This window comes from Aotus nancymaae, unplaced genomic scaffold, assembly GCF_030222135.1.
Source record: "Aotus nancymaae isolate 86718 unplaced genomic scaffold, 86718_ANA_hifiasm-v0.15.2.pri h1tg000029l, whole genome shotgun sequence".
NCBI lineage: Eukaryota > Metazoa > Chordata > Mammalia > Primates > Aotidae > Aotus > Aotus nancymaae.
In genome coordinates this window covers 86,634,039-87,210,754 of record NW_026988442.1, presented here as the reverse complement: position 1 = coordinate 87,210,754, position 576,716 = coordinate 86,634,039, and the positions used below count along the sequence as shown (strand labels likewise).

Sequence of the window (576,716 nt, the reverse complement as noted above, 5' to 3'; positions counted from 1 at the left end):
ATGAGCCACGCAGAAAACAGGACTCTTGTGGCAAGGCAAGTGGGTCTAAGTGTGGGGCTCTAGCAGCTTCAGGACTGAGCAGGTCTAAAGATCCACTGCACCTCCATCCTTGTTCAAACAGCCACGTGGCCTGGCCGCCCAGTTAGAAAGGCGCCCCTCCCACTGGTGGGTGGGGTCTGGGCAGAGGCGTGGTCTGGGAGGAGCTCACAGATTCAGCCCCCGTGGCCACAGCCGAGTGCTTTCCTGTAGGAAACAACCTGCACACATGGTATGTATCTTCAGTCTCCACATACTTTTCAGGCTTTTTTTTTAAACAATAATTTCAACTTTTATTTTGGATTCAGGGGACACAAATGCAGGTTTGTTACCTGTGTATATTGCATGATGCTGAGGTTGGGAGTACAAATGATTCCATTGCCCAGGTAGTGAGCATAGTACCCAATAGTTAGTTCTTCATCCCACATCTCCCTCCCCTTTCTAATAGTCCCCAGTGTCTACCGTTGCCATCTTTATGTCCATGAGCACCCGATGTTTAGCTCTCACTCATAAGTAAGAACATTCAATATTTTGTTTTCTGTGCCTGAATTAATTTGCTTAGGATAATGGCCCCTAGCTACATCCATATTGCTGCAAAGGACATGATTTTGTCCTTTTTTTGGCTGTATACTATTCCGTGGTGTATATGCACCACATATTCTTTATCCAATCCACTGTTGATAGACACCTAAGTTGATTCCATGTCTTTGCTATTGTGAATAGTGCTGCAATGAATATACGAGTGCATGTGTCTTTTTGGTAGAATTTATTTTCCTTTGGGTATATACCCAGTAATGGGATTGCTGGGTTGAATAGTATTTCTGTTTTAAGTTCTTTCAGAAATTGCCAAACCGCTTTCCACAGTGGCTGAAATAATTTATATTCCCACCAACAGTGCATAACTATTTCTTTTTCTCTGCAGCCTCACCAGCTTGTTATTTTACCTTTTAATAGTAGCCATTCTGACTGGTACAAGATGGTGTCTCACTGTGGTTTTGATTTGCAATTATCTAATGATTGAGCATTTTTTCATATGTTAGCTGCTTGTATGTCTTCTTTTGAGAAGTGTCTCTTTATGTCCTTTGCCCAATTTTTAATGGGGTCATTTGGTTTTTGCTTGTTGAATTAAGTTTCTTACAGATTCTAGATATTAGACTTTCGTCAGATACATAGTTTGTGAATATCTTCTCCCATTCTGCAGGCTGTCTGGTTACTCTGTTGATAGTTTCTTTTGCTGTACAGAAGCTCTTTAGTTTAATTAGGTTCTACTTGTCAATTTTTGTTTTTGTTGCAATTGCTTTTGATGATTTAGTCATAAATGATTTGCCAAACTCAATGTCCAGAATGTTATTTCCAGTTTATTTTTCCCCAGGATTCTTATAGTTTGAGATCTTACCTTTAAATCCTTATCAATCTTGAGTTAACTTTTGCATATGGTGAAAGATGGGGATCCAGTTTCATTCTTCTGCATGTGGCTTGCCGGTTATCGCAGCATCACTTATTGAAGAGAATATGCTTTCCCCATTGCTTACTGTCGTTGATGTTGTCAAAGATCAGATGGTTGTAGGTATACAGCTTTATTTCTGGGTTCTCTATTCTGTTCCATTGGTCTGTGTCTGTGTTTGTACCAGTACCATGCTGTTTTGATTGCTGTAGCCTTGTCGTATAGTTTGAAGTCATATAATGTGATGCCCCGGCTTTGTTCTTTCTGCTTAGGATTGCTTTGGCTATTCGGACTCTTTTTGAGTTCCTGCTTTTTTCTAATTCTGTGAAAAATGACGTTGGTAGTTTGATAGGAATAGCCTTGAAGGAAGAGGCAAAGCAATAGAGAAAACAGTGTTGAATCTGTAGTTTGCTTTTCAGGCTTTCAGTCCCTTCTCTCTACCAGCAGTCTTCAAGCCAGGTTTCTATTCCCTCCTCACTTGAACATCATAACCTCTGCCACAGACATCTGGTAACCTTTCCTCATTTCTTAGTTCAGGATGAGAGAAATAATCCAGTTGGTCTAGCTCAGCAGGTTTTGCCAGGCAACAATCCAGGACCACCCCTGGACCAATCAGTTGTAGCAGAAGGGTCACATAGCAAAACGCTTCACTCACTCCCCAGCTCTCTGGGCTGGTGGCTCCTGGCACCAGGGGCAGGAGTGCCAGCTGGGCGATGATGGACCTTCCCCCATACAGGTGGAAGTGTGCTTAGGTTTAAGTGAGATGAGGAATGTGTGACTGCATGCCTGGGACATGGCTGGTGCCAAATTTCTGCAGGCTCCCCATCCGCATCCCCTCTGCTCCTTTCAAGGAGGGACAATCTTACTGGTGGTTCCTGCCCTGCCTGGATGGCATCCCTAAGGCACCACCGCCTGCCTTCCCAATCAAGGCCTCCTCAGAGCATGCTGCTCAAGGGCATGGAACCAGGGCAGGGGCAGGGGCAGTGGCAAAGCCAGCCAAGTGGCAGCCGCCTCCTCTCACCCACCCGGAAGGAATGGATGGAGGGAGCTTCTAGAGAAGAAAAAGGGAGCAGCAAGAGAATGCACCACCAACACCACAGGCTGTGTGCCTCCTGCCCCACTGGCCACACGGGGCCAAGAGTGGCCTAATCATTCCGTTTTCTGTTCTGGCCAAACCTCTCTCTCAGAATGCTTTTGAGCAGTCCCCAATTGTGCCTTCTCCCCAGTGGTGGCCAGGCTTTGACAATGGTCAAGGGAGAACCATTGAATGACAAAAGGCAGGAAGAACAGAGGCAACAAGAATGCAGGGAGGGTGGGAGTGGTAGCAGGACAATTTTTCTGTCTTCTTTTTCCAAAACTTAAGAGCCTGGTTTTCTCTGGATGCTTAGACATATGGATCTGAGCATGAACAGCAAGATCCGTTTCACAACTAATGAACGCAATATTGGGTAGAGTTTCTGGGGCTGAATCCTGATTTCCAGTCAGGCCCAGTACCAGTACGGACTCCTCCAGCAAGTTCCACAACCTCACAGAGCCTCAGTGTCCTCCTCTGTAAAATGGGGATGATAGTAGAACCCAACTCATAGAGGCAATGCGAGCTACACGACTAGCACAGAAACTGACATTTACTAACTGGCCAATAAGTGGTGCTCTTTATCCACTTTGGCAGAGAGAGGCAAAAAGCCCATCACCTTCCCTGTCTCTCGAGGAGTCTGCCCAGGATCTATATGGCTCAGCGGTGTTACAGGAACAGGGCTGCCCGGCTTGAGAAGCTGATGTGAAGCTGGACTGTTTTCTCATCCTTTTAGTTAATATTCCAGGCATCTGCAAAAAGTAAGAAAAGGACTGCTGTCTAGGACACATCTGCCCTTTTATTTGCCCCTTCTTTTGCCCCCAGGAAATGTCTGGTCTTTGAAAGCCAGGCTTTGTGCAGTTCTCCGATTCATTTCCTGCTTCACCCAGTTCTGGAAAATAGGCTCACCAAATATCTAAAGATTTTCATTTTTCTCTATTGCTTTGCCTCTTTATTCTCTGTATTTCATATTCCTCTCCTCTTTTCGTGTCTAGCTGAAGACTTGAATCTTATTAACGTGGCTGGCCCTTCACCTTCTCCACAGAGCCCCTGGGTATTGGAATATCATAACCTGAGTGTCACTCATACCTGCATCAGACGTCACTTGCACCAAGCGCTGAGAGGAATCAGAAGCAGCCCAGACTTGAGATATAATCAATGAGAGTAAACGTGCAACAGGTGGTGCAAAGAGATGAGGACTAGTCTTAGGAAGGAGGAGGAGGAGGCCACAGCCCACTGTGGGCTCCAACAAGTTCCACCATCCCCGACCTTTCTCTAAACCTAAAATCTCTCCATTAGCAACCCCTTGCTTGGGGAAAGGAAGTGCTCCCTCCTTCCTCCAGTGGGACAGGAGGATAGCAGTGCACCATAGGCAGCTTTTTCAGACCATTGCCCATGCCCTTGGCCAGGTCTCTTTAGCCAGAGAGACTCTCCACCACCCCAGAGCCGCATCAGTTTCTGGAAAGGAAGCCCTTCAGTTAACAGGTCTCACTCCACCGGACCTATACCTTTAAAAGAACAAAGCTCTACCCAGGCACAGTGGCTTATGCCTGTAACCCCAACACTTTGGGAGGCCGAGTTGGGTGGATGATGAGGTCAGGTGCTCAAGACCAGTCTGACCAACATAGTGAAAACCCCTTCTCTACTAAAAATACAAAAAAAATAGCTAGATGTGGTAGCATGCACCTGTAATCCCAGCTACTCAGGAGGCTGAGGCAGGAGAATCGCATGAACCCGGGAAGTGGAGTTGCAGTGAGCCGAGATCATGCCATTGCACTCCAGCCCAGGTGACAATGCAAGACTCTGTCTAAAAAAAAAAAAAAAAAAAAAATAGTTCTGCATCATGCCCTCAGTAATGGCCTTTCCACCCTCTGCAAGGCGTTGCTCAGGAGACAGGAAGGAAAGAAGGAAAAGAAAGAGAACGGGAGAGAGGCCCCAGAAGCTATCAAAAATCTCCATGAGGCTCACACAAATGCAATTCTCCATAAGCCTTTGTATTAGTTTGTTTTCACGCTGCTGATAAAGACATACTCAAAACTGGGAACAAAAAGAAGTTTAATTGGATTTACAATTCCACTTGACTGAGGAGGTCTCAGAATCTTAGCAAGAGGCAAAAGGCACTTCTTACATGGCGGTGGCAAGAGAAAAATGAGTAGGAAGCAAAAGCAGGAACCCCTGATAAACCCATCAGATCTTGTGAGACTTATTCACTATCATGAGAATAGCACGGGAAAGACCGGCCAACATTATTCAATTACCTCCCCCTGAGTTCCTCCCACAACACATGGGAATTCTGGAAGATACAATTTAAGTTGAGATGGGGAGATAGCCAAGCCATATCATTCCGCCCCTGCCTCCTCCAAATCTTACATCCTCACATTTCCAAACCAATCATGACTTCCCAACAGCCCCCTAAAGTCTTAACTCATTTCAGCATTAACCCATTAACACAGTTCAAATTCTCATCTGAGACAAGGCAAGTCTCTTCCACCTATAAGCCCGTAAAATCAAAAGCAAGCTAGTTACTTCTTAGATACAATGGGGATGCAGGGTAAATATAGCCATTCCAAATGGGAGAGATTGGCCAAAACAAAGGCCCGGTAGGGCCCATGCAAGTCCAAAATTCAGCAGATGCTGTCCAATTTTAAAGCTCCAAGATGATCTCCTTTGACTCCACGTCTCACATCCAGGTCATGCTGATGCAAAAGGTGGTCTCCCATGGTCTTGGGCAGCACCACCCCTGTGGCTTTTCAGGGTATAGCCCCCCTCCCGGCTGCTTTCACAGGCTGGTATTGAGTATCTGCAGCTCTTCCAGGCACATGATGCAAGCCGTCAGTGGATCTACCATTCTAGGGTCTGAAGGATGGTGGCCCTCGTCTCCCAGCTCCACTAGGCAGTACCCCAGTAGGGACTGTGTGTGGGGCCTCTGACCCCACATTTCCCTTCCCCACTGCCCTAGCAGAGGTTCTCCATGAGGGCCCCACCCCTGCAGCAAACTTTTACCTGGGCATCCAGGCATTTACATTTTCTGAAATCTAGGTAGAGATTCTCAAACCTCAATTCTTGACTTCTGTGCACCCGCAGGTTCAATGCCACATGGAAGCCGCCAAGGTTTGGGGCTTGCACCCTCTGAAACCATGGGCCAAGCTGTAACTTGTTCCTTTTATCAACAGCTGGAGCAGCTGAGATGCAGGGCACCAAATCCCTAGGTTGCACACAGCATGGGGACCCTGAGCCAGGCTTACAAAACCATTTTTTCCTCCTAGGCTTCTGGGTCTGTGATGGCAGGGGCTGCCATGAAGACCTGTGACATGCCCTGGAGACATTTTCCCCATTGTCTTGGGGATTAACATATGACTCCTTGTTACTTATGCGAATTTCTGCAGCCAGCTTGAATTTCCCCTCAAAAAATGGGTTTTTCTTTTCTACTGCATCATCAGGCTGCAAATTTTCTGAACTTTTGTGCTCTGTTTCCCTTTTAAAACAGAATCCTTTTAACAGCACCCAGTTCACCTCTTGAATGCTTTGCTGCTTAGAAATTTCTTCTGTCAGATACCCTAAATCATCTCTCTCAAGTTCTTTGAAGAAACCTCTAGGACAGGAGCAAAATGCTTCCAGTCTCTTTGCTAAAACGTAACAAGAGTTACCTTTGCTCGAGTTCCTAAGAAGTTCCTCTTCTGCATCTGAGACCACCTCAGCCTGGATTTCATTGTCCATATCATTATCAGTATTTTTGTCAAAGCCATTCAACAAGTCTCAAGGAAGCTTCAAACTTTCCCACATTTTCCTGTCTTCTTCTGAGCCCTCTAAACTGTTCCAGCCTCTGCCTGTTACCCAGTTCCAAAGTCACTTCCACATTTTCGGGTATCTTTTTAGCAACACCCCACTCTACTGGTAAAAAGGCACTTCTTACATGGCAGCAGCAAGAGAAAAATGAGGAAGAAACAAAAGCAGAACCCCCTGATAAAGCCGTCAGATCTCATGAGACTTACTCATAAAGCCATCAGATCTCGTGAAACTTACTCACTATCATAAGAATAGCACAGGGAAGACCGGCCCCCATGGTTCAGTTACCCCCCCCAATCCCTCCCACAACACATGGGAATTCTGGGAGATACAATTCAAGTTGAGATTTGGGCTGGGACACAGCCAAACCGTATCAGCCCTGGTGGTCAGGAGGGAATAAAAGCAATGCCCCAGGCTTCTCCTCACACCACCAGCCCTCCCTGTAACCTTCTGAAACTCCTTTGTCCCATCCAGACAAAGGAGTTTTGCTTGCTGTTTGGTTTCTTCATTGGTTACTTATGAAGTGCCAATGCTGTGACAGTTACATCAGTGCTGTCCCCACCACTGTCACCTTCATGGCCAGGGGCTGGAGAGTCCCGGACACCCGAGGGTCCCCAGCCCTGACTCTTGTTGGGAATTACTGTAGAATGACCAGACTCTGCCTGATGGCAGAAGGTCCCCAGAGAAGATGGGAGAGGAGCCCTAGGCTGTGTGCAAGCTGCACATGGCTGGACAGATGGGATGTGGAATGCAGCAGACAGGACACATGGTATGCTAGCGTACATCAGCATATTTATTACATATATGTGCAGATAGATGTATAGCATATGCATATATAAAATGCTTGTATCGGTGATCAAATATTTCCATAGTCCCAAGGCCAGACCCACAAAGGGTATAAGGGTAACCCTAATAAAAATGCCTCCAGGGCTGGGGACTTTGCAAGGTCTTGCTTAGGAGATGCAGAATGAAAACTTAAGCCACCACCATCTACCCGACACCCACAGTGCCTGAATAAGACCCTCTGGACAGGGGCAGGGCAAGCAAGCTGGCCTAAAGGTCGCTCTTTGCTGTGGGAGCCTGCCAGCCCTCGGACACACGAGCAGAGCCGTTTTATTTCTTCGCTCAGCATTGTTCTGTTTGTTGGCTTGCTTTCCTTCTGCTTCCTTTCCCGTTTTTGGCTTCCTCATTAACATCATGTTCTAGTAAGGATTATGTGCTTCAGAAGCTTAGGAAAAGGCAGGAAGCTCAAGCAGGATCTGGCTTTGGCGGCGTCCCCAAAAGCAGTGGTGGCCTTGGAGCCAGGTGGAATCATTTGTGTCTAGTGCCATCTTTTGGCTGTTTTCAAGAACTTCAACTAACAGAGAGAAAGTAATGATGCCTACTGGCCTTCAGTGCTACAAAGTCTCTTCTTTGCTTCTTGTCTAGGGGAAAGGTCAGTCTAACTTGGCCAAAAATCTAAGCTGGAGATCACTAATGAGTGAAAAGATACTTTTAAGCTTTCTTTTTTTTTTAAGACAGAGTTTGTTTCGTTCTTGTCCAGGCTGGAGTGCAATGGTGCGATCTCAGCTCACCACAACCTGTCTCCTGGGTTCAAGGGATTCTCCTGCCTCAGCCTCCCAAGTAGCTGGGATTACAGGTATGTGCCACCATGCCCAGTTAATTTTGTATTTTTGGTAGAGACAGGGTTTCTCCATGTTGGTCAAGCTGCTGGTCTCAAACTCCTGACAGGTGATCCGCCCGCCAAGGCCTCCCACGGTGCTGGGATTATAGGCCTGAGCCACCACACCCAGCCTACTTTTAAACTTTCTTTTTTTGTTGTTCCAGTAATGGGTATAAGCAAATACTTTTAAATTTTCAATAGCCTGGAGGCATGGCCAGAACCTGGCCTATTCTTGAAAACTTTAGAAAGTTTCTTAATGGGTAAGATTCAGCAAGGAGCTCGGTCCTGTGCTACCGCAGTACCCGGATGAGCTCAGCTGTGCACTAGAAAATAACTCCCTGGTTTCCACCCTAAAGAAGAGTGCAGTGGTCCATCTCTCTAGGCCAGTGCCCTCCCAGGCCCCTCACTCTCTGGCCCTTCACACAAACTCACCAACCAGCACTCCCTGCCTTGGGCTGTTGGGGAGGAAATCAGAATCTCAAAGCCTAACAGATCCTGCTGCGGCTGCAGGCATCCCTAAGTGTGTGTATTGTGTCTGGGCATTTAGTGCCCAGATGGAGTTTCTCCGGAAAAGGGCCCATCTCCCATGAGGACCATGAATTCAGACAGTGAGACCCAATAACGCCACTCCTAGGAATACACCCGCCAGAGGAATACACACGTGCGAAACGGTACTGGTATAAGTTGTAATATTATAACTTATGGTATTTATAGCAGTGTTATTTTTAATAACAAAATATTGGCAATATTCTAAATGTCTCTCAACAAGAGGATATTAAATAAATTGTGATACAACGATACAACAGAATACTAGGTAGCCAAAAAAGGATTAATATGGGAAGATCTCCAAATTATATTGTTATATGGAAAAAGTGCACATGGTATGCTAGTGTACATAAGCATATTTATTACATATATGTGCAGACACATGTATAGCATATGCATATATAAAATGGTTGTATAGGTGATCAAATGTTTTCAGGAGGGTACACAAGAAACTGGTATTATTGGAGCTTTTAGGAGGGAATCAGAGGGCTGTGGATGGACATGAGAGGAAGATTTTTGTGCCTTTCCATTTTAAACCAATTATTTTAAATCAGTGTATTTACTTTTTCAAATGTATATAAAGAAAAAAAATGGCCGCTGTCACGTAGAAGCTGGTCAAGTGCCTGGAATAGAAGCATCCATGGTGGACCACAGCAGAAAATGAATAAGATACATTTTGTGGATAGATTCGCATTTCATACACTTCTCTACATTTGCTTCTTCTTTTATCCCAGGACTTTTAACAAAGTACTGTTTGAACATTCCAGGTTTGCCTCTCCAAGACGAAGGACTTAGCTCTCACAATAACAAAAATACTAAAATGCAGGCCCTGCCTTGAAGGAGTTCCCAGTCTCCTGAGCTCAACAGACACCTAGAATACCTTGCAATAAATTAGTTTGGATAATCTATTGCTATGCAACAAGGCCCCACAAAACTTAGTGGCTTAAAACAATAATTTATTCTTATCCCCTTCAGCACTGTGGGTTAACTTAGTGTTTTAAAACAATATTTATTCTTATCCCCTTCAGCACTGTGGGTTAACTTGGTGTCTTAAAACAATATTTATTATTATCCCCTTCAGCACTGTGGGTTAACTGGGATCACCTGGGATGCTTTTACTTAGGGTCTTTCATGTGGTTGCAGTCTGAAGTTGAGCCATCTGAAGGCCCAACTTGGCTGTACATCAAAGATGACTTCTTCACTCACGTGTCTGGCTCCACAGCTGGTGCTGGCCCTGTGCTTCTGTCCGGGTAGCCTCTCCACATGGCTGGTTTGGCTTCTGCACCGCTGTCTGTCATCAATGGTAGATGACTTCTCCCAAAAGCTTCAACCTCAGAAGCCACGCAGTCTCTTCTGTTGCATTCTACATGTCAAAATCAAGTCACAGGTCTAGCCTGGATTCAAGGGAAGAGGGCTACACAAGGGAAGAAATGCTGAGAGGCATGGTTGATTAAGGGGTCGCCTTTTGGCTACCACAAGCTAGGTTAAAGACAAGCCCAGGTGCAAAGGCAGCCCAGAACTTGACCCTGTCTCAATGTCCGTCTCAGCACTTGTTCCAAACTGGAGCCTTCTCGTGCTTTTGGGAAAAAAAATGCATCTTGGGAAGTTATTATTAATGACTTCAAATTTCATGCCTAAGGAAAATGAGGAAACCCAGCCAGGCACAGTGGCTCATGCCTATAATCCCAGCACTTTGGAAGGCCGAGGCGGGTAGATCACCTGAGGTCAGGAGTTTGAGATCAGCCTGGCCAACATGGTGAAACCCTATCTCTATTAAAATACAAAAAATTAGCCAGGCACAGTGGTGGATGCCTATAATCCCAGCTACTCCAGAGGCTGAGGCAGGAGAATTGCTTGAACCCAAGAGGTAGAGGTTGCAGTGAGCCAAGATCACGCCATTGAACTCCAGCCTGGGCAACAAGAGCCAAACTCCATCTCAAAAAAAAAAAAAAAAAAAAAAAAAAAAAAAATGAGGAAACCAATCAGAAAGATTGTAAACCTTGTTTCTTTGTTTTGCTGTATTCAGCTCCAGCCCACAAAAAGCCACATCTCAGAACAAGCTTTATGCAGTTTCTTCAACTGAATAGCTCCTGAAATACAATGGTAGAATTCAGGAAGCCCCATGGATGGCATATGGGGAACTTCTGGGTATCAAGGTCACACCCTCTTCACTCCACAAAGACACACACATGCACAGCCCCTATCCGACGAGACTCACTTTCTCAACCTCTTATCCATCCTGCTCTCATTGAAACTCCACTCTGCTGGGTTCTTGCTCTACCAAAAAAAAAAGGGCCCAAATAATCAACAAGAAAGTTATAAGAAATCTTTAAAATACTAGTGAGACTCATCCTTGGTTTCCATCTATATAAAGAGAATGGAATATAAATAGAATATCTTATAGAATTAATAAAAATAACATCTTTTGAATACAATTTAATGGTATAAAGCGGTGATCACAATATACTGTTAACTGCAAAAAGAAAAGACGCGAAACTGTTCACAGTATTTATACATACAGAAAAAAAGATTAGTAGAAAATACACAGAAAATACTAACAGTGATTCTCTCTGGCCGGGTGCAGTGGCTCACTCCTGTAATCCCAGCACTTTGGGAGGCTGAGGCAGGCGGATCACCTAAGGTCAGGAGTTTGAGATGAGCCTGACTATCATGGTGAAACCCAGCTCTACTAAAAGTATAAAATTAGCTGGGCGTGGTGGCAGACGCCTGTAATCCCAGCTACTCAGGAGGCTGAGATAGGAGAATCACTTGAATCCTGAAGGCAGAGGTTGCAGTGAGCCAAGATAGCACCACTGCACTCCAGCTTGGGCAAACTCCATCTCAAAAAAAAAAAAGAAAGAAAGAAAATACATAGAAAATATTAACAGTGATTCTCTCTAGTAAGATTATGGGAGACATTTACTCTTAATACACATCTATATTTTGTACAATGAATGTAGAGTCCTTTTATGATGGAAAAAACTTTCATATATGCATATGCATCCACTTTTGGTCTTTTCTCTCAGAATGTCCTTTCCCCATTCTGACATTAGCACTTCTCTCTCAACTTGGGTCTGAACTGTCAGCTTGACCAGGGGCTGTTGGGACAGCAAGCAGGGTATCCCAAAGGCCTCCATCATCCGTGGCACGGTGACAGTCTCCTGTGTGGATTCTGCCCTGCCCCTGGATTTTGGCATAGAAGGGCTGGTTAAAAATTTGAGTTAGGGACCGAGAGTGGTGGCTCATGCCTATAATCCCAGCACTTTGGGAGGCCAAGGTGGGCTGATTGCTTGAGGCCATGAGTTCAAAACCAGCCAGGCCAGCATAGTGAAACCCCATCTCTACTAAAATTACAAAAATTAGCCGGACATTGTGGTGCATGCCTGTAGTCCCAGTTACTCGGGAGGCTGAGGCAGGAAAATTGCTTGAACCCAGGAGGTGGAGGTTGCAGTGAGACTAGATCATGCCACTGCACCCTAGCTTGGGTGACAGAGTTAGATTCTGTCTCAAAAAAAAAAATTGAACTAGCTGTGAATATGTGTGCAGAGCTGGGACAAGGAGCTGACATGTGAGGAGAGCTGCTAAGGTGGAAATTCGAAAAGAGGCATTTGACTGCTGAGAACAAAGCCAAAGGAAGATCAGAAGACACCGGCAGAAGCCGCCTTTGAGGGCCGGGCGCAGTGGCTCATGCCTGTGATCTCAGCACTTTGGGAGGCCAAGGCGGGTGGATCGTGAGGTCAGAAGTTCGAGACCGGCCTGGCCAATATGGTGAAACCTCGTCTCTACTAAAAATACAAAAAATCAGCTAGGCATGGTGGCAGGTACCCACAGCTACTCTGGAGGCTGAGGCAGGAGAATTGCTTGAACCAGGGAGGCAGGGGTTGCAGTGAGCCAAGATCACGCCATTGCACTCCAGCCTGAGTGACAGAGCAAGACTCTGTCTCAAAAAAAAGCCCCCTTTGGGAAACATTCCAGGTCTTTCCCTATTCCACACTCTCCTGCCCAAAGCTTGTGCAGTGCTGACCTCCTGCACCTCACAAGTGGCAGCTTTTACTGTTGTCATCATCATCATCACCACGACCCAACCTAGGATATTTTGCATTATATCTCACTTAGTCCTCTTATCCGGTAATATGAGGATTAATAGAGATGAGAAAACTGAGGATGATGAAAGTTAAGTAACTCACCTTTGGTCAGACGTTGTATTAGTCAAATGGACCAACTCTGGGACCAGAGAGAAAAGTGTTGTTCCAAGTTGTGCCGTTTTCTGACTGTGTGGCCTTGGGCTTGAGCCTCAGTCTCCTCACAGGTAAAACAAAGACGATAATAGAACCTACCTGGATTCTTTTCCCGTAGCTGCTGCAACAAATTACAACAAATGTACTGGCTTAAAGCAACACGCATTTTGTCTTTTATAGTTCTGAAAGTCAGAGGCCCAGATGGAATGTTACGGAACTGAAATCCACAGGGCTGGCTGGTTTCTTCCAGAGGTTCCAGGGGTAGATGTGATCTTTGCTTCCGCCTTCTGAAGCTGCTCCCAGCCCCTTCCTCCATCTTCAATGGCAGCCTCTTCTCTTCTCCCTGACATCCTCCCTCCCTCTCATAAAGGACCCTCATGTTTACATTTAGCCCACCCAAATCCAGAGCAATCTTCCCATCTCAAGATTATTAATTCAGCCAGGTGTTGTGGCTCATGCCTGTAATACCAGCACATTGGGAGGCCGAAAAGGGAGGATCACTTGAGCCCAGGAGTTCAAGACTAACCTGGACAATATAGCAAGACCCCTGTCTCTTAAAAAAAAAAAAACTTTAATTCTATTATATCTGCAAAGACCCTTCTGCCATCTAAGCCAACATACTCACAGGTTCCAGGGATTAGAATGTGAACCTCATTGGGGAGCTATTAATCAGCCTGAGAAGGTTGTTAAAAGCATAAATAAGTTAATATACAGGGAGTGCTAGAGAATATTATCTGATACAAAATAAATGCTATTAACAGTGTTCGCTGTTGTGATTAATAAAAGTCACACACACACACACTAAGTGGTGTGGCTGAACTGAATTCTATGCCAGGCAGAAGCCCAGAATGTCATAGAATCCATCAAATCCCAAAATTGGGGGTGAGGGTAATCCCAGAAGGGAGAAATTGTGTCTGATTCTACAACATACCTAGCAGCATCCATCTAGATTCCTTAGTGAGGAAGTTCCCAGCGTTTACCAAGTCAGTTGGCTTTGACCTCAACTGAGAAGATAGCACAAAATGCCACAATGATCTTTGAATGACAGAAGAAACGGAACTGCTCAGCTTTGATCCGGGCCCAGTTTCTGAGATGTGAAACAGAAGCTGAGCTGTAAATGTAAATAGAACTGCAAGTCATGTCCTCAAGCTTCAGTGTTTTTCCCACTTTTTGAAAGTGAAAATAGGGGGCCAAAGTGGCTCCTGCCAGTTGTCCTGGAGCTTGAGGAGGCGAGGCTATGCGTTCAAGGCCAACCTGGGCAACTTAAGTACCTCTTATTCACTAAATTAGTTCAACCATTGTGGAAGACAGTGTGACAATTTCTCAAGGATCTAGAAATAGAAATTCCATTTGACCCAGCAATCCCATTACTGGGTATATACCCAAAGGACTATAAATTGTTCTATTATAAAGAAACATGCACACATATGTTCATTGCAGCCCTGTGTATAGTAGCAAAGACCTGGAACCAACCCAAATGCCCATCGATGATAGACTGGACAAAGAAAATGTGGCAAATATACACCATGGAATACTACACAGCCATAAAAAACAATAAGTTCGTGTCCTTTGTAGGGACTTGAATGAATCTGGAAACCATCATTCTCAGCAAACTGACACAAGAACAGAAAGCCAAATAATGCATATTCTCACTCACAGGCGGGTGTTGAACAACGGGAACACATGAACTCAGGGAGAGGAGCATCACACTGGGGGCAATGTGGGGTGGGGCTAGGGGAGGGACAGTGTAGCGTGGGGAGGGTGGGGAGGGATAACATGCGGAGAAATGCCGGATATAGATGAAGGGGGAATAGAGGCAGCAAACCACCAGTTTATGTATGCAGCTATGCAAAACCCTGCATGAGCTGCACATGTACCCGAGAACTTAAGGAAAATTTAAAAATTTTTTTTTTAATGAAAGTGAAAATAGACTTTCATTAATTTCATTCCATCACTTGGAATTTCTAATGGCTTTGACATTGTAAAAACAACTAAATTGGAGCCTTAAAACATATATTACTGGGAAGGCAGCCTGGTGAGATAGAAGGAGAGGAGGACTGGGTTGGCAGCCACCAGCCCTGGACTCCACACCAGGCTCTGAACCAACATCTATTGCAACCAAGAGTGGGCCCCTCCCCTCTCTGGGCCTCAGTTTCCTTGCTAGTAAAATGAAGGGAGTGAAATCCCCCCAAGTTCTGACATCAGATCATCTGTTGGTTCATTTCGTCTGAAATTTCTTCCCCTTTCCCCTGCTCTCTCTCTTTCCACCAAAGTATCAACAGATTCATTTTTTTTCTTCATTCAAGGGAAACACCTTAATTTGAAGTCACTCACTATTTCTAACTTGTACAATAGATTTAGCTGGTTGGAGTAGATAGTGGAAGACGCAAGGATTCAAGTTCTGGCTCTGTTATTTACTAACTGTGTGATCTTGAGTGAATTACTTAACCTCTGTTTCCTCAGATCTGTGGATAAGTCCTGCTCACAGGAATGTTGTGAGGCTCACATAAGATGATGCATGCAAAGCACTCTTACATGCAAAGTGCTTAGTAAACAGGCATTAGTAGGAGGAGTGGCTGCTGCTGTTGTTATTTCGTTTATTTGGTGGATCTCCTAGATCCTACATATTGGTGATTTTACTAAAGGCATTTTGAAAAGATGATGGAAGAAAGGAAGGAAAGAAAGAAGAAAGAGAAAGAGGGAAGAACAGGAAATCAAACACCGCACGTTCTCACTCATAGATGGGTGTTGAACAATGAGAACACATGGACACAGGGAGGGAAGCATCACACACTGGGGTTTGTTAGTGAGGGACAGCAGGGGATGGGGAGATTGGGGAGGGGTAATGTGGAGAGAAATGCCAGGTATAGGTGATGGGGGGATGGAGGCAGCAAACCACCTTGCCATGTATGTACCTATGCAACAATCCTGCATGATCTGCACATATATCCCAGAACCTAAAGTACAATTTTAAAAAATAAATAAATAAATAAAAAGAAAGAGCTGGAAGAAGGAATGGGAGGGGAGAAGGAAAGAGAAAGAATTCAACTACTGCCACTAAATCGCCCAAGATCAGAGGTATTTCATCATAAGGAAAGAAAAACATCATCAGAAGCTGTAATTTTTGGCTTTCAAGAAATTATATTCATTTGAAAAGGAATGTTGAACTTGTGCCTTCTTAGAAGAAAAAAAAAACAGCTTTCTGAAGAGTTAGGAGACAATTTTACATAAAAATTGAATTTGTTGAATGCCAAAAAAGTGATTGGAATATTTGATTTCATCCAGCAAATGTGCGAGCAACGGGCCTGAAAGATTTTCACTCAACTTGCTGACAGTGAATTTGGCTACAATTGAAATGGGCAGAAAAAAGCCCAAGTCCCTAATGGCCTCTGGCTGGCAGCCGATCAAGCAGCAAAATGATGTCAGCCACTCAGTGATGTGCCTCAAAGCCCACCTTGGTCCTGGCTTCCTCTTTCAGCTCCCGGCACACACAGGAACTCTCAGATGGTACCTCCCTTCCTCATAGAGAACGAGTCTGATCAAATCCATACTGAAGATGTTCTCTCTCCAGAAATATTTGTATTTCATGGGTTCTTGTTTAATTTTAAAGCTAATACCAGTTTATTTAAAAACAATTTGATAAGATGAGGATAAAAAGAATCATTTCATTTCAATCACCTGACCCTCCCAGTCCAATTCCATGAGCCAAAGAGAACTGAAGTGAATATTTCAGAACTAGGAAGATACTTCTTTTAATACAGAGAATATCATTTCAACCCAACTGGTTGCAGCATACATCCCAGGGAAATTCTAACATGTCCCCAAGTGTGCCCCTAGACAACTGTCTTAGTCCATTTGCGTTGCTAGAAAGGGATACCTGAGGCTGGGTAATTTGTAAAGAAAAGAGGTGGCTGGGCACGGTGGCTCACGCCTATAATCCGAGTACTTTGGGAGGCCAAGGTGGGCAGATCATGGGTTCAAGAGTTCGAGACCAGCCTGACCAACATAATGAAACCCCATCACTATTAAAAATACAAAAATTAGCTGAGTGTGGTGGCACATGCTGGTAATCCCAGCTGCTCAGGAAGCTGAGGCAGGAAAATCGCTTGAACCCGGGAGGCGAAGTTTGCAGTGAGCCGAGATTGTGCCAATGCACTCCAGCCTGGGAGACAGAGTGAGACTCCATCTCAAAAAATAAAAAGAGGTGTAACTGTCTCATAATTCCGAAGACTGCATCAGAAGCATGATGCCAGTATCTGCTTCTAGTGAACACCTCAGGCTGCTTCCACCCATGGCAGAAGGGGAAGGGGAGCAGGCATCACATAGCAAGAGAAGAAGGAAGAGAGAGGTGCGGAGGAAATGCCAGGTTCTTTTCAACAATCAGTGCTCATGAGAACCAATAGAGCTGGAACTCACTCGTTACCACAAGGACAGCACCAAGCCCTTCATGAGGGGTCCACCTCCAGGACCCAAACACCCGGCAACAGGCCCCGCATTTAATGTTGGAGATCAAATCTCAGCATGAGATTTGGAGGGCCAGCTATCCAACATCTGATGCCTGAAAGACTACAAATACAGCGAAAAAGAGGAGGGGCCCTTGCCTGTCAACCTCACCTCCTGAAAATCCACAGTGAGCACTATCCTACCTAAGACTCAGAAATTGTGTAGTGTTTTAAAATATATGTATATATTCTGTATAACAAGCATTACCCAAAACATTCAGAAACCTTAGAACCCCATGAAACACACTTTAGAAAACACTACTAGTTAAAATTAAACACTACTAGTTAAAATCAAAAACAGAACAAGACTACTTCCTACAACAATTATTACCCTTTTCTGGATTTTTTTTTTTTAGCCAATACTATAAACACATGAAATGGAAATAAGAATTGGACATTTTAGAATGGCATAGAGAAAAATGCATTGCTGGCTGATATTTTGTTTATCTACAAGTTACAAATAATAAGCTCTAAAACTATTAGAATTCATAGGAATTCAGCAATGTAGCTAGAATACAAGCTAACTTTTCAAAATAATAGATTCTCCATAGCTTAGCAATAACCACTTAGAAAAGTTAAGATATTTAATCACAGTAATTATTTTTAAGAATTATCTAGACATAGTTTTAATTTAAAAAGTTAACATTTCCACTAAAAAGATGAGACTGCAATTTATGAGTAATGCTCATGGAGAAGGTAATGCTTAAATAAAGGAATTAAGAATGGTGTGAGTTGCCTGTAATCCCAGCACTTTGGGAGGCCAAGGCGTGTGGGTCACTTGAGGTCAGGAGCTCGAGACCAGCCTGACCAGCATGGTGAAAAGCTATCTCTATTAAATACAAAAAAAATTAGCTGGGTGTGGTGATGTGTGCCTGTAATCCCAGCTACTTGAGAGGCTGAGGCAAGAGAATCACTTGAACCCAGGAGGCGGAGGTTGCAGTGAGTCAAGATGGTACCATTGCACTCCAACGTGGGCAACAAGAATTAAAGAAAAAAAAAAAAGAGTGTGAGTTTAAGGCAGCAGAAAAATACATTTTGGAGCAAATCAGCATTTTACTTGAAAAATGTTCCTCTTCCTTCTGACCTCGGTGTTCACTTAAAAAATCCTCCATCAGCTCTTTACAGTTAATGCCTTATCTCTCTAGATGCTTTCAAGATTTTTCTTTGTCCTTAGTCTTTTTCTTTGCCTTTAGTTTTTGATTGATGATTCTGGTATGGATTTCTTTGGGCTTATCTTCTCTGGGCTTCACTCAGCTTCTTGGTTTGTGTTTTGCCAAATTTGGAAAGTTTTCAATCATCATTTCTCCAAATCTTTCTTCAGCCCATACTTCCTTATCTCCTTCTGGAACTCCAATAATACAAATATTAGATCTTTTGCTCTGTCCCACAGATCCCTGTGGCTCTTGTCACTTTTTCTCCATCTGTCTCTCCACTGTTATTCAAATCAGGTGATTTCTATTGTTCTGTCTTTAAGTTCACTGATTCTTTCATCTTTTATATTCATTCTGCTATTGAATGCACACACTGAGTTTTCTATTTCAGTTATTAGACTTTTTAGTTCTGAACTTTTCATTTGCTTTTCCTTATATCTTCAATTTCCTTCCTAAGCCTGTCTTTCATTTGTTTCAAACATGTTTGTAATTGTTTATTGTAGCATTTTAATGATGGCTGCTTTACCACCTAATTTCTGTGTCATCACTGTGTTGACATCTACTGATTGCCTTTTCTCATTCAAACAGATTTTCCTGGTTTTTGGCAAAACCACATTTCTCAGAAGGACACTGTATGTTAAGACTCTAGATCCTACTTAACCTTTTTTCTTTCTTTTCTGTAGGCAGTCACTCCATTTAGAGATAGCATGAAGGCCAAAGTGGGAGTGAAAGCTCATCTCCCGGCTGGGGCCCGCGGACACCAGCAGAAACTGAGCACACACACTCATCACCTCATTGCCACCAGGTTCAGGTGTAAGTTCACTGCCTCCAGGTGGGGCCAGAAATGCAGTTCCCCACTCAGCCCCACCAACACCATGGGGTTGGCGTGTGCATAGGGAGCAGTTTTTCTTTTCGTGTTTGGCTGGAATCAGGCAGGTTTTGTCTTCTTGCTTGGTCCTTTGGCTAGAGTAAACAGGCTTTTCTTGGGGCTTTTTATTTTTTTCTGTGCCTGTTAATGGTTTCAGGTTGACACTTCCCCCAGCTTCCCATCTAGAATATAAGGGAGGCAGAAAGAAAATCCAGAGTAACACAGGAACGGAAAACCAAACACCACATGTTCTCATTCAGAAGTGGGAATTGAGCAATGAGAACACATGGACACAGGGAGGGGAGCATCACACACCAGGGCCTGTCGGGGAGGGATAGCATTAGGACAAATACCTAATGTAGATGATGGGTTGATGCGTGCAGCAAACCACCATGGCATGTGATACCTGTGTAACAAACCTGCAGTATCTGCACATGTATCCCAGAACTTACAAGTACAATAATAAAAAAGAAAGAAAGAAAGAAAACCCAGAGAATTCACCACCGTGTCATTCTTCAAGTCTCAAGTTTCCCAGCCAGTCTTCTGGGCCAGTCTGTGGAGGAAGACACATGCAGACAGCAGAGCAGCCTGAACACCCTGAGAGAGGGAAGCCATCCCTCGACAGGAGAGGTCGGGGCCTCCCTAAACACAGGAACAAATTCAGACACTGATATGTTCCAAGTAGCCTCAAACATCTTCCTAACAGGGGCTGTGGAGTCACAAAGTGCAGGTCAGCCAGTCTTTCCCGGGGCATGCATACAGATGCTTCACTGACATTTCATTTTTTTTTTCTTTTTTTTAACAGTTTTAGTGATACAATTCACATCACATACAAGTTTCCCAGTTAAAGTGTACAATTCAATGGCTTTTAGCATATTCACAGAGTTGAGTACCCATCACCACAATCAGTTATAGAATATGTTTATTAACCCAAAAAGAAACCCAGCACCCTTTTGCCAGCACCTCTCCAGGGCCCTCAACCACAGGCGACCACTAATCTACTTTCTGTCTCTAAGGAGTCACCCATTCTGGACATCTCATATCAATGAAATCAGATAGTTCGTGGCCTTTTATAGCTGGCTTCTTTCATTTGACATCATCTTTTCAAAGTTCATCCATGTCGTAGCATTTATCAATTCTTCATTCCTTCTTATAGGTGAATAGAATTGATACCCCGTATTGTTTATCCATTCACCAATTATAGATAGATATCTAACTCTATGTTTACCATCTGAAGAACTGCCATACTGTTTTTGCAAAGTGGCTATGCCGTTTTACATTCCCACTAGCAGTGTATGAGGGTTCCAGTTTCTCCACATTCTTGCCAACACTTATTATCAGTCTTTATCACTGTAGCCATCCTAGCAGGTGTGAAGTGACATCTCATTGTAGTTTTGATCTGCATTTCCCTGGTAGCTAATAATGTGAGCGTCTTTTCATGTCCTTATTGGTCATTCTTTGGAGGAATACCTATTTAGGGTCTTGTCCACTTTTTAATTGGTTACTTGTGTTTTTGTTGTTGCCTTGTAAGAATTTTTGATATATTCTGGAGACTAGATTATTATTAGATATGCAATGTTCATTCTACGGCCATACCACCCTGAGTGCACCTGAACTCATCAGGTATGTAATTTGCAAATATTTTGTCTCGCGTATTTTTACTTTCTTTATAGTCTACTTTGAAGTACAAAAAAAATTAATTTTAATGAAGTCTAGTTTATCTACTTTTTCTTTGTGGATTGTGTTTTTGTTGTTGTATCTAAGAAACAGTTGCCTAACCCAAGGTCATAAAGTTACTCCTAGGCCGGGCACGGTGGCTCATGCCTGTAATCCGAACACTTCGGGAAGTCAAGAAGGGTGGATCACCTGAGGTCAGGAGTTCGAGACCAGTCTGACCAACATGGTGAAACGCCGTCTCAACTAAAAACACAAAAATTAGGTGAGTGTGGTGGTGCACACCTATAGTCCCAGCTGCTCAGAAGGTTGAGGCAGGAGAATCACTTGAACCTGGGAGGCAGAGATTGCATTGAGCTGAGATCACGCCTTAGAACCTGCGTCTTCTGTTGAGGGTTCTAAGGTGCCCAAAGCCTATGGCCCCCAGTGCTTTCCGGCAATAGGTGAAAATGCTCGCCATCAATGGCCAGACACAAAGGTAGGAGCTTGGATTGATGATTCATCACTGATTGATTAATGCATTTGATCAATGCATTAAAGTGCATGGGCAATGAAAAATGCTCATGCTGAGTGATAGGTGAATAAAAACCAAACTCGTGACAATTCCTGGCACATAGCAAGTGTACAAACAATTTGCCCTCTGTAGTTTGACTTCAACCATCTGAAATATGTGTGTAGAAGCAGAACTATGTGAAGAGATTGTCGTTTTTTCTATTTTGCTATAATTTCTATAGAAACCATACACATATAATCTATATATTCCAGGTATACATTTATGTATATAAATATTTTTTCACTAGACCACCAGGGATGTATATAAATATTTATGCTCTAATAAGCATGCATTGCTTTCATGAACTGCAGCATGATATGTTTACTATACTATATTGAAAAAAGCACTAGCTTCAGAGTATTTGAATGTTTGCTTCACCATTTACTATGTTTGTGGCTTTGGCTTTCTAAATCTCACTTTCTTCATCTATAAAATGGACACAATACCCACCTCGCAGACTTCTTCTGAAGATAAGCAATAATGAAAGCAGAGCACCTAACACGGTGTCTAACACACAGTAAAACGACAGCTAATGCTAGTTCTTATAATGGGAGAAAACCAACTTCCCTTGAAATTGATGAATAAGCAATGATGCCTGATCAATTCGTGTTTGTTGCCTAGCAATAGCTCTGCTCATCATCTCCTATTCATTAACTCAGTTAAGGTCTATGTGTTGAGTGCTGACTACACACCAGGCACCTTGCGTGGCCCATTAGCCCAGACTGGTTGTTGGATGAATGTTTGGACGTCCTTGGATGCTAAGAAGAGGACATTCAAGGCCAGGAAGATTCAGATGAGCAGGCACATTGCAACCGCAAGCTCCGGGGAAGGGAGAGAGAGATGTGAAAGCCACCAGCCGAGGAGAGGAAACACGTGCACCAAAGCCCTGGCACCATCCTCAGGTGAAAATTTTTAGGACCTAATCCCAGACCATCTACCAGGCTTTTTCTTCCTGCCTCTGTCGCTGATTGTTGCTCTACTGAACCACAAATACCCAATGCCAGTAGTGTATTAATCGGGACTGCATTTGGTTGAATGCCTCAAAACCAAAAATCTACCTTAACAAATTAGGAATCATTTGTCTCATGTAGCAAGACATCTAGAAGTAGTTGCCTAGGGCTAGTGCTCAAAGATGTTACCAAGGACCCCTTCCTTCTTTTTTCCATCCCTGTCAGCCCTAACATTTGGTTGTCAACATGCAGGTCATGGATGGTGGCTGCCGCATTCTCATCCCAGGCTGGAAGATGCAGATGGCAAAGGACCAAAGATTATGCTAGTGAACGCATGTCCTTTTTCCAATTCTCCCAGAGCACTACCTGGTGACTTCCACTCCCACCTTATTAGCCAGAATGGTGTCACATGCCCGCCCCCACCTGCAAGGGAATCCTGGAATTGTGCATTTTTTTTTTTTAGATAGATAGAGTCTCACTCTGTTGCCCAGGTGGAGTGCAATGGTGCGATCTCAGCTCACTGCAACCTCCGCCTCCCAGGTTCAAGTGATTCTCCCACCTCAGCCTCCCCAGTAGCTGGGATTACAGGCACCCACCATCATGCCCCCATAATTTTTGTATTTTTAATAGAGACAGGGTTTCACCATGTTGGCCAGGCTAGTCTCAAACCCCTGACCTCAGGTGATCAGCCCACCTCAGCCTCCCAAAGTGCTGGGATTATAGGCATGAGCCACCGCACCTGGCCTTAAGATGAGCATTTTTAACTGGGTCATTGCTTCCCCAGTGAAATCAGGTGTCCACCAGCAGTGCCTTCCACAGCTAAGTTGGTGATGATGCTGCTACTCCAGTGGCAGGCATGAGAAGTCCCCAGGAAGAGTGCCGAGGTGCTGGAAAAGCTCTGGGGTCACTATTTGGGGAGGAAGCCAATTTTGTGTTCTGGGTGTCAACCGACACCTCTCCATTAGAAGAAGGGGGAAGCTCCCTCTCATAATCAGGAGCTTCCAGAGGCAAAGACAAGGGGAGAAGAGGAGGCCAGCAATAGCCTTTGGGGAACAAGGAAGAAGGAGAAGAGTGAGTGAGGCCGGATGTGGGCAAAGATCAGCAATCCAAAACTGAAAAGGGAAAAGCCTGCTGGTGGAAGGGCCAGGATGGGAGTGTGAAAGAACCAAATACCCAGAGACTGAGCAGTTGCCATGGAGAGTGTGGAGTAAGCCCCTCCTCCTCTCCCACACGGATCTTCTGCAAAGGGCAAGTTGCTCATCCTATGGGCTGAGCTGTGTCCCCCCAAAATCCATGTGTTGAAATGCTAACGCCCAGTACCTCAGAAGGGGACTATGTTTAAAAACAGTCTTTATAAAGATGACTGAGTTAAAATGAGGTCACGTGGGTGGGCACTCACCCTGCATGACCGGTGTCTTCATGAGAAGAGGAAGTGAGAACACTGACAGGCAGAGGAGAGATCTTGGAAAGACGCGCAGAAGACGGCCATCTGCAAGCCAAGGAGAGAGGCTACAGAAGGAATACCCTGCCATCACCTTGATGCTGGACACTTGCCTCCAGAACCGTGAGAAAGTAAATCTGTTGTTGAAGTCACCCAGTCAAGACACTTTTCTGTGGCAGCCCTGGTTAGCGTTTAGTCTGGAGAGATGGTTGAGGCACTCTGAAGAGATTGTGTCTCACATCGGAATCTTTGTAGCTGCACAGAAACTGCTCAGAGTCAAACCCAGCAGCTTGAAGCAGAAGAGTAAGACTCCCTGGGAAGCCACAGAAATGATGAACATGTGTTGGGCTTATGAAGACCTGGGGTTGAGGAGGGGCCAAGGGGTCTCAGGGCCCTGGCCATTATCCAAGTTTTACAAGCTAAGGACACTGGCTGGAAAGAGAAGAGAGACATGATTTCTTCCTGAGATCTCTCTTCCCCTGAAACCTGGCCTAGGGGAGAGGAAGCCATTCTATGTGGAGGAGTGGCCCCAAATTTGCCCTCTCCCAGGCACCTCTGTCCCTGAAGAGAATCTTCCAAGGATCTGCTCTTGGCCAACTGCCCTGGGGGAAATGACTCCACGAGTTCCCCTCAGCTGCACTCCCCATTCTCCTCCCCGATTTATTTCATGCCACGCTTCTCACCATCTGGCATACTACAGGTTTGACATATTTATTTGTTTACCATTTATCTCCCTCCACTTGAAACTTCTGGAGGGCATGGATTTTGTGTGTTTTGTTCACCACCATATTCCCAGCTCCTAGAGCACAGTAGATGGTCAGCAAATATGTCACGTGAATCAATGATGTTACTTGCCAACAGCCTATTACGGAAAACTGATGAAATCTGTACACTCTGTCCCTAAGGTATTTGCCTTTTCACACAGGAATCCAGGAGTTTGGAGTAACTTGAAGGTTCAGGTTAATTGGGTTTTTAAATGATGGAATCTCAGACAAATTGATAGACTCATGTGGAAGATATCTGAAAGCAGACAGAACTTCCTGACCCTCTTCCAGTCACCCCATGGAATCTGCTACATGCTCCCTAGAGGTAGACCCCATGGGGACTCACGTGGGAGAGAAGGGAGCTGGGCAGGGGGAGTGTGGACCCAGGCCCTGGGCTCCTGTCAGGGCCCGCTGCACTGCTCCTTCCAGAGCTCACTGGCCCCATCCTCAGCCCCTGAGTGCACAGAAGCGAGCCTCTGCATTTCGAGTGGCTGAGATGTCATTTTGGGGGAGTTTATGGCGTTATTAATATGGAAATATGCAAGGTTCCACAGCAAGCAGCTTGCCCCTGTATTAATAATGGTTATTCACAGTCCAGGAGTCAAAGGCATTCTGCTTGGGTGCTCATTAAAACTGGCCCCATAAAGAATGGGAATAAGGCAGTAAATCAGCCGTGGGTCCAACCATCTCATGTCACTGGAAGTAGGGGTCTGTACCACCAGAAAGTGGGGTGACTATCTCAAATCCTGCTCACCAAGCCGTGTGCTAGACAGCCCACCCTCCCACCATCACCCATGTGCAAACTGGTCCCCCATTCTGCTCCTAAGGAGGGAGCCGTAGGTCCTGGAGTCACCTGTCATCTTCAGATACTCTCCAGCCATCACAGGTGACGAGAGCCGGGGAAAATCTGGAGTCAGCCCGGAAACCCTGACTCCAGCCCAGTTCCACTCTTCCCACAAGCCCTGCTGAGATCCCGGAAGTGCGCAGCTCCTGCATTCTTCCAGGGGAGGGTAAATGCTGATTCAGTCTACATTTCTTAAGGAAGACTGGGGGACTGTTTCCTTGACCTATCTCAGCCTTGAGGAAATAAATAGCATAGGGGTGCGGCTCATCGTTTACAAAAATGCGATGTCATTGATTTTCCTGATCTTCATCTTGCTACAAACTCCATACCTGTCAAGTCGTAACTCTGTGTCATGACGTTCGTTGTTATTATCACTGCTACTATCAATACTATTATTAGAGGGGACTCCTTTAATTGACAGAAACTTCAGCAGGATTACACAGAGAAGGAACCCCAAAATTCATAAGTTTCCAAATAATACTTGACCGTAACGTTTGGTTATCTATGGCTGCATAACAAACTACACCAGAATTTGGTGGCTTAAAATAATGATTTATTATCTCTTATGATTCTGTGGGTTGACTGCGCTTAGCTTCTTGACACAGCAGCTGGATCTCAAGGTGGCCCAGGCCAGGAGCGGTGGCTCGTGCCTGCAATCCCAGCACTTTAGAAGGCCAAGGTGGGCAGATCACTTGATCCCAGCAGTTAGAGACCAGCCTAGGCAACATGATGAAGGTACCATCTCTACAGAAGATACAAAAATTAGCTGGGCATGGTGGCACATGCCTATAGTCCCAGCTACGCAGGTAGCTGAGGTGAGAGAATCATTTGATCCCGGGAGATCAAGGCTGCAGTGAGCTATGATTTGTACCACTGCATTCCAGCCTGGGTGGTAGAGTGAGACCATGTCTCAAAACAAATAAATAAATAAAAAGGTAAAAATAAAAAGATGGCCCAAAGAGAAGCCGCAAGGCCTCTGAAGGTCTGGGCTGAGAAGTCACGCTGTGTCACTCCAAACACATTCTATCAGTCAAATGATGTCACAGAGCCTGCCCAGCCAAGAGGACAGGAAACAGCCCCCCAAACCCCCAGCCACTGATGGAAGAAACAGAATGTGCACCCAGGGATAGATCACTGGTGCCGTCTTTGCAGTCTATCGGCCTCACCTAAATAACCTTCGACAAAGCAGACCCACTCTCCACACAGGTGCCTGTGTATATACCACCTAGCTTACGTGGGCCTTGACTTTCTGACCAGGTAAATGGAGATGTTGGTGTCTTGTCTGACCAAAGATAGGAACCGAATAGGATAACCTGTTAAAATCCCTTCCAGCTGTGAGTCAGTGGCTTCTACTGTCTCACAGATGCTTTCAATTACAAATGATTTTCATACATCCTTTGAACTTCAGGACCTAAAAAAGAGGAAAATATCTGTTTTCCCTCTACCAGCAAATCTTAAACCTTAGACTGTGTTTAGTGATCTTTTAATTCCACAGTAATGTCAGAACCACCAAACTTACCTGAATTTGTTCCTCAGATTTCTTTTGGCATGTATTATTTTTCCATCCTAAAGGAAAGAGAAAAATTTGCGTCAAGCGTTAAATATGGGCTGGGCGTGGTGGCTCACACCTTTAATCTTTGCACTTTGGAGGCCAAGGCAGGAGAGTCGCTTGAGCCCGGGAGTTTGAGACCAGCCTAGGCAACCTAGTGAGATCACCGTCCTAAAAGTAAATAAATTTTAAAAGTTTTTAAGTTAAATATGAAGACCAGGCTCAGTGGCTCGCGCCTATAATCCCAGAACTTTGGGAGGCCGAGGCGGGCAGATCACGAGGTCAAGAGATCGAGACCATCCTGGCCAACATGGTGAAACCTCGTCTCTACTAAAAATACAAAAAAATTATCTGGGTTTGGTGGCTCACGCCGGTAATCCCAGCACTCTGGGAGGCCGAGGCGGGCAGATCACGAGGTCAAGAGATCGAGACCATCCTGGCCAACATGGTGAAACCTCGTCTCTACTAAAAATACAAAAAAATTATCTGGGTTTGGTGGCTCACACCTGTAATCCCAGCACTCTGGGAGGCCAAGGCGGGCAGATCACGAGGTCAAGAGATCGAGACCATCCTGGCCAACATGGTGAAACCTTGTCTCTACTAAAAATACAAAAAAATCAGCTGGGTGTGGTGGCTTGCGCCTGTAGTCCCAGCTACTCGGGAGGCTGAGGCAGGAGAATTGCTTGAACCCAAGATGCAGAGGTGAGCCGAGGTCGCGCCATTGCACTCCAGCCTGGCGCCTGTTGACGGAGTGAGACTGTGTCTCAAAAAAATATATATATATATATACATATATATAACTTTTCGAAAACAGAAAATTTTAAAGTATTACAAACACATTTTTTTTGACAATGTCTTGCCCTGTCACCCAGGCTAGACTGAAGTGGTGGGATCATAGCTCACTGCAGCAGCCTCTAACTCCTGGGCTCAAGTGCTCGTCCACCTCAGCCTCCCCAGTAGCTGGAACTATAGATACACACCACCACACGCAGTTAGTTTTTTTGTGTTTTTATTTTTTTGTAGAGACAGGGTCTTGCTATGTTGCCCAGACTGGTCTCAAATTCCTGACCTCAAGCCATCCTCCCACCTTGGCGTTCCAAAGAGCTTCCAAAGAGGTTCCAGGCATGAGCCACCGCACCTGGCCATAAACACAAATTCTTTTACACGAAATTCCAAATATTGATGAAAAAATGTATTCACATAGCCAAGCAAAACCTCCTATTTCCTCACATAAATCCCTCATCTCATGCTTCTCTGCACCACAGCTTGAGGCTTTTCTTTTGCTTTATCTTCACATAAAACGTCATCAAAGCACCTCATAAATTTGATTTGCAAATTCAACATGTCTCACACCCATAACCCTGTCCCTCTGCAAAACAGAATCTCGAGCAGCTGTTTTGAATACACCTCTAGAACAATGCCTGGAAGAGCTCATCAGCACCGGACATCATGAAGACAGCAAAACAAGACTAAAAATGAGAAGTGCATGAAACTGAGTATTGGTATGTACACGCTAAACACATAGCAGGGTCCTGATGTTAATCTTCAGTCCTTCCTCTTAAAGAACCAGTAAAAACTCTAAACTGACCGTCCCATTCTGTTCTTTTTCCACCTCTTCTCTACAGGGCTGCAGCTTCCTTTAAAATCAGGGTCCATGTTGTGACTTGCCAGAATCTCACAGGAAATCTCTGCCAACATTGTAATACAAAAATTCACCCGACCTACCAAGTACTTTATGCAACTGTAATGCGAAGGGTTGTTTCCTCCAACACAACCTGCTCTCAGTGTTTACGTTTTCCTGGGGATGGTTTCCCACTCTCTGCAGCTTCAGAATCACTGTGTTCCACCCACATTCGACATAAGAGAGGGAGAGTTTAAGTTTTGTCTTTCTTGCTGGCTAGTCAAAGGTGACTCCATATTAGGGCCCAGGGTGAAGATGCTTTCCTCTCTTGCACTGTCTCTCTCGACATCTTTTAGCCACTGTCATCAACCCCAACGTCACCATGATACTTCTGTGTAACAGCCCTGACCTACACCTTGAAAGAAGCTGCTCAACTCAAGACTTCATGAAACACATTTGTAGCTGCTGTCACAAGGGCTACATGAGCACAGAAAGTCCAAATCGCGGAATTTTTTTAGAGTTAACAGAGACTCTACAGATCAACTCCATCCCCCTCATTGTGGAAATAAAGAAACTGAGACAGTAGAGGAGGGGAGGGAGGAGAGTGGAGGGGAGAGAGGGAGGGAGGGAAGGAGAGGAGGGGAGAGGAAGGGGAAGGGGGGAAGGGGAGGGGCAAGGAGAGGGGAGGGTGAAAGGAAGGGAAGGGGAGGGGAGGGTGAAAGGAAGGGAAGGGGAGGGGAGGGTGAAAGGAAGGGAAGGGGAGGCAAAGTGGAGGGGAGGGGGAGGGAGTGGAAGGGAGGGGGAGGGGAGAGAAGATGGAGGGAAGGGGAGAGGAGAGGAGGGGAGGGAGGAGAGGGGAGGGGAGGGAGGAGAGGGGAGGGGAGGAAAGGCAGGGAGGGAAGAGGGAGGGGAGGGGAGAAGAGGGGAAATTCATTCATGTTTGCACAGTACAGAGAACAGAAGTTGCATCTCCTGACTCTTTAATGTCTCAAATAGGACCCATTTTGGATTTCAGACTTGCCACAGAGATGGGGCCACCAGTGGGGATCTCTCTCCTCTACTGCTCTCCCGCAGGCCCAAGCCTTCCATCTGTCATGGCCTTCTAAGCCTCCCTTTCCATCCCTTCCCTGGGCATGGCTTACAGGGGTCCAGTGAAAGTATCCACAGGCAGGGCCAGTTTCACAGGAACAAACCAGGAACAGTCCCACAAGACCCTATGTTTAGAAAGACTCTGCTTTACTTCAATTTCTGCTGCCACTGTCTTAAAATTCTTAGCAGTTTATTAACATACTGGAGACCCGTACACTTTCATTTTGCACCGGGTACTGCAAACTACATAGCCAGTCCCATCCACAGTACACACCACGTGAATTAATCGCCTTTGACTAGCTCGCAAGAAACACAGCACTTCAGAATCTCCCTCCCACCCTGAGTGTGGGTGGAACACAGAGCGATTACAATGCTACAGCAAACTCACCCACATTTCTCTTCCAGGGAGGGTCAGGAGGGTGAGCGAGAAGATCAATAAAAACTATCACTAAGCATCCTCCTTCCCTGGGCTTTGGGTTCCCGAAAAAGACCCTTGTCCCTATCTGAGTCCCAACTACCTATCTGTGAATATACAGCAAGTGCTCCCTTGGCCTAATTAACGAAACTCTCTGAGCCCCTGTTCTTTCTTTCCTCCAATTATAGAAGCCATAAATGCTCATTATAGAAAAATTGAAAAGTGCAGAAAAACAGAAGGAAGAAAAGGTCACCTGCCTTATTCAACACACATATTTTCTCTACAAGGTACATCGCAGCCTTACTATCTGAGTGTCATCACTGGTAACACTTTTGGGTTTTCCTTCTGGCTTCCTTCCACGCCTACACTTTTGCACATACGTAAGGAAAGACCACCTTCTTCCTGGCAAGAAAGAGTATTGGTAATCTTGGGAGCTCTGCTGCTGGTGGCCTAGAGAGCCAGATGAAGGAGTAGAGAAATAGCAGCTGATTACAGGATGGCACAAGAAGGTGGGCAGTGCCCAGCCACCATGGTTCTCACAGGCATTGCATGCTCTTTACATAGGGGTGGGGCTGGGGAAAAGAATCCAGAGCGGCAACCAGCCCAGCAGGTGACAGGGACCCCCTCCGTCCCAGCAGTGCCCTGCTCCTATCACAGTTCCTGTTGCAACCTGGATCTCAGGGGGTGGAAGTAAACAGGGACAAGAAATCTTCAGCAGCTTTGGGGATAAGATCCTCAAGGAGCTGAGTAGACATGGATCGTGGGTCATTTCTTTAAGCCATAACCCTCGTAGGCTAATGGGAAAGATAGCAGTGGCTATGACTAGCCTCCCTCCATGACAAGAGGAAGAGACTTCCAGGGGGCGCTGGTGGGGGTGGAGAGAAGGGAGGAAGGCACCGCAGGTTGTCATCGCCCCCACTCACCCCGCAGGCTGATGGCATTTGGGAGACGCCTGCAGTGTAAGGGGTTATCACATGGCATACAGAACTGCACATCCTAGCTTTCCACACAACACTGAATCATAAGTGATTTTCCATCTTGTGATAAAATCTTGACAAATACTTTATTGTTTTCCGTTACGTAGATATACTATATTTGGCACTACAGTGAACATCTTTGTAATTAACATTTTTCAGTATTTAGGATTATTCCTTTAGGCTATAATCTCAGGAAATAAATAATTAGATTCAAATATTGTACATTTTTTGGACACTCAGTACACTGCTTTCCAAATTAGACAAATTTACAATCCAACCAGATTAGATGAGAATGCTGCACGTGAGAAAACACACATATACACACATGTACATACACACTCAGTTCTCAGTATCCCTGGTAGTTATGCTCGATAAAGTCACTGCAAGCACTGAATTACAAATACTGAACTCACGCTCCTATGGGAAATACAGGGTTAGGTCTCTGCAAGCCTCTGCTCACAACGTTTTCATCAACCAGTCAATAACCTTGTTCTATGAGTGTTCTCTTTAAAGACACCTCATTTGCTACATGTTATTCATTCATTAACATTAACATTACAGCCAATAGCACTGTAGCGCATGACTAAGTGAAGCTTGTCTAACACATGCATCTTCTCTGTAAGGCACATAACAGCCTTGCACTTGGAAACCCTAGACAGCACTTGAACGCTATTCTTGGGGCCAATTTTAAACAGTGAAATTCCCCCAAAAAGCATACAAATGTAAAAAGTGTTAGCTATGTGTGGTGGCACACCTGTAGTCCCAGCTACTCGGGAGACTGAGGAGGGAGGGTCACTTCAGCCCAGGAGTTCAAGTCTGCAATGAACTATGATCATATCACAACACTCCAGCCTGGGTGACTGAGTGAGACGCCATCTCCAAAAACAAGTTAAGCCTGGAAGCAGTGGCTCACACCTGTAATCCTAGCACTGTGGGAGTTTGAGGCGGGTGGATTACCTGAGGTCAAGAGTTCAAGACCAGCCAGGCCAACATGGTGAAACCTTTTGTATTTTGTAAAAATACAAAAATTAGCCTGGCATGGTGGCGGGCACCTGTAACCCCAGCTACTAGGGAGGCTGAGGCAGGAGAATCATTTGCACCCAGGAGGGGGAGGTTACAGTGAGCCAAGATCATGCCACTACACTCCAGCCTGGGCAACAGAGCAAAAACTCCATCTCAAAAGAAAAAAAAAAAAAAGTTACATTTAAAATTTTTTAAATGTTAAAAAGATAGCACTAAATAGACCACAAAATGGACACATGTTTACAGCATGGGAGCTGAACCAGGAAGGCAGAGTGTCCCCTTTTTTACCTCATCTGGGAATGTGCACATTGGAGAACTCAATTTTTACCACTCTGAGCATGTCTGGGAATGACCATGAAGATTTCTTTTGGAGTTACTAATAAATTTGAGAAGTAGGTGAATTCACAAATACAGAATCTGTGAATAATGAGGCTTGACTCTATTTATATGTGAGTACATAAGTATGTGTGTGTGTGTGTGTGTGTGTGTGTATGTGCATATATATCTATAGATAGAGAGACAGATAGATAGATCAATCTTGTCTTAGGCTCCAGGAGAGCACGTGAAGTTTTTCTCTTGAAAAAATAAATCGCTAGGCGCCGTGGCTCACACCTGTGATTCCAGCACTTTGGGAGGCCAAGGTGGGCAGATCACTTGAGCTCAGGAGTTCAAGACCAGCCAGGACAACATGGCAAAACCTCGCCTCTACTAAAAATACAAAAATTAGCCAGGCGTGATGGCACGTACCTGTAATCCCAGCTACTCAGGTGGCTAACAGAAGAATTGCTTAAACCCAGGAGGAGAAGGCTGCAGTGAGCCAAGATCGCACCACTGCACTCCAGCCTGGGTGACAGAGGGAGACCCTGTCTCAAAAAAAAAAAAAAAAAAAAAGTACAACAAGACAAATATACGATAAGACAAGCAGAATAAAACGTTAACGGTAAAATCTAGGTGGTAGTTTTATAGGTGTTCACTATAAAAGTCAACTGTTCCAGAGTTTTACATTTTTCATAATTAAATGTTTTCTTCAGTCACATCTATAGAAAAAAATATAGAAAGTCATATCTATAGAAAAGAATATAGTCAAACTGATACAAGCACCTGTTTCTGGAAGGTAGAATTATAAGACACTTTTGCTTTCTTTTCTCCTTTTTTTTTTTTTTTAAGAGACAGGGTCCTACTGTATTGCCCAGGCTGGTCTCGAACCCCTGGGTACAAGCAATGCTCCTGCCTCGGCCTCTCAAAGTGCTGGGATTACAGGTGTGAGTCACCACGCCCGGCCTGAGACTTTCTCTTTCTATCTGATACATTTCTAGAGAAAAAATGAGATTCTTTACCCTTACCATTTCATCTTTTCTCTTAATCTTTTTTCAGCCAAAGAGGTTAGCTGATGTGTTGATGTTTCTCCAAGCTTACTTGATAAGGACTCGGAGGCAAAGCTGACTGTGGAGGGTGGGTGCTAGAATGGGATGACCCACCTGCAATGTGGGTGTCCCCAGGCGGCTCAGACCTACTGCACTCACAGGTTCTTAGTCCACCCTGTTTTCCTTACACACCCCTGTATTGCTGGTGTCCTACATTGCACCTTACTGCCCTGATCAGACAGCGAATTCCCTGAAAGCAGAGACTGTGGCAGCAGCATGGCAAACGAAGGAGCATCAGAATTGGACCTTCCATTTGCTGTGGGCTCAAGTCCCAGTGCAGGGCACAGCTCGGAACCTGTTTTCTTATCCCTAAGACACTGTACAATTCAAGCCTCAGCTACAGAATGCTTTAGCCTGGGAACTTTATCCCAATCTTATCCCAAGAGCGATGGGAATTTTGACCCAAGCAAGACTTCAGAAATGTGTAAGCACCCAATCCTAAAGGAGGAAAAGAACAAGGGTAAGAATGGAGTGGAGGGAGGGGCTAGAGTTGAAGAGAGGCTGCTTGTCTGCCTAGGGCTTGCTGGTACTCTCTTGGCTGTGCAGCATCCAAATTTGCTTCCCACCCAGATTGCTGGTGCAGCATGAGCTTGGCTACAGCTTTCTCCGCCTACTTTTCTTGGCTCTAAACCAGTTTCTAGCAAAGGTGCCCCTTTGAGTTCAAAATGGTGCCCTGGGGTATCTTGGCACACAGTTTGAAAACCATGACTCTAGGGAAATTAAAACCAAAAAAAAAACAGAATGGAGGGGGCAAGGATAAAACATAAGCATCCTTGAATGTACCTTGTATAAAGTTAGATTAAAAGCAAAAACAAAGCCACTCCTAAAAATCATACTCAAGCTGAAACTAATGAACTTCATCGTATGTCAAGTTTATGGCATAAAAATTATTTCAAGTGACTATGAAACACATAGTTTCATTTTAATAGTACATCCCTAAGGACAAATACAAATACATCCTAAGGACAAAAAAGAACCATGAAGAAATTTTAAACCACATTCAGTAGACTTAATGTTAACAACATCATTGAAATCAGTATTTTGGATTTTTAAAGTTTTATTTTACTTTTGTAGAGATGGGATACCTCCGTTGTGCCCAGGCTGGTCTAAAGCCCCTGCCTCAGCCTCCCAAAGTGCCAAGATCCTGGCGTGAGCCACTGAGCCCAGCCTGGAATGAGTATTTTGAAATTATTGGAGAACAAAAGATATGGATATAAATATAGAGAGCAAGAAAAGGCATGTAAGAAATTATTGTAATATCATCAAGCACAAAAAAGTTTAGGGTAGAAAAAAGAGAGTCAAACATAAAATTCAAAAAAGTTAAAATGCTATCATCTGGAAATTGGATTGAAAATATCAGAATAAATTTATTAATTATTTTTCTGTTTTAAAAAGTATGAGGTCAGACACTGTGGCTCAGGCCTGTAATCCTAGCACTTTGGGAGACTGAGATCACCTGAGATCAAAAGTTCAAGACCAGCCTAGCCAACATGGTAAAACCTCACCTCTACTAAAAATACAAAAATTAGCCAGGTGTAGTGGCAGACACCTGTAATCCCAGCTACTTGGAAGGCTGAGGCAGGAGAAACGCCTGAACCCAAGAGGTGGAGGTTGCAGTGAACCGAGATCACGCCACTGCACTCCATCCCGCCTGGGTGACAAGAGCGAGACTCCATCTCAAAAAATTAAAAAATAAAAGAAAAAGTATAGGCTGGATGCAGTGATTCATGCCTGTAATCTCAACATTTTGGGAGGTCAAGGAGGGAGGATCACTTGAGTTTGAGACCAGAATGGGCAACATAGCAAGATTCATTACACAAAAAATGTTTAAAAAATTAGTCAGGTGAGGCAGCACATGCTTGTAGTCCCATTTATTCAGGGGGCTGAGACAGGAGGATCACTTGAGCCCGAATTAGAGGTTGCGGTGAGCTATGATTGTGTCACTGAACTCCAGCCTGGGTAACAGAGCACGACCCTGACTCAAAAATAAATACATAAATAAATAATTTTTTTAAACTATATATGTTGGACCAGGTGAGGTGGCTCAAGCCTGTACTCTCAGGTCATGTCAAAATGTTACAGAAATTATGGTGTTTTGGTTAAGTTCACAAACAGATAAAACTCACGCATCATGAGAGGAGTCAGGATAGCAGTTACTTTTACGGTAGGTAGAGCAGTGACTAGGAATAGACCAGATGCTTCTAAGGTGCTAGTATCCTGATCTGAAGCCCTTAACCTAAGGAGTCACACAGAATGAGTCACAGGACAGCTTCAAAAGTCATATGATGAATGTAAAAATGCTCTCACAAAGCAGAAAATGGCATATGACATTGTCTGATTTTAGAGGATATCCAACAGTGATATGTTTTTTTTAATAATGTCAGCTGTTAAATCAAGTTTAGCCTAAATCTGCCTTCTTACATATTTTAAGTTCGGCCTAAAGGTTTCTCTGTACCTCGTGAACTACAACAAGTGGAGGTGTAAACAGACCACAGCCTACACTTGTGCCAATCAGGAGTTTTGGCCAATCAAATGTTGCCGACCATTCAAACCATGGTTCGAATAAGGCAAACACCCAGCTGTAACCAACCAGGCTGCTTCTGTACTTCACTCTTGTTTTCTGTTTGTCACTTTCCTTTTCCCTTTTTTTTTTTGAGACAGGGTTTCACTTTTATTGCCTAGGCTGGAGGGCAATGGTGTGATCTCAGCTCACTGCAACCTCCACATCCCTGCAACCTACACCTCCCGGGTTCAAGCAATTCTCCTGCCTCAGCCTCCCGAATAGCTAGGATTATAGGCACCCACCACCATACCCGGCTAATTTTTGTGTTGTTAGTAGAGATGAGGTTTCACCATGTTGGCCAGGCTGGTCTCAAAGTCCTGAGCTCAAGCAATCCTGCCTCAGCCTCCCAAAGTGCTGGGATTACAGGCTTAAGCCACCATGTCCAGCCAATTTCCCAATTTTCTATGATAATTCCTTATTGCTAGTAAAAGTAACACGAGTCAAAACGGAGGAAGACATACAGAATGTATCATGAAGCAATGATAGATATTTCAACATTCCCCACAACTCCCAGCGTACCTGCGACAGAACACCAGGCAGCTATATTCCCTCCTCTCCTTCCAATGTGTATTTTTTAAATGAAGATTAAAGCCAAGGTTCTCCTTCTCCTTCTGGAATCAGCTCACAAATGCTTGTGCAAACCCCATTTCCTTTTTCCTCAGTGAATATAATTGGGGAAATATTCCTCTTTCTGACTGTTTTCAGTTTAAGGAAAGGTTACAGCTGCTTAGTGATACAGGCAGGCCACAGCCCAAGAACCCAAGCACCATTTGATCAGTTTCATAAAACAATAAAAAGTCATGTCCTTGTTCTTTGAGGGGGTGGGACAGTACATAAGACAGGCTTCCCAAGTCCCCTGGGCAGGACTCCTGCTGTTAACCCACTCATGCCCACCTCCGGGACTGATCCCAGGAAGACTGATGGCCAAACTCTCCTGGGAACAGCTGAAGAAAGAGAACCTGGGTCCATCTCTGCTGGTTCTTTGTTCTTTGTCTTAGAGATGTGAGAGTAAACATGTAGATGCAAAGAAATAAAGTCCAAACAGACACTAACACTGACTGATTATGAGTCTTTGTTGTGGCCAGGTGTGGTAGCTCATGCCTGTAATCCCAGCACTTTGAGAGGCTGAGGCGGGTGGATCACCTGAGGTCAGGAGTTCAAGACCAGCCTGGCCAACATGGTAAAATACCATCTCTACTAAAAATACAAAAATTTGCCAGACTTGGTGGCAGGTGCCTATAATCCCAGCTACTTGGGAGGCTGAGGCAGGAGAATTGCTTGAACCTGGGAGGCTCAGGTTTCAGTGAGCCAATATCACACCACTCCACTCCAGCCTGGGCAACAGAGCAAGACTTTGTCTCAAAAAAAAAGAATCTTTGTTGTATTGGTGCTGGGTCTAATAGTGTATTAAAATAGAAGGGCCCAGTCCATCAGCTGTGCTTTCAAAACAACCCCTTAAATGATTACAACAATCTTGCAGTCTTCCCCCAGAATAAAAGCAAACATCCTGCCCTTCGTACTTCCCAACTGTAAAAATTTATCTTGCTTCACTTCCACTGTCAGGGTGAACAAAGGGTCATCAAAGGAAGCTCTGACAGCAGGGACATGGCAGAGGAGGCTGAAGGGGAATCTTTCTGACTTCTGAACTGGTCTTGCTGTCGGGTCCAGCTGGTTGGTCCAGACAGCGAGGCCAGCATTCTATCATGAAAAAACACAGCTGCAACAGATGAACGCAGAATTCTAGCCAGAGCAGATGGCTGTGGGTAAATGCTAATTAATATTAAATGACACCAGATGATCATGAGTAACTGATGTAAGGGTCAGGCTAAATAGGTTACTTCCTTTGTCACTTTTTTTTTCTAACAAGCCCAACTTTCTTGTTTGGGGATTCTACATATTTTCATAGGTTTATTTTCCTCAGCCAAAAACCTTAAAGTCTTCATAGCAAGGAATTCTAGTGCAGTAGGAGAGAAAACACACTGCATTCATCACATATTGGCCCCAGCTCCTGCTTGGGCACACCTGACACAGGCCTCCGGCGTCTCCCATCTTTGATATCTTCAATCATGACCCCGGGCTCCCTCTTCGCAGTCACGGTTCCAAGATCCACTCTATCTAAAGGACTCCCTCGCCTCCAGCCTCAGGCACCCAAAAATCTAATCCAAAAGGTGCAGCCAGTCGTGCAATGTCTAGCACAGTAAACTCAACACTTGCAAAATTGAACTTCACATCTTCCCCTCTTCCCCCAGAAACTAGCACCTCTTTTCCCATGTACATTCTTTCAGAAGCTCAGGCAGCTTTTCATTTCTCTCAACCCCTATTCTGTCTACCCCAACTCCATCAGTCAGCAGATTTGGTCAATTCTTTCTCTGCAGTGCATTCCATCTGCCCCTTACCCAATCATGCCTATCGCCAGCTACCCAGTCTGACCCTTACAACCTCAAAGACAGCAAGAGCTTGCTCACAGGTGTCCCTGCCTTTGGTCTCTCCCCATTCATAACATGACAGATGCAAGATTCAAAACCAGGACTGACTCTAAAGCTGCTCCCTCCTCTCCTCAAAAAAAAACCCCTCCAGTCCTCCAATGCCTATCATTCGAAGTCCAAACTCCCTAACCCCTCAATTCAAGTTTTCCTAAACCTAACAATCCAACCTTGCCAGGGTTTCTCCTCCACTCACATGGGTGACATCCCTAATCCCATCAAATGTGACACATTTCCACATTGGTGTCAATTATTCTTCCCAACCAAAATGGTCTTCTCCTAGTTCCATGCTTGTCTAAATCTCACTTCTTTCGGCTGGGCGTGGTGGCTCACACCTGTAATCCTAGTACTTTGGGAGGCCGAGGCAGGTGGATCACCTGAGGTCAGGAGTTCGAGACCGGCCTGGGCAACATGGTGAAATTCTGTCTTTACTAAAAATACAAAAATGAGCCAGGTGGGGTGACACACGCCTGTAGTCCCAACTACTCAGGAGGCTGGAGCAAGAGAATAGCTTGAACCCAAGAGGTAAAAGTTGCGATGAGCCAAGATTGTGCCACTGCACTCCAGCCTGGGCAACAGAGCAAGATTCTGTCTCAAAAATAAATAAATAAATAAAACCTCACCTCTTTCATGACCTAGTTCAAACTATACCTCCTAAACTCCTATAGCAATTATTCACAAGTTATTTAGAAACTAAGTACTGTGACTACGACAGCCTATCTGTTATCATCTTGAATCTAAATTCATAGCAGGGAACCATCATATATCGCTGGTGGGAATTAAAAATGGTGCAGACACTTTGGAAACAGATTGGCAGTTTCTTAAAAAACTAAACATAAAATTACCATTTTTACCACAGATTCCTAGGTATCTACCCAAAAGAAATAGAAACTTACATTCACCCACAGACTTGAATGCTAATGTTCAGAGCAGCATTATTCATAATAGCCAAAAAAATGAAAACTTAAAATGTGTCATCGTGTGATGAATGTATAGATGTCATCATGTGATGAACGTATAGATAAAATGTGAAACATCTGGCCAGGCAGAGTGGCTCACATCTGTAATCCCAGCACTTTGGGAGGCTGAGATGGACAGATCACCTGAGGTCGAGTTCAAGACCAGCCTGGCCAACATGGTGAAACCCCATCTCTAGTAAAAATACAAAAATTAGTGGGGCATGGTTATGCATGCCTATAATCTCAGCTATTCAGGAGGCTAAGGTAGGAGAATCGCTTGAACCCAGCAGGCAGAAATTGCAGTGAGCCAAGATCGTGCCATTGCACTCCAGCCTGAGTGACAGACCAAGACTCCATCTCAAAAAAAAAAAAAAAATGTGGAATATCCAAACGATGGAATACTACTTTGCAATAAAAAGGAACAGGTCAGGTGCAGTGGCTCACACCTGTAAATCCCAGCACTTTGGGAGGCTGAGGTGGGCAGACCACAAGGTCAAGAGATCAAGACCATCCTGGCCAACACGGTGAAATCCGTCTCTACTAAACATACAAAACTTAGCTGGGCGTGGTGGCATGCACCTGTAGTCCCAGCTACTCAGGAAGCTGAGGGAGGAGAATCACCTGAACCTGGGAGGCGGAGGTTGCAGTGAGCCGAGATCACACCACTGCACTCCAGCCTGGCAACAGGGCGAGACTCCATCTCAGAAAAAAAGCGGGGAGGGGGAACAAACTCATGTATGTTATGAACCTTAAACACGTTGCGCTAAGTGAAAAGACACGAGATCATGCGCTGCAGCAGTCCATCTCTATGAAACGTCCAGAAAAGGCAAATTTATAAGGATGAAAATTAGTTTAGTGTCATCTAGGGCTGGCAGTACGAGCAGAGATATTTTGGGGAGTAAAAAAACAGTTCTAAAACTGATTTATGGTGATGCTTCCACCACATGGTAAATTAGATCACTGAACCGTACACTCAATATGGGTCAATTTTATATGTGAATGTATTTCCACAAAGCTGTTAAAAATAAGTCATAGTAGGCACTCAAATATTAGTTGACTATTTAACCTCTTACCCGTTTCGTATCTTTTCTCGCCACCTCCTCCCCTGCAACTGGATCTAAACATCTTGAAGGTGAGGACCAAGTCTATTTATTTTCATGCTCATTTTTATGGCAAACCACACTTAAAAGTTAAACATACACTGTGTGCTCTCAACTATTTGTGGATTTGACATTTGCCTTGTCAGGCTATGAAGTGATTCCACGCAAGAGCACCCAGGAAGAAATGGTCTGTTTGTTTGAATGTCGAGCCAGAATAACTGGGTTCTGAATTGCAGTTTCCATTTCACAACTATGAACTCACAGCAAGTTCATTGCCCTCTCTAAGCCAAATCTAAAATAGGGAAAATGGTAGTAGCTACCTCATAGAGTGGTTATAAGGACAAAATGAGGTAACTAGATAAAATGTTGGGCCCAGTGCTTGGAACATGGAGACCTCATTGAATGTTGGCTTAATATACTCATAACACAAACAAATGCACACACACCAGAGAACTCTGTCAAACAGGAGTGGTCCTGGGGCATTCTCCCTCCGAAGCCAATTGGTGTTTATGGAAATATTACTACTATTTATTTTACAAACTAAACATCCCCCCAAACTTCAGTATTTGTCCATCCATCCTGACTTTCGTTCTGCAAGATAGGATTTCACTTCCTGACCCCCTTGTGGTTTAGCAGGGCCACACGTCTAGCTCTAAACAATGAATTGAGGCTGGGTGTGGTGGCTCACACCTGTACTCCCAACACATTGGGAGGCCAAGGTGGGAGGATCACTTGAGCCCAGGAGTTTGACAGCAGCCTGGGCAACAGAGCAAAACCCTGTCTCTGTAAAAAAATTTTAAAATTAGCCAGGCATGGTAGCATGCACCTGTAGTCCCAGCTATTAATACTAGGGAGGCTGAAGTGGGCAGATCACTTGAGCCCAGGAGGTGACGGTTATAGTAAGCCCAGAGTGCACTAATGCGCTCCAGACCAGTGACAGAGCCAGACTGTCTCTTAAAAAAAACAAATAATTGTTAGATTGACCAGATCATGTGTTTGTGCAAGACACTCCACAGCTCCCTCCCTCTCCCATTACAACTTAACAATGGTCTAGTTAGTGGCTGCTCTGTCACCCTACATAAGGACAACATGGAGCAGATCCTCAACTAAGCTGCACTGGAGAGGGAACACAAGTGAGAAATGAACCTTGTTCTTTGCCTATGAGCTCTAGTGGCGTTACCACAGGATAACCTGAGATCAGTCATGGAGCTCCCAGGCCGTAGATTATTTTCAATCTCTCACCCAAAAACTTAAAACCCTTTATTCCCTGGCTTCGGAAACAAGCCACTCTTCTCATTCTGTTAACCTCTCTGACCATTACTCCACTTCCTCACAGACTCTATTTCCTCTGCTTACCTTGTTAAGCCATGCTGTTAACCGAGAATTTGTCCACAGCTTGTGGCTCTCATTCTACATGCTCTCCAGGAAGCTCTTACCCGCTTTTGATTTATCCATCTGGCTGCTCCAGTGTCATAAATCCAGCACATTCAAAAGCAAATGTATCAGCTGCCCAGCCCGCCTCCAAACATTCGATCTTGCTACACTCCTCACTTCAGTGAATGGCACCAAACTTGGGCCAGAAACCTGCCAGCGATGCTAGATTTCTCCCTCTCCCATCCCGTCTCCCCTGACTGCCTGCACCCAGCTCACTCATTCAACCAACCAGTCCCGGCAATTTTACCGCCTTTAAATGTTTGTTATTGCTGTTGTTGTTGTCCAGTGGAAGGGACATTGTTTATTTTTGCTTGTTCGATGCTTATTAGATACTAAAAAAACAAATTATTGGGGGGAAGATGGCATACCAGAGCCTGCGGCTGGAGTACCTGCAGATCCCACCGGTCAGCCGCGCCTACACCACTGCCTGCGTCCTCACCACCGCAGCCGTGTTGGAATTGATCACACCTTTTCAGTTGTACTTCAATCCTGAATTAATCTTTAAACACTTTCAAATATGGAGATTAATCACCAATTCCTTATTTTTTGGGCCAGTTGGATTCAATTTTTTGTTTAACATGATTTTTCTCTTTTTGGTTTGTTTGTGAGCTTAGTTTTCTTGGGCCAGGCCTTTACAATAATGCTCGTCTACGTGTGGAGCCAAAGGAACCCCTATGTCCGCATGAACTTCTTCGGCCTTCTCAACTTCCAGGCCCCTTTTCTGCCCTGGGTGCTCATGGGGTTTTCCTTGTTGTTGGGGAACTCAATCATTGTGGACCTTTTGGGTATTGCAGTTGGACACATATATTTTTTCTTAGAAGATGTATTTCCTAATCCGCCTGGTGGAATAAGAATTCTGAAAACACCATCTATCTTGAAAGCTATTTTTGATACACCAGATGAGGATCCAAATTACAATCCACTACCTGAAGAACGGCCAGGAGGCTTCGCCTGGGGTGAGGGCCGGCGCCTCGGAGGTTAAAGCAGCAGTGCCAATAATGAGACCCAGCTGGGAAGGACTCAGTGCTACCCATTGGGATTCTTTTATCCTTGGTTGCAAAAGTGTGGACACTTTTGACAACCTGGCAGATTTTAACTCCAGAAGCACTTTATGAAATGGTACAGTGACTAATCCAGAAGACATTTCCAGCAGTTTGCCAGTGGTTCCTCACTACACTGGTACTGAAAGTGTAATTTCTTGGAGCCAAAAAACTAGAAACAAATACCCTGCCACCCGTAACAAGTACATGAGTACTTGATTTTTATGGTATAAGGCGGGGCTTTTTCCTTCCTTTTCTTGATAGATGAGGCCATGGTGTAAATGGAAGTTTCAGAGAGGACAAAATAAAACTGAATTCCATTTTTCTCTCACTGTAAAAAAAAAACACAAATTATTTCAAGCTCAGGGAAAGTCTTATTTCGGTGTCAGCCCTGACAGTGATGCTCTATCTGAAAAGGAGGACAAATCGTTTAGTCCAGACCAAGAAACAAGCAAGCTTTAATTTCTGAGTATACAATTATGAAACTTACTATAGCAGCAAACTGCATCTTTGTCTTATCTCTTTAGCCTCTTAGAGGTCTGAAGACACTGTCAAAGCTTTCCTTTACTCTATTAAACTCCCTTAAGCATTACTTATATTATTATTCAAGTTTAAGACAGCAAATCTACCCAAGTGTATATGGCTGGTTCTCTTCTGATATATGAATCCATTAGAAAGTGTCCCCTAATTCATCACTATTTTCTCTAACCTGCTTGATTTTCTGAAAGTGGAAAAAAGAATTCCGGTGTACTAAAACCAGAGCCCAGGTTTTTCCAACATCTTCAGTTAAATGACCTTTAATTCCCCAATCAAGTTATAACACACAAATGTTATCTGCGCTTTACAGCATAAAACTCTGAGCAGCTGGTGTCTTTTGGATGGTGTAACCGTTACACAGCAGTATGTGCTTGTCACCCCGGTCTTCGTTAGCCTCAAAATATACTCAGAATTTGTTATCTACATGGAAGAGTTCTTATAGCAGCACACTCAGTTACAAAAAGACCAAAAAAATTTTTATTGCTTTACAACAAGCCAGCAACAAACATAACTGAATAATTATAAACATGACACTTCTAAATCCTCAAATGGAATTCCAAGACCAGAGTATGCTTCTCCATGTAAACTGCATTTGTTAAAACTAAAATCCACAACCTCTGGCAAGTACTTCAGTATTCTCAAGCAGAATCAATACTTAAAGAGGGGGGAAAAAAACCCTATTATCCAACTTATTGCCTTATGTGTGATGATATAATTAGCCTTTCATGCTTGATCCTGGCAGTGCTATTACCGCACATTGTAAGTGACCATCATGGGCACTTTGAAGAACCTAACACCTTTGTCTTCCTACAAACTTCACAAAAAGCTGTCAAGAAAATTGTTCTAAAATCCCAATGCACAGTAACTCATGTCTCATTTCAACTTCTTTCCTCGCGATGGAAAAACGTAGTCAGCCTTTAACTTGGGGCCTGATAAAAGCTGTGAAGGGTATGCCAAATAGCCCCTCATACAAACAGGAAGCCCAAATTGTTGATCCCACCTGTTAGATACTTCATATTATTCTGGAAAGCACTTTCCTTTCTGTGCGTGCAAAATAACTATGGATTAAGTCACCATTTTAATCATCTCAATTCAATAACAAGAGTTTCCTGGCACATACTTTTAGAACTACCTGAAAATTGGGGCATGGGGGAAAGACCACCAACAGTATTTACATAACTTGCCTCAAACTGTACATTTAAAACCTGCCTGTTGGGATAAGTCACAACAACCTGAACTTTCTTAACTCTAAAACACATTACCAAATCCCACTGACTTATTTTGTGTGTGCTTTTGTGTTTTATATTTTCATATAGAGATGGGGTCTCACTCTGTTGCCCAGGCTGGTCTCAAACTCCTGAACTCAAGCAATCCCCCTGCCTCGGCTTCCCAATGTGCTGGGATTACAAGTGTGAGCCACCACACCTGACCTGATTTATTTATAATTCACTATTTTAACTTTCTTCCAAAGAAAGCATTTTTCTCTAACAATATAATGGTCAGGATTTTGCTTATTAACTTACGTGGGTGGCTTTATACTCTCAGATGAAATGATCTTGCTGACTGCTGGGAAAAAGGTTTTATAGTTCAGGAATATATCACATAACGTGTTAGTTCCAAATGTACATGAAGACAATTTTTAATTGCTGCAATAGCAGAACATTAAGGCAACATCAGAAAGCAGAGGTGTTTTAAAACACTAAGCCCTACTCCCTGCCTGGTGGAGAACCAAATGACAAGATGTTACTAAATCCCTTAATACAAAAACCTTCCAAAATAATCTGTTGAACTTGACTTTGCAGTTTAATCTTTTATATTTTGATGGCAGTGAGAGAGAACCTGGGGCTGTAATTCCCTTGGTAAAAAAAAAATTCACCATCTCATTTACTCACAATGCTTAAAATAAGGAAGGGAAAATATAAAATAAGTTTTCCTTGCTTGGCAACCATCTTTTTAATTATCTATGCTATTATACTGTATCCAGGCTATGCCTGGGTGTGGATGGCTAACTTGGATATAGAAAATATCAAGCATCACATCTGGAAGAATCACAAACGAGACAAAGAACTTCTCAATCAGTACATCAACAGTCAAGGTAGGCAAGAAAAGGACTTTACCAAGAAACTAACATTTACACTTTTTGACAGAACTGAAATACACTGAATTACAGAGCAAATTCACTAAAATAACGAAGAAAATTCTGTCCATGTAAAGGCTCTATTTTTTACCCCCAAAAAAGTGTTTCAACTCTGATACTCACACCACACAACTGGTTAAGAAAATAAAGCGCAGTGTTTAGTAACTGGGCATCCTAACTACCGTAAGAGGCACTCTGGGCTCACCCCTTCCTGGCAACCGCTGAGGTCAGCAACGCCAGGAGCAAGGAGAGCCTCCTATTTTTCACCACAAGCCGCCGCCGTCTCCTTATTGAAGCCTCGGATGGAGAGATCATAGACCACCTCCTCTACTTTCTTCACGTCGTATTTCAATCCATCATAGCGTTTCCTCAGGGAGTCATTTTTCAGGTTGAGAAGACGGAAACCGGAATCCAGCTCATTGATGAAAGTGGAGATGTGGAGGGGTCGGGAGTAGTCTCCAGCAGTCACGCTGTTGACAGACAGCCTCGACTATACCAGGAAAGAGAAATGGGGGCTTGTTACAACATGGCTCCTCCTCAGCGCATCTTCCTCCGAATCACAACTAGAAGAACCGCAGGCCAGCATAAACAGCTAGGCTGATGTTCTACCTCAGGGTATATGTAAGCACAAAGAAGACAGGAGCTTCTCTGAAAAGAATCCCCCTGAAAATGAGACCATTTCTGCCAAGTAAAATTTAATATAACATCTAATTTCTTAAACTGGCTATTGCATAATAAAGTGTTACATTACACAAGCATCTTTACAGCACATCTGCTATCATATGGAAGAAATAAATGACAAAGTCATCACAGCAGCTCTGCTATCTCTTCCGACCTCTGCCAAATGATCACATTTCTAGAGCCCACCTACTAAGCTGCAACTCCAGTCATCTAGAATCAAGAAGGCAGGCTGGGCATGGTGGCCCACGCCTGTAATTCCAGCACTTTGGGAGGCCAAAGCGGGTGGATCACAAGATCAGGAGTTTGAGACCAGCCTGGCCAACATGGTGAAACCCTGTCTCTACTAAAAAATACAAAAATTAGCTGGGCACGGTGGCACACGCCTGTAATCCCAGCTACTGGGAGGCTAAGGCAGAAGAATGGCTTGAACCCAGGAGGCAGAGGTTGCAATGAGCCAAGATCACGCCACTGCACTCCAGCCTGGACGACAGAGCAAGATTCTGTCTCAAAAAAAAAAAAAAAAAGTAAGGCAGACTTGAGATAAGTAGCTAAAATTACGTCAGTTTAACACTGTCTTGAAGGAGAGCTAAGATTTATTTCAAGACCCAACTCAAGATTCCCCTTCTCAGTATACAACCCCAACAATGCTACGTTTGACTGGCTTAATAAAATAATTAAAAAAGATACCCCTTTCTGTAAAATCCTCTCCACTTTTCCAGGCTTACCTACACTACCTCTTTAGTGCATTCTCAACACATACAGGTTTTTTTGTTTTGTTTTTTAACATAAATAGAAAGGGGTCTTGCTTTGTTGCTCAGGCTGGAATAAAACTCTTGGCCTCAAGTGATCCTCCCACCTTGGCCTCCCAAATTGCCAGGATTACAGGTGTAAGCCACTGCACCTAGCCCCAACAGGTATGGTCCTAAAGACATCTCACACTTAACAACTAATACTGACAAGGTGCTTGAAGTTTACTGATCAGGTGTCTCCAACGAGTCAGACAAGTGGTACAGCCGGCAAATGAACCCCATTATCCATTTTCCCCATCTTCCTCAGGTTTTCAATGCACACATACCCACTCCCATGACTCCATTTCTGCCTCCCCTGCAGGCAAGGCACCAGATATTAAATAGAACTTGTGTGTACAGCCTCAAAGAAATTTCTTCAAAGTAGGAGGGCATACCCTTTTCCCATTTCCTCCTATTGCTGGCTACAGTGAAGATTTGAATAAAGCAACAGTTCTGGAACATAAGAAAGAAGCTAAGACTAGAAGAACCTCAGGCCAAAGATCAAGGAATCATCAGACCAGCCCTGGACTGCTTTCCTGTGAAGCAAGGACAAGCAAACTTTTTCTTAACAAGCCTGATTGTAAATATTTTCACCTCTGCAGACTGATACAGTCTCTAGCATAACTACTCAATTTTTACTGATAGCATTTTTCCTCTTTAGACTTTTACAGGGCAATTTCCCTAGATAGTGATTAATGAAATATAGGATAAGAATAACTTATATAGTTATATAGATATATGTCTCTAAAACAATTACATGAATTAACACGGTTACCAAGAATAGATGTTTTGCCACTACCCTAAAAAGAAAAGGTCTTATCATCTTTTAAAAATTCACTGGCCAGGCGCAGTGGCTGAAGCATGTAATCCCAGCACTTTGGGAGGTCGAGGTGGGTGGATTACCCAAGGTCAACAGTTAGAGACCAGCCTGGCCAACACAGTGAAACCGCGGCTCTACTAAAAATACAAAAAAAAAAAAAAAATTCGTAACTCAGGCCAGGCGCAGGGGCTCACGCCTGTAATCCCAGCACTTTGGGAGGCCAAGATGGGTGGATCACCTGAGGTTGGGAATTCCAGACCAGCCTGACCAACCTGCAGAAACCCCGTCTCTACTAAAAACAAAAAATTAGCCTGGCTTGGTAGCACATGCCTGTAATACCAGCCCCTCAGGAGGCTGAGGCAGGAGAATCACTTGAACCTGGACAGCAGAGCTTGTGGTGAGCCGAGATCGCACCATTGCACTCCAGCCTGTGCAACAAGAGCAAAACTCTACCTCAAAAAAAAAAAATTTCATAACTGAGTAAGTATGCACTCCTCATTTGATCTGGCTTTGCTCTGATGCCTGGTAAACTGTAACCATACAGTGCCAGTCAATGACTAACCGGTGACTGAGAGATGGCTTAGAAAAGATTTAAGACTTCCTGAATTTTGGTACCCATTTTAAAAACTGACAGTGAAGCAGAAACATCAAAAGAGCAACCAGCAAATTACTGAGCTTACCAGTTCACTGGCAAGAATTAGAACTCCTGAGAGATAATCTTCTACATCCAGATGAAATCCTTTCTCCCGATCTGGCTCAACTAAAAAACACATGAAAACAAAGGCATGCTGTGAATGCAATTTAAGCCTCAGAATATAAAAATACACACATAATTTCTCCCAAATTAAGTGAAGAAAGGATGAATCTTTTAAAAACTGGCTTTTTAATATATTCACACCCTCGGCAACTAGACCGCACTGTGGATTTTTTGAGCTCTTAAGCAAAATTCAATTCACTCTTCCCTCAAAAAGTAATATTATCAAAAATGGTGTCTAGTTGTGTCAGAGAATATACTTGTTAGAAAGTGCAGGATAAAGCATTTAAGAAAGGAGTTATGATATTTGCAACTACCTTCCAAATGCCTGACAAAGACACAAAATGAGAAGATTAAGCAGATGTAGCAAAATGTTAACAAGTGGCAAATCTAAGTGGCGTGTAAACAGGTATTTATCATACTATTCTTTCCATTTTTCTGTAGGCTTGGAATTTTTTAAAATCCAATTTTAAAAACTGAAAGAAGCAAGTGCAAATGAGTTAGCCACTATTATGTTTAGCTTTTGTGTTTCCAAGTACTGTTGGCCCTCTGTGCTCACCAACTGCAGACTGAAAATACTTGGGAAAAACAAATAAAAATGACAATACAACAATTCAAACTACAAATTTTTAAAATTAATACAGTATAACAACTATTTACATAGTACTCATACTGTATTAGACATTGTAAGTAATTAAAGATGATTTAAAGTATGTGGGAGGATGTGTATAGGTTATATGCAAATACTACACCATTTTATATAAGGGACTTGAACATCCTCAGATTTTGGTATTGGGAGAGTTCTGGATCCAGTCGTCCTCAGATAACAAGCTACGACTCTAAGTGGTTTTTAGTTAGTTCTTATTTGTTTTAATAAACAAAGTACAACCACCCTTTCCACCAAAAACTAAGCAACCATGCCTGATTCTGCAGGTCCCACTAATGAAGACACTTACTGCCAAGAATTTCTGTAACCGCTTCTCGAGTCACTAGTGTTTCTGTTTCCAAATACACAACAAATGCTGCCAAGAACACCAAGCGCTGCAACACAAACCTCCAGTGCTCATGAAATCTGCAGGAAAATAAGCACACTTAACCTCCAAGGCTACAGACCTTCAGAGAGACGGGCTTAATACAGCCATGTTCAAACAGTGCAGAAACAAGATCATTTTTCAAATAAAATCTTATGCAAAGCCCCAATATATAAAGAGCGATATGACATTTACTATAAATTTTACAAGTTCAAATTTATAACAATTATTTAAGTTTAATCAGTGAGCAATATGGTCCAATTTTGATGAATATGAAAATTTACACCAGGTGCAGTGGCTCATGCCTGTAATCCCAGCACTTTAGGAGGCCGAGGCAGGTGGATCACCTGAGGCCTGGAGTTCAAGACCACCCTGGCCAACATGGCAAAACCCCAGCTCTACAAAAAATACAAAAATTAGCCAGGTGTGGTGGTGCACACCCATAGTCCCAGCTACTCAGGAGGCTAAGGTGGGGGAATTGCTTGAACCTGGGAGGCAGAGGTTGCAGTGACCCAAGATCACACCACTGCACTCCAGCCTGGGCAACAGAGTGCAACTCTGCCTGAAAAAAAAAAAAAAAGAAAATTTACAACTGAAGATTACAGATGACAAGAGCAATCGTGCTAAGTTTAATCAGTAAGAACAGTGATACTGCTCTGAGAAAAATAAAAGTTTGCAACTGACGATTGAAGACAACTGAAGCCTCAACTTACTCCTACATTTTAATTTGAGTGCAGGATACCAACAAAATTCTGATTCACAAAATTACCATTTGCAATCACTAAATAAATGGACTTAAAGTAATAGAATACTGAGCTAGAAGCCTGAAAAAAAAAAAAAAGGACATTTTACAACCTGTGGATAGTTACACTGTGCCTCCTGATTTTCAAATGTGGGAATAAATTCAAAAAAAGATCTCAACACAATGCAGGTCACATAAACCCTTCTCAAGGCCAAATCTAGCCAGAAGACAGCCTGTGTGTGACCTCTAGAGACAGTCTCTAAAGACCCCGCTAGTTCTACTGTCCTACCTCTCTCTGTGCTTCAGTTATGACAACAGCAGTCCCTGACCCTTTCAGCACCAGGGACTGGTTTCACGGAAGACAATTTTTCCACAGAAGTGGGGCGGATGGTTTCAGGATGAAAGTGTTCCACTTCAGATCATCAGGCATTAGATTCTCATTAGGAGCATGCAACCTAGATCTCTCCCATGCAGTCAGCATTGAGGTTCGCACTACTGTGAGAATCAAATGCTGCCACCAATCTGACACGAGGTGGAGCTCAGGCAGTAACAGGGAGCAATGGGGAGCAGCTGTAAATACAGATGAAGCTTCACTTGCTCACCCTCTGCTCACCTCCTGTGCACCCCAGTTCCTAACAGGCCACAGACCAGTACCAGTTCACAGCATAGGGGTTAGGAATCCCTGCCTTACAGCAAGGATCAACAAATTTTTTCTGTAAAGGGCCAAGCAGTAAGTATTTTAGGCTTTGTGGGCCACTTTCACTGTTATATCTTCTTATCTGGGAGTTTTTTTTTTAACAACTCTTGAAAAAATAAAAGCAATTCTTAGCTCCCAGAGGCAGCAGCCACTAGTGGTTTGTCAACCTCTGCCTGAAAGAATATTCTCATGAGGTTAGACTATCCACCCCTGAAAATACTCATCCTATTTACTGTTGATACATATGTCTTAACATAACGTCTTTTTCTGTAAGAAAATTAAAATAAGTAGAAATTCCTGAGTCAGATACAGTTTTTCCCAGTTTAACACCTATGAAACCAGGATACATTTTACAATCCATGTTTCACAGTTTTTTTTTCTGAGATGGAGTCTCACTCTGTTGCCCAGGCTGGAGTGCAATGACGCGACCTCAGCTCACTGCAACCTCCACCTCCCAGGTCTGAGCGACTTTCCTACCTTGGCCTCCCAAGTGGCTGGGATTACAGGTGTGAGCCACCACACCCAGCAAAGTTTTGTATTTTTAGTAGAGACAGGATTTCCCATGCTGGCCAGGCTGGTCTCCAATTCGTGACCTCAGGTTCTGACCCCCGCTTGGCCTCCCAAAGTGCTGGGATTACAGGTGTGAGCCACCTCGCCTGACTCATGTTTCACAATTATGACTGCAAAATTTTCCTTCCCCACATAAAAAAATGGTGTATCTTAAAATTAACAGTGTTGTAGATTCAAAAAGAAGATGTGGTATAAAATATTAGCTATATATGTCACTTGGCAGTGAAATTCAAGCTTCAAAGGAAAACTCAACTCTACTTATATATACCGCCACCTAATCTCATTACCTCAGTAACTATAGTTCATCTAATTTCACAAGAAACTTAAATACAGCAAAAAGATATTCTTTTGACCTTCACACCACATTTTCTTTTTCACTGCTTTTTCACTGCAAAAGTAATACATGTTCCTTAAGATTTAGAAAGTAAAAAGAAGAAAAAAAAATCACGAATTTTTGTCATGACCATCATTAGTTTGGTTCTTCTCTTTTTGTTACTTCTACACATTACGATGTTTACCTAGTTGTAAGCAATCATTTGGTACATATAATTTTTCTCCTTTTTTTTACTTAACATTATAAAATGTTATTTTTCTTACAAACCTGTAATACTGTTCAGCAGGAAACTTGGTCTTCAAAGATGTTAGATGTGTTTTTACTGTACCAAAATGTTCTCGAGCTTTCAAACACCTCTTTGGAACTAATCACAAAAGATAACCAAACGTAATCATGAAAAACTTACCAAATTTCAAATACAGTTCTCCCTTAATAATCTAAGCAATCTATCTGGAAATGAATCAACTTTTTTTTTTAACCTCACAACTAATGTACACACCTCTGCTTTTCAACCTGGCTCTCAAAATATCATCCCTAGTTTCCCTACTAATTAGCTATACTGAAAAATAAACAACTTGCTAAAAGGGAATATATTAGGAGACACACTGGTAATTGGCTAAGTTGTTATAAATAACATCATCCTTCAGGAGCTGTGCACCAGCCGCTATTCCTGTTCACTCCTGAGAGAATGCTTAACATCGGATTGCTCCTTCTTCCTGTATGTGGCAGAAAAAGGCCTTTACCAACTATTCACAATCAAGATGACTAACTCTATATCATTAAGAAAAATGACTTGCCTCAGGCATGTGTCAATGCATTGTTATATCATTCTTGTATCTGAAAATACACTTCAGCTCTTTTAGCTATGCTGGCTATGACTTACAATGAAGGTTCCATCTCTAAACTTGACATATTTGACTTTCATTGACAAGGCTCACTGTAAACACATTGATTTGAGAACACTTTATACTGTTAATCTCATTTTAAAAGGCATTCAATGCAAATCAACAGGAAGTTGGAAAAAAAAAGGTATTCAATCACTGAAAGGCTGGATACACACACACACACAGGGACACGGACACACACACACACACACACACACACAAAAGGGCCAACTGAAAGTCGCTAGATAACACAAGGGAGTTATAAACCCTTTTCCTGCTTACCCTGAGAAGACTGTGCTGGCTTTTTTTTTTTCTAAACAGGAAATGGGTTAAGCGATTCTAATTATCATCAGTAGAATGCTATCACAATAGAGGAAACATCTCTATTTAAACCATACTAAGTGGAAGGGGAAAAATCAAAATTACCAAATCACCTACTTCTTCAATTTGTATTCACCATAAACCATGATAGACATTTTTCATTATAAAATGTCTTCTAGATAGAAACTAACTCTCTACGTAAGAGATACTTGGATACAAAACAAAGAACTTACTGTCCTGAAACCCAGCACCCTGATGGACCCCTTGCAGTAGAGTTAAAATCTCTCGAGCTGTTTGTTCTAAACTCTGTACAACTTTTCTGATTTCCTAGAAAGAAATAAAAATGAAAATCAGATACGCTACACAACTATTGTCATACACTCACATCAAACACATAGATAGTACATGTGATCTATCATAACCAAGTTGGAATCCTGACTTTTCCACTTATTTTCTCTGTAAGACCTCAAAAAGTCACTAAAAAGTCTTAGAATCCTCAGGTAGCCTTTAAAGGGTAACGGCTACACATTCACCCCAAGTATCCAATTGGGACATTATAAAATGGATGATGTGTGTGAACATAATTTGTAAAAGGAATAATTAAATGCAATACAAGAGTTGGGTATTTCTAATTTTTTTTTTTTTTTTTTTTGAGACGGAGTCTTGCTCTGTTGCCCAGGCTGGAGTGCATTGGCGCGATCTTGAACCCGCCTCCTGGTTTCAAGCGATTCTCCTGCCTCAGTTTCGGCAGCACCTGGGATTACAGGTGGGCGCCACCACGCCCAGTTAATTTTCTTTTGTATTTTTAGAAGACACAGGGTTTCACCATGTTGCCCAGGCTGGTCTCGAACTCCTGACCTCAGGTGATCTGCCCGCCTCGGCCTCCCAAAGTGCCGGGATTACAGCCCTAAGGCACCGCGCCCCGCCTTTACTTCATTTTCAAAATATTCACTAAGCGACCGGGCGCGGTGGCTCACGCCTGTAATCCCAGCACTTTGGGAGGCCGAGGCGGGTGGATCACGACGTCAAGAGATCGAGACCATCCTGGTCAACATGGTGAAACCCCGTCTCTACTAAAAATACAAAAAAATTAGTTGGGCATGGTGGCGCGTGCCTGTAATCCCAGCTACTCGGGAGGCTGAGGCAGGAGAATTGCCTGAACCCAGGAGGCGGAGGTTGCAGTGAGCCGAGATTGCGCCATTTCACTCCCGCCTGGGTAACAAGAGCGAAACTCCGTCTCCAAAAAATATATATATATATTCACTAAGCACATTTATGTGCGAGGCACTGTGTAAATACTTGGGGAACCAACCATACAATCCCTTCCCTCTGCTGGTTTAACATATAATGGGGGAGAAGATATTTTTTAAATAATCAACATTACACACATTTAAAAAAAGTTAATGTGCTACTAAAACACATAAGAAATAGATCGTTTAGGTTGTGAGGTCAAGGAGATAAATATGAGATAACCAGGAAAAGAACGGGAAAGATGCAAATTCCAGTAAAGGCAAACAGGAAGGAAGCTAACTGGGGCACTAGAAGTAAAGAGCTAAAGTGAACATCATACACAAAGAGAGAGGGCGTAAAATGAGATTGAAGAGAGACCATGTGGGCCACAGTAGAGTCTAATATTTTATTCTACGTGGGATAGGAAATTATAGGAGAGTTTTAAACAGGAGATCATAGGTGCTTTTAAGACACCAACAACAAATACACGAAATGCGTATTCGCTGAAGACCAGGTGCTATTCGAGCCTTCGACATAAGCAAGTGCTGAAAAAAAGGAAAACTGACACAAACGAGGCAGGTGATGCTGAGAAGCTGAGACCCGAACACGGAGAATCAGGAAAGAGCGATAGAATTTGGGACGGGGAGTGCCCTAACCTAAAGCTAGAGGGGAAGCAACCCACCCTCGGAGGCGTCCCCACCGCCCCATACTCAAAGACGGAGGAGGGCCGGGAGATGTGGCCCAGCTAGGCATGGAGAGGAAAAGGGAATGGAGAAGGGAGGGGGCTCGCCTCTCGGATGTCCTGCTCGGCAGCCAAAAAGCCCTGCAGCTCGACGAAGATCTCGCTCACAGACATGGCGCTGGCTGCACAACAATCAGCCAGTATGGCAAGGGCGGCCAGCGAAGTGGACTCCGTAGACAACCAGCGCAATCAATCGCAACACCCGCCGCAGCCGCCACTGCTGTCGCCGCGTACCCCCGGTCTTACGCTACGGCCGTCGCTGGGGTCCTCCGAGGCCCGCGGCGCGCCGGAATACTGGCTGCCCGCCGCACTGCCTGAGGCGCCGCCTGCTGCTTTCTGAACGGAAGCGGGCGTCCAGAGGGCAGAGGAGGGGGAGAGTGGGCGGGGCTTCAGTCTGAGGCCTTCGGACAGGCATCGCCAGAAACAACTTGCGAAGGGGGCCCTCGGAGCACGTGAGCCTGAAGGAGGGCGGGGACGGGCTTGGAGGTGGTGCGATCAAGCGGAGCTGTTTAGCTTACATGTATGTATTTATTTCATATACAACAGCATATAGGGGAAAATATTTCACAGCGAAAGCGTGTGCACAAAAAAAACAAGTGCACAAGAATGTAGAGAGATTGCAGTCTTCGCGAGAAAGTAGGAGGACAGTGCATTTATATTTCCAAACAAAGGAAAATAAAAGTAACATATATAGGACTGTGAGTAGGGAATAGATTGGGAACAAAAATTTTCTGTGAAAATATTTTAATGTCTTCTCTATATGATTGTATTACCTATTTTTAAATTAAACGTTTTTAAGCATGTGCGATGGGATGTTTCTCTTTCCACTCACATCTTACCCTAATTTCCCTTCCATGTCCTATAACGGTTTCCTCCTTGTTCTTGAAGAGTTCCATACACAAATACTGTGTGTGTGTGTATGTTCTTGAACAGTTATTCCATACACAGATACTGTGTATGTGTGTCTGCTTATCATTTAGTTGATAAGAATCATTCCAATCCATGAAATTGGAATGATTCTTACCAACTAAATGATACTTTATTGCTTGATTTGTGCCTGACGTTATTCTAAATTCTTTACATGAAGGATCATATTTAATTCAAGGCTTCTCCTGCCTCAGCCTCCTGAGTAGCTGGGATTACAGGTGTGCACTACCATGCCTGGCTAATTTTTTTTTTTTTTTTTTTGAGATGGAGTTTGCTCTTGTTGCCCAGGCTAGAGTGCAATGGCATGATCTTGGCTCACTGCAACCTCCACATCCTGGGTTCAAGCAATTCTCCTGCCTCAGCCTCCCAAGTAGCTGGGATTACAGGAATTCACCACCACATCCAGCTAATTTTGTATATTTAGCAGAGATGGGGTTTCTCTATGTTGGTCAGGCTGGTCTCAAATTGCCAACCTAAGGTGATCCGCCTGTCTTGGATTCACAAAGTGCTGGGATTACAGGTGTGAGCCATCGCATCCAGCCTCATAGGTCTATTTTTTTCTTTTTTCTTTTTTTTTTTTTTTTTTTTTTTGAGACGGAGTTTCGCTCTTGTTACCCAGGCTGGACTGCAATGGCGCGATCTCGGCTCACCGCAACCTCCACCTCCTGGGTTCAGGCAATTCTCCTGCCTCAGCCTCCTGAGTAGCTGGGATTACAGGCACGCACCACCGTGCCCAGCGAATTTTTTGTATTTTTAGTAGAGACGGGGTTTCACCATGTTGACCAGGATGGTCTCGATTTCTTGACCTCGTGATTCACCCGCCTCGGCCTCCCAAAGTGCTGGGATTACAGGCGTGAGTCACCGCGCCTGGCCCAGGTCTATTCTTTTTTTTCTGAGATGGAGTTTCGCTCTTATTGCCCAGGCTAGAGTGCAGTAGCATGATCTCGGCTCACCGAAATCTCCGCCTTCCGGGTTCAAGCAATTCTTCTGCCTCAGCCTCCCGAGTAGCTGGGATTATATGCATACACCAACACAGCAGACTAATTTTGTATTTTTAGTAGAGACAGGGTTTCTCCACGTTGGTTAACGGCTGGTCTCAAACTCCCAACCTCAGGTGATCTTCCCACCTCGGCCTCCCAAAGTGCTGGGATTATGGTCTATTTTTTAAAAGGAATTTTTGATAGAAAATTAATCAATCAATTGATTGAACGGTTTAAAATATGGGTGGCTAAATATTACCAGAGTTACAGAAAAATCAGTTTTTCCTTGCAGTGTGGGAACTTTTGTATGTTCAAAAGATACTGCCAACAAATTAATTGTCCAACAAATGTCTTTGTCTAACTTGTTACTATGGGAAAATTTTCAAATATAAACAAACTAGAGAGGATAGTATAGTAAACTATGTACTCATTACCCAGCTTCAGTAATCAGCAGTTAACAGCCAATTGTGTTTAATCTGTCTGCTACTTACTCTCCCAACTTGTAAATTATTTTGAAGTAAAGCTCAAACATCCTATGATTTCATATCCATAAATGTTTCAGTATGCATTTCTAAACGATAGGAACTTTTTACAAAAACCTAATGTATTCTGCTTAAAATTACACAGAATAATTTCTAATATGATCGCTAATGTTAAAATTGTCCCTATTCTCTGTTTCTCTCTGCCTGTGATTTCGTCATTTGATTCAGACTCCAAGTAAAGTCCATATGTGGCATTTTGTTGATAAATCTTGTAAATCTCCTTGAATCCACAGATTGCCCCTCTCCCTTTTACCCTTTCCTCAGAATTTATCTGTTGAAGAAACCAGGTTCTTTATCCAGTAGAACTTCCTACAGGCTGCATTTGGCTGACTGCATTCCTGTGGTACATTTGACACGCGTCCCTGCTGCATAGTTCCTGTAAACTGGTAGTTATTTTTTGACAAGAATACATTATAGGTTATGTTGTCCATTTCCAACAGGACGTGTAAGATGTCTGATATACTCTCTCCTTCTCTCTCTTCATAATATTAAGATTGATTAGCTATCATCAGCCCGATCCATCCATTACAAAGTTTCTCATTAGCTTTTCAGCATTGATGACTCTTGCTCAGATCCTAGTCCATTATGGGTTTCAAAACAGTCTCCTGCCATCTTTTCTGCAGTTTAGAGAACGACACTGGCTTCACAGAGAAAGATGAGGTGGAAACAGCAAATACAAAAGGCAGGGAAAACGGGAGGAAAGCAGGCCACAGGTAGGAAAGCAGTAACATTGCTGGAGCAGAGGTTTTGTGCATTTAAAAATTTGAGGGGTTTGCAAAATTGTGCTCTAAAGAGGTTAAACCAACTTAACACTTTTCAATAAATGCCTGTTTCTACATGCCCTTTGCCAATTTAATAGGTGAAAAACTGCACCTCATTCTGGTTTGCAATTGTTAATTTCAAGTAAAGTGGACCATATTTTCAAATACATATTGGTAATCTGTATTTTTCTTTTGTGAAAGTCTGTTGCTACCTTTTGCCCACGTTTTCCATCGATTTGTTTGCACCTTTTATTTTTTAAAGAATTCTTTGTATATTAAAGTGATGAGTTCCTTATCTGTCATATCATATGTGTTATAGATATTTTTCCCAGATTATTGTCTTTTGACTCTAATCAGGATACTGTTTGCTTTGTAGAAGGTTTTTTATTGTTACAATGCATTTATGAAGTATTTCCTTCATAGCTTCTGGGTTTTTTAACATTCTCTGAAAAATCTAACCCAGGACCATTAAAAATCATTCACAATTTCTCCTAGTATTTCTATGGTTTCAGCTCTTTTCTTTTATTCCTCCTTCTCCCCTTTTGCATACAACTGTTTGCTTCACTTCAAAAAGTTGAATTATGTATTCAACTTTTATTTATTTATTTTGAAACAGGGTCTCACTCTCTCATTCAGGGTGGAGTGCAGTGGCATGATCATAGCTCACTGTAACTTCAAACTCCTGGGTTCAAATATTCCTTCTGCCTCAGCCTCCCAAGTAGCTGGGATGACAGACACATGCACCGTGCTTGGCTAATTTTTAAAATTTGTTCGTAGACATGGGATTTTGCTATGTTGCCCAGGCTTGCCTTGAACTCCTGGCCTCAAGCAATCCTCCTGTGTTGGCCTCACAAAGTGCTAGAATTATAGGAATGAGCCACCAGGCCTAGATTGAACTTTTATTTCTTGCCAGATGTTGTCTCAATACTGTTAATACAATGACTTATATTTTCTCTAATCACTTAAAGTAGTACTTCTATTGTGTACTACATGCTGAATATATGTGTGTCTATTTCTGAATCACCTGTTTTGTTCCACTTATCTATTCTTTTAGTACACTGACTCAGATTCGTGGTGTATTCAGTGCTGGCATTCTGCATTGTACACATTAGATGCATCCTTGAAAGGCTGCATGTGAAGCAAAAACAATTGGGTCCATAATCTCACTGGCATCCTTTAGTTATTGCTATGTAACATACCATCCCAAAACTCAGTGGCTTCCAATGACAGCCAGTTACTCCCACACATTCATAGGGTGTGCTAGGCTGGGTTCTGCGGGGGTGATCGTGCTCTGCATGGTGTCCATTCCCTTCCTAGGGCAGCAGGATCATGTGCCCCACGGTGATGCAGAACACAGGAAGGAGTGTGCAAAGACTAAGGTCCCAGAGGACCCAAGCTTTCCCCACCCACTGCCATTTCTTCCTCATCTTAGTGGTCAAAGCCACACAGCTAAACCCAAAATCAAGGGTGAGGAAAGTTCCCTTTGCCCCCATGAGACATGGAAAAGCTGTGGACACAGAAAAGGTGAAGAACTGGGACCACAATCCCAATCTCCCACAGCTACTGACACATAATTTAAATAGGGAAGCTTCCATAGAAAATGCCAGGTCCTTGTCTAATATTAAGCTAAAAAGGAGCTGCTAACATATATTTGAAACACACTGAAAATTTAAGTACCCGGAAAACTACAGGGTAACATAACATCCATGTGTCTGTCTCTAATAATTAACAAATTAATATTTTTGCTTATTTGCTTCTAATCTTTTTTTTTAGAAATAAAATGTTTTAGAGTTTATGTACTCTGTATACCCTTGCGTGGTTTTCTCTCACTATCCAGAAGTAATTACTATTTTAAAGGTAGTCTGTGCACATTTTTATTGTATATGCAGCATTTATGAAGATTAATACACTTCTGTTTTCAGATTTTAAATATTATAAATGGTATGATACTCTCTATATAATTCTAAAAGTAGCTTTTTAATTCAACAGTATATCTGGAGATGTAGCTGTGTTTACACATAGAGATTGTCTTCTTTTACATTGTTATATTTTACTCCATTGTATGACTGTATTAGTCTGTTCTTGCATTGCTATAAGTAAATACCTGGCTGCGTGCGGTGGCTCATGCATGTAATCCCAGCACTTTGGGAGGCCAAGTCAGGTGGATCATAAGTTCAGGAGTTCAAGACCAGCCTGACCAATATTGTGAAACCTTGTCGCTACTGAAAAAAAAAAATACAGAAATTAGCTGGGCATGCTGGCAGGCACCTGTAGTCCCAGCTACTTGGGAGGCTGAGGCAGGAAAATTGCTTAAACCCAGGAGGCAGAGGTTGCAGTGACCCAAGATCACACCACTGCATTCCAGTCTGGGCAACAGAGCAAGACTCATCTCAAATAAAAAAAGAAAAGAAAGAAAAAGGAAATATCTGAGATTGTGTAAAGTATAAAGAAAAGAGGTTTAACTGGCTCACGGGTCTGCAGGCTATACAGAAATCATGGCAGCTTCTTGGGAGGTCTCAAGAAACTGATGATCATGGCAGAAGGTGAAGGGGAAGCAGGCAGGTCTTGCATGGGTGAAGCAGGAGGAAGTGAGAACAGGGGAGATGCTACACACTTTTAAACAACCAGATCTCACCACGACTCACTCACTATAACAACAACAGCACTAAGGGGATGATGTTAACCCATTCATGAGAACTCCTGCCCCATAATCTAATCACCTCTCAGCAGGCCCCATCTCCAACACTGGGGATTACAAGTGAACGTGATGTTCGGGTGGGACACAGATCCAAACCCTATGAATGACTGTATCATAAATCATCTTTTTTCCTTTACTGATGGATGCTTTGAATGGTGTTAACTTACCATTATCATTAACAAGAAAACATTTAAAAATCACATATTTACAGTAAATACATGCCATTTTATCAAAATATTAAAGTTATTTGCAAATATTACACAGATGAAATATAACTAAACTGATAATTCAAAAACACCTAAGGGATATATTAAGGAATATGTTATGAAGGGACACACATTATTAATAATCAAAATAAAAGATAGATCTACCACATTATTAATAATCAAAATAAAAGATAGATCTACCAGCAGACAGTTCTAAACATTCCATCATTCACACGAACATTCTCCTACAAGCCACAGCCCAGAAGACTGTCGATACGTGCCCAGCCTTATCATTTTCTGTTAATATTTAGTCAGTGTTTCCAATATATTGGCTGCTTCTTCAGATCAAAGGCTTTTACATAGGTCCTACATGCAAATCAAATAGCTATCCATGGAATATCAGAACTTGACTTGCTCCATTCTCTTATACTTTTTGTGTCTCATGCTAAAGAAATGAGAGATGCAGAAATCTAAGGCTGAATAGCTAGGAAGTATTCATTCAAACTTGAATATTCTTCAGAGAGAGTGCGGGGCAATTCTAATCAGAGGAAGAAACATAAAGGAAGTCAACCCAGATGTTTTCCACCAGGGCCCTCCTTTTGGCTGGTCTCATTTCCACTGGTAAGTCGAAAGTGCACTTTTAGAATGTTGGTTAACTTTTAAAAATTGATTTCAGGGGAAGATTAAAAAGACTATAAAGTCATTAATAGCACAATCACAACAAATACATGTATTTGGCTTTTAAAAATGAGATTGAAATGATACCAAGTCCTGAGGATGTTCTAAATAATTTACAATAAAATGTTCCTGTTCTTTAATGAGGGAAGCATCATAGTGAGTTGAGAAGACATTGCAAAGCCTTTCAGTCTTGGTCTGGGACTTAACTGGAACAAAACTAGATAATAAAAAGTTGACATAAGAATTTGATTCCGGTTTTGATCAAAATCAAATGCCGATACAAGTATCTAATACAGAGACTAGTGTGGATTACGACAAAGGGAAGGCTCCCTTAATACTCATAGAAGGAGGAAAAAGTGAGTCAGTTACTACGCTGTCTGATATTTGCCTCAATTCCCAAGGATAAATATTAGATTCCAAAGTGATGGGATTATATCTTGATCAAGGTGTTGACTTGGAGCTTGGCTACAAGGCATAAAACTTTTGAAACCCACCTTTTAAAACTATTTTAAAGAATAGGCTTAATGGCCACGTTCTGTAGTTTCTCTTCACAGCATATGTATTAACAAATAGTAAAATGTCTTTAAATAAAATCAATAGTCAAATAACCAGGCTCTTGCTTTTGCTTGCTTGTTTCAAAGTGCAAGGTTGAGTGTGCTCACTGTATCTCTCTGTGAATGTTAACACCGGAAATCCAGGATGTTTAATTCAACTGAACATTTATCAAGTGCTTGCTATACTAAAGAGACATGTTGTGCCTAAAACAAAGTTTGCACCAAGTCCGCTGAGAAAGCAGCCTCTCCTCCATGTTTCATAATTTTTCAGATAATTAGTTCTACTCCTTTTCCCATCTTCTCTCCTCATCTCAGTCTAGGCTAAATTGGTTTGACATTTCAGATTATTTCTAAGACTCTCCGTCTTCTATGTTTGCAACCATGAAAGAGATTTATCTAGTGTTAAACAAACTTGTCTAGTTCACAGTTTATTTCTCCTTTAATTCCAACATTTGGTAGGATTCGATTAGTAGAACTAACCATTTCAACATTAATTTAGAACTTCTAAAATTATTTTCTGAGCCATGCTGTTTTATTATTTTTGCTCAATCTAACCATAGTGAACTCCCAGGCCAGTAATGAGCAAAGAAAAATAGAAAAGCACAACTTATACCATTTACTAATGGATCTGAAGCAAAGTATATTGATGGAGGCTAATGCTAATAAAGAAATACATTCACTGATATGCTAACATCACGAAGCAGAATTCTGTAGCCGGGAATAACCAATTTTACATCTGAGTTAGGATATTAAAATTTTGGAAGGACGACTTGTCCATAAACTACAGAAAGTTCAGGGAAAGTTACCGTGAAAACAGAATTGTCAGGATCCACTGCATGACTAATATGGCAAATGGAGATTGGAAACGTCTGAGGCCACGAGCTCTGCTCTCACATTTCTCCTGTTTAGCACTGGCCAGGCCATGGGCTAATATATGTGTTGACAAGTCTTCCAACGAGAACCGGACGTGTGATCACCATGGCTGTGGACAGTACTCTGCTCAAAGGTATGGGTTTGCACAAACAACCATCCAACCCTTTGGTCCCTAACCTTTTTTTTTTTTTTAGACAGAGTCTCACTCTGTTACCCAGTCAGTCGCCCAGGATGGAATGCAATGGTGCCATCTGGGCTCACTGCAACCTCCGCCTCCCGGGTTCAAGTGATTCTCCTGCCTCAGCCTCCTGAGTAGCAGGGATTACAGGTGCTTGCCACCATGCATGGCTAATTTTTGTGTTTTAAGTATAGATGAGAGTTTCACCATGTTGGTCAGCCTGGTCTCAAACTCCTGACCTCGTTATCTGCCAGCCTCAGCCTCCCAAAGTGCTGGGATTACAGGCATGAGCCACCGTGCCTGGCCCCAACCTCTTTTCTTAGTATCCTTGCCCAATGTTGGCTGCCTCAAGGGTTCACAATTCTGACAGTATGAAAAACCAGAGATGTAACCAGTTACACCACTGTCTTTGGAGCAGCTTCCAAGAACTCGGCTTGAAGTATGGGTTGTGAATTGGGATCCGAACGTGGAAGAAGGAAAAGGGCAGTGAGCAAACACAACGTTTTCCTTCTGAATGTCTTCACACCTTGACTTATCTCACCTGCTTTTTCCGAAGGGGAGTCAAACACGACTATACCATTTTAGAGATGAGGAACTTGAACTGAGGTGCCAAAAGGTTAAGGGACCTGCCAAGCACAGTTGGAGATGGTGAAGTCTGGACCTGAACTCAGGTTTTTGGTTCCTCTTCCCACCAAACCACGGTGTTACTGCCCCAGGCTCTGGAGGTTGCATATTAGAGGCTGATCCTAAGCAGGCGAAAGAGCACCTCTATCTCTTCCAGACAATGAGGGTCACACTTGTGAATTTTCAGTTATACCCAGCATCACCTTCGGGTGCCACTGTGATGAAATAGCCATGTGTCCATTCATTTCAATGATCTCCATCCTAACTAGAGGGGAACTCTCACATATACAGATACTACTTACAAAGCAACCTCAAACACTGAAACAGGACTAAGAGAAGGGAAATATGGGAAAACGGCCCCTTAATAGCCAAAAGTTGGACTCAGCTCATACTGTAAAGTTTACACACTTGACTGATACAGTAACTTCCTGGCTCTTGGCTTGAGCCTGCTCAGTGTTGCTTTGCACATAATTGTGGCAATCCTGGTGAAGCTGGTTGTTCGGGTGGCAGCCTATTAGAAGGGAGGAGAGGCTGGTGAGAGCAGGCATAGTGACAGCAGCGCGAAGCAAGAGCTGAGGGGTTGCTAAGACAAACTCAAGACACATCACAGTCTGGAATTGTTTGGTTTGAGCTCCATGCACTTTAATAAACCCAGGAGGTATCACTCGTTGTATTAAAATACCGTATGTAGTAAGTGCCGTTTACAATCACTTTTCTGGATCACTGAGAGAACAATAAGACTAGGGCAACGTGATACTTTTATAATAGGTTCCCATAAAAAGACAGCTGTTTTCAAAGTGGGCTTGAAGAAGTCAAGATCCAGGTATCTAGAAAACGCACTTACATGGACTGCCTCATTCCCCCCAAATGCCATACAGTAATAGTAGCTAATATTTGTTTAAGGCTTACTATGTACCAAGTGCCATTTTAAATGCTTTCATCTTACAACATGGTTATTAGCACCTGCGGGGAGGGAGGTTGAAATTGGGCTAAACAGAGTGAGAAACACTGGGACATCCCAACAAGTTCTGGCAGCTTCAAGCTTTGGTACCTGGCCTGGGATCAGTGGGCTAACAGCATGTTCCTGGGCCATAAAGCTCCCCAGGGCAGCTCCTCAGTCTGTTCATTCTTACTTACATCCTGGAAGTCAGAGGCCTCACCAGGGTGTGGACGTCTTGTGCTCTGCTGGATCTACTGCGTTCGCACCATTCACTGGAATGATTATGGGCCAGGAGAAACCTTATCAAAACAAAAATGCTGTCAATAATGCTGTTCGAATATCTGGAAGAGGTAAGAGAGGTGGAGTCTACACGTAGGGTGCCTACTGGAGATGGTGATGCTTATTTGTTTAATGCAGGTCACATACATAGAGGTTTTGTTCTTTCAAAATGATAAAACCTAAAACAGAAAGGATATAGAGTATACCAAACTAGCTGATGCATTTTTAAAAAACGTTTTAGGTTCAGGGCTACCTGTGCCCGTTTGTTATACAGGTAAACTGCATGTCACAGGGGTTTGGTGTACAGATTATTTTGCCATCCAGGTAATAAGCATAGTAGCCGATAGATATTTTTTTATGATCCTATCCTGCTGATGCACTTTCGAGGACTTTTCACCACTTTCCCTGAAAACTTCTGCTTCATGCACACACTCCATGAAACCCTACAGCTGATTGGAGTCATTCCTTCCTGTGGCCCTTGTGGTTTTGCTTCACGATCTATAAACAAAGCCACTTTCAGCAATGCTAACCGTAATGGATAGATACTTCCACTTACTCAAATCCCACAAATCATAAATGCTGGCATTTCTGCAAGAGTTGAATGTGAAATATTTTTGAAAGCTTCTAAGTTTTAGGTAAAGCTAGGTCTTCCGGTACTCCAGATATTGGCTTTGTGGTTTGATTGTTTTAATTGCATCAAGGTATAAAATATGCACATAAAAGTGCACAACACATCCATGTACAACTCCATGAACTTCATAAAGTCAATACCTCTGTGTAACCAGCACCCAGATCAAGAAAAAGAACATCACCAACATCCCAGAGATCCCTTGTGCTACCGTTTAGAGATTATTCCCAGCAAGGTCATCACTATCCCAAGTTCTAACACCATGCAGTAGTTCCTCCTGTTTCTAAAAATGGTATAAATAGAATTAAACAGCACGCCTTCTTTTTGTGTGGCTTCTTTCATTCCACATCATGATTGTGTAATTTATGTTTTTATATCTACATTCTTTGGGATACATGATATTCCATTATATGCATATATTTTTATCTATGTATCCATTCTCCCTTAGATGGACCTTTGGGTCATATCCAGTTTTAGGTGATTATAAAATTGCTGCTATGATCCCTCTTATACCTTTTAATGAACATCTATATGCACTCCTATTGGGAGTGAGTCCGGAGGAGCCCCGCCTCACCAAGGCTGTGGGAGGTATCTTGTGAGGGAATCTGCATCCTTGAGGAGGTATACAGTGGTTGTCCTCTGTGGGGCTAATGTCACAAGAGAAACTTCTGCCATGGAACTGGGTCCTCTGAAGTGGCACTTAACAGTCAATGCCAAGGTCACTGACAGCAGGAAGTAATCAGATACTTCTAAACCTCAGAGATTTGTGACATTGTCTAGTAATCACTGCGACCCAAGAACTGAATAAATGAGCAGCCAACTAAAGCCTTATTGGACTTGTATGAATGGAAATGCTCTAGGTCTGATGAACTGACTTCAGTCATCACAATAAGGGGTTGCAATCCCCAATAAATTCCCAGGCTTGAGTCGGTTCACAGTCCCAGAGCCTCTTGAATGAAAGAGAGGCTCAGTCCTTTTGAGTAAGGGTCCTGCCATGCCTCCAAAGGTTTACAATGTAAACCTTACTTCTAGCTATCCCCAAAGGGACCTGTAATGGTTTAGCAGGATGACAGCACACTGGGGAAGAAATTATTAGGCTCTTCAGAGATTATTGGACACTTGCTCAAAACTGACACTGACTCCTGAAGATCTAAAAGGCCACTGTGGTTGACCAGACTAGGGGCTTATAGTCAGGTGGTCAATGTAGCTTTTCAGCAGGGTCCAGCTTATACTAAGCCCAGTGCATCCTCAAATCTACCAAGAGGTTATTTGCCCTGTTCCAGAACGCAAAATTGGAATAGATTTTCTTCTTCTTTCAAGTTGCCTTGGCAATTCTTGGTCATTGGCATTTCCAAATAAATTACAGAACCTGTTTGCTAATTTCCATCAAAAATCCTGACAGGGCTTTGACTGAATCTGCAGTAAATATACAGATCAAATTGATAATTGATATTTTTAAAGTAGTGAGTCCTCCAATCAATGAACATATTAGATCCTCCATTTACTTAGGTCTCCTTCACTGTTATATTAATGGTTGTTGCAGTTGTCCATGTAGAAGTTTTGCACATCTTTTGATTAATATATATTCATAAAACCTACCTGATGGAGTTTTAGCTCTTCTACAGTGGAGCCATCCAATAGAAATATAATACAAGTCAAACAGATAATTTTAATTTTTCTAGTGGCCATAATAAAGAAATAAAAAGAAACATGGTATTTTAATATTTTATTTAAATCAGGTTTTCAAAATATTATATCAATATGTAATTATTGAGATCTTTTACATTTTTAAATACTAAGTCTTCAAAATCCATTGTATACTTTATCATTAAAGCACATCTCAATTCAGATTAACTACCTTTCAAGTGCCGAATAACCACATGTGGCTAGTGGCACCGTATTGGACAGCATAATTCTACAGTCTTATTATTATGCCCACTTGACTGGTGCGCAGTGCCAGTAGTGTATTCAAGTCTTCTATTATTGGTGAGTTTCTATGTCTTCTGGCGCCTTGTGGGCTCTGCTTTATATAGATGACTTGTGTTATTTGCTGCATGGATAGCTGTAACTGCTGTATCGTCATTGTGACTTGTGGCATTTCCCCTCTGACATTGTCTTCCTTTGTCTTGTTGCAGTGTCTTTTGGCCTGAATTCCAGTCTCCGGTAACAGGACAATAGCCCTTGCTTTCTTATTGCTTGACAAATCTTTGTCCATTTGCTTGGCACGTCTTTGTCCAGCTCTTCACTTTCATCTTTTTCAATCGCTGTGTTTTATTCCATACAACATAAAACTGGGGTTTGCTTTTTAACCCAACAGGATATTTTTAATATATGAGATAAGCCCATTCACATGACTCATATATTTGTACCCAATACCATCATTTTGTTTTATAATTATTGTATTATACTCTGTTTCTCTACTTGGGTCTTTGCCTTTTTAGTTCTTTTGATATTTAGCAAGGTTTGTATTTTTGTTCCAGTTATTTCCATTTCTCTTTATTTTTAAAGTCCAGTCATCTATTAGAATATGTCTTGGAGTTAACATTGTTCAAGGTTCATTTTTTTTTTTTTTTTTTTTTTTTTTTTTTTGAGACAGAGTCTCAGTTTGTCACCCAGGCTGGAGTGTCATGGCGTGACCTTGGCTCACTGCAAACTCCACCTCCCAGGTTCAAGCGATTCTCCTGCCTCAGTCTCCTGTGCAGCTGGGATTACAGGTGCCTGCCACCATGCACCCCTAATTTTTTTGTACTTTTAGTAGAGACAGCATTTCGCCATGTTGGACCGGCTGGTCTCGAACTCCTGACCTCATATGATCCACCTGCCTTGGCTTCCCAAAGGTGCTGGGTTTGCAGGCATGAGCCACCGTGCCCGGCCTTAAGGAATCATTCACCTTTTCTAACTAGAAAGTATTTTCCCACTATTATTCTTCAATGTCTTTATTAATGTTTCCTTTGAATCTATTCTTCCTTTGGCATCTTGTAATTCAGCCTCCCTTTGTAATATCGTTCTGTCATTTTCATCTATTCCTCTCCTGAGTTCATTCAACTTTATTTCCTTTTTTTCTTTTTTGCACATTTGTTATTTTTGAATTTCAAATCCAAGGTTACTGAAGCCCAGATAAATAATTATACTTCTTTTCTTTTAGGTTTTTGTGTCAAAACTTTCTACATTAAACTAATTAAGTATAAAGGTCCTACTAAGAGGGGAGAGAAACTTGGAACTCTATTGCCCTTGCAGAAAGTTTCTCCTGGCATACAATCGCATGTGCACATTGAAAACTGTGACTTGAGTGATCCTACTGCATACCTGTAAATGGAAGGCAAATGGTCAGATCTGCAGAAGAAAAAAAAAGTCATCTTCTTAAAAACCTGGATGCATATCCTGCTCTTCAAGAAATTGGTGTTCACAAAGGATGAAACCTTGAAGGGATGGATACTCCATTTTCCACGACATGATTACTATACTTTGCATGCCTGCATCAAAACATCTCACGTACTTCATAAATATATATACCTATGTACCCACACAATTTTTTAACTAAAAAAAAAGAATTTGAGTTTAAATAGAAACATGATAAATGCAAGAAAGAAAACATTTTAACTTATTGTCACTGTGATGTTCGAGTGAACCGCTTTCTTCAAGCTCTTTGATCTTTCTGGCACCTATGGAATATGGGTGGTTTTCTTTTTTAGATTTCTCAGTCCCGAAGATCTAAGATAAATACACAAGGAAACTTAAGCTGGGCCAGGCTGCATTTTTGACACCTTTAAAACCAGCGACCTTTCTGCTTGAAAATGAAAAGCCTGTGGTACAAGAACAGCAAGTGGTTTACAATGCTAGATTTAGCATACATTTAATACATATTCAACAAATAAGTTGAGTGTAGGTAGTGGACTCTCAGCAATATCCTTCGGTTTATCATATTGGTTGGAGGGGGAGCTGCTTTCATGGATGATACAGGATTTGCTGGTATTTCCAGCCACACTCGCCCACATGGATACGAACGATGGCAGTCCAAGAAAACATTCCAGATTTCAACGAGGCTGCACTACAAGAAGGACTAGAATGAGAACGAGGCCTACCTTTATCTGAAGTGTCTCATGGAACCGGGCCTGCCAACTTCCTCTAGCCATATGCATATTACAGCTGCTTATTTCTACACATCGTTGTATTAGATCTATGTTATTCTGTCTTCGTTATATTGACAACAGGTACTAAGAGGAAACAAGACCATACAAGTGTCCAAGGGACCAGAAATAATTCTGGCTCCTTAGAGTTGAGCCAGTCAGTAAGAAATAAGTTGAACTAATCCTTCCGGAAGCTTTCTTCATGAATTTCTGCTTAACTTTGTTTGGAATGCAGAAAATGACAGCAGAATGATTACATTCGTACATGTAGATTGTTAAACATAATTAACTGAAGTGTATTATTAGAGAAATGGTTGCATTTGTGCATCAGGTCATATGTATAAGAATGTTCATGATATCACTATTTTTCAGAGCAAAACCTGCAACTACCTAAAAGCCCACCAACAGTGAAATCAATAAATAATGTCAAAGTTATAGAATGTAATAGTCGACAGCAGTCATGATAAATGAACTCCAATCCAGGTAAACATAGCAACCTGGATGAATCATAGCAATATAATTTTAAGTTTAAAAAGTCCAAAAGATCACATAACATGATATTCTTTTTACAAAGTTAAAATAGTTAAAATTAAAATACAACACAATACATTCAGCCTTTTCAATCTCTGTGTTTTATCATACAGCATAAAATTGGGGTTTGCTTTTCAACCCAATAAGACATTTTTTAGTAGATGAGCCCATTCACATTAATAGATATGACTCATATATTTGTACCCAATACCTTTTCCTTTTTATATAATAAAATTACATAACAATTTTATATAATATATAAATTTTATATAATAAAATTATATTAAAAGGGAAGCAAGAAAATAATGGACCCTAGTTAACGCATGACTAACTAGGGAGGGCCACATAAAAAGATTTAAGTTACTATCAGTGCTGTAGTTTTGCGGTTGGGAAGTAATTGCATGGGTATTTATTATGAATAACATATCACAGAAGCAACAGGACTTGCATGCTGGTGGCCAGGAAGAGAGTTAATGATGACTCTCAGATAGTTGAGAATCTATGTCACACAATCTGCACCTTCGTATAGCTATTAGGTTGGTGCAAAAGTAATCGCGGTTTTTGCCGTTACTTTCAGTGGCAAAGTATATCTAGCACTGTCTGATTTGAACAGGCATCTCCTTGGTACCAATTAACTTTAGGCTGTTTCCAGAGATTTGCTTGCAAAAACTAAATGCTATACTCCATTGAGGACACCCAGAAAGGAAATAGCACATCAGCTCTTCAAGGCAATTTTAAAAGAAGCTCTAAAATATTTGCACAATAAAATCTATGCTTAGTTTTCCAGATGATCATCCTTCTGATTATTAGGAGGTAAAACGCAGGTAGATATGGATATTGCTTTAAAAACTAGACTCATGACCTGGAATGGAGTAATTCTCAAGGTAGAGCAGGAACGCTGCCTTCCCTTCAGCATTCTCACATCTGCTCACTGGCAATGCAAACCTGGGGCCAAAGGACTTCTTTCTCAGGAAGAACTGGAATACAGCGCCCTCTAGTGCAACAAATCCGTGTGGGTTTTTTTCCCCTTTGTCTTAAAGGTTCAGATGTCAAACGTTTGGCTTAAGTATAAAAATATTACAGCCGCGCTGTCCGCTGCCGCTACCTGAGCCGACTCCGCGCCGCCCGCTGCGATGGAGGCCGCCGCCCAGGTCATTGTCGAGAGCCCGGACGTGGTCTACGGCCCCGAGGCTATCGAGGCGCAATGGGAGGACTGGACGACGCGCGTCAGCCCCGAGGGCGGCGACCTCAAGGTGCACCCACGACCACGCCCTTCACCTTCCGGACCCCCCGGCAGGTGCCCCGGCTCGGGGTCATGCTTGTCGGCTGGGGCGGGAACAACGGCTCCACGCTCACCGCCGCGGTGCTGGCCAACCCACTGCGTCTGTCCTGGCCCACGCGCAGCGGCCGCAAGGAGACCAACTACCACGGCTCGCTGACGCCGGCGGGCACCGTGAGCCTGGGCTTGGACGCCGGGGGCCAGGAGGTGTTCGTGCCCTTCAGTGCGCTGCTGCCCACGGTGGCGCCCAACGACCTCGCGTTTGATGGCTGGGACATCTCGTCGCTGAACGTCGCCGAGGCGATGCGGCGCGCGAAGGTGCTGGATTGGGAGCTGAGGAGTAACTGTGGCCGCACATGGAAGCCCTGCGGCCTCGGCCTTCCGTCTACACCCCCGAGTTCATCGCGGACAACCTCATCCCGGGCTCGCGCGCAGCAGCTGGAGCAGATCCGCAAGGACATCCCAGACTTTCGGTCTAGCGCGGGGCTGGACAAAGTCATCGTGCTGTGGACGGCCAACACAGAGCGCTTCTGTGAAGTGGTTCCAGGCCTCAATGACACGGCCTAGAACCTGCTGCGCACCACTGAGCTTGGCCTGGAGGTGTCTCCCTCCACGCTCTTCGCCGTCGCCAGCATCCTGGAGGGCTGTGCCTTCCTCAGTGGGTCCCCGCAGAACACCCTGGTGCCCGGAACTCTTGAGCTCGCGTGTCAGCGCCGGGTTTTCGTGGGCGGAGATGACTTCGAGTCTGGCCAGACCAAAGTCAAGTCCGTGCTCGTGGACTTCCTCATCAGCTCTGGCCTCAAGACCGTGTCCATCGTGAGTTACAACCACCTGGGCAACAACGACGGGCAGAACCTGTCGGCGCCGTTGCAGTTCCGCTCTAAGGAGGTGTCCGAGAGCAACGTGGTGGACGACAGGGTGCAGAGCAAGCCAGTGCCCTATACGCCCGGCGAGGAGCCCGACCACTGCGTGGTCATCAAGCACGTGCCGTACGCGGGCGACAGCAAGCGCGCGCTGGATGAGTATACCTCGGAGCTAATGCTGGGCGGGACCAGCACAGTGGTGCTGCACAACACGTGCGAGGACTCGGGGCTGGCCGCACCCATCATGCTAGACCTGGCTGGTGCTGCTGACCGAGCTGTGCCAGCGCGTGAGCTTCTGCACTAACGCTGACCTCGAGCCGCAGACCTTCTCCCCCGTGCTGTCCCTGCTCAGCTTGCTATTCAAGGCGCCGCTGGTGCCGCCGGGCAGCCCGGTGATCAATGCGCTTTTCCGCCAGCGCAGCTGCATCGAGAACATCCTCAGGGCCTGCGTGGGGCTCCCGCCACAGAACCACATGCTCCTGGAGCACAAGATGGAGTGCCCAGGGCCCGGCCTCAAGCAACTCGGACCCGTGGCTGCCGCCTGCCCTGTGTCGAACAGGAAAGGACCGGTACCTGCTTCCACCAGCGGCTGCAGCGGTGATGCCAGTGGGCACCCACAAGTGGAGGAAACCCAGATGCCCACCACCTGAGGCCCCTGTCACACGCTTCCCAGCCCTTCCTCCCCGCTGCCCCCCAGTACCCCACTTTCCAGGCCACTCCAAAGACAATAAAGCTGCTGCCACTCTCAGAAAAAAAAAAAAATTACAAAGGTTTGAATGACAGAGGAGTAACAGTACAAAGAAACTTACTTTTCGTTAGTAACCATGATGATAATATATACATTAAAAATTGTGGTATCAGATATTCTGACATGTTTGATAGCTACGCATTAATGTGAACAAAATCAATATTTACTTTGAAAAATGTTTTGAATTATCTGCAAGAGATAAATTTAACAGAAGAAAAAGGAGAGAAGTGGCCAATTTAAGAGGCCAGGCGACAAAGGGAAGAATCCTTGCATCCATTTGACAACATTTATCACACTCTGTGGCATATTACAGCAATCACACACCTGTTTCCTCTGTGCTACGTCATTCATGATAATAAGTACCCATAGAAAATCGGCTTGCCTCCTGAATAACCTCTCCCATATTCTGTACAATACTAATGAGGCCAGCAAGGATCACAAGGAAGGAAAAACAAAAAATAGGAGCGTCCTATTTTTGTGTTTCTTCACTACAACCTACAGTAAGACCTTTCCCCCATTCTCTCCATTTACCAAATTTTTGCCCACAAAATTATACAGATTCCTCCAGAATCTTCTAACAAATGCAAATGTTTTTAACATGAAAAAGTTTGCTTACAGAACTCAAATATTCTTCAAAGACTAAAGTTTGAAATTCATCTAATGTCAAACTCCTTTATCTAGAATCCACTAGTTTTAAGTAAATAGCACTTTTAATATACTTCCAAAGTAAATAGAGATAATTTCATTAGATGAAACATTACAGTTACTCTATAAGTTCTTATCTTGATTTGGCCTGTTGTCGTCCCCTATTATATTTTATGCTTCCATTTACTTACCCAGTAAGTCAGGCCTACCAGCGAAATATACAGGAGTTAATGAACTTAGAGTACTCTGAGTTTTGCTCTAAGATTCATTACAGTGCTCGGTTCACTCGGTTCAGCTACTGGGCCACTAAAAAGCATGATTTAGAGCAGTAACTTCTCATTCTATGTAGAAGAGGCCAATGGTACTCATCATCTCTCCATGCTAGTCGGCAATGGGGAGAAACTCACCCCCAACCTCCCTTCTCTAGACCCTCTCTGTTCTGCTCTATTATCCTCAGTGCAAATTCCAGTGGCATTCTATCACCTGACCATTCCAGTATGTAGACTCCCAACCCCTCCTAGAATATGTCATGATAGAGTGATCCCAAGTGAGACCAGAGGCTTATCCCTTCAGAATGCCCACCACTGCTCTGATCCCCAACTCCGACTCTGTTAAGCTATTTCTTTTGTTTGTCCTCATATCTTAATCAGCCTTTTTTATTTTCTTTTGTGCTGGAGTCTCACTCTGTTGCCCAGGCTTAAGTGCAGTGAAACGATCTTGGCTCACCGAAACCTCTGCTTCCCAGGTTCAAGCTACTCTCCTGCCTCAGTCTCCTCAGTAGCTGGGACTACAGGCGTCTGCCACCACGCCTAGCTAATTTGGTGTATTTTTAGTAGAGATGGGATTTCACCATATTGGCCAAGCTGGTCTCAAACTCCTGACCTTGTGATCCACCCACCTTGGCCTCCCAAAGTACTGAGATTACAGGCGTGAGCCACCACATCCAGCCCCTAATCAGGTTTTAAGTCCCCTATTATATGATGCTTTCGTATCCTCCTGAAATCTTAAAGTATAAATTATATGATCTGTAATTGTTATATCATCCAGTCCTCAAAAAACTGTATTTTTTTTAAAACAGTAAAATGAGCTCCACTAGCATTTATGGAGTAGTTACTAATGCAGCAATACTATTCTGAGAGGGAGGAACACATAGGTAGACATGAGAAGCCTTAGAGCCTACAGTGAGAAATAACGTGGTGCAGTGGTGAGAATGTATGCACAAATATAGTCTCTCTAAATACATGGATATAAAACTGCATTTTTTAAAACTGCCATTTACACATCACATTGTATTCTAATTGCTTCATAGGTAAAAATACTTACATGTTTTTCCTAATATCCCAAAATGGAAAGTGATGAACATATTTAATTCTCTCTCTTTTCATTTTAATTGATTTCTTAGACGATTCAGATACTGTGGGGGGAACTTAGGGGAACAAGCTTGGAAACCAAAGTACTTAAGTAAAATTTATTGAGTGCTCACTATGTGCTAACTACTAGCATGGCAGATTCTGGGGACAAAACAAACAGTGAGCAAAACCCAGCAGTGATCTTGCACTGATGGAGTTTACAGTGCAATGGAACGAACCGGTAATAATCAGACCAGTCAATGATGAATTATCACAGGAATAAGTGCTGCACAGAAGAGCCAGGGTGCTGAGTGCACAGCACAGAGGGCACAACGTGGACCTGGTCTATGAGCAGGGAATGGACCGGGCGTCCAGGAGGGCTTTCATGATCAAGGACACACAGCTAGAGGAAAAACATGAGGAGCACAGAGAGTACTCCAGGCAGAGAGAGGTAGGGGCAAATTCCTTGTGACTAGAGGGTGCAGGACAGTTCCAAGGAACTGAGAGGAAGTGGGAACCAAAGGGCAAGGGACAGCTTGATGGGAAATGAGGCAAAAGAAGCAGGGAGGGACCAGACCTTGCAAGACCTTGTGGGTTGTGTTAAGGATAGATCTTCACCCTCAAGACAATAAGCAGCCACTAAGGGGTTCTGCCTGTGTTACTAATTACATTCTAAGACCACTTATGCAGAGCATCTGGCGTAGTCCCAGATCCGTAGCAGTAGGCAGCAAATGCTGATTCCCTCCCAAAGGCATCCTACAACATTTACTGCTTTATCCAAATTGTCTTACCAATTAACAATCAAAATGAGTATCTCTTTTATTTTCACATCAGTGTTGTTTGAAATGAATTAGTATGTTTGAGTCTTAATGGAATGTCCATTATCTCTCAATATACAAATAAAATCAGCCTTTGATAGCCAAAGGTTCTACCTCTGAAACCAAATGCAGATCAAAATGCAGAATTCAACGGATGTGAAACCTGTGGATAGAGGGCTGATGTTTTGTATATATGGGTTCCAAAGGGCCAACTGCAGGACTTGAGTCTGTGCAACTTTTGATATCTGTGGGAGACTGAGAACCAATTCCCCATAGATACCAATGCACAACTAGATATACAAAAAGCAATTGTAGTTTTATTCCCTAGAAATGAACATTCTGGAAATGAGGTTAAGAAAACAATTTCATTTATAACAGCATCAAAAATAACAAAATACTAGTAGTAACTCCAAAAAATGAAGCACAAGATATATTCTGAAAACAATAAGAGTATTGGAAGAAATTTAAGAGAACCTAAACAAGGGGAAGTACACCACATGTTCTTTAATACGGGAAGAACTTAGTATTATCAAGATGGCAACACTTAACACTCATTGAAAACCTTAATATAATCAAGATGGCAGTATTCCCTAAGTTGATCTACACATGTTCTTTAATACGGGAAGAACTTAGTATTATCAAGATGGCAACACTTAACACTCATTGAAAACCTTAATATAATCAAGATGGCAGTATTCCCTAAGTTGATCTACAGATTCAATTCAATTTCTATCACAATTCAAGTTGCTTTAGTTCCCAGAAAGCAACAAGCTGACTCTAAAATTCATATGGAAATAGAAAGGATTCAGAATAACCAAAGTCATTTTGTAAAAAGAAGAGCAAAGTAGAGTACTCCCATTTCTAGATTTCAAATTTTACTAAAAATCAACAGTAGTGAGGACTCTATGTACTGGCATGGAATAGACATATAGGTCAATGGACCAGAACTGAGAATCCAGATGTCAATTGATTCTTGACAAGGGTGCCAAGAAAATTTAATGGGAGAAAGAGTCTTTTTTATTTTTTTAATCAACAAAAATTTATTTCATTAAGCATGAAGTTACATTCACATTTGTCTACAAACGCAGTAAGTAAGGAAACAAATATTATCAGCTTTCTTGCTGTAGTACCAGATGTTCACTGGCAGGCTCACTTGAAGGCAGAGTCTACCCTGAAGGGACTCGAGACCAGTCACAACTACTTGGGAGGAGAACACAAAGACCACCAGCTTTCTTGCCGTGGTGCTGGATGTTCAGTGGTAGGCTTACTTGAAGGCAAAGTCAACCCTGATGGGGACTCGAGATCAGTCACAAATATGTAGGGGGAGAACACAAAGACCACCAGCTTTCTTGCTGTGGTGCCAGATGTTCAATGGCAGGCTCACTTAAAGGCGGACTCAACCCTAACAGGGACTAGAGATCAGTCACAAATACTTGGAAGGAGACCACAAAGAACACCAGCTTTACTGCTGTGGTGCTGGATGTTCAGTGGCAGGCTTACTTGAAGGCGGAGTCAACCGTGACAGGGACACAACATCAATCACAAGTACTTGGGAGGACAACACAAACAACGCCAGCTTTCTTGTTGTGCTGCCAGATATTGAGTTGCAGGCTCTTGAAGGTGGAGTCACCGCTGCCAAGGACTTGAAATCAGTCACAACTATTTGGGAGGAAAATATAAAGACTGCCAGCTTTCTTGCTGTGGTGTCTGATGTTCATTCACTGGCAGGTTCTCTTGAAGGCAGAGTCAACCCTGATGGGGACTCGAGATCAGTCATAACTACTTGGGAGGAGAACACAAAGACCACCAGCTTTCTTCATGTGCTGCCACATGTTCAATGGCACGCTTACTTGAAGGCGGAGTCAACCTTGACAGGGACTAGAGATCAGTCACAACTACTTGAGAGGAGAACACAAAAACAGTAACTTTCCTACTGTGGTGCTGGATGTTCAGTGGCAGGCTCACTTGAAGGTAGAATCAACCCTGACAGGGACTCCAGATCAGTCAGAAGTACCTGGGGGGAGAGCACAAAGACCACCAGCTTTCTTGCTGTGGTGCCTGATGTTCAGTGGCAGGCTCACTTGAAAGCAGAGTCAACCCTGAATGGGACTTGAGATCAGTAACAAATACTTGGGAGGAGAATATAAATACTGCTAGCTTTCTTGCTGTGGTGTTGGATGTTCATTCAGTGGCAGGCTTACTTGAAAGCAAAGTGAACCCTGACGGGGACTGGAAATCTGTCAAAAGTACTTGAGAGGGGAACTCAAAGATTGCCACCTTTCCTTACGTGGGAAGAGAACACAAAGACCACCAGCTTTATTGCTGTGGTGCGGGATGTTCAGTGGCAGGCTCCCTTGAGAAAGAGTCAACCATGACAGGGACTCAAGATCAGTCACAACGGCCGGGTGCGGTGGCTCAAGCCTGTAATCCCAGCACTTTGGGAGGCCGAGACGGGTGGATCACGAGGTCAAGAGATCGAGACCGTCCTGGTCAACATGGTGAAACCCCGTCTCTACTAATACAAAAAAAAAATTAGCTGGGCATGGTGGCGCGTGCCTGTAATCCCAGCTACTCAGGAGGCTGAGGCAGGAGAATTGCCTGAACCCAGGAGGCGGAGGTTGTGGTGAGCCGTGATCGCGCCATTGCACTCCAGCCTGGGTAACGAGCGAAACTCCGCCTCAAAAAAAAAAAAAAAAAAAAAAAAAAAAAAAAAAAAAAGATCAGTCACAAGTACTTAGGAGGACAACACCAAGACTGCCAACTTTATTGCTGTGGTGCCAGATGTTCAGTGGCAGGCTCAAGTGAAGGTGGAATCAAGCGTGATGGGGACTCGAGATCAGTCACAACTATTGGGAGGAGAACACAAAGACTGCCAGCTTTCTTGTTGTGGTTCCGGATGTTCACTGGCAGGCTCAGTGAAGGCGGAGTAAACCCTGACCGGGACTCAAGATCAGCCACAACTACTTGGGAGGAGAACACAAAGACCGCCGGCTTTGTTGCTGTGGTGTCGGATGTTCAGTGGCAGGCTCACTTGAAGGTGGAATCAACCCTGATGGGGACTCCAGATCAGTCACAACTACTCGGAGGGGAACGCAAAGACCACCAGCTTTCTTGCTGTGGTGCCGGATGTTGAGTGGCAGGCGCACTTGAAGGCAGAGTCATCCCTGACGGGGCCTTGAGGTCAGTCACAAATACTTGGGAGGAGAATATAAAGACTACCAGCTTTCCTGCTGTGGTGTCGGACGTTCATTGAGTGGCAGGCTCACTTGAAGACATAGTGAACCATGACGTGTACTCGAGATCTGTGCAAAGTACTTGGAAGGAGAACACAAAGACCGCCAACTTTGTTGCTGTGGTGCCAGATGTTCATTGGCAGGCTCACTTGAAGGCGGAGTCAACCCTGATGGGGACTCAAGTTCAGTCACAACTACGTGGGAGGAGAACACAAAGGACACCAGCTTTTTTACTGTGGTGCCGCATGTTCAGTGGCAGGCTCACTTGAAGGTGGAGTCAACCCTCATGGGGACTCAGGTCAGTCACAAGTACTTGGGAGGAGAACACCAAGACCACCAACGTTATTGCTGTGGTGCCAGATATTCAGTGGCAGGCTCACATGAAGGCGGAATCAACCATGACAGGGACTCAAGATCAGTCACAACTACTTGAGAGGAGAATATAAAGTCCACCAGCTTTCTTGTTGTGGTGCTGGATGTTCAGTGGCAGGCTCACATGAAGGCAGAGTCAACCCTGACAAGGACTCAAGATGAGTCACAAGTACTTGGGAGGAGAACACCAAGACCACCAACGTTATTGCTGTGGTGCCAGATATTCAGTGGCAGGCTCACATGAAGGCGGAATCAACCATGACAGGGACTCAAGATCAGTCACAACTACTTGAGAGGAGAATATAAAGTCCACCAGCTTTCTTGTTGTGGTGCTGGATGTTCAGTGGCAGGCTCACATGAAGGCAGAGTCAACCCTGACAAGGACTCAAGATGAGTCACAAGTACTTGGGAGGAGAACACAAAGACCACCAGGTTTCTTGCTGTGTTGCCGGATATTCAGTGGCAGGCTTACTTGAAGACGGAGTCAATCCTGATGGGGACTCGAGGTCAGTCACAACTACGTGGTAGGAGAACACAAAGTAGTTGGGACTGATCTGGAGTCCCTGTCAGAGTTGACCCTGCCTTCTCATGAGCCTGCCCCTGGACATCTGGCACCACAGCCAGAGACTGCAGGTTCATGAGAAGGCAGGGTCAACCCTGACAGGGACTCCAGATCAGTCCCAACTACTTTGTGTTCTCCTACCAAGTAGTTGTGACTGACCTCAAGTCCCAGTCAGGATTGGCTCCGTCTTCAAGTAAGCCTGCCACTGAATATCTAGCAACACAGCCAGAAACCTGGCAGTCTTTGTGTTCTCCTCCCAAGTACTTGTGGCTGATCTCCAGTCGGACTCATTGTACTGCCAGCTTTCTTGCTGTGATGCCGGATGATCTGTGGCATGCTCACGTGAAGGCAGAGTCAACCTGTCATGGACTTGAGATCAGTCAGAACTATTTTGGAGGAGAACACAATTGCCAACTTTCTTGCTGTGATGCTGGCTGTTCAGTGACAGGCTAACTTAAAAGCACAGTCAACGCTGACAGGGACTCAAGATCAGTCACAAGTACTTGGGAAGAGAACACATAGACTGCAGCTTTCTTGTGGTGGTGCGGGATGTTCAGTGGCAGGCTCACTTGCAGGTAGAATCAACCATGATGGGGACTCGAGATCAGTCACAACTACTTGGGAGGAGAACACAAAGACCACCAGCTTTCTTGCCTTGGTGCCAGATGTTCAGTGACAGGCTTACTTGAATGTGGAATCAACCATGACGGGGACTCGAGATCAGTCACAACTACGTGGGAGGAGAACACAAAGACCACCAGCTTTATTACTGTGGTGCAGGATGATCAGTGACAGGCTCACTTCAAGGAAGAGTCAACCATGACAGCGACTTGAGATCGGTCACAGGTAGTTGCAAGGAGAACAACAAGCCTGCCAACTTTATTGCTGTGGTGCCGGATGTTCAGTGGCAGGCTCACTTGAAGGCAGAGTCAATGCTGACCGGGACTCAAGATCAGTCACAACTACTTGGGAGGAGAACACAAAGACCGCCAGCTTTCTTGCTGTGGTGCCGGATGTTCAGTGCCATGCCCACTTGAAGTTGGAATCAACTCTCACGGGGACTCGAGATCAGTCACAACTACTTTGGAGGGGAACACAAAGACTGCTCGCTTTCTTGCCCTGCTGCCGGATGTTCAGTGGCAGACTCACTTGAATGTAGAATCAACCCTCACGGGGACTCAAGATCAGACACAACTACTTGGGAGGAGAACACAAAGACCACAAGCTTTCTTGCTGTGGTGCCGGATGTTCAGTGGCAGGCTCACTTGAAGGCAGAGTCAACCCTGATGGGGACTGGAGATCAGTCACATCTACTTGGGGGGAGAACGCAAAGACTGCCAGCTTTCTTGCTGTGTTGTGGGATGATCCGTGGCAGGCTCACTTGAAGGCAGAGTCAACCCTGACGGGGACTCGAGATCAGTCACATCTACTTGGAAGGAGAACACAGATACCATCAGCTGTGTTGTTGTGATGTCAGATGTTCAGTGGCAGGCTCACTCTAAGGTGGAATCAATCTTCATGGAGACTCAAGGTCAGTAACAACTACTTTGGAGGACAACACAAGGACTGCCACCTGTCTCGCTGTTGTTTTGGATGTTCAATAGCAGACTTATCAGAAGGCAGAAGCATCTTGAAGGGAACTTGAGATCAATCAGAATTATTTTTGTTCAGTAGCAGGGTCATTAGAAGATGGAATCAACCCTGAAAGGAACTCGCTTTTACCTTCAATATTTGGGGTTTGGGGGAAAAATTCCAGGTCTTGGTGGAGGATTCGGAGAAAAACCCCTCGGTGGATAGGCATTCCTCACTGCAAATGGAGCATATATATGGTGGACCTGAGAAATCACTTGGTGGAAAATCATGTGAGAAACTACAAACAGGGTTCCTGGAGGAGGTCGGGGGGAAGGAGTTCCTCTTCTCATATTGGTAACATATGTGTAATGCTGTCTGCCAAATCCTGTGTTTGGAACATCAACTGCAGAAGGATCTTTATGTAAAAATTTGAATTTCATCTCTGTGTCAGTTAATTTTTGTCTGTACTCAGCGTTTTCTTTCCTTAAGCCATTGAGGTTTAGTTCAGCAGTCCGAGCTGCCAACCAATTGTCATGTGCTTTTTCTTTAAGGAGTAAAATCTGCTCTTGATAAGAAAGAATCCTTTCCAACTCTTCTTCAAGATGTTGGGCTTGCTTTCTATATTTCTCCAGCTGGTCAGTGGTACAGTTGATCTTTTTGTCTTGTTTAGAAAGTTTCTCTTGTCTCTCTAACTGGTAATTTTCCGCTACGGTTAATGTTTTGTAAAGTCTCACTGTCGTTTCTTCATGTAATTCAGTCATTACTTCAAGTTTCTGTTGAAGCTTCTGATTCTCACTTTCAAAATCTGTGTTTTCTGACTGCAAAGATGCTTGTTCAGACTGAAGATGTTTAATATGCCCCATAAGCTGCTTCTCTATTTTATCAACTTTGGACAACTGAATATAAATTTGGTTTCTTTCCCCTTCTAAAATTTTTGAAGAAGCATTTAACTTAGCAGCATGAATCAGTTTCTTCAAAGCTCCTTTTGGAGGATCAGCTAAGGAAGCGCCATTTTCTGATTCACTCTTCATTTCTACTTTCGAGTTATGATCATCCATTATGTCTTCTCCAAGCATAGCAGCCCAATCTTTCATCTTCAGCAAGTGTTTAGGGAGCATCTTGATGTGATCGTCTTTGTCATTTAGAACTTGTTCTGTGTGTACTCTGCAGTCTTCAAATATTATTTTCTGTTTATTACGTTCACTCACTTGTTCTTTCCATACTTCAGCTTCTTGCAAAAGATGTTTCTGGCTTTCCTGAAATTGAGAATTTTCATTCAAAGCATCTTTTATCGCTATCTTCAGTTGTTCTCCATTCATTTGAAATATCTTGAAGGGCATTTTGGCTTCGGCTAGTAGTGATTTGAGGGGTTTTGACAGATCTTCTAGAGACTGTCTCATTTCTGAAATATCTGCCAACAACTGATGTTGTCTAGAATGTTTGTATTTCTCTTCTTTTAACTCTTTTTTTAGATCCAGGATTTCATCCTCCATTTCAGAAATGGACTTGTGCAGCTTTTCACAGGTTGCCTCCAAACTTTGTGCTTCTGCTGCCTCCTTCTCAAAGCTGACATCCTGTAAACATGACTCTCTTTCATAGCCTTCATAGCTTTTTTGTAGAAAACTTAGTTTTTCAAGTAGTTTACATTTTTCTTTAATTTGCTCACAAAGCACTGCAGCAAACTTTTTCTCTCTTCCCACATATAGCCGACTCCTAACTGATCTAAAACCTCTCCACAAAAAAAGGGGAATAGCAAAAAATCCAATAACACCTGCCCATATCACTAATTCCCATGGAAAACCATTAGAATTTGATACTATACTTTCCAGCAGTGCTGCCACAATCCTGTGTAGCTTCTCCATGACCAGCCCCACGTAGGGCTGAGGAGTAGCTCCGGGCTCCTACATAGCGCCAACGCTGTTCTGGTGGTCGCCGCAGTAACCCCAGCCTGTTGGGGGTCACAATAAGCACCTGGAATGAGTAGCCTTCAGTTCGGAACTGGAGCAGACCACTGCGGAACCGGCTGCGGGGGGAGCTGTGCACAGGGGCGGGGGCGGTGGAGGGCACTGGAGAACAGGGAGCCTTCATTCTGGAACCTGAATCCACACGCGGCAACTGGAGCAGACCACTGTGGAGCGGGCTGTGGGGGGAGCTGATGGATGCGGACACCCACGGGCCTCACAGGCCCACACTGCGCACCCCGACCCCCTTGTTACACTTTACATCTTGAGGTGGCGCAGGTCCGGGCCTGACCCCCATTTAACTGTTTTTCTTTTTTATTGGTAATATCATATTGTGTTAATTACTTTAGCTTTTTAATAATAAAAACATTTGTCAAGGAGAGACTGCAAATTTATGTTTCTTCAAAATTGCCTTGGCCATTATGGACATTTTGCTCTTCTATGTGAATTTTACTATCAGCATGTGAAGTTTCGTTTAAAAAATCATTTTTGCTAGTTTTTGTTTGTTTTTAGAAACAGGGTCTCACTCTGTCATCCAGACTAGAGTGCAGTGGTGAACAGCTCACTACAGCCTCAAAACCCTGGACTCGAGATCCTCCCACCTCAGCCTTCCAAGTAGCTAGGACTACAGGTGTGTGCCACCACACTGAGACATTTTGGCATTTTGAATTGCATTAGATTTACAGGCGATTTGGGGCAAATTACCTTTTTGCATCATGAAAGTAACATTTTCCCCATTTATGATTTTCTTTTGTGTCCTTCACAAACATTTTGTAATTTTCTATGTTAATATTTTGTGCATAATTTGTTTTTATTACTAGTTTAAGAGTAGCTTTGTAAAAATCACTTTTTCTTTTTGACAGAGTCTCCCTTTGTCACCCAGGCTAAAGTGTGGTGGAGCAATCTTGGCTCACTGCAACCTCTGGCTCCCAGGTTTAACCGATTCTCATGTCTCAGCCTCCTGAGTAGCTGGGATTACAGGCATGCACCAACATGCCGGGCTAATTTGTGTATTTTTAGTAAAGACAGGGTTTTGCCATTTTGGCCAGGCTGGTCTTGAACTCCTGGCCTCAAGTGATCCGCCCACCTCGGCTCCCCAGAGTGCCAGGATTATAAGCATGAGCCACCGCTCTCAGCCTAATCACATTTCTTAATTGGTCACTGAATGCAGGAACACCATTTGAATGTATATTAAGCAATGTTTGTTTTTTTAAAAAATCTCTACGATATGTTTAGTTAAAACAAAACATCAGAATGCATCCTACAAAATAAGCATATTGTTTCATAAAACTCAAACAAGAGTTACATCGTAAAATGTAAATTTCATTAATTTGAATTTCAGGCATTTGAAGCCACTATTCTAAGTTTGAAACCGGTCCATTACTTTACGTTCTTTGTATTAGTGAGAATATATAGACATACCGTTACTGCCTTTAGATTTCTAAAACAATCGTCATTTCCCTCCATCTTTAATAATTTAGCCAGTTATAGAATTATATATTACCTTAGTAGGCTGAAGATTTTACTCTTGTTGCTGTTGAGAAGTTTGATTAGATACCACTGTCTTCCCTCTGTAGATACTGTCTACTACTTCTGGTAGCATCTTAAGGTTTTCCCTTTTTCATGATCTGCAGTTTTACTTTGGTGGCTGACTTAATTTTATTATTATCAACACTTACAGCTAATTTCCCATCTAGAGACATTTCTTTCTTCATTTCTAGTAAACTCTGTGTCATTTTCACTTTGAGTGTTACTTTTCTACCGTCTTTCTCTTCTCGGCCATTTGTCAACATTTATTACCTAAAATCCTGTTAAGTCTATTCGTTTATCCTCCAAGTTTCACAAGTGTTCTCATGTTTTTTATATCTTACTGTCTCTAACTTATTAATTTTTTATGAATGAATTAGCATCATATTTTTGCATTCTCACTTTCATTAGTCTAATACAATTTTTATTTTATTCATTAAGATTTCTTTGTAACTTTAATTATATTGACCATATTTGCCATTTCCAAGATATTTGTTTCAATTTGAATATTTTTTTCTCTTACATATGTAATTTTTGCTTCTTGGATGTCCCTATTTCTTGTTCTTTTCCATTTTTTTCCCCCTTTTGGCTCCTTAATAAACCCCAAGTAAATATCGTCAAGATTCTTCTTTCGTTTTCATTTTCATTTCTGCTTTGTGAGATTTTTAAGTTGCCTTTTTTAAGAATCCATGTGTTGTGGAAATTGAATTTTCACATTTTAAGGGGTTATTTTTTAACCTCTTTTTTAGTACTCACTTCTCTCTGCTGGATAATACTGTCTCATTAAATTATCTTGGCACCCTTCTTCAACAAATCTTTTTAAACAAGTTGTGGTAGGAAAACTGGATATCTATATTTAAAAATTCATTTGGACCCCTACTTTATACTATATACAAAAATTAACTCCAAATGGATCAAAGACCTAAACACAAGAGATAAAACTATAAAACTCCTAGAAGAAAACACAGGCATAAATCTTAATAAACTTTCTTGACATTTGCTACGAAAGCAGACCACAAAAAAATGTAATCGTGTGAGGACAGGAATACATTAAGTAGCTTTCCTGTAGTATTCAGTTAACTGTGTATATGTATATCAAAACATCATGTCACACACCTTAAATACATGCAATTTTAATGAAAAATAAAAATTTTAAAGAAAAATACAAAATGAAGATTTCTGATGGTAAATGTAGTGCCTGCTGTCTATAAAAATAGACATTTTTCCAGAGAAGACATACAAACAGCCAATGGGTATATGAAAGGGTGCTCAATATCACTAATCATCAGGAAAATGCAGATCAAAATTACAATGAGATATCACTTGTTAGGAAGGCTATTATCAAGAAAAAAGCCAAATGGTAACAAGTTGTATTAGTCCATTTTCATGCTGCTGATAAAGACATACCTGAGACTGAGCAATTTACAAAAGAAAGAGGTTTAATGGACTCACAGTTTTCTACATTGCTGGGGAGGCCTCACAATCATGGCAGAAGGTGAAAGACACATCTCACTTGGCAGCAGACAAGAGAAGAGAGAGCTTGTGCAGGGAACCTCACTTTTTAAAAACCATCAGATTTCATGAGACTTATTCACTGTCATGAGAACAGTGTGGGAAAAACCCGCCACCATGATTCAATTATCTCCCACTGGGTCCCTCCCACCATACATGGGAATTATGGGAGCTACAAGATGAGATGTGGATGAGGACACAGAGCCAAACCATATCACAGGTGATGAGAACACTGAGAAACTGAAACCATTTTTACTGTGTTGTGGGAATGTAGAGAATGGTGCAGCCACAATGGAAAACAGTATAGAGGCGCCTCCAAAAATTAAAAATGGAACTACCTTGTGATCTAGCAATCCTACTTCTGTGTGTATACATCCAAGAGAATTGAAATCAGGATCCTGAAGCACTATCTGCATTCCCATGTTCACCGTAGCATTATTCACAATAGCCAAGATATGGAAACAAACTAAATGTCTGTCAACGGAAGAATGGATAAAGACTGTGGGGGCATATACATACCAAGAAATATTATTCCACCCTAAAAAAAAGAAGGAAATCCTTCCATTTGCAGTAACATGAATGAATGTAGAGGACATTAAGCTAAGTGAAATAAGACAGTCACAGAAGGACAAACACTAGGTGATTCCACTTATATGAGATATTTAGAATAGCCAAACACCCAGAAGAGGAAAATAGAATTGTAATTACCAGGGGCTTGAATGAGTTGAAAGTGGGCAATTGTTGCTCAATGGGTATAAAGCTTCAGTCATGCAACATGAAGAAGCTCTAGAGATCTGCCATACAACATAGTACCTACAGTTAAAATATGGCATTATGTACTTAAAACATGTTAGGAAGATAGTTCTCATGTTGTGTTCTTACCATACACAAAAATAATAATAAACAAAGACCACACACATAAAAGAATACAAGAAAAGTTTTGAAAGTTATGAATATGTTTAGTACCTTGATTCTACTAAATGGTATCACATGTGTATGCATGTTCAAACTCAACAAAATACATACATTAAGGATGTGCAGCTTTGTGTTTATAAATTATAAATCAATGAAGCTAAAAAATATCCTATGACCTTGGATTAGACAACAGTTTCTTAGATATGACAGTTAAAACACAAGCAGTCAAAGGAAAAATACATAATAAAACTTCATCAAAATTATAAAACTTGTATGCTTCAAAGAACATTATTGAGAAATTGAAAATGAAAACCACATAATGGAATAAGGTATTTGCTAATGATGTATCTGACAAAGGTCTAGCATCTAGCATATATAAAGAATTCTTACAACTCAGCAATAAAAAGATAAGTAGTTAATTAAAATCTGGACAAAGGATTTAAATAGACATTTCTCCAAAAAAGATCAATAAATGGTTAATGAGCACGAGAAAAGATGCTCACTATCCTTAGCAATTAAATAAATTCAAATTAAAACAACGAGATACCATTTTACACCCACTAGGATCACTGTAATTGAAAATACAGGTAATAACAGATATTGGTGAGAATGTGGAAAAACTGGAATTGTCATATATTGCTAGTGCAAATGTAATTGAGTTGGAAAATAACAACAGTTCCTCAGAAAGTCCAACACAGAGTTACCATATGACTCAGCAATTTCACTTCTAGGTATATACCCAAGAGGAATAAAACATATGTCCATACAAAACTTGTACACAAATGTTTGTAGCAGTATTATTAATAATGGTCCCAGAGTGGAGACAACCCGAATGTCCATCAACTGATGAATGAATAAACATGTTAGTATATCCATTCAATGGTATTATCCAGTCATAAAAAAAGAATGAAGTACTGATACCTGGATGAACCTTGAAGACATTATACTAGGTGAAAGAAGCTGGGCACAAAAGGCCACCTACTGTAGGATTCCATTTATATGAAACGTCTAGAATAGGCAAAGTCATGCAGAGAAAAGTAGATTAATAGTTGCCAGGTGCCAGGAAAGTGGAGGATGGGGAATGGCTACTAATGTGCACGGGTTTTCATTTAGGAGTGATGAAAGTGTTCTGCAATTAGATAGTGATAATGGTTGCTTGACATCGTGAATATACTTAAAAACCAGTGAATTGTACAATTTAAGGAATGGATTTTATGGTTTGTTAATTAAATCTCAACTTAAAACAGATTAAATATTAATTAGCAGATATAAAAGGCATTTGATATATATAATAGTTCTTCCTTCTCCTCTTCCCCTATTCCCAGATCCTAAGGAAACACTGATCCTACGTGACCATGTTTATCCTGCGACTTCTTGTATTGCCTGGCTCACCTCCAGGCACTCGTAGTTGAAAAACATGGGCCTAGGAAGCCGAAAAGGTAACCAAAGAGCCAGAGGTTCTCGGGTCCCTTAGGTGATGGCCTTGGGAAACACTTTCTACTCCATTTTTTTCGTGGGAAAGGAAATGTATTACAGATTAGACTATAGAGTTGGTTGGCAAATCCTTTAAAATTCTTCGCCTATTTTTTGCTCTCATTTCATATTCATGAAACCACTTTCCCAAGGATTACAACAGCAAGAAGGGAGCATTTCCCCCCATTATCAAAGAGTTATTGCCATTGAAAAACCATATGCATTTCCTATCTATCTATCTATCATGGATTCATCTATCACTGTATTCATTTATTTGGTCCCCAGTAACTTGATGAACTTGAATCACTCTCCCTGAGTCTGAGTCTGGGAGTCTGAAAAAACCAAGGACCAAGACTCTGAATTAAGATAAATTAACCTCCATCAGGGATGCCCAGTAGATTTTAATCTATATGCTAACTTCAATACATTAACAGTTGAGAAAGGTTCTGTGCTGAGCAAGATCCTAGGGACATGTCTGTGACTAGTTTGACAGAATGATGTGATGATTAGTAATGTCTGCTTGAACTCATGCAGGAAATTCAGGATCTGTGCACTGCAGATATGCCACCCTGACTTAGTGAATGCTCCCTCAGGGGCCTCTAGCCAGAAAACCTCCTCGTAGTATCACTCAAACCTTGGAATACTGCATTCGGCACAATATGAAGTTGTATTATATGTGTACATTTCACCTTCAGCAGCCTGCAGCTTAATTTAAAGCAAATCAAACCAAATGCCCACTCTGTTATAACGATTATAACCTGTCCCATCCATTATTCTATCAATGACAAAGGAAATAACTTATTGGAGAATGCTTATTTAGGTTCCTGTCTTGTAGGGTAAGTCAGCCACCCCATACATCTCGGATCTTTGAATATCTTTATGTTATGATGGTGATTCATTATGGTTTTTTGACGGATCCCATCAAAAGACTTGGGTTGTGCAGCACAGTATTTCGGGTAACTGCAATTTTAAATCTGGGTGCACACAATTTCCAACAATAGCAATATGCACTTATATATTTCCCTTTTTAACCTATTTCTTAATGAATATGATTTATTTGCTCATCACTATTATAGTCATATGACTGTTGTTAGTATACCCAAGTGCTTATGCTTGCAAAAAATATGTATTTTTGCCTATTTTATTGGGTAAAGTAGCCTATAGTGTTCTGTCATGTTTTTATGTGTCTCAAGTAAATCCTATTTTGAAAATGTAAATGCATATCTTTAACATTTTTTAAAATGTTTTTTCCCAAAATTACAGTTTCTTGATTTTGATCTTTTGGGACTTCTCCGGCCCCTCCTGTCCGACCGCAGAACCTCGCCAGGGAGCCTGAATAAACCCTTCACATTGGATCTTCTTGTGTTGGCCTCAGTTTCTTCTTTTTAAACTCAGCAAGAACCCAAGAACAAACCTCACAGCTGGGATTACAGGCATGTGCCACCACGCCTGTCTGGTTTTTGTATTTTTAGAGACGGGTTTTCATCAAGTTGGCCAGGATGGTCTTGAACTCCTGCCCTCAAGTGACCTGCCCTCCTCAGCCTCCCAAAGTGCTTAGATTACAGATGTGACCAGCTGAGAGGTCTATTTTGTACGTATTTTCACCTAGTCCAGTTTGTCTTTTCATTCTCTTAAGTGTCTTTCATGAAGCTTTTTTCTCCCCTGGAGACAGTCTTGCTTTGTCACTCAGGCTGGAGTGCAATGGCATGATCTCAGCTCACTGCAACCTCCGCCTCCCAGGTCCAAGCAATTCTCCTGCCTCAGCCTCCTGAGTAGCTGGGATTACAGGCACGCACCATCATGTCTAGCTAATTTTTGTATTTTTAATAGAGACGGGGTTTCACCAGTTGGCCAGGCTGGTCTTGAACTCCTGACCTTGTGATTCACCTGCCTTGGCCTCAAAAAAAAAAGTGCCTGAAACAATTACATTCACGCCTACTTTCAAAGGAGGCCTAAAATAAATTTCAAAACAATACCTGTGCTCTTGAGATGCTGCTCTCATTCCTTAATTTGCTTATTTATTTATTTATTTTTAATTGAGAGGGAGTTTCGCTCTTGTTGCTCAGGCTGGAGTGCAATGGCGCGATCTCGGCTCACCGCAACCTCCGCCTGCTGGGTTCAAGCGATTCTCCTGCCTCAGCCTCCCGAGCAGCTGGGATCGCAGGAGCCCGCCACCACCCCCGGCTAATTTTGCATTTTTCGTAGAGACGGGGTTTCACCATGTTGGTCAGCCTGGTCTGGAACTCCTGACTTCAGGTGATCCACCCGCCTCAGCTTCTCCAAGTGCTGTGATTACATGCGTGAGCCTCCGCGCCCGGCCCTAATTTGCTTATTCTTTCCCTCACTAGTGTGTGAGCCCCTCTTGTGTTCCTCCGTCCGCGGCCCTTAGGGAACTTACAGCCTGGGGGCGGCATGGCTGCTTTGAGAGACCGAAGAGCCTCTTGGGGAAGAGGCACACTTGGTGGCGCAGGAGGGTCCCCTTTAGGAGGTGGCGTTCGCACCGAGGCCTGAAGGCTAAGGAGCGAGATGTGGAGAGCTGAGCCCCCGCCGTCCTGGCGGACGAGACAGGCCTGCACAGTGTTCCTAGGGCTGGAAGGAAGGACCCGGCAATGGGGTTGGAGCCCAGCGCAGGAGGGAAGAGCTGCAAGGGGATAGGCTGGAACCCCAGGACTCTGTGTGTCAAGGTATGACACTGGGGTTTTGTTGTAAATGCGAGGGGATGTGCGGGTTTTAAGCGAGCCTGTGGCTGTTTGCACTTTTCTTTTTTTTGAGACAGTCTTGTTCTGTCGCCCAGGCTGGAGTGCAGTGGCGCCATCTCGGCTCACTCACTGCAACCTCTCCCTCCTGGGTTCAAGCGATTCTCCTACCTCAGCCTCCCTAGCCGGGACTGCAGGCGCCCACCACTACACCCGGCTAATTTTTGTATTTTAGTGGAGACGGGGTTTCGCCATGTTGGCCAGGCTGGTCGCGAACCCCTGATCTTAAGTTATCTACTGACCTTGGCCTCCCAAAGTGCTGGGATTACAGGCGTGCCTGGCCTGTTTGTACCTTTCAAATACTATTATACTAGTAAGTAACGAGTGGAAAGGAAGGGTGGGGAGTGGCGTGCCAAGGAAACAGGGAGGTGAGGCGACAGCGACAGATCAAGCACAGCTGGTGTCAGGGAATAGCCGCGGTTAGTGCTCTGAGGGCGGCCCAGGGTGTGTGTGCCCGAAGAATGGCTCGTGGGCCTGAGGGCCCTGGGAGGGAGTGCCAAGCGAGGCAGCCCACTTCCTCCGATAGACACCTCCCACGCTCACAGCCTTTGCCTCCCTCACCCCCGCCCCCTGCGGCTCAGCTCCACCGTCGCCCCCACAAGAGGCTCTTCGGTCTCTCAAAGCAGCCATGCCGCCCCCAGGCTGTAAGTTCCCTAAGGGCCGCGGACGGAGGAACACAAGAGGGGCTCACACACTAGTGAGGGAAAGAATAAGCAAATTAGGGCCGGGCGCGGAGGCTCACGCATGTAATCACAGCACTTGGAGAGGCTGAGGCGGGTGGATCACCTGAAGTCAGGAGTTCCAGACCAGGCTGACCAACATGGTGAAACCCCGTCTCTACGAAAAATGCAAAATTAGCCGGGGGTGGTGGCGGGCTCCTGCGATCCCAGCTGCTCGGGAGGCTGAGGCAGGAGAATCGCTTGAACCCAGCAGGCGGAGGTTGCGGTGAGCCGAGATCGCGCCATTGCACTCCAGTCTGAGCAACAAGAGCGAGACTCCCTCTCAATTAAAAATAAATAAATAAATAAGCAAATTAAGGAATGAGAGCAGCATCTCAAGAGCACAGGTATTGTTTTGAAATTTATTTTAGGCCTCCTTTGAAAGTAGGCGTGAATGTAATTGTTTCAGGCACTTTTTTTTTTTTTAGACCGAGTCTCGGTGTCACCCAGGCTGGAGTGCAATGGCGCGATCCTGCCTCACCGCAAACTCCTGCCTCCCAGGTTCAAGTGATTCTTCTGCCTCAGCCTCCGGAGTAGCTGAGATTACAGGCACACGCCACCGCGCCCGGCTAGTTTCAGGCACTCTTAAACGAAGCCAATCCGCGCCTCGCCAGCGGGGGGCGCCGGAGCTCGCCGCGGCCCAGCCCCAGACACACCCCCGCGCCTCGCCACGCCCCCTACCCCGCCCCCGTGCCTCGGCGTGACTTACTCCCCGCCCTCCGTTCTGGTCTCGCCGGGTGCCACGCCCCAGTGCCTCCGCGCGATTCATGCCCCGCCCCTCGCCACGCCTCGTTCCCCGCCCTTGCCCCGGCGCACTTTATACCCCGCCCCCTTGCCTCGCCGCACCCCGTGCCCTGCCTCCACTCCGCCGCGCCGCTCCAGCTCCAACCCGGGGCCCGACTCTTGGCCCTCCCCGTCCCTCGCCACGCCTTCCCCCGCGCTTCGCGGCGCCCGGGTCCTGATTCTACTTCCGTCTCAGAGGACGTGGGAGCCCGACGTTTCCGGGAGTGCCGCGTGGAGCTAAGTGTTGGCCGCTTTTGGCATGGCGGCGTTTTCTGGCATGGCGGCGTTTTCTGGCCCGGCTGCGCCACTCTTGTCGCTTAACCCGCAAGAAGATGTCGAGTTTCAGAAGGAGGTGGCGCAGGTTCGCAAGCGCATAACCCAGGTGAGCAGGCGCCCTAGCCCAGGCTGCGAGTAGGGAAGACGCACCGGGTCTAGGGGTTTCTGGGGTTGCGCAGTTCCCGGCCCGGCTCCTCTTGCCTTCGTGCACGCCTTCGTTACCTCCAGGGTCTTCCAACTGAATCAGGGACCGACCTCCTGAGCTTGCAGGCCACGGTTTCCCAGACTAAACGGTTTACGCTGGTCAGTACATTGTGGAGGGGTTTGGCCGCTGAGGCCTTGGAGCCTTCATGTGGAGAGTAAGGGGGAGGGAGGTATTGGGGTGACGGAAGCGGAGGAAGGAACCAGCTGGAGGGAATGGGCTCCCATACCGCAGGTTACCTCCGGGTTAGAGCTGTCACTGCCGCGTTGCCTCCGAAAATGGGGGCCCCAGACTTACCACTTTCGGGAGGTTTGTATGCCGGGTGGGAGATCTGAGAGCTATTAAAATACTTTATTTGCCAAGTTGCACTTGCTGACTAGGGCCCCTGACATCCCTTATACTTTCTGTGGTTTTTAACATAAAATACACCGGGAAACTTAGACGTTCTTGTTACAGAGGTAAGGGTCTGACGACTGAGACGCTGAAAGGCTAATCTGTACTGTGAGAGTTAACAATCGTCTCGAAAATTTTTCGATGAAGTGCGAGTAAACAGTATGCATACAAAAGTGAAGGGTACAGTTATGTAGTTCTCCGGGGCAGAACTCTACTCTAAAATGGCTTGTTCAGAGATGTCCTTGCTTATCCGCTGATTGACATAGTTACTGAGCACTGACATTTTACTGAGTGCTGGGGTGCCAGGCTGGAAAGACAGTCGACTACTGCTCAGCCATGGCCCTTGTGGGTAGAGATATTAAAACAGCCAGTTCTTTAATTACTGCTGTGGTAAGTGGAAATGCAGAGTACGTTCTTGGGCCGAGGGCTAGGACTAGGAGTTTTGCAAGCTTTGTTGCAATGTGATTTTCTTATTTTCAAAATATTTAGCCGGGAGCTGTGGCTCACGCCTGTAATCCCAGCACTTAAGGAGGGTAGATCACCTGAGGTCAGGAGTTCGAGACCAGCCTGGCCGACATGGTGAAACCCGGTCTCTACTAAAAATACAAAAAAATATAGGGGCGTGGTGGCAGGTGCCTTTAATCCCAGCTACTCGGGAGGCTGAGGCAGGAGAATTGCTTGAACCTGAGAGGCAGAGGTTGCAGTGAGCCGAGATCGGGCCACTAGACTCCAGCCTGGGCAACAAGAGGGAAACTATCTCAAAAAAAAAAAAAAAGAAAAAGAAAGAAAAAAATACTTAATTTACCTGGTCTTTATGTCTTCAGCGAAAAAAACAAGAACAACTTATTCCTGGAGTCGTCTATGTGCGCCACCTGCCTAACCTACTTGACGAAACCCAGATCTTTTCCTATTTCTCCCAGTTTGGCACTGTGACACGGTTCAGACTGTCCAGAAGTAAAAGGGTAAGGCTTTTATAGTTGCGTTTGATGTTTTGTTTTTCAAATGTGTATTATCTTTGACATTAAAGAGCACGTTCACTTATGTATTTATTATTGCTTATCAGATTTCGTTCCAAAAAAGAAGAGTGGCTGAGGTTTAGAATCTGAAACAGCCACAGGAGCAAAATCAGTATTATTGTAAAAGTTTTTTACATTGCTCCAAATCCTTACATTAAGTTACAGTCCTGGTAAATGAACTTAAGTATGAGGACCAGGTTTATCCATCTTCTTGTATTAGCCTTTGGTACAAGCATCCCTATAATAGCAAAGGTTTATATAGTGAATAAAGATAAGGACTCTGGAGTTGGACTGCCAAGCTTTAGGGCCAGGCTCTAGCCCTTACTAGTTAGAGTGATATGACCATACCATGCTTCAGTGTTGTGATCTGTTAAATGTGAGTAAAACTTCGCGGGAGTATTTAGTCAAAGGTTAAATGAAATAATAAATATAAAGTCCTTAGAATTATTGCTTGGCACACAGCAAACACTATATAAGTATAATTACTATTGTGTCATACCTGCCTTCTAATGAGAAAAAGGCATATGTAGCTTGTTTCAAGAGTAGAGGAGTTACCCACTTTATTCCACTTTCTTTTTTTTTTTTTTTGAGACAGAGTTTCCCTCTCTTGTTACCCAGGCTGGAGTGCAATGGCACGATCTCGGCTCACCGCAACCTCCGCCTCCTGGGTTCAGGCAATTCTCCTGCCTCAACCTCCTGAGTAGCTGAGATTACAGGCACGCGCCACCATGGCCAGCTAATTTTTTGTAGTTTTAGTAGAGACGGGGTTTCACCATGTTGACCAGGATGGTCTCGATCTCTTGACCTCGTGATCCACCTGCCTCGGCCTCCCAAAGTGCTGGCATTACAGGCGTGAGTCACCACGCCTGGCCTTTCTTTTCTTTTCTTTTCTTTTTTTTTTGAGATGGAGCCTCACTATGGCCCAGGCTGCTGGAGTGCAATGGTGCAATCTCGGCTCACTGCAACCTCTGCCTCCCGGGTTCAGGTAGTTCTCTGCCTCGGCCACCTGAGTAACTGCGATTACAGGTGCCCACCACCACACCTGGCTAATTTTTTGTGTATTTAGTAGAGATTGGGTTTCACCATATTGGCCAGTCTGGTCTTGAACTCCTGACCTCATGATCCACCCACCTCGGCCTCCCAAAGTGCTGGGATTACGGGAATGAACTACCGTACCTAGCCTACCCACTTTATTTTTTCTCCACACATAAACTTTAATGGGTTGTAGCCATAGACACCTATTTGATTTAGCATCTAGGGCATAGGGTGTGCGTCCATCATCTGTTAGTTGTCCTAAAGATACAGATTATAGGTAGAATTGAGGTCCCTTTTGTACCCTTCCCAATGCTCTTCACCTTCTCCTTTAAGTAGGGAATTAAATTCACAAATTCAGTTTTCAGTGCTATATATAAGTTTTTACATATATAAATGTACATATAGTATTATTTTAAAATTCTATTATTTCTATCCTTAATCAGCTGAATTTTTTTGTTCAGTAATCTGAGCGTTATTCCTGTAACTCTAGTGCCTTTGTTATCATCGTTCCTTGTTACTTGGGTAACTGAAGTTTATCCACCCTCCTATTGAACATTAGGTTTTGTTTTTTTGTTTTGTTTTGTGTTTTTGAGACAATCTCACTGTGTAACCAGGCAGCCGTAGTATAGTGGGGCAACCTCGGCTCACTATATCTCCACCTCCCAGGTTCAAGTGATTCTCCTGCCTCAGCCTCCTGAGTAGCTGGGATTACGGGTACCTGCCCCTGTACCTGGCTAATTTTTGTATGTTTAGTAGAAACAGGGTTTCACCATGTTGGCCAAGCTGATTTCGAACTCCTGACCTCAGGTGATCTGCCCATCTAGGCCTCCCAAAATGCTGAGATTACAGCATGAGCGAGTCACTGTACGCAGCCCAAACATTAGGTTTTTTACTATTCTTAACTCTTTAGATGAAGCCGCTACGAAGTGTTTATGCAGGTATAGGCAGATTTTTTTAGAAGAGTATTTTGCAGACTTTGGTTCTCAGTAAGAAGTAAGTTTTTACCATCACAAAGAAGATGAGGGTTTAAAACAAAAAAGAGTAAGTTTTACAGCACAAACCAGCACACATACACATGCAGGTAAGCATAACTGAAGTAAAAGTCAAATGAGACAATGTTTAAACTTGTTTTGTTTGATGATTTTCTATTTCATTCTACTCAGGTTTTTTTTTTGTTTTTGTTTTTTTGGTTTTTGTTTTGTTTTGTTTTGTTTGAGACAGAGTCTCACTCTGTCACCTAGGCTGGAGTACAGTGGTACAATCTCAGCTCACTGGAATCTCCACCTCCCGGGTTCAAGTGATTCTTCTGCCTCAGCCTCCCAAATAGCTGGGATTACAGGTGCACGCCACCACACCCAGCTAATTTTTGTATTTTTAGTAGAGACAGGGTTTCACCATTTTGGCCAGGCTGGTCTCAAACTCCTGACGAGTGATCCACTCACCTCAGCTTCCCAAAGGATTTAGATTACAGGTGTGAGCCACCGCGACTGGCCTAGTTTTGTTTCGCTTTTTTTTTTAGTATCCTTGTGACCTAAACTGATCCTATTACCCCTTAAAAAGGTAAAGCTCTGAGTCTGAAAAGTACAAGTGTTTTTCCCTATTGCAATATAGTAATTCTTCCCCCAGCTGCGTGTTTTTATTTCTAGTCTATAGAGGAGTAGAAGAAATAGTGGGATGATCATCTCTACAGTCCTCAACTGGATTCACCCATTATTAACATCCTAACACGTTAGCTTCATTTTTTTGTTTCTATATAAACACGTACACGCACACTTTTTTTTTCTGAACCATTAGAAAAAAGCGGCAGTTATAATACTTTAAATACTTCATCATAAATCTGACAGTGAGGACATATCTCTCAATGTAACCACAGTATAATGGTATATAATGCACCATCTTTGTGTATCTCCAGTTGTTCTGAAAATGGTTTTTTGTTTCTATGTTTGTTTTGTTTTCTTTTGTTTTTTGAGAAGGAATCTCACTCTGTTGCCCAGGCTGGAGTTGAGTGGCACAGTCTCAGCTCACTGCAATCTCCACCTCCCAGGTTCATGCGATTCTCCTGCCTCAGCCTCCCGAATAGCTGGGACTACAGGCATGCGCCACCACACCCGGCTAATTTTTGTATTTTTTAATAGAGACGGGGTTTCAGCATGTTGGCCAGGCTGGTCTCCTGACCTCAGGTGATCCACCGGCCTCAGCCTCCCAAAGTGGTGGGATTACAGGCATGAGCCACCACACCTAGCCTTGTTTTGTTTTTGAGACAGGATCTCATTCTGTTGCCCAGGCTGGAGTACAGTGACAGGATCATGGCTAACTGCAGCAGCCTTAAACTGGGCTCAAGCAGTTCTCCCACTTCAGCCTCCAAAGTAGCTGGGACTACCAGTGCGTGCCACAACGCCTGGATAATGTTTTTTATTTTTCTTTTGTAGAGACAGGGTCTCTCTATGTTGCCCAGGCTGGTGTCGAACTCTTAGCCTCAAGCAGTCTTCCCGCTTCAACCTCCCAAAGTGGTGGGATTACAGGCATGAGCCACTGTGCCTGGCCCCTAAAATGTCTTTAGCTATTCTTTTTTGTTACCTCTTCTGAGTCCCTCTCAAGATCTGTGCATTACATTTACTCGTTAAAGCTTCTAAGCCTATCTAGAACAGTCTCCTTGCCCTTTATTGCTTGTTTGGTTTTTCTTGAAGAGTTCTGGCCATTTGTCTTATAAAAATCCTGCTCACTGAGGAGATGCATGAAAATTTACCATTTCCAGCATTTTTGAGTAGTAAAGCCAAGCTCACTCTAATTTTGACTGTTTGCTTGGTATTTCCAACATTCTGGAATCACTGGGTAAAGTTTTTTTTTTTTAATTACATAACTTATATTCTCAAATCACTTCTCAAAAGATTTATATCGGTTTACAGTGATGGTACACTTGGTTGGATTTCATAGTGTCTGTCTTCCACTTCACCATCTGTCTTTCCCCTCCCCATGCTGCTGAGACAAAGTTTTGCTCTTGTTGCCCAGGCTGGAGTGCAGTGGCGCAGTCTTGGCTCACTGCAACCTCCACCTCTCGTGTTCAAGCAGTTCTTCTGCCTCGGCCTCCTAAGTAGCTGGGGTTACAGGCTCACACCACCACACCTAGCTAATTTCTGTATTTTTAGTAGAGATGGGGTTTCACCATGTTGGTCAGGCTGGTCTCGAACTCCTGACCTCATGATTTGTCCACCGCAGCCTCCCAGAGTGCTAGGATTACAGGCGTGAGCCACCACACCCAACTAAAGACTTTTATACAATGGGGTGGTTGTTGAATAAGTTCCAGCCATAGGAATTGTATATTTATCATATGTAATGAAAATCCCAGGAATACCAGAAAACCAGCTGTGTGTTGAGACTCTTGCATCTTTTCTTTTTCCCATAACAGTCTCTAGAATATGTGAATTAAAGTTAGAATTAAATGTGTCTTAATGTTTGATAAGGGGCTAATATACATTATTTAAAATAATGGCATTTTAGGAATTTAATAATGCATTCAAATCTAATCGTTCTGCTTTTTGTGGCGGATTCTCTGTTGCAGACTGGAAACAGCAAAGGCTATGCATTTGTGGAGTTTGAGTGTAAGGATGTTGCCAAGATAGTTGCTGAAACAATGAACAACTACCTCTTTGGTGAAAGACTCTTGGAGTGTAAGTGCTCCTGTCTCTATGGTAGTTGGGTTGCCTGGGTTGCCTGGTGCTAGTGGGTGACTGTGGTGGGAAGGGCGGCTTGCTTAACTGCTTGGACATGCCACTCCATCTGTGGGATGACTCTTAACAGAATGGTGAAAGGATTTCAGTGTGTGTCGCAGGCAGATTCTAATTGGAATTTTAAAATCTCCCAGCATGAGGGCTGTTTTTTTCCTAAATGGAACTGGGCAAGTTACCTTGGCGACACACAGGAGAAGCAGCTAACCCATCCTTATGGGCTGTGAAAGACTTATCTGGGGAAATAGCATTGACATTGAAACCTGAAGACTAAACAGGAACCAGCCAGGTGAAGGGGACAGAAGTGAAGACAGACCATTCCTGGCTGAGGGACAGTGAATGCCAAAGCAGAGGTGCCTGAGCATTTGGCTATGAGGGAACGTGAGGAAAAGTAGCAAGAGATGAGGGAGCAGGAAGAGGCTTCAGGTCGGGTTACTGCAGGCTTTCTAAGTCAGCGAGTTCAGAATTCATCCTGAGGGCAGTGGGGATAGCAGCAAAGGTCAGAAATTGCATTGCAGAATCCATCTAAATGGCAGTGGCTGTAGCTCTTCCACACGAGAAAAGCTAGAAGGCGTAGAGGAGTGACAGCACCAGATTAGACATTGATCCTCAGAAAGGAGCCGGTGCAGCCCATAGAGTGCAGAGAGCATCCGTCTCCAGATCCTGCTGCCCTTGGGAGGCAGAGCGAAGTTTCTGGCCTCCCTGTGCCCATGGTGGCATGTGGCCATCTTAGGTACCCAAGTTCACAGCTGACAAGGCTGCCCAGGTAGCATCTCTCTATTCACTTCCCATTGCTGTGAGAGAAACCGGGATTACGGGTGTGAGCCACTGTACCCAACCACGTCATGATGACTATGTGAGGAATGGCACAGGGGAGATTTTAAAGTTAACATTAAAATCCCTTTCCTACCATTTGGTTGAAATTTTTTATGTTTTTTTCTTTTTAAAAATAGGTCGTCTTATGCCGCCTAAAAAAGTACATAAAGAACTCTTTAAAGACTGGAATGTTCCATTTAAGCAGCCATCATATCCATCAGTGAAACGGTATAATAAGAATCGGACACTAACACAAAAGCTACGGATGGAGGAGCGATTTAAAAAGAAAGAAAGGTTACTCAGGAAGAAATTAGCTAAAAAGGGAATTGATTATGATTTTCCTTCTTTGGTAAATATTTCTTCATGAAATCTTTTTTTGTGATTTGTTGTGGGGAGGGGAGGGGGTGGCTTTGTATCTCATAAAGTACCTAGCCTAGTGCTTATCACAACCTTGGCTCACTGCAGCCTCCGCATCCTGGGTTCAAGCGATTCTCCTGCCTCTAGCCTCCCAAGTAGCTGGGATTACAGGTGCATACTACCATGCCCAGCTAATTTTTGTATTTTTAGAGATGGGGTTTCTCCATGTTGGCCAGGCTGGTCTCAAACTACTGACCTCAGGTGATCTGCCCACCTCAGCCTCCCAAAGTGCTGGAATTACAGGTATGAGCTACCATGCCCAGCCAGTTTTTTGACTAGATTTTTTTTTTTTTGATACAGAGTCTTACTCCGTTGCCTATTCTGGAGTGCAGCGGCACAATCGCGGCTCACTGCAACTTCCACCACCCAGGTTCAAGCAATTCTCCTGCCTTACCCTCCTAAGTAGCTGAGATTACAGGTGTGCATCACCACACCTGGCTAATTTTTTGTATTTTTAGTAGAAATGGAGTTTCACCATGTTGGCCAGTCTGGTCTCAAACTCCTGATCTCAGGTGATCCATCCACCTCAGCCTCCGAAAGTGCTGGGATCACAGGCGAGAGTCACCATGCCTGGCCTGACTAAATTTTTGAAACATTGTAGGTTCTTCCTAAAACATGAGAGCAGATTCTGTTATTTCCATTATACAGAAGAGGAAGTGTCCTTTAAGGAGATAATCTGACGGAACCTTAGGCCCTGGTACTCTTGTGAACCCATCTGGGAACTGAGACAGTGCAGCTTGAAAAGAGGTGTGCAAGCACTGCTTTTCCTGTACTTTGCTTGTGACTTAGGGACGATGAGGGTGGCCTGCCTTTGCACATCCTGCTTCCACCCACCTGAATTCAGATTCTGTGAATCAGTGAGCTCCCTTCAACCTCTGCAGCTCTGTCAGTTCCTCAACTGGGCTTCTCCTAGTTTTGCCCTTCACTTGAGATTATTCACTGTATTTATGAGTTTTGCTTTTTAAATTGAAATGCTCTGTCATTAGGGAGGATTTACTGATAATATATATGAGGATCTAATGCTAAGTTTAAAAAGAAAAGATATGAGACTTTTAATTTGTAACTTCTTAATTAAAGATTTTGCAGAAAACGGAAAGTATTTCAAAAACTAATCGTCAGAAGTCTACAGAAGGCCAGGTAAAATGTTGTTTGTTTGTTGTTTTTTTTTTGTCATTTTACATGCCAGATATTAGAGAAAGATAAGTAGAAAAACATTTAAGACTACTATAACTGATCAGTATTCAAACTGTTATGTCTTTTAAAATTTATTTTAAGGTTTTACATAAGAAGAAGAAAAAGGTTGTAGGCACTCTGGACACTCCTGAGAAGACTGTAGATAGCCAGGTAAAATTGTCTCCAATATTTCAGACACCAGGTATTATACAAATAATTTGAAGAAAGAAAGGCAGTTTCTGCTACCCTTATTTTAAGATTTCAAATTGAATATTGTCACATTTGGTAGATCTTTATTGTTGATTTAGCAATTTTCTGCGTAACACCTTATAATGGAACATGCTATGTTCCAATTGTGAATTTCTGTACTAAGTTTGATAAGCGGCTCATAATTGTGAATTTCTGTACTAAGTGACGAGCATCTCAGTTCTTTATTCTTTACAATAGTATCACCAAAAGATTGAAACAGGCCTAAAATAATGTGATATAACTTGTAAAAATAGAAGAGAGGTGATATTTTGGGTACAGTCATAATCTTGTTCTACATTTATGTATTATAATCTTTACTTATTGAATCCAGGGCCCCACACCAGTTTGTACACCAACATTTTTGGAGAAACGAAAATCTGAAGTGACTGAATTGAATGATGATGATAAAGATAATGAAATAGTTTTCAAACAGCCCGTATCCTGTGTAAAGGAAGAAATACAAAAGACTCAAACACCTGCACATTCACGGAAGAAAAGACGAAGAAAAAGCAATCAATGATTTTTAATGTATTTTCTGAAAAATACAATATTTTTATGAGGGTGGACTTTGTATTTTACTAGGAACAATGATATGCAACCCTTGACAAGATTGTCAGAGGAAAAATACACTGTTTGGTCAAGTTAAGGAAAGCAGCCTGTAATTTTGGATTGCCTGCCCTTGGCTGAAACACAAGGGTGCAGACCGGTTTACAGTGGCTTGGCTGACATTGCCTCTTTGTCCTGTTCTCTAGTCTTCTTTTGGCATTTCATTGTTCTCCTTAGTTACTCAGCCTGGATAGAAGGGGGACCGCTAAGTGTAGGTTTAAGTACTAAACTGCAGCCTTTTCTGTCACCACCAGTTAAAGACCACCAATCTTGTTTGTCCATCTACATGATTTAGGGACATTAACTCATGAGGGTGCTTTAGATTTCAACACCAGATGGTTGAAGCTGGAAGTTAAATTATATGTAGAATGAGAAGGCAGTTCCAGTGTTAGCACAGATTGATGTATTCAGATTTTAATAGAGATTCAAAAATGACTCATTTTTACAAATCATTTTAGTTTTCATTGGGCTAGCATGAATTAATAACCACCATTTTATACCAGTATCATCAGTGAGGAATTGTATTTCAAGATTCAAACAATAACCAGCAAATAAACTTTTTTTCTATAATTTATTTGTTTTCGAATAGGACTTGGGAGTCATTGGGAAAAAATATGGTAAATTTTCCTCTTCATTAGCAAATTCAGATTCATTATAAACGCTGCCATCAGATGTAGTAGCTCGTGCCTGTAATCCCAGCACTTTGGGAGGCTGAGGCAGGAGGATTACTTAATGCCAGGGCTTGGAGACCAGCTGGGCAACATGATGAGATCCTCACTCTACAAAGAATTTGAAAAATGAAGCCAGGGACAGTGACGCCTGTAATTCCAGCACTCTGGGAGGACAGGGCAGGCACATCACAGGTCAGGAGATTGAGACCATGCTGGCCAACATGGTGAAACCTCGTCTCTACTAAAAATAAGAAATGGGCGTGGTGGCGAATACCTGTAATCCCAGCTACTCAGGAGGCTGAGCAGGAGGATCGCTTGAATCCATGAGGCAGAGGTTGCAGTGAGCCAAGATCTCGCCACTGCGCTCCAGCCTGGGTGACAAAGTAAGCCTCTTACCTCAAAAAAAAAGAAAAGGGCTTAATCGAAAAAATATCCCATTTGTGAAAATATACGGCGTTTGAAGGCTATTCATTGTATTAATTACCAGCAGGAGCTTTTCAGAAAATACATGAGCTTATTGCATCATTGAAGCAGTAGTCACCAGTGCACTTCATTTGTTCCCATAGACTTGGCCATCAGCAGCAGTTCCATGGGTTTTTGACAGAAATAGAAACAGACTACCCTGACTCACCCTACCTACCACACAGCAGTTTGATGGCTTAGCAGTGATAAAGATTTACCTAGACTTACTGAGTTCAAGGCCAAGACTTAAAATTTCTGAGTAAGAACATTCTCTCAGCTATTTTCATCAAATACTGAACAGGTTCAGAAAGTAGATTTTGCTGCAAACTTGCTGTTTCTTCATGAATTTAAGTCAATGAATTCAATTTAGAATTAAAAGCTAAAACCACTTACATTCAAAACTTACAAGGCTGAAAAGTCACTTTGATGACATTTGAATTGTGAGTAATAGCTACTTTATGTACTTCCTGTGAAGGCTGTGAGATCTGTATTCCCATACATACATTTACAGCAGTTATATTTTCCAACCCAAAATGTGGTTCCAACAGTGTTTTCAGACCTCAGTAAAAGTGCAAAGGAAATTTCCGTATCTCAAAATCTGAGGGACTACAAAGCTTCCACCTATCTTTCAACAGAAGATGACTAACAGCAGAGTAATAACATGCTAGCACATGCCATGACAGAAGGTAATAGAATTCTGCAAAAGATTTTCAAGTGAGGAATATACTCAATTGAAATCATACTTGGAGGCCAGGCGCGGTGGGTCACGCCTGTAATCCCAGCACTTTGGGAGGCTGAGGTGGGTGGATCACCTGAGGTCAGGAGTTCAAGACCAGCTTGGCCAACGTGGCAAAACCTTATCTTTACTAAAAATACAAGTATTAGCCAGGCATGGTGGCTGGCGCCTGTAATCCCAGCTTACTCTGGAGGCTGAGCCAGGAGAATCGCTTGAACACGGGAGGTGGAGGTTGCAGTGAGTGGAGATTGTGCCTCTGCACTCCAGCCTGGGTGACAGAGCGAGACTGCATCTCAAAAAAAAAAAAAAAAGAAAACATACTTTCGTGGGGCGCCTGTAATTCCAGCACTTTGGGAGGCCCAGGCAGGTGGATCATGAAGTCAAGAGTCAAGATCAGCCTGGCCAAGATGGTGAAACCCCATCTCTACTAAAAAAATGCAAAAATTACCAGGCATGGTGGCAGGCACGTGTAATCCCAGCTACTCAGGAGGCTGAGGAAGAAAACTGCTTGAACCCAGGAGGCGAAGGTTGCAGTGAGGCAAGATCGCACCACTGAACTCCAGTCTGGGACCATGAGCGATAGAGCGAGTCTCCATCTCCAAAAATAAAAATATACAGGTGGGGCGTGGTGGCTCACGCCTGTAATCCAAGCACTTTGGGAGGCGAGGCAGGCCGATCACTTGAGATCAGGAATTCAAGACCAGCCTGACCAATATGGTGAAACCCCATCTCTATGTAAAAAAATTAATTAAATAAAATAGAAAAATGAGCTGGGTATGGTGGCACACACCTATAGTCCCAGCTACTTGGGAGGCTGAGGCACAAGAATCACTTGAACTCAGGAGGTGGTTGCAGTGAACCAAGATGGTGCCACTGCACTCTAGCCTGGGTGACAGAGTGAGACTGTCTCAAAAAAAAGAGTAAATCATACTTGGCCAGGGGTGGTGGCTTACGCCTATAATCCTCGCACTTTGGGAGGCCAAGGCAGGTGGATCACCTGAGGTCAGGAGTTCAAGACCAGCCTGTCCACCTCGTCTCTACTAAAAATACAAAAATTAGCCTGGCGTGGTGGCAGGCACCTGTAATCCCAGCTACTCAGGAGGCTGAGGCCAGAGAATCGCTTGAACCTGGGAGACAGAGGTTGTAGTGAGCCGAGATCACATCACTGCACACTAGCCTGGGTGACTAGTGAAACTCCATCTCCAAAAATATATATGTATACACCTATAAAATCTTACTGCAGATCAACATCAGCAGGTGAACCTCTCCAAGCAACGTTGATAGGAAACACTAGCTTCACATCTTCTACAAAAATGAATTCAAAATGTATCACAGACCTAAATGTAAAACATAAAACTAAAACACTTTTAAACCAGCTCAGTGGCTCACACTTGTAATCCCTGCACTTTGGGAGGCTGAGGTGGTGACAGGGGCTGAGGTTGGGAGTTTGAGACCAGCCTGACCAACATGGAGAAACCCCGCTTCTACTAAAAATACAAAAGTACCAGGGCGTGGTGGAGGTTATGGGGAGCCAAGATCTCACCATTGCACTCCAGCCTGGGCAACGGAGGGAAACTCCGTCTCAAAAAAAAAACTTTTATAAGAAAACAAAAATCTTCATGACCTGTGTTTAGGCAGAGTTAGACATGAAACCAAAAGCGTGATCTATAAAAAGGAAAAGTTGATAAATTGGAATTAATCAAAATTTAAAACTTTCTTGGTGAGGAATCTTTCTGAACCCATTCTGGTTCAGGGCTGGTCAATTAGAAAAAAAAAATGCAGCTGGGCGCAGTGGCTCACGCCTGTACTCCCAGCACTTTGGGAGGCCGAGGCAGCCAGATCACTAGGTCAGGAGTTCAAGACCAGCCTGGCCAACTGGTGAAACCCCATCTCTATTAAAAATGCAAAAATTAGCTGGACATGATGGTGCGTGCCTGTAATCCCAGCTACTCAGGAGGCTGAGGCAGGAAAATTGCTTGGACCCAGGAGGCGAAGGTTGCAGTGAGCTGAGATCATGCCATTGCACTCCACCCTGAGTGACAAAGCAAGACTCTTGTCTCTGGGGGAAAAAAAAAAGCTTCATGAAAGACACTTAAGAGAATGAAAAGACAAACTGGACTAGGTGAAAATATGTACAAAATAGACCTCTCAGCTGGGCACAGCAGCTCACATCTAAGCACTTTGGGAGGCTGAGGCGGGCAGGTCACTTTTGCTGGAGTTCAAGACCATCCTGGCCAAGTTGATGAAAACCCATCTCTAAAAATACAAAAACCAGACAGGCGTGGTGGCACATGCCTGTAATCCCAGCTACTCAGGAGGCTGAGGCAGGAGAATTACCTGAAGCTGGGAGGCTGAAGTTGCAGTGAGCTGAGATCATGCCACTGTACTCCAGCCTGGGCAATAGAGAAAGACTCTTAACCTACCCCCCAAAAAAATAGATCTCGCAAAACAATCAGTCTGAATTGTCATAGGGAACCTAATTTCTGCCTTTTGACCATAAAATAGGAAGTAAAAATGACTTTTTAACACTTGTATTCCATTTAAGGACTCAAGTGGCCTGGGGGTGGCTCACGCCTGTAATCCCAGCACTTTGGGAGGCCGAGGCAGGTGGATGACGAGGTCAAGAGTTTGAGACCCGCCTGGCCAACATGGTTAAACCCCATCTCAAATACAGTACAAAAACTTAGCTGGGTGTGGTGGTGTGATTGTAATCCCAGCTACTCAGGAGGCTGAGGCAGGAGGATCGCTTGAACCCAGGAGGTGGAGTTTGCAGTGAGCCGAGATTGTGCCGTTGCACTCCAACCTGGGTGACAGGACAAAACTCCATCTCAAAAAAAAAAAAAAAAAGGACTCAAATATGCAATTAAAAAATATATATGCAGTAATAATACTTATTACAGGTTTGCATATGTGAGATATTATTGTAAACATCTAAAATGTATTAACACATTTCATCAGAACAACTCTATGTAATACGTATTACTATTCCCATCTGAAAGATGAGTAAACTGAAGCCCAGGAAGCTTAGGTAAGCTTGCCCGCAGATTGTATAAGGTCACCCAGTTGAACTGACTCAAGCCCTTAAAGTTTACTTTCAGCAGGATTAGCATAAATGCTAGATTATTCATGGCCATGAAAAGGAAAAGGGCTGGGTGCAGTGGCGCACGCCTGTAATCCCAGCACTTTGAGAGGTTGAGATGAGATGGAAGGATCGTGTGCACCCAGGAGTTTGAGACACCAGTGAGCACTGGAGGGCACCACTGCACTCCACTCTGGGTAAGAGAGCAAGACCCCTTCTCTAAAAACAAACAAAAAACAGGAAGAAGCAAAAGGCTTGCATTGACAAGACCTGGTGACTTTCCTTTTCTGTTGTTGTTTTTTGTTTTTTTGAGACAGAGTCTCACTGCAATACCCAGGCTGGAGTGCAATAGCACGATCTCAGCTCACTGCAACCCCCGCCTCTCAGGTTCAAGCAATTCTCCTGCCTCAGCCTCCGGAGTAGCTGGGACTACAGGCACCTGCCACCACACCCAGGTAACTTTATTTTTGTTTTTGTTTCTGTTTTTTGTGAGAGGGAGTTTCACTCTTGTTGCCCAGACTGGGGTGCAAGGCGTGATCTCAGCTCACTGCAACCTGTGCCTCCCAGGTTCAAGCAATTGTCCTGCCTCAACCTCCCGATAGGTGGGATTACAGGTGCATGCCACCACTCCCAGCTAATTTTGTATTTCTAGTAAAGACGGGGTTTCTCCATGTTAGGCTGGTCTCCAACTCCTGACCTCAGGTGATCTGCCAGCCTGGGCCTCCCAAAGTGCTGGGATTATAGGTGTGAGCCACCGTGCCCCTCCGACTCTCCTTTTTTGCTGTTTGGTTTTCCTTCCCCAAGTTATTGGTAGACAGACCTAGTGACTTTATGAATCAGGGGCAGAAATGGGGCACTGGGGCACACATGGAAGGAAGAAGGCCAACAAGATTTCTAGTCTTAAATGGTCAGCCTTGAAATAACTGAGAGCAATATAACACTAGGTGGCAGTAGATCCCTGACTTGAAATTTACAGTCAGCCTGGCACAGTGGCATGAGCCTGAAGTCCCAGCTTCTGAAGAGGCTGAGGCAGGCAGAAAAAAATCTACAGTTAACTCATTGCACTTAAAGAGATTGGCAAAAACACAAAATTATTAAAGGGATTTACACCCTAGTGTTAACTGTTGTTTTTTAATTTTAAGACGGAATCGCACTCTGTTGTCCGGGCTGGAGTGCAATGGCACGATCTCAGCTCACTGCAGCTTCTGCCTCCTGGGTTCAAACAATTCTTCTACCTCAGTTTCCTGAATAGCTGGGATTACAGGCACCAGCCACGATGTCTGGCTAATTGTTGTATTTTTAGTAGAGACCTCACACGTTGGCCAGGCTGATCTTGAACTCCTGACCTCAGGTGATCCCCCCAACTCGGCCTCCCAAAGTTCTGGGATTAAAGGCGAGAACCACCATGCCCAGCCAACATATCTTTTCAAAAAGACCTCCCTTAGAAGCATAATTTTATAGACACATGAACACACATACATACAGCACACCAATTTCTATGCTACTACAGGACAGAAACTACCACTATCAAATGGCTCTTAAGCAGCTTGGTGCTTAGGAAACATCTTTCCAATAATTAGCAATTGGTGAAAATATATTTGCCTAATGAGTTTGGATAAGCAGCAATACGACATTCTGATGACATGAACCATGAAAATATTTACCTTATGAATTTGTGTATAAAGATGAAGAAATAGAACTTTGATTGATTATACAATATTTACGGACAATTTTTTTTTTTTTAATTAGAGATAAAGTCTCACTATATTGCCCAGGCTGGTCTCCAACTCCTGACTTCAAGCAGTCCTCCCACCTTGACCTCTCAAAACGTTTTGATTTGATTTGTATTGGTTTTTAGAGACAGGATCTCACTGTGTCACCCAGGCTAGAGCACAGTAGCACGATCACAGCTCACTGCAGCCTTAAACTCCTGGCCTGAGGCGATCCTCCCACCCTGGCCCTCCTGAGTAGCTGAAACTACGGGAACTTGCACGAGGCCCAGCTAATTTTTTTTGTTTCTTGAGACGGAGTTTTGCTCTTGTTCCCCAGGCTGGAGTGCAATGGCATGGTCTCGCTCACTGGAACCTCCACCTCCCAGGTTCAAGGAATTCTCCTGCCTCAGCCTCCCTCGGAGGCGGAATTACAGGTATGTGCCGCCACGCCTGGCTGATTTTTTTGTATTTTTAGTAGAGATGGAGTTTCACCGTGTTGGCCAGGCTGGTCTCAAATTCCTGACCTCAGGTGATCTGCCCACCTCAGCCTCCCAAAGTACTGGGATTACAGTCATGAGCCACTGTGCCCAGCCTTTTTTTTTTTTTTCTTTCTTTCTTTCTTTCTTTCTTTCTTTCTTTTTTTTTTAATAGAAATGGGTCCTCAGAATGTTGCCCAGGCTATTTGGGAATTCCTGGCCTCAGGTGATCCTCCTCCCTTGGTGTTCCAAACCTCTAGGATTACAGGCATGAGCCACTGGCCCTGGACAGCAAATAATTGTATATAATTATAAACGATGTATATAAATGTTCTTAGGTGTATATTAAAATGATGGCTCTGTTTTAAAAAGAAAATTTCACACAAGAAAACTTTGCTTTAGTACCACACTCACCGTAAACACCATCTGTAGCCCACGGTGTTCAGAGGATTACCTGTTTTCCAGTCTCTGGGCCATTTTGGTTTTATTTCTTATTCATGAGGCTTGAATTATAAACATGAAGTAAACACTGGACTTAGAATTTGGAGCATTTTTCTACTTCAGCTAGTAAACCTCAAAGTTTTGGAAATATTTTTTAAGTTACACATAGGTGATCTATTTCTGTCCTTTTTTCTCTCCAAAACAAATAAAAACAAAATAATTAAACTATTTGACTAGTTAGAGTTTACCTTAGGTAGGAGTTAATGTCCCATCCCATTGATCCAGTTAGGGAATGTTTCACATACCTGTCTACAAAGTTCTCCTGTTCCAGTAACCAATCTGTTTTATAATTAAGTAGCTTACCAAGTATTGCAGTGGCCTGCTCTGCTTCCGTTTGTATTAACAAAAGAAAACGAACTTGTACCAGTATCGCAGACATTACTTTTCTTTGCTGATAGTGACCAATTTTGGAATCTCCCCTGTTATAAATAAATGCTGTCAACCTTCCAAAGCCCAGGAAAAGAAATCCAGACATCTGATAGTTGCCAAACATAGTTTCCACAGCAAATGTGCCATGAGTAATGCTGTTGTTCTCTGCAGCTTCATTCACAGGTTCTGTGATTTGATTATTCAAAACAGGGGTTGGTTGGTTTGGGGGAAAGTAGGACTCTTGCAAGAGGAACCAAGGAAAACACCCTAATAATCTGTCGCGAAAGAGAACCATTGAGATGTTTTTGGCAATGATGCAGGATAGTCAGTGGCAGTTATTTCTTCTGAAAGAGTGTGGTCAATTTTTCTCCTATTTCTACCTCTTTTTTTTTTTTTTTTTTTTGAGACGGAGTTTCACTCTTGTTGCCCAGACTGGAGTGCAATGTGCCATCTCGGCTCACCACAACCTCCGCCTCCCAGGTTCAAGCAATTCTCCTACCTCAGCCTCTCAAGTAGCTAGGACCACAGGCGGGTGGCACCACACCCAGCTAATTTTTGTATTTTTAGTAAGAGACAGGATTTCACCATGTTGACCAGGCTGGTCTTGAACTCCTGACCTCAGGTGATCCACTTGCCTCGGCATCCCAAAGTGCTGGGATTACAGGCATGAGCCACCATGCCTGGCCTCACCTGTATGTCTTAGCTCCCAGTACATCATGTTTTTCTATCAGTATTAGCTACTTATTTTCTTACTTCCCCCATTCATTCAATGAAAATCTTTCTCCATAACTCATTTTCCTTTTTTGGAAATGGCACTCTGTAAACCAGAGGCATTGCCTTTTATTTCTTCTCTTACTGGATTAATTTTTTTGCCTTCCAGGGATTAAAATTAACTACATTCCATAAAGCCCTGGCCGCAGTGGTGGCGAAGGCAGGAGACACAAGGCAGAAGGGATCGAGATTTTCTTCTGGCCATGTGGAAACTTGCTGGGGTGCCGTGGTGGAGCCCTGTTCCCTCTCTGAGCCTGGCACTTGTACCAGGGAGAAAAGGCACTGAATTAGCCAGTCAAGGTCCCTCCTGCCCTAACTTCTAGAGTTCATTTGAGCCCCACAAATCTTCACTGCCTAAGAAGTTCTGATGCGATCCCCAGCTTTCCCTGGTGAGGGACAGCTCCAGGACTGTGCTGACCAGAGCAATCACGGCCTCCTCTCTGGCAGGGTAAATAGCCACAGTCAACGCACATCCACAACCACGCTCCTCCACCACCTTCACTGATCTGTCCTGCCTGCCACAGATCAGTGCCTAACATCAGAGACCGTTTCTGAGGTACAAATACTGGGAACACAGGAAGATGAGCACAAATTCAAAGAGCCAGGGGACAGACCCCACTGTAATCGTTTACCGTCTGTCTCCCTCGGACTGTGCCCCGTTCGACCTTGGGCCCACCCCCTCCTGCTGCCCCACACTTGGCAATCAACTGCACAGAACAGGCACCCAGGAAGTGCCAAAGGGGTGAATAGTTCAGATGTGGATCTATGTGAGAGAAGTGCCCAATGAGCTCATTCTTTAGAAAGGAGGAAATTATCTGACACCACTGTGGGGGTTAGGGAAGACCTAAGATTCAGAAACCCCACGCTAGGAAACGCCTAAGAAACAGAGGAGGGCCGTGGCAGACACCTGCTGTTTCTGGCTGCCAAGTCTCCTTGGCCTTGCTTGTTTGCCTCTCAATTTTCTTTGAATTCACCACCTCTCCCCACTCTAGTCAACCCGTTCGAGTCTCCCTTTCTTTTCTTTTCTTTTCTTTTTTTAAGACAGAGTCTTGCTCCTTCGCCCAGGCTGGAGTGCAGTGGCGTGATCTCGGCTCACTGCAACCTCCACCTCCCAGGTTCAAGGGATGCTCCTGCCTCAGCCTCCCGGTAGCTCGAACTACATGCACCCACCACCATGGCCCATGCCCAGCTAACTTTTTGTATTTTTAGTGGAGACGGGGTTTCATCATGTTAACCAGGATGGTCTTGATCTCCTGACCTCGTGATCCGCCCTCTTCCACCTCCCAAAGTGCTGGGATTACAGGTGTGAGCCACTGCACCCAACTTCAGTCTCCCTTTCAAATCAACCATGTGAGTAACCCCAGCCAGGGGTCCTGCCAGTGGCAACAAGGCCCAGGCCACAGGGACAGACATGTTATAAAGTCTGAGCAAATGAGAGTCCTCCCTAGGACTCTTGCTAGAACTATTGGGATAGGCACTCTTCCCAAGCATCTCCAAACTTGTAGGAGCTGCTGGTGGCCCTTTCATCACCACAGGGAGCTCTAGCCCAAGAATAAAGACAGCCCCAAGGAAAATCAACCCAAGAGATGGAAGGAGATGGTTTCCGGATGCCCTTATGTGAGCCCTTCAATCCAGCCATGCATGACATCCTAGACTTCTCAGTAAGGTGTGTTATAATAATTTCCTTTTTCCCCCTGAAACTAGTTTGAGTTACATTTCTGTCAAGCAAAAGCATCCTAATACAGGCAACAGATTTTTTTTATTAATTGGCCGATTTGCTGGGCGTAGTGGCACATACCTGTAGTCCCAACTATTTGGTATGTGGGAGTATTGCTTGAATCTAGGAGTTGGTATGGGCAACATAGTGAGACTCTATCAAAAGAAAGAAAGAAGAAAGAAAGAAAAGGAAAGAAAGAAAGAAAAAGAAAGAGGAAAGGAAGGAAGGGAGGGAGAGAGAAAGAAGAAAGAAAAGAAAGCGAAAGGAAGGAAGGAGAGAGAAACTGGCAGATTTGAAACAATTGTAGGTTGAAGAGGAAAGACTTATAACAAATAGCTAGGAAAAACAAAACAAAAACAAAAAGCTAGGAATGACACCGTCAGAGGTGGGCTCAAGCGCAGTGGTGGGAGGAGGCCCCCTGCCAGCACCACCCCTGCCCCCGCCCTGCTGATGTGGTCACAGCGAGGGGCTGCAGTAGACAAGAACATTCCTATCATCCTGATGAAGCCAGACACTAGAAACCTCACTCTTTTGTCTTCCTGTTAGCAGGTGTTTGGAAGCCTTCAGTTTCCAAGAGTCTCAGTAAGCGGAGAGCAGGGTCTCTTGGAAGTCCGGCGGGGGGCGGGGGGGGGTGTTTGGCACCTGTTTTGCTGGTAAAATGAGAGGAAGCGCACGTCCCAGTGTGACCAGAGGGAAGTTTCTCCTCTCTTTATGTTATAAATGTCTTGCATAATTTAGCCTCTCTTTTTCTGGTTAAACGTTACCCACAGCTGCCTGCTAGATGGAAAAATGGCCAACAAATCACATCAAGCAGGTATGTGTCAGTGAAGAATTTCCCACTCACCAGCAGGGAGGTTGACCCTTCATTTTAACAACACGGGGTTGGGAGACCATAAAAATCCCTTGCGTGGCAGGTGTAGGGTTGCAATTAATTGTTCCGCATAGATGCTACATGTGTCAGGAAGTAAGGGATTTCTCTGACGATATAATGACCTTCATTCAGCCACCAGATCCTTTAAGCAGGTAACACAAGCCCAGTGGCAGAGCTTTTCTTTATTTTTTCCTTTCAAAAGCCATGTTTTCAGAGATTACAAATTTGTTCTGCTTGCATTGAAGTAGGCCTTAAAAACAAAACAGACATTTGTTTTGTTTGGTTTTGTTTTGTTTTTAAGACGAAGTCTCTCTGTCGCCAGGCTGGAGTGCAATGCCACAATCTCGGCTCACTGCAACCTCCACCTCCTGGGTTCAAGCTATTCTTCTGCCTCAGCCTCCTGAGTACCTGGGACTGTAGGCACATACCACCACACTCAGCTAATTTTTGTACTTTTTTTTTTTTTTTGAGACGGAGTCTCACTCTGTCACCCAGGCTGGAGTCCAATGGCGCAATCTTGGCTCACTGCAACCTTTGCCTCCCAGGTTCAAGTGAGTCTCCTGCCTCAGCCTCCCAAGCAGCTGGGATTACAGGTGCCTGCCACTACGCCCAGCTAATTTTTGTATTTTTAGTAGAGGCAGGTTTTCACCATGTTGGTCCAGGGTAGTCTTGACCTTAGGTGATCTGACCACCTCAGCCTCCCAAAGTGCTGGGATTACAGGCGTGAGCCACCATGCCCAGCTAATTTTTGTACTTTTAGTAGAGATGGGGTTTCACCATGTTGGTCAGGCTGGTCTCGAACTCCTGACCTCAGGTGATCTGCCCACCTCGGTCTCCCAAAGTGCTGGGATTACAGGCGTGAGCCACTGCACCCAGCCCAAAACAGACTTTAATGTCAGTTTTTTCCTCTCAGCATCTCAAAGTACTCGGATTACAAGTGTGAGCCACCATGTCCAGCTGTTGAATGAGTTTTGACAAATACATTCACTTGTGCAAAAGTGCAGAATATTTCCATCACCCTACAATTCCCTCATGCTCCTTTGTGACAAATCTTCTCCCTCAACCCCTGGTTCCAGGCTACCACTGATCTCATTTCTGACCTTACAGTTTGCCTTTTCCATAATTTCTTTCTTTTATTTTCTTTTCTTTCCTGTTTTTGAGATGGAGTCTCACCCTGTCGCCCAGGCTGGAGTGCAGTGGCACAATCTTGGCTCACTGCAACCTCCGCCTCCTGGGTTCAGTTGATTGTCCTGCCTCAGCCTCCTGAGCAGCTGGGACTACAGGCGCCTGCCATCACACCCAGCTGAACTTTTCTATAATTTCATATGAATGGAATCATACAGCATGGACTCATTTTTTTCTGTTTCACAGACCATAAGCGTTTTGAGATCATCCATGTATCAGTAGTTCTTTTTATTGCTGGGTGAATGAAGCACAGCTTGTCCATTCACCAGCTGATAGACATTTTAATTGCTTCCAGTTTTATGCTATCATTAATAAAGCACTTTTAAATATTCATATACAAGGCTTTGAAGGAACATATGTTTTCATTTCTCTTGGATAAATACGTACAAGTTGGATCTCTGGGTATATGATAAATTTATTCTAACTTTATAGGAACCTGCCAAACTATTTCCAGCGGCAATGTATGGGAGTCCCAGTTACTCTATATTCTTGCCAATATTTTGTATAATCAGAATTTTAAATTTTAGCCACTCTAGTGGGTGTTTAGTGAAAGCTCATTGTAGTTTTAATGTTGGCCCCTCATTTGACAGAGAATCATAGGCAGAAGGGTCAGAGTTTGGACTTTGCACCCATGGTCTTTTGAAGGCCATAGGTAGGGGAGGCAACACCCATGGATCCAAGTCAAAATGTGTGGAGAAACTCTTACCCTGTGGAGGAAAAACCCACTTGTGGATTTGTTTCAAAATTTAGTCAGCTGGGCATGGTGGCTCACGCCTGTAATCCCAGCACTTTGGGAGGCTGAGACATATGGATCACTTGAGGTCGGGAGTTTGAGACCAGCCTGAACATCATGGAGAAACCCCATCTCTACTAAAAATACAAAATTAGCTGCGCGTGGTGGCGTATGCCGTAATCCCAGCTACTCAAGAGGGTGAGGCAGGAGAATCACTTGAACCTGGAAGGCAGAGGTTGCAGTGAGCGAAGATATTGCACTCCAGCCTGGGCAACAAGAGTGAAACTCCATCTCAAAAAAAAAAAAAACCAACTTAGTTTAGACCTTTTGAGTTTTCACACGGATGTGAGATATGCCTCCCTCAAATCTTGTGACTACCTTGGCACCTTACCTATCTGATGTGAAAAATAAAAAAGAAAAGGAAAAAAAAAAAACTTAGTTTATGAGGGAAACTCATTACTCACCTGAATTGTAATGGAGCTGAATAGCCTAAAGCAATCTAAACATGCAGCTTTTCTGGTTTTGAAAAACGAAGAGCTGGTTTGGAGCTTTACACAATCTTGACCTCAACTTCCTCAATCCTCCTGGGCATCGCTTCAGGACCACGGTCCAAGAACAGATAAATTAACAGTGTATCCGGCACCGTTCCACACACTGGTAACCTGGGCCCCGTCCTCATAGAGCTTACTATCTCATGAGGAAGCAGATGGCAAACAAGCAATTATAAGTTGTGTGCTATGGAAAGCAGGCCCAGTAAGCCAAGGGCACATGATAAGGGGGCCTAACCCAACCCCAGCGGCAGGAAGGTGTCTGAGCCCTCCAGGAAGGGAAAGAACGCACACAAAGCTCTGGGGAAGCCGGGCGCGGTGGCTCACGCCTGTAATCCCAGCACTTTGGGAGGCCGAGGCGGGTGGATCATGAGGTCAAGAGATCGAGACCATCCTGGTCAACATGGTGAAACCCCGTCTCTACTAAAAATACAAAAAATTAGCTGGGCATGGTGGCGCGTGCCTGTAATCCCAGCTACTCGGGAGGCTGAGGCAGGAGAATTGCCTGAACCCAGGAGGCGGAGGTTGCGGTGAGCCGAGATCGCGCCATTGCACTCCAACATGGCCACCACCTAAGAAAGTGCCTGACAAGAACAAAGAGGTCGAGCTCATTGCAGCAGGATAGGGGCTGGGCCTTTGTTTTCTTCCAAGTTCCCAAGCTGTCCTGATGTCAAGAAAAGTTTGAGAACCACAGCCTAAGAACAATCTGCCAGGATACCTCTCCCACACCAAACAGCCCCGGGTTGGATGGAACTTGATTCCTCCAGAGCGTCCTGTCTTAAGCCTCCTCACCATGCAATTCTTTATCATTTCTTTAATTTTTTTCCAGATGGTGGGTTTTTTCACTATTCTATGCCTTTATTTACTTTTTTTTTTCGAGGTGGAGTCTTGCTCCCAGGTTCAAGCACTTCTCCTGCCTCAGCTTCCTAAGTAGCTGAGATTACAGGCGCCCGTCAACACGCCCAGCTAATTTTTGTACTTTTCGTAGAGATGGGGTTTCTCCATGTTGGCTAGGCTGGTCTCGAACTCCTGACCTCAAGATCTGCCGGCCTCGGCCTCCCAAAGTGCTGAGTTTACAGGAATGAGTCACCACACCCAGCATATTTATTTTAAATCAACTTTATTTAGGTATAATTTACAAACAGCAAAGTTTACCAATCTTAAAGTATTCAATGGGTTTAAACAAACTCATACCGTTGTAAAACCAACATTACCCCAACCATCGGTCTTGCCCCTTTGCAGTCAAGTCCCTTCCCCGATTCCCAACTCTGGCTAACTACTGATCAGCTTTCTGAAACAATGGTTCTGTCTTTTCTGTTCTTTCTTGTAAATACAGTATGTGGTCCTCTGTGTCTAGTTTCTTTCATTCAGCATAATGCTTTAGAGATTCGTCTATGTCATGTGTATCAGTAATTCGTTTTTTTTAATTGCTAAGCAGTATTCCATCGCATCGATTACTACAATTTGCTCACCAATTGATGGACATTTGGATTGTTTCCAGTAGTTGGCTATTATAGATAAAACTTTTTTGAAAAACAAGTACAAGTCTTTTTGTGAACGTTTCCATTTCTTGTAAGTAGATACTCAGGAGTGAAATGCTGGGTCATAGGTATGTTTACTTTTGTAAGAATCTGCCAGGAGCCGGGCATGGTGGCATGTACCTGCAGCCCTAGCTATTCAGGAGGCTGAATTAAAACCCGATTGTGTTTGAATAAAAGCACTCTCAGACCAGGCTCAGTGACTCATGCCTGTAATCCTAACACTTTGGGAGGACAAGGCAGGCGGGTCACTTGAGGTTAGGCATTTGAGACTACACTGGCCAACATGATGAAACCCCCTCTCTACTAAAAATACAAAAATGAGCAGAGCATGGTGGCATGTGTCTGTAGTCCTAGCTACTCTGGAGACTGAGGCAGGAGAATCTCTTGAACCCAGAAGGCAGAGATTGCAGTGAGCCAAGATCACGCCATTGCACTCCAGCCAGGTCAACAGTCAAGACCATCTCAACCAAAAAAAAAAAAGAAAGAAAGAAAGAAAAAGAAAAAAGCACTCTCACTGCAGAAAGGAAACTGGGTTGAAAGGGACAGGTCGGGCGCGGTGGCTCACACCTATAATCCCAGCACTTTGGGAGGCTGAGGCAGGGGGATCACTTGATGTCAGGAGTTCAAGACCAGCCTGGCCAACAGGGCAAAACCCCGTCTCTACTAAAAATACAAAATTAGCCGAGCATGGTGGCACATGCCTGTAATCCTAGCTACTCTAGAGGCTGAGGCAGGAGAATCACTAGAACCTGGGAGGAGGAGTTTGCAGTGGGCCAAGAACACACCATTGCACTCCAGCCTGGGCAACAAGAGCGAAACTCCGTCTCAGAAAAAAAAAAAGAAAAGAAAAGAAAAGAAAGGGACAAGAAGCCAGTTAAGCAGCTTGTGTAGTCATTTAGGTGGGAGGGAGTTAGAAAACCTCTGGTCAACATTTACATCAGTAGACCAAGGGGCTGCAGGAAGAGGGACAGGAAAGCAGAATTTATCTTTGCATGTGCTGAGTGCACAGCACTCACTGTGAACTTGACCAAGGTTGGACTGTGAGTGAGTCACAGAGCCTGGCAAAGAGCTGCTCCTGACCATGCTTGGGGACTGGGGACCCCACCAATGGGGACAGTGGGGAGCAAGGACAAGAGACTGTTCTGTAACCACCCAAGGGGTTCACCTTGTCCACTGCCTAGACAGAGCCAATTCATCAAGACAGGGGAATTGCAATAGAGAAAGAGTAATTCACGCAAAGCCAGCTATGCCGGAGACAAGAGCTTTATTATTACTCAAATCAGTCTCTCCGAACATTCAGGGAGCAGAGCTTTTAAAGATAATTTGGTGGGTGAGGGGAAGCCAGTGAGGCAGGAGTGCAGATTGATCAGGGATGAAATCATAGGGAGTCGAAGCTGTCCTCTTGCACTGAGTCAGTTCATGGGTGGGGGCCACAAGATCAGAAGAGCCAGTTTATTGATCTAGGTGGTGCCAGCAGATCCATCAAGTGCAGGGTCTGAAGCATATCTCAGGTACTGATCTTAGGAGCAATGTAGAGAGGGTCAGAATCTTGTAGCCTCCAGCTGCAAGACTCCTAAACCATAATTGCTAATGTTAGTCCTACAAAGGCAATCTAGTCCCCAGGCAAGAAGGAGGTCTGCTTGGGAAAGGGCTGTTACCCGTCTTTGATTAAACTGTAAACTAAGTGTCTCCCAAAATTGGTTTAGCCTACGCCCAGGAATGAACAAGGACAGCTTGGAGGTTAGAAGCAAGATGGAGTCAGTTAAGTTAGATCTCTTTCACTGTCTCAGTCATAATTTTGCAAAGGCGGTTTCGGTTCCTATCTCCTTGGCTGACGTCAGGAAATAAATTATCATAGGAATGGAGTTGGAAGTAGTGGCTGGTTGTCTTTTGTAATAATTCCATGTCACAATAGCATTCAATTATATCAATTTACAGAGCAGCTAATCTTGATGGGCATTGTCAGATGTAAGTATGGATATCAGCGAGACACTTACCCTATCTTCAAGTTGCTCAGAGTTTAGTAAGTGAGCAAACTGACTGTGGTTTCTAACACTGTCTCTACAGGAAGCTGTCTCTCTAACAGTCTCTCAGATCTTAACCTGTTTATTTGTATCCTCTTACTGAGTGGGCCCAATACCTGCGAAAGGCCAGCTATCATCCTTACAAAGTTAATGCAATGAACTTCAACTTGTACAACAGCGTCACCACAACTCTGTTGTACAAGTTGAAGTTCATTGCATTAACTTTGCAAGGATTAATTAATATAGTGTCTCTCAGCCGGGCACGGTGGCTCACACCTGTTAATCCCAGCACTTTGGGAGGCCAAGGTGGGCAGATCACGAGGTTAAGAGATTGAGACCATCCTGGCCAATATGGTGAAACCCTGTCTCCACTAAAAAATACAAAAATTGGCTGGGCATGGTGGCATGCACCTGTAGTCCCAGCTACTCAGGAGGCTGAGGCAGGAGAACTGCTTGAACCCAGGAGACGGAGATTGCAGTGAACTGAGACTGTGCCACTGCACTCCAGCCTGGCACCTGGTGACAGAACAAGACTCTGTCTCAAAAAAAAAAAAAAAAAAAAAATACATACACACACACACACACACACACACACACACACACACACACACACACATATATATATATATATATATATATATATATATATATATATATATAGTGTCTCTCTTCCAGGATTCCTACAGGACATGCTGCTCAGGGCTCAGGCCAGGAGTGGGCTCCATCTTCAGCTGTTTTCCAGAAGCCATAGGAGCAACTGGTCTCACCCCCACACTCAGAGCGAGGCAAATGAGGGTTGCCCGCAGAAAGTACTTCACGAGGACAGAGTGGTTCTCAAAATATGCCAGTCAGCCACACAGCTCCCAGCTCACCAGATCTGTCAAGGGGCCAATCAGCTTGAAGGGTTCCTGTGGAGAAAAATGCTTATTTATTGGATGACAGAAAGGAGAGGGTTGGCTGAAACCACTTTGCCTTCAACAGCAACTTTTTAATCCTTTTGTTTGGTGCATGAAATCAGTTCCCAGAACACAGAGGTTATTAATAACTGTGGGACCTTTTCCCAGTCTCCAGATCAATTGGCAGAAGCCTCTGGTTATTTCCTTCTGGATGCTTCTGTTATTTGGAGCTGGGAAGTGACCGCCTCCTCAAAACCGGTACAGATTTTCACCCGGCTTGGGAATTACACAGTCACCCACCAGCCCCCAGCCTTGCCTCCTCTCCACCCATCACTGGCTGGGCTGGCGGGGTGTAAGGCTGGTGTCTTTGCTTCCGCCAAGACTCCAAGTGCCGTCCAGTGGAGTCCAGCACGTACCTCTCCTCCCACTGGTTCCTCACTGCCAGGTGCGGTCTAGGGCGTTGATCCGCATCCACGGAGCCAGCCTGATTTAGAATGAGTCACTTTGAGCTGGCTCCTCTCCTCATGCTTGGCAGAGGCCGCAGCATCAGCTGCTGGGCAGGAGCTGAGCAAGGCAGAGGTCTTCACTTGGGGACATTGGGGTGGACGTTTCTCCAGGAGGAGCTGCTGAGATGGGCAGGACTCAGTAAAGAGAGAATCTGCAGGGCTTCCCCCAGGGCTGGCCCTCACCTCTCTTCCTCTTCCTTCCTTCCTGTGGGGGCCAAGCCATGCCCATGGCTTTACCAGGCTCTCAGTGCAGGAAACGCTGCAACTCCTCTCACTCGCATCTGCTCTCTCAGCTGCAGGTCGCCTCCTGCCCGCTGGCCACATCACAGAGGATGGCCCTCACAGTGGGCTGGACAAAACTGGGTCATACTGGCTAAATGCCATCAGCTCCCCTATGAAATGAAAGCAAGAGCCTTCGCCTTGCGAGGCTGATGGAGGAGGGGACAAAGCACCTCCCGTGCGGGTGCAGGGGCCTCTACTGAAGGCTTGATTATCAGGAGCATTGTCACCTCCAAGAGCTGACCTCATCTCTCCCCACAAACCTGCTCACTTGGTCTGCTTCCTGTCTCGGTAAATAGCATCATCACTCTTAGTCATTCATACTGAACAAAGCAGCTCTCTTCTGGTTCATCTTGCACTGGCCGATTTGTGTGTGTGTGTGTTAAATATACCTAAAATGTATTGTATCATTTTTTTGAGATGGGTCTCACTCTGTCGCCAAGGCTGGAGTACAGTGGAACCGTCTCGGCTTACTGTAGCCTGCGCCTCCTGGACTCAAATCATCCTCCCACCTCAGCTTCTGAAGTAGCTGGGACTACAGGTGCATGCCACCATGCCCAGCTAATTTTTACATTTTGTATTTTCTTGCAGAGACAGGTTTCATTGTATTACCCAGGCTATTTCTTTCATTTTTTTGGGTTTTTTTTTCCTAAGACAGCATTTCGCTCTTTCGCCCAGGCTAGAGTGAAATGGTGCGATCTTCGCTCACTGCAACCTCCGCCTCCTGGGTTGAAGCAATTCTCCTGCCTCAGCCTCCTGAGTAGCTGGAATTATAGGCGCGCACCACCACACCAGGCTAATTTTTGTATTTTTAGCAGGGACAGGGTTTCACCATGTTGACCAGGGTGGTCTCGAACTCCTGACCTCAGGTGATTCACCTGCCTTGGCCTCCCAAAGTGCTGGGATTACAGGCATGAGCTACTGTGACTGGCCCCAGGATGGTTTTGAACTCCTATTTTTTTTTCTTTTTAACATGAATAATGGAAGCACTGTGGTTTGTATGAACTCCTAAACTTAAGCTATCCTTCCACCTCAGCCTTCCAAAGTGCAGGGATTACAGGCGTGCGACACCACACCGCCTGAAACGTAGCATCTTAACCGTGTTTAAGTGTGCAGTTGAGGGGCATTCAGTACATTCGCTTTGTTGTGCAACCGTCACCACTACCCATCCACAGAACTTTTTCACATTCTCCAACTGAAACTCTGCACCCATTAAACACTCACTTCCCGTTCCTCTCCCCTCAGGCCCTGACAACCACCATTTTACTTTCTGTCACTACAAGTGTGACTATTCTAGGGACCTCATGTAAATGGAACCATACAGGATGTGTCCTTTTGTGTCTGGCTTATCTCACTTATCACAATGTTCATAACAACGTTGATCCAGGTAGTAGCACGTGTCAGAATCTCCTTGCTTTTTCAGGCTGAATAATATTCCATTGTATGTCCATATCACAGTTTGTTTATCCACTCATTGGCCTATTTTTTTTCTTTTAGACAGAGTCTTGCTCTGTTGCCCAGGCTGGAGTGCAGTGGCACGATCTCAGCTTACTGCAACCTCTGCTTCCCAGATTCAAGGATTCTCCTGCCTCAGCATCCTGAGTAGCTGGGATTACAGGTGTGCACCACCATGCCTGGCTAATTTTTTTTTTTTTTTTTTGAGACAGAGTTTGCTCTTGTTGCTCAGGCTAGAGTGCAATGGCATGATCTTGGCTCACTGCAACCTCCGCATCCTGGGTTCAAGCAATTCTCCTGCCTCAGCCTCCCAAGTAGCTGGGATTACAGGAATTCACCACCACATCCAGCTAATCTTGTATATTTAGCAGAGACGGGGTTTCTCCGTGTTGGTCAGGCTGGTCTCAAACTGCTGACCTCAGGTGATCCACCTGCCTTGGCCTCACAAAGTGCTGGGATTACAGGCGTGAGCCATCGCGCCCAGCCTCATAGGTCTATTTTTTTTTTCTGAGATGGAGTTTCACTCTTGTTGCCCAGGCTAGAGTGCAATAGCATGATCTCGGCTCACTGAAATCTCCGCCTTCCAGTTCAAGCAATTCTTCTGCCTCAGCCTCCTGAGTAGCTGGGATTACAGGCATGTAACATCACACCCGACTAATTTTGTATTTTTAGTAGAGACGGGTTTTCTCCATGTTGGTTAGGCTGGTCTCAAACTCCCAACCTCAGGTGATCGTCCCACCTCGGCCTCCCAAAGTGCTGGGATTATGGTCCACTTTTTAAAAGGAATTTTGGATAGGAAATGAACACACAGAGCTTTAAAACCCACCCGCTACAGAAGAGGATAGAGTGCCTCTTGTCTCCTGGTGGCCCGAGGGGAGGGCTTCCTTTGGGCCTTCCTCCCCTGCCCCTTCCCTGTCCCCAGTCCTCTGTCCTTCCCTCAGCAGTGTCCTTCCAGTTGGTCTTCTTCCTCTCTGTTCCCACTGCCCAGCTCTGGTTTCTTCCCCAGTACCTTCTCATCCTCAGGCATTCCTGCCTGGACTCTGCCTCCTAGAAGCTGGCCTGCAAGTGCTGCCAGGGAAGCCGCCTAAGGTTCAGCCCCTGCCCTCCCGGCCCTTGGCCTCTGAGGCTGCCCACCAGCTTGTCCCAGCTGACCGTGGCTAATGCGTGTTCCCCAGCACCGGATGGACTTCCTTTCCAAACTGCCTAGAGAGCCCTTCTTTCTCCCAAGAGTCAACACGAGTCTTCCTTCCTTAGAAAGGGCCCTGAACTCTTCCTGCCAGCCCTACCTGAATTTCTGTTTCTCCTTTGTGCTCCTACAACAGTGCCCCTATTCTGACTCATGCCCTGTAGCCACTTGGCTACCTTCCAATCTCTTCTAAGATAAGTAAACTCCTGGAAGGAAAAAAACAGGGCCCATTTACCTTTGGGTGTCCCCAGGGCTAGCCAGTGCCCTGCAGAGAAGAAGCCACAGTCAGCGAGTGTGGAATCTGGAAAGCTCTGGGAGGAATCTTTGCCAGGCTCAGGTGCAGAGACCGGGCTGGGGGTTGTTATTTAGCTTCTCAGAGTCTCCATTTCCTCAGAGGACTGGAAAAATGGTTTTTCCTCACAGGCTGGCAGAGAGAATGCAACCAGTGTAAATTAAAGATGGTATTTGATAAATGAGGGTCCCCCTAGGTGAGAGCAGGACTGGCTGTTAGGTGTTAAGGGTCTGTGAAACAATCCCCTCCCCAGGGCAAGTGGCAGGGACAGTGCTGGTCCAGAATTACTGAAGGCAGGGTGCCTGGCTTGGGACGAGGGAGGTCCATCTTCCAGCAGGGGAGAAGGCCATGAGTGCTTTCCTGGTGTCCTGTCCACAGATGCTCAAGGCCCCTGTGCAGTTGGGCTTAGGAACGGCCAAGCTTCATCCTTGCTTCCCCGTCCCAGCTGTTCCTCCCTCTTCCCTCTGTTCCAGCCATTTACTTGGGCTCTTCCTAATGGGCCAAGGTGACAGGGCAGCAGCAGCCACACCAAGGGAGGCCTGGCACTGAGCACAGGTGTGCGTGCATTTAGCCCTTGTGTGCCAGTGCCATAATGTGGCCTCAGCCTTGGGGGCACAGATTCAGTGTCTCAATGTGGAAAGGTTCTTCCTATGTGTGCTTTTATTTATTTTTTTTTTTTTCTGAGACGGAGTTTTGCTCTTGTTACCCAGGCTGGAGTGCAATGGTGTGATCTCAGCTCACTGCAACCTCTGCCTCCTGGGTTCAGGCAATTCTCCTGCCTCAGCCTCCTGAGTAGCTGGGATTACAGGCACACGCCACCATGTCCAGCTAATTTTTTTTTGTATTTTTAGTAGAGATGGGGTTTCACCATGTTGACCAGGATGGTCTCAATCTCTTGACCTCGTAATCCACCGCCTCGGCCTGCCAAAGTGCTGGGATTACAGGCGTGAGCTACTGCGCCCGGCCTTTTTTTTTTTTTTTTTTTTTTAAGATGCATAGGAAGGCTTTATTTGCAGGGGAGGAGGAGTTTAATCAAAGAGGCCAAATCTCATGTCATCGTCTGACTCTTCAGACTCCTCCTTCTTCTCATCTTTCTTCTCCTCTGCTGCAGCAGGGAAGAGGGGAGCCTGGGGCAGCAGAGATGGCCACGGCCAGCAGGAATGCTGGCAAGCTTCCCAATACCCTGGGCAGTCATATCCTCAATGTTCTTTCCGTTCAGCTCACTGATAACCTTGTTGAGTCGGTCGTCGTCTGCCTCTCTGCCCATGCTGTCCAGGATCTTCTTGATGTCCTTGGCACTGGGGGAGGGGTTACCCCAGGGCAGCCAGCAGGTAGGAGGCAACGTAGTGCATCTTGGTGGCATCTGCAGTGGCGGCAGCAGAGAGACCTCACGCGTGGGACTTCAGTGGCATCAGGGAGGAAAAGGCCTTTTTTTTTTTAAACTGGTCTATCCTGAAGTGAATTTTATTGAAATCGAAGGTAGTATTCTGGCCAGGCACGGTGGCTCACGCCTTTAATCTTATCACTTTGGGAGGCCGAGGCAGGTGAATCATGAGGTCAGGAGTTCAAGACCAGCCTGGCCAACCTGGTGAAACCCCATCTCTACTAAAAATACAAAAATTAGCTGGGTGTGGTGGTGGGCACCTGTAATCCCAGGTACTCGGGAGGCTGAGGTAGGAGAATTGCTTAAACCCAGGAAGCAGAGGTTGCGATGAGCCTAGATCACGCCATTGTACTCCAGCCTGGGTAACAGAGGGAGACTCCATCTCAAAAGAAAAGGTAGTATTCCTATTTGAGAGATAAAAAAAAAATAAAATCAAGTTGTAGAAGCAATCATCATGAGATAAACCAGTAAAGCGGCCTGCTCAGATCATACCAGAGCAGACACCAGTTTCTACCCCAGCCCAATGAAGATGTTTTTATTCAATACAAACAGTAGCAGAGGCAACACAATGGACACAGAAGGAGAACATAAGTGCACTTGAATCTTTGGTGAGTTCTGGCTAGGCTCTGACAAGCCTGTCATTCTTTTCTTACCAGGTGAACAGAAATCATCTGCGAATGCCAGAAACATTAAAACCCTTAATTCAGCTGGAAATAACTATAATTGACGGCCTTCTTATTAGCTACTTGTTTCCCAATTTAAGGTTGCCTAGCAGGTTAATTTCAACATAACAAAAGGTGTCATCTAACTGGCTGCATCACACAGTGGTGACAGGAGCAGGTTTTTGTATTTTTTTTTTTTTCAGTAGAGACAGGGTTTCACCATGTTGGTCAGGCTAGTCTTGAACTCCTGACCTTGTGATCTGCCCACCTTGGCCTCCCAAAGTACTGGGATGACAGGCGTAAGCCACCATGCCTGGCCAACAGGGGCAGGTTTAATGAGTTTTGTACTCAGATCGCTGGGCCTCCTGGCTGCTCTTGTCCATCTCTGCCCCTTGGTCCTGAGCATTCTGAGACTCAGTCAGCTGAGGATAAAAGGGACCTACCAGCCAGTTGAGGGGTGTGTTGTTAAAAAGATAATCCATCACGTCATCTAAAGATTTCTTCATTTTCGGCAGCTGCCCCTTGCTGGAAGTGAGGAGGCTGTCAGATACTCCTTAAAGGAGGCAGCATTGCGGAACACTGAGTAGATGTCACCTGCCATCGCCCTCATTGCAGGGCCTGATCTTGGATGTTCTGCGGTAAGCCTTGGATGTTGGACAGGATGTTGGTACGTGGTCTGGAGCTGCTGAGTCAGGTTCCGGGCAATAGCAAGAGTTTGTGACTCGATGTGCTCAGCACAGTGGACTCATCAGTATCATCGCATCCAGTGCTCCTTCTCCACTCCACCCAGGTGAAGCAGAGCTTATCCTGAGCGTCCTGAATTTTCTGATTGGCACTATGCACGTTCTTCCTGGCTAATTCAATCAGGTGAACAGTAGAATGGCGATGAGAAATGGTCTCTTGGCGTTTTTACTTAGCTTCTTTAACCCTGCTGAGAGCCTGCTGGTAGGCACGGGAGCGAAGCTTGGTAGACAGGGATCCCAGTCTAACATAACAACTTGGCTTCTGAACCATACTGAATCCTTCAACTTTTCTAGCTTCTTTTTCTAGTTCTTCCTCAGTGAGAGGGAGGTACTGCTCTACCGACAGCTCTGATTTGGTGAGTGCATTTTCCACGCCACTGCTTACGAGCTGCATCGGCCGACTCCCCAGGACTGTGTTAATGCTGCCACTGACCACAGACTTGGTCTACTCCACACTGCCAGTCACTGTCCCTTTGCTCTTGTCCGTCACCCCTGTGATCGTGCTGGCCACAGAATCCTTGGGCCCAGTCGTGGTAGTCATCACAGCATCTTTGGGCCGAGTCACAGCACCCTGGGCATTGGCAACAACCTCAGTCCTGTCTAGCCCCCTACGGGAATAGGTATCGGTAACCGGAATTTGCGGCTCTGGCTTCTGGATGATGCGCAGAGCACCAGTCATGGCCACCAAGGTGATGGTCTTCACGCCCTTCTCTGCCATCTCACACACAGACTTCAAGTAGGGATGCTGGTCCTTTGTGCCGACGTGGGCTGCGGACATGAGGTCATACGTGGAGCTCACCAAGGGCAGGTTGACCACCTGCGCCACCACACTTGGTTGTGGATCAACTGCAACAGATGCCATTTTTCTTCCTGGAAAAAGAAATCGATGAACAGCAGCGAAAGGCGAAGAGCAGGCATGTCCCGAAGGCCAATGCGCTTTCTTAACAGAGTAACAAGAGAGGCCTCAGTCCCAAATGGAAGGCCATTCCTTACCCCTTCACCCATTCATGAACAAATGTTTAAGCATCTAGATGGGGTAGCCCCTGTTCTATGGGGCACAGCCTGCTTTTAAACAGATGAACAAGCAGTCCTGCTGTTAGCCCCATCCTGCCCTCTCCTGTGCTGTTCCCTCCCGTTGGACTCCTCGACCTCCAGGCCCTGCAGCAGCTGTAAGCAACAGCTTTCTCTTACCCTCCAGTCCCCCACCACAGATGGAGTCTGGCTCTGTCGCCCAGGCTGGAGTGCAGTGGCGCAATCTCAGCTCACTGCAACCTCCACCTCCCGACCTCAAGCAATTCTCCTGCCTCAGCCTCCCAGGTAGCTGGGATTACAGGTGCATGCCACCACGCCCAGCTAATTTTTGTATTTTCAGTAGATACGGGGTTTCACCATGTTGGCCAGGCTAGTCTCGAACTCCTGACCTCATGATCTGCCCACCTTGGCTTCCCAGCGTAGTGGGATTAGAGGCACGAGCCACTCTGCCCAGCCAGCGGCAGCTTTCTCTATGCAGTGCTAGTTCTCCGCGCTTGCTTTTTGGCTTCCTCTACTTTGTGGACATTTCCGAGCTATTGTCATCTTCTTTCTCCCAATTCTTTGTCTTTTGGATTTATGCCTGCTTTAATACTTTCGTTAACCTTTAGTGATGTTTCAAGTAGGAAGAAGAAATAAATTTTGATGTTCCAGCTGCTATATTTAACTAGAATTTTCTTCCAATTGAGTTTTCGCTTATTTTTACAATGATTTATGGAGTCTGGATGTTTTCAATTTTAAAATGGTATTTATTTTAGAAATTTACAAATAATATACAAGTATAAAGAAGAATATAAAAATCACTCATCATCTCAGAAATACAGAAATAACCCCTCTTTGCAAATCAACAGAAATTTGGAAAAAAAAAAAGAACCCCTCTTAACATTTTGATATATATATACATGTAGATACATATAAGTTAAAGGGAATTAAATAACCTCTTTCCATTTACTTAAGTTCGATGGTAATATTTGGATGCTGCCTGCTTTCTAGAAGGCTTTTGCTGTGGGAGGTGCTTGCCAAACCTTGCTACGACACAGGCGTAACCCTTGTCACCAATGCTGACATTGGTGCCTCTCACCTTCTCCCAGGCCTGCCTCTCTCCCCTAGTGAGCCTCGGCCTAGACTACCCTCTTCCACTGAAGATGCTCATCATCAAGTCATTTATGAGTCAAAACCACAGTTCTGCCTGCAGTGCCTGAAGGAGGAGGGTAAGGAACAGAATCTGGGTGTGTCCTGTCCTCCCCAACTCTGTCATCCCTAGGAATGTTCTCCCAGGTTGTGACAGAGCCAGGGAAAAAAGCCATTTGCAATGACCTCACGGTGTCCCAGACTTCTACCAGAGTCCCTGGCCTTTTTCTGGTCCTTGGTGATCCCTGATGGGGAATTGTCAGTTGGGGGAAAGGTGATTTGTTTCATTTAATCTGCCAAACGCAAATGACCGACTTTTTGGGTCTTAGCCAATTTTGAGGTTTTGGATTCAGAATATGTTTTGTTGGGGCTTAGGACACATCATCCCAAAATATGACACTGCCTCAAGTAACTTCCACCCCAATAAATTGCTCATATTTTCAAAAAATAATGAGAGACAGAGACTCACATTACTGGTGGACGTGTATACTAGCAAATGCTTTGGGAAGTAATTTTTTAATTTTTAAAATATTTTTAACTTTTTTTTTTTAAATAATAATAGAGGCAGGTTTTTGCTATGTTTCCCAGGCTGGTCTCAAACTCCTGGGCCTTCAAAGTGCTGACATTATAGTCATGCGTCACCATGCCCTGTTGGAAAGTCATTTTTAAAGTGTCAAGAACCTTAAAAATGTTTGTACTTTGTGATCTTTGTTCTGGGACTCTATCCTAAAGAAATAATTCTAAATATAATAAAAGCTTTCTGGACTAAAATACCAATTCAATTACAACATTATTAATAATGTAAAAAATGATACTAAAACACTCAACTATAGGAGAATAGTACTGTGAACTGAATTCATGAAAAGCTCATTATAATAAAGCCCAATGATTATTGTTAAAATAAATGAAAACAACTAAACCCAGTATTTAATATAGAGTTCATGACATTTTGAGCTGGATGAAAAACAAACACACAAACAAACAAAAAAGAATAGAGTTTGATGATGCCTGTGTTAAAATAAGAGTAATGTTTTAAGGAAGAAAATACAATGACATAGTTATCTTTGGATAATGAGACAGAGAAAATTTTATTTTTTTTCTACTTTTGTGTGTGTGTGTATGTGTGTGCGCGCGCGTGTGTGTGTGTTTGGGGCGTTCGTTTTTTTTTTTTTTTTTTTTTTTTTTTTTGAGACGGAGTTTCACTCTTGTTACCCAGGCTGGAGTGCAATGGCGCGATCTCGGCTCACCGCAACCTCCGCCTCCTGGGTTCAGGCAATTCTCCTGCCTCAGCCTCCCGAGTAGCTGGGATTACAGGCACGCGCCACCATGCCCAGCTAATTTTTTGTATTTTTAGTAGAGACGGGGTTTCACCATGTTGACCAGGATGGTCTCGATCTCTTGACATCATGATCCACCCGCCTCGGCCTCCCAAAGTGCTGGGATTACAGGCGTGAGCCACCGTGCCCGGCCCTGTTTGTTTGTTTTTTGAGATGAAGTTTCACTCTTGTTGCCCAGGTGAAGTGCAACGGTGCAATCTCAGCTCACTGCAACCTCTGCCTCCCAGGTTTGAGTGATTCTCCTACCTCAGCCTCCCTGGTAGCTGTCATTACAGGCGCTGCCACCACGTCTGGCTAATATTTTGTATTTCTAGTAGAGAAGGGGTTTCACTATGTTGGCCAAGCTAGTCTCCAACTCCTGACCTCAGGTGATTCACACGCCTCAGCCTCCCAAAGTGCTGGGATTACAGGTGTGAGCCACCATCTCTGGCTACTTTTTTTTAATACTACAAACTTTATTCATAAGTAAAACTTCATAAAATTAAATGCAGGGGTGGTTCCTGTTTTTAAAAGGGAAGAGTAGGCTGGGCGCGATGCCTCATGCCTATAATCCCAGCACTTTGTGAGGCTGAGGCAGGCAGATCACCTGAGGTCCGTAGTTCGAGACCAGCCTGACCAACACGGTGAAACCCCGTCTCCACTAAAAGTATAAAAATTAGCCCGGAGTGGTGGCGCCTGCCTGTAATCCCAGCTACCCAGGAGGCTGAGGTAGGAGATCACTTGAATGCAGGAGGCAGTGGTTGCAGTGAGCCAAGATTGTGCCACTGCACTCCAGCTTGGCGACAGAGTGAGACTCCATCTCAAAAACGAAAAAGAGAATGAGAATAGTAGAAGGCAACATGCCAATTTTTTTTTAATTGCAAATTAGGTTTTTTAGACCGATGACAGTTGAGATCATTAAATCCCATTTCTGCCTCTCAGATTCTCACAAAATAGTAAGTTAAATGATCAGTCCTAAGGAATGGCAGAGATTGGGCCAGATGAGGTGGCTAACGCCTGTAATCCCAGCACTTTGGGAGGCCAAGGCGAGTGGATCATGAGGTCAGGAGTTCAAGACCAGCCTGACCAACATGTGAAACCCCGTCTCTACTAAAAATACAAAAATTAGCTGGGCGTGGTGGCGAGCACCTGTAATCCCAGCTACTCAAGAGGCTGAGGCAGGGGAATCACTTGAACACGGGAGACGGAGGTTGCAGTGAGCCAAGATCCCACCATTGCACTGCAGCCTGGGTGACAAAGTGAGACTCTGTCTCAAAAAAGAAAGAAAGAAAGAAAGAAATGGCAGAGATTCCAAATTGCCTTTCAGTACTGAAGGGAACAGCCTAGTTTCTTCCCTTACAATAAAGGTACATCCTTTGATAAACAAGGGAGTGTAGCATTCAGACTCTTACAAGTTTGTATTGCAGAAGTTACTTCCATGTCTTAATTCATAATGTGTATTCTCACCTTTATTTCCCATTCAGTAACACTGTCAGTTTCATCATCTCTCCTTTCAACTTCATGTAAAAGAGGATGCTGACTGGAATTTGGCATAATAGAATCTATAACCGCCATGTGCCTGTAGTCCCCACGACACGGGAGGCTGCGGAGAGAGATTTAGACCAATCTGAACAAAACATGGAGACTCCACCTTTGCAGACAACACACAACAGAGGCATTTCAGATGGGACAGCAGAGTTTCTTTAGATATACTTGATTTTAGTTTTAAGCAGAGGAATTTCCTGGAGTTTCAGTTACAATACCACACATCTGAGGATGGTAGAAAAACTCATAGTAAACATTCAGCAAAATATAGGTTATAGGGTAGTCATCTCCTTTAACACTTTATTGGGGTTCATATACGAATTTTGAAATATTGTAGGCTTAATCCTGGCACAGAACCAAAATGTGGTGCGTTGTGCTTGAATAGCTGACCAGTCCCCACACAGGTGCATATAAAGGAATGGAGAACAAAGAGCCCTCTTAACCCCAGACAAGTCTTTATTTGCCCTAATTGAAAACCAAATCTTGGCTGGGCGTGGTAGCTCACACCTGTAATCCTAGCACTTTGGGAGGCCGAGGTGGGTGGATCATCTGACATCAGGAGTTCGAGACCAGCCTGGCCAAAATAGTGAAACCCTGTGTCTACTAAAAATACAAAAAAATTAGCCAGCCATGGTGGGATGAGCCTGTGATCCTGGCTACTCCAGAGGCTGAGGCAGGAGAATCACTTGAACTTGGGAGGTGAAGGCTGCAGGGAGCTGAAATTGCACCATTGCACTCCAGCCTGGGCGAGAAGAGCAAAATTCCATCTCAAAAAAAAAAAAAAGAAAAGAAAACCAAATCTCATTCAAGAAATGTTTTCTGCCGGATGCAGTGACTCAAGCCTGTAATCCTAGCACTTTGGGAGGCTGAGGCAGGCAGATCACCTGAGGTAGGGAGTTCGAGACCAGCCCGACCAACATGGAGAAATCCCATCTCTACTAAAAATACAAAATTAACGGGACAAGGTGGCACATGCCAATAATCCCAGCTACTCAGGAGGCTGAGGCAGGAGAATCACTTGAACCCGGGAAGCAGAGGTTGTGGTGACCCTGAGCAACAACAGTGTAACTGTCTCAAAAAAAAAAAAAAGAAAAGAAAAAGAAAAAGAAGACTGGCTCCTCCTCCTGCCTGTCTCTTGCTCTCTCTCTCTCTCTCTCTGTCTGTCCCACTCTCACATGTAGCACACCTGCTCCTCCCTCACCTTCTGCCATGATCGAAAGCTCCCAGGAGCAGATACCAGCACCATGCTTCCTGGCACTTACTAAATTGTGAGCCAAATTAAACCTCTTTTCTTTATAAATTACCCAGCCTCAGGTATTTCTTTATAGCAATGCAAAAACAGACTAACACAGAAATGGGACATCACCTGAACCACAAGGCCCTGTGAGCTGGCTCTTCCTTCCTCCCCAGAGACAAGTCAGGCTGCAAGGTTCCCAGTAACTGCCTGTGCCCGGCCTTTTTCCTCACCCTGGCCCTCCTTCCACTCCTCTTTCCCCCTTCAAGGTACCTGCATTAACTGGGCTTCCTGCTTGGAATGACATCTCTGCCCCCAGTTATTCATGCTCAGCTTCAGGTCTCAACTCCACGTTCCTTCCTTGGGGACGTCTTCCCTGACTCCTAGACCAGGTTAGAATTGTTTTTTTTTTTTTTTTTTTTTGAGACAGAGTCTTGCTGTGTCACCAGGCGCCAGGCTGGAGTGCAGTGACATAATCTTGGCTCACTGCAACCTCCGCCTCCCAGGTTCAAGCAATTCTCCTGCCTCAGCCTCCCGAGTACCTGGGACTACAGGTGTGCGCCACCACGTCCAGTTAATTTTTGTATTTTAGTACAGATGGGGTTTTACCATGTTGGCCAGGATGGTCTCCATCTCTTGACCTCGTGATCCGCCTACCTTGGCCTCCCAAAGTGCTGGGATTACAGGCATGAGCCACCACGCCAGGCAGACTTTTTTTTTTCCTTTGCTTTTCCTCCATTGACAGTTCACCACTATAATTAAGTTGTCATCTCCCTATTATGGGTTAATGTCTATTTCCTCCTCCAGACCACAGGAACCTTGTGGGATTGTTTATCCAGCATCCCTGGCAACGAGCTGATCCTGGCAGATAGGGAGTGTGCAAAGCACATTAGATGAATAAATAAATGAAAATTATTGATTCTTCCGGCTCCACCGGGGGCAGGGACTATAGCCTTCTCTCCTGTCTGCTCCCTGGATCTGCTCCCACAGCACTGGAGAAAGCAAATGTAGCATCACTTGTTTATTTATGCTTCCATTTGTTCAATAGCTATCTACTGAGAGCCTGCTATGTGCCATTTTGGAGTCAGTGATGAACACAGCATCAAAATCCTGCCCTCACAAGATTGCATTCTATACTGAAGAAGACAGACACCAAGCAAATAAACAGGAAACTATGCTGTAAGCTGGTGCTAGGGCCAGGACAATTTATGAGAGAAGTCAGGCAGGGGAGCTATACTAAATGAAATGGCTGGGAAAGGTCTTCATGATAAGATATAACTGAGGAAAGACATAGGATATAGCAATTTGAAGAAAGAGCGTCAGATAAAATTCAGGATGCTCAGATAATTTTGAATTTTATTTTATTTTATTTTTTATTATTTACTTGTTTATTTTTTGAGACCCAGTGTTGCTCTGTCACCCAGGCTGGAGTACAGTGGTATGATCTCAGCTCACTGCGACCTCTGCCTCCTGGGTTCAAGTGATTCTCCTGCCTCAGCCTCCCGAGTATCTGGTACTGCAGGCACGCACCACACACCCAGCTAATTTTTGTATCTCAGAAGAAAGATGGGCTGATCACAGAGTGGGCTGATTTGCACTGGGTTGCCCACTAGCCTCAGGGGGATGTCTTTATAGTGAGGTGTGCTGTGGAAGCACTTGTGGCCTGGTCTCATGGTGTTCCTGTCTTTGGAAACTCAAGATTAAATGTAAACGTGGAATACTGGCAGGCACAAATGGAAGCCAGCACACCTAGTGATGCAGAATTTTTTGTTCCTTGGTTCAGCTAAATCCAGAAAAATTGGGCACACAGAAACATTGAAAGGTAAGGATGGGGCCAGGCAGAGTGGCTCACGCCTGTAATCTCAGCATTTGGGGAGGCTGAGGCAAGTGGACATTTGAGGTCAGGGGTTCGAGACCAGCCTGGCCAAATTAGTGAAACCTCGTCTCTACTAAAAATACAAAAAAATTAGCCAGGTGTGGTGGCACATGCCTGTAATCACAGCTATTCGGGAGGCTGAGGCGAAAGAATCGCTTGAATCTGGCAGGAGGAGGTTGCAGTGAGCCAAGTTCGCGCCCCTGCACTTCAGCCTGAGCGACAGAGCTGGAAACCATCTCAAAAAAAAGAAAAAAAAAAGTGAGGAGGGCGGAATTTATTAAGCAAAAGGAGAGTCCTGAACTCAAGTGTCCACCTCACAAATTGAATACCAGGCTACCACACAAGTTGGAGAGACCCGGCTCCTCCCCAGCATAAGGCGTGAATTCCTGGTGGCTCCACCCCCATTCTTCCAGTGCGCATGGGTGTCCTTAGTCTGAGCCTCTCTACATTGATTTATTTTCCTTGCACGTGTTAAGGGACGGAATTTTTCACCTGGGCATGTTTAGGCAAACCCCCTATGCATAATGACCTAGACGGCACTTGGCTGTCTCCTGCCTCTATCACTAGTGGAAGTCAGCTAGCTGTGCTGGCTTCTGCTCGTGTCTGCTTTCCACATATATATATATTTTTTTAATTTAGCTGCTCTGTCTATGGGGTAACCATTCGTTATTTCTTTACTTAATAAACTTGCTTTCACTATGAAAAAAAATTCTTTGTCTTTAGCCAGGCACAGTGGCTCACACCTGTAATCCCAGCACTTTGGGAGGCTGAGGCGAATGGGTCTCCTGAGGTCAGGAGTTCGAGACCAGCCTGGCCAACATTGTGAAACCCCGTCTCTACTAAAAATACAAAAAAATTAGCTGGGCATGGTGGCAGCCATCTGTAATCCCAGTTACTGGAGAGGCTGAGGCAGGAGAATCACTTGAACTCGGGAGGCAGAGGTTGCAGTAATTGCACTCCAGCCTGGGCAACAAGAGCAAAACTCTATCTCAAAAAAAAAAAATTTTGTTAAGGCCAGTGTTGTGACTCATGCCTGTAATCTCAGCACTTTGGGAAACCTAAGTGAGAGGATTGCCTGAGCTCAGGGATTTGAGATCAGGCTGGGCAACATGATGAAAACCTGTCTCTAGAAAAAAATACAAAAATTATCTGGGCAGGGTGGTGTGCGCCCGTAGTCCCAGATACTCTGGAGGCTGAGGTGGAAGGATCAGTTGAGAAGTTGCAGTGAGTGAAGATAGTGCCATGCACTCCAGCCCAGGCAACACAGGGAGACCCCATTTCAAAATAAGATAGGGTCTCACTATTTTGCTCAGGCTGGTCTCAAACTCTCGGGCTCACATAATCCTCCTGCCTTGGCCTCCCAAAGGGCTGGAATTATAGGCATGAGCCACCACACCTGGCCCTTTCCACATATTTAAATATTTGGTCATGGAAACTGCAAATATGTTATATGCCCTATTCATTAGAGAGCTCCACTATGTTATTCATCTAATTAAGAAACAAGCTATGTTTTTTTGTTTTTGAGATGGAGTCTTGCCCTTTTGCCCAGGCTAGAACTCAGTGGCATGATCTCAGCTCACTGCACCCTCCGCCTCCCAAGTTTGAGTGATTCTCCTGCCTCAGCCTCCCGAGTAGCTGGGATTACAGGGACTCATCACCACACCTGGCTTATTTTTGTATTTTTTGTAGAGACCAAGGTGGTCTCAAACTCCTGACCTCAGGTGATCCACCCACCTCAGCCTCCCAAAGTGCTGGGATTACAGGTGTGAGCCACCACGCTCAGCCAAAACCAGCTATATTGAAATGAATACCTATCTAAATAGATTGGTATTTGGGGGTCTATCTAAAGAGACTGGTCTCCAAAATACAACTTTCTAGCATTTACGTGGTGAATTTGAAACTCTTTGCTGAATAATATACATCTATAAAGGAAATATACCTTGTAATGGCATCTCCTTCATTGCACATAAACCACTAGAAACTCTTGGCTGCGTGTGGCGTCTCACACCTGTAATCTCAGCACTTTGGGAGGCCAAGGCAGGTGGATCACTTGAGGTCACGAGTTTGAGACCAGCCTGGCCAATATGGTGAAACCCTTCTCAACTAAAGATACAAAAATTAGCCGGGTATGGTGGCGAGTGCCTGTAATCCAAGCTACACGGGAGGCTGAGGCAGGAAAATTGCTTGAATTTAGGAGGCAGCAGTTGCAGTGAGCTGAGATCACACCACTCTACTCCAGCCCAGGTGACAGAGGGAAACCATCTCAAAAAATATATAAATAAAAAGTAAAATGAGCCTGGCATGGTGGCATGCACCTATAGTCCCAGATACTCAAGAGGCTGAGGTAGGGGGATCACCTGAGCCCAGAAATTCGAGGCTGCAGGGAGCCAAACTTGCATCACTGCACTCCAGCCCAGGTAACAGAAAGAGACCTTGTCTAAAAAAAAAAAAAAAACCTCTTAAAATGGGGAAAATATTGACTTATAATTTACATAACAAACCTTGCCTTTATTGAAGATAACTTCCTGGCAATTTTGCTTTGACTGAATCCTTTACTCCTGTCCTTCTTTGTCTCAGCAGATAATGGTGTTTAGATCTAAGTGCTATGCCTTTGAGTTGTAAATTTTGACTTCAGAGTCACGTCTTTGAAAGTGTAAATTAAGGATTATGTTGCTAACAATTGTTTAGGGCTTGATAGTTTAAAGAGGGAAGAGAAAGTATTTAAAAACTAGCAAATGGTGGCCAGGTGTGGTGGCTCATGCCTGTAATCCCAGCACTTTTGGGAGGCAGAGGTGGGCGGATCATAAGGTCAGGAGTTCGAGGCCAGGCCGCGTGAGCCGAGGCGCCACTGCACTCTAGCCTGGGCAACAGAGCGAGACTGTCTCAAACACACACACACACACACACACACACACACACACAAACCTGGCAAATGAAATTTATTAAGCTACAGAGTCTGCTTGTGTCTGTATGTGTATTGTTTATGTATGTCATGCGGATATGATATTTCATTACCAAAATACATGAAAGCTCAATTAATTGGGTTAAAGAAAAAATAGGCCAGGCACGGTGGCTCAAGTCTGTAATCCCAGCAGTTTGGGAGGCTGAGGCGGGCGGATCACAAGGTCAGGAGTTCGAGACCAGCCTGGACAATATGGTAAAACCTCCATCTCTACTAAAAATACAAAATTATCCAGGCATGGTGGGGGGGGCGCCTGTAGTCCCAGCTACTCAGGAGGCTGAGGCAGGAGAATTGCTTGCACCCAGGAGGCAGAGGTTGCAGCGAGACAAGATTGAGCCACTGCACTCCAGCCTGGCAACAGCAAGACTATCTCTCAAAAAAAAAAAAAAAAAGAAAAGAAAAGAAAAAATAAGCACTTAAATTATGTATTTTATCAGAAAAATAGAAACTAACTCAAATGCCTTTTAGTTCAAATGATTTGGGTAAATTGTTGGTAAATAAGACTAGTTTAATATTGTTAATTTAATAAAACAACCATGTCCTCTAATCAACAAAATACCCATGTATTTAGCTTTGGAGTTCTGGCTAAAGTGCTAAGTTCCTAACATTTGTGGGCTGTAAAAATAATTACAAGCCGGGCGCGGTGGCTCACGCCTGTAATCCCAGCACTTTGGGAGGCTGAGGCGGGTGGATCACGAGGTCAAGAGATTGAGACCATCCTGGTCAATATCGTGAAACCCCGTCTCTACTAAAAATACAAAAAATTAGCTGGGCATGGTGGCGCGTGCCTGTAATCCCAGCTACTCAGGAGGCTGAGGCAGGAGAATTGCCTGAACCCAGGAGGCAGAGGTTGCGGTGAGCCGAGATCGTGCCATTGCACTCCAGCCTGGGTAACAAGAGCGAAACTCCGTCTCAAAAAAATAAAATAAAATAAAATAAAATAATAATAATTACAAAAAAAAAACCCTGAAGATGATGGTGTAACTGCCCAATGGGTTCACCTGGCCCACTGCCTAGACAGAGCAGATTTCTCAAGACACAGGAATTGCAACAGAGAAAGAGTAATTCACACACAGCCAGCTGTGCGGGAGATTCAAGTTGTATTACTCAATCAGTCTCCCCAAGCATTTAGGGAGCAGAATTTTTTTTTGAGGCAGAGTCTCACTCTGTGGCCCAGGCTGGAGTGTAGTGGGATGATCTCAGCTCACTGCAACCTCCGTCTCCCAGGTTTAAGCAATTCTCTGCCTCAGCCTCCCGAGTAGCTGGGATTACAGGCACCTGCCACGATGCCCATCTAATATATATATACACTTTTTTTTTTTTTTTTTTTTGAGATAGAGTCTTGCTCTGTTGCCAGACTGGAGTGCAATGGCGTGATCTCGGCTCCCTGCAATCTCTGCCTCCCAGTTTCAGGCGATTCTCCTGTCTCAGCCTCCCGAGTAGCTGGGACTACAGGCGCACCACCACACCCAGCTGATTTTTGTATTTTTAGTAGAGACAGGGTTTCATCTTGTTGGCCAGGATGGTCTCAATCTCTTGACCTCTTGATCGACCCGCCTCAGCCTCCCAAAGTGCTGGGATTACAGGTGTGAGCCACCGTGCCCAGTCCACCCAGCTAATTTTAATATTTTTATTAGAGATGGGGTTTCACCGTCTTGGCCGGGCTGGTCTTGAACTCCTGACCTCATGATCCACCTGCCATGGCCTCCAACAGTGCCGGGATTACAGGTGTGAGCCACCGAGCCCAGCCAGGGAGCAGAATTTTTTTTTTTTTTCAGTTTCTGCATATTATCAACTTATTTTTATTGATGAATGTCACAAACTTCAATACTTTAAAAAATATTATTCTGCATGCATTTAACAAATCTGACAAAAGAACAGTATCCAGTTTGCTTGCAATATAACCATGATATTATAACTGAACAGTCAATTAACATATATTTAAAACCAGTAGGTACAGATAACAATGAAAAACTTCAGTGTATTAGTCTGATGGCATCCAACCACCATGCACATGTTCATGTAACACTACTAGTAATTATCCTGAAGCACAGGCAAATGTAGATGGAGGACTCTCCCTAAGAAGCAAGTTTAAGGGATTAAATATCATCATCATCATCACTACTGGGAATAAAGCTGCTGCCAGTGGATGGGGCCCTTCTTCAACACACCCAAAACCACCCGAAGTCCCCCTCTCATCAGAATAGTCAACTTCTCATCAGCATCTTCCTCCTCATCAAACAACTTGTCTTTAGAATCATCATCTTCGAACAACTTTTCGTCAGCATCTTCATCTTCCCTTCCATCTGCATCTTAATCTTCCTTGTCATCTGACTCTTCAAACAGCTTTTCATCCGCATCGCCTTCTTCCTCTGTTTTATCAGCAGCTTCAAGCCCCTTTTCATCTGCGATTTCATCCTTTCTCATTGGACTCATCACCAAATTCTTTTTCATATGTATCCTCCTCTTCTTCCTCTTCATCTGAATCTTCCTCTAACTCTCTCTCAGAGCCTTCCACATCTAACACTTTTTCAGAGCTGTCATCTTCAAATTCGGAGTTTTCAGAGTCATTTTCTTCTAACTCTTTGTCAACATTTTCAGGAAGCTCCTTTTCAGAGCCATTCTTGTCCAAATCCTTCTCGAGATCATTTTCTTCAAATTCTTTTTCGGAGCCGTCTTCAGACTGTTTTTCAGAGCAGTCTTCGTCAGACACTCTCTGAGTCACCTTCTTCAGACTCTTTTCTGGGTCCAGCCTCCTCTTCAGACTCCTTCGTGGGGTCATCTTCAGATTCTTTTGCAAGGGCATTCTCTTCACAGTCATTTTTGAGTGTCTTCTTTTTTTGACTCTTTTTTAGGACTACCCTCTTCAGATCCTCTTACGGGATTGCCCTCTTCAGACTCTTTTGGGGAGCAGCTGCCTTCAAACCCTTCTTTGGCCTCTTTGGCCTTCTTTGGCCTCTTTTTCTGGGCCACCTTCTTTAGCTTTGTTTTCAGAAGCATCTTCTTCAAATTTTCCCCCATCTTCTGTCTTTGCAAACTTCTTCTCATCTATAGGTCCTTCAAATGCCATTCCAGTTGCAGCTTCTTGAGCATTCATTTCAGATGTGTTGGGTGCTCTAAAAAGTGCCTTGCTCTAGAAGGCCCAGCCCTTTCTGAAGCCGAGACAGAATCTGAATGCCTAAGGCCTCTGTTGGCCTCAGGAGCACTGAGGAAAGCCTCCCATCCTCTTAGCCTTTCCTCCCTTTCTCTTGAGGTTTCCTCCACCATGCCTGGGCAGTGATTTGACGGCCACCAAATCATCTTCCATCCAGAGTGTGAATACAATAATCAGCTTCCTCTGGAACCCAAAAGGACACAGAGGCCACACCATCTGGGTGTCCATCAAAGAGAAGGAGCTTCCTAATTTGTCCAAACTGAATACTCTACTCGAAGGTCTTCTCTGATCTCATTCAGCACCAATGGATCATCCTCAAAATCCATAGGATGAAACATATTCTTTTTTTTTTATTATTTTAACTAATAAGCCAAGAGCTTTATTGATGCAGCAGGCACTTTACAATGAGCCCAAGAGCGTCCTCCTTCTCTGGAAGACAGGATGTCTGTACAAACTCTTGGTTTTTCCCACTTCAAAAACACAAGCTCTCCCATTTACCACAGCCCTTGGATCTGCACCTGCCCAAACCATCCCTCCCCCAGTGCACACAGGTGCGCCTGACCAATGCCAGCCACCACTCGTAGACAAAATGTCAGTTCTGCAGTACTCGGAGACAAAGGCATAGACTATAAGATCCTGCACAGGATTTAGGAAACAGACAATTTTCCCCTCCACCTTCAAAATAAAATACATTTCAGCAGATACATGTCCTGAAATAGTTTAGTTGAGAGTTCCTAAGAAGATGGCCCATTGTCAATCCCTTCTTCACCAGCCTGGGCATCCAGAATTGTTCAAGGTAACATGAGTCTTTTAATTTTTTTAAACAGTCTTTCTTGCTGTAATAATGGAGCCTAGTCCTCCTACTGCTAAGGCCTTTTCATGCCACTGGAGCAGCACTGAGCTGCTATTTTCTGTGGGCTTCTCAAAGCCTTTATAAATGTACTTCATTAACAAGTCAACGCCGTTTCTGTCCAGTGACTGCACAGCCTGCTCAATCTCGCTGCTCTTGAAGTTTGTGAGCACTTTCAGCACCACACCCTGGGCTCTTTCCTTCACAGCTTGATCCTTGGCGTTGACGGGAGAGTTCCGCAAGCCTGCGTGGAATGCCCGAAGCATGTCCCCTTGCCGCAGAATTCCGTCCACCTCGCTCGGGTCCGGGCCTGGCTCCGCCGCCGCCGCCGCCACCTCCTCCTCCTGCTCGTCCACAAATTTGTTTTCGTCAAATTCGTCGATGTCCACCCGGCAGAAGCGCGAGGACAGCGAGTTCCGGGCCACGGCGGGAGCTCAGCGCCCGCTCAGCCGGCTCCCCTCGCGGCCCGATCTCCGCTCCGCTCCGCTCGCGCTGGCTCGGGGGCGGGAAGCGGCCGCCCGGCTCCTCGAAACATATTCTTGATGGTGACAACTCGCTCGTGGTGCATCCAGGATGGTCCAGCTCTCCTCCCAGGTCTCCAATCCAGCTGCTTTTGTTGCACAGACAGCTTCCTCTTACAGTCTTTGCACTTCTTCTTCTTCTTTGAGGCATCATATTCTCCCTTCAGTTGAAACTTTGCCACCTCAACATGTAATTTGTAGCCTCTAATTTCATCTTCATCCAAAAGTTTTAACGCAAGTTTCACAGATTCTCTCTTCAAATAACAGCAAAGACCGTCTCCTTTAAGATTTCCTTGATTATCTTTGGAAAGTTTGACCTTAAATTCCTCTGTCTAAGGGTCTCTCATAACAATGCCGACCTTGGACATAAGTTGTATAAATTCATCCACTGTAATATCTGAAGGCAAACCAGACACATATACGTTTGTATTTCTGTCTTCTTCAACATGAAACCATCCTGACTCGGCCTTTCTTTTTTCTCCCTTCTTTCTGGGATCAGTGGGTTCCCGGGCTTTTTCTTGTGGAGGTTCCTCTGCAGTCCTAGCAGGGACATCTTGAACATCTGCAGTAGAACTAGATGCGCCATCATTAGAGAAGCCATAATTGGCCTGATACGAGGCAACGAAATCCTCGATGATGTTGGGAACCAAGCCTTCTTGTCCAGGTCCCACTCGTAGGGGGTGTCCGTCGGCTGCTGCCGGAGAGAATCGGTTTCTCCGCCGGCATGGGTCTGGGTGTCACCATCCTTGCCGTCTCCGTACAATTCTTGCATTCGCAACTGCTCATCAAACTCAGCGTTCCCATCCAAGTTGTTGCCGCTCATATTTCCTACTTGACTCGCTCCGCCGGGCGTCGGCGCTACGCTGGGTCCAGGGGGCGGTGGGAGCGCGCAGGAGCGCAGCCTCCGCCACCGCCACCTACTGGGTCTGAGACCAGTGCGGCTCCCTCGGCAGTATCAGGAAATTACTTGTAAAGGAAGCCCCGCTCAGGCGCCATCGTCCGCGCGGCGGGAGCAGAATTATTTATTTATTTATTTATTTATTTATTTATTTATTTATTTATTTATTTATTTATTTTGAGACGGAGTCCTGCTTTGTCACCAGGCTGAAGTGCAGGGGCGCAATCTCGGCTCACTGCAGCCTCCGACTGCTGGGTTCAAGCGATTCTTCCGCCTCAGCCTCCCGAGTAGCTGGGACCACAGGCGCGTGCCAGGACGCCCGGCTAATTTTTTTGTATTTTTAGTAGAGACGGGGTTTCAACGTGTGGGCCAGGATGGTCTAGATCTCTTGACGTCGTGATCCGCCGGCCTCAGCCTCCCAAAGTGCTGGGATTACAGGCGTGAGCCACCGCGCCCAGCCGGGTGCAGAATTTTTAAGGATAACTTAGTTGGTAAGGAGAAGCTAGTGAGCCAGGAGTGCTGATGGGTCAGGTCAGGGATGTAGACAGCTGAAGCTGTTTTCTTTTCTTGCACTGAGTCAGTTCATGGGTGGGGGCCACAAGATCAGATGAGCCCGTTAATCGATCTGGGTGGAGCCAGCTGATCCATCAAGTGCAGGGTTTGCAAAAATATCTCAAGCACTGACCTTTAGGAGAAGTTTAGGGAGGATAAGAATCTTGTAGCTTCCAGCTGCATGCCTCCTAAATCATAATTTCTAATCTTGTGGCTAATGTTACTCTTACAGAGGCATCTAGTCCCCAGGCAAAATGGATTAAACAAAGACAGCTTGGAGCCTAGAAGCAAAATGGAGTCCATTAAGTTAGATCTCTTTCACTGTCTCAGTCATAATTTTGCAAAGGCAGTTTATTTTATTTTATTTTTTAATTTTTGAGACAGAGTCTTGCTCTTGTTGCCCAGGCTAGAGTGCAATGGCGCGATCTCAGCTCACTGCAACCTGCACCTCCTGGGTTCAAGTAATTCCCCTGCCTCAGCCTCCCCAGAGATTGGGATTACAGGCACCCACCACCACACCTGGCTAATTTTTTGTATTTTTAGTAGAGACAAGGTTTCACCATGTTGGCCAGACTGATTTCTAACTCCTGACCTCAGGTGATCCACCCTCCTGGGCATCCCAAAGTGCTGAGATTACAGGCGTGAGCCACTGTGCCCAGCCCTGCAAAGGCAGTTTCAGTAGCTAACTTTGTTTAATAAACTATTCAAGCATAATTCCTAAGAAGATATAAAACTTGGCCAGGCATGGTGGCTCACGCCTGTAATCTCAACACTTTGGGAGGCCAAGGCAGGTGGGTCACCTGAGCTCAAGAGTTCAAGACCAGCCTGGCCAATATAGTAAAACCCTGTCTTTAAAAATAGATAAATAAATAAATAGAACTTTATTTACTTTTTGTTTATGTTTTTAATTATTTACCATAAGTTTTACTTGCAAAAGAGAGTAAGTTAAAGTTTGTAAATGAGCTTTACATTGTTTAAAAACATCTTTTTCGCCAGGCGCGGTGGTTCACGCCTGTAATCCCAGCACTTTGGGAGGCTGAGGCAGGTGGATCACCTGAAGTCAGGAGTTTGATACCAGCCTGACCAATATGGTGAAACCCCATCTTAAAAAATAATAATAAGGCCGGGCGCGGTGGCTCAAGCCTGTAATCCCAGCACTTTGGGAGGCCGAGGCGGGTGGATCACGAGGTCAAGAGATCGAGACCATCCTGGTCAACATGGTGAAACCCCGTCTCTACTAATACAAAAAATAAGCTGGGCATGGTGGCGCGTGCCTGTAATCCCAGCTACTCAGGAGGCTGAGGCAGGAGAATTGCCTGAACCCAGGAGGCGGAGGTTGCGGTGAGCCGAGATCGCGCCATTGCACTCCAGCCTGGGTAACGAGCGAAACTCCGTCTCAAAAAATAATAATAATAATAATAATAAATAAAATAAAATAATAACATCTTTTTCAATAACTTAATCTTTTTTTTTTTTTTTGAGACGCAGTCTTGCTCTTGTCACCCAGGCTGGAGGGCAATGGCACAATCTCGGCTCACTGCACCTCTGCCTCCCAGGTTCAAGCGATTCTCCTGCCTCAGCCGCCCGAGTAACTGGGATTACAGGTGCCCACCACCACACCTGGCTAATTTTTGTATTTTTAGTAGAGACTGGCTTTTGCCATGTTGGTCAGGCTGGCCTCAAACTCCTGACCTCGTGATTCGCCTGCCTGGGCCTCCCAAAGTGCTGGGATTAGAGGTGTGAGCCACTGCGCCCGTCCTCAATAACTTAAAGTCATAATTACATTGTTATATCAAATTGGGTAATAGCTAATCACAAAAGGTCTGAGTCATTTATATGATACAGAAAAACTAAATATTTAGTTCTGTTAAGAAACAAAAAAAATCTGGAAACATCTTTCCAAACATTATTTTCATCATAAGAACTCATATAAAAAGCCATCTCAAATTACTTACTTCCAAGGTTTTTCTTTCTTTCTTTTTTTTTTTTTTTTTGTCCCTTTGCTGTTGTTTTTCTTTTACAAGCCGACAACTAACATGGTTAGGAGAAACTATTCTTTTATATAAGATGTTGAAAATAGAGTGTGAACCCAAACACATCTGAGACACGTCTCAATCAATTTAGAAAGTATATTTTGCAGGCCAGGCTCAGTGGCTCATGCCTGTAATCCCAGCACTTTGGGAGGCCAAGGCAGGTGGATCACCTGAGGTCAGGAGTTCAAGACCAGCCTGGCCAACATGGTGAAACCCCATCTCTTCTAAAAATACAAAAATTAGCCAGGTGTGGTGGCGGGCACCTATAATCCCGGCTACTCAGGAGGCTGAGGCAGGAGAATCACTTAAACCTGGGAGGTGGAGGTTGTAGTGAGCTGAGATTGTGCCATTGCACCCAGCCTGGGCGACAAGAGCAAGACTCGGTCTTAAAAAAAACCAAAACCAAAACAAAACAAAACAGAAAAACAAGGAAGGGGAGTTTGCCTCATACTGTCTTTTTATATAATTTCAATAGTTTTGGGGGAACAGGTAGTGTTTGGTCACATGGAGAAGTTCTTTAGTTGTGATTTCTGAGATTTTGGTACAACTATCACTGCCACGGTGTACGCTGTACCCATTGTGTAGTCTTTTATTCCTCACCCCACTCCCACCTATCCCTCTGGGTCCCCAAAGTCCATTATATCATTCTTACGCCTTTGTGTTCTTGTAGCCTAGCTCCCACTTATAAGGGACAACATACAATGTTTGGTTTTCCATTCTGAGTTACTTCACTTAGAATAATGGTCATCAACTCCATCCAGGTTGCTGCAAATGCCATTATTTATTTCCTTTTTACGGCTGAGTAGTGTTCCATGGGATCCTATACACCACATTTTCTTTTTCCACTCATTGACTGATGGGCCTTTAGGCTGGTTCCATATTTTTGCAGTTTTAAATTGTGTTGCTATGCACATGTGTGGGTAAGTCTGTTTCATATAATGACTTATTTTCCTTTGGGTAGATATCCAGTAGTGGGATTGCTTTATCAAATGGTAGTTCTACCTTTAGTTCTTTTTTTTTTTTTAATTTTTTTATTTTTAAAAGATGGGGTTTCACCATGTTGGCCAGGCTGGTCTTGAACTCCTGACCTCAGGTGATCCGCCTGCCTCGGCCTCCCAAAGTGCTGGGATTACAGGTGTGAGCCACCATGCCCAGCTTGGTTGGTGGATTTTTTTTTTTTTTTTTTTGGAGACAGAGTTTCGCTCTTGTTACCCAGGCTAGAGTGCAATGGCACAATCTCGGCTCACCGCAACCTCCGCCTCCTGGGTTCAGGCAATTCTCCTGCCTCAGCCTCCTGAGTAGCTGGGATTACAGGCATGCGCCACCATGCCCAGCTAATTTTTTGTATTTTTAGTAGAGACGGGGTTTCACCTTGTTGGCCAGGATGGTCTCGATCTCTTGACCTCGTGATCTACCCGCCTCAGCCTTGGTTGGTGGATTTTTATCCATTCTGCCATTCTGTATCTTTTCAGAGGAGCATTTAGGCCATTTACATTCATCTTTAGTATTGAGATGTGAGGTACTGTTTTATTTATGATGCTAGTTGTTGCCTGAATACCTCATTTGTTTTTCATTGTTTTATTGTTTTATAGGCCCTGTGAAATTTTTTTCTTTTTCTTTTTCTTTTTTGTTTTTTTAGAGACGGGGTCTTGCTATGTTGCCCAGGCTGGAGTGCAGTGGCTATTCACAGGCACAATCCCACTATTGATCAGCATGGGAGTTTTGACCTGCTCCATTTCCAACCTGGGCCATTTCACCCCTGCTTAGGCAACCTGGTGGTCCCCCAATCCCGGGAGGTCACCATACTTAGTGCAGACACCCGATCAGTATTGTGCACTACAGCCCAGAACTCCTGGACTCAAGCAATCCTCCCACCTCAGCCTCCCTAGTAGCTGGGACTACAGGCATGCACCACCGTGCCCAGCAACCCTGTGAAATTTATGCTTTAAGGAGGTTCTATTTTCGTATATTTTAAAGTTTTGCTTCAAGATTTAGAACTCCTTTTAGAATTTCTTGTAGTGCTGGCTTAGTAGTGGCAAATTATCTCAGCATTTGTTTGTCTGGAAAAGACTTTCTCTCTTTTTCATATATGAAGTTTAACTTTCCTGGATACAGAATTCTTGGCGGGCAATTATTTTGTTTGAGGAGGCTAAAGATAGGACCTCAGTCACTTCTGACTTGTAGAGTTTCTGCTGAGAAAATCTGCTGTTAATCTGATAGGTTTTCCTTTTTTTTTATTTAATTTAATTAATTTATTTATTTGAGACGGGGTTTTGTTCTTGTTGCCCAGGCTGCAGTGTAATGGCACAATCTCAGTTCACTGCAACCTTTGCCTCCCAGGTTAAAGCAATTCTTCTGCCTTAGCCTCCCGAGCAGCTGGAATTACAGGCATGTGCCACCATGCCTAGCTAATTTTATATTTTTAGTAGAGATAGGTTTTCCATATTGATCAGGCTGGTCTTGAACTCCTGACCTCAGGTCATCTGCCCACCTCGGCCTTCCAAAGCGCTGGGATTGCAGGCATCAGCCACTGCTCCTGGCCAGGTTTTCCTTTAAAGGATGTCTAAGGCTTTTGCCTCACAACTCTCAAGATTCTTTCGTTTTGGCTTTAGATAACCTGATGACTATGTGCCTAGGTGATGATCTTTTTGCAATGAATTTCCCAGGTGTTCTTTGAGCTTCTTATATTCAGATGTTTAAATCTCTAGCAAGACCAGGGAAGTTTTCTTTGATTACTCCTTCAAATAAGTTTTCCAAACTTTTAGATTTCTCTTCTTCCTCAGGAATACCAATGATTCTTAGGTTTGGTCATTTAACATAATCCCCAATTTCTTGGAGGCTTGGTTCATTTTGTAAAATTCCTTTTTCTTTGTCTTTTTCTGATTGAGTTAATTCAAAAGCCTTGTCAAGCTCTGAAAGTTTTTCTTCTACTTGTTCTAGTCTATTTTTTTTTTTGTTTGTTTTTTTTTTGAGATGGAGTTTCTCTCTTGTTACCCAGGCTGAAGTGCAATGGTGCGATCTCGGCTCACCGCAACCTCCGCCTCCTGGGTTCAGGCAATTCTCCTGCTTCAGCCTCCTGAGTAGCTGGGATTACAGGCGCACGCCACCATGCCCAGCTAATTTTTTGTATTTTAGTAGAGATGGGGTTTCATGATGTTGACCAGGATGGTCTTGATCTCTTGACCTCGTGATCCACCCGCCTTGGCCTCCCAAAGTGCTGGGATTACAGGCGTGAGCCACCGCGCCCGGCCTGTTCTAGTCTATTTTTGACACCTTTGAGTGCATTTTGTATTTCTGTGTGTCTCTCATTTCCAGAAGTTGTGATTGTTTTTTCTTTTTTCTTTCTTTTCCTTTTTTTTTTCTGAAATGGAGTTTCACTCTTGTTGCCCAGTCTGGAGTGCAATGGCACTATCGTGGCTCACTGCAACCTCTGCCTCATGGGTTCAAGTGATTCTCCTGCCTCAGCCTCCTGAGCAGCTGGGATTACAGGCATGCACCACCACACCTGGCTAATTTTTGTATGTTTAGCAGAGACAGTGTTTCTCCATTTTGGTAAGGCTGGTCTCAAACTCCCAACCTCAGGTGATCTGCTGCCTTGGCCTCCCAAACTACTGGGATTAGAGGTGGGAGCCACTGCACCTGGCCAATTGTTTTTTCTTTATTATATCTACATCTCTGGAGAATTTTTCATCCATGTCATGTATTGTTTTTAAATTTTTTTTTTTTTTGAGACAGGGTCTCGCTTGTCACTCACTGCAACATCTTGGCTCACTGCAACATCTACCTCCTAAGTTCAAGTGCTCCTTCTGTCTTAGCATCCCAAGTAGCTGGGACTACAGGCACACACCACCAAGCCAGGATAATTTTTTTTTTTAAGTAGAGACAGGTGTGGTTTTTTTTTTTTTTGAGACAGAGTTTCGCTCTTGTCACCCAGGCTGGAGTGCAATGGCGCAATCTCGGCTCACCGCAACCTCCACCTCCTGTGTTCAAGCAATTCTCCTGCCTCAGCCTCCCGAGTAGCTGGGACTACAGGCATGCACCACCATGCTCGGCTAATTTTTTGTATGTTTAGTAGAGATGGGGTTTCACCATGTTGACCAGGATGGTCTCGATCTCCTGACCTCGTGATCCACCTGCCTCGGCCTCCCAAAGTGCTGGGATTATAGGCGTGAGCCACCACGCCCAGCCAAGACAGGTTTTTCCCATATTGGCCAGGTTGAACTCCTGGCCTCAAGTGACCTGCTTTGGCCCCCCAAGTGCTGGGATTACAGGTGTAAGCCACTGCACCTGGCCCGATTTTTACATTTAAGTTGTTTTTCACCTTTCTCTAGTGTCTCCTTGAGTAGCTTAATAATCAATTTTCTGAATTCTTTATCTGGCAATTCAGAGATTTCTACTGGGTTTGGATGCATTGCTAAGAAGCTAGTGTGGTCTTCTGTGGGTGTTATGGAACCTTGTTTTGTCATATTACCAGAATTACTTTTCTGATTTCTTCTCATTGGGTAGACTATTTCGGTGGAAAAATCTGGAATTCAAGGGCTGCTGTTCAGATTCTTCTGTCCCACAGGGTGATTCCTTGATGTGGTGCATTCCCCCTTTCCTTAGGGATGGGGGCTTTCTGAGAGCTGGACTGCGGTGATTATTGCTATTCTGGATCTAGGCATCCATCGGGGCTTCCAAGCTCCAGGATCGTGCTGGGGAGTGTCTGCAAAGAGTCCTGTGATGTGATCCATCTTCAGGTCTTCCAGCTACAGATACCAGCACCTCCTCTGGGGGAGGTGGCAGTGGAGTGGCATAGACTCTATGAGAAGACTTAGTTGTAGATGTTTAGTGTGCTGGCTTTCTCAAATGCTGGTTATGATAGCAATGATGTTGCCACATGGACAGGACCTCTGTTTAGCCAGGATGTTGCAGATAGTGAAATTAGCTGTTTTTTCTTTCCTTGTCATGAGTTGCTGTAATATCCTGAGTTGGTTGGCCTCCAGCCAGGAGGTGGTACTTTCAGGAGAGCACCAGCTGTGACAGTAGAAGGAGGATATAAGCTTGCCCTTGGTTGGTCAGGGTAAGTGTTCAGGTTTCTTAGGTGATGAGTAGGGCCATAAAGCTCCCAAGAATTTGTCTTTTGTGATTGGCTACTAGGGTGGGTAAGGAAATACCATCAGGTTGCGGCAGAATTAGGCAAGTCTGAGCTCAGACTCTTGCCACAGCCACTGTGGGGGATGGGAGCTGATTCTCAGGCAAATAGGGTTATGTTCCGGTGTGGCTTATGGCTGCCTCTGTCACCAGGGAAGTGGGGGAAAGTCAGCAGCCACAGGGCTCACCCAGCTCCCACACAGTTGGCAAGGCCGTTTTCACTCCCACTGGGCCCTGCTAACAGCACACTTCATCTCCAGGCAGCTGGTGGGCAGGACTCAGACCTAGCCCTAGGGTATACACTTCCCCACTGAAAAAGCAAGCATGGCTTTCAGGCCTTGCCTCTCCCTGTCTGCCACACTGTCAGCGCAGCTCCTATGCTCCTTTCTGCAGTTCACTTTCACCCCGATTTCTGCTCAACAGAGTTTGCACCCAGTCAAAATTATTACAAAGTTCAGTTGGAAGCTTATTTCGCCCTGTGACCCTGCCCAAATTCTGCCAACTGTCTTCCTCACGGGCCTCTGTGAGAGACAGTCAGGGATGGCTTCCCTGGCCTAAGCTGGAGAATGGGAGTGCCTACAGGGATCTTCCCGTTACTGCTTCTTCTTTTCTATTTTGCACTAAAACCATTTCGGCTCTAGGCAAGGTTAAATCCTTCTTCCATAATCTGGGTTTTCAGGTTCTTCAGTGGAGATGTGTGTTCAGAGGCATGTTTCCCCCTTCTCACACTTTGGGAACTCATAGTTTTTCACTCATCTCATGGAATTTGCAGTGGTGTGCTGTGAGGCTGAGGTGGGAGGATTGCTTGAGCCCAGGAGTTTGAGACCAGCCTGGGCAACATGGCAAGACCCAGTCTCAGTCTGTACAAAAGATTAAAAAATAGCTGTGCATGGTTGCATATGTCTGTAATCCTAGCTATCAGGAGGCTGAGGCAGTAGCATCACTTGAGCCCAGGGGTTTGAAGCTGCAGTGAGCTATTGTGTCAGAGTACTCCAGCCTGGGTGACAGAGCAAGACCCTGCTTTTAAATAAATAGACTATTTTTTAAAGCAGTTTTAGTTTCATGTAGGTTTTATTTTTTTGTTGTTGTTTTTGAGATGGAGTCTTGCTCTGTCACCAGGCTAGAGTGCAGTGATGTGATCCTGGCTCACTGCAACCTCTGCTTCCCAGGTTCAAGTGATTCTCCTGCCTCAGCCTCCTGATTAGCTGGGGCTACAGTCAAACGACATTACACTCAGCTAATTTTTGTAGTTTTAGTAGAGACGGGTTTCACCATGTTGGCCAGGATTATCTCAATCCCTTGACCTTGTGATCTGCCCGCCTTGGCTTCTCAAAGTGCTGGGATTGCAAGCGTGAGCCACCATGCCCAGCTCACATAGATTTTTACATATGATGTGAGGTAAGGGGTCTAACTTCATTCTTTTGCATGTAGCTATCCAGTTGCCCTAGAACCATTTGTTGAAAGGATGTTTACTTCTCATTGAATTGGCACCCTGGTTGAAAAATCAATTCAACACAAATGTATGAGTGTATTCATAAAATCTTAATTCTATTACATTGGTCAATATGTCTATATGTAGGCAATACCATACCGTTTTGGTTGTTTTGTTTTGTTTTGTGAGACACAGTCTCACTACGTCGCTCAGGCTGGGGTGCAGTGGCATGATCTCAGTTCACTGCAACCTCTGCCTCCTGGGTTCAAGCAGTTTTCCTAAGCCTCCAAAATAGCTGGGATTACAGGCGCACGCCACCAAGCCTGGCTAATTTTTGTATTTTTTTTAGTTGAGATGGGGTTTCACCATGTTGGCCAGGCTGGTCTCTAACTCCTGACCTCAGGTGATCCACCCACCTTGGCCTCCCAAAGTGCTGGGATTACAGGCATGAGCCACAGCGCCCAGCCCTTTTTCTTTCTTTCCTTCCTTCCTTCCTTCCTTCCTTCCTTCCTTCTTTCCTTCTTTCTTTCTTTCTTTCTTTCCTTTTTTTGAGATGGAGTTTCACTCTTGTCACCCAGGCTGGAATTCTAAAAGAATTCTTTTAGGAATACTAAACAATTTGTGGATGAAGTAATTTTTTTTTTTTTTTTTTTTTAGACCGAGTCTTGCTCTGTCTCCCAGGCTGGAGTGCAATGGCACGATCTCGCTCACTGCAACCTCCACCTCCTGGGTTCAAGCGATTCTCCTGCCTCAGCCTCCCGAATAGCTGGGACTACAGGCACACACCACCACACCCAGATAATTTTTTGTATTTTTAGTAGAGACAGGGTTTCACCATGTTGCCCAGGCTGGTTTCGAACTCCTGAGCTCAGGCAATCCGCCCACCTTGGCCTCCCAAAGTGCTCAGATAACAGGCATGAGCCACTGCACCTGGCCATTTTGTTTTGTTTTTTGTTTGTTTGTTTTTGAGACAAAGTCTCGCTCTGTCCCCCAGACTGGGATGCAGTGGCACAATCTTAGCTCACTACAATCTCTGCCTTCCATTTCAAGTGATTCTCCTGCCTCAGCCTCCCAAGTAGCTGGGATTATAGGCATGCACCATCACACCTGGCAAATCTTTGTATTTTTAATAGAGACAGGGTTTCATCATTTGGCCAGGCTAGTCTGGAATTCCTGATCTTAGGTGATCCACCCACCTTGTCCTCCCAAAGTGATGGGATTACAGGCATGAGACACTACTCTTGGCCAGGCTGAGATTTTGATAGTGATTACATTGAATCTATAGATCAGTATTGCCATCTTAACAGTGTTAATTCTTCTTGCCCATGAACACATGATGTCTTTTCATTTATTTAGGTCTTCTTTAATTTCTTTCAACAATGTTCAGTGTACAAGTCTTGTGCTTCTTTTGTTAAATCTATTCCTAAGTGTTTTATTCTTTTTGATGTTATTGTAAGTAGAATTTTCTTTTCTTTTCTTTTTTTTGAGACGGTGTTATGCTCTTGTTGCCCAGACTGGAGTGCAATGGCATGATCTCGGCTCACCACAACCTCCGCCTCCCGGGTTCAAGTGATTTTCCTGCCTCAGCCTCCCCAGTAGCTGGGATTACAGGCACATGCCATCACATCTAGCTAATTTTGTATTTTTTAATAGAGATGGGGTTTCTCCATGTTGGTCAGGCTGGTCTCAAACTCCTGATCTCAGGTGATCTGCCCGTGTTGGCCTCCCAAAGTGCTGGGATTACAGGTGTGAGCCACCACGCCTGGCCTTTTATTTGTTTGTTTGTTTGTTTGTTTGAGACAGAGTTTGGCTCTGATGCCCAGGCTGAAGTATGGGATGTAATCTTAGATCACTGCAACCTCGGCCTCCCAGGTTCAAGGGATTCTTATGCCTCAGTCTCCCAAGTAGCTAGGACTATAGGCATGTGCCACCACACCCTGCTAATTTTTGTATTTTAGTAGAGACAGGGTTTCACCATGTTGGCCAGGATGGTCTCGAACTCCTGGCCTCACGTGATCCACCGGTCTTGGTTTCCCAAAGTGCTAGGATTACAAGTGTGAGCCGCCACACCCAGCCATTGTAAGTAGAACTGTGTTCTTAACTCCACTTTCAGAGAGAATGTGTATTTCACTGGAAGCAACTGGAGTCCTCTGGTGGTTGCTGTTGTTCTACTTAATAACACTGAAGGACCACAGAGGCCCTTTGCGGGCAGGCATCCAAGGTCTGGATGTCTCTCATGAGACACACATGTGAGTTCTTTGAGGGCCCCACAGGTCTCCACAGAGCACAGTTCCTTGGTGTGGGACACTGATCTCCAGTTCCAGGATTCCCACTTCCCCACTCAGCTGCTGGGACAATGGCTGGCTCCATAGTCTCTGATACAGTTTTCATGTCCCTCTGAACCTCATGTTAAAATTTGGTCCCCATGTTAGAGGTGGGGCCTAATGGAGGGTGTTTCACTCAGTCATGGGGCAGGTGCCTCATGAATGGCTTGGTGCTGTCCTTGTGGTACTGAGTGGGTTCTCACGCTATTAGTTCCTAGGGGAGCTGGTCACTAAAAACAGACTGGCACCTCCTCCCACTTCTTGCCTCCTTTCTCACCACATGATCTCTGTTTTTTTTTTTTAAAAACTTTCAGCACATGACCTAGAAGGAAACACAGGATCTCTGGACCTGCCAGTTCCTCTTAACCTTCTGCCACTGGTGGAAACAGCCAGAAGCCCTTGCCAGAAGCAGATGCTGGCACCATGCTTCTTATACAGCCTGCAGAACTGTAAACCAAATAATCCTCTTTTCTTTATCAATTACCCAGCCTCAGGTATTCCTTTATAGCAACCCAAAAGGGCTAAGACACCATCCTTCTGGGTTTCCTTTTCCGCAGTATTCATCCCTCTTGGGTGGTATTCGAGAGCCATAGTGCAAATCCATCTAACTCCCATTGCATCCAGTTGACAAGTAGGGGCTTTTCAGATATTGAGACTTACCATAAAGGTATAGTAATTAATACGGTATAGTAAGGCACGGGAATAATAACCTGATTGATAGAGAGTCCAAGATACATGAGAAAGTGCCATTACCCACTTGTAGGGAAGAAATGTAATATTCAATTAAAGGTGTCTGGGCCGGGTGCGGTGGCTCAAGCCTGTAATCCCAGCACTTTGGAAGGCCGAGGCCGGTGGATCATGAGGTCAGGAGTTTGAGACCAGCCTGACCAACATGATGAAACCTCATCTCTTAAAAAACTAAAATTTAATTAAAAAAAAAAAAGGTGTCTGAACAATTGCTTGCCAATGTGGAAAAAAAATAAAACTAGTTCCTGACCTCACACCACACACAAGTTAGTTCCAGGAATAGAAAAGTCTTAAAGGTTGTAAAAAAGTAAAACTTTAAAAATTAAAGAAAAATATAGGAGAATATCTTATAACCTTAGAGTGAAAAATGATGTTTTAAAAAGAAGAAATATCCGGGTGTGGTGGCTCACGCCTGTAATCCCAGTACTTCGGAAGGCCGAGGCCAGCAAATCATGAGGTCAGGAGTTCGAGACCAGCCTGACCAACATGGTGAAACTTCATCTCTACTAAAAATACAAAAATTAGCTGGGCGTGGTGACATGTGCCTGTAATGCCAACTACTCAGGAGGCTGAGGCAGGAGAATCACTTGATCTCGGGAGGCAGAGGTTGCAGTGAGCCGAGATCTAGCCTGGGCAACAGAGTGAGACTCTGTCTCAAGGAAGAAGAAAAGAAGAAGAAAGAAGAAAGAAGAAAGAAGAAGAAGAGGAAGAGGAAGAGGAAGAAGAAGAAGAAGAAATAATAAACATAAATAAAAAATAAAAGTGATAAATATGTTCATGAAAATGTGTCATTATAAAAGTCAAAAGTCAAGCTCCTGTGTAGGAAAAGATACTGGCAATGCATATAATTAATAAGGATTTACATCATGACTATATAAAATTTTTCAGAATCAACAATAAAAAGATAAGCAGCTCATCCAAAAAGTGACCTAGGCAGAAGAGGAGATTCAAAGTGTCTGTGAACACATGGAAATGTGGTCAAGAGATCCAGATCATTCTAGTCAACATGGTGAAACCCCGTCTTTACTAAAAATACAAAAATTAGCTGAGCGTGGTGGCATGTGCCTATAGTCCCAACTACTCAGGAGGCTGAAGCAGGAGAATCGCTTAAACCCGGGACATGGAGGTTGCAGTCAGCAAGGCAGAATTTGAGGCTATGCCAAGAAATTCCTCGGCTCTGAAGTTTCTCTCGTATCAGTTCAACTAAGCTGGTTGGTTCAATACTGGTTATCTGCAGGCAACTTTTAGGGATGTTTTCTATGTGCCTAAGTTGAAGGTATGGAGTCCAATTACCACATCTGCCATGAGGCAAATGTCCTGGCTACTCATCTAGGTATCCACTAGTTACAGGTTAGCATTGTCTTTGTAACTTACACAGGCAGTTACCTGATAAATCCCTTAAGTGGTTGATAGTCTCTTTGCAATAACATTTTTCTACTTTTCCTCTGTTTTGCACTAATAGCAATTAATTTGTTTTCTCAGGTATGGTACAAATATTTTTTGTTTATATTGCAATATTGTGTTATCAATGGACAAAGAGGGCCCATTGATAAGAAAGATGTGATTTTGCTTTTTGAATTTATATCAATGTAAAATACTAAGTTCAGTGGGAGTAAGAAGTGTCAGCTTCTACTCAAATCTGTTCCTTTCAAGAGTTGTCAACTACCTCTTGCAGTCAGGAATTACAGGTTAAAAGCAACCAAGTTTAGTTTAATTCATGTGGTGTTTGAATACAAAAGAAAGGAGATGGGCCGGGCGCGGTGGCTCATGCCTATAATCCCAGCACTTTGGGAGGTGAGGCAGGTGGACCACGAGGTCAAGAGATTGAGACCATCCTGATCAACAAGGTGAAACCCCGTCTCTACTAAAAATACAAAAATTAGCTGGGCATGGTGGCGCGTGCCTGTAGTCCCAGTTACTCGGGAGGCTGAGGCAGGAGAATCACTTGAACCCAGGAGGCGGAGGTTGTGGTGAGCCGAGATCGCGCCATTGCACTCCAGCCTGGGTAACAAGAGCGAAACGCCATCTCAAAAAAAAAAAAAAAAAGAAAAAAATGAAAGGAGATGGGTAAGTGAGGAGGTTTAAATATTACACAGTTAGTTAGTAGCAGGAAGGATACCTAATCCCAGATAACTCAGAATGCCAATGCAGTGTGGTGATAATGTAGAGAGATGCAGTTCATGAGCAAGGGCAGAGCTGGGGAAGTTATATAGCTACATTAGGCACTAGGAAAGGCAAATTTTGGAAAGTGATACAATCATATACATTTGAGGATTAGTGACTGAACAGACTAATGAGAAACTATGCTCAATATGTATATGCTATATTTAAAAATTAGAAGAAGTAATAGGAAAACGAGAAAACCTGGCATGACTATAAGTAGATTATCTGAAAAGATGAAAAAAGACAAACAGCAGAAGACAAGAGAATTTCACCTGCAATAGGAAATTCTAAATAAATAATACTAGCTAGGAAATATGGTAAATACAAATCTTGAAATAATTTTAAAATGTGTGTTTTTTTTTTTTTGTTTGTTTGTTTTAAGACAAAGGGTCTCACTTGCTGCCCGGACTGGATTCAAACTGTTAGGCTAAAGCAATCCTCCTGACTCAGTCTTCTAAGCAGTTAGGACTACAAGCACACATCACCTTCCTGGCAAAATGTGTTGATTTCTTAATGCATCATCCAAATTTTTAAACTGCAGGCTGACACTCACAGACTCCACCTTCATTTCAAGTATTGCTTGTTATTACTAATGTGGCAAAAACAAAAATAGAAGAAACACAGTTGTGCAATTGCTGTAGTTGCAGTCAAAGATTCCCATGCATGACAATCAGGCAGTATGCCAAGATTTACAACAAATAGCTGGAATTACCTTATGCCTAATATAAGTGAACAAATACTGACCAGAATATGTTGTTTTTACTGAAGCAGAAATAGTAGGGCAGTTGCATTTACATAGTCGTTTGTTTTTGTGTTTTTGAGACAGTCTTGCTCTGTCTTCCGGTCTGAAGAAAAGTCATGTGATCTCGGCTAACTGCGACCTCCGCCTCCTGGATTCAAGGAATTGTCCTGCCTCAGCCTCCCGAGAAGCTGGGACTACAGGTGTGCGCCACCATGCTGGCTAATTTTCGTACTTTCAGTAGAGGCCTGGTTTCATCATGTTGGCCCGCTGGTCTCGAACTCCCGATCTCAGATCAGCCTGCGTTGGCCTCCCAAAGTCCTGGGATTACAGGCGTGAGCCACTGCGCTGGCCTCATTTATACATTCTTATCTAGCTAAGGAACTCTTTCCTCACTTTGCTGTATGAAAGTGACCTTGATGTGTGTGTGTGTCGGTGATGGTCCACAAGTCAAAATATGCCCATTTTTGGAGATATTATCTGTGAAGCTCCACATGCCCTTGTTAAAATGGAAAGATTAAGGGGTGCTCGAAACTGTGAGTAAATAAACACTGCCCAAATGAGAACTAGTCTAAATCATTATTGTAGTTCTAAGAGTCTGAAATAGGTCATAATTGTGAGTTGCAACGTTTTGTTTATTTGAGTTAGCTCGGGCTCTGTTCTTCCTCAGCTCGCTTTGACTCACTGACACCTGTTAAGTGTTCCCTTTTGTGTCCCTAATTAGATGTTTCCTTCCACACATCTCCATTATTGTAGTAACTGCATAGTATAGTAATAGTTGATTTTTCCTAGGAAACTTCCTTGAGTATAAAAATTATGTTTCTGCCAGGTGCGGTGGCTCACGCCTGTAATCCCAGCACTTTGGGAGGCCGGGGCGGGTGGATTACGAGGTCAAGAGATCGAGACCATCCTGGCCAACATAGTGAAACCCTGTCTCCACTAAAATACAAAAATTAGCTGGGCCTGGTGGTGCACCCGCCTGTAGTCCCAGCTACTCGGGAGGCTGAGGCAGGAGAATTGCTTGAACCCGGGAGGCGGAGGTTGCAGTGAGCCGAGATCACACCACTGCACTCCAGCCTGGCGCCTGGCAACAAAGTGAGACTGTGTCTCAAAAGCAAAAAAAAAAAAAGAGTGTGTTTCTTCAGGTATGCATACCCAGGGGCAGGTTTCATTTACATATTTTTGTTTTTGTATTTGTTTCTTTTAATTTTTTGGTGAAGGAGAGGCCAATAGAGAGTGTATAAATGAAAGCAGATTGTCCCTCACTTGGTTTTGAATGCCTCCAAATGGTTCTCTGCGTTTGGATGAGTTGATTGAGCCACTGGCAGAAGAGTCCATTTGCAAATTGGCATGGACTATTGTTGCTTGAATCTCACTGAGGGCAATTCAAAGGGAAATCTCCAAACGAAAACTCTGTGTCAGGTTACTTACTTTTGCTATTTGCCCTTGGTCCTTATTAGGTGTAAGAAGAGTCTTCAAAATGCCCGAGCAGGTGCATATTATAACACACTGGGTAACAGTTAATGTTCAAATGGCTATTCAATCATTTGTTTTACATAAACGCTGTCCATAGAACTGCCTGTATTTGTCATGCTTCTCACAGCAAGAACCCTTTCAAACTGCCTTCCTTACTGAGAAGTGGGTTTTGTAATATCAATTTCATTAGGTGTGATAACACTGGAAACTAGAACTATCATCTCCATTAAAGATAAGTAATCCTGGGGCTTGCAACCAGACTAAGTTACTTGTCTGGATCACACACTGAGTTGACAGCTGTGAGGGCACCCCTTACTCTACCATTCTCTAGTAACTGCTACTACAGTGTCCAAAGAGGGGACAGCAGCAGCATAACACCTTCGCACGTGGGGAAACCCACAAGAGTGAACCAAACACCTCTATTTTCTCCTCCATTGGGTGGTACTTTCCAGGTAAGTCCAGTAATCAGAGTAATTGCTCTCCAGGGAGTGGTTATGAACATGATTTAGCAAACTAGTTTTTAATCTCCTGTTTTCATCATTTACAAAAGACACACCCTACCTTTACCCACATTTCTGTCACACCACTTCTCCAGCAGACACTACCTGTTCCCCAAGCAGTGCAAATCCAGATTCCACATGAGTTATGGCACAGACATTGAGAGCATGTATGTGCTACTGTCCTTTCTGAATTTTAATTTCTGTAGGCATAAAATATTTTTTATCTTAACATCTAATCTAGATGATTAAGAATATTAAGTAAAGCTGACTATCTAATTAGTTACAAGTAAGTCTTTATTACTAAAGTATTTAGGTTAACCCAGAATGGAAGATGCTGGGTTAACCTAAATACTTACTTTATAGGAATTACAGGAAGAGAAAGAAATCTGCCTACCTAAAATTTAGTGATTCCTCTTTACTGGGGCATGCGATCAAAAATATGGCATCAAATCCTTTAAGAATAACTTTTTAAATATTATAAAAATATGCCTTACTTGGGCATGGTGGTGCATGCCTGTAATCCCAACTACTCGGGAAACTGAGATAGAATTGCTTGAACCTGGGAGGCGGAGGTTGTAGTGAGCCAAGATCACACCATTGCACTCCAACCTGGGTGACAAGAGTGAGACTCCATCTCAAATAAATAAATAAATAAATAAATAATACCAGGCATGGTGGCTCACATCTGTAATCCCAGCACTGGGAAGCTGAGGTGAGAGGATCCCTTGATCCCAGGAGTTCAAGACCAGCCTGGGCAACATAGAGAGACCTTGTCACAAAATAGAAAAAAAAATTTTTTTAATATACATACATATATGTGTGTGTGTATGTGTGTGTAGTATTTTTTTATGTCTGTGTATGTAAGACAGGGTCCCACTCTGTTGTCCAGGCTGGAGTGCAGTGGTGCAGACTCGGCTCACTGCAACCTCCCCGTCTTGGTTCAAGTGATTCTCCTGCCTCAGCTGCCCAAGTAGCTGGGATTACAGGCGCCCACCACTGAGCCTGAATTAATCTGCCCGCCTTGGCCTCCCAAAGTGCTGGGATTACAGGTGTGAGCCATTGCGCCCAGCCAAAAAAATATATGTTTGTAGAATAAAATATATTACTCAGGAGGTTGAGTCAGAAGAATTGCTTGAACCCAGGAGGTAAAGGTTGCAGTGAGCCAAGATTAGGCCATAGCATTCCAGCCTGGGAGCCTGAGCGATAGAGCAAGACTCCATCTCTCAAAATAAAAATAAAATACAAAAATTAGCTGGGCATGGTGGCACACACCTATAGCCTCAGCTACTGGGGAGGCTGAGGCATGAGAATCGCTTGAATTCAGGAGGTGGTTGCAGTGAGCTGAGATGGTGCCACTGCACTCTAGCCTGGGTGACAGAGATTCTGTCTCAAAAAAAGAAAAGTAATAACAATGAATGCAAAACTTCACAAATTCTTGAAAATATACGTGAGGAGGGAACACTTCCCAACTTATTTTATGTGGCCAGTATTATCTTGATACCCAAATCAGACATCACAAGAAAATTAAGACAAATTATCTCTTGTTTACTTACTTAGTTTTTGAGACAGGGTTTCACTCTGTTGCCCAGGCTGGAGTGCAGTGGTGCAATTTTGACACACTGCAGCCTCAACCTCCATAGCTCAAGTGATCCTTCCACCTCAGCCTCCGAAGTAGCTGGAACACACCACCATGCTCAGCTAATGTTTGTATTTTTTGTAGAGAGGGGGTTTCAATGTGTTGGCCGGGCTTGTCTTGAACTCGTGAGCTCAAGCAATCCTCCCAGCTTGGCCTCCTAAAGTCTGGGATTACAGGCATTCAGCACCATGCCCAGCCTCAACAGCTCTTATTAACAAAGATGCAAAAGTCTTCAGCAAAATACCAGCAAATCAATGTCAGTGACATATAAAAAGGACTATACATCATAATCAAGTGGGATTTGCCCTGGGAATTCAAAGTTGGTTTAATATCTGAAAATCAAGGAATGTAACGCCCCATATTAACAAAAAACAAAAACCATATGATCCACTGGGTGCACTGGCTCACACCTGTAATCCCAACACTTTGGGAGGCCAAGGTGAGAGAACACTTGACCAGCCTGAGCAATATGGCTAAATCTTGTCTCTACAATAAAATTTAAAAAATTAGTTAGGCATGGTGGCACATGCCTGTAGTCCGAGCTACTTGGAAGGCTGAGGTGAGGACCACTTGTGCCCAGGAGGTGGAGGCTGCAGCGAGCCAATATTGTGCCAGCCTGGGTGCACTCCAGCCAAAGAATAAAAATAAAAAAATAAAAGAAATGCAAAATTAGCTGGGCATGGTGGCACGTGCCTGTAATCCCAGCTACTCAGGAGGCTGAGGCAGGAGAATTGCCTGAACCCAGGAGGCAGAGGTTGCGGTGAGCCGAGATCGTGCCATTGCACTCCAGCCTGGGTAACAAGAGCGAAACTACATCTCCAAAAAAAAAGAAATGCAAATTGGCCAGGCATGGTGGCTCAGGCCTGTAATCTCAGCACTTTGGGAGGCCAAGGCAGGGGCACTGCTTGAGCTGACTTTAAGATCAGCCTGGGCAACATGGTGAAACTGTCTCTACAGAAAATATAAAAATTGGCCGTGTGCGGTGGCTCACGCCTGTAATCCTAGCACTTCGGGAGGCAGGATCAACTGAGGTCAGGAGTTCAAGACCAGCCTGGCCATCATGGTGAAACTCTATCTTTAAAAAAAAAAAAAATAAATAAAAAAAAAAAAATAAAAATAAAAATAAAATACAAAAATTAGCCAGGCGTGGTGGTGCGTGTGTTGTCCCAGCTACTCAGGAGGCTGTGGTGGGAGGCTGAAGCTGTGGTGAGCTATGATTGTGCTACTGCATGCCAGCCTGGGTGACAGAGAGAGACCTTGTCTCTCACACACGCACACACAAAGTAAACCAAAATCACAAACACCACTTCACACCCAGTAAGACAGGTATAACAAAAAAGACAGATAATAACAAGTGTTGGTGAGGATGAGGATGTGGAGAAACTAAAATCTTCATACGTTGCTGATGGGAATGTAAAATGGAGCCTTCACTTTGGAAAACAGTCCAGCCATTTCTGAAAAGGTTAAACATACGGTTACCATGTGATCTAGCAATTCTACATTTATGTCCAAGAAAACTGAAAACACATGTCCACACAAAATCTTATAATAGAATGCTCCTAGTATCATTCAAAATGGTCCAAAAATGGAAATTCAATGTCTATCAACTAAGAAACAAACAAAATATGGTATACTTAGAACGAAATTTTATTTCATAATAAAAATGAATGAAGTACAACATGGATGAATCTTGAAAAAAATCCCAAGAAGCTAGCGCAAATGTACGATTCCATTTGTATGAAATATCCAGAATAGGCAAATCTATAGAGACAAAAATGTCGATTACATTGCCTAGGACTGGTGGGTTAGGAGGAAATAGTGCCTACTCACAGCAGTAGAGTTTTAAGGATTTTATTACTATTCTTTTTTTTCTTTTAGTATCATTCTTTAAAGAAAAAAAACTTTAAATTTTAGAGCAGTTTTGGTTTTACAGTAAAATTGAGAAGATGCAGAGACTTTTTATATACGTTGCTGCTTCCATACATGCATAGTCGCCCCCATTAACATCCCTGGCCGGAGTGGTTACAATTAATGAACCTACAATGACACATCATTATCATCCTAAGTCCACAGTAATGTTTCTTTTTGGGGTGATGAAAATGTTCTAAAACAAATTGTGGTGGTGGTTGCACAACTCCGTTTTTAATTTTTTTTGAGACAGGGTCTCACTTTGTCGCCCAGGCTAGAGTGCAGTGGCACTCACTGCAACCTCTGCCTCCTAGGCTCAAGTGATCCTCTCACCTCAGCCTCCCAAGTAGCTGGGACTACAGGTGCACGACACCACATCCAGCTAAGTTTTGTAGAGAAGGGGTTTTGCACGTTGCCCAGGCTGATCTCGAACTCCTTGGCTCAAGTGATCCTCTTGTCTTGGCTTCCCAATGTGCTGGGAATACAGGCATGTGCCACTGTGCCCAGCGTGCACAACTCTTTGAATGTACTAAAGCTGCTGAATTACATACTTTAATGAGTGAACTGTAAGGCATATGAATTATATCTCAATAAAGCTGGTAGCAAAACATTTTATGAGACAGTTGGGTTAATCTGAAGATGAACAAGGTAGATGATATAAAGCAATGATAGTGGTCTAAAGTTGCATTTATTAAAAAAAGATTTCTTTTAGAAATACTAAAAAAATTGTAAATGATTTTTTTTTTTAGACCGAGTTTTGCTCTGTCGCCCAGGCTGGAGAGCAGTGGCATGATCTCCGCTCACTGCAACCTCCACCTCCCAGGCGCAAGCAATTATTTTGCTGCAGCCTCCCGAGTAGCTGGGACTACAGGTGCACGCCGCCACGCCTGGCTAATTTTTTGTATTTTTTTTTTTTTTTTTTTTTTTTTTTTGAGACGGAGTTTCGCTCTTGATACCCAGGCTGGAGCGCAATGGCGCGATCTCGGCTCACCGCAATCTCCGCCTCCTGGGTTCAGGCAATTCTCCTGCCTCAGCCTCCTGAGTAGCTGGGATTACAGGCACGCGCCACCGTGCCCAGCTAATTTTTTGTATTAGTAGAGACGGGGTTTCACCATGGTGACCAGGATGGTCTCGATCTCTTGACCTCGTGATCCACCCGCCTCGGCCTCCCAAAGTGCTGGGATTATAGGCATGAACCATTGCACCCTGCCCCACATTCTATAAAAAGCAGGGTTTCTTTTTTCTTTTTTTTTTTTTGTTTAAGACTAGACAAATGCAGTGGTGAAAAGTGGAGCACCAGTAGCAAAGGAGTTTGGTCTGTAACTGAACAATCAAGATAACTTACTACCCTGTATCAGCCTAAAAGCAAGATCTTGAAGAAATATTTGTACACTCATGTTCAAAGCAGCATTATTCATAATAGCCAAAAGGTGGAAGTAACCCAGGTGGTATATACATATAATGGATTATCATTTAGTCTTAAAAGGGAAGGAAAATCTGACACATGCTACATACAACATGGATAAACCACAAGGACATTACGCTATGTGAAATAAGCCAGTCACAAAAAGACAAATACTGTATGATATCACTTCCATGAGGTGTCTAGTCAAATTCATAGAGACAGAACTAGAACGGTGGTGACCAAGGCTGAGGGGAAAATGGGGAATGGGAAACTGTTCAATGGGTGCAGAGTTTGTTTTGCAAGATGAAAAGAATTCTGGAGATTGGCTGCACAAGGTAAATGTACTTAATGCTAACGAATTACACACTCAAAAATGGTTAAGATGATAAATTTTGTCGCGTAGACACAAAACTTTAAAAATCGATTCCATTTTTCTGATCAAATCTTACTTTTAACTCGTATTTTTCCCATTTCAGTTAGACTGCTCTCTTCATTGTACTTCCTGTACGCCTCTTAGCCTTTACATCTTGTTGTTTCTTCTCTGTAATGGTCTTTCATGATCACCCATCCATTTTCAAAACGTTGCTTGTGCTTTCGTTCCAAAGACATCACCTAATACATCCAACTAGGAGTCACATCTTCCATGTCATCCCTACTCTTTCAAATCACAGTCCCCTTTTCTGCACTACACAGAAGGGCCTACTCATGGCTTTAATGCTTTAGCTTAGCCTCTCCGACCATGCCTCCTAAGATCCTGAGGATCAGGGGGCATTATCTCACAGTTCTCCTGCACCTCTCTCCCGTCCCATCAAATACACATGCTACTAGCATGGAGCTCCGCACACAAGCTCCTCTGGTGAAGACCCAACACACTGGGCAGTGCATCCCAACACATCAAATTATCCGCGCGCACAGGAGCCTGATGTAGCAAATGTGGGTCCTTCAGTATCCTTGAAGGCAGCCCTATAATTTGCAGTTTTCTACCCTCCAAAACACTTTGTGGGCCGGACGCGATGGCGCAAGCCTGTAATCCCAGCACTTTCGAAAACCCAAGCCGGCGCATCACTTGAGGTCAGGAGTTTTAGACAAGGCTGGGAAACACGGTGAAATGCTTCTCTACAAAAAACCAAAAAAAAAAAAAAACAAAAATTAGCTGGCGGTGGTGGTGCGCCCCTGTAATTCCAGCCACTAGGGAGGCTAAGGCAGGAGGATCACCTGAACCTGGGAAGGTCGAGGCTGCAGTGAGCCATGATCGCGCCATTGCACTCCAGCCTGGACGACGGCGGTGAAATCCTGTCTCAAAAAAACAAAACCTACCACTTCCCCACATATCATCCCAGGGTGAAGCACGCGACGGAGGAGCGAAGCAGTGTTTATTTGTGGAGGCGGTCAAGTAAGAAATCCTTGAGTCTCGCTAGCCGACTCCAAGGGTCTCCGAAGCCTCCACGGGGCTGGCTCCCCTCCCAAAAAGGCAAAGAATCGTTAAAAAGTTGTGCTTCCGGCACAAGCTTCCGCGCCTGCTCGGAAAAGGGAGCGTGGACGCACAGCTCTGTTATGGGAAGTCGCAGGGCACAATTTCCTTCATTGCAGTGGCCCGTAACCCAGAAGGGAAAGGCCGTTTCCTTCGGGTATCACATCCCTGACCAAAGGAAGTTCCAGTTGGACGACTTTTACTCAGGGTTTCCCGAATCCTCTTTAGCTCTTCCTATCACGTTCCCTGCTTGCTGGTACACTGTTGCTGTGGCCAGTTAGTTCCAACCTTCTTTGCAACTTTCCAAGGGTCCTAACTACACTCGGCCACCCTTTCCTGAAAAAAACAAAAAACAAAAAACAAACCTTTACCCTACGGGTCCCCATCAGGGTCAACCAGCGTCCTCCGTGAGGGGAAAAGCTCCCGGGGACTTTCCGCCTAACACGGCCAGGCCGGCGCCTGCGCGGGGCGTTACCATAGAGAGGCAGCCGCCTCTCTGGTCTCGGTTTACGTACTCTATGGTGCAGCCGGGTCGGTGGCGGTAAGGAGAAAAAGGGGGACTGCACTGCGCAGGCGCCCTCGGCGTCTCTCTCGCTCTCCAGGTCTTTTTTTTTTTTTTCCTTTCTTTTTTTTTTTTTTAATCCCCGCACCGAGCGCTTAACCTCATTGGGGTGGAGGAGAAGGCGGCGGCTCTCTGGTCCGCAGCGGCAACAGTAACGAAAAACAGGGCTGTAAGTACCCGATCAGGGGGCGGAGGGTCAGACCCGAGCCCTCCCGGGGCCCTGGCCCCTCCCGCACATTGGCGGGCCCCGGGTCTGGGTGGGGGCGATGTCCAGCGCTGTCATCGGCTCTTGGGTGCACTTTGGGGGATGGGGTGGCCCTGAGGTGGGAGCCTGGAGAAGAGCGGGCTGCGAAGGTTGTTTATACAGCTAGTAGGTCGCTGAGCCCAGGCTGCTTTGCGGAGGGAGGGGGTCGGCCGTGGGGTCAGTCGGGCTTTGTGTGCCCCTGTTTCCTTTTCCCAGACCCCACCCGGGCCCCCTTTTTATCCTGAGTCTCCCCTTCCGGGTGGGAGAAGCCAGCGAACCCGGGACGCGTTCGAAAGGAGGGGAGGGGGCGAGGGAGAGAAACCCACAACAACTAGTCGTCGGCGAGTGATGGGTGTGGAGAAAGATCCAGAGGGAAGGGGTGCCGGGAGGCGGGCGGCCCGGGTTCCTGGCCCGGGCTCCCAGCCCGGCCAGACAAAAGCTGCGCGAGCGGCGCCGACGGAGCGGCTGGCCTGATGGGATGCGCAAGGTCCCCTTGGTCCCCAGGGCCTTCGAAGAGCTGCTTTCTGAAGCTGGGAAAGCGAACAAGTGCTGAGTTAAGCCTGTGCAGCCTTCTCAACTTGCCTTTGTTGTTCTTTGGTGTTGGCAGAGACGCTCTGACGAAGATGAGTGTGTGATCTTGCACGTTAGCCTGGCTAGGTACAATGGAGCTAATCAAATTTTGCTTTCCATTTTCCGAGCTGCTTGAATGAGCATGGGGCTTTCCAGAGTTTAACTTATTACATAATATTTTTAAAATAGTTGTTTGTTTCTAAAATTAAGAAAAAACTTAGGTGGAGTTTTAAAGCATGCTGTGTTGCAGCTGAGTGAGTTTCTGTGTAGTGGGGTGCGTCCGTTAAATACTGACCATTCGTAGAACCTGTGAGCTCTTTAAACATGATACTTTAATTTGTAGATGTGGCAATGAGAGCTTCAGATTCTCTAGTCCTTTGGGAGGCAGTGATGCAGAAGTCAGAGGCGAGAAACAGTTTCATGCTGCCATGTACCTTCCATCCTATTTGAATTCCACAGTCCGTTTTCAATTCTGCCATTAGAAATTGTTTTTATTACTATTATTATTTATGAGGTTAACTGACCTCTCCATATGAGGGATCCTGAACATGGGCTGTGTTTGCTTATCAATGGAGTGGGAGAATAGCAACATTGATGTAGAGACAACATAGATACAAAATAATACAGCGCCTGAGAGTAGTGAATATTATTTACTTTTTACATTTGTTAAGAAAGATATAAATTTCAGTGATCTGGTGGTTATCTTGTAAAATTGTGTAATTGTACCTTTTTAGCGGTTGTTACTCAAATCTCAGTTTCTATAATTCATTGTTTATTATGGGCTAACTTGTAACACCATTTTAGACTTCTAAAGTTTTAATTTTTATGAAGGAGGTTTCAGCTATAGGTTTTAATTCTCCCAAGTAAGATTAACCAAAGTCAGGACTCCTTTGACGAGACTTTGGTGGTGGTGGAGGTGTCAAATATTGTATCTCTGTGTTGCTACTGAATTGGCAAATACAGAAAAGGCTTTTGCTAAGTTTGCACCATAAATTTGTGTTATAATGGAAAACCCAGATCTCCTAGTATGTCAGACTTTTGAATTAACCCACAGATTCAACCTTATTTATGTATAGAGGTAAGCATTTTTTTTTAAATTGATAGCAAGTAAAGATCTGAAGCCTGGGGTATTATGCTTCCATAACTAATGGGATAGAATCTCTTAAGTGTAGTCCAGATGATGGGAACTTGCTTTTTATAGAGCAAGATTTCAGAGCCTTAAAATAGTTTGACAGGGATGTTGAGAAATGATTGGCCAGAAGAACATTAAGTTTGTCATTCAAGTGTGTTATATTTTGTTTACTGGTTTTATTATTTTTAGTTTTAGTTTTTGAGACAGAGTTTTGCTCTTGTCATCCAGGCTGAAATGCATGGCACCTCACTGCAGCCTCCATCTCCCAGATTCAAGTGATGCTTTTGCCTCAGCCTCCTGAGTAGCTTACAGGTACCCACAGCCACACCCAGCTAATTTTTAGTAGAGACAGGGTTTCACCATGTTGGCCAGGCTGGTGTCTAACTCCTGACTTCCGGTGATCTGCCTGCCGTGGCCTCCCAAAGTGCTAGGATAATAGGCGTGAGCCATCGCGCCCGGCCTATGTTTATTGGTTTTAGATTTGAATTTTTTGCTTCAGTCTTCTTTCTTTTCTTTTCTTTCTTTCTTTCTTTTTTTGAGACAGAGTTTCACTCTGTAGCCAGGTGCCAGGCTGGAGTGCAGTGGCATGATCTTGGCTCACTGCAACCTCCGCCTCCCAGGTTTAAGCAATTCTCCTGCCTCAGCCTCCCAAGTAGCTGGGACTACAGGCGCACGCCACCATGCCCAGCTAAGTTTTGCATTTTTAGTAGAGACAGAGTTTCACCGTGTTGGCCAGGATGGTCTCGATCTCTTGACCTCGTAATCCGCCCACCTTGGCCTCCCAAAGTGCTGGGATTACAGGCGTGAGCCACCGTGCCCAGCATCATTCTATTTTCTTAAGTAGCTTAGTGTCATGATTTATAAGTTGAGAGAGATGGTTTCTTGGGCCTAAGACTTAAATTTATTGAGACCCATCTATTCTATTCTATTCTATGTTTTTTTTTTTTTTAAATTTAGAGATGGAGTTTCTCCACGTTGGCCAGGCTGGTGTCGATCTCCTGACCTTGTGATCTGCCTGCCTTGGCCTCCCAAAGTGCTGGGATTACAGGGGTGAGTCACCACTCTCAGCCACTGTTTTTTTCTTTCTTTTTTTTTTCAATATCATTTAAATGCAGTGTCTGAAACAAAACAGAAGATACGACCTGACCAGAATATACAGCTGTTTTCTTAGGGAACTGAATCAGTGATTTTCAAACTTCATTGTGCATTCTGGCTCTGCCACTTACCAGTGCTGTGATTTTAGACCAGTTAAATAATCTCAGTATTTTAGCATTTTTGTCTGTAAAACAAGGTTGAGAGGAGGGCAGTGTTAAGTGTAGCACCTACCTATAGGTTGTTGTCAAGATTAAATGAGATAATGTAAAGTGTTGAGGGTAGTGACTGGTATGCGTTAAGGGTAATACACGGTGGGAGTTAGTAACTGTGTAGTAGTAGTTGCAGTATCAAGTCACTGGAATCACTTTGGGACCTTGTGAAAATACAAGCAGCCTGGCCTTACTTTATTCTCTTCCACTCAGAGAATTTGTATGGGACGTGGGTAGCCACAGTTTCAACAGTCCCCAGATGATTTTTAGATGACCCGGAGGTGGAGAACTCTGCACTCTACATTCATGATTTAAGTTACTGCATTAGCTTATACAAATTAAAAATTTTAAATTCCCTAAGTAATAGATGAATAGATCTTCCTAAAAGATTCAAACAAAGGCCGGGTGTGGTGGCTTACGCCTGTAATCCCAGCACTTTGGGAGGCTGAGGCGGGTGGATCACTTGAGGTCAGGAGTTAGAAACCAGCCTGTCCAACATGGCGAAACCACATCTCTAAAAAAAAAAAAAAAAAAAAAATTCAAACAATGCAGATACAAGTAAAGGCATGGCTCCCAATTTCAGACTCCTCTGGAGAAAGGAGAAACACCCACTTACTAGTTTGGGAAAACCCACATTTCCTTCTACACACTGTTACCCTTTTTGTGGATTTATAAGTAAATGTCTTCATAGTAGTAATAGGCAAAGTTAAAAGATAAAAATGATTTTCAAAGCACTTTTACAGTCATAAACTTTGTTCCCTTCCAAGTCCTATGATATGGGTAGGGGAGATAGCATCACAGTCCTATCAATTTGCAGATGAGAAATCAAGGCCTGCAAGTGAAATTTGCCCTGATTGATCTAGAATGAGAATTGGGCCTTCTGTCCCTCAACCTAATGTCCTTTTGATGTGAACCACACTGTCTCTTAGCTACATAATCTTGGCTTATATTGAAGTTGTGGCTCATGAAGTCGTCTAGTCTTTTTGCCATGCCAGTAGCTGTGAAATCAGATTTCCTCCTTTCCTTTAGTGCATATATACTTGCTTTTAGAAAAATGTAATTTCTTGGATAGGAGAGTATTTAAGGAAAAAAAAGAAAGAAAAAGTAAATTCAAGGGTTTATATTTTTGTGTATCTGTTAAGATTGATCTGTTGGGGAAAGAAATCTAGAACTGGCCTCATGGCCATCTGATAGCATGGTGCGTTTGGGTGGGCCTGTCTTTGTTCAGGATAGCTGAGGTCAATGTAGCACTTTCCTTCACTGCTGTTCAATTAACTCTCCAGGTAGAATCAGTTAAATTTATTAATAGTCTTACTACAATAATGTAGCAATAATACAGAACGTTGAGAGACCAGTGGAGGAAAACCCACATTAAGCCATCCCAACATGAGCTATTACTTCTCGATATGTCACTCTTTGAGACTGCCATGTGTCCATTCCTTTTTTTCTGAGATGGACTCTCACTCTGTTAACAGGTGGGAGTGCAATGGCTCAGTCTCAGCTCACGACAACAACCTCTGCCTCCCAGGTTCAATCTGCCTCCCAGATTCTCCTGCCTCAGCCTCCCAAGTAGCTAGAACTACTGGTGTGCGCCACCACACTCAGCTAATTTTTGTATTCTTAGTAGAGATGGGGCGTCACCATGTTGGCCAGGATGGTTTTGATCTTTTGACCTTGTGATCCACCCACCTCAGCTTCCCAAAGTGTTGGGATTACAGGCATGAGCCACTGTGCCTGGCATATCTATTTTTTTTGTAAGTAATTTTAGGTTTTGCATGTTTTGCGAATGGTTTTCTTATAATTACACAGTATATGTAATTTTAATTTTTAATAGCTTTGCCATTTTGAGTTAATATGGCAAATTTTGGTAAACCATTTTGAGATTTTTTTTTTTGAGGCAGGGTCTCACTCTGATGCCCAGGCTGGAGTGCAGTGGCACAATCTCAGCTCACTGTAACCTCCGCATCCCGGATTAAAGCGATTCTCCTGCCTCAACCTCCCAAGTAGCTGAGATTACAGGCGTGCGCCACCATGCCTTGCTAATTATTGTATTTTTAGCAGATATGGGTTTTTTACCAGGTTGGCCAGGCTGGTCTCAAACTCCTGACCTCAAGTGATCCACCTGCCTCAGCCTCCCAAATGCTGGGATTACAGGTGTGAGCCACCGTGCCTGGCCTGAGATCTTTGACATGAAGTTTATTTTTTTAAGCCAAAAGATACTTTGTCACCCAGGGTGGAGTGTGGTGGTGTGATCGCAGCTTACTGCAGCCTTGACTTCCCACCTCAGCGTACTGAGTAGCTGGGATTAGCCAGGTGTGTGCCACCACCCTTGCTAATTTTTATGTTTTTTTGTAGAGACAGGGTCCCACTATATTGCCCAGGCTGGTCTCAAACTCCTGGACTCAAGCAGTCCTCTTGCCTCACCATCCCAAAGTGCTGGGATTATAGACGTGAGCCACTGTGCCTGAGTAGTTATCATATAAAGAAGTGGGATTATTAAATTGAAGGATATATATGACCTTTTTTTTTTTTTTTTTAAAAGAGACATGGTCTTGCTCTGTTGCCTAGGCTACCCCAACTCCTGGGTCCAGTGATCCTCCTGCCTCAGCCTCCTGAGTAGCTGGGACTGTAGGCACACACCAGTACATCCAGTCTCATATTTATGACTATTGATAGGTATTGCTGCTAGGTAACCGTAACTTTGTATCATTTAGTAACTTTCCCAGCAATCTAAGGATATGTTAATTTCACAAAAATGTTACCAACTTCTGGGGAATATAATTTAAGTATATTTTTTGCTATTATATGAGGTGTAGCTGGTGCATTATTTTTATTTTTCACTACTTTTTATGTTTATTAAAAAGAAAAAGCAATCATGATGGCCTTCAGTATGAAGAAACTGTATAAAACTCACATTGGGTATTACATACAGGTGGTCTCTGTTACTTCCTTGGTTTCCAATCCTGTCGTGCGTAACCAAAACTATTGCGTTTCCAGATGGGCACTGAGGAAAATGCAGCATTTGCTTTGTGGGGTAGATTGTTGTAGTTGTCCACATCAGAATGTAATCTTACTACATTTTTGTGGCATACCTTCTAGTGTTTCTTTAAACAGTTGTGTGCTAGGCTCCTGTGTGAAACATTTAGTAATCAATCAGAATGTCTGGGGGTGTGGGTGAGCTGTCTGCTTTTTTTAACAGGTTCCCCAAGTGCTTCTGGGGCTACACAAGTTTGAGAGCAGCCTCCAGGGACTACCTTTTAGCTAATTTTCTTCACAGACTGTGTGTCTTTCCTGTGGGTAGAGGCAGCCTCTGTTATGAACAGTAGCTCAGACATGCTAACAGAGGCCCGTTGTATAGAGAGAATGAATTGTGTAGCAGTGCCTTCGTAAATAAGAGTAGCTGGGTTCGTTCTTGGAACAATAAGCCAGTCTTTCCTAAGAGAGTTGAACTACATAAAAAACAGCTCCTTCTCTGATGTTTTTCTGTGGTGCTGGTGGCTGTTTTATTAAGTTCTGGTAAGTCATAGTGTTCTCCCAACCTAAGCTGTATTCTTCTCAGCCTTTGGTTGACTGAAAGAAACATAGATCTATTGCCATACTAGCCATCACCATGCGACTGAACACACACCATTTGTCAGGCAGTTGGCTGGGTGCTAGAGGTGTAGTTCTGCCAATTTTTACAGTAACATTTAAAGGCAGGTGCCATTGTCATTTTATAATGAGAGAAAGCAGAGACTTGGAGAAGTTGAATACTTTGTTTATTGTCCCACAGCTGCAGAGAAGCAGAATTTGACTTTCAAATTCTTCAGCATGCTTTTCATTTCTCTCATTTTTTTTTTCCCCAGCTCAGGTTGTTCTTTCTTCATGAAGGTCAATGGGCTGCCTTGGGAAAAGGTCTGCTCCCACTATCTGGCAGCATCTGGAAACCACTCACTAGTCAGGAGGGATGTAGAGATAGATGCAGACTTCCCATTAGGGTTTCCATGAGGATTATATCAGATGACTGTACAGTCCTTTTTAGATTTGAGTTCCTGATATGAAATCTAACCTTAGACAGTCCAGTTAAATGAAGACCTGATAAAGTTTTTTTCTTTTAAAAAAATTTTTTTATTTTATTTATTTATTTTTTATTTTGAGACGGAGTTTTGTTCTTGTTGCCCAGCCTGGAGTGCCGTGGTACAATCTCGGCTTATTGCAACCTCCGCCTCCGGGGTTCAGTGATTCTCCTGCCTTAGCCTCCTCAGTAGCTGGGATTACAGGCGCCCGCCACACGCCCAGCTAAAAGTTTTTTTCTAAGTGTTTTATTGTATTAAAATATGCATAACATAAAATTGTCCATTTAAACCTTTATTTTTTTTTTTTGAGACGGAGTTTTGCTCTTGTTGCCCAGGCTGGAATGAAATGGTATGATCTAAGCTTGCTGCAACCTCTGCCTCCTGGGTTCAACCTATTCTCATGCCAGAGCCTCCTGAGTAGCTGAGATTACAGGCGTCAGCCACACTTGGCTAATTTTGTATTTTTTTTTTAGTAGAGTCGGGGTTTCACTATGTTGGTCAGACTGGTCTCGAACTCCTGACCTCAGGTGATCCACCTGCATCGGCTTCCCAAAGTGTCGGGATTACAGATGTGAGCCATTGTGCCTGGCCTAAAATTTATTATTATTATTTTGAGATGGAGTCTCACTCTGTCGCCCAGGCTGGAGTGCAGTGGCGCGATCTCAGCTCACTGCAACCTCCACACCCCTCAACCCTGGGTTAAGCGATTCTCCTGCCTCAGCCTCCCCAGTAGCTGGGATTATAGGTGCCTGCCACCGTGCCTGCTAATTTTTGTATTTTTATTAGAGACAGGGGTTCACCATCTTGGCCAGGCTGGTCTTGAACCCCTGACCTTGTGATCCACCTGCCTCGGCCTCCCAAAATGCTGGGATTACCGACATGAGCCACCGTGCCCGGCCTTAAAATTTGATTGTTTTTTTTAGAGACAAGGTCTCATTGTATTGCCCAGGCAGATCTCAAACTCCTGGGCTCAAGCAGTCTTCCCACCTGTGTCTCCCAAAGTGTTGGGATTACAGACGTGAGCCACTGTGCTTGGCCTGAAAATTTGTTAACTAGCTATTTAAGATTCTGGTAACTGAATTTTGAATTGGGAAATATACTCAATTTAGAGGTTTTTTGTATGTCTAGATCTTGCCTTTTCTTTTTTGACAAATGCTTAGTTTCAAAAATTACTTTGAGTTTGAGCAATGAGTATATATTACTTTTTTAACAAAAAATTAAACAGCATTAGAAAATTCTTGTCTAGAAATTCCAAAAGTTAACTAGTGAAGTCTCTGATCTTTCTCTCTGAATCTGTATTACTATATTTCCCTCCATCACACTCTTTAGTGTTGGGTAGTGGCTAATGTTACTTACCCTAAGAGATCAGACCTCCTTGGGGAGTCCATTTTGTAATCTACAGTCCAGATGTCAGTGAAGGGAAAGATTCAGCTTGAAGGTTGGTCTTTGCTTTTTGTTTTCCAGTAAATTTTGATCCTTAAGTAGGTATTTTTTAGTATCTTGTTATGTAAAGACTTTTATTATCTGAGATGTTGGTTATTCATCTGTTGCCTTTTTTAGAAGGTATTTATTATTGACAGTAGAAATAAAGGAAGGAATTATTTTATTCTTTTTAGTTCCAAGCAATATAACAACATCAGAGAGGTGAGCGCAAATACGGTATTTCATATGCTTTTCAGATAATTGTCAATCAACAGAGGGATGTTTTTCTTTCTTTCTTTCCTTCTTTCTTTTTCTTTCTTTCTTTTTTTTTTTTAGAAATGTAATCTTGCTTTGTTGCCCAGGTTGGAGTGCAGTGGTGTGATCATAGCTCACTGCTGCCTAGAACTTGTGGCTTCAAGTGATCCTCCTGCCTTGGCCTCCTAAAGTGCTAGGATTGGATTATAGGAGTGAGCCACAGCGCCTAGCTCTCCAAGAGAGTGATTTAACAAGAGTTTAAACTTCCTCAGTAGGAAGCATGATTTATGCTAGGGAGAGTAGGAAGTAAGGATGCCAACTATTTTTTACCACCTCCATTCTTTATGGAGAAGTTGGGCTGGTATGTATCTGAATCTATAGCTATCACTATACTTTTGGGCACATCTTTTGTCTAAAAAGTTTGAGATGAGAGACATTCTTTTCATTTAATAAATTATCCTCCAGGCATGGGATCCTATTCTGAGGAAGTTGTTCCTCTAAAAGATGCTCTTGATGTGAGCTGTCTGGGCTTACTGCTGATTGAATGTACCTGTTGGGAGTGATTGGCATGCCAGGCAGATTTCCTGTGGTCTGTGACTGCGTTTCAAAAGTAAACATAGTGGGAAAAGCTTGCCATTCTCTCTTTCTTTTCAGAACATGCAGTAGATTTCTGAAGTGGCCAAAGGAGGATTTTTTTTGGACAAAGGGACAGTATTTAGTTTAACTGTAGAGTTACTGATTTTATGGAGTCATGAAAGAAGGACTAAGCACTGGGAGATTAGAAATATCTCATTGTAATCATCTGTCTAGATCTCTTTTGGGGTGGGGTAGGGAGACTGGAAGGGATACAAAAAGGGTGTACACAAAGCATTAATGAGAAATGGGTCTAAAAACAGAAAGTCTTTAATAAAATGGCTGACATTAAAATAAGAGCATTATTCTAGGGTGTATCCTAGGTAATTACTAGAGGTTGAACAAACTGGATACCTTGATCAAAATCTTCATTCAACAAGCTTTGCTGTTATGCTTACAGGCAGAGAGAAAGGCTCTCAAGCCTTGTTCCCAAACTGCTCCATGCCTAAGAGGGAAGGCAGACAAGTGGTGGTTATTATTCTGTGTATTAAGCATGCTGCTATGGGAAAACCGAAGACGGAGGGGATTCTATTCTGGGGCTGGGGGAAGAGATGTGGTCCCTTCCTGTTTTGACCTGAAGGATGTGAGGCTGTGAACCAGGTGCACACTTTCCTGGTGGGGTACTCTGGGGTCTGTTTTGTTGTCTTCCATTTTTGAGAGAGCAGTCTTGGCTGGGGACCTAGCTTGTGACTGTAAGACAATTAGATTGACTTTGGCTATAGTAATGTCATGTTCTCATTTTGTGAAGTGGCCACAGATAAGGGGCAAAAAAGCACTCTTGCTGAGAGAAGGCTGTTGAAACTAACATGTTGTGGAGAGTCCTAGATGTTGATGAAATCAGGACTCTTGTATTTTCAGATTTTTACTTGAATTATAAACTGGTCAGTGATTCAGTTTTGGAATTTGCGGGACAGGGGTTAGGAAACTTGTTGCTATTGCATTTGCTTCTGAATAGTGATGGCATTATTAATATTTTACATTGTAGTTACAAGTTTATTATGTGTATTATTGAACATAGAAGTTTTAAGAAGACATCTAGATCCCCTAGGTGTCTTCTTAAAACTTTTATGTTCAATAATGCACATAATAATAATGCATCTCTTTTTATTATGAGTAAATGTAAATGTATTATAGTTACATGAGAATTCTCTTCATCTTGCTTAAATTATCTAGAAGTGAGAAATAGGAATATTAGTGAAATGCATGAAATTTTTCTATTATAAACTATTTTTTGAACAGGTAATATATACACATGAATTAAAATTTTAAGTTTCTCTCCTATCTTGTCTGTCATCCATCCAGTTTCTTTCCCTGGAGGCACCAATATTATTAATTATGTTCATGAAAAAAAAGCGCACACACACACTCACATATATACATATATATACACACACATACCTCCCTCTTTTTGTACAGATGGTGGCTGATTATAGACTACTCTTGCATTTTGCCTTTTTAAACTTAATATATCTTGGAAATCATTCTATGTCAGTACATTAAAGACTTTCTCCTTTTTTTTAATGAATAGTATGACTGAATAGTATGCTGTTGTATGGCATACCATGACTTCCTGAGTCCTCTAATGATGAACATTTAGTTTTATCTAATCTTTTGCATTTATAAACAGTGCTGCAAAGAATAATCTATAATATATTATTTTGCACATATATGAATAAATTAATTCCCAGAAATTGACGTTTTGGGTTAAAGGTTATGTGTCTTAACATTGATATTAATAGATTTTGCCAGATTGTTCACCTTGGAGATTTTAAAGAAATCCAACCTGCAATACAAGATATGTTTTTGTTTGTTTTTTGAGACAAAGCACTATTGCCCAGGCTATAGTGGCACAATCTCGGCTCACTGTGACCTCTGCCCCCCAGGCTTAGACCACTCTCCTACCTCAGCCTTCCGGGTAGCTAGGACTACAGGTGCAGGTGCATACTACCATGCCTGGCTGATTTTGTATTTATTTTATTTTATTTTTTTGAGATGAAGTCTTGCTTTGTCGCCTGGGCTGGAGTGCAGTAGTGTGATCTTGGCTCACTGCAGCCTCCGCCTCCCAGGTTCAAGCAGTTCTCCCACCTCAGCCTCCTGAATGGCTGGGATTACAGGGGCATGCCACCACACCTGGCTAATTTTTGCATTTTCACTAGTGACAGGGTTTCACCATGTTGGCCAGGCTGGTCTCGAACTCTTGACCTCAGGTGATCCACCCATATTGGTCTCCCAAAGTGCTGGGATAACAGGCATGAGACACTGCACTTGGCCTGATTTTTGTGTTTTTTTTTGTAGAGATGTGGTCTCACTATGTTGCCCAGGCTGTTCTCGAACTCATGAGCTCAAGTGATCTTCCTACCTTGGCCTCCAAAAGTGCTGGGATTACAGGTGTGAGCCACTGTGCCTGGCCTGAGATATGTATTTTAAAAATACATTTAAATAATTTCAGGGCAGGCATGATGGCTCACGCTTGTAATGCCAGTACTTTGGGAGGCTTAGGCAGGCAGAACACGAGGTCAAGAGATCAAGACCATCCTGGCCAACATGGTGAAACCCCATCTCTACTAAAAATACAAAAAATAGTGGGGCATGGTGGTGCGCGTCTGTAGTCCCAACTACTTAGGAGGCTGAGGCAGGAATATCACGTGAACCCAGGAGGCGGAGGTTGCAGTGAACTGAGATTGCGCCTCTGTACTCCAGCCTGGCGACAGAGTGAGACTCTGTCTTAAAACAGCAACAAAAAAAGTGATTTCAGAATGGCATAGAAACATGTCATGTGTCATTTTCTGAATTAAAACAACATGACTATAGTTCAGTGATCAAAGCAAAGTGAGTACTTTTCTTCTCATTTCTGTTTTTTTTTTTTTTTTTTGAGACATAGTTTTGCTCTTGTCGTCCAGGCTGGAGTACAATGGCATGTTCTTGGCTCACTGCAACCTCCGGCTCCTAGGTTCCAGTGATTCTCCTGCCTCAGCCTCTCGAGTAGCTAGGATTACAGGTGTGCACCACCATGCTTAGCTAATTTTTATATTTTTAGTAGAGATAGGGTTTCATCATGTTGGCCAGGCTGGTCTTGAACTCCTGACTTCAGGTGTTCCACCCACCTTGGCCTCCCAAAGTGCTGGGATTATAGGCATGAACCACCGTGTGTGGCTGATTTTGTATTTTTAGTAGGGGTTTTCCATGTTGGCCAGGCTGGTCTCGAACTCCTGACCTCAGGTGATCCACCCACCCTGGCCACCCAAAGTGCTGGGATTATAGGCATGAGCCACTATGCTTGGCCTCTTCTCATTTCTTGTTTGCTTTTCTATTTTGATTTGGCAAGAATTTTGTGACTGGATGAACAGGAATAAGCTTTGTGTCCTTGTAGGTGTTATTAATACTGCCTTCCAGAGATGAGTACTAGATGCAGAAGGTTTACTGAATAATTGCTTCTTTCTCTCTGTGTGTGTGTGTGTGTGTGTGTGTGTGTGTGTGTGTTTCTTTCCAATATGGTGATCTACAAAACTTTCTGTGTTTTTCAATACATGTAGTATAATAATCCCAGGACTTTGGGTGGCTGAGGTGGGTGGAGTTTGAGACCAGGAGTTTGAGACCAGCCTGGCCAACATGGTGAAAACTCCTCTACTAAAAACACAAAATTAGCTGGGCATAGTGGCTCATGCCTGTAATCCCAGCACTTTGGGAGGCCAAGGTGGGTGGAACACCTCAGGTCAGGAGTTTGAGACCAGCCTGCCCACATGGTGTGTTTGTGTGTGTGTGTGTGTGTGTGTGTGTGTGTGTGTGTGTGTGTGTTTCTTTCCAATACGGTGAGCTACAAAACTTTCTGTGTTTTTCAATATGTGTAGTAATGGATGATGGTTGTGATATCAGAATTACAATTTTATTTATTTATTTATTTTGTTTTTTTTTATTACAATTTGATTTAACTTTAAAAACAACTTTCTGATATTTATTGGATAGAGTATGATTTAACTAAAAAGAATTTGAATAGAGGCCGGGAGTAGTAGCTCGTGCCTGTAAATCCCAGCACTTTGGGAAGCTGAGGCGGGTGGATCACTTGAGGTCTGGAGTTCGAGACCAGCCTGGCCAACATGGTGAAACCCTGTCTCTACTAAAAATGCAAAGTTAGGTGGGCATGATAGCGTGCACTTATAATACCAGCTACTCAGGAGGCTGAGGCAGGCGCATTGCTTGAACCTGGGAGGTGAAGGTTGCATGAGCTGAGATTGTGCCATTGCACTCCAGCCTGGGTGACAGAGTGAGACTCCCTCTCAAAAAAAAGAAAAAGGAAAACACAGTAATAACATTTTGATGTGTTCTCGTCCATGCATTTTCTTTGTATGGAGCATATAAATAAATACTTTTTGTTTTATAAACAAAAATGGCATCATTGTTGTTTCCTAGTTTGCTTTTATTTGTTTTTTTTTGAGATCAAGTTTTGCTCTTGGTACCCAGGCTAGAGTACAATGGCGTGATCTTAGTTCACTGCAACCTCCGCCTCCTAGGTTCAAGAGATTCTCCTGCCTCAGTCTCCTTAGTAGCTGGGATTACAGGTGCCTATCACCACACCCTGCTAATTTTTGTATTTTTAGTACAGACGGGGTTTCACCATGTTCGCCAGGCTGGTCTTGAACTCTTGACCTCTGGTGATCCACCTGCCTGGGCCTCCCAAAGTGTTGGGATTACAGATGTGAGCCACTGCGGCTGGCCTAGTTTGCTTTTCTAGTTGTTTTCTAGCTTGCTTTTTTCACTGAAATGATTGCGGATTTTACAGGCTAGTAAGAACAAATCTTTTATCATTATTCTTGGTAACTGCATGGTATGCTGTTGTTTAGATGTATGTAATTTATTCCCAATTCCCTGTTCTTTAATGTTTATGTTATTAAAAAAGGATGACCAAAACAAAGAAAAAAAAAGAATTAAGAAAAGGTATGACCAGCTGCAATGAACAACTTTGTATGTACATTTTAGTATACTTTTTTTTTTGGAATGTAGTCTTACTGTGTCAGGAGCTAATGCCCTCAGCCCGTTTTAGCATTCTTGATAAATTATTTCCTTAGATGCATTCTTAGATTTGAACTGGTTGGATCAAGAGATGTTGCCAAATTGTCTTACATATTATTACTTTTTATTCTCATCAGCAGTGTATTATAGTGTTTATTTGATTACATACAATTACATTCATTCTTTCTTTCTTTTTTTTTTTTTTTTTGAGGTGGTGTGTTGTTTGGTCACCCAGGCTGGAGTGCAGAGGTGTGATCTTGACTCACAGTGACCTCTGCCTCCCGGGTTCAAGCGATTCTCGTGCCTCAGCATCAGGAGTAGCTGGGGTTACAGGAGTGTGCCACCACGCCTTGCTAATTTTTGTATTTCTAGTAGAGACAGGGTTACACCGTATTAGCTAGGCTGGTCTCAAATTCCTAGCCTCAAGTGATCTACCTGTGTTGGGCTCCCAGAGTGCTGGGATTATAGGTGTGAGCCATCACGCTCAGCCTCAGTTACATTCTTAAGTGACCTTTTTTTTTTTTTTTAATGGTATTTGAGGTTTTGGGGTACCTGTGAAGAACATGCAAAATTGTTGCATAGGTACACACGTGGCAGTGTGATTTGCTGCCTTCCTCCCCTTCACCTGTATCTGGCATTTCTCCCCATGCTATCTCTCCCCACCTTCCCACCCCCCGTTAAGTGACCTTTTTTGAAAATGTAGGACTAGAGTGATGGTTAAGTCTTTTGGTATGTTAGGGAAAACCTTGTTAATATCGAATAGGAATAAGTTCATATTGGAAAAATATTGAGGCAATTGCAATTCATTTTGGAAACTGAGCTGCTGTATGTAGTACAGCTCAGTATATACTAACATTGTTAACACACAGATCTCTTTTTGTGCTTTTCTTCTGGAATTTTTTTCGTAAATCCGTAAAAAACACAAAAATTTCATTATAGTAATAGCGGTGTCCTACTATAGCTTATCTGAAAAATATAGCAAATTTTTGTTAGATACAAGCTTAGTAAAGTACAGACAAAGTATATGAGCTTGAAATATGATTGAATAGTGGTGGACAGGGTATGAATTTCATAGTATTTCATAGAATATGAAATTGTATACATGTATACAATTGTATATTTTATGGGAATGCATGTGATGGTTCTTTCTTTTCATTTATTCTTTGTGGATCACTTGCTTAGTATGCAGTGCTGTGCCAGGTACTAGTTGTTCCTCTGTATTCAAGCTTTCCGGCTCTTACTTTGAGAACATTAAATATGGTGCATATATCTTTCCTTTGTAGGTCTTTTCCCTAAGTTATATGTATGTCTAAAGTACTCAGAGATGTGTGTCTGTTGTTGGTGAGAAGAAGGAGCTGCATTTTGGTGAAAATAGCCCTGGATTTTGATTTAGAAAGCAAAGTTCAAATCTTGGTTCTGGCGAGGCACAGTGGCTCACATCTGTAATCCCGGTGTTTTGGGAGGCCCAAGTGGAAGGATCACTTGAGGTCAGGAGTTCAAGACCAGCATGGGCAACATAGCAAGACCCCATCTCTCCAAAACAAAACAAAACAGGAATCAAAATCCTGGTTCTGTTACATACTTGCATTGTGACCCCAGAAGTCACTTTGCTTCTGAATCTTTTCTTGTCTGTAAAATAGGCTTTATAATAACAATCTTGCAGAGGTTTTGTAGGGAATAGAGAAAGTAGCATTTGTATGATCACTTAATACATTGGAAGATACTGTTTCAAATATGAAGGAGTTATGCTTATTTTATTGATGAAATGAAAGCCAAATTTTAAACTGTTGGTGTATTGATTGTTTATAGCTTGACTTCTTTATTCAATAACAGAGAAAGACTTCTCTTGTTTTTAAATCCTCAGCCTTCTTATACCTTCTGTCTTCACATTAAGTACCCAGGAGTTAATAGAGTATTTTTTTCACCTGGGTATAACCTAGCTCCTTTGGGAAATTTGGGATGGCCATGTCAGCTGTTGTACTGTATCAAATGACATATCAGATGTTCTCCTCTCTCTTTCTTTTTTTTTTTTTTTTGAGATGGAGTCTTGCTCTGTTGCCAGGCTGGAGTGCATCTCCTCCCTCAGCCTCCCAAGTAGTTGGGACTACAGGCATGCACCACCATGTCCAGCTAATTTTTGTATTTTTGGTAGAGACAGGGTTTTTTCACCGTGTTGGCCAGGATAGTCTCAATTTCTTTTCTTTTCTTTTCTTTTGTTTTTTTGAGGTGGAGTCTTGCTCTGTCACCCAGCTGGAGTGCAGTGGCATGATCTCGGCTCACTGCAATCTCCACCGCTTGGGTTCAAGGGATTCCCCTGCCTCAGCCTCCCGAGTAGCTTGGACTACAGGCATCCGCCACCATACCTGGCTATTTTATTTTTGTATTTTTAGTAGAGACAGAGACAGGATTTCACCATGTTGGCCAGGATGGTCTCGATCGCCTGACCTCATGATCCACCCACCTCGGCCTCCCAAAAGTTTTGGGATTACAGGCGTGAGCCACTGTGCCCGGCCTATTTTCTTCTCTTCTTATTCACCTGAGTCTGGGGATTTTTCTGTTTCTGGAATTTCTTAGAAAATCTCTCAAGCAGGATGGATGCGGTGGCTTATGCCTGTGATCCCTGCACTTTGGGAGGCCAAAGTTGGCAGATCACCTGAGGTCAGGAGTTCTAGACCAGCCTGGCCAACATGGTGAAACCCTGTCTATACTAAAAATACAAAAATTAGCAGGGCGTGGTGGCAGATGCCTGTAATCCCAGATACTTGGGAGACTGAGGCTGGAGAAGCACTTGAACCTGGGAGGCCGAGGTTGAAGTGAGCCAAGATTGTGCCACTTTACTGCAGAGAGAGACTCTCTTCTCAGAAAAAAAAAAAAAAAAAAAAAATCTCAAGCTAGCATATATGCTCCTTTGTGCTTAGCTTTTTAGTGGATTTCACTGCAGGAAACCAACTCTTCATGTGTTACTAGAAACATTTTTATTTTTGAAGGGAGACTTGCTTTTCATTTGTACATGCACTTGGAATACTTAGTATAGAAAGTGGGGGATAAAATCAAAATTTAAAATTTAAATAATTGACAGTTTTTTTCCTTAAACCTGGTCTAGATGCAGGCAAATTTTTAAATCATTAAGGCACAGACATTTATAGAACACCCCTTCCAATATAGCAGGATGCACATTGTTCTGAACTACATATGGAACAATTCAGGATAGACCATATGTTATGCCATAAAACAAACCTCAATTAATTTAAAGGATAGAAATCATAGTATGTTCTCTGACCATAATGGAATGAAATTAGATATCAATAACAGAAGGAAATTTGGGAAATTCAAAGATATGTGGAAATTCAGCTACACACACTGAAATCACTAGTGATTTAAAAAGAAAGCCACAGGAAAATTGGAAAATACTCTGAGATAAATGAAGACAAAATATTTCCTATCATGATGATGATGGTTGCACAACAGTGTGAATGTACTTTATACCACTGAATTAATTATACATTTTAAAATAGTTAAAATGGCAAATCTTATGTATGTTTTACCACAATTGAAAACAAAAAACCCTGGGCCAGGCACAGTGGCTCATGCCTGTAATCCCAGCATTTTGGGAGGCCAAGGTGGGCGGATCACCTGAGGTCAGGAGTTCAAGACCAGCCTGGCCAACATGGTGAAACTCTATCTCTACTAAAAATAAAAAAAATTAGCCGGGTGTGGTAGTGGATGCCTAGCTACTTGGGAGGCTGAGGCAGGAAAATAGCTTGGACCCAGAAGGTGGAGGTTGCAGTGAGCCCAGATCATGCCACTGCCCACTGCATTCCAGCCTGGGTGGCAGAGTGAGGATCCATCTGAAAAAACAAGAAGAAAAAAATCCCCTGACATTCATTTTTCAACAATAAATGTTTACTGAGGGCCTACTATGCTTTATGCAAAAAACAAAGCTATCTATCATAAGTTAAGAAATAGAGCAAAAGCAGTTTCCAGAGGGAAATTTATAGCTATAAACAATTGTATTAAAAAAAGAAGATATCAAATCCATAACCTAATCTTCCACCTTAAGAAACTAATAAGAGAAGAACATACTAAATCCAAAGTGAGCAGAAAGAATAAAATGCTAAAAACTAGATTGGAAATAAATGAAATAGAGGGAAAAAATGTAGGGAAAAACAATAAAAAAATAGGTTCTTCGTATATATCAACAAAATTGACAAACCTTGAGCTAGATTAATAAATTAATAAAATGAGGAATGAAAGAAAGGATGTCACTGTTGACCTTACATGGAAAATAACAGAGATTATAAGGAAATACGGCCAGGTGTGGCAGTGCCCGCCTGTAATCCCAGCACTTTGGGAGGCCAAGGTGGGCAGATCACAAGGTCAAGAGATTGAGACCATCCTGGCCAATATGGTGAAACCCCATCTCTAGTAAAAATACAAAAATTAGCCGGGCATGGTGGCGTGTGTCTGTAGTCCCAGCTACTCAGGAGGCTGTGACAGGAGAATCGCTTGAAACTGGGAGGCAGAAGTTTGCACTGAGCTGAGATCATGCTGTTGCACTCCAGCCTGGGTGACAGAGTGAGACTCCGACTCAAAAAAAAAAAAAAAATCCCAGTTACCTATTTTGCAGAAATTGACAAGCTGATCTTAAAATTCTTGTAGAAATGCAGGGAACCCAGAATTGCCAAAACAATCTTGAAAAAGAACAAAATTGGAGGACTTTGATAACTTACTACAAAGTTACAGTACTTGAGACAATCTGATACTGGCATAAAGGTAGACATATAGATCCATGGAATAGAATGAGAATCTAGAACTAAACCCTTTCATTTATGGTCAATTGGTTTTCAACAAAGTGTAAGGGCAGTTAAGTGGATAAAGAATAGTCTTTTCAACAAATTATGGTGGTACAAGTTGATACCCACATAACTAAAGAAGGAATTTGGACCCTTATCTCACTTATACATATAAATTTAGAATTCATCATAGACCTAAATGTAAGATCTGAAACAATAAAACTCAGACTGAGCCTAGTGGCTAACACCTGGAATCCCAGCACTTTGGGAGGCCAAGGTGGGAAGATCACTTGAGCCCAGGAGTTTGAGACCAGCCTGGGCAACATAGTGAGATACCATCTCTGTTAAAAAAGAAAAAAACACCTCTTAGAAGAAAACGTGGTTGTAAATCTTCATGCCCTTACATTAGACAATGTTTCTCTATTTTTGTTTGATACAGGGTCTCACTGCAGCCTCGACTTCTTGCTGGGCTCAGGGATCCTCCCACTTCAGCCTCTCAAGTGACTGGGACCACAAGCATGTACCACCACACTCAGATGATTTTTGAGTTTTTTGTGGAGACAGGGTTTTGCTCTCTCTACAAAAGGTAGGGTTTTGCTATCTCTATCTCTGGTTTGACCAGCATTGCCCAGACTGGTCTCAAATTCGTGAGCTCAAGCAGTCTGCCTGCCTCGGCCTCCCAAACCTGCTGGCATTATAGGTGTGAGCCACCATGCCTGGCTTTTTCAGTATGACACCTAAAACATAGGCACCAAAAGAAAAACAGATAAATTGATCTTGATCTTTGTTAAAATGAAAAACTTTTATTTTTTCCAAGTGATGCCATCAAGAAAATGAAGACGTCCCAGAATGAGAAAAAATATTTGCTTCTCGTATATCTGATAAAGGACTTTTATCCAAAATATATTTTAGAAATCAATAAAATCAATAGTAAAAAGACACATAACCTAGTTAACAAATAAGCAAAGTATTTGCACTTGATCTTAGCCAAAAGGCCGAGAAGCGATGAGCAAAGTATTTGATCAGACATTTCTCCAAAGATGTCCAAATGGCCAATACATCCATGAAAAAAAAGCTCAAGGCTGGGCGCGGTGTCTCATGCCTGTAATCCCAGCACTTTGGGAGGCTGAGGCGGGCAGATAACAAGGTCAAGAGATCGAGACCATTCTGGCCAACACGGCGAAACCTCATCTCTAGATGAGGTTTCAACAAAAACTCAACAAAAACTAGCTGGGCATGGTGGTGCACACTTGTAGTCTCAGCTACTCGGGAGGCTGAGGCAGGAGAATCTCTCGAACCCGGGAGGCAGAGGTTGCAGTGAGCCGAGATCACGCCACTGCACTCCAGCCTGGTGATAGAGCGAGACTCTATCTCAAAAAAAAAAAACAAAAAAACAAAAAAAAACTCAATATCTTTAGTCCTTAGGGAAATGAAAATCAAAACCACAATTAGATGCCACTTGAATTATAGATAATTTCTGATCCATAATCAGGCATGTTATTCATTGTACCATTGGCCCTGCTAATTCTGGATAATTTCTTTTTTTTCTTTTTTTCTTCTTCTTTTTTCTTTTTTGTTTCAGATGGAGTCTCACTCTGTTGCCCAGGCTGGAGTGCAGTGACCCGATCTTGGCTCACTGTGACCTCCGCTGCCCGGGTTCAAAGTAGCTGGGATTACAGGCATGCACCACCATGCTTGGCTAATTTTCATATTTTTAGTAGAGGTGGGGTTTTACTATGTTGACCAGGCTGGTCTTGAACTCCTGACCTCAGGTAATCCGCCCACCTGGGCCTCCCAAAGTGTTGAGATAACAGGCGTGAGCCACTGTGCCTGGCCCTGGGTAATTTCTAACAGATATAGAAGTAAAGAGATTCCAACAAACCTTCACATACTCATCACCAAGCGTCAGCATTTCTCAGTGCATGTCCATCTTGTTTCATCTTTGAGGGAGTTTCAAGGAGTAGAAAAAAAATAGAAGCAATTTTAATCCAGTAGCCTAAACCTGCCACAGGAGAAGAAAAAAATAGAATGAAAACTCTGTTCTACTTACACAGTTCGTATTTGGGGAACAAAATATTTAAGATCTCTGAGAGGATTTAAAAAATTTCTTTATTAAAATACTAGCGAAGGCAGATACTATCATTGTGAGTACCTTATCTGACACCTGTGTAGTATTTTTCTCTATTATGTTCTGATGGCAAGTGTACTGTAATGCAGTTGCCTTGTTTTTGTTTTTACAGTTAGTTATGGAAGTAACTGCTAGCTCCATTTTCTAAGGAATTTTTTTCTTATGTTTACTTCACCACGTTCCTTAGTATTGAAAGGTAGGTTTCCCTCCACCATGAAATGATAGTGCCTGAGTTTTGAATACCATTTTTCTAATTGTAATTATAAAAGTAATATATATCAGAAAAAATTTAGAAAACACAAAGATAATATTAAGGGACCTGTAATTTTATCAGCTAGAAGTTAGCCAATGTTAATGATTTTATTTTGTTGTTCACGTGACCTGCCTTTTTAATGTAATGTGGTGAGCCTGAACCTTTTATTCATTTTTGAACTTTTACATTGTGGTTGGATTTTGTCATAATTACATTGTAAGTAATCATTGTGTATGCTGGAGTGAGGGCTAGAGAATGAGAGAAAATTAGTTTAACTCTGATTTTTTTCCTACTGCAGAATATTCTTGAGTATACTTGAGTAATTCCAGCTTTTAATGATCTTTCCAAGGTACATAATTATACACCCATCCAGTTTCCAGATTCTCCAGTTCAAAGATGACTTGTATAAATTTCCCTGCAGGACCAAAGCACTATTGACTTTTGGTGCGAGAAATTGACTGTTGGGCCTTGTGTCTGCCCGGTCTTTCTGTTGTATGCCTGATTAGTATTTTACAGGCTTTTTGAGAATTATTTCATCTTCTTAGTATCTAGAATCATACAGCTCTAGAGAACTCTAGTAGAATTTCTAGTATTTGTTAATTGAAATAAAAACATCAAACTAAGAATTTGAAAAGACTTTTTACATTATTTTTATATTAAAAAACAATATATTCATAATACATAAAGGTAAGCTTGAACAATATGAATACTTTCTCAGTATTAAAACATATAAATATGAATATTTTGTCTGTATAGATAATTCTTGGTGTATGTATGGAATAATTATCAGATATCCTTTAGTAACTTTCCCCTTTTACCCCAGTAGCGGGGATTAGCAGTGTTACAGGGTGGGAACCAGTTCTGTGGTCTTTCTAGACTGCTTGTTTTCCTCTGAACAGGCCACACACTCTTGTGTCTATGCTTTGTCCATATGTATTTGCACACTCCTTTTACCTGTAATGTTTTCTACCTTCTTTCCTACCTCTACCTCTAAGAAAGAGTGGAACTCAACTTATGACTGCCAGTGACTGTCCTTTGATTTTCAGCCCGAGCAAACTTTGTTCTTTGGACAAGTATATCTGGAGTACCTTGTTTGCAACAGGCATTAGGTGAACAAAATAAATTAGGTCCCCACCTTCTTAAGGCTGACAGTCCTGTTGGAAAATCAGACAGTAAATACATGATAGAATTGCACCTTAAGTACTTAAAAGTAGAGAACAGCGTGCAGTGACAAGGAAGCCCCCCAGAATGGACTTCCAGTGGGTCTCTGAGAAGGCAGCATTTAGCTGAAGCCTGAAAGATGAAAAAGAGGTAACTGGGACAATTTTTTTTTTTTTTTTGCAGAAGGAACAACGTAGGTGAAAGCCCTGAAGTAGTAAAGAGTTTGGAACCAAAAGGAGGCCAGTGTATATGACTAGAGCTCAGAGGTATTTGGCTTGGAGACCCAAATTTAGGAGACATCAGTTTATAGGCATGGGAATGGTTGCTGGTTATTTTGGAGTGAGCAGCATGAGAGGACAAAAGGCACTGGACTGAGCCCACCAACAGAGATCTGGAAGGTGGGTAGAGATGGCTGAGTAGATGCAACCAGAGAAGTAGTAAGGAGGCACGAGCATTTGTTTTCACACAAGTAGGGAATTTTTCAAGAAGGAAGGGGTGATCAACTTGGGATTGCTGCTGAGTGGTGCAGTTTGTTAAGTACAGAAAAGTCTTCCTTGGATTTGCCAACATGGCTGTCACTGGTGCTCCTGGCAAGAGCTGCTCTTGTGGAGCGAGTGGGTGAAGCCAGCTCAGGGGGTCTGTGGAGGGAACAGGAAGTGTATCAGTGGAGCTGCCTGGTGTAGACAACGGCTTAAAGAAGCTTCACTGTTGATGGTGTCGTTGATGAGAGGCATGTGAGCTCAAGAGAGGGCCTTTGTAAGAAGAGTGATTTAGAGGACATTTACAAGCTGCTGGGAATGAGCTAGCAGAGGAGAGATTGCTGATTCCTTGGAGCAGACAACTGAAAGGTTAAAGGTCTCAGGAGGCAGAAAGGAGGAGGAATTGTCATCTGTCTGGGTGCTGAAACCACTGAGGAAGCTGAGAGGAGATAGGGAGGGAGCCAGGGAGGCTGGAGTGGGAGTCTTCAGTGAAAGACGGGGAGGGACCTGTGACTGACAAATGAAAGCTGGGGCTGCCCCAGTGCTGAGCTCTGCTTGGTGCTGAGCTGCCCTGTGCTTGGTGGTAGATTGACCATTCTTGCAATTTCCAGTTTAAGCATTACTGGGTTCCCTCAGGCAGAGTTTTATCTTCCTTCCTCTTCTACCCACAGCACTTTTTACAAACTTCTGGTTTAAGACTTGTCGCCGGGCGCGGTGGCTCATGCCTGTAATCCCAGTACTTTGGGAGGCCGAGGCGGGTGGATCACGAGGTCAAGAGATCGAGACCATCCTGGTCAACATGGTGAAACCCCGTCTCTACTAAAAATACAAAAAATTAGCTGGGCACGGTGGCGTGTGCCTGTAATCCCAGCTACTCGGGAGGCTGAGGCAGGAGAATTGCCTGAACCCAGGAGACGGAGGTTGCTGTGAGCCGAGATCCTGTCATTGCACTCCAGTCTGGGTAACAAGAGTGAAACTCTATCTCAAAAAAAAAAAAGACTTGTCTCTATGCTATTGTGACTGTGTTTGTTTTTTTCCTCTTTCAGGCAGTGACCTTCTTGAAGGCCTTGATGAAGTCTTTACTTTCTGTGATTTTTAGTAGTCAGCATAGTTCAATACCTGTCAGAGTAAATGGTTGTTCACCTAGTGAATGTGTGGGCCTCAAAATGAGTGGGACAGTGGGAGGAAGAAAAAGAAGGAAAGGACAGCAGGAACAGGTAGACTGAGCACAGACTTCCTGCTGGCAGGGCATGGCAGCACCTCTGTCTTTCTTCCTTTCTGATCATATTGTAATTGTTTCAGAAATCATCCTCATACAAAAAAGATTGTCATATTGATAGAAACATGCTGACTCAGTGTAAGTAAATCCTGCTAATTTCTGGCTTGAAACTATCATACCTTCCTCCAGAACTGGCTTTAAAGTATCATACCTTCTTTGAACATAATTTCCATGGAGATTTATTTAATGTGGTTATTGATTAACTCATGCTGGTAATTTAATTGCGTCTTGATACTTTGGTATAGAATATTATTAAGGCTTCTTGAGTTACTTATTTATGATTTGACTTCATGTTTCCTAATTTTCTCTTTCTCATGCCCCACATGCTGTAGCTGAAACATTTTCTTGTTTCAGTTAGTAAGTGCCCATACTTTGAACTTTCAATTAAGTTGTAGCATAGTGAAAAGAACACAAACTTTGGGGACAAGCAGATCTGGTTTTGAATTATTGCTTGACAGTTATTAGTTTTAAAACCTTAGGCAGGTTTTGTTTGTTTGTTTTTGGGTTTACTTATTTATTTATTTTTTGAGATGAAATCTTGCTTTGTCACCCAGGCTGGAGTGCAGTGGCATGATCTCAGCTCACTGCAACCTCCACCTCCCGGGTTCAAGTGATTCTCCTGCCTCAGCCTCCCGAGTAGCTGGGATTACAGGTGTGTGCCATCATACCTGGCTGATTTTTGTATTTTCAGTAGAGATGGATTTCGCCATGTTGCCAGGCTGGTTTCGAACTTCCACACGCCTAGGCCTCCCAAAGTGCTGGGATTACAGGTTCTGGCCTGTTTTTGTTTTTTTAAACTAATCTTTCTGAGCTGCATTTCCATATCTTCAAAATAAGAGTAATAATACCTGCTTATCTCACAGGTATCTCACTGTGTCTGCCTTACCAGGCTTCACCTCCTTCATTTTGCTTATGCTGTTTTTCCTTAAGTGGCATAACTATTTTTTTTTTTTGAGATGAAGTCTCATTCCTGTTTACAGGGTAGAGTGCAATGGCGCTATCTCAGCTCATTGCAAGCTCTACCTCCTGAGTTCAAGCGATTTTCCTTCCTTAGCTTCCCAAGTAGCAGGGATTACAGGCATGTACCACTGTGCCCAGCTAATTTTTGTATTTTTGATAGAGATGGGGTTTCACCATGTTGGCCAGACTGGTCTCGAACTCCTGACCTCAGGTGACCCATCTGCCTTGGCCTCCCAAAGTGCTAGGGTTACAGATGTGAGCCACCATGCTCGGCCACCATTAACTATTGAATGCACATCTTGGCCACATTTTAACACAAAGCTCAAGTTGAATCTTGTGTATATGGCTTTGACTCGACATTCCAGGCTTTCTTGATCCATTCTCTTCTCTGAATTTTCATAGTACTTATTCACATTCCTTATTTGGCAGGTACAGTATTTTACTTGTTAAATCTACTAATTGTACATCTTGTGTTTATGTTGAACTCTTATTTTGACGAGCCTTTTGTGTGTATGTATGTCTTGTTCTCTCCAAGTATGTTGGAAGCTTTCTTTTTTTGTTTCTTGAGAGAAATATTGAGGTTATTTTATTGCTTTGCCCATTTTTTTTTTTAATTTAATTGTACTTTAAGTTCTGGGGTACATGTGCAGATCCTGCAGGATTTTTTCATAGCTACATACATGGGATGGTGGTTTGCTGTCTCCATCCCCCCGTCACCTAAATCAGGCATTTCTCTCAGTGTTATCCCTCCCCAACCTCCTCTCCTGCTGTCCCTCCCCTAGCCCCCAATATCCCAACAGACTCCAGTGTGTGATGTTCCCCTGTGCCCATGTGTTCTCATTGTTCAACACCCGCCTATGAGTGAGAACATGCGGTGTTTGGTTTTCTGTTCTTGTGTCAGTTTGTTGAGAATGATGGTTTCCAGATTCACCCATGTCCCTAAAAAGGACACGAACTCATCGTTTTTGATGGCTGCATAGTATTCCATGGTGTATATGTGCCACATTTTCTTTATCTAGTCTATCATCGATGGGCATTTGGGTTGTTTCCAGGTCTTTGCTATTGTAAACAGTGCCTCAATGAACATATGTGTGCATGTGTCTTCATAATAAAATTATTTATAATCCTTTGGGTATATACCCAGTAATGGGATTGCTGGGTCAAATGGAATTTCTATTTCTAGGTCCTGGAGGAATCACCACACTGTCTTCCACAATGGTTGAACTAATTTACACTCCCACCAACAGTGTAAAAGTGTTCCTATTTCACCACATCCTCTCCAACATCTGTTGTCTCCAGATTTTTTTTAATGATCACCATTCTAACTGGCGTGAGATGGTATCTCAATGTGGTTTTGATTTGCATTTCTCTAATGACTAGTGATGATGAGCATTTTTTCCATATGTTTTTTGGCCTCATAAATGTCTTCTTTTGAAAAGTGTCTGTTCATATCCTTCACCCACTTTTGAATGGATTTGTTTTCTTCTTTTCTCTTTTTTTTTTTGAGATGGAGTTTCCCTCTTGTTACCCAGGCTGGAGTGCAATGGGACGATCTCAGCTCACTGCAACCTCCGCCTCCTGGGTTCAGGCAATTCTTCTGCCTCAGCCTCTCAAGCAGCTGGGACTACAAGCATGCGCCACCATGCCTAGCTAATTTTTGTATTTTTGGTAGAGACGGGGTTTCACCTTGTTGACCAGGATGGTCTCGATCTCTTGACCTCATGATCCACCCGCCTTGGCCTCCCAAAGTGCTGGGATTATAGACGTGAGCCACCGTGCCCGGCTGTTTTTTTCTTGTAAATCTGCTTTAGTTCTTTGTAGATTCTGGATATTAGCCCGTTGTCAGATGGGTAGATTGCAAAAATTTTTTCCCATTCTGTTGGTTGCCGGTTCACTCTAATGATTGTTTCTTTTGCGGTGCAGAAACTCTTAAGTTTAATTAGATCCCATTTGTCTGTTTTGGCTTTTGTTGCCATTGCTTTTGGTGTTTTAGTCATGAAGTCTTTGCCTATGCCTATGTCCTGAATGGTTTTGCCTGGGTTTTCTTCTAGGGTTTTTATGATGTTAGGTCTTATGTTTAAATCTTTAATCCATCTGGAGTTAATTTTAGTGTAAGGTGTAAGGAAGAGGTCCAGTTTCTGCTTTCTGCACATGGCTAGCCAGTTTTCCCAACACCATTTATTTAACAGGGAATCCTCTCCCCATTGATTGTTTTTGTCAGGTTCAAAGATCAGATGGTTGTAGATGTGTGGTGTTGCCTCTGAGGCCTCTGTTCTGTTCCATTGGTCTATATCTCTGTTTTGGTACAGTACCATGCTGTTTTGATTACTGTAGCCTTGTAGTATAGTTTGAAGTCAGGTAGTGTGATGCCTCCAGCTTTGTTCTTTTTGCTTAGGATTGTCTTGGCTCTGTGGCCTTTCTTTTGATTCCATATGAAGTTTAAAGTGGGTTTTTCTAGTTCTTGAAGAAGGTCAGTGGTAGCTTGATGGGGATAGCGTTGAATCTATAAATTACTTCGGGCAGTATGGCCATTTTCACAATATTTATTCTTCCTAACCATGAGTATGGAATGTTTTTCCATCTGTTTTTGTCCTCTCTTATTTCCTTGGTCAGTGGTTTGTAGTTCTCCTTGAAGAGGTCCTTCACATCCTTTGTTAGTTGTATTCCTAGATATTTTATTCTCTTTGTAGCAGTTGTGAACAGGAGTTTGCTCGTGATTTGGCTCTATGTTTGTCTGTTATTGTTGTATAGGAATGCTTGTGATTTCTGCACATTAATTTTGTATCCTGAGTCTTTGCTGAAGTTGCTTATCAGCTTAAGGAGATTTTGGGCTGAGGCGATGGTGTCTTCTAAATATACAGTCATGCCATCTGCAAATAGAGACAATTTGACTTCCTCTTTTCCTAATTGAATACTCATTATTTCTTTTTCTTGCCTGATTGTTCTGTCTAGAACTTCCAATACTATGTTGAATAGGAGTGGTGAGAGGGGGCATCCTTGTCTAGTGCCAGTTTTCAAAGGGAATGCTTCCATTTTTGCTTTTTCAGTATGTTATTGGCTGTGGGTTTGTTGTAAATAGGTTTTATTATTTTGAGTACGTTCCATCGATACCTAGTTTATTGAGAGTTTTAGCATAAAGGGCTGTTGAATTTGTTGAAGGCCTTCTCTGCATCTATTGAGATAATCATGGGGTTTTTGTCTTTGTTTCTGTTTTACGTGATGGATTACGTTTATAGATTTGCGTATGTTGAATGAGCCTTGCATCCCCGGGATGAAGCCTACTTGATCGTGAAGGATAAGCTGTTTGATATGCTGTTGCATTTGGTTTGCTGGTATTTTATTCAAGATTTTGGAATCGATGTTCATCAGGGATATTGGCCTGAAGTTTTCTTTTTTAGTTGTGTCTCTGCCAGGTTTTGGTATCAGGATGATGTTGGTTTCATAAAATGAGTTAGGGAGGATTCCCTCTTTTTGTATTGTTTGGAATAGTTTCAGAAAGAATTGTACCAGCTTCTCTTTGTATGTCTGGTAGAATTCGGCTGTGAACCCATCTGGACCTGGACTTTTTTTGGTTGGTAGGCTATTAATTGCTGCCTCAACTTCAGTCGTTGTTATTGGTCTATTCAGGGTTTCAACTGTTTCCTGGTTAGTCTTGGGAGGGTGCAAGTGTCTAGGAATTTCTCCATTTCTTCCAGATTTACTGGTTTATGTGCATAGAGTTGTTTATAGTTATCTCTGATGGTAGTTTGTATTTCTGTGGAATCGGTGGTAATATCCCCTTTATGGTTTTTTATTGCATCTATTCAATTCTTCTCTCTTTTCTTTTTTGTTAGTCTTGCTAGAGGTCTATTTTGTTGATCTTTTCAAAAAACCAGCTCCTAGATTTATTGATTTTTTTTTGAAGGTTTTTTTGTGTCTCTATCTCCTTCAGTTCTGCTCTAATCTTAAGTTATTTCTTGTCTTCTGCTAGCTTTTGCTCCTTTAGCTCTTTCAATTCTGAAGATAGAGTGTCGATTTTTTTCCTCCCTTCTCGTGTGGGCGTTTATTGCTATAAATTTCCCTCTAGACACTGCTTTAAATGTGTCCCAGAGATTCTGGTACATTTTGTCTTCATTCTCATTGGATTCAAAGAACATCTTTATTTCTGCCTTCATTTCATTGTTCATCCAGTCGTCATTCAAGAGCAAGTTGTTCAGTTTCCATGTACTTGTGCAGTTTTGAGTGAGTTTCTTAATCCTGAGTTGTAATTTGATTGCATTGTGGTCTGAGAGACTGTTTGTTATGAATTCTGTTCTTTTGCATTTGCTGAGGAGTGATTTACTTCCAACTCTCTGGTCAGTTTTAGAGTAAGTGCAATGTGGTGCTGAGAAGAATGTATATTCTGTGGATTTAGGGTGGAGAGTTCTGTACATGTCTGTTAGATCCGTTTGGTCCAGATCTGCATTCAAGTTCTAGATATCCTTGTTGATTTTCTGTCTCATTGATCTGTCTAATATTGACAGTGGAGTGTTAAAGTTTCCCACTATTATTGTGTAGGAGTCTAAGTCTCTTTGTAGGTTGTTAAGAACTTGCTTTATGTACCTGGGTGCTCCTGTATTGGGTGTGTATATATTTAGGATCATTAGCTCTTCTTGATGCAATGATCCTTTTACCATTATGTAATATCCTTCTTTGTCTCTTTTGATCTTTGTTGGTTTAAAGTCCCTTTTATCACAGACTAGGATTGTAACCCCTGCTTTTTTTTGCTCCCCATTTGCTTGGTAAATCTTCTTCTGTCCCCTTGCTTTGAGTCCATGTTTGTCTTTGCACGTGAGATGGGTCTCCTGAATACAGCACACTGATGGGTCTTGACTTTTTACCCAGTTTGCCAGTCTGTATTTTTTGATTGGGGCATTTAGGCCATTTACATTTAATGTTGACACTGTTATGTGTGAATTTGATTCTGCCACGTTGTTACTGGCTGATTGTTTTGCCCATTATTTGATGCAGTTTCTTCATTGTGTCATTGGTCTTTACCTTTTGGTACATTTTTGCAGTCGCTGGTACTGTTTGTTCCTTTCTATGTTTAGTGCTTCCTTCAGAAGCTTTTGTAAGGCTGGTCTGGTGGTGACAAAATCTCTTAGCATTTGCTTGTCCGTAAAGGATTTTATTTCTCTTTCACTTATGAAGCTTAGTTTGGCTGGATATGAAATTCTGGGTTGAAAGTTCTTTTCTTTAAGGGTGTTGAATATTGACCCCCACTCTCTTCTGGCTTGTAGAGTTTCTGCTGAGAGATCCCCTGTGAGTCTGATGGGCTTCCCTTTGTGGGTGACGTGACCTTTCTCTCTGACTGCCCTTAGCATTTTTTCCTTCATTTCAACCCTGGTGAACCTGATGATTATGTGCCTTGGGGTTACTCTTCTTGAGGAGTGTCTTCATGATGTTCTCTGTATTTCCTGGATTTGAATTTTGGCCTGGCTTGCTAGGTTGGGGAAGTTCTCCAGTATAATATCCTGACGAGTGTTTTCCAGTTGGATTCATTCTCCCCATCACATTCAGGTACACTGATCAAGCATAGATTAGGCCTTTTCACATAATCTCATATTTCTTGGAGGCTTTGTTCATTTTTTTTCACTCTTTTTTCTCTAATCTTGCCTTCTTGTTTTGTTTCATTTAGTTAATCTTCAATCTCTGTTATCCTTTCTTCTGCTTGATTGATTCAGCTATTGAAACTTGTGTATGCTTCGTGAAGTTCTCGTGCTGTGTTTTTGAGCTCCATCAAGTTGTTTATGTTCTTCTCTAAGCTGGTTATTCTAGTTAGCATTTTGTCTAACCTTTTTTTCAAGGTTTTTAGTTTCTTTGCATTGGGTTAGAACATGTTTCTTTAGCTTGGAGAAGTTTGTTATTACCCACCTTCTGAAGCTTCTGTCACTTCGTCAAACTCATTCTCCATCCTGTTTTGTTCACTTGCTGGTGAGGAGTTGTGACCCCTTGGAGGAGGAGAGGCATTCTGTCTTTGATGATTTCATCCTTTTTGGGCTGGTTTCTTCCCATCTTCATGGATTTATCTACCTTTCATCTTTGAAGTTGGTGATTTTGGGTGGGGTCTCTGAGTGGATGTCCTTTCTGTTGATGTTGAAGCTATTTCTTTTTGTTTTTCAGTGTTCCTTCTAACAGTCAGGCCCCTCTGCTATAGGACTGCTGGAGGTTCACTCGAGACCTTGCTTGCCTGGGAATCACCCGCGGGGGTGTGCGCTGCAGCGAGGATTGCTGCCTGATCTTTCCTTTGGTAGCTTCGTCCCAGAAGGGTACCCGCCAGATGTCAGCCAGAGCTCTCCTGTATCAGGTGTTTTTTTTTGTTATTCAGGGGTCAGGGAGCCGCTTGAGGAGGCAGTCTGTCCCTTGTTTGCCTGCAGAGGCACTGCTGGGCTGCCTCAGACTCAGCCCAGCTGCTGTGTAGGCTTTCTCTGGCTTTTGTTTACATAGGTGAGATTAGATCTGCCATCGCAAAGGACACCCTTCCCCGCCCCAGCTCGATTGTCTTGGGTCCAGTTCTAACTGATGTTCTGGCTGCAGAACTCTCAAGCAAGTGGGCTTCAGTTTGCTAGGTTTTGTGGGGGTAGGACCTGCCAAGCCATATCACCTGTCTTCCTGCTTTCAGCTCTCCCTCTTTATGCGGGGTCGAGTTGATCCGTCCTGCAGGGGTTCTTGGCGCTAGTCAGACCTTCACCCGGATCAGTGCGGACACCTCGGTGCCAGCCTGCCAGAGCTGTCACTCAGATCTGTGTGGTAACTTGTGAGAAAAGCCTGGTGGCATTCTCCTGGACTGTGGGTTGCAACAGCCATGGGAGAAGCACAGTATCTGAATTGAGGTGCCGAGGGGTAAAGTCCCCTATCCTCTGGCTGGTTGCACTTCCAGGGTTGGGCAGCACCCCGCCCTGCCTCGGTTCGCCCTCCTTGGGCTACACCCACTGTCCAACCAGTCTCATTGAAATGAACCTGGTACCTCGGTTGGAAATATGGAGATCACTCGCCTTCTTCATCCCTCTCCCTGGGAACTATGAGAGAGCTCTGGACCTGTTCCTATTTGGCCATCTTGGCGCAAGTCCGGACGTCTTTCAAGTCAAGTCATAGACTGTATTTCTTTTGTGTCTTCTATAGTGAGATTTTATATTTGATAATTTAATGAGTAAATAAAAGTGATTGAGATAGACTGGTAATGGATAAACACGTTATATGAATATGTTTACTCCATTTATTCATTCTACAGATATCCATTGAGTGCATATGTGTTAGACTGAAAAACATGTCACAGTATTTTATGGCTCCTCCTATTGATTGGTAGAATCCATTTCCTCACACTTTTTTTTTTTAATGTTTCTTTGTTTTTGAGACAGAGTCTCACTCTGTGGCCCAGACTGAAGTGCAGTAGTTTGATTCAGCTCACTGCAACCTCTGCCTTCCAGGCCCAAGTAATTCTCCTGCCTCAGCCTCTTGAGTAGCTGGGATTACAGACATGTGCCACCATGCCTGGCTAATGTTTGTATTTTTAGTAGAGATGGGATTTCATGTAGACCAGGCTGCTCCTGAAGTCTTGACCTCAGGTGATCCACCCACCTCGGCCTCCCAAAATGCTGGGATTACAGGTGTGGGCTACTGTGCCCTGCCTCCTCACACTTTTAATGTGGACTTGCCTTGTGACTTGCATTCACCAATAGAATGTGGCAGAAGTAACGTGCCAGTTCTGGATCCCAGGCTTTAAGAGGCCTGGTGGCTTCCCCCTTTGCCATCTTGGAATGCTTCAGCCACTACATGATGAACTCTAGGCTATGCCACTGAATGGTTAGAGATCACATGTGGAGAGAGGCCCAGCCAACAGCCAGCACCAGAGTACCAGATGTGTGAGTGACACCACTGTAGAGTCTTCAGCTGCAGTAAAAATGCCTGACTGAGCCGCATGAATGATCCCAGGGAAGATCCACAAGATCTTCCCAGCTGAGCCCAGCCATCTCATAGATTTATGAGAAATATTAATTCATTATTGTTTTAAGCTACTAAGTAAAAATGGTCCTACTTTTAATTTCTTAGAAAGAAGTCTACAGTAGACTAAAAAGTTGGCAGAGCTTATGGTTTATTCTGTTCTTCTTTCCATCCCCCATTGTTAATAGTTCTTTATCGATAGTGTGTGTAAGTGCCACAGGTTGATATGGTAATTAAGGGACTGGAGAGAGGTGCTATATATATATATGTTAAAGGCTCTGTGCATGTCCTTTTCCATCCCTAATCTTACTTAATGCATGCTAGAGCTGGTATTCTCCATAGGGCCACTCAGGAGTCAAGACTAGAGGCCAGAATTCCCTACTTGATGCCTCTTTTCATTACATCAAGCTGTCTTTTTTTGTGTGTGTGTTTCTTCCTTCTTGTTGAGGTTGGTATTTTTAAACTTCTTCCTGTTGGCGTGCAGCAGAATTGGCCTGTTGTTCTGTTTCCTCCGATAATTTCTACTTTCCAGGGTACTCTAAAGGAACATGACTAGGACAGTTGTCTTGACCTTTTATTGTTTTGGCCCTGTGGACCAAGATGATGTGACAGGAAAAGGTTGAGATGCTTGGAACCTAACTACTGTAGTGGGGGCAGAGAACACTGGTGTTGGGAATGAAAGGCGTTTGTGTTTGGGAAGAGCTGGAGCATTTTTCAGAAATACCTGAAATGTGTCCCTTTTCTTGGGTGACTGATACAGTGACATTTAGTGTGTTCAGTAGCCTTCATAGTAGATCTTGTGAAAGGGGAAAACTTTTCCTGATAAGGAAGAATAAAGATGCTTTGCTATTTTAACCTCCTCTGTTTCTTCTGTATCATTTTAATGCCTCTCATATTCTTTTGGAAAATATATGAAAATTGAACTTTTTTTGGCCTCAAAAATAGTGTTACATTCTGAATAATATCTGATGTCAACACTACTATAAGATATTTCTTCTCTATAACACTACTCTTGAATGATGATTATAGAACTGACTGCTGGGATTGTAAACAGTAGCTTATAATCTCACTAAGGGCAGACAGGGACTGAGTCCTGTTTATTTTTGTGTCCCAGTGCCTCCCATTGTGTCTTAAATATAATAGCCCTGGTTTTTATTTATCTCAGCCGTAGGTGACCACTGGTTAAGGTTAACTTTAGACCTAGGTTTCTTTGTTTTACTCTTCCCTTGTGGAGAGCCTGGGCAGGATATGGGTGGATGGAAGAGAGTTTTACTTCTTCCTCCAGCTCCTTCGCCCCTCTTCTTCCACCTTCTCCAACTTCTCTAACTTCACCTCTTTCTCCTCCTTCTTTTCCAACTCCCTCCTTTTTCTCCTTGTCCTCCAACTCCCTCAACAACTCCTCCTCTTTTCCTTCTCCAGCTTCTCTAATTCCTCCTCTTCCTCTTCCTTCTACTTTTCTTCCTCTAACTCCTTCTCTTCCTCTTTCAATTCTTCCAAATCTTCTTCCTCTTCCTCCAGTAACTCTTCCTTCTCCTCCTCCAGTTCCACTTTCTCCTGTAGCTACTCCTCCTCTTCCAGTTTCTCTTCCTTCTGTAACTCCTCTAACTCATCTCCTGGTTCCTTTTCCTCCTCTTCCGGTTCCTCTTCCTCTAGTTCCTCTTCCTCTTGTAACTCCTTCTCCTCCTCCAGCTTCTCTTCCTCTGGTACCTCCTCCTCCTCCTCCAGTAACAGTTCCTCTTCTTCCTGTAACTCTTCCTCCTCTTCCCCCAGTTCCTCTTCCTCCTGTAACTCTTCCTCCTCTAACTCCTTCTCCTCCTTCAGTTCCTCTTCCTCCTGTAACTTCCTCCTCTTTCTCCAGTTCTTCTTCTTCTGGTAACTCCTCCTCCTGTTCCTCTTCCTCCTGTAACTCTTCCTCCTCTTCCCCTAGTTCCTCTTCCTCTTGTTCCTCCAGTTCCTTTTCCTCCTGTAACTCCTTCTACTCCAGTTCCTCTTCCTCATGTAACTCTTCCTCCTCCTCCAGTTCCTCTTCCTCCTGTAACTCCTTCTACTCCAGTTCCTCTTCCTCATGTAACTCTTCCTCCTCCTCCAGTTCCTCTTCCTCTGTAACTCCTTCTACTCTAGTTCCTCTTCCTCATGTAACTCTCCCTCCTCCTCCAGTTCCTCTTCCTCCTATAACTCTTCCTCCTCCAGTTCCTCTTCCTCATGTAACTCCTTTTCCTCCTCCTCCAGTTCCTCTTCCTCATGTAACTCCTTTTCCTCTTCCTCCAGTTCCTTTTCCTCATGTAACTCTGTCTCCTCCTCCAGTTCTTCTTCCTACTGTAACTCCTCCTCCTGTTCCTCTTCCTCTTGTAACTCTTCCAACTCCTCCTCCAGTTCTTCTTCCTCCTGTAACTATTTCTTCTTCTCCTCCTGTTTCTGTTCCTCCTGTAACTCCTGCAACTCCTCCTCCAGTTCCTATTCCTCCTGAACTCCTCCAACTCTTCCTCCTCCAGTTTCTCTTCCTCCTGTAACTTTCTTTCTCCAGTTCCTATTCCTCATGTAACTTCTCCTCCTCCTCCTCCTCCAGTTTCTCTTCCTCCTGTAACTCTTCCTCTTTCTCTAGTTCCTCTTCCTCCTGTAACTCCTCCTCTTCCAGTTCCTCTTCTTCTTGTAACTCCTCCATCTCCTCCAGTTCCTGTTCCTCCTGTAACTCCAACTCTTCCTCCTCCAGTTCTTGTTCCTCCTGTAACTCCTCCTCCTCCAGTTCCTGTTCCTCCTGTAACTCCTCTAACTCCTCCTCCTCCAGTTCTTGTTCCTCCTGTAACTTTTCCAGTTCCTGTTCCTCCTGTAACTCCTCCAACTCCTCCTCCTCCAGTTCCTGTTCCTCCTGTAACTCCTCCAACTCCTCCTCCTCCAGTTCCTCTTCCCCCTGTAACTCCTTCTCCTCTTCTAGTTCCTCTTCCTCCTATAACTCTCCCTCCTCCTCCTCCAGTTCCTGTTCCTCCTGTAACTCTGGCACCTCCTCCTCCTCCAGTTCCTCTTCCTCCTGTAACTTCCCCAACTCCTTTTCCTGCTCTAACTTCTCCAACTCCTCCTCCTCCAGTTCCTCTTCCTCCTGTAACTCCTCCAACTCCTCCTTCTCTAGTTCCTGTTCCTCCTGTAACTTCCCCAACTCCTTTTCCTGCTCTAACTTCTCCAACTCCTCCTCCTCCAGTTCCTCTTCCTCCTGTAACTCCTCCAACTCCTCCTCCTCCAGTTCCTGTTCCTCCTGTAACTCCTCCTCCTTCATTTCCTGTTCCTCCTGTAACTCCTCCAACTCCTCCTCCTCCAGTTCCTCTTCCCCCTGTAACTCCTTCTCCTCTTCTAGTTCCTCTTCCTCCTATAACTCTCCCTCCTCCTCCTCCAGTTCCTGTTCCTCCTGTAACTCTGGCTCCTCCTCCTCCTCCAGTTCCTCTTCCTCCTGTAACTTCCCCAACTCCTTTTCCTGCTCTAACTTCTCCAACTCCTCCTCCTCCAGTTCCTCTTCCTCCTGTAATTCCTCCTCCTCCTCCAGTTTCTCTTCCTTTTCCTTCAACTCTTCCTCCTTCTCTAACTCCTCCAAGTCATCCTTTTTTCCGTCTTATTTTCTAAGTTTTGTGCATAATTATTTTTTGATTTTTCTTTTTTATGATTTAGTGTAAATGTTTAGAAAACTCATCCTGGAGGATACAGGGAGGAGAACACATATATTTATTTGTTTGGATAGCTAAAAATATTTCCGAAAGGATACATAGGAAACTGATGACATTACTTGCTTTTGAGGAGAATAACTGGATGGCTGGGACTGTCGGGGTGGAAGGTAGGTTTTGCACGTCTGTACCTTGTGAATTTGGAACTGTGATTAATAGTCCCTGAAAGTAAAGATATTGAAAACACATAAAAGCATGAAAAAATGTACAAAAACATCAGTTTGATAAGAGTAAAAGAGAAAGTTACCTTTTTTTTTTTAAATTAAGAAAAAGAAAAGAGAATTCAATATGCTTAAAGCCTAGGGGCTTCCAGTCTCTTTCATTCTTTGCATTTTGTTCATAGGAATTTGTGACATATTTTTGAATGTACTAAGCCTTTGTTGCATAATTATGTTCAAGAAGCATATGCTTATTAATTAGAAATCTTATGCAATTCTAGTTGAAGGTGAGGTTTTCTTATATGTATTTTAAAAATCATGGTAGGGAGACTTGAACAAATTGGATCTTAGTATTTACTTAAGGAATGGAGACCTTGCTGTCTTTCCTGTTGCTTCCTAGCTAAGCAGGAAGTCTGACCTCCTCTTGAGCTAAAACAGAATTAGTCTAAGACTTCTAATAATAAGATTTTCAAGGTGGGGAAAGGAAACTCATTGTCCATGTAACCTTGGAAAATTACTTACCTTTACCTCAATTTCATCTATAAGTAAGGATGTTAACACTTATAGAGTTAAAGAATTAGAGATAGTATTGTATAAATCAGTATTATATAAGCACAGAACCCGACACCTCATGTAGATCCTTAAAATTGTATTATTATTATTATTGTTAGTTTTGGTTAGTATCAGTTCATTTTAGATTCCTTGAAGGAGTAAACACTAAGAAATCTTTTTTCATTGAGGATGAATGAAAATGAATGGTAATTGTTTAGGAGGAGAAGGAGTTTATCAGTTATTTATTGCTGTGTAACTGTCTGCTGTGAATTTAGTGGCTTAAATAAACAACAATGAAATGTTATTTCTCGGCTGGGTATGGTGGCTCACACCTATAATGCTAACATTTTGGGAGTCCGAGACGGCTGGATCACTAGGTCAAGAGTTCGAGATCAGCCTGGTCAATGTGATGAAACCTCGTCTCTACTAAAAATACAAAAAATTAGCTGGGCATGGTGGCACATGCCTGTAGTCCCAGCTGCTCAAGAGGCTTGGGCAGGATAACTGCTTGAACCCGAGAGGCGGAGGTTGCAGTGACCAAGATTGCACCACTGCACTCCAGCCTGGGTGACAGAGCAAGACTCTGTCTCAAAATAAAGAAATATTATTTCTCATAATTCTGTGGTTTGGCCTGATGGCTTTTCTGCTTGTTTCCTTACACTTACTGGCATAGATGCAGTCAGATGACAACTGGAATGGTTAGATGGTCCCAGATGGCCTCACTCACATGTCTGGCAGTTGCCGTTGGCTGTTAGTCAGAGCATGTTGGTTCCCCACGTGGCCTCTCATGTCCAATAGGCTAGACCAACTTCTTACAGCATGGCCATCTCAGGGCAGCATTTTAAGAGGGCAAGTTCCATTGCTTGCATAGCAAGTCTCTGCTTGCTTTTGTAGTTGCTGATTTCACAGGGTCAAGCCCAGAGTCACTGCAAGAGGGGACTTAGACTCCACCTTGGTAAGGGAGGAATAGCAAATAATTTGTGGCCATTTTTAATATACCACCAGCCTGGTGGTAATTTGATCTGTGTCTTAGACTAATATTAGGCCCAGAAAGAGATTATTTTGGTTTCTTACATTTCCTGTATCATCGATTCCTTCTTTAGTCCAGCATAAGAGATGATAAAAGAACTGGAAGTATCAGGGGTGGGCAGAAAAAGAAAAAAAATAAAAAGAACTGGAAGTATCATATTTGTAGTAAAAATTGGAATGAAGGATAGTAGCTGCTTTTATGTATTTGAAGATCTTTCCTGTGAAGGAGGGACTAGCTCCAGCATTTGGAAATGACTAGAAAGCAGATTTCTCCTCAATATTAGGAAGGATTGCTCTGTGAGATACTGAGCCTTGTTGAATGCCATCCCTCCCTCACCCTTCTGTGTTGTTGGAAGCAGTAAAGTAGAAGATGGGTAATTATGTGCTGGGGCTTTGAAAGGAGGATTTTCTTTACTAAATGACTTGATGTATGTGATTCCATACCTCAGAAAGAATCTTACTGCTTTTCTGTTGAGATTAGGGGTGAGGATGGGTGGTATTAGAAAGGGAGAGAATTGCTATGTTTAGACTGTGAGTTATATTGGGAATTTTAATTTTACTTTATTTATAAAAGAAAGATTTATTTTCTGGAAACTTTGAAAGTTGGAATTTACTATTGATTTGAAAAAAACTTCAGTTTGGTGGTACAGTGTCAGGGAGGTACTGAATCTTGAAGATAGGTTTCCTATGGATCTTCTTGGTTTAAAATGAAAGGAATTAAGTAATGGTTTTAGGATAAGTAAGAAATAAATGTATACAATGCTCCAGCAGCTATAGGTTAATTAGACAGATTATGCAGTTTGTATAGTTAAAACAGTTTTGGTACTTTGCCCATATCATGTATTTTGCCCTTCTCAAACATGATTTTGAGATCTAATTTTATAATGAAACACTGGGCCCAAATGGTGCTATTGTCAGCCGAGAATACTGTGTCAATAACTGATGAGAATGTAAGCCTGTTTCCTTTCTCTTTTTTTTGAGATGAAGTTTCGCTCTGTTGTCCAGACTGGAATGCAGTGGTATGATCTCGGCTCACTGCAACCTCTGCCTCCCGGGTTCAAGCGATTCTCCTGCCTCAGCCTCCCTAGTAGCTGGTATTACAGGCGCTCACCACCTGTCCAGCTATTTTTTGTATTTTTAGTAGAGATGGGGTTTCACCCTGTTGACCAGGCTGCTTTCAAACTCCTGACCTCAAATGATCTGCCTGCCTTGGCCTCCCAAAGTGTTGGGATTACAGGTGCGAGCCACTGCACCCAGCTCCTTTTTCTTTTTGTGTCTTTCTTTTCTTTGTTGTAGGGAGGAGAAGGTGGAGGCTACCATTTACCCCACTGTAAAGTAGTGTGATGTAGGTGCTGCCCTTGATTTTGTTTAATGTCACCAAGCCAGCCACTTTGGTCAACAGTGTTTTCTATGGAACCTCCCTCATTTCCCATACTTGGTTTTTTAGAAGACTGAGAGTAAGGTGATAAGCTGCAGTACCTACAGTGATTCAGACACAGAGTGGTGTTAGGTTTCTGGTGGAAAACAGAATTGAAGTTACAAATAAATATATTAGCTAAAGCAGAAGATTGCTTTCCTGACTGGTGCGTTTATAAGCTGGGAAATTGTGAAAAATATCAACCTGCCAACTGTGTGGCTCATTGACTTTTCTTTGGACTTCGATGTTCTTCCTGATAAAAATAATAATTATGTTATTCTGATATGGTTGCCAAGCCGTTCATGCTTCTCACTCTGCTTGTGATTGTAAATGATTCTGCAGCATGAGTTGCTTTGTCTTTGATTTAATGTTTCATAACATTTGAGTGTTATGTTATCTGTGCTAATTTGTTGTTCTCTTCTCTTACTTTTCAGAATGGACTGCTGAATTATGAAGTATTTCAGACCCAATAGTAGAACATCACTCTGCCACTCACTCCTTTATCTCCTACTAGTTATTTAAATTGGACTTTTAATATCCTACCAGCTGCTCTTCAGACACACATGGTGCATTGTTGCCATTCCCCAGATTGCATCTTTGAAACACAGGCTCTTAGTAACCTTCAGCGAACAAAGAGGCAACCTCCCAGATACGCCTGCTGGGAGGGAGTCATCCTGACTGCCCTCTAGCTTTTGCTGGATCTGGATTTGAATTCCATCATGGAGCCTCGCATGGAGTCCTGCCTGGCGCAGGTGTTGCAGAAGGATGTTGGGAAACGATTGCAGGTTGGCCAAGAACTGATAGACTATTTCTCAGATAAACAGAAGTCTGCTGACCTTGAGCATGACCAGACCATGTTAGATAAACTTGTGGATGGACTTGCTACCTCTTGGGTGAACTCTAGCAATTACAAGGTAAGCTGTGCTTTAGAAGGCACTTTTGTAGGTGGCTGGGCTGCATTGGTAGATCAAAATTGACCCCTATAAAAATCCCTCGTGAGCAGTCAGCATGCTTCCTTAACTTCCAGTAAGTCACTCAATCAGGTTGTGGCTTTGGGTTATTTCATTCTGGAGAAAGTAGAGTTTTCTTTGATACTCATTGAAGATCAAACATTCTTATCCTTTAGCACTTTCAGAGAAGGTCAAGTGAACAGATTAGGGGAGGCTTTTTTGTTGGAAAATTTACAAGCATTTGTAGCCTTGAAGTTAATGTGTATATTGTGTCTTGCAGCAAATAGGTCCTGAGACCTTGGTCAGTTGCCCTTTATGAATAACAAATGTCTTCACTGATTTTTTCCAGGGTGTAGAATTGGTATTAGGGTGTGGAACATTTTACTTTCAGGTCACTGTTGTGAAGCTGGCCCAGGTACCTGGACAGAAATAGTATAGGTTGTCAAGGACTTTTCTGTGATCTGTGTGTAATGGCCTGGAGGATATCCTTCAGGATCTAAAGGTCAAGGCTGTTCATGTGACTGTGGGGGGTGGGGGTGGGGCTAGGTCCCATGGGTCAGATGAGTTGTGAAGGTTGACCATTTTACCTTTCAAAGACAGTTTTCATGAATAAAAACTAGATTGGACTTAAAGTGCTGAAGAGGTGGTGTACCTCTCTCTGCTCCTTCCCCTATCCCCATCCCCTGTTCTCTCTTTTCATTTTCCTAGAGGGTGGCCACTTTGGGTCAAGGTTGAGATGGAAGGAAGAGTGGAAAGTTTGCTTGACTGCTAATAGGTGCTATAGACATTGTAAAAGGGGCTTACAGAAATAGAATCTTCTGTGCTTTTTTTATTGACTCAATCTTTTGAGATTGGTTTGGACATAAAAAGTCACAGGACTCCTTTGCTCTAGTATGTACTCTATTTTCTAAATATGTTAAATGTGGCCCTAATATTTTACTTACCACTGGATATAAAATTGATCTGTCCTGACTTTATTTATTTATTTTATTTTTATGTATTTTTTGTTTTGAGACAGAGTCTTGCTCTGTCACCCAGGCTGGAGTGAGATGGCTTGATCTCAGCTTACTGCAACCTCTGCCTCCTGGGTTAAAGTGATTATCAAGCCTCAGCCTCCCAAGTACCTGGGAATACAGGCGCTTGCTACCACACCCAGCTAATTTTTGTATTTTTAGTAGAGATAAGGTTTCACCATGTTGATCAGGCTGCTCTTGAACTCCTGTCCTCAGATGATCCACCCGCCTTGACCTCCCAAGGTGCTGGGATTATAGGCATGAACCACCGTACCCGGCCCATTTATTTATTTTTGAGACCAAGTGTTGCTCTGTTGCCTAGGCTGGAGTGCAGTAGCACTATCTTGGCTCACTGCAACCTCCACCTCCTGGGCTCAAGCAGTTCTCCCACCTCAGCCTCCCAAGTAGCTGGAAATACAGACGTGTGCCACCATGCTCCACTAATTTTTGTATTTTCGTTTTGCCGTGTTGCCCAGGGTGGTCTTCAACTCCTGGGCTCAAGCAGTCCAATCACCCCAGCCTCCCAAAGTGCCAGGATTTCAGGCATGTGCCACCACACACAGCCTATCTTAACCTGTCTTTAAACTCTGAGCTAAAATTCTATTTCATTCACTAGTTTATTCACTTAGCTGAAGTTATCAATTGCTTCTTATGTGTCTGGCATTGGTACTGGATGGTGGGAGTGTTAAAAGGTAAGAGGTGGTAGAGTCTAGTCATTACAATTTTGTTCTTTTTAAAAAGTAACTTTTAAAAATTGACAAATAATTTTACATACTCATGGGGTACCTAGTGATGTTTTGATGAATATAATTTGTAGTGATCAAGTCAGGGTAATTAGCATATCCATCATCTCAAATGTTTATCATTTCTTTGTGTTGGGAATGTTTAATATCCTTCTAGCTATTTGGAACTATATTACTGTTAACTCTAATCATCCTATAGTGGTACAGAACACCAGAACTTATTCCTCCTATCTAGTTATAATTTTGTATTCAACAACTCTCTTCCTGTACACCTCTTTTCCTCCTATCCTTCCCAGCTTCTGCTATTCTCTCTTCTACTTTTTGCTTATGAGATCAACTTTTTTTATGCTTCACATATGAGTGAGAATACGCAGTGTTTACCTTTCTGTTCCTGGCTTATTTCACTTAACATAATGCCCTCTAGTTCCATCCATGTTGCTGTGAAGGACAGGATTTTATTCTTTTTGATGGCTGAATAATATTCCATTGAATATACATACCACATTTGCTTTATCCATTTTTTGTTGTTGGATATGTAGGTTGATTCTTTGCTGTTGTGACTAGTGCTGCAATAAGATGGGGGTGCAGATATCTCTTCCATATTCTGATTTTCTTTCATTTGGATAAATTCCCACTAGTAGGATTGCTGGATCATATGGTAGTTCTAGTTATAGTTTTTTTAGGAACCTCCATACTATTTTCCATAGTTGCTGTACTAGTACTTGTTTGTATATGAGTTCCCTTTTCTCTGCTGCATTCTCATCAGATTTATTATTTTTTTGTCTTTTTGATAATAGCCATCCTAACAGGGGTGAGATGATACCTCATTGTGGTTTTGATTTGTATTTCCCTCATGATTAGTGATGTCGAACATTTTTTCATATATTTGTTGGTCATTGGTATGTGTTCCTTTGAGAAATATCTGTTTAGATTATTTTTTCATTTTTTAAATTGGAATTTTTTTTTTTTTTTTTTTTTTGCTGTTGAGATATTTGAGTTCCTTGTTTATTCTGGATATTGATCCCCTGTCTGGCAGGTCCAATGGTAATGGGTAATCAGAATTTAACATTAGTGTCACTAAAGTTGGTATATGACTCCCCACTGTTAAATTTGACTGGCTTAAACAAAAATACCCTGTTGGAGGAATAATTTACAAATATCTTCTCCTATTCTGTAGTTTGTCTTTTTACTCTGTTGTTTCTTGGTTGCACTGAAGCTTTTTAGTTTAACATAATCCCACTTGTTCATTTTTGCTTTTGTTTCTTGTGCTTTTGAGGTCTATCTTTTCCCAGACCATATAATGTCCTCAAAAATTTCTTAAATGTTTCATCTAGTAGTTTTATTGTTTGGGTCTTACATTTAGGTCCCGATCCATTTACAGTTGATTTTTATATAGAGTAAGAGATGGGGATCCAGTTTCATTCTTTTGTATATGAATATCCAGTTTTCCCACCATCATTTATTGAAGAGACTGGCCTTCCCCCAGTGAGTGTTCTTGGCACCTTTGTCAAAAGTCAGTTGGCCATAGATATGTGGATTAATTTCTGTGTTCCTATTTTGTTCCATTGGCCTATTTTTATGCCAGTACCAGGCTGTTTTGGTTACTACAGTTTTGTAGTTTACTTTGATTCTGTTAGTGTGATGCCTCTAGCTTTTTTCTTTTTGCTCAGGGTTGCTTTGGCTATTCAGGGTCTTTTGTGGCTCCCTACAAATTTTAGGAATTTTTTTTTTTCTATTTCTGTGAAGAATGTCATTGGTGTTTTGATATAGATGGCATTCAATCTGTAGATTGCTATTGTCATTTTAACGATGTTAATTCCTCCAATCCATGAGCATGTGATGTCTTTCTATGTGTTTGTATCCTCGTCAGTTTCTTTCATGAGTGTTTTGTAGTTTTCCTTGTAGTATCTTTCACCTCCTTGGTTTAAATTTATTCCTTGGTATTTTATTTTATTTTTGGTAGCTGTCATAAATGGAATTGCCCCACCCCCCCACCTTTTTTTTTTTTAAGATGGAGTCTTGCTCTGTCAGCCAGGCTGGAGTGCAGTGGCGAGATCTCAGCTCACTGCAACCTCTGCCTCCTGGGTTCAAGTGATTCTCCTGCCTCAGCCTCCTGAGTAGCTGGGATTGCAGGCACGCACCACCACACCTGGCTAATTTTTGTATTTTTATTAGAGACAGGGTTTCACCATGTTGGCCAGACTGGTTTTGAACTCCTGACCTCAGGTGATCTACCTGCCTCGGCCTCCCAGTGTGCTGGGATTACAGGTGTGAGCCACTGTGCCCGGCCGGAATTACCTTCTTGATTTCTTTTTTAGCTAGTTTGTTGTTGGTGTATAGAAATGCTACTGATTTTTGCATATTTTGTGTCCTGTAACCTTACTGAATTCAGTCATCAGTGGTAAGAGTTTTTTGGTAGAATCTTTAGGTTTTTCTGTATATAAGATCATGTCATCTGCAAACAGGGACAATTTTACCTCCTCTTTCCAATTTGGATGTCTTTTATTTCTTCCTCTTGCCTAATTGCTCTAGGAAGGACTTCCAGTACTGTGTTGAATAGAGGGTGAGAGTAGGCATACTTGCAGTGTTTTAGTTCTTAAAAACTGAAAGCTGGTGGGGCGTGGTGGTTCACGCCTATAATCCCAGCACTTTGGGAGGCCAAAGCGGGTGGATCACGAGATCAGGAGTTCGAGATCAGCCTGGCCAACGTGGTGAAACCCCATCTCTACTAAATATACAAAAATTAGTTGGGTATGGTGGTGGGTGCCTGTAATCCCAGCTACTTGGGAGGCTAAGTCAGGAGAATTGCTTAAACCTAGGAAGTGGAGTTGCAGTGAACTGAGGTCGTGCCACTGCACTCCAGCCTGGGTGACAGAGCAAGACTTCATCTCAAAAACAAACAAACCTGAAAGCTTTTCCTCATTCAGTCAGATGTTAGCTATGGTTGTTACATTTTTAAGGGCTGTGAAATCACCTTGTCTGTGTTTTTGAGTCACAGCTCCACCACTGTTGCTGTGTGCATATTAGGATGCTTCTGGCTAAGAGTAATTGGAAAGTGACTCAAATGGCCTAAAGTTCTCCAAGGAAATCTAGTGTCTCAAATAAATCCAGTAGTAGTTAAGGCAATGTCTAGGGAAGGAGTGTCTTCTTGTGCCTTTCACTTGGGGAAGGAAACCTTTCTCAGAAGCTCCCCAGCAGACTTTTCTTTCATCACATTTGCCAGAGGGCTTTGCATGCCCACCCAAATGCCACTGGAAAATGAGTGTCTGTGATTACCTTTGACTGTCATACTTAACCTATTGGTCTTAAGTCGGGGCCTCCCTTGAGTGAAGCATGTGGCCATGTGAAGGAGGGCGGATAAGTGAATAATATCAGGCTCCTAATAGGAGGAAGGAGGTGGGACTAGGGTAGCATGGATGTTAAATTAGTAGGTTGGTGAAAAAGTAATTGTCTTCAAGGAGCTCATAGACTTTGGAGAGGAAACTGATAAACAAGTTACAGTACAGTGTAGTGTAGTGTGTGCAGTAATGCAAATACACGGAATTCTGTGGGAAGACAGAAGAAAGTAGTAACACTGCCTAAAGGACTTGAGAACTTTGAAGATTGGTTAGTTTTTCCAGAATAGCACTTCCAGGGTTACAAAGGAGTGAAAGATTAAGACTTGACTCTTGGTGAAGTAATTCCTAAGCAAAGACAGATTAGTATGAAGGTAAGTCAGGAAGATGGGGTTTACCACTAACTTGCTTGTAACCATGGACAACTCAGTTAACCTGTTTGTGCAATGCAGATATTAGACTAGATAATCGCTTGGGAGCCCTCAAGTTCCAATATTTTATATGACCTAATAGAGATGTTTTTTGCACTCAAGGACCATGTCTTATGGTTTGTAAGTTCTCTAACTGTGGTGAAAAACTGTTAGGGTATGCTTAGTTAGAGAGGCCTTGACAGAGAAGTCGGATTAAATAGCATTATGAAGAACCAAAAGGTGTAAGCTGCAAACGGTTCTGAGAAAGTCTCTCTTCCTTTCCTGGTTCTCCCTTTGTGAATAGCACTATCTTGGTAGACTGTAGAAGATTTAGTCTCTCTTAAGCTTCTTTACAGAGCACGTTACCCCTGGATCAAGTGTGTTCATGGGCAGGAGGAGATTGTGTTGACAGATAAGGGAGGTTCCTCTTATTTCCTTTGCCTGTCTCCAAAACCTTGGCCTTCATTGAGGTTTTTATTCCCCCCCTTGTGTCCTTGAGAGGAGAGCCAGAAAAGATTATTGGATTCAGATTAAATGACTTCTGTTTCTTTTTCTGGCAGTCTCCTCGCTGCTGCCACCAAGTGACACATCCTCTCAGAGACTGTCCATTCTTCCAAGGTTTTTCTTTCAGTGTTTGTTCTATTGGCTGTAGGAGGTAAATTTCCGTGGTGTAATCTAAAAAGACAGGTGCCTCTGTCATAGGTAGAAAAGCTACAGTTAGCAGCACTAAGCAAAAGCAAAAAACCTTAGGAAAGATTATTTCAAGAAAATTTATGTGGATTGTTGAGTAAAAATGGTGTCCTTGATGTATGTAATTAGTGGCATTTCTTCCTAAATGTGTTTATCTATATGCAAGGGCAACAAAGTGTACTGGAAATAATTTAGATTTGAGTGTGAATTGTCTGGATTCCTGTTCTGGCTCTGCCGTTCATATCTTTGAGCAGGTAGCTTTCTCTCTAGAACGTATTTCCTTGTCTATAAAATGGGTCTGATGATATTTATTATGTAGAGGATTCAGAGCCCATGTATATAAGGTGCCAGTGTAGTGCTTTTAATATGGAGCATGTGGTCAGTAAAAGGAAATTGATGAAAATGTATATTATTGAGCCAAATTATCATAAAAGCTGAGGAAAGTTAACTTTTATGTGGAACTGAGGTTGCATGTCTTCTGGTGGCCTTGTCAGTTAGCCTATGCCCTGGAATGGAGGTCTTGGATCTCTTGTAATAAGATTTGAATCCATTAGTTGTGCAGTGTTGATAATAAACTTCCTGAGTAGAGCAGCAGCTGGCTGGGAAGTCTGTAAAGGGTGAGTTAAAAACCTACTGCTATAAACCAGTCCATTGATTGAGGCCCCCTGTTTTAGGAAGATTTCACTTGTTTGTAAAATTTTTGACACTTATACTTTCCCTTGTTTCAGAAAATTAAAATTTAAATAAGGATACATGTAAGAGAAGAAGTAATAAATTGAATGTCAAGGCAAAAAAGAAAAACAGCTGGAGTGAGAACATGGAGCCAACAATGAGGCTAATTAGTAACAGCTAATGTGTACTAGTAGCTAATATTTATGAAGCGCCATTATGTGCTAGACACTGTTAAGTATTTTGCATGCATTGCCTCATGTAATTATGACATAGATGCGGTATGATAAGCCCTGTGATTATTCTCATTCTTTAACTGGGGACACTGAAGAAACTTGCCTGAGGTTACATAAGTAGAAAGTGTCAGAGGCAGGATTTTAGTCTGGATAGTCTGACTTTAGAACCCACTGATTGTAGCAGAGGTAATAGTTGCATTTATTGGAACATAAAGAAAAGGGTGTAATGATGTACCCCAAAGTTGATTTCTTTAAAGAGACCAAGTTCTGAATGAGAGAGAAGCAACTTACTTTGTACTTTAATAAACAAAAAATATTTAAGATGACATATATATATATATATATATATTTTTTTTTTTTTTGAAACGGAGTCTTACTCTGTCGCCCAGGCTGGAGTGCAGCAGCATGATCTCGGCTTACTGCAACCTCCGCCTCCCAGGTTCAAGCGACTCTCCTGCCTCAGCTTCCCAAGTAGCTGGGACTATAGGCGTGCAGCACCACGCTGGCTAATTTTTTTTGTATTTTTTACTAGAAATAGGGTTTTACTATACTGGACAGGCTGGTCTCGAACTCCTGACCTCATGATCCCCTCGTCTCGGGCTCCCAAAGTGCTGGATTACAAGTGTGAGCCACTGCGCCTGGCCAGATGAATATATTTAAAACAGTTCTTTGGTCCTAGTAGAATCATATCCATATATACTTTTTAAACTTTTTATTTTGGAAAATATCCAGACATGTAGGAAAATTTCAAAAAACAGTTCAAATAATTTTTATGTATGTTTCACCTGGACCCCAGTGTTAAGTCTTTATCACATTTGTTTTATCATTTTCTCTATTACTATGCTTATTGTAATCATTTGAGACTGTAGACACAGTGCTCCATTGCAATACCTGTGTGTATAGTAGTTCTTAGAAACAAAGTCATTCATTTATGTAATCTTAGTACAGCTGTCTAAATCAAGATTAAGATTGATAAACTACTAATACCTAATTGATGAGACATATTCAAATTTCACCTGTTTTCATGCTAATGTCCTTTATAGCACAAGCAAAAAATTTTTTAGATTAATGTCCTTTATAGCACAAGAAAAAAAGTCTAAAATTAAAAAAAAATTAAAACAAGTGTTTAAAAAATTTTCATGCTAATGTCCTTTACACCACAAGAAAAAACATTTTTAATTTAAAAAAATTTGGTTCATGATCCAATCCTGGAGCACACATTACATTTAGGTCTCATGTCTTTGTAGTTTCCTTTACACTGGAACAGTTCATTGTCAGTCTTTCCTTATTTTTCTTGACTTAATACTTTTGAAGAATTAGGTCAGCTTACTGTGTGTAGTCCTTCAATTTGACATTGTTTGATGCTTCCTCCTGGATGAAGTTTGTACATTTTTGGCAGGAATACCGTAGCTGTGACATATCCTTCTCAGTGCATCACATCAGGAGGCACACGATATCTTTTCCTCCTACGTGGCTGAAGAGGTGTTTGCCAGGTTTCTTTAAAAAGTTACTTTTTTCCCCTCTTTATAATTAATAGGTTTCTTGTGGGGAGATACTCTGAGACTGTATAAATATCCTATTACTCATCAAATGTTAACATATATCCTCAGAATCTATTGATGATTCTTGCCTAAAACAGTTATTAATTACTGTGCTGGCTGCCAAAGGATGATTTTCTAGTTTACCCATTCCTTCTTCATTTATTAGTTGGCTTCATTTTTTTTTTTTTTTTTGAGACAGAGTTTCACTCTTGTTGCCCAGGCTGGAGTGCAGTGGCATGATCTTGACTCACCGCAGTCTCCCCCTCCCGGATTCAAGCGATTCTCCTGCCTCAGTCTCCCAAGTAGCTGGGGTATTGCAGGCATGTGCTACCATGGCCGGCTAGTTATGTATTTTTTTTTTCTTTTTTTCTTAGAGGAGGGGAAGGGGGTGGGGAGGGGAGGGAGGCAATTTTGTATTTTTAGTAGAGATGAGGTTTCTCCATGTTGGTCAGCCTGGTCTCGAACTCCTGACCTCAAGTGATCCTCCCGCCTCGGCCTCCTCAAGTGTAGGATTACGGGCGTGAGCCACCGTGCCTGGCAGCTTCATTTGTTTTTGAAATGTATATCTGATACTGGTTTCATATTTTTATGAAATGTGTAGTAAGAGTGAAGTGTATATTTTGATAGTTATCCCAAAAAGGAACTACTGTGAAGGAGAAATAAATGTTTAAAATTAATGTTACTTAGGTACATTTATATTCATACATTGGTTAAGGCAACCTAATAATTTAGTGAGCATGTAATAATGTGAGGAAGTTTGGGTTGAGCCTGAAGTAAAAATGGAGTGATGGCTAGCTAAAAAGTTTTCATAAATATGAAGGGAATATTAAAAAAAAACATGTGATAGCAAAATGACTTCCTGGAGTTAGCAGGGTATTAAAGGACACTTTGCAGGAGGGGAAGAAAAGCAAAACATGCAAATGGATGACACAATCTGAGTATAAGTGAGATCCAGATTATTCAGCTATAGACAGAACTCAGCAGCTTGAACTGTGGGCTAAGGGGGAATTGTCAGACAGCATTGGAGTAAAAAGAAAACCAAGCTGGCAGGCTCTACCAAGTTGTCTGTTTAACAGGTTAGGTAGAGGGAGAGTCTGTGACAAGGACCATGGTAAGGAATCCAGAGAAATCAGATGAAAATGGCTTGAAGTAGAGAATGGGAGATCAACCTGGAAGAATTATTTGTGCTACAGCTGCGTTTTATGTGGGATTTTGGGGAGGGGCAAAGAGGGAGCTGTTAAAGATGGCTGTCCATTGTGGACCAAATAGATGGGGTTATAAATGGGGAGGAAGTTCTTTGATGACTGGTGGGAATCTCTCTGTGTTTAACCATTCTTAAAAGCTTTGTGGATGAGATGACCTTTAGGTTTCTTTTGGATGAGGGATGAGATAGCTGAGCAGGCTCCCTGAAGGACCATGTTCAGGTGTCCTTAATAGTGATAATCTCAGAATTATCTGAGAGATACAAGTGGCCTGGTTGTGCACATTTCCTACGTGGAGGAGCCCTGAGGGCAATCAGGAGAGACTTCCCTGCAGCACTGTAGTAGGACCTTAGTACTGATTTGCAGGGCAATGGAAGCCATTGAAAGACCTCAGGGAGAGCTGAGACCCAGACACTGCACCAGTGGGTGCTGAAGATTGTGTGATAAAGGCATTGTGGACTATGACTAAGAAGAAGTGATGGAGAAGCAAATTTGAGTCATAGCATTAGGGAGACGATGACCTGGTAGTTTTTGGTATTAGTGTGCATATATGAAGGACTGGGATGAATTTGATATTTGTTTGAGATTTCAGGTTTCATGATACAATTTATCGGCTGTGGATAACCTTGTTAAAAATGATGTCCAAGTTCTTTTTCTGCACGGTGCATTTGATTTTTTTTTGATTTAGAGAAATAATTTTAAAAAATCAAATTATTTTTGAAGAACATTTAGAAAAATAGCTGTGGAGATATTTTTGTTTTCGACTTCTTTGGCTGAGAATCTTTTTTTTTTTTTTAAATTAAGACGGAGTTTCGCTCTTGTTACCCAGGCTGGAGTGCAATGGCGCGATCTCGGCTCACCGCAACCTCTGCCTCCTGGGTTCAGGCAATTCTCCTGCCTCAGCCTCCTGAGTAGCTGGGATTACAGGCACGCGTCACCGTGCCCAGCTAATTTTTTGTATTTTTAGTAGAGACGGGGTTTCACCATGTTGACCAGGATGGTCTGGATCTCTTGACCTCGTGATCCACCCGCCTCGGCCTCCCAAAGTGCTGGGATTACAGGCGTGAGCCACCGCGCCCGGCTGGCTGAGAATCTTAAGCTTATGTTCTTTGTGATTTATACATATATCTTGGGAACAACCTTTTTCAAACACGTTTCTGGAGGCTGCTTAGAGGATTTTTGCAAATGATAATAATTTTTTTTTGTTTTTATTGCAGTAAAAGTGATATATGTACTTAGTGCATAAACAGAAACATATCTTTACAAAGTTGTAGTAAAAAAAATTGAAATCACTTAGTCTTTTGCCCTGAGAGAATTATCTTATTGTTTATATCTGTAGAAAAAAGATGGAAAGAATATTTATGTAAGACCAATCGTGCTATTTTGTCAGCTGTTTAAGTTAAACATATGTCATGATCATCTTAGCAGTGAGTAAGTTATATCACTTATAAGATGATTTAAAACATTTTTAATGTGATACTCTCTTCTGTCCACGTGTAGCTATCATTTCTTTTTCTGTACTTGGTTGCTAACATCCAAATGGTTTCTCATCTTTTGGCCATAGCACCACTGCACTGAACATCCCTGTACATACATGTTTCTGCCCTCTTGTGTGCCTCTGTGCTGGAAGTTTGGAAGGTAGAATTGCTGGTTCAGAGTTTGCCAGATTGCCCACCTGTCAGTGTTGCAGGAGTGCCTCCTTATTACTCCTGGGTGTTACCATTTCTTGATAACTAGGTCCAATAGTCCTAGCAACACGAAGATCTCCCACTGTGTGTTGGAGACTATTTCTTCTGCTTCTAATCTTTCAGATAAAAGCACAGTTTAAGAGGAAGTAAGGTAAATATAATAGTTGTATTTTTGTTGACCTCATTTCCCCCTTAACTGATTGATGACAGTTGTATGTCTGAGGTGTATTAAACATTAGCAGAGCAGGAGATGCCCATATGCAGAAGGAGGAAGGCCTCGTACCTCAACGACATTCACATTGAAATAGATCTATTTGGGTCTGTTTGTTGTTTTTTAATCCAATTATCTTTTTTTTCCTTCACAAAATAGTATCAATTTATCTCCCAGGAGAGTTGTAAGAAAAAAACACCAAAATCCATTTTTTTTTAATAGTCCACTCTTTTTTCCAAGTGCTTTCACACCTACTATAACCTAATTAATATCAGGTCATCTTAACTGGGCTAAATTGGGAGGTGGGATATAATAATGTTAAACACATTGTAGTATTTTTCTTTTTTGCCCCCCGAGAGGTGGAGTCTCGCTCTCTAGCCCAGGCTGGAGTGCAGTGGTGCGGCCTCAGCTCATTGCAACCTCTGCCTCCTGGGTTCAAGGGATTCTTCTGCCTCAGTCTTCTGGGTAGTTGGGACTACAGGTGTGTGCCACCACACCTGGCTAATTTTTGTATTTTTAGTAGAGACGGGTTTCACTATGATGGCAAGGCTAATCTCAAACCTCCTGACCTCAGGCCATCCGCCTGACTCAGCCTCCCAAAGTGCTGAGATTACAGGTGTGAGCCACCACCTCAGCCGACGTTGAGTTTCTTATGTTTATTCATCACATATTTTTCTAAGAGTCAGTTTGGGTTCTTATGTTTATTCATCACATATTTTTCTAAGAGCCAGTTTGGGCTCTTCTGTTAGAAGTCCCAAATGGAGGGGTTTTAAAATGAGAAAGGAAGGGGAGATGTTAAGGAAATTAAGAGGAGGATGTGGTAGGTGGGTTAGGAAAGGGAAAGCTCCAGGCCCAATTTCCAGCCCTGCCCTGGATCCAGACAGGAGGACGTTCTGGGGATGGGGGGGAGGGCGGGATTCCCTGCACACCTTACCTCTTAAGGTTCAGATCTATTCTCTTAAGGCCAGATCTTTCTTTCCCTGGGATACTTTATTTTAGCCAGGATCAATTTGCTTGGTCATGCTACTTTGAGAAAAGTATATTCAGAGCAGCTGAAATAAAGCCGTGTGCTTCACAGTACATATTGCATGGGGGCTGAGTGTATGCTACCAACCTAGGCCTCAGGGGCTTCAACGTGCAGCTCTTCATATAAAATGAACAAGGAGGATTTAGACTCACAGGGCCCCAAAGTACAGGTGGATGTGGGAACGATGGAAATACATTCGTGCATACTCAGGACAGTTGCCAATAGGTGACTTTTTTTTTTTTTTAATTCATATTGAGCATAGTTTAGTTTAAGAAAACCTTGTGCCTATGCATAGAGAAAAATCTGGTAAGGCATATGCCAAACTATTAATAGAGTATTTTTTAAGGGGGATGGAGAGAATTATTGAGATTACTACTTTGTAAGTTTTTTATTGTTGGAAAATTTTTAAATAATACAACTAGGATTTAAAATTTTTCTTCCTTTTTAAAGAGTAAGGGCTGGGTATGGTGTCTCACACCTGTAATCCCAGCACTTTGGGAGGCTGAGATGTGTGGATCACTTGAGGTCAGGCATGTGAGACTGCCCTGACCAACATGGTGAAGCCCCAATCTCTACTAAAATACAAAAATTAGCCGTGTATGGTGGCATGTGCCTGTAGTCCCAGCTACTTGGGTGGCTGAGGCAGGAGAATCGCTTGAACCCGGGAGGCGGAGGTTGCCGTGAGCCAAGATCGTGACATTGCACTCTGGCCTGGGCGACAGAGCAAGACTCTGTCTCAAAAAAAAAAAAAAAAAAAAAAAAAAGAAAAAGAGTCCTCAAAAATGTTAAAATGAGTGTCAGCCATGTGTTTGTTTCTTTCTGCCTGTGTCTGTTATCTTTAACTAAAGGAGCAAGTGAAGTGGTCAGATTGCAGAATGATAAGCCATCTAAAGTCATTATTTTTCCCCTAAATAGCTATGCTCTTTGTTTTGAGACAGAGTTTCACTTTTATTACCCAGGCTGGAGTGCAATGGCACGATTTCGGCTCACTGCAACCTCAGCCTCCCAGGTTCAAGCGATTCTTCTGCCTCAGCCTTCCGAGTAGCTGGGATTACAGGCATGCACCACCATGCCCAGCTAATTTTGTATTTTTAGTAGAGATGGTGTTTCACCATGTTGGTCAGGCTCGTCTCAAACTCCTGACCTCGTGATCCGCCCACCTCGGCCTCCCAACGTTCTGGGATTACAGGCATGAGCCACCGCGCCCGACCTGGTAGCTGTGCTTTTAAGAAACCTTAAGTGTCTTTGTAGAAAGATTTCGTTTTTGTTTTTTTTTTCCGAGTCTCTCTCTCTTGCCAGGCTGGAGTGCATTGGTGCGATATTGGCTCACTGCAACCCACCTGCCGGGTTCAAACGATTCTCCTGCCTCTGCCTCCTGAGTAGCTGGGACTACAGGTGTGCACCACCACACTCAGCTAAGTTTTGTATTTTTATTAGAGATGGGGTTTCACCATGTTGGCTAGGATGGTGTTGATCTCTTGACCTCGTGATCCACCCACCTCGGTCTCCCAAAGTGCTGGGATTACAGGCATGAGCCACCAGACCTGGCCCAAAGACTTATTTTTAGACTGAGATCTTGATCACTTTCTAGAAGGAAAATTGATCTTTTTTTTTTTAAATTTATTTATTTTTTTTATTATTTTTTTTAAAGACAGGGTTTCACCATGTTGGTCAGGCTGGTCTTGAACTCCCAACCTCAGGTGATCTGCCCGCCTTGGCCTCCGAAGTGCTTGGATTACAGGCGTGAGCCACCGCGCCCGGCCCTTTTTTTCTTATCTCTAAAACTAGACACAGGGCAGGGGATGCACTCCTGAAAATGGGAACACGGGCAAAGGAGAGCAGATGTACTTAGTCTCTGTGGAGTTGTGTTCTAAATCTCACTTTGCAGTTGCTTTCTGTACCTTCATATCCTCTGAAACTGTGACCTACCTCTGGCTATTACATCTATTGTTTTTTTGTAACCTGCCGACAAATGCTCTCAAGTTACAGAGATGTCTCACAAGCATTTTGTAATGTTGGCGCTTCCATTCATCACCTCTTAGTTGGTGTTCTTCTTTCTCTTCTTTTCTTTCTTTCTTTTTTTTTTTTTGTGAGATGAAGTCTCACTCGTGGCCCAGGCTGAAGTGCAGTGGAGCAATCTTGGCTCACTGCAACGTCTGCCTCCTGGGTTCAAGCCATTCTCTGCCTCAGCCTCCTGAATAGCTGGGATTACAGGTGCCTGCCACAGGGTTTCACCATGTTGGCCAGGCTGGTCTTGAACTCCTGACTTCATTCGTGATCTACCCACCTCAGCCTCCCAAAGTGCTGGGATTACAGGTGTGAGCCACCGCACCCAGCCTCTCTTCTTTTCTTTGAAGGTGACTCCAACTATGTAAAATAGGCAATTTGTAATAGAAAAGTTAACCTGGGGCCAGACTCTTTGGGTTAGAATTCACACTCCCCCTTTCGACCTTCTCTCACTAGCTGTGTGGTACTGGGTAAGTTTCTTAACCTCTCCGTAGTTTTTCATCTGCAAAATGGGGACAGTGTTGATCTATAGGGTTGTTGTGAGGGTAAATGAGTTCATATGTGGAAGTGGTTGCCATATAGTAAGTGCTGACATATAGTAAGTACTTGTTAGCTTTATGATCATTTCGTAGCATCCCGTGTGATAGCCTTCTTTCATTTCTTTGTGGTTGATCCAGCATTCCAGCACTATCACTGCTTGCCTTTGATGACCTCTTATGGATTTAAATTGTACCAAAACAGCCAAACAGTGGTAGAGAGGCCACAGATAAACAGTTTGTTTTGCAGAGCAGTCTCATTTTAAGAGACCGTAGTTGACAGTGCGTTGGCTAGAGTGTCTTTGCAGTGCAATGGGTGAAGGCTACTGGGCCAGGTTTCTCAGTACGTCAAAATGTGTAGTAAAGTGGATTGTGGACTCCCACCTGGGTGACAGAGTAAGACCCTGTTTCCAGAAAAAAAAAAGAATTGTGGGGTACATACCCCACCTTTTAATTTTTAAAATCTATTTTGTAAATAAGCAATTATCCCTTTGTGGGGCATATCAGGATCACCTAGGGGTATTGAGCCTCCCTCTCCACCTTTCCTTAAAAACCAGGCTTAGATCAGTCTAAGCTTCAGGTAGTTGATTCTCAATCAGGCTGGAGTAAGGGAGAGACATCAAGTCACCATGTAAGCAGCGATTGGACTGTTTCAGTAAAGGAATGCCCTACAAGTTTTTCAGTATTGGAAGAAATTGCATCTAAATGAGCGTAAAAGCGATCATGGAGAATGTCTTAATCTGTTTCTGCTGCAGTAACCAAATATCCACAGACTGGGTGACTTATAAATAATAAAAATTTGGCCAGGAGCAGTGGCTCATGGCTGTAATCCCAGCACTTTGGGAGGCCGAGGTGGGAGGATCAGTTGAGCCCAGGGATTTGAAACCAGCCTGGCCAACAAACAAAGTGAGATGCCCATCTCCACAAAAATAAAAATAAATGTATTTCTCACAGTTCTGGTGGCTGGAAGTCTAAGGTCAAGGTGCTGGTAGGTTGAGTGTTTGGTGAGGGCCTGGCCTTGGCTTCCAGGATGATACCTTGTTGCCGCATCCTCTGGAGGGGACAAACGCTGCGTCCTCTTATGGCAGAAGAGTGGAAAGGCAAAAAAGGGCCTAGCTATTTCCTCCACCTGCCCTCCCACCATTTTTTACATAAAGATATTTCAGAAAAGACCCTAATACTTTATAAAGTGTTAGTCTCATTCATGAGAGCTCTGCTCTCATGACTTAAGCACCTTCCCAAAGCCTCAACTCTTGATGCTATCACATTGAGGTTTAGGTTTCAACATAAATTTTGGAGGGGACAAGAACATTCACAGCATAGCAGTGAAGAATGAGAGAGAATACAAATGAGCAGGAACTGGAGCAGACTTGAAAGGGGAGATACTAGCTTTGATAAGCACTATATGGGTACTTGATGGGCATGCTATGAAAAAAGAGAGATGATTTTGCTTGAGTGAAGTGAAAAGTAAATTAGAAATATTTGCTTTGCATATTTTGCCAAAATGGATAAATGGTGATGGAGATTATAGAAAAGAAATGATCTGAACATCATGAAGATAATCACCATGTATTTGACCTCCTGCTGTGTGTCAGGTTTCTATATATGCATTATTCTTCAATCTTATCACAATTCCCAGAGGTTCCTTAGCTCTGGGACTCCTCCCAGTTAAGTAATAGTTTCTAAACCACATAGTCAACATTTAACTGGAATTTGAATGGAAGTTACTGTCAAAACCATTAGGTCCTTCATCCAGCCTCTGGCTAATAGGTATAACCTTGCTTTGTAATCACATTGTTTAGGGAGTATGGTAAGAAAAATAAAACAAGTCTTGGATTTCCCATTGGGCTAATAGTAGTGGGTAGTACATTTAAATTTTCAATGGAGACAATAAAAGAAAAAGTTCAGCAGATGCTTGGAAGAGCAACAACAGTCCCTTATCACAGTAATTGGGCACTGGCTTGGTGTGCACAGATGAATAAGAAAAACACCTTTGGCTGAGCATGGTGGCTCATACCTGTAATCTCAACACTTTGGGAGGCTGAGGTGGATGGATCACTTGAGGTCAGGAGTTCGAGACCAGCCTGGCCAATATGGTGAAACCCCGTCTCCACTAAAAATGCAAAAATTAACTAGGCGTGGTGGCAGTCATGTATAGTCCCAGCTACTTGGGAAGCTGAGGCAAGAGCATTGCTTGAACCTGGGAGGCAGAGGTTGCAGTGAGCTGAGATTGTGCCACTGCACTCCAGCCTGGGTGACAGGTGAGAGACTCTATCTCAATTTAAAAAAAAAAGAGAAAGAAAAGAAAGGCCTGGCGTGGTGGCTCATGCCTGTAATCCCAGCACTTTGGGAGGCCGAGGCGGGCGGATCACCTGAGGTCGGAAGTTCGAGACCAGCCTGGCCAGCATTGTGAAACCCTCTCTCTGCTAAAAAAAAATACAAAAATTAGCCAGTCGTGGTGGCAGGTTCCTGTAATCCCAGCTTGGGAGGCTGAGGCAGGAGAATTGCTTGAACCTGGGAGGTGGAGGTTGTAGTAAGGCGAGATTGCGCCATTGCACTCCAACCTGGGCGACAGAGTGGGACTCCGTCTCAAAAAAAACAAAAGAAAGAAACGAAAAACACCTTTTGAAGGTATAAGGATTTTAGGTGGACTAGCACTTTAACAGCCAGAAGAATAATTTTGACTACCTTAAACCAAGTTTAGGAAGAAAACTAACCTACCTTCCTTGCTTCCTTCCTTCTTTCCTTCCTTACTTTTTTCTTTCCTTCTTTCCTTCCTTCTTCCCTCCCTCCCTCCTTCCCTTTCTGTCTCTCTCTCTTACTGTCTTTCTTGCTGTCTTTTAATCTTTCTTTCTGTCTTTCCAGCCTTCCTGTCTTCCTGCCTTTCCATCTTTCTTTTTTTCTCTCTCTCCTTCCTTCTCTTTCCTTCCCACCCTCCCCTCCCTGCCTCCCTCTCTCCTTCTTTCATTCCTTCAAAAAACATGTATCTTTCTTTCTTTCCCTCCCTCCTTCCCTCTCTCCTCCCTCTCTTCATTCTTTCTGTATTTCTTTCTTTCGTGTCTTTGACTTTCTCTCTCTCTCTTTCTTTCTCTCTTTCCTTTTCCTTTTCTGTCCTGTCCTTCCTTCCTCCCTCCTTTGCCCCTCCCTCTCTCCCTCCCTCTTTTACCTCCCTTCATTCCCTCCTTCCCTCTTCTTTCTTACTATTTTCCCCTCCCTTCCCTTCTCCCCTCCCCTCCCCTTCCCCTTTTCTTTCTCTCTTCCTTCCTTCCTTCCTTTCTTAATTTCTTTCTACAGATTCTCACTCTGTCACCTAGGCTGGAGTGCAATGGCGTGATCTTGGCTCACTACCACCTCCATCTCCTGGGTTCAAATGATTCTCCTGCCACAGCCTCCCACGTAGCTGGGTTTATAGACGCCTGCCACCACACCTGGCTAATTTTTGTGTTTTTAGTAGGGGCAGGGTTTACCATGTTGGCCAGGATGGTCTAGAACTCCTGGCCTCAAGTGATCCACCCGCCTGGGCCTCCCAAAGTGCTGGGATTACAGGTGTGAGCCACTGTGCCCAGCCTTTTCTTTTTTGAGACAGTATCTCACTTTCTTGTCCAGGCTGGAGTGCAGTGGTATGATCTTGGCTCACTGCAGCATCTTCCTTCCGGGCTCAAGCAATCTTCCTAACTCAACCCTTTAAGTAGCTGGGACTATAGGCATGCACCTCCCTGATCAGCTAAGTTTTCAATTTTTCGTAGAGGTAGGATCTCACCATGTTGCCCAGGCTGGACTCAAACTCCTGGGCTCAAGCAATCCTCCTGTCTTGACCATCCAAAGTGTTGGGATTATAGGCTTGAGCCACCATTCCTGGCCTTGTTTATTTCTTACTTAAGAACAAAAGGCCTTTTGGGAGGCAGAGAAAGGATTCTAGGGTACTGTATAATAGTTCCTGGGATCCTTTGCAGAGTGACCTTTGCGAAATACTGGTCTGCCTGTGAATAGCGTCTAAATTAGAAATTCAAGGTCAGCTATATAGATAGCCATTACCAAAATGACACACAGATAAACAAAATGAATCTTCCTTCCTCACGTTTTTGATATTACAGGTCAGAAGAGGGGTCTGATTGCATGTTTAAGATAGGAGAGACTGCTTTTTGACTGATTGAGGGCATGGCCTTTAATTTCTTAGTGGTTTAAAGAATGTATGGGTCATTGTTCATTCCAAAGTCCTAATGATATGGACGATATTTTTTCTCAGACAGGAATGTAGCTTTTGGCAGTTACCCTGCATCACCATGGTTTGCAAATATCCAAGTCCTTTGGAACCAAATGATATGGCCTTTGTGCATGTGTTGTGTGTCCAAGAAAAAAATACGTGCCTGATGATTTAAAAAATCACTTGAAATAAGAAATGGTGGCTTTCAAATTGGGAAATCTTAAATACCCAGCACTAGGAGAATATAAGATAAAAAATGTGTGTTAAGTATTTACATGTTTATCCAGGTGATGGTGCACTCTGTAGCAAGTGTAGTTTATAGAGTTTTCAGTGATGTGGGGGACATGCGAATGGAATAATGTACAATGAAAAAGGTAAGTGCAAAATTTAAATACAGCAAGGTCTCAACTTTGTACAAATGTGTAGAAAAATGATCTGGAAAGAAATATGTGAAAATGATAATAGTGTTTATCTAATTGATGAAATTATAGATAGGTTAAATTTCTATCTTGCATTTTTAAAATCACTTGCAATAGGCAGATATTATTTTATAAAGAGAAATTTAAAAATTTTTGCCGGGTGCGGTGGCTCAAGCCTGTAATCCCAGCACTTTGGGAGGCCGAGGCGGGTGGATCACGAGGTCGAGAGATCGAGACCATCCTGGTCAACATTGTGAAACCCCGTCTCTACTAATGCAAAAAAATTAGCTGGGCACGGTGGCGTGTACCTGTAATCCCAGCTACTCAGGAGGCTGAGGCAGGAGAATTGCCTGAACCCAGGAGGCTGAGGTTGCGGTGAGCCGAGATCGTGCCATTGCACTCCAGCCTGGGTAACGAGAGCAAAACTCCGTCTCAAAAAAAAAAAAAAAAAAAAAAAAAATTTTCTTCCATAACTGCTTTTGAGAAGATATTTGTCAGGATATGATCATGGATGATACATTATGTTGTCTGCTACATGAAGAAATAAAAGATTTGTTGCAAAAAGTAATGCCTTTTTTAGGTACACAGTTGCATTTCTAAAATTAAGGAAGATCACGGATATCTCACAGTGATTTCTCTTTTTTTTTTTTTTTTTGCTCTTTTTATTTATTTATTTATTTATTATTTTACTTTAGGTTCTGGGGTATATGTGCAGCTCATGCAGAGTTTTGCATAGGTGCATACATAACCAGGTGGTTTGCTGCCTCTATTCCCGCTTCATCTATATCCGGCATTTCTCCCCATGTTATCCCTCCTCACCCTCCCCACCCCACACTGTCCCTCCCCTAGCCCCACCCCCAACTGCCCCCAGTGTGTGATGCTCCTCTCCCTGAGTCCATGCCTCACAGTGATTTCTTAATTATTCTCTTGGAATTTTGCTCCAACAAAGTAACTTCTCATCTTTAATATATGGGCAATACCCAAGCAATATTACAGTTAGGATCAGGCATTCACTAAAGCATATTCCACTGCTTCAGTCCCACTTTTTTCCCTTAAATTTTAATCTGATTGCTCTAAAAAGATAAAAAATCTGTAGAAAATCTCTTACTATATTTAATACTTGAACTGTTTTGATGAATTTTGCCAGCGAAATGAGCAAACATTGGTATGAATTTAGCTTGTTTTAATGACTTCATTTACTACTTTTTAAAGTTAGTTTATTTTTTCGTGGTAATTGCTGTAGATTTTCTTTTTTTTGTTATTTTTGCCTCAGACTGTTGAGATAGAAGATTATGAAATATGCCATGCCAAATGTTCAGAGTTTATTAGCAATGCAGTCAGAGTAAGCCAAATCTGGCAGTTTGGTTTGATTTCTGCTCTATAGTAGAAGGATTAATTCAAGAGGATGATGCTGATTTATCTTCCTCAATGCATAATGGTACATGTGGAGTTGAAGTATGTTCTTTGTATATTATAAACCTCATAGAATGGAGATCCTTTGATTCAAGAATGAATGTCTTGCATCTTCTTCTCCCCTTCACCAACAAAATAGCCTTAGTGAGGATGATAATTGCATTAGTGGTTGCCAGGGACTGAGGGGAGGAGGGATCGGGAGCAGCTGCTCAAGGATAACAGTTTCTTTTGAGGTGATGAAGATATTTTAGGATTCGATAGTGGTGATGGCTGCACACCCTGTGCATATACTATAAATTACTGAGTTGTACACTTTAAAAGGATAAATTTTATAATATGAAACATCAATCTTTAAAAAATAGCTAGAAGAGGAGAAGGGATTCCATATGTGAAGGAATCCAATATATGTGAGAAAGCTTCTTCAAGTCCCCCCAAGCCCCTCTGTCTTCTTCATAGTAGATTACAGAGAAGCCTGGTTCTGAGAGAATGCTGATTTTTCACAGGCATTTGACATGAGAGTAAAAGATCATATGATTAAATGACTAGGCTCCCCTCAAAATGCTGTTATGAAGTGACGGTCTAAGGACATGGATAATACTGTATTTTCAAAGGTCTGTTCAGAAGATACATTATGGCGCTATATTAAGGAAGACTGAATTGTATCTTAGACTTTAAAATGAAACAAATGTATATTAGGTGTCAACAAATAATTAAATTACTGAATTGTACACTTTAACAGGATGAATTTTATGATATTGATGGAGGAAGAGGGGGAAGTGTATGAGTTTTAGACTTACAGAGTGAAGTTTGTGTGTGTGCGTGTGTGTGTTTAATTTCTCTTACTGTCATTCCCAAATGTTTGTGTTTTTAAGAAGCAATTGCTTTATTTTGCTTTTGGAATGTAAAAAAGCAAAAAGAAGAGCGCTTTTTTTTTTTTTTAAGACAGGCTCTCAGTGTGTTGTCCAGGCTGGAGTGCAGTGGTGCGATCATGCCTCACTACAGCCTAAATGACCTTGAAATATGGTCATTTTTATGGCCTCATAGGATTCCTTTTTGTGTGTTATGATCTACTTAATTTGTCTCCTATTGATAGAGATTTAGGTCATTTTGCCATTTGAAGTATGCATTGTGATGATTATCTCATGCATAAAGGTGGATCTTTTTTCCTAACCTTTTGTCATGGATTTTTTTTCTTCCAAACATACATTAAAGACAATGAAACTATGAATCTCCATATTTGTCATCCAGCTTCAACAACTCTTAGTGTTCTGCTGTTTCCTCCGTCTTCCCTCCACTGCCCCCCAGTCTCCTGGAGAATTTTAAAGCACATTCCATGTGTCCTATTATTTTACCTATAAATATTTTAATATGTATCTGTAATAAGGTCTTAAAAAATAACTATAGTACCATTATCATGCCTAGCAAAATCACTGCCAGTTTCTTAATGTCATCTACTAATTAGTCTGTGTTCAGTTATCCTCAATTGCCACAAAAATAGGACATTTTCTAATTCTGTCATTTCCTTTAGTTCTATTATTTATTAGCCACGATTCTTCTATAAAGAACTTTGCTTCTTCAACTAATTGATTATTCTGAAGTGCATTCTCTATAGGAAAGGCAGTTTGACTGCTTTATTCTTTCCTTAGATTTTCAGAACATGAGCTAGTGTCTACCAGTCTCCAAAAGATGACCACAGAGGGTCTTTTTAGTATTAATATAGCTCATGAATTTAGACATACTTTAAACGGTGTTCCATTCCATTTAAGCATCTTCCTGAGGTCTCATATTAGCCAGTAGGAGCCCTTTCAAGCCATGTCAGAGGGCACAGACCTAATTTGAAAGGGCCAATTCCCAGTGAAAGGAATTGGGGCACTTTGGAGAAATGGCTGGTTTCAAATCTAAGCAGGAAGTGTCCAAGGTAGATAAGCCTGGAACATCTTATCATACTTGAACACAAGGAAGCACTTTTACCTGGTGTTGGGCTATATTGAAGCTATCTATTTGTACAAGTCCTACTCATTAGATTATGAGCTTCCAGACGGCAGGGACTGTGTTTTGTTTTTGCAGTCCCGTAACCTAGATCTGTTCCTGCTGGGTATTCCTGCATCCCTTTTGTGTGCCTTCAAAGCTTTACCTTGTAACATTTACCATGGCTTAATTTATGTTGTGATAATTTGATTAATGACTGTACCTCTCACCCAATATCTACCCCCCTCACTCCCGCCTTTAAAAAAAAAAAAGTAATTTTACCTGTAACACCTTGCTTAGTGCCTGGGCACATAGTTGTCACTCAGTAAAATTTGTCTAATAAATGAAAAGTCCCCTAACCTTTCCTGTTCATGGTATTCCGTAAGATTTTTTGATGGTCAAATAAGAATAATAATTGCAGGCCAGGTTGTATAATACCTTGCCATTATAGAGGCCTATCCATCAGGGATTCAAAGGTTTGCTTTGGCCTGTGTCATGCTTTTAGCAGCATCAGTCATTTTTAGTTGAGGACGAGAATCTGCACCCTGTGGTGTTGGGTAGGGACACATTTAACTGTATCTCCTTCTCTATAGCACATAATATAAAGCCTTGTAGCAAGCAGGTCATGAACCTGGATATTTACACTGATGCTTTAGAGATTATGCTACTTAAGTAATGTTAGCTTAGGTAAATTTATCCATCCTCCTCTTTTCTGCCTCTCCTCACCCACTCCTCTCCTAATAGGAAATTACATTTCCTTTTTGTGTTTTTATATTGAGTTGTGAACACTTGCTTTACTCTGGTGCATGGACTTGGAGAGACCACTTTACCTCACTGAACCTTTGCTTCCTGGTTTGTGCAATGCAGAGCAATAATACTACCCGCCTTACCTCTTTACAGGACTGTGTAAAGCTTATTATTTACGAATCTTCTCTTTCTCCCTTTTACCTTGTGGCCTGTGAGATTCAGAATCTGATACATTTTTATGCTTTTACCTATAAGCAAAGAGCTCTAAAGCCTCCATTTAAAAAAAAACTTTTTTTAATTAAAAAATTAATGCAGCTGGGTGTGATGGGTCATCCCTGTAATCCCAGCACTCTGGGAGGCCCAGGTGGGCAGATCACCTGGAATTGGGAGTTTGAGACCGGCCTGGCCAACACAGTGAAACGCTGTCTCTGCTAAAAATACAAAAATTAGCTGGTTGTGGTGGCACACGTCTGTAATCCTAGCTACTTGGGAGGCTGAGGCGTGAGAATCACTTGAACCAGGGAGGTGGAGGTTGCAGTGAGCCAAGACTGTGCCACTGCACGCCAGCCTGGATGACAGAGGGAGACTCGTCTCAAAAAAAAAAAAAAAAAAAAGAGTATTTTTAATTGACAAAAATTGTATATATTATGTACAACATGTTTTTAAATATGTATACTTTGTAGAATGGCTAAATCGAGCTAATTAGTATATGCATTACCTCACTTTTTTTTTTGTGGTGAGAACATTTAAAATCTCTCAGTGATTTTTTTTTTTTTTTTTTGAGATGGAATCTCTCTCTGTCACCCAGGCTGGAGTGCCGTGGCACAATCTTGGCTCACTGCAACCTCCACCTCTCTGGTTCAAGTGATTCTCCCACCTCAGCCTCTCAAGTAGCTGAGATCACAGGCATGCACCACCATGCCCGGCTAATTTTTGTGTATAGTGGAGACAGGGTTTCACCATGTTGGCCAGGCTTGTCTCAAACTCCTGACCTCAGGTGATCCACCCACCTTGGCCTCCCCAAAGTGCTAGGATGACAGACATGAGCCACCACTCCCGGCCATCAGCGATTTTTAAGAGTGTGGTACATTATTGATAGCTATAGTCACCATGTTGTACAATAGATCCCTTAAAGTTATTCTTCTTATCTAATTGAAATTTTGTATTACCCTAGCTAAATGCCCCAGACACCCTGATAACCACCACTCTAGTCTCTGCAAAGCTTCCCTTTTTGTTGCTGGTCTCTATGTGGTCAAAGCAAATAGGGTTTTATAGGACAGAGTTGCCCATTGGCTTTTTTTTTTTTTGCTACCCTCTCCCTTTTAAAATTGAGGTAATTATAGATTCACATGCAGTTATAAGGAAAAATATAGAGAGATTCTTTTTATAAATGCCCAGTTTCCCAAAATGGTAACATTTGGCCAAACTATGATATCAAATCACAACTAGGATATTGACACTGGTACAAACCTAATTATTTTACTCACATGTATTCATTTAGTTTATTTGCACTTAAATTGGACAAAAGCCAATTTCCCATTGACTTTTGAACTGAAAAGTCTCCTAATTCAGCATTTCAGATTTGAAGTGACAGGGTAATAGGAACAAATATCACTTAATATGAGAGAATTAACTTAGACTATGGAGAAATATGATTTAACTGTAGTGAATGTGGTAATACAGACCATGATACTTTTGGGCCAAATAGTGCAATAACGTTATCTAACAGATGTCTTAAAAACTTAGAGAACTAACTTATTAGCATATACATTATTGGTATGCTAAGGACACTTTAAAAAGGACTTTAAACTTGAAAATGGTTTCTTAACCATACCTTGTTGTCACATTGTTTACACATTCCTTTGTTTATATTTATTTTGCTTAGGCTGGACTCGGTGGCTCACAGCCTGTAATCCCAGCACTTTGTGAGGCCAAGGCGGGTGAATCACCTGAGGTCAGGAGTTCGAGATCAGTCTGGGCAACATGGCAAAACCCCGTCTCTACTAAAAATACAAAACTTAGCGGGGCGTGGTGGTGCACGCCTGTAATCCCAGTTACCGGGGAGGCCGAGGCAGGAGAAGTGCTTGAACCAGGGAGGTGGAGGTTGCACTGAGCTGAGATCACACCACTGCATTCCAGCCTGGGTGACAGAGCAAGACTCCGTCTTAAACAAAAAAAAAAGAAAGAAAACTGTGTTTACATGAGCACTGCAGAGTAATTTTAGTCTGGCTCTGGGTAAGTGGGACCTGAACTAGATTTAATACTCTTTCCCTTTTCTCATTGGTCAGAAGATGATGATGGATGAAATATGCTTTCTTGTTTAGGTTTGAGGCATGACCAGTCACCATCAGTGGAAGTTTTTTTTTTTTTCTTTTTTTTTTGAGACGGAGTTTCGCTCTTGTTACCCAGGCTGGAGTGCAATGGCGCGATCCCGGCTCACCGCAACCTGCGTCTCCTGGGTTCAGGCAATTCTCCTGCCTCAGCCTCCTGAGTAGCTGGGATTACAGGCACGCGCCACTATGCCCAGCTAATTTTTTTTTTTTGTATTAGTAGAGATGGGGTTTCACCATGTTGACCAGGATGGTCTCGATCTCTTGACCTCGTGATCCACCCGCCTCGGCCTCCCAAAGTGCTGGGATTACAGGCTTGAGCCACCGCGCCCGGCCCAGTGGAAGTTTTTTTTAAGTTAAGTTTTAACTTAAAAAAATTATAATTTATTATATATATATTTTTGGTAGAAATGAGGTTTTACCATGTTGCCAAGGCGTCAAACTTCTGAGCTCAAGTGATCTGCCCACCTTAGCCTCCCAAAGTGCTGGTATTACAGCATGAGTCACTGTGCTGGTCCTAAGTTTTTTTTTTTTTTTTTTTTTTTTTTTTGAGACGGAGTCTCACTCTGTGGCCCAGACTGGAGTGCAGTGGTGCGATCTCGGCTCACTGCAACCTCTGCCTCTTGGGTTCAAGTGATTCTCCTGCCTCTCAGCCTCCTGAGTAGCCGGGACTACAGGCGTGCGCCACCGCGCCTGGCTAATTTTTGTTTTGTTTTTTTGAGACAGAATCTCGCTCTGTCACCAAGGCTAGAGTGTAGTGGCACGATCTCGGCTCACTGCAACTTCTGCCTCCCAGGTTCAAATGATTCTTCTGCCTCAGCCTCCTGAGTAGCTGGAATTACAGGCTGGGACTACAGAGGCGCGCCACAACGCCCAGCTAAGTTTTGTATTCTTAGACGGGGTTTCACCATATTAGCCAGGCTGGTCTGGAACTCCTGACCTTGTGATCTGCCCGCTTCTGGCCTCCCAAAGTGCTGGGATTCCAGGTGTGAGCCACCACGCCTGGCCACTTTTAACTCTTTATATCTCAGATGTTCCTCTTTTCCAGCACACACAATCCAATTGTCAATACATTTTAGTAATTTTTTTCTCTGAAATAATTATGTTTGTTTCCCCTCACCTTTAAGAATGTGTACCTATTTGAAAATGGCAGAAAAGCATGAAGAAAATGTCATCTATTACTTTATCTGAAGCATTTACCAATCAGACCTCTGCCTTTTTTTTTGTCTAAGCCTGCCTCTGGGATAGGAATCAGATGCCATTTCTCTATTCCATAGTCTGTTGAAGCTGCTTTCCAACTATTTTCTCTCCCTAGGCCAAGTGGCTCCCTTTCTCTCTCTCTCTTTTTTTTTTTTTGTATTCAGAACTACGTCTGTTACAGGTGAGATTTCTAAAACACAGATTTGTTCATCCATCTCTGCTCTGAAGCCTTGAGTTCTCTGCTGCCTAAAGAAGAAAGCCCGAACCCCTGAGCACGATACTCAACACCTTCTGATATTTTTGTCCCAAATATGCCATTCTTTGCTTTTCTTCCACCACGTTCCCTCCATACTGTAGTCATACCGATTTGGTGCATCCTCCCACCACCTCATTCTCTTTCCTCGGTGTGGATTGCCTTTTGTTGTCCTTGTCAAACTTCTTTTCATGATTGAAGACTCAGCTTAAATGCTATGGCTCCTGTGAAGCCTGTGCTAGTTTTTCCCAGTTCAAATGGCTTGATCCCGACCACTGAGCCCATGCTACACTTTGCCAGACTTTGTTTTGCTTTATGTTGTTGCCATTTGCATACTTGTTTCAATATAATATTGATATCAACTATAATACTGATATTTTTGCAGAAGAGGGCCATGTTTGATTTTTTTTGTGTGTCTGAACCTGTTGCTTTTACAGTAGTAACCAACATATAGTAAATGCTTATTAAATTTAATTATATTAGCTTGGGCAACATGGTGAAAGCCCATCTTTACCAAAAAAAAAAAAAATTAGCCGGGCATGGTGGTGTATGCCTGTAACCCCAGCTACTTGGGAGGCTGAGGTGGGAGGATTGCTTGAGCCTAGGAGGCGGAGATTGTGGTGAGCCAGGATCACTCTACTGTATTCCAGCCTGGGTGACAGAGTGAGACCCCTTCTCAAAAGAAAAACAGAAAACATTAGGAGGCTGAGGCGGGCAGATCACAAGGTCAGGAGTTTGAGACCAGCCTGGCCAATGTAGTGAAACCCCATCTCTATTAAAAATACAAAGAAAGGAAAAAAAAAAAACTAACCTGGCATGGTGTTGCGCACCTGTAGTCCCAGCTACTTGGGAGGCTGAGGCAGGAGAATCAGTTGAATTTGGGAGGTGGAGGTTGTGGTGAGCTGAGATTGCGCCACTGTACTCCAGTGTGGGCAGCAGAGCTAGACTCTGTCTCAAAAAAGAAAAAAAACACCAAAAACTAAATAAATAAATTTGATTATATTAAGCTGTGTAATGTCTCCTGCTTGCTTGTATTTGAGGTAGCCTTTTCTTTGTGTTTTTTGCTTAATGTGCCTTGTCATTAAAAAAACAAACATTAAGAAAACAAAAATCTCTGTGACCATTTCTTATAGTTGTATCCTAATTCAGGATAGTTTTATGAGAGGGATGAATTTGTAGCCATGGTTTCTGTCAGACGGGAAGATTCTAATGGGCAACCAGATCCCATGGGTGACTTTAATTTCTCATGAAAATGAAGTGGGGAGGGGTAAGCCAGTGGGAGGGGACACCTGGGAATCAGCCAGGAATATTCCTTGTTTCCTTCCTATCCAATAAATTCAGAAAATGAGTTTTAGTTGGATGAAAGCCTTGGCATCCATCCTAACCTTTGTTAGTAATTGAAGAACTTGAATTTAAATTGTGAATTGTTCTCAGAAAATTCAAAATAGAAAAATCATGATATTATAACATACAGGGTCCCAGTGAAGGAAATCTAGACATAGAAAGTCTTGTTTTCTTCGGCTGGGCATGGTGGCTCATGCTTGTAATCCCAGCACTTTGGGAGGCCGAGATGGGTGGATCATCTGAGTCAGGAGTTCAAGACCAGCCTGACCAACATAGTGAAATCCTGTCTCAATTAAAAAAAGAAAGTCTAGTTTTCGCATTGTATAAGGAATATTGATACACTCGCCCCCTCTTGGCTTTTGAAGGGAGAAGCCGGGTTTCCTGATATTGAAAACTATATGCTTGCTGTAATAGAGGATGCATGGCAGGCTGAAAGCCCCGTGGATCATTAAGAGTTCACTAGATTCTGTCTGCAGCTGTTAGAGAATGAACAATCAGGCATGTGGGAGTCTACCATGTTGCTCAAATGCTCAGCGTGAATGACTTTAGCCACAGAGATGTTTTTCACTTTGAGAAGGAAAAGCTTTTTATACAAGAGAAGATTAGCTTTATCTTTAAGAAACAGTGTCCTACTGAGTGGTGCACTAAATCCTAGTTCACATATTGGGCATACTTCTTCCTCTCACCATAGTGATAGTCTCCAGCAATAAAAAGGAGGGGGCACTTTTTACTTTGTTAACAAGATTGTGCCACCTGTCTGTTTCCTTTGGAGGTTGGGTGGGGAGGGAGAGAAGGAGGGAGAGAGGAGAGAACAGACTAATATGCTAGAGGCCTCTTGGAAAGAAGTGTGTCATATTAGTGATATTTAGACCCTTAGATGCCCCCCTTTTACTTTTGCTCTTAAAATGGAAACTAAAACAGCAAATATCTTCCTTTCACGGATGCAGAAACTGAGGCACATAGGGGAATTAATTGACTCAAAGTTACACAGGTAGTAAGTGGCAGAATCTAGATCCAGACTCTGCACTCTTAACCACCATATGCTATTGTCACATCAGCATAGTTTACAAACAGGGTTGGCCATGGCAAAGCCTCCAATGCACACAGCATATCAAGTAATCTTTTTTTTTTGAGACAGAATCTCACTCTGTTGCCCCGGCTGGAGTGCAGTGGAGCGATCTTGGCTCACTGCAACCTCTGCTTCCCAAGTTCAAGCAGTTCTTCTGCCTCAGCCTCCTGAGTAGCTGGGACTACAGGCATGTGCCACCATACCTGGCTAATTTTTTGTATTTTTAGTAGAGACAAGGTTTCATCATGCTGGTCAGGCTGGTCTCAGACTCCTGACCTCAGGTGATCTGCCCTCCTTGACCTTCCAAAGTTCTGGGATTACAGGTGTGAGCCACCACATCGGGCCCAAGAAATCTTTTAACATAATAAATTGGGTTCTATCACTTGCCAGCCTAACTCTCTCCAGTGTCTTCCCATTATACTTAAAATAAAATGAAAACATTTACCTTACAAGGGAAAATGACCTATGCCCAAGGCCTAGCCCTAGCTGTCTCTTGGCCTTGTTCTCATTCCTGCTGGTCTTTTACTGTTCTCTAGCTACCCTTGTCTTTCTGTCTCTAGAATGTGCTTTAGAGGGCTTTCTAATGGCTAGTTGGCTTTCCCCCAATCTGTGTTATGAGCTATGTCCTATCATTTGGGTCTTAGCTTAAACTCACTGTTTAGAAACCTTCTCTGACCTCCCTACCTAAAACAGTCTGTACTGTCAGCCAGTTACTTTGCCATTATCTGAAATTCCTTCTACTTGAATGTAAGATTCTTGAGGCAGAGACCTCTGTTGCCAGAGGTCTGATGGTAGTTAAGCAAGACAGGCAAAGTCATCAGAGTCTCTGTTGCCTAAAACAGTACTTGGGACATGGTGGCCACTCAGTAAATATTTATTGATAAATGAACATAATGAGGGATTGAACAGTTATATCTCTGGAAGGCACATGGCTTTCCTGAGAGCAACCTTTTAGATTCCCGTGGCTTACAGGATACATATATCACCAGCTCAGGACAGCCAGAGGCTACCCTACAAATTCTATTCCTCCAAACTATTCCTGCTACCTCACAAACTAAAACTTGTGGAGAAGTTTGCCTCCTCCAGTGTCTCAGCAGCAAGTAAAGGTCGGGAAAGACCAAGAACCTGGATATGACAGAGGTCTCCTCTGATTTGCTGTATTTTATAGGACCCTGGAAAGCAACTCTTGGACTTGAGCTTAGCACAATGGCTTAAAGGACCCTGGAAAGCAACTCTTGGACTTGAGCTTAGCACAATGGCTATATTTGTAGTGGTGTCTTCAAGAAGAGCCAAACTCTAGAATATTCTCTCTAATAGACATGCCTGCTACATTTTAGATTTCCATTAACTAAATAGAAACTTCAGACATTCAGAATCAGTCATCAGTTATATGGAAAAACCTTTCTCTGGATAGACTCATCCGATTTTTCAGTTACGAGCCTGGTACTTGCTTAGTGCTGGACAGTCTTCACTAAAGTTGGGTTATGGTTATTAAAGAAATGTCTGTGTCATTTGTTCTTTTACTTTTCTAGAATACAACATGTTTCTTATTTGAAATCAAAGGCTGAGTTTTCTGAGGGTTATTTGTTGTCTGATTAGACTACCCCAGTGTGAGGACCAGGGGGCTCTGACGGCCACTGACCATTCCTTTCTGGTCTGTTGGTTACAGTTGCCCCCCCAGGGTTCCAGGAGGGATGCAAGCTAGGCCTCTTTGACCCTGCTTAACAGTGATGTGCTATCTCTGAACTCTGAATCATACTGAACCAATTCTGGCTGGACATCATTAGCCATTCCTGTTCATTACTGATTCAGCCCTGAATCTGAGAGCACAGTACACATCTGTCTGAAAACCTCTAGACAAATGGATGAATCCTCCCTCTGTTCTGTACTGGCGCTGTTCAATGCATATTAGAAACTGGATACTCTGATGACATCCTGAAAGTGTATAAAGCCTTGATCTTTCTCTGTTTTTGATTCATGGGTGTAAAAGCATGCAAATCTTAGAAGTTCGCCAGTCCACCAAAACTTTACCAGCTTCCCAACCCCATCTAGGAAGACAGAAGTAGTCGCATAAAGAAAGAGACTTTACAACTTCTTAGCCAAGATAAGTCACCAAACTCTGATAGTGTATATTTGTATTATGTGGTTCTCCAAAGGTATTTCTTTTCTTTCCTAACACCTCTTTGTAGTCCAGATTTCTCTTTAGGTTTTGTGGTTTAATCATAGCGTAATGAGAGGCTGATTAGGATTTATGTGCCCATTTCACACTCTCTCTCTCTCTCTCTCTCTCTCTCTCTCTCTCTCTGTCTCTCTCTCTCTCTCTCTCTGTGTGTGTGTGTGTGTGTGTGTGTGAAGATAAGATGTGCCAGGGAGTTAAAGAGAGAAAATTATATTCCCTGCCTTTAAACTAGTGATTTGTGGTTTGCGTGGGAGAACCTTGTGTCGTATATTATAGCCAACCAGTTACAAGAGATGCAGAGTGCTGAGTCCAGGCTGCCCTTCTGTGGAGGTAACTAGCAAATGCTTCTGGAAATCCAGCACCTGGAGCTGGATCTTACAAGATTGGCAGGATTTGGACATGTAGAAGTATACATTCCAGGTGGAAATAGTGCTGAGCAATGCTGGAGCAGGCTAGGGAAGTTCCACTTTGGCCTATGGATCGTGTGTAGGGAAGGCCTGAGTTCTCTCCCTCTCGCCATTCTTGGGTGGCTTCCGGAGGGCAAGGGCTTTGTTTTGTTTAGTCTGTAAGCTGAGCATAAGGACAGGACAGTACCTGGCTCACAGCAGTGCTCAGATATTTGTTCAGTAAGTGGAAGAAGCTGAGGATAATGAAAATAGCTAACGTTTAGGGAACAGTTCTGCATACCAGGCCTGTGCTGAGCTCTTTTAGGCAAATGATTTCCCTTCATCCTCGTGACCATCTTGTTAGTTGCTGTCATCATTATCCTTTAATAGGTGAAGATAAATGGTAGAGCTGGCATCTGAAATGGGGCTATCTGGATTCAGAACCCAAATTCTTCCCCTGAACTCTGCTTCCTAGAAAGAGATTGGTGCCCAACCTCAGAGGGCATGAAGCCACACCAAGGCGGTTAAGCTGTTTTTAAAGCATACTCTGAGTGTTCATTGAAGGTTTTTGAGCAGGCTCCTAGGGTGTTCCAAGTTACATCTTGGAAAGTTAAAAAATTATGGTGGTGTCTCAGCCAACTTGAGGGTGAATAAAAGGTTCCTAGAAAATAGTTCAGTGGGTAAGAGGTAATGAGATTGAGGGTGGATTACTGGAATGTTAGGGGAACTAGTTGGGTACTAGTTTGAGCATTTGGCATTGGTAGGTAGTTATCAGAATTACTAGTGACGTCTGAAAGTAATTTAAGACACGAGCTTGCGCTTTGCACACAGTAAATCCTCAATAAAATGCTTTTAATTTCTCTACAATGCTTAACTGTTCTGGAACTTTGAATCTCCCTCACCTAAGGAGGGCCTGTTTGCAGACATCTTGTGCATTATGCCTATAAACAATATTTCTTTAGTTCTCTGCCATAGTTCTACTTGAAAACCCAGCCTTTCAAGAAAAACAGAGAGGACCAGGTTGTTTCCACTAACTGCTTATGTTTTACAAGCTATTATTTTTAACACAACGTATAGTGCAGCACAGAACACATTACAGAGCAATATAGTTTGTAAAGTAATTCCAAGATTTATAAACATGGGAATTCACATTACACACCTAGTATGTGATCTGATAATGGGATCCACAAAATGCAAAGCACTTTGAAGTCTGGCTGGTGGTCCCCCTGCTTTCCTCCCCATTTCTCTTTTTTACCCACATTCTACGCCCTCTTGTGGGAGGACTTTCAGATGATTGCTTCAGAGGCACCTGATTAGTTTATGGGCTGGTCTCATTAGAATTGTTTGGTAGCTTGGATTAAAACAGTGAAATGTAAGAAGGGTGCTGGAGGTCCATTAATAGGACTCACAGCTGTCAGTCTGAGAGCCCAGTGCTAGCTCCTGCTGTGTGCTTGTTTCTGGACTTTGCTGAAACACTCTTGCAAAAAAGTTCACTTGTGCTTTTTGGGTGTTTTCTCCTCGGAAAAGAGACAAATCCCAGGGCCCTTGTTTAGGACCTTATCTGTGGATAATTACAGCAAACTGATGCAAACAAGGAGAGGACTTAGAACAAGCTTTAGGATCTTTCTGCTCTTAGTGTGTGTGCTGACTCTCAGTATTGCCGTCAGCATCTAGATTTGAGCATGCAGATCTGCTGGTCATGCCTGATGATCTTTGATTTGAGTTGCAAAGTCAGATAATGCTAAAATTGGAGAAGCCTAGTGAAAAAAGGCTCTGGGCTCACAGCATGGGGCATCAGCTGTCTCTGCAGCTCTCAGGGCTCTGACAGTCTTCCCCTGCCAAGGGAGGGATGAACATGGAAGGTCACAGCAAGTTCAGTGGGAAAGTGGCTTCAGGGCAGAGTTTTGGTTGGCTGTGGTTGTGAAGGAAGTTAATTTCAAAGCTCATTTAGAGAAGGTTTAATAACAAATTTCTTTAAAAAAAGTGCTTCTCCTTTTATGTGAACACAGCTGCTGCATGGGGCTCTGACAGTGCCTCCTGGACTTGTGCAACAAGGCAGTCCTGGTAGGAATACTACACAGATTGCTTTTGGTAAATTTGATTTACTGGAGAAAGTAGTCAACATCAGTTGTTTAGCCAGTGTTTACTGAGAGCCTCCTTGGTCTTGAGAATACAGAGCAGAATGAGACATGCTTCCGGCCCTGAGGAACTTGTGCTGAGAGAGACCCTATGTCCATGTGGTGTGGCCTGGGACATTCCCTATTTATGCCTTTTGTCCTGGTATAAGAGCACTCTCTTCGAACCTCAAAGTTCTGCACTTCAGATGATAAATTACACTGTTACCTTATTCATAGATTAGCGATGGGAGGCAAATACGTGAACTCTCATCTCATCACAGACTCGAGCCTCTGTGCAGAGGGCCCAGCCTGGCCTGCTCATAGGCCTCCTCCTTGTCCTTTCTTCGCCTGCTATACAACTTCTCTTCTCTGGCAGCGGTAGGTAGTCCCCTTGTCCACCTGCGTTCTCCTGCTTATCCCAGTGTCCCAGTCTTTCCTACCCCATAGCTGCCGCAGGAACCCAGAACTTATTTAGGGACCAGGAAGATAAGCTTTCATGCCAGCTGCAGCCCCCTTGAGCATATTCTGGTTGTGGCTGTCCCTCTCTTTTCTTCTCAAACTGTGTTTGGGAAAAAATTTTATTTGCTGACGGCTGCTTGTGTTTTCCCTATGCTCCAGTTCTCTGGGTCTTTTTGGTGATAATCTGTACTTCTGTCATTCTGATGGGCTTTCAGAAGCAAAGTTTGATAAAAATGTATGCTGGCTTCCCATGTTTAAGTGGCATAGCTTTGGACTTGGATTCCTGATTCTCTCCACCCCTGGGAATAAAATATCATGCCATAGAAAGAGCTGGGCTTTGGAGCCCCTTCAACTTGGATGTAAGTACAGGTGATAAATCTGCCACTAAAACAAGGTAAATCAAATACAGGGTGATGCCCAAAGGCCCTTTCTGACCAAAATCTTTGGTAATTCTTCAGTGGTTCTAAGTTACGGTGAAGTCCTTAATTATAGAAGTCAACCATTTTAATCATGATATGAAATTGTCCAGTGCTGGGCCAGAGAGGGTCTCAGAAAGGATAAATTCCTAAAACATGGTTTGTACAATGGAACATGAATGGATAAATGTTAGGTTTCTCCCCTTGCTCCCCACCTGCCTTTTTTTGTTCCCTCCCACCCCCTGCCTTTTTAAATTTTTCATCATTGCCTTTAGCTAAGCAGTGGATTCCTCATTTGGAATAATTACATAATGAGTGATATGGTTTGACTCTGTATTCCCACCCAAATCTCATCTTGTAACTCCCATAATTCCCACATGTTGTTGGGGGGACCCTGTGGTCTTTCCCGTGCTGTTCTTGTGATAGTGAATGGGTCTCACGATGGTTTTAGAAACGGGAGTTTCTCTTGACAAGCTCTTTCTTTGCCTGCTGCCATCCATGTAAGATGTGACTTGCTCTTCCTTGCCTTTAGCCATGTGGAACTGTAAGTCCGATAAACCTCTTTCTTTTGTACATTGCTCATTTTTGGGTATGTTTTTATCAGCAGCATGAAAACAGACGAATATAGTGAACTCTTATTTTCACCCTTTGCTCATTCTTTTTTGTTTATTGCTCCCAAATTTGGTCTTGCTTACTTTTGAAATTTGAAATCAGATTAGATAAGAGTGGAAGGTAATATAAAAGAAGATAATTTCCCCAGAGCTAAGAATTTGTTCTGAGTTCTCAGGGCCTTTTTGTTTTACAAAAAGTTGGAAGTTGATGTTCGAGGGCAGGAAATTAGAACTCAAAGAAAAAATAAAAAATTAAAACAACAACAACAACAAAAAAAGGTGGAAGTTATAAGAAATTAGAGCAGCAAATTTATTTTTGATTTCCATATCCTGCCTCTAAGCGTTCTATGCTAGAACAAGTTAGCATATTTTTAAATAAAATTACTCATTAAGTGTGTCAGCGTGTTAATTTTTAATTTTTTGGCTAAAAGCATGGTATATTTGAAAGCATGAATGAAATTCTGGAATGGAAGAGTAGGGCTCAATCCAGACATGAGGTATCTGCTGATTTTTTCTCCTCTTTAAAACTGCTACTGGCCTTTAACCAAGTCTTGTTGCTTTATCCACCTCCTTTTTCAATGTGATGTAGACTCTTTCAACAAATCATCAGGCAGTCGTTTCTTGACAGACTGTTCAGCATGATATAAAATACCCTATGACAAAATGGGAGAAAAATCAAGTGCCCATTATGTTGTCCTCAGGTGTTGTGGTTAGAGGTCAGAGAAGGGAGAGAGAAGTAAAGGCTACCTAGTGTTGGGGGAAGCCTCCAGTTGAGAAGAGATGCCTTGTATTTGATCTGAAAGGGGTCATTTGGGAGGGAGGGCACACCTCAGGAGTGGGACGCCAGAAGGGGCAGGTACACTGCCTGCCCCCAACCCTGGGAGGCTCAACCAAGTAAGTGCCTCTGGGGAAATGTCAGTTGTGTGTTTAGCTTGGCCTGCACTGGGACCATCATCAGGACTCACAAAGGTGTGCGCATATGTTATAACGTTTTAAAGTTAGAAGAGACATGAAAAGTGAAAACTTCATTATACAGATGAAGGAACTGAAGCCGAGAAAGGACAGCTTACTTCCTTTCCAGATTTTGAAAGAATAAAATCAAAAGCAGGAGAGGACTCTCTGTACCAAGCCACATCATTGAAAGACAAAACTTAAAAACAGAAGCTGAACAATAATAAAACCCCAGAGGACAAAAGCCAAGCTTTAGTGAAATTTGCCTATTGTGTTTCTGTGCTTGTGTTTGATCCCCTAGTAAATAATTGAAAAGTTTGAGATCATTCCCAAATGGAAGGGTTTCTAAATTATATTTGTCTGAAAATGTTCAGAAGAGCTGTTCAGTATTCTACTCAGTTGATTTTATGGAGGGAGTCATAGGACTCCATCAGTGTTGGAGTAACTGGTTGTGTTCTAGCCTGCCATGGCTTTGGAGTGATTTGTTCTTTGCCGGATGACTAGATAAATCAGTAAAGACAGAATTCAGGAAAAGGGATGAGAGATGGAGTGGGGAGGAGACTCAGATTCAAAGAATGCCTCATGCTAGGCCATGTGCTAAGCATTTTCTGTAAGTCAGTTCCCCCAGGCCGCTGAAGAACTCATATCTTCAGCACCTTTTTTCCGCACTGGTTAGCAGAGGTCACAGGCAGCCCCTGAGGTGTACTGCCTGCCCAGGTTCCTGTGCTGTGGCTGGCGCTGGGCTTTGCTCAGAGGAGACAGAGAGAAGTCACTTGGGCCTGGCTCTCAGAAGGCTTGCTTTCTAGGACAGAGTTTGTCAAGCTCTTTCTGTAAGGTTCGTAGTGAGAAGTCCATTTTATGTTGCAAACTGGAGGGACACGTTAGTCCCACAGTAAGAGGTAAAGCATTTCATCTAGAGATAAACTACAGAAGACAAGAATACTTGTCTAACATTAAGCCCTAACATCATGTAGTCTTGAGCCCCTTTCTTGTAAGTTGCCAGATTCCCTAATGAAAACAACTTTACCTCTGATTTTGCCATCCTAATGCCTGCAGACATGTAACAACCCTTGTAGATAAGCCACTCAAAGGTAGGCAACTGATGATTTTCTGCAAGGAAGAATAGTGAGTGTATCAATTCTAATGCTGGCATTTCCTTTCCCCTTTATTTAGGGAGCCCAGTGTTTTAGGAGGCCTGATTCACTTGCCTTTATCTCCATCTAAATCAAGCTTGTGCAACCTCTGGCTCAGAGGCCGAGGACAGCTTTGAATGTGACCCAACACAAATTCACAAACTTTCTTAAAACATTATGAAATTTTTACACCACATGTTCTCACTCATAGGCGGGTGTTGAACAAGGAGAACACATGGACACAGGGAGGGGAGCACTATACATGGGGGTCTGTTGTGGGGGAGTGGGGGGGACAGCGGGGGGGTGGGGAATTGGGGAGGGATAGCATGGGGAGAAATGCCAGATATGGGTGAAGGGGAGGAAGGCAGCAAATCACACTGCCACGTATGCACCTAAGCAACAACCTTGCATGTTTTTCACATGTACCCCAAAACCTAAAATGCAATAAAAAAAAAAAAAAAAAAAAAAAAAAAAAAAACATTATGAAATTTTTATTGTGATTTTTTTTTTTTTTTTAAAGCTCATCAGCTGTCATTAGTGTTAGTGTATTTTATCTGTGGCTCAAGACAATTTTTCTTCTTCCAGTGTGGCCCAGGGAAACCAAAAGATTGGACACTTTTAATCTAAACATTTGTCTTATTCTGTTTTGTCTCTGGTTTTTCTCTGGTAGTGATTTTATGAGATTAGTGCACTGCACACTACTCTTTTTAGTCACTGCAGTATGTAGGGTAAAAGAAGGTTTTAGGATAGATTAGACAGTAGTGAGTCTTTGCCTAGAATAATAGTCATGAGTCTTAATCTTGGTTTCCAGGTAATTAAGGAGAGAGAGCTCCTACAGATCAAACCTATAGGACACCTTTATTAGTACTTTTTTAACTTTATATTATGAAAACTGTGAAACATTGGGCTGGGTGCAGTGGCTCATGCCTGTAATCCCATGGGAGGCCAAGGCGGATGGATCACCTGAGGCCAGGAGCTTGAGACTAGCCTGACCACCATGGTGAAACCTGGTCTCTACTAAAGATACAAAAGTTAGGCTGGACATAGTGGCTCACGCCTGTAATCCTAGCACTTTGTTTGGGAGGCCGAGGCAGGTGGATCACCTGAGGTCAAGAGTTCGAGGCCAGCCTGGCCAACATGACAAAACCCTGTCTCTACTAAAAATAAAAAATTAGCTGGGCGTGGTGGCACATGCCTGTAATCTCAGCTACTTGGGAGGCTGAGACAAGAAAATCACTTGAACCCAGGAGGCAGAGGTTGCAGTGAGCTGAGATCGTGCCATTGCACTCCAGCCTGGGCTACAGAGTGAGACTCCATCTCAAAAAACAAAAAACAAAAGAAATTAAAATTAACTGGGTGTGGTGGTAGGCACCTGTAATCTGGCTACTTGGGAGGCTGAGGCAGGAGAATTGCTTGAACTCGGGAGGCAGAGGTTGCAGTGAGCTGAGATCGCACCACTGCACTCTAGCGTGGGCAAAAAGACAAAGAAAATTGTGAAACATACACAGAAATAGAGAGGATGTTATAATGAATCCATGTGCACCCAGCATTTAACTTCAAGGCTTGTCAGTAACTTGCTGTTCTTAGAATGCATGGTACTGACGGGATACTCCTTATTCCTAGAGGTGGAAATAACCATAGAGCAGAGGGATGTTCTTGGATGTGGATTCCTTTTCCACTTTCCAGGCAAAACCTAGACAGAAGTGTATCTTCCATTCCTTCCTGGCAGGCAGCTTCTGAGGGGATTTAAATGTGTGTGTGTTTAAAACTCAAAATGTTAAAAATTGTTTTTATTGTGGCTTTCTTAAATTACAAATTTATGTGTGTGTCTGTTGTGAAAATTGCGTAGTACACCCACGTATGAAGGACAGGGTGAAAATCCTGTTCCCCTGATGACAAACACACTGCACACAAACATTGCATGTAAGATTGTAAGGATATGCAGTCATACTAATCTGCATACTGTTCTGCAGCTTGCTGTTTTTAAAAACTTCATAACACGGACATCTTTTCATGTCAAATACATGAAGATCTAAATTATTCTTTCCTGTAACTGTATTCTATCTGTAGTATTGAAGTACAGTACTTTAAGTTTTTTCATCATCATTAAAAAATTTTTTACTTTGAAGTGATTAAGAGTTCCCATGTACATTTCACCCTGCTTCCCTTACTGTGAACTTCTTTTTTTTTTGAGATGGAGTTTCGCTCTTGTTACCCAGGAGTGCAGTGGCGCGATCTCGGCTCACCGCAACCTCCGCCTCCTGGGTTCAGGCAATTCTCCTGCCTCAGCCTCCTGAGTAGCTGGGATTACAGGCACGCGCCACCATGCCCAGCTAATTTTTTGTATTTTTAGTAGAGATGGGGTTTCACCATGTTGACCAGGATGGTCTTGATCTCTTGACCTTGTGATCCACCCGCCTTGGCCTCCCAAAGTGCTGGGATTACCCGCGTGAGCCACCGCGCCCGGCTACTGTGAACTTCTTACAGTGCCATGATACATTTATCAAAACTAAGAAATACCAGGGACTCGGTACAACACTACTAATCAAACTATAGGTTTTATTTGGATTTCATCAATGTTTCCACTATGTCCTTTTTCTTTTCTTGGATCCAATCCAGGATACCACATTTCATTAGCCATTAAAATGATGATGATTATGATGATGATGATAATAATTATTAACTACCTTACTAAAATGTAATTTATATATGATAAATTATAAAATTCACCATTTTATAGTATACAATTAAGTGTTTTTTTGGTAATATCAGAGTTGTATACTCATCACCACTGTCTAATTTTTGAAGATTTTCATCCTCTGAAAAAGGAACTCCATACCCATCAGCAGTCACTCTCCATCCTCTCTGTCCAAAGCCCCTGGCAACCAACTAACCAACTTTCTGTCTTTGGATTTTTTTTCTGTCTCTATCCAGATTTTCACAAACTAGAATCATGCAATATGTGGTCTTTTGTATCTGACTGCTTCCATTGATATCATAATGTTTTCAAGGTTTACCCATGTTGTAGCATGAATTCAGTACTTAATTTCTTTTTATTGCCAAATAATATTCCATTATATAGATATACACATTTTGTTTACCTATTCATCAGTGTTTGGATATTATGTTGTTTTCACTTTTTTACTATTATGAATAATTCATGAACGTTCATGTTTTTGTGTGTATATAGATTTTTAAATCTCTTGGGTATATACCTAGGAGCGGAATGTTTGAAATATATGGTAATTTTATGTTAAACATATTGGGGAACTGCTAGATTGTTTTCCAGAGTGGCTGCATTATTTTACAATCCCACCAATAATGTATGAGGGTTTCAGTTTCTCCATGTCCTTGCCAAAAGTTGTCATTGTATTATTTTAGCCATCTTGGATTTCTAAAGATTGAACATTTTGCTGGGTTTGTTGTGAGCCATGTTGTTTACACATTTCATGAGATGTGGTCCACACTTTTTTTCCCTCCGTCACAGTGCTATGGCTCTAAAAGCTGTCTGTGTGAATTCAGACAAGGCATGGCTTTCAGGTACACTGTGCAGGTAACCTAGGTCTGCTGATGGGTACAGTTCAGAGGATTGACTGTTTATAAAATATTCTTAAGGTACCCAGGCCAGGTTGAAAGCTTCAGTTTGCAAGGTCATTCTTATGAAATATTCTGAGCAGAACTATGAGAGAATCTGGCTAGCTCTGAAAAATTCTTTGTGATTTGGAGTCTGAGGCACTTGGGAATATATCACTTTACCTGCCACTTTCCCCCTGATTCACAGTATAAGTATATTAGTCCATTTTCTGTTGCTTATAACAGAATACCTGAAACTGGATAAGTTATTTTTAAAAGGAATTTTTTTCTTATAGTCATGAGGGCCGAGAAGTCCAGAGTCAAAGGGCCACCTCTGGTGAGAGCCTTCTTGCTGGTGGGCATTCTCTTCAGAGTCCTGAGGTGGTGGAGGGTATGACACGGTGAGGGGGCTGTGTGTGCTAGCTCTGGTCTCTCTTCTTATAAAGCCATCAGTTCCACTCCCATGATAACCCATTAATCCATTAATCCATTAATCCATTCATGAAGACAGAGCCCTCATGACCCAGTCACTTTTTTTTTTCCCCCAGGTGGAATCTCACTCTGTCGTCCAGGCTGGAGTGCAATGGTGCAATCTCGACTCACTGCAACCTCCACCTCCTGGGTTCAAGCAATTGTCCTGCCTCAGCCTCCCGAGTAGCTGATATTACAGGCATGTGCCACCATGCCCAGCTAATATTTTGTATTTTTAGTAGAGACGGGGTTTCACCATGTTAGCCAGGATGGTGTCGATCTCCTGACCTCATGATCCCTCTGCCTTGGCCTCCCAGAGTGCTGGGATTACAGACGTGAGCCACCACTCCCAGCTGACCAAGTCAATTCTTTAAAAGCCTCACCTTTCGCCGGGCACGGTGGCTCACGCCTGTAATCTCAGCATTTTGGGAGGCCGAGGTGGGCAGATCGCCTGAGGTTGGGAGTTCGAGACCAGCCTGACCAACATGGAGAAACTTCGTCTCTAATAAAAATACAAAAAATTAGCCGGGTGTGGTGGCTCATGCCTGCAATCCCAGCTACTCGGGAGGCTGAGGCAGGAGAATTGCTTGAACCTGGGAGGCGGAGGTTGCGGTGAGCCAAGATTGCGCCACTGCACTCCAGCCTGGGCAATGAGAGTGAAACTCCATCTCAAAAAAAAAGCCTCGCCTTTCAATACTGCAGCATTGTAGATTAAAAGTACAACGTGTGAAACTTGGGGGACACATTGAGACCATAGCAGAGATGCTTCCTAGGATGCCTGGAGAATTTCTTTCTTTCTGTTGGTTTCCTGTTTCCAATTTGGGTGATGCTGCTTTCATTTTTAATTAGTGGGTTCTATGAGGGAGACAGGCCAGTCCATTGGGCTGTAGGAAGAACATTACAGCTCTTTGTTAATATTTATTTTTCATCTTATTTTTTGAAGTGATTATGTTTTACCTATGCTTTATAACTATAAATTTGCATAACAATAGGCTATATGATATATAAGTAAATATATGTAATAGGTATTCTTTTTTCCTCCCTGAGACAAAGTCTTGCTTTGTTGCCCAGGCTGGAGTGCAGTGGCATGATCTCAGCTCACTGCAACCTCCGTCTCCTGGGTTCTACGGTAGACTAAAAAGTTGGTAGAACTTATGGTTGATTTTGCTCTTCTTTCCATCCTCCATTGTTAATCATTGATTGATTGATTGATTGATTGATGGAGACAGAGTCTCTCTTTGTCACCCAGGCTGGAGTGCAGTGGCACAATATTGGCTCACTGCAACCTCCGCCTCCTGGGTTCAAGTGATTCTCCTGCCTCAGCCTCCCGAGTAGCTGGGATTACAGGTGCCTGCGACCATGGCCAGCTAATTTTTTAAATTTTTAGTAGAGATGGGGTTTCACCATGTTGGCCAGGCTGGTCTTGAACTCCTGACCTCATGATCCTATGATCCTCCCGCCTCGGCCTCCCAAAGTGCTGAGATTACAGGCATGAGCCACCGCACTGTACCCGGCCACATAATAGGTATTCTATGTAATCAAAAAGTTTAGAGGCCACTGCTTTAAACTATCTACTGAGGGAAGAAAGGCACAAGCAAGACTTATCATCTGAACTGATGACCAGGAGAGACTAAGTTCTATCACGTGCTCTTGAGAAAGGCAGCAGTAGAATCCTAGGGCAAGGCCCAGCAACAGAGATTGACATCATTCACAGTGAGCAGCACTGCAAAATGGGGAGAATGAAGAACAGAATTCAAACCACAGAGCTTGCAGAGCCTCAGAGACCACTAGTTTTAGGTTTGTAGACAGTTGCCCCAATGGTGCAAGTATTAACAACACACCTAAAGTCATTTGGTAGCAGAACTAGGATGCAGGTCTTGTGACCTACTACAAGACAGCTTACATGGCAGTATAATAAATGGCTGGAAACACAGCTTTTTTTTCATGGTGCTTTCGTTATGTTAGTTTCTCTTTATTTGTATTTTGGTAACACTTTAGCAGCAAGATGTATGGGAGGGGAGATGCATGTCAGAAGTTATTCATTCATGTTCAACTTAATTTAGAATCCAACAGAAAGACATTTTTTCCAGGTGAGCAATAAGGCCTGTCAGTGGGATTTGTTCATTTATTCAACAAATAGGGTTCTAGACAATAAGAGTTATAATCAGATGAATATTTCTGTCTTCATGGAGCTTATGTTTTACTTGGGGGAAAGAGCCAATAAGCAAGTTAACGGTGAATTTTATGACCTTTGAACAAAGACTTGAAGGAGATGCTGGAACAAGCTAGGTGGGTATCTTGGGGAAGAGCATTCCAGGCATAGAAAGTACCCAGTGCAGAGAGCGAAACGGGTCTGGCATGTTTGAGGAACAGCTAGGCCAGTGAGGGAGCGGGTAGGGCCACTAGATAAGCTCAGAGAGGTAATGAGAGGTCAGATCGTGAGGGCTTGTAGGCCATAGTAAGACTGGCTCTTAGCCAAGGTGTGGGGAGCCATTGCATAGTGTTGAAGAGAGGAGTGAAATGATATGAGGACCATTCTGTCTGGGTGCTGTGGCTCACACCTGTAATCCCAGCATTTTGGGAGGCCGAGGTGGGTGGATCACTTGAAGGCAGGAGTGTGAGACCAGCCTGGCCAACATGATGAAACCCTGTCTTTATACAAAAAATACAAAAATTAGCTGGGCGTGGTGGCACATGCCTGTAATCCCAGCTACTCGGGAGGCTGAGGCACGAGAGTTTGCTTGAACTTGGAAGGCAGAAGTGGCAGTGAGCTGAGATCATGCCACTGCACTCCAGCCTGTCTCAAAAAAAAAGGGCGGGGTGGACATTCTGCTTGTTTGTTGAGAATAGACCTTGAGAGGGCTGGCATGGAAGCAAGGATACAAGTAGGATAGAGTGATAATGTCTTGATGGCAGTCATTGTATTTGGGTTTGTTAATTGGAATACATAGTTCATGATATTTACATTCTTTTCTGTTTGTCCTATTCAGCTTCCCTCCATCCTCCTTCCCAAAATTTGCTATCATTATAATTGATACTGATGATAGATGAATAAAATGAAATCTGTCTTCTGGAAGGTTGCAGTCTCAACTCTTGGCATTATAAAAATAGATGGCTTTAAAAATCAGAGGTCACAAATGAGTTTGACTTCTAGAAGAACAGTATAGTAGGTGGCTGGAAACACAGCTTCTGTCTCAGGCTGATGGATATTGGTGGGAGGCCACTGGAGTTGATGAGGCTTGAAGCGAGTCCTGAAAGAGGCACAAGAGCAGACAGCAGAGAGAACACACGGTGTGCAGACGAGCATGAGAGGGCACAGCACATCCAGGAAGACTGCCGGTGATTAATGGGCCACAGAGAGACTTGCTGAGGTTTGTGTGCAATGTGAGCCCTCCAGGCAGTTCTCAACTCCGTTAGGACTCTTGGTCTGCACAGGCTGTGTTGCTTTCCGCCCACAACTCTTAGCTCCTGACCCAGGGCCTAGCTTTCTTCCATAGCAGCTGATATTTCTGGATAGAGAAATAAGAAATACTTGTTTTGGGCAGGTGTAATGAGTTCTTCTGTGCATGATTCAATCACCAGAGATATCATAGGAGAATTGTTTTAAGCTTAGTAACAGATTTTGCTTTTTTAAAAAATGGCTTTATTGAGGTATAATTTATATACCATAAAATTTACCTGTTAAATGTACAATTTAATTATTTTTAGTAAAATTACAGAGTTGTGCAACCATCTTCACATTTCTCTATCAGCCCAAAAAGATCCCTCATAACATTTGCAGTCAATTCCCATTCCTACCCCCAGCTCTAGGCAATGATGTATCATTTTCTGTTTCTACTGATTTGCCTTTTGTGGACATTTCCTATAAATGGAAACATACAATATGTAGTCTTTTAGTCTAATTTCTTTTTTTTTTTTTTTTAAGACAGGGTCAGGCAGGAGTGCAGTGGCACTGTCTCAGCTCACTGCAGCCTTGAACTCCTGGATCCATGCCATCCTCCCACTGCGACCTCCTGAGTAGCTGGGACCATAGGCAAGCACCACCACTCTGGCTAATTTTTTTTTTTTTTTTTTTTTACTTTTTTGTAGAGATGAGATCTTCCTATGTTGACCAGGCTGGTCTCAAACTCCTGGGTTCAAGTGATCCTCCTGCCTTGGCCTTCCAAAGTGTTGGGATTATAGGTGTGAGCCACTGCACCCAGCCTATCTTATTTTACTTCACATCATGTTTTCATGCTTCATCTATGTTGTAGCATGTATCAGTAGTTTGTTCCTCTTTATTTTTGTGTTATTTATTTATTTTTAATTTATTTTTTGAGACAGGATCTTGCTTTGTCATCCAGGCCGGAGAGATTTTGCTTGAACTTGGGAGGCAGAGATGGCAGTGAGCTGAGATTGTGCCACTGCACTCCAGCCTGTCTCAAAAAGAAAAGGCTGGGGAGGGAGAACATTGTGCTTGTTCTTGAGCATTGACCTTGAGTGAGACCTTGATGCGATCATGGCTCACTTCAGTCTTGACCTCACAGGCTCAACTGATCCTCCCACCTCAGCCTCCAGTACAGCTGGGACTACAGGCACACGCCACCACACACATCTGATTTTTTTTTTTTTTTTTTTTTTTTTTTAAAGAGATGGCATCTCACTATGTTGCCCAGACTAATCTTGAACTACTGGGCTTAAGCCATTCTCCCATCTCAGCCTCCTAGAGTGCTGAGATTCCAGGCGTGAGCCACTGTGCCCAGCCTGTTGAGTGTTATATAATTGTATGTATATACCACATTTTGTTTATCCTTTCATCATTTGATGGACATTTGGATTATTTCTGCTTTTTTGCTATTATGAATAATACTGCTGTATGAATTATGGCAGTATTTCATAATTATGCATTAATTCATAATTAATGAATAATTAAAGATACAAATCTTTATGTGATCATACATTTTTATTTTTTAAAAATGCAATACTTTGCTATTTTATTTGATTTTTCAAGTTTTATTTATTTACTTTTAAAGTTTTAGGTTCAGGGGTACATGTGAAGGTTTGTTACAGAGGTGAACTCATGTCACATGGGTTTGTTGTACAGATTATTTCATCACCCAGGTATTCATACCAGTACTCAGAAGTTACCTTTTCTGCTCTTCTCTCTCCTCGCACCCTCTACCCTCAAGTAGGCCTCAGTGTCTGTTGTTCCCTTCTTTGTGTTCATGAGTTCTCATCATTTAGCTCCCACTTGTAAGTGAGAACATGCAGTATTTGGTTTTCTGTTTCTACATTAGTTTGCTAAGGATAATTAGCCTCCAGTTCCATCCATGTTCCCACAAAAGACATGATCTCATTCCTTTTTATGGCTGCATAGTATTCCATGGTATGTGTATACCACTTTTTCTTTATCCAGTCTGTCGTTGATTGGCATGTAGGTTGATTCCATGTCTTTGCTGTTGTGAATAGTACTGTAGCGAACATTCACATACGTGTGTCTTTATGGTAGGATGATTTATATTCCTTTGGGTATTTACCCAGTAATGTGATTGCTGGGTCGAATGGTAGTTCTGCTTCTAGCTCTTTGAGGAATCACCAGACTGCTTTCCACAGTGGTTGAACTAATTTATACTCCCACCAACAGTGTGTAAGTGTCCCTTTTCTCTGAAACCTCTCCAACATCTGTTATTTTTTGACTTTTTAATAATAGCTATTCTGACTGTGTGAGATGGTATCTCATTGTGGTTTTGATTTGTATTTCTCTAATGGTCAGTGATACTGAGCTTTTTTTCATATGCTTGTTGGCCTCATGTATGTCTTCTTTTGAAAAGTGTCTGTTCATATCCTTTGCCTATGTTTTAATGGGGTTATTTGTTTTTTCTCTTGTAAATTTGTTTACGTTCCTTATAGATGCTGGATATTAGACCTTTGTCAGATGCATGGTTTCCAAATATTTTCTCCCATTCTGTAGGTTGTCTGTTTACTCTATTGATAGTTATTTTGTTGTGTAGAAGCCCTTAAGTTCAATTAGATCCCATTTGTCAATTTTTGCCTTTGTTGTGATTGCTTCTGGTGTCTTTGTCATGAAATCTTTGTCCATTCCTGTGTCCAGGATGGTATTGCCTAGGTTGTCTTCCAGGGTTTTTATAGTTTTAGGTTTAGCATTTTAGTCTTTAATCCATCATGACTTCATTTTTATCTATGGTGTAAGGCAGGGGTGCAGCTTTAATCTGCAGATGGCTAGCCAGTTATCTCAGCATCATTAATTGAATGGGAAATCTTTTCCCCATTGCTTGTTTCTGTCAGTTTGTTGAAGATCAGATGGTCATAGGTGTGCAGCCTTATTTCTGGGCCCTCTATTGTTTTCCATTGGTCTATGTGCCTGTTTTTGTATGAGTAGCATCCTGTTTTGCTTATTGTAGTCTAATTTGAAGTCAGGTAATGTGATACCTCCAGGCTTGTTTTTTGTTTTTTTTATTTTAAACTTTGCTGAGGGTCTTTTCTGGTTACATGTGAATTTTTTTCTTCTTATTCTCATATGAATTTTAAAATATTTTTTTCTAGTTCTGTGAAGAATGTCATTGGTAGTTTGGGTAGTATGGCCATTTTAATGATATTGATTCTTCCTATCCATGGGCATGGGATATTTTTCCATTTGTTTGTGTCTTTGATTTCTCTGAGCAGTGTTTTGTAATTCTCATTGTAGGGAATTACACTGCAGAGGCAGTGGCAGAGAGACTTTCAGTTGCCATGTGGTCTCTGTCCAGGCATTTGCTGATTTGCTATCGGCTTGATAGCTCTGGTGAGAGGGTGGCTGGAGGACAGGTCTGGAGGACGTGCCGATGAGGAGATATGGGAATAGGTACCCACGTAATGGTCTGGCCACTTTTCTGTAGGGCTGCTGCAATATGTTGGGGGTCTACTCCAGTCCCCTGTTGCCTTGGATTTTCCAGTACCTGGAGGTATCAACAGTGAAGTCTGCAAAACAGCAAAGATAGTGGCCTGTCCCTCCCTCTGGGAGCTCTGTCCCGGGAAGGTATGGATCTGTTGCCAGCCCGAAGGCATCTGTAGGAGGTGGCTGGAGACCTCGGTTGGGAGAGCCCACCCACTGAAGAAGAATGGGATTGGCGACCTGCTTAAAAAAGCAGTCTCACCTCATTTTCATAGAGCAGCTGTGCTATGCTCAGGGTCCGCTTCAGCCCCAAAGATGGAGTTGCAGCTCCTTTTGCTTGGAAGCCCAGAAAGCCTAGGTACAAAGGCTCTCAGGTCTCTGTGCGTGCCTGAGCAACTTCTCTGCCAAGATTCCACATAGCTCTGTGTCAGACTGAAGACCCTGGTGGAGTGGGTTCATGAGGTGGTGTCCTGACCCGAGGGTTGCAGAGATCTGTGGAAGAAGCGTGAGTTCTTGGGGTCCCATATTCACTCACTGCTTCCCTGGGTCGCGGAGGTTCCCCTGGCTCTGTGTCACTCCTGAGTTGGCCATTGTCCTGTCTTGCTTTTCTCCGTTTTCCATGGGTGGAGTTGTTTCCTTGATTGGTCTCGGTGCATGTACCAGCCGGGTGTGTTTAGTTGAGGTGCTGTGTTTACTCGCCCCTTTGTTCCTCTCCATGAGAGCTATGCACATTAGCTGCTGCCTCCAGCCACCCATCTTGACCACCCCCCACCCACTTTCATGTCTAGGTAGATACCTAGGAATGGAGTTGCTCAGTCATGTGGTACGTGCGTGTTTAGTTTTTAAAGAAACTGCCAAGTTGTTTCCAACGTAACTGAATTTTTTAGCTGTTCCTTGTTTTTCTGGGTATCCCCTGAGAGGTAGTCTCATGGCTAAAGTATAGAGATATGATAAATAACAGGAAATGTGGTGGGGTAGGATGTGAAAGGAAAGGGTCTTGAAATCCATGGTTGGAAAGTACCTTGTAAGATCGTTTCTATTTCCAAGAGGCATTGCATGTAAAGCGTGCCATACTTCTAAGACTCTTTCTTTTTTTTTTTTGAGGGGTGGGGTGGGGCGGGGTGGAGTCTCACTCTGTTGCCAGGCTGGAGAGCAGTAGCACGATCTTGGCTCACATGCAGCCTCTGCCTCCTGGGTTCAAGCAATTTTCATGCCTCAGCCTCCCAAGTAGCTGGGATTATAGGGACATGCCACCACACCCGTCTAATTTTTGTATTTTTAATAGAGACAGGATTTCACCATGTTGGCCAGGATGGTCTTGATTTCCTGACCTCATGACCCACCCGCCTTGGCCTCCCAAAGTGCTGGGATTACGGGCATGAGCCACTGGGCCTGGCTGACTCCTTCTGTTTTAAAAGGTGTTCTTAAAGCTGTTATTCTATAGAACTCCTGTAAATCCAATTAAAGAAAGTTTATTTTTTTAAGTAATGAGCAAACTGTTTATAATAGAATTTCAATTCTGAGACACTTTCTTTTCTACTTCTACAGTTTTACCATCTCTGATATCAAGATGAGTCTTTTGATCAATTGTGTAACAGTTTGTCACCAGTTTTTTCCTTGGTCTTCATAAAGTTGATGATGTCTTCTTAGATTTGTTGAAATATGTAAGATATTGGGATAAAGATTATAGGACCACCTATAAAATATTCTGGCAAGAAATGTTGAATCTGAATCTAGCCAGATCTCTAGAGCCGACTTCCATCTGCAGGAAATGCAGATAGAGGGTCAAGTTCAGTGATGATGGCCAGGGAAACAGACAAAGGCAACTATGGTTCTCTTCATAACAGAACTGACCAGATTTCTGCAGCATGAAAGTGACAGGAAAAGAAATGGGGTAGGAGGGGTCCCGCTCTAGAGTCAAGGAGCCTTTAGAATAACTTCGAGTTGTCATGTGCCATACCTGCTAGATGTCGTGTGCGAATTTTTTTGGATCATGATTGAAGCAAATGTCTGCTCCCTGTCCCCTGTGGGGAATAAAACAACAATAAAAACCAAACAAATAAAAGAAAAACAAAAACGTTTTGGAGACAAACTTGGAGATTTGATTTTGGACCATGAACTTTGTCTTCCCCTGTGGATTTCTAAATTGGTTTTATTCTCTACCCTCACTGTGCTGATTTTAATTAGGTGCCCAGGCTGGGTGTGGTGAGTCACGCCTGTAGTCACAGCACTTTGGGAGGCTGAGGCAGGTGGATCATTGAGGTCAGGAGTTCAAGACCATCCTGGCCAACATGGTGAAACTCTGTCTCTACTAAAAATACAAAAATTAGCTGGCTGTGGTGGCACATGCCTGTAATCCCAGCTACTCGGGTGGCTGAGGCAGGAGAATCGTTTGAACCTGGGAGGTGGAGGTTGCAGTGAGCTGAGATTGCATCACTACACTCCAGCCTGGGTGACAGAGCAAAGCTTTGTCTCAAAAACAAACAAAATATTAGGTACCCTGCCATTGTTCTGAGAATCTCTTTTGCCATCATCTTGGTAATTGCCTTCACCTCTCTTTTGAATTGGCCCCTCTGTTTCTAGGATCCCATGTTTTTTCTTTTCTTTTTTTTTAATTTTCTTGTTTACTGACACAGATCTTTATGTAACTGTTAACCCAGTGAAACTCCTTATATGTCTTAACAGCTTGTTCATCCTACCCGTATACTTGATTGATGCTTAGTCAAGTGTATAGAATTCTGATAAGTGCTCAATACATTTTAAGTACATAAACGAATGCACCTTCCCCCCTTTTAAAAAATATGCATCACATAAGTTAAAGAGTATGTTAAGCACAGACTATTGTTGTATTTTTCCAGATTCCAACATTTCAAGAAAGGGTAGTAATATCTTTTTTTTTTTTTTTTAGTATTTTTTTAAAAGTAGTAAAATGTCTTCCTGGAGCTAAGATTTTTGTAAGGATTTCACCCTGGCATGAACTCGGAAAAATCAGTGGAAGGAGATTACTCCTTTAGGAAGGAGTCGACTCCTCTCCCACGGTGCCTCTGAGGAGACTGAAATGCTGGGAGCTGTAATCAATGAGCCAATTCACAGATATTTTGGTTTCTAAAATTAGTTACAGTACACTCTTGGAACGGCTTCTGTTATACACTTTTTGTCAGAAGCACAACCAGTGGGCAGATGGTTCTCTGGAAAAAGTAGACACAGAGTGATTTGACTTGGGTGTCATTACAAACTTAGTGTTCTTGGTTTGCCCTTTTGAAAGACTAATGGATTAGTGGATGTTATTTAAGCCACATAATCGTGGAGTGACCTTTGCCTAATGGTTTGTTCATCTTTTTGGGGCTCAGTTTCCTTATCTGCAAAGTAGGCATATTTATAGGCATGGTGTTTGCCTCAAAATGTTGTTGTGAGGATTAAATAGAGAATCTCTGCAAGATACATGGTAACTGCCCCATGATTTCCCTCCTGCCCCCTATTTTTGTTACTGTCTTTGGGCAAGTGAGTGGGTGAGAAAGGTTGTGTAAGAATCTGCTCTGCTTTGAGTAGTTTGTAGTCTTTTTGGAGAGTTGCTTCGTATGCATATAAAGGAGATAGAAGAAAGTACTATTCAGATTGGGGTTTGGAGAAATTAGGAGGCTGGAGACCTCTTGGATGGGGCTAGGTAGAACTGTCTCATAGAAGGATTGGGACCTGAGCTTTGGAAGAGTCTAGGGAGACTCTAGGAAACTTGGCCAGGGGAAAGAGCTGTGAGTCGTGCTGGTGGGCCGGGGGCTGCTGGGAGAGAGGAACAGGTAGGTCAGCGTGGAAGCGTATTTGGGAAAATTGTGAAAGTCCATGTGGGAAACTTGGATCTTTGTTTATTTTTTTCTTTGTCATGAATATCTTGATACCTGATCTCATGTTTGTGGGATGTATCTGGATGAGAGAGATTGCAAATTTAGAAGTCTGTGGCTGGATATGACCCACAAATATGTTTTGTTTGGTCTCCTCAGTGCTTTCAAATTCTTTGGGTAAGTTGCCCGGGTTTAAAATCTGGAGCTGTGGCCTTACTGTCCTTTAGTCCCACATGGTATCAAGTGACTGGAGCTTTAAGAGGTGCCCCAAGTTTCCATGGTCCCCTTCCCCGCCTCACATGGCTGGCCTCATTTCTATCTACCTGTCCAAGTTTGCAGCCAGTGGTCTCCTGTCAAACACAGTAGCCGTGAGCCTCCTGTGGTGATTTAAAGTTAGATTAAGTCAAGTTAAATTACATGAAAAGTACTGTGTCGCATTTGCACTAGCTACATTTCATTTGCGCAGTCACCATACGTGACTAGTGGCTACTGTATTGGACATCACTGATGTAGACCATTTCTGTCATTGCTGAAAGTTCTATTGGATTAGTTGTATTGGATTGGTCTAGGTCTTCAAAGGTTGCTAACTCTGCCTCTCATTGTATTTTAAACCTTGTCTCCTAGTGTGAGTTGACATGTTGCTGCCTCATGTGTAAAAGAAAGTGGTTTGGTGGTATGATGATCCTAAATACTTTTTGAGGGGTAAAATTTTTTATATGGACGATTACTGGTAATAGCTTGTAACTTTCGAAGTCCCATTAATCTAATATTACTTAACGTATTTTAACAGACATTTACTTTTATGGTTCATAAACTATTCTGGAGGGCATTCCAGAAGAGGAATTTTAAAAATAGACTGCCCAGTGGCATTGTTATTGGGTTGAGCACTCAGGCACTTGCTAGGTGACTGCTTTGAAGGATAACAAGTTTGGATGATGACTACTCCCATTGTATGTGTATATACGCAAAGTCTTTGACTACCACACTTTTCTTGAGCGAGTTATTTGTGTTGTGCTTTTATTCTTGAATTTGAAAGTAAGTGCAGTGCAGAGTGCTAATTAATTTCCCCTTAGTGAGGCTGCAATCTAAAGTCTTTTAAAAAACTAAAAAAACGTGTAGAAATCAGCAGAGCATAGTTCTGTTTTTTTTTTTTTTTTTTTCGACATGGAGTCTTGCTGTCGCCAGGCTGGAGTGCAATGGCGCAATCTCGGCTCACTGCAACCTCCGCCTCCTGGGTTCAAGCAATTCTTCTGCCTCAACCTCCCAAGTAGCTGGGACCACAGGCACGTGCCATCATGCCTGGCTGTTTTTTGTATTTTTAGTAGAGATGAGGTTTCACCACGTTGGCCAGGATGGTCTCGATCTCTTGACCTTGTGATCCGCCCACCTTGGCATAGTTCTGTTTTTAAAGCAGCACCTAGTGCATTACGTTAAAAGCAGAACTAACAGTATATTATACAGTGTGTTTTCTTTTTTCCCAGCAAATGTTCTCAGCATTTGTACTAAGGGAATAATAGCACATGTGTGGAATATCCATCATCATATTGTGTAAAATAATGAAAACCCTGTTTGTTAGTAGGATTGGTTGAGTAATTATGATACCTAGGTACAATATTATTATAAAGCCATTGAGAGTAGGGATGTAGATTTGTATTTATTGACTTGGGAAGATGTCCGTTGCACATTGAGTGGAAAAATGTGCATATGAGTGTGCCTAGATGTCTTGCAGGATAGTCACCAAAATAGTAACAGGGGTATTGTTGAGTGATGGAATTTTAGGCAACCTTACTTTCTTTTCTAGATTTTGTGCCTACTTTGTTTGCCCCTTACCTCAGTAAGCTGTGCTTTATTATTATTATTACTAAAGTGCTGCTGTCATAAAGAAGGGAAACAGTACTTACTGGGTGCCTGTGATATTCTGAGCATTTTGTTAAAACTTTGTTTAGCCTCATATGTACGCCTTAAGGTAAATGTATTATTATTCTGGTTTTACTGATGAGCATTTGAAGCTCAGAGATGGAGCAGCTGCCAGCTGTGCTGACAAAGCCAGTGTGTTTTTTCCTAGTTGAGGCATTCTCAGAGCCTCAGAGGGGTTGAGAGCCGAGGCTGACATTTGAGGTTATCTGATATTGGCAGAGAAGGTCTCAAGCTTGCTAGTGTGAGAGAGAGAGAGAGAGAGAGAGAGAGAGATGAAAAAGACTAAAAATGTGGGGTTTTGTGTATACCATTATTATGTTATAGTGAAAATGGCTTTGGTGTAGTCAGGAGGCTCAGGCTTGTTGCAATTTGGTCATTAACAAACTTTACAACCCTGGATAAATCTTTTGGTCTTTATTTTCCTTATTTGCAAAATAAGGATAATATATTCTACATCTTAAAATTATTGTAAGATTACTCAGATTCATGCAAAAGTGCCTTAAAACAATAAAGTACAATATGAGTGTACCTTAAAACAATAAAGTACAATATTTTTACCTTAGACAATCCAGTCTTCTGAAACTTAAGAAATGGCCTGTTTATCACCTAGTTTGTCCCTTGTGGCTATTTTTTGGAGAAAAGGATTTAGTATTCCTTTCTTTGTTCAATGAGCAGAGCTCATGTTCTGGAAAGAGAACTGTTCCATTTTGGTGCCTTTATGAGTGTTTTGGAAAGGCAGAGACTTGTTATAAACTTGCAGGTCTAGTGGTCAGCATCACTCCTACTGTTCTAATTTTTAAAACTTAAAACAAAACTGTGAACTCCATGTAGAATGTGCACAAAACACAAAGACACACTTTAATGATATGTTTTAAAGCTAATAGCTATTTAATTGATCTTCAGGACAAGAAATAGAACACTGCTTAGGCATTGCCACCAAGACTCGCTTAAGTAACCACTCTTCTAACTTTATGGTAACTGCTTTCTTGCTTTTCTTTTTAGTTTTATTATCTAAATATGCACCTTAAGATTACAGTTTATGTTTGCTTGTTTTTTAAAAATTAATTATGTTTAGAGATGGGGTCTCACTATCTTGCCGAGGTTGGACTTGAACTCCTGGGCTCAAGTGATCATCCAGCCTCAGCCTCCCAAATAGCTGGGACTGTAGACAAACACCACCGTGCCCACTTTGTTTGATTGTTTTTGAACTTCATACAGATGTATGTATGTTTGTTTCTGGCCCTTTGACTCATTCTTATGAGATTTATTTGTATTGCTGAGTATAGCTGTGATTCATTTATTTTCAATGTTTATTGCATCTCTTGGTATGAAACCCACAACGTCAACATTCCAGAGTAGATAAACTTAGGGATTTCTAGTTTTTGGCTACTGTAGTAGTGCTGCTCTGAGCATTCTTGTGCATTTCACCCGTTGTATGTATGTATGTGTTTCTGTTGGGTATATTCCTAGCAGTGGTATTGCTGCATATCTTCAGATTTGTTAGATAATGCCAAGATGTTTTCTAAGGTGTTGATTATGCCAGTTTACATTCCTGCCAGTATGTAAATTGAAAGTTTCTGTGGCACCACATTCTTGTTAACACTCAGTCCTGTGGGTCTTTTTCATTTTAGCCTTTGGAGTGTGCAGTAGTGTTTCATTTAATTTTTTAAATTTTTAATTATTTATTATTATTATTATTATTTTAGAGACGGGGTTTCACCATGTTGACCAGGCTGGTCTCGAACTCCTGACCTCAGGTGGTCTGCCTGCCTCGGCCTCCCAAAGTGCTGGGATTACAGGCGTGAGCCACTGCGCCTGGTCTGTCTCATTTAATTTGCATTTCCTTGATGACTAATGGAAATTAAAACTTTTCTTAGAATGATGACCATTGATTTCTTTTGTGAAGTGCCTATTCATATAGTTTGCCCATTTTTCTACTGGCTTGCCTATCAGTTGCTTTATTGAACACCTTCTAGACTGAATTTGACCAGTCTCGGTGATTCATGTAAGTGGAACCAGATAGTATTTGTCTTTGTGACTGGCTTACTTTGCTCCACATAATGCCTTTATATATTCTAGAAACAAGCCTGTTATTGCTTATTTGTTTTGTAATACCTTCTTCTAGTGTGACTTGACTTTCACTTTCTTAAGTGGGTTTGATATGCCAAAGTTCTTAATTCTAATTTGGTCCAGTTATAACAGTCTTGTCCTTTACAGTTTTATTGTGTCCTGATATTTTCCTCTATCCTGGGATCATGAAGTTATTTTCTTATGTTATTTTCTAAAAGGTTTATTGCTTTACTTTCTGCACATTTATCTATTATCAGGAATTCTTTTTTGTGCAGGTTGTGAGATAGGAGTCAGCTTCTTTTGTATCCATGTAGATATTCAGTTGATCCAGAGACATCAGTTTAAAAAGTGGCCCTCTTGTCCCTGCTCTGTAATGCCTGTTTTGTCATAAATACCCCAATAGGCCTGAGTCTGTTTCTTTATCCTGTCTGTTGGTATATGTGTCTGTCCATCAACTGATAACACGTTGCCTTAATTCCTGTGATATTGTAATCAATCTTAATATCCACAGGGAGCAAGTTTTATCACCTTATTTTACCAAAAGAGTGCCTTGCCGTATTATCACATGTATTTTAGAATCAACTTGTTTAGTACTTAAAAAAATAAATGTTTGTGTTTATTGGGGTTTTGAATGAAATTTTATTGAATATTTAGATCAATTTGGGAGAACTGAAAATTTCACAATACTGAGTTTTTTACTCCATTTATTTTAGCTATCAAAAAAATTTTAAAATTTGTTACATAGCTTTTTGGGCAGATATTTTGGCTAGATTTAGTCCTAGGTGTTTACCATTTTTATGCAATTAAAAATAGGAACATTTTAAAATTTCCTCTTTGGCTTGTTGTGAGAAATGTAATTTTTTTCATATATACTGAATTTGTATTAGTCTTGCAAAACTTATTAATTTTATAATGCATCTTCAGATCTTCTAGATTTTTTCTTTTTCTTTTTTTGAGACAGAGCTGGAATGCAGTGGCATGATCTCTGCTCACTGCAACCTCTGCCTCCTGGGTTCAAGCAATTATCTGCCTCAGCCTTCCAGGTAGCTGGGATTAGAGGCGCCTGCTGCCATGCCGGGCTAATTTTTGTATTTTTAGTAGAGACGGGGTTTCACCATGTTAGCCAGGCTGGTCTTGAACTCCTAACCCTGTGATCCACCCACCTCGGCCTCCCAAAGTGCTGGGATTATAGGCGTGAGCCACCATGCCTGGCATGTTCTACATTTTTTTACTCAGTTAGGTTTTCCATTCAAAATGATAATTATTTTTCTGCTAATTTTCATACTTTTATTTTTTTTTCTTGCCACAGTTACTTAGCTAGGACTGCAGATACAATGTCGAACAGAAATTGCAGAGTGGATATTTTTGTCATGTTCCAGTCTCAGAGAGAAAGCTTTTGGCGTTTCATCATTAATGTGATACTTTTTGTAGGTTTGAAAAAATATATCCTTTATGAAGTTAAGGGAGAATCTTTCTCTTCTTAATCCGCTAAGAATTTTTAATCGTGAATGCAGTGATGTTCAATTTCTCGGATGGTTTGCATCTTTTGAGATCATTAACATAAAAAAGGGGAAATATGTTATTAATATGGCAAGTTACATGGAATGATTTGTTGTTAAGCCAGTAGCACCAGGACAGTCACCAAAATTGAATTTAAAAGAATAGATAGCTTCTAAACTAAGTGATGAAAAGTTCTTTTAGTTTTTGTATGAGAATTATTTCACTTTCTAGAAAGGTATATTTTACTGGTCATAGAATTATAGGTTGGTAATTAGTAATTGTCTTTCTTCACTTTGCTGATGCATTTCTTTATTGTTAGCAATGTTGGTCTTAATCTTCATCTTTTAAACTACGTACCTGACATATCTAGGTATGGATTTCTTTAGCGTGCTATGATTCATTGGGCTTCTTGAATCTGCGGCTTGATTTTTCTAGAGTTTTTGGAACATTTTCAGCCATTACCTCTTCAGGTATTGCTTTACTCTTTTGGACACAGGATCTTGCTCTGTTGCCCAGGCTGGAGTGCAGTGACAGGATCATGGCTCACTGCAGCCTCAACCTCCTAGACTCAAGCGATCTTCTCACCTCAGCCTCCTGAGTAGCTGGCACGACAGGGTTGTGACACCATGCCCGGCTAATTTTTGTATATTTTTGTAGAGACACGGTTTTGCCATGTTGCCCAGGCTGGTCTCAAACACCTGGGCTCAAGCAATCTGCCCATCTTGGCCTCCCAAAATGCTGGGATTACAGGTGTGAGCCACTGTGCCTGGCCTTTTATTCTTTTTAAAGGTGTAAAATTCAGTGGTTTAGAATACATTCATAGAGTTGTACAACCATTACCACTATCTAATTTCAGAACATTTTTATTGCCCCATAACACAAACTTCATAACCATCAGCTATTGTTTAAAAGTTATTTCTAATTGTTGTAAGTTATACAGAACATAAAATTTACCATGTAACTAGTTTTATGTACAGTTCAGTGGCATTAAGCACATTTGCATTGTGCAACCATCACCAACGTCTATATCCAGAGTGTTTTTCTCTTGTAAAACTGAAACCCTGTAGCCATTAAACAATAACTTTCATTTCTCCTTTCTACAGCCCCTGGCAGTCACCAGTGCACTTTCTGTATCAGTGAATTTGACTAGTCTAGGTAATTCATGTAAGTGGAACCAGACAATATTTGTCTTTGTGACTGGCTTACTTTACTCCACATAAAGCCTTCAAAGTTTATCCACGTTGTAGTGGTTCAGAAAAGAGCTAAATTTCCATTGTATGGGTAGACTGGTAGACTACATTTTGCATATCCATCATCTGTCAAGCGAGGCTTGAGTTGTTTCCACCTTTTGACTCTTGTAGATAATGATGCTGCGAACATGGGTTTACAACTGTCTTTGGAAACTCTGCTTTTACTTCTTTTGGGTATATGCCCAGAAGTGGAATTGCTGGAATCATATGGCAATATTATGTTTAATTTTTTTGAGGAATTGCTATTTTCCATAACATCTCTACCGTTTTACACTTCACCAGCAGTGTACAGGAGTTCTGGTTTCTCTACATCTTCACCAACACTATTTTTTTTTTTTTTAAATACCTTCCTGGGCTGGGTGCCGTGGCTCACACTTGTAATCCCAGCGCTCTGGGAGGCCAACAGGGGCAAATCGCTTGAGTCCAGAAGTTCTAGACCAGTCTGGGCAACATGGCAAAATCTGGCCTCTACAAAAATACAAAAAATTAGCTGGGTGTGGTGGCACGCGCCTGTAGTCCCAGCTACTGGGGCTGTGGAGGGGAGGGGGTGCGGGCGGGTTGCTGAGGCAGGAGGATCACTTGAAGCTGGGAGGTGGAGGTTGCAGTGAGCCGAGATCACGCAACTGCACTGCACTCCAACCTGGGTGACGGAGCATGAGCCTGTCTCAAAAAAAAAAAAAAAAAAAAAATTCTAATAAATGTCAGCTGTTGTTTATTACCTATTGTCTCTCATTTCGTTTTGAATTCCGTTTAAATTTAATGTTTTCTCTCTATCCTCTTACCTACTCTTGAATTTTCCATCTTTTTGCCTCTCTTTATTCTGGATTTTTTCTGCAGACTTAGTTTCCTCTTTAGTTCTCTTCATGTATTTACAGTGCACTTAGAAAAAAAAAGCCCATTCATTGAGTATTTAATTTTTTCTTTTGTATTATTTGTTTAATCTCTGTCACTTTAAAAGTTGTCATTTCTCGGCTGGGCATGGTGGCTCACGCCTGTAATCCCAGCACTTTGGGAGGCTGAGGCGGGCGGATCATGAGGTCAGGATATCGAGACATCCTGGCCATGGTGAAACCTCGTCTCTACTAAAATACAAAAAATTAGCCGGGCATGGTGGTGCACGCCTGTAGTCCCAGCTACTCGGGAGGCTCAGGCAGGGGAATTGCTTGAATCTGGGAGACGGAGGTTGCAGTGAGCCGAGATCGCGCCATTGCACTCCATCCAACCTGGTGAAAGAGCAAGACTCTATCTCAAAAAAAAAAAATTTCATTTCTCTACTCAAAACTTTAATCATGTGTTTTTTCTTCAGAGATATAATAAGACTTATTTAATTTAATTAATTTATTGAGATGGGGTGTCTCTCTCTGTTGCCCAGGCTGGAGTGCAGGCACGTGATCTCCACTCCCTGCAACCTCTGCCTCCCAGGCTGAAATGATCCTCTCACCTCAGTCTCCTGTGCAGAGCAGCTGGGACCACAGGTACATGCCACCACACCCAGCTAATTTTTAAATTTTTTCGTAGAGATGAAATTTCGTCATGTTGCCCAGGCTAGTCTCGAACTCCTGAACTCAGGTGATCTGCTCGCCTCGGCCTCCCAAAGTGCTGGACTGAGACACCATGCCTGGTCTGACTTGTTATTTTAAAGTCTGTTTTTAATTATTCTCCTATGCAGGGATCCAGAGTTCAGGTTGGTCTTTGTTTCTGCTACTTTTCATTTATTTTGTCCTGTTTGCCTGGTTATCGCTGGTTGTGTTTCAGATGTTGTTTCTGAAAAATTGTTACAGGAATAGGCAGGGTGCAGTGGCTCATGCTTGTAATCCCAGCACTTTGGGAGCCGAGGCGGGCAGATAGCTTGAGGTCAGGAGTTCGAGACCAATCTGGCCAATGTGGTAAACCCTTATCTACTAAAAATACAAAACTTAGCTGGGCTAATCACAGATCCCAGCTACTCAGGAGGCTGAGGCACAAGAATTTCTTGAACCTGGGAGGCGAAGGTTGCAGTGAGCAGAGATCGTACCATTGCACTCCCAACCTGGGCGACAGAGGGAGACTCTGTCTCAACAAACAAACAAACAAACAACAACAACAAAAGAAAAATTATTACAGGAATAAACCGAGGACTAGACTAGGATGATGTTTCTAAATCCAGAAATGACGTGTTTTTATCTGCTCAGGGCTTTTGGGCATAGACAGTCTAAACACACTTTAATCTGATGTCACGGATTAGAATTTTTCCGGACTACCCAGATGCTTGGAAACTGGGCTGCAGTCTGTGTGAAGGCTGTTTTGTTTCCAACTCTCTCTCTTCCTAAAGTCTAGCCATTTGGGTTTCCAGTGCAAGTGGTAGGGAGTTAACTAGGCCACCAACTTTGGAGGGCTTTGGCATCTAACCTTTGCTCTCCTAGATGACCCAAGAGGTTATTAAAAGTGATTCTCTGTGCCCTTTCCCAGTGTTTAAATGGCCTCAGGGCAAAGTGGACCAGTTGCTGTAGGCTCATCTCTGAATTTTAGTTGTCTGTGTTTCTTGACCTGGAAGTTCTGTGCCTTCTTAGTTCTCTGATGCTTTCAAGCTGATGTTCTTTTATATCCAGCATTGTTAGTTGTGCTCAGCAGGAGTGTTGGTCCCAGTGACCTGGTCAGCTCTCTTCTCTCTTTTACAAAACGGTCTTTTAGAGGTTTTTAGGATAATGAAACTGTGTTGGATCTTGAGAACTCATCTGTTCCAGCCTCATTCACGTCAATAAAGTAGGGTTTATCAATCACCTACTTTGTACCCAGTGTCGTGCTATTATTATGGGAATTCCGAGGAAATGCAAGATGGTAGTATTCCTTACATTCAAGGAGTTTAGCTGGGGAAACAAGCACAAATGTAGATAATTCGTAAAAGGTCAGAAGCGGTGTTCAAGGGTCACACAGTTAGTGGTGTTGGAAGAAAAAAATTACAACAAATTTAGTTTAAAGATTTTGATTGGCTTTTATTTGTGATTTTAGGATTAGGCAACACTTCATTCCATAAAACAGAATTGCGTGTTCCAATGAGCCATTCAGAGGTCTTTACAGCTGATTATTAGAGTGATCTTCTGGGCAAGGATTTTTTCATGTATCCTTTCTTCAATAGGGAAATGGAAGCCCAGGAGAAGGGCCTGAGCTGTCAGTGCTGGAACTGCCTTCTGTCCTCCCGGCTGGTGCCCTTGACCTTTCCTGTCCTATTTCTTTGGGGCTCAGGTGCATCTGCCCACTCAGTCCCTTTTGGGAGTTTCCACACTCCCCAGTCCATCTAGGCAAGGCATTGAAACCTGACTGTCCGGGACTTAATGAGGCCTTCTCTGCTCAGACCTACCAAGTAAACTGCCATCCTGGAAAAGCTGAAGTCAGGTTTCGTGTTAATAAACTGTAGTCCTCTTTACCTTAGCCTTGAATGTGTATGAAGGGATGTTTCTGTAATGAATAACACCCCTACCTGTAACCAGTAATGCAACTGTACAGATGCTTAAGATTTCATCAGACAAAAGCTAAATGACTCACTTAAGTGATGGGCTGGCTTTTTTTTTTTTTGAGATGGAGTCTCGCTCTGTCGACAGGCTGAAGTGCAGTGGCATGATCTTGGCTCACTGCAACCTCCAACTCCCTGGTTCAAGTGATTCTCCTGCCTCCTGAGTAGCTGGGATTACAGGCACTTGTCACCATGCCCAGCTAATTTTTGTATTTTTAGTAGAGACAAGGTTTCACCAGGTTGGTCAGGAGGGTCTCGATCTCCTGACCTCATGATCTGCCTACCTTGGCCTCCTAATGTACTGTGCCCAGCAGGGGTGTTCTTTTTAATAAAAAATCAACTATTTGTTTTTTTACAGAAAAATAGCAAAGATAATACAGTCTCATTATTATATCTAACATTAGTGTGGTTTATTACAACTAATGATCCAGTATTGATATATTATTACTAAGGTTCATGCTTTATTAATATTTCCTTAGTTTTTATCTATGGAAAAATATCATTTTTCTGGTTTAGATTCTCTTCCGGGACACCTCATTACATTGAGTTGTTATGTTTCCCTTGGTTCCTGTTGTTATGAGTTTCTCAGAGTTCTTGCTTTTGAAGATCTTGATAGTTTTGAGGAGTACTGGTCAGGTGTTTTGTAGGATGCCCCTCTCTTGGAATTTGTCCGGTTTCCTCATGCTTAGACTGGGCTTAGGGGTTTTGGTAAGGACTATCACAGAGGCAAAATGCCGTTTTCATAACACCATATCAAATGTACTTGATGGTGACCTCCACTGTCTCTGCTGGATGTAGTTACTCCCCCCACTTCATACTGTACTGTTTGGAAGAAAGTCATAGTGTGAAAGCTAATCCTTTTTAGCTTGAAAATAGTCATTATTTTAAAGTGTTTATACCATTATTATATTATTAAAAGAAAAATCTTTACAAGTTGTTCTCTTTATAAAAGTTTTTAAAATTATTTTCTTTAATATTGTTGTCAGGTAGCCTGTTTCTTTCAAGAACATTTTATATATTGTGGGGATTATTGGGCCGATTTGGATTCCTTCAATTTTGAAGCAGTAGATTTCAAAGCTGAGTAGAAAAGCCAGCAGTTTTTGCTCTTAACAGCTGCCAGACGCAGGGGCAGGCCGTATATGAACATTGGGCAGTGCCTGACATTGTGTTTGGAAACATGTTTAATCAAGTCTTAAAATGGAGACCTGCCCACCTCAGCCTCCCAAAATGCTGATGACATCTTACGTGGAGGCGCAAAGGCTAACTAACTGAATAAGCACGAAAAGAAATTAAATCCTAAACGTTTTCGGAGGTTTTGGGAAAACCCAATCATACGCCTTGTGCGCCACCTACTGGCATAATGAAAGACAAAACCTGCATTGATTTGTAATTTGTCGTTATTAGAGAGTTTTCGTTGTTTCCAAAAATTGCACCAACGTAAACCAAAATTTAGGTTGATGCGGGTGTGTTGTTTAGGCGTTAGCAGTACTGTCCTCACTATGCGCTCATTGGACAGTAGCGCAACCCCAAGAAAAGGATGGTTACCATAAAAGTTTCGTGCGCTGCAAGCAGGAAGCGCCAATATCTGGTAGGGTTGTGGTAATTAATTCGTGAGTCCCGCCCTAGTCGGCCTGGTAGTTACCTTACCTGCAGCCTGCACAGCTTTTGACGACATCACCAATTCTTTGTTTTCTGAGGCTCCTGAAGGGTCGCAGAAACGGCGGCCGGGTTTTACCCAGAAGACCGAGCGTCAGCCGTTCGAAAATTTGCATACGCTCCTCTCGTCGGGGCGGAACTGGAGGGGGCGGGACCGCGGCGCGCTCTTAAACTCTGCAGGGCCGCTAACCCGGCTTTGGCTAGGCTGTATAGCCTTTTATTTCGTTTTTCCCCTTACGGAGTATTTTCCATTATAGCTGTACACAGCACTTTTTGTGGAAGGTCGTCCTTCCTCGTACTAATCAGTTTGGTTCCCCCAGTCGGCTTGCACGCTCTGGACTCTCTGACCGCGTTTGGGCCAGAAATGTCGGGGTGTCCCCGGAGCTGGTGGGCGGGAGCGCTGCCCCGCAAGCCGGCCGCTAACTGGCTCCCGGTGTTTCCCGTTGCAGGTGGTTCTGCTGGGCATGGATATCCTGTCCGCCCTCGTGACCCGGCTGCAGGATCGATTCAAGGCGCAGATCGGCACAGGTGAGCTGCGGCACTGAGCGGCCCCGGCCCCTTCAGACCCCAGCCTTCCCTAGGCCTCACCGGCTCCTCCACTTAGCTGCTTCCAACCTTTCCGGCAGCCGCCCTGCCTCCCCATTCAGCCCCCTTGGTCTCCCTTCCGCTCCTTCCAGTCAGTCAGTCCTCGCCGCGCAGCCCCCGCAGCCCCCGCAGTCCCCGCCCGCTGCACCGCTGCCTTCCCTCCCGCAGCCCCCGCCCGCTGCACTGCTGCCTTCCCTCCCTGCTGGGCTCCTCTGTCCTCTGGCCCTTTAGGTGCCCTTACCCTCCCCCATATCTTTGTGCTGGCTTCGTGTTCTCATATGGAACTCATATTAGTGCCGTTTTTATTTCTTGTGCTAAATTAGCCGTCACCCTTTGGTGCCAACCAAGTCATATTTGTCCCTGACCCCTGGTCTCCTTTAATGAGAGGCAGTTTTCTTTGAGAAGTCCTATAAAACTGAGCCAGCTGTATTTTTCCCAAGATGATTATGGTTGGCATTACCATTTTCACCTTGATTGTAAATGTCATTACAAGTGTATAGTAAATGTTCACTCTTATTTTGAGGGAAAACAATATGTCAGCCAAATGGAACAAAACCCACAGATTTCATAGATTTAAATACCTCGAAATTCTTGACCTCCGGTGTTTCACGGGGGCAGTATAAACACTAAGCAGCTCTATGCAACCATTTCCTTATGGAATCTCTCTATTTTCATTGCACACATGTATTTGTTCTTTTCTGTTAACTTTCTTATCAATATGCTCCTTCTGAAAAGGTGGTGAACTGTTTTCCCGTTCTAGCACCTAGTGTCTGTTTACAAATAAACCATTCCTTTTAGAAATTTGATATTTTAATAGTGTTCCATTTTCCTCCAAAATTAGCTGAACTATTCAGAGATATCTCTTGTTATAGAGGTTTACAGACTGTTAAAATAAGCTGACCTCTGGTCTACAGGTGTCCTTGGAGCGCTGGTGGGAGGGTCCACATTTGGGTATATGGGGGAAGATGGAAAGCTGGGCTCTGTCTCATGTGTGTTTGGGTGTGATGTAAAACTAAAAACACACAATGTCAATGAAATGTAAGATTTATCAGTAAGTGCCTACCGCTTGCACCCCCCCAAACACATATGCTGGAGCCCCTCTCCTTGACTTTTACCTAAATTTTCCTTTCTGTTAACTCTTCCTGCCAAGGTCTTCCATTTTTATCACCTTACAAATACATTGGGAACTGGCTGGAGGAGCGTGGGGTAAGGATGAAGACAAATAGTGTATCTATCCATGCAAAAGATTTTGCAGACGCTTTTGCTGACTTTCATGGATTTCAGCAAGAATAGAGCTGTGAGCAAAGATGAATGGTTTTAGAATGAGACACATCATTTAGGTCAGGGGTTTGTCTTCCCACATAATTGAAATAGCAATACTTGGTGACCACAGACCCCCGAATAGGGTTTCCTTTGACCAGTTTCCATTTTGATTTTCAGTGCTGCCAAGTCTAATAGACAGACTAGGAGATGCTAAAGACTCTGTGAGGGAGCAGGACCAAACTCTGCTGCTAAAGATCATGGATCAAGCTGCTAATCCCCAGGTAGGGCAAGAGACGTGTTTTGAGGTCAGCAGGCCTGTGTGTGCACATGCACACACAGTGGTGTGTGTGTACTTGCACAAATGGTGTGACTCCATAGACTTAAGCTGATGTATTACAGATAAAAATTTTCACAGCATTCAATCTGTTCCCCATGCAAGATATTTAAATACGTCACAAAAGGATAAGATGAAAAAATTAGTGGATTTAACATGGGGGTATTGAATAAATTAGTGAATTTAATATACTTGGTTTTAACCTATTAGACTCTTCAGCTCGTTTATGTAACTCATTCTCCATTTCTCTGAAAAGAGGAAGCTGTAGTGTCTGGGGAGTCAGCAGGCCTGACTGGAGCCCTGGCCCCTGTCTTCTAGTGAGTTGGGGCTGCTGGGATGGACCGAAACAGCCCTGCCTTCCCAGGTTCCACTGTCCGTTATTGGGAGATAATCAGAAAAAGCAGAGGGCGGTGTGAGTGCGTGATCTTCGGCAACTCACTGGCTCTTTCGGCCTTGCTTTCCTCACCCATAAAACGAGGACAGTTATACCTCCCTTTCATAGTTCTTGGGAGAATTAAATGCAATTATATAAACGAATGTGTTTTAAAAATTGTAATACTTGATAACATGATAGATGCCATCATTTTCCAGTATGCTCTTGAAAGTATTAAATGTGTTGGTAGAGGATGGGACTAACTTGGCACTCTTGAAGAGGCTCCCCTTCCATTGCTCCCTTACTAAGTGACAGCTGCAGCAATCTTCTCTTTTCCTCACCTGTTCTTTGTCATCTGCAGTACGTATGGGACAGAATGCTTGGAGGCTTCAAACACAAGAATTTCCGTACTCGAGAAGGCATCTGTCTCTGCCTTGTAGCAACACTCAATGCGTAAGTTTGGGATGAGCCTGACATTTTTACTTGGCTGAATTTTTAAAATCTTTTTATTTTGAAATATAGATTTGCAGGAAGTTGCAAAGAAATGTAGTGTGAGGTCTCATGCCCCCTTATTCAATAGTTATTCAGGTGTTAGCATCTTGAATAACTGTAGAACAGCATCAGTACCAGGAAGTTGAGATTGATACAATCCCTAGAGCTCATGCAAATTTCTCAGGTAAACACATGCGTATTTGAGTTTATTTACAACTGCACCCCTTCCTCATGCTGCCGTGTGTAGCCACACCCTGACCCCTGGCAGCCATGCATCTGTTCTCCCTCCCTATGATTTTGTCATTTCAAGAATGTTATGTAAATGGAATTATACAGTATGTAACCTTTTGAGTTTATCTTTTTTTCACTCATCATAATACCCTTGAGGTTGCCCATGTCATTGACTAATAGCTCATTTTATTGCTAAATAGAATTCCTTGGTATAGATGTATCACAGTTTAAACTATTCACCTGTTGAAGAACATTTGGGTAATTTGCAGTTTTTGGCTTTTATGAATAAAGCTGCTGTGAACATGCGTGTACAAGTTTCTACATGAACATAAGTTTCCATGTCTCTTGGATCAGTGTCCAAGAGTACACTTGCTGGGTCATTTGGTAAGTTCATTTTTAGTTTACAAGAAACTGCCAGTTTTTCTCCCGGAGTTGTCCGCACCATTTTACTTTCCCACCAGCAATGTCTGAATGATCTGGTTTCTTCATACCCTTGCTGGCCATTGGATGTTGTCACTTTTTAATTTTAGCCATTTTTATATGTGTGTGGTAATACCTCATTGTGGTTTTAAGTTGTTTTTATCTAATGACTGTTGACATTTTTTTCATGTGCTTATTTGTAGGAGAGGCTTTTTTAAAATTACAAATTTCAAGGCTTTTTTTCTGATTATGAAAATAATGAGTTATGTTATTTTTTTTTAAAAAATTGAGATTAATGTTTATATTACTTTGTAAATTTTTTCCATCTTAATATGTTAGCCTTTTCAGTGCCATTAAATTTGGCCACATGTAGCTGAAGCTTTAAAAAAAAAGTTCTAGCCTTTGATCATAGTAGCTCCCGTTCTAGGAATTTATGCTAAGGTAGTAGGCAGATTAACCAAGAGATTTGTATTCACAAAGCCTATTTGTCATGGCAGCGATGGTGATGGTGAAAATTGTAACTCAAATGTGCCCCAGTAGGGCAGTGCTTGGCTCAGATGTGTCCCAGTAGGGCAGATGCTCTGGTTTGATTGCTGTCTTTTTATCCAGTAGTGTTGTCTTAATGTCTACTGTAGCAGAGAGCTCTGCCACAGCACACGGGAGAATTAAGCAAGATCCCTCAAGCGACTTGTAGTTGCCTTACAGTGACAGACAGTAATGCAGAGGCAGCCCCTGTGAGGCAAGCGGATTGGGGCGGGCCAGAGCTCTGGCCCAGCCTTAAAGGGGTAGGGCCTGTTTGGCCACAGCCCTAGGGGACTGGAGGAAGTCTCCTCTGGGAGAAGCCACCCTAGGTTTTGAACTCTGTGCAAAGGGGCCATCAGATACATTTACTTTGGAGCCAGCGTGGATGGGATGGAGAGATACTTGGTGTGAGGTGGTGATAGGGGTTGGGGAGACACAGGGAGGTCAGGTGTGGGCAGACAGGTGTTTTTCTTTTCTCGGTTCTCACTAACAAGAAGGCACTCCTTTTGTTCTCAGCTCTGGAGCACAGACTTTAACACTAAGCAAGATTGTGCCACATATATGCAACTTACTTGGAGATCCAAACAGCCAGGTGAGTGAGAAGGAAAACCCCTGGGGAGAGGTCGTTGCTTAGACTGTTCAGGTGCATTGTGGTGTTCTGTCTATTCCCAATAGATGGGTGGGACCGTAGTCCTAGTCTTCATAGAGCAATGATGATTATTTAAGAGATCCAGTACTCATTAGCATTTATAAAATATTTATACATTTAAATGTATAAAATGTGTATACCTTTAAGTCTTAAATTGGTAAATGTGGTGGTCACTCTGCCCTCTTCTATACCCAGGGCTGAGAAATCACTAGCCTAGAAATTGATGTTATCCAGACCAGCCTCCGAGATAAGATGTCTGGCCACTTTTTCTGCAGCCAAAAGGGGTGGTGCCGGGGGTAGTGGTGCAGAATCTGCGCTGAGGTGGGGGAGAATGATTGGAAGAGGGTCTCAGGGGACTGTTCTGAGGTGATGGAAATGTTCTTCATTTTGCTTTGGGGGGGCGGCTCCACTGTGTATATCATTGTGGAAACTCTTTCAAACTGAATGTTTAAGAGCTGCAGATTTTACCTAAATTAATGCAAAGCACCATTTCCTTAGAGTGAGGGTAGGAGAGGAGCTGGCTGTCTCACCTGTGAGTAGTTACCAGGTAGTTCACGAAGTTGTACACGTCTGGGCTGGAGAAATAACACTGAACTCGCCTACCAGTTCAATGCTCTTTCTCAACCAGAATCATTTTTATTATGTCATCTCATACAAACTGATAAGAAACATACTTCATTAGACGAAGGTTCAGAAAATGGAACAGTAATTTACAAGACAACTATACATGGTCAGTGGCCTCTCCTTGAAATCTTGGTTGGTAACTGCTAAGTTACCTTCCCAAGAGGTTGTATCGGCTCCCCTTCCACCCAGCCTCCCCCGGCCTCTAGCTCCCCTGAGTCTGCAGCACCCCTCCTGCTCTCCAGGCCCTTTCCTTGCCTCGCTCTTGGTTCCAGCAGCAGGCGTCTCTCCCGTCTCTGGCTGTTGTGCTGCTCCTTCCACCCCAGCCTCTGCCCTCCTCACTGCCTGTCGTCTGCTGTCTCCCTGCTCTCTTCTTCCACTCATGCCCTTTGTCAGCCTTCGTTGAAAATAAATGGCATTAGGTTGGCCATGGTGGCTCACACCTGTAATCCCAACACTTTAGAAGGCCGAGGTGGGCAGATCACTTGAGGCCAGGAGTTCAAGACAAGCCTGGCCAACATGGTGAAACTCCGTCTGTACTAAAAATACAAAAAAAATTAACCAGGTGTGGTGGCGTATGTCTGTAATCCCAGCTATCAGGAGACTGAGGCACAAGAATCGCCTGAACCTGGAAGGTAGAGGTTGCAGTGAGCCAAGATTGTGCCACTGCATTCCAACCTGAGCAACCCAGCGAGACTTCATCTTTTTTTAAAAAAGGAAAATATATGGCATTGGAAAGAAATGTTTAGACATTTTTATTTACTTAATCATACTTTATATTCGATGTTAATTAAAAGATACGTTGAACTAGTTTTAGAAAGATTCTGAATTACCAAATAGATTATTTTGTTGTACCCTTCCCCTTCTGGTTTTGTGTCTGTTTTTGTTTTCTGTGGGAAAAATCCTTTTAGAGGCCACACTCTGGCGGGTCGCTGCTGCCACATGGAGTGCTCTAGCAGAGCAGAAAAGCCAACTTGCTGAGGTGATTTCGTTCCTCGTTCAGTTGCTGACTTTGGTCAGACAGGTGATGTGAATGTTGATACTACCTGTGGGGATCTTAGAACCTGAGGTGGTCGGTGAGGGCTGGGTTCTCTAAATGCACTTCCATGGTGGAGTCAATATAAAACACAGACCAGGCCAGGCACGGTGGCTCATGCCTGTAATCCCAGCACTTTGGGAGGCCGAGGCAAGTGGATCACTTGAGGTCAGGAGTTCAAGACAAGCCTGACCAACATAGTGAAACCCCATCTCTACTAAAAATACAAGAATTAGCCAGTCATAGTGGTGCACACCTGTAATCCCAGCCACTCAGGAGGCTGAGGCAGGAGAATCACTTGAACCCGGGAGGCGGAGGTTGCAGTGAGCTGAGATGGCACCACTACACTCCAGCCTGGATAACAGAGCGAAATTCCGCCTAAAACAAACAAACAAACAAAAAACACAGACCAGACCTACACTGTCCAGAACGACAACAAGGGACATTGTCTAGAGTGGAGGGGAGCACTGCATGGGTGTATGCCACAATGCACTTCATCCCACGGGGTCCCCTCACTCACCCACTTTTCCCCTTTTTCCTCTCTTTCTTCCACATACATTTACTGAGAGCTCATGCTGTGGTCCTGCCTTGTCTGTGTGGATCCTTGGGCTTTTTAGGGGAGGGGATAGAGATTACTAGCTTGATTTTGTTTCTGAGCCTCAGATTTTGCTTCTGCAACCAAGGTGGACAACATCCTCGAGGAAAGTGAAAGAGACATCTCGTTGTCCTGGGGCCCTTCACTGATGAATGAGCTCAGTGTTTCCCTGCCCAAAAGTTTATGGATTCAGTGTAGATTTTGAGAGACTTGGGAGTGGAATATTAAGCACGTTTAAAATTTTGAATGGGTACATTCTCATTCTTGAAGCTATTCAGATAAGCCTGGAAGAATGTCTTACTTTTCACAAGTTTTCCTTTCCTCTGAAGTTTTCTACCAGAGGAGGCCTCACTTAAAAGTTCCTTAAAGCTTCTGCAGAAAAGAGACAGGAAGGGCCCAGTTTGTTTTTGTGCTGGGCTGCTCTCTGATACTATTTTTCTCCTTTAGGTCTAGAGAAGGAGTTAACTTGTCCCTAGGGATTTTAACTAGATATTCTTTATTTTAGAAGTACACAGATTAAATTTCAGATGATCAGCACAATCCCACATTCTCAAAATGTTGATTCAGTTGTTTAAAAAAGGTAACATTGAGTCTTTAACAGTTTGACATACTGTTCTAAAGTTGCCAAAAGGCAGGATATGTTTAATATTAACACTTGAGCTACCTGATGCAATGTAAGACACCTAGGTTAAAGGCACAGATCCCTGCTTTGCATGTAACAGCCAGCTAACCTTGGAGTCACTTGGATCTTGAGCCTCAGTTTCCCCTTTAAAGTGGGGGCAGTGGTAAGTGTCTCAATCCTCATGAGAGTCCTTGCAAGTGAATGTTCTTAAGTGCGCGTTGTGACTGGTGGGTCCAAGTAGAAGACTCTTAGAAGTCCAAGTTACTCAGTAGTCTTCTCGTCATCTGAGATGGCCATTTTCATTTGCAAAAATCATGCCCGTGCCATGTGCCAGTGGGTTTCTGAGAAACTCAGGTGTATAGTGCTTTAAATATATGAAAAGCCTTAATTGTGAGATAGCCTTAGTGTCTTGAGATGTATTTGTGATATTGACATAGCCATACTTCTGCCACACATTGGCAGCCCTGGAGTAGACTGTACTCATGCTGCCATATCCCAGACATGAGTTTCACTAACAAAAATCAGGTGCTCCTGGACTGCTTATGGAAAATAATAATAATACAACTGAAAAACAAAAGTAGTACATTTAATGGATTGCATCTTACTGCTGCATGTAATCATCATAGATTGTATAATTTATAAAAATAATTTATGAGGAAGCAAAGAGTTTTTTAAAATAAGATATAAAATGTAAGACTTGTTTAAAATGTTTCATTAAGCCAAAAATTCAAGTTAGCACTTCTACTGGGTGTCTTTAATGGCAGTTACACTTTTTGTGCCAAGAAACCCTAAGCCTTGGCCAGGAGTTTGGAGCCTACAGTGGTTTCATGGGTTGAGTTCTAGGCCTATGTGTCTGCTTTTGAGAAAGTTCTTATTATTTGTTTTGTTTTTTCATTTCCCCTGCCTCATCTGTAAGACGAGATTGATATTTTACAGGCAGCTTTCGGTATTCTGTAGTAGACAGCATTTACAGATAGAGCATTCCAAACTGAGCACTCTGAAAATAATCCATATATTCACATGTGCCTGAGACATGTTTTGTTCGCACATGTATTTGCACACACAGACACACACACACATACACAGGCACATAATCAATCTATATCTCCCTTCCGCTGGGAAGTTCTGCCACCCACCTCCCTGATACTAATCGAGTTAATGATTCCTGCTTCTGGGTTACATGTGTAGCTTGCATCTGCTTTTGCTGTTGCCTTTATTTTAATCTTTTCATTAATCTTTCCTACTAGTCTCTGAACCTCTAGAGGTAGGATTATAACTTGTTCCTCTTTGCAGTTCCCGATGTCCCATGACTATTTGAGTGACTTTCCATTATTTGCCACGTCTCAGACCAGAGAGGACACTGTTGTGTCAGTGTTGTCTCTGCGCTCAGGCGCCTGACCTAGTGGTCAGCCTCCAGCTCTTCGTTTCCCTACAGCCAGTGTGTGGAGAATCCTCTCTCAGCTCTTCAGGCAGTGGCTAACATAGACTGGATTTGGTGTTTAAAATCACCTTGGCAAGTGTTCATTTCCTTAGTGGTGTGAATGCAGTGATTCAGAGCAGGGAAGCCTTTCAGAGTGGCCCACAGGTGCACAGTGTGTGTGGACGAGGATGCTTTTGGTTACAAGTAACTAAAAGCCCAACTCAGAATCATTAGAGCAGTGGGGAAATGTATCATCCTATATGACCATAGGTCCTGACATAGCAAGACTCCCGGTGTCTGTGACACAGCTGCTGGGAAGGGAGTAGGATTATGTGATGGCCATACACTGAGGATGTACCTCCTGAGCTGAGAGAAGAACTCAGAAGTTCTTCTCTTTCTGAGAACTCAGAAGTTCATGGAGGTATGGATTTCAGTACAAAGTCTGTGCTTGTTCACAGGGACAGGGCAGTGATTGTAGCAGATGCAGCCAGCAGTCTGAGACATCCTGACAATAGGAAGTCCCTTGACTAGATAAAAAAAGCCTGAGTTCTGCTTGAAAACTTGCAATTTCATCTTCCCAGCACCTCAGCTACCCCTTGGCAGGCAGGCCAGCAGAGGGTTGCATCCAATGGGCCTCCCCATGCTGACTGCTGGCCCTCTTGCTGAGTTTGGTCACATTTTCAAAGCCTAAAGCATCTTGAAACATATGATGACCATTGCTGATTCCATGCTCTCTCCAGCTGGATGGCTGTGCCGACAGAGCTCAGGAGGAAGGAAAAGGAGCGCCTCTGCTGCCAGCTTGACAGAACTCCTGCACGGCCCTGCCTCAGCTGCAGCCTGGGTGCTGGGGGTGGGCTGTTGGGCCCAGCTGTTTTGGGGTGCTGGGCACCCACTCTCTTAAGACACTGGCTGTGGGGCTGTGCTGGGTTCTAGGAGGACAGGGAAGGTTTCGGGTCTCATCAGTTTATAGACTGCTTCCCTGTCCCCCATTCTAGGGTGGAAGCCTTCCTTTGAGCTTTTTGCTTTGTAGGAAGCCCTTATTTTGGTACCCGCTCATTAAGGTGCCTTGTGCTGAAGTGAGAAGAATGTTGGCTTGCCCCCAGAGGTGGTATTTTGGAGCCCCAATCTGCCATTCCAGATCTGTGGGCCTTGGGCACGTGACTAACCTTGCCAGCTTCTACACCCTCCTCTGTGCAGTGACCCTATGAGGAAGGAAGGAACAACATGAGCAGACGTTGGAGACCTCAGATTCTGTAAAGCATGCATATATGACCTGGCAGAGCATGCTGCATGTACGGGGCTCTTGTCTTTTTGCAGTCTTCATGGCCTGACACGTTGGGGTGCTTTTCTGTGGTGAGCCTGAGGGGTCAGCACGGAGAGTCAGTGTGAGAACAGTGAGAGCCTATGTAGAAGCGAACAGCTACGTTGTCCTTCAGTCTCGGCTGAGTGGCTTTTATTTAAACCTCTTCTGTATTAGAGTGTCCTACTTTGTAGTACCAAAGAATACCTGTTCATCTGTATTTCTTCTTTTCCGTGAAGAATAGTTTACACCCCTAAATGCTATCTGATCCTGTAACTTTCTATGTCTAAGGAACAATTATTTTAAAGGATAAGGATGTTGGTTTAAAAGATATAGATAACACTAGCCATTGTGTTGATTGCTTTATAGATACAAAGTATAGGTCACAAACTGCTGGCGGAAAGCTGGTTTCAGCCTATGGATTTGTGGGTATATGTATGCTTGTGTTGGCAGAATGTTTTAATTTTATATTTTGAGTTCAAATGATTGTATATTTGGGAGATCTTTTTTTTTGACTTTTCTTGAAAGGACAGGTCTGATAAAGCTGTGCTTCCATTCCTTTGTGGCGGGGTGATGCTGGCCCACCTGCCTGAGCCTCTGTAGCCCTTTTCTGTCCCTGCCTCCAGGGTTCCCTGCCAGTGCCATTTGTCACCCTGCACTCAGCCTGCTGTACTCACTCACTTCTTATGTCACTGCCTGGCCTGTGTAGGCATTTCATTTTCAGCTAGTAGGCATTCTAATATTTGTTGAATGAAACTGTTATTTCTTTCAGTCCTCAGAGCAACCCTTAATTTACGGAGGAGGAAATTAAGACCAAAGGAGTTCTAGTGTTTTGTCTAAGGTTACACAGCTTCCTAAATGTCCAAGTAGGTCCTTAAGTCTACTTATTAATATTTGACTCTAAAGCTAGTAGTTTTTCCACTAAATCTCTTAAACATTTATGGCCCAGACTTTCAAAGTAGCTGACTGGGTATCGATTGTTCTTTAAAGAGGTCCCCCGTTGAGATTTGCTCTGAGCAGATGTTGTCACTAGAAAGTAAGCAAAAGTGATACACTTTAGTAATAATATTCAAGGTATAGAGCATTGACTACTTCCGTCATATGTGCATTTTTCAACGTAAAAATGTTTTCTCACATTAGAAATTATTATTTTTTTTTTCAAAATAAACTGATAATCTGTATTTGTCAGCTGTGACTGCCGTAACAAAATGCTGTACACTGAGTGAGTTAAACAACAGAAATTAATTTTCTAACAGTTCTGGAGGCCGGGTTCTGGTCAGGGCTCTCTTCCTGGCTTGTAGATGGCTGCCGTCTCACTATGTGCTCATATGACCTCTTCTGTGTGTGTACATAGCTCTGTGGTTTCTCTTATGAGGACACTAATCCTCTCATTCTAGAATCCCACCATCATGACCTCATTTGCCTCCTTAATTGCCTCCCCCTTTTTTTCCTTGAGACAATCTTGCTCTGTCGCCCAGGCTGAAGTGCAGTGGAATGCAGCTCACTGCAACCTTTGCCTCTCAGGTTCAAGCGATTCTCCTGCCTCAGCCTCCAAAGTAGCTGGGATTACAGGTGCGTGCCACCATGCCCAGCTAATTTTTGTATTTTTAGTAGAGAGCAGGTTTCACCATGTTGGCTAGGCTAGTCTCGAACTCCTGACCTCAGGTGATTCACCTGTCTGGGCCTCCCAGATTGCTGGTATTACAGGCATGAGCCACCATACCATATGCGGCCACCTCCTTTAAAAAAAAACAAAACGCTGAAGTCTTGCCTTGTCTCCAAGGCTAGAGTACAGTGGTAGGATCATAGCTCACTGCAGCCTCCAACTCCTGGGCTTGAGTGATCCTCCTACCTCAGGCCTCCCAAGTAGCTGGGACAGTAGGCATATACCATCTGGCCCAGCTAATTGAAAAAAATTTTTTTGTAGAGACAGGAGCTCACTTTGTTGTCCTGGGTTCAAGTGATCCTCCTACCTTGGGCTCCCAGAGTGTCAGGATTACAGGTGTGAACCACCGTGCTCGGCCCTTAATTGCATCATATAGGCCCTATCTTGAAATGTGTTGGAGAGTTAGGGCTTCATCATTTGAATTTTGGGGAGAACACAGTTCAGTCCATAGCATGAGGTTTTGGGTGACAAGATAATATAGCCTAAGATTTACCTTTTTCTGCTGGGAGAGGTAAAAATGGTAAGCTACCTTCAGTAAATCTGAGGGTTACCCTCAGTATTTCAAATTGCAAATTTTTGTTTGTATTCCTTCTTCTTTCATTCTCCACTACCTTGATGATATACTCCCATCTTTGCTTACTGAATCAAGCACAGCCTCCCCAGTACCACCTGGCCTTTGTTCTATTTTATATTTTAAAAATGTTTTTCTTCCTACTTTTTTATATGCAGATTTTTTAACCTACAGAGGAATTGAAAGATTGTGTTCACATTAACGTTTGTCACATTTGTTTTGTATCTCTGTGTACACACGTATATATGTATAAAGACGCATACTTGTTTCCTGAACCATTTGAAAGTAACATGCAGATAAAATTTTATACATATATATATATATATGTATATATATATATATTTTTTTGAGACAGAGTCTTGCTCTGTTGCCCAGGCTGGAGTGCAGAGGCGTGATCTTGGCTCACTGCAGCCTCCGCCTCTTGGGTTCAAGCGATTCTCCTGCCTCAGCCTCCTGAGTAGCTGGGATTACAGGTGCGCACTACCACACTGGCTAGTTTTTGTATTTTTAGTAGAGACGTGGTTTCACCATATTGGCCAGGATGGTCTCTATCTCCTGACCTCGTGAGCTGCCCGCCTCGGCCTCCCAAAGTGCTGGGATTATAGGCATGAGCCACCCCACCTGGCCTATAATGATATTTTAAACCCTAGACATATCAGTGTGTATCGTGTAACAAGGATATTTTCTTATATAAACTCATGTCATTTTTCTCAAGAAATTTAACATTGATGCAATGATGTATAATATATAATCCATATTTGAATTTCCCCAAGTTAAAAAAAATCCACGCTGTCTCTCATCCCTTATTTCGTATTTGATGCTGCTTTCTTAGTTTGTATCTGTGTCTGGCCAGACTGGTGTACTTGCTCTTCCTGAAGCATGTGCCGTGCATGTCTGCTTTCATGCCTTTGCACAGCCTGTGTCTTACTCAGAATCCATCTCATTCCATCTGAACCTGGTGAAATCCTGCTCTTCCAAGCACATTGCTGTGGTTCCTTCTTCATATGGCATCCCTTGACATCCCCGAATGTGATTGCTCCCTTCTTTAAACCGCAAGCTCTTTATGCTCTTGAATAACGTTTTTGCATCATGCCCTGTAATGAATGTAGAATTTTAGGACTTTTAAAAAATCTCCTTTTTAGGTCTAGGAGCTTCTTGAGTATGGGACTTCATATACCCTGTACTACCCATTTTTGTTGCTTATTAAGTATTTAACTTAAATCCAGAGTGTTTTACATGGTATTTTATTTTTAGTGTCATTATTTGTAGTGTTGTTTCTTAATTTGGAAAGATGGTCTGAAAATTCTAGTTTTCTGAAATTATCTCAAAGAATGGAAAGAACTAAGGATATGGACTTGACCATGTATATAGGGGTGGGGGTCCCACAGTTTTACTGCCCTTTGACATTTTGTCAGCAAAGTGAAAACTGTCAAACATGGCTTTATCTGGACAAATGTATATAAGGATTGTATTCACAATTGCACTGGTAAAATGGTGATAAATTGGGATGGTATATGGCCTGTTGTGTCCCAGCAGGGCATGCTGGGGGATGACACAGAGCAGCTGTAAGATCTCTTCTTTTACATCTAGGTTCGAGATGCAGCAATAAACAGCTTAGTGGAAATTTACAGACATGTAGGAGAACGTGTGAGGGCAGATCTCAGTAAAAAAGGATTGCCACAGTCCCGGTGAGTGCAGATTTTTTCATTTCTTCTGCTCTTCTCCCCCATTCTTTTCCAGTTAATATCTTGATTTGTAATACTTTTTCTGTTGTGGTAATTTTATTCAAAGAGTATATGGTTAGAGAGTTGGTAGTTGGTGATTTTGTCCAGATCATATATCGGGGGTCCCCTCCCATTCCACTTCCTCAGAAGTAAGACTCTTACCCAGACAACTGGCCAGGTTCCATGCCACATACTGATTTTAAAAACAATTAGTATTGAAAAATTCAGCACTGTTACAGTTTATATGGTTCTAGATCTATGATTCTGTGTCTATATTTATATAGATAGCACTTAGTATAGTAGGTGCTTAGAATACATTTGAATGAATGAAGCCATCCCAGAATAAAAATTCATAAGTTACAATTTTGGAAATCATGTTTTAAATGTAGCCTTTCTGTTTGCACGTCATTCTCAGTGTGTATAAGCCCATGAAGACGATCAGTGTCTCATCAGACCCAAGACAACTGGAGTCCACAAATGTGATTTTGTTATAGTCAAAATTTTTTAAATAGTGTAAGGATCAGATATGTATGATTTTAACTGTGATGGAGAAACTTGACACCAAATTAATTGCAAACCTTTACCCTGGGTTATTCCTTTAAGGGGGAAAGTAATGTAAAAATTCCAGACAGAACTGGAGTGGACTCACAAGGCAGCTTGTCTGAGCCTGTCATTTTGTCCATGGAAACTCCAGAGGCCTAGAGACATGAAATGACTTTAGAGATTATGCAGCTAATAAGAGTCAGAGCTAAGGTCAAAATCCTGTTCTTCTGACTTGCCTTTTTAATTTTCTCTACCCTATTTCACAAGACAGTTCATGGAGTACTGGGCATCTGGAAATGGGATGGAATATTGAAATATACAGGAGTCAACTCTCTTGATGTCTCTAAGGCAGATATGACAGCAGTGGGCCCCAGGCCCTCAAGTGGCGGTTCCACAGGCAGACAAGTGGACTGTGCTTCCTTGAGGTTGAGAGTCATGCCTGATCCAGAATTGCTCTCACCATCTGTGCACAAGATGATTAGCTGGGGATAAAACTACTTTTCATGTACTTTACGAAAGATAATCTATGAGAATAGTTTTTTTAAATTCCAGTGTTTTGTGAACCTCAACCTTCTGGTCTTTGAATATATGGTGAGAACACAGGAGGAAGAAGAACTCAACAGCAATACTAAACAATCTCTTAGGGAAAATTGGAGGGCACAGATGAGCAGGGAAGGCATGATATCAAGGGAAGGGACTGTTTAATGATGAAGTCACCATGATTGTTGGGAAAACAGGTCTTGAGAGTGAAACCCTATCCGGCTTCAGGAATGGCCTCATGCCATGCTGTGTAACTTGATGTGGGCCCAGACCATGAATCCACCATTTTACACAGTTTCCATCTTAACAGGAGACTTCCTCTGTGGTTTTGAAAGGTAACCACAGCAAACTAGCAAATCAGGGAGAAATGATGTGGTGAAACTGAGACCTAGAGATGTGAATGCAGGAAAGAGTTAACGCAGCAGGCCTGAGACTGCTCTTCTTAGAAAGGCCTGCTTATAGGCATGGCCCCTAGAAATGTGGATTTGGGGAGAGTTCCCACCGTTCCCAACAAGTGGGATAAGAGTGGCTCACTGTGTCAAACTGCACAGCACAATGTGTTTATACCTGCTTTCTTTTTCCTTCTGGGAATCTGGCATTTTGTTAAATGCCAGGCAGAGGGTGTTTACATGACCAGCCCCCAGTAAAAACCCTGGCCCCTGAGTCTCTAAGGAGCATTCCTGATAGAAAGCATCCCACTTGTATTGTTACAGTTAGTGTTGAGGGATTACGTGTGTCCTGTGTGACTCCACCAGGAGAGACTCTAGGACACTTGACTGGTATCCTCTGGATTTCACCCCATGCCCCTCTTTCCTTTGCTGATTGTGCTTTGTATCTTTCTGCTATAAAAAAATTGCAGCTGTGAATATGACTTTGCTGAGTCCGATGAGTCTTCCTAGTGAACCAGTAAACATGGGGGTGGTCCTGGAAAACCCCAACACAGTGGAGCCCCAGAGGCCCTGACGCCAGAGCTGGAGTTAAAGCCACCTGTTTCAGCTTCTCAGTTACATGTTTCTCAGGTTCTTCACATGACCCCCTCCTTCTTCTCTTTCTTTTTTTAAGAAAGAAATATTTTAAAAGGTGCTATAAAAGAGCTCGAGCCTCTGAATAGAAATGAGGGTTTCTGCTAGCTCATATTAAAATCCTCCTACAAATTCTCCAAAATGGAGAGGGTGGTCGTAGGGAAATGGGCCCACACCCTTCACATCCGCATTGTGACACTCTGGCAGACATAAGTGCTTGGAGAATTGTGCTGTTCTTTAAAAATCTTACTCTAGTGAGAGAAGCTGCAACTTCAAGTTTCTTTGCATTTACTACAAGACAGTACCTGAGATCTAGTACTCTGAGGGCAGAGGTTCTGGTTACCACCTTTGTTTTTGTGCGCAAATGGAATGACGCTTTTAATGGTATCAGAGAACTTCAGTGTCTGCTATATGTGGCTCCACATGGATGACTGGATTACTTGAATAATCTAGACTTCTCTTGCATCATAACAGATTTTTTAGTAATTTTGAGAGCATAGTAGATTTTTCAACTTAGCAAGTTTCCATAGGACTATCACAATATTGTAAAATTTGCTTAATGCTTTCCAAAACTTGGGATTTAGTCCTCAAATAAAAATGTCCTCATAAGAGTTTGTTCATCAAAAGAGTACTTTGGGAAGAATACGATTAATTGTATCTCTAAGAAATACATGGTGAAGAAAATGCCTTACTGAGATCACCTACATGGCTTAAATAACAAGAGTAGTAATCTTATTCAAGCAACCATTTTCTTTGTCCATTTCACAGTTGAGAAAAGAGACCTATACAACCAACTTCACTTTGGAGGAGCTGGAATTAGGGTTTGGGGCCATTTGTTGTTATTTCAGTCTTCTCATCTTGTGGCCAAAATCATATCGAGCTAGATAATAAGGTGGAGGTAGTCAACAAAATCTTCAAGTTAGAGGGTCTCCCTACCCACATGGGATCTGAGTAGTTGAGGCCCTAAAGGTATAGAATATTTGACCATTTATCATGGTTTTTACATGTATTATTATCATAGTTCATATATATATGTTCAGAAAATAAATAACTTCTAGCTGTCTGTCCTAACATATCGTATAGTTGTGTGATACTCTGTGAGGCATACCTGACAACTTAATAAAATGTAACTGTCTGTTATTTACTTTCATAGACTTTGCATGCCTTGACATTCACTCTCATCCCATTGAATCTTCTAGAAAATATTTTTAGTCAGTATCACATATTTTAGTTTACAGAGTGTTTGGGAAAAGGTCACTGATGTTAAATTTCTTCTGGGATCATCATTCGGGAACCAGGCTTCTAAAAAGCAGTAGCTTTAAACCTAAAGATAATTTAACTTATAGAGGGGGCTGAGATACAGATCATTTGATTCATTATAATTATTTGATAGCTTACATTATGAACTTACTTTTTTTAAAAAAAGTTTCATAATATTTGCTCATTTGCTATCTAGTTTAAAATTTATAAACAATCGTCAGGTTTTATTACTTAATGATTGTTTTGGAAAGGGAAAATTTGTACTTTTAAATTTTTAACTTGCTTGCTAAAGCTTTAGTGTTAGAAAGAACCAAAGGTGAAAGCAGGTGATAAATTGCTCTGAGACATCACTTATTTTTAATTTTATTTTTTGTCATAGTTCTTTATACATACAGAAATTCAACTAGATTTATAAGATACATTTTTGAAAAGACAATTCCTCACTCTTTCTGCCATTTTCTGCTCCTTGGAGGCAAATGCTGTCAACTGCTTTTATTGATTCTTTTGTTATTTATTGTTTTCCTAATAGGCCTGTATTGCTATTTTAAAAATTTTTTGTCACTATAAGAATTACACTTTTTACTATGGAGGCTAAATTTCGGCTCTCTTTTCTCTTAACCTTCCTCATATGTGCTTCCAATCTCATCTACCAAATAAAGTCATATTTTAATTTTGGTAAGGATGTCTATATTATGATTATGAATGCTATTTACAGTTTACTATTAATATTTGGTAAATTATGATTACCTTTTTCTTACAACTTTTTGTTTTTCCTGGAGTTAATAATTGTTTTACTTTCAATTGCATAGTTGTCTGTATACTTACTGCATACTCATACTTTCTACTTGCTAACTTCTCTGTCAGTTGTGTAAGTCCCTGAAGCCTGTTTCACCCTGCACTGGCTGCCTTTACTGCCTCTTACAAACCCGTCATCCTGACATCTCTTTGTCATCCTGAGTCTTTGCTTCACCTTTCTCTGCAGGTGCATCTGCTGTTTCTTGTAGGCCAGGCCTTTTCTTTCTTGGTTTACTCATCCATTCATTCATTTGTTTGTTAGTTTGTTTATTCATTCATTTGTTCATTTAATTTTTAAAATTATTTTTATTTCTTCTTATTTTTTGAGGCAGGATCTCACCCTGTCGCCCAGGGTAGAGTGCAGTGGCATGATCACGGCTCACTGCAGCCTTGACTTCCTGGGCTCAAGTAATCTCTCCACCTCTGCCTCCCAAGTAACTGGGCCTACAAGCACATGCTGCCGTGCCCAGTTAATTTTTGTATTTTTTGTACAGATGGGGTTTCGCCATGTTGCCCAGGCTGGTCTCAAGTGCTCTTCCTGCCTCGATCTCCTAAAGTGCTGGGATGCAGGTGTGCACCACCATGCCTGGCCTAAATTATTTAAAAATTTTTTTTGTGGATACATAGGTGTATATATTCATGGGATACATGAGATGTTTTGATATAGGCATCCAATGTGAAATAAGTACATCATGTATACATCCCCACAAGCATTTATTCTTTGAGTTACAAACAATCCCATCACATTCTTTAATTTAAAAATGTATACTGAAGTTACGATTGACCATAGTCACCCTATTGTGCTATATCCTCTCTTTTAATAGTGCATGTTCTCCACTCCTGAGAAAAGATGGGGAAAAGGAAAATTTCTGTAGTCTTAAGAATATCTCTTTTCTTTTCTTCCCCCCTTTCCTTTCCCCCCTCCCCTTTTCTTCCTCTTCCTCCTCTTCCTCCTTTCTTCTTTCTTCTTTCTTTCTACTTTCTTTTTTCTTCTTTCTGTTTTAGATAGAGTCTGGCTCTGTTGCTCAGGCTAAAGTACAGTGGCATGACCTTGGCTCAATGCAACCTCTACCTCCTGAGCTCAAGCAATCCTCCCACCTCAGCCTCCTTAATAGCTGGAACTACAGATGTGTGCCATCATGCCTGGCAAAATTTTTTTTAAATTTTTTTGTAGAGATGAAATTTTACCATGTTGCCCAGGCTGGTCTTGAACTTCTGAGCTCAAGCGATCCACCCACCTCAGCCTCTCAAAGTGCTGGGATTACAGGCGTGAGCCACCATGACTGGCCTGAGAATATCTTTTTCTTACTCTGACTTTGATAGTTTAGAATCTAGGTTGGATATTATTTTCATCCAGAATGTTAAAGCTAATACCTTGTTGTGTTCCAGCTATCTGTGTTTCTATTGAGAAGTTCAAAGTCATTCTGATGCTTCATCCTATATAAATAAATTTGATTCATTGAGGAAAGTTGTAGTATCATCTCTTTGTCCCCATTGTTTGTCTGAAATTTTAGGTTGCTGAATCTTCTTTTTTTTTTTGAGACTGAGAGTTGCTCTGTTGCCCTGCTGGGTGACAGTCTAGTTTAAATTGATACTATTTAATTTCAGTATTAAAAACTTTACTCCTACTTAGCTCTATTTTCTTCCTCTTTTTTACTGTTATTTTCATGCAAATTATGTCTTTATACATTGTAAGTGCATATATTTTTATAATTATTGCTTTATGCAGTTTCTTTTTAAGTTATGCAGGACAAGAAAAAAAGTTAAGAACAAAAAGTACCTTTATACTAAATTTTATATATATCTATGTAGTTGATTTTACTTATTTTTAAAATTTCTTCATGTGGATTTGAGCTGTTGTACTGTGTCCTTTCATTTCAACCCAAATAACTGTTGTTTTTCATGTATCTGAAGTCTTAAGTTCTCCTTTTATTTTTGATGGATAGTTTTGTTATATGTGAATTCTTGGTTGATTGTCTTTTTAATTTCAGAACTTTGAATATGTTATCCTTTTCCCACCCTGCCTCACTCCTGCTTTCATGGTTTCTCATGAGAAATCAGATATTTACCTTTTTGAGTAAAGACTTTCCCTTTGTCTTCTCTTGTGGCAGTTTGATTATCGTGTGTTAGATTTGGATCTCTTTAAGTTTATCCCGGTTGGAGTTGCTTGTTAAATAGATAGATTGTTTTATGTCAGATTCGTGAAGTTTTTAGCCATTATTCTTCATATATCTTTTTTGATAATTTTTCAATATGGTAGATGCCTGAGGCAACAATAACAACTAGAACAAATAATCTGATCTAAAAAGTCCTTTAAAAAGTACCATATGTCCTTTTCTTTTTTCTCTTTGCCTGGTACTTCTGTTATGTGAGTATCTTGGTACACTGTTTTGTATGATGATCTCTTAGGCTCTGTTCGTGTTTTTGTTGTTTGTTTTCGTTACTTAGGTAGGATATAATACAATTGATTCCTCTACAAACTTGTTGATTCCTTCTTGTCCCAGCTCAGATCTGTTGTCAAACTCCTCCTAATGAATTTTTAATTTCAGTTATTGTACTTTTCATCTCTGGAATTTCTATGTGGTTGTTTTTAATACTTTCTTTCTTGTCATCGTTATTTTCTATTTGGTGAGACATTGTTCTTATTACTTTAATTCTTCAGAAATAGTTTTCTTTAGATCTTTCAACATATTTATATTAGTTGACTTGAAGTCTTCATTGAGTTAGGTCAATGTATAGGTTTCCTTAAAAATAGTTTCTGTTGACTCATTTTTATTTCCTTTGTATGGGCCATATTTTCTTGTTTCTTTGTCTCATAATTTCTTGTTGAAACTGGATATTTTAAATAATATATTGTGGCAACTCTGGAAACCATATTCTTTCCCCTCCCCAGAATTTTTGTTGTTGTTGTTTATTGTTTTTGCTGGTTATTTTTGTCTAGTGACTTTCCCAAACGAATTCTTTAAAGTCTTTGTTCTTTGTTGTATGTGGCCACTGAATTCTCTGGATGATTAGCTTAGCGATCAGCTAATGATTGAACAGAGATTGCCTTAAATGTGTGGAACCAGTAAGTCTTCCAGCCTCTACTGACTGGCTCTGTGTTTTTAGGGCGTGCTTCCCAGTGCTCTAAAAGGTGTTTGACACCTCTGTCTTCCTTTTTCCTTCTGGCTTGTTCAGAATGTCAGAGTCAGCCAGAGGGACATTAGAGCCTTCTGGGGTCTTTCTTGGGCCTGTGCATGTGCAAAGCCTTGCACATATGCATGACCTTCCGGGTTACCAAGAGTATGCCAGTGTTTTCAAAGTTTGCTGTGGATATCCTGATTTCTAGCTTTTTCCTCCCTGTTTTTGGTCAGCTTCTTTGCCCCAGTTGTTACTGCTGTCTCAGGTATCTGCTGTATTAAACAGTTGTCACTGGTTAGTTTTGATCATTGCCTCAGGGAAAAGGCCTCTAATGTTGAACAAGCTCTAAGTCAGGTCAAATAAAGACAAGTCCTGCAAATGGGCCTACAGGGATGTGCCAGATAGGTGGAATGATAAATTCTTTGGGAATGAGGACTTTTAGGGAGCTTCAGACTTGTTCAGCTCTTTCTACTGGCTGCCAGGCTGCTGGTTTTCACACTTAACCATGATGATGAGACTGCTGATTTTCAGCTATTGGATTAGAGATATAGGCACAACAGAACAATGAAAAATCTTGCTGTTCTTACCAAGATTCAGCCATTTTTCTTGAAGAAATACTCAGATTGTTATAAGCCGCCTTTGTTCAATTTACCAGGTTTTTTTTTTTTTTCTTATGATAGTGAGTTCTCATGAGAATTTACAAAAGTTTTAAAAAGTTGGCTGGGCGTGGTGGCTCACGCCTATAATCCCAGCACTTTGGGAGGCTGAGGCGGGTGGATCACGAGGTCAAGAGATCGAGACCATCCTGGTCAACATGGTGAAACCCCGTGTCTACTAAAAATACAAAAAATTAGCTGGTCATGGTGGTGTGTGCCTGTAATCCCAGCTACTCAGGAGGCTGAGGCAGGAGAATTGCCTGAACCCAGGAGGCGGAGGTTGCGGTGAGCCGAGATCGTGCCATTGCACTCCAGCCTGGGTAACAAGAGCGAAACTCCGTCTCAAAAAAAAAAAAAAAAAAAAAAAGTTGATTGGACAATTTTTTGCCAATGTTCTCTTTGCTTCTTTGAAGCGGATTTTCGAGGGTCCTTACTCTGTCATTTTAAAGAGCTCCTCTCTTGTTTTATGATCACGATATTTTATGTCTTTGAAAGCACTAATGACATATTTTTTAAACTTTTCCTTTCTCTTCAAAATCTCTTCTGTCTTCCAAGTTGGGATTTTAAAGCATGTGTTTATGTTGGTTTCTCTTTTTCATGCTAGAAGCTCTGACTATATGGATGCAGTTTATTGACTGAGATTGCTGTGATTAAGTATTTGCTTCTAGGAAATTATTTAAAATTTCTATATAAAACTTTCTAGGAAGGAACTAATTTGAACTAAATTTTATTACAAAATAAATTCTAATTGGATTGAAGACTTTAATATGGAAATTTAAATTCAGAAAAAGTAGAGGAAGATGGTGGTTATTTGTCAACCATTAAAGAAATTTATTTTAAATCGAAATCCAGAGATTTAAAATAAAACAATTTGGTGGCTTCAGAGGGTAATCATTAGTTATATATTCAATGTCCTTGAATATATAAAGCTCATCCTTTTATAGAGATTTGTGTGAATCAGTAGTTCCCAAGAGAGACATTTTATATTTTTGTGCTCAGAGCTAGCAAACAAAAACCAGTCCTTTCATTCCTAAGGAATGCTTTGTTGGTGTTAGACTGTCTCTTTAGATGGTAACCTTGATATGAGCTGTTAGAGCAGCATTAATGAGCAGAGAACAAGGGAGCTAGTGAGACAGGAGTGTGAAAGCAGAGGGAGTGCTGAGTGAAGATACACATACCAATAATAGTTATGTTTATAGTGTTCTCATACCTAGTTGTTCATGCCTGCCAGGTTGTGGGTAATGTGGCCACAGTGAGAATATCTTACGACTGAGAAAGAATCCATAGACTTGTACACAGTTGCCATTTATAATGGTGAATACTCTCCCAGGAATGGAAGAAATACTCGCCCTCTTCCAGTAATTTCAGGAACAACCAGACTAGAGGTATATCTTGGCTCCAACTTGCAAACTTGCAGGCGTGCTTACATCAGAGGGTGTGGTTGTGACACAATAAAGTAGTGCCTTAGTGAGGACATGCCTGGCAACCTGTGTCATGATATTATTTCTGAGTTTGTCAAACCATTGGAGATCTTTGTTACTTTTAAAAAGGGAAAGTAATGGAAACATCCTAAGAAACACAATCATGTAAGGCATCTTTCCAGTTCTTTAGTAACTGCTGGATTTGAAAGTGAGTTATATTTTACTTATATCTGGTGCTGAGAAGGCAATTGGCATTTATTCAATGTGTTTTAACTAATGGGTAGTGGCTGCCTGGAAGTTTTGAGAAGGATTCTGAGGGAACATCTGGACTTGGTGGAAAGAAGGCTTGAAAAGATTGTTGGTGTCTCCTACGCAATGGGGAGGGGCAGTGCATCAGGCTGGTTCATCCCCTTCATTTGCTGATGTGTAATTTTGGCCTCCACGTTACTTAGAGCATAAGCTCCAGAGAGTAAGAACTCACTAGCTCGGTGCTGGGCACATAATAGGCACTCAAGTATTTTTGAGTGAATGAACAAATGAATGAACACCAGAGTTTGTGTGAATACTGAAGTTTTTCAGAGTAAGGAGTTAGGTTCCAGGTGTCTAACATAGTGTTGTAACTCTCCTGAGTGAGCATCGCATGGCATACATAGTGCTTGGTACAAATACAAAAATAATACAGCTCCCATCTCTGCCCCTAAGGAGCTTCCATTCTGCCTGAGAAGAAAAGACAAACATATTTGAAATGATTGGAGCTGGCAGGATAGGATGGTGTGATAAAAAGCACTAAAATGTCCCTAAAATTGAATGCACAGATTGCTTGGGAATCTCAACCTTTATACTTACTCTGATATACCTGTGTTTTGCTTGAGAAAGTCTCTTTCTTCTTAACTTTTTCTACTAGGTAAGATTGCATTCTCACACCTTTTCGTTTCATTTTTGGTGTCACTAGGGTGGAATATTTAGACTGGGTGAGGAATTTTGCATTAATTTAAATGCCCAGGTGAAATGATCCATTAATAGAAAGTAAATGTAATGTAGACTTTTTTAAGCTGAAGATTATCCAGTCACAGCATTTTTTTCTGAAGAAATTATTTATAGCATTTTTGGATTAAGCATGAGTCACAGCAGTTAGCACAAGCCTTTGTAGTGTATTATTAGTGTATTTTGAAAAACTTTATCCTGAGTAACTGATAGTCTGTGGTAAGAAAGAAATAAGAGAAACACACCTTTTCATAATATATACATTTGTGTAGAGTAGTCAGTTTAATATAATGTCTGGGAGCAGGGGCTCTGGATTGCTATTCTCAGGGCTAGAATCTCCACCCCATACATGTGTCACCTCAAGGAGATTAAATGAGATCTTTCAGATAGACTTTTAGGCCCATTCTTTACCCTTGGTAAGTGCCCAATTATTGTTGGCTATTGTTCATGTTATTGATTTAGTCACTGTGTTTTGTTATTAGGTAGGTCTGTGTCTTTTTTTTTTTTTTTTTAGGGGGAGTGGTGGTGATCAACTTCACATTAGGGTTTTAATATTAATGGCTATGGAGCAGTGATGGTCAATAGTTTGTTTATATTTTTGCTTTCATACAGGTTGAATGTAATTTTTACGAAATTTGATGAAGTCCAGAAATCTGGAAACATGATACAATCTGCAAATGGTGAGTAGAAAAAGTAATTGCTATTTTTGCCTTTTATTTTTACATCCGTAACATTTATGTTATATGTGAACAGCTGAATTAGGTAATCGAGTAAGGGTTTCTAGGTCTTAAAACTTAACTTTCATTCACCTACTTTTCCAGGCCAGAAACAATGGAGTGAATCACCGACTTTCTTTCATAACCTGTACTGAATTTATTAACTAATCCTGTTGGGTTTACTTTTAAAACTGCATCCTGAATCCCAGTAATTCTCATCACTGCTACTGTCTTCCTAACACAGGCTGTCATGGGATTTTACCTGGGCTCTTGTGGTTCCCTCCTGAACAGTATCTTTTCTTCTACTGTTTCCCCATGCCCAAAGTCTGTTTGTCATATAGCAACTAGAGTAATGTTTTTAGAACATAAGTCATGTGATGTTAATCTTCTTTCAAATCCTCCAAAGCCTTCCCATCACACCCAGGCTATAATTCAGTGACTCACCATGGCCCATGGGGCCTTGCATGACCTGGCACCCACCACCATTCTGATGTCATTTGAATTATTCTTTGTGAAAGTTCTCTTTGCTCTAGGCACATTGACCTCCTTGCTAAGTTTGAACATTCTGAATATCTTCTGCTTTAGGACCTCTGTGCTTATGATTCCTTCTGCTTGAAGCATTCACCCTCTGGGTATCATTATGGCCTCCTCCCTCATTCCATGAAGCTCTCACTTCATACAGTATCACTGAATTACTGAGGCCACTGGAATAGCACATCCAGGGTTCTAAGGGAAAGCTCTGTGCCCTCACCCTGCTTGAGTTTTCTTCCTAGCACGTATCACCAGAAAAATATGTGTTTACTCATGAGAGCAGGAACTTTACTTTATTCCCTTTATTGTTCTTTTTGTTTTTTCTCAATGAGCATAAGTTCAGTGCTTTGAAGAGTCCCTTGTGATAGGTGTGCAGTAAGTATTGTTGAATAAAGTAATGATTGTGTCCAGTTCCTGTATTCCTTTCACTACGTTGTGATGATACTTGAGGACTAGTGGGTAATTTTTGTGATTCCAGAAGGAGTGGAAAAGATAGAAGTGAATTACTCCTGTATGAAGGAAAAAAACACCAAAAAGTTAATTGCTGAGAATAACTTTTTCTAACCTTGGATACCTCATTGTATCATAGCTAAGCTATTTTAGAATTTTTAAGTATCTTAGTTACAACCGGTACTGAATTCATTAACTAATCCTGTTGGATTTACTTTTAAAACTGCATCCCGAGTCCCAGTAATTCTCCTCATCACTACTCCTGTCTTCCTATTACAAGCCTTCACATGTTGAATATCTTGAGACTGTAAAGTCCGAGGGCTTTTCCTCAAAGTAACTTGGGATATAAGGGCAGAGCAGGTAACAGAATGCAAGCCTTTTGACTCATACTCTGCTGTGTACCTATTATTATTCCAAAGAAATTTTTCTTTGAACAGCATGTTTTCTATATAAAATGCTTAAAGTGATCTAAAAAATGCTTTCATTAATCTCTTTATTTCTTTTTCATAGATTGTAAAAAATGTAAAAAAAATAGAAAATGAATATCATAATTTAGCTATTACCATCAAAAATCATTTTTCATTACATTTTCTTATATTTCATCATCTTATAACTGTATAATTTGTATATAATTTTTTTTTTTTTTTTTTTGAGACGGAGTTTCGCTCTTGTTACCCAGGCTGGAGTGCAATGGCGCGATCTCGGCTCACCGCATCCTCCGCCTCCTGGGTTCAGGCAATTCTCCTGCCTCAGCCTCCTGAGTAGCTGGGATTACAGGCGTGCGCTACCATGCCCAGCTAATTTTTTGTATTTTTAGTAGAGATGGGGTTTCACCATGTTGACCAGGATGGTCTCGATCTCTTGACCTTGTGATCTACCCGCCTCGGCCTCCCAAAGTGCTGGGATTACAGGCGTGAGCCACTGCGCCCGGCCTAATTTGTATATAATTTTAACCATGGTGTAATTTTCTCTACTTTACCCAGTACATTAGTACATAATTTTGTATGTACTTCTAAAAACATACCACTGGTAGAGCTGGGCCAGAATTCTGGCATCTGAGTAGTGCACTTGTGATGAGTGGGGTTGCTGGGTGTCCACAGGCAGGTCTTCACAGGCAGTTAATTGCTGGACATATGCTTTTACTTTTGTGTGGGTGTATTTGTGTAGTTGATGTGGCTTCTCAGTTTAAAAATTGTTGGCGCTAGGACACAACATGCTGGGCAAATAAGTAAAAGCAGTGGCAGGAAAGTGAGTTTGTGCTTTGTAAGCCAGTATTACAGCTATGAAACAGAATCTCATTATAGTGCTGGCACTGGGGAGAAAGACTGCATCCATGTTGGGGATCTTGCCTAAAAGATTGTACATATACTCTATGGGTTCCAGTGATGTGACACATATGATTTTATCCTCAGGAATGCCAAAACTATGTGGCATTGGGTGTATCACAAGTAGCCTTTTATTATAGATGGCTAGGTGCAGATATTGCCCCCAGATTCCCTTTATGTGTGTGTGCGTGTGCATGTACATAGGGGCAGGGTTGAGGCTGGAAACAGTTCTTTTAGACATCTGTGTTAAAAATAGCAAATGGTAAGGAAGCCTTAACAGAATTTTCTTGGAGGCCTATAATTTCAGCTTTTTGCTTTAAATATGTAGTATTACTGTTTTAATTGTTAGAGCCAAAATATTTAAGGAAACTAATATAAAGCCATATGTGTAAAATTTTAGAATTTCTAACCTGAGTGATTTTCATCTCTTTACATAACTTTGAGAGACCAGTAAAATATTCAATTGCTTTCAAAAGACAAACCACCTAATTTCCTTCATTGAACGTTTCTGTCATTGAACATTAAATTGGCATAAACTGCAATAGTGATAGAATAAAACCTGTCTCCCTCTTTATCTAATTTTCTCAGTCTTGTCCCTCCCTCCCTCCCTCCATTCTTTCCTTCCTCCCACCCTCCCTTTTTTTCTTCTCTTCTCTTCTCTTCTCTCCTTCCCTCTCCCCTCTTCCCTCTCCCCTCTCCCCTCTTCCCTCTCCCCTCTCCCCTCTCCCCCTCTCCCCCTCTTCCCCTCTTCCCCTCTTCCCCTCTCTGCCCTCCTTCTCTCCCCTCTCCCTCTTCTTTTCTTTTTTCTTTTTCTTTCTCTCTCTCTTCCTCTCTTTCCTTTTCCTTTCTTTTCCTTTCTTGTATTTTCTTTCTTCTCCGTTTCTTTCTTCATTTTTTTTTAACACAACTCTCAGTGTAATTCTTTGATCTCTTCTGAACTTCAAACCTTTGACTGTTCCACTTTCTCTAAATCCATCCATCCTCTCCTTTCTCTGTTTCATACCTTACACAGCTTAGATTACAGCCTTTCTGAACTTAATAGTTGTAGGAGTTTTTTGTAGCCTCTGTGGGGTTTTCTACATAAACAGTTTTGTCATCTGCAAATAGGAACAGTTTTATCTCTTTCAGATAGATATGCTTTTAATTTCTTTTTCTTGCCTTATTGCACTGGCTAGAACTTCTAGTACTATGTAAAATAAGAGTGGTGAGACAAAACATCTTTGGGTCCCATCTTAGGTGCTAAGTATGGTGTTAGCTGTAGGACTTTTGCAGATGTTCTTTATCAAAATGAGGTAGTTTTCTATTTATTTCTATTTATCTTATCTGAGTTTTTTTTTCTTCCCCCCCCCAGAGCAGGAATGGAAGTTTATTTAAAAAGGCTGTAGAACAGGAAAGAAAGGAAGGTGTGCTTGGGAGAGACCCAGGAGGGCACAGTTGAAGGTTTAAAAAAGAAAGTCAAGTGTCCTTATCTGAGTTTTATCACAAGTAGGCGTTAGGCCTTCTGTGAAGTTATCAGTATATTTAAAAAATTGAGATACATTCTCCTAGCTGCAGTACATTTAAAAATTAAAAATTTATATATATATAATTCACTATTGATATTTCACTTTTTAAAGTGTGTGCCTTAGTGTTTTTTTTTTTAATATTCACAAAGTGTGCAACTATTAGCACTATTTAAATCTAAAATATTTCATCACCCCCACCTCCCATTCCCATTAGCACTTACTCCCTATTCCCCTGTCCCTCCAGTTTCTGGCATCCTGTTTTCTGTCTGTATGGATTTGCCTATTCAGGACATTTTGTATAACTGGAATCATATAATATTTGGCCTTTGTGTCTGATGACTTTCATTTAGCATAATGTTTTCAAGATTCATTCATAGTGTAGCATGTATCAGAAGTTCATTTCTTTTTATGGCTGAACAGAATTCCATTGTGGGAGTAGATTACATTTTCTTTATCCATCTATCTGTTGATGGACATTTGGGATTGTTCCACTTTGTGGCTATTGTGAAGAATGATTCTATGAACATTGATATAAAAGATTTCATGTGGATATGTATTTTCATTTCTGTTGGCTGTACACCTTGCAGTAGAATTGCTGGGTGTACGTTTAACTTTTTGAGTAACTGCTCAAACACAGTAAACACACAGTTTTCCAATTTTGCAGCACTGTTTTGCATTCTTAACAGCAGCCTGTGAGAGTTTGCAGTTTTTCCACATCCTCGCCAACAGTTGTTACCGTCTCTCTTTTTCATTATAGTCACCATAGTGGGTGTAAAGTAGTCTCTCATTGTGGTATTGATTTGCTTTACCCTGGTAAGTAATGGTATTGAACATCTTTTTCATGGGCTTATTACCCATTTATATACCTTCTTTGGAGAAGTGTCTATTCAAATAAATCTTTTGCCTATTTTCTAAAGGGGTTAATTGCCTATTTATTATTGAGTTATAAGAGGTTTTTAGATGTGCTACATACCTGACTCTTAAAAGATGTGATTTATTTGCAAATATTTTCTCCTATTCTGTGGGTTTTCTTTTCACTTTCTTGATAGTGTCACTTGAGAGATAAAGTGTTAAATTTTGATGAAGTCCAATTTATCTGTTTTATTTTGTCATACCTAGGAAACTATTGCATATTTTTGGCCAGGTGCAGTGGCTCACAACTGTAATCTCAGCACTTTGGGAGGTTGAGGTGGGCAGATTATCTGACGTCAGGAGTTTGAGACGAGCCTGGCCAACACAGTAAAACTCCATCTCTACAAAAATACAAAAATTAGCTGGGTGTGGTGGTGCACGCCAGTAGTCCCAGCTGCTGGGTGGTAGGGGTGGGGGGTGGCCCTGAGGTAGGAGGATGGTGGGGTTGCGGGGAGGGGCAGTGGCCCTGAGGTGGGAGAATTGCTTGAACTTGGGAGGCAAAGGTTTCAGTGAGCCGAGATCGTGCCACTGCACTCCAGCCTTGGTGACAGAGTGAGACTCTGCCTTAGAAAAAACGAAAAGAAGAAACTATTGTCTATTTTTACCACAGTAAAAAGAAAGAAAAGAGGCCAGGCACAGTGGCTCATGCCTGTAATCCTAGCACTTTGGGAGGCCAAGGCAGGTGGATTGCCTGAACTCAGGAATTTGAGACCAGCCTGGGCAACATGGTAAAACCCCGTATCTGCTAGAATACAAAAAATTAGCCAGGCATGGTGGCATGCACCTGTAGTCCCAGCTGCTCAGGAGGCTGAGGCTGGAGAATTGCTGGAACCCGGGAGGCAGAGGTTGCAGTGAGTGCAGATCAACCCACTGCACTCCAGCCTGAGTGATGGAGTGAGACTCCATCTCCCCTCAAAAAGAAAGAAAGGAAAGAAACTAGGCCTGACCTCCTCCTTGTTTCTTCATTCTTTTTGTGCTGCACATTCTTGGCTTCCTTTATTTAATATCTACTACTTAGTCATTAAATTCTTAAAGCTTGATTCGAGGCCTTTTCCTTTCTCAGGCAATGCTTTTTCCCTGGTTACACATATCCACGGCTATAATTTTATTTACTAGCTGTATCACATTTTTTTTCGTAAATGTTTGTCTCCTGTACAGATCTTGGTGCAGGATTGGAACTGTATGTGAAACAGCTCCCTGTCTGACATTTCCTCTTGTGTTTGAAACATGTATCTAAAACCAAATTTATATTCCACTTTTGGCTGAAAGACAAAACACAAAACAATAAATATTGTTCCACCCTAAATCTTTTCTGTACTTCTTCTAAGTGTGATTGCTCCATTATTCATCCAGGTATGTAAACTGAAGCTTGGGTGTCATTTTTGATACCTCCCTCTCCCTCACTTTTCATAAATATTATCACTGATTTCTATGGAATTTAACTCAAACATTACTTTTTTTATTGAGGTAAAATCTTCATATATAATTAACAATCTTCACCATTTTCAGTGTACAGTTCAGTGGGCATAAATACATTTCTATATTTTTTTCTCTTTATTTTTCCCCTTCCCTTCCCGGCCTTTAGTAACCACCAGTCCAATCTCTACCTTCGTGAGATCTACTGTTTTAGCTCCCACATATGAGTGAGAACAGGTGATGTTTGTCTTTCTGTGTAATATAATCGCCTCTAGTTCCATCCATGTTGCTACAAATAACAGGATTTCATTCCTTTTTATGGCTGAATTACATACCATTGTGTATATATACACATTTTTCTTATTTCGTGTATCTGTTGGCCTTCTAAATCCTGGTACCAGGATTACTGACAATCAGGTGTCAGATCCCCCTGTTAAGTGTGGGCAGGCACCCCCTACCCCACTGCTTGGTATGCATCATGTTTGCAGGTTTACATTTGGTGATTATTTCACTAGTACCCATCTTGGCATTGGATAAGCATGGATAATAATGGCATCACGTTTTCTTTATTCTTTCACCTGTTGATGGACCCTTAGGTTGCTTTCAAATCTTGGCTATTGTGAACAGTGCTGCAATAAACAGGGGAGTACAGATATCTTCAATATACTGATTTCCTTTCTTTTGGGTATATACTTAGCAGTGGGATAGCTGGATCATATGGTAGTTCTATTTTTAGTTTTTTCAGGAGCCTCCATACTGTTTTCTATAGAGGCTGTACAATTTAACATTTCTGCCAACAGTGTACAAGAGTTCCCTTTTCTCCACATACTTGCCAGAATTTGTAACTGCGTGTCTTTTGGATTAAAGCCATTTTAACTGGGGTGAGATGATATCTCACTGTAGTTTTGGTTTGCATTTCTCTGATGATCAGTGATGTTGAGCACTTTTTTAATGTGCCTGTTTACCGTTTGTGTGTCTTCTTTTGAAAAATGTCTATTCAGATCTTTTGCTTACTTTTCAATTGGATTATTAGATTTTTTTTTTCTATTGAGTTGTTTGAGCTCCTCATATATTCTGGCTATTAATCCCTTGTCCGATGGGTAGTTTGTGAATATTTTCTTGCCTTCTGTGGGTTGTCTTACTCTTTGTTGATTGTTTGCTTTGGTTGCCCATACTTGTGGAGTGTTACTGAAAAAATCTTTGCCTAGACCAATATCCAGGAGAGTTTCCCCCTTATTTTCTTTTAGTAGTTTTATAGTTTGAGGTCTTACATTTAAGTCTTTAATTTATTTCAATTTGATTTTGTGTGTGGTGAGAGATAGGAGTCTAGTTTCATCCTTCTGCATATGGATATTCAGTTTTTCCAGAACGATTTATTGAAGAGACTGTCCTTTCCCCAGTGTATGTTCTTGGCACTGTTGTCAAAAATGAGTCCATTGTAGATATGTGGATTTATTTCTGGGATCTCTATTCTGTTCCATTTGTCTGTGTGTCTGTTTTTATTCCAGTACCATGCTGCCATAAAAACAGCAATGGTAGTAGTATAATTTGAAGTCAGATAATGTGGTTCTCCAGTTTTGTTCTTTTTGCTTAGGATGGCTTGAGCTATTCTGAGTCTTGTGTGGTTCCATGTAAATTTTGGTATTACTTTTTCTATTTCTGTAAAGAATGTCATTGGCATTTTGATAGGGATTATGTTGGATCTGTAGATTGCTTTGAGTAGTATGGACAGTAATGCTCTTTAAAAACTGCTTTATTGAGATATAATTTACATATCATGAGAGCATTCATTTCAAGTGTATGATTCAGTTACTTTTAGTATATTTACAGATAGCTGCAACTGTGCATCTGTTAATGGACATTTGGATTGTTTTTACCGTTGTCTATTGTGAATGGTGCTGCTTTGAACATTTGTATGCAAGTTTTTAAACACCTATTTTCAGTTCTTTTGAGTATATATCCAGGAGTGGAATTGCTGTATTATATAGTAATTCTATGTTTAACTTACTGAGGAACCACTAACTTTTTCACAGTGGCTGCAGGCTGCAGCATTTTTTATTCTCTCTAGCAATTTCCAAATTCTCATTGTTTTCATTTGCATTTGCCTGATAACTAATATGTTTGAACTTATTTCCTGTGTTAACTGGACATTTGTAGATCTTCCTTGGAAAAACATCTATTCAAGTTCTTTGCCCATTTAAAAATTAAATTGTTTGTCCTTTTGTTTTTGAACTATATATGATTTGCAGATATGATTTGTAAATTTTTTTTTTGTTCTGTGGCTTATCTTTTTACTTTCAAGTCTTTTGGTATATAAAAGTTTTAAATTTTGATGAAGTCCAGTTAATTTTTTCTCTCGTTACTTGTGAACAACATTGCTCTTTTGAGAAAGAAAAGTTCTAGATTTTAGCTAAGTTGGAAGAAACATATTTAATGGTGGTACTCCTAAGAAATAATAGGGTTTTATCCAGAGTTTGTATGTCTTGAGGTGTTCAAAATTATGTTGTTCTCTGATGCTTAATATTTATATGAAACCCATGGACTTACTTTTTAAAGGCGTAATAGAATTGTGACTAAAACAGCAATGAAAAAGCAGCCAAGTAACAATTAGAAATGGGCTTCCTGTCTATAACAGAAGACTTAATCTTTGTATGATTCCTTCTTGTTGCTAGGTTACCCGAAGGCCTTTCGGCTTTGAATGGCAAGAATATGAGAGTTAAAAATATGTTGCTGTATAGCTGTTTCTTCTTTTTTTCATCGCCATATAATTAGCAAGCTCCTTAAAGCAAAAATTACAGTTGTTCCTTCTATGGGTGTCATAAAGCAAATTATTTGTAAGTTTTTAAATCATGCAGATGTGCTTATGCTCATGGGAGAATTGGATTTTCAGAATGAAAGAGCTAGTAATTATGGACTACTCAGTGTCCTTTATCTGCAACCACTTAATGATCTTTAATTGGATTTGATTGAAGTGAGGCTCATGAACATTAATTTGGTTAAAAAATACACATGCTTTTGAGTTTTTTAGGCAAAGCTAAACTGTTTATGAGGAGAGATACAAACTATCATCTTGGTTAAATCCATGACAATTCTATAATAAATTTGTAACTAAAATAAAAGACAATATTTGTTTGCTATAAAACTATCAAGTAGGTAACAAGTAATCATAAAATTATTGGCCCTCATACATAAATGTACAGAGTATCATCTTGTTGCTAAATGCATTTTGCCTTATGTTTTTACACACAAAAAAACTATAACTTGAAAAATATTACAGTATCAGTTCTGTGTTGTTGGAAATGAGCAATACCTGTGCAAGTCTGAAAACAGACCATTGACAGATTGTGTTAGATAAGATCTGAATTATTGCCTAGTGTAGCTAGGACAAAGCATTCATTTAAAGGCAAATCAGTTGTCTCTTCTTTATTGAGAAGCCAAGCCATTATTATCCATGCTTATCCTTTAAAAGCAATGATTGTGAATCAGGGGATCAGGTGCTGGTATTAGGTTCACACTGTCTCCCTGTGCTTGTTTATATAGACTATGCATATTACAAGGTTTGGGATTGTGGTTCAGTATCTTAAGAAAGTGTTTCCATAGTCACGAATACAGAGATAATGTGTTTGTTACAAGGCTGGCATATGTGTTGAGCTGTGCTAAGAAGCCCACCTAAAATAGCCTGGAAGAGACTGCTTCTGATGGCAGCGTAAGTAGTGTAAGCTGCAGCAGACAGCTTATTTTATTTTCTATGTGGAAATAATACTGCTTTTTGATATTTTTTTAATTTAAGATTTGTGTTAGGAATACTCTGTTTCTTGAGGGGGAAGAATCTGATAGGTGGTTTAAACATTTTTAACGCCACTTTTAAAGAAGACTCTCATGTGAGTAGAGTTGGATGGAGATGGCTCACACCTCCCCCCAGCCCCCACCAACCCTTTTTAAAAAACTCAGTGTTAGTCTAGGCTTTTATTTTGGAATAGGGTGTCAGTTGTCATTGGTGCCGCGGGATCACACTGAACAAGTGTGGGTGGAGAGTTTGCTGATGCTTAAGTTGCTGTGAGTAGGTATAGCTTTCAGAACGGTGTTTTTATTTGGTACCAGGATTACTGACAATCATGACTACCGGGAAAGGTAGGCTATTCTAATATATTCTGAAAAGTGTTTGTAATTGTTGCTGCTTCACTAGGAAATGCCTAAATATTTTATAATTCCTTTGATAACTAAAAATCATGGATGAAACATGGGAAGGATTGTTACGAATGTTGTTGTCATTTAAGCAGGGGAAAATTGTGAAACCTACAGGGAAATTCACGTTAACCTTCTAAGACTAGGAGAGAGGAAGTAGGCACAGTAAGCTGAGGCTAGCTGTGTTTTTATCTTCTATTTATTTCATGGGCTTTTTTCTCTTTCTTATGTTCACAGTATGAGGATTATGAACATGAATCTATTTGCAATTGCAAGGTATTTGTTAATAATGCTAAGTGGTTTTGAAAAGAGTCTACTGGCTAGAAACTTCTTAGTCTTCCCAACAGCATCTAGATGATAGCAGTGCAAGGATGCTGCTTTTGTCTAAGTCATTGTTTATTTTTTTCCTCCTTTAAAAGATTTACATTTTTAAAATGCAAAAATGGACAGGAAAACTACAGAAGAAGTATTGTTCACAAAAAGTCTTACTGATTAGCTTTCAGTCTTTCCACAGAGGTTTTTCCTGGGTTTGGCCAATGTTGAAGTGATTTTAAAAGACTCTGTGTAAACCAGGTTTGCATTTAAAGGTAGGGTGCAGATGATTTGATGGGAACAACCTGTATCACTGTCTTGCTTTCCTAGGGGATGGTTTTGCTGGCAGGCTCTTAATTTTTGTCTCTGAAGGGTTTTTCCAGACTCTTTTACTGAAACAGGTATTGCACAGAGTAAAATTTTGTATAGTAACAAGTGTTCATTTGTCTCCTGCTGTGGAAAATTGGGCACACATCCAGGACTTTTGCTCAGTGTTTATTTTGTAGTGGATCGTTAAAGGTTTGTATAGCTATTTTCTTAAATTTGGTTAAGTTGGCTGAAAATAATGTAAGATGCCACATTTCTGCTCGTATTTTTAAATAGAGAATTTAAAGTATATTTGTATTTTTAAGCTGAGAATTTAAAATAAGTATGCAGTGATGATATTTTTATTTCATACCTAAGTATCATGTTCTGTTTTCAGGTTAAACTGCTGCAGGAAATCAATACCTTGGCAGGAGAGTTAAATAATTCATGTTCTGAAGTGACCTGTCTTAGAGTCTTTCCTTTGAAGATTTGAAAGTGTGTCATTTATAAGTAGCATTTGTCTTAAGTTGTGATATTTTCATTTGTTTTTAGCAACAGGTCAAAATAATATGGGAGTCAGCTTTTTTTATGTTAAAAGCTATGAAGATAGCCTCCTGAGTCTGAGTTTAAAATAAAGACTGTTATTTCACCTGATACATATTTTTTAAATTGCCTACCTCCTTAGTCACTGTCACCTGGAATTCAGGCTTCAATGCTTTGGTAACTGTTACCCTCAGTAACTGCAATTGTGATAGGAAACAAGGATTAAAATACTGTTTCTTATGAAAGTGACATATTTGAATCATATATTAATTCATGACCATTAAAAATCTGCAAAATATAACCAGAGAGTCTCCCAAGGTGTGTAGAGTACTTTAGTGTTTTCAGAGGATTTCCTGCATGTTTTTTGTTTGTTTTATGATCCTCACAGCAGCCCCATGAGGAGTAGGCAGGACAGGTTTTAAACACAGTTACTGAAGGTTTTGGGTTTTCTATAATCGGGTTAGTTTCAGGACAGGAGAGAACTCTAGTTTTTGTTGTCTTAGACAAGTCTTCTTTCCAGAAAGCCATCTTGTCAGGCCAAATACTCTGGAATCCCTCAGACCAGGTGTGAGTGCTGCCTCTGCATGAGCACAGTGTGACGTGGGACTGGCAGGTCCTAAGATCTTATAAAAAGAAACTGCCACCCAGTACCCAGATCTTGGTCTCTAATACCACCAGGGCTCCTTGCGGCTGAGTTGAGGGCTGGAGCAAGGCTGTCTACCACCATTTTCTCATGTGCAAACTGGGGATGAAAGTCTCTGTGCTGAGGAGCCATTGAGGGGCCTTGGGCCTGGCACATCAATCTCATCCTATTGATATAGAGAGACATCCACTGTGGCAGCTCTAGATGATATCCTAATGGGAGGTGTGAAGGTTGAACTGAGGTTTAAAATAGTACAGTTGATCTTTTTGTATAGATATGGAAAGGTAGTCTAAGAAAATGCAGAATCGAATGCATCCTAAGATCTTATAAAAAGAAACTGCCACTCAGTACCCAGATCTTGGTCTCTAATACCACCAGGGCTCCTTGGGGCTGAGTTGAGGGCTGGAGCAAGGCAAGCCAGTGTATCTTGCAGGGCCAGAAAGTAAGGAAGTACTTGAAAAAAAAAATCGAAAAACAAAACAAAACAACAGTGGGGTATCTCTGAGACACTCAGGAGTCAACTGAAAGTCCTCCCAATAGCCAAAGCTAGAACACTTTAAGCAACAGGAAAGTAGTATTGGATTTGAACCCAAAGTATAAAATAAATGTTAATGATCCATATTGATATAAATAAAATGATTGGAAAGTATGTAAATGGAGATGAAGAGATGAACCTCTTGTGCAGAATTATTCCAAAACATTTATGTAAATATCCCACGCTAAGGAGGGGAGCATGACTTCCTAGTCTGTCAGTGTGGTGAGTGTTCTTGATAGGATGTGATGAGAATGGCATTTTACCTTTGTGGTCTTCCTTCTAAAGCGCTGTAAGCTCTGTGGAAACATGGCAGAAGCCTCAGGCAAACCCAGAATGAAGGATATTCTATAAACTCCCTAACCATGTCAAGGTCATTGAAAACAAAGAAAGTCTGAGAAACTGTCACAACCTAGAAGAGCCTAGGGAGTCAGGATGACTAAATGTAATGTGGTATCCTGAATGGAATCCTGGAGCAGATAGATAAAGGACATGAGGGGAAAACTAAGGAATGCTGAATACACTAGGGACAGTAGTTAAAAATAACAGTTGATCTGCGTGTTGTGTTATGTGCTTTAAGAAAATCTTTTTGAATTTACATTTTTATGTATTTAAAACATGTTATTATAAAAACAAAACCTGCAAAGATTAAAGACATGGAAACCAGTAAGGATACTATTTGGTAATACTGGTCTATCTGAGGGATGAGGAAGACCTGAATTAGGTTGGCCTCAGTGGGACTGGAGAGGGAATGGAAGTGGCTGGTGGTTCTAAGCAGTGCTGACCACACACAGTGCTTATTTAGGTCAGTGGGTGGGGGAAGACCTGGTGGGAGATGGTAGGGGAGGAAAAGAGTTAAGAGCAATTCCATATTTTGGCCTGGGCTAATGTTGGTAGCACCAACCAGAGTGGGAAACCTGGAGGGAGAGCAGGTTTTGAGGGTAGGATGGTTATAGGTGATTATAGTTCTGGACACTTGGACATAGAATTTTGTTTGTACATGAGTTTGATTCAAGTGGGTTTGTATCTTGGAGTAGAGATGAGTTTGCTGTTAAAGGATTAAGCATTGTTGGAACATGGATATTTATTTTAAATTGTCATCTTATTTCTCTTTGTCTTTTTTTGTAGTGTAGCAGTATGGTTATTTGCCTCTCTAGCTAAAGAGGGTTCTTGAGAATGAGATCGTTAAAGCAGAGTTGGATGACTTGCAGGATTATTTGCACAAATGGTAAATAGCTCTTAGTGTAATTACTTTAAAGTATGAGAGAACATTCTGGTTGGAAACCTTTTCCAAATTTGGATCTGAGTTTTTCCACCTGACTTATTTTTGTGTCTATGTAGTGGTTGTCAAAAAGAATTGGGTCAAGATTGCTACAGTGATAATTAAAATGACATTTCCAGAAGAGTGCAGGGTGTAGATCTGATATCTCTGGGATTTGGGTTCTGACATTTATAACTTTCAGGGCAAGTTGAAAGGTAAAGTAAGTACTGTGATCAAAAAGGAAAAATGAACATTTAATCAATGAAAGGATATATGGTGACTCTTACGTAACGTGACACTGAGAGATTATCTAAGGTGATGAAATTTTAGTTGTTGACTTCTGGAAGTCTCAGTTTTCGGTCATCAGTATGCAAACTTAATTCACATCCCTCACTGTTGCTTCAGACTTTCCACTTTCCCATGAAATAGTGAAAATATAAGTCAGAATATGCTCACTTAAAGGCCTGTACCTTTTCAGTACCTTTTTTGAGGGATAAATGATGATTTCAGTGCCCTCCTCTCTCTAACCTATTACCAGGAAGAAGTTTGTGGTTATCATTATTGTAATTATAGTCACCCATTCTTGTTCACTGCCTTTGTGCCTTTGCCATTCCTTCCTTGTCCCTTTCTTGCCCCAGGTTTGCACACATCATTCTCACTGAGAATGCACTTCACTTTACTTTCCTCAGCCTCACGCCTGCCTAGTTTTCAGGTCATGGTGCAAAGGCTTCCTCAGAGATGCCTTGCCTGGACTTCTATGGCCTCTAGGAATTTGCTTTCCTAAGGCTCCTTATGCTGGCTTATGATCAGCTTTGTGAGAATAAGGATGGGAGCTGCTGTGTTCACCTCTGAATTGCCAGCAGCTGGCCCAGTGCCAGGCACAGGGTGGGCATTTACAAACATCCTTGGCATACACAAAGGGTATGTGAGCTGGGTATGGTGACACATGCCTATAGTCCCAGCTGCTCTATACTTTAGAGGCTGAGGCAGTGGGATTGCTTGAGCTTAGGACTGAAGACTAGTGCACCATGATGACTCCCGTGAGTAACCGCCGCACTCCAATAGCTGCAACAGGGCAAGACTCTGTCTCTTTAAAGAAAAAAAGAAAATAGCATGGGCAACATGCAAAACCCCATCGCTGCTAAAAATACAAAAAATTAGTCGGATGTGGTGGCGCGTGACTGTGGTCCCTGCCGCGCTGGAGGTGGAAGTGGAAGGATCACCCACCTGAGCCTGTGGAGGTCTAGGCTGCAGTGAGCCATAATTGTGCTACCACACTCCAGCCTGAGCAATAGAGTAAGACCCTGTCTAAAAAAAAAAAAAAAAAAGTGAAATGGTCCTTATTCTGTAGGTGAAGCAGGCTCACAGAAGTTCAATAACTTGTCTAAACCAGAAATATTGCCAGAATTTTTGAAGTCTGGAGAGCTTTTTGAAATCTATGTACTTTTCACCATTACATGTGTGGTCTCATGAGGTTAGGGTCACATGGAGAAAATTGAACTCCAATTATTGTTTCATTTTCTCTTTGGTGAATCTCAGTGAAATTACACATTATCTAATTGATTTTATCTTGTATGCTGGATATGCTGAAACATTTATTCAGCATGAAGGAGGCTTTCAAGGCCTACGCCTCACGATGGACATGCACACAGAGGCTCTTCCAAGACAGGAGCTAAGCTAGCCTTATAACCTGACTGTACTCTATGTGACTATACCACAACCTTACATCTCCTTTACCACGGATGCCCAGTCAGTGAAAACAGACTCACTGACCTTTAGAATTGAGATAATTGATCGAGCAGGCCAGATCAAAGGTTCTTAGGACATAGTTAGGATGGACTTCATGGATTCTTACACCAAGGTCAAGGCTGAATAGGTGTATACATTTGATTTTTTTTTTTTTTTTGTGATGGCATCTTGCTGTGTCACCCAGGCTGGAATATAGTGATGTGATTTCAGCTTACTGCAACCTCTGCCTCATTACAACTTCTGTCTCCTGGCTTCAAGCAATTCTCCTGTCTTATCCTCCTGAGTAGCTGGGATTGCAGGCGCCTGCCACCATGCCCTGATTTTTTTTTTTTTTTTTTTTAAGCAGAGATGGGGTTTTACCATGTTGGCCAGGCTGGTCTCGAACTCTGGACCTCAAGTGATCCCCTTGCCTTGGCCTCCCAGAGTGCCGAGATTACAGGTGTAAGCCACTGTACCTGGCTACATTTGATTTTTAAAATACAAAATTTGAAGGAAAAAGACACACAATTGGAAGGCCCTCCTTTCTATCTTAAAACAATTTTTGGAGTCTTTACTTGGGTTTCTTTGTACAGAAATGAAAAGGGTATTTGAGCTTGGCTTGCTGTATTTAGATATCTGCAATTAGGTCAGGCTGTGATAACCTGTGTGCATATGCTGGTGGCCATGAGGCTAGACCCACAGGGTAAACCCATTTCCAAAGAGAGAGAGAGAGTAGCCTTTTTGTAGGGTAGGGCCCCTTTTTCTGCCAAAACAGTGAGTGAACCTTGGCCTGCTGCTTAGTCAAAAGCATTCTTTTGCTTCATTGTTCAAGGCAAATTGAAGCTTCCTTCCACCTCTCTCTGCCTCCTACTCTTGAATTCTGTGTCCAAGACAGAGATGCCTGAGTAATCCCCTCCCATGTAGATGAGGTTATGCCTTTAGTGAAAGCCCTATGGCGTAGTGTGGTTTGGCCTTCTCTGAGCCACCATGTCTAAAATGTCTCTCACCACCGTCTACCTTTCCCCTCGCTTTGTTACAGAACACTGTTCTTTTCCTTCATTGCCTTTATCACAGATTTGTCTTTACAAATGTTGTACTCCTTTGTGCTGGAAAGTCCCTTTGGGCAGTTAGCATGAATGTTTGTTCATACTGTATTCCCAGGAACTAGTAAAGTGCTTGAAATGCCGTAGATCCTCATCCTCAGTGAATAAACAAAAGAAGGAGATATTTATCTCTGGCTGCTATTTCTTTAAGTAAATTAATGCTTTACTCATGAACTCAGAGCTTAAGAAAGAGAATCTGTTCTCTTCTTCTATTCTCCATTTGCTCCTTTCCTTTCCCCTTTTCTCCTACCTCTTCCCCACCATGTTCTCTTGTATCTTTCCCTTGTTTCCTCCCACTGCCGTGGAAGAGAATCCTGGCCTCCGTGGTCACACCATATTTGTGCTCTGGATGGAAGGCCTGTGATGGGGCCCAAAGCCTTGGCTCCCTCTGTTTGTGCTCAACGTTCCCTGTGTGGTGGCGTTTGTGCCCAGCAAGGCTGACTTTTTGGTATGCAGGACAAAGGGGAGTGTGGGATGTTGGTGCTTATAAATTGGGTGTGAAATTTCTCACACAGTGGTTGTCTTTGGCATAAATTGGGCAATGTGATTATTATGTGGGCAGTTGGCTTGGGAGCTGGGGAATACAGAGGGAAGCTGAAGGTAATGGTGAGCAGGCCTCAGTAGTGGGCCGAGATGGTGGATATGTGGTATGTGGCACGCTCACTTGACCTGTTTGGGCCAGAAAATGAGCATATGTCCAAAGTGTGACGACAGTTGTCAAATAAGTACTTTTGGTAATATATCTATAATTTACAAAAATGTCTTAAAGGATATCCTGTACCTTATGTAGAATAACTGTACTTAACGGCACTTCCTCCTCCTAAAATACACTTGCTTGAAACCTCTCATGATGAAGAAAGCTTTGCTTTCTTCCTGTTTTTAGCCTGCAGTTGTGTGGCCTGTGTACCTGGCCATGCATCAGAATGTCTGGATAATTCTCTAGACAAATAATAGCAGGGAAGCTGAGTGCCATTTGCATTTAGGTTTGTAATAGTACCCAAATGTAATTAAAAGAATTTTAGAAAGCTAACCATTTTGAAATTTTTAAACAAGTTATTTTTGGTTTATATTAACCGTTTATAGTTATGTAAATACAGTAATGGGAACTCTAGATAGCTACTGTTTTAAGCATATGTGTGCTGTGGTTATCCAAAGGTCTTATTAAAATAATTGAAAGCCATCAACTATAATATGACTTTAACTTTTCAAATTGTAGGACTAGAATTATTCAGAGTTGAATGAACATGAACCAAATAAACAGACATATTAATATTGATTGGAGAAAATAAACCCAAATTCTTGTGTATATATAAACATATATATACATATAGAAACACACACACATATACATATACACACACACTCACTCTTTCTGAGATGTTTGCTTCAGATTCCTAAAATAAGAACTAATTTTTTCCTTCACTACAATGGTTAATTCCTTTTGTGCTATCCCGAGCTTTATTGAGCTATTGTTTATAGTCATCATTTTTCCACAGAGAGAAGCTTGAAAGCAGCTACAAATTCATGGCCAGAGAGTACAAAAGTCAATAGTGATGTTATTGATAAACTAGCTTTCTACCAGGCCCTGTGCAAAGCGGGAGGGGAAAAAGGGGTGGCTAAAGCAGGATGCCCAGATGGATGAGGCTACTCTTCTGCCCAGGAGAGCTTTGGTATCTAAAAGAGAAAGATTCCTACAGCTGACCACTTATTTCAGCCCCTCTCACCTCTCTCTCTTGCTCTGGCTGAATGAACTCTGAGTTAGGTGGCTAATGGAGGGGACTGGAGGATGGTCCCAGCTCTGTGAACCTAGCAGGTGGGAGAAGCAGAAGAAGCTCTCTTGGGTAAGGCTCTGTCTGTTTTCATCTTACCCTGGGTCTGTTTGGTTCTTGGAAGAGTTTGAGGCACTAATACACATATGTCTGGGAATGATAGTCCTTAACAACACATGAAGTCAGGCTTTCATTCTAAGAGTTCTTGTGAATGTTGAGGAATGGAGAATTGAGTTCCTGTGGATGTTTCAGTGTGACTGTTACTCCAGGAGATGATATTGTGGGCTCAGTTCAGGTGCTCAGAGGGTTTTGTGTCAGGGACTGACTATTCCAGCAGGAAGTTTATTCCCCTCTTCTTTAATTCACCGCCTAGGGAGCTCTTTAGTACTGTAGATATTAAAGTACCAGTCTCTTTGTGTTCCCTTCCTTTGCTTTTTGGCTCTAAGGGTAAGTTTATAGTCTTTCTGAGGTATGTTCGGAGACACTCTTCTTCAAGACTGATCTTAAATACATGACTTGTGGTATGTTGCTATAAGTTCTTTTATCTGAGGAAGGCAAAGTATTAACAGGGATAATTTAAACTGGGCCTCCAGATTGGCCAAGAGATTCTAACTTCAAGAACCCTAACTCCTGGATATGACTTGGGGACTTTGACTTTGATCCTCTGTTCCTTAGTGTCCAGGATGGGAACAGTCCCACAACAGTGGGGTTCCTGGGCCTGTCCAGGTGCAGAGGGAAGCTGGCTAGTTTGTTCATTATCCCATCAGGAATTTCTTGCCCCTGCTACATCTGTTCAGGAAGAGTCTTTGGAATTTGTTCTCTCTTGCTGTATATTGACTAAGTGTGGTAGCCCAGGGTGTTCCTGAGTTAAGTAGGATGTGCACACATTTAAAGCCTCTCACACCCTCAGTTAATGTTAAGTGAACCCAAGTAGTACGAGTTACATCTGAGGGTTGGTTAGGGACACAGTGGATCTTTTCTAAATTTGGTGCTATTTTGGATTCATATGTCATATTGTGTGTGTGCCGTTACGAAAACCTCACACTGAATCATACATGCTGTTGATTGTATGTGTTCCCGCGTTGGACTGTACACTCCAGAGTGAGAACCATGACTTCCCTTTCTGCATCCCGGCTGCTAGCAAAGTACTTGGGACGGAAGCGTCCTTACCGAGAAATGCTGGAGAGATGAAGGAAGATGCACATGGTGACCTATTGGTATTCGGAAGCGGTATCCTCTCTAGTAGCCTCCCAGTAGTAGAGGCTAGGGCAAAGCGGGTGCTCTGGGAGTGCAGTTTTATTACAGAAGTAACAAAATGATTCGTTTGAGACCAAATCACCTGTAAGGTGAACCTGTGCTCTGGACTTGAACTTCCGATTTACAGGGAGGTCATGAAGGGTTTGGAGAGAGTTTAAAACATTGATGCCACTTGATGGAAGCATGTTCCTAATTGAGCTTTTTTCTTTTGCCTACAATGACAAATTATTTTCATTCTTGTGACCCTGAGAAAATTGTCATTGAGACCTCGTAAGGATGCTTAACAAGGGGGAAATGGATTGGAATCAGTTCTAGAGAAGTGGTTTTAACCATGCCTTCCTCCGTTTCTCAGTAATGTCCATACATTTCTTTTGGCTGCCTAACTTGAATTTGTTGAATGGTCTTTTAAATGCATTTTTAAAGGAAATTCTGTTCCTAATGACTCACTTCCATTGAAATATTTTCGAAGAGCTGGTTTTTTACACACAAAGCATAGTACAAATAATTAGGGTATAAAGTAGCTGTCATTTGTCCAGTACTTACAGTTTTTCTGTCTTTAATGCACTGTCTCTAATCTGCATGATATAGCACAGGGATGCCTTGGGTTGCCAGCAACACAGGCCTCATTTCAAGTGGTGTAAGGAAGAAGGGGAGTGAATTGGCTTGTGGAACTGAGAAGTCTGGGTATGTGGGTCTTGCTGTCCTCCTGGGGATGCATGCCAGCCATTAGGTGTCGGCTGTGACTGCCTCTTGCTTTGCTTTCTTCTGCTTTCCCTCTCTCTCAGGTGGGCACTGCCATTTGTTGACTCTGACAGCTCTAGGCTTGTACCTGCACAGCTCTAAGTCCGCAGGAAGAGAGATTCTAGACTTAATAATTGTGATGGGTTGGGACAGCCCTGATGCTGTGGCCAGGATTCACTGAGGCAAAGGTGTAATTACTCTGAGAGTGGGGGAGGGTGGTTACCCAAGAACTGCCCTGGGCTGCCAGTAGAAGAAGCACATTTCATAGGTAGACAGGATCATCCTTTTTTCAGACAGGGAAACATAAACCTACCTTTTTTATTTTCTTTTTATACCTCATGTGAGGTTGGTCTTGCTGAAAAGTGCAGGCCTGCGACATTACAGCTCGGCCCCAGGACAGGCTTACTGCACAGAATCATCCCTGGGCTCCTCTGTTGTGAGTATCCCTGCATCTCTCTGGAGCCTGGTTATAAATTATACAGTAGCAGCCAGGGCATTTTCCACCTGAGACCCAAACAGGAATTGTGCCTTGATCTGCACCTGCAGGAGGCACTCAGCAGCTCTTACCCAGTGTGAACTTTGAGCTCCTACAGTGCCTTAAGGAGCAGGTGTCTGTGGAAGTTTCACAGTACATTTCCCTCTCCAGTTTCTGACGGTGTTTTCCTTGCCTGTCTTCCCCTGGTTTTGTCCCTTTTTAGCTCCCTTTGTGAAGGACTAGTAAAGCTGAAATGAATTTTTGAGTTGTCACCTGCCTGTGCTCCAGTTCTCTCTTCTCATGTTATCTGTACCAGTGGTGTCACTGTGGAGATCGTCTTAAAATGCCAGCCCAGCTTTTTGGCAGCAAGCTTTTGGGTGGAAGGAATGGAACGTGATCCCTAACTGGCAGCTTGATTGCGTTCCAGGCTCACTTCTGTGGTAGAGGATGGATTACTGGTGCCAAAGGGCAGAAGTAGCACTCTGCTATCACTCTCAAAGCCTCCATTATGCCATTTCCACTTTTGTATTGTGAAAAATGCCAACATTTCCAGCCAAGTGGCATGGAAGATATGGCATATTTTTATATGCCTTGTGTTCTAACAAAAAAGTCTTCCTTAATTTTGTAAACAGGGAGAGTAATTTTTGTTTCAGAATATGGATATTGAAGGATTGTTTTTCACAGAGTGGTAGAACCTGTCCTATATAGTACTGGTCCATATTGACTGGATTGGGGGTGATACATATGCCCAATCCCCATACTTTGATGAAGAAAGGAAGGTAGAAACTTAGAAGAACAAGTCTTTACCCATCCATTCAATTCAGACAGTGTATTTTGCACTTTTATACCTTTCTATATATCCAACTTTGGTTAAAATTAAGAGGGGACAGATGGGCAAGGAATATAGTTTGGATAATGAGCCAAAATTTTTCTGATACATGAACATAGAATATCTTTCTATTAGGTTTGTCTTTAATTTATCTTAACAGTGTTATGTAGTTTCCTTTTGTTAAAGTTGGTAGGTATTTTTCTTGATGCTATTGTTAATGAAATTGTTTTTGTAATTTGATGAATAGAATATATGATGGATTTTTTAATATTGGTTTTATATCTTACAACCTCACTGAACTTGTTTATTGGTTCTAATTTTTTCACCTGCATTCTTTAGCATTTTCTGCAGACCAAATCAAGTCATCTTTAAATTGAGGTAGTTTTCGTTCTTCCAATCTAGTCTGTATGTTTTTTATTTCTTTTTCTGGTCGGATTGCCCTGGCTAGAACTTCTACCACAATGTTGAATAGAAGTAGCAAGAGTGAACATTTTCCCTTGTTCTTGGTCTTAGGGGGAAAGCATTCAGTCTTTCACCATGTTGTTGATGGTGTGTGTGTGTATGTTTTTGTAGAAGGTCTTTTTTTTTTTGAGTCGGAGTCTGGCTCCATTGTCCAGCCTGGAGTGCAGTGGCACAATATTGGCTCACTGCAACCTCTGGCTCCTGGATTCAAGCGATCCTCCTGCCTCAAACTCTTGACCTTAGGCAATCCGTCCACGTTGGCCTCCCAAAGTGCTGGGATCACAGGCGTGAGCCAGCGCGCCCAGCCTGTAGATGGTCTTTATCAGGTTGAGGGAGTTTCCTTCTAATCCCTGCTTGTTGTGTTTTTAGCATGAAAACATTTTACTGTTTAGAGAATATGTTGTTTTTTGTCTTATATCAATATGATAACTATCGTGTGTATATATATATATTTTATTTATTTTTTTCTTTTTTCTTTTTTTTTTCCTCCATGATATACGGAACCAATTATCATGTATATTAAACAAACATTACATTCCTGGGATAAGTCGCACATGGCCATGATGTTAAGTCCATATATATATATATATATATATATTTTTTTTTTTTTTTAATTTTTTATTTTTTAAGATGGGGTTTCACCACGTTGGTCAGGCTGGTCTTGAACTCCCGACCTCAGGTGATCCACCTGCCTTGGCGTCCAAAGTGCTTGGATTACAGGCGTGAGCCACTACGCCCGGCCAAGTCTTTTTATATGTTGCTGAATTTGGTTTGCTAGTACTTTTTTGAGGATTTTTAATGTCTATATTCATAAGAGATATTGAAGATACCATGCTTAAGAAATTAAGTAAATAATTTTAAGTAAGCAAACATATGCAGTAAGAATTAAACAGCACAATGTGCAGAATGTACTTAGCACAGTGCCCAGCACATCAGCTCATGGGAATTGTCTTTTTTTTGGCAGATGGTCGTTTACTGTCATGACTCAGAACATAGGATGTTGAGTTAAACAGGCCTGGGTTTGAGTCCTGGCTTCCTCCACCTTCTTATTAGCTGTGTAACCTTGGGCATATTATATCTGGATGCCTTAAGTTTTTTCATTTTTAAGACCAAAGTGATAATAGTCCTTCCCTCAGGGTTATCAGGAGGATTTAATGTGACTATGCAAAAGCAAACCTAGGACCTGGTATACAGTTATGTGCTGTGAATCTATTAGTTGTTACTTTTCTTGCTACTTTTAAACATATTGACTGTGGTGGTATTATGAGGGTGAAAAATTGAAAACAATTCAACTATCAATAAATAGATGGTTGATTAAATACAGTATATGCCCACAGTGTAACAATAAGTAGTCGTTGAAATTAACCAGATTAATATTGATATAGAAAAACAGTAAGTATTGGTGGTGTGCAAAAAAATTTTTTATATATGTCTGTATAGAATTCATGTTTATGAATGCATTAAAGTCTAGAAATACATATATCAAATGCATATATCAAATATTAGTTTAATTTGGGGTGCTGATTGCTTATAGTGGAACTATGGCTTTCAATTTTAAAATAGGCATATGTTTTATTGGGAAAGAAGGCTACATATTTCTAGCAGAAAAATTAGGAAGCTTAAAAAAATTTGAGGTTTTTATTGCCTTTGTTGCTTTGTCCTCATATATTTTCATAGCCTCATTTGAATTTATTGTCTAATTAAACCATATGGATGTTAAAAGAAGTAACAAAACTTCTAAAAAAGATATATGAGAAAAGATTTCTATTCATTCACAAATTTTGCCTTTCTTTATATGGACTACCAGAATTAAATTTTTTTGAATGCCTACTAGGTGTTGGCCCAGACTCTGATCTAGATACAAAGTGGTCCCTACTCCAGAGACAGAGAGATGGAACAGCTCTGCAGCCAGCTAATTTCAGGGGGCGATGGAGTAAATGGTACTCACATGTTCAGAGCCAGTCAGGATCTCAGGCTAGAGGTAGACTAGTGTTTTCAAGAATGTATAGGGATGTGTCTGGCAGACAGTACAAGAATTGCAGATAGCAGAAACACCCTTTGCAAAAGGCTTGGAGCTGTGTGCAAGTTCAAGAAGAAAGACAGTTTGGGATATTTATGAAAAGCAGCCAGCCTTTGGGCTCATTATCCTGTCTCTGTGTGGCTTCCTCTTGAGAGTGCTAATTATAGTCTAGTTAGTAGGCTGCCACATTTCTTACTCCCTTGAAGGAGAATCTCAATTAGCAGGGAGTGGGTGAATCCGAAAGCCTGTCAGGATATCAGCTTCTTCAAAGTGACCCTACTGCAGTGAAGCAGAGAGCTAGTTGTCTTTTCTTTAGAAAAGGAGGCATTTTCTCCCCGTTGGGGTTCTCTCTGTCAAAGCCTGCCTCAGGAGAAGAGAAGGAAAAGCTTTGTTGTTTAGGTTCTGGCTTTCCTGGCAGATGGGCAGTGAGCAGGTATTTCTTGGTTTCTGTGATGTTTGTTGGTCCCCATAGATGAGTGTTTAAATTTTCCAAGCGAACAGTATGGCCCAAAGCTTCTAATTCCAAGTTCTAGACACCAGACTTGAATTCATGTTTGTCTTTAGACTGATACCTCTGCCACCCCCATAGCCAAACCTGTAGCCACAGTGGTATATTCCTTCTGATCTGTCTTCCCTATGCAACCTGGTTAAAGTTCAGTTTTGGGGCAGCTGGGCTCTGCTGGGGCTTTCTTAGGGTCTTCAGTGGAGGCTGCTAAAGGGACTGGTTCTGACCTCCTAGTGCTGGTCCTGGCTATCTGCCAGCCTCTCTCCAGCATCTGAACCTCAGTGGTAGACCTGTTCAGCTTCTGGAAGTCTGCTGGTTTTTTTTTTTTTTTCTTTTCCCTTTTCTTTCTTTTTCTTTTTTTTTTTCTATTTTTTTTCCTGGTTTGCTTTTAAGGCCATGGATGAATGTGTTTGTAATCTGGCTTTTTAACTTTTATTTTTCCAAGGATTTTCTCTGTGCTGTGTTAAAAAATATCTCTTTTGTTTGTTTTTTTCCTCTTTTTTTTGAGACAGAGTTTCACTCTTGTTACCCAGGCTGGAGTGCAATGGCGCAATCTTGGCTCACCGCAACCTCCGCCTCCTGGGTTCAGGCAATTCTCCTGCCTCAGCCTCCTGAGTAGCTGGGATTACAGGCATGCGCCACCATGCCCAGCTAATTTTTTGTATTTTTGGTAGAGATGGGGTTTCACCATGTTGACCGGGATGGTCCCGATCTCTTGACCTCGTGATCCACCTGCCTCGGCCTCCCAAAGTGCTGGGATTACAGGCGTGAGCCACCGCGCCCGGCCCTCTTTTGTTTTAATAGCTCTTTGTGGCATGCTGTTTTGCTGCTGTTTTTCCCTTTACTATGTCTACTTACTTGGATTGCCAAGGGTGGGGTGATACAGGGTTGGATGAAAATTATAGTATCACTCTGTAGACATTTCACGAGTCATTTTTAAGTGGTTTATCCCGATGCTGTAAAAGGTGGAATGGAGCTCAGGTGATTTTTAAAGGATCAAAGGAGGTGATGCTTGCGGGGGGAACTGAAGGCTCCCATCTGCTTACTTCAGATTTCTACCTGAGACTGGCAGATGAGAGAAGTGGCCCTCCCGTGGCAGTCTTTACAGTGGTGGCTGAAGACACAATTAATTATTTCTTTGGGCTTAGGGAGAACTTCCCCTTAAGATGATTTTATGTGTAACATATGCTGTTGTATTGTGTGAAAATGTTAAAAGTGATGTAATGGCACAAGCCTGCATAGTTAAAAATACTGATTTTCACACATTTCTGCCTTAGTCAAAGCTCTAGAAAAAGAGGTTAGATACTACCAGATGTCTTCTTAGCAGAAAAGCCTAAAGAAAATGGGAATCTAAATGGCTAGTAGAGTTCAGTATGGATTCATTTAGCTGAGAAACACTGTAATGCTAGAACCTGGGATGCGAGACTCTTCATCCTGGACTGTAACCATGGTCCGGTTGCAGATACAGCTTATTTGCCCACTTAAAGAATGGCTCATTCTACATAATAGAATTTACCGTTAACTGAAACTAGGTACTTTTCTGATGACCTAGCTTCCTTTTAAATTTAATCTTAATTTCTGATGTCCAAAAATCTCTAGGAAACATAGACTAAACTTATTTTATTTTATTTTGAGATGGAGTCTCACTCTGTCTCCCAGGCTGGAGTGCAGTGGTGCGATCTCAGCTCACTGCAATCTCTGCCTGCTGGGTTCAAGTGATTCTCCTGCCTCAGCCTCCCAAGTAGCTGGCATTACAGGCATATGCCACCATGCCCAGCTAATTTTTGTATTTTTAGTAGAGACAGGGTTTCACCATGTTGGTCAGTCTGGTCTTGAACTCCTAACCTCATGGTCCACCCACCTCGGCCTCCCAAAGTGCTGGGATTACAGGCCTGAGCCGCTGCACCCGGCTGCTAAACTTATTTTTAAACAGTATATTAAGTTTTCAAATAATTGGCTCAGTTGCTTTTTATCCTCCAAAAACCTTTGCAGGTGTTTCAGTTCAAAGCATTGTGTCCAGTTGTTAATCTAGAAAATAAATATACTTTTTGTCCTGTGTTTTCCTGAATTTCCAGTCAAGATGGGAAATGTGAATTACTTTCTTAACAGTGCACAGATCATTGAAAAATTGAATTTTAGTTGTTGTGTGGGGTCATTGTGCTGTTATTGTATAGATGTGATCTGACCCCTGTACTGTCACTGTATTCTAAGCATTTTGGGTTTAGGGGTTTTTCTGTGCATGTGTCTGCTTGTTGTAGTTTCTATTCGGCTGTCAGGCCTTCAGCTCACTTATTAACATAACTTTGCTTAATTCTTGTGTCCTCCTTCTTACTATCCCTATAATCAGTTGCTTCTAATCTGCTTAGGAAATCGATAAGTAAGCTTGTTAGATTTGCTTCCAAGGAGTAAGTAAGAAGACAAGTAGGACTCCTAAAGTTCAGTTTAAAAAGCCCTACACTGGCTACCTCAGTACACCCTTTCCTCCTTTCCTTCTTTCCTTCTTTGGGCGGCATTTCATACAGGTGTTGGTGATGAAGGGTGTGCCTTCTCAGTGTGGTTTGATACGTGATACATTATTGTGTGACATCTTCAGGCAATTTGGGCAAGTTATAATTAACTTTGAAAAATATATGCTCTTTGAGGACGGAAATGGAACCACTTCCATTTTCTTCATGCCCTCCCTGTGCCTTATTTCCCATATAGTTTTGTGTGTGTCATCTAGTACAGCAACATATATCCTAATTATGGTTCCTCTGGCCTCCAGGCTATTGGCCTATTACATGAAAATATAAAAAGAATGAAAACTAAATATATTTTGCTTTAAACAGTCAGTCATCTTTTATAGAAATGATAATGTGAAAGAAATAAAACAGGAGAATGAATAATAAAATACGAGGAGAAAGTCTTATATTTATCCAATATTTACTATATCTACTGCTGTTTATTTCTTTATGTAAATCCAGGTTTCCAACTGGTATCATTTGCCTTTTGCCTGAAGATCTTCCTGTTACATTTCTTGAAGTGCAGCTCTGCTGATGACAATTTTTGTTTGAATACATTTTTCTTTTGCCTTTATTCTTAAAAGATGTTTTCACTGGATATAGAGTTCTAGGTTACTTCTAGGTTAATACCTTTTTCGAGCTGTCATTTCCGTTGCGTTGTGACTTGCAGGGTTTCTGATGAAGGCTGCTGCTACTTTTGTGTTTGTTCCTGTGTGTACTGTGTCTCTTCCTCTGGCTGCCCTTGTCTGGCTTTAAGCAGTTTGATTATGGTGTGCTTTTCTATGTGTGTGTCTTGTTTGGGGCGTGCAGCTTCTTGGATCTATAGGTTTATAGTTTCTATCAAATTTGGAAATGTTTTGGCCATCATTTCTTAATCTTTCTCTGTCCTTCCTCTTCTTCCCCTCGTCCTGTGGGCCTGCAGTGTTTTGTGTGTTGAACTGCTTGATATTATCCTTCATGTCTCTGAGACTCTATTCCTTTTATTTATTTTTTCAGCCTATTTTGTTTCTGTGCTTATTTTGGATAAGTTCTATTGCGATGTTTTTAAGTTCCCTATTTTTATCTTTACTTCTGCAATGTCTAGTCTGCATTTAATCTCAATTAATGAAATTTTCATTTCAGATACTGTTTTTCTTAAAATCTGTAAGTTCCATTGGGTTCTTTAAAAAAATCTTCCTTTTTTTCTTATGATTGTCTATGTATTTTAATATTGAACAGAATTATAATAGAAGTCGTAATATTCTTCTGTCATTTCTCAGAAGTTTGCTGTTTTCTGATTTTTTTTTGCCCCTTCTGATAATGGGCCACATTTTCCTCCCTCTTATGTTTAGAAAATTTTGTAAAAGGCTTCTCTGTACATAGTGAAGGAATTTTTTATTAGATGTGTATTGTGAATGTTACGTTGTTAAGTGTCTGTATCTTGTTACATTTTAAGAATATCATGCTTTGTTCTGGCAAAACAGTTAAGTTACTTGAAGGTCTGTCTAATGCCCTGGAGGCCTGCTTTTAAGCTCTGATAGGGCAAATTTAGTTTAATTTTCACTCCAGACATATTTTAATCTCACTAAGATCTGACCTCTTTGGGGTGTCCATTAAATGCCTTGGGTGGGTCACCAAGAACATTCCACTTTGTCTGGTTGGAGCTTTCCTACTTGTGTAAACTCTAAGAATTGTTCATTTCACACCTTCTTGGTTGTTTTTTGCCTTGCTTTGTGGAAGTTCTCTCACACATGTGAGGCCTAGAACTTAGCACATTTCTGTAGCCGTCTTTCTGTGTAGCTTCCTTTTTGTAAGCTCTGTCCTATAATTTCTAGCACCCTCAACCTCTCTGAACTCTGTTCTTTATTGCCTGCAGTGTTTAATCTGCAGGGCTACCAAATTTGAGTTCCCCTTCCCTGTACTTGGTGACCTGGAAATTATTAACACCTCCAGGCAGAAAGTTGTGGTGATTGTCATCAGCTTGTCTTGTTTGTTTTTTTTTTCCTTTCAGGGAGAAACAAACCCATATTCTTATGTAAACTAGCTAAACAGCCAAGTTCTGCACTGCCTATTGTCTGGTGTCTGCAAGTAGTTCTTTTATATATTCTGTCAGGTTTTCTAGCTAGTTATTGCAAGAGGTTAAGTCTGGTCCATGCCTAGTCTATCACTGATGCAAGCAAAAATTTCAGGAATTCCATTGAAATTGATTCATTGAAAATAATTCTTGGCAACTGAATCCTGTTCTAAATGACATGCCTTCGTATGTTAGAAGACTGAACTAAACATAATTACATGAATTTTTGAGTGAAGCATGGTGTCTTCATGTTTCCCATTTATTTTTTACCTTTCCCACAGACCGGAACTGTTCCCACTCAGCAGAATAATGATTATGGTTTAAGGTAGAATAATGACAGCAGTTCAGATGCTCTTGGAGCTCCCCAGAGGACAGATAGGCTGAGGCAGATCTGTCCTTGTCACTACTGATGCTGGCAGTACTTAATGGGTGACTTCTCCTTTGGGTTATTCTTATCCTTTACATTAGACTTAAATTTTACTTTTGGGAAAGCCATTATGAACCACCTTCTGAATCCATGGGAAGTCTATGCTAAATAAGAACTCTGTGCATCTGAATCAGTGAAAAATGGATGTGTGGAATGTAAGAACCATCTTGAAACCGCATGGCATAACAAGATAATCTGGGGGATTTAAAGACATAGTGAAAGCAGCTAATTTGCATAAGGATATGGATTTGCGAAGATGTCTTTCTCTTCTCCTCCCCATACCCTCTGTTGAATAAACTGAGCCATGTAATTTGGAGTGTGCATTGTTGGTGAGTTTTAGGGAGCATTGGGGTCCTGTGTAGACACACTTGGCTGTTGATAATTTAGCTTAAGAAGCAACTAGATCAAGGAAAACAGGATTCTCTTTGTATCCGTTTTTTGGATAGCAATGATTTATTTCAAAATTACGGGTAAAGAACTAATAATGCCTCTCTCTCAGAAATCATGAAAATTGCCAGCTATAGATTTTTTTGTTTTGTTTTATTTAAATTACTCTTAAGTTCTTTAGCCTACTGAATGACTCACTCTTGTACTTGATACATAAACTTTAATTTTACATCATTAAAGTGTTGTTATAAATATGTTGATTTTTAAGAATCCAAAGATGTTTCTTTTTTCTTGAGACAGGGTCTTGCTCTGTCACTGAGGCTGGAATGTAGCAGCGTGACCCTGGCTCATTGCAGCTTCAAGCTCCTGGGCTCAAGTGAGGCTCTGCCTCAGCCTTCTGAGTATCTGTGACTACAGGCACACACCACCATATCTGACATTTTTTTAAAAAATTATTAAGAGACAGGACCTTGCTATATTGCCCAGGCTGGTCTTGAACTCCTGGCCTCAAGCAGTCCTCCCATTTTGGCCTCCCAAAGTGGCAGGATTAGAGCTGTGTCTTTTTAAAATTTTTAATGCAACTTGAAGGGTACTGATTAGATCCACTGCTGTTTAGAAAAATTTAAAGTTAATGAACTTATGACAAAATGTTCATCTTCACTAAAAAAGAAACACAACATAGAAGATGAAGTCTTTTTCTCACCTGTCAGATTGATTAAAGTTTAAAAATGGTAATATTAGATAAATGTTGGCAAGGATGTGGAAGGATGAGTGCTTCTTTGAACTTCTAAGAGAGGTGTACATTTTTATGACTTCTCTGATGATAATTTTGTCTCTATACATCAACCACTTTTACACTGTTTGACCCATTATTGTTGCTTCTAGGGTTTTCATTCCTAAAAACTATTGGAAATTCAAACAAAAAACAATGTAGGAAGGTGTTTGCAATCCCACATTTATAATGCTGAGGAATTAAAAACATTCTAACAATGAGTGTTTCACCTCTACCATTTTCCAATTACAAAATACTATAAAATTATTAAAATAGTGGTTATGAAAAAGATTTCACCACAGAGGAAAAATTTACATGTTTGAAGTGAGCACTATTCCAATATGATACATACTCCTCTCATCTCACTGTTATTTTAAAATACACCCAAGTGACCAAGTTCAGTGGTTCACACATGTAATCCCAGCACTTTGGGAGGCCAAGGTGGGAGGATTGAGTGACAGCAAGACTGTATCTCCAAAAAAAAAAAACCCAAAACATACATGGTCAGAAATGTTCCAGAATGTGAAAATAACTATTTCTTGGTGGTGGTTTTATGAGAGACTGTTGTCTTCTTTATATTTGTTCTATTTTTCAAAATTTGAGTGGGAAAACTTTCTGGGTATGTGAAAGCAAGTATGATCTTTGTAGCTTCATTCTGGGCTTAACCTAAGGCTTTCCAGACCCTAGAGGGACACCTCAGATTCCCAAAGAGTATGCAAAATCAGTCTCAAAGACTAGTTGTTTCATAGTTGGGTGAAAAAGCATTATTTTTTAATTTGTTTCTCTGCTTACTGTTTAGATAAAAATTTTGATGATGAAGATTCTGTGGATGGTAACAGACCTTCCTCTGCTAGTTCTACGTCATCCAAGGCTCCACCAAGTTCTCGGAGAAACGTCGGAATGGGAACCACCCGCCGGCTTGGTTCATCCACCCTTGGTTCCAAGTCTTCAGGTTAGTCTAAGCCCTGTCTGGGGTCAGCTATCCCCGCTTTTAAAACCAGGGGTGCAAGTACTTGCCTATTGTGGCCCTCAGAAATGATACAGTCCCCATATGCAGCAGGTTTCTGCTTCTGTTCTTTAATCGAATTAGCATTGTGATACTGATGCTGATAAGCTGGTGAGTTGTAAATGTGAGCTAATGTGTTGACTTTTGCCACATTCTGGTAAGGTGGAGCCTGTCAGAGAAGGAAGCCAGCACAGAGGAAAGCATAGCTCAGAGATAAGAGCAAGAGCGGGCATCCTCATGGCTTTATTTAGTTATCTGGAGCCAATACTGCCTGAAACCATAATTTCTATTTAACAAGACAGAGACTAATCCAGAAGTCACACTGTATCTCCTGTCTTTAAAATATGTCTGTGGACTGGCCCCTGGGTATTGGGGTGTGTGTGCATGCTCTGCGTGCAGGGTCGGGCTGTGGGTGGTGGAGACCAGCCATCTCTGTTCCAGTTCCCGGTGAGCCATGGTGAGGTGGCAGCTGTTGGTGTGTCTGTTGGATGTCGGCCTGAGGTGGAGCTGGGCCAGCGGGAGGTAGCTCTGTGGGAGTGGAAGGCCTGTATTTCTCAACCTGGACTGCAGGCTCCTCATGCAGGGAGGGTAGAGCTCAAGACCTCAAAGACAATCTGTAGAAAGCTGGTTAGCAGCAGTCCCACAGAAGAGTGACCAGATTTTTAAAAGAAAACCAAATAGAAAACAGCAACAACAGAAAAACCCATCCAAAGGACCACAGCCTCAAAGATCAAAGGTAGGCCCACAAAGATGAGAAAGAATCAGTACAAAAGTGCTGAGAACTCAAAAAGCCAGAGTGTCCCTTTTCCTTCAGATGACCACAACCCCTCTCTATCAATGGCTCAGAACTAGGCTGAGACTGAGATGGCTGAAATGACAGAAGTAGACCTCAGAATGTGGATAATAATGAACTTCACTGAGCTAAAGGAACATAGGGTTGGGGTTAGGATTAGAGTATTCTCATAGGAAGAGAGGAAGTCAAACTATCTTTATTTACAGATCACATGATCCTATATGTAGAAAACCCTATTGTCTCAGCCCAAAAGCTTCTTAAGCTGATAAACAACTTCAGCAAAGCCTCATGATACAAAATCAGTGTGCAAATATTGCTAGCATTCCTATACATCAACATCAGGCAAGCAGAGAGCCAAATCATGAATGAATTTCCCATCACAATGTTGTGATGGGAAATTCATTCACGATTTGGAATACAGCTAAAGGGAAGTAAAGGACTTCCTCAAGGAGCACTACAAACCACTGCTCAAAGAAATCAGAGCTGATACAAACAAATGGAAAAACAGTCCATGTCTGTGGATAGGAAGAATTAATATTATGAAAATGACCATACTGCCCAAAGAAATTTATAGATTCAATGCTATTTCCATTAAGCTGACATTGACATTCTTCACAGAATTAGACGAGAAACTCTTAAAATTCGTATTGAACCAAATAAGAGCTCGTATAGCCAAGACAATCCTAAGCACAAAGAACATAGCTGGAGGCATCTCGCTATTCAACTTTATATTACAAGCCTACCTTAGCCAAATCAGGGTGATACTGGTACAAGAACAGACACATAGACCAATGCAATAGAATAGAGAAGCCAGAAATAAAGACCTCACACCTGCAACCATCTGATCTTCTACAAACCTGGTAAAAACAAACAATGGGGAAAGAATTCCCTGTTTAATAAATGGTGCTGGGAGAACTGGGTAGCCATATGCAGAAAATTGAAACTGGACCACTTCCTTACACACTATACAAAAACCAACACAAGATGCATAAAAGACTTAAATGTAAAACTCAAAACTATAAAACCCTAGAAGAAAATCTAGGCAGTACCATTCAGGACATAGGCATGGGCAAAGATTTCATGACAAAGATGTCAAAAGCAATTGCAACAAAATCAAAAATTGAGAAATGGATCAATTAAACTAAAGAGCTCTGCACAGCCAAAGAAACTGTCATCAGAGCGGACACGCAGCCTACAGAATGGGAGAAAATTTTTGCAATCTGTCCATCTGACAAAGGCCTAGCATCCAGAATCTACAAGGAACTTAAATTTACAAGAAAAAAAAAAAACATTAAAAAGTGGGCAAAGAACATGAGCAGACACTTACAAAAAGAAGGCATACATGTGACCAACAAACATATGAAAGAAAGCTCAACACCATTGATTATTAGAGAAATGCAAATCAAAACCACAATGAGATACCATCTCACACCAGTCAGAATGGCTATTACTAAAAAGTCAGAAAAACAACATGCTGGCGAGTTTGTGGAGAAAAAGGAACACTTTTACACTATTGGTGGGAGTCCAAATTAGTTCAACCATTGTGGAAGACAGTGTGGCAATTCCTCAGAGACCTAGAGGCAGAAATACCATTTGACCCAGCAATCCCATTACTGGGTATATACCCAAAGGAAGATAAATCATTCTCTTATAAAGATACATGCATGTATATGTTCGTCACAACACTATTCACAATAGCAAAGACATGGAATCAGCCTAAATGCCCATCAATGATAGACTGGATAAAAAAAAATGTGGTACATATATACTGTGGAATACTATGCATTCATAAAAAGGAACAAGATCGTGTCCTTTGCCAGGGACATGGATGGAGGTGGAAGCCATTATCCTCAGCAAACTAACACAGGAACAGAAAACCACACACTGCATGTTCTCACTTGTAAGTGGGAGCTGAATGATGAGAACACATGGATACATGGGCAGGAAAAACACGCACTGGAACCTGTTGCAGGGTTTGGGGTGGGAGGATGGAGAACATCAGGAACAATAGCTAATGGATGCTGGGCTTAATACCTAGGTGATGAGATGATCTGCAAACCAGCGTGGCACACGTTTACCTATGTAACAAACCTGCACATCCTGCACGTGTACCCTGAACTTAAAAGTTGGAAATGAAAAGAAATAAGATAAAATAAAATATATTTTGTTCTTAAAAGTAACATGGTTCCTTGTGAGACCAGTATGGATGTTGCATTAAATAAATTTTAGGAGATTTCTCTCATAAATTCTTCCTTTCACTCCTAATGTAGACAGTTTAACTAGTTGTTATATACAGCTCTCATTTTCTCTCAAATTTTACATTTACATGCAAATTTCCTCTGAAATTTACCTCAGAAAAATTGTGTAGCTGCTGCTTTTAGAACCTTTTTCACTGATAGCTGTGAGCTTTTGAGCTGCTGGTGGTGGTTGGGGAGTGGTGGGTGGGGAATCCCACGAGCCAAAAAAGATAAAGCTGAATGGGCCAAGTAAAAGCTATACTCATGATTAGCATTAAAATGCTGTCTCCTACCTCCTTGAGAAGTTTGGAAATAAAGTTAAAAAACATCCTGTCTCCTGATGGCCTCTCCTGAATTCTGAACTGGCCCTAGAATATTGGTATCTTGACCAGACCAGTGTGGCACCACTCTGCCTCCTGACCCCAGCATCTGTTTGTGATAGAGGAGCTGCAGGGATGTTAATTGTGATTATTTCTAGTTCTTTCTGATAATTTTTGGTGTATTTTAAAACATTTTTTTGTTATTGAGTTTTAATTCATGTAACATAAAATTAGCCATTTTAAAGGGAATGTTTTCAGTGTTTCATCTACCTTGTAGCATATAGCAATACTTTGTTCCTTTTAATGCCTGAATGATCTTTCTAATCTTTTTTCTTGATCTATTGTTAGGTAGTTATCAGTTGCACCAACATGGCTTAGAAAATTGCTGTATGACCAGACTGGTGCTTTCCCTCCGATCCCGCATCCGTATCCCTTCCAGAAGTCCCTGCTGTGTAGATTATGCACATATCAGCCCTGTCTTCCCATGTTGTTTAATGCCGTAGTTGTGAATTTCCTGGTTAGCTCTTCCTCATCAGATACCTTAGGCTTAGGGACTGCTGTTGGCCTTTCAGTACTCTAGTATGTGTGGGTACATGGTGGAGGGCCTTATGCAAAGGAGGCGTCCAGGGCCTATCTGCTCAGTGGGGTCCAGTTTTTATGCTAAAACAGACACAGAGCACCACATCACAGTGAGTGACTATCATCCTTTATAGTGGTTAGCTTTTCCACAGTATGAGTGATCTTCAGCAAGAGTGATGACAAACATTTACTGCCACCTGGGATTGTTTTTAAAGCCCCTTTCTCTCTGGGTCCTTTAGGACCCGGAACACCATATACATGTCTGGTAAGAAGGTCTTAGAAAAGCAGCCATGTTAAATCATTAATGGGGGTTATGAAGATGACTGTAGACACCAATTTTTAAAATGTGAAAAAATAATCTGATAAAGCATCACTTGATATTCTTGCATAAAGGGGAGCTCATGTTAGCAAAAAGAAATACTTCCTTTAAATACTTTTAAGTATACAATGTATCTTAGGATAACTTTGTAGGAGAAACTTATAACTGATTCTTAAGTGAAAAAAATGACAGTTATGTTCATTAAAGTTCAAGAAAATAGATATGTTTTCAAACTAATATAAAGTTAAATAAAACTTAAATTATTTAGCACTTGTTTGGATATTCACAAATGTGTTATGCTGGATTATTGTTAATATTGTTATTATGCTGTAATAACAATTTTTTCCCTGAAGAATTAAATTTTCTGCTTGATCCATTTATTAGGAATTTTTCAAAAGACTTGTGTATTACTACAATATCTAAATCCTTTAACACTCATACTCTACCTGCCTAAACAGATAGTCTAAGTGACCTTAAGCTAATGATAGCATTGTAGAATTACTGTATTTCATCTTGATATGAAGTCAGTAATGTTTGTCAATTTCATGACCCTCCAAAGTCATATGAAACCTTTTTTTAAAAGTTCTAAATCTTTCAAAATCTAATTCTGATTGTGTATGTTTAGACTTCTTCAGTGTATGTGTTTTATACATTGTTTCATATTGCTTACATTTTTTAAATTCTTTTTTTATAGCTGCAAAAGAAGGAGCTGGTGCTGTTGATGAAGAGGATTTTATTAAAGCATTTGATGATGTACCTGTAGTACAGGTCAGTGAGGCTATTTGAGTGTGATTACAAACAAGGGTAGATTTATTCTTCAAATTTTATTTTTCAAGTATGCCTATGTAATGTTCTTTACGAGGTCAGGTAATTTTATCTATTAACACTACAGGAGATCTGAGGTGCAGACTAGAAAATGTTGAAGCAAAAGTCAGGCACAAGATTATCTTTCTGTAAGAACAGGAACGACATTGGTTGCTCCATTATTAAGTTTATGGATCAGGTCACATAAAAGAGAAAGAAATAGATGATGCTAAATTAGAGAATGAAAATGCATATTTATTTAGGGATTTTCTTAGAAAAATTCACAAATTTGAAAGATTTGGGTGTCTGAAAAGTTGTAGAGAATGGTTTTATAAAAGCTAAGTTGATACCTTCTTTGATGCTTCACTTTAAGTACCTAACAGATGAAACAAAGATTATTTATAAAAATTGGAATACAGCCACAGGTTTTGACTGCTTTATGCCTTAGTATTGTCTGTTGCTGATTGAGACTAATACTTTTCCTCAGCCTACGCTGACTGTGCTCTGGATTCCTGTGGCACTTACTGTCTGTTATGTACAACTGTCTTTGCCACCTTGGTTGCCATGTGTGTAAAAAAGCAGGTAACAAGAATCTCAGTGGCCTAGGCAACATGGTGAAACCTCATCTCTACAAAAAGAACAAAAATTATCCGTGGTGGCATATACCTATTAGAGGTCTAGCTACTGGGGAGAGTGAGGTGGGAGGCGCTCTTGAACTTGGGAGGTGGAGTTTGTTGTAAGCCGAGATTGTGCCACTGCACTCCATCCTGAGCGACAGACCCAGTCTCCTAAAAAAAAAAAAAAAAAAAAAAAAAAAAAATCTTGGGTTCAGGTTTATCCTTAAGTACTTGACCTGACCTTCCTAGCCTATATCAAGATTAATTATACCCTATACCCTACCTATTTGCTAAGTAAGATGTGGGATAAACGAGGAAGAAGATTTGAAAGTGTCTAAAATTATAGGTATAGTGTCATGTTAAAAATAATACTAAGTAATAAATGACTTATGCATCACTGTTTCTCAGTAGGCTCCTTTCTCCTTTGTACATGTAATCATCTGTGAAGTTTATAGTAAAGCTATGTTCGAGGCAGGGTTATTCACATATGGAAACAAATCTTGTGGGTATGCATTTATAGTGAGAAAGATCCTCGTTATAAGACAAGACTTTTCAGATATTTTCTCATAGGTATTTCTTAAAAATGAAGTATCTTTTAGTATATGTAATGCTCTTGACTTCATGTAATTAAGAAGTAATCTGTTTATTCTACATGTTTTTATATTGATTGTAAATTAATTTTGCTTACAGATTTATTCCAGCCGAGACCTTGAGGAATCCATAAACAAAATTAGGGAAATATTATCTGATGACAAGCATGATTGGGAGCAGAGAGTAAATGCTGTAAGCCGTTAACTTCATGTGATTACATTTTCATAAGATTTATTTAAATATCTCAAATACTTTGTTATAAAATCGGGGACAGCTCTAATGAATTTTAAATAGTATATATTTTCAATACAAATTATCATATTTATACTTCAGCTTTTTAGTAGAGTATCTCCTTCTATTTTTTTTATTTTGAAAACACACCAACTTACACTTTTATGAATCACCTAGTCTTTTAACAAATACCTAACTGTGGAATGTATGGTGACAGCCTCCACTCTCACCTTAGTAGAGATTTTATTCTGTGATTGTTTGCCTTTAAAGTGGCTTTTTCATGGCATTTTTAGTGTATGTCCACCAGTATTCTTTTCTTTCTTCATATCACTTGCTAGAAAGTCATGTCTCCTTTATTTTAAAAAATAGATTAATAGAAAGTGGGCTGGGGATTAAAGTGAGGATGTGTCTTATCTGAGAAGGCTATTTTCTCAGATAAGAAAGAAGAGAGGTGATACAATTGATATTGTAGTGTATTTAAAATTCAGACCAGACAGTTAATGGTGCAGTGCAGGATAATAAATAAATTATCCTATAGGAATGCTTCTTCCTTTGATCACTAAATAAATGGCAATAGAAGTGGGGTGTGGAGGGAGGTAAGCTTGGAAGGGGCTTTTCACAAGCCAAAAGTTTTTAGTTATTTATCATTAGTGTCGTAGGATCTATAAATACTTTAAGATATTTCAAATGTAAAAAATCCATTTTTTTGAAGAAATTACAGTATGTGTATCACAAATACTCCAGTTAAAAATTATTTAATCTTATTCGTGATATGTAGATTTGTTCATTGCATTAGCTAATATTTAACTGCTGAATTCTCTTGGGAAAACTTTCTAATCAGTTGAACTTTAACTGTTTAGAGTTGATAAAAGTTTATCTCTTTTATGTTTGATGGGGTCTGTTGTTTTGTATATTCTGTGATTTTTTTTCTGTTGTTTTGTATATTCTGTGTTAGAATTGTTTTCAGTTTCTCTGAATTTTCTCTATCCCGTTAGCTAAAAAAGATTAGATCTTTACTTTTGGCTGGTGCTGCTGAGTATGATAACTTCTTTCAACATTTGCGTCTTTTGGATGGAGCCTTTAAACTCTCTGCTAAGGATCTGCGGTCTCAGGTAGTGCGAGAGGCTTGTATCACGTTGGGGTAAGGACTGCGATGCTCCATATTCTCACCATAAAGTATTATCACCATAGAGCTTCAGAGATGTCTCCTTAAACATGTGAGCTGGGTCTCTTTCATGTAACTTCTGACTAGTCTCCAAGACTCATTCCAGTTAACACTTCTTTCAGTACTTTTACAATATTTTTTGCTCAATTATGTGAAATGTGACAGATTTTAAATTTTATTTTATTCAGTGACATAGCTCTGAAGCATTTATTTCAAACTTTGAAGCAGTTGTTAATATGGAAAAGTGAAGTTCTGTAAAATTCTGTTTCTCTGATTTTTCATTGAGTTTTGCTGACAGGCAATAGCATGGTAATCAGAATGTTCTTAGCAGAGTACTGTAGTTATAAAGTTAAAAGCATTTACTGCAATAAAATTTTTCCCAGCTATACATGTGCTAGTGATCAAAGCTAATAAAACTTTGTGTTGGGATGTATGTCAAAATATCAAAGCAGCAGCAGTAAGAGGAGGCATTGCAGCTGTTTAAAGGTTTGGCTGCAGTTCAGATTTTGAAGCCTGAATATTTTATGTTAAGATAAAAGACAAAAGAAAAAAAGCAGCCAGGGGCACTTTTTCATATTTGTGTTTTATTAATATGTGATCAGTTTGTTTGTTTGTTTGTTCGCTTGCTATGCTAAGATTAGTTGGGGCAGGTGAGTTGGTATGTGCCTGGAGTCCCAGCTACTTGGAAAGCTGAAGTGGGAGGATTGCTTGAGCCCAGGAGGTCAAGTTCAACGTGAGCAACACAGTGAGATCCTGCCTCTAGAAAACAAACAAAAACCTTCACAAAGACTAGTTGGGAAATTTTTTTTTTTAAATAAAAATGAAACATTTAGGCTAAGAACTATTTGCCAAGTTCTTAATATGCATATTGGAAGTCTTAGACCCTTGTCTTTTATTCCTAGATGACTTTAAATGAAGGCTCTAGATGTTAAGTGGTTTATATGCTTCACTGTTTCTAAGAAAAATAACTACAGTCCACTATCTATTTTGTGTTTTAGGCATCTGTCATCAGTTCTGGGGAATAAGTTTGACCATGGAGCTGAAGCCATTATGCCAACTATATTTAATTTAATTCCAAACAGTGCCAAAATTATGGCCACGTCTGGTGTTGTAGCTGTTAGGTTAATTATTCGGGTAAGTATGTTATAGGCCATACATGAAATAAGCCAGTGGTAAATACTGATGGTTGATAAATATTAGAGACATTTTTGTTAGCATAATTATATTGAGTAATTAAATGTATTAGTATAATTATGTTGGAATTTTGTTTATATGTCTTTTCTCTTAATTGTAGCATATGAGCTTTTTATAATTCATAATGTGAATTATGGATGTGTTATAAAGTTAATGAGGTATTGTTAACTCACTATTTGTTTAAAATATTTGAGCATCCAGTGTCTGCTTCTGATTTTATATTGTATCCTTGTTACTCAGATATTACTCTTCGTCTTACCTCCTTAATCCTAGTCCTTCTATTTTAGGTATTTGTGCTTGTGGTTTTGCTGTTCACCCAAAAGTTTAATTAATCGCACATAAGCACAGAAACAAAATGTCTTCTTTGGTTAGGTTTTCTAGGCACTTATTTAAATTTAAATAATTATCCAAGTAATTTATACACAAGTTTTTAACAAAATCTACTAGTTCACAAAGGCTTAAAATGGTTTTTCACATTACCTCCCTACCATTTTCAAGTCGTTTTTACCTAGAGGCAGCTCTTGAAACTTTGAGGCTTGATGATGTTGTCTTAAATCTATCCAGAATATTCTTTTTTTTTTTTTTTTTTTTTTTTTTTTTTTTGAGACGGAGTTTTGCTCTCGTTACCCAGGCTGGAGTGCAATGGCGCGATCTCGGCTCACCGCAACCTCCGCCTCCCGGGTTCAGGCAATTCTCCTGCCTCAGCCTCCTGAGTAGCTGGGATTACAGGCACGCGCCACCATGCCCAGCTAATTTTTTGTATTAGTAGAGACGGGGTTTCACCGTGTTGACCAGGATGGTCTCGATCTCTTGACCTAGTGATCCACCCGCCTCGGCCTCCCAAAGTGCTGGGATTACAGGCTTGAGCCACCGCGCCCGGCCCAGAATATTCTTGATTATTTTGGTTATTTATTTTGTATTATTTTTAGTTCTCACTGTTCTTACTTGCAGTGCCTACTTAAACTGTTAAACCCAAGGTCATTATTGTATCAAAATATATTGGTCTGATGATTTCTTTTAAACCCACTCAGCTCTCTATAGCTCAGATAATTTAGACCTCGTACTAATGATTGTTTTAGGCTTATCTTCATGTCATTATGTTGCCTGTTCTTAACTCTGGAAATTTTCTTTTCTTTTTTTTTTCCCCCACCCCCAACTCTGGAAATTTTGTAATGGCTTTTGACAATGTTCAGTAAATCATTTTTTCCTTTTTAAAATCATTGACATTCTAATCTGATGTGTATGTTCTATAAGTAGGTTAGTAAGGAAGTGATTCTCTTAGCTTTGTTTTGTTTTTGTATTTGCAAGTGTTCACCTCCGTTTTTTGTTGTTCTTCACAGCACACACATATCCCTAGGTTAATACCTGTCATAACAAGCAACTGTACCTCTAAGTCCGTCGCAGTTAGAAGGTAAATTTTAAAGGGTTTTCTCATTGTTTTTAAATTGTTTAAAAACAAAACAAATTCCAAATCTCCTTCCATGGATAAAATTTCATGTTTAAAATGCTTAGTATTACTTCAAATCATTGCAATAAATGACTTTGAGTTGAAGAATCAAGATCTAACTATTTTGGGAAATGAATTTGGACAGCTTCTATTCTGTCTCTATATTTCTGTGTCTGTGTGAGAGAGAGTGAGTTTGGGGGGCTAGTGGCAGAAGGAAAAGGGAAGAGGATCCCTTGTACATTTTTTTCCTGAGATTCTACCCTTGCCATCGGTCTGCCCGATTCCCTGAGTAAAGGCAGTAACTGCATGCAAGAAAAAAATTATCATAAATATCAATGGCAGTAGTTTCGTATTAACATAGGTAAGGGGAAGGTATGTGTTGTTTGCATCTTCTGTTAGCAATTTCTGGGATTCTGAATCTTCACTGTCACTTGGTTCCGTGCAGTTGTGGGAGATAGACACAGAAGACAGAGGCAGATACAATCTGGGTAACTAGCTAGGGGTTTGTTCCCAAGTCCCTGTCATATATGTCCTGGTGAGCTGCCCTAAACTACATGTGAGGAATAAGGACTCTGTTCTTTTAGCTAAGATGTGTGATTTGAGAGTTTTGAGTCTATTAAAATCTATGGACCCTCTTCTGAGCAAGTGGTAAATGTACAGAATAGTATTGTGTAGGTTTTCAGAGAATTCATGAGTAGCACTAAAGCTTTTCCAGTAGACTGTATTGGGAGTCTTAAAGGTTAATTACTGGCAGGCTTGGGCAACCTTTTGGCCACATTCCCTTAGCTGTGTGTCTTGATCCTAGCCCTCTGAAAGAGTCCTTCACTCTAAGGTTTACAGGCCAGATGACCTTTGCCAGCTGTTTGCCTTTTTTCTTGGGGTGTCATGTTGATCCTGCTAGGTTTCTGTGGGTACAAGACCCTCTTAAGCAAGAAGCAGCCCTATATTTGTCATTTAAAAATATATTTTATTTTTATTATTTTTAACAAGTTAGCCACAGACTGTCTCTTTAAGAATTTTCTTTCTTTTTCTTTCTTTCCCTTTCTTCCTTTTCTTCCTTCCTTTCTTCCTTTCCTTCTTTTCTTTTCTTTTTTTTGAGACAAGTCTCGCTCTTGTTGCCTAGGCTGGAGCGCAATGATGTGATCTCTGCTCACTGCAACCTCTGCCTCCTAGGTTCAAGTGATTCTCTTGCCTCAGCCTCTTGAGTAGCTGAGATTACAGATGCCTGCCACCACACCTGGCAAATTTTTATGTTTTTAGTAGAGATGGGATTTCACCATGTTGGCCAGGCTGGTCTTGAACACCTGACCTCAGGCGATCCATCCACTTTGGCCTCCCAAAGTTCTGGGATTACAGGCATGAGCCGCTTGCGGCCGACCCCTTCTTTTCTTTCTTTCACTGTGCTGGAGTGCAGCACACTGTAATCTCAAGCTCCTGGACTTCCAATTAGCTGGGACTACAAGTACACACCACCATGGCCTGCTAATTTTTTTTTAACTTTTAGAGATGGGAGTCTCATTATGTTGCCCAAGGATGATCTCAAACTCCTGGGCTCAAGCAGTCCTCCCACCTTGACCTCCCAAAGTGCTGGGATTACAGATGTGAGCCACCATGCCCAAGCTTTATTTTTTTAATTGGCAAGTAAAAATTGTGAAGACTTACGGTGCACAACATGCTGTGTTGATATGTGTATACATTTTGGAATGGTTAAATCAAGCTCTTTAACGTGTGCCTCACCTCACATACTTATTTTTTCTTGGTGAGGACACTTGGAATCTACTCTCAGCAATTTGAGTATATAATACATTGTTACTAACTGTAGTCACCATCACCATGATGTACAATCAATCTCTTGAACTTACTCCTCCTCTCTGACATTTTGCATACATTACATCTCCCCAGTCTCCCAACCCCTAGCCTCTGGGAACCACCATTCTACTTTCTGCTTCTATGAATCCAATTTTGTTTGCTTTAGAGGTGGTGCCTCACTCTGTCACCCAGGCTGGAGTGCAGTGACACAATCACGGCTCATTGTAGTCCTCTAACCATTGGGCTCAAGTGATCCTCCCACCTCATTCTCTCAAGTAGTTGAGACCACAGGCGTGCGCCACCACACCCAGCTAATTTTTAAATTTTTTGTAGAGATGAGATCTCACCATGTTGCCCAGGCTCACCTCAACTTCCCAAAGTGCTGGGATTGCAGATGTGAGCCACTGCACCAAGCCTGAGTTGACTTTTTTGGATTTCATACATAAGTGAGATCGTGCAGTATTTGTCTTTGTATGCCTGGCTTGTTTCGCTTAACATAATATTTTCCAGTTTTATCTGTGTTGTCTTAAATGACAAGATATACTTCGTTGTTGTTAAGGCTGAATAGAATTCTGTTGTGTATGTATGCTACATTATTTTTATCTACTCATCTGGCTGATAGACACTCAGGTTGATTCCCTTTCTTAGCTGTTGTGAATAGAATTACAATAATCATGAGAGTGCAGATATCTCTTTAACATACTGATTTCATTTTTTGGGATATATACCTAGTAGTGGGTTTTATATCCATCTCATTAATAACTACCTGAAAGGCAAAGAGAAAGAGGAAGAATAATCCAGCTATCTGAAGTCATGAAAAAAGAAATTTATACCATCTACTGAAAAAGGGTAATTCCTAACTATATGGCTCAAGTGGGTACCCAGGAAAATGCAATCTACCCTTGACCTAGGGTTTAGCTTCTCCTGGGGGGTGGAACAGCTTCAGCTCCCCTGAAAGATGAGAATGTAAAGTCAGCAAGTCAGAGGGATGATTATGAACTTCAGAACCTGACCAGCAACAGTTGAAACATTCCTCTTGCACTTACTGTTTGACTTGTTAGATGTAAGCCTGCCTCTCTGTGGGGTTTGGAGGATTTGCAGTCATTAGGTAAAACATTTAGTGACAGCTTAATTTGTTGCTGCTGTGGCAGTTGTTATTTTCATCTTACTATTGTTAGGTTTCCAAGAGAAATTCAGAATGTTTTTCCTTGTGTAAGGCAGAATTTCTCCAATAAGATGACACAGATCTTTGTTGTGGAACATTATAGGATGTTTAGGGGATTCATCATCTTGGGCTGCCATTACAAAATCCTGTCGACTGGCTGGCATGAACAACAAATTTATTTATCACAGTCTAGAGCATGCCTGTGCAACCCGTGCCCTGTAGGCTGCATGCAGCCCAGGACAGCTTTGAATGCAGCCCAACACAAATTCGTAAACTTTCTAAAAACATTATGAGATTTTTTTTTTTTTAAAGCTCATCTGCTATCATTAGTGTTAATGTATTTTATTTGCGGCCCAAGACAATTACTCTTCTTTCACTGTGGCCCAGAGAAGCCAGCAGATTGAACCTCCCTAGCCTAGAGGCTGGAAGTTCAAAATCAGCATTCCTCCAGGCCAAGATTCTGGTGAGGATTCTTTTCCTGGCCTGTAGACCATCACCTTCTCCTGTATCCTAACATAGGAGAGAGGGAGGGGAGAGTGGGAGAGAGGACAGAACAAGCTACCTGTTACCTCTTCTTGTAAGGGCACTAATCCCATAATAAGGGCCCTGTTGTGATGCTTAATCTAAACCTTATCACCTCCCAAATAACCATCACATTGAGCGTAAGGACTTCAACATATTAATTTGGTGGGGCAGGGAGACAAAATTCACTTCATAACGTTGAGCAGTTCTGGCCTTTGGCACTAAATATGAGTCACTACCTATAGTCACTGTGACAATAGAAATGCTGCCACCCTCACCAGTTTCTGAACCATACATTCAGATTGTTGTTTCTGTATTTGGTCAGTGGGTATCAGTCAGAACTGTATGGGGGTGTGTGTAGTCGATGCCTTTTCCTTTGAAAAGACTCGCTCCACCTCTCCAGCCCCACCACTGCCAGCCCTGGGATCAAGCTGCGTGGCTCTTGTGTGAGCTGCTGGAGCCTTTGCATTCCTGGCAGTGTAGCTTGTTTCTTGTCTGTCTCGTTCTCTGGGCGGTGTCTTGGCTATCACTGGATCTCTAGCATCTAGCATAGGGTAAATGGTTAGTAAATAATTATTTTTATTTATTTATTTTTGAGACAGGGTCTGACTTGGTTGCCTAAACTGGAGTGCAATGGTGCAGTCATAGCTCACTGCAGTCTCTAACTCCTGGGTTCAAGCAATCTACCCACCTCAGCTTCCTGAATAGCTAGGACTTTATTAGTGCTTGCCACTGCACCCAGCTAATTAAAAATTTGTTTTTGTACAATCTCTTGCTTTGTTGCCTAGAATGGTCTTGAATGCTTGGCTTCAAACGATCCTCCTGCCTTGCCCTCCCAGAGTGCTGGGATTACAGGTGTGAGCCACTGCTCCTAGCCTTGATTTATTAAGGGATTGTGTATGGATTATAAGTTGTGAATTGGGAGGATTGTAGGAAAGAAAGTCTGATCATTCCTTTAGATAAAGATTTTACTTCTGATTTGTGTGTTCTTGAATGGGTTCCTAGGACTATTGGGATTTACTCATACAAAAATAGAAATGCTAGACTTAGGGAAAATAAGATTTTATTTATTTATTTTTGAGACAGAGTCTCTGTTACCCAGGCTGGAGTGCAGTGGCATGATCTTGGCTCACTATAACCTCTGCCTCCCAAGTTCAAGTGATTCTCCTGCCTCAGTTTCCTGAGTAGCTGGGATTACAGGTGCTCGCCACCACGCCCAGCTAATTTTTGTATTTTTGGTAGAGATGAGTTTTTGCTATGTTGGCCAGGCTGGTCTTGAACTCCTGACCTCAGGTGATCCACCCGCCTTGGCCTCCTAAAGTGCTGGGATTTTCCAGGCATCAGCCACTGTGCCCGGCCAGAAAAAGAAAATTTTGTAGAGGTAGAACCTGAAGTGGTGATGTAATCTAAATTGTTTTTGTGCACAAATCAGACCAAGAAAAATCATAAAAGTGAAAAGACTTAAAGAAGGATGCTGAAAGGTTGGTTGGCGGAAGGCAAAGTAGTTGGAGAAAATCCATTTTAAGCACTACCTAGTGTCTTTTTAGCGTGAAAATATGCAGAGCACTTAGTTTTTCAAGGTACTTTTTACTTTTTTTGGGCAAAGCATTCTCTGAAATTAATGCTAAGACCCGATTCTGTCTTGTTTGTTGATCTTCTGTGTGTGTGTACTTTCTCTATTAACATATTACTTAGGATAGCATACAAACAAATGACAGTGATAAGCCCTTTTAGTGATGTTGCCATGAAGTGCAAGCTTCTGATTGGCGAGAAACTCTTGGATCTTGTCTCTGTGCCCCTGTGGGGCACAGAGTAGGTGCTTAATTACTTTCATTTGCTTTAGTTTTCAGTCAGTTCTGATTCATTCTTTATGTTCTGTTTTTCTAATCATAGAAATCAAAAGAAATTTACTTATTATAAAAAGTAGTATTGGGTCATTTCAGAAAGATGTTTCATTTTACTAACGTATATATTAATAAATTATGTATTTCTTAATACTTTTTAGGCGCTGTTTTGAATTTTTAGATTTGCTTTTACAAGAATGGCAGACACATTCACTAGAACGGTGAGCATCTGATTTGAAACCATTTTTTCCTTCTGAATTGAGTCTTGAGAGTGAATGCTTTGGTGAGTGGTCCAGCTTGCTTTCTATAAGAATGAAGGAATATATACATTTGTTTTCATGACTGCATCTGTTGTTTTACTGGTGTTAGCCACATAATATTCGCAGATGCTTTTAGTGCATTTCATTGATTGAAATACTAGTGTATCCATGTGCATTCTGACAGCTACAAAGCCAGTGTAAACTCTTACTGTCTCTGGCCCTGCTGCTTGACATTACCGTCAGTTCCCATGAGGTAACTGTTTAAAGTTGCTCTTAGTAGGCAAGTTGTAACTCTTAGATCCTTAAAGGAATTTCACTCATTTGAAAGTTTTCTTTTTCTCCCTCTGTATTTGATGCAGACAGCCTATTTAATATTAAAGTGGTTATCTCACAATTTCCATAGAAACTAGCTCTGATGTGAAAAACACAAGATTTTGTTGTTTGGGTTCATAAAAGATTGAGCTATAAGTGCGGACTTTAAAAAATCAGCTTTTATTTAAAAAAAGAAATCCCACAAGAGAATAGGGTTATCAAAGTCCTTAGGTGTGGGTGGGTTAGAGTGGAGCTAGGGTGTTGGGGCAGGGTTGGAAATGGAAGGACTGTGGGAGTGCTCTGCTCTGCCCAGCCACGTGTGAATTGACAGCCTTGGCACAGAGGCTCCAAGTTCCTAGTTGCCGTTTTGAAATTATTTCTTCCACCTGGTTTCATCTGCAGTAAACCATACATTTATGATTGTTACTGCTTTCTTTTCTAAATATCTAGACACATATCAGTATTAGCAGAAACAATAAAGAAAGGAATACACGACGCTGATTCCGAAGCAAGAATAGAAGCCAGAAAGTAAGTTTTTATTGCACATTGCTTTTTAAATTAACTTCTTCTGTATTTCACATGAATTGTGTGGATTGTCTTATTAAAATCTTGTTAAGTTACTTGAACATGCTTGTTAACCGTGACTTTTAAACATGACCCTCAAAAGGCCATATTGGAATATTTCCCTCTTTTTTTTTTTTTTTTTTAAGATGGGGTTTCACCATGATGGCCAGGCTGGTCTTGAACTCCTGACCTCAGGTGATCCACCCACCTCGGCCTCCCAAAGTGCTAGGATTACAGGCATGAGCCACCATGCCCGGGCTTCCTTCTTTTTTTTTTTTTTTTTTTTTTTTATAACATCACTCAACCTTGTAAATAAACAGGACCGAGGGAGACAAAAGAATGCTTATTTTTACCTTCATCACAAATTATCACACAGATCTGGAAGGCACTTGTATGCATGCTCATTGTATTATTTTACTCATTAAGCCATGCTGTGATCCAAAGCTGCTTTAATGCTTTACCGTGAAAAACCATGGTCACAGGGAATTCTCTCCCTGCATTCGCTTCTTTGCAAGCATCTGATGGTGCCTTGGTGTGAATCATATTAAGGGGAGTTGGATTGACCTAATGCTTGGGATTATCACAGTGATCATTTGCTATTTCTGTCTCACAAGTGAGGTATTTGTGCCATTAGGACTGAGTTTTCTCCAATCATGTGGCCATGGCCTCTGTATTTGTGCCATTAGTACTGAGTTTTCTCCAATCATGTGGCCATGGCTTCTGTATTTGTTAGCTCCTTAGGAATAATTTTGCCACTGTGACTGTAAATACCAGACGTTTGATATTAAGACATCGTTGTGCAGTACATAGATAACTACTGCCAATTTTGCATCTGTGATTTGTTTTAAACTTTCTCATAGTTGACCAACTCTCCTAACTAATGCATGCTAAAATCTGATTGTACTAGTCTATAATGTTATGGTTTACTTAGCTGCATTAACACATCCTGATCTAGTACTTAATGCTCTTTGGCTGCCTTCACAGTTAAATTATATTTCGCTTGTTTCTGAGCTTATTATAACTCTGAAGTGTTTATGACAATTTTCTCTTGGCTAGTTTCTAACAAAATAAGTGACATAATCGTTGCTAAAAACTATTATGCATGGATTCGTTAATGATCTGTTTATGCTGGTTTTGTCTTCATTTTGGACCCTACCCACCCCCGGCCCATTTTTTCTTGGTCTTTAATCATAATGTGATACCGATTTCAAGTAGCTCTGGACATTTTTAAATTTTTCTTTTGTACATGTTACCTAAGGCAGTTTTAAGTACCCTATATTAAGAGATGTAAAGTTGTGTTTATAATAGCTGCCATTTTAATGAGCCTGTCCTGTGTTCTCGGTATAGTCCTAGATGTTTAGCTCCACCTTCCCTAAGATTCCCCGATTTTGCAAGTTAGGCTCTGTAATTCCCATGTTATTAGTGAAGCTGAGGTTGAGAGGGGGTAAGTGACTTGCCCACTGTCTATACGCCAGTAAAGTTGTGAGGCCAGGATTCGTACCAGGCCTCTTTTGTTCACCCTCTTTTCCTTATGCTATGGTGCTACTATCAGCAGCTAAACCGAGGCTTCCAGTCCTTGAAAATCTTCTGTGGTGTACAGCGAAAGACCTGTTAGGATCCTTGGGTTAGACCAGGATTTTGTGTGTTTCCTCTAGATGTTACTGGGGTTTCCACAGTCACTTCAGCAGAGAAGCAGAGCACTTATACCACACCTTGGAGTCCTCCTACCAGAAAGCCCTGCAGTCCCACCTGAAGAACTCAGACAGCATCGTGTCTCTGCCTCAGTCTGACCGCTCATCTTCCAGCTCTCAAGAGAGTCTAAAGTAAGGGACTCAGCTTTGCTTGTCATTCGTGTGAGAATTTGTATTTAAAAGTTCGTTGCATGAAAACACAAATTCTAGCTATGTTTTTACATGTGTGCCTGTTATAATGCCCCCTTACTTCAGGTAGATCCTGGTGCAAAGTAAGATACCACCAGGGAGTGGTGGAGTGGTTAGAAATAGGTGGCTTTGTTCTCTACCATACTGTTTTTCAATTAAATTCTTATGTCAGTCCTAGAATAAAGTTTTAGAGTAACATAAGTGATTTATAGAATAGTGTGAACTAGACACACCAGTGCTTCAGAGAGTCTTCTCAGAGGATGTAAGTGTGAACCTGGAGACAAGTTTGGAAACAGAGGGCATTCAGACTCCGGGATTTAATATCTTATCGTCTTCACTCTGTGTTTCTAATTTCTGTCTGGAGTTACTGTTTCACTCTCTGTGTCTGAAAGGCAGTCCAAAATACATTGCTTAAAGCTTTGTTGGGAATCAGGGAGTTTATAATATTGTGGTTCACATTGCCCAAAAAATTCCGAAAACTCTGGAATAATTCTGCATTGTAATAATTTCCTGTTGTAGTTTGTATTAGTTCAGATAAAGTGCACATAATAAATAGTATATATCTTTATTTTTAGTCGGCCGCTGTCTGCCAAAAGAAGTCCTACTGGAAGTACCACGTCTAGAGGTGAGACTTAAGCCACGGAGAAGGCCTGTCATCGGCTCTGGTGGACTGTGTGCAGCTGCGAGAGTCTACCTGGGTGCGGGAGGCCGGCGGCCTGCCCTCAGTTCCTTCCCAGGCTTGAAAGTAGCCTGCTCTGCCTTGCCCTATCCAGCAGGGCAGACTCTGCTTTGTCAGGGCCACTCGCTGCTGAGGACAACATTTGACAGGGGACTTAGGAGTGAACCTCTGTGACGTTTTCTCCCCACCTCCCCTGCATGTTGATGCTGCCACTAACTGTGCACCTCCTGTCTCTGATCCCTTGATGAGACAGTGAAGACATCTTGTGGTGTTTTGAGCAGCAGCAGCATGGTGATGGTTAGTGGTGGGAGAGTGGTATGTTCCAGAAAAAGGAGGGCCTACAGGGCGTGGCACAGTTACGTCATTTGATAAGGAAACTCCCCAGATGTGAGCATTGTTTTTCTTATTTCACTTCTTCATAGTAACCAGAAACATAGTCCATTTTTTTCTTTGGGGTTGATAGTCTTGAATTACAAGAAAACAAATGTAATTGATACGTTACAGCTGAGGTCACGTTTGGTTTCCTTTGGCATTGCCTGAACTCTCTTTGGGGACCAGGAGAAATTGTTGGTCAGTTTTTAATACTCCAACATTTGTTAAAACTTGGTATTTGTTTTCAGGAAAGCAAAACAACATCAAATTTTAGCAGTGTGTTTTTAAAATTCTTTGTAGTCCTTATTCATATTTCCTCCTTTATCACTAAAGGTTCTACAGTTAGTACCAAATCTGTGTCAACGACTGGGTCCCTTCAGCGATCTCGAAGTGACATTGATGTGAATGCAGCAGCCAGTGCCAAATCCAAAGTCTCCTCATCTTCGGGCACGACGCCTTTCAGCTCCGCAGCGGCTTTGCCTCCAGGGTCATACGCATCCTTAGGTAACCATACCCGTCACGCTTTCCCTCCTGCTGTGCTATGTGAGAGATGACTCTTACCTCCTAGCAAAGTACAAAAACCCATGATTGAGGCAAGTCTCACTGTTGCAGGGCTCCTATTTAAATCTAAGTAGCTTTGTGCACTTGCTGCTGATTAGCCAGCCACGCTTGTTGAGTGTCCCTTTCTCTGGAGCATCATTTGTTGTAGTGATGAGTAAGTACATAGTACACTCATGCTCGGAGAGTGTGCGGCACTGAGCACATCCTTTCCTCAACTCTCTTCCTCCTCCTCCATGGCAAGCCCAGCCACCTCCCATATTGCCAAAGCTAAGTTTTTACCGCTTTGACACTGGTGGGAGCAGAGCCAGCAGGTTCAGTAAGGGATTCACCAAAGGTAGTCATTCTAATTAGGTGTTTCTCAATTTGAGAATGTAATCAGAGTTGGCAGAGGTAGGACTGGGTTGTGGGAATGCCAGGAGGAATATGAAGGAATGTGATGAGCTCATGAATCAGCATAACCGTGTCTGTACAAAAGAGTGTCATCCTTCCATGTGTCACCTTGGGAGGAGCATGCCCTTACTCCGATGATTGCCCAAAAGAGGTTTTTAAAAATTACTTTCAAAACTTTTAATATCTGACATAGTGATAGGTCAGTTACTCCTATTTTTCAGCAGATGCTTAACACATGCTATGTGTCAGGCTGATTGTTTATTTTGTTTTATTTTTCTAAGAGCCAAGTCATTCAAAGCCAAAATCTAGGGACTTAGCTGGATTGATTCTACTTTAGATTTTAAGGAAATGAATAAAATTTAAAGTTTCTGAAATATTGAGATGGAGTTACTCATGTAACTTTCAAACAAATTCCAGTCAGTTCTAAAACTAATATTCTGAAAATGTTTTGAACATTGGAAGCACAGTGAGCATATAGCACCCAGGGAAGATTTTAGGTTCTGCCATTTATTAGCTGTGTGACCTGGAGCAGGCCATGGAATCTGTAAGTCTATTTCCCATACCTATAAATTACTTGTAATAATAGCCACGTAACTCATATATGAAACTAAATGAAATTATATAAAGGTTCTTTATAAATGATTGTCCTGTAAAGTAGAAGAAGGTGTGATTGTGATAGGAACGTTATTAATTTGAAAGATAGGTGTTCTGGAACATTTGCTCAGTAATTTTTTTTTTTTTTTTTTTTTTTGAGACGGAGTTTCACTCTTGTTACCCAGGCTGGAGTGCAATGGCACGATCTCGGCTCACCACAACCTCCACCTCCTGGGTTCAGGCAATTCTCCTGCCTCAGCCTCCTGAGTAGCTGGGATTACAGGCACGCGCCACCGTGCCCAGCTAATTTTTTGTATTTTTAGTAGACACGGGGTTTCACCATGTTGACCAGGATGGTCTCGATCTCTTGACCTCGTGATCCACCCGCCTCGGCCTCACAAAGTGCTGGGATTATAGGCGTGAGCCACCGCGCCCGGCCGCTCAGTCTTGTTTTTTCTGCGGAAATACCTCATACACACATAATAATTGAGAAGAAACTCATTAAGAACTGACTTTTTAAATTGTTTTAGCTATTGCAACATTATATAGGAGCGTAGTAACCGTTGAGCAAAGGAGAAGTAACAGCTCTTCCCGCCTATGCTGAATTAGTTCTTTTAATTTAGTTTTTCAGTACTTACCTGTTCTTTAGCATATAAGACCCACCTTTAGTATTTGTGATTAGTATTTGTTTCATTGCTGGAAAAAGTGAGTGAAAATCAGCCTTTAGAGTGCTTAGTATTCGTGTTTTTCTGTCTGTATGTGGAGTGTTTAAAAATGGATGGTATAGACTTCCTTCAGTGCTCATAAAAGCCCTCATGTCTTTTGGTATGATAATACAGAGCTGACCCTTCAGAAACACTGATGATAAGTTTTTAATCCAGTATTAACCTCTTCAGAGAACAAGACTGGAGTATTCAAATTCTGTTTCCTGAGAATTCTACCTCAGCTTTCCTTATCGTGTCCCAAAACAAAAACACGAAAAAATTGAAATATAACACAATCCTAGTGAGAATTTGTTACAATTGCTGCTTAGGTTGACACATGACATCTTTGCAAAAGTTTAGCATTAAAGCTGATGATCCTTTTCCAAACTTCTAGAGTCCAGACACATGAGGGAAGACATGGAGTACATAGGCCTGGACTCAGGTACCATGCTCGACAGCTTTTGCTGCTGGACGTGTAGTTGGGATAGGCATTGCTGGAGCAAGCTTCTCTGAGCTTCTTACTTGGCTCTGCCCTTTGGGTGACTCTTTAGTATTTTAGTTTCTAATCCCTCCTCTCTGCCCTCTTCTGCTGGTATTTTTCTTCCAAGCAAAAGGAACTCTTAAGAAGATGAGAGTTGGCTAAAACAAAAATCTTTCTTTCAACTGTGGCACTACCCTGGGTTACCCTTCTGTGTTTTATTTTCCAAAGGCAAAAAAACATTATGCTATGTTAAGCTAATTTCAATACATGGCACACTTACTTGCTTCAGACTCTGCTTTGCTGTTGAACTTGTTTCTCTTTTAATTTTGTTTTAAATTGTACTTTTGCTTTTTTAGTAGCTAATAACATTCGGCTTTTTAATTTTTTGAATGTTACTAACTGTTCCCTGTTATCCCTTCCCTTGTTTTTTAATTTGCTTAAAGATGGTACTACCACTAAAGCGGAGGGTAAGCGGTTTGTTTCTGTGATTGAGGTGTGTCTCACTTTCTCTGGTCCTCTGTTCTCACCAAGTGTTGCCCAGTACCCACTTGTCCTCACCAAGGTCCCTGCATGAGATGTTGCACGCTGTTTCTCCTCCTCTCTTTTCATTCTGTCTCCATTGGGTTTTTGCCCTACCTCTACCTGAGTTCTCCTTCCCTTTCTTGTTCAGTCTTTGTTCTTGTGAATTTTGGCACTGAAGTATGCTGTGCATTGTTTTTAATGCTGAGTCCACACTCTGGAGAGGATCATCCATGTCACACTGTGTGCTGCTGTCCTCATGGACTGCCTGTCTTGGGTTTTATTAGTCCTGAAACACTACCTTAGCTTTTGGTTTCCTTTTCTTTCCTTTTGAGTTTTTGTGGGCCTCTCAGGATTTGCCTTTCCTGTTTTGAAAGTAAATTTCAATGTCAGTTATTTAGACTAAAGGCTGGTAAACGTTTTCTAACAGGTAAATTAAAGAAATAAAAACAATATTTTTCTCTCCTCTGAAGGTACTACTGACTTATACGATGCTATTTTTTGTTTGTCTCACTGACACATGCCTCATTCATTCATTTACTCTCATTCATCCCCTCATCAACCACGTATTAAATGCCTTCCATGTGCCATGTTCTGTACCACACACCGAGGATGTAGCAATGGTGAAAGAAATAGGCATATTTAAATCCACTTTATTTTTTTATGCCATTCTCAAGAAGTTCTTTGAGGAGGAGGAGGAGGAAAAAAGGCAAAAATAAATTAAAATAAAAAAAGAAGCTCTTTATGTTTTTGTATTACCTTTTGAATTTTAGACATAGTTGTTTTAGTCTGTGCAGGTCTTTGATAAGTGCTTATAAGACAATTCCTTTGCTAGGTAGAACGCATGATAATGCTTTAAGTAATTGAAATTTAGACGAACCTTCTCTGCCTAAATAGAGGCTTAGACCCACCAACCCTCAGGATAATTACTTAACAATTAGGAACAACTAGTTCATTTTCTTGTATTATTTTGTCACCCTAAAGGACTAGCATGCAAAGTTGACTGGATTTAGCTTGATATGTGCAGCTCAGTTCTTCTAATCCATAAGCTACTTTCTACAGGTCTCATAAAGGAAAGATGGGAATGGATTTTTTTTTTAAGATGAACCTGGTCCCAAGATCAGTGTTTCTTAGATTTACTGCATCGTGAGAATTATCTAGATACTGAAAAAATAGTCTTAGGTCCTTCCCCCTGAAGATGCTGATTAAGTTTGGGAGAAACCAGAGAATCTGAATTTCTAATAAGCTTCATTGGTGGTTCTTAGGGTCGGACAAGTTTGTAAAACAAAAAGTTTCCAAAATGAAACTATGGACAAGAAACCTCTGTCCTGATGAGGATGTCATGGCTGATAGCAGAAGGCAGAGGCTGGTGTGACTGAGAAGCTGGTTAATAATTTTCTTCATTTCTTAAGCTGATAGGAGTAATTTTATGTTTCTCCTCCCCAGAGAAAGAATCCTAAGTACTTTCTCAGCCTTGCTGGGAGGGGAGGAGGGGAGTAGAAGAGAATAATGTAGATGAATGGAAAGCAAAGACATTACATAGGAAATGATATGTTTTTTCAAAATACCCTGATTTCTATGCCTATATAACAGAATTGAAATTGGCCTGTTATTCCAATAACAGCCCTAGGACTTTTTAACGTTTTTTTTTCCCCCATCAGTTCCACAGTCCCAAGTAAGGTCAGAATTGCCTCCAAGTTATTGTTCAGGAGACTAACTCTCTGGTTTTCCTCCTGCTGGGAGAAATTGTTTTTGTAGAGAACTCAGGCTCTGACAATAGAGACCCTTGCAGAAGGAGCATAGAGAGTGTCCGTGTTTGTGTACTGGCGCTGCCCAGGCTGTGGCAACACTGGCTAGTCAAAGCCTGGGGAAACCTGTGAGTTTGAACACTTCGAGGCCGTCACTGTTCTGTTGGTTTCAGCAGTGAGACTGTGAGAGCCGGTGCTGTTTAGAAAAGCCGCAGTGGTTTGTTAGGTAAAGTCTGCAGAAGATGTCACCTGGTACCTTTTCAGTATGAGTTTTCCACCTGCAATTTGGGAACCATTATGGGCCTTTAAAAAATTTATTAAAAAGTCTCTTAAATATTTTACAATCTAGCTTCTGAGACAAGATGATTTTAAAACAGTTATATGCTCTAAATTAAAAATTTAGAGGGTGTGTTCAGTGGCTCACGCCTGTAATCCTAGCACTTTGGGAGGATGAGGCGGGTAGATCACTTGAGGTCAGGAGTTCAAGACCAGCCTGACCAACATGGTGAAACCCCGTTTCTACTAAGAATACAAAAATTAGCCGGATATGGTGGCGTGTGCCTGTAGTCCTAGCTACTCAAAAGGCCGAGACAGGAAAATTGCTTGAACCCAGGAGGCAGAGGTTGCAGTGAGTAGAGATCGTGCCAGCTAGGCAACAGAGCGAGACTCCATCTCAAAAAAAATAAAATTTAGGCAGTACGTTTGAGTTTACTGGCAATTTTATTACTATGGTAAATGAGAAAAATGTATATTCCTTAGGAGTTATTTATTGTACACATCAAGGAATCCTAACGTTTATGACTAATTAGAAAAATGCTTTTTGTAAAGAACTAAAAACTAAACTTTTAGATGAAAGTTTATTTCTAGGTTATCTTTAGTATGTTATGTCTCAGTAATTCTGGAGATTTTCATGAGGGAAACTGTCTTTTATGTTGCACATGAGAAAGTTTATGATCAGATGTCATATGGTAAATGAATGCATTCTCATACTTTTTAAAAAAGCTAGTATGCTTAGGAAAAGCATTCATATTTTTTCCCAAAATAAATAACTTTAAATGAAAAGTTGCAGTGCTTGAATGGCCTGTGGGACTGACAACCATTGTTCGTTTTGGGGAATAATCATGTTTATTAAGATGTAGTCAAAGGCCATATCAACTTTTGGCGATTTTAATTAAGATTACATAATAAATAAAAACTATATAGCCTTGTCTTCTCTTCAGGAAAAAGAACTTAGATTTTAGTACAGTTTTACTGGGAAATAAAACCTAAAAAATTATCCAAGACCTGTGAATTTTAGGTACTTGGCCTTTCTACACAATGGGAAAAGTCTGTATGTCTATGTATAGAAGTAAAAGAGTGTTAAGCTTCTTTTAAATTAGTCTTTTTTTTAAAGACAGGGACTCATCTGTCACCCAGGCTCTGGAGTGCAGTGGCACTATCACAGCTCACTGCACCTTTGACCTGCCAGGCTCAAGTGATTCCCCTGCCTCAGCTCCCCACCCTGCCTGTCAGAGTAATAACTGGGACTATAGGCATGCACCACCACACCTGCCTGGCTAAGTTTCTCATTTTTTATAGAGATGGGGTCTCTCTGTGTTGCCAAGTGTGATCTCCTGGGCTCAAGTCATCCTCCTGCCTCAGCCTCCCAAACTGCTGGGATTACAGGTATAAGCCACCATGCCCAGCAGGACGTTATTCTTTTGGGGAGAATAGTTGTAGGTAGCGAAATTTAGGAATGATCAAGTTCTTCAATTTGGTTCTATGAAAGATGCCAGTGTATGAGTAAAGACTGGCTTAATTATGCCTCCAAGCAATGAAATGTACAACAGGTATGTATGCCAAAATGTCATAGTGTGATGAGAATGGAGATTTGCTTTGAAGACCTTTTAATTTTACAATCTTTAATATGGGACTTTGCTGAAAAATTTGAAACATGTAGGATACAGAAAAACCCTAGTGACATGAAGTAGTGGTTTCGCAGCTGCCTAAGAAGGAGATAAGGGAAACCATGCCTACAAACTACACTTGGTACACAGGCTGAATTTCTCGTTTTGGAGTCTTTTTTAGAAGGAATGGCAATGTTAGTGAAAAAGAATCCTTAGGAGCAGGATTAAAAAGTCACGAGATGAGTCATCTTTCTTTATTCGATGAAAGTCAAAGACTTTGCGCTCCTCTTACAAGTCTTTGTTTGCCTCTGGGTCTGCCTTTGCTCTGGTTAGGTTTGTTTGTTGATGCACCTCTTGTTCATCCTCCCTCCAAAATTCTTTTTGTTATACTGTTCTTTACCTCTTTTTTTTTTTTCTGTTACTTGTGCTATTTTTTTCTTCTTTCACATTGATCTCCTTGTCTGTCACTTAATAGATTATAATCCAGAACTAAAGTATATTTTTACTGTTTCTTGCTTTATTTTTATTTATTTGTTGAGATAGGGTCTCATTCTGTCATCCAGGATAGAGTACAGTGGCACGATCATGGCTCACTGCAGCCTTACTTCCTAGGCTCAAATGATATTCCCACCTCTGCCTTCCGAGTAGCTGGGACTACAGGTGTGCGACACCATGCCCTGCTAATTTTTTGTAGAGATGGGGTTTCGCCATGTTGCCCAGGGTGGTCTTGAACTCCTGGACTCAAGTGATGCTCCTGCCTCGGCCTCCCAAAGTGCTGGGATTACAGGCGTGAGCCACTGCACCCAGCCTGCTTGTTGCATTTATTGAGAATTTTCCCCTGAATTACCCCAGAGCATTTAAAATCATCTTTTAAAAGCATACACAGGTACTCATAATAATATTGCCAAATAAATAGACTGAAAACAAAACAAAATGAAACAAAAGACATCTCTTCCTATAAGGTATATACCTGAGTTTAATACAACAGAGTCCCTTTAAGCTGCATAGCTGTGTTCCCAAAAAAATAAGGAAATGTCCGAAACCAACAAGAGGATCACAGACTGGAGTGACAAGCTTGAACTGATTTTTAAGGCTGTCTCCGAGGGCTTAGTTATGGATGTGAATAACTAGATACACAGATCACAAGACCTTGAGCTCACCCAAGGTGAAGGCCGACAGTTGGCATTAAGCCAGCATTGACAAAGGCTATATAAATCCGTGACAAAGTAGACAAGTAAGAAAAACAAAACACCACAAAAAAACCTCTTTATCTTCAAGTTGACATGATGTCTGTCTTGACTGCCTTAGACAGAGAAAAAAGAAAACCCTAATCTTTTCTCATGATTTGTAACTAAGCTCTATACTCACACAAGTTGTGGTCTTAAATTTACATCGCCTGTGGTGTTTGGAAAACTATAAGCTAATGAATTAAAGTACTTTGTGTTTATAGCCCCCAAGGGTACCTGCCAGGAACAAACATTAAACTTCTACAGAGGAAGCTACTCTCTAATTCCTTAGGGTTCTTGCAGATGGAAATTAGTGAAATAAGAGTTCATACTCTGAGTTACATCTATTATGATGAGAGGCAGCAGAGCAAAAAAAATAAAAACAGAGTGTACTCTTAAGGACTTAAGGATCTGTTACAAAATGTAAAATAACTAAAGTGTCTAAAAGAAATAAGAAACTCGCATTTTTTAAGGGATATATACAATTGAGTAGCCAGAATAAGCCTCCCAATTGAGAAAACATTACTTTTCTAGAATAAAAGCAGTGAATCCACACAGCTTCAGACCTAAGCATGGCAGGAGCCCTGGTATGTGAGGGCCAATGCTGGCGGTCACCCTGAGGCTTTTGGCTGAACTCTGGGGTCCTTGGGCATATTTGATGTGATGATTGTGCAGGACATAAAGGACAGAAACCCAAACCTGTCTAAGACCTGCATTGTCACTGGTGAACAAAAACTGTTAACCTTATTAAACTGAAAAGAACAGCAGAGAAATTTGCCCATCTTAACTCTGGTAACTGGTTAGAGGGGAAAAGTAATCTCCCTTGAGAATGTGCAACCAAAATCTTGATCCAGGATTCTGGTCAGAATTTATGTTACCTTTGTGGTCTGAAAAACCCAAATAGGTAAATCATTTTAAATTGATTGTGGATTACTTGTGTCCACAGGACACAAACAAAATCAGGGATCCTCTTTGGAGTAATTCAGCTTTAATCTAGATCTTAATGAATTCCCATACATTTCCAAGAAAAGTGATCATTTCATTGTCTTAACAGTTAAAGAAATAAATAAAGTGAAATTTTAGAAAGGGATTAAGAGGCTATCAAGAATGACCAAGCAGGTTTTGAAAAAGAACAACTGGAACTTCTAGAAATGAAAATGAAAATGAGGAATTATTAAAATCGAAAACTGGTTGGGCACAGTGGTTCACACCTGTAATCTTAGGAATTTTGGAGGCCGAGGCAGGAGGATCATTTGAGCCTAGTAGTTGAGCCTAGGCAATATAGTGAGACCCCCGTCTCTACCAAAAAAAAAAAAAAAAAAAAATTTATTTAAAGTTAGCCAGGCATGGTGGTATACTCCTGTAACCCCAGATACTTGTGGGACTGGGTCAGGAGGATCACTTGAGCACAGAAGGTTGAGGCTGCAGTGAGCCGTGATCAGACCACTGTACTCCAGTCTGGACAACAGAACAAGACCCTGTCTGAAAAAAATAAAAACTGCATGGGTAAATTGAGAAGTAGAATCAGTGTAACTGAAGAGAGAACTCATGAATTAAGAAAGCTTGGAAGAAATTATCCAGACTATAGTACAGAGTTAGAAAATATGACAGAATTATTAAGTTACATGGAAGATAAAGAAATTTAATATGTCTAATGGGAATTTAAGAAGAGGGAGAATGAGGCAGAGACAATATTTGAAGAGATGGTGGTTGGGAATTTTTCATAATTGTTGAAAGACACTAAAGCTGGGCATGGTGGCTCATGCCAGTAATCCCACCACTTTGGGAGGCCAGGGTGGGTGGATCACTTAAGGCCAGGAGTTTTGAGACCAGTCTGGCCAACATGGTGAAACCCCATTTCTACTTATAATACCAAAATTAGCTGGGCATGGTGGCTCACACCTGTAGTCCCAGCTACTTGGAAGGCTGAGGGACAATAATTGCTTGAACCCAGGAGGTGGAGGTTGCAATGAACCGAGATCACACCACCATTGCGCTCCAGCCTGGGCGACAGAGTGAGACTCAGTCTCAAAAAAAAATGCACTGAAGCACAGATTGAAGAAACCCGGTAAATTCCAAGTAAGACAAAAAGAAAAAAATCCATAGTTAAACATATCATAGTAAGGCCAGGTGCAGCCTGAGCAACATAGTGAGACCCTATCTCTACAGAAAATTTAAAAATTATTTTGGTGTGGTGACGTGCATCTGTAGTCCCAGGTGCTCCTAGCTACTGGAAGGCTAAGGTGGACAGCTTGAACCTGGGAGGTAAGGCACCAGTGAGCTATGATTGCACCATTCCACTCCAGCCTAGGCTGCAGAGCTAGACTCTGTCTCAGAGAATAATAATGATTTTCCCCTTCCACGACCTCGTGGAAGCTGCTGTTTCTCTTTTCTATTTTTTTCACCTTTTTCTTTCTCTCTGCCTAAATAAATTACTCTCCGCAAAACTCAAAAATAATAATAATACTTTTTAAACATTAAGGTAATAGGATAAATCTATGAAAGCTTTGATAACAATTCAAAAACAGATTGTACAAGTTTAAAGAAAACCACTGTTTCTTCAAAGAAACAGGCAATATGAGTAGTTTTAAGACTGCTCATTAAACAGTTTGAATCTAGCTAAAAGTTTGTTGCCCTATTCCCACCCTGCCAAAATAAACCTAATTAAAATGGAAAAGATATACCCCCAAATTCCTGCCATGCTCAGATGGTTCCACACACAAGTTGTATCAAACACTGGATAATTACATTGTCAGTTTATCAGTAGAGATGCAAAAAAATATTGAAAACATTAGATCATTCCAATCTTACGTAAACTCAGAGAATAGGAAAAGAGGTAATACTTTCCTCGCTGGTTTTATGCAGCTAGTATGACCAGAGTACAAAACAAACACTGTGTATGTGGGTGCATATGTCATGACCATGTAGATTTAGCCCAGATTTAATTTTTCTTTTTTTATTTTTGAAACAGAGCCTCACTCTGCCACCTAGGCTAGAGTGCAATGGCACGATCTCGGCTCACTGCAACCTTTGCCTCCTGGGTTCAAGCAATTCTTGTGCCTCAGCCTTACAAGTAGCTGGGATTACAGGCCTATGCCACCATGCTTGACTAATTTTTTGAATTTTTTGTAGAGGGCAGGGTTTCACTATGTTAGCCAGGCTGGTCTCGAACTCCTGTCCTCAAGGGATCTGTCCACCTCAGCCTCCCAAAGTGCTGGGATTATAGCCATGAGCCACTGTACCGGCCTAATGTTTTAAAATTTATTAATGTTCACACTCAGGAGAAAACCCGTCTTATCTCAAAAGATGTAGACAAAACATCAAAAACTTTATGATAAAGCTTCTTAACAACTAGGCACAGAAATGAATTTTCTTTTTTCTTTCCTTTTTTTTTTAAAAAAAAAAAAAAATACAGAGTTTCACTCTTTTCCCCAGGCTGGAGTACAGTGGTGTGATCTCCGCTCACTGCAGCCTCCACCTCCCAGGTTCAAGAGATTGTCCTGTCTCAGCCTTCTGAGTCGCTGAGATTACAGGTGTGCACCACCATGCCCTGCTTATTTTTGTATTTTTAGTAGAGATGGGGTTTCGCCATGTTGTCCAGGCTGGTCTTGATGTCCAGACCTCAGGTGATCTGCTCACCTTGACCTCCTAAAGTGCTGGGATTACAGGCAAGAGCTACTGCGCCTGGCTGAATTTTCTTAACCTGTTGACAAATTATAGTTTGTATGAAGTTTTAGAAATTCTTTTTAAAAATCTTGTTTGAGTGAACAACACTCACCCTCACTGCTTCTATTTAGCATTGAATTACATGACCAAGACAGCACAGTAAAGGCAAAGAAGTAAAAATGAATTGAGGGGAGTAAGTTAATGAGTTATTTGTGAATCTTATTCTATTTAGATAACCCCAATTCTGTGTACAAATTAGTAGAATTAATAAAAGTTTAGCAGATTCCTAGTGTGTTAAGATCAAAATATCATGATTCCATTCTTATCTGCCAAGAACAGAAAATAAAATTTAATAAAATATATATAATAAAAGTAAATCAACTCTGAATAAGTCTATAAAAATTGAGTAAGACCTTTGAAAAAAAATGATCAAACTTTATCAAAAGACATTTAAAAAGTTAAATAAACATATAAGATAATAATGAATTAGAAGACCAATATTGTAAAGCTTTTCCCCTTAACCCAGAATTTCACATAATGCCAGTCAACATTTCAACAGGTGTTGTTATTGTGTCTGTACGTGCATATGGGAGAAAGCAAAGGGCTTAGGAAAAGGTGAATTTACTTGTCCTGCCAATTAGCAAGATGTCTTTTTTAAAAAAAGCTAATCACAGGCCGGGTGCAGTGGTTTCCGCCTGTAATCCCAGCACTTCAGGAGGCCAGGGTGGGCAGATCACTTGAAGTCAGGAGTTGGAGACCAGCCTGGCCAACAGGGCCAAATCTCATCTCTACTAAAAATACAAAAATTAGCCAGGTGTGGTGGCCCGCACCTGTAATTCCAGCTACTTGGGAGGCTGAGGCAGTAGAATTGCTTGAACTTGGGAGGCAGAGGTTGCAATGAGCTGAAATCACACACCACTGCACTCCAGCCTGGATGACAAAAAGAGACTCCGCCTCATAAATTAATTAATTAATAAAAAGCTAATCATAGTATTGTGATGTTGCATAGGTATGGACACATTGACTAGTGGGACAGACTAAAAGGCTGAGAAACCCAGACACACATAAGTGCTTCTCGATAAACAATGAGTGAAGATGGCATCTTAATCAGTAAGGAAAGTGTTAAGTAAATTTATTGGAACATTGGTTAGTCATGGAGAAAATAATGTGTATGCACTCTTTATCCACACACAAGTTGTAAAGTTACCTGAGTAACTTTACAAATAAAATGTTGGTAAAACAGTAAGCTTTAGGAAATATATACCCTGTGTTACAATTTTAAAAGTTTTTAAATATGTAAAACAAAACCACATATTGGTTTTCAAAACATGTATTTACCAAAAAAAAACACAAGGGAATGCTGAACACTGGGTTTAGGATCATGTAACCCAATGTTGGGGAAAAGTAGAGGATGCAAGAGGGTTAGCAAAGACAGTTTTTATTTTTTAAGCTGAATGAATATAAATGTTCATTTAAAAATCTTTCTGTGACCTAAATATTTTATAATGAAATTAAGAATTTAAACTCAGTTGTTTTTTCATGTTCACTTTGCCTTTGTGACTGCCTTAATTTAGCTTGGTGACTTCCTTAGGAAAATCAAAGGTCATCACTCATAGGCTTGCCAGCCAGCCAGGCACGGGTATCTAGACCAGTAGTGTCACATTGGACAAATTAATTCATTTCTCTGTTTCTTGGTTACCTCACCTGTAAAATGGCAGTAATTAGTTTATATGCTGTGAGGATTCTGAGTTGACTCATATGTAGTTGTTAGTAAATGGTATAGCTTTTTCACTTCTGTATAGATTCTTAGAATTTGTAAACAAGTTTTTTCTTAAACTGTTATTAGAAGTCATTGATTCTTAACTAATTTTAGTGTTTTTTTAATACCAGCTTTCTTTCATTGCTCTTTACCTTCCTTTCTTGAACATTTTTCAAGCTTTAGGATTTGTTTTCTGCATTACTCCTCTGTAAGCTTTGTCGCCTGTGGGAGTAGAAGTGATTCTGAACAATATAACAAGCCAGTGGGAGTTCAAATTGGTTTGTGCTATCCTCATTGAATTGTGACTGGAGGCGCATTTTGTGTTCTCTTGAAACCAAAAAGGTCCTTTAAAAAAAAAAGCTTAATCACTATTCATACTAGTCTGATCACCAGTGATTTTGTGTTTCTGAATTCATTTTTATTTTTATGGCTTCATGGTTCAATAATTGGCGTAATTTTTTTGTAACTGCCTACAGCATCGAATTGTCTTTAGGCCATCATTTCTCTAGGTACTCCTAATATTGATTCTTTTTAGCTATATCACTTGAACTTTATCTTTTCTTTATCTTAGAAACTTACATACATGCTTTAAAAATAGAAGTTTAATGCTACATGCTAAAAGCACATTTATTCACTGGGGAGCTATAGCTTCTTGATGACTGAGTTCAGAAGGTAGACTTTTCTGTTTGGGTTTTTTTTTTTTTTTTTGCATTACTCTTATTTTCTATAATTTTTTGTTTTTTACAGTGACAGCTAATATTTTCTGTTTTTGGAAATTTGTCAGCTTCATAGACAAAAAAGAAAATTTAATCTGGAAAAAATTATGGGAAATATCCTCAAATGGATATCACTTCCTTACCTGAAGAGATAACATACTAAAATAGTTGAAACCTAAACAGTTGCAAGTCCATGGCGCCATCTCAGGAGTTCCTCCTGTGTTCATAGAACAGTTGTGTGCAGCTCAAATGCACATGTGTGCGCGCACACAGGGAGACATGGCAGACCTCGTGTGGAGGATCTGCTCACAGAAGCTCTTGCTCCCCATGTCGTTGGCCGGTCAGTGCCCCTCTTTCGGGGCGTGGGTTTTTTTCTTGAGTAGGTGGCACTTACTCGAAATGTTGTGAAAACACTGTTTTTGCTGTGTTCTCCAGGTCGGATCCGCACAAGACGGCAAAGCTCTGGGAGTGCCACCAACGTCGCCTCTACACCTTCTGATAACCGGGGCCGCAGTCGAGCTAAAGTGGTTTCACAGTCCCAGCGTAAGAAACATAATTTATGCTGTTGCTTACCTCAGATTTATTCAACAGCCCATTCTGCAGTTGAACATTTTATAATCTTTGTATTGGCTTTAGAGGGAAAAACACATTTTTTGTGGCTCTAAGATACTGTGAGTAATCTTACTGTTTGTTGGGTAAGCTTAAAAAATGGAACATTCCAGGCATACATTTGTCTCCTTTCCAGGTGATTTACTTTTGTACTGTTAAGCATTAAACATTAAAATGTAGTTTTTCTCCCTCCTTTGAAGCCTGGCAAATTGTAACTTACCTGTTCTGTGACTCATTTTTGCATTGATAAGGAATCTTTCTGATGTAATTTTAGAATAGTACCTGGGCAGAAAACTATTAATGCTATGTTCTTTCCAGTGGTAAATAAGTAAATCCATTAAAAGCTCTCCCCCTTTAACTCTGTGCTCTAACATTTGCAGCCCGCACCTCTCTTCCTGCCGTGTGGGCCCTTGCTTTGCCTAGCTGCCCTGCTTCCATGATCGCGTCTCTGTATATGTGAAGTCAGTTGGTTTGTTAGCCTCAGCCATGAAAACAGCCACAGCTGGAATGAATTTATTCTGGTCACTCTTCAGATCTGCCCTTGGTGTCTCACTTTCCAGCCACACATAAACTTTGAGGGGCCCCGCTTCCTCTCTGTGCATGTTGAGCAGAGCTGGGTAGCAGAGTGCTTCTGGGCAAGGTGAGCATGGGAAGGAAGAGTCTTCCTGTCCCCAGGAGCTGCATGTGATCCCACAGCATAGCACTCACTAGCTGACATTTGTCTGCCTCCTTTGTGGTACAAGGAACTGTCTGTCTTTGGTGGAGAGTGCTCCATCTGCACCAAACTTAGGAGTTCTCTTAGTATAGAGAATGCCTTGCTCAGCAACTTCTGAATTTAAATTTTTTTCCCTTTGATAACCGTAGTCCTCATGTTATGTCATTTCTGCAAGGAAAGCAGAAGGTCAGTTATATTGCTGCCTTTGGTGAGGCTGCAGAACCTCCCTGTGGCCTAGGTTGTATTGTGTAGTATGATACACTACAAGCGTGGGCTTCAGTATCAGACAAAACTGGGTTTGCATCGTGGCTACAGTGTGATGTTGGGCGAGTCATTTAACCTTTGTGAGCTGTTGTTTCATTGTCTGTGAATTGAGTGATAACAGTTCCTACCCTCATGGGGCTTTCATGAGGATTTAATGAGAATTAGGAGCCTAGCATGTGATACACAGTAAATGGAAGCAAGCTTTATAGTCGTAACTTCAGGTCCACAGACTCCTGTCCTAGCTGAGGTTGAGCCTCCTTGATACCTGTCTACTTCAGCAGGTTTAGAAAAGTAGGCTAGGAATGGATTTATATGATGAGGGATGAAGTTGAGGATACATTGAGAGTCCATTAAGACCAAGAATGCCCTCCTTACTGTACAACTTAGCCTGGATTTTCATTCAGATCCAGGGTGCAGGTGTAGCCCAGAAGCGTCTATCTTGGGAACAGCTTCCTGGCTCTGGTTATTCTGTTGAACCCTAGTGATGCCCGGAGACACAAAAGGATACATATGGGTCAAATTTTACTGAAAAGAAATTCTTGACAAAAAGTGTTCAAATTTCCCGGGCCGGGCGCGGTGGCTCACGCCTGTAATCCCAGCACTTTGGGAGGCCAAGGCAGGTGGATCACGAGGTCAAGAGATCGAGACCATCCTGGTCAACATGGTGAAACCCCGTCTCTACTAAAAATACAAAAAATTAGCTGGGCATGGTGGCGCGTGCCTGTAATCCCAGCTACTCAGGAGGCTGAGGCAGGAGAATTACCTGAACCCAGGAGGTGGAGGTTGCAGTGAGCCGAGATCGTGCCATTGCACTCCAGCCTGGGTAACAAGAGCGAAACTCTGTCTCAAAAAGTGTTCAAATCTCAGAATATAGGTCAATATAATGAAATTAAGCCAAATAAAAAATATCTAAGCTTTTAATTATGCAGTATTATTTCCCTCCGTGGAGGTTTAGGGTTGAACAGTATTTTACATGTTTCTTTCTAGTGCTGTTTATCAGCATTGGGCTCTTTAGGGTTCCCTGCCCTAGCTGGGTCAATGCTGTAGTTTTCTCTCTATATTGCAGGTTTTAGGAATGGCATATGTAATACCTCTGCTTGGCAGGTGGTGAAGATTACAGTTCCCTCTCTAATAGTGGTTAGGGTGATAATAGAGCTTTGGTTTTTCAGTCTTATACTGTACCTAGCATTGGGGCTCCACTTTTAAAACTCCCCAGTTTTACTTTACTTACCAAATCATACTCAGAAAGAGTGACCACACTAGGCAGTTATGAAGCCTACATGTTAAGCTTTTGCATATAAGTTAAATATTTTAAAAATTAATAAGTGGTAAATATAAGCATATGTATCGCAAATGTAGATATACTAGTATTCATAGTTCTGATTTAATATGAAGTGGGCTTCATTAATATTACATTTAAGGTCCTTAATAATTGGCATATTTTAAATATTTGAGGTTTATAGGAAGTCAGGACAGTCAGGTGGAAGTAACTAACAGCAGTTTCTTTCAGTTAATTGATGTTTATTGAGCATTTACTATGTGGTAAGCAGTGTTGAAGATGGTAGTGATACACAGATGAGTAAGTTACAGTCACTTCACTCAGGTTGCTTAAAGCAAGAGAACAGATGTGAGTCTGGCACATTGTAGGTTTGAAAGTGTTTTATGAACAGACCTGAAATAAATGCTAGTGTAGAATGGCAAAGATAAAATAAACATAAGTACAAAAATAGGAAGAAATCCTAGGAAATGTAGCTATTTTGCTAATGTATATGTGAACAAAGACCTTTGTGTTGTGTTGCATGCTGACCTTCTGTATTGTGTTATTGTCTTTTAATCTACTTTTTGCCTGTCCTTTGGTCTGCTCTCATAATCAAGGATCCAGATCTGCTAATCCTGCTGGTGGTAAGCCATTTCTCTTCTTGCCTTTTTTTTTTTTTTTTTTTGGCATTCTCCCTCACCCCATGTTCCTTGCACAATATTAATTTCTGTCTTTATTGTAAGCTTAGTTAATCTTTCTGCATTTTTCTTTGTGTTCAAATTCTAGAGTTTGAAATGGATTTCTTTTCCCTTTATACATAGTTTAATAGTTTATTAGTAGCTAAAATTTTATGGGTAAAATTAATTGGTCCTGAGACAAATTAATTCATGGTAGTGTATATTATTGGTTTTTATAATGGTTTTTCACTTCAATTTGTAGTTAAATCATTATAAACCATTAATTTTTGTATTTACCTAAGTGGTTCATTTGAATGATGGTTTTGATTTATATAATATGTAATTTTAAATAATATATATTTAAAATAAACACACATATAAATTTATAGCTAACTGTTGCTTCAAATACTTTCTTCCCCTGGGTCATTCTAGTCTAGTACACAATAATGTATACTTTACATTTTAGAATTTTATTGCCTTCTCTACTTAGAGAGATTATCAATACAAATAACTGCCATTTGAATGTATTGGTATGATGCTTAAAATTTTGTTGTTTTCTCTGAGTGAGAATTGCATCCCACAAGCAATGGTAATATATGTATCTAGCTACTTAACTATTAATAAAAATTATCAGTCAGTCATATTATTAGTTTTTAATTTCTGGTTTTATTGCATACTTATCAAAGAATGTGGTCCATGTTATTTCTACTTTTGTAGATTTTTTTTGAGATTTGCTTTGAGGCTTAATACACAATTTTTTTTTAAATATTCACGTATGGAAAGGTAAAAAGAATGTGTATTCTATTTGTTGGGATATATATGTGCGTGTGGGAAGTGTGTGTTTTTATACATACATATACACACAGGCACAATTTTCACTGCTCTGTCAATTTCTGTGAGGTATATAGTTTTTCAATAATTATTAGTCTTTCCATGAGGTCTTTTGGTAAGTATGGCTTTATCCATTTTTCCCTATACTTTTATCATTTTTTAGTTTTATATTTCTTTTTATTTTTTATCTTTTTAAGGCTTTAGTGCAGAAAGTTTTATATTTCAAAACTATGTTGTTTGGAGCATTAAAGTTTGTGATTATTATATCTTCATGGACAATTATTCTTTCATAAATATTAAATATCCTTCTTTGTCCTTTTTAAATGCTGTGTTTTATTCTATTTGTTTTTGTTTGTGGTGTATCATTTGACTCTTACAAATACCAGACAGCTGAATTTCATTTTCTTTTACTTTACATTTTCTTTTTATTTCTTTTTTTTTTTTTTTTTTTTTTTTTTTTTTAGAGATAGGGTCTTGCTCTATATTGCCCAGTCTGGAGTGCAGTGGTGTGATCACGGCTTACTTCAGCCTTGACCTCCTGGGCTCAAGTGATCCTCCCATGTCAGTCTTCCTAGTAGCTGGGACTGCAGGCATGTGCCAGCATGCCTGGCAAATTTGTTAAATTTCTGGAGAAATGGAGTCTCCCTCTTGTTGCCCACACTGGTCTCAAACTCCTGGGCTCAAGTGATCTTCCCGCCTTGGCCTCCCAAAGTGCTGGGACTACAGACATGAGCCAGCAGTCCAGGCTTGTTTTAATCTCTTTTAAATCCATGAATTTATTCCAGCCACATTTATTATGATTAATATACTTGGACTTCCTACTATTTTATTTTGTGATTTTTATTTACCAGATTTCTAGTTATTTTATCCTCCTACCCCCTTTTCTATCATTTGTCAGATTAATAGATTTTTTTTGGATCCATTTTCTGTAACTAATGCTTAAGAAAATTGTTATAGTTCTACTTCTGCTCTTCTAGCAATGACATTTAAAATTTTTAACATAATCAGCTCTTACAGAATAAAAAAAAACAAAACAAGAATAAACACCTTGTGGTATTTGTAGATATTTACTGTGGAACAAGGAGACTATTGTTGGTACTTAGCCTGTTTTGAATCACAAATCTTGTAGTTATTTTTGTAGAATTCTACCAGTAATTCTTCTAAGTATATTCTTTTATGATATTCAATAGTCTTTGTGTTCCTACATTTAAAAAAAATTGCTACCACCACCAAATGAAGATTTATTTTTATATAAAATTACGTATTTTATCCAAATTTATGTGTAAAAACTGGCTTTTGAAAGTTTTATAATTCATTCCTACATTTACATCTATTATTCATTGTTATTTTGCTTCACTTTTAGCTGGCAGCCGGTCGAGTTCTCCAGGAAAATTGTTGGGAAGTAGTTATAGTGGACTTGCTGGGGGCTCCTCACGAGGCCCACCTGTGACACCATCTTCAGAAAAGCGAAGCAAGATTCCCAGGAGCCAGGGATGTAGCCGGGAAACAAGTCCAAACCGAATAGGATTAGGTAAGGATTCTCAAAGGTCTTGGAATACCATTCCCAGCTTGGTCATAGTTTTTATTATAACCTAATGACTGTGTCTAATGTAGGAAATAGAGATCTGTTTTTTGAACTGAGGATGTCACTCTGCCTGGGTATACAGATTATGGCATATTGAGGTTTCAGTTAGAAAAATGTGTGGGATTTAACCATTCAGATTTATGGGAAGGAATTATGTCATTGTAGGCTTTTTTGTTTTGCAGTCATTGTATAAAGCATTGGAATTGGGGAAATAGAGGGTGTTTCCCTCACATTTAGAAGCAGTGTTGCTTTTCATTTTCCTTTTACTGATGAGCACTAAATAGACATTAATCTATATGAATTTTCAAAAACAACATTTCGGGTCTACATTTGTTTTAATTCTGATCTTCTCTAATCCACCTGCTGAAACTTATGATTAAAAAACATGTATAGTTACTTTTGACATAAATTTGTTTAAGCATGAAAGCTAGGAATTGATTGAAATCAATATATATATTTTTTTGCGTTATTTAGGTTTTTTTGTAATAGTGTGTAGGATCATGTGACTTACTCTCAGCAGCTTAATTATCTTTTAATCCATTAACATCTAATTCATATACTGCCTTTTTAATATAAAATTTAGAAATCTTTATGATATAATGCAAAAAAATCTAAATTCATATTCTTTATGACTTCTTTACTTTCTAAGGGTAAAATGTATTAATATAAAATCAGATTACTATATTCTTACATTGTGTTGGCTTATCTTTCTCATTTATTCATTTATCTCATCAGCAGTGTTTACAGTGATGTACGAGGCACTTTGTTAGACCTGAGAATTAGAAGACACGTGAGATAGATTTAGATTCTGACTTCAAAGAGCTTGACATCTATTGAGGAGAGGTGGAAATGTAAGACAGTATGACAAATACTATGACAGGGTGCTTTGGTACCATAAAGAAAGGAGTGTCTTAGACCCTGGCCACCCCAGATTTCCTGCTAGGGGAGGCTGCCCAGAATAGGTTCTGTTTTCATGAAGTACATGGTGGAATTGGTCCTGGTGGGGAGATGAGGGGAAAGGTGTTCTAGAGGAGAGAGAAGCATCTGCAGAAGCAGTGAGGCAAAAGGCAGCCACAAGTAATTCATTTAGCTACTGTACAGGAAGTCAGAGTCACTTGAGTGGGAATTGAGGGCAGAGAGACTGGTAGAGTCCAGTTCATGAGAGTCTCTGAGGGCCAACTTAACTACCAGAAGGCAGGAGTGGATATTTAAGAATGGGCAAGATTTGATTTGAACTCCTATTTCCAAAGCAAGCAGAAAGTATTTGGTGATTTTATTAATTCTCTGTGATGCCAACTTTTTATTGGCATCACGTAGTGTGGTCTCTGAGCTGACAAGTCATTTGGGTGTTGATGTGGATATAACCATAGAAAAGATTACAGCTGGAATCTCTGAATATTATGGCTGATTTGTGTTTGGAAAATGCATTTGATTTCAAATGTAAGTGTTAGGTTTCAGCTGTTTTTTTTCATAGTTAATTGTTTAATTTTATGGGATGTCTGTTTTCAATTCATGTTTTATACATTTAAAGATTCTTTTCTGTTTTGGGATTTTATTTTTATATTATTAAAGATGCCATTTTAATTTTCTTCTTGAAATTGGGAAATAACCCAACTTCATTTATCTAACATAATTCTAATGTGCTCCATGGTTTTAACTAAGAAGTTTGTGTTGTGTGTAGTTGAAAAGACAACATTTCATACATTTTAAAACAGGTATTATGGAACATCAGTAGGAACTGAAGAAAAGCTGATTCCCTTATTTGAACATTATTTGTAGAAAGTTATTTCCCTGATGCTAATTAAAGGGATCAGTTATGTGTAGAGCTTTGAGGTCATACATATGGTTCAGATTAAAGAAGATATTGTATTTAAATTTCTACACATTGTGAGAATATATTCACAAAAAGAAATAAATATTAATATAGCCAGGCGTGGTGGTGCGCGCCTGTAATCCCAGCTACTCGGGAAGCTGAGGCAGGAGAATCACTTGAACTCTGGAGGTGGAGGTTGCAGTGAGTCAAGATCATGCCATTGCACTCCAGACTGGGCAACAGGGCAAGACTCCATCTCAAAAAAAAAAAAAAAAAGGAAAAGAAAAGAAAAAGAAATGCCAGATATAGATGATGGGGGAATGGAGGCAGCAAACCACTTTGCCATGTATGTACCTATGCAACAACCCTGCATGATTGGCACATGTACCCCAGAACCTAAAGTACAATTAAAAAAAAAAAAAAGAAATATTTATGAATAAAATACTTTTTCATTTTTTTCCCTATAGTACTCCTTAGACGTTCCATTTAATAGGGTGGCAGACATAATAGCATTATTCAGTAATAGATTGTGTATTACTATTATCATTTAGTATATACTGGATATATGCCTATGTTTCTTAACATTTGACTCACCGTATAGCAGTTTTCAATATAATTGTTGAAAAAAAGAAAGGGAATATCTTTTAGTAATATTTTCTATAATTCCCAAACCAACCAATTCAACAGTTTTAATGATGGCTAAACTAGGTTTGGAATTTGCACTGAGAATTAATTTCTGTTTTCATTTGTTTTAAAACTGATGCCGCAGTTCTTCTTTGGCATTTAAGTATTCTTACACAAAACAGCCTGTAATTCCTGTTTGAATATTTAAGAAGCAAAATATATCCTTGCTACTCTCTTTTTTCTTGGTGATTTGTTCCCCCATAAGCTATCTGAGTAGGAATATATATTTGTAAATGGTTTTATTTTTGTGTGTCTTAAAGATAATACTTTATAGATATAATAAAGCCATATAAATCACCAGTATCTATGGTGATTCTATTTTGGAAGTTTGCCCTTGTTTCCTTCTGCCACTCATCTTTGGAAAGGCTGTGAAAACACATTTGACATTTTTGTAACTTTCATTCTGTGAATGTGTATTTAAAATGTTCTTAAGGTTTTCTGGTTAAAATACTTTGAAATAATTAAATATTAATAATAGTTCATTTCAACTGTGAAATTAGACTACTGTCTAAGACCAAGACATGAAAATGTCTATACCAGAGAGACATCTCATGTCTTTAAGTTCCGGTTGTTTTTATTAATTCTCTTATGTTCTGCTTTTATGAGTCCTGGTTGGACCCTTCCTTAAAAGGTAAAAGTCAAGATTACCATTAAAACAAGGAAGTAAGGTAGAGTGTCTGTCAGGAAATGAAAACCAATCAAATGGATTTTTTTAGGGCTTCCCAGCATTTCATGTAAGCAGAAGACCCCAGAGCTACCTAGGAATACTGCTTTTTTAGGAAGTTCATAGTACAAGTATGTTTTCCTTGTCTGTCTCTCTTATGCCTTCTCCTCTGTAACATATTTTTACATAGAACATTTAGTTTGGCACTTAAAGAGACAAGTTATTTTGGTAGGTTTTTTTTAGATTTGATCACCTAGTTAATTCATTTATAAAAATCATTTATATACTGATTTTAGGCTGGGCATGGTGACTCATGCCTGTAATGCCAGCACTTTGGGAGGCCACGGCAGGTGGATCCCTTGAGGTCAGGAGTTCGAGACCAGCCTGACCAACATGGTGAAACCCCGTCTCTACTGAAAATACAAAAATTAGCTGAATGTGGTGGTGCGTGCCTGTAATCCCAGCTACTCTTGAGGCTGAGGCAGGAGAATCACTTGAACCCAGAAGGCGGAGGTTGCAGTGAGCTGAGATTGCACCACCAAATTCCAGCCTGGTCAGCAGAAGGAGACTTCCTCTCAAAAATAAAAAAATAGGCCAGGTGCAGTGGCTCATGCCTATAATGCCAGCACTTTGGGAGGCCAAGGTAGGTGGATTGCCTGAGCTCAGAAGTTTGAGACCAGCCTGGGCAACACAGTGAAATCTTGTCTCTACTAAACTACAAAAGTTAGCCAGGCGTGGCTGCATGTGCCTGTAATCCCAGCTACCCGGGAGGCTGAGACAGGAGAATTGCTTGAACCCTGGAGGCAGAGGTTGCAGTGAGCCGAGATCATGCCACTGCACTCCAGCCAGGGGGCAGAGCAAGACTCCCTCTCAATAAATAAATAAATAAATAAATAAATATAAAAATATACTTATTTTAAATCCTTCTTTTAGGTTAGCCTTTCGAAGTAGTAGTATAAGTGAGTTTGTATTTCTCTTGTATTTTAAATTATTGAACATTTGAACTGTTGGTGTCACCACTAGATTTATTTTAATGAGTAAATGATGCCAAGGCTCTTGAGGGTTAGGGTAACTATGGTCATATTTTCACAAAATCATAAACAGAAAGAATTATTTTTTAATACTGCTACTAACCATATGTTAAAGGAGAAAATCAGCTCAAATGGGTGAATGAACTCTCTCTGGGTGAAATACCAGGGGGGTAAACCTTGTTAAGAAATTTATGTATGCTGTTATTTCAGATTACATCTGTTTACTGCTGTTAATGCTTTTTATTGTCTTCACAAAGCAGACTCAGACCAAAAAGAGAGCATTTCTTTCCCATTGTTCTAGCATGTATATGAATTTAAGGAAGGGGGTAGGCTGGGAAAATTTCAGAAGTAATCAGGCAAGAACTATTAAGAAAATGCTCAACTAAGCATACACTTGTTTAAACAACTATCAAGACTTTTTATTGCTTTTTTATTATTTGTTTTGGAGTGGGCAGTGGAATAAGACAAAATTTTCATGTGTACTCTTCAGCAAGGGACTCGGAAGTACTTATGTATCTGCATTATCTCATAGTACCCTTCTCATTTAAAATGAGGGGACACGTTCTTTTTCCTCATTTTCCTAATGGGAGGCTTGAGACCCAGAGAGGCCTAGTGGCTGGACCAGTGAGAGCATGGAACTGGAAAGGTTATTTTTTGACTCAGATTTGGCATTGGTTCTCCAGAGATGAGTAGGATGCGTGATATTGCTGTGTACATTCTAGGAAACTTTTTCATATTGGTAGGGCCAGTACATACTCCCTGGTTTTTTAAGGATTTAATTTGGCATCCCCTCCTTTTGTCATCATTGTAGGAGCTGTTTAGAAGTTCAAAAAGAATTGCTTATTCAATAGTCACTACTACTTTGAATGAAAATTCAGTGCTTTCATGTCACTCTGGCAAAATTAAGGAGAGTTTAAGACTTTCTGGTGAAGCCCCAGTAAAGCCCTTTATGTCTAGATTGTTGAGATTACATTCCTGTGCCTGACCTTTTTTTTTTGGCCTGAGCAGTACTAAGCATTTGCATATCACTTAAATGCCTTCAGAGTCTAGTTCCACTCCAGCACTGAGCAGCTGAGCCCAGTGGAAAGTTGGCTTTAGTTTTCCCTTTCGTATACTTTTCTCATCAGGGAGTGTTATGATTCTGGTTTGTAAGACATTCTTATAGTTTGGCTATATACTCTTTGCTCTGAAATAATAGACTATGCTCATTGCAGTATAGAAACATACTTGTTTTTATATCAGTGAATCAAGTTGTTTCCAAAATCTCGACATTTTTTTCCAGTCCAGAAGTTGTAGATCCTCTTAAGATGGAAACGTATGTTGTCTCCATCAGCTGTTATATTAGGCATTCCACCTACATATATTCAATATACAAGGTTGTCTTGGAGTATTTTGCCAGTAATGTGTTTCCATTTTCTCAAATTAAATGGAGAAACACAGGGTATCCTGGTCTTTTCTGAGCTTCACAGCCGAGTTATTATGAGACCCTGGGATATTCATGCAATTCTGTCTTGTAGTCTTGGTGTTTTGTAACATGAGAATGATTAACTGTATCCAGATAATCAGAAAGTTATTTGCTGTTCCCAGGTCAGTAGAGGGATGTTTCACCCAAATACTGAGAATTTTGATCTACTTTCTGTAGCTCCAGTTTGTAAGACTGGATCAGTGGCGGTGCTTGGTAGAGACCAGAGGCAAATCTTCTTGGATTCTCATTGAAAAAGCAGGGATAAAATGTTGGGATCAGTAAAGGAAAGGATAACTGTCCCCACTTTTTATATCTGCTGGTTTGGAGAATTGGATATGTTTGAAGCATCTACACGCTTACTTGGAGTGGGTAGGCTCTCTGGTTATGTCAACCCTTATGACTTCTCTTGGTGAAGAAGGCCAGCCTGGGAGCAGTGAGCCCTCTTCCTTTTCATTAGGTAAGTTCATGGACTCCAGTGACCAGTGTAGTTGTTCTGTTTGTTAATCCAAATTAAATTACCTTTCTAAAGAACAAGTGCCTATGAATACAGCTTTGGTTTTTTTGTTGTCTTATTGAGAAGTTTGCTAAACTCATAAAAATTGATCATTTCTAAAAGGCTTTTGATCTTGTATTTTCTGATGCCAGTTTGTTCTTTAGAAAGATTTCTTTTCACTTCTTACATTTAGGTGTAATTTCACCTTCATACTAAAATTCACCGCTTTCTGAGGCATTGAGCATAATCACGTTTTACCTAAACCCTCCCCTGTTGGCACATCAGTCAGTGAGACCTCAGCGTGGTTAGGTGGCTCAGTCATCAGAACTCCCCAGTGCGAACAATGTCATAATTACATTAACCAAATGTGACTGACATTTTGTGAGTTTTTCTGTCTTCATTAAACTTGTTCACCTTCTCTGAAACCCTTCATGCTGCACACTAGCACGGAGCAGCCGTATCCCTCGACCCAGCATGAGTCAGGGGTGCAGCCGCGATACCAGCCGTGAGAGCAGCCGAGATACAAGCCCTGCTCGGGGCTTTCCTCCACTTGGTGAGTACATGTAGGCGCTGGCTGAGGAGCAGAGTTCCTTTCCCTGCTCCACATGCTTGTCCGAGACACTGCTAGGTGGAATGAACTGCTTTTCCTCCTCCACTGTCCTTGTGATCCTTCCTTCTTTCTTCCCTCTTCCTTAGTTACCCTCTGTTGTCCCCCTCTGCATGCTTGAATTTTGGCAACTTCGAATTTTTATGTATTAGAGGAAAAAAACACCACTTCACTCTGTGCTGTTGTCATTGATGACCACTTGCTCCCAGGCAAGCCCATCTGTGTGGCAATTTCTAACCTAAGGCAAAACTCAGCCGAAGTTAGTTGCTGCTTAAAAGGAAAGTTAATCCAAAGTTTATCCTTGGTCATTGAATTGTTACAATTTATCTTTAATTTTACTACAGATCAGTCTATATGTAATTTAATTCAAAGAAGAAATCAAAGTGCAATTGCGATAATGCTTAGAAAAGTAAATGAGTTTTCTTTTTAGTGTTAATAGTCCTGCCTTCTCTAAAATGGACACATAATAAACCCTTTTTAGTTAGTATAAACTGTTAATGCCCAAAAGACATCTGTCAACACATACTTTTGTGCAAAGGAATATTTTATATTCTTCAATAATTATTTTTTGCTCCTACATTAAGTGCTGTACAGCTGTCCGTTTTTCTCTTGATAAGCATACACATAGAAACCATTTTATTATAATTAGACCTAGACCTGAAATTATGTGGATTTGTGGACTCCAGCAGTCTGCTAATTTTAACTCCCTAATTATATAACTGGTCTTTTGAAAATGATACATGTCACTACAAAAGAGGGATGTTAAATCAAAAGCATAAGGTCTTAGTATTTGCCTCTACCTGTCTCCTTCTGATGTCATTCACTTCTTCTGATCTCTTTTCCCTAATCAGTATTGGTAATCAAAATCTGGATATATTTCTTTATGATCCATTGTCCTTTATGAGGTTCTGAAAAAAGAACAGGAACCAGATGCCAAACCAGGTAGTACTAGACCATCCCCGTGACTTAGTGAGGCAATACCTGTTGTGAGTGTTCCACCATATTAGCATGAGCCCTTGAGTGGGGCAGCGTACCTATTGCCTGTCACCTATTCCACAGCAGTCTGAAGCATTACAGCAGAATTCTCAATAATCAGAGGTGGCAATGATGATTTTTTTTTTTTTCTGAATGAACTGGTGATTTTTCCTTTTAAATTAAGGCTGTATATCTTTGCATCCTTGCTCACTATTTGACCTTCTGAACAACCTATTATATGAGTAAACAGTTCAATTTTTTATTGCTTATTTTGTCTCTTAGAAGCAATTCAGTGTTTTCCTTTCAAATATGTATTGTTATTTTTGATACTGTGTATGGAAGCATCCTTTGGAATCTGGCATGTGGACCAGGCAAGGTGTGCTGAATTCTTGAGATCCTAATTGAACTCTGAGCGGTTGAGTGAATCTTGTCTGTTTTGTACATTGTTCGGTTAAATGGATCTGCTTAGCTGTCTTGGTGACAACCCAGAGTGTTGAAATGTGTAATTGCCACTACCAAGGCAGAAGGTGTGGGTCCTCATAGACTCTAGCATTGACTCATGTCTTCTGTTGTGGTCAGGGCAATAGTTAAGGACTTTGAGCTAAATTTTTCTATCATGCCTTTCCCTTACCTTGGGTTAAACCTGACCCTAAAACTTAGGTCTAACAAGAACAACAACATTGCTCATGTGTACCCACACCATGTGGAGCAGTCAGCAGGCATAATGCCTGTGATCCCTGTTCATCCTCTGGGACAGGTATTATCATCAGAGTCTTAGGGAGAATGAGCTACTAAGATCACATAGCTAAATGGTGGAGCCAGGGTTTGGATTCAGGTTTGACTTCAAACCTGCCTCATTTGGAAGTAGTTCTGATAATTCAGTGTCTTTCATTTGTTCCTTGAAAATGTATTAAATGCTTGTACTGAGGCTTCTGGGGGGTGGTTGGAAGAGGTTTCTGAGTCATTTATTTCCAGGCTTGGGGTTAGGACCTGGGAACTCAAAAGAACCCAGAAGATTGTTGTCCTCAGGGGAGCTTACTACACATCCTCTGAAGGTTCCTTCTTTAGCTCATCCATTTTAATAATCTCTTCCCACCCCTTTTGGAAATTAGTGAGATTGTATGTTAGGGCTTCTTTGAATCCACTTATATAGCCAACTTTCTTTGACAACAACAAAAAAATAATGATATATTATATTCTAGTGAATATATATTTTTGAGTTTGCATTTTTGTTGTTTTGGACCATTTTGATGGTGTGAATATGATGGTGATAATTGTTGATTAAGGGAAATCAAGGGCTCTAGGACTGCTGTAAATTAAGCTTTCACATAAGTGGGTCTACCTGGGATTCCAGTGTTGGTTGAAAACTTGTGAATGTGACAGAGGACTCATTGCATGGCAGATTTCTTTTAGAATATTCTGTTGAAAATGAACCGAAGAACCACTTTATAAGGAACCTATATATCAGGTACTGCTTAAAAACTTTCAGACTAAACTATCAAGACAGTGATGTGCTTGTACAAAAATGTATAGTTTGCTTCAGTCTTAAAACTAGATATTTCATCAACTTCCTTATTTAGGGAAAGTGATAATTTCATAATATTCGTTGCCAATTTATTTTTAATTTTTGTGAATCTTGAGAAAGAGATATTTTCCTTTTTTTGCAAGCTGGTAAAAATGTGTCCTTATTAACCTGGTAATCTTTGCTATTTAATACCACATGTACCATAGAGATGTACATTTTATAAAGTAACATGGACCTTAAAAAATTATATTGAAGAATTTGAGGTATTGATATTTTATGACTCAATATGAGAATGTTAACATGTACAGGACACTCTAGTAGTATGGATGAAATGTAGCACTGCTCAGCATTACTTTGTTAAACCTGTGAATTTTCTGTGGTATAATATTGTGAATTTTTCAGAGTAATGACTGGAAGCATATTATCTTTTGTTTTTCCTGTTGTGGAAAAGCCGTATGTTACATGGAACTGTGGTCAATAAGTTAATGTTTTGAACCAAGTCTTTATTTCTTAATTATTTCTAAAAGTTGTTTTCTTTCCACATGAGAACAGAATTTAGCATTTATTTCCTCAGGTTGATGGATTAATATGCTCATTAAGAATACTTGTTAATAAAATGATACTCTAATGTCAGATTGTAAATTGTAGGTTGCTCTTAACTGTTACTGCCACCACCAGCACCACCACCACTAACCATTGTTTAAGTGCTTTGTAATCTCTTTTAATCCTCTCAGTAACTCCCAAGAGGTAGGTACCATTAACCATTATTAGCACCATTTTATAGATAAGATATTGAGGCACAGATAGATTTAGTACTTTGCCCAATGTTGATCCTATGACTAGTTGTGATCCAGCCAGGGTTTACAATTGCATTACTGAGCTGGTGCTCATAACCAGTATACTGTAACTGCCTCTCCAAGGAAAATCATTAAACTTAATACAACTAAATTTCCAACAATTACACAAGTACTAATTAGGATATGGCCAGGCGTGTTGTCTTACTCCTGTAATCCCAGCACTTTGGGAGGTTGGGGAGGGCACATCGCTTGAGCTTAGGAGTTCGAGACCAGCCTGAGCAACATAGGCAGACCTCATCTTTACCAAAAAAAAAAAAAAAGCCGGGTATGATAGCACATCTCTGTAGTTCCTGCTACTTGGGAGGCTGAGGAGGGCAGATCTGCTTGAGCCTGGGAGACAAGGCTGCAGTGAGCCATGATGGCGCCATTGCACTTCAGCCTGGGCAACAGAGTGAAACTGTCTCAAAATAATAATAATAATAATAATAATAATAATAATAATAATTATGCAACAGAACAACAAACATTTTGACTGGGGAAAATAGAATTCCAGTTGTTGAACTCCCTTCCTGTGATTTCATTTTATTTCTGTTGAAGTAACATTATGAACTTCTATGCTTGTTTTTGGTGCATGGTTGCATATGCATCACATACTGATAAAACATCTTGTGAGCTGAGTTAATAATCCGTCTTACTGCCATCCCACTCTGGGATATAGATGGTGCTCCGTGACTCCTGCTGTTCTTCATGTTGCATATTTCCATACTGGCTGATGGAGGCTTCATGGCGTGACTATAACCCTGGAGTCCAAGTTGGTTGATGCATACTTAGTTTGGAGCACCTTTAAGAGTGCCTTTGTTGTGCCTGTGTGTTTAATAGCTGTGTGAAAGCCAGCTGGCCACCGTGGAGTTTGGGGATTGGCACTTGCTGTCCATTCATATCCAGCACCATTTCTTCTCATGAGAAAACATGGCCTTGTTGGTAGTGGTCCCTGCATTTCCTTTGGACTGTGGCATTTTCTGTCTCTGGTACTTCTGTGTTAATCCTGTGGGTGTTGCCATTCCTTTTACCTGCAGCCTCTCGACGTCATTCCAGGTCCACTAGTGCTCTCTCCACTGCTGAATCTGTTGGGCAGTCAGGTGAACAAGTGCTAACTGCATGACTTGGCTTCTTCATATGTTCTAGTTTCACACCCATGTTAACATTTGTTTTCATCTGTGTCGGCTAGCACTTGGCATGTATGTACCTCATATTTTTTTCCCCAATGTGCTTTAATTTTTTTAAGTTATTGAATGTTTATAGTTCTGTTAATAGGCTGTAGATGCTTTATAGCCTGTTTGACATTGTTTCTCCAGTATTCGTATTTACGTTAAAACAAAACAAAAAGCAGGGAAGTACTTCCTTCCTGCCACCCTGACCCCTGGAAAATAACCAAAATCAGGTATTATTTAGGGTTCCTGTGGGGCAAGGGGGCATGGATATTATCCAATAGATTCTCTCAAAAGTCTTTACTACAAATAAACTGTCACATATTAATACTAGTTATTAATGTCAAGTTTACATTTTTTGAGGTAGCACTTAGTTACCAGTGTTGCAGATTATAGCATACATAATTTTATATGTATGAAAATAAGTGTATTATTCTCAAAGTTTTATGGAAAAACAAGATCAGGATTCAGGTAATCAAGTCAGGCCAAAGGTATCCTTTGCAGCCTGCAGACTCCAAACCTTCTCTCTCAGCTCTGTTTAGCAATACTCAACGTCCACTGGTTAGCCCCACAGTGGCAAAATGTAAGCAAACAGTAATACATCAATTTGTTAGATTTAATGATGTTATTTTTGTATGCTAACAGTCCCTAATGACTACAGTTTTCTCAATTGAGTAAGACATAATCTATGAACTTGCAGACTGTTCATGGTGACAATTGTTACCGATTCACCGAATCAGGTATTTTCTCTTTTCTGCCTCTAAATGAAGCCAGCTATGCTTTTTTTTTTTTTTTTTCTTTGAAACAGGGTCTCACTCTGTCGCCCAGACTTGGAGTGTAGTAGCATGATCTTGGGTCACTGCAACCTCTGCCACCTGGGCTCAAGCGATCCTCCCACCTCAGCCTCCCAAATAGCCGGGACTACAGGTGTTCACCACCACACCCAGCTAGTTTTTGTGTTTTTTTTTTTTTATAGAAACGGGGTTTCATCATGTTGCCCAGGCTGTTCTCAAACTCCTGGGCTCAAGCAATTTACCCACCTTGGCCTCCCAAAGTGCTGGGATTACAGCCAAAGCCACCATGCCTAGCCTCCTATATATTCTAATTATATACACTTCCCTAAAGATTAGGAGCCAGACTGAGAGCATAGTCATACGTATTCTTCTCTTGGAAAACTGAACTTCATAATAGTATCAGAGCCTGGAGAATATGGAACAGATTTTACTCTGGTGAAAACATAAAGCTTATAATTTTGCTTAGATCCAGATAAACATTTCCCCTTAAGATTTGAAATTCAAATTGTCTATGATATGTATCAAATGATCTGTAGTCACTGTGTGTGGCAAAGCTGTATGCATCTTGGAAGCACAGAATAATCGCATTGTTCTTAGAGTTTTAATTTTGTGTCTGAAAAATCTGTATTCTCCCCGGAGCAAGAATTGCTGGCATGAAATCTCTCTTTTTTTTTTTTTAATTTTATTAGACTTTGTTTTATTTAAGTTTATGCTGGGTAATTTTTAAATGGCTTATAACTGAATTACTTTCATTCTGTTACTCATAAATCTACTATCTACCCTTTTTTAATGAAAAAAAGCTTGAACAAAGATCATCTGTAAAACTATGTGCACAGTAAATCTCACATTTACACTTGTTTTGTATTTCAAGTGATAAATATAGATAAATGTAATTTTTAATGGTCCTTTTTAGTTTATATGGCACATTACCTTTTAAGCATAATGGCTAAGATAACAGTTGGAATGACCAGCAAATGCATTAAAAAAGGGGATAGTATAACATACTATTTTTTTTTATAAAAATTCATGACTGTATAACTCTATTGCTTAGCAGTGTTTAAATTTTTCTCTCTGTGGTAGTGGAAGGTGTAATGTTTGAAATTGACATTTCTAAAAAGCTAAATAACAATTCACTTTTAAAGTTCATCAGTTTTGTAGGCACCGTCTTGTTACATATCTAAAATTTTAAATACATTGTTTTATAGGAAAGATAAATTCATGTAAAATAGATAATAGCTTCCCTTTTATTCTAGATGCTTCTAGAATATGGCTAACATAGAGATTTTCCTTGTCCAAATGATGTCTTATTTGTTAACACAGAGAAAATATTTTATCTTAACATTTTTCTTCCAAAGGTTTTTATACATTAGAATTTTAAATAAAATTGTTTTTACTGGTAGATAATGTATAACACACTTAATGAAGATACGACTTGCACTGCCTTTCTTCTAGTATAGTTTTAATCTCCAGCACGTCCTAAGGAAGGTTGGTTAGTTGATTTAATGGGACTTTAAAAAGTGAGTTTGCGTTTCCATGATCACTAACAAGTTTAAAATAGGTGCTTGAACTACTAAAATTTGTTTTAAATTCTTTAGATTCTTTCTATTTTATCTGTATAAAGATTACCATTCTAAATTATTTGAGGAACCCAGGTAAAACTTATACTGATATTACCTAAATTTTTAATGTTCTGCAGTGAAAGCGCTAGATTTTTTTGGTGATTATTTTAATAAATTGATTTTTAAGTAATTTTTGTTGACCAAGGCATCATGACGAACAAGCATCTAAAACTAAGTGAGTTTAGTAATAGTAAAACATAGTGACACTAACAAATATTTGCACAGAAATAAATTTAACTCATCTGTTTAAAATTTTAATTTTTTACCACACATTGCATTAGAACTCTTATGAAACCATGAAGCTTTCTAATTAGTTTCATCAAACATCAAGGCCACTTTTGCCTCTAAATGGAAAGCTAAATAGAGTAAAAGACTCAACTTAGAGCCCAGCTTCCTTTTATAATAAGTTACCCCTTCTCTCTCATATCTCAGAAACTTTTCAATAAAATATCATGTTTGAACAATTTCGAGTGACAGTGCTTAGTGGCACATAGCATTAAATGTGAGCAGCTTAACCTCTACCACTGGTAAAGAAGTCAAGTGTAGTTAAAATTGGCTGGAGACTTTTCAGTGCTTCTATCTACTTGGTGGGAAGAGGCAGGAGTCCTTGCAAGGAATTGAGATAATCTGAATTAAAGTGACACATCTTTTACTTTTGTTTTTTAAATAGATCGGTTTGGGCTTGGCCAGCCAGGAAGAATACCTGGTTCTGTGAATGCCATGAGAGTTTTGAGCACAAGTACAGATCTTGAAGCTGCTGTTGCTGATGCTTTGGTAAGAGGCACAGTATGTATATAAACAGAGTCTCTTTCAAATACTCATCTGCATTTCTCTCTGTCTTAACAGGAAATTGCCCCCAAATCAGGTTACTAAATCATCTTTGACACTCTTTAAAATTGTGTAACTGTTGGGTAAATGTGTATTGTTATTGTGTGCTTCTTAAACTTTTACCTCGCTCATGTAAGTGAAAATGGACTTTACAGAAAATATTAGGGTCAAGTATTTCTTATCTATGCTCTTCAGTATCAAGGAGCTTTTGATGACATTGGGCTTCTCGGCTGTCACTGGGCTTCTTTTTTTCTTTTTAACCATGTTTGTTTGTTTTTTTTTCTGGCACTTCTTTTTTTCCATTCTGTTGCTTCTATTGCTTTACAGATTTTGATGGCATAACCTAGACATTTTTCATAATAGTAGATGATAGAGTTTGAGATTTGAAAATCTTGCATTTATTCCATTATCTTGTCTGTATGATTTTATGTTGTTTTTCCTAACTCTTTGAGAATGGGAAGCAATGGTAGAGTATGTTTTTGCATCATTATAGTGTAATATCTGAAAAACATAAATGATCATAGATCCTTTAATGTTTTGGTTATACCAGAAAGTTCCTTGGTAGAATCAGCTTGTGGTCCAATTGCTTTTTAAAGATGCATTTCAGCTAGTCACACAGTCTCTTGCATATTCCAGTTTATGTGCTCAGCATTTGAAATGGGTGTTCTTTAGAACTCTCTGATCACTGGCCTTGCTTTTGCTGTTTTAAGATTTATTATCTTGTAAGGAAAAAAAGTATGTAATATTCTGCTTTTAGACTCTGAAGTTTTTAATCCAGCCATGTTTTATCAGATCACCATTCTATAGTTTATGACTATGGCAATTCCAGTTTTCATTCCTTCTTCTCTTGCCTTCATTTATTCTTCCTCAGTCAGGTTCTTTGACAAGTGTCTGTGAGCAAGCAGTTTGCTGCTCTCATAATGCTTTTCCTGTAGGTAAACTGCCTGGCCAGCTGTATTCCTCAACCTTATGTATAGAAGGACTTCTTTCTGTCAGGTGCTAGAGTTCAGGGTAACTGCTCTAACCATGGCTTTAAGAGTCAAGAGCTGGAACAGAATTCTCTGAAGCTGTTTGTCTTTCGAAGTTGCAGAATTTAGAATCTATCTCTTATTTGTTCAGAGACCCTGGGAAGTAGAGGTCAAAGGAGTAGGAAATGATGGATGTGAAACCCTTAGTTGAGACTTCCACTTAAGTCAAGGGAATTTCTTAGTTCTTTAAAGAACTGCATAAGGGACTGTGTGTAAAGTTCAAGGAGGCAGAATAGAACTTGAGAGTTTGAGCTTTGGCTTAACTTGACTTGAGCTTTTCTCTGAGCTCTAACTCGCATTAGATTCATGCTGCCCTTGTTACTTTTTGTCCAAAGTATTTAGTCTCTCCAAGTGACCTGCTTCTGAAGAGAAAACACAGAAATGGTACAGAATCCTTGCCTCACTGAATAGATGCCATGGGGCCAGAAAGAATGTCTCAGAGAAATAGATAGTAGAATTAATGGTGACCTTAGAGATTTGCCTCACTGGTATGGGAAAAGTTTTAGCAAAGAATTAGAGCAAGTCACCAGAAGGTCTTCTGAGACGTGAAGGAGGGTTAGAAAATGCCATTTTGACAGCATTCTTTATTATTATTCGCTTGATATGAAACGCTTGCTAACCTGTATTTTTGGTTTGCTAAGATATGTTTTGCTGTATACTTTTGTTGCAAGAACAATCCCTACATATGCTTCTGACATAATTCTCTATGCTTTTTCCCCATCCTTCAATATTTTCCTGCCTACAGCTGTTAGGAGACTCCAGGAGCAAGGTACCAGTGCTTTAACTTTTGTTTTACAACTTTATTGCTTCTGTTGCAAGTATATTTCTTTTAGAAGCTAGTGAAAACAAAAAAAATATGGTATAGTATGGATATTCTGGTTTCTATGATTTTGTTGAATTGTAACAATGTGATTCACCATCATTGTTGCCTCATGGTGGAGTCAGTCACCTTTCATGTACATCTGTTTCGGTATTTATTTTAAATGTCAAGCTCTGCTGCTGCTTCTAGTAGTGTTTCATTTTATTAACCCAATTTATGCCTATTCTTACGTCGTCATGATTTCATGAATGGATTTATCAACATTTTTCTTATTTTAGGAGTCTGGTTTATGTGTGACCATGTAATTTGTTATGTAAGCAAAAATGCTTTTGAGAGTAAAAGGGGGATGCTATTAATAATTATGTTATGATGGTACGCTTAAGGCAGAGCAGTCGACTCTGAGAAAGTTGGATTTATAATAATATGCCATATTATTAGAGAAGTGTATTTGTATGGTTTAAGCCAATAGCTATTTGTTTTGCTTTTTAAAATTCTATATAGTTGCTGTTATGTCATATTTATGGATATAACAGTTTTGTATTCAGGATCAGTGAAATGAGTAAAGTGGGTATTGTAGTCTACTTTAAAAGAAGCCTATTCGTGTTTCAAAACTCTAAATCTTTAATGCAAGTGGTCAGGAGTTCGAAACCAGCCTGCACAACAGAGGGAGATGACTTAGGAATTCTTTTATGTGGACTACTTCTGCCACTGACATTTCAAATTCTGGCTTTTATAGGAAACATAAATATTCAAAACAGTTTGCCCATAGACTATGCTCAGGATATATTGCTTTTGACTGGGGAGGGGCTGTTGGCTGCACATATTTGCAGTGTTCCAGGTGCCCAGCTGGAATATTTAACATATAATTTTATTTAATCCTCACAACAAGCCTGTATGATAGGTATAACTATTGTTGTCTTAAAGATGGGGAAACTGCAGCCAAGTGCTTAGGAGGCTTTCAGAAGTCACACAGCCCAGTCAGTGTTGGCACCAGGATTGTGATCTTTCTGTCTTCCTGTAAAGTCCACACACTTTACTAGAGGCCACACTCTTTCCCCTCTACTACAGAGCGCTTTGCTTATTAGTTATTTTACCTAATGGAAAACTGCTTTTCTGTTTTTATTTCCCTAATCTATAAGCACAGGAAAAGTGTGTCTGTGCATGTGTCTTTTTACACTTAACTGTTTGTTGTAGATTTTGTTTGGTACGACTCATGGTCATTTCTCCTTTCTATTTCGTCCTCAATCACTCCCACCCCTCATTGGACCTATCAGAAGAAGCCTGTGAGGAGGAGGTATGAGCCATATGGGATGTATTCTGATGATGATGCCAACAGTGATGCCTCGAGTGTTTGCTCTGAGCGCTCGTATGGCTCCAGGAATGGTGGCATTCCCCATTATCTGCGGCAGACCGAGGATGTAGCAGAAGTTCTCAACCACTGTGCTAGTTCAAACTGGTCAGAAAGGAAAGAAGGGCTTCTAGGCCTGCAGAACCTACTGAAGAGCCAAAGAACACTGAGGTGAGGACCACAGCAAGAATGTGAGCTAAGTTTGAATCCCCTGTTGGACTCTTCAGGGGCTTAAAGGGATTCCCTATAATTGACGGAGTCTTTAAGAGGTCCACTTGCAGGAACCGGCATTTAGTCATCTTGATACAAGATGCCTAAGATACAGTCCTTGCCATCCAGAGGCTTTGAAATATCTGGCAAATTTTTTTTTTCTTTTTCTCGAGATGGAATCTCACTCTGTTGCCCAGGCACGGCTCACTGCAGCCTCCGCCTCCCAGGTTCAAGCGATTCTTCTGCCTCAGCCTCTCAAATAGCTGGGACTACTGGCATGCGCCACCACACCCGGCTAATTTTTGTATTTTTTTTAGTAGAGTTGGGATTTCTTGATATTATTAATTAGCCAGGCTAGTCTCAAACTCCTGACCTCGTGATCTACCCACTTCGGCCACCCAAAATGCTGGGATTATAGGCGTGAGCCACCGTGCCCAGCCCATGTGGCATATATTCTACAGTTTATTAGGTTGATAAAACATTTAGGGTGGATACAGTGCCTCTTACCTGTAATCAGAGCACTTTGAGAGGCCAGGGCAGGAGGAGCACTTGAGCCCAGGAGTTCAAGACCAACCTTGGCAACAAAGGGAGACCCCATCTCTACAAAAAAATGTAAAAAATTAGCCGGATGTGGTGACATGCATCTGTAATCCCAGCTACTTCAGAGGCTGAGGCAGGAGGATTACATGAGCCCTGGAGTTGGAAATTGGCAGTGAATTGGGATTATACCACTGTGCTCCAGCCTGGGTGGCAGAGCAAAACACTGTCTCAAAAAAAACCAGACCGTGTATTTGGTTCTCTTATGTTTCATATTTGTCCAGTAGATATTATTTGAGAAATTTTGGTGTACAGTATGCAATTCAAGTAGAACAAAAAACAAAAAAAAACAACTGCAGGTTAGTATAGTTCATTATGCTTCAGGGTCCTAGATAAAATGTTTCAGTCTCAGTCTGGAAAATTTTGATATGCGTGTGCATATATGTAGCTTATAAATGTACATAGTAAGGAGATAACAAAATGGAGCCCTTCAAAATAGTAACAGCATTGTCTCTTAGATGGATTGTTTTTGCTTTTTTCTTTGTTTCTGTTTTATAAATTTTCTAAAATAAGCATGTATTACACATACCAAAAAAGTATATGGTTATGCCATATTTTGTCAAATCTAAGGCACCAAAGACACCCTTATTTTTATAGCCCTTTAATAAATGTTGTATATTAAGCCATGACAGTACAAATATGTCATTGATTATAAGATGACTCTCAATTACAGAGAAAGTTAAAACAAGAGAAAGGAGATGTGAATGGGAAGTAAGAAATGGGCAACTAGCCAGGCGTGGTGGCTCACGCCTGTAATTCTAGCACTTTGGGAGGTCGAGGCAGGTGGATCACGAGGTCAGGAGTTCAAGACCAGCCTGGCCAGCATGGTGAAACCGCGTCTCTACTTAAAAAAAAAAAAAAGACACACAAAACAACAGCAACTATGAAAAAAAAAAAAGGAATGGGCAACTTAGAATACATGAAATGCAATCTACTTTATCCTTTGCATAATTTTTGTAAGATAAATTAGCTGTCATAGATGGGAATTCCTCTTGGGTTCTGGAAAGCGAAGTGGGCACTGGCTAATGAGTCGCCCAGCCCTCACTGAGGTCCTCGGTCAGTCTGACTCCACCCTCCTGTACTCCAATCTGCCCCACATTATTTGTCTGTTCATGAAGATGATACAGGAAGTTTTGTCATGTGCCTTCTGAAATGCAGGCATCCTGTGACACTCTGGTGACCTGTCACAAACAAAAGATGATTTATGGCTGTTGTTCCTCAAGAATGTGTTTAATCCTGGTGGTCCCACTTTGTAGATTCTTAGTGTTCACCAAGTACCCATTGAGTAATCTCTAGAAATCTGTTGATCTGCATTAGTCTAATCTAGGTTGCATCATTAACAATATTGACGGGTCCTTGAACCAATTGTTTATCCGCATAAAAGGGGATTACTCAGGGATGACTTGCGGAAAAGAAGACCTTTCTCTCAAACTTTAAACATGGGACTCAGTGGTAGTCAAGGACCAGAAAAGGCAGAGGGCACCAATGTGAAATGAGTGTTTGCTTTGTCCTAGGAACAGTAGAAGGTACAATGTGTTATCTTTTTTAATTCTCTCAGCAACCACGTAACATAATCCTTGTCCTGTTTGACCAATAAGGAAAAATACAGACTTAAAGATAGCAGAATACTTTGTTACTTATTTATGTATTTTTGAGATGGAGATTCGCTTGTCTCCCAGGCTGAAGTGCAATGGCATGATCTTGGCTCACTGCAACCTCCGCCTCCCAGGTTCAAGAGATTCTCCTGCCTCAGCCTCCTGAGTAACTGGGATTACAGACAGGCACCTGCCACCATGCCCTGCTGAGTTTTGTATTTTCAGTAGAGACAGGGTTTCATCACATTGGCCAGGCTGGTCTCAGACTCCTGACCTCAGGTGATCCACCTGCCTTGGCCTCCCAAAGTACTGGGATACAGGTATGAGCCACAGTGCCCGGCCCAAAGTACCTTATTTACAGCAGAACTGAGATTAAAATCCCGGTCTGTCTGACCCTGAAACACATGCTGTTCTTTTTTTTCCCTTTTTTTGTTTTTACCTCTCATCACAATGCAGGATAGGCATGCTTTTTAAAGTTTATTTCATTGCTTTTCAGTTGTGGCATGTGGAAAACACAGCTTGGATAAAATGAAAAGGATTTGGTCCATAGCTTTGTCACTTCCAGATATGTGAGCTTGTACCCACTCAGTCTCAGTTTCTTCATTTTAAGATGAGAGCAAATCTCTTGTTTTGTCTTCCTGTTTGATTTAGCCATAAATTAGAGTTTGTGAAAAGACATTGTTATGTAGATATAAATTGTGTAAAGCTTACATAGTTGACTGATCAAAAAAATTAGCCAGGCGTGGTCGTGCAGACCTGTAGTCCCAGCTGCTCGGGAGGCTCAGGTGGGAGGATCACTTGAGCTTGGGAAATCAAGGCTGTAATGAGCTATGATTATACCACTGCACTCCAGCCTGGGTGATAGAGTGAGACCCTGTCTCAAAAATAACAAAAGTAATAAATTCATTGATTTCTGTTTTATTTCTTCTAGTCGAGTTGAACTGAAAAGATTGTGTGAGATTTTCACCCGGATGTTTGCTGATCCTCATAGCAAGGTAAGTCTGGAAGTCATGCCTGCCTTATCTGTCCCCCTGCATGTCTGTGTGCTCTGTGTGATATACTACCCAAGAATGAGAGAGAATTCCCTGTAGTGCAGTTCCGGCCTTAGAGAGTAACACCAATTTCAGCACTAGTTTATGTTACACCTTTTAAAAATAGAATTCTTGGAAACTTTAATGTGCATAAAATTTAAAGTTAAATAAGTGTGCTTCAAGTAAGAGTTATCAGGGAGAGAATCAGATGGTCTTTCTTATATTTTTGTATGTCTCCTGTTAGCCAAACAGTGAGGTAGGTGCTAGGTATAAGATTATATTATAATGTCATGCATGTTTTGATGTTAGAGTAATGAAGAAAAATAAGTATATAATTATTTTTGTATCAATATATCCTCATAGGACAAGATAGGAAAATGAAAGTATTTAATTTAATGGATTTATTGGAAAACCAGGTTATTTCTTAAAATAGGATTTTGCTGTTCCCAAGAACTTGCTGAATGGTGATCACTTAGCTGGTGCCCACACCTCCTGAGGGCCCAAGGAAACACTAAGCCCGAGGAATGCTTTTTTTTGACAAGAGAGCCCCAGCTGAGGGGGAAACACCCATGAGTATGGGACAGAACACTTTCCAGGGGTGAGAGAGGGACTCTTTAAAGTTTACTTGGAGTCTAGATTTTAAATAAATACCATTATTTGGGAGAAGACCCTTAGAGACTATCAGATACTTTTAAAGGAAAAAAGTGGAGGGCGGGGTGAAAATATAGGGAAAGGGGTAAAGGGCAGAAGTGAAGTGTAGAAATGGATAGAACCTTAAATGAGCAGAAGCAGATCTTTAATGCTGACATGGAGGATTAACCACCGTTTTCCTAGTAAAGATGGTCTCCTCCAAGTCTTGCTAGAAGAAAGAAACCTGTGATGGCCAGAGAGCCCAGCCAGTTATCATCATCTTCTTTGTTTTCCTATCCTTGCTTCCTCATAGAAATTGTCCTTGAAATATGAAACATCCATCCACCCATTCATTCACCCAGTCATTTAACATTTACTGAGTACCTGCTCTGGGGCAGGGATACAGAAAACAAGATATGGCCCCAGCCTTTTGAGGTGCTCATGAGAGTAAAGGGGAGTGAATGCAAGGGTTCTCCTCCCCTCCCCCTACAACAGCTCTCCTCACTATCAGTCTTGAAGCATGTCTTAAATTTTCTGCTATGACCCTCATAGCAAAGTCAACATTAACAATATTAATAAAAATCCCCCAGGCACTCATGCCTGTAATCCCAGCACTTTGGGAGGCCAAGGCGGGCAGATCACTCGAGGTCAAACCTCGAGTTTGAGACCAGCCTGGCCAACATGGTGAAACCCTGTCTCTGCTAAAAATACAAAAAACTAGCTGGACATGGTGGCATGCACCTGTAATCCCAGCTACTCAGGAGGCTGAGGCAGGAGAATCACTTGAACCTGGGAGGTGGAGGTTACAGTGAGCTGAGAATGTGCCACTGCACTCCAGCCTGGACAACAGAGTGGGTGTCAATAAAAACCCAAGAAAGACTGAGCCTAAAGGCCATGTAGATATCCAAAGATAAAATTTATCAAGATTTTTCTCTACGGTAGTGTTAAAAGCAGTAAGATTTAATGCATAAGCATAATTAGAGTCTTAAGATTTATAACATGAGAGCTATTAGATGGTTTAGAACATATGATAAATTTCTGTTACCTGTCACCCCTAGATTGCTGATTCAGAAGCAGAATGTGAGGATAAAGAAGGAAATTTGTTTCCATCAGAAGGCTCTTGTACAGTGAGTTTGGAGGTCTCAGTTTAGTTAATATTTTTTAGCTGCCTGTAAACTAAGCCAGGTATCCCATAGCTAGGGCTGAATGACCTTTTTCCTGAGCTGTCTCACAGGAGACCCCTGGTGGTGAATAGTTGCTGTGCTAGAAATGAGATGGTATAGGATTCCTGGGTTGTCCAAAGTAGAACAAGTTTCATTAACAAGGTAGGGAAACTCAGTGCTACTTTTCTCTCTGAAATTGGTTCAGAGATATTCCACTATGGACTCTATTTCACCTAAGCAAAAATCATTACACAACAGCATGAGAATTATGTTAATATATTTTATTCTAAGCTGTAATCATCTGTTACTTTATAATATCTGAAATAGGCATACATCAAAATGATGTGAAAAGCAGTAGCTACATAATAGTGAGTAGGGGTTTTTATTAGCTCCTTTTATAATAGTGTTTGTTGACTGTTAGATAGTGAATAAGAATAGCATTAGGACAAGAGGATTTGTTGTTGTTTAAGAAAGAAAACCTTCAGGATTAAAATCAGAAAAGTTAATTTCTCTCTGTACTGCCTTTTAAAGGCTTATATTGAGGAAGGAGAGAATATTTCATCCGTTTGTAGTCTTTTCAGGTTTTCTTTAAAAAAAAAAAAAAAAATGCATGAAAATTGTATTAATTCACTGCCAACTAACATGGAATTTGTTTTGTTGCATGGCCTGGTTTGCGGTGGAATTCACAACAGAGAGTAAGTTCCATTCCTTTTTTCTTTATCTGTTTTCTGCACTACATTTTCCTTCTGTGCTATGAACAGTCATTAACAGGGTTAACCTAAGTTACAAGAGGCTGGGCAAAGCACGCATGGGCATTTTGAATGTTTTGTAGACTTTGGAGGAAATTGTGAATTCAACATGTGAAGTACTTGGTTTTCATTTGTGTCTAGGTTTTCAGTATGTTTTTGGAGACTCTTGTGGATTTTATAATAATTCATAAGGATGACTTGCAAGACTGGCTTTTTGTTCTTCTCACACAATTACTTAAGAAAATGGGAGCAGATTTACTTGGATCTGTGCAAGCAAAAGTTCAAAAGGCTCTAGATGTCACCAGGTAAGTGTTTAAGGGTTAGGTCCATTTTCATGTTGCAGTACTTGTAGGTAACTTTTTGCCATGGCCTTTGTCACCCACTTGAATATCTGTTACTCAGTTCTCATGTTCTTTTGTTGACATATTTGTTGATATCCCACCAATCCATGAGATGAAATACCATATCATCCTTGTGTTGATAGTACTTTTGTGAGTATTTAAGACATACGTAATAAACAAATGTAAAACTTTAGAACTTCTCTTTTCATTAAAAAACATTAAAAGAGAACATTTAGAATATTTGTTTACATTTTTCTGAAGACCTTAGTATTTTTATTACTTCAACTTACAAGTCATACTAGAGATTTTTTTTTTAATCAGTGTATCATGTAGAGTTTCCATTGGTCCAGGAAAAGTCTAAATTGATAGTACATTGGCTCAGAGATTTGCACATTTGCAGTAGTTGTGACCCTTCTAGCTGTTATGAGAAAAGAAAAGCTGCCGAAGCCCAGAAAAGTTAGAAAAAAACTACATGCTGCTGCTGTTCAGAAAACTCTTCACTATTGTCTCTGCAGTTGTGGGTCCTCAGCATGCAAGTATGAGAATTAAACATCTCAGAAGACAGTTTGCAATAATGTCTTGGTTGTGATTTGGTGGAAGATGGAGGGAGGAATGTCAAATTGGTGAACTTTTTTAAAGAACAAAGGAATAACTTCCAAGTCACTCAGAAAATTATCAGGACAATTACTTTTATAAGTTACTACAAACTGAAATTACTCTAGTTATTATAGAATTTCAAGATGGAAGGACCTTAAAGGTGATGTTCATTTTATCAGTGAGAAACAGACACTTTGCCTTAACTTTGTGTTAGTGGCAGTTTAGGAACTAAAATCCAGGATTTCTGATGATTGCTCTGTTGTCTGTTCCTGTTGCTGCAGGCTGTCTTGTGGGTGTGTGTCCTCACCTCCTGTGGAGACAGGGGGTGGTACAGATAGCACTAGAACCTAGAACCTTCTCTTTCTGGCTCTCTTGACTAGCACAATAGCACATCCTGCCCTGCCGGCCATCCCTATGCATGCAGCTGTTACTTGACTCTGACTTCAAAGTATGCATGTGTTCCTCTACACTGTGATGCCAGCTGTTTTCTTATGGCCCTTGACCCTGTCAATCTGTGTAATTGCATTGCTGTAGAATTGTATTATCCAGAGAGATTTCCCTTCTGGTTTTCAGTGAACTCAAAGTAATGTACTTGCATCTGTTGGTAAGGCCATAAAAAAGGAGTAATAATAAAATAAATAAATAAAATTAAAGTAACATACTACATTTGCACTAAAGCTTGGAAACTTTGTCATTCCTTTGCATGGTTAATTTTAGTGGAGTTAAGGAGCATTACAGTACACCATTATACCAATGGATTATAAAGGTGTAGCCCAGATTGACTGAGGGTCTAGGCTGATAAGCTGGTTATCATTAAGTGGAGTAGATAGGAGGGTTATTGATAGGCTGGGGCCAGTTGTGGCCAGGTTGGGACATGGGCCCAGTAGTACCAGACTTTTCAAGAGAGATCAGAAATATGGATTTGGGCAACATATTTGAGAATTTTTTAAGATACTATGAAGGCCAAATAAAACACATGTAAGCCAGGCTTGGCCTGTAGATCACTTAATTTAGGTGAATGTACCAATGACCAGATCCATTTATAGTTTTGAGAATGGTAGGAGTATTAAGATTATATTTCTAAACTTTGATGATTAAGGAATACAGTCGTGCCCTCCTGTTAGTTTTCCTTTAAGAGTTGTAATCTCAGTAGATTTGGTCTGAGTGCCTAAAGCATTTTTAACATTCTCTTCTTTTTCTCAGCAATTCAGATGCACGGCTCTTTAAGCTGATCTAGAATCAGTCAGTGACTATTAATAGGAGGTTTTAGTGATGGCTGAGAATTGCTTCTCAGTTTATAGACTTGAGTGCTAATCTGCCTCAGTTTCCTTTCCTTTGGCTGTACCTAACAATGGCATATTTCCTGATTATACACACCCATTATTGAAATGTATTCTCCATCCACCCCATGCTGCCAGAAGAAGGGAGAGACATTTTGTGTGTGGTTTGTTGACATAGTCACTTAAATCATCTATACTAAAGTATATTTTCCTTCCTGAAGTGATAGTCAAAGATTCCAAGATACAACTAGATGGTGGGAGGAAGGGGTACTATTGGATCAAGTTTACTTTTTATTAGTAATTATAAGGATGATGACACTGGTACCTAATATGTGCCATGTGCTTTTTATTTTTGTTGTATGATTTTATTTACTTTTCAAATCAATTCTGTTTGCTTCATTTTAGAGAGTCAAACCTGTTTCTTTACTTTTTTTACTATATTTATGTAGATTGGGAAAAATCTCTAAGAGAGTCCAAAGAAAGCAATGTAGATATTTGCCTTGCATTTATCTTTCCTGTTAATATGGAAATTATATCACCATTATCCACAGGGGGCTCCATTGTGCAATTTTAAACTAATACTAGTAATTACAGCATTTTAACAGAAAGAGCAGTGACTCTTTGGCTGAGAGCCCCTGAGGGTTACTTGATTGGATCAGAGATGCATGATGACCACAAGAAATAAGATCAGTAACAGGCAAGAAATGGATCAAAAGAAGGGGCTTCTGGGACTCCAGGCTTCTGTGTGTGATTTGTAGCTGGACAGGAAATGTTTCATCGCCGTCTCACAGGCATTCTTCTGTGGTATACAGGGACCTTAAGCGGTGACCAGGACCAAGGATGACAATACGGTTAGTTTAAGCAGGGTCAGCCGTAAGCAGCCCAGTCAGGATGTAAAAATGAGATTTGGGTATCAGGAGTGATTTTTTTGTTTAATCAATATCCACAAAGGTGGCTGGAGGGAAAATGAGCAAATCCCTAGAAAGGCAGGTAGAAATTTCTTCCTTAGTTTACTGCTTAGTCTTAATTTTTTAAATAGCCACTCAGAGTAAGTTCAGTTTATGTTTGGGGACTTGAAACAAGATTTTCCTTTTTCCAGATTTTCTGTATAACATGTATTACTTTACATAAAATGAAAAGCACTATTTATTAAAAATGTGAACAGGGTTTTACATATATTAATCTATAATGGTATGCTTTTGTTAAATAGTTTGACATTGTTTTGTAATAAATTTCTTTAAAAATGAGCACTTTTCCCCCCGCCCCAACCTAGGGACTCCTTTCCATTTGATCAACAATTTAACATTTTGATGAGATTTATTGTGGATCAAACTCAAACTCCAAACCTCAAGGTCAGTAATTACTTGTCATTACAATTCAACCCTGGAACTCAAATTTGCTTAAATTTACTTTTGTTTATGCGTGACTCATATTTAGCTATTGTGAATAAATCTGCTGTGACATTCCTGTTTGATTCTTTGTGGATATATGTTCCTGTTTCTCTTGGTTAAGTACCTAGCAGTGTATTTGCTGGTTCATTGGGTAGGTATATGTTTAGCTTTATAAGAAATTTCTAAAATGGTTGTACCTACCAGCATTTCTAAATTTGTATTCCTACCAGCAGTGTATGAGAGCTCTAGTTTTCCTACATCCTTACCAACATTTGGGCAGTACTAGTCTTTTTCACAAGTAATATTTAAACTAGAAAATTAAGACATTCTAGTGTGTAGAGATAGGTATCTTATTGGAATGTTTAATACTAACATTCTAAGATGTGAAAGTTAATTGTTACATGTTGTGGAAAATCTTACCTATAGTAACAAGACCAAATTTGAGGGAGGATGTGTGTTAATTTGAATTAGGTCACATTCATCGTCTGTTCTTTGATCATTAACTTTTTGGAAGTTTTAGGATGAGCCTAATAAATAATTACCTTTTTCTCCTGAGGTCAGAACTAGTTGAGAAGTTGATGGTAAAGTTAGGGCAGAACATGAGCTGGATTACTGAAAGTGCTGCCTTACAGAACATGGCTTAGAATGTGTGGCAGAACTAGAGTTGAACTTACCCTGTGGTCAGTGGCAGAGCTGGAAATCCCATGGGCTTCTGCCCTGGAAGTGTCTTGCAGCATAGATGAGGAGCAGAGCATGCTTCTCTACAGGCACCTAACAATGAAGAAGACTGAGCCATGTGCCCCTTCCTGTCCCTTAACTTACCCATCAGTCATTTCATGCTTTTCTCCCTGTTGGATGTTGCTCCATGTGGAAACAAATCCGGGAGAATGGAAGGAGGTTCCCCTCAACAGGGTTTACTTTTCTTTGGTACCTGATAAGAATTCTTTTCAAAGATTCATCAAGTGTACTTAATGTTTATAATTATTGGCTCTTTCAGGTCAAAGTTGCAATCCTGAAATATATTGAGTCTCTGGCCAGACAGATGGATCCAACAGATTTTGTAAACTCTAGTGAGACAAGGCTTGCTGTTTCTAGAATCATAACCTGGACAACAGAACCAAAGAGTTCAGACGTGAGAAAGGTATGTCCAAGAGAGCTGATGTATAATTACAGATTGTTCCTGGGCTTGTGTTAGAGAAATGTATTTAGAAACTTGCAAACCACACCACCCACCCACAAACTTTTGTCACTAAGACTCTGCTGTTGCCCTTTTCTCTCTCTGGCTCTGCCTAGTTTTGAATATAAAAATGAAAATCTGAAATGTTGCATGATTGGCTTATGGTTTTCCCAGGCATCTATTTTGTGTATTTTGTAATATGAAATCACTAGTAAATTAGTGTCTTTTACACAGATGTTTGTTTTCCTTATATCAGTTTGTAATATGTACCTTAAAGATGAAATTGCAGATCTAGGGCTAGCTGGCTGCTGGGTCCCTGATCGTAAAATGTGGTTGAAAAGCTTAATAAGATGTAATAGATTCTTAAAAAAGAGCGAACATCTTCCAATATGTAGCACATAAGTATGTGTGTGATATGTGAGTGTGTGCTTTTGTAATGGAATGTTACTTAAGTATTGCCTGCTATGGGTTGAAACATGTTTTAGATTCACATATTACCTCAGTTAGGGCCTGTGTGGGACAAACTAGCTTTGATCATAATGCCCACTCTCTGTGGACATGCACATTAGAATATTTGAACTAGGACTTATTGTCCTTACTTTTCTAATCAGAACATTACATACAATTTCAAATTATCAGCCTGAGGCTCCAAAAACCTCAACTTATTTTAATCCTAGCTCAAGCCAAATATAAATAGGAAATTAGAGTTATTGCCAGAAATCACTTCATTCATTTACTGTTTGAATGAGCTTCAACACTTGTTTTCAGTTATTTTGGATTATACAGTGTTACTTCACAAAGCTTTATCTCCACTGGCATGCTACTTTCCATGCCTGCCCCTTTTTCTCCTTGCCCATTGTGAGGTCTGCTTAACTCCTTGCCTTCACACCTAACTTACACTCAGGTTCTAGGACAATGATCCTGATCTTCAGAGGAGTTTGAAAAGATTTAGATTAAGTTCACAGTTCTGGCTGCAATTAAAATCGATGTCGATTTCTGAGCTCTGTTCCCAAGTAATTTGATTTAGTTAGTATAGGGTGGAGCCTAGACACTGTTGTTTTTTTGATTGGGGTTCCTTTCACTCGTGACTGATTTTTCATGCACAGACAAGGCCCAGTATTTTGGGCCACAGCCCTGGAACGAACCTCAAGACATACACACTGCTGATACTGTGTTGATCTGGTTGCTGCAAGTTCCCTTACTACGCAGTGTTGCTTCACAGTATCTTCGGGACTAGGCTTGGCCTCTCTGTTCCCTGGCATCTTCCCCTCCTCCCTCCTACCTTGTACCTAGAGTTCTTGTGCTTCCTCTAAACCCATTCTAGTGATTAGGGCCCTGTTACCCTGGGCACCTTCTTCAAACTGATGGAATACCTGCCTGGTTTTCTGTATATTGTCAGCTCATCACACTCTGTATTGATCATAGAAAGCTTCCTAGAGAAGCAAGATTCATCCTCAGTTGTGGAATATGGATGCAGTTTGCATAAGTGATGAGTTTAGGGGAGGAACAGTAGTCATGTGTAAGAAATGAGGTTTGTCTGGAACAGTGAAATAGACTGAAGCAGAGGGTTTGGGAAGTTGAGCAGTAAGGAGAATGTTTTGCTCACCCTGCATGCTTAGTGCCTGGCATATGCCTGGAGTAGCATAGTAGGCATTAATAGATATTTTGAATGAATTAATGAATGATAAACACCCATATGGAAATGATTTCGCTTCAAATGATACTTGAAGCCATCATTTTTTAAACTATAGTTTTGAAAGTTCCCTTCTTTTGACTTCTTCATTTGTTATCTATTGTATAACAAACTTCTACTTACTTAGCTTGAAACAAGACAGATCTATTATCTCACAGTAATAAATCTGGAACCTCGCGTGTGTTCTCTGGGCCTTCTGGTTAGTGTCTCGAAGGCTGATATCAAGATGTCATTTGGATCTGCAGTCTCATATGAGGCTGAGGTCTTCCAGCTCATTGGCTCTTGGCAGATTCTAGCCTCTTACAGGTGTAGAACTGAGCTGCCTGCTTTCTTGCTGAATATCAACGGGGAACCATTCTCAGCTAGTAGAGGCTGCCAGGAAGTTTGCTTGTTTAAAGCCATCGGGAGAATATATGAAGAAATAATATCTAAGAAACTCCCCAAATTTGATGAAAAACAGTGCCCATCTAAGTAGCCCAACAAACTAAGATTTTTTTAATAAAAGGATCCACTACACAGACACATCATATCTAACTGTTGAAAGCTGAAGAGAGAGACCTGAAAGCAGCACGAGGGGAGCAACTCATCCCATGCAGGAGATCCTTGATAAGATTAAAAGCTCATTTCTCATCAGAAACCACAGAAGACAGACGGGAGTGGATGACATCGAAAGGGCTGAAAGACAAAAAGCTGTCAGCCAAGAATTCTTCACTATTTGGCAAGACTCTTCTTCAAAAACAAAGGAGAAATTAAAACAAAGCCAGCCATAGAATCTCTCTCATTTTGAATCTCTCTGATGCCGTTTAAGGACTTGCCTGATTTGGTCAGGCCCACCCAGGATAATCTCCCTTTGGATTAACTCAAAGTCAACTGATTAGGGGTCTAAATTACATTTTTGAAAATCCCTCTGCCATGTAACACAATCATGGGAGTGATATCCATTATATTCACAAGTCCCGCTCACTCTGAGGGTGGGAGGGATTATATAGGGCACAATACATTTTGGGGAATCTTGGGGGCCATCATAGTGTCTTGACTACCAGGGCTTTGGTGTCTCTTTTAGAGGGTTGGCAGAAGGCTTCATAGTTACTTGATAATTCCCTCGCTCTTATTTTAGGATGGAGCTTTTTTACCTATCTCCGAAAATTGTGATATCGTTCAACTTACTTATCAGATGCATGTCTGTATTCTGGCACCCTCTAGATTTTTTTTTTTTTTTTTAATCATCCAAGATGTTTGTGTCTCTAAACTATTTGGCTTTCAGTAGGCATTCAGTGCTAACTAGTAAAGCATTACTATTTGATTCAAATAGGCATATCATAGCATAGTATTAAAATAGACGTCCTCAAACTTTACATTAGAACACTGCAGATTAATCTTTTTTGGAGGTATATTCACTTTTATTTAAATTCCCTGTTTTGATGTACCATCCATTGGACATTTTTAAATATAGTTGCTTTTGTAAGTGATGCAGCTGCCTTACCCAAGAATATGAGATGTTCTTGAAGCATTGTCAAAATGAATGTAGTGCCTAAACAAATTAAAATACTTAGAAATTGTGATATAGTATATATCACTGCTCTAAGATCTAAAATTATCATTATTTTAAATCTGTATAAAAATAAAACTAGGACCATTCCTATCTAGATAATTTAACACACTAAATGTAAAATACATGTCTGTATAAATAAACTTTGTTCTGCCTCATCCTTCATTTCCAGAGTTTTTTAAGGTTATATCAGGGATTATGGAAATCTTGGTGATTTTTAAAGCATGTTGTGTTCTTAAACCAAGTTCTGTTAATGTCCTGCTTTAATTGTTTTAGGGTAGGGTTATATTCTAAATGCAGAAGAGCCGTCCAGTCTGAAATGTATACAGTAAATTCTCTTATTAGACTCATCTCTAGAGAATATTTTATGTAAACAGTACCTGAGAACTTTTTCAGACAACATAATTCACTCTCGTAAGTCCATACAACTGTATTTGTGAAAGCACTTTTGAAGCATTTTAGACGGATACAAGTTGATATAGTCCAAATTCATTGATTTTAGCTTTTTAAAATATTTTTTCTTCTTAGCTCAGTATGTCGTGGTGTTTCACATTGTGGTGGGAGGGGTGCTTAAATTGTTAAGATATTTTTAAAACCAAAACACAGTCACCAGTGAAGTGTGCTTACCTCACTGAGGCTGGTTTGGACAAGATGAAAAAGCCCAACCCAGTCTATAACTGCCCTGCTTTATTCCAAAAGTCAACTCTTCCATTTCCTCGTTGTGGGATCCCTAACTGGTTTAGTTGTGTGATGTAACTACGCAGATGTACCCTAGCCTTTCTTATCCTGCTCCTTGTTGACGTAAGGTAATAAAATATATTACTGATAGAAAGAAGGTAGATTCTGGAGTTTGACCTCCATTTGATTTCTGCCTCTGCCACTTAATTGATGTTTACATTTTGGAATTTAGAATGCCTGTGCATTTGCTTATTATTTGTGATTCTCTTTGTCAAATGAAGCAAAAGATTTAGCCCCCAGACCTTGTTTTGAGAAGTGTGGGCAGTGAAGGCATGGCAAAGAAACCTAGAATTATAAAGATGCTGTTGGCTAGAGCAAGGAGAAGTATTAATATATAAATAGCCTTGAAAAGGTAAGATTTCTAATTGACTTTAAAAAAATACATGATTATAAAGGCAGCATGCCTCTATTCTGAAAGCTAAGGGTTTTACTATCAAATAACTGAATCTCAGCTTAACTGTGACTGTGAGTCTCTTTCAAATCTTTTTTTGTTGTTATTGTTGAGATGGAATCTCACTCTGTCACCCAGGTTGGAGTGCAGTGACACAATCTCGGTTCACTGCAACCTCCACCTCTGGGGTTCCAGTGACTCTCCTGCCTCAGCCTCCTGGGTAGCTGGGATCACAGACACATGCCACCACACTCAGCTAATTTTTGTACTTTAATAGAGGTGGGGGTTTCACCATGTTGGCCAGGCTGGTCTCAAACTCCTACCTCAGGGGATCTGCCCACCTCAGCCTCCCAAAGTTCTGGGATTACAGGCATGAGCCCCGGCACCTGGCCTCTTTCAAGTCTTGTTTTGACGTCTTCCATTTCATCACCTGAAGCAAGAATACTACTTTCAGGATTATTAAGTAAAAGACCTAATGATACTACTGAGGGTTAAAACTGGCAGCTACTGTTATTATTCTGATTCTTCCTAACTTTCAATCATGTGTGTCTCACTGATTTTATCTAAGAAGCCAAATGCTTTTACAGCTAACAGATTGCCATGGTTAGGCACTTTCTGCTTCTTTCTGATTCAATCCTCCCACCTTTCCTGTTTGCCAGTCCTCGCTTCAGCGTAGTCGAGTAGGTGAGGATTTCCCCACTAGGTCAACTTCAACCTGCTCTGGGCCTGGAGAAGGAAACTTGGAAGAAAGTTGTAAACAGGTAGATTGAAAACTGTGTACTAATTTCAAACAGCACACTTCACTGTTTGCTTTTTAGATTATTAATACCAGCTGCCCTTGAGAAGGCACTAGGAAGCTTTTGAGAAACCTAAAATTAATAATGTATGAGTGTGTATATGTGTGCCTGTGTCAATGTTTGTGTGGTGGTGTGTTTTATGATTAACTACCTTCTCAGTGGAATAGCCATGTTTGTGTCGACAACTACCGTATTTTAACAGAAGAGTAAAAAGGAGAGATAGTAGGCTGGCACAGTGGCACATGCCTGTAGTCCCAGCTACTTGGGAGGCTGAGGCAGGAGAATTGCAGGATTTTCAAGGCTGCAGTGCACAGTGATCATGCCTGTGAATAGCCACTGTACTCCAGCCTAGGCAACATAGTGAGACCCCCATCTCTTAAAAAAAAAAAAAAAAAGAAAGAGAGAGATACCAAATGAGAAATGTCTGACAGTTTTGAAATAGTTTCTCTTTGGTGTCTTTACGAAGCAATTTTTAAGGACAGTATGAAGGGATCAGTGAGTTGTTTAATAAATTGGAAAATTCTGCTTTTCCTCTCAAATTTTGTTTTCCCAAATTATTAGGAACACTGAAGTATTTGGCAAAGTGTTATTTTGCTCTGATCTGCTAGGAAGAATTCCTTTCTGGTATAAGGTGTGCAACATTCAAGACAGTTGATGTCCCTGAGAGTTCTCTTCAGACAGTAACAGTGAGATGTGAAGAACCTTTTACAAACTCCACCCCTCAAATTCTTCAATGAGAGGCCGGGTGTGGTGGCTCACGCCTGTAATCCTAGCACTTTGGGAGGCCAAGGTGGGTGGATCACCTGAGGTCAGGAGTTCAAAACTAGCCTGGCCATCATGGTGAAACCCTATCTTTAAAAAATAAAAATAAAAATTCTTCAATGAGGATGTGTGTGAGAATCATTTCATTTTAAGTTGCCATTGATCCTTAAAATAAATTGCCGTAGGGTTGCCCGTTAGAAAATGTCAGCAGTACTCAGTTTTTCATCTGGCTGCCTAATGGTCTTTGCCTCTTACAAAGACAACAGTGCAGATACGCAGACAAGAACCGTGGCATACTCCGCTTTTTGAGTCACTAGTGAACATGAGCGATGCCCCAGGCTTTTTCTAAGTTCATCTTTCCAACCTAGTTCCATATCTGGAATTACTTGTTTAATGAGATCATATCATTGATGGTAGTGATAAATATAACCCAGTTTTCCTCCTTGCTTGGATTCCATATTTTAACCAACCATATTCAGAGGGTTGGAAATAAAATATTTGAGAACTGCGTAACAGTCTAATTTCTTGTAAAACTGTGATATAAAATCTTTTAAACATTGGATACTTGTCCCGGGCACTGTGATGTATGCCTGTAGTCCCAGCTACTCCAGAGACTGAGGCGGTAGGATCGGTTGGAGCCCAGGAGTTCGAGGCTGCAGTGCACTATGATTGGACCTGTAAATAACTACTGCACTCCAGCACGGGCAACATAGTGAGACCCCATCTCTTAAAAAAAAAAAAAAAAAAAAAAAATGTATATTTAAATGAAACTTTCTACCAGTTTCTAGAACTTGGATTTTATTTTTAAAAGATTTTACTTTGGAAACACTTTAAGCTACTAAGTTTATAATTTGCTTCATGAAAAGCCTCAAGTTAGCTTGTAACATTAGATAACATCATTCTGGGAAGAAATATTGTCTCTTAGATAAAGGCAGGGGCACATTTCACATAAAAAAACACACTATTCAAGAATGCAATCATATATTTTATAACTTTCAAATGCCATTTTCAATCAACAAAATTTAAGTGCCAGTACTTTTGAATTAACTTGATGGCATTGATGTGTTTTTCCTACTACAATTCTAGGCTGCTGCTTTCTTTCTCCTTGTAGAACCTTATTTCTCTGCATGCGTTGTTTTTTTCTAACACCTAATACAGTGTTTTTAAAAAATACACACGTTACTTTGCATGAGTTTTGGAAATTGTTCTATTATACAAATATACATATCAAATTAATAGTACATTAAATTGATGGTGAAATAGATTCCTTCAGATTATTTATTTAAAATGTTTCCAAAATGAAATATAGAAAAATATATTTTAGTACAGTCAATAATGAATGCTTTTTGCCCATGTCATAAAAATATTTTGACCACTTATGATTTAATTTGGGTGGAAAAGCTATTTTGACTGTATTTGAAATTAAAGGTGAAAAAAGTAATGTGCTTTTGCCCAATGCTGTGCTTAATGAATGATTTCAAAATGTTAAAGTGATTTTTGATTATATTTTCAAATTCATAATTCTTATTTTTGGTTAAATACCTTTGGGTTTTTGTATTTCTTTTCCTTCTCCATGGACAGAATAGTACTTTTGTCCTAACTGGACCTTCGCTAATTTTAACATTGTAAAAGCATTGAAATATTTTGTGATATTTAATTCCAAAACTCTCTGCAAGCACATTTTTGTGTAATATTCTATGTCATGGAAAAAAATTCTGAATAATTACCACAATTTAAAAAATTATAGTCCTTGGAAAGACTCTGTTGGTAAAGTCTTTATGGTTAAAAATGATAAAGAGGTGATTGTATTCACTGAAACCGTTTTTTGTGTCTTTTTCTTGACTCTTAGAAATTAATAAGAGATGCCAATTAGCATTTGCTAAAATTTTTTTTGGCTTAGCTTTTGTAAATCAAAACTATTGTAATTAATTCCACAGGCATTGTGCTTTAGGCTCAGATTGCCTGCTACTAAATCTATAGAAAGCACATCACTTACTAGAAGCCTGAGTCTCACTCACCACTGTTGTTTCAGCTCATTGCTTTGCCTACCTCGCTACCACAGTCATTACAAGCAGGCTTGCAGTGTGTTGACTCAATTAATAAACAAAAGTAGAACATTTTCCAAAAGGCAGAAGAGCACATCCAGTTTGCTTCTCAGAACTCTCTCTCCTTGGCTTATAAGTATAAAAGTAGAAGTTTTTCAGAGGTATTTATACTCTTTTTTCTAGTGTTTCTTGGTAAAGAGGAGTGTGGCTTCTCAAGATCCCTAATGCAGCATGTTTGAAAATTTGTGCTTTCAGGGTGCACTGAGGTCCCTGTTCAGTTCTGAATTATTAAAGTAGGATCAATCTTAAACTTTAAAAAAATTTTTTTGTTTCATTTACCCATTTAGCAGCTTCCTTCCTAGTACCGACCAACAAAAGAAAAGTTCTAGGAATTTATTATTAATATGCTGTGGAATTCCAAGGCCAGGGCATTAAAATGAAGCCAGGGTTTATTTTCCAGGTTGAAGTCAGACTATTTACGATTGACAATATTTTCTTCAGATGCTTTTTGTTTTTGATGCCTAGAATGCCCTCTTATTAGTGATTCTACTTATAAAAATATTTTTAAAAAAACAATTTTAAATCAACATTTTGATGAAGGACCACTATTGTACATTATATAAATTAATCATGGTTCCTTTTTCTAGGCAGCGCAAATTGTGCTCATCTCTCTGTTTGAACTGAATACTCCTGAATTTACCATGTTACTTGGTGCCTTGCCAAAAACATTCCAGGATGGTGCCACCAAACTCCTGCATAACCACCTCAAGAATTCCAGTAACACCAGTGTGGTGAGTGCTTTGGTCCCAGCTGGTGCCTGTGTGATGTCCATGACCTCTGGGTAACCCTTACTTAGAACCTACTCTAATGGAATAGCCCAGTTCCTTGTCCTCTTTCAGTAAATGTTGAGCATCCTGAGGATGGGGCCATCATAAGCCCAGCGAGTGAATGAATCTGGTATTTAAGTATAACCTTTTCTCTTAGGTTGTTCAGCTACATTTTCACTAGGTTATCCAATTTGTCATTCGTTCACTGAGTTGGTCTTATTTTTCAACACTGTAAAGATGCAAATTCTGAGTTGTGTCTTTCACTCTAGCACAACCAACATCCATCATTCGACTCCAGGAGTGCCTGTATGATGATTACTCGTTTTTGGTTCATATGCACTTAAAATTGGCCTTATGATTCCGAAAAAAAAAAAAAATACCATTCTGGGCAGATTCTATCCATTTATTTACATGTGGGTTAAAAGACCAAGGGAAGAATAGAACAATATTCTATATACAGCCCTTGAATAACGATGCCTATTCTGCTTCACCTCAGGGCTCTCCAAGCAATACGATTGGCCGGACACCCTCCCGACACACCAGCAGCAGGACCAGCCCCCTGACCTCACCCACCAACTGTTCCCATGGGGGTCTGTCTCCAAGGTAAGGACACTCCTTTACTTTCCACAGAAGTAAAGAAACTAAAGCACCTTAGTTGCAGTGCAGCCTATTTCTAAATTTTTAGACTAAGCTAAGTAACAAAAAAGAATATTAAGTATCAAGAACCATGGGTTTTAGTCCTCACTCAAATTGTAACTGTATAATCTTATGCAAAGATTATGCAAATCTTAACTTACCATCTTCTGTGATGGTAAGATGAGTGGTATGTGCTGAGTGTTCTCTGTGGTTCTTGTACCTCTAAACACTCACTAGTCCCTAATAGTACCCTCAACTGAAAGTTTGCATTTAGTACTGTTTTACATAGAATCCATGTTACATAAAATCCAGCTCATTACCTGTTCTGCAAGTGATAGAACCTGAAGGTATTTAGTCATCTAAGCAAACTTGTTATAGTCAGTTACATCAAGTCTGGGGTAGTTTTTCAACCAAGTGGTCATTCTAAACATAGTTGCTCTCATGTTTGAAGCCAAATGCAGCTCTGAAAGACTGTGATTTAGAATATGGGAACTAAAATTGGATCAACATTTCATACTCTTGTTGGCACCATGCAAACATTGACCTTACAGAAGCTGAAGCAGTGACTTAAAAAGAGAAACTACTAGCCAGGCACGGTGGCTCACACCTATAATCCCAGCATTTTGGGAGGCTGAGGTGGGCAGATCATGAAGTCAGGGGTTCGAGACCAGCCTGACCAACATGGTGAAACCCAGTCTGTACTTAAAAATACAAAATTTATCTGGGTGTGGCGGTGCACACGTGTAATCCCAGCTACTTGGGAGGCTGAGTCAGGAGAACTGCCTGAACCCAGGAGGCAGAGGTTGCGGTGAGCCGAGATTGCGCCATTGCACTCCAGCCTGGGTGACAGAGTGGGACTCTGTCTCAAAAAAAAAAAAAAAAAAGAGAAACTACTTTGTCTTGGGATCTTTAGATAATACTTCAGCATCTGACCAGAGCCTTTAGAAGTCTGCTTGGTGGCTTTAGTGACCACCTCACATGGGCTGGAAGTTACCCATGGCCCCACTCAAAGTAGTTGCCGGAATTTTTAGGAAAGAGCCAGTGTTTGGACCAGAAAGGGGCACACGTGCTCTGTTTGTCTACAAGAAGCCTAACTCTTTGGGATCACTAACAATACAAACCAGGAAGCTTTTGTTCTGAGGAGTGCTGACACCAAGATCTTAAAATGAAATGAAAATACCACCACATGCTTTTTTCCCTTAATGGTTACCTCATTCCTAAGAAGACATCAAAACATAATTGCTTTTATATTTGGTTTTTTAAATGATCAAGAATCTCCCACACTTCTTCCTTATCACTGAAGTTTTCTAATTCCTCATTTCCTTTAAATACTTTGGAACATAAGAAGTTTGCAGTTTATCTTCTATACCTATTTTACCTTGCTGTTTAAATTGCCCTTATGTTTACTCCCCCAGAATGTCCCTCTGCACTATATTTAGGCAGACTACAATATGATATTATGTCTCCAGATTTGGTCTGTGTCTTGACTTCAACAGGCTGTTACAATTAAACAATTGAAACCAGAGACTAATGAAAATATGCTTGGCTTTCCCAGGTGTGACTGAGGTTCAGCCATTTTTTTTTCTTATGCTACCATCTGTATCTAAAGAATATGGTGGTCCAGTGATGACAGTAAAATCATAAAATTATCTTTCCTAGTGGAGAAAGTTTTGTGGAAAACTTAATTCTCTATAAAAATTGTTGTCTCTGTCTAGAAGAGATAACCTATGTAACATTAATTGGGAAGTCTTTTCTCCCATAATACATAGTTCATGCATCTTATCTTTTAGTTATTGCATTCTTAGGGTGCCACATTCTTTAGGTAAAAAGTCGAAAGGTATAACTCAAATTAAGCATTTTATTATTATTTGTGCTACTAATCTAAGTAAAAGCTTGGTAGTGCTGTTAATATCATTCATCAGAGCTAAGAACTGGCTAAATCAATCTTCATGGGTCCTCAAGTCATTAAAAATTTTGCTTTTCAAGGTCATTATTCCTTCTTAATTGGCCTCAATTTAATTTTTAGTTATAGTTACAGATCAGTGGAAAAAACGAAGAGATTTATTTTCAATATTAAATAATTCATGTGTAGTCTAAATATTATCTTGTTATCAAATTCTTCTTTAGGGAATTATTTATGTAGTTTCTTTTTGGTAGAAAAAATTTTTTTAAAACTTGCCATCATTCAGTGCGTAAATAGCACGATGGCCTTAGCCAATTGGAGCTCACAGGAGAAATGATTTTTCTCACAACTGAAACTGTCTAGCAGTGGGAAAAACTGCGTCATGTTATCATGTCACTAGAACTATTCAAATAGGCTATGTATTTTCTAACAGGAAAATGATAAAAGACATGGATTCTTGCACTAAATAGAATTGACTAAGTTACCTCATTCTAAGGAGACTACAGACAGGTAGACAGATCTGTTGTATATAGTCTCAGCTATTTTTCTGAGCATTGCTCTTGAAGTGTTGATTTTCTGTGACCTGCCATTCCTTTGAGTTGTCTTGACCAGACAGTGTTAGTTTTTTATTCTGTAGGGGAAAAGCTATTACCAATTATTTGTTTTCAGTCAATTTTTTTTTTTTTTTTTTTGAGACCAAGTCTTACTCTGTTGCTCAGGCTGGAGTGCAGTGGCATGATTTCGGCTCACTGCAACCTCTGCCTCCTGGATTCAAGCAATTCTCATGCCTCAGCCTCCCAGGTAGCCAGGACTACAGGCATACACCACCATGCCTGACTAATTTTTGTATTTTTAGTTGAGATGGAGTCTCGAACTCCTGACCTGAGGTGATCTGCCCGACTCTGCCTCCCAAAAGTGCTGGAATTACTAATACAGTGAGCCACTGCACCTGGCCTGTTTTCAGTCTATTTTAACTGTCAATATGAAATTTTTTTAGTCCAAAAATTCTATACTTGGATCATGATGAGAATCAGAAACCATTCTAAAATGATAAATCTGATAGTTTTTAAAAAATATCACTAGTGGCCAGACATGGTGACTGATGCCTGTACTCTCAGCACTTTGGGAGGCCAAGATGGGGGGATTGCTTCAGCCCAGGAGTTTGAGACTAGTCTGGGCAACATAGTGACACCCTGTTTCTACAAAGAATAAAAATTAGCCAGACATGGTGGCATACACCTGTGGTCTCAGCTACTTGGGAGGCTGAGGTGGGAGGATTCCTTGAGCCAGGACAGGGAGGCTGCATTGAGCCATCGTCATGCCACTGCACTCCCGTCTGGACAACAGAATGAGACCCTGTCTTTAATATATATATATATTTAATATAATATATATATATATTACCAGTGAGGCAGTTGTTTTTTTATCAACCCAGTAATAGTAGAGATGCTGTAGATAATAGGTGAAACTTTTGTAAAACATTCCATTACATTTCTGTGTGAAAGAATAAACCACCTATTACCAACTAATACACAAATACTACTTGGTATTTGGAGAAGAGATCTATGTGCTAGGTTCTTTCATTGTGAAAGACATATTTATATTTTACCTTGTGATTTTATGGTAAATGAAAAACAGAGTTGCAAGGAGCTTCAGAAATAATCTGGTCTGCTATGTGTTCTCAGCAGACATATCATAGAGCAGATGATTCTGTGTAAATAGCGTGTATGTCCCTAGCAATAGGAAGTAATTGTTAGTGATCCTCTTGTCAGAGGATCCAGAGTATGGATAGAATCAAAGTTGCGCTTAACAGGGTGACCCCACTGCACACTCAGAGGTGGGTGGGTCTGCTGCTCCTTCCCCAAGCAGAGGCCCAGCCTGAGGAGTCACCTGCATTCCTCCTATGCCCCCACCTGCAACCCAGTGTGTGCCCCACAAAGGCCAATGTGTCTCTAGGCCTCTGTACCGCAGTGACTTCGCATCTCAGTACCTTATTTTCCTTATAAAGCAGGGCCATACCTGTGCTCAGGGGAGACTAGCATGCAGAGGCTCCTGCTGTGGGGACACCAATGCATGCCAGTGGCAGGCAGGGCTGCTCTGTAGGTGCCTGGTGCTGATGCCGTGAGCTCCACCCGCGGCCTTACCCCTGTCACCAGCCAGCCCAGCTCCTCGCTTTCCCAGTCTCTTTCTCCATGTTTTTGAATTGCAGCAGTTGTTAGAACTTTCCTTCAGGGCCTCTGCAAGCCCAGACACCCAGTGACATTTGTGAAGGGAGGATGAATACTTGCGTTCCCCCAAAAGTTTCAGTTCTCATACTAGGTGATATGAGCAGAAAGATTTAGTTTTTATGACCCTGTACTCTGAGCTAGCCAGCTGAGACTTAACACACTAGCCCTCTAGTGGTGCTGCTGTTTCAGAAGGAAACAACTGTGCTGTCTCTGAATGCCATCCAACTGGATCACAGCCTCAGAGAATGCACTGCTCCACGCTGGAGTGCTCTGAGCAGAGTAACTCAGTCTCTGAGTCTTCCTGCTGGAGTCCTTCTGGTCCCCTTTGAATTGAGGACCCATGATTCTTCTTTGGTTCTTTCTAAAATAACTGATGAGTTAGTTATCTGAAGGTGAACATCCATATTTTCTTGTGTATCGTGCTTGTTATGTCCATCCCAGTGCATGCAGATACACACACCCCCTCATACTCACACATACACACAATCTCACACGTAGACACGCTTGGAATCTCATGTGATTTTAAGTAGTAAACACATTCCATGGTTGGGAGGGGAAAGAATAAAGCGGTCTCATTGAGGACCAAATTGTAAAACAAAATTTGTTCTTTTCTCTGTATGATGAAGTGCTAATTTTGCTCCGATTAATTTTAATAGAACTTTGTCAAGGAAAGAGGAGACTAAGACACTTGGTGTGTAGTGCTTTCCTCCTCCCCTTTGCTTTTTGTATTTCTCTCTCTGATTTTCCTCTTCTGATCACTGCAGTCGGTTATGGGGTTGGAGTGCCGACGGGTTAGCGAAGCACCCACCTCCCTTTTCTCAGCCTAACTCCATCCCCACCGCTCCCTCCCACAAGGCTCTCAGGCGCTCTTACTCTCCCAGGTAACAAGCTACCTGTCAAACTTGTCCGAGGTGTCACAATATTATTGCATTTCCAAGGTCGTCTCAGGTCTTTGGGAAAGCCTCTAAGCTACCTCCAGTGTGGTCCCTTCCTTGGTGTCACCTAGCAGGAGTAGAGCCTTGGTGAGAAGTGTGAGCAGGTGCGTGATCTTTGCCAAATCTCAGAAGTATGGTTCCTGCTGTGTCACAGAGACAGATGACCCTTGATAACCTGACCAGATTCATCGCCACCTGCTGTGGGCCTTTCTGCACAGTGCAGTGCTCAGGCCCCAGAAGGAGCTCAGGAATTGCTGTGAGGTCAGCGTGGGCATCAGTGGGAGCAGTTTCTTTAGCATGCATCTGAAGTACAGAAGGCATTTCCCTCAGAAGCCAAAGAGACCTACTCTTTCCCAAACCACACCTGTCACTCTCAGCCATGCTATTGACTATATATAGCTGATTTCTTTCCTAACATACTGTCATATGGGGGTAGTCTGAGCATACAGATCCAGAAAGGAATCCCCAAGAGGCAGGGTAACTGTTAACAGCTCACTGAGGATGCCCTGCCTCTAAGAAGAAGAACTGTCAGTCACCTCACACACCCCCACAGTTGATGCTGAGTGTGGCATTGTGGACACTGGTGTTATGCAACGGTGTTAGGAGTCTGGAAGAAGGGGTGTGCTTCCCTCAGATGCTGACAGACGGTTAATCTGTGGTACAAAGAACAGTCCACATAGTACTGCACATGTCTGTTTCAGGGTCTCTTGGAGGTCCTTTTATAAGGTCCAGAGATCAGATAATCTCTTCCCTAGAAACCTGTTAGAGCACCAGGCAGTACAGCTGTCATTGTGCTTTGTGAGATGAGTTTCTACCCTCTATGATAGAAGGTGTGATAGGAAAAGGATTAAAAAAAAAAAATGGGCTGTTACTTTTGAAATGCTTCATATAGCTTTTGTGCAGATTTGCATTCTGACTTTTGTGGAATACAAATAATCTACATAGTGAAGCCAAAAACAGTAAATGAAATATGTTAACAAAGGAAAGCTGTTATACCTCTGAAAGCCACTTCTAAAATGTACAGAGAACCCTGCGATGAATGTTTCTAGATACACAAGGTTAGGGCAAGCAGATGAGGAGACAGCTGCTGTCTTTAATTTTAACAAAGCAGGTCACTCCTTTGTCTTTCTTTTTTTTTAAGGTTAGCTGTTCCTCCAAGTGTAAGATCAATTGGTTGACTGTCTCCCAGTATGTTGATCTGCATCCTCTCATGGGCACTCACTTCACCACCAGCAAGCCATCAGAATTGCCCTCCAGACCACATCCCATTCCTAGGATCACCTTTCACATATATACACAACAATACATGTTGACCTAACTCATTAAAAGAGAATGCATAACAAATACTTACAACTACTTCTTTTGCCCTTGGAGACAGAGATAGTTGACTAGAGACTTATACATTTAGAAACCTATTGGTTACATAAAACTAAGGGAATCTATATATCTGTCTCTTTCCTCTGTGCCAAAATCCTATTGATTCCGTAACAAGGAATGACTGTCCTTATTCTATGCATTGTATCCTTTCCCTACAAAATGACAAAGAAGGCAGACTTCTCTCTCCAGTTTCTCTCTTCTTGGAGACCTGGCCCCATGCTCTCCTCCCTACCCACACCATGGATCCTTTAGTGGGCAAGCCCAGGGCTGCATTCAGCTTCCATGTTGGGTGGCATGGCCTCACCTTAAGTCAGTGACTATTGACTGATTAAGCAATTCTCCCTAATCTTAAATACCCTAAGGGAGCCCTTCTGAAGTCTAACCAGAGTGTTTACAGGTGACCAGGGCCTGACCTTTAACCCTAGGAGTATGTTCTGGAGTTGTCTCAGGGCTGGAACAAGACAGGCTATGGGGCAGATGGCAGATTGAGGTTTCCCCAGGTCTCTTCTCAGTCAGCTTCTAAGGCTGTCCTGCTGTGCTGCCCCTTATATACTGCTTGTGAGGACACACTATCTACCCTGCCTGATGATGGCTTTCATGGGAAGTTCTTTTTCCTATAAGTGAGAACTTAACAGTTACTGATTTGGAAAAATACAAATCAAGCCACAGCATAAAGATAGCAAAGAAAGTAGCATGGTCCACTTCCTGTTAGAGGTAAACAGTTACGTCTCTCACCTGGAGCTCACAGTTTTAGCTTCATACCAAGGAGATACTTCAAACCTCAAGCTAGTAAGTCTAAAAGAAGACACCTTCGATTGTTCTTGGTTCTGCAAATGGTGCTCCTGAATTGGGAGTGGGAGTTGGTTTATTAATTGAAAGTGAGAAAAAGGAAATTACCTGGCAGAATCCTTTATTTTCCTATTTTAAAAATAAAAGAGGCTATTGTAAGAGTGAAGTGATGTGAACTGAAATGAAATAATTTTTAAGAAAGTTCAGGTTAAGAATAATGAGATGAATTATCTGAAAGCTGACATTATCTGAAGCGACATAATGGAAAATAATATTGTGACATCCCTTAAAAAACTTGAACGTTCTGCCAGACTTCCTCTTGTTCATCCCATCATTCAGTTTTTTGGATTTTTTTTCTTTTGCATGGGCTATGCTGTTATTTTTGGTTGTTGTGATTAAAAGTATTTTAAGGCTTTTTTTTTTTACATGTTGCATATATATATTTTTTGTTTGAGTCATAATACTCAGTCTTTATATATGAAAAATAAGTGTACTGGCCAGATGTATAAATGCCTTGTATTGTGATATTCTCAGAAGGAGGAGGGGAGCCTCTGGCCCCTCGGTCATGTCTTCCTCACATCTAAGGAGTGTTGCCTTTTTGACAGACAGCCTTGTGAAGGTAGAAGAGGTTGAGATCTTCAATTCTGTTCAGGTTTTTTATTTTACCTCCTGTCAGTTATAGACCTGGAATTTCAACAGCAAACCTGTTCAAGGTTCACATTTCTTTTTGTTTGATGCTCAAGTCAATCTTGGTGAGTTGAAATTTTTTTTGTGAACTCTCCAAATACAGTTGGGTTGTGTATTTTCTTTCATTCATCAGGAAAGGTAGATTTTATCTGGGCCATATTTACAATTCTAGACAAATAGCTCCCATCTTGGAGAGTGTGGTCAGCTCTTGGGTTCTAGAACCTACCAGCACCAGCCCTAGAAAACACTTGGATCATTGCAACATCAAGCCATTAGAGATCTGGCCACTCCAAGTGAGAGCTCTCCAAATCTTTTCTTGCTCATCTGCCCACACTTTTTTTGTTTAAAGGCAGAGTACTCAAGGAATAGTACTTAGTAAATGTTCGTCATTTTTACATGACAGGAAACTCACTTTAGGAATGTACAGGATTGGTTGTGTTGCCCGTAGGAAGGATACTTAGTTTCTTCGGTTATTACTCTTTTGAAGAACAGGAAGATTGCTTTTCTTTAGTCCTTAAACAATGTTGTATGCTTACTTATGTATAGCCAAAGATTCTTTGTGTGTCCCTAGCAATCTTAGTATAGTTCAGGACTTTTTGAAAGTTAAATTAGATGAACTCATCTGATCTTTTCTTGAAACTTTATTGAAATAAGTGACACTAAAACTAAGATTTTTTTTTTTAACTTGCCCTTGGTTGACTGTTGCTTCATGTTTTGCTTGCTTTATGCTGATATGTCCGTCCCATGCTTTTCTTTTATATTCTCAGGTTGGTTTTTGTTCTCAGGATTCTCCCTGTTTCAGTGCACTTTCTAGACATCTAAAAGGCACTTGTTGCAAACTACAGTGCACCAAAAAGGGCTATTTGGTTTTTGCACTTCATTTCATGTTTTGCTCTGCCCAGTGTCTATAAAGACAGCAGTCGATAACACTTTTCCATGAACAACAAATATTTCTTGCTTTTATGAGGATTTTTAGATATCCATCCAGGAATGTGACTTTTTATAAAATTTACTTTAATTACAAAACTCCAAATAGAAGCATGTAGAAGAGTCTGATATTCACAGCAAGCTCCTGGGTGAGATGATGTGAGAGTTAGACTTTCTGGGCCTGTTCGTAGGGTGGATCTGACTTTGAGTCTAAGCTTGTTTTGTTTTTGTTTTTGTTTTTTAATAGGGTTTTATGTGTTTTCTGGATCGAATACCTGGGAGTATAGCCTAGTCTTGTGAGGTCATTTACTTTGCTCCTTTGAAATTTGTTTGTACTACTGGCTTTATTTCCAACTGCCCATTCCTCCTAAGTTTGTACATTTGAGACCAGTAACAACCAAGCTCCTTTTTTTCATCTTCAAAATAAGAAAGTTATTTTTCCGCTTTCATTATCTTGTGCCTTCAGTCACCAGTGTCACTCTTTGAGTTCCTACATTCTCGTGGTTACTGTTGTTTCCCACTGGTTTTTATTGAGTGCTGATGTAATGTGTGGCAGATTTGATAAGGAAGATGTGTAATTGTCCAGTGGTGGTACTCTAACAAAAGATGTCTCCTTTTCATTCCAAATCACCCAATAAACAAAACTATAAATATGTCTTACTCTGTAAATTACTGGAAGTAACTTACACCCATATCTCAGTTCTATGTATATGCCTCATTTTAAGAAATAAATATTTTTGATCTTTTAGCATGCTGGACTATGATACAGAGAACCTGAACTCTGAAGAAATCTATAGTTCTCTACGTGGAGTTACAGAAGCCATTGAAAAGTTTAGTTTTCGAAGCCAAGAAGATCTGAATGAGCCAGTTAAACGAGATGGCAAAAAGGAGTGTGATATTGTAAGTATCCCTAGACTAAGAGATAACTCTGTGTTAGTTAGATGATAGATACTGAGACTTCTGAACACTGACCGTCACGATTACTCAGCTGTATCATTATTTTTATCCTGTAGTTAGAATAATGTTTTCCTTTTAGTTTTAGTTGACATATAATAATTGTACACATTTATGGGATACAAAGTGATATTTTGATAATGTATAGAATATGTAATAATTAAATCAAGGTAATTGGCACATCCATCAGCTCATTTATCATTTCTTTATGTTGGGAACATTGAAAAATTCTCCCTTCTAGTGTTTTGGAATTATACAATAAACTGTTGTTAACTGTATTTACCCCACAGCACTATAGAGCAGCAGTCCCCAACCTTTTTGGCACCAGGGACTGGTTTTGTGGAAGATAATTTTTCCACAGACTGGGCCAGGGGGCGGGAATATGGTTTGTGGATGATTTAAGCACATTACATTTATTGTATGCTCTACTTCTATTATTACTACATTGTAATATGTAATGAAATAATTATACAACTCACTATGATGTACAATCAGTGGGAGCGCTGAGCTTGTTTTCCTGCAACTAGACGGTCCTGTCTGGGGGTGATGGGAGACAGTGACAGATCATCAGGCCTTAGACTCTCATAAGGAGCACATAACCTAGATCCCTGGCATGCACAGTTCACAATAGGGTTGACGTTCCTGTGAGAACTTAATGCTACCACTGTTCTAACAGGAGGTGGAGCTCAGGCAGTGATGTGAACCACGGGGAGTGGCTGTAAATAAGATGAAGCTTCACTCACTCACCCGCTGCTCACTTCCTGCTATGCGGCCCAGTTCCTAACAGGCCACAGACCAATACCAGTCTATGGCCTGGGGGTTAGGGACTCCTGCTATAGAGAATTAGGACTTGTTTCTCTTACCTAGCTGTAATTTTGTAGCTATTTTTTTTTCTTTTTTTTGAGACGGAGTTTCGCTCTTGTTACCCAGGCTGGAGTGCGATGGCGCGATCTCGGCTCACCGCAACCTCCGCCTCCTGGGTTCAAGCAATTCTCCTGCCTCAGCCTCCCGAGTGGCTGGGACTATGGGTGTGTGCCACCATGCCCAGCTAATTTTTTTGTATTTTTAGTAGAGATGAGGTTTCACCATGTTGACCAGTATGGTCTCGAGCTCTTGACCTCGTGATCCACCTGCCTCGGCCTCCCAAAGTGCTGGGATTACAGGCGTGAGCCACCACGCCTGGCCTATTTTGTAGCTATTAACCAGCCTCTTTTCCTCCCCCACCCCACCTTTCACAGCCTCTAGTAACCACACTTCTACTCACTAGTTCTATGAGCTCAACTCTTATTAGTTCCCATAAATGTGTGAGAATGTATGATATTGGTCTTAATGTGTCTGACTTATTTCACTTAACATAATGTCCTCCAGTTCATCGGTGTCGCTGTGAATAATAGCCTTTCATTTCCATTGTGTATATATGCCACATTCTCTTTACGCATTCACTTGTTGATTTACACTTAAATTGATTCCGTATCTTGGCTATTGTGCACAGTGCTATAATAAACATGAGGGTGTAGGCATCTCTTTGATATACTGATTTCCTTTTCTTTGGATAAATTCCCAGTAGTGGAATTGTTGGTTGTACAGTAGTTCCATTTTTAGGTTTTTGAGAAACCACTATACTGTTTTCCATAATGGCTGTACTCATGTACTTTCTCACCAACAGTATGTAAGTTTCCTTTTCTCCACATCCTCACCTTTGTTGTTTTTTGTCTTTTTGCTAAAACCATAAAATAGTATTGAGATGCCCAAGGTAATTAATTTTATAAAATTTCAAAAGAGTAACCCTCAGCCATCTTGTCGAAGAATGTTAAGTGCCTTTTTTCTCAGTTTGCTTTTGCTTGTTCTGGACATAGTTTTGTTTCATGATGTGATGAAAATGGTGAGCCTGAACCAAACACCACCGTGGCTTTCTGGGAGCTCCAGTCTCATGGGAGAGGCAGTCAGATAAGCACAGGATCAGCATCCAGGAGACCTGTGGCTAGTTGTGATGCCTAGGGAAGATGTTGTATTAGTCAGTTCTCATACTGCTCTAAAGAACTACTTTTTACATCTTAATTAAATTAAATTAATATAAAATTTTATTTGTGGTGTTAAAAACCAAACGCATCCCAGCACCTCCATTAGACACAGATCCAAAAGAATTGAAAGCAGGGACTTGAACAGATATTTGTGCACCAGTGTTTCATAGCAGCATTATTCACAAGACCCAAAAGGCGAAAGCAACCCAAGTGCCATCAGCAGATGAACAGATCAACAAAATGTGGTAATATACACACAGTGGAATGTGATCAGCAATCCACTTATCTGAGGCACCTACCATAGACAGACTGTGAGAGGCAAGTGTGATAAAGGTCGTCAGGGGTTGCAGAAAAAGGGAGAGGGGTGAGGGTGCAGGGCTTTTGTTGAGGATGATGAGAAAGTTTTGGGGTATACATAGTGGTGATGGTTACACAACATCATGAATGTATTTAATGTCACTGAATTATAAATTATTAAAATGATATGTCACATCTACTTTTCCACAACTGGAAAAAAGTGTAAATGCATTAGCACAAAATGAGAGAAATGTATCTTGTCATGAGCACAAGTAAAAATGTTGCCATAGGAATCACCAACGTGTTCTGGCTGCCTGGAATGTTTCCACCATTGTCGGGTAGTCAGATGTCTGGGATGAGGAAAGCAGTCTGGCCCCATTGCCAGCAGCCAGCCCACAGCTGCTGAGCTACAGTGCCACCTGCAAAGGGATTAGACCAGTGGTTTGCCCCATAGGAGAGGACCCTAAGAGCGAAGGGGTCAGTAGGGTCAATACCATGGCAAGGGGCCAGTTAGAGGGCCAGCGGTTGAATTTATTGAAGTCAACATTCAAAATATACTAGGGAAAAAAACAAAATTCGGAAAATACTTAAGACCCGTTCTTTGATCCAGCATAACAACTCTGAATTAGAAATATCTGAAAGAAGAATGATCTGCCTAGGAAGTGCTGGGTTCCCTGTCACAGGAGATTGTGAAGCGTTGGGGCCCAGCACTAGGCAGGAATACACATAGTACAAGAAATTAATTTGGGGCAGGGCTGCAGTGAGAAGCCCCGATTGCTGGTGTGGTCCTTGAGAGCAGTGGTGTGAGTGGACTGCCTTTCCTTCTCAGGGTCCTTCTGAGTTGCATGGTATCCCTCAGAAGACATCTTGGTAAAGTGAATCACCAATTTACAAAGTAAAGCAGATTTGAAGTATAAAGACTAGATGCAAATTCAGGCCTATTATTCCTTTTACGGTAGTTTATGGATTTGGTGTTTCTACGTTGGAATACTAATAGCTGTCTTTTTGCCACTGGCCATACATATTTCAAGTGAAAATCTCTGGCCCTCCTAATATTTCTGAGCATTCAAAGAAAATGTCCATTACAAGTCCCAGAAGGGAACTCTGACAGTGTGCTGTGCTCCAGGTGTCCCGCGATGGGGGCGCTGCCTCTCCTGCCACCGAGGGCCGGGGGGGCAGTGAGGTAGAAGGAGGCCGGACAGCTCTGGATAACAAGACCTCGCTACTCAACACCCAGCCTCCGCGTGCCTTCCCGGGGCCGCGGGCACGAGAGTACAACCCGTACCCCTACTCAGATGCCATCAACGCCTACGACAAGACCGCCCTGAAGGAGGCTGTGTTCGATGACGACATGGAGCAGCTTCGAGACGGTTGGTGTCTCTTTGCTTAACTGTCCCCATCCAGAAGTGCTTCCCATGTGTTCCCTCCTGTCTGGCCAGCACCAGGCCCACTGGTCAGATGTAAATGGAGACACTGGGTGTGTTCTTCCTGCTTAGTCGTTTGTTCAGGCACTGCTTACTGCATCTCTACCTTGTGGCACGGGAGATACGACAGTGAACAAAAGCACAGGTCACGGGGCAGTGAGGAAATAAACAGTCACACGAGATATGAACAGCTGTGCATGAGGAAAGGCTACCTCTACCTTCAGGGAAGCTTCACTGCAGGCCCCTGGCCCCAGGCAGTCAAGGGGCGGAGGAGCAAACAGGATGGTGAGCACAGGCTCAGCATTCGTGAAGGTCTTGGGCCTGCACGTCCCAGCTCCCGAGCTGTGGAGTGAGATCCTGAAGCACTGTTCCAAGGCTTCCCTCTCCTCTCACACCGACTTTGTAACCAGCTCTCCCTGGAGCTGTGCTGACCTCCATGCTGCATTTGGGAGGCAGGGGTCTGACACACACTGAGCACATGCATTATCATGTGTGGTGCCAAGCTATGTGTTGGGTCAGAAGGATTTTCCCAAAATGTAACATAAGCATATAACATAGGAATTATGGAGCAGAAGCAAGCTAGTCTGCTTTCTTTCTGGCTCCTGTGTTAAGACCAGTGTCTATTATTGACTAAACCAGTGAATGATGAATATGTATTTTTGTACATGGTACAATGGTATTTTTATCTACTTTTTCACCTCTCATGTTACATGATTTGATTTATTTCAATTTGATAGTGCTTTTAAAAAATTGTTTTGAAGCCTATTTTATTTCTCAAGTTTGAATGAATAATTAAATTAGAACCTACATTAGAATTCTAAATAGTTAACGTTCACTGAGGGCCTACTGTATGTCATGAAGTGTATGGGTTGCCAAGGACCGAGGTAAATGAGACACGGTCCCTGGCCTCAGAGAGCTCAAGGTCTGTCGGGGGGCAGACTGATAGTGGTCACACTAGTACCAGAGAATGCCTGTGCTGGAGGCAGATGCCACATCCAATGGGGGCACAAAAAAAGAAAGCTGATCTCTTGCAAGGATCAGACAGTAGGGGAATGCTAAGCTAGGAGAGAAGTTCTCTAACTGTCTGAAAGCGGAAATGGCTGTAGGGATTAAAAGCCTAATCACTTGGCTATTAATTGCTTATATGCTGGTGGGTAGCATCTGAAACTCTGCCCACACATCTGTTTACTGGTCAGTAAGCTAATAAGGTATAGTGTTTGTAATGACTGGCACTTCCTGGGAGAAGTGGACTATTTGTTTTCATTGCTTATAGAATTATTTACCTTCTCCTTTATAGATCTCGATTAAGGTAGAAATGACAGTGTTGGTTATTCACCAACTGTGTACTAAAAGACTTAAAGAAAAAGGCAGGAGGAAACGACAGAGTTCTTTACCATTTCAGACTTTCTTGTGTGTTTGCTACCCAATCTTAGAAATTAAAGAAATATGCAAATACACATTTAAGTAGTTCCTAATAACTTGTCTGATTTGTTTGTTTTTCCATCCTCTCTATTTAAAGTTGAATATTCAGAGTTGAGGTTTCTTAAAAGAACATGGAGGAGAAAGGATGTGCCTTTCTGCCATAGAAACCGTGTTCACAGCCCTACAGGTAACTATGTTGAGTCATCTTGGGCCAGTTTTTACTCTCCACATAGATAGTCCACCAGTAGTCCAGACACCTTGATTGGTATTTGTTCACCATGCTGGTTCCTAAGCTGTAGACATTTGAGAAGGGAATGGATAATAATCAGATGTGATGGCGAGGAGGCCTTAAGGAGAATGTGTGTACGGGAGTGGATTTGACCCTGGTAAGAGGCTGTCCAGTGGTGGGGCTGACTCAGGACCATGGCAGTGGGAGAGAGTTTTGGGAAATAAGAGGGTTGAGGCCCTCCTTTGACAGATACAGGCATTGCTTTTGTCTGAAGTAGAAGGAAAAAGATAGCAAGGAAGGGTGAAGACGTTGACTGTTGGTGCTGGACAGCTGGTCTCGCACCTCTGCTCTCACAGTGAACTTGGTGAGAAGGTTGGCTGAGGGTGTGTAGGCTGAGGCCGGACAGCGAAGCAGGGTGGAGGGTGGGAGGGGAATGAGGCGGGAAGAGAAGGATCGCTGGGCACCACTGAGGGAGCCCCTGTGCCGGGTATTTCCTCACGAGGTAATGTATGTCTGGTGTGTCTCACCAGTGCCCATCGACCATTCTGACCTGGTGGCTGACCTTCTGAAAGAGCTATCCAACCACAACGAGCGGGTGGAGGAACGGAAAGGAGCCCTGCTGGAGCTGCTCAAAATCACACGGGAAGACAGCCTTGGCGTCTGGGAGGAGCACTTCAAGACCATTCTGCTCCTGCTGCTGGAGACACTTGGAGACAAAGACGTGAGATGCTGGTTTGGCCTTAGCTTGCCCCTTTCCATGTAATGGGGTCACGATGTCCTTTTCTCACTGGGGTTGGCTCCAGCTTTACTTTCCAGGTTGTGCTTACTGTTTACATCAAAACATGTATTTGTTCATTTTTCACATATTTTCTGAGCACGTTTAGTAAGGTAGTGTTTTTATCAGCAACAAGCTGCTTCTTGGCGTACCTGCGTAGTCTGCAGCTGGGTTTATGGTAGTTGAGGGAACTTCATTCCTGCATCTACTTGCTTTAACACAGAATTTCTTAAAACTTCATTAGCATAGAATGTGGTCTTTTAGGATGCACTTTTTTTGTGTGAGTTTCATTTTTGTTTCATGTGTAATTGAGAAAAAGTTTCATTTTTTTAAAGACCCAATTAAATACTACATTCCATGAAATTCCATCTTGGTTCCGCCTTACATAATGTTAGCAGTTCCAATAATTTTAATCAATCAAGTGACAGTTTCCAGAAGTATGATTCTGACTTTTGTATTATTAATTTTAAAATAAAGAAGCTTCATCATGCTGGGACATTTGAATGTGACAAACTAGGTATTTGTGACATGCCTGGTCTGATTCTGTGATTTGCATGTGGCACATTGAGAACTCTTAAAAGGGGGAGTAATCTAGTCAGTGTCCTGCATTCTCTCACCTTTGGAGCTGGTGCCTTATATGGAGATAGGAATAGATGCTGGGAATTGCCAGAATTAAACCTCTACAAGAAAAACCTTATCTGTCCACATTGGCTTTGTGTAGGCCAGCAGAAATGAGAAGAGAGTGCTGTGGTGAGGAACTGGAAGAGGGAGACGGGGAGGATTGCCAGGAGGTGACAGGCCATGCCCAGGGCAAACTAGAGGGGACTTGCATGGCAGCCGAGTGACAGGAAGGCTGCTGCATGCCGTGCCATGGTGACTCAGATAGCTTTCTGATGCTTTGGATTAATGGTTTGGTTTAGAGATAAGTAAAGATAGAAGAATGGTAATAAGTAATCTGTTTTACTTTTAAAAAAAAAAAAAAAAAGACAAAGTATTGGCTCGTAAGGCAGTTATGCCTTGTCGGCTCTGTTGGGAGATAAAGTGATGTCATATAGAGGACAGGTAAATGGTGTATTAGTGTGTGAATTGTACAGATGAGTGACAAAGAATCAGGATGTACTTTCTGGCTCTGTTTGGTGTAAACTCCATTCTTTTTTATTGAGATTAGGAGTCTGTTTGGAATGGCTTTCCTCCAGATGCATGACTCTGGCCTTAACCAACTCGAGGCATGTACACACACCCAGTGATCTCATCGCATGGAAGGTCAGAATAACGACAGGCCTTCCGCTGTCCTTAGGGAGTTCACAGTCTTACAGGCTGTGTTGATGAAATGTCCAAGTGCTTTGTACACATTCTTTCATACATTTTACAGAAGGATAATTTGTAGGCTGAAGCCTCAGGAAATCTGGAAATACCCAGAAAACTGATAATGAACTTAGGTTTCTCATCCTCATTTGATCTCGAGTGTATGACTTGTTCAAGCTTTTTTCAGTGCCTGTCAGGTGCTAAATCCTGGGAATGTCACCCTAAGGCACAGTGCCTGCCTTCATGGAGCTGATCTGTTTGATCTGTGTAGAGGGTTCTGCAGGGTTCCAGGGAACCCAGAACTGGGTGCTTGGCCTTGCCAACCCTGTTGACTGCTGTGTATGAAAGTGCTGTGTTTGGTGTTTGGTGACGTCTTCCTTTCCCCTGTACTCCAGCATTCAATTCGAGCACTGGCGTTGAGAGTTTTGAGGGAAATTCTGAGAAATCAACCAGCAAGATTTAAAAACTACGCTGAGCTGACGATTATGAAGACTCTGGAAGCCCACAAAGACTCCCATAAGGAGGTGAGTCAGTCATGCGGCCAGGGGTGCTGAACAGGTGGGTTGTGGGGAGCAGTTGGGATGTGGAGATAGACAAGTCAGAATCAGTGCACAGCTTAAGGGCCCCTTCCTTGGAACTCGGCCATGTCGTAATACAGAGTGGAGTTGCTGTTATCCTTGCTGAGCAGCGGTGCATTTCCACGGCCAGTGCCATTTGTTCAGTTCCCAGCTCCTCACTGTGTCCGACAGGCCTGCCCTGTCCCTGAGATGTGTTCCATGTCCGGGCTTCTTGCTGCCTTTATGAAAGGGGAGGGTCTGCTGCTGCTTTCTGGCATTTGGCCTCTGGTAGTCTGCTGTGGGAGGTGGAGATCAGCTTTGACATGCAAGTCCCAGAACCAGCGCCTCCTTGCTCCAGGTCTGTGGCCCAGTCATTTCACCTTCTGAGCCTCCCATTTCCTTGTGTGTAAAATAGGAATGAATGTTTCCACAGAGTTTCTCATGAGAATTAAATGAGATGACTAGGGATGGTTCCGGCCCCGCGCCTGCCAACAGTGGGTAGCACGCTGCTGTACTGACCTTCCCCTCTCCCGGCTTTTCAGTTGCTTCTCTCTGCAAGATGAGACTGAGTACAGGCAGCCCTGCCGTGCCTCTTCCCCTCGCTTTTGAGTATTTAAAGTGCTAGCAGGCCATCCCTGCAGTTCCTGGCATTGGCACCTTAGCTGCCTGGTGGAGAGCAGCAGGACGTGTCTGTGTCCTGCAGACATGCCACAGAGGGTGCGCACTCAGCAAAAGTTCAGCCTGTTACTTGTTGGTTGTCCAGCCCCTGTGCCTCACCAGGCTTTCAAGTAGCTAGAAGCCTGCAGAGAGTGGAGAGGTGGCTGGAGCTGTCCTGATACAAATGATTTCAGTGACATCCTTCAGTAAAAGGAACTGTGGGAAACAAAATCATGTATTAGAACTTCAGAAAACCTAGCTTGCCGGGTAATGGGTTTGACCCCAGTGAGACATAACTACCTGCTCAGTTTGATCTCTTGGCTCATGTGTGACTCTCGTATGAGCACACTCATGGATTAAGGGAGTTATAATTAATGCAGTTCTTCCATCTACATTAAGAGTCAGACCCTAGATCATAGTTCTGTTTGGCATTGGTGTGGCTGCTTGAGCAGGGACTGATTTGACCTCTTCAAATCTCCACCACAGTTGTAGCTCAGCAAGGGCAAGGGTCTTGTCCTCAGACTAGGCCTCTCCACCTGCCAGTCCAGGAAAACAGCACACAATACACAGGGGATGGATGTGTTTTCAGACTATAGTAACTGGGTTTCCGAAACCTAGCTTGGTTGCATGATGGTGATAATCACTCATATTTGAACAAAGCACTTTTCATTTATAATAACTCATTTAAAAAACATGAAGACCAGCTGAGCTACTATGATCAACATAGTGATTCCCAGGTGGGGAAGGAAGGTCTTGGAGCAGGGGTGTCCAATCTTTTGGCTTCCCTGGGCCATGCTGGAAGAATTGTCTTAGACCACACATAAAATGCACTAATGATAGCTGATGAGCCTAAAAAAATTACAAAAAATTTTCATAATGTTTTAAGAAAGTTTATGAATTTGTGTTGGGCTGCGCTTGTCCTGGAGGAACTGTATGCACAGCAGTTACTAATGGCAGAACTGAGATACTAGCTAGGTTTTCTGTCTTAAGGGGCCACTGGCTTGTGCTAACTTTTTTAAACCGTAATTGCTTCTCCTTAGTGAGAATACATGATCAAAAAGTGAAATTAAAATGGTGTTCTTTTTATTTTGTTTCATTTTGCTCTGTTTTTGAGACAGGGTCTCGTTCTGTCACCCAGGCTGGAGTGCAGTGGCACAACGCGTGCTCACTGTAACCTCCACCTCCCAGGCTCAAGCAATCCTCCTGAGTAGCTGGGACTACAGGCATGAGCAACCGCACCTGACCTGATGTTCTTTTACATAGAGATGATATCAGTTGTTTTCATGAGGCAGTACATATTTGGACTTGGCATTTAAATGAAATGCCAAGCTGTCCATGGTGTCTTGGCGTGCACTTACTGACTCTGCGGTTGGAAGATACCTGTCTTTAAAGTGAGTCCTAAGAAGTATAAGCGAACAAAATTAAGTAATTGATTTACTATTTACTGTTTTCTTGGGAGATCTTTTTTTTCCTGCAAAATTGGAAATTTAGGAGAGAAAATTCTCAGGTATGAGGCCCTTTAAATTGCCCAAGGGAAAAGAGCAGAAAATATATCCTGCTTAAAATAAACTTAGCAGCGCTCAGGTCCAAGGGTCCCCATGCTGCTGTTGCTGACTCGTGGTCGAGCCGGTGGAGGAGATGTGTTTGGGAACAGAGCCTGCATTGGCAGGCCTTCCTGCTTTGCATACTTTGACTCACCTTGACTCATTGCCCTTGGAGTTTCCTTATAAAACTTCACTCTGTCACTTTGCCAGGAGCTACTATATGTATAATAACTCAGGCACCTGCATGTTTAGGTTTGGGGTTGGGTTTTTCTTTTTCCTTCCTTTTTCCTTGAAGTTCTTCTTACCTTCCTCTTATTTTAACCAATCTTTTTCCCTTCCTTCTTGCTATTTTTTAGGACAGAAGGCTTAGATGCATATGAAGTTTGTGTTGTAGGCGTCTTGTTGGCATATTAATATCGCACGTAACAGTTCTCTAGTCCCTCCATTTTCTCATCATTTCATTCAGTTCTTATGACTCCAAACATTTATTGAAAAGGATCTGAAACATATCTAGACTTACTTGTTATTCATACAAAGACATAATCTATTTTCCTGTCTTATTAATACTTCGAAAGTATGTTCATCCCAGAGTGAGCTTTCTTGGAACTTCCTTCTCAATAAGAAGCTAGTTGGTTTTCTATTCCAAACAAAACCTGGGCTTCCGCAGGAGATGAAGAACATGAGACCTGGCAGGTTAACATGGGGCTGCTTTTATAGACATTGGCACCAGCTGCCCTCCCTCTGCCAGCGTGATGTTCCCACACCAGCATGTGCACTATGGCTCTGACTACGTGACTGCAGCAAGGAAGGACAGCTTCTTGAAATACAATTTCTGTAAACTGAAATTTGTCACGAGCTATTAGGGAAGCTGGATGAGGTAGGGGCTGATGCCTCATTTTCTCATCATATAAGCAAGCATCTGCCTCTCAGTTTCTTTTAAAAGGAGCTATATGTGCAGAATATGTTTCTTACACCCTGAAAATGTACCAAGTGCCAAATCTGTCTCAGACTCCATTCATCCAAAGCTAATGTACATGTTCTCTACGAGATCATGTACATGCAAGATGGATGGAGGATTTGGACACCAATTTAGAGTTTTTATTTTAAAAGTTGACATTTCTGAGCTTAGACATAATGTTTTCATAGTCCTTATTTGAATAAGTCTCTTTCATTATCTGAGTTCTTTTTTATCTTTTTAGTAAACAAATTTTGCTATTGAGTTTCAGTGCCTCATTAATGAAGTTTCTGTGGTTTGCAGTCGTGTTAGCATTTAGCAAATACTTTAGAGGGCTAAGCCTTGAGAGGGACCTTTTAAAATGTTGAGCCTGTTTTCTGTTTCCAAGAGAACTCCATTAATTTGAACTCTTTTTATTTCGGAATTTGTAATCTGTTTGTTAGAGCTGGTACAGAACCTCTCCTTTGGTGATTGGGAAGAGAGGATTAGATAAGGGAGTTGATACTACAAAGAGATTCTGGGGTCAGTGTGAGATACAAATCTTGAAGCAGAAAACCTGGTTTTTAGTCCTGCATCTGCTGTTCTCCAGCTGTTCTCAGTTTCATTATCTCAGTATAACTCTGGATAAGCAGTTCTTTTTGTAAGAATGAAAGATATTATGATAAAGAAATATGCTTTTAAAATTGTCATACGCTATGCAAATATTGCTACATAAAACTGTTCTTAGATGTCCTTATTCATTTCAGAGGTGCCCGTTTCTCAGGAAACAGTTGATGCAGTAATTATCAATCATTTTATGCACACTTAATGCAAGAATATTTGTTGCTGCCACTTATCATGATATGCATATAGTACCCATAATGTTGAAGTTCACAGTGAATGTTTTATTTAAACTTTTTTTTCTTTCTTTTTTCTTTTTGTTATCTTTTTGATTTGTTTTTTGTTTTTTTTTGTTTTTTTTTTTTTTTTTGTTTTTTTTTTGGGACGGAGTTTCGCTCTTGTTACCCAGGCTGGAGTGCAATGGCACGATCTCAGCTCACCGCAACCTCCGCCTCCCGGGTTCAGGCAATTCTCCTGCCTCAGCCTCCTCTTTTTTCATTTTTTTTAAATTTTTGTTATCTTTTTTTTTTTAATTTTTTTAAATTTAAACTTGAAAGAAGCACCAACTCTGTTTTTTGAAGATATTCTGTAACTGAGGCTTTCTAATCATTAGACATAGCTTATTCTGAACTTTGCCACATTAGTGAATGTTCAGTTACATTTGTGTATTAAAAGAGGGAAATATTAGCATCATTCATGTCACTGTGCTGGATCACCAAAGGTCGTGGTGTTTGAGGCACCAGAATCCAGCTTCAAGTAGTTTGGCTTGTTTTAGGAAGTTTGATTCTTAGATAATATAAAACCACCAGTTATTATATCTACAGGGGTTTTATTTCTAAATCATTTCTAGTTAACTTTTTTATTTTGTGACTTTAAAGAATTAAAATGGCAAAATCAGGCCAAAGTTATTTATAAAAGAAAAGAGAACTTCCTGGGAACTTCTGGTTTCTGATTCACCCAGCCAGCATGGTGTCTGATGCAGTCCTTTAGACAAATGCTGTAGCCAGAGAGAAGCACCGGTGTGCCAGAGAAGGGGTATTATCAAATACCAACTAGAATCAGTAGCTGACTTCATCTCAGCCAGACCCCCTGTGCTCAGGAATGGCCCTTAGATGCCCGTCAGGGCAGCAGTCATTTGTATCAGTGGGCACTGGGAAGTAATACACTGCATGAACTCTGGAGAAATGCCTTTACCCCTCTGTACCTTGGTTTTTCCTTATCTCTTTTCCTAGCAAGTGGACTAGATGATTATCTGTGTTTCATCCAGCCTCAAGATAATACAAGTTGCTGTTGAGTAACCTGAATCCTCAAATTCTAAATTTTCACTTTTCCCCAAGCCCAACCTTAGGAAATGACCAGAAGCCTCATTTCCTTTATAGGCTTTTGCTTTTTAATAAAAAGACAAAAACAAAACCTGTATGGCTTCGTCGAGAGGTTTCAAGTTACTGAGCCAGCAGTCACACGAATATTACGAACTCTAATAGATGTTTTATTATTGATGGGTAGTGGTGTACTGTAGTCTTCAAGAGCCTTATAGTTTAGTTGAGGTTAAAGCAAAGAGTCATATGTGGTTCAAAGCGAAGTGCACCAGGAGTTTAGGAGTGGGCTAGAATAGTTAAGGAAAAGTTTCTCAGGGAGTTAGAACCTAAGATGGGCTGAGAAGGAGCAGATAGGGAGAGAACTCTAGCTAGGAGCCAAGGCCACGTGGCCAAGGGAGAAAGCATGGGCTTGGAAGACACTCCTGGGTTGAACTCTGCTGAGCCAAGATGGCGGGAGACTTACCGTTTTCTGAGCCCTCGTGTTCTGCTATGTTGAGTGAAGAACCATAGCCCACCTCACGGGCCTGTAAAGTGCCAGGCATGGTGTCTAGTTCTGAGTAGCAGCTATGGCGGTGGCTGCTCCTGCTGTTATTCAGCGGGTAGGGGAGTAGTTCCGCCTCGCTGATAAACTGACCCTCATAGAAGCCAGATGTGACTCCTGCCCTTTAGCTCTTGTAACTTCAGAAAGAGCCATTGCTTAATCTTAAAACCTTCAAGTTTGGGGGTTGAAGGCCTGTGTTCACATGCTGCTTTTGCCAACTCATGGGTTGTGATTGTGGACAAGTCACAGACATTCTCTGGATATTTAAAGCGCTTGTATGCGGGGTAGGAGGTGGAGGGCAGGGGCTTTATACCCTTCCCTGAGAGGCCAGCATTAAAGTCAAGTGAGGTAAGGTGGTTGACATTGTTGAAAATTAAAGATAGTATCCTTTTTATACTCTTCCATTGAAGAAAGTAGACTGATTTTGAATAGAATTTTTATCAAGTTTTTAAAATTCTACATAAAGCATATATAACTGCATTTCTCTAAATACATCTAAGAGGCTATTATATGCAATTGAGTAAACTCTAAACACCAGTCAGAAATACGACTTGTATTTCTTTGTTTGGAATTCGTATGCTTTGTTTGGAATTCGTCCGTGTTTTTGCTGGGGTAGCTGGTACATTGTCAGTGTTAGGCTAGGAAATGCCATGGGTTTTTAGAGATGGATACTGGAATTAGGATGCGGAAGAGGAGCCTTATATGTGCTGTCCAGCTTCCCATCTGATGCTGAGTACCTCCTGAGAGGCCAGCCCAGCCTCTGCAGCATCTCCGGGACAGCAGAACACACCACCTCCTGGGCTCCCAGCCCCTCTGCCGACTCCTTCTCATCATGATTTGCCCCTGTTGGCCCTAATTCTACCCCTTAGAGTAGAACAGAATAAATCTCCCACCTAAGAGCCTGACCACATTTGAAGATATACATCGTGTTGCCCTGAATCTACTTTTCCAGGCAGGAATGTGATGACTGCCTTGTTAGAGGTCATTTCACAGAGACACTACTCCTCAGGATCTTCAGAGCTCCCTGGAATTTTGTGCATGCACATTTCTCAGGGGAAAATACTCATCAGGTAGGGCTGGGTGGTAAGATTTTTAAATCTGAAATACTTTTATAATAATTGTTTCAGGTTCTCTCTTTCATTTTACTGAAGAGGAAAACTGAGGCATAGAAAGTGAAGAAATTTACCTCAAGCTCACATGGCTAGTTGATGCCAGAACCAGAGGCAAAACTCATCTCCAGACTTACAGCCTGGAACTTTTCTTCTCCCTTCCCATGGGACTGAGCCTAACTAAGTGAGGACTCTTGTCCCAGGTTCAGGACCAGGCTGGCACTTCACCATAAATCCCAGGACCATGTCAGTGCCAACCTGGGGCATTGGTTGTTTTTCCGTAGTACACTTGGTGGATACTTAAACTGCGGGTCAATTTTTGTAAGGTCTTTCTGGCCTTTCCCAGAAGGTGGCGCTAACATCTTCCTTAGCTTCCACACAATTGAGGCGCTAAGCTGGGGACACTTTGCTGTGAAGAGTTCTTTGATTCCAGCCATCGTTGTTCCTGGACCTTTGCTTTTTTTTTTTTTTAAACTCAACCAGTTATTCTGGTGTATTGTGACAGAGCCAGATCAAACCTTGTGAACCTAAAACATACAGTTGAAATTTTGAAAACTTTATGTGCTAAAAGAAAGAAACCTTTAGGCAAACGTTCATCAGTATTCAGAGTAATGATCCCATTTTTAAAAACCTAGATGTGAAAATTACGCTTTTCTTAGCTAGACACTATTATTTCACTCACTTTGAAAAGGGGAGAAATCGTCTGTTTCTAATGAGACTGTAGCAGAATTGGAACCGTTTTTGATGACTTCAAGGCAGATTATAACCCAGAAGTCTTCTTGATCCTGTCCTCTTTGAATAGTCCCTCACCCCTTTCTAAATCTTTGCCACTTCTGGCCACCTTGTGTACTAAGTAGTATTGTCTTCCTTTGTTTCTGCTGCCTGTGTTGACTTTTGCTGTCTGTTTGCTTACATTTATAATCTTTGCTTCTTGTGTTACATAGAACACGGGCAAAACCTAAAGTTCACCCTGATTCAGGCAGCTCGCCAAAGCCAGGAGTTGGCATATAGAAGGAAGTTGAGAACACCCACCTGCCTTGCCAAAACCAGTGTCTGTCTTGGGAAACTTTCTCTAACCCCAGTGAAAAAGAGGACCTCAAACTACCTATCTTAATGTGCAGCTTCTGACATTTTATTTTCAGACATTTTAGAACCAAAGCCTTCATTCATGTTAAATACATTTGATCGTCCAGGCGCAGTGGCTCACACCTGTAATCCCAGCACTTTGGAAGGCTGAGGCAGGCAGATCACTTAAGGCCAGGAGTTTGAGACCAGCCTGGCCAACATGGTGGAACCCCATGTTGTTAAAAATACAAAAAAATTAGCCAGGCGTGTTGGTATGCACCTATAGTCCCAGCTACTCAAGAGACTGAGGCATGAGAATTGCTTGAACCCAGGAGGCTTCCACCAAGATCACGCTACTGCATTCCAGCCTGGGTGACAGAGCAAGACTCTGTCTCAAAATAAGTAATAGATACATTTGACCAAATGCTTCATGCAGGCCACATCTAGAATTCCTGGATTTTTATAAGATGAAGGCGTCCTTGTATTTGGGTTTTAGCTCAGCAGATCTGAAACAGCCTTTTTCCCAGAGGCTCACCATAGGATAATTAACTTTCACCTGAATGGCAGTAGAGTGCAGGAGATGGGGAGTAGAGAAGGAAAACCGAGAGTTCTCACCATGAACCCGGAAATTGATTGCCTTGTCTCACTAATCCTTGTTGCAAACCTGAAGAGTGCCAGGAGGCCTTAGCTTGCTCCTGTTGAACCCGGAAAGTGATGCTGTCGACTCTTGAATTCTGTCTCCAAAGCCATGTTCTTTTCACCCACCGAGCTGCCTCCCACCTTCCAGGGGATCTCAGACATCGACTCCTGTGCATCAGTGTTTTCTAACTTTGATACACTACAGAATCATCCAGTGTTTTCTGACCTTTTATTTCTTCCCCAGGTCTAAAAACAGAGTCCTAAAAGTTCCTCAGCTCTCAGGCAAGGTGTTGTGATACTTGGGCAGTGATTTCTTACAGTAGAAAGCCAGCAGTTTCTGAGCATGGTTTCATTGCTGGGCCTGATTAGAAAAGAGAGGAACTGTCTCCTTCCACTTTTCACCCTCCACTCAGCTGTGTGTAACTCAGCCATATAGGTGTGCATCACGTGCTTGGCTTTCCCAAACACACACGGACTCAGAGAAGCCCTGGGGACCCTTGCAAACAGAGGAGGAAGAAGAGCACCCTGTCTGAGGTAACCCATTACCGGACGGAGCTCTTCCAAGAAACAACGCCAGTCCTCGTCAGACAACTGGCAACAGGAAAAACCTGAGCTGAAGTCTCTTTTCCAAAGAACTAGTCTGTTGCTTTTCCAGGGTGTCACCTGGAATGGGACTCTCTGGGTCTTCTACAGTTGATTTTTCCACAGCCCAAGTTGATCATTTGTAGATATCCTGCCTTGCTCCTCGTTTTCTGTGCTAGCTTCTTAGGAAAAGTGTAAATGCAAGTCACTGTGGCATGCTCCAGATGTGACTTTGTGAGTCATGAGCGTTAAAAATATGTACATTGGGCTGGATGTGGTGGTTCATGCCTGTAATCCCAGCATTTTGGGGGGCTGAGGTGGGCAGATCATTTGAGATCAGCTTGGGTAATATAGCAAGACCCCATCTCACATAGTGAGACCCCTACAAAAAACTTATTATTACATGTGCCTGTAATCCCACCTACTTGGGAAGCTAAGGTAGGAGGATCTCTTGAGCCCAGGAGATCGAGGCTGCAGTGAGTCATCATCACACCATCACACCATCGCACTCCAGCCTGGGCAACAGAGCAAGACTCTGTGTGTGTGTGTGTGTGTGTGTGTGTGTGTGTGTGTGTGTGTGTGTGTGTGTGTGTATATGCAAGCATGCATGCATGTACATGCTATGGGGAAATTAATTCAACAGCTATTTATTGAGCACCTGGTGTATGTATACTGGGTGCTGTGCCAGGCATGGGGATAGAAAGATGGCTGAGATAGGATCTTGCCTTCAAGGAACTTTTAGTCTAGTGGGAGAGACAATTTCAGCAAAATATTTACCCACAGTGATAGAATAAAGCGTACACATGATGAGGCTTCCTGGGAGTTGGGTTGAGGTGAGTGAGTCCTCAGGATAACTTGTCCAGGGGCATAGAGACATGGCTGGACAGGGTGTGGGCAGGGAGAAGAAGGACCACATAGGCAGAAAGGAGCCAGGCCTTCCTGAGGAAACTTGGGCATCTTAGAGGTCATTGGAGAGGGAAGACCCGTTGTGATGTTGGCACGGGACCCTAGGGAAGGAGCTGGCTTAACAGTGTTACCCATTCTTAGAACATTCAGTGTGATGACTGGGCCTCCGTGGAGTCTCAGAGTCACAGAGCTCTGCTCCCCTCCCCTCAACCTCCAGCAACTGAGGAGCTCCTGGCTCAGCTGCTTTGCCTTCCGGTGGCACCTCTGCTGCTGAGCTCCACTCTGGTGTCATTCCTCCACCAACACTTAGTTTGTGTTTTGTTTTGTTTGTTGCTTTTGTTTTTGTTTGAAATGGGGTTTCTCCATGTTGCCCAGGCTGGTCTCAAATTCCTGGGTTCAAGTGATCCACCCAGCACAGCCTTCCAAGTAGCTGGGGTTACAGGCGTGAGCCTCCGTCTCTGGCCTAGCCATCGTGTGTTTTATAGCTAAAATATACCAAGCTGGTTTACGTCTTAGCTCTCTTAACTCAGGTAATTGTGAAAGTAGATGCCTTAAAATCCTCATTTTAGGAGTTTTTATTAAAAAATGGAAGCTCAGACCAAGGCAGTTTTTTGCCAGAATATTAAATGAAGATTTGTCTCCTGTACTTCTCCCAGATGCTGAGAATGTGTTCATCTAACTCTGGAGGTGGCCCTTGTCGTGGTGGAAAACTTAAAGGTCATGTGTACACATTAGGGTGCTTTCAGGTGACCTGTGTGGAAAAAGCTACCTTTGGCAGGAGTTTGAGTTGGCAAGAAAAAGAAATCCCAGTGGGCTTCCTTCAGATAGTCTCCTTCCTGTATGTTTGTGACATGGAGTGAGATGTCGTAAATGTTGAGTCTAAGTTAACACTTTTGCTGGCAAGGGAAGGTCTGCTACTGAAGTGCCTGGACGAGGCAAGCAAAGGAGGCTGGCTGTGCATGGCCGAGGGCCCTTGAGCTGGAGGAAGGCCTGCAGAACACCAGAGAAGCCTTCTGCACACATCCATTCTTTTTCTATCCTTCACCGGCCTCCTCCTGTCTAATCCTGGCCGTGCACAGGAAGTGCATCAGGCAGCAGGTCTCTGCCATCTGGCTCCTTCCTGGGCCTCCGCACCCTCGTGCTGTCCTTCTGCATGGACTACCCTCACCGTGCCCTGAACCACGAGAGCATGGCCCAGTCCTTCTCAGCTCTGTGGCCTGAGCTGGAGCTCAGTCCCTGACACACAGGAGGCACCTGGTCAGTGTGGGGTAAACAAACGTGCACACAGAACACAAATGAGAGGAAAGAATCTTATGAGGTGCTTGAGAGTTGGACATGACTTTAAAAAATAAAATTGCCTTCACCTGGATCATCCCAAGTATATTAAAAAAAAAAAAAAAAAGGAAAGAAAAAATATAAATAAAATAAAATTGCCTTTCTACAGTGCTTTGTCCTCAAGCCTGACCTTCACATACATAGTGAGTACAGATGAATCTTAGGTGCTCTGACCTATACACAGTAGTTACCCTTAAGCCATCCTGATCCGGGCCTGCATCACGGATTCATACATAATCCCAGCCAGGTGGCTGCATTGTGGCCACTCTAGGGTGCTGGCTACATGGTGATGGATGTGGTGATCTTATTTCATGAGAATCCTAGTCTTTCCTCAGTGCTGCAAGGACTTAGCAGGTCTTCCCAGGGAAAGTACAAAAGGCCTCCAACAAGAAAGAATTGAGGGAGGTAGGGCCTCTTTAAGTGGGACATATTCTCAGACAGGAGAATGAATTCTCAGTCCATTAGTAAGTACTGAACTGGTAAATGCCCAGCTTCCTGGGTGCTTAGGTATAACAGAAACATTTCAGCTCCTGGCTGTTTGATAAGTAGAAACATGCATGGAAATACCACCAAAAATACAAAGCCATCTACATATGGTGCCATATGAGTGTCACAGACAGAAGAACAGAAGTTGGGGGAAAGTGTCGCCGGTCTGATAGGGAGGCCCGGGGGCGGGGGTTGGGGCACGTGTGTCAGCCACATCTGAGGGACAGTGAGTTTTGTAGTTCAGCAGAAGGGTTTTATGGAGATGGTGGGAGCTCAGCAGGAATAGTCATGATGATTGTGCTGGCTTCGCCACAGAGCACCTCCCGTATGCTGGGGTGGGGTTCCCTTCAGGAAGACGAACAAGGTGCGGCCTGCTCAGGTGCACCGCCCTGCCACCTTCCACCCTGAGCCAGGGCTGGGCTGCCAGCTTTCCCTGGCCTCAAAACAGTTCAAGTCAATTTTCTGGAATACATTTTCCTTGCTACAAAGCTTATATTGTAATGGTAAAAACCGCACTACTTTTGCACCAACCTAACGTTCATTGCAATTTTTCTATCTAAAAAGTATGAAGAGGAAAATAAAATTACCCACAATCTCACCGCCCTGAGAGAAAGAGCGTTAACCCTTGGTGCGCTTTCTTCCAGGAGTTTTGTAGTGATAAGTGCCAGGTAGTGGGTGTGAGTAGCCAAAGCTCATATGGAGCTTCATAGTGAAAAACCCACCATCAGCAGCACGGCTGGCCCCAAACGTGTCCGTTGTTAATGAGATGAACTCGGCTGTCTAGTGTTGGAAAAAATTTCCCTTTACCATTCCACAGAGCAGAGCAGACACATGGACTCACGCACACTCCCTGAAGTGAGCCCTGTTCGTGGGGCAGAGCAGCCCTGGGCTGAAGGTGAAGCTGAGCCTCATCTGGAGCCACAGCCTCTTCCCAGAGCCCCAGGAGGAGCCTCAGCGAGGGCCCCAAAGTGACCCAAAACAACGTGTGTGGTCTCTGAGCCCAAGCATGGGCCTGTCTGCTACACAGCTCAGGTGGCCTCTCTGTAGGTTTCCTGTCTGTTTCCCCACACTCCCTGGCTTCTACAGACTTCTTCACCCACTTCATGCCCATAACTAGAAGCAGATTTCCAGATGGTCCGTATGCTGTTGCCATGGGCCTGTCTTGCTTCATCACAAGGGCTGGGATGACTGAAGCCATGGGCTGGTAGTCTTTACCTTTTTGTTATATGAAGTTAGAGCTGAGTTATTTTGAGTAGTAGAACATAATGCAGAGAGGAATCTCAGTGGAATGACCAGCCCAGCCAGGGCTGGCAATAGGGGAAAAGTATTCGAGTTCTGTTGTACTTGGTAAGAAAATGCATGTGCGTATAGCCTGGTGTCTATCTGTATATATCATTTGTATAATTTATGTACTCTGTGCCATTGATAGTAGTAAGCATCCTTGACTGACTGTCTACTATATCTTGAGTACTGCTCACCATTCATTCTCTGTGACATCACCAAACATCCCTGTTTTGCAGATGAGGACATGGAGTGTTAGCGTGGGGACTAGTGTGACTGGGACTTGCTCCCTGAGCCTGAGGCCCAGGCTTTTTCATCAGGCCTTCTGCTGTCTTCCTTCTTCCTCACTGGGTTTTGCATTTAGCTTCCATCTTTATTATAAGAGGGTCTTGTGGCCCTCCGGAGGTCAGAGGCTGCTCCTTTGACCATGAGTCATTTCATATACTTCCCTAAAAATGGAAGGCAAAGGGGGCATTGTGAGCACAGAGTCCTAGAAAAGCAACTTTCCAGAAGAGACTTCTCAGGAAAACCCTTCCAGGGTCTTCTCTCTGCACCTTCCCAGCTGCCTGGCAGGTGGGCCTCTTCCAGGAAGTGCCAGCATTGAAGTCACTCTGATTTCCTCCAGACCTCTTTCCAGATGCTCCATTTATGGGTGTCCCACAAGCCATTGGGAAGCCTTTCTGTATTCAGGTCCTAGTCTTCTAAGGCAAAGGTTCTCAATTTTAGTGTGTATAGGAGTCACCTGCTGCTTACCAACACAGCTCACTGCACCCCCTCCTCCAGTTGGGGCCCACCTCTGAGTGAGCAGGTCTGGGTGGGCCTGAGAAGTTCCATTTCCAAATGAGCGGCTGAGCGGGGGCTGTACTTGGAGTACCACTTTTCTAAGGTTTTTATCAGAATCGCTCAGACCTGCCTTTCCGAGGCCCACACTCCCCTTTAAAATCACCCTGCAAACCCCTCTGTGTTTACTTTAACAATTGAGACAGATGAGCAATGGCTGCCATCTGACATTGAGTGAGGTCATTATTCTTTGGCCTCTGAAATCAGACAGAAGTGATGTTTGGTCTTTTGCCTTGTATGGCATGCAGAGCTCACTCTTTGGGGAAACCGGGTGTTTCAGGTGGTGAGAGCAGCTGAGGAGGCTGCGTCCACACTGGCCAGTTCCATCCACCCGGAGCAGTGCATCAAGGTGCTCTGCCCCATCATCCAGACGGCCGACTATCCCATCAACCTTGCTGCCATCAAGATGCAGACCAAAGTCGTAGAGAGGATTGCCAAGGAGTCGTTGCTGCAGCTCCTCGCCGACATCATCCCAGGCTTGCTGCAGGTAGGTCCTCGTGTTGGTTTGCCTGTCCCCAGCCTGTGTGGGCTACCTCACTGGAAGTAATGTAAGTGCTTTGTGCTCCCCCTTCACTGGCAGGGACGGGTAGGAGAAACCAGGCGGGACCTGTGAGGCCGTGTGGCAGGGACACTTCACAGCCTTCCAGCTCACCCCCTCTCCTGAATGCACTGAGAAGACTTACCTGGCAGCTCACAGAATGAACTTTCTGTTTACTGTAAACATATTTTGATCATTTTTTGGTCCACTCCTTCAACAAACCCTTATTGCACACCTGCTGTAGCCCCAGCCCTGGGCGAGGTGGACCATGGGGTGTAAATCAAACAATGGTCCTTGGTCTCGTGCAGCCCCCAAATACTTACGGAAACTCTTCTAAGCATGAGGCAGTGAGTAAGACAGACTGGCAGAAAGCAGCTGCGTTCCACCGTGTGGACTGCCTCAGGATTTTCAGCCTACTGTGCAGCCACGCAGACAATTACAGATGTTGCCGTGGGCTACATGACAGTAGCGAAGTGGTTTCCAGGTTGGGCTGGGGGACCGAGAGGGTCCGTAGAAGAGGTGGTTTCTAGTTGGCCCTTGGCAAGGGAGGGAGTTTCACTGGGGAAAGGTAGAGAGGAGTCAGCATCATATTTAATAAATGCTGCTGTTTGCTGGGTGCTTGGGTTGGGGATTAAACATATAACCTTTGAGGACTAGATTATTCCAAACAAAGAGAAAGGCACAGAGGCTGAAGAGTCCCGGGCTGTCTGGAGAACAGCAGCAGGTAGCCCCAGCTGGGTGTGGGCCAGGATGAGGCTGACAGGTAGATGGAGGTCCAGTTGCAAAGGGACATGGACAGCCGGATGCGGTGGCTCACGCCTGTAATCCCAGCACTTTGGGAGGCTGAGGAAGGCGAATCAAGGTCAGGAGTTTGAGACCAGCCTGACCAATACTGAGAAACCCCGTCTCTACTAAAAATATAAAAAGTAGCCAGGCATGTTGGCACACACATGTAATCCCAGCTACTCAGGAGGTTGAGGCAGGAGAATCACTTGAATCCAGGAGGCAGAAGTTGCAGTGAGCCGAGATCGCACCATTGCACTCCAGCCTGGGAAGCAAGAGTGAAACTCCCTCTTAAAAAAAAATGGGACATGGACATCAGGGGCTGGCACCAGATGTTCCCCAGCAATCAGTGGAGGGTAGAGGGGTTTTGCTCACAAGAGTGAGTGATGTTGTTCTCATTTCTTTAAAGGCATTTTCACAAGGAAGTTTGCTTTACCTTTGGGAGAAATGGTAACAAAGCAACTTAACTTTCCCCTTCATTCCCTTTTCTCATTCTCTCTCCCCTACAATGTTTCTTGGGTGGCAGCTTGTTACAGGTGGCGCCTGTGCAGATGCAGAGACCAGCCTGGGACTCGCCAGCCTCCTGCTTTCACACCCCAGAAACCAAATTGCTCTTGAGGCAAAGTTGTGACCTCTTTGGGGTGAAAGCTCTCTGGATTCCATTGCAGGGCTGAGGTCTATCCCGGTTGTTACTGACAAGTCCAAGGTTGAACTCTGAGGGCGTTTGTGGAAACGTTGATGAGATGTTGACTGTGGAATGAATCTCTGATCTGGTTTCCTTTTTGTGTTCCCTCCTGGCTCTCTAGGGTTATGACAACACCGAAAGTAGTGTGCGGAAGGCTAGCGTGTTTTGCTTAGTGGCAATTTATTCCGTAATCGGAGAAGACCTGAAACCTCACCTCGCACAGCTCACGGGGAGCAAGGTATGTATAGTGTTACCTGGGCTGATACGCTCACCTGGGCTCTGCCAGCTTGTCATAAGTCCATTTGACTGCAGCTCTGGATTCCAGACAGGTTTTGCTCATTGTGTTTTAGCTGGGCCTTATTTCTCCAAAAGCATTTTTCTAAATATAAAAAGGAACTGTACAGTGAAATCAATTTAAGGTAACACTGACTTTATACAACATAGTCTGCCTTCACTCCTGTTTATGAAATGCTGATTTTGAGCTGCTAGTTTATTTCCAACTTATTTAGAAACCAGGTGATTTTTCATGGAAACAATAAAGAAATTTACCTGCTTGCTTAGCATTGCTGAATCAGAGCTGAGTCCCTCATGGGCATCGGTAGTGGCAGCAGCTGGCTCTCACCCTAGCCTGCCATGGCCAGCAGGGCAACTGTGCGCACTGACTCGTGTTTATGGCAGCATCCCTGGGGGATAAGCATAGTCATCCCCCTTAACCTGCCCCAGGGCACATAGACCTGACTCCAGGAGGCAGACTTCTTACACTGCTGCCTCTCATGTTCCTTTAAGGGTGTCTGGAATTAGGGGGAAAAGATAGACCAAAATGGATGTCATTGAAAATGAGAGTGGCTAGACTATTTATTGGTTTTAATAAAAAAAAAACTCAAATTTGACATGCTAGGCTGGTGAGAACAGATTAAAAACCTTGCCTCATGCTGTGGCAGGAGAGGCACAGTGAAGAGACGAAGCCTTAACTCCCGGAGAGGAGGCCAGCTGGGCCTGGGACCTCAGGGCTGCCTGTGGGGAAGGCACATCTCTGTGGAGTTTGAAATCCCCGCCCTTCTTTTTGTATAAACCACTCTGTCAGATGAAGCCAGTGGAAAGCACGAAACCAGAAGCTTCTGCTCTTACGAGAGGAGGGGCCCATTTCATTTCAGATTGAGCTGTTGCTTTGACACAGCTGGTGAGCGTCATAGCCGGAGCCTTGCTTCTGCAGTTCTGGGGAAGCAAAGCTCTGGCTGGGGTGTTGACAGCAGGGTTTCTCCACCTTGGTTCTGTTGACACTTCGGGCCACCTTGTTGAGGTGGGCTGTCCTGTGTGTGGTAGGAAGCTTAAGCAGCATCTCTGACCACCACTGTCTATACGGACATGTGCCAATAGCGCCCCCTGCCAATGTGACCGTCACTGCTATCTCACACATGGCCAGATACCCTCCGCGGGGCAAAATAATCACCTCTGGTTGAGAACCACAAAAAGAGGAGACACTTTCCTCTTTTTGTAAACAGGAATAAGCAGATAGGCTGGAAGAGGTGTATGAGGCAGGCGTGCAGTGCGTGGTTCGGGAGCGACCTGATTCTGTTCTCCAGTTCCTCCTCCTCTCCCCACTCCTGCATAGGCTCCTCATCAGATCCCCTCCCTAATTACCTGAAAAACACTGAGGAGAAGTCCCCCAGCCCTCCTCCCTCCCCCTACCTCCATCTGGGATTTGTAGGTGATTCATGCTGCCTGGGAGGACCTAGGAGATACAATTCACAAAGGGAATTAGATTTATAAAACGGAGCATTCATCCAAAAATAACACGAGTCACACCTTGGTTTTGTCTGGCACTTTTTACTTTTCTAAGTAAGAGAGTTGTCTCATCATCTCATTTGACCCTTTGGAGAAGGGACAGAAAATCCAGGTGTTTGATCTCCCCATTTGGCAGTTGACCTGCTGCTCCCACTCTTGGTGATGCTTTGGGTCCAGAGCCCATGTTCCTGACCAGGAGCCAGAGCCTTCCCTCCCCCAGTTACAACCTCCGTTGGCTCAGGGGTTTGGAGAGACTGGCCTTCACATCTTTCTGCTTTGGTAGCCTAGTTCATCCAGCCACTAAATTTTTTTAATTAATTAATTAATTAATTAATTTTGAGACAGAACCTCGCTTTGTCACCCAGGCTGGAGTGCAGTGGCACAATCTTGGCTTACTGCAACCTCTGTCTCCCAGGTTCAAGCAATTCTTCTGCCTCAGCCTCCCACGTAGCTGGGATTATAGGTGTGCACCCCCACGCCTGGTTAAGTTTTTGTATTTTTAGTGGAAACGAGGTTTTGCCCTGTTGGCTAGTCTGGTCTCGAACTCCTGACCTCAAGTGATCCTCCCACCTCAGCCTCCCAGAGTACTGGGATTACAGGTGTGAGCCACCATACCCAGCCTAAATTTTTTTAATGTAATAGCTCTGGTGTGTTCATATAGACTTCGTAGACTCAGGTACACATCTTTTAATACAAAGTCCCTCCCTTCCTCACCAGATGGGTAGCTGGCAGAGCCTGGTGCTGTCTGTCTCAATTTCTTTGACTAGAAACAAAAAGAATCAAGCCATGGCTCCCTGTTTTCCAGTGTTACACGCCTATCAGAACACCCTCTCCCTTTGCTTAATGAGGTTAATAAATGATACCAGGGTCTGTAGAAAGAGGTCTGATGAGGGGAAGGATCCTATATGGTACATTTGGAGAGATGCCCATTGCTATGGCAGCAACACTAGCTTTGGGCTCAGCTTGCCTTCTGGTCTCTGCTCCCCACTTACTAGTTTTATGACCTTGAACAAGCATTCTTTTCTTTTTCTCCTCTCTAATACAGTCTTTTTATTGTGGTATAATATAACGAAATTTACCATCCTAACTTTTTTTTTTTTTTTTTTTTTTTTGAGACAAAGTCTCATTCTGTCACCCAGGCTGGAGTGCAGTGGTGCGATCTCGGCTCACTGCAACCTCCACCTCCTGGGTTCGAATGGTTGTCCTGCTTCAGCCTCCAGAGTAGCTGGGACTACAGGCGCCTGCCATCACGCCCAGTTGATTTTTGCATTTTTAGTAAAGACGAGGTTTCACCACTTTGGCCAGGCTGGTCTCAAACTCTTGACCTCAAGTGATCCGCCCACCTCGGCCTTACAAAATGCTAGGATTATAGGCATGAGCCACCATGTCCAGCCCATCGTAACTGTTTTTAAGCGTTTGGTTCATATTGTTATATAACCATCACCACCATCCATCTTCGAAACTTTTTTCATTTTACAAAACTGAACCTTTGAACCCATTAAACAATAATTTGCTATTTCCTCCTTTCCCAACCCCTGGCATCCACCATTCTGCTTTCCGTCTCTGTGAATTTGACTGCCCTAGGTATCTCATATAAGTGGAATTACATCATATGTGTCCTTTGTGGCTGACTTACTTCACTTATCATAATGTCCTCAGGGCTTATCCATGTTGCAGCATTTGTCAGAATGTCCTTACTTTTCAAGACTGGATGATAGTCCATTGTGTGTAGATAGCATGCTTTGTTTATCTGCTCATCTGTTGACAGACCCTGGGTGGCTTCCACCTCCTGGCTCTCGTGAATAATGCTTCTGTGAACACTGGTGTACCTGTTCAAGTCTTTAATGTTTAGAGAAACTTCGCTACTGTTTTCCACAGAGATTGCACATTTTACATTCTGACCAGTAGCGCACAAAGATTCTGATTTCTCCACATCCTCACCAACATTTGTTATTTTATGTTTTTATTTTTTATTTATTTTTCACTTTTCTAATTTATTTCTAATTATTTCTTTTTTTATTATTTTTTTCCTATCACACTGACAACTGATATTTCTAATCATTTCTAAGAGTCATCCTAATGGGTGTCTCATTTGTTGAAAATAAATACCTGATGGCGATTTCTCATCTGTTAAAAAGATTATCCTTTCCCATTGAATGGTCTTAGCACGCTTGCTGAAAATTATTTGACTGGGCCAGGAGTGGTGGCTCATGCCTGTAATTCCAGCACTTTGGGAGGGTCACTTGAAGCCAGGAGCTCCAAACCAGCCTGGGCAACAGCAATAAATATATACACATCTGTACAAAAAGAATTAATTAAAAGTGTGTGTGTGTGTGTCTGTGTGTCTGTGTGTTGCCACCCAGGCTGGAGTGTAGTGGCACAACATGACTCACTGGCACCCTTGGCCTCCTGGACTCAAGGCATCCTCCCCGAGTGGCTGGGATTACAGGCACACGTAATCACAGCTAATGTTTTTATTTTTTGTAGAGATAGGGTCTCACTATGTTGCCAGTCTGGTCTTGAACTGGTTTCAAACGATTCTCCCACCTCAGCCCCTACAGTGCTGAGATTTTAGGCGTGACCATGCCCAGCCAATTTTCTCTATTTTGTTTATCTCTTTATTGTTTTCTCCGGCTAGCTTTGAGTTTGGTTCTTTTTTTCTAGTTCCTTAAGGTATAAAGTTTAGGTTGTTGATTAGAGAACTTTCTTTTTTAATTTAAGCATTTATAACTATAAATTTTCCTCTTCAGCACTGCTTTTGCTGCCTCCCGAAAGTTGTCTTTTCATTTTCATTTGTCTCAAAATGTTTTCTAAGGCCAGGTGTGGTGGCTCACGGTAGTAATCCCAGCACTTTGGGAAGCCGAGGCCGGAGGATTGCTTGAGCCCAGGAGTTCAAGAGCAGCCTAGGCAACATGGCAAAACCCCATCACACAAAAATACAAAAATTAGCTGGGCATGGTGGTGTGCACCTGTGGTCCCAACTAGTCAGGAAGCTAAGGTGGGAGGATCATCTGAGCCTGGGAGGTCAAGACTGCGGTGAGCCAGGATTGTGCCACTGCACTCCAGCCTGGGCCAGAGTGAGACCCTGTCTCAAAAAAAATTTTTCTTTTTTAAATATGTTTTCTAGTTTACCTTAGGATCTCTCCTTTACCCATTGGTTGTTTAAGAATATGTTACTCAATTTTTATAAATTTATGAATTTTTTAGTTTTCCTTCTATTATTGATTTCTTATTTCATTTCGTTGTGGTTGGGAAAGATACTTTGTATGATACCTTTTAAAATCTATTGAAGCTTAATGTGTCCCTTGAGAAGAATGTATGTTCTGTTGTTGACTTTCATATGCATCTGTTAGATCAAGTTGGTCTATTGCATTAAGTCCTCTGTTTCCTTGCTTATCATCTGTCTGGTTCTTCTGTCCATTATTGAGGGTTTGGTATTAAAGTCTTATCTCCAGAAGCTTTTTTGATGTAAAGTCTGTTTTGTCTGATATTAGTATACCCAGTCTTGCTCTCTTTGGTTACTATTTCGTGGAATATCTTTTTATATCCTGTCGTTTTCAGTCCATTTGTGTCTTTGGATCTAAAGTGCATTTCTTATAGACAGCATAATTGGATCACATGTTTATCCATTCTGCCCATTTCTGTCTTTTGATTGAAGAGTTTAATCCATTTACATTTAAAGTACTGCCAGGCATGTGGCACATGCCTGTAGTCCCAGCTATGCCAGAGGCTGAAGGTGTGAAGGTTAGAGGATTTGCCCTCTGAACTTGGCCCAGCCACTTTACACTTGCGGAGCGGGGCTCTCACGCTTCTCTTCCCCTGGCTCTGATGGAGCCTTTGGCCGCAGTCGCCCTTGAGATGTGTGGCCCTGCCCCTCGTGTCCCTTTCTCAGGAGCTGCTGCGGCCCACTTGGTTGTGACACCTGGCGTTGTAATTGCCCACTGCTTTTCCTTCTCCTCCTTTCTCCCTCTGCGGCCCTAGCACCTGGCAGATGCGTTGGATGAGCAGCAGGCACTCAGAACATGTTTTTATAATGAATTCCGCAACCAAGGGGACTAAGGGACTTGCTGTGTTCTTACTGTCACCTGTGAGTCTTCTTCCTGTTTTCTACTTTCCGATAGCTTTTCTTGCTGCTAATTCATTTTCATCTTCTCTTTTCAGATGAAGCTACTAAACTTATATATAAAGAGGGCCCAGACCACCAACAGCAACAGCAGCTCCTCCTCCGATGTCTCCACGCACAGCTAATAGCAGCGCCTGTCTCTTGCGTAGACCCAGAAGCAATCGGTGGTGCCTCTCAGAGACCTCTCCCTACCCCTTCATCGGCTGCCCAGTCAGTACAAGGAGGCCCATAAATATTTATTACAATCAGTATTTTAGTCCCTTCCAGCTTTTCTGTAGAATCTTACTGGTATTGAATGTAAAGGAAGCAAGGCCTGTATTGCAGTCTTCATACAAAACAAAAGGAGTAAGAACAGAAAGGAGCCATACTGAAACGTGTCTTGTGCAGCCTGCTGAGATGGTGAAACCGTGCGTGTGGGGTGCAGTTTCTAAAAATCAGAGCGCTCTGGCCACTACTTGGTAGAAAGTAGCATCTTTTTATTCAGTTAATAACAGATTTGGGGGTGTGGGGTGTGTTACTTTGTGTTCCTCCTCCTTAGCCTGTTTTCTTGTGAGTATGGTCTGTGTGGGGCCCCTTTCACAGTTGACACCATGAAAGGTGATATGTCTTTAAGCTGTGTTCTGAGACCTACTAAAAATGGGAATCAAGTCTTGGCAAGAACAGTCTGAAGATGGCCTTTTAACAAACGCTGGGAATTTCGCTTGTCTTATCCAGACTGGAGGCCAACCACCCTGGCTTTTAGCGTAGAATCAGAAGTGCATCCCCTCAGTCTCCTTCCAGCCCTCCCTAATCAACTCCACAGACGAGGTCCTTACCCCAGAGCTTCCATGCAAAGGAATTCTTCAAGTTTAAATCTGGACACTACAATAAGATAAATGTATGGCATCATTTAGGGACGCCTGAGATGGCAGTTCACGAAGCACAGAAGATCAAAGAGAAGTCTTTCATCTTTACTGCTGAGGTCCTTGGGAACACTGTTATCACAGGGGTTCTGCCAGGACCCTCATCCCTGGGCTACTTGGTGATTCGGATTTAGCACCAACTTCTTTCCTCTCCCCGACGCTGTCCTCAAGCTGTTCAGTTCTAACATAGTCTCAGTTAATCTGGGAAATGGCATCTGTACCATCTTAGTTCTTCTCCGTTTAATGTGCGATGAAGAGCAAAGAAGCCTAGAGAGACTGGATATCACAGTTAATTTTTTAAATTTTATAAGCTGAAGTAGTTCCTTGAATGTCTGTTGATGAAATAGTGACTGTTTAAGGAAAAAGTAATTTTTCTGCAGATTGCAGAAAAACAGGATTAGAAACACACTTTGAAAACACACACACACATTTAGAGTCTCTCTTCCTTCCTCAAGGAACCACTAGGCCCCCTTTAAAAACATCTTTAGAACCTAATCACTCCAATAAAAGTAACTAGAGGTTTGGAGTCTGGTTAAATAAATTTTGAGTAAAATTCTTAAGCCAAATGGAAATTCTTAATCATGAGGACTTCTATTGTGTCTTACTGTTGTATTAGGTCCTATGAATTGAACTGATTTTTCCATAAGGAAAATGCTTCGAGATTAATTCTAATAAGGTATTTGCTATTCCGGTGCAGAGCCCACTGCAACTCCTAGCACTGAAAGCAGAGGCCAGTGCCAGAGCACGTGATTCTCGCCGCCACTTCCACAGACCCCTCTGCCCTGGCCCTCTGGATTGGCTGTAGGAAGCTGGGAAAGACTGATGTTGTATTTGGAAACATGCACTGAAAATGAAGGCCCCATAATGCCCAGGAACAATAAAGCCAGGGTGCTGACCTGTGTGTGTGTGTGTGTGTGTGTGTGCGCGCGTGTGTGTGCGCGTGTGCGTGTGTGCACTTTACACGTGTGGTACCTCAGTGCTGCTGTTTAGGGAACTTGAGGGGTACATTTCAAGGGGTTGGGTATCACTGACTGGCTTTGGATGAAAATATAGCAGGACCAGGCCTTTCGTTGCTAAATACTGTTTGTTTGTTAGTATGTCATGAATTACCGGTATTTCTTTTTTACACTCTACAGGTGAGTTAGGGAGTCTTTTGTTGATCCCTCCGTTGTAGGAATGTGTGTCAGGCTAGGTTATCCATGAGTTCCTTTATGCCTAATGCAGTTAGAAGGACCCTTCTCCTTGAGCTCTTTGACTCCCAGAAGGCCCCCCAGGCCCCAGTGTACTTAGAAAGGATCTCGAACATTATTGGACGTCCTCATAGTACTCACCAAGGGCTAGCCTCGAATGTCACTTGCCCAATCTTCAGTCTCCTGACTTAGAGAGAGATACAATCACGTCACAGGTCTCTTGGCCTCAATCTGAAAACTGCTGCCGCCGCGCCGAGGAGACTCGCATGCCGCCACCACCTCACTGGGAGGGTGCCGAGCCCACCTTCGCCCCCCAGACCCTGACAGCTGCAGCTGCCTTGCCTTGCCGCCGCCTCCCTGCAGGGCCCCTGTTCCAATGAAAAACAGAACACGGAAGAGCAGAGCACCTAAGCCTGTCTCTGCCTCCCTGTCTACCTGACTGGCCAGGGCCCTGGGACCCCTGCTGCTCCACTGTGGGCCTGGCAGTCGGACTTCCTGCTTCCTTCAAGCTGCTGCCTCCCCTGCAGCCAGGGTCTGGGCAGGGTGCGGCCGGCCCTCGGGGCACGCAGCTTCCTTCAAGTGCACTGTGTGTGCTTCCCGGACCTGCGGCAGATGCCACGGGCCTGCCTTTTCTATGCGCCTCACTAGCTTACCACCCTGTGCAGGTAATGCGACTGACTTCATTGTCTCATCAGTCTTTTTCTTTCCCTGCCACCCTTTATTTATCAAGCATAATGTTACACTTTAAAGGTCAGCAAATAAGAACTTTGTAGAATCCCGCCAGGACTTTGCTAACGATGATGTTTGGAAATTTTAAAAATGCTCTGAAAAATATCAGCCACCAAAATCGTTTCGTTGGCACTGTGTTCACACGCATGGTCCCCACACCCCCAGATTGGGAGGGTTTTTTTGTTTTTTTGGGTTTTTTTGGGCTTTTTCATGTTACATCCATATCTGTATTTATATCTTATTTGTTTCACTTTCAAGTGTATCATGGCAAATGTACAGATTTTTTTGTTAATAATGTGCTAGGATTTGCTAAAAAAGAAAACAAAAAAAAAAAAACCCTTTTGAGTTTGCCCTAGAATAAATGAGACTTAATTCAGCGTTGTGCTTGATGATGTCTGTATCACCACCATGCCCTGCAGACAGCTGATCTGCTCTCCCTGCCATCAGAACACAGCCGTTTCGATAAAGGATCAAGGAGGAGTACATCAGGAGAGCTCTTTCCCCTCGCGACATCAAGAGGTCAACCTTTGTAATCCCTGCATTCTGGGAGGCCGAGGCGAGCGGATCACTTGAGCTCAGGAGTTTAAGACCAGCCTGGGCAACATGGCAAAAACCCGTCTCTACTAAAAATACAAAAATTAGCCCAGTGTGGTGGTGGTGTGCCTGTAATTCCAGCTACCTAGGCGGCTGAGGTGGGAGAATCACTTGAGCCCGGGAGGGAGAGGCTACAATGAGCTGAGAATGTGCCACTGCACTCCAGCCTGGGTGACAGAGTGATACTCCATCTCAAGAAATATGTATTAATATAAATTTTTTAAAAGAGGTCAACCTGGGAAAATGTCGGACCTGATGGAGTCCCCTGGGAATGGGTTGCTGTGCCGTGTGTGCAGTGACAAGGTGGAGATGAGACGCATGGGCTGGAATCCCAGCCACACTTGTGGGGCCGCAGGAGGAGGGGCCTCCCTCATCTGGGCTCCATTTCCTCAACTGAGCAGTGAGAACAGTAGCTCCCAGAAAAGGTGGAAGCAGGAGAAAGCTCAGCCTCCAATCCTGAGATGAGCTGGAGAGCTGCTGAGAGCAGGCGGGCTCCACAGCCACTTCTTTGAAGCCTTTTTTTCGTTCAATTCTTAAAATTGAGGCAAAGAACCATAACACAAGATCTACCATCTTAACCGTCTGTAAGTATGCTGTTCCGTGGTGGTAAATATACTCAGGTCATTGTGTGACCATCACCATCACGGTGTTCTCTAGGGCTCTTCACTAGTGAAACAAACTCTGTCCCCATCAGGCGTAACTCCATTCCTCCTGCCGCCAGGCCCCTGGCAGCCACCATTCTACTTCCTGTCTCTCTGAATTTGACTAGGCACCTCGCATATGTGGATCATACACTATTTGGCTTTCTGTGACTGGCTTATTTTGCTTAAATGTCCTTGAGGTTCATCCGTGTCATGGTATATATCACAATTTCTTTTGAAAATTTTTCTTTAAACACATGTTCACCTGCATTTTTAAAATTTTTAATTTCTTTCCTAAGGCTAAATAATATTCTGTTGTATGGATAGGCCACATTTTGAAGCTTTACTTTTTACTAAAACGTTGTTTACCACTGTGTTCCATGATCCATCCCGAGTGCCACTATCCAGTGACTCTGCGGCCCGCCCCCTTGGACCCCTGCCTGAGATGCCGCAGGGTGCTCTGGATCTCAGATACTTGAACTGGAATCCCAGCTCCGCCCCTGGCCCCCTTGGGCAGGTCACTTCCTGCCTCAGTCTTTTCGTTTATGAATTAAGAACTGCCAGGCTGTATTCAAAACTATAGAAAAAAATAAAAAATAACTGCCTGGCAGAGGTGCCATGACAGTTAATGGAGATGATGTAAGTGAAGCAGCTGGGCCGAAATAAATGCTCCGATGGTCACCTGCCCTGCCTCCTACTGTGGACTGGGAAATGCACAGGAGGGTGACGTCATCCCCCTTTCCTCCCCACGTGCACACCTGCGCCTTCAGTGAGAGCCCATTATTCATTAGCAAAAGTGGAAAACCCCTGGGGCATGGGACCGGGTTCAGGCACAGCAGCCTGTTCCGCTTTCTATATGTGGTTCTCCAACCCCTGGTGCCATTACCGTGCCTTATCATGAGCTGCCAAGAAGACCTTGCCATTTTTCAGAAGGTCACGGGCCACTGGTGAAGGGTAGGGTACAGAGGCTCTCAGCATTCCTGGCTGATGAACTTCACACTTTGCAAGAATTCTGGTCTGAGGCATCTTGCTGATTTTCACACCAGTCCTGAAATAACGATTGATGGATGCACTGTGGTGTTCAGTTTCCAAATGAAACAGGCACAGGAGTCCCAGCTAAACAGTGACTGACGGAGCTGGGCCCAGCTGCTCAGCCCAGCTGCGCTCCTGTCCCCCCATCAGGCCTCGCACCTTTCCATCTCCCCTGGAGTTACCAGGACTCTCCTCAGAGTGCACATCAGAACCCCCGGGGGCTTGTGAAGCAGATCACGGCTGGCCTGCGTTGCTGACCCAGTAGGGCTGGGGCAGCCTGAAAACGTGATATCTCTACGGAGCGCCCAGGCAATGCTGCCACTGCAAGGCTGGGGACCCCAGTTGGGGAACCACTGGAGAGCATTTTGTTTAAAATGTAACAGGTGGTTTGACCCCAAGGTTGGGGACGATCCCGCAGGGTGTGGCTGAAAACAGGGCGTGGCATCAAGAATGTCAGGCCATCCCTGTCATTACAGGTAACTTTGGTGACCGGCTAGCAGCACCGGGAGGATGACTTTTGAAAGTGAAATGGGATGCTGTTAGCAGAGGAGCCTATGGGGGCCTAGGCCGCCTGGGCCCGGAGCTCCCTCCTCAGGGCACAGCTCTTCCCCCGCAGGCCCAGCCCACCTCCTCCCATATTTATTAACTCACACTTCAGCGGCTACAGGCAGGAACGGACAAAGGTCATGTATTCTTCTCCCAGCTATGTGTCTAAAAGACATTAAAATGCTTCTTGCCATGCCCTCCTCAGCTTCGGGGGCCGGCCTCCAGGCGGACTTGCCGGGCCCTGGAACTCCTGGAGACGCAGTGTTCCTGGATCACTTCCCAGCAGCTCTGGAATGCCCTGCCTCCCGTGTGCCCTGCCAAGTGCCTGGGAGCAGTCTGGGTGGGCCGGGCAGTGTGGCCTGCTACAGCGGTGCTTCAGGCTCTGCACTGACATGGCCTCTGCTCCCCCATTGTGAGGACCTGGAAGGCTCCGGAGGTATGTCCAGGGCCAGCACCCAGGCCATGCCTCTCCTCCGGTCTCCTACTTTTCCTGTCTGCATCCTGCCATTCCCCTGGACACTTGCTCATTCTTCAGTGGGGACAAGAGCTGGGACCTATGAGTGCTAACTACTCTAAGCTGGCCAGGCGCAGTGGCTCATGCCTGTAATCCCAGCACTTTGGGAGGCTGAGGCAGGAAGATCGATGGAACCCAGGAATTCAAGACAAGTGTGGGTAACAGAGGGAGACCCCATCTCAACAAAAAGTTTTTAAAATTAGCTGGGTGTCGTGGCAAATAAGTCCCAGCTGCTCAGGAGGTGGAGGTGGGAGGATCGCTGGAGCCCAGGAGATCGAGGCTGCAGTGAACCTTGAATGCACCACCGCACTCCAGCCTGGGTGACAGCTGGAGACCCTGTTTCAAAATAACAAAACAGAAACCACCCACCAAACTCTGTTCGGATGCTTCGCTGAGCTTTCTGATTTAATCCTCGCGACAACCCTGTGAGGCAGTTCCTATGATAATTCCCGTTTTGCACATGGGAAACAGCGGTACAGAGACTCTGAGTAACTTGCCTGGGGTCACAGGTCTCTCATAAGAGAGCTGGGATTCAAACCCAGGAAGTCTAGCTCTAGACTGAACCAGAGTCTCGCTTTGTAACTCTGTCCCCTCCCTTCCAGTTCCCATCCACCTGACTTGTTAGCAAGGTCAGGTGGGCTGTGGTCACAGGCAGGCCCAGCTGCTGGACACCAAGCCCGTGCACTCCCGGGAGCTGCTCGCTGAGCCTGGCGGGGGAAAGGCCCACCTGGGTGCCGGAATCTAGGGCTTGGATTCAACCCTGTTTTGAAGCCTGTGACTTTAGCCAAATGACTCCAGTTTAGGATGACCTCGGTTTCTTCCTCTGTGCAACCCTAGGAGATGAGAATTGGGGAGGTAGGGCTGGGGGCGTGTGTGAGGGTGTGAGGATTAGCACACTGTGTTAAAGTCCCTGACACCCTTCCCAGAGCCTCAGCAAATGTCAGCCCTCATCGTTCCTATAGTGTTACCATCATGCAGGCCCCTGCCCTGGTTTCTGACATAGCGCTCCACAAAGGTCTGGACAAATGAATGACGGATGTAATGTCTCTGCCCCATCACCCCCTAGTCCACGCAAAAGATTCACATGACAACCATGGGCTTCCAGGCACCTCTCCCCGCTGGGGGGATGACAGGGCTGGGGACAGGATGGGGCCAGCATCCCCTCTCATTCACCCCCCATCCCCCAGGCCTGCCAGGAGCCTCCTCAAACCAAGCGCTGCCAGGCCCGGCTTTCCTGCTGCTTTCCCACTGCTTACTGCCCTCTAGTCTGCAGATACCGATGCCAGGCTCTCCCCACCTTCCACTCCCCCTTCAGCATCCTCCGCAGCCCCCGGCAACCCGCCTCCCATTGAGCAGATGCTGCTGGAACCCTCTCCTACCCGCCCCTACGCTCCCAACTCCCTACATCCTCTGCCGCTTCTATCCTCTTCCCCAAAGGTGCATGGCTGCTGGGTTTTCTTTTGCATTATTTTGTTTATTTTTTAGAGAAAGGGTCTCACTCTGTTGTCCAGGCTGGAGTGCAGTGGGGCCATCACGGCTTACTGAAACCTCGACCTCTTGGGTTCAAGCAATCCTCCTGCCTCAGCCCCTTGAACTCCTGGCCTCAAGCGATGCTCCTGCCTCTGTCTCCCAGAGTGCTGGGATTACAGGCCATGCCACCAGCCACCCTGCTGTTTTTCTAAAAAATGCTCTCCTGACGTGTCATCCTTTCATGTCAAACCTTGCAACGCCTCCCTCCCGTCCCTCGCTACCATACATACTCTCGGGGATAAAATTCCAAAATCTTGAGCATGACCTACAGGGCTCACCACCTGGCCCCTGCCTTCTCCACCACCTCATCTTGTGCCACTCTGCCCCAGGCACTGCCTCCCGGCTCGAGGCCTTTGCATTGCAGGCTGTGCTTGGCCCCCTGGCTACACACACACCTGCACATGCGCACACACGCACTCACCTCACAAGCACTCCTCTGCCTAACTTCACAGGTCCCTCAGGTCCAGGTGCCAGGCCGCTTCCTTCTTTGGAGATTATTCTAAATTGGATCCTTTTACTTTTCCTTCCTGACACTTGTCACGCATTTTGTATCTATTTGTGCAATTATTTGTCATCGTAGTCATCTCTGTGGCTAAGAACTGGGCCTGCGTCCTTTACCTCTGTATTCCTAACACGTAGCCTGGCCCCGGTAGGTGCGGGATGAATGCGTCAATGAATGAATGAATGAATGAATGAATGAATGAATGAAGTGAATGACTAGTTTGTGGTTCCCCAACTAGGATGTGGTCTCAAGGGCGTGACTCAGGACTTAGAGCTTTTCTATTTAGTCGGGAGCCCTGCCATGGTCCTTGAGAACGCAGTGGCTGCTACTAAACTGCCTGGGTTCAACTCCTAGCTCTTATGTGACCGTGGCAAGTTATTTCACTCTTCGTGCCTCAGTTTCTTCCTCTGCGTGGAAAAAGTGCCAATGGCAGCAGTATCTACCTCATGAGATATTTGTAAACACTGAAATATAAGAGCACATGGCTGGGCATGGTGGCTCATGCCTGTAATCCCAGCACTTTGGGAGGCCGAGGTAGGCAGATCATTTGAGGCCAGGAGTTCGAGACCAGCCTGGCCAACATGGCAAAACCCTATCTCTACTAAAGTATGAAAACTTAGCTGGGCATGGTGATGCATGCCTGTAATCCCAGCTACTCAGGAGGCTGAGGCAGGAGAATCGCTGGAACCCGGGAAGTGGAGGTTGCTGTGATCTACTGCACTCCAGCCTGGGTGACAGAGAGAGACTCCATCTCAAAAAAAAAAGATGAATCTGGGTGCAGTGGCTCACGCCTATAATGCCAGCACTTTGAGAGGCTGAGGTGAGGTGGGTGGATCCCTTGATCCCAGGAGTTTGAGACTAACGTGGGCAACATAGCAGGACCCCATCTTAAAAAATAAAAATAAATGAATGGTTGCACATCCTGGCAGCCATTGCACTTTGTCCAGTGGGCAGTGAGCTGGGTCAGTCGGGGAGTGAGCTTGGCCGTGGAGCCGACCTGGGGTCCAGCCTCGGCTTCTCTGTTTTCATCTGTACAAACTCAGTGAGTCTTTTGGCGCCTATTAGCCCTAAAGTTACAAGCAGCATGACCAATGTGGAAAACAGTCTGTAAAGCAGAAGATGTGCGTATTTTACAACCCGCAGTCCCGCACCCTGGAGCAAGGGTGGCAAAACACGACACAGCCCAAAGGCGCCGGGGGAGGAGAAGGGGTCAAGAAACTGTGGACTCCCCGCACACTCGACGCCATGAAGGGGAAAGGAAGGAACTGCAGCTGTGTTTACCACGTGGGGAATCGGGAACGCCATTCTAGGGGGAGAGAGAAAGTCACAGAAGAAAGCATAGAGCATCTGGCCTTTTTTTTTTGAGTTGGAGTTTTTGGTCTTGTTGCCCAGGCTGGAGTGCAATGATGCAATCTCGGCTCACTGCAACCTCTGACTCCCGGGTTCAAGCAATTCTCCTGCCTCACCCTCCCAGGTAGCTGGGATTATAGGTGCCCACCACCACACCTGGCTAATTTTTTGTATTTAGTGGAGACAGAATTTCACCATGTTGGTCAGGCTGGTCTCGAACTCCCAACCTCAAGTGATCCGCCAGCCTTGGCCTTCCAAAGTGCTAGGATTACAGGCGTGAGCCACTGCGCCCAGATTTATCTTGCCTTTGTTTAAAGGTCAAAATAACCGAAACAAAACCATGTATTTTTTTAGAGACATGTGTGTGGTAAGACTCTACAAAACGAGTAGTAAGGAAACAAATTTGGGAGAGATGGGGCGGGGTCGGGGCGGGGAGCATGTCGTCAGTTTCAACGACCAGATGATGTTCTGCTTCATGATTTGGGGGTGGGTTCACAGGCGTTTGTTTTATTGTTACAGCCCGTAACTATCATTTATGTTCTGTGTTTTCTTTTTCATTTTCAAATGTTTCATAATTTAAAGACTAAAAAATGTGTGAGAATCTCAAGTTATAAGGCAGTCATTTAGGTGACTCTCCCATTGATTCTTTAGACAATCACAGACATGAACACCCCCAGATGTAAAATTCCTGTAGAGAATGTACAGAGCCTTGAGAGTACATCTGTGGACTCCCATCCAAGGAAAGCCACCCCGCGTGAGACTGCCCGGTGTGTCCTAACAGGCCTGTGCCTGAGGGGACAACTCCACGTACAGGACACTGTCAGCCTTTGTGGGACACTTTCTGCACGTGGAGGTGGGGAAGGGCTGGGCATTGCCCCTCTGTCTCCTTTGCCACCTGCTCCTCCTTGGCTCCTGTCTGCCTGGTTTTGCCTCCTAACAAAAGCCAAAGGGATTTGAAATGGTCCTGATGCTGTCCAAATTAGCACTAATCCCACAGGGTCCTGCTTTCCCAGCCAAGTCTGAGGTCCCTTATTCTCTGCGTGACATTTTCCAGAAGTATAGGAAAGAGGACCCAAGAGAGACACACTCAGAGAGGCAGGTGCACGGGGCGGTGGCTACTCTCCAAGTGTCAGGTTGCAGGGGGGAGAGGTCGAGTCGGGGGGGGTAACCCCCCAGCGTGCCTTCCTGTATGGGAGGGTCCCAGCTCCCTCAGTGCTAGGGCTTTGTGTATAGCTAGGTTCTGCCAAGGAGATAGATGCATCTCACAAGATGAGAAGCAGCTTTGTTGAGGCTGGACACAGTGGTGGTGACATTTGGTTCTTGTGGGGATCTCAGGTGCAGGTTCTTGCTTGTTTCAGTCTCATAGCTACCAAGCTGCAAGTGGCAGCCACCAAGATTTGGAAAGGAATTGTCCCTGTCTCTTGTTGTTCCTGGTTGAGTGGCACCCAACTCTAGCACCCCGGCCCTCCCAATGATGATGCCCACTACGTAACTCTCTGTAAGAAGTCCCTTTCTGTTTAAACTAGCTGGAGGGGGACTGGGCATGGTGGCTCACACCTGTAATCCCATCACTTCGGGAGGCCAAGGACGGCAGATCACTTGAGCTCAGGGGTTCAAGACCAGCCTGGGCAACATGGAGAAACCTCATCTCTACCAAAAAACATTTAACCAGGCATGGTGGCACAAGCCTGTATGCCTGTGGTCCCAGATACTCTGGGAGGGTGAGGTGTAAGTATCACCTGAGCCCACCAGGCAGAGGTTGCAGTGAGCTGAGATTGCACCACTGCACTCCAGCCTGGGCGACAGGATGAGACCCTGTCTCTAAATACATATATACTGGTGGGAGGGGATACCATCACCTGTAATAGAGAACTCTGAGCCATGGAGAGACAAGACCACCTGTCTCCAACTGAGGAGAAAACATCTCAATAAATGATGGCTTAGCCTTTTGGTGGAATACCATCCAGCCAGTTAAAAGCGTATGTCCTAGGCATGGGCAAAGATTTCATGAAGAAAACACCAAAAGCAATCGTAGCAAAAGCAAACATTGAAAAATGGGATCTAATTAAACTAAGGAGCTTTTCTGCACAGCATAAGAAACTTTCATCAGAGTGAAAAAACAACCTACCAGAATTAGGGAAAATTTTTGCAATTTATCCATCTGACCAAGGCCTAATATCCAGAGTCTACAAAGAACTTTAACAAATTTGCAAGAAAAAAACACACCTTATTAAAAAGTGGGCAAAGGTGGCCGGGCACAGTGGCTTACACCTATAATCCCAGCACTTTGGGAGGCTGAGGCAGGGGGATCATGAGGTTAGGAGATCGAGACCATCCTGGCCAACATGGTGAAACCCCGTCTCTACTAAAATACAAAAATCTAGCCAGGCGTGGTGGTGTGCGCCTGTAGTCCCAGCTACTCGGGAGGCTGAGGCAGGAGACTTGCTTGAAACCCGGGAGGCAGAGGTTGAAGTGAGCTGAGATCGCGCCACTGCACTCCAGCCTGGGCGATAGAGTGAGACTGTCTCAAAAAAAAAAAAAAAATGTTGTATGGCCAACAAACATGAAAAAAAGCTCCACATCCCTGATCATTAGAGAAATGCAAATCAAAACCGCAGTGAGGCACCATCTCACACCAGTCAGAATGATGAGTACTATTAATACAAAATAAAAAAACAACAGATTCTGGCGAGGTTGTGGAGAAAAAGGAACACTTTTACGCTGTTGGTGGGAGTGAAAATTAGCTCAACCACCGTGAAAGACAGTGAGCCAAGTCCCAAGTAGCTGGGACTACAGGCGTGCACAACCACGCCAGGCTAATTTTTGTATTTTTAGTAGAGACAGGGTTTCACCTTGTTGGCCAGGCTGGTCTCGGAACTCCTGAGCTCAAGTGATCCACTCACCTTGGCCTCCCAAAGTGCGGGGATTACAGGTGTGAGCCACTGTGCCTAGCCAGTCTTATTACTATTAGAGGAATTTAACAGATAATTTAAAACTTCCACATGAAGAAAACTCCAACCCCAAATGCCTGCACCTGCCCATTGACCAAAACATTCAAGGAAGAAAATAATTCCAACCCCATGCAAACTCCTCCAGAGAATAGAATAAGAGGAAACACTACCTTTTATCAGGTCAGCACAACCTTGATACCAAACCTGATAAGACATTATGAGAAAGGAAAATTACAGGCCAATCTACTCATTAACATAGATACAAAAATCCTGCACAAAACATTAGCGAATGGAATCTTTTAACATATAATGGTCAAACAGTGTTTGCTCCAAGGCGGGTTTAAATTAGAAAATCAGTAAGTGGAATTTATCACATGAACAGAGTATAAGAGAAAAATCATAACCATCAGACATATAGAAACAGCATTTTATAAACTTCCACATCCATTCATGATTTTTAAAAATACTTTTTGCAAACTCAGAATAGTAGAAAATTATGTTAATCTGATAAAAGGGACTTATTAAAAAAAAACCCTAGAGCCAGTATCATTCTTAATGATAAGATGTTGAAAGCTTTCCCTCTGAGATGCATGTTATCACTACTTCCACGGAATGCTGCGGGATGGTGTGAAGGGCAAGAAGAAAGATTAAAGGAAAAAAGGATCAGAAAGGAAGAAGGAAGACCGTGATCATAATTTGTGACTGAAATGACCATGCAAATAGGAAATCCAAAAATATCTAAAGATAATTATCAGAGTTCATAATAAGTTCAGCAAAGTTGCTGAATAAAATTTAGTTAAAACTGTCTTTCTATCTATAAACACCAGAAGAAAGTGAAATTTTTAAGCAAGTAATATTTACAACAGAATAAAAATTTTGAGTATCTAGAAAGAAATATTTTTAAAATGGCCAAGACTTTGAAGAAGACTATTAGAAAAATTTTTGCAAGAAAATTAAGATTTAAGTAAATGGAGAGAGATGTTCATGGACCAGAAGACACAGTATTGTAAAGTCACCTGTTCTCCCCAGACGATCTGTATATTTAATGCAATTCTAATAAAAATCCCAATAGGAATTATTATACATCTTGATAAGCTGATTTTAAACTTTATATGGAAGTGCAAAGGAATACAATAGCCAGGACACCCTTAAGGACGAGGAATGTACAGGTGGGAGGATTTGTTCCATCAAAATCAATAATCTTAGAGGCCGAGGTGGGCAGATCACCTGAGGTCAGGAGATCCAGACCAGCCTGTCCAACATGGTGAAACCCCGTCTCTACTAAAAATACAAAAGTTAGCCGTCGTGGTGGCAAGCGCCTGTAGTCCCAGCTACTCAGGAGGCTGAGGTATAAGAATCCCCTGAACCCAAGAGGTGGAGGTTGCAGTGAGCCGAGATTGTGCCGCTGCACTCCAGCCCAGGCGACAGAGCAAGACTCCATCTCAAAAACAAATAAACGAAAGCAAAATCAATAATGTTTACAAACGTCACAATAATTATGGTAGTGAGGCATTCGTCAGTAATAGACAAATAGATGAAGAGAAAATAGACCCACGCATGCTGTGGTTTAAAACAAAGGTAGCACTGCAAACAAGTGGGAAGAGGAAAGCATTTTCAACAAACGATCTGGGCCAACTAGAAACACATGGAAAAAAAAGAAGAAAAATGTGACCCCTGTCTCACACCATGCACAAAATTAATTCCAGGAGGATTACAGGCCTCAACATGAAAGGCAAAACAAATTATTTAGAAGATAATTAAGGCAGATATCCTCATGCTCCCAGGGTAGAAAAGATTTCTTAAATAGAACACAAAGAGCAATATTCATTAAGGAAGGAATCAATAAATTGATTCATTAAAATGAATAACTTCAGGCCAGGCACGGTGGCTCACATCTGTAATCCCAGCACTTTGGGAGGTTGAGGTGGGAGGATCACTTGAGCCCAGGAGTTCAAGACCAGCCTGGGCAAAACTTCATCTCTATGAAAAATTCAAAAATTAGTTGGGCATGGTGGCATGAGCCTATAGCCCCAGGAACTGGGGAGGCTGAGGCTGGAGGATTGCTTGAGCCCAGGAGGCCAAGGCTGCAGTGAGTCACGATCACACCACTGCCCTCCAGCCTGGGCAACAGAGTGAGACCATGTTTCAAAAATAAAATACAGAAAATATATAACTTCTGGTCATCAAAAAGTAACCTAGAGGATGGAAAAATACATTTGCAATATATTTAACCAACAAAGGGCTCGATATCAAAATATATAAAAGAAAAACTCTTTAAAATCAATGAGGAAAAAAGACAATCTGGAGGAAAAGGGGGCTGTCGGGTAGCGGTGTTCACAAAACTAGAATCCAAACGAGACTAGGAGAAAAGGTGCCTAGCCTCGTCAGTATCACGGAAATGCAGATTAGAACCACAGTGATCCCAGAACTTTGGGAGGCCGAGGCAGGTGGATTGCCCAATGTCAGGAATTCAAGACCAGCCTGGTCAACATGGTGAAACCCCATCTCTACTAAAAATACAAAAATTAGCCAGGCGTAGTGGTGGGTGCCTGTAATCCCAGCTACTTGGGAGGCTGAGGCAGGAAAATCTCTTGAACCCAGAAGGCGGAGGTTGCAGTGAGGCGAGATCGCGCCATTGTGCTCCAGCCTGAGTGACAGAGTGAGACTCCGTCTTAAAATAAAATAAAATAAAATAAAACAAAACCACAGTGAGAGACTTCAACACATACCCACTAGAATGGCTAAAATTAAAAAGACAATACCAAGAATGAGGCAATGTGAATTCTCATAGAAACAGTGTGGAAACCCAGGTAACATTTCTGAAATTGAACAAGGCATGTCCTGTGAAAGTAATAATTTCACACCTGTGTATACACCCAACAGAAAGGTGCTGGGGCACTAGGAGGCAAAAGAATGTAAAGAGAAGCATTATTTATAATTATTGATCTCTATCAAAATCCATAATCTTTACAAAGCTCACAATAGTTATGGTAGTGTGGCATTCTGCAGTAATAGACAAATATATGAAGAGAAAAATAAAGAGCCCAGAAATAGACAAATGCCTGTTTGGGTTTAAAACACAGGTGGCACTGCAGACAAACAAACAAAACCCACAAAACAAGCAAAACAACAACAAACGAACAGCCCAAATCCTGTAAACAATTCAAATGTCTACCAGCAGCAGAATGGATAAATAAGTTGTGGTGTAGGCCGGGCGCAGTGGCTCATGCCTGTAATCCCAGCACTTTGGGAGGCCAAGGCGGCGGATCACGGGATCAGGAGATTGAGACCATTCTGGCTAACGCCGGGAAACTCCATCTCTACTAAAAATACAAAAAATTAGCCGGGTGTGGTGGAACTCACCTGAAGTCCCAGCTACTCGGGAGGCTGAGGCGGGAGAATTGCTTGAACCCGGGAGGCGCAGGTTGCAGTGAGCTGAGCTCGCACCACTGCACTCCAGCCTTTGCAACAAAGTGAGACTTCATCTCAAAAAAAAAGCTACCCAGATTCAGCCAAAAAGAACAGAAAAAGTGAAACAGAAAGGTAGGTAAGGCAAATATGGCAAACTGCTAACCATTTAAGCTTAGGAAGTGTCTATAAGGTTACTCCATATTTGTGATTAAATTTTTCTGTATATTAAAAATGTGTTATAATAAAAAGTTAAAAATTAAAAGCTGTGTGAAAGCCTGTGCAGGAGGATGGCTGTGGGTGGGAGGCAGTGTCATCCCTCACGTGGATGGAGCCCCCTGGGACCTTCCATCTTCCTAATCCTAACGGAAAGGTGAGGGTCCTAGAGGTCCCCAACAAGAAGCTGTTATTTGGAAACCAGATTGTTTAGATCCTTTTTCTTCGTATATTTAGTTCTCATTTGGCGTTTCATGTCAGATTTTGTGAAGCCCAAGTTCTCCTAGAGAAGGCAGCATTTCCCTGCAAAGCTCAGCCCCCTTCCCAGGTGACTGCAGGACTGACCTCACCCTTCCAAATTATTTGACACTGTCAGTGACAAGACCCTGAGTCCACCTTGGCCTAGTGTTATGGCTGAACTGTCTCCCCGTTGAAGCCCTAACCCCCAGTACCTCAGAATGTGATTTTATTTGGAGATAGGGCCCTTAAAGAGTTCATTTGGCCGGGCACGGTGGCTCACGCCTGTAATCCCAGCAGTTTGAGAGGCCAAGGAGGGAGGATCACCTGAGATCAGGAGTTCAAGACCAGCCTGGCCAACATGGTGAAACCCTGTCTCTACTAAAAATACAAAAATTAGCTGGGGATGGTGGCAGGCGCCTGTAATCCCAGCTACTCGGGAGGCTGAGGTGGAAGAATCGCTTGAGCCCGGGAGGCAGAGGTTGCAGTGAGCTGAGATTGCGCCACTGCACTCCAGCCTAGGGGCAACAGATTGGCACTCCGTCTCAAAAAAAAAAGAGTGAAGTTAGAATGGCATTTTTCAAGTGGGCCCTGATCCAATATGACTGGTGTCCTGATAAGAAAAAGAAATATGGATATACTGATGCCAGGGATGCACGTTGCTATGGTTTGAGTGCTTGCTTGTCCCTTCTAAAACTCATGTTGAAATTAGTTGTCACTAAAATGTATTAAAAGATAGGGACTTTTTTTTTTTTTTTTTTTTTTTGAGACAGAGTCTTGCTCTGTCACCAGGCTGGAATGCAGTGGCGCAATCTCAGCTCACTGTAACCTCTGCCTCCCAGGTTCACGTGATTCTCTGTCTCAGCCTTCTGAGTAGCTAGGACTACAGGCACACACCACCATGCCGGATAATTTTTTGTATTTTAGTAGAGATGGGGTTTCATCATGTTGGCCAGGATGGTCTTGATCTCCTAACCTTGTGATCCGCCCGGCTGAACCTCCCCAGGTGCCGGGATTACAGGTGTGAGCCACCACGTCCCGCCTTTTTTTTTTTTTTTTGAGATGGAGTCTCACTCCGTCACCCAAGCTGGAGTGCAGTGGCACTATCTCGGCTCACTGCAGCCTCGACTTCCTGGGCTCAGGTGATTCTCCCATCTCAGCCTCCCAAGTAGCTGGGACTATAGGCACAGGCCACCATGCCTGGCTAATTTTTTCTATTTTCAGTAGAGATGGGGTTTTAACCATGTTGGTCAGGCTGGTCTTGAACTCCTGACCTCAAGCAATCTGACAACCTCAGCCTCCCAAAGTGTTGGGATTATAGGTGTGAGCCATTGTACCTGGCCAGGTGGGGCCTTTAGGAGGTAATTAGGCTCCACCCTCATGGGTGGGCTTAATACCTTTTAAAAATGGCTTCCAAGGCGAGCATGGTCATTCACGCCTAAAATCCTAGCACTTTGGAAGGTGGAGGCAGGAGGATCACTTGAGCCCAGGAGTTCAAGACCAGCCTAGGCAACATACGGAGACCTCATCTCTACGAAAAATAAAAAATCAGCTGGGCTTAGTTAGCATGTGTCTGTAGTCCCAGCTACTCTCAGGAGGCTGAGATGGGAGAAATGCTTGAGTCCAGGAGGTTGAGACTGCAGTGAGCCATGATTGAGCCACTGCACTCCAGCTTGGGCGGCAAAGTGAGACCTGTCTGGAAAACAAAAAGGCCTCCAGGCATGGATTTTTGCTCTTGCCCTCCTGGCTTGGACCGTGGGATGATGCAGCATGGAAGCCCTCACCAGACGCTGACATGCTCTTGAACTGCCCAGGCTCCAAAACTGTTTGCCAAATAAATTTCTGTTTATTGTAAATTGCCCGGTCTATGCAATTTTGTCATAGTAACATGAAATGGACTAAGATACACATGCATAGAGGAAAGGTCGTGTGAGGACACAGGAGAAGAGGATCATCCGCAAGACTAGGAGAGAGCCTCAGAGGAGACCAACCTTGCTGGCACCTTGATCTTATACTTCTAGCCTTTAGCCTCTAGAACAGTGAGAAAATAAATTTATATTTTTTAAGTCACTCACTCTGTGGCATTTGTTATGGCAATCCCGGTAAACTAACACACCTCAACAGATGATACGGTTCGGCTGTGTCCCCACCCAAATCTCATCTCAAATTGTAATCCCCACGTGTCAAGGGAGGGAGGTGACTGAATCCTGCGGGCAGTTTTCCCCATGCTGTCCTCGTAATACTGATTGAGTCTCATGAGATCTGATGGTTTTATAAGGATCTGGCACTTCCCGTATTTGCACTTTTCTCTCCCACCACCACATGAAGAAGGTCCTTGCCTTCCCTTTACCTCCTGCCATGATTGTAAGTTTCCTGACGCCTCCCCAGTGATGTGGAACTGTGAGTCAATTAAACCTCTTTCCTCTTTAAATTACCCAGCCTGAGTAGTGTCTTTATAGCAATGTGAGAACAGAATAATACAACAGGGTTGTTAAGGTCAGGCCATTCTGGGCCAGAAACAAGAGGATTAGCACCTGGAGTGGCCACAGAACATTTTTCTCACCATCAACATACCACAGCTTTATCAAGGGAGCTCAGCACTGAATTAATTCGCAAGAAGAATAAAAAGGAATAGAAGGCATAAATCTTGCTCTCAAAGAGTTTACAGTGCTATTGAGGAAAGAGATGGCATTTACTGAAATAGTTGCTGTGTTCCCACCAAAAGGAAATGAAAGTCCAGTTCCTAAAGGAGAATTCTCCTGTTCTGAAGGGTTTGACCTCACTGTAGAGCCCAGGTAGGCCCCATTGCTCACACAAACACACAAAAGTTTCATTTTTTAAAACTAACCCATCAAAATGGTAACCGATGCTTACGACTTATTAAGAGACAAAAGTTATTTGCAAAAGAGTATATATAAAATATAAACCCAATTTTATTTTTTATTTTTATTTTTTTGAGACAGGGTCTTGCTCTGTTGCCCAGGCTGGAGTGCAGTGGTGCAATCTTGGCTCACTGCAGCCTCCACCTCCCAGACTCAAGTAATCCTCCCACCTCAGCCTCCCAAGTAATTGAGACTATAGGTGTGCACCATGACACCCAACTAATTTTTGTATTTTTAGTGGAGATGGGGTTTGACTATGTTACCCAGGCTGGTCTTGAACTCCTGGGCTCAAGCAATCTGCCCACCTCAGCCTCCCAGGTTCCTGGGATTACAGATATGAGCCACCATGCCCGGCTCCCCCAATATTATTTTATATGTGTGCGTATATGAAAAAAATACATAAACACGTTTCTGTGCATTCTGTAATTGTTTTCTATCGCTGCATAAAAATTTACCATGAAGTTAGCAGCTCAAAACACAAAAATGTATGATTTCATAGTTTCCATAGTCAGGAGTCCAGCCTTGGGTTCTCTGACTGATTGACTCCTCTGCTCAAAGTAATCTAAGACTGAAATCAAGACGTTGGCTGAGGCTGGGTACAGTGGCTCATGCCTGTAATCCCAGAACTTTGGGAAGCTGAGGTGTGAGGATCACTTGAAGTCAGGAGTTCGAGACCAGCCTGGCCAACATGGTGAAATCCCATCTCTACTAAAAATACAAAAATTAGCCGGGTGTGGTGGCAGGTGTCTATAATCCCAGCTACTTAGAAGGCTGAGGCAGGAGAATCGCTTGAACTCAGGGGCAGAGGTCACAGTGAGCCGACATTGCACCACTTCACTCAAGTCTGGGTGAAAGAGTAAAACTCCATCTCGAAAAAAAAAGAAAGAAAAAGATGGTGGCTGAGGTGAGTTCCTTTCTGGAGCTCGGGGTCCTCTGGCAAGCTCACGTGGTTGTTGGCAGAATTCAGTTCCTTGTGGTTGTAGAACTAATGTTTCTGCATTCTTGCTGGCAATCAGCCCGGAGATGCTGTTACCTCCTAGGAGCTGCCCCTTCCTGCCACTGTCTTCTGCCCTGTGGCCCTCTCCACACGTGGTGGTTTGCCTCCTCCTCTTGATCCATTCAGGCTGCTATAATATCATAAGAGTCTCATAACCTGGGGGCTCGTCAACAACAGAAATTGATTTCTCACCATTCTGGAGTCTCTGGAAGTACAAGATCACAGCACCAGCAGATTCAGTGTCTGATGAGGGCCTCTTCCTTACGGATGGTGCCTTCTCTCTGTGTCCTCCTTGGTGGGAGGGGTGTGAGGCCTCTCTCTCGGGCTTGTTGTTATAGGGACACTAGTCCCATTCATGAGGGCTCCACTCTCATGACTTAATCACCTCCACAAAGCCCCACCTCCAGATACCATTACCTCGTGGGTAAGGATTTCAACATAGGGATTTGGGGAGACACACTCAGACAACAGCACTCTTTAAGACCAACAGAAGAGCATCTACTGCAGCTTCAACTCTCTCTGACTTCATCTCTGACCTCTAGACCCAGAGGTAAAGGGCTCATGTGATCAGATCAGGCCTGCCCACAGGCAAGGGGAGGAGATTTTACCGGGCATCTGACCAATGGGGCAGGAATTGTGGGACCCACATTGAATTCTGCCGACCGTACTTAACCTGAGTAGTAGAATGAGGGGGTGATCTTTATTAACTCATTTTACATTTTTTAAACTTAGTTGTAGTTTATAAAATATTAACTTAGTTTACATTTATATTTAAAAATAAAATTAGGCCAGGCTCAGTGGCTCATGCCTATAATCCCAGCACTTTGGAAGGCCAAGGCAGGTGGCTTGAGTCCATGAGTTCTAGACCAGCCTAGGAGACATGGCAAAACCTCATCTCTACCAAAAATACAAAAATTTTACAGGTGTGGTGGCGCACACCTGTGGTTCCAGCTATCCAAGAGGCTGAGGTGGGAGGATCGCTTGAGCCCAGGAGGCAGAGGTGGCAGTGAGCCAAGATCACGCCACTGCACTCCAGCTTGGGTGACAGTGAGACCCCAACTCACAAATAGTAATAACAATAATACAAATTTATTTTATATTTAAAAGTTTGCATTTGATCTTTGGACACTTAACTTACAGAACTAAATGTTTTACAATAAACATCATTTTTCATCAAATTGTCATTTTAAAAATTCGTGACTTGCTCCTTAGTACAGTGAGGACAGAGGGGAGCTATCCTACCAATGACTGTGGTCCGATTGTCCAGTGACATTCTGAATGACAAGGGCTCTGGGTGACATCCTGGGATAACCTCCCACGTTGGGTCTAGGGTCAATCGCGTAGCTTGCACTCCATTAATGAATGTTTGGGCCACAAGCCATGTGAATATTTGGCACTGCAGGGTTGTGATTTCTTACTGAGATCCAGTGCGTGGTACTGGTTTCAAACGTGGTAGGCACACGGTTTGTGTTTTATGTAGTCATTTTCTGGTTCATTCAAACATTTGTTGCTCATTCATTCAACCTTGTTGATGTATCTGTGTAGCCGGCCTTGTGATAGGCCCTCGACTGTCCAATGAAGACACCGTCTGAATCCCACCCTGTCCGTGGCAGCCCTGCTAGCGCTGGAACTGGGTGTCTGGCAGTGAGTATGTTTAGATTCATGAGGCAGTCAGGAGAGAGCTAAGCCGCAGGGAAAAGAAATGGAAACAATGGCTCAGGAAGACCAACATGGGCACAAGCCTGAGAAATGGGAGATGAGCTGCCAACTGGGGTGGAGCCCATGAACAGAAGACAGGGGAGGCCAGATGAGAGGCGGGAGTGTGGAGTGGATCACGGGAGACGTGGGGCGGATCCTGGGCCTCTGCCAAGCAGGCCTGAGGGTCTGCAACACACTTTTTCCTTTTCTTTTTTTTTTTTTTTGAGACAGAGTCTTGCCCTGTTGGCCAGGCTGGAGTGCAGTGGTATGATCTCAGCTCATTGAAACCTCTGCCTCCTGGGTTCAAACTATTCTCCTGCCTGGCCTCCCAAGTAGCTGGGACTATAGGCATGTGCCACCACCATGCCCAGCTAACTTTTGTATTTTTAGTAGAGACAGGGTTTCACCAAACTGGCCAGGCTGGTCTCGAACTCCTGACCTTGTTATCCTCCTGCCTCAGCCTCCCAAAGTGCTAGGAGGACAGGCATGAGCCACCGCACCCAGCCTGCAACTCATTTTGAGAAGGCTTTTTTGCTCATGGTAAATGGATGCCCAGGCCAACATGAAGCAGTAGGGGACAGACAGAGTGCTGAGAACCCTGGGAAGGGTGTTAGCCCCAGAAGCAGGTTTATGTGTGTGTTTGCTGCATGAGACAGGAGTAGCAGGGATGACTTATCTGAGGTAGAGCTGTCTTCTTGTGTGCAAGTCCCTGAGTGCTGGCGGCACAGTAATCCGAAGTGAGGCTGCTCCCCTCCCTGCCTCCTTCTGCATCACCCCTAGGCACTGGACTCCTGAGCCCAGAGGGAGTGCCAGCCGACCACCCAGGCTCCAAGAAGACTATGGAGGCAGGCGGCAAGTACCCCGGGATTTCAAGCCATCGCCCAGTACTGAGACAGGTCACTTCTCCTCATGTCCCATTGGCCAGAACTCAGTCACGTGGATTCATGCAGCACAAAGGAAGCTGGTCTCCCTTCTGAACATCCATCCACGTGTCCAGCAGAAGGTTGGAGGTCATGGTAGAAGGGAAGAGCAGATATTAGGGGCAATTAGGAGTCTGTGCTACCACATTCCTGGCAGCCTTCCTTTCTCTGGGCTACCTTCCAACCGCATGGGGAGCTCCAAAGGTGAGAGTCCCCATTTCCAACTTAATTTAATTCTTCTAGTGGATACAGTCATCCCTTGAGTTACCAAGATCACTTAAATAACAGAACCCAATGTTATTTAAGTGACAAAAACAGGTGTCAATCAAAACCACAATGAGATACCATCTTGCACCAGTTAGAATGGTGATTATTAAAAAGTCAGGAAACAGCAGATGCTGGTGAGGCTGTGGAGAAATAGAACACTTTTACACTGTTGGTGGGAGTGTAAATTAGTTCTACCATTGTGGAAGACAGTGTGGCGATTCCTCAAGGACCTAGAACCAGAAATTCCATTTGACCCAGCAATCCTATTACTGTGTATATACCCAAAGGATTATAAATCATTCTACTATAAAGACACATGAACATGTATGTTTACTGCAGCACTATTTGCAATAGCAAAGACTTGGAAACAATCCAAACGTCCATCAACGATAGACTAGATTAAAAAAAAGTGGCACATATACACCATGGAATACTATGCAGCCATAAAAAAGGATGAGTTCATGTCCTTTGCAGGGACATGGATGAATCTGGAAGTTATCATTCTCAGCAAACACAGGAACAGAAAACCAAACACCTCATGTTCTCACTCACAAGTGAGAGTTGAACAGTGAGAATACATGGATGAAGGGAGGGGAACATCACACACCAGGGCCTGTTGCGGGGTGGGAGACAAGGGGAGAGAGAGAATTAGAACAAATACCTAATGCATGCGGGGCTTAAAACCTAGATGATGGGTTGATAGGTGCAGCAAGGAACCATGGCACATGTCTACCTGTGTAACAAACCTGCACATTCTGCACATGTATCCCAGGACTTAAAATAAAATTAAAAAAAAAAAGATGTCTTGTGAATTGGTTATTAGTTGTAGAGTGAGGGATACCTGGACCTATTCTGGCTGAGAGGGAAAAAAAGGGCCAGATATTAAGGGATTCAGGGCATATGCCATGTGGTCTAGAAGAAGAACGTAACTTTGAGAGGTGTCATCTCTTAGCTGGTGCTGCAGCTGAGTCTTCAACAGGCCACTCCACTGTTTTATAGGACCAGCTGCTTCAGAAGGATCAGGTACATGGTTGAGCCCGTGAATCCCACTGGCGTTCTTAGCCCCGTTGTCTTTTCTTCGTGCTGTGAAAGACATTTCTTGATCAGTAGCAATGCTGAGTAAGGCCTCCAGCAAGCCCACAGATGGTGCTAGCAGGAGAAACACGGCAAATAGGGAAGGAAAACTCACTTGCAGAATTTTTTTTTTTTTGAGACGGAGTTTCGCACTTGTCGGCCAGGCTGGAGTTAATTGGTACAATCTTGGCTCACTGCAAACTCCGCCTCCCAGGTTCAAATGATTCTCCTCCTCAGCCTTCCAAGTAGCTGGGGTTACGGGTGCACACCACCACACTCACCTATTTTTTTGTATTTTTAGTATACACAGAGTTTCTCCATGTTACCCAGGCTGGTCTCGAACTCCTGACCTCAGGTGATCCACCCGCCTCAGCCTCCCACAGTGCTGGGATTACAGGCGTGAGCCACCATGCCTGGCCTCACTTGCAGAATTAATCCCTACTTCAATAAGCAAAAAAATCACTGCCACCTCAATAACAGAGAGGGTCCAGTACTATCAACCCGCAGCAGATGGCAGACTGGTCCCCCAGGGTATGACGCCATTTTGAAGGCTTGCGGTAGGCTGCTTGGGCACTCAGTAGTGGCCATAGCTAAATTGGCTCTGGAGCGGTCAATTCCGTGCTGTTGAACCAATATATAACCTCCATCCCCTGCCACTGTCGAAGAATAAGTACTGGTGAGGGAAAGAGATTTAAAACCACCTCTGCAAGGGGCACCCTTTGGAGAACATTCACACAAGACACAAATATCCTCACATTCCGGGTTCATTCTACCTCTTTCTCTAACCTTCTTGTTACAGGTCTTTCCGTCTTGCTTTTTCCAATTTTCTGACCACATATCATCTCCTAGACAAGAGGATCGGGCGTGATATAATCCTTGAGGTTCTGTGCTTTGGGGAGGATTTCCCATCTCCACTGTCCTCAGAGCTGAGTAGGGCTGGAGCTCCACAGTTCTCCCCCTCCTCCTCCCCTTCCTCCTCCTCCTCTTCTCCTTCTCCTTAGAGACAGCTCTGTCACTCAGGCTGCAGTGCAGTGGCACTATCTCTGCTCACTACAACCTGCGCCACTCAGGTTCAAGTGATTCTCCTGCCTCAGCCTCCCAAGTAGCTGGGACTACAGGCATGTGCCACCACGCCTGGCTAATGTTTGTGTTTTTAGTAGAGACAGGGTTTTGCCATGTTGGCCAGGCTGGTCTCGAACTCCTGACCTCAGGTGATCCGCCCACTTCGGCTTCCCAAAGTACTGGGGATTACAGGGGTGAGCCACCATGTCCGGCATTTTTTCTCCCCTCCCCTCCCCTCCCCTCCACTTCGCTCCCCTTCCCTCCCCTCCTCTTTGCTCCCCTTCCCTCCCCTTCCCTTCCCTTTCCTTTCCCTTTCTTTCTTTCTTATCTTTCTTTCCTTTCTTTCCTTCCTTCCTTCTTTCTCTTCTTTCTTTCTTTCCTTCTTCTTTTCTTCCTTTCTTTCTTTCTTTTTTTTTTTTTTTTGAGATGGAGTTTCGCCCTTGTTACCCAGGCTGGAGTGCAATGGCGCAATCTCGGCTCACCACAACCTCCGCCTCCTGGGTTCAGGCAATTCTCCTGCCTCAGCCTCCTGAGTAGCTGGGATTACAGGCACGCGCCACCATGCCCAGCTAATTTTTTGTATTTTTAGTAGAGACGAGGTTTCACCATGTTGACCAGGATGGTCTCGATCTCTTGATCTCATGATCCACCCGCCTCTGCCTCCCAATGTACTGGGATTACAAGCGTGAGCCACCGTGCCCGGCCCTCTTTCTTTCTTTCTTTCCTTCTTTCTTTCTTTCTTCTTTCTTTTTCTTTCTTTCTTCTTTTTTTCTTTCTTTCTCTTTCTTTCTCTCTCTCTTTCTTTCTCTTTCTTTCTTTCTTTCTTTCTTGCTCTCTCTGTCTTTATCCCTCCCTCCCTCCCTCCCTCCCTCCCTCCCTCCCTTCCTTCCTTCCATCTGACAGGGTCTCACTCTGGTTGCCCAGGGTGTGGAGTGCAGTGGCATGATCTCGGCTCACTGCAGCCTTGACCTCTCAGGCTCCGGTGATTCGGTGATTCTCCGACTTCAGCCTGCCAAGTAGCTGGGATTACAGGTGTGCGTCACTGTGCTCAGCTATTTCTTTTTGTCTCTCCTGGACAAGAGGATCATGCATGATGTAATCCTTGAGGTTCTGCGTTTTGGGGAGGATTTCCCATCTCCACTGTCCTCAGAGCCCCACTGAGCAGGGCTGGAGCTCCACAGAAGTTTTCGGTGGAGACAGGATTTCACTGCGTTGCCCAGGCTGGTCTCAAACTCCAGGACTCATGCAGTCAATCCACCTGCCTCGACCTCCCAGAGTGCTGGGATTACAGACATAAGCCACTGCGCCCGGCCCAGAAGTCCATCTTATGCTGGTGCCAGCATGTTGTTCAGAGCCATCAGACACAAGACTTCAGTGCTTTCGTCCCCTGTCGACTCTCTGTGGGATGTTTGTGGGGAGGAAGAATGGCAGGAGGAGGGACCCTGGGTGGGTGGCCACCTGCTCATGCAGCTTGCTTGTGTCTCCAGGACTTGCACCAGCCTGCTCTCATCCATTCGAAGGTGGGGTGTGGTTGGCACACAAGACTCCATGGCTTGGCGGATCAGACAATATTCAGTGCATGTTGGGCCATTCAGTTAGGTCCATGGTCACAGTCATCTGGTATCCCATGGATATTCACTCTCAGCCACAGTGAATGCTGTTTCTCGGGAGACTAGCTACTCGCAGAAGAGGGTATGGCTTTGCTCCAAAGGCGCCACAGACACGCCGAGCACCATTGGATCCACTGAGGTATAAGCGCACCCTGTAGGATGTCCGGTGGACGATGAGATGACGCAGTGCTCTCTGTTATGGCCCAGAACCGGAGAGGGGACATGGTTCTGAGGCACGGTGCCGCAGGAATGTTTAGGTCCTTGTCAGGCACAAGTAAACTTCTGGATCTTTTGGGGGTCATAAAAATGTTTCAAAATAAGCATAGTGATAGTTGCACAACTTTGAGATTATACTAAAAATCACTGAATTGTATACTTTAAATGGGTAACTATATGGTATGTAAATTATGTATCAATTTAATACAAATCAGTTACAGGCTCACGCCTGTAATCTCAACACTTTGGGAGGCCAAGGCGAGTGAATAGCTTGAGTCCAGGAGTTCGAGACCAGCCTCGGTAATATAGTGAAACCCTGTCTCCACAAAAAAAATACAAAAATTACTCAAGGGTGGCGTACATCTGTAATCCCAGCCACTTTGGAGGCTGAGGGGGGAGGATTGATTGAGCCTAGGAGGTAGAGGCTGCTGTTAGCCATGATCATGCCACTGCACTCCAATCTGGATGACAGAGCAAGACCCTGTCTCAAAAAATAAAGCTATAAATAAAACTCCTAGTGTTTCCTGTTTCTTTGCCAGATCAACAGCTGCATGCCAGGTACCAGGATCTATGATTTGTATCAGTAAGGAGAGGATCTATGGAAGAGCTGCATTTGAAGTCACCACCTTATCAAATGTTCCAGTGCCCAAGAATCAGCGGTCTTGTCTACGGCCTAAATATGAAGTCTGTGAGACCACGGTACAGATGACCTCTGTGAACTTTGAAGTCTTCGATGGTGGTATTAATCTTTGAAGTTCAAACAGGGATGTGGTGCAGCTTTTAATAAATTATTTTCATAGACGGGAGGAACCCAGAGGTTTCTTAGTTCTTCCAACAGTAACAGCACTCACTCCTGGGTCAAAGAGCCCCAGTGAAGATTCTGAAAGTTGTTAAGGGACAGTAGCCACAGGACGTGTTTACAGACCTACGGTCACACAAGATGCCCTTGGGTCCAAACTCCACCTGTTATTGCCTGATGCCCATAAATCCCCATTTGACCAATGGTTTGCAGTAAAATATTTTTTTTCTAGGAATGTGCAGCTCAGATTGTGTCCAGACCAGAGGCAGTAGCTCATGCCACCTAGCACTTTGGGAGGCCAAGGTGGGAGGATTGCTTGCACCCAGGAGTTTGAGACCAGCCTGGGTAACAGAGTGAGACCCTATCTCTACAAAAATAAAAACTAAGCAGTTAGCCGGGGGTGGTGGTCTTCACCTACAGTCACAGCTACTCAGGAGGCTGAGGTGAGAGGGCTGCTTGAGCGCAGGAGGTGGAGGCTGCAGTGAGCCACAATTACACCGCTGCACTCCAGCCTGGGTGACAGAGTAAGACCCTGTCTCAAAACAAGGACAAACAAACAAAATAATTCTAAGAAAAGATTGTGTCCAATGCACAGTTACTCTGGTAAACAGTACCTTTAGGGAAGGCTCGGAGGAGGACTTAGTGTCAATCCTCGTGATGATAGCATGGTCTTCAACCTCTGATATCCTTTCTTCTGCTTGATCAATTCGACTGTTAAAACCTGTGCATACTTCACGAAGTTCTAGTATTGTATTCTTCAGTTCCATTAATTCACTTATATTCCTCTCTAAATTGTCTATTCTCGTTAGGATTTTTTCAAACCTTTTTTCGAGGTTCTTAGTTTCTTTACATTGGGCTAGAACATGTTCTTTTAGGTCACTAAAGCTCCTTATTATCCACTTTCTGAAGCCTAAATCTGTTAATGGACACACTCGTTCTCCATCAGGCCTTGTTCTCTTGTTCATGAGGAACTGTGATCACCTGTAGAAGGAGAGGCATTCTGATCTTGGGTATTCTCAGCCTTTTTACTGCTTTAATCTTTATCATTTCTCTCTTTCTGCTAGGTTTAGGATATTTTTCTCATTCCTTAAGATGTAAAATTATGTTGTTGACTTCATATCTTTCTTCTTTTTTAACGTAAGTGTTTACAGCTATGAATTATCTTAGCGCTGTTTATACTGCATTCCACAGGTATTATTTCGTGTTTTTATTTATTTTTTGCTGTTGTCCCAGTTTTATTGAAAATATTACAACATTGCAGAACGATTCAAACATCTCCACGTGGCATTTAAAAATTCATCCCAATTGCAAGCTGAGTGACCTGCAGGTTCGACAGACTGCCAATGTCTAAAAACTTCAGCATTTCCTTAGTGTCGGAATTTACTTCAATGATCTCCTAATCCAGGACTGAGACCTCAGGAACGTAATTATCTCTCCCTTTTCTCTCCTCCTCCTGAAACTTGATGGAGCTGTCTCTCACTGGGGCCCTCTGAGTCCGCTGCATCGGGGTGTGACATAACAGCCTGCTATCTTGTTTCAGGGCTTCCTACTGGAGATCATCGCGATCTCCTCACACACACGCTTGTTCATGCGGAAGTTGTTGCCAGGCTCATGTTGCTTTTCTATGATGATCCAGGCCACCTTATTCACAGCTTTGGTGTGAATGTGACTCATCTTGGTGGGGACCTGGTAACAGAGGAAACCTGTTGTTTTGTTTTGTTTTTTTATGGTAGGAACAGGCTTTATTGGCTGCAGCAGGAAGTGGAAGAAGGGATACGGTGTCTGCTGATTAGACCAGTGCCCTCCAAAAAAGGCAGAAACCCATTTTCATTTTAATATTTTCTATTTTCCCTTGTGATTTTTCTTTGACCCATTCACGTTTAAGAGTGTGTTAAGTTCCACAGATTTGTGGATTTTCAAATTTTCCTCCTGCTATTCATTTCTAGTTTCATTCCATTGTGATCAGAAAAGACACTGTGCATAATTTTAATCTTTTAAAATGTATTAAGACTTATTTTGTGCCCTAACATGTGATCTCTTCTAGAGAAGAGATCTTCCTTCCCTCCCTCCCTCTCTCCCTTCTTCCTTCCTTCCTTCCTCCTCTCCTCTCCTCTCCCTTCCTCCCTCCCTCCTTCCCTACTTTTCTCTTTCTTTCTTTTTTCTTTCCTCCCTCCCTCCCTCCTTCCTTCCTCTCTCTTCTCCTCTCTTCTCCTTTTCTCCTCTCCCCCTTCTTTACTCCTTTTCTCTCTCCCTCTCTTCCTTCCTTCCTTTCTTTCTTTTTCTTTCTTTCTTTTCTTTCTTTCCCTCCCTCCCTTCCTTCCCCTCTCTCCTCTCCTCTCCCTTCCCTCTCCTCTCCTCTCCTTTTTTTCTCTCCCCCCTCCCTCCTTTACTCTTTTGTTCTTTCTTTCTTTCTCTCTCTTCTTTCCTTCCTTCCCCCTCCCTCCTCCCTCCTTCCCTTCCCTTTCTTTCTTCCTTTCTTCTTTTCTTCTCTCTCTTTTTTTGTTGAGACAGGATCTTGCTCTGTTGCCCAGGCTGAAGTACAGTGCCATAATCATGGCTCACTGCAACCTTGATCTCCTGGGATAAGTAATTCTTCCTCTTCATCCTTCTGAGTAGCTGGGACTACAAGCACATGCTGCCACCACACCTGGCTAATTTTTAATTTTTTTTTGTGTGGAGATGGTATCTCTCTATGTTCCCCAAGCTGGTCTTGAACTGGGCTCAAGTGATCCTCCCACATCAGCCTCCCAAAGTTCTGGGATTACAGATGTGAACCACCGTGCCTGGCCTTTGTGCACTTAAGAAAATTGTGTATTGTGATGTTGCTAGGTACATGTTCTGTATATATCTTTTAGGTCAAATTTGTCTGAAGTGTTGTTCAAATCCTGTATTTTCCTATTGATCTTCTGTCTGCTTGTTCTACCCATCATTGAAAACTGGGTTTTAAAGTCTTCTACTGTTATTGTAGAGCTATTTCCGTCTTTAATTCAGTTGATATTCACATCATATAATTAGAATCTCTGATGTGTGGTACATATCTGTTTATAATTGTTGTGTCTTCCAGGTGAATCGACCCTTTTATCATTAAAATCGATTTTGTCTGATATTAAGATAGTTATTCCTGCTTTATAATTATTTGCTTAGAATATCTTTTTCTATAATTTCACATTTAACCAATGCATATCCTTAAACCTAAAGTAAGTATCTTATGCTGTAACATAGAGACACTATTTTTTAAAGTCATTCTGCCAATCTACGTCTTATTATTAGGAAGTTTAATTCATTCACATTTAAAGTAATTATTCACAAGGAAGAATTTACTATTGCTATTTTGTTATTTATTTTCTGTGTCCTGTAGAATTTTTGTACATCATTTCCTGCATTTCTTTCTTGTGTTTAGTTGATTTTTTTTGTTGTGAGATGTTTTGATTCCGTCGTTATTTTCTTTTGCGTATATTCTATATATATCTCCTTTGTGGTTACCATGAGGATTGCATATAACCTCCTCAAGCTATAACAATGTAATTTAAACGGCTATAACTTCACTTGAATTTCAAACAAAAATCCTTCTTTTACAGTCATGTCCCCTCCACTTTATATTAGTGATGTCACAGATTATATCTTTATATACTGTGTACTCATTAACATAGATTTATAATTATTTCTTATGTTTTGTACTTAAGTTATGTAGAAGAATAAAATGTGAAGTTCTAAAATAAAATCGCAGCAATACCAGTTTTACACTTGCCCATTTTTTCACCTTTACCAGAGAACTATATACTTCTCATACAACTTTTAAGTTACTGTCTGATGTGCTTTCATTTTAACTTCAGGGATTCCCTGTAGCCATTTTTGTAGGGAAGTCTAGTGATAATAAACTCTCACAACTTTTGCTTATCTAGAAAGGTTGTAATTGTTTCCTCATTTTTGAAGGACGGTTTTGCCAGATATGGAATTCTCCACTGACAGCTTTTATTCTTCCAGTACTTTAAACATGTCATCCCATTGCCCTTGGACTGCATGGTTTCTGCCGAGAAATCTGTTGGTAATATTACTGAGGACCACTTGTGCTTGATGAGTTCCATTTCTCTTGCAGATCTGAAGATATCTTCTTTGTCTTTGCATTTTTTTTTTTTTTTTTTGAGACAGGGTCTCGCTATGTTGCCCAGGCTGGAGTGCAGTGGCTATTCACAGGCACGATCCCACTACTGATCAGCATGGGAGTTTTGACCTGCTCTGTTTCCGACCTGGGCAGGTTCACCCCTCCTTAGGCAACCTGGTGGTCCCGTGCTCCTGGGAGGTCACCATATTGATGCTGAACTTAGTGCGGACACCCAATCGGCATAGCATACTACAGCCCAGAACTCCTGGACTCAAGCGATCCTCCCACCTCAGCCTCCCGAGTAGCTGGGACTACAGGCACGTGCTACCATGCTTGGCGTCTTTGGCTTTTTGACAGTTTGATTATAATGTATCTTGGTTTGGGTCTCTTTCGATTTATCCAGTTGAAATTTATTAAGCTTCTTGAATTTGTATATTCATGTCTCAAGTGTGGGAAGTTTGGGGCCATCATTTCTTAAAATAATCTCTCTGACCCTTTTCTCTCTCTTTTTCTGGGACTCTCCTAGTGTTCGTATTGGTCCATCTGATGGTGTCCCAGAAGTCTCACAGGCTTTGATAACTTTTTCCTTCACTCTTTTTTCTTGCCCATCAGACTCAAGAATTTCAGGTGAACTGTCTTCAAGTTTCTGTTTGTTTTTTTCTAGCTTTTTGAAACTGTTATTGAACACTGGTAGTAAAATTTCCAATTCAATTATTGTATTTTTCAGTTCCAGAATTTCTGTTTGGATATATATATAGAGATATGTATATATATAATTTCTATCTCTTTGTTGATATTCTTATTTTGTTTATATATCGTTTTCCTGCCTTCCTTTAGTTCTTTGTCCATGTTTATTAGCTCTTTGAACATATATGAGGCAATTGTTGTAAAGACTTTGTGCAATAAGGCCAATGTCCGTTTTTAAAGATTTCTTTTGGCCCTTTGATTAGCCATGTTTTGCTATTTTTTTGTATACTTTGCAATCATTTGTTAAAAATTGGGCATTTGACAAAACAGCCACATCTCCCAGCCTTTGCAGACTGGTCTCATGCAGACCACTAATCAGCCAGGCATGAAGGCATAAGGTGTTCCCAGGTCTTTTCATAGGTGCAGTCGTAGCACACTACTGTCTCAAACTCCTGGGCTCAGACAATCCTCCTGCCACAGCTTTCTGAGTAGCTGTGATTACAGGCATGTACCACCTACCTTTAAACATCTTTTTTTTTTTTGAGACGGAGTCTTGCTCTGTCACCCAGGCTGGAGTGCAGTGGCACAATCTTGGCTCACTGCAACCTCCGCCTCCTGAGTGCAAGCAATTCTCCCGTCCCAGCCTCCTGAGTAGCTGGGACTACAGGCGCCCATCACCATGCTCAGCTAATTTTTGTATTTTTAGTAGAGATGGGGTTTCACCATATTGGTCAGGCTGGTCTCGAACTCCTGACCTCAGGTGCTCTGCCCTCCTCAGTCTCCCAAAGTGCTGGGATTACACGCGTGAGCCACCAAACCCAGCCTAAACGTTTTAATTTCCCTTAGATTCTCCCCCTGCTTCCTCTCAAGGTCTTAGGTATTCTACTGTATTCCTTAATTGGTAATTTCTTACCTCAGGGGTCTGCAGGTCTATAGTCCTTTTTCAGTTTTCAGAAGCTTCCCATTGCTTCCCACAGGCCCCTCCACCTTGAGATCTGAGCATTGTCACTTTTGGCTGTCTGAGCTCCAAGTTAGACAATTACAGAGCTCAATCCTTCAAGCAGCCCCTGGACAGGCTAGAATGTGATAAACTTGATTGGTTCCGTTCCCGCTGACTTGTGGAAAGAAACTGGGAACCAGGACACTGCCTCCCACAAAATGCACCATCTGGGGAGGGGATGGGGCACAGGCAAGTAAAAACATCATGAAATTTTCTTGTTTGCTATAAATCTTGACTGATTTCCAGAGCTTCTATAAAGGTATTTTAACCAGTTGTTTATTTGATGTTTCCATGGGGAAGAATGGCCTGGATATTCCTGGTCTACCATCTTACTGATGACTGTCCTGCATCCATTTTTGTTTGTTTGTTTTTGAAATGGGGTCTCACTCTGTTGCCTGGGCTGGAGTTCAGTGATATGAACATGGTCTACTGCTACTGTCAACCTCCCGGGCTCAAGGGGTCCTCCCACGTCAGCCTTCTGAGAAGCTGGGACCACAGGTGGGTACCACCACACCTGGCTAATTAAAAAAATTTTTTTTTGTAAAGATGGGCTCTCAGTATGTTGCCCAGGCTGGTCTTGAACTCCTAGGCTCAAGCAATCTTCCCACTTCAACCTCTCAAAGTGCTGGTATTACAGGCACAAGCCACTGTGCCCAGCCCATCCATGAGTTGTGATAAGTTATGTTTTCATTTTTATTTGTCTCAAAGTATTTTATAATTTTCCTTGTGACTTCTTTGACCCATTCTTCATTTGACTACTTAGGTATATGTTGCTTAATTTCTACATATTGGTGAATTTCCCAAATTTTCATTTTTTATTGATTTGTAATTTATTTTATTTTATTACTTATTTATTTATTTTGACACCAGGTTATAAGACTGGCTAATTTTTGTAATTTTGATAGAGACAGGGTTTTGCCATGTTGTCCAGGCTTGTCTCAAACTCCTGGCCTCAAGCAGTCCACTCACTTTGGCCTCCCAAAGGGCTGGGATTACAGGCGTGAGCCACCACACCTGGCCTGATTTGTAATTTAATTCCATTGTGGTGAGAGAACATACTTTATATGATTTCAATCTTTTTAAATTGATTGAGGCTCATTTTATGACCTAGCATGTGGTTTATCCTGGAAACAGTTCCACATGTGCTTGAGAAGAATGTGCATTCCACTGTTGTTGGTTGGAGTGTTTTTTTATGACTCGTTGGTTTATAGTGTTATTAATCTTCTATCTGCTCAGTTCTATCCAGTACTGAAAGTGAGGTGGAAGTCTCCAACCATTAGTATTGAATTATCTATTTCTTGGCTCCTTGATTCATCGCAGAATTCTTCTACCTTTCTATGCTACCATCTAATGATAATACACAATTTCTGTCCTAGTCAGCTCAGGCTGCCATAACAAAATACCACAGCCTAGTTGGCTTAAACAGCAGAAATTTATTTTCTCACAGTTCTGGATGCTGAAAGTTCAACACCAAGGTTCTTGGCAGGATTTGGTTTCTGGTAGGGACCCTCTTCCTGGCTTGCAGACAGCCACTTTGTCTTCACATAGCCTTTCCTCTGAGCATGCAACAGGGGACCCAGAGCCAGTGAGAGTGAGCAAGGGAGCTCTGGTTTCTCTTCTTCTAAGGACACCTATTCTATAGATCAGGTTCTACCCTTATGGCCTCATTCAGTCTTCATCACTTCCCTACTCTAAATAGAATCTCACTGGGGTTTAGGGTTTCAACATATGAATTTGAGGGGAATACAGACATTCTGTCCACACTTCCATCATTAAGAATGCCTTATGATCGCAAGATTTCTGCTGCCGTTGCAACATTCACGTCCATGTTCCAGACAGAAGGCCGGGGCAGAAGGGCACTTGCTAGCTGAGTTATATACCTATTTTTAAGAAGCTTTCCCTGAAGCCGCACTCAAATTTCACCTGATTTCATCAGCCAGGACCTCGTCACATGGCTGCCCAACTGCTGGGAAGACTGCTAAATACAGTTTTTGTGGTTGTTTTAGCTAAGCACATTGTTCTCCCACAAAATCAGGGTTTAATAAGGAAGAAGAGGGATGCTTATACTGGTGACCAGGAGCAGTCTCCACTCTGTCCTCTCCCTGGGCCGTCTACCACCCATCACGTGTCCTTCCCATCCACAGAACACATGTGCCCTGCCCGCCTCTCATCCAGTGATTGCAACGAGCTCAAAGTCCAGAGTCCCTGGGTGGTGTGTTGTCCTCTCCATCAGGAGTGGATGTATCTCGTTAGGGACTTGCAACTCATAATCTGAAAGGTAAATCATCTGTCCCAAACACACCTAATATACAGTGGTAGGGAAAGAACAGGGTATCTACAACAAGGATTCATTCAAAAAAGAGACACTAGGAAACACATCACAATCACTGCCCCAGAATGTGATCACATCCTGAAGACTTGCAGCCTGGGCAGTGGAGTGGTCCTTTGGCCAGCTCATGATGTGACCGGGTTGTGGGGTGCAGGGGAGGCACAGCTCCCCCGAGAGAATGTTTTTTCAGGTTCTTGGTCTCTTACTCACCCAAGAATGGGAGAGGGGCTCATGCCGGATGCAGTGAGTGCACTCCTAAGGTAAATACCAGACCCAAAAAGTTTTTGCAGAAAAGTGATTTATTTAGGTAGAGAAAGAGGAAAAGAAGAAGAAGACAGAAAGCTTCCACTAAGGGAGTGTGGAAGGGGACCCAAGTATGGAATCCAAAGGGGTGTGGAAGAAGGGGACTTTTAACCTGGTAGGAATTCCCACCTTCTCTAAGACCCCTGGCCAATGAAAAGCGTTCCTTTAAACTTCCGTTGGAGTGATTGACTTTTGATTCTTTCCCGCGCCCGCCCGTGAAAGTTAAACAGAAACCCTTAAATGGAGAGGCATGGGAGGGGGGCATGGCGCTGGGAAGTTCTTGCCCTTAAAACTACACCCCCTTGTGGACCCGGAAAGACAACACATTCCCTCAGTGAGACACTCCTGTGTGTGCCATCCATGGGGATCCTCCTGACCCATTATCCCCCGGGCCATGGCTGGTGTGGGCATTGAAGAGGTGCCCCTCCCAGAAACCATAATTAGGGCTTTAGCAATAGGCTTCCTGTTGGCATGAGTTCAGGGTCAGAGCCTTGTAGCCAGCCTTTTATTTTCTAATTTTTTTGTAATATAGTAACTTTGCTTGCAGGGACTATTACTCTGGTCAAATCTATGTGCGAGTAACCACAGCCCAATAGTTTGCTTCTCCCAGGTTTTTTGTTTTGTTTTGATTGTGAAATGCATCATACATAAAAGAGTGCACGTCACATACACGGACATTTCAGAATGAAAACAAACGCCGATGTTCGCCCTCCACCCCCACACTTAGGTTAAGAAACAGAACATGTAACTTAGAAGTTTGGTTCCCCCTCCAGTCACATCCTCTCTCCCCACGGAGACTTAAATCCTGATCTTGTATTAACCATTCCTTTACTTTTCTTTACATTTTCCCACATATTTATAGATTTCTTTCTATTATATTGCTGTTTTTCCCTTTTTTGCACTTTCTCCACATAGAAAATTCTTTTACAACTTCAGTTTTTCCTTTCAACGTTATGCTTCTAACACTGAAGCATGTCGATGCATGTGGCTATACTGATCCCATTTTCACTGCTAAGAAACTTGTTATTCCATTCTACAGGTGACGATGGGTCCCTACCGCCTCTATTTTTTATGTGCACTGCGGCCCTGAAGATTTTTTACAACTGATCTCTGGTTACATGTTCAGGATTGCTCCAGAAAACACAAATGTTCGTCAGCTTAAGATGGGATTACATCCTGATAAACCCATTGTTAGTTGGAAATATTGTAAGTTGAAAATGCATTTCATACCCATAAGCTACCGAATATCATAGCTTAACCTAGCCTAACTTAAATGTGCTCAGAACACGTACATTAGCCTGAGTTGGATGAAATCATCTAACATAGAGCTTATTTTATAAAGTATTGAATAGCTCATGTAACTTTTTTTTTTCAGATGGAGTCTCGCTTTGTCTTCCAGGCTGGAATGCAATGGTGCCATCATGATTCATTGGAACCACTGCCTCCCAGGTTCAAGCAATTCTCCCGTCTCAGCCTCCTGAGTAGCTGAGATTACAGGCATGCGCCACCAGGCCCAGCTAATTTTTGTATTTTTAGTAGAGACAGGGTTTCACCGTGTTGGCCAGGCTGGTCTCGAACTCCTGACCTCAAATGATCCACCCACCTCAGCCTCCCAATGCTGGGATTACAGGAGTCAACCACCATGCCCAGTCTTCATGCAACTTATTAAATACACTACTGAAAATGAAAAACAGAATGGTTGTATGGATACTCGAAGTACGATTTCTTGAGAGCTTGTTTGGAGGTTCTAGCAGGGGAGCGCAGCTACTCATATACCCTTGACCGAAGACCGATCCTCCTCTATCGGGGATGGTCATCCTCTTCGACCGAGCACGCAGCTTCGGGAGGGATGCACATGGAGCAGTGAGGGAGGAAGGGGACACCCGCCTAGCCAGCCAGATCAGCCACATCAACCCTGGCGATCAATGGGCTGACAGATGTCGCAGTCAGATCGCCCTAACATCTTCGAAGTACGATTTCTACTGAATGTGTATCACTTTTGCTGCATCGTAAAGTCAAAATACCATATGCCAAATCACTGTAAGCATAAGTAGAGAAGGTCTGTATATTTAGGAGTGGAATTGCTGGGTCATGGAGTATGTATGTGTTCGACTGTTTCCTGATAGACTATTTTCTACAGAGTTGTATCAATGTACACCATCACATCCTGCCCAATACTCGATGTCTTCTGACTTTAAAATTTTTGCCAGTCTTTTGACCGTGAAATCTTATCTCATGGCCAGAATATTCGTTTTCCTGATTACTAATGAGGTTGAGCAATGTTTGATATATTTTTGGGCAATTTGTGTTTTCTCTTCTGAGCAATGCCTTTTCAGTTCTGTTGCCCATTATGTGATTGGTGGTTTGTTGTATTCTCATTGATTTATGGAAAGTCTTAATATATTCTGGACACAAATCCCATCGCTATTATACTTACTGCAAAAATCTTTTTTTTTTTTTTCCGGCTCGGTAACTGATGATCTCTGCCCTTTGCCCTTACCCCTCTGCCCATGCCTTGAGGTTATTTGAAACAAAAGGTCTAGGTGGAAAGGCAACCCTTAATTAGATCTTCCCAGTGCGTAGAAAACTCCCTCCGTCCCTCCTTTCCTTCCTTCCCTCTCTTTTCCCTTCCTCCCTTCCCTTTCCTTTCCAGCTTGCCACAACTTAACCTTTACAGCCCCAAACCCAACCCTCTCCATTCAGCCAATTCCCAAACTGCAGGTTCTGCTTTGAGATACCAAATAAGGATCAATTAGTATCCACTAGGATCTGCTGGGTAATCCAAGGCTGAAGTGATGGCTTCATGATGTCTCCAGGGATTCAGGCTCCTTTTGTATTTCTGCTCAGTGTTAGAATGGACATCTAGCTTTCCCAAGATGGCTGCCTGAGCTCCAGCCTTCACATCTACCTTCAAAGCAGTGGGGAAGCAGAAAAGGCAAGGGCAAAAGGAGGCTGGTCAACTGATTCGGCTCTCTCTCCCATCTTCCTTTGCAATAAAATGTATTTGTATAAGCTATTAGGAACTTTTAGGCGGGAAAGATGCTACTTGGACTTCCCCATTAGGTTCAACAGAATATAATGAGCTGGTGCTGAATCCAGTGTGAAATAGGTGTTGCATGTTGCTGCACAAGACCACCTAATCAGCAAAGAAACTTATAATCGTATTTTAAAGCTTCACAAGGCAAAATTATTCCAATTTAAAACATAAAGAAACAGGGTCATACTTACCTGGCGGGGGAGATACCATGATCACGAAGGTGGTTTTCTCAGGGCGAGGCTCATCCATTGCACTCCGAATGTGCTGACCCCTGCGATTTCCCCAAATAAAGAAAGAAACAGGGTCATTATGGAAACCAAAAACAACTTCTGAGGATACCAAAAGGGGTATAGGACAAACGTGAGGAAAATCAGCATTTGTTGAGTTACAAATACAGGTTTTCTATATGACAGACATTAAAGAATTCAATGACAAAGCTTGAAAATACAAAATAAAACCCAAGTCAGTGGTCATAGAATTCAAAATTTACTTCAGAAAAGGAGAGGCAAGCGGGTGCAGTGGCTCATGCCTGTAATCCTAGCACTTTGGGAGTTTGAGGCAGGCAGATCAGTTGAGTTGAGGAGTTTGAAACCAGCCTGGCCAACATGGTGAAGCCCCATCTCTACTAAAAATACAAAAGTTAGCTGGGCTTGGTGGCGGGCGCCTGTAATAGCTACTTGGGAGGCTGAGGCAGGAGAATCGCTTGAATCCAGGAGGCGAAGGTTGCAGTGAGCTGAAATCATACCACTGGACTCCAGCCTGGGAGACAGAGCAAGACTCAGTCTCAAAAAAAAGACAAGGCAATAGAGTCAGCTTCTGGCCTGTCAAATGTTTCCTGAACTAACATTATGTACAGAAACACATGACCAATTTGTGCCTAGAGACTTCTATCATGCTAATGGGGATCAGGTACAAACCTGTGTACAGAACCAAAAGAATGTCCCTTGTCTCCTGTGAGGGTTGTCAGTATACAGCAGGAAACCTAACGCTTCATATTTTTGTTGCCTTTCCAGAATTCCAGATAAATATTTCAGGGTGTGATTTTGTTTTTGAAGCTACTTCCCTCAAATATGTGCCCTATGGCTACAATTAACAATAACAAAATGAAACCCTAGTTTGGGGAGCTGACCCATGCAACACATCTGAGGGACCTTACCTTGGGGGACACACTGGGGCCGGCTCACCTGCAATGGAATCTTTCCCAAAGCTCCGCCCATCGACTTCTGCTTACATCTCATCGGCCAGAATTTAGTCATGTGGTAAGCCCTCTCTTTGAGGAGCCTAGGAAATATTTTTTTTTAGCTGGGCACACATTGCTGATCCCCCAGTAAAATCAGGGTTTTGTTGACAAGGAAAAAGGAAATAAAATATCTTAAGTGGGCCAGGCGTAGTGGCTCACGCCTGTAATTCCAGCGATTTAGGAGGGCAAGGTGAGTGGATCACCTGAGATTAGGAGTTCCAGACTAGCCTGGCCAACATGACGAAACTCCGTCTCTGCTAAAAATACAAAAATCAGCTGGGTGCGGTGGTACGTGCCTGTAATCCCAGCTACTCGGGAGGCTGAGGCAGGAGAATTGTTTGCACCCAGATGCGGAGGTTGCAGTGAGCTGAGTTTGCACTACTGCACTTGAGCCTGGGCAACAAGAGAAAAACTCCGTTTCAAAAAAAAAAAAAAAATCTTAAGTGGGCAACTCTAACTAGTAGGGGCAGAGAGGAATTCATCCCCGCCAGAATTGTTAAAAGGGCTGAATAAGCAGATCCAGGCAAAGCTTCCAGAAACAACACACTGTGTAATTGCTGTGATGAACCCCGGAAACACTGCTCCCGCTGCCTCCCGTACCAGCAACAGACCACCTCCCCGCAGCCTGTTTCATGTTGCTTCCAAATCAGAGCCTCCTATGGGTGCATCTTATTGGTGGAAGTTGGGTCACAGCCTGCAAGGGAAGCTGGGAAATGCAGCTTAGCAAACTTTGACCTCCAGAAGAAGACAGGATTCACAGTTTTGGGGAGCCAGCCTATTTCGTTGATTCTAAAACACACGTTTTCCCCGCATTTTCACGTGTCTGAAATCAGGATGCTTCTGACAGTGGGTGATGCCTCTGCCATGTGGCAGTTTGGTAATGTGGTTGACATTGCCTGCACATACATGAAATCTCTGTACTGAAAGAGTGCAGAGGGAAATCAGCAGGTTGGAAGAAAATCCTGGGCCAACAGTGAGACACTGTTCATAAATGCTGCAATATCAATGCTCCTGAGGGCCCAGCGCACTGTCCATGGTGCCAAACCAGCAACACAGACAACTCTGAGTATAAAAGGGATCCAGAGGACTCTACACTAAACATGGGTCCTTCTAAAACACATGCACAAGAGAGATCTACACTTCTGACGAGGCGCGGTGGCTCACGCCTGTAATTCCACCACTTTGTGATGCCGAGGTGGGCGGATCACAAGGTCAAGAGATCAAGACCATCCTGGCAACATGGTAAAACCCCATCACTACTAAAAATACAAAAAAAAAATTAGCTGGGCATGGTGGCGTGTGCCTGTAGTCCCAGCTACTTGGGAGCCTGAGGCAGGAGAATCACTTGAACCCAGGAGATAGAAGTTGCAGTGAGTTCGGATGCTGCCACTGCACTCCAGCCTGGCGACAGGGCAAGATTCCGTCTCAAAAAAAAAAAAAAAGAGAAAGAGAGAGATCTACAGTTCAATAAATATAAATTAGATCTTTCTTTCTTTTTCTGAGACAGGGTCTCACCCTGTTGCCCAGGCTGGAGTGCAGTGGTACAATCATAACTCATGGCATCCTGAATCTTGCAGGCTCAAGTTGGACCCTAAGTAGCTAGAGCTCATCTCTCATTCCCCCAAGTAGCTGCTACTACAGGCCACCATACAGGCTGGGACTACAGACAGCCACCATATCTAATGTTTTGTATTTTTTGTAGAGATGAGGTCTCCCTATGTTGCCCAGGCTGGTCTTGAACTCCTGGGCTCAAGCAATCTGCTCACCTTGGCCTCCCAAAGTGTTGGGATTACAGGCATGACCCACCATGCCTGGCCTTAAATGAGATCTTTCAAGAACAAAATACAAATTCTAAATGATAAGAAAGCATTACGCCTGTGTTTAATTGCCTTCATTTCCTCTTATTGGTCCATAAAATAATCGTGCATCTTACAACTGATGGCAACTTAGATTTAATGAACTACCTGTCAACAAAGCATGGGGAAGAGCACCAAAGATTCTAGGCAACCCTGGCACGTGCCTGCTGCATTCGCGGATAAGGCAATGAGGAAAGATATCCCTGCCTCTGGCTACTGTAGGCAGCACAGTAGGAGCAGTCCAAGGACATCTGTGGTTCTCTGATCTCAGCGCGGGGTGGAGGCGATGTTTCTCCAATATCAGACCATGCTCAGCAGGCAACAGACACAGACACACCGTCCATGCTTTTGGGTAGGACTGAACCCAGGGAAGAGAAGCAAATACTAACAGAGCACCTAGTGTGTATTTGCTGCTGTACCAGGCACTTCATTCACAGTCTCTCATGTGAGCCTGAAAACTTCCCTGGAAAGTAGTCCCATTTCACCTGGAAGAAAGTCGAGGGTAATGAGGTTAAGACTCTCATCAAGGGTAGGTGCAGTGGCTCATGCCTCTAATCCCAGCATTTTAGGAGGCCAAGGTGTGTGGATCACTGGAGCCCAGGAGTTTCAGACCAGCCTGGGCAACATAGCGAGACCCTATGTTAGGGTCTCCCTATGTAATGTTCAGTAGTGTATGGAAGGGGCTGTTGACACATTGTCACTATAGGGTGATCTGGCTGCGCTCTTTCACTGGGGAGCTCCCAGTGTGTCAAATTCTTCAAGAAAATTCTTCCAGCTTCTTGTCTGACCTGTCCTTTCAGCTTGGCACAGCAGATGGGGCCGGGGTTTTCAAGCCAGCAGACCACCCTGGGCTCTGTCCTGGCTCTATCGCCCTATAGCTGTGCAAGTCTGGACAAGTTGCTGGATCTCAGGGGCCCAGTTTTCTCATCAGTGAAACAGGTGTGATGACATCTACCTCCCTAGGATGTGGAGGGTTAAATGACCTGATGAACAGGGAGCACTTGTGTTTTCTCCCTCCTTGGCCTCAGCCGTGCCCCCTCCAAGAGTCTTTCTGTTGTCTCACTCACTGCTTTCCGCCATTTCTCTGGAGCAGCAGTCCCTGGGTTAGAGGTGCTCCCCATGACCCCCTGCAGAGACTGGCACCTGTTACAGGGCGGTTTGCAGAAGGAGCTGTGAAGCAGATAACAGGGTGCTTGTTTGACCCTAGAGGGAGGGTACTGTGCCAAAGTGCCTGTGGTGACTCCACAGGGCAATTCGCCATGACTACTGGGCAGGGAGCAGGGCAGCCCTTATCAGAATGAGAAAACTTGACTGCTGCTGGAAGGACTGATGGAAGCAATCTTGGCCAGAGAGGGAGAAGGTGGAGGGTCAGAGCAGGGTCTTGCATGGGAGGGACTGGGGTTCTAGGCAGAAGGATTGCTTGAGGCCAGGTGTCAACACCAGCCTGGGCAATACAGTGAGACCCCATGATATGGTTTGGAGCTATGTGCCCACCAAATCTCATGTCAAATTGTAATTTCCCCTCACCCCAAGGTTGGAGGTGGGGCCTTGTGGAAGGTGATTGGATCATGGGGTGGAGTTCTCAGGAATGGGTTAGCACCATCCCCTCGGTGCTGTTCTTGTGAGTGAATGAGTTATCACGAGAACTCTTTGTTTAAAAGTGTGTAGCAGCCAGGTGCGGTGGCTCACGCCTGTAATCTCAGTGCTTTGGGAGGCCGAGGCGGGCAGATCACGAGGTCAGGAGTTTGAGACCAGCCTGGCCAATGTGGTGAAACCCCATCTCTACTAAAATACAAAAATTAGCCCAGTGTGGTGGTGTGCTCCTGTAGTCCCACCTACTCAGGAGGCTGAGGCAGAAGAATCGCTTGAACCCGGGAGACAGAGGTGGCAGTGAGCCAAGATTCCACCACTGCACTTCGGTCTGGGTGACAGAACAAGACTCTGTCTCAAAAAAAAAGGGGGCCTGTAATCCCAGCACTTTGGGAGGCCGAGGCGGGTGGATCACAAGGTCAAGAGATCGAGACCATCCTGGTCAACACGGTGAAACCCCGTCTCTACTAATACAAAAAAAAAAAAAATTAGCTGGGCATAGTGGCGCGTGCCTGTAATCCCAGCTACTCAGGAGGCTGAGGCAGGAGGATCATTTGACTCCAGTAGTTTGAGACCAGCCTGGATAGCATAGTGAAACCCCATCTCTAAAAACTAAACAAAATTAGCCAGGCGTGGTGGATGCCTGTAGTTTCAGCTACTCAGGAGGCTGAGCTGTAAGGAATGCTTGAGCCTGGGAATTTGAGGCTGCAGTGAGCAAGCTCACACCAGAGTGTACTTCACAATCCAGTGCATGCTCTCTTTCTCTCTATTTTGTCATGCACCAAATAGCCCAGACTCTCTCTCTCTCTCTCTCTCTCTCTCTGTCTGTCTCCCTCTCTCTTTCCCTCCCTCCTTCCCAATCTGGGAGGAGTTGCTGTACCCCCAAGTAGATGGGGGTATATATGTATGTATGTGTGTTTATACACATACATACATATATATACATATATATGTATATATAATTTATATACATATATAAAATATATATACATATATATAAAGTATATATAATTATATAATATATATTATATATATAATATATATGTGTATATATAAATTATATATACATAAATTTATATATATAAAAATATATGGGTGTGATGGCACACTCCTATAATCATTTATATAAAGTATATTCATATATATATATACACATATACATAAAGCATATATAGGCTGGGCATGGTGCCTCATGCCTATAATCCCAGCACTTTGAAAGGCCAAGGTGGGGCAGATCACTTGAGGTCAGGAGTTCAAGACCAGCCTGGCCAACACGGTGAAACGCCATCTCCACTAAAAATACAAAAATTAGCCAGGTGAGGTGGTGGGCCCCTGTAATCCCAGCCGCTAGGGAGGCTGAGGCAGGAGAATCACTTGAACCCAGGAGGTGGAGTTTGCAGTGAGTGGAGATGGAATCATTGCACTCCAGCCTGGGCGACAGAGCAAGACTCTGTCTTAAAAAAAAGTAAAAATATTAACAGGTAAAATTAATTTTCATAATATATTGTATTTAACTGAATACATTCAAATTGTTATCATTTATTATGTGATCAGTATAAGAATTACTGAGGAGTGGCCGGGCATGGTGGCTCACACCTGTAATCCCAGCATTTTGGGAGGCTGAGGTGGGTGGATCACGAGGTCAGGAGTTTGAGACCAGCCTGACCAATATGGTGAAACCATGTCTCTACTAAAAGTGCAAAAATGAGCCGGTGTGGTGATGCGTGTCTGTAACCCCAGCTACTCAGGAGGCTGAGGAAGGAGAATTGCTCGAACCCGGGAGGTAGAGGTTGCAGAGAGCCCAGATCGCACACTGCATCCAGCCTGGGCGACTGAACGAGACTCCATCTCAAAAAAAAGAAAAAGAAGAAAAAGGAATTACTGAGGGGCTAGGTTCCATTCTTTTTTCATATACAGGTTTTATATCTCCAGCACATCTCCATACAGACCAGCCAGCTCTCAAGTGCTCAGCAGCCACATGGGCCACGTGGGTACCCTAGCGGGTGACATGAACTCTAGACTTCTGGAACTTGAGGGAGAAACAAGCCTCTATCTCTTCTTACTTACAGAGAATGTAATCCTTAGCAGCACACAGGGCTTTTGATGAACCACATGCTGTTGGACAATCAAGAAGAAATTAAAGTGAGATTGCTGACCCAAAACCGAAAAGTGAAGGGCCTTAGAGAAGCCAGGCGAGCCTGCCTTGCACGCCCTATCCTGTCTCTCTCAATGCTCCCAATGGCTCCATGAGGGAGGCATCATCTTTATTCCACAAAGATTCTGAGCTTGGAGAGCGTGGTGGTTGCCATCATGTCCAGCCAAGGTGTTTCCTTTCCAGCCGCGGCACTCAGGCCCCTGCTGCCGGGAGCCTTGGCAGGTGATAACACTGATAGCTCCCTCTCCAGGACTCAGCTGAGCCACTTTGCCCAAAGTCATGTCCCTTCCCCAGGGCCACCACATCTGTCCATGACTGGTCAAGGTGATGTATAAAGGCCTGAACCCAGCAGGGCACGGTGGCTCACGTCTGTAATCCCAGCACTTTATGAGGCCTAGGTGGCTGGATCACAAGATCAAGAGATCGAGACCATCCTGGCCAACATGGTGAAAACCCATCTCTACTAAAAATACAAAAATTAGCTGGGCGTGGTGGTGCACACCTGTAGTCCCAGCTATTCAACAGGCCGAGGCAGGAGAATCGCTTGAACCTGGGAGGCAGAGGTTGCAGTGAGACGAAATAACGCCATTGCACTCCAGCCTGGCGACAGCCTGGCCCCAGAGCTCACACAGGATCCACCGACCCTCACGGCTGAACTCTGTCCTCTGCTCTCTGCTTCCTTCTCTGGAAGCTGTTGATCCCAAGAGCATCCAACACTGTGATAAACATGTTTGCATACGATTTCCCTCTGGCTAAATCCCGCCCTCTACCTTGGCCATCCTTCACCTCCTATTCATGCCTCAAAACCGTCTTCTCAGACATGAAGCCCAGTCTTCATCGTGACCTCTTCCGAAAGCAGCTGGGAATCCCTGTGGAGCTGCTAAGGAGGTGACTCCTGAGTACTCAGTGGGGCCCTTACCGCTGCCTCTGCAGGGACCCTGCACTGAGCCTGGGAGCAGAGGACACCTGGTCACAGCACCTTTGCCCAGTGTGGGGTGAAGAAAGGAATGCAGGGCCTTAAGACAGGAATGGATGAGAGCCAGGGTACGGTTGTTGAACTTACAGACCTGGCCTCAAATCCCAGCTGTGGCAGTCAGCCTCCCAAGCCTGTTTCTTCAATCATAAGGTGATGTTTCTACTTCTCGGTGTCAGGAGATGGCAGAGCATGGTTCCGGGTCTGGCGCACAGGAAAAGTCAGTGTTCCCACCATGGGAATTGTGAACATTCACAAAATAAAAAGGGGACTGGCAGGCCATCTCCTGCACATCTGTCTTCTCCTCCTCTTTACCAGACTGTTCGCCCCAGGGGTCCAGACTAGTCCTAACTGTGCCCTGTAAGAGAGTCATGGGCAGAAAGATGCATTTTTGTTCACACAGCGTGACTCAAATGCTGTCTCTCTAGAATTCTATTCTCACGTTGTTAAAAACCTACAAAGGGAGAGAAGGTAGGCAGGCACCCAAAATACACAGATAGAGTCATACTTAGGTCATGAGAGCCGTCATTCCTGAGAAGCTAAACTCACCTGAACCTAAGCTTCACCACAACCATGAAATGAGGCCTTATTATTCCCAATAGCAAAACAGATCCAGTGTAACATTTTTCCATTTGTATGAAACAAACCAGCCCACACCTTCGTGGGGTAAGGCCACAGTCATCCATTTGCTCACGAGGCTGCATTTTGGGCAGGGCTTGCTTCAGTTCTATGAGTTGTGGTTGGAGGCAATTCCCTGGGGCATCTTAGATGGGTTCTGCTGGGTGGCTGGAGGAATTGGAGGCTGGCCAGGTCTCCCTCTCCAATAGGGCATATGGATTCTACCTGGTGGCTCAGAGCTTTGGGAGAGTTAAGAGAAGATGTTTATTACACCTGTAATGCCAGCACTTTGGGAGACCGAGGTGGGTGGATCACTTGAAGGTCTGGGGTTCGAGACCAGCCTGGTCAACATGGTGAAGCCCCGTCTCTACTTAAAATATAAACAATTGGCCGGGCATGGGTGGCTCACGCCTGTAATCCCAGCACTTTGAGAGGCTGGGGCGAGCAGATTACGAGGTCAGGAGTTTAAGACCAGCCTGACCAATATAATGAAACCCCGTCTCTACTAAAAATACGAACATTAGCTGGGTGTGGTGGTGCATGCCTGTAGTCTCAGCTACTCTGGAGGCTGAGGCAGGAGAATTGCTTGAACCTGGGAGGTGGACGTTGCAGTGAGCCAAGATGGCGCCACTGCACTCCAACCTGGACAACAGAGTGAGACTCTATAAAAAATAAAATTAAATTAAAAAAAACTAGCCGGGCATGGTGGAGGGCACCTGTAATTCCAGCTACTCGGGAGGCTGATGCAGGATAATTACTTGAACTCAGGAGGCAGAGGTTGCAGTGAGCCATTCCACTCCAGCCTAGGCAACAAGAGTGAAACTTCAAAAAAAAAAAAAAAAAAAAAAAGCTGCCTAGGGGCCAGCCCAGAGGGGAAGAGCATTACTTCCTCTCCATTCTATGGTTAAAGCAAGTCATAGGGCCAACCTATACAGAAGGGGGAAGGGAGGGAAAGAGACACCATCTCTTGCTGGGAGAAGCAGCATGAGGTCCATTTCCTCCACCCAAGGTCACACATTCAGATGGAGCTAAGTAGTAAACCCAGGTAGCCATTATAATATTGACTTCCCTTCGTCCAGGCCTTTGCAGGAGCCTCTACTCTCCCTCCATCTCCACAGATTGGTTTCACTTCTACTCACCCATCTGTCAGGAGACATCACTTCACCTGGAGCCTCTTCGGATCTCCAAAGTCCCCCTCTGTGTTCCCAGGGCAACCTTTACTTCCCTGACCACACTGCACTGTCTGCTGCTTACCCACAGGCCTTTCCAGTTAGAACTCAAGGATGAGGCCGGCAGAGGACAGCTTCTTTCCAGACCACCCCAGAGTGCCACCGATTTAAACAGTGGGTTTGTCGTGGCCCCTGATGGCGTGGGGTTGTGGGGGTTGGTGTTAAGGATGTTTCTTTGGAAGTTGCCTTAAGACTGACCCCTGGGCAAGGAACTGGAAGGAAGCCGGAGGGACACCCTGAGCAGGACACAGCTTCAGCTGTCCTCATGAGGAATCCTGGGGCTAAAATACCGCATCAGCGCTGCCCTCAATCGGGCAGAGAGGGCCAGGCTTTTATACTCCTGCTGGGATAGTCACGGGAAGTGGGCTATCCCAAGAGGGACATGACAGAGGGCGAGGCTGCTCTCTGAGCAGGGGCAGTTCCTGGAGAAGCCGATGGCTGGCAGACTGTCTAGTGACAGCACCACTTGTAGCTGGGGAAAGATTTCCATTCTCCTAACAGGGTAGAACAGTGGGCAGGTGGCAGTCCTTGAGGGCTGCACAGAGGAAGTGGTTTGCCAGTTGTAACCTGTGGCTGGAGGGAGGGAGGCAGGAGCAGCAGAGTGAGGGAGGGTTTCACCCACATCCATGCTTGGGGAGCAGGAGTTCTCGACCCATGTCTCCAAGGGATGTCATTTGACTGGATTAATACTGAGGGACAGAATCCCCATCTCCTCTGAGCCAGGTGCTGTGCCATGTACTGGAGGACCGGACAGCACCTGGATGTGGGTCAGGGCTCCATGGAACTCCATTCCCTCCTAATGGCCCTCCCCTTCACCCTATGACCCACTGTCTACACTGCTGCCAGACTGATCTTTCCAAAAGGCAAATCATACATGTGACATGTGACTCCTCTGCTTAAAACATAGAGTAAAATCCTAGCTCCTTGTCCTGGACTGCCAGGCCCTCTGATCTTCCCCACCCTTCTCACCTCATCTAAGCTCTCCCCAGGACCAGCCATGCCAAGTAGGTCTTCCTCAAGGCCTTGGTCGTCACTGTTGCCCCTGCTAGGAACTATTTTTCCCCTAGATATTGTTCACAGAGATGCTTCCTCAGCATCCATCAGGCCTCAGCTCCATGTCACCTCCTCCAGGAAGCCTTCTCTGATTACTCCCTTGATGCATTCCTTTTTTTCTTTTTCTTTTCTTTTTTTTTTTTTGAGACGGAGTTTCGCTCTTGGTACCCAGGCTGGAGTGCAATGGCACGATCTCGGCTCACCGCAACCTCCGCCTCCTGGGTTCAGGCAGTTCTCCTGCCTTAACCTCCTGAGTAGCTGGGATTACAGGCACGCAACACCATGCCCAGCTAATTTTTGTTTTGTATTTTTAGTAGAGACAGGCTTTCACCATGTTGACCAGGATGGTCTCGATCTCTTGACCTCGTGATCCACCCGCCCCGGCCTCCCAAAGTGCTGGGATTACAGGCGTGAGCCACCACGCCCAGCTTTTTTTTTTTTTCATGTTTACTCAACAAGTATTCATCTTAACTGTGTCCCACGCACTGTTCTCGGCAGTGTAAAATGAGGTGTTAGGGAGCCAGGCAGGCCCTGTCCCCTTGGAGCTTACAGTCTAATGGGAAAGACAATCAATACACAAGTTAAAAAAAAAAAAAAATGCTGGGCTTGGTGTCTCAACAGTTTGGGAGGCCGAGGTGGGGGGATCTCCTGAGGTCAGGAGTTCGAGACCAGCCTGATCAACATTTAATAGTGAATCCTCTATTAAAAATACAAAAAAGAGCCGGGTATGGTGGCGGGCGCTTGTAATCCCAGCTAGTCAGGAGGTTGAGGTAGGAGAATCGCTTGAACCTGGGAGCAGAGGTTGCAGTGAGCCAAGATCGCGCCACTGCACTCCAGCCTGGATGACAGAGCAAGACTCCGTCTCAAAAAAAAAAAGCCATGATTTCAGAGCGTGTGAAGTGCTATGAAAAAAGAAGAGCGAGGAAAATGGGCAGAGATGGCCTAGGCTGGAATCTCCGACATCAAAGCTCTGAGCAGCCTCTCCCCAACCACGGAGCCGCTCCGGAGACCGGCCCTGGGCACAGAGTCGGGAGCAGAGGGCAGAGGGGCCGCGTGGGGCGGGTTCGGGGCGGCAAGGGGCACCTGGACCCCACATCGGAGCTTGGGGGAGGGCGCCCGGCCCCGGCCCCGGCCCCTCTGGTCCGGCCGCCCCAGAGGCGCGCTCGCACGCGGTAAAGGCACGCGCGCCGTCGGCCAGGTGCTGCGGCCGCGAGGAGCCGCCCTCACGACCGCGCTTCCTGCGGGGCGGGTCCCGCCGCCGTCCCGCCCCTGGGCCGCACATAAATGTGCCGAGCCGGCCCGCACCGCGGGTTCCGAGAGCGGCTTTCGGGTGCCGGTGAGAGCTCGGCGCAGCCCGCGTCTACGCTGGCTGCCGCGCCCCAGTGGGCGCGTGGGAACTCCAGCCATGCTCTTCTGGCACACGCAGCCTGAGCACTACAACCAGCACAACTCCGGCAGCTACCTGCGGTAAGGGCCGCGCGCCGCCTCCGAGGGGATCGGGCCGGGCCGCCGAGCCAGGCGCCGTCGGATGTCCGGGGGCGGAGAGGGGGCGCCCCCCGGGCCCCGGCCTCCCGCTGTCGCCCTCTGGGGACTGAGAGACCTGCCCAGCGTCCAGCCTAGGGACTGACAGACGGACGCCGGCGGGACCCGACCTGCGGAGTTGGGGGCCAGCCCGGGAGGCGGGCGCTCAGAGCCCGATGTCTGCGAGGGCTCCCCCCAGACTGCAGGGAGGGCGTGGGGCGCGCACCTGCCTGGCCCATCCGCCTCCCGCGGCCCTCCTACCCGCGAGTGTCGGTGAAGTCAGGAAACTTCCTGCCAGCAGTCTGGTGCCCGTGTTCGTCCCCTGCTCTTTGCCCATGTCCGCCGGGGCCCCTCTCCCTGCCTGGCGCCCTCTGGAGTGCCCTTCGTCGGCCCAGGGGCGGGCGGCGGCCAGTGGCTGCGTGCTCGGAGGGGCTGGCCGCCCGCTCCCCGCTATGGTCTTGCGCGTGTTCGCCCGAGGCCCGCGTGGTTATTGCCCTTGATGGAAATCTTTCTTCTTCTGCAGGGATTTGAGTAGTGCTCTTCAGAGGGGAAAGTAAGGCTTGCGTGTTGTGCACGGTTCCCCACAGCCCCCTCTTACCGGTAGGACCCCCGCGTGCCCCTGCTCCTGGAGAATTGTTTTTCCCTGCTCTGCTGCCGGCCGGGACTAATGGGCAGTCATTTCACTTTGTGAACTCGCCTGAACCAGCTTTAGCCTGTCCTTATTTCCATCCTAGTCACAGTTTATGAAATGTGCCTAATTTAACCCAAAAGGCATTTGATATGGGCTCAGGGAAGATGAATTATGAGGGTGAAGGAGTCACAGGCATTGACAGCCCCCATACCACGGCCACCTTCAGTGCTCGTTTTGGCCCCAAGAAGTTCCCACGTAGATTTTAAAACGTTATTGGTCATTCCTGGCTGCTGGTAGGTATTTGTCCTCCCTGAAGACATCCCCTGTTCCTGAAGGTGGAGGAATGATTGGGTTTAGCCGATGTATCTGCTGTTTTTATTCATGGGTCAAAGCAGTAGGAGATGGACTGCTTCTGGACCCTTAAAGGCTGACAGCCACCCGGCAGACCACGGGGATGCCACCAAAGGGAAGCTGCTCCGGGGGCTGTTGGAAGCCCAGGGGGAGATGTTAATCACCCACAGATGAAGTGTCCGTTCACTTATCAGAAATGCTGCAATGGAATACATTTTTGCTGTACTAAGTTTTAGTTGTAGTTTTGCCTGAATTTTAGTTTGTAGCCAGTAAGTATGCTGTCATATATTAAAAATGAGTTCGAAGGTGACCCTGAGTTGAAGGTGAGTGTACTTAAAACTTCCTAGATACCCACAATGTCATCACCCCGTTAGGGAATAATTCTACCTTGCGTGGAAGGTACAGTTCTGCCATTTGCTACCGAGATGGAAATTTGTCTGGAGTACCTCACATTACCTTTTAGGATCTGGTGAAAGGCGGAGGGCCATCTCTGGGAGTGGATGGTGCTGTAACACCATATTGGTTTCTGGGGTCATTAGGGGACCGTGGATAAAGAAGTCCATGCTCTTTTTTATTCCACTTCTTGGAAGCTGGGGCTTTTGGCCTCAGTGAGGGCAAAGGTGGGAGTTCGTGCACATGCCCCTGATTCCCTGACTCTAGAGGGAGGGCCTTGTCCTTTTCCTCGGGTTTTCTGTATTTTATTTTTGGTCATCTCCTCATTTCACAGATCTTCTGCAAGCTGTCTGACCTCACCAGGGCAGAGGCCTTTACTCCCTTACCCCTTTCTGTTTGATGTTCTCATGACTTTTATTCCTTGGCAAATAAGGATGCCAGGTTTGAAACAAGTTACTGTTGAGTGATGGTTCTTAACTCCCTCCACCCTCCCGCCCCTTTTTAAAAAATGTAAAGGCAGCAGTCCATGGATTATTAACTTGACATGGTCTGGGCGAACATGAAATTGTGCAGTCCCCAGTGTTCCTAGAGCATCACCTGGGCTGGGAGTGTGCTCTGCTCACACAAAAGGAAGACGCCCTGTGGGGGAAGCCGAGACTGCCTTGTGCCCTTATTTTTTGGCAGTGGATGGTGACAGGGGAGGCCCTCACAGGGCAGGTTTTCCAGGTGTATGTTCATTGCCAGGCTTTTTCTCTTCTGAAAATTGATTAGACCTTGTTGGGGTGTGTGCCGGGTTTATGTTGTAGAGACGCTGGTTTATGATGTGCGAGGAACAGATTGTACCAGTGACTCTGTTTATACAGAAAAGTGGGGTCAGCCAGTTGGATTCCTAGTCAGGGACACACGAAGGGAGGAGGGTTATCAAGATAAGGGCACTGGTGCTTTTTTGGCACCTGTTTCTGTGCTGCTCATAATTTAGAGACCTTTAACAAGCCTCGCCTGCCTGTAGGTCATTCATGTTCTCAAGGAATTCTTTGTCTCTTGCGAGGGCATTTTTAAAAAATGCTGGATTTTTTGTTTCTTTTTCTTTTAAGAGATGGCGGGGGGAGGTGGTCTCACTATGTTGCCCAGGCTGGTCTCGAACTCCTGGCTTCAAGCAGTCTTCTCACCTCAGCCTTCCAAAGTACTGGGATTTCAGACATGAGCCACTGTGCCTGGCCTAAATAGTACATCTAGAAACAAGTTCCTCACTAAGTTGTAGGCTGATGTGAGAATGATATTTTTTCCTTTTTTTAATATGGGGAGTTTTGTTAAGAGGTGGCGGAAAAGGAACTTGGAGCAAGCATTTCAAGATTTCCCACTTGGATAAGAAAACAGACTTGGGCTGGGCGTGGTAGGTCACGCCTCTAATCCCAGCACTTTGGGAGGCAGAGGTGGGTGGATAACCTGAGGTCAGGAATTTGTGACCAGCCTGACCAACATGGTGAAACCCCGTCTCAACTAAAAATACAAAAATTAGCGGGGCGTGGTGGCTCATGCCTGTAATCCCAGCTACTTGGGAGGCTAAGGCAGGAGAATCGCTTGAACCCAGGAGATGGAGGTTGCAGCGAGCCGAGATCATGCCACTTCACTCCAGCCTTTGCAACAAGAGCAAAACTCCAATTCAAAAAAACAAACAAAAACAAAAAACTCAAAACCAGACTTGAAGCCAAGGTCCTTCCTTCTTGTTTGCCTTTTGGACAGATCTGTATGACCCTGAAATCAGTGTCCAATTGTCCCGTCTTAGAAGGGATGGAGGCAAGTCTCAGCCTGGGTGAGGGAAAGAAGTGTTTTGTTCATTTGCATAGTTTATAGAACCTGGAGGATAGGGTTGTAATGGTAAGACAAATGGCTGGTAAATACAGTTGTTGATTAAAAAATTAAAATTTTTATTTAGATTTTTATTCTGAAAGTAAAACTTTATGAGTGATCACTTGTGGATAGACACCAAATAAATGTCTTCTGAAGGTCACTTCTTCTCTGCTAGCCTGTCTCTGGCGTGAAGAGGATTTCTGTAGATGTTAGGTAATTTTGCCCGTTTACCTCCGTGATGCATCGATTGAATCAGTGTTTGGGGGTCACTGAGTGAAAATAGAGTCGTGAAGGAGCGGTTTCCTCTGTTTTAAAGCATCTGGAGTACGAGGGTTGCAGGAGTGCAGCGAGCACCCTGCGATGTATGTGCTGTGTCGTCCTGGGCCCCAGTGGTCTGTGTCATCTCTCCAGGTTCGCCCTGGCCCTGTGCAGGAGCCCCATGGGGCTCCGCTTCTGACCTCTGCTTCCTGTGTGTTGCAGTGATGTGCTCGCTCTGCCCATCTTCAAGCAGGAGGAGCCCCAGCTGTCCCCTGAGAACGAGGCCCGCCTGCCGCCCCTGCAGTATGTGTTGTGTGCTGCCACGTCCCCAGCCGTGAAGCTGCATGAAGAGACGCTGACCTACCTCAACCAAGGTAGCGGCCGGAGGCCCGGGCCAGGGTGGAACCCGGAATCAGTGGGGAATTGTTGTGAAAGACCCATTTGGGCCTCATTACTTTGTCATAGCGCTGAGGTGGGGCTCGGGAAAGAGAACAGGTGCAGGTTCAGGTTCCATTTCCCAACTCTGTGACCCCCTCCAGCCTCAGTGTCTTCATCTGAAAAATGGGAACATCAGATACCGTACGTAAGTAACAGGTAATAGTCCTCATTCCTCCTCTAGCTCCTCCATGGAGCAGATGCTCAGTGACTGGTAGCATTATTACTGTGCCTTTCTTTTTTTTTTTTGTTTTGAGACGGGGTCTTGCTTTGTGGCCCAGGCTGACACGCAGTGGCATGATCATGGCTCACTGCAGCCTTGACCTCCTCAGCCCAAGCCATCCTTCCACCTCAACCTCCCGAGTAGCTGTGATCACAGTTATATGCCAACATGCCTGGCTAATTTTTAAGTTTTTTGTAGAGTGGAGCATCTCACTATGTTGCCCAGTCTGGTCTCAAACTCCTGGGCTCAAGTGATCCACCCGGCTGGGCTTCCCAAAGTGCTGAGATTATAGGCCTGAGCCAATGGGCCTGGACACTTTGTTACCATTTATTGTGACCACGATCGTGTCCTTTGAAGGCATAGACTGAGTACCGTCAGCACCCCAGGTCCTGGGTCCTTTCTGGAGCTGCACCTGGCAGCGGTGGGAAGGCTGGCCCATGTCCTGCGCAGCACAGGAGCAGGGTCCCATCCATGCTGGACAAAAGCCCTCTATGGCGATGGGGACAAGTTCCCTCATCGTGTCCTGAGAGAAGCGGGCTTTAGAGTTTATATTCCAACTCTGGCACTTCCTAGCTCTGTGACTTTGAGCTGCCTTTTCTTTTTCTCTGAGCCTTGGAGTTCTCATGTGTAAAACAAGAAGTACAATTTTGTGGAGTTTAAAAGAACGAAGGTCTGTGAGGTGCCTGGTGTGATAGTGGTTGTTCAGTTGCTGGTTCCCTTTGTCAGAACCCATGGGCAAATGTCCTGATGGATAGTGTTTTTATGATTCCTCTCATGATTATGAGTGTGTGTTTTTTGCACTTTCTTCCTGGGTCATCTCATGACCACCCTAGCATCATGTGGATTTGTCACCTTCTACCTTGTCTTTTATTGTGTGTGTGCCACCCACCCAGGCATCCAGCAAGGGTGAGCAAACGACTGTGTGTCTGCTCTACCCTGACTTGTATGATACCCCTGTACTTTAAAGGGGCAGAGCAGAAAGGCAGAGGAACGCTGGTTTCTGTAGGGTCCCACGGAATTGCGGGGGAGCTGCAATGTCGTAGCGATGCGTCTCACATGTTCAGCTTCCTCTGTGCGAACTTTGACTCCTCAATTTGGGGAGCCAGCCAGGGTGGAAGTCCAACGTGGTCATCAGGCTCTCTGCTTACTGCTGAACTTGTCAGCTTCTGGGCCAAGAAACTAGCTGAGAAGTAGCAGCTGGCTCTGTCTGCCTCCCTCTGGGTAGAAGCAATCCCCTCTCATTATAGAGGCAGCACAGTGGAAGGTGATGCTTTATCCTCAGGGGCAGCTCTGCTGGCCTCAGTTGGTCTTGCTCAGCCGAGCTCCCTCAGCTTTAGAGCTTCCAGCTCAGGCCCTGAGACCTGTGTTCCATCTGCAGCAGACGGTGGCCATGGATGGTGGGTGACATGGTCAACTGTGTGTATGTGCTGGTGTGTGGAATGCTTTCTGCCCTTTGCCTTTCTCTTTCATGGAAGTTCAAATGCCACCAACAGTTATGCACCTTTGAGCACTTTTCTTTCCTCTTTGGGCCTCTGCTTTCTTGCTTAAAATTAGCAGGAAAAAAATGAGATGCTTATAGAGTCCATTGAGGTTTGATGTGGTTCTTTTTTTTTTTGAGACGGAGTCTTGCTCTGTCGCCAGGCTGGAGTGCAGTGGCGCAATCTCGGCTCACTGCAACCTCCGCCTCCTGGGTTCAAGTGATTCTTCCGCCTCAGCCTCCCGAGTAGCTGGGACTACAGGCGCGTGCCACCACACCTGGCTGATTTTTGTATTTTTAGTAGAGACGGGGTTTCATCATGGCGAGGATGGTCTCGATCTCTTGACCTTGTGATCCGCCTCCCAAAGTGCTGGGATTACAGGCATGAGCCACTGCGCCTGGCCTGGTTCTTCTTTTTGGCTATGTCCTGTGGTGCTGAGGAGTGGGTCCAAGGTCTGAGGTCTCGCTCCTGGACCAAGATATTATGTGTCTGTCCCTGCCCTGTTCCCTGCCCCAGTTGGTCAGGCCATTAGCTGAGTTCCTTACCTTTCCTCCACCTCTTCCAACTCTTTTTTTTCTCTGAGACAGAGTCTCACTCTGTTACCCAGGCTGGAGTGCAATGGCATGATCTTGGCTCACTGCAACCCCTGCCTCCTGGGTTCAAGCGATTCTCCTGTGTCAGCCTCCCAAGTAGCTGGGATTTCAGGCGTGTGCCACTACACCCAGCTAATTTTTGTATTTTTAGTAGAGATGGAGTTTTACCATGTTGGCCAGGCTGGTCTCAAACTCCTGGCCTCAAGTGATCCACCCACCTTGGGCCTCGAAAGTACTGGGATTACAGGCTTGAGCCACTATGCCTGGCCACCCCCCAGATTTTTTTTTTTTTTTTTGAGATGGAATCTTGCTCTATTACCCAGGCTGGAGGGCAGTGGCGCAGCTTTGTCTCACTGCAACCTCTGCCTCCCTGGTTCAAGCAATTCTCCTGCCACAGCCTCCCAAGTAGCTGGGACTACAGTCACGCCCCACCACGCCCAGCTAATTTTTGTATTTTTAGTAGAGACGATTTTTTACCACGTTGGTCAGGATGGTCTTGAAGTCCTGACCTCGGGTGAGCCACCCACCCTGGCCTCCCAAAGTGCTGGGATTACAGGTGTGAGCCACCGTGCCCTGGCTTCTAGGTTTTTTAAAAGAGAACTTAAAAACTTTATCTTCTCATAGCTCAGTAAAAACAGAGAAAAAGGAATTACCCCTGTGGTCTCATCATCTTATATTTATTTGGTATATTTAGATATTTTTAAAATTACATTTTCTAGATTATTAAAATCCATTTTCTTTACAGAAAGTTTGAATAATTTAGAAAAGCAAAAGGAAGGGAATTAAAATTAAAATCCCCTCCAGTTTCACCAGAAACCACTGCTAACCTTATTTCTACATGTTTGTATATATATCTTCTGTGATTATGCTGCAGACATATATCCTTTTTCTTTCCTTTACTCTAATTGTCAGCTTTCTCATGTCATTAAAAATGATTTGAGGATTTACCTTTTGTAACGGCTGCATAGTGATACATTGTATATTCTATGGCTTTAACGCATTTCATATTATGGCCACTTAGTTTCCAGTTGTTAAAAATTAAATACTGCTATGATGAGCAACATCCTTGTATATAAATCTTCCTGTGAAATGCTGATTATTTATTTATTTTAAAAATAAATACCTAAGAAGTAGAATTTCTGGATCAAAGGGTTTGAACACAGGCTTTTGATGCATATCACCAAATTGCCTTCTCAGAAGAATGTACCAATTTACATGCCAGCCAGCAGTATACATTTTATTGTCTCTTTCCTAATATTAGTTATTGTTTTTTTGTCATCTGATTAGTGAAATATGGAATTTAATCCTAAACTAGGATTTTTTTTTTTTTGAGCTGGGATCTGGCTTGGTCACCCAGGCTGGACTCAAATTTCTGAGCTCAAGTGATCCTCTCTCTTCAACCTCCTAGGTAGCTGGAACTATAGGTGCATACCACCACCCTTACCTTAAAATTAGCATTTCTGTGATTATTATGCAGTTGAATATTTAAAAAATACATTTATTGATCTTTTTGTTTATTATATTCCTGTTCTTTGCACATTTCCCTGTTGGGGTGTTTATGTCTTATGGATAAGGGCATACTGTTTATGAAGAATACATCCCAACCTTTTAGCTGCCATTTGTTGCAAGCATTTTTCTCTGATGGTTGCAGGCCACTTAACTTTTATTGTGTGATAACTGTATTTAGGGTGTGAGGTATATGTTGTGATTTTTTTTTCTGTAGAAATCTATTTTAAATGTCTATAGTCAAATCTTTCATTCTTTGAAAATAAACATTTCTTTTGTGCTTAAACGAAAATGCCTGCCCATCGCCAAATCAATTAGCTGAGTAGTTTTCTGAATTTCATTTAGAGGTACCTAAATGTTAACACTTACTGAAATGTATTTGGATTTATGATGTGTTATGAAAATCTGAGTTTATTTATTTTTCTAGTTATTCCCTGACTTTTCCTACCTTTTTCTCACAAATTTAAAAAGTCAATTCTGAAACATTTTTTTATTTTTTTTGAGACAGGGTCTGGCTCTATCACCCAGGCTAGAGCGTAGTGGCGCTCACTATAGCCTCTGCCTCCCAGGCTCAAGGGATCCTCCCACCTCAGCCTCCCAAGTAACTGGGACCACAGGTGTGCACCACTATACCTGGCTAATTTTTGTAATTTTGGTAGAGATGGGGTTTTGCCATGTTTGCCAGGCTGGTCTTGAACTCCTGGGCTCAAGCAGTCCTCCTGCCTCAGCCTCTCAAAGTGCTGGGACATTTCTGAAACATAAAAAAACCCTTCATTCTCAGCAAACTAACACAGGAACAGAATACCAAAACTGCATGTTCTCACTCATAAGTGGGAGTTGAACAATGAGAACATGAGAACATAATGGGCACAGGGAGGGGAAATCACACACAGGGGCCTGTAGGGGGGTGGGGGGCAAGGGGAGGGGGATAGCATTAGGAGAAATACCTAATGTAGATAATGGATTGATGGGTGCAGTAAACCACCATGGCACATGTATACCTATGTTAACAAACCTGGATGTTCTACACGCGTAGCCAGAACTTAAGTATAGTAATAAAAAAAATTCTGAAGTGACCCTTGTATAGGAACTTTTCCCATACCACTGATGTTCTTGCCGAATTCCTCATTGAATCAATTTTTGTAGCTTAGAAATATGTTTCCTATGGTCAGAGAGGTTCCTTTTATTATTCTTTTTAAGCATTCCCAGTAATTCATTCTTACAGAAGGATTTTACAACCATTAAGACATCCTTCTCTGGGCACGGTGGCTCATACCTGTAATCCCAGCATTTTGTGAGGCTGAGGTGGGTGGATCACCTGAGGTCAGAAGTTCAAGACCAGCCTGGCCAATGTGGTAAAACCTCATCTCCACTAAAAATACAAAAATTATCTGGGCGTGATGGCGGACTCTTGTAATCCCAGCTGCTGCAGAAGCTGAGGCAGGAGAATCGCTTGAACCAAGAAGCCAGAGGTTGCAGTTAGCCGAGATTGAGCCACTGCTCTCTAGCTTGGGTGACAGAACAAGACTCTGTCTCAAAAAACAAAAACAAAACAAAAAAAACAACAACAACTTCCTTCTAAACTTTTTTTTCTTTTTTCTTCCTTCTATACTTTTTCTTAAAAAAAAAAAGATGAGATTATTTGTTTTATGCAGTTGTTTCTTGATTTTGTTAAATACTATTATTATAATAATGTTTTCCATTATTATTAAAAGTATCCTAAACATGTAAAATATCTGCATGTTATTTCACTATTTCCTTTTGTTATTTAGGGGAGAATATTGTCAGAACTGCTGGAAAAAATACACAACGTAATTGTTTTAGTGTCTGCCTCTTATAATAGAATGGAATTTCTATAGGGCTGAGCCATCTATTAAGTTTTTTTTTTTTTTTTTTTGAGACAGGGTCTTGCCCTTTCGTCCAGGCTGAATGCAGTGGCACAATCAGGGCTCACTGCAGCCTCCACCTACCGGAACAATCAAATCCTCCTGCCTCAGCCTCTCAAGTAGCTGAGACAAACATGTGCTTCCATGCCCAGCTAATTTTTCTATATTTTGTAGAGATAAGATCCTACTATGTTGCCCAAGCTGGTCTCAAATTTCTGAGCTCAAGCAATCTTCCTTGACCTCCCAGTGTGTTGGGATTACAGGCACGAGCCACTGTCTGGCCCCTAAAATTTTAAAATACAGGCTGAATACCCCTTTTCCTAAATTCTTGGGACTGGAAGTATTTTGGATTTTGGATTTTCTTGGATTTTGGGATATTTGCATATCCATAATGAGATTTTTTTGGGGCTCTGGTGTACATTTAAACATGAAATTTTCATATACATCTTAGGCACATAGTCTGAAGGTAATTTTATACAACATTTTAAATAATTTTGTTTATAAAACAGAGCTTGCATACATTGAGCCATCAGAAAAGATGATCTCAGCCACCCATGTGGATAATCTGTGGGGTCATATCGGCACTCAAAAAGTTTAAGATTTTGGAGCATTTCAGATTTTGGATTTTTAGATTAGGGATGCTCAAGCCTATATTGCATACTCAGTATTAAGCTGGGTACCTTGAGAGTATAGTAGTTGCTCTCTAAATATTTAGAAAATCTAAAAATAGGCATGATTTTATCACCCCCATCAGTAATGCTGCACGAGATATCTTTTTCAGTGTACTTCATTTAAGTAACCTATGCTACATCGCATGACCAAAAGGCATTTATACAATTCTTCTTTTTTTTTCTTTTTTTTTTGAGATCGAGTCTCTGTATTCCCCAGGCTGGAGTACAGTGGTGTGATCTCTGGCTCACCGCAACCTCTGCCTCCTGGGTTCAGGCAGTTCTCCTGCTTCAGCCTCCCAAGTAATTGTGATTACAGGTGCATTTTTTAGTAGAGATGGAGTTTAGCCATGTTGGCAAGGCTGTTGTCGAAAATCCTGACCTCAGATGATCTACTCGCCTCGGTCTCCCAAGATGTAATTCTTAGAAAGTAGTTTTTACAAATTTTATTTATATTTCTTATTATATTTTTTTGAGACAGAGTCTCACTCTCGCCAGGCTGCAACCTCTGCCTCCCGGCTTCAAGCAAGACTCCTGCCTCAGTCTCCCGAGTAGCTGGGATTGCAGGCGCACATCACCACACCCAGCTAATTTTTGTATTTTTAGTAGAGACAGGGTTTCACCATTTTGGCCAGGATGATCTCCATCTCTTGACCTTGTGATTGACCTGCCTTGGCCTCCCAAAGTGCTGGGATTATAGGAGTGAACCACCACCATGCCCGGCCTAAAAGCTAGTTTTGACACATCATTCAAGATATTTTTGGTTAATTGAGAAGTCTGTTATTAAGTGTTTATAAGGCTCTCTGGTAGTTAATGCATTATTCTTGTGAAGCCATTGCATGTCGTCCTCTTCCTTGTAATGATGTGTTTAAAGTTCTCTGAAAACATGGGGAAGATGCTATAGGTTTAAATCAAAAGTCACTGAAACTACTGGATGCCCATTTCTCAGTGCAGTGTCAAACCAACTACTTGAGGACAGGTGGCTTGGGCCAGGTGTGTTTCATAGGGGTGTGCCATCACCAAGCCCAGTGGCTAGTTTTAGATACGGTAAAAATGGTTTGAAAAACAAAATCTGTCTTCTTCCTCTGAAAAAGTCCTTCCAAGGGTTGAATAGCTGTTGAATAGAGGTTTGCAAACTTCTAGATAACCTCTTTGTCAGTGGCCAAAGGTCATTGTAGACAGATCTTTCTGAAGGCTGGAGCCTGAGGGAGGGGATGAGGAGGGTGTGGAGGGATGTGGAGGAGGAGGAGTCCTGGAGAGCAGAGCAAAGAGAACTCCAGGCAATCTATGTAGGGAATTCTGGCTTTGAGATAAGAAACAACATTGCAAGAATGGCTTGCAGTGGGGAATGCTTTGATATTTTCCATCAAAACAACTCTTGAGTCTTAAGTAATGAATTTTCATAATATGCTTACTTTCATTCATTCATGGAGTTAAATTTCCTGTTGGTTGGGGGCAGATGGTGGCTCACTGAGAGGAGAGCAAAGGTAAGCATGGGGGTGCAGCTGAATACTCTTTCTAGCTCAGGAATCCTAAGTGGTTCAGGATGACGAGGGTTTCAGACACAGGGGGAAATATGAATGATAGAGCTGGAGAGGTAGCCCAGATATCTAACTTAGAACTCCATCTGCCTTGCTGAGGCTAAACCATCTGCCAACCACCTGTTGAGGTCACTTAACCTTTCTTTGCCTCCAATTCCTTATCTGTAAGCTGGAGGAAGTAAACTCCCTACAGGTGCTGCTATTTGGGTACAACGAGCTAATGCATGTAGAATACTGAAATGCCTGGCACATAGCAAGCACTCACATGCCAGCCATTGTTATTAATAAAGAGGAAACATCTCACCAATCCTGTTTTGGAAGTTAACAAGATCATCAAGTTGGGACTTTAATAATTTTTTTGCTGGTTTTACCCCTTCTTTTCCCAATTCAAAGATTAATTCAGGGTTGGCTCTCAAGCTAAGAACTCTGTCCATCTCTTAGAGTTGAACCGCGGTAGCTTAGGGAAGGTCTGCTTTACTTTTCTGTTCTTTTTTTTTTTTTTTTTTGAGACGGAGTTTCGCTCTTGTTACCCAGGCTGGAGTGCAATGGCGCAATCTCGGCTCACTGCAACCTCCGCCTCCTGGGTTCAGGCAATTCTCCTGCCTCAGTCTCCTGAGTAGCTGGGATTACAGGTGCCTGCTACTACACCCAGCTTAATTTTTGGTATTTTTTTTAGTAGAGATGGGGTTTCACCATGTTGGCCAGGCTGGTCTTGAACTCCTGACCTCAAGTGATCCGCCTGCCTCGGCTTCCCAAAGTGCTGGGATTATAGGGGTGAGCAGCCACCATGCCTGGCCTTCTGTTCATTTTTCACTCACTGTACAACCACATGATGGACATAACCCTGAGGAGAATTTCCTCTGCCAGGTGTTGAAATAACATTTTAGAAATAAAGATTACAGAAAGCACCAAACTCTTAAATGCCATAAACTCTTGGGTTAAGGAGGGTTTACATTACCTGGTAGGTGAGAACCTCAGCCTTTTGTTGGCACTTGAGAATTTGGAAAGCACTTTTCTGATATTCTCTTCTGAGTTACTCTCCCAAAATGCATTGTTCCCATCTTACAGATGACCAGCTGAGAGGTGAAATCAGGTTCCCCTCTCATATCACTTACATTTGAAAGCCAGGGGAGTGATTGAACTGGGATGCAATAATAAAGGGCATTCTAGAAGGGGAAGCACCCTTTCCTTCTCTGGCTGCTTTTCCTTAGAGTTCCTGCAGGCAAGATTCTAGGCTAGGCACTTGGGTGAAGGGGCTCTGCCACCTGGTACTCCTGAGGCAGCTCTGGGGAGGGGGTATGAAGCTTTCTGGGGGAAAGGAATGGAGTGGGGAGAAAATGCCTCCTTTTAGAGGAAAAAAACATCCATTATCAGTTGCTCCTACCCTACCCCAACCCTCCTGTTTTCCACCCACAGAAACGCCAGGGAGAGAGATAAGAGTTCCAGGGGAAAGTCCTGTCTTCCCTGCTCCTAGAACCCAACAGATTTGCAGTTCTGTCTTTTTGACCAGCTTCTGCTCCAGGGAAATCACTTGATCCTTTGAGGCCCTAGTTTCCTCATTTATGAAACCAGGACAGTTTCACTTTGTGGGTTTCAGTTTGTGGGTTACATGAATAACAAATGTCTGGCAAACAGTAAGTACTCAGTTATATTTTTCCTTCTTCCCAATTATATCAGTGACTTTGAATTTAAGGAATGAGGGCAAAGGATTAGTTACTTTGTTATCTTTTCTCCATAGCTGAAGTTTTCTTTCCAGATTAATTTTTAGCCTGAAATTTTGGAATATAAATTGAATAAACCAAATGACTCTAAAATATATTATTTAAAAAAAGTTTTCCCCTTATTTTTTTTCTGAGTATAAAGTAGTACATTCTTAGTATAAAATAGAACAGCCAAACCATGTATATTCTAGAAATGTGCCGTAGTCACATTCTAGAATATACCTTAACCCATATATGTCCATTTCTATAGACATACATGCATATAACCTTATTTATGTTCCCATGTGTACCTTGTACCTTATGCTTTTGAAGAGAAATGGGATCATATTTTATTTACTGTTTGACAGATAACTTGCTTTTTAAAAATTATTATTTTGATTTTGAGACGGAGTCTTGCTCTGTCACCCAGGCTGGAGTGCAGTGGCATTATCTTGGCTCACTGCAACCTCTGCCTCCAGGGTTCAAGCGATTTTCCTGCCTCAGGCTCTTGAGTAATCTTGGGATTACAGGTGCCTGCCACCACCACGCCTGGCAAATTTTTGTATTTTTAGTAGAGATGTGGTTTCACCATGTTGGCCAGGCTGGTCTCGAATTCCTGACTTCAGGTGATCTACCTGCCTCAGCTTCCCAAAGTGCTGGGCATGAGCAACCATGCCTGGCCAACAACTTGCTTTTTTAAAAAAAAAAAATTTTTTTGTGTGTTTGAGAGACAGTGTCACTCTGTTGTCCAGGCTGGAGTGCAGTGACACAATCATAGCTTACTGCAGCTTAGAGCTCTTGGGCTCAAGCAATTTTCCCCTCCTCAGCCTCCTAAAGTCTTGGGATTATAGGCATGAGCCACTGTGTCCTGCTGCTTTTTTTCCCCTCAAACAAAATATCTTCAATGTCTTTCCACGCGGGTACATTAAAAAATATAATAAGCAAAATCAGATCTTTACTGGTTACACTACATTGTGTGGGTGTCGTATAGCTTGTCCTGTTGAGGAACATTAGGCTGGTTTCCATTGTTTTCATAGTCATAACCCAGTGGCTCTAGTAATCCATGAACATCTATGTACGTCTTTGTGTTTAAGCGGGAGTGAAAATAGCTGTAGGATACACATGTAGAAATGGAATTGCCAGCACCACATTTTGGAAGATACTGCCATACTGCCTTCCAGTGAGGTTGTGCCAATTTGTACTTTGTGAACAATAATGATCTGAATACTTGTTTATTTCCTCCTCCCTTATCTTTTTCCAGCCTCTACCACACCTGAAACACAAACTCCTTGAGGGCAGAGAACTTGGCCATCTTGTTCACTGCAAGGCCTAGCCCAGTGTCTAGCATATATAACTTCTTTGAATGACTGAAGAAAGTCTGTTTTTCTTTGCCTTTGCCAATACTGTTACCCTTTGGTAACTGGTCGGGGAGAGATAGGGTTTTCTTGTTTTAATTTTCCTTTCCTCAATGATGTTAAATATTTTTTCATTTTATTTTTCTTTTTGCCTTTCATGTAATTTACCCATTTTTCAAGTGGGGTTTTATTTGTAAGAGTTCCTTGTATATTTGGGATATTATAGTATGCACTGGAAATATTTTCCCACTTTTTCATCCTTTTTAAATTAGTTTGATTATTTCTTTTACATATATATACATATTTTTTGGTGATGGGGTCTTGCTCTGTCCCAGGCTGGAGTATAGTGGCACTATTTCAGCTCACTGCAACCTCCACCTCCCAGGTTCAAGTGATTCTCCTCCCTCAACCTCCTGAGTAGCTGGGATTAAAGGTGCCCACTACCACCTGTAATTTTTAGTTGAGTCAGAGTTTTGCCATGTTGGCCAGGCTGACCTCGAACTCCTGAACTCAAGTGATCTGCCTCAGCCTCCCAAAGTGCTGGGATTGCAGGTATGAGCCACTGCACCTGGCCTCTTACATAATTTTTGTTTTTTGTTTCTAATTATAGAGACAGGGTCTCTGTGTTGGCCAAGGTGGTCTAGAACTCTTGGCCTCAAGCCATCTTCCTGCCTTGGCCTCTCAAAGTGCTGGGATTGTGGCCATGAGCCACCACACCTGGCCCATAACAAAATTTTCTTTTTTTTGACAGTGTCTCACCTCTGTCACCCAGACTAGAGTGCAGTGGTGCGATTATGGCTCACTGCAGCCTCAACCTCGTGGGCTCAGGTGATCCTCCCGTCTTAGCCTCCTAAGTAGCTGGGACTACAAATGCCCACCGCCAAGCCTGGCTGATTTTTGTATTTTGTAGAGATGGGATTCTGCCATATTGCCCAGGCTGGTCTCAAACACTTGGGCTCAAGCCAACCACCTGTCTCAGCCTCCCAAAGTGCTAGGATTACAGGTGTAAGCCAGCATGCCCGTCTGTAAAAGTTTTTAAGTTAAATTTTTATTATCAGGTTTATTGGGCTTCATCTTAATTATTTTTCTGTTTCATGTCCCATTTAGGAAATGCCTTCTCCAGTTTAAGATTTTAATGATATCTGTCTTTTTTTTAATTAAAAAAAGCCTTTCCCCAATCTTTGATACTTTGACACTTATGATGGTGCATAAGGAATAAATTAGGGCTGCAACTCTGTTATTTTCCATATGGCCATCATCGCTTTTCCCACAATGACTGACTGTATGTGAAACCTCAACATAGTGGAATAAGATACAGCCATAACAAGAATGAAGAAGGTCCTTTTGTACGTCCATGAAAGAAACCTAGTATGTGTTACTAAATTAAAAAACCTTTCCCGGCTGGGCACTCTGGCTCACGCCTATAATCCCAGCACTTTGGGAGGCCAAGGCAGGTGGATCACGAGGTCAAGAGATCGAGACCATCCTGGTCAACGTGGTGAAACCCCGTCTCTACTAAAAGTACCAAAATTAGCTGGGCATGGTGGCGCATGCCTATAGTCCCAGTTACTTGGTAGGCTGAGGCAGGAGAATTGCTTGAACCCAGGAGGTGGAGGTTGCGGTGAGCCGAGATCGCGCCATTGCAGTCCAGCCTGGGTAACAAGAGCGAAACTCCATCTCAAAAAAAAAAAAATACCTTTCCCTCATTCCCTCAAATGTCAGCCTGAATGACACTATTAATTAGCCTTTCCAAAAATGGAGTGGCACGCTGAAAGTGGGGAACGTTGGAGTTGGGTATTCCCAGCAACCAATTCTGGTTCTTCTCCTTTTCCCCAAGCTGCTGAACCTGTCATCTTCATTTTCTGTAAAATACACACAACACTCTCCTTAGTTTTAAATAATTTTTTTTTTTTTTGCCATATAAGGATACTTTATTTTGGCCATATAAAATTTAGAAATGTTAATCGGGCATGGTGGTACACGCCTGTAGTCCCAGCCACTCGGGAGGCTGAGGCGGGAGGATCACTTGAGCCTAGGAGGGCGAGGCTGTAGTGAGCTGAGATTGCGCCATTGCACTCCAGCCTGGGTAACAAGAGCGAAACTCCGTCTCAAAAAAAAAAAAAAAAAATGTTTAATTGGAAAAGAATGTGGTAAACCACATGCAAAGGTTTAAAACAAAATAACAACAAAGAAGAAATGCTTTCCAAAATGTCAGCTCTCCATAATATGTGAGTCTCAGGCTAAACTAATAAAAATACCAATAAATTAACAGGGGGTGTGTTTTGTCATTGTTTTTGTTTGTTTGTTTTAGGGAGACAGGCTTTGCTGTGTCACCCAGGCTGGAGTACAGTGCTGTGATCATAGCTCCCTGCAGCCTTGAATTCCTGGGCTCAAGCAATCTTTAGCCTGGCTAACTTTTATACTTTATAGAGACAGGGTCTTCCTGTGTTGCCCAGGTTGGTCTCGAACTCCTGCTTTGGCCTCCCACAGTGCTGGGTTTACAGATGTGTGCCACCGTGCCTGGATTTCTTAGTTGTTTTAAAAACCAGTCAGCATGTGTTGAAATAAACATGAGGTTCCTTGTACAGATTGCTTTTCACAGCTTATAGCACACAGACATGGTTTTTAGAGCCAGGCATGGTGGCTCATGCCTGCAGTCTCAGCACTTTGGGAGGCCAAGGTGGGCGGATCACTTTTTCTGGAGTTTGAGACCAGCCTGACCAACATGGTGAAACCCTGTCTCCAGTAAAAATACAAAAATTAGCCAGGTGTGGTGGCGCGCCTGTAATCCCAGCTACTCAGGAGGCTGAGTCAAGAGAATTGCTTGAATTTGGGAGGCGGAGGTTGCAGTAAGCCAAGATTGTGCCACTGCACTCCATCCTGGGTGACATAGCAAGACTCCATCTCAAAAAAAAAAAAAAAAAGATTTTCAATGTTTTATAGGTCTCTATGTGATTATGTCAAACTGGAATTATGTATTAAGTAATAATGGGCCAATTAATTAAAACATCATGATTGAATTCCAGACAGTCCAGTGCCTGGGAATAATATGTTCTTAGTAATCACATTGCTGAGTGTGATGGCTCATGACTGTAGGACTAGCTACTTGGGAGGCTGAGATAGGAGGATCCCTTCAGCTCAGAGTTCAAGACCAGCTGGGGAAACATTGCAAGACCCTATCTGTAAAATAATAAGAAATGTGGCCGGGCGCGGTGGCTCATGCCTGTAATCCCAGCACTTTGGGAGGCCAAGGCAGGTGGATCAACTGAGGCCAGGAGTTCGAGACCAGCCTGACCAACATGGTGAAACCCCATCTCTACCAAAGATACAAAAATTAGCCGGGTGTGGTGGCACACGCCTGTAGTCCCAGCTAAACCTACTTGGGAGGCTGAGGCAGGAGAATTGCTTGAATCTGGGAGGTGGCGATTGCCGTGAGCCAAGCTGGCGCCACTGCACTCCAGCCTGGGCAGCAGAGCGAGAATCCATCTCAAAAATAAGCAAATAAATAAGAATTATATTAAAACCATCTTTTCTGGAAGTACTTTAAAAGAAAAAGAGCCATCCAAAAGATTTTCTGTCCAAGTTGAAGTGTGTCGTAAAGTCTGTGAACAGATTAGACTCAGCACAGAAACGTTGGAAGCTGGCGAGTCACTCAGCAGCACTTATGACAGGCCCAGAGGGCAGGTCACGTTTTTACCGGGGGATGTGGTAGACATCCTTGGTTGAAGGTAGATTGAAGCAAGTCCCTAAAATTTCATTTCATGACTTGATGATGACGCATTTGGAAGGACAGACACAACAGTCACTCACTGAAGCATCAAAACCTTTCTAGTCCCAAGTGACTCCAACTGCCTGCCTGGAACCCTGCTGGTGTCCACCCTAAAGCAAGCAGGTGCCTGGCAGTCAGGACAGACCATCAACGGGGCTGGGGGAGGGGACCCTGGTTTAATAAACTTTGTGCTCCTATTTTGTTCTGGTCACTGCGGAAACAGGGTTATGATTTATGTGATACTTTGCGGGATAATCACATTACCAGGCCAGGTACATCAGAGGGTCTCAGTAAATGTTACTTTTCTTCTGCCACTAACTTCAGCAATTTTTTTGTGGATATTTGGAGGAGAAGAGAGGGAAGGCAGATCAGGGGTGGGAAGACCCACTTTGCTCTTAGTGAAATGGGCTCTGGAGTCAGGTTTCAGAGGCCACTGTGCTATGGTTAGAATTACTACTTAGAAAAAAAGAAACTTAAAAAAAAAAGATTAAATCCCAGCACTTTGGGAGGCCAAGGTGGGCAGATCACTTGAGCCCAGGAGTTCAGGACCAGCCTGGGCAACATAAGGAGACCCCATCTCTAAAAAAACACAAAAATTAGCCAGGTGTGGTGGTACACATCTGTGGTCCTAGCTACTTGGGAGACTGAGGTGGGAAAATCGCTTTCACCTGGGAGGTCGAGGCTGCAGTGAGCCGAGACTACATCACTGCACTTCAGCCTGGGCAACAGAGCAAAACCCTGTCTCAATAAAGAAATTACTACTTGGAAGAATGTGTAGAGTCTCTGCTCTGAATGAGGAAAGTGTTTTGCGTTTTGTTTTAAAGGAGCCACTTTTGGCCAGGCACGGTGGCTCATGCCCGTAATTAATCCTAGCACTTTGGGAGGCTGAGGCGGGCAAATCACCTGAGGTCAGGGGTTCGAGACCAGCCTGGCCAACATGGTGAAATCTTGACTCTACTAAAAATACAAAAATTAGCCAGTTGTGATGGCTCATGTCTGTAATCCCAGCTACTGAGGCAGGAGAATCACTCAAACGTGGGAGGTGGAGGTTGTGATGAGCCGAGATCACGCCATTGCACTCCGGTCTGGGTGATAGAGTGAGACTCTGTCTCAAAAAAAAAAAATAAATAAATAAGGGAGCCACTCTACACAAGTAGCTACCATGATTGTTCCAACCCCATCATTTCACAAGAGGAGAAAGGAAGCCCAGAGTAAAGATGGACTGTTTATGGGTCATACAAGCTGTGTTGGAACTGGGAAGAGGTGGGGGTCTGTTTTCACTAAGCACTACAGTGATCAATTCTTAGGTATACTGAGACTTGTTAGCCACTGCACTGAGGTTGTGACAGGTGACTTGCTGTTCTTCTTCACCTCTTTCTTTCCATGGGCAAAGAGGATAGCTGGGCAAAGAAAACGCCCTGGCTCTGTGCTTTGCGGGTTGGGGACCTCTCCTTTGCCCAGCCAGGTGCTCTGTGCTTGGGTGGATTTGGGAGATTCTTGACCTTCTGCTGCCATTCTCCAGCCAGTGACTCTGCCTGGCAACTTCCATTTAGATGCTTAGAGGACCCTGTGAGTCCTGAGTAGTACAGAGACCACAGATGCTCTAGGAATTCACAGAGGGTGGGCAAGAGTAGATTCCTAAAGCCTGAGAGCTGAAGGGAGCCTACTTCCAATGCCCGTGGACCAACATTGCCTGAGAGTTTGTTAGAAATGCAGCATCTTGGGCCTGCTGCAGGACAACTGAATCAGAACCTGCAGGTTGCCAGGCGATTGTGAACGTAGTGCAGTTTGAGAAGCACTGATCTAGCTTTTCTATACCCCACCCTCCCATTTTATAGGTGGGAAAATTGAGGCTCAGAGATGCTGTGTGACTTGTCCCAGAACACAGAGTGGTACTTCAATCAGTCTTTTTTTTAAAAATTTTAATAAAAATTTTTAAGTTTTTTAAAAAAAGATGGGGTGTCACCATGTTGGCCAGGCTGGTCTTGAACTCCTGACCTCAGGTGATCCACCCATCTCAGCCTCCCAAAGTGCTGGGATTACAGGTGTGAGCCACCATGCCCGGCCAAAACTTTTTTTTTCTTTTATGAGATGTTGTCTCGCTCTGTCTCCTAGACTGGAGTACAGTGGTGTAATCATGGCTCACTGTAGCCTCAAATTTCTAAGTTCAAGCAATCCTCCTGCCTCAGCTTCCTGAGTAGCTGGGACTATAGGAGCATGCCACCATATCTGGCTAATTTTAAAATTTTTTGTAAAGACAAGATCTTGCTGTGCCTGCTGGTTTGAACTTCTGGGCTCCTATCTCAGCCTCCTGAGCAACTGGGATTACAGGTGAGAGCTGTGGTACCTGGCTTAAAACATTTTTATTTTTATTTTAAAAATATATGTATTTCGAAAAAATACAGGGTCTCCTTATGTTGCCAAGGCTGGTTTCCAGCTCCGGGGCTCAAGGGATCCTCCTGCCTCAGCCTCCCAAAGTGCTAGGATTACAGGTGTGAGCCACCATGTTTTTTAAAAAAGAGCTTTACTTATTGTCCCAGCTACTTGGGAGGGTGAGGTGGGAAGATCACTTGAGCCCACGGGTTTGAGGCTGCAGTGAGCCTGAATAGCCACTGCGCTCCAGCCTGGGCAATAGAGCTAGACAGCATCTCTTAAAAAAAAAAAAAAAAAAGCGGGCCGGGTACAGTAGCTCACACCTGTAATCTCAGCACTTTGGGAGGCTGAGGCAGGCCGATTGTTGGAGTCCAGGAGTTCAAGACCGGTCTGGGCAACATAGTGAGACCCATCTCTACAAAAAATACAAAAATTAGCTAGGTGTGGTGTGTGCCTGTAGTCTTAGCTATTTGAGAGGCTGAGGTGGAAGGGTCACCTGAGCCTGGGAGGTTGAGGCTGCAGTGAGCCATGATAGTGCCACCGTCCTTCAGCCTGGGTGACAGAGTGAGACCTTGTCTCAAAAAAAAAAAAGCTTTATTGTGATATAATTCACATACCCTACAATTCCCCCATTTCCTATATAAAATTCAACATTTCTTAGTATTCAACTAAATATACTAAACCATCACAACTAATTTTAGAACATTTTTATCCCTTCTTAGAGAAATCTTGCACCCCTAGCACTCATTTTCCATTCTCCCTTCCCCCACCCTCAGGCAACCAGTAATGTACTTTCTATCTCTACACACTTGCCTATTCTAGACTTTTCATATAAATGGTATCACACAAGTGGTGGTCTTTTGTGGCTGGCTTTTTTCTACACTTGATCTTAGCCAAAAGGCCGAGAAGTGATTGTGGCTGGCTTTTATTCTATCACCATCATACCATCATGTTTTTAAGGGTCTTCCATGTTGAGCATATGTCAGTATTTCATTCCTTTTTTTATTGCTAAATAATACTCTACTGTGGGATGGACCATGTTTTTATTTAAACTAAAAGTTGATGGACATTTGGACTGTTTCTGCTCTTTGGCTGTTGTGAATGGTGCCGTGAGCCTTTGTGGGAAAGGTTTTGTGTGGACCTATGCTTGCATTTCTCTCGGTTATATTTGTAGGAGGGGATTTGCTGGGTCAAATGGTGACTCTGTTTAATGTTTTGAGGAACTGCCAGGCTGTTTTCCAAAGCAGCTGTACTGTTCTACATCATTACCAGTAATACAGGAGGGATCCAGCTTCTCACCGCCCAGCACTTGTTATTTGTTGTGATTTATTGTTTAGTGTCTGTCTTCATGATGGAGAGGGTATGGGTAATGGACTAATGGCTGTATGCCAGCCTCATAAAGCAGGGGTCCCCAAAGCTGGGCCCTTGGAGCACATTGGAACCAGGGGCTCAAATTCCAGGAGGATTCTTTGACTCTTCAGTCTGTTCCTCTCTGGGCGTCTGCCTTATGCAAGCTCTGCCTACCACCTTCCCTGCCCCTGTGGCCAGACAGCAGACAGCACGGCCAGCAAAGAAAGCCTCCTGAGAACACAGGACCTCAGCTGCCTAGAGAGACAGGTGCTGTCATTCTCCTCTTCTGATTCCACACTCGGAGGAGGGGACTGCAGGTCTGGCTTGGTCACCTGCTTACCTGGACCAAAGTGGCCCAAGAGGTGGGCCCTGTGTAACTAACCCTGGCTGCCCCGCCTTCCCTATCTCCACTCTGCAGCCAGAGGCTGGGAGTAGAGGAGCAGTTCCAGAGAGGGTCCTTAGATACCCTGGGTATGAGAGAGAAGCAGGCTCTGTTGCTTTAGTAGAGACTGCTCTGGAAAGGCCTTGTTACCCGTAGAGGCTGGGACACAAAATGGGGCTGCCTGGGACAGGCAGATGGTAGGAGCTGGATATGAGCAAGTGGAAAGCCAGTGGCCAGGTGGGCTGGGCCCTGCCTTTGAGACCTGGGGCCAATTGATGTGGCCATGCGATGGCCCTCAGCCTGGCACACGGGTCCCCCTTCCTGAGCCCCAAGCCCTTATGAAGGTGGCAGGGCTTGGAGGGGAGGTGCCTGAGTGAGTCACGATTCTGACCTTATCTTGAGAGATTTGGGTTTTCTACTCTTTACTGTCCTTTGTCCTACTAACTTACAGGGCAGGTGTTTTTTTAACTTCGTGTTTTCAAAATTTATTTTTTGGCAAGTTAATGCATTTACTTGGTTCAGAATTTAAGTCGTAAAAGGGTTTGTGGCAAGTCTCCCACCTCTGCCCCGGGCACCCAGTGCCTCTCCTCAGAGGCAGCTGATGTTATCCCTGGCTCGAGTATATTTCCGTGCATAAACAAGCAAAGATGCTTATCTGGCCTTGTCTCAAACACACACACACAAATGGCAATGGTACGTGTGTTTAGGGTTTCCATAGGCCTTGTCAAATCACCCTCAAAGAAACAGTACCTGTTTGTACCCCTGCCTCTTGTGCAGGAGGACACCTGTCTCCACACTTGGTATTGTCAGCCTTTTGAATCTTTTCTGATCTGCATGGAGAATAGCAGCGCCTTACTTTAATTTGCGTTCGTTTGATTTCTAGTACCTGTTACAAGACAAATGAAGCACCTTCATGTGTTTGTATGCCCTTTGTATTTCTTTTGCCAGAAACTGACATTTACATCCATTGCTCATTTTTCTTTTGGCTTTGTGCTTATTGTTCTGCAAGAACCATGATATTAGGTTGAACCAGATGCACTTGCCATTTGGTAAAGCAAAATCAGTCAGTTATCTACAGTTTCATATTGTTCATCTGCTATGGATACAAATTCAGCATGCAAAACTAGTGAATTCCTGTGTACCAGCAATAACCAAGTATAAAATAAAATAGAAAAAAGAGATAATATTCCCAGTACAAGAGCAAATCAAACAATTTTTTAAAATGCATATTGAGTGTCCGGGTACTTATGAGCATGTCAGTGTTCATCTGGGGACCCAGAGTATTTTGTGGAGGGGGTAAGTAAATTTAGATGTAAAGAAAGGTGTCAAAAATAGTAGTGAGACTTCTGGGTACCCTGTCCTCAGCTTCCCGTAATGTTAACCTATGACATAGCCATGGTCCAATTACTGAAATCAGGAACCGACATTGGTGTAATTCTGTTGACTACGACAGTCCTTTTACCAGTTCTTTTTTTCATCAGTTACAGTCATATTACCAGTTCTGCCACTACTGTCCGGGACCCACACTGCAGGGGAGTTGTCAAGTCTCCTGACTCTTCATCAGTCTGTGACAGTCCTTTAGTCTTTTCTTATCTTCCAGGACCCTCAGAATTAAAGAGCTTTATTATCATTATTATTAGTTATTTTTGAGACAGAGTCTCACTCTGTCTCCCAGCCTGGAGTACAGTGGCGTGATCTCAGCTCACTGCAACCTCCACCTCCCAGGTTCAAGCAATTTTCTTGCCTCAGCTTCTTGAGTAACTGGGATTACAGGCACCACCACACCCGGCTAATTTTTCACCACGTTTCGCCATATTGGCCAGGCTGGTCTCGAACTCCTGACCTCGTGATCCATCTGCCTCGGCCTCCCAAAGTGCTGGGATTACAGGCATGAGCCACCGTGCCTGGCCTATTATTATTTTAATTTATTATCATTATTTTTCATAAATAAGAAGCGAGGTCTGTCTGTGTTGCTCAGGCTGCTCAATTCCAGAGCTCAAGCAATCCTCCCGCCTTGGCCTTCCAAAGTGTTGGGATTACAGGCATGAGCCACCATGCCTGTCCAAGAGCTTGATTTTGTAGAATGTTCCTCAGTTTGAGTCTGTCTGATGTTTTTTAAATGATGAGATTGGGGTTATACATTATTGGCAAGACTACTACTGAAGTGACATTGTGTCCCTGGCAGTGCACTGGGGATCATGATGCTGATACGTATTCTGCTGGTGCTATTAACCTTGCTGATCCAGTTAGGGTAGTGTTTGCCAGGTTTCTCCACTGTGAAGTTACATTTTCTCCTTTGCAATTGATGAATATCTTGGGGTGGGGGGAGATGACTTGGAGACTGTTTACAGCTTGATTTTCCCCCTCAGTCGTTTGCCCACTTATTTTAGCGTCCGTTGGTAGATTGTGTCTACACCAGTTATTACTGTAGTGTTTGCCTATTGGTGATTTTCTGTTGATTCCCTCTCCTTTCTACATTCGTAATGGGAATGCTGCTGTAAAATAGTTTTTCCTTCTCTGCCGTTAACTGATTCACTTCCTATATCAGTACTCATGGATATGTCTTATTCTATGGGTAAAAATGAAGTCATTTTCTTGTTTATTTTGTTGTTTACATTGTTCAGCTGTGGCCCTTTGGGTAGGTGCTTGTGTTGCTCTGACACGGCTTCGTTCTTTTTTGAGCATTTCCTCACTTTTTGGCACTACAGACTCTTAAGTCTCATCTTGTATTCTGCCTGCCCCAGTCCTTTCTCTATGTGGCCTTCAGTAACTATCTTGCAAGTGTTTACTTGGATTCATCTATGCCTGATATGATGCCTAGCCCACGGCATTCATAAGCAGCTGCAAGGAGAAGGTCAAGTGCCCTGCCCAAGGTCACGCAGGTGATAGTCCATCAGTCTCAGGGTTAGGATCTGTTGCTCGCAAAGCTGTTTCCCTGAAGCGTGCTGTCTTCTTATGTGTGAGTGCTCTGTGTCAATAGACACTTGCATAATATTGCACATGTGCAAGGGACAAGGTAAGCCATGCGTGCTGGGCACGATGAGTTCAGGATTGTGCCTTCTGCATCTACCATTATTACAGGACTGATGGCATCCAGCCCTCCTTTCTCAGTGGTAATGATGGCCTCCATTATGTTTTATGTGGCATTAATTACCCAAACCAGTAACTGTTGGAAAGTAAACAACCTGTAAAACTTGGCTAGCTTGGGCAATTGCCTCCTGTTCTTGGGAACACTGTGATCTGGGCAGGAGGCCCCGCGCTGGGTTCTGCTCGCTGGGGCACAGCCGCTCGGCTTTCCATCCTGCTCTGCAGGAGCACCTGGTGGGCACCACCCAGGGGAGACCAGCTGGGAGAGGGACAGCCTGCCCTGGACGTTGCTGTGGTCGAAGCAGCAGATCCTGGAAGACAGTCAGGTAGCCTGGTGGAGTTATCCCGCCCTGGGGGTGTGTCCCAGCTGGGTTGCCTCTTGGCTCTGTGACCTTGGCAGCCAGGTCACTTGGTATGTGGAGCTGTGTGAGGGCTGGAGGAGAGTTTCTGTGTGTAGCAGAGTACAGTGACCTATGCATGGGTGGGGCTCAGTAGGAGGGCGCATACAATACCTGTTGTTTGTCAATGGTAGCTGGGGCTGGCCCTTGCTGAGTACTTACTATTAATACATGTGGGCAGGAAGTATATCATTTAATCCTCACAAGACTTCTGCAGAAAATATTTTGCAGATGTTGAGAGTGAGATGCTGAGAGGTTTAAGAACTCACCTGTGGTCCTGCAGCCAGATTGTGGGAGGGCCTGACTCAACCCTGGTGGTGTAGCTGATCTGACCCCAGCTCTGTTTCCCCTCTTGTCCTGGGTCAGGGTGTAGGCTACTGAGTCTTTGCCATTAACTTGCACTGTGACCTTGGGCACGTCAGTACCTCTCTGGGCCTTAGTTTCTGCATCTCTGAAATGGGCATAGTGATCGTGTACTGTGGGTTCTTCAGGGTGGTCTCCCAGTGAGACCTGGGTTGATGGGGCCTCAGCCTGTCTTACATGGTCTGCATGTTATTGGTGCTCGATTAACTGAAGTGTCTTCCCCAAATACCTGCCTGTTGGCTTTTGGATACCAGCCTGACACTGGGAAAATAAATACCAATCGCTGTCGTTGTGAACATCCATTATGGACTTGGAACAGTGTGGCTGGCATACTTGCCCCTCTTTGTTTTGTATTTTTCAGATTCAGATGCAGTATATCCCTAGTTGCTTTTTTTTTTTTTAAGCCAGTGCTGAAGCTGTATCTAATTTAACAGGGAAAAGTCCTTCTCCGCCCATTGTTAGATGTATATATTAGACTTACAAATATATGGGTTTGAGTATAACTTATTTTAAAACAAAAGTGCAGTCACACTGTGTACATACTCAGCAACTTGCCTTTTCATGCGTGTGATGGTGGACGACTTTTCACATCTATAACAATCTAGCTCTGCCTAAGTTTTCTCGTAATCTTAATTTTAAAATTATTATTATTATTTTTTGAGACAGAGTCTCACTCTGTCACCCAGGCTGGAGTGCAATGGCGTGATCTCGGCTCACTACAACCTCTGACTCCTGGGTTTCAGCAATTCTTATGCCTCAGCCTCCTGAGTAGCTGGGATTACAGGCGCACGCCATCACTCCCGGCTAAGTTTTGTATTTTTAGTAGAGACGGGGTTTCACCATGTTGGTCAGGCTGGTCTCGAACTCCTGATCTCATGATCTGCCCGCCTTGGCCTCCCAAAGTGCTGGGTTTACAGGCGTGAGCCACTACACCCAGCCTTAAAATTATTTTTTAACTTCTAATTCAAAGGAATTTTAAATTTCAAACTATGGAAGAATTAAAAAGTTATTATGGTTTAAATTTCAAACTATAGAAGAATTAAAAAGTTAGTATGTATATCCTCCACCAGATTCACCAGTTTTTAAATGTTTTGTCACACTTGCTTTATCTAGTCTCTTTCTCTATATGATACATATATAGATATAGATGTACCCATGTGTGTGTGTATCTATCTATAGATGTATATATATTATAGCTCTACAGAGGGATGTATAGCTAGGGATAGCTATTGATGTAGGCATCTCTATTATATATATTTCTTCCTCTGTGAATATTTAGAGAGTTAGTTGCAGACAATGTGATTTTTTTTTTTTTTTAGACAGAATTTCGTTCTTATTGCCCAGGCTGGAGTGCAGAGGTGCGATCTCAGTTCACTGCAACCTCCGCCTCTCGGATTCAAGTGATTGTCCTACCTCAGCCTCCCAAGTAGCTGGGATTAGCCACCTACTCCCAGCCTCCCAAGCCTCCCAAATAGCTGGGATTAGCCACCACGCCTGGCTAATTTTGTATTTTTACTAGAGATGGGGTTTCACCATATTTGCTGATCTCGAACTCCTGACCTCAGGTGATCCACAAGCCTCGGCCTCCCAAAGTACTGGGATTACAGGTGCGAGCCCCTGCGCCTGGCCAGACAACATGATCTTTACTTATACTTTAGCGTGTATTTCCTCAGAACAAAGACATTCTTTTATATAACCGCAAGTACATTATCAAATTTGGGAAACTTAACATCATATAATACCCTCACCTATCATCCATCCCTATTAAAATAGGGCCAGTTGTTCTGATGTCCCAAAGCAGGTTTTGCCCTGACTTAGACCCAGTTCAGGACCGGACGTTGGGTTTAGTTGTCCCTCTCCTGACCCCACTTGAGTCTGGACAGATCCTCAGTCTCCCCTGGTCTTTCATGATGTTGATGCTTCTGAAGCGTACAGGCCAGGAGATTGTAGGTGGTCTCTCTGTTTGGGTTTGCCTGTTTCCTCGTGATGAGATTCAGGTGGTGCTCTTTGGGCAGGGACAAGAAGTAGGTGCAGCTGGGTCCTCGGTGGTCCACGCAGGAGGTGCACGTGCTAACAGCAGTACTGGGTGAAGGCGTGCACCTCTTCCTCTGTGATGGCTCCGCGTTTAAGTAATAGCATGATTGCTGACCGTTTTGTTCATTTCCAGTTTGGCGCTGTAGCAGTACTGCTGCTTTGAATAGCCAGCCTTGTGCAGATGTTTTAAGCATGTAAGTTCTGTAGACTGGAGTCTTGGTGATGGGATGGCTGGGCCCTAGGCTGGGTGCTTATTAATATAGATGGGTACTGCCAAAATGCCCCATAGGCTGTAGCGTGTTATCTGCCAGCTCCAGCATGTGTGAGGCGAGGGCCCATTTCCCTACATCTCTGTCCTGGTGGGAGGCCAGCGATCTGTTCATGTTTTGCCATCTGACAGGTGATCAGGTGCTGGCTGCGTTGCTTTCATTTGGCTTTTCTTCACATTAGTGAGGTAGAGCATCTTTTTGTGTTTTTCATGGTTTGGCTGACAAGTTCCAGTTCTGTTATTTGCTGTAAGGAATTTAACATCAAATTCTGCTACTGTTAACTAAACCTGACCACATACCAGACTGTCCATGGCGCCGGGGGCAGGGGTGACCTGGTTCGGGTGAACTGGTGGCGGGCCTGTTCTCAGAGCTTTTCATGGTCTATTGGAGGGCTATGACTTAGCCCTCATTCAAGGAAGAGGGGCAGGCAGAGTTGCAAAGCGCCAAAAGAAGTTGGGAGGAAAGAAGGAAGTCAGCAGGAAGAAGAAAAGTTATATGAAAATTCGAAGTTCAGTGTCCAAAATCACAGTGTTTGAATGGATCACAGCCGTGCCCATTCATTCCTGTGTGGCGTGTGGCTGCTTCCTGGCTGCAGTGGCAGAGTCGAGTAGTTGTGGGTGATCTTATGGCCCACAAAGCTGAAGCCCGTTGCTGTGCAGCCCTTCACAGGGAAGGTGTGCTGATGCTTGGGCTGGAAGGTGTTGGACATATGGGTTGCAGGTGGGAAGAGGGAGAGCACAAAGGTGCGTTGAGCACTTGTGTATTTGGTCTAGCCTCTTCCCTGCTCCCTGCTGCTCCTCAGGCGGGTAGACGGCAGGTGGGGCAAGGTGGCGGAGCCTGAACGCAGCTGTCAGGTTGGAGCAGAGAAGTTTCCACACCCATTTGTGTGACTCAGGGCTGTTGGGCAGGACCCAGGCCATACTTCTGGGAGGGTGGTAGGGTGTGGCAGCCTAAATCCAGCTGAGGAGCCCCACCCCTCCCCTGGGTAGGGAGTGCTGCCTGGATGCCCTCGGGCTATAGCTGGAGGGGAGGCGGGAGGGGGAGCACTGGGCTTAGCCTGTGGTGGGGGTGGGTGGTGGGTGGAGCCTGCCACTGTCCCTCCCCAGCCCCTGCCACTCCCAAGGTCACCTTGGCTCCTCTGGGCTGGGCTGGCAGCTACCTGCTGGCAAGTTTTCATCACAAAGCAACCTGGAGCTCCTACCCTGCTAGCTTTTAAAAGGCCTTTAACAGTGGACGGTGTAGGGATGGGCCAGGACTTTGGAGGGAGTTGCCTTGAAGCCTTTCCAGGCACTGCATGTCCAGCATGCTTCTACCTCCTGCTGAAGCTCTTGCTGGACCCAGAGGTTTCCTGGGGCCATTGTGAGACCTCCTGTACGCCAGAGTCTCTGCTGGGTGCATCTTCAACCCTCCAGCAACCTATGCTCCGTCTCCTGGGTTCAAGCGGTTCTCCTGCCTTAGCCTCCCAAGTAACTGGGTTATAGGCACCCATCACCACGTCCGGCTAATTTTTTGTGTTTTTGTCTTTTTTGTTTGTTTGTTTGTTTGGTTGGTTTTGTCTTTGAGATGGAGTTTTGCTCTTGTCACACCAGCTGGGGTACAATGGCACGATCTCGGCTCACTGCAACCTCTGCCTCCCGAGTTCAAGCAATTCTCCTGCCTCAGCCTCCTGAGTAGCTGGGATTACAGGTGGCCACCACCACGCCCAGACAATTTTTGTATTTTTAGTAGAAATGGGGTTTCACCATGTCGGCCAGGATGGTCTCAAACTCCTGACCTTAGGTGATCCTCCCACCTCGGACTCCCAAAGTGCTAGGATTACAGGTGTGAACCACTGTGCCCAGCCCACCTAGAAATTATTATATATATTATGCGGTCAGGGTTAGTTTTTTCATATGGATAACCAGTTATCCCACAGTACTAAGAAAAGATGGACCCATCCTCATTTATAGTGGCATATATGAAGTTTCCCAGTAAGGAAGTCTAGTCTGGCTTCTTGTTCTTTCCTGATGTTTTGTCTCCGTGCCAAAACAACATGGCTTTAGTTGCCATGACTTCAGTGTGTTCATAGTATGGCAACGTGTGTTTCAGGGGGATCTAGTGTATCGCAAGGAAATGAATATCAAATTGTATGCCACATCCATGAGACTTCTAGGGCATGGGGCAGGAGGGATTGGAGCCTTAGGAGAAGTGGGAGGGTTTAGATGTATAGAAGAAGGTCCTGAAATGAAATGAATATCAAGAAGTTCAGGGGAAATGTAATAGATACACTCCTTGAATATTAGAGCCAGATGGGACCTTTGCAGTGACAAAACGTTGTGTGCAGAAGGCTAGCAAGTGTGGAAGGGGTGGTCTAGTGGCCACGTGCTCCCCCTTTGGCATCAGGTAGACCAGGTTCAGTCTTTAACAGGACACTTCACCGCTCTGGAACTTAATTTCCTCATCTATAACATAGGGCAACAATGGACTTTTCTTATAGGGCTGTTGAGGACTGAGTGAAATGATGTACATATAGGGCTTACAGTGTACCGGCACATGGCTGCATGACAATTCAGGTTTGCTCATTTTTAGCCTATTTCCTTGATTCTAAGACCAGCTTCCCCTGCCCCCCCATTTTACAATTCTTAAGTTAGAACAGGCCTTACTGCCACCTTCTATAAAATTTGTTTTCTCTGCTGGATCATTGTTGAGAGTGTAGGAAACAAACAAACGAAAATCTTGACTCGGGGAGTTGCGCCTTACGACATTTGGCGCACTTTAACCTGTGTGCAGAATGGAAGCAGATGCCTCCCAGAAAGGAGCGGTTGAGAGGGAATCATGGACAACTACAGCTGTCCTGTGCCCAGCAGGTGACACCCAGCAGGTGGAGGTGGCGAGTATGGTAGGTTCTAGAAACAGATTCTGATCCGGGCTCTGCCACTTGTGAGCTGTGTTAGCTTGCCCCAGTCAGGTAACCTCTCTGGGCCTCTGCTTCCCCCATCCAGTAGGGTGGGTGATCCTAACTGCTGCTGGAGAGCCAGGCGGTGACTACTTGAGTGGGCTTTGCCACACATAAGTGCCCTGTGAATGGAGCTGTTTGCTGCTGTTCCCTAGAGGCACTCCTCCTGCTCTGCCTGGCTGTGTTTTGCTTTGGGATTTCTTCCTTTTTTTTTTTTTTTTGAGACAGAGTCTCGCTCTGTGGCCCAGGCTGAAGCACAGTAGCATGATCTTGGCCCACTGCAACCTCTGCCTCGTGGGTTCAAGCAACTTTCATGCCTCAGCCTCCTGAGTAGAGTAGCTGTGATTATAGGCACCCACCACCATGCCCAGCTAATTTCTGTGTTTTTAGTAGAGACAAGGCTTTGTCATGCTGGCCAGGCTGGTCTCGACCTCCTGACCTCAGATGATCCATCTGCCTTGGCCTCCCAAAGTGCTGAGATTATAGGGGTGAGCCACTGCGTCAGACTGGCTTTGGGATTTCTTTATCATTCTTCCCCTGAATTACAAAAATCTTGGCCACTCTTCAAAGCCCATGTCACATGTTTTCTCATCTCCTGGTTCAAGCCTGTCTGACACTCCCTGCCTCGTCCTGGATGCCTGTTGCTCACTTTGGGGCTTCCTTTGCCTCTTATGGAATTTTAAATGTTACAGTACAGCTCTTCCCATACTGTTTGATGTACCCCAGAGGATTGCCAACCCTTTGAGGGCAGGAATGTGTCACTTTGGCAAACCCTGTAATTCTAACAGAGAACGGCCCTGTAGCAGTGTAAAGAGGGTGAAATGACATGGAAGCGTTTGCTGAGTGCCTACTGTATGCCAGATAGCGCAATGATGAGCAGAACAGACACAACCCGCGCCTTCTCACAGCCCACTGTGCTGGCTCCACCCATGCCCAGCAGTGATGCCGGCCAAGCAGAGAAATGCCCATGTGCCCTAGGTCAGTTCAGCCTGTGTGACCTTACTCGTCAGCCTGTGTGTGACTGTGGGTGGTGGCCTTCTGCATGGCTTTTGGGATGGCACTGTGCTGTGTGAGTTGGGTGGGAGGTCAGCTTGGGCCCACTGTGTTGGCACGGGGGTAGGAATGCAGAGGGTGACTGGACGTCCATCTGCATGGCAAGAAAGGAAGATTTGGTGGTGAAGTGTGTGGATCAGGACCCTGCTGCTGATGGAGAAGGCTCATGTGGCCACGATCCCTGGCCCAGGAGAAGCTGTGATCCTGGGCCTAACGCCTCACTCAATGGCTTTACTCTCCAAGTGGCTGCCCCTTCTGTGCAGGCCTGGAAATTGCTCTCTACAGGACAGGACAGGAGGTGCCTGCTGTTTGGCGGGAGCTGAGGTTCCCTGCAGAGCCTGGGGTCAGTGCTAATCGGGCCCTAGGGCACTCGTAAACTCACTTAATGACCACCTGGACCTTGGTTGGGCCGCTGTCTGCATTCTTTATCTATGGAAGGCAGAGGACACTGGAAAAACCAGTTAGGGTGTGTGAGGCACACTTTATGTCGATGTCAAAGGAGTGTTGGACTCTTGGTCTAGGAGCCTGGAAATGTTTGCAATCTGGCTTTTTCAGAAAGCTGGCCGTGTTGAATAGGGCAGAAGACCCTTTTAGGAGGCCCGTCTCCTGAACAGGTAAGTGGGTAGGACCAGAGTTTGGGGTTTGGTCCTCTTCCCTCTGATGGGAAAGGCGCCCAGCACATCACCATGAGCAGCGCTGGCGTTTGGCGTGGTCAAGAGGTGTTCACTGGCATGTGACCAGAGACTTTGGTAATAGCTGAGATGGAGTCTGGCCCAGTGGGCATGGCTGTGCCCGGCCAGCGTCGTGGCTGGTGGGGAGCTGTGGTGAGAACTCCAGGAACGCGCCGTGTGGCTCCGCTGCCTTCCCTTTTCCTAGGATTCCCACCCGCCGCACTTGGCATAAAATTGTTGCTCAGCAAACTTTTTATTTTTGTAGAGACGGCAGCTTGCTGTGTTGCCAGGGCTGGAGCTGGAGACCAGCCTCCCTCAACCTCCCAAAGCACTGGGATTATAGGCGTGAGCAAACATTTGGAATGAATGATTTAATGATTTAATTTCATATTCTTTGTCCATTCTATTATTTGTTGGTGAGGGTGGGAGTGTATTTGTTTTTTGTGGCTGTTGTAACAGGTTGCTACAAACATGTTAATTACAGATGCATTAACTTAAAAACAAATTATTCTCTCACAGTTCTGGAGACTAGCAGTCAGAAATTCGGCAGGGGGATATTGGGGAGACTTCACAGCTTCAAGGTTTGGTGGCCCTGTCACTGCCGTCTCTGCCTCTGTGGTCACACAGTGCCTCCTCTCTTCTCTGTCTCTGCTTGTGTTTCTCATAAGCACACTTGGATTGAGGGCCCACCCAGATCGTCCAGGGTGACTTCCTCATCTCAGACTCTTAATTACATCTGCTAAGACTATTATTCCAAATATAAGGTTACATTTCTGGGTTCTGGGGATTAGGATGTGACATACCTTTTAGGGGACCACCATTCAACTCACTACAGGGGTGTCTTAGTACTACTATCAATTGCTTTTTGAGCTATATAATGACTCTTGGCCAGGGGTGGTGGCCCGTGCCTATAATCTCAGCACTGTGGGAGGCCAAGGCAGGGGGATCACTTGAGCCTAGGAGTTCGAGACCAGCCTTGGCAACATAGTAAGACTCGTCTCTACAAAAATAAAAAGTTAGCCGGGCATGCTGGCATGTGCCTATAGTCTTAGCTGCTTGGGAGGCTGAGGTGGGAGAACAGCCGGAGCAGGGAGGTTGAGGCTGCAGTGAGTCTTGATGGTGCCTCTAGCCCGGGTGACAGAGCAAGACCCTGTCTCAAAAATAAAATAAAATAAATGGCCCATAGCCACTGGGTTTGCTCTTCCTAGTTTGCATTACGTTTTTCACATTCATGCATATAAGTAATTTTACATTTTATGTAGCCAGATATCCTTTTCTTTCCATTGGTTTTAGGTTCGGAAAGTTCGTCCTTATTGAGTATCTGGTAAATAGTCATTCATGTTAAAATAAAGCCTTGAGAAATTGACTTTTAAAAACATTGACTAATAAGAATTGTGTATATTTATTATGTACCACATGATGTTTTGAAATACTTATCCATTGTATATTGGTTGAATCCAGCTAAGTAACGTATGCATTGCCTCATTTGTAATTTTTTTTTTGTAGTGAGAGCGCTTGAAATAGATGGTTAGCAATTTTCTAGAATACAATGAATTGTTATTAACAATAGTCACCATGTTGTATAATAGATCTCTTGAACTTACTCCTCCTAATGGAAATTTGTATCCTTTGGTCAACATCTTCCCTATTCCTCCTCAATAAATTGACTTTTCAATCCAGTGATAACTTGTTTTGGTATTTGCTGTGAGGATCTGCATTCTGAAAGAAATAGCTAGTCTCCACATGTTATAAAATTTCATAGACCTATACACATACAAGCCTACAGAAAAAGAGAGAGGGAATGTGCAAAACCCCTAGAAATCAAAGAAAGGGCTGTAGTTTTGGTAATGTACCATGGTTCCATCAGATACTGCCATGCAGGATGCTGGCACAAGGTACGCATCCTCCATGGCGCAAGGTACTATTTTTTTTTTTTTTTGAGACCAAGTCTCTGTTGTGCAGACTGGAGTACAGTGGTGCGATCTTGGCTCACTACAACCTCCGTCTCCCTGGTTCAAGTGATTGTCCTGTCTCACCTTCCCGAGTAGCTGGGACTACAATCGCACGCCACCACAGCTAAGTTTTGTATTTTTAGTAGAGATGGGGTTTCACCATATTGGTCAGGCTAGTCTTAAACTCCTGACCTCAAGTGATCGACCTGCCTCGGCTAGGTGCTGGGATTACATGCATGAGCCACCATGCCTGGCCATATTTTTATAACTTTTTAAGAGTCTACAATTTTTAAAAATAAAAAATTTAAAAAGCTAATGAGATTTACCATACAAATTATGAAATAATTTATTGTATTATTTCTAAAACACCCTTTATTAAATTATGATATAGGCTAGAGTCTTGTAAAATTGTAGTTTAACATTTAATTTGAGGAAAATTGGCAGCTATATATATATATATATATAATCTATATATAATGGTCTTCCCTTCTGGGAGCATGGTGTATCCTATTTATTCATGGTATATTTTATATTTCAATAAAATGTGTGTAGTTGCCTTCAGGTTTCATAGATGCTTCTAAATGTTCTGTTGTTATGGATGGATGTTGCTTCATTTATATCCTTTCACCTGGCTGTGCTGGTTATATGTCCCTGAATGTAATCTCCATACCCTTTCAAATACATGGAATTCTTTTAACTGGGGAACATGCTTTGCTTTCTGCCATTAGAGACAATGTTTAACAGGCTGCTTTGTTCCTTCGGACTTCCTCTCAGAAAGGACATGGTTGGATATTTACCCTGTAATGTGAATTTAAGTAGCTGTGGTGTATTGGGTGTTTGTAAAGGCTTATGAGTTTGTGTTCAGTGATTTTAATGCTAACTGTATTTTCCTGGATTCTGTTTCTTTGAAGACTGTAGAGGTGCTGTCTCTAGTAGGGTCACACGGTATGTTGCCTGGGGTATCCTAGGCCCGACCAGGTCGGGTGGACAGACTGACGTCAGTCCAGAGAGTAAGCTGCTGAGCTGGCTGTGGGCTTTCTTCTCTGCTTTGCTTCTCAGGGCCTTGAGGCCTGGGTGGGCACTGAGGGTGTTGAGAAGGCTGCTAGCTGGATGAACCCCAAATTTAGAAACACTCAGAAATGGAAAATGACCCATTCACCTCCATCCAGGTCAGTCTTACGAAATCCGACTACTGGAGAATCGGAAGCTGGGAGACTTTCAAGATCTGAACACAAAATATGTCAAGGTAAGCCTCACAGGCTGTTCTTACCACCTCAGGGAGAGGGGCTTGGTAAGGGTCTGGGCCCTGGGCTTGCTGGGGTTGGACATGAGTAGCTGGAAGGTTAGGGAGAGGCCGGGTTCAGCTCAGCCCTCAGCGGTGAGACGCAGCGCCTGTTTGGCTTCTCTAGAGCCTGATGTCCAGGTGGGGATTAGATGGGCTGGCAGCATTGAACTTCTCTGAGCTTCAGTTTGCTCATCTGCACAAAAGGGTTAATACATTAGACATAAATCACTTAGTGATACTGGGACAAATGGTAGTCATCACCATTGTTGCTATCGTTAGTGTTACTGGGGTCTGAGGAGGGGGGAGGTGGGGTGAAGCTTGAGAACTGGGAAAGGAAACTCCAGGAGGGAGAGGCCTCCAAGGTGGGAGGGTTTGCTGTGGCTCAGGGAAAGCAGGTGGGTTCCTCTTGGCCCCCACAGTCACGTGTCCCCTGCTGGCCTCCCTCCCCAGAGCATCATCCGCGTGGTCTTCCATGACCGCCGACTGCAGTACACGGAGCACCAGCAGCTGGAGGGCTGGCGGTGGAGCCGGCCTGGGGACCGGATCCTGGACATTGGTGAGTCTCCTGGCCAGGAGAGGCCAAGCAAGGCTTGAGGCATGCAGGCCACGTTGGGTTCTTCCTGGATGCCACCGGGACCTGTGCCGACAAGGCGTTTTAGCTCGTGTCTGCTATGTGTAAAACCCCTCGGGGCCGGGCGCGGTGGCTCAAGCCTGTAATCCCAGCACTTTGGGAGGCTGAGGCGGGTGGATCACGAGGTCAAGAGATCGAGACCATCCTGGTCAACATGGTGAAACCCCGTCTTTACTAATACAAAAAATTAGCTGGGCATGGTGGTGCGTGCCTGTAATCCCAGCTACTCAGGAGGCTGAGGCAGGAGAATTGCCTGAACCCAGGAGGCGGAGGTTGCGGTGAGCTGAGATCGCGCCATTGCACTCCAGCCTGGGTAACGAGCGAAACTCCGTCTCAAAAAAAAAAAAAAACCCCTCGGGAGCTTGCAGAGCTGACCATACACTGGGCCCTGCCCTCAAGGAGGACCTTTTCCCTTTTTCAGTGGAAAAGAAAGGTCTGTGGAATTGGCCGGGTAGGGTGGCTCATGCCTGTAATCCCAGCACTTTCGGAGGCCGAGGCGGGTGGATCACCTGAAGTCGGGAGTTCGAGACCAACCTGGTGAAACCAACATGGTGAAACCCTGTCTCTACTGATAGCACAAAAATTAGCCAGGCTGTACACAGCTGTAATCCCGGCTACTTGGGAAGCTAAGGCAGGAGAATCACTTGAACCAGGGGTGGAGGTTGCAGTGAGCCGAGATTGCGCCATTGCACTCCAGCCTGGGGCAACAAGATAGAAACTCTGTCTCAAAAAAAAAAAAAGAAAGGTCTGTGGAATTTAGAGACCTGCTCCTCACAGGGAGTTCCGGGAAGGCTCTGCAGAAGGATGGTGCCTTAAAGGATTGTGGTAAGTGATGAAGAGAACTGTGAACATCACAGAGATAGATTGGCAATGGAAAGGGAATTCTGGGGGCTCAGGGACCGGCCCACAGTCCTTTATCCATAATCCTTGGGACAGGGTGGGTTTTGGAATTCAGAAGCTAGAATGACAATACGGTGTGTGTACCCAGAGCATCAGGGAACATCCCCAACAGGCAGCCACACACAGTAATATTTCTGTAGCTAAATAAAATGGTTCATACAAAATAGGGTGAAGACAACATAACGCTTGTGGTTCAGGTCAGGCTACCATCCAATAAGTTATGCAAAACTTTTTCAGAGCTGTCGGCATTTGGAATCGGGGTGAAGGAATTGGGACCTGTAACAAGGGTCCTTCCGTAAATACTGGGGCGAGGCTGACAATTGCACTTTTGTGTATGTGTGTGTGTATGCAGATATTCCACTGTCTGTTGGTATCTTGGACCCCAGGGCCAGCCCGACCCAGCTGAATGCCGTCGAGTTTTTGTGGGACCCTGCGAAGAGAGCTTCGGCATTCATTCAGGTGGGCCTCAGGGAACTGCCCCCCAGAGGAAGGCCTAGTCTTTGGGGTGACCTGCTTGTAGTTTCCCAAAACTCCCCCATCTGGATGAGCTTCTGCTCCCTGTCACTGCAGGAAAGAGAGAGAATGGGTGTTGCGAAGAGTCACAGAGCTCGTTGGTCCCTATTTAGGGAAAGGAGTTGGAAGGTTTTAGAATTCTATCTGCGTTTTGCCTGTAGAATATATAAGTTTTTTAAAAATGAGTATTTTCCAACATAAATCATTTGAAAGTAAACGTTTTTTTCTGTTATAGTTTCCATCGTTGAATGAATTTTGTTATCAGTTACTGGTGTCTCTCTTTTTTACAATTACAATATTCTTAATATATTTAAAAATGATTATTGCATTGTTATTATTACAATTATAGATTAGATTTTTATAATATGATTGTAGTATTATAACAATACATTGATATTGAGTGCCATTTATGTAGTAGGAACCTACCAGAAATACAGAAATGGTTCCAGCCTTCTGGTTATGCTTCCGGCCCGGCCTAAGTAGCTTGGACACATTAGAGAGTGGTCAGGGTGTGCCGTGGTCCCGGCCCTCAGTCTAGGATTTGCCAAGGGAAAGAAATCCGGGTGAGGAGTTAGGTTGATGTTATCAGGGTCAGTGGCCTGGGGGAGTGGTGGGGATTTAGCTGGTCAGGCAGAGCCTCCACAGTAAAGAGATAAAGGTGGGGGGTGTGTCTTTTGCAGGCAGAGGAGCAGGGAGGCCGTCAGCCTGATGGAGTGGACAGAGTGTCAGGGAGAGCAGGGAGGGCGAAACAGGCCTGCGCTGACCAAGCAGGGAAGGACACCTCCACATAGAGGGGGCACGTGGGGGTCCTGCTGTGCACCGCCTTGCCACCTGCCCAACGTTTCTGCTCCCAGGTGCACTGCATCAGCACAGAATTCACCCCCAGGAAGCACGGGGGCGAGAAGGGAGTGCCCTTTCGAGTGCAGATTGACACGTTTAAGCAGAATGAGAATGGGGAGTACACGGAGCACCTGCACTCAGCCAGCTGCCAGATCAAGGTGTTCAAGGTAAGATGGCTTCGCTGCCCTGCCCTGTCCTATTCCTGGCCTGGCCTGTGGTCACATTCATCCGCAGAGACTCTGGAGACTCCTCTTAGAGGCCCAGCAAGGAACACAGCATCCCTTTAGCATGTGGCTTCTACCTGGACTCCGAGTGAGCTAGAGCTGCAAGTCCAGGCATCACAGGCTGCTGCTGCCCTGCTGGGGGCATCTTGTTACCTGCAGCACCTGCTCAGCTTCTGGCAGAAGCATCGGCATGGAGGTCATTCTGGCTGTGGGTCCTCAGCGCGACTCTATTAGAATGATTCAATTTGCACATTTTAGGTTTTTTTTTCTCCCAAGCACTTTATAATTGCCCACAGGTGCTCACATCTGGATTCTCCTTAAAAATCAAAGCAAGAGTCCCTCCCTGCTGGAGGCCTGGCCTCGGATCTTCCTGTTTAGGGCTTGAGGCCATTTTTCTCTGTGCATGGCTTCCTGTTACAGAAACATTTTCAGGGCACTGTCTCCCTTTTCCTTCCTTGCTTCATTCCCTGTAGTCGCCTGTCACTGTTTTCCATCTCTTCCATCTGGACTGATTATTTCCTGAAGATGGTAGCCAGAAATACAGCTCAGTGTCCTGTGTGGCCTCAGGGAGGTGTGGAGGGCTGCATGAGCTTGCATCACTCTCAGGGCATGAGGGCAGCCCGTGTTCAAGCAGGCCCCAGCCCCCCAGTCCCAGCCCCTGTAGACCCTGTCTGCTGAGGCCACTCTAGCAGGTATCTGCAGAGAAGGAGTGGACCTACTTCCTGGGCAGGAATTACCTTGAGTAACCAGCCCTGGTGCTCATTCCATCTTTCTCTTGTTTCACACACAAGTGAGTTTGGAGCCTGCTGAGAAAGTTTCATCTGCCAGAGCTGGAGACCTAAGAGGGAGTTGCTTTAGACAGGGCCCATTAGAAAGCTGAGTGTGTGCTGATCTTCCCCCAGACTGAAGGCACGGGCCTGTGGAAGACCCAGGCCTGGAACAGATGTGAGAATAAATGCCCAGAGGTTGAACCATCAACCTGGTGGCAACCCTGGGAGACAGGGATGGTGCCATTTCTCACAGCCTGGCCCGCAGTGAGCACTGGGCCGTGATCTGGGGATACGCCATCACAGCTGCAGTAGAGGAAGCCGAGGATGAGCTGACAGTGTTTGCACTCAGGAGACCACACAGACAGGCTGCCTGAGGTTGTGGGCACAGGGTTCTGAGGCGCTGGCCCAGCTCCGTGGATTGGGACGCCTTGGTCAGTCAGTGATGCGGGCCAGCGTGGGAGGGATGTGTGTTGTCTTTCCTGCCAGAGCAGTGGCCTCCAAGGGCAGCTGTGCTCCTCCGCTCTGCTTGTTTCCTGTGCCGCTGTCACAAATGACTGCAGATTTCATGACATATACTGTGTGCGTTGATTATCTTCCGGTGCTGGCAGAGTCTGGAATGGTCCTCACTGGGCTAAAGATGCCAGCGGGCCTGTGTTCCTTTCCTGAGGCTCTCGGCGGGGCTTTTGCCTGTCCCAGCTTCTAAAGCCATTTCTAGGTTCACAGTTCCTCCTTTGTTCTTCAAAGCCAGCAAGAGCAGGCCGAGTCCTTCTCACATGGCCTCCCCAACCTCCTCGTCTACCTCCCTCTTCCTTTTTTAAGGGCACTGTGATTGATTACATGGGGCCCCCCAGTTAATCCAAGATAGTCTTCCTATTATATCAGTTGTGTAGCAATCTTTTTTTTTTTTTTTTGAGATGGAATCTCGCTGTTGTCACCCGGGCTGGAGTGTAGTGGCACGATCTCAGCTCACTGGAACCTCTGCCTTCCGAGTTCAAGTGATTCTCCTGCCTCAGCCTCCTAAGTAGCTGGGATTACAGGCATGTGCCAACATGCCCGGCTAATTTTTTTGTGTTTTAGAGATGGGGTTTCATCATGTTGGCCAGGCTGGTCTCCAACTCCTGACCTCGTGATCCACCCACCTCGACCTCCCAAAGTGCTGGGATTACAGACGTGAGCCACTGTGCCCGGCCTCACGTAGCAATCTCAATTCCATCTGAAACCTTGATTCCCCGTTTGCTATGTTAGGTGACATATTCACAGGTTCTGGGGATTAACACACAGCCATCTTTGGGAACCATTAATCTGCTAGCCACGTCCACCAAGCAGTGGGTGTGGCATGGTGGTATTTCTGCCCGCTCTGGGATCTGACCATCCTGCATGGCTGTGTGCTGTGGTCTTTGTCTAGCCTGCAGTTCGCTGTTGCTCTGTCCACCACCCCCCGTTCATGTACAGACTGTGTCTCTGGTCTGCCAGCATTGGCCTCCCTCAGGTAGCCGTTCACTCCCTCACCTGGAATGTCAGGTTAGTTCTGCTGCTCTCAAGGTGTGTGCCCTGGGGGAGATGCTGTCCTGAGCAGTAGGAGAGAAATGAGATAGGCATCTCCACCCCCATGGGGTGCCCTGTGTACCCCTTCTACGCCTTGGGTCAGAAGCTTAGGAGTAGGGGCTCTGTCTACCAGGCTCCTCGACCCACACCAGGCATTGCTTGGGGAGTTGGGCCAGAAGCTGCCTGGTCTCAGTGCCCCGAGGAAGGCCTTGTCACCTCCTGCAGGGAGCAGGGGTGGCAGGAGCCCCTTGTCACCCAAAACTGGCTCCTCAGAATGCCAGGGGTGTGTCCTCCCACTTGCCTGCCCCCATTTGCAGAACAGATGCAGTTGGTGTGCATGAGCCAGGCTGAGCCAAGCCAAGCTGCCTGTCACTCCTCCCTCCACTGGTCACCCCCATTCCTGGGAAGCCTGGCTTGTTGGAGCCCCTCCCTGGGACTCTCTGTGGGGTGTCAGGGTCTCTGAAGGGAAAGGCAGGGCTCCTCTCTGAGCAGCCAGCTCCCTGCAGGCCTCATCAAGGCCCAGTGCATGCCTGGCATGCAGGCTCAGCCGTGGTCTGGCTGTGACCTTGCCTGTATCCTCTGTGCAGGGAGGAGGGGTCTCCTGAGGGACAGGAGCTGGAGGTGGAGCAGGGAGGCCAGGTCATGGGGGTATGGCTGTTACACCCCCACTCTCACCCAGGACACTGGATCTGTCACTTGCATCCCTGTATGACCCCCACCACCCTGCTTCATCCAGGCAGGCATCACTCCAAGGCAACGGGGCCCCAACCTTTATGGCACCACGGTCTGGCTTTGTGAAAGACCATTTTTCCACGGAAGAGACGGCGATGGTTTCGGGATGATTCAAGTGCATTTCATTGATTGTGCACTTTATTTCTGTTATTATTGTATTGTAATATATGATGAAATCATTATACAACTCATCACAATATAGAATCAATGGGAGCCCTGAGCTTGCTTTCCTGTAACTCGATGGTCCCATACAGGGGTGATGGGGGGACAGTGACAGATCATCATAAGGAGCATGCAACCCTAGATCCCTTATACGTGCAATTCACAATAGGGTTTGCGCTCCTGTGAGAATCTAATGCCGCCACTGGTCCGGCGTCGGAGGCAGAGCTCAGGTGGTGATGTGAGCAATGGGGAGCAGCTATGAAGATAATGATGAAGATGAAGCTTCGCTCACTCACCTCCCACTGTGGGGCCCAGTTCTTAACAGGCCATGGAACCAGTAGCAGTCTAGGGAGTTGAGGACCCCTGCTCTAAGAGATGCTTCCTAAAAACACTTGACTGGGGACCCAAAAGCCTGAGAAAGGTGCCCCCTGGAATGAAAATCCCTGAAGGTGCCATTGAGCTTGAACCACTTTTATCATTACCTGCGCACCGCATGTAGCCTGCTGTGTGCCTAATAAAAATGCTCAGTTCTAGCGCTGCTCGGAGTCTTGACATCTGACTTTGCGGAGTAGGCATGAGCTCATAAGGTGTAAATGCTAGGAGGCTACATAGCGAGGTTGAGAAGGGTCCCATAGTGGCACCTGCGGGGCCAGCCTGCAGTGCGGCACACCGGGCACTGTCACTTGGATCCTCTCCAATCCTGATGAACCCCTTGAGCCTCAGTTTCCCACTCTGTAAATGAAGGGAATAATAACAGCCATGAGGCCTGCACACCCTTTGTAAGTTGCTCCGGTTGGCAGGGCACCCACGATTGGCAGGCTCTCTCTCTGGATGGAGACGTTCCCCTGCAGACAGAGTGTAAGCTGGGGCTCAGCAGGAGTCCTGAGAGTTGGGGTAAGGAGGCCTTCAGCTTATGGCTAGGATTTCACAGGTTGCAAGCACAGACTAAATCCAGACCAGCAGCTTGTACTTCTTCCACTTCCCTTGGCTTTACCTGGGTAACCCAAGGAATGCACTGGGATTCCTTGTGGGTCCCCAGGGTTCCTTTTCATAAGCAAGTGGCCATGGGAACAATCTTTTCCCCATGAGCAGCAGAGTGCAGAACCCGTGGCAGGTTCCGAGTTCCTCAGGTGGGGAAGCATTCAGGCGGATTGGCAGAGGAGGGAGGTACCTCCTGCCCCTGTGTTCCTCCCTGCACCCCAAGGCCCTGGGTGAGGTGGGAAGCAGGAGAGGGATAGGGGGCTGGGGCCTCTGTTGATTTGGGACTAATTGGACTCTGTACTCTGTGCTTGTAGCCGAAGGGAGCCGATCGGAAACAGAAGACTGACCGGGAGAAGATGGAGAAAAGAACTGCCCAGGAGAAGGAGAAATACCAGCCATCCTATGAAACCACCATCCTCACAGAGGTGAGCCGGCTGGGTGCGGGGACAGAGCCTCCAAGGGCTGGTTTAGATTCTTGGAAAATCGCCCATCTCGGGTGAGTACTTCTGAGAGCGCCTATTCCGTTGTGGTGGGTTCCAGTGTCTGAGCTGGTGTTCATCTGATAAGGCCCAGTGGCCCGGGAGCTGTTTCAGAAATAACTTCCAGCTCTGCTGCCTTTGAATGCATCTGTGCTTTCCCAAATTAGGTTACTTTTTTTTTTTTTTTGAGTAGGTAATGTATTCACATGGTTTTAAATTCAAAAGGTACAACAGAGTGTACAACAGAAAATATCGCTCCCAGGGCTGTCCCAGCCTCATGGCTTCTCCCCTCCAGGGCAGAAACCTGGTGTATCTGGCCCAACTTTCTCTGCAGGTGAAGCCAGTGTAGACACACGTTTGCCCCATTCCTGTATTTATACACCAACAGTGTACATCGCCACACCTTGCTTTTTTCGATTATTAGCTTATCTTGGTGCCTGTTCCCTACAGCTTTCTCGTTCCTTACCCGGCTGCATGGCATGGTGTGTGATGGCCTGTGGGTGGGTGCGGAGTCATTTCTGGGCTCTTGTAGTTTCAGACAGTGGTGCAGTGAATAGCCGCGTGTGGAGGTCTGCACATGGGAAGAAATCTGCAGGTTTCCATACTCAGTGTGATCTGTGGGTTGGAGGGTGTAACACTTGTTATTTTGCTGTCTGTTTGCATTTTCTATTAATCCTGACAGCAGTGCCAGCCTACTCCAGCCCTCCATGTGTCCATGGGAACTCCTGAGGTGCTCGCTCTTCCTCTCCCCGACCAACTTTTTTTTTTTTTTTTTGTGAGACAGAGTCTTGCTGTCACCCAGGCTGGAGTGCGGTGGCATGATCTCTGTGGCTCACTGCAAAGTCCGTCTCCCGGGTTCAAGTGATTCTCCTGCCTCAGCCTCCCCCTGTAGCTGGGATTACAGGCACGCACTGCCACGCCCAGCTGATTTTTTTGTTTGTTTGTTTTTTTAAGACAGAGTCTCCCTCTGTCACCAGGCTGGAGTGCAGTGGCGCCATCTCGGCTCACTGAAACCTCTGCCACACGAGTTCAAGCGATTCTCCTGCCTCCTGAGTAGCTGGGATTATAGGTGTGCACCACCATACCCAGCTAATATTTTTGTATTTTTAGTTGACGAGGTTTCACCTTGTTGGCCAGGATAGTGTCAGTCTCCTGACCTCGTGATCTGCCGGCCTTGGCTTCCCAAAGTGCTGGGATTACAGGTGTGCACCACCACACCAGGCCATTTTTTTGTATTTTTGGTAGAAACGGGGTTTCACCATGTTGGCCAGGCTGGTCTCGATCTCCTGACCTCAAATGATCTGCCCACCTCGGGCTCCCAAAGTGCTGGTAACACTGCCCAGAGTGTTCTCCACCTTCTGATACTGTTCTTCCCTAACTGAGCCGCTCCCTGTCCGCTGCTCAGCTGTCTCCCCCTGGGAACAGAGGTCCTGGTGAGCCGCATGCCAGGCCTGTCCAAGCCCTTGCCACAGTGCCGTGTAGTTGCTGGAAAGCCCAGCCTGGGAGGGACCTGCTGCCTCTTCTCTCAGCGGTTCAGCTTTCCTCCTTGGCTGCAGGATTTAACACCAACAAATTTGAGCCCACACTTTCAACATTTAAATATGCACCAACCCGGTAGTTTGGTGGGTGATAGTAAATCTTCAGGAATGCTTCAAACTGGCCCTCTGAAGAGGCGTCGCCGCAGGGAAGGGAAGAGGTGACCTTTTTCAGCTGCCTGGACTTGCTCCAGCAGGCAGAACCTGCAAATCCTTGCTTCCTTTGGGAGACTCCACGTGCATTTGTTTTTGGCTTCCATACTAGAAAGTTTCTGAGGGCAGGGATCACATCTTTCATGTTTGTATATCTCCCGTAGCCCCCAGCAGAATGCCTGAAATGGAATGAACACCTGTCGAATTTCGCCGAGAGGAGCTGCTTTCGGTGATTGTGCAAGAGCCTCCCCCGGTCGGCAGGTTCTTTTTTCGAATAGCACAGGTTTTAATACTGACTCTCACTGCTTATTTTTTGTTTGGAAGTTGCCTGTGGTCCGGTGCTCCCTGGAACAGACATTTACACGAATTTGTCTCTGCCAGGAAAAGCTGTTTCTGAGCAACTGGCCGGTTTTTTTCTCTCTCGTGGACCCAACAATCACGTGGCTGTGATGTTTCCCCTCTGGTTTTACTGCCAGGAAGCCCAGAGACACCCCTTCCGTGCTTCACTTGCTCCAGGGGTGACTTACTGAACATTTTTGCTGGCTTCCTTCGTGTGGCCCTCGTAACCTGCCTGGCCGGGGCTCGTTAAGGGCATTGGGTAAACGCGGACTGCATCGGACAGGTCAGGGGTCTCATGCACTGGTCTCAGTGCATGCCTGCTTGGGAGGACCTGCGGCGCACGGCTCAGCAGCTCTCCAGATCCCAGCTCGGCCCTGTGCTCTCTCCTGCAGTGCTCTCCGTGGCCCGACGTGGCCTACCAGGTGAACAGCGCCCCGTCCCCAAGCTACAATGGCTCTCCAAGCAGCTTTGGCCTCTGCGAAGGGTACGTCCCACCTTTCTTTCTTCGGGTTCCCTGGAATGAAGACAGGTAGTTTCCTTTCTTAGTCTTCATTTCTGGGTCTCCTCTCCTTTCTGTGTGGGTTTCAGGGTGGCTAACTCATGTTGAAGCCACGACTGTCGTTAGCCTTTACGCAACTTAGAGTTCTCAGAAATACCCCTGTAGACATTGTCGGGTGAGGCAGCAGCCCAGGACTTACCTGGTGAAGTCAGGACTGGCTTGAGGGTGCGTTGGGACAGCGAAGCCTCTGGTACCCTCTGGGGCAGAATGGCCCTCCTGACAGTGGTGCTTTAGGAAGCAGCCTGGGAGGCCCTTCCTGGTTCTATGTCCCACATATTCACTGAGTGTGGGGGTGTGGGGGTCTGGCTAGGGTCATCCCTGCCTGGGGTTTCAGGCCTTACAGCACAGAAACTGGCTTCATTGCCGTCCCACACAGCTCTGCAGACACACAGGCCACGTGGACCCTGAGGACGTGCAACGTGCTGGAGCTGCAGGCAGTTTCCTGACTGTTGTGGGCTGCACGGCCCGGGGCCATGGGTCACTGTGATGGCTGTGCCTGCCCTGTGCTGGCAGCAGGGGTGGAGGCAGGGGAGTGCCGGGTGGGAGGCTGCCTGACAGCTGGCTGCAGGTTTCTCGGAGCTTATGCTTAGCAACAGAACTTTTCTAATGGGAAAGCGAGATTGTCTGCGAACTTGATTTTACCAAGGAGTACCCCGAGGGAGTGGGGATTGACACGGAGTGTGAGATTTAGATTTAGGCAGACCTAGTCTTCAATCTGTACCTTTTGGGGGGTAATTTCCTTAACCTCCCTGAGCCTCAGTTTCTCTACTACAAAAGGGGAGTAAGAATTCCACAGAGTCGGGAGGAATGCGTGTACGGTGCTTGCACCCCGCAGACACTTGGTGAAAAGTGGCAGCTGTCTTCACTGATTCCTGGTCTGGGGATCAGCCCTGTAAGGGGGTCTCATTTTCCCATTGTCGAAAAATACATGTAGCACAAAATTTACCATTTCTAAGTGTGCAGTCTGGTGGCGTTAAGTACATTCACACTGTTGTGTGGCCCTCACCACCGTTCACCTGGAGAGCACTCAGGTCTGTGCCTCCTCCGCAAGCCAGCCCCCGAGGAAGCATGTGTACCCCCTCTCGGGAGAAAACGGAACAGTGGATGGATGTCAAGCCGCGGGTGCTTGTTCCCTGCAAAATAACTCCCTGTGGGATTCCTCTGTCCTCTCCTGTCACCACCTGGCAAAGGGTTTGGTGGAGGACCCTTGGGTTTGGCTGCAGCCTTCCAGGTGCTGAGGCACTGGGTGCCCTTGGTCAGCCTGCCCTTCCCTGGGGCTGGAGCTTGAATCTCCAAGTTTAAGACCAGCAGGGTCAGCCAGCAGGGGCCTGGGATGTGCTGCCGATTACTCAATTACTCGGGGTAAAGGAGTGTCATTGGCTGGGGCAGTGTAGCCTATCAGAACTTCCTGTCTACACCAAAGGCTCAGTTAGGGATTTTGAGGGATTGGCCGTTGACTCCTACTGTGTTTCTATGACTCAGGAAATTCTTGAGGACTCATTTCACTTAGAACAAGTCCTGCACCTGATGGGAAGTAAGAGCGCCAGGCTGGGTGCCGGGACCTTGGCCCTGGGAGTCCTCTCTGTCCTCATCACTGGTTCCTTTTCCTTTGCAGCAACACGTCTCCGACCCACCCAGTGGAGGCCCTGCCCGTGGGCAGTGACGTAAGTGTCTGAGCAGGGCTCTCTGGCTGGTGGTCCCTCGTGGGCCCTGAGCCGCCATCTCAAGGCTGTCCCCTCTGCCCACAGCACCTGCTCCCATCAGCCTCCATCCAGGATGCCCAGCAGTGGCTCCACCGCAACAGGTTCTCGCAGTTCTGCCGGCTTTTTGCCAGCTTCTCAGGTGAGCATCTCCAAATCGCGTTTAAAGCCCGTGGGCATCTTAGCAAGGCCGGCCACCTTCTGGGACTTGCTCTCAACCCAGGCAGCGCTGTGGTTTCGCCTGGAAGACCCGGGGTAGTGTGGATTCACTCGCTCACGTGCCCAACCCTGGGCCAAGTGCTAGGCATAGGAGATGGTGCCCCCAGAAGGTCCCAGGTGAGTGCGACTTTATGGGGACCACCTGGGTGACTTGGTCAAGATCCCCTCACCTCTGGGGGAGGGTGAGCTCTGGTCTGTCCAGGAAGGGGCCCCTTAGCCCAGCAGGGTGATGCAAAGCTCTTTATGCTTTTCCTACCCGAGTACTGTTCCTCACACTGGCTGCAGAGCCACGACCTGGGAGATGGAGGTGAGGCCACAGATGAGACAGAAAGTGGGCTCTTCCTTCTTTAAAAGGTTTTAGAGCCCTTACTAATGGGCCCTCAGACAGAAGTCTCAAGCCGGGTATTGTGGGGTGCAAAGGTGAACTGAACAGTGAGCCTTGCCGCCGAGTAGAGTTCATCCACAGTGACAGAGTAAAGGCTTGGCCACACCTAGAGGAGTGGGTTCCACAGACATCTGTGGCAGTGGAAGAGAAACGGCGCCCACGCATCCTCAGCTCAGCACTGCTGAGAGCCTGTTGGAGGAAGACCCCTTGGTGGGGTTAGACAGTGACCCCTGTCCTTGGGAGCTTGCAGCTGTAAGTCAGTACAGATGCGGAACTTGCTCATTTCAATGCAGTGTGACGTGTGTGATTGGGGTGTGGGGTTCAGAGGCGACCCTGAGCTGGACTGGGTGGAGGAGGGGAGGAATGCTGGCCGTGGTCTAAAGTAGAGCAGTTAGCCACCATGTGGGCACCTGCCTTGTGTGGTCACGCAGCAGAGAACCCAGGTGGGGTGGAGTGGAGTGGGCCCAGGGAGGAGAGGTCAGAGAGGCACCGAGGGACGCGGACAGGATGGGGACCCTGGAAGAACTCTGACTTTTACTCCCAATGGAAAGGAAGCCATTGCGTCTATAGAATTGTCCCTGAAACCGTATCTTATTGTGGCAGGGGGAGGGGTGGGAATTGTGGCCTTGGGCACGCTTTCGACTGAGGCTGATGTACTAGTACCTTGGAGAGTATGTGGGACCAGGCTCTCAGGGACCCCTTGGGCTTTGAGGAACGGGCAGCCCTCACGCCATGCTTGCTTCTATCCCCATGAGATAGTTGCCTTCCTCTGTTCCTTTAAATGTGGCCCCATCCTCACGTGCTGCGGTGGAACTGTAGGTGGATGCGACCTTCTGGGAAACTGTCGGCAGTATCGGTGACGAAACACACCCTGTGACCTGGCAGCCCTCTCCAGGGCTACACCCGGCAGACACGCACATGTGTAATGAACAAGGATGTGTATGAGAACGTTCAGAGAGCCTATTTATAACAGCCCAGATCGGAAACACCCCCAGTGCCCATCCACATAGAGTGAGTGTGTGGACTGTGGTGTAGTCACACAATGATGATAGGTAATAATGGGCATGAGCAATCTGTGACTACATTCAACACAAATGCCCCGTGAAACATGACTTGGAGAGAGGGAAGCCAGGCCAGGAAGAGTGCCTACTGTTCAATTCCATGTACAGAAACTTTAGAGAACATGCAAAACGTGTCTGCACTGTAGGAAGTCAGGATAGTGGCTCCCCTGGATGGGTGTGGGGGTGGTGACTGGCACGAGGGGCCTACAGGAGGCTGTTAATGTTCCCCTGCTTGCTCTGAGTGCTGGGTACAGGGATTTATTCAGACGGTCAGCATCCAGTGAGTCATATACTCCCATAAACAGACATATGCATGTGGCCAGTGCCCTGTGCTGATGACATCTATGCATACTGATTATATATCAAAGAGAAAGAGAAGAGGCCAGACTCAGTGGCTTATGTCTGTAATCCCACTACTTTGAGAGGCTGAGGTGGGTGGATTGCTTCAGCCCAGGAGTTCAAGACCAACCAGCCTAGGCAGTATAGAGAGACCTTGTCTCTTAAAAAACGAACAAACAAAAAAGACTAGGCATCTGTAATCCCAGCACTTTGGGAGGCTGAGGCAGACGGATCACCTGGAGTCAGGAGTTCAAGACCAGCCTGGCTAACATGGTGAAACCCCATCTTTGCTAAAAATACAAAAATTAGCCAGGTGTGGTAGCGGGAACCTGTAATCCAGCTACCTGGGGGGCTCAGGCAGGAGAATCACTTGAACCTGGAAGGCAGAGGTTGCAGTGAGCCAAGATGGTGCCACTGCACTCCAGCCTGGATGACAAAGCGAGACTCTGTCTCAAAAAAAAGAAAAGAAAAGAAAAGAAAAGAAAGGGGGCAGAGGCAGTGGGGACCTGTTCTGCTTATTGTTGTGAGCACTGGCAATTCCTGGGCTGTGATCGACCTTCTGATGTGTTGAGCGATTTGCCATTTTCTCTCTGTGAGATGTCTGGTGCCTACCACAGCTGCAGCTGGCTCTTCCCCACACCCCTCCCCCAGTGCTCTGCGGTCTGCAGGTGCTTGGGGACAGAGCCCTTTCTCTGTGCTCCATGTAACAGGCGTGTCCATCTTCCTGCTTAGGTGCTGACTTGCTGAAGATGTCCCGTGATGATTTGGTCCAGATCTGTGGTCCCGCAGATGGGATCCGGCTCTTCAATGCCATCAAAGGCCGGTAGGTGTTGGTTTCTCTGGGGCGCCAGCCGAAGGCTTGTGTACGTGGCATCTGGTGGGAAGTCCCTACCTCAGCCTCTTGGATGGCAGGTGGTCTGGCTGGTGGGGACAGGGCTCCTGAATTGTGGGGTCAAGAATAGGAGGAAGTGTGGCAAGAGGGGCCCAGGCCACAGCAGTGGCGTGAGACACTGCAGTGGGAGATGTGGCCCATGTGACTGGCTGCTGCAGACCCTGCCTGGAGACCCCTCCCTCTTCTTGGTTGGATGAGAACCTTGGCCTCTGGATCTTGGCCTCTGAGCCACTTGCCCACGTTCTCACATGCTCTTGTGGTCCTGGGCTCTCAGCTGCCCCCTCCCCAAGGGGAGCTGTGGACTGGGGCTGGTCAGATGGCATCATGCAGCAGTTTCAGGGCAAACTCCAGAGCAGCGCCACCCTGCGGACCTTCCTGCCACAGCAGAGATGTTCCGCAGCCATGCTGACCATGTGTGGCTGTGGAGCTGACCACGTGAGACTGATGTGATGGGTGAAATTTTTATTTAACTTCAGTGAGTTTAAGTTTTAATAGCCACACATGGGCAGCATGGTTTCAGAGTGAGAGCCAGGGTTGGAGTCCCAGATCTGCCTCTTAGGTGCTGTGCAGTGAAGGGAAAACCCTTTGCCCTGTGAGCCTCAGTTTCCTCAAATGTGAAATGAGAGCAATGGTCCTAGCTCCCTCGCAGGTTGTGTGAGGATGAAATGAGCTATGCATGTTCTGAGAACAGTACTTGGTTCACAGCAAGCCACAGACAGTGCGCGCTCTAATTGCTGCCTGAAAATGTCTTGTACGTTGAGCTTCGTGTTCTGGGGCAGAGTACCCCTGGGCAGGCTGTGGGACCTGGGAGGATCATCCTCCGCCCCATGACAGCCACTCTGCGTCCCCACTGCTGTCTTTTTTCCTCCCCGAGTTCTTCCCACTGTTGTTTCCATCGTGGAATGTTCTGAAACAGCCGCGCTTGGTCCACCACACCTACTCTGTATTTTCTCTTCTCCTGCCAGGAATGTGAGGCCAAAGATGACCATTTATGTCTGTCAGGAGCTGGAGCAGAACCGAGTGCCCCTGCAGCAGAAGCGGGAGGGCAGTGGAGACAGCAGCCTGTGTGGTGAGTTGTGGGGAGCAGAGCTGGGACCCACACATCGGGCCCCGCAGCCACTTTTGAGCCGCAGTCCAGCCTCTGTTCATTTCCAGTGAATGGTGCAGGACAGTCTGGGGCTCCCGCATACCCACATGTGGATAGGGCAGCCCAGTGCATGCTCCTTGCATGGTGCATGGTCTGACCCCGCAATGTGGACGCTGCCCCAGTGCACACCCTGAGGCTTGGGAAGGTGTTGGAATTGCCCCAGGTCTTGCTTCCAGTGAGTGGCAGTCAGGATTAGAGCCAGGAATGCCCACTCTGGAGCATTTTGTTTCCCCAAACTGCTCCCCACGCAGCTCCTAATGAGAGGAGGCTCTCGAGAACCTCAGAGGTGTGGCTGTCGGCCTTCCTGCTGCCACCGAGCATTCCCAGTGGGCATGGTGAAAGGTGCCAGCCTGGGATCCTGCTACTTCTTTTTGCTAGCAGCTTGGTTTGTTTTAGGAGCAAAATTATGGCTGGGTGTGATGGTTCACGCCTGTAATTCCAGCACCTGGGGAGTTAGGAAGATTGCTTGAGCCCAGGAATTCAAGGCCAGCCTGGGCAACATAGCAAGACCCCATCTCTAAATATTGAAAAAGTAGGCCAGGTGCGGTGTAATCCCAGCACTTTGGGAGGCCGAGGTGGGCAGATCACTTGAGTTCAGGAATTCAAGATCAGCCTCGAACTGAAACCCTGTCTCTATTAAAAAAATACAAAAATTAGCCATGCATGGTGGCATCTGTAATCCCAGCTATTCTGGAGGCTGAGGCAGGAGAATCACTTGAACCCGGGAGGCAGAGGTTGCAGTGAGCCAAAATCATGCCACTGCACTCCAGCCTGGGCAACAGAGTGAGACTCCATCTCAGGAAGAAAAAGAAAAAAGAAAAAGATAAAGAAGGAATAAAATTAGAAAAAGTAGAACTGGCTGGGAACAGTTGAAAAAGAAAAATGTACAATTAGAATTCTCTTACAAAAAAGGAATCTTAGCACAGAGGGCTGGGCTGGAAGGAACAGTGCACAGTGCGTGGCGATCTCACTGTGGTCAGGATCTGGTGAGTAGCTGGAGCCCTGTGGCCTCTGCCACCCTCTTCTCACAGAGCCACCCTCTGTGAGAAGGGGTCTGTTGCCCAGGCTGGAGTGCTGTGGTGCATCCCTGACACTCTATCCTCAGCCTCCTGGGCTCAAGTCATCCTCTTGCCTCATCTCCCCGAGTTCCTGGGACCACAGGGTGCACACGACCACACCTGGCTAATTCTTGTATGTTTTTGTAGAGATGGAGTCCCACTCTGTTGCCCAGGCTGGTCTCAAACTCCTGAGCTCCAGAGATCCGCCTGCCTTGGCCACCCAGAGTGCTGGGATTATAGGCATGAGCCACCATGCCCACCTGTGTATGCTTTTAAAATATTGGGCCTCTGATCAGGTTTATTGAACCAAGGGTTTCTCAGGTGAGGGAAAGGCTTGAGAACCTTGAATTTAATGCAATTGCATTTGCTTTTGAGGAACTCGAGGTCCTTTGAAGTTGAGTAACGCACCCTGGGTTGCGGTGGCGTTTGCTCCTGCCCAGCTGGTGCGGGCTGGGTCTGTGTCAGTGTCACTGTTATCTTCCGACTTGGTGACACTGCGGTGGCCTCCTGGTGCCCCCTTCTTTCCTTAGGGTCACTGTGCTCAGGCTGAGTATGGTTTGTGTTGCAGGGAGGGACAAAGACCAGGCCTTCTTTCTGCTGTCAAGTAATAGTTCCTTTTCACTTTCATTCATGGACCTCCAGCTACCCAACAACCCTTTCAACAGCGAAAAGAGCTGAAAAGGGACAGGATTTGTTCCTTTCTTCTGAAGTGGGTTCATATCTGGCTGCACGTCAGAATTGCCTGACTTCCCTTCAGCCCAGCTGGGTGTCACTGGGCCTGGGATGGGTCTAGGTAATCTCTGCATTTCACATAAGCACCCCAAGAGAGACTGAGAGGAATCAAGAGTAGCAGCCTGCTGGGCACGGTGGTTCGCGCCTGTAATCCTAGCACTTTGGGAGGCCAAGGTGAGCTCATCGCCTGAGGTCAGGAATTCACAACCAGCCTGGCTAATATGGTAAAATCCTGTTTCTGCTAAAGATACAAAAATTAGCAGGGCATGGTGGTACACACTTGTAATCCCAGCTACTTGAGAGGCTGAGGCAGGAGAATCACTTGAACTCAGGAGGCGGAGGTTTCAGTGAGCCAAGATCGCGCCACTGCACTCCAGCCTGAGCGACGGAGTGAGCCTCCATTGCCAAACAAAACAAAACAAAGAGTGGCAGCGTGGTCCCACCCTGCCACCCTGGGCATGGCATCCTGACAGAGGACTTACTGCTTTCTCAGGATGGGGTGGGAGGGCACAGGCAGGCTCGTGCTAGCGGAATGGCCACTTGGAAAGCGATGCTTGGTCCTCCCTCCCCCAGTGTACCACGCCATCTTCCTGGAAGAGCTGACCACCTTGGAGCTGATTGAGAAGATCGCCAGCCTGTACAGCATCTCCCCCCAGCACATCCACCGAGTCTACCGGCAGGGCCCCACTGGCATCCATGTGGTGGTGAGCAACGAGGTGAGCGCTGCTGCCCGGCCTGCCCTGACAACGCGCTCTGGGCCCCGGGACGAGCTTCAGAACCCCTGTCCCAGAAACACACTTGGGTTTGGGAGTGACAGACAGGTTCGTCTGCATGCCACCTGCTGCTGTGGCTGTCCGGGGCCGGGAGAGAGAGTGCTGAGGCCCTGTCTGGGTCCGAATGGCTGACATGCTGAGTAGCCACTCCTTACCCCTCCTTGGCTGGGTGCAGCCCGGAGCACACACTTCACTCTGCCCAAAGTGCTTACATCAGGGTTATGGAGGTCAAGAGAATGGCGTTCCCTCAGGGTGGCTGACAGGCCCCAGGGAAAGGTGAAATGGACTCGGGGGCAGGTGATGGTGAGGCTGTGGCATGTAGGGGAGGAGAGCAGAGGCCTCTGCCAAGTGGTGAAGGGTCCACAGCCTTCCTGGGTGGCACAGGGCTGTGCAGAGCACAAGCAGCTGCTGGCAGAGGGCTCAGGTACTGTGGTCTCCAGGTATCTGACCCCACCCCTGGCTAAGAAGGGGTGTTGAATATGCTTGCTGACATATTCAGACAAAGACATTCCTTGCATGTTGTAGAACAGAGGCTTTTAAGTTTGTTCTATACTGGACCCCTTCCACCTAATAACATGAGTGCGTACTGTGTCCTGGCTGTTGTTTTAAATGTATACATAGCGACTCATTTAATCCTGCCTGTCTCTCTATGTCGTGGGTGCTGTTATTATCCCATTTCACAGATGGGGGACTAGGGCACAGAGGCTTAGTAATTGCCTCTGGTTACACATCGGGTACGGGGTGGAGCTGTGGTGGGAACCCAGGGACTGCAGCTGCAGGGCCCAAGCTCTGAGCCCGCAGATTCCTAGCCCTTACTGAAGTCAAGCCTTTATTTATTTATTTAAAAATTTGTATTAAAAAAAAATGGAGACACAGTCTCACTGCATTGACCAGGCTGGTCTTGAACTCTTGGGCTCAAGCAGTCTTCCTGCCTCAGCCTCCCAAAGTGCTGGGATTAAAAGTGTGAGCCACCATGCCCGACTTTTTTTTTTTGACAGAGTCTCGCTCTGTTACCCAGGCTGGAGTGCAATGGTGCCGTCTCGGCTCACTGCAACCTCCACCTCCCGGGTTCTTGCAATTCTCCTGCCTCAGCCTCCTGAGTAGCTGGGACTACAGGCACACACTGCCACGCCTGGCTACTTTTTTTGTATTTTAGTAGAGACGGGGTTTCACCATGTTGCCCAGGCTGGTCTCAAACTCCTGAGGTCAGGCAATCTGCCCACCTCGGCCTCCCAAAGTGCTAGGATTATAGACGTGAGCCACCGCACCCAGCCTTTTTTTTTTTTTTTTAAATTTTGTGAGACAAGGTCTTGCTCTATCGCTCAGGCTGGTGTGATTTCAGCTCACTGCAACCTCCACCTCCCAGGCTTAGGCCATTCTTCCATCTCAGGCTCTTGAGTAGCTGGGACCACAGGCACTCACCAACACACCTGACTGATTTTTTGTAGACAAAGGTTTTGCCATGTTGCCCAGGCTGGTCTCAAACTCCTGGGCTCAAGTGATCCACCCACCTTGGCCTCCCAAAGTGTTGGGATTATAGGCATGAGCCACTGTGCCTGGCTGAAGTGAAACCTTTAAACAGGGCTGTGCTGGTGTGAGCAGGGATGGGATCGTGTGCCCCCAGCTCAGACCCCGAGCACTTCGGGGAACTCTGAAGTCCTCTGTGTAGAGGATTATAGAGCCCCATCCCACCCTGGACCAGCAAAGGAGTGGTAGCACACAAGGACAGCATTTGTGGATTAAGACTGATTCATTTCTTCCCATGCCTGGTCCTTGCCCTTGCTGGTGGCGCTGCCAGGAGTGTTCCTGACCTAGTGACATTGAGTACTGAAACAGTGACTGGGAAAAGTAGAGGAAAACGCAGGCTTTGGAATTGGACTGGTGTCCAGAACTGCCTCCTAGTTGGTGAATGACTTTGGGGAAATTTGCTGAACCTCTCTGTGCCACAGTTTCCACATCTGCAAAACAGGGATGCATATACCTGTGGAACAGACTGTAGTGCAGACAAAGTGAGAGAGCAGTGGCGGGGCCAGGAGACACTAAACAAGGGGTGGGCGTTGTCGTTGACCATGAACCTGCCGGGCACTTGTTATTTTGGGAAGTTAGTGGTAGAGAGATCTTAATAGGTTTCAGGATGTATAAAAACGTCACGCTTTGAAGAGTTTGTATATTTCATAGGTTGACATTAATAATCCTCTTGCCACTTGTCATTTCAACTGCCAGGGTGGGCAACAGGTCCCAGGGAGAGGTGAAATGGACTTGGTGGCAGGTGGTGGCGAGGCTGTGGCTTGTGGGAAAGGAGAGCAGAGGCCTTGCCAAGTGGTGAAGGTGCCACAGCCTTCCTGGGCAGCACAGGGCTATACAGAGCACAGGATTTTTCCTGCCTTTTACATTCAAAGTAGTTTGTAATTAGTATAAGAAGTTAACATAGAACAGCAGATTACCTGCCCCCATTTTTTTCTCCTGGAAGAGTTATTAGGTTTGATGTGATTCTGCAAGGTAATTTTTTTGTGCTCCTGTCTCTGTATGTGCCCTAGTGTATGTAGATGTAGGTTTTTAAAACATGCAGGATGGGCATGGTGGCTCACATCTGTAATCCCCACTCTTTGGGAGGCCGAGGTGGGCGGATCACCTGAGGTCAGGAGTTCGAGACCAGCCTGGCCAACATGGTGAAACCCTGTCTCTACTAAAAGCACAAAAATTAGTCAGGCGTGGTGGGCACCTGTAATCCCAGCTACTCAGGAGGCTGAGGCAGGAGAATCACTTGAACCCTGGAAGCGGAGGTTTCGGTGAGCTGAGATCGTGCCACTGTACTCAGGCCTGAGCGACAGAGCAAGACTCCATCTCAAAAAAAAAAAAAAAATTAAAACATGAAGCAAACATCCAGCCGTACACTTATCTGCAACTTGCTATTTTTGTCACCAGTTCAGAATTACTTTTTTATCACATTCAAATCTAATCCAGCTTTTTTGTTTTTTTTGAGACACAGTTTCACTCCGTAACCCAGGCCGGAGCGAGGTCATGGCTAGACTCATTGCAGCCTTGACCTCCTGAGCTCAGGTGATCCTCCTACCTCAGCCTTCTGAGTAACTGGGACCACAGGCATGTGCCAACCACGCCTGGCTAATTTTTTTTTTTTTTTTTGTAGAGACAACATTTTGCCATGTTGCCCAGGCTGGTCTTAAACTCCTGGGCTCAAGTGATCCGCCTGCCTCGGCCTCCCAAGGTGCTGGGATTACAGGCGTGAGCCACTGTGCTCAGCCTAGCTATTTTTTTTCACTACCATTTTACAGATGAGGAAAAGGAAGCTTGAAGTTCCTAACCCGAGAGCTGACTTTAGAATAGCCAGGAAGGTGAACGTGCCGAGAGCAGTGGACAGCTATAGTGTCACGGAAGGCTTGTCACTTTGCATTTCAAAATGAATTTCCTTTTGTGAAGACGAAAGCCAAAAATGTGGGGAACCCTTGCAATTTCACGGGTCCCCGAAGGCAGTTCCTTCCTCAGCTTGCCCTGTGTGCTCAAGAGTAGGCAGTGAAGCAAGTGAAGCAGAGAGCAGAACCCAAATGCCACCTCGCCTAAGTAGGCGATTCTCATTCCCCAAGGTCTCCTTGCCTCTTAACCCGGAATGTATTGGAAACCTTTGGTTCTTAATTGCCCAGAGTGCTGGAGGCAGCCTGGGCAGCCGCGGAGCCGACCCCTGGGGTGCAAGGGCACTTTATTAAACAAGAGAGTTACTGATTAAGCCCATGTGGGCTCTGCTTAGGGCTTTGCATGCCCAAGTGACTGGGCTGCCAAGAGTCCTAGATGGAGCAGGCCAGCAGAATAGAATAAATGTACTTCACGCATCATTAGGCCCTGTGGGAGGGGCAGGGGGCGACAGGTGGATGGGTTTGCAAGATTTGAGGCAGTAATCCACAGCAGGCCATAAAATGTGGATGGCATTTTTTCAATTTGAAAAGGGGTTTTGATATTGTGTTAGCTAGTGTGTGTGCATTGTGTGTATGTTTATATATTTTATTTTATTTTTTGTTTTTTTGGAGATGGAGTCTCGTTCTGTTGCCCAGGCTGGAGTGCAGTTGCGTGATCTCGGCTCACTGCAACCTCCACCTCCCAGGTTCAGGCGATTCCCCTGCCTCAGCCTCCAGAGTAGCTGGGATTACAGGCAACTGCCATCATGCCCGGCTAATTTTTGTATTTTTAGCAGAGATGAGGTTTCGCCATGTTGGCTAGGTTGATCTCGAACTCCTGACCTCAGGTGATCCACCCGCCTCGGCCTCCCAAAGGCTACTGGGATTACAGGTGTGAGTCACTGCTCCTGGCCTGTTTATACATTTAAAACATATTCTTTAAATGTAAACTGTGAAATTCAGCATAAATATGGAAAGAATATATAAAACTTAGTTGTACAGTTAAAGAATCGTTGAAGTACCCATGTACCTGCACTCAGGTTACCAGAATGTTTATGTTAGAAACCCCTTTGTGGACTGATTTCATAACAGCCAACCACCTAGTATGAATTTTCTATTAAGCATTCCCTTGCTCCTCCTCCATGTATTATTTAATTTTGCTATTTAAAAACTTTTTATAAGTGAAATCATGGTATATTCTTTCGTGACTTCTTCCACATTTTGTTTGGAGGTATACAGCTGGAGCTTATTGGCACTGCCGAGGAGCTTGATTCCATCACAGCTGGTTCATGCTTCTGCTGTTGATTGACTGCTGGTAGGAGTTTTATGTAACTGCAGACGGCGCTGCACTGACCAGTCTCATGCCTGTCTTCGTGATGCAGGAGTTTGTCTAGAGCTCATGACTTGCAGAAGAATGTAGGAAAAGTTCCTTGCTGGAAATGCATGGTTGTTCTTACCAGGTCCCATGAACAGTGTTAGAGAGGTTGACATCCCCTCCAGTAGTGGACACAGTTCCTGTTGCTCTACATTCTGCTTATATTTTTGTCATTAAATCAGCCCCATTTTACAGATAGAGCCATGGAGTCAGGAAGTTAAAAAGGTTGGCTTGTCCAAGGTCACTGAGTATTTAGTTCATCAAATTTAGAACTGCAGAGAAGAGGCTGCTGAGCAGCGTCCTGCCCCATTTAGAGACACAGGTGGTGGAGCCCTCCTTTATATTTTGTCCTTGTAGGACGCTGATGTGCAGACCCTACTGCATTAGGCCCTGCGGGAAGGGCAGGGGCGACAGGTGGATGGATTTGCAAGATTCTCGAGGCAGTAATCCAGAGCAGGCCATAAAATGTGTCTGTAGACACTGTGGCAGTGGCGTGTACCGTGTTCCTGTGTCTGTAGACATTGTGGGAGTGGGGTTTACAGTGTTCCTGTGTCTGTAGACACTGTGGCAGTGGGGTTTACCGTGTTCCTGTGTCTGTAGACACTGTGGCAGTGGGGTTTACCGTGTTCCTGTGTCTGTAGACACTGTGGCAGTGGCGTGTACCATGTTCCTGTGTCTGTAGACACCGTGGCAGTGGGGTTTACTGTGTTCCTGTGTCTTTAGACACTGTGGCAGTGGGGTTTACCGTGTTCCTGTGTCTGTAGACACTGTGGCAGTGGCGGTTACCGTGTTCCTGTGTCTGTAGACACTGTGGCAGTGGCAGTTACCGTGTTCCTGTGTCTGTAGACACAGTGGCAGTGGCGTGTACCGTGTTCCTGTGTCTGTAGACACTGTGGCAGTGGGGTTTACTGTGTTCCTGTGTCTTTAGACACTGTGGCAGTGGGGTTTACCGTGTTCCTGTGTCTGTAGACACTGTGGGAGTGGGGTTTACTGTGTTCCTGTGTCTGTAGACACTGTGGCAGTGGCGGTTACCGTGTTCCTGTGTCTGTAGACACTGTGGCAGTGGCAGTTACCGTGTTCCTGTGTCTGTAGACACTGTGGCAGTGGCGTGTACCGTGTTCCTGTGTCTGTAGACACTGTGGCAGTGGGGTTTACTGTGTTCCTGTGTCTTTAGACACTGTGGCGGTGGGGTTTACCGTGTTCCTGTGTCTGTAGACACTGTGGCAGTGGGGTTTACCGTGTTCCTGTGTCTGTAGACACTGTGGCAGTGGCGGTTACCGTGTTCCTGTGTCTGTAGACACTGTGGCAGTGGCGGTTACCGTGTTCCTGTGTCTGTAGACACTGTGGCAGTGGCGGTTACCGTGTTCCTGTGTCTGTAGACACTGTGGCAGTGGTGTGCACCGTGTTCCTGTGTCTGTAGACACTGTGGCAGTGGCGTGCACCGTGTTCTGTGTCTGTAGACACTGTGGGAGTGGGGTTTACCGTGTTCCTGTGTCTGTAGACACTGTGGCAGTGGCGGTTACCGTGTTCCTGTGTCTGTAGACACTGTGGGAGTGGGGTTTACCGTGTTCCTGTTCTGTAGACACTGTGGCAGTGGCGGTTACCGTGTTCCTGTGTCTGTAGACACTGTGGCAGTGGCGTGTACTGTGTTCCTGTGTCTGTAGACATTGTGACAGTGGCGGTTACCGTGTTCCTGTGTCCGTAGACACTGTGGCAGTGGCGTGCACCGTGTTCCTGCATCTGTAGACGCTGTGGCAGTGGTGTTTACTGTGTTCCTGCGTCTGTAGACGCTGTGGCAGTGGCGTTTACCGTGTTCCTGCATCTGTAGACACTGTGGCAGTGGCGTTTACCGTGTTCCTGCGTCTGTAGACACTGTGGCAGTGGCGTGTACCGTGTTCCTGCGTCTGTAGACACTGTGGCAGTGGCGTGTACCGTGTTCCTGCGTCTGTAGACACTGTGGCAGTGGCGTGTACCATGTTCCTGCGTCTGTAGACACTGTGGCAGTGGTGGTTACCGTGTTCCTGCGTCTGTAGACACTGTAGCAGTGGTGGTTACCGTGTTCCTGCGTCTGTAGACACTGTAGCAGTGGTGGTTACCGTGTTCCTGCGTCTGTAGACACTGTAGCAGTGGCAGTTACCGTGTTCCTGTGTCTGTAGACACTGTAGCAGTGGCGGTTACCGTGTTCCTGTGTCTGTAGACACTGTAGCAGTGGCGGTTACCGTGTTCCTGTGTCTGTAGACACTGTAGCAGTGGTGGTTACCGTGTTCCTGCGTCTGTAGACACTGTGGCTGTGGTGTTTCTGCAGCTGCGCAAGGCTGGGCTCAGTCACCGAGGCTTTCCAAATGATGAACTCATGGTTGAAGGAACGTGTTCTCTCTTTTGCCTTTCAGATGGTACAGAATTTCCAAGATGAATCCTGTTTTGTCCTCAGCACAATTAAAGGTGAAGCCCTCCTCCCCTGCCTCCTCCCCGCTTGTTTAATTGAGGTGTGTGGGCTGCATCCCTGGGGCAGTTGTGGAGGCAGGTGGGAGAGTGGAGCCTGACTGCAGGATGGGCCCTTCCAGAGAGTGCTGACCTGGGAAAAGCCTTTGGGAAAAAGAAAACACAAACTCCCTGTGAAAGCTAGCTTTAAAAATGGCCGAAGGAGTGAGATTGGCCCCCAAGGTCACTTCTGAAAGGGAAATCCTGGGCCAGGCAACTTGTTCTCCATGAACTCAGTGTTAAGTAGAAGCAAGAAGCATTGCGCATTGCCTGGGGTCCTCGAGGAAGACCAAGCCTGGAATACAGCCAGGGAGTCTGCAGGCAGCCTGGGTCAGGGATGGGGGCAAGGGGGCCCACCTGACAGTGTGCCTGTGCTCTGCCAAGGAAGAGCTTGTGGGCCAGGAACATATATTTACTCATAAAAGGTAGAGAAAGACCTGCTGTGTGCTTCGTAAGGGCTGGGGTGAATGTATAGGGTATATCAGAACAAAAGCCCTCTGACCGACTCATAGACCCTGGACCATGGTGAAGCCATTTCCCACCTTGCCTGTTTATCTAGCCACCGAGTATCTTTAGGTTCCGGGAGTCATAACATCCCTGAAAACCACAGTTGTGCAAATCCTCCTTGGAATACAGGTTTTCATCCTTGGGTCTAGGGCTATGGTGGAAAGACCTATTGTCAAAAAGACACTGAAGATCTCAGGGCCTGTGAGATCTCTGCTTCTGCCAGCACACTTTGCTGTATGCAGCCCTATTTTGGTGGTCTTTGCTGATACCCTAACAGCTTGCCTTTTGGGACTCCCCGATACTGTGGCTTTTTTCCTGTGAAATAAGCCCCGTGTTTCTCTCTTGCAGCCGAGAGCAATGATGGCTACCACATCGTCCTGAAATGTGGACTCTGAGCAGCAGTGGGCCCTGTACCTGCCTCCAACTCCCAGCCTTGTGGATCCCTGTGGATGTAGAAATTGTCCCACTGTAAGCTGTGGCCTCACCAGGCAAGCTGAGGCCAGGAGGGACCCTGCCCAGTCTGTGAAAGCTACAGAGCACCAACCAGCAGAAGCCCGTGGACACCAAGTACCGTGTGCGGAAAGCCAGTGGCTCCCTTCTCCCTCCTCTTGGCCTCCAGATTTTGAATGGTTCCTTGTTCTTTTCTGTTGGTCCAACCCTAACGTTCTAAAAGGGCAAAAAGTAGAAACGTCTGCTCCGAAACCCCTCGTTCCTTAGTTGGAAGCTTCTTGGGTGTTTTGGTGCCGCCTGTCTCGGTCCCTTCTGAGCACTCTCCTGCCTCCGGAGAAAGCTCAGCTTCACCCTGGAGGCTGGTACCCTTACCTCCTCCTCTGGGAGTTGGCTGCATGGCCAGCACTGCTGACTTGATGGGAGCAGTTTGCTCTCCTTCTCCTGTCTTCACGTTTGCTTCCCTTCTCAGTGACCCTGGCGAGCATCCGTCTTTCCTGTTCTTGGATGAATTGACGGGAGTGGGGCTGTTGTGTGCCTTCTACCTCTTTCTTCTCTACCTTGTTTCTAAGGATCTGCTGCTGCGGAACCCAAAGATGAGCTCCTATCTCTGCATCGGCGCTTTGGCGTGGTGGATGCCACAATGTACGTGTGCAGCCTTTCTCAACGACGTCAGTTCTGAGGCCCTTTGTGGGGAGGTTGGGGGTGGTAATAGAAAAGACTTGTATTTCCTAGGCAATCGTGGGTGAGGAGGATTAGGAAGGAGCATTCCATTGTATCATCAGCTGACCTTGACCACCACAATACCAGGCCCTGTTGGATGGACTTAATAGAAAGTTAGAGAAAACCTTGGTGACCCACTGCTAAATTTGCCACAGGAGCATTGTATTTTCTCTGGGCGCTCCTCACTTCACTGTTTATCTTGGTTTGTTTGTAAGGGGTGTGTTTAGAGTATTTTGCCTGCATCAGAATGGGTGTGTCATCATTCCTAATGGCCTAACTGTGGGGAAATGTGAGTGTCAGTAACTGTGGTAGACACAGAAATTCGTCTTTGTCTCGCCTCTGGTTCCTGGGATCCGGTGGTCTCTACTGGCTAGGGCTTCAGCTCTTTGTTAATGTAGCTTCATGGGGAACGCTATGACCACCGAAATGGGATATCATAGCTTCTGAATGGAGCTTCTGTGGAATAAAGTGCTAGACTTAAGGATTATCAGAATAAAACAAAGTCTGCAATGGGTAGAGCTTGTTTTATAGATGAGGAAACCGAGGCTCAAAGGGGCAAAGTCACCTGCATGGTAGCACATAGTGATAGGGTAGTGATATAAATTTATCACATAGACCAGGATGTTTCAGAATAAAAGGGGCCTTGTTAGTCATTATCTTGGGTAGTAGCCATGGCATTCCTACAGAACAGAGTGAAGACAGGCTCCTGATTCCTCCTCCTTTTTTAGAGGGGAAGCGGGGAGTGGGTTAACTAACAGCTTTAGGCTGACTTCATTTTTGGACTCAGCCCACCCACACCCGGGTGAATTAAAAAAAAAAAAACAACTGACAGCTTTTTGGAGACATAATTCACATGTCATGCAGTTTACCCATTTCTAGTGTCCAATTCTGTTGTTTTTAGTAAATTCACAGACCCACAATCAGTTCACAGAATTACAGTCAACGTTGGTACATTTTCGTCACCCCCAGTAGAAACCCCGTACCATTTGTCACTCCCCTCCTTTTCTGACTCCTGCAGTCCAGGGCAGCCGTGAATCTACTTTCTATGTAAGATTGACCTACTCTGGATATTTCATATGTCTGGAATCATGTGATGTGGTCTTTTGTGACTGGCTTCTCCCACTGAAATGTTTTCTAGGGCCATCCAAGCTGAGCATGGATCAGTACTTCATTACTTTTTCTTTCTTTCTTTTTTTTTTTTAATTGCACTTTAGGTTCTGGGGTACATCTGGCATTTCTCCCATGTTATCCCTCCCCAACCTCCCCACTACCACACTGTCCCTCCTTTGGTCCCCCCCAACAGACCCCAGTGTGTGATGCTCCCCTCCCTGTGTCCATGTGTTCTCATTGTCCAACACCCGCCTATGAGTGAGAACATGCGGTGTTTGATTTTCTGGTCTTCTGTCAGTTTGCTGAGAATGATGGTTTCCAGATTCATCCATGTCCCTACAAAGGACATGAACTCATCATTTTTTATGGCTGCATGGTATTCCATTGTGTATATGTGTTATATTTTCTTTGTCCAGTCTATCATCGATGGGCATTTGGGTTGGTTTCAGGTCTTTGCTATTGTAAACAGTGCCACTATGAACATACGTGTGCATGTGTCTTTATAATAGAACGATTTATAGTCCTTTGGGTATATACCCAGTAATGGGATTGCTGGGTCAAATGGAATTTCTATTTCTAGGTCCTTGAGGAATCGCCACACTGTCTTCCACAATGGTTGAACTAATTTACACTCCCAACAGTGTAAAAGTGTTCCTATTTCTCCACATCCTCTCCAGCATCTGTTGTCTCCAGATTTTTTAATGATCACCATTCTAACTGGCGTGAGATGGTATCTCAATGTGGTTTTGATTTGCATTTCTCTAATGACCAGTGATGATGAGCATTTTTTCATATGTTTGTTGGCCTCATATATGTCTTCTTTTGAGAAGCATCTGTTCATATCCTTCACTCACTTTTGAATGGGTTTGTGTGTTTTTTTCTTGTAAATCTGTTTTAGTTCTTTGTATATTCTGGATATTAGCCCTTTGTCAGATGGGTAGATTGCAAACATTTTTTCCCATTCTGTTGGTTGCCAGTTCACTCTAATGATTGTTTCTTTTGCTGTGCAGAAGTTCTGGAGTTTAATTAGGTCACATTTGTCTATTTTGGCTTTTGTTGCCAATGCTTTTGGTGTTTTCTTCATGAAGTTCTTGCATATACCTATGTCCTGAATGGCTTTGCCTAGGTTTTCTTCTAGGGTTTTTATGGTGTTAGGTCTTATGTTTAAGTCTTTAATCCATCTTGAGTTAATTTTAGTATAAGGTGTCAGGAATGGGTCCAGTTTCTGCTTTCTGCACACTGCTAGCCAGTTTTCCCAACACTGTTTATTAAACAGGGAATCCTTTCCCCATTGCTGGTTTTTGTCAGGTTTGTCAAAGATCAGATGGTTGTAGATGTGTGGCATTGCCTCTGAGGCCTCTGTTCTGTTCCATTGGTCTATATTTCTGTTTTGTTACCAGTACCATGCTGTTTTGATTACTGTAGCCTTGTAGTATAGTTTGAAACCAGGTAGCGTGATGCTGCTGGCTTTGTTCTTTTTGCTTAGGATTCTCTTAGCTATGCGGGTTCTCTTTTGGTTCCATATGAAGTTTAAGGTGGTTACTTCGTTCCCTTTTATTGCTGAAGAGTATTAACTTGTATAGATAGACCACATTGTTCATCGATTCATCCATTGATGGACATTTGTGCGTTTTTACTTTTTGGCTACTCTTAATGATGTTGCTATGAACATATTTGTACAAGAGCGTGTGTGGACATACGTTTTCATTTCTTTTAGGGATATACACAGGAGTGGAATTGCTAGGTCATACGGTAACTCCGTGTTTAACTTTTTGAGGAACTGCCAGATGGTTTTCTACAGCAGCTGAACCATTTTACATTCCCATCAGCAACGTATTCAGGTTTCAACTTCTCAGCATCCTTTCCAACACTTGCTATTATCTGTCTTTTTTTTTTTTTTTTTTTTTTTTTGAGACGGAGTTTCGCTCTTGATACCCAGGCTAGAGTGCAATGGCGCGATCTCGGCTCACCGCAACCTCCGCCTCCTGGGTTCAGGCAATTCTCCTGCCTCAGCCTCCTGAGTAGCTGGGATTACAGGCACGCGCCACCGTGCCCAGCTAATTTTTTGTATTAGTAGAGACGGGGTTTCACCATGTTGACCAGGATGGTCTCGATCTCTTGACCTCGTGATTATCTGTCTTTTTGATTATAGCATCTTAATGCGTGAGAAGTGCTATCTTGTTGAGGTTTTGATTTGCATTTCGCTGATGGCTACTGATGTTGAGCGTCTTTACCTGTGCTTATAGGCCATGTGTATATCTTTGGAGAATGGTCTAGCCAGATCCTTTGCCTATTTTTAATTGAGTTCTCTCTTTTTTTTTTTTTTTTACATTTTCTATTTTCCTAACCACCAGACTACCAGGGATGAGCTTTCTTTTTATTATTGAGTTGTGTGCGCTATGTGTATATTCTGGACGCCAGTCTTATCAGGCATATGATTGGTAACATTGTTCTCCCATTCTGTGGATTGTTTTCACTCTCTTGGTAGTGTCCTTTGAAACACAAAACTTTTTAATATTTTTTTCTTTTTTCATTATCCACCATCTGAATTCCAAAACTTTTTAATTTCGATGTCTAAGATACCTATTTTTTTTCTTTTGTCACTTGTGCTTTTGATGCCATATCTAGAAAACCATTGCCCAGTCCAAGGTCAAGAAGATGAATGCCTGTGTTTTCTTCTAAGAACTTTTACAGTTTTAGTTCTCACAATGGTCTTTGATCCATTTTGAGTGTATTTTTGTATATGATGTGAAGGGGTCCAGCTTCATTCTCTTGCTTGTGGATATCCAGTTGTCTCGCTGCTTTATTGAAAAGAATATCCTTTCTCCATGGAATTGTCCTGGCACCCTAGCTAAAGGCCCCTGGTTCTTACTGGATCTTGTTTCCTGGGACGTGGTGTTGTCATCGGGAAGCTTACCTTTTTTTTTCACTCAGTCCGTGTTTGACTCCACCATTTTTACAGCTGCCTTTCTGTTCTGTTCTTGCCATCTCCCTCTTTACCTGACTCAATGGTGCCAGCTCATGTCACTCTTTGATGCCCCGCAGGCTTTCTTGGTGCCTGTTCCAGCTCCACACACTAGTTCTTGGGGGAAGGTCGAGACCGGTGAATTCCTTTTATGAGTCATGAGGAAACTGAGCCATCTAGAAGTGAAATAATGTGCTCGGGGCCACACAGCCCATGAGCGGAAGGACCAGGACTAGACCTTTAGTCTTCTGAGGTCCAGCCCCTCAGGCTGTCTGTCATCACTGTACCCAAGTGATGTCACTACCAACACCAAATGATGGTGGGTTAAATTTTAATTCTCAAAAGTGTAGGAGGCTAATATTTTACTTGTTAATTCCAAAAGAGGATCTAATAAAAGTCTGTTGCCTTGGTGTGCTATTAGCGAGGCTTCCATTTTTCTGGCCTGCCCCCTGACATCTTCTCTCCTTACGTTCTCATGGTTATAGTTGAAGCTTATAGCTTATGAAAGAATAGAAAATAACAAATACCAAACAAAAGTACACATGGTTATTTGGTACCAAAATGTCTCAGGTGCCTGATTCAGCAGCTCATCCCTTCCACAGGGGTCAGATGAGCTAAAGCTCCAGGTTTTATTTTTCATTTGATTGACATACAAAAAAGCCATAGGCCTTCCCACACCTGTCCAGGGGCTTTCCTGTGAGCTCTGAGTCCAGGGTCCTGGACTGTTGAGCAGGACAGCCCTTCCCAGGGCACTTCCACCAACCTGTGGCTTCTGAACTGCAGCAGTTTTTTGTTTATTTTTTTTCTTTTTCCTTTCTTGACGCACCCAGAAATAATGCTTTACCATGCAGCCGTTTTTTAAAGTGAACCCCAGAGGGAAACGACAGACACGTGTGCTCAGGCCGCCGACTTGAACGGGAAGCCCAAGGCTGAGTTCTTAACTCTTAGGTCATCACGGTTGTTGCTGGGTATCTGTAAGGTTGAGATAAACCCTTTCCTGTTACCAGGTTGTCCCTTCACAATGAAGGGACAGAGGCTGTTGAATGGGGGAATAATAGGATTTGCTGGGAAAGGGGCATGGTATGCCTGTGGAAAGGACAGGATGGGGTGGGGAGGTGAAGGCTTTGGCTTGGGGTCCTAAGCAAAGGTCAGGTGTTGCCCTAGTGACCTCTTGGCTAGGCAGCCAGGATCCCCTTACACAGAGCTATTAACCTAGAGAGGGCTTTACCAGCAGCGGATGGGAGCCAGCCAGGGCCACAAGTTTCCAAGTCCAGCGTTGCTTCAGGGGCTGAAGATCTGAAAATCATTAACAAGTCAATGAAATAAATGGAAAAGCCTCTTAGGCTGTTGTCAGTGGAGTAGAGGGAGAAAGCCCCTAGGCGCTTAGAGGGGGTGGGAAACAGAGGATGATGGGCTGGGGTGGGGGATTAGATGTTGGCACTGCCTGGGGTTCAGGAGGAGGGACGGGACCAAGAGTCGGGGTCCTAGATCCCACACCCTCACTCAGCATGAGTCTTTTTGCCTCTCTGGGTCTCTGTCTCCTCCTTTTACAAATACAGGCCTGGCAATCTGTACAGACAGCACCGACCTGTCATGAAATGAATCTGCGGGGCGCCAGGGCTTTCCCATTTTTCCCTCCATTAAAATTGTACAAAAAGCTGGGAATGGTGGCTCACTCCTCTCATCCTAGCATTTTGGGAGACTGAGGTGGAGAATCACCTGACGCCACGAGTTCGAGACCAGCCTGGGCAACATAGCGAGACTCCATTTTTTAAAAACAAAAAATTTTAAAAAATTGCACAACAGGCAGGAGACCTTTCTGTGTGCCCATCCTGGTTGTACACAGTGCCAGCAGTGCTCCTGCACTGCAAGGTGGCATGCTTCTTGACACGGGTCAGATTATCTCCGTCATGTCTTTGGGAATCAGCCCTAGCCCCTAACTGGGCTGACTATTCCCTCAGCAAACTTATGGGGGCCCCCAGATGTTCCTTGCCAGCCAGGGACCAGACACAGTGTGGGCATAGTCTGTGTCATCGGTGCACGTGTGTGTGTTTGGTGTGTTCCTGGGTTCCTTCCCTTGCTCCTGAATTTGCCTGAGCATAGCCAGAGGCAGCCTCAGCTTGGCAGGGTGTGGAGATGGTTGCTGTTCCCTTAGCATTTGGGGAAAACAGGCTCCCCTGGTAGCCTGATGATTCCCTTTTGATCTTGTGTGACCTCCTGGAGAGTGGATGAAGCTGGTGGCCTTAGCTCTAGTGTAAGTGGCACTGGACGAGGCCCCCAAGAGCAGGGCAAGGCCCCTAGAGTGGGTCTTCCACACGACTGGCTTCACACAGGCACCTCCCCTCGGGCTGCCTGCTCTGTGTCATGCTACCAGTCCAGGGCTGCAAGTAGGAAATGTGTGTACCCTCTTCTGATTGCCACCTCCTTCCCATTGCCCCTTGGGGACAGGGCTTGAGGGCCAGTGTGGTGCTGGTCAGGCACCCCAGGCCTCCTTCCTGGGACCTGCTCAGGGGCACCCTGAGAGCTCCTGAAATCCCCACTTAGCTTCCAGACCTTTCTGCAAAAGCTCCTCCTGGCTTTCCTACCTTCCCCAATCTCCATGGGTCACAGCTAACAGATCTGAGGGCAGCTGCTGTGCTGGTGGTGGCCCAGGGCTGCACCTGCCATCCCCAGCGCTGCCGGTTTAGGGCCTTCTAGAGGCAGCGTCCCTAGGCGGCAGCTGTGAGGCACGGGTGTTCTGCTCTGTGCAGGGCAGCTGATGGGAGGAGGTGAGGAGGGGCGGTCGCTGCCTGGGCCCGGACTGGCCAGCCCTGCGATTGGGCAGCCAAACCACGTCCCCCAGCAAACGGCCAGAGTGGGAACCCGTCCCGTGCCCTTCGTCCTGAGGAGCCCTGGGGTGGGCAGCAGGGGCAGGCGTTCATCAGAGAGAAAGATGTCATTAGCTCCACACCCCTCATCCTGTGTCAGCACTTGTTAGCATGTGACTGCCCTGGTCAGCCGGCACACGGTGGGTCCACCCGGCCCACTGTCTGGTTTTGCCATCCATTTATGATCAGGAATGTTATCTTTGAAACCAATTAAGTGTCTTTTCCCCCATCAAAAAAAAATTCTCCTTATTAGTAGACATGTATTTACCAAAATACATACTCAATTGTTGTATTTTGGATTTTATCAACTTAAAAATTGTAGAAATTTGTTTGCTCTTATGCCAACGTAATATTGATTTTGTGTCTTGGCTCTGAAAGCCCAAAATATTTACCATCTAGCCCCTGACAGAAAAAGTCTGCCAACTGCTGAGCCAGACCTCCATCACCTCCATCCCTGCTGGATTAAAGAAAGTCTCAGACAATAAGGGCTTTGTAAAAATAATAAAATGATTTGGTTTGAGCTTGGAAGCAGGGGAAGCATTCAGATGAGCAGTTTCTGCATCAACCCTGCCTGTCACGTGTCTCGTGTCCTGTGTGGCCAGGGAGCCCTCCTTGGAAGGTTCTGATGCTCCAGCCGGCTCCTGCAGAGTCCGCCCTGCCACGCCGTGGGAATGTAGAGCCCTTTGCTTCCTTCTTTGCCGCCCGCTTCCTGTTCCTGGAGACCTGTCAGGCCGCTGGACTGCATCCCCTGGCCAGGCCCCTAAGGGTTGATACGTGGGGAAGGCCTTTGAGCAGTGGGGAGTGGCCGTGGCCTCCTGACCGGCTCACACTCCTGTCCTGGGAGAGGCAGCCTGATCTCACCTCCACCTAGTGCCTAGGGGACTGAGGACCTCTTGGCTTCTCTGGAGCCTGCAACCTTCCCCCACGTGTCCAGCTGATCTTCCTACTGCAAAGGGGACTGCTCACAGTGGCCTCAGCTTGGTGGTTTTGCAGGGCAGCCCCCTAGGCCTGGGATTTCTGCGTCTGGAGGATGAATAGCCTCAAATGGAAGGAGTCCCATGGTATGGGTCCGAGGTCCAGCCGTGGCCATCCAGTCCTCTGTGGCTTGCCCAGACTCTGCATCCCTGATGTCTTCACTCCAGGGGCAGTCAGCAGCCACTGGAATCCCTTTCTCTGTAGTAACAGCAGCGGTAGCAGCTGGGGCTGACCGGCCCCTGCTAGTGGCCAGGCTTTGTGTTCTGCGCATTTCCTCAGCTTCTCACTTGATCCTCCCTAAAGCGATGGGGAGGCCCTGATAGCCCAGTTGTCCAGGTGAGGAAGTCAACAGGGAGGGTAGATGGGGCCCAGGGTCCCACAGCTACTGATACCCTGAGCCAGGCTGAGCTTCCTGAAGTTCAGCGCAGATCCCACATGCAGACCTCATGCTCTCAGTTATGTGGGATGAGTTCCTTTGTCACAGCGCCGGCTCTGTCCTGAGGCCTCATTGCTGGTCTAAGTGTGCTCTGCTGGGAAAAGCTTTGTGGGAGTTGCTTGGTTAACCACAGAAGAGAAAGGGCGTGTTTGGGGTGCCTCCCCGCAGCCCCCCTGTGCTGGGTGGAAGCCTGGTTACTGTCTTTTCTAATGTTCGTGTATTTAAAGTGATTTATTTCTAAAGATGTAACCTCCGCACCTTTCTCCTGATTGGGTGACTCTTTTCTAAAGGTGGTGGGAGTATCTGTCGGGGTGGTGTGGCCCTTGGATGGGTCAGGTGGGTGTGAGGGGTCCTGGGGAGGTGGGCGTCCAGCTTCAGAGTTGTCCTACTGCCATGTTTTTGTACCTGAAATAAAGCATATTTTGCACTTGTTACTGTACCACTGTGCAGATGAGAAGTCTGTATGTGGGATCTGTGCTTGGGTCAGAATGCAAATAAAACTCACATTTGTAAGAAACCTCTGCAGCTCAGGCCTGACTTGTTTTGCTGTTTTGTTTGTGAGAGTCTGGTAAAATATACAAAACATAAAATTTGACCATCTTAGCTATTTTAATCGTACAGGTCAGTGGTATTAAATACACTCACATTGTTGTGCCGCCGTCACCACGATCCATCTTCAGAGTGCTTGATTTTTTGTTGAGACAGGATCTTGCTCTGTCACCCAGGCTGGAGTGCAGTGGCATGATCACCGCTCACTGCAGCCTCGATCTTTCCAGGCTCAGGTGATCCTCCTACCTCAACTTCCCAAGTAGCTGGGACTACAGACACATGCCACCATGCCCAGCTAATTTTTTTGTGTTTGGTAGAGATGGGGCTTCACCATGTTGCCCACGCTGATACTGAACTCCTGGCCTCAAGCAATCTGCCTGCCTCAGGCGTTGTGGGTGACACTTGTAAGTGCTGAGATGACAGGTGTGAGCCACCACGCCCAGCCCGGAATTCTTTTCATCTTGCAAAACTGAACCTTTGTACCCATTAAACACTAACTTCCCATCCCCCTGTGTCAGTCCATTTGCATTGCTATAAAGGAATACCCGATACTGCGTAATTTATAAAGAAAAGAGATTTGGCTCATGCTTCTGGAGGCTGAACAAGCATGGCCTCAGCATCTGCTTCTGGTAAGGGCCTCAGGAAGCTTACAGTCAGCGTGGAAGGCGAAGGAGAGCCAACATGTCACAGGGTGAGAGAGAGAACGAGAAAGAGGGAGAAGGTGAGAGGCTCTTTTAATCAGATCTCGTGTGAGCTCGCAGAGGACTCATTATCGTGAGGATGGCACCGAGCCATTTATGAGAGATCTGCCAGATACCTCCCACTAGGCCCACCTACTACCGTAGAGGTCACATTTCAACTTGAGGTTTGGAAGGGACACATCCAAACCCTATCACCCTTGTCCCAGCCCCTCGGAACCATTATTCAAATTTCTGACTCTATGAGTGACATCATAAAAGTGGAACCATATAGTATTTGGCCTGTGGCCAGGGCGTCCTCAAGGTTCATCCATATTGTAGCACATGTCAGAATTTTTTTTTTT

At 43.2% G+C, this 576,716-nt stretch overlaps 6 protein-coding genes, 2 long non-coding RNA genes, 1 other non-coding gene and 8 pseudogenes across 18 annotated transcripts; 8 read left to right on the top strand and 9 right to left on the bottom strand.

Moving 5' to 3' along the window:
• Positions 1 to 9,593: 9,593 nt before the first annotated feature.
• LOC135276948 (uncharacterized) lies at positions 9,594 to 30,182 on the bottom strand. 2 transcript variants are annotated; one of them, XR_010344506.1, is made up of 5 exons: positions 30,066 to 30,182; positions 27,052 to 27,098; positions 25,542 to 25,765; positions 23,883 to 24,356; positions 9,594 to 9,910 (listed from the first exon to the last, which is right to left on the bottom strand). It is a non-coding gene; the product is annotated as an uncharacterized LOC135276948 (long non-coding RNA). The 2 variants fall into 2 exon arrangements; XR_010344507.1 differs by having other exon boundaries at positions 30,082 to 30,182.
• Positions 30,183 to 42,527: 12,345 nt separating this feature from the next.
• LOC110567714 (derlin-2-like) lies at positions 42,528 to 43,250 on the top strand (annotated as a pseudogene).
• TSN (translin) lies at positions 43,191 to 55,732 on the bottom strand. 2 transcript variants are annotated; one of them, XM_012468364.2, is made up of 6 exons: positions 55,526 to 55,732; positions 53,739 to 53,832; positions 52,568 to 52,664; positions 49,883 to 49,998; positions 48,853 to 48,932; positions 43,191 to 46,373 (listed from the first exon to the last, which is right to left on the bottom strand). In XM_012468364.2, exons 1-6 carry the CDS (start codon positions 55,589 to 55,591, stop codon positions 46,140 to 46,142), a joined length of 687 nt encoding a protein of 228 aa, XP_012323787.1. In that variant the 5' UTR covers positions 55,592 to 55,732; the 3' UTR covers positions 43,191 to 46,139. The 2 variants fall into 2 exon arrangements, with proteins under 2 accessions (XP_012323787.1, XP_012323788.1); XM_012468365.2 differs by lacking the exon at positions 48,853 to 48,932 and having other exon boundaries at positions 46,210 to 46,373.
• Positions 55,733 to 58,337: 2,605 nt separating this feature from the next.
• LOC135277003 (uncharacterized) lies at positions 58,338 to 72,109 on the top strand. The gene is made up of 3 exons (XR_010344629.1): positions 58,338 to 58,639; positions 63,733 to 63,829; positions 69,491 to 72,109. It is a non-coding gene; the product is annotated as an uncharacterized LOC135277003 (long non-coding RNA).
• Positions 72,110 to 72,136: 27 nt separating this feature from the next.
• Positions 72,137 to 73,795, top strand: LOC105728109 (inositol-3-phosphate synthase 1-like; annotated as a pseudogene).
• A 2,437-nt stretch (positions 73,796 to 76,232) lies between these two features.
• Positions 76,233 to 84,351, bottom strand: LOC110569598 (melanoma inhibitory activity protein 2-like). Its single transcript, XM_064382913.1, is given in 2 exon segments — positions 76,233 to 76,290; positions 82,751 to 84,351. Coding segments are annotated over 2 exon segments (1,659 nt in total).
• A 9,932-nt stretch (positions 84,352 to 94,283) lies between these two features.
• Positions 94,284 to 103,956, top strand: NIFK (nucleolar protein interacting with the FHA domain of MKI67). Of its 2 annotated transcripts, XM_012468367.3 has the most exons (7): positions 94,285 to 94,472; positions 95,786 to 95,923; positions 100,572 to 100,680; positions 101,691 to 101,902; positions 103,048 to 103,107; positions 103,246 to 103,314; positions 103,724 to 103,956. In XM_012468367.3, exons 1-7 carry the CDS (start codon positions 94,350 to 94,352, stop codon positions 103,910 to 103,912), a joined length of 900 nt encoding a protein of 299 aa, XP_012323790.2. In that variant the 5' UTR covers positions 94,285 to 94,349; the 3' UTR covers positions 103,913 to 103,956. The 2 variants fall into 2 exon arrangements, with proteins under 2 accessions (XP_064238919.1, XP_012323790.2); XM_064382849.1 differs by lacking the exon at positions 103,246 to 103,314 and having other exon boundaries at positions 94,284 to 94,472.
• Positions 103,957 to 117,591: 13,635 nt separating this feature from the next.
• On the top strand, positions 117,592 to 117,682 carry LOC135277152 (small nucleolar RNA U13; annotated as a pseudogene).
• Positions 117,683 to 127,036: 9,354 nt separating this feature from the next.
• LOC105728112 (large ribosomal subunit protein P2-like) lies at positions 127,037 to 127,360 on the bottom strand (annotated as a pseudogene).
• A 1,026-nt stretch (positions 127,361 to 128,386) lies between these two features.
• Positions 128,387 to 129,659, bottom strand: LOC105728111 (perilipin-2-like; annotated as a pseudogene).
• A 4,022-nt stretch (positions 129,660 to 133,681) lies between these two features.
• Positions 133,682 to 135,029, bottom strand: LOC135277017 (putative oocyte-secreted protein 1 homolog; annotated as a pseudogene).
• Positions 135,030 to 141,989: 6,960 nt separating this feature from the next.
• Positions 141,990 to 145,238, bottom strand: LOC105728183 (17S U2 SnRNP complex component HTATSF1-like; annotated as a pseudogene).
• On the bottom strand, positions 143,864 to 144,325 carry LOC110567717 (actin-related protein 2/3 complex subunit 5-like protein; the record flags this gene model as incomplete). The annotated part of the gene is made up of 1 exon (XM_064382236.1): positions 143,864 to 144,325. A coding segment is annotated over one exon (462 nt), but the record flags the coding sequence as incomplete, so codon positions are not given.
• A 24,202-nt stretch (positions 145,239 to 169,440) lies between the features above and the next one.
• Positions 169,441 to 454,011, top strand: CLASP1 (cytoplasmic linker associated protein 1). Of its 7 annotated transcripts, XM_064382842.1 has the most exons (45): positions 169,441 to 169,563; positions 189,249 to 189,395; positions 210,326 to 210,805; positions 276,432 to 276,510; positions 278,008 to 278,111; positions 278,899 to 278,990; positions 280,719 to 280,794; positions 290,273 to 290,370; positions 301,360 to 301,427; positions 333,213 to 333,365; positions 338,362 to 338,435; positions 339,779 to 339,871; positions 340,906 to 341,051; positions 342,074 to 342,209; positions 343,610 to 343,680; positions 349,218 to 349,277; positions 350,079 to 350,156; positions 351,848 to 352,015; positions 352,648 to 352,697; positions 353,457 to 353,627; positions 355,767 to 355,814; positions 356,297 to 356,320; positions 367,809 to 367,916; positions 370,837 to 370,863; positions 373,091 to 373,258; positions 379,908 to 380,015; positions 384,443 to 384,505; positions 387,658 to 387,761; positions 389,589 to 389,612; positions 390,938 to 391,182; positions 394,345 to 394,408; positions 397,128 to 397,291; positions 400,478 to 400,556; positions 401,593 to 401,736; positions 410,395 to 410,538; positions 411,071 to 411,177; positions 416,106 to 416,222; positions 420,806 to 420,956; positions 424,455 to 424,698; positions 426,272 to 426,361; positions 426,934 to 427,124; positions 428,879 to 429,007; positions 443,180 to 443,386; positions 445,027 to 445,143; positions 450,852 to 454,011. In XM_064382842.1, the coding sequence occupies exons 3-45, from the start codon at positions 210,611 to 210,613 to the stop codon at positions 450,936 to 450,938; spliced, it is 4,866 nt and encodes a 1,621-aa protein (XP_064238912.1). In that variant the 5' UTR covers positions 169,441 to 169,563; positions 189,249 to 189,395; positions 210,326 to 210,610; the 3' UTR covers positions 450,939 to 454,011. The 7 variants fall into 7 exon arrangements, with proteins under 7 accessions (XP_064238912.1, XP_064238913.1, XP_064238915.1 ...); XM_064382843.1 differs by lacking the exons at positions 189,249 to 189,395; positions 355,767 to 355,814; positions 356,297 to 356,320; ... (1 more) ...; positions 416,106 to 416,222; positions 426,272 to 426,361 and having other exon boundaries at positions 169,442 to 169,563; XM_064382845.1 differs by lacking the exons at positions 189,249 to 189,395; positions 355,767 to 355,814; positions 379,908 to 380,015; ... (2 more) ...; positions 416,106 to 416,222; positions 426,272 to 426,361 and having other exon boundaries at positions 169,442 to 169,563.
• Positions 275,743 to 275,868, bottom strand: LOC135277129 (U4atac minor spliceosomal RNA). Its single transcript, XR_010344728.1, has one exon. It is a non-coding gene; the product is annotated as a U4atac minor spliceosomal RNA (small nuclear RNA).
• Positions 454,012 to 490,321: 36,310 nt separating the features above from the next.
• LOC135277166 (U1 spliceosomal RNA) lies at positions 490,322 to 490,455 on the top strand (annotated as a pseudogene).
• Positions 490,456 to 502,177: 11,722 nt separating this feature from the next.
• TFCP2L1 (transcription factor CP2 like 1) lies at positions 502,178 to 575,636 on the top strand. The gene is made up of 15 exons (XM_012468368.3): positions 502,178 to 502,319; positions 506,080 to 506,231; positions 539,048 to 539,124; positions 539,614 to 539,719; positions 541,047 to 541,153; positions 542,062 to 542,214; positions 546,776 to 546,886; positions 549,360 to 549,451; positions 551,142 to 551,190; positions 551,275 to 551,368; positions 553,963 to 554,053; positions 555,088 to 555,191; positions 557,633 to 557,775; positions 565,005 to 565,056; positions 565,951 to 575,636. The coding sequence occupies exons 1-15, from the start codon at positions 502,258 to 502,260 to the stop codon at positions 565,995 to 565,997; spliced, it is 1,440 nt and encodes a 479-aa protein (XP_012323791.1). The 5' UTR covers positions 502,178 to 502,257; the 3' UTR covers positions 565,998 to 575,636.
• The last annotated feature ends 1,080 nt before the right edge of the window (positions 575,637 to 576,716 follow it).

What these genes read in the sequence shown, in the direction of transcription:
- TSN (XM_012468364.2), bottom strand. Translation starts at nt 55,591, where the DNA reads ATGTCTGTGAGCGAGATCTTCGTCGAGCTGCAGGGCTTTTTGGCTGCC. An exon ending in GGTTACAGAAATTCTTGGCA is followed by an intron (nt 48,933 to 49,882) that starts GTAAGTGTCTTC and finishes TGTGTTTTTTAG; the next exon opens with TTGAGCCAGATCGGGAGAAA. An exon ending in TAATTCTTGCCAGTGAACTG is followed by an intron (nt 46,374 to 48,852) that starts GTAAGCTCAGTA and finishes TTCCTGGTATAG; the next exon opens with TCGAGGCTGTCTGTCAACAG.
- NIFK (XM_012468367.3), top strand. Translation starts at nt 94,350, where the DNA reads ATGGCGGCGTTTTCTGGCATGGCGGCGTTTTCTGGCCCGGCTGCGCCA. An exon ending in TGGTGAAAGACTCTTGGAGT is followed by an intron (nt 100,681 to 101,690) that starts GTAAGTGCTCCT and finishes TTTTAAAAATAG; the next exon opens with GTCGTCTTATGCCGCCTAAA. An exon ending in AGAAGTCTACAGAAGGCCAG is followed by an intron (nt 103,108 to 103,245) that starts GTAAAATGTTGT and finishes ATTTATTTTAAG; the next exon opens with GTTTTACATAAGAAGAAGAA.
- CLASP1 (XM_064382842.1), top strand. Translation starts at nt 210,611, where the DNA reads ATGGAGCCTCGCATGGAGTCCTGCCTGGCGCAGGTGTTGCAGAAGGAT. An exon ending in AAGAGCCAAAGAACACTGAG is followed by an intron (nt 391,183 to 394,344) that starts GTGAGGACCACA and finishes TATTTCTTCTAG; the next exon opens with TCGAGTTGAACTGAAAAGAT. An exon ending in GCAAAAAGGAGTGTGATATT is followed by an intron (nt 420,957 to 424,454) that starts GTAAGTATCCCT and finishes GCTGTGCTCCAG; the next exon opens with GTGTCCCGCGATGGGGGCGC.
- TFCP2L1 (XM_012468368.3), top strand. Translation starts at nt 502,258, where the DNA reads ATGCTCTTCTGGCACACGCAGCCTGAGCACTACAACCAGCACAACTCC. An exon ending in GGACCGGATCCTGGACATTG is followed by an intron (nt 539,720 to 541,046) that starts GTGAGTCTCCTG and finishes GTGTGTATGCAG; the next exon opens with ATATTCCACTGTCTGTTGGT. An exon ending in GCCAGATCAAGGTGTTCAAG is followed by an intron (nt 542,215 to 546,775) that starts GTAAGATGGCTT and finishes CTGTGCTTGTAG; the next exon opens with CCGAAGGGAGCCGATCGGAA.